Source organism: Pristiophorus japonicus, chromosome 15 (genome assembly GCF_044704955.1).
Source record: "Pristiophorus japonicus isolate sPriJap1 chromosome 15, sPriJap1.hap1, whole genome shotgun sequence".
In the NCBI taxonomy this organism is placed as follows: domain Eukaryota; kingdom Metazoa; phylum Chordata; class Chondrichthyes; family Pristiophoridae; genus Pristiophorus; species Pristiophorus japonicus.
Genome location: NC_091991.1, coordinates 65,161,241 through 65,737,956, shown reverse-complemented (window position 1 = coordinate 65,737,956; position 576,716 = coordinate 65,161,241). Strand labels below are relative to the sequence as shown.

The window sequence follows — 576,716 nt, the reverse complement described above, 5'->3', positions numbered from 1 at the left end:
ATATCAGACACGGTCACTCTGTGACTTTCACTTTATTCCCAGGACCATGGAGTGCTGACCCTGGGTGGGACCTCCCCTTTTATACCTGGAAACCCAGGTGAGGAGTGTCTCCCGCAAGCTCACCCCGTGGTCAGGGTTTGCATTTCAATGGTACAGGTACAGTGTGCATGAGTTACAGTTACATAACTATTGTCATTGCAAGATGGTGAAATACATGACAGTTCTGGACCTGGAATATTAGATCCTTCATTGAAACATCTTTGAACTCATCCCTTTTTGGCGTGGAAGCAAATCATCCTCGATACGGGGGACCGCCTATGATGAAGGTCAGGAGAGATCAGGGAGCTTGGACTGCCGCAGGACGAAAGCATCATGGCAGCTGGCCGGAAATCTTGCACATACCTACATAAGCATCTTTTTTGGTTGCATATCAGCTGCACATTGATGGAATGGAAGCCCTTGTGGTTGACAAATACTGCTGGTTGATCTGGGGGGTGCTTGGATTGCTACGTGTGTCCAGTTAATGGCGCCCTGCACCTGTGGAAAGCCAGGCAGAGCCGCAAACTCGAACTCCCTCTAATTCTGACTGGCATCCTCGGTGGCAAAATTGACATCGTTGCCGGCCCTTGCAAACTAGTCGGTCATCAGTCACCTCTCAGACGCATTTGTGGTCGGCCGACTGCGAGATGCTGCATATGTCTGCGGCAGATCACTGGAAGGTTCCGGTGACTAAAATGTCGGAGGGAGGTGGTGACTTTGAGAGCCAGCGGTATCGCGTGGCCACCAGTTCCAGTAGGTCTTCTTCCAAGCCATCCTGATGTGACATCCTGAGGCACTGCCGTTCAGACATGACAAGGAAACTCAGCTTCTGCCTGTAGAACCTGTTTCATGGGCCGTGCCTCCTGCGAGTTGCACCTTTCTATTGGTCGCCTCTCTGCTGCTGCCCTCTGTCCTGTGGAGCTACAGGTTTGTGAGCAGCAGGCTGCGATGGGCCCTGCTGCTGGTCATCTTGGTCCTCATCTGAGGTCTAGTCTAAGGCAGCATAAGTGGTACCCATTTTGATGTGATAGAGCAAACCTCCAAAGTGCAGAAAGTAACCTCTCAGCAAAAGTACTGTGAACAAACCCTTTCCCAAGAAATCAGTTGTGAGTACTGAGTATTTATTGTCATATTTGCCTGAGATTGCTTCTGCCCCTTTAGTTGCTGCTGTTTACTCGCCTTGCTTTCACAGGCGAATTTCAGGATGTCCGGGAAACCCGTGGACCTGACGTTAAAATGAAAACAGTGTGTCAATATCTCTCCAATTGAGCGATTAACATGTGGAACTTGACAACCCACCTCTCCCGAGGGGGTTGCGCGCACGCAGCCTAACACGCTTGAGTGAAATGTGGAAGTCGGCGGGTTGGAGCCGGCTTCCCGATGCGCTGACAGCTTTCAAGGATTTAACCCCCAACCCTGTTGTGTAGGCATGCCTGTTCACTGTGTGATGTCTGTAACACTGTATGCAACATTGAATGTACCCTTGTACTGTTGTACTGTACACACCTTACCAGTAGACTAGAGGGTGCTGTTGCTGGAGACCCAGGGGTTGCCTGCACACGGCAGGTAACCCAGTATAAAAAGGAACACACAGCTTGTTGTCGTCACTCAGGAGCTGTAATAAAGGACTGCAGGTCTGCACAGTTTAAGTACCATACCCTGTCTCGTGGAGTCATTACTAAAGGTGCCTACATACACCACAACTGGCGACGGGAATACAAGAACACGAACTACACGCTCAACATGTCTAACCTCAGCAACTTTCAGCAATTTACAGAGGGGGAAAATTGGGACGCTTTTGTGGAAAGATTGGAACACTTTTTTATAGCCAACGACCTGGACGGGGACACACCGGCCACACTACCGAACAAACGCGGGGTCATCCTACTTAATAGTTGTGGTGCATGTAGGCACCTTTCGTAACAACTAAAACCGAAAGAAAGCATCCTCACAGCCAGGCACCGGTTCTACACCTACCGGCAACCTGAGGGCCAAGAAATTGCCAAGTATGCAGCACACTTAAGAAGACTAGCTGCACCGTGTGAGTTTGGCGACCATCTTAATGAAGCACTAAGAGACATATTTGTCATGGGAATCAGCCACGAAGGCCTCTTACACAAATTGCTCTCGGCTGACATCACGATCACCCTGCAGAAAGCAATTCAAGTGAGCCAGGCCTACATGGTTTTGGCCAGCGACTCCAGGCGAATACTGACCCAGAACTCTAAACTGGCGAGAGCAGTGCACCGCATGGACACTTCTAAAGGCAGAAATGCTGCCCCGAGTCCCGCAAACCTGAGTCCGCCACTTGGGGCAAACTGGATAGCCCCGTGCTAGTGCTGTGGAGGAAACCACAGGGCCCACTAGTGCCGCTACAAAGACTATGCATGCAAAGGCTGCAAAGAAAAAGGGCACCTTCAGAGAATGTGCAGAAAAGGCTGTACTCACCGTGTCTCTGATGAGTTGGCTGATCACCGGGGATCCGACACAAATGAAGATGAAGCTGCTCAAACCCTGGGAGAAGAGTGTGAAATCTTTACCTTCTCCACCGGAAGTTCTCCGTGGATGATGGAAGTGGACATCGACGGGGTCCCAGTCTCCATGGAGATCGACACAGGGGCGAGCCAGTCTGTGATGAGCCAAAAGACCTTTGAAAAAATTTGGATGAATCCTGCCACTCGACCAAAACTGTCTCCTGCCCAGGCAAAGCTGCTCACCTATACCAAAGGTAAAATCCAAATCGTTGGCAGTGTGGATGTCCAGGTCTCCCCCTGTGGATTGTAGCCGGCGATGGTCCCACGCTGCTGGGCAGAAATTGGATGAACCGGGTTCACATCAGGCGAAATAGTACTGTGGAAGAAAAGAGTACCACAGCCTGCCTGCAACAAGACCACAAAATGGCTGCAGCACCACAAGCAGCCAATAGAGCGGCCAATCGGATTTGAAGGCTCCCTTAAAGGAGACCGGTAACCAAAATAATTTAAAGGGGAAGTTCCAACTATTTGAGTATATGGACTTTAAAGCTAAAGATGCAATTAAAGGGGGCATGTATGAAAATGTATGCAATGTAACCATGAATTGCGATGTTAGTTTAACTAATGTGATTAATGAGATAAATGCAGGTGTCAGTAAGGTTAAGAACAAGTTTATTATGCTTAACAATAATGATAGAGATTGTGAAATGCCTAATGTAACCATGTCTGTTGAAACCAGGACACCCAAAAGTGATGCAAGTGCTAGAATGTATAATGCAGGCTCGACTATGTGTAATCAGAGCCAAGGTGTCATGTATACCGGTAGGACACTGCCAAAGGACATTGGGTCCTACAGGGACCATGCTGATGCCAATGGAATCCCCCTGTGGGAGACCCCCAGGTCCAGCAGGCTATCTGACCATGTAGCCTGGACCTTTGGAATGAATGTGATGCCCCTTGCAGGACACACACACAGGCAGTGGGAGCAGACCCACTACAGGGACAGTGGTCAATGGGCAGCCCAGCCACCACCAATGGCAACCGGCACTAGACCAGCCCTACAGCCCCTGGCCACGAGGGCCACCACCAGAAGCATGAGGCCAGTACCCTCCAGCTTTCCTGGCAAACCCTGGCCACGAGGGCCACCACCAGAAGCATGAGGCCAGTACCCTCCAGCTTTCCTGGCAAACCCTGGGATGACCTGATCCTCATCCCCATTGGTGGACAAGGAGCCCACCCAGTCTTGTGGCCCTGCCCACCACCCCACAACTACCCACATCGCAGTGTATACATACCACCCACTGCTGCCTGTGGCTACCTCCCCGAGGGATCCCACAACAGTGACACCCACTTGGTTTGTGTGTGAGGGAGGGTTGTGCAGTTGCCAGCCTCAAGCACAGGGGTCACGCCTGGCAAATGCACAACCCTCGCCACAACCTTCCATAGCCCACCACTGATCACCTCCCCTGGTCATGACAACTAGGATATGAAAAATGCTCAGGGGAGAGTATTGTTGTGTAGGCATGCCTGTTCACTGTGTGATGTTTGTAACACTGTATGCAACATTGAACATACCCTTGTACTGTACACACTTTACCAGTACACTAGAGGGTGCTGTTGCTGGAGACCCAGGGGTTGCCTGCACACGGCAGGTAACCCAGTATAAAAAGGAACACACAGCTTGCTGTCGTCACTCAGGAGCTGTAATAAAGGACTGCAGGTCTGCACAGTTTAAGTACCATACCCTGCCTCGTGGAGTCATTACTAAAGGTGCCTACATACACCACAACCCCCATCCAAACCCACGCGCTCCTCCGGGTCAAAATTCAGCCCATTGTTTGTGTCACCACAAAATGTATTATTTTCATCTTGATTTTAATAACTGAATTGGGGAAGTTAAATTGTTCTGCAACAAAAGAGATTCTGCAAATAATTTTTCAGAGCAGGCTATTCTCGGAGAATTCAATTAAATAAATATTTCTTGCACATCGATAACACAGTGAGATCCCCAAATACTGATATTCCTCCGAATAGAATTAGTAAAGCATTCCCTAAAACTTCAGAATGGCCCAGCTTCCAGATTACTTTTTTGGTTCATCTAAAATGTGGACTATTGCCCCTGAATTTGAAAAACTATGAGACAATGAAAAAGAAAAAAATTGGAAGACCTTGGTAAAAATAGAGATTTTTATAGCATTGTCGACACCACGCCCTAATGTATTTAATATCCTTACTCCTTTAAAATTGGTAAAAGTACATCGAGTCAAAATTGCTCAACTATCAGTTTACATACAAAGATAGCAAATTTAGGAGAGGTTGAGAAGGAAGTTCCACAGACACTGGTCCTGTCCAAAGGTACAATGTACTCGCTACCTATAAGGACAAGAAGAAAGACTGCAGGGAGGGCAGTCACAATGCAGACTGAGGCACTGTGGCTCAGAAGGCTATCCAACGGGGGTGAAGAGGTGAATAGAAATGTAGTTTTGATAGGGGATTCTATAATTAGGAGGATAGATAGCGTTCTCTGAGCCAAGAATGAAAATCCCGAAGGGTGTGTTGCCTACTCAGTGCTAGGCGAAGGGATATCTCACAGCGTCTGGAGAGGACCTTGGAAAGGGAGGGGGTAAATCCAGTTGTCGTGATCCATGTTGGAACAAATAACATAGGTAAGAACAGGGAGGAGTTCCTGCTGAAAGAGTATCAGGAGTTAGGCTCTAAATTAAAAAGTAGGACCTCAAAGGTAATCATCTCTGGATTACTGCCCGAGCCATGTGCAAATTGGCATAGAAGCAGAATTAACACGTGGCTAAAGGGCTGGTGTGGGAAAGAGGGGTTCATTTTCATGGGCACTGGCACCAGTTCTGGAACAGGAAGAAGCTGTACCGGTGGGGCGGGCTCCACCTGAACCGGGATGGGACCCGTGTCCTAGTGGAAAGGGTAAATAGGGAGGTGACAAAGACTTTAAACTAATAAGATGGGGGGGATGATCTACAAGAAATGTAACCAGCCTAAATATAAACAAAACTGGAAAAGAGAGCATTGGAAAGAATAAAGTAAGGAAAGATATTGATGGCAAGGGAATAAATAGATAGAGAACAGCAGTCAAAAAAGATAATTGACATAAAGTGAGAAGAAATTCTATAAAAAATGTAGTAAACTATCTGTACAGCAATGTACACAGTGTCCAGAATAAGACAGGGGAGCTGGAGGCAATCTTGCGTTGCGAGGAACCAGACATAGTTGGGATTACTGAGACATGGCTACAGAAAAAATCAGGACTGGGAATTAAGTGTTGCAGGGTGTAACATATTTAGAAAAGATAGAGAGGGAAAAAGGGGGAGGTGAAGTAGCTGTACTTATTAGGGATAACATAATGGCAGTAGAAAAAAGTGACGCAGCTATCAGCAAGACAAAAATAGAATCCACATGTATAGAGATAAAAGATAACAAAGAATCAATCACACTAATAGGTGTAGTCTCCAGATCATCTAATAGTGGAAGGAAGAAATATGCAGACAAATTAGGGAAATGAGTAAAAAACATAGAATAATAATCATGGGGGAGTTAAATTACCCTGATGTAATTGACCAAAAGAGATAGATAAAGAGAATAAGGGAATGGAGTTTCTACAATGTGTACAGGACTCCTTTCTAAACCAATCTGTAAAAAGCCCAATAAGTATTTACCAGGGAGATAGAACAGGTGGACATGACACTGGATGATGAGATTATTAATGAGATAAGTACATTCAAAATAAAAACAGGGAATATATTAAATAAATTAATCAAACTCAAAGAGGATAAAACCCCTGTTCCGGATGGTTGCATCCACGCATTTTAAAATAATCTAGGGAAGGGATAGCAGAGGCCTTACTACACATTTAGTAATTCGTTAGAAAAAGGCGTAGTGCCAGAGGACTGGCGGATAGCTAATGTAATACCTATATTTAAGAAAGGGGATAGAACCTATCCAGGGAATTATAGACCAGTCAGCTTAACATCGGTGGTAGGAAAAATAATGGAATCCCTACTAAACTACGCTTCGGTTGATGCAATGTCATTCATCGTAGTCCTTCAAATGAGCCTTCAAATGTCCCAGCTGCCTGTGCTGCGTGAGCCTACTCATGCCACCCTGCCCCCTCCTCTGCTGTTAACCATTTGTCTATTCTGTTATATTTTGCAGAACTTGAGGTCAGCCCTGATGAGACTGAAGCCAATGCAGAAGACGATTCAGACGCGGATGAGCCTGAAGAGAAGAACATCTTCCAATCCCACATTCAAGACCAAGAGCATGGGGGTGAGGGGGAGGGGGAAGGTGATAGATGAAACCCCCACTGTTGTACTCACTCTGGAGGAGGTGCAGATGCCGCCCATTGAGGTGCCAGCCCCTTGCCTGAGTGGTACGAGTGTTGGTGGGACATTCCATGGTTTCCAACTAGGGATTCCAGTGGGGTGCAGCGAGGCACACCCAGGGCCCCACCGTCCGAGGCTGCGGATCTCAGTGGGATGCAGCGAGCCACACCCAGAGTAAGGAGGGGAAGGAGAGCTCGACAGCGCTCTCCTGAGGTGTAGGATCTAACAGATGTGGTTCAGATGATGGCAATGAGTGTGGAGAGCATTGACCTTACACGATCACTCCTGGACACTGTCAGTGGAGTGGGTAATGAGGTATCGGGACTGTCTGGAGAAGTAACAACACGCTCACGAGAAATGGGAACATGTTGGTGCACATGAGGGAGGGAATGTCACAGGTAGCTGATGCGATGTCAGTGAACATGAGGGAGGGAATGTTGCAAGTAGTTGACACACTTTTGGTCAACATGAGGGAGGGAATGTCAAAGGTAGCTGAGACACTGTCATCGAACGTGAGGGAGGGAATGTTGGAGGTAGTTGAGACACTGTCAGGGCACATGAGGGAGGGAATGTCGGAGTTAGCTGCTGCAATAAGGGAATGCGCCCAGACCCCGCGCCCATTGATAGAATCAACTGCTACTCCCACTCCAATCCCCAGACCAGCTTCTGAAGAGGCCCAAGCCGGGCCTTCCACATTGGCGATTGCCCCCCGCCATCAAGAAGTCTTAGAAGAAGGTGGAGGGGAGATGGGTGCAGCCTTTCATTGCTGCTGCTGTTGTTGTTGTTATTATTATTGTTCTTGTTACTGTTGTAGTTATTAGTCTATTATGCTGCGCCTCACAATATGCAACATATTGCAGTCCCGATCAGCTTCCGTCCAGGTTACGTGTAGTGGCGTAATGAGCCAGGTGGTGAGGCCATACCCTTTGTCTCCCAGTAGCCAGCTCTGCCCTTCTGGCTGCTGCTGAAACATGGCAGATATAGCACTCTAGCATAGGATGAACGCATCATGGGTGCTCCAAGAGTATCTTGCATCGACTGACATGATGCGATGCATGTCATCACACACAAGCTGCACATTTTCAGAATGGAAACCTTTTCTGATCCTGTACATCTTGGAATCCTCCAAAGGTGCTTGCAAGGCGATGTGGGTACCTTTACCTTTTGAGAAGCCAGCAATCCTGGAGAAGCCCACAGCCCTTTCACGCATTGTCTGGGCGGTCATGGGGAACTTTATATAGTCATTCCTCCAGGCATATAGTGCAGCAGTCGCCTGCTGAATGCAGATATGTGTTGCATGTTGAGAAATGGCGCACACATCCAGAATTGTGGCCTGGAACGATCCAGATGCATAGAATGAAAGTGCAGCTGTAACCTTCACTTCAACTGACAAAGCAGTCCTCCTGATGCTCCTACGTTGCAGGTCTGCTTTTACAAACTCACAGATCTCGGTTACAACTTCTTTGCAGAAACTCAGCCTTCTTACACAGTCTGCATCACTCAGGTGCAGGTATGAACACCTGTCTCGATATATCCGAGGGTCGGTAAGGCCTCCTGCCCATCAACCTACATGCTTTGAGGTTCCTCATGCGATGATGTTGAATAATTTTCTCCTTCGCAGCACCTTCATGCAGAAGGCTTGCACGAGGTATGGCATTGTCAGTATTGTCCCCATGATTAAATTGTAGCTTTGCAAGTAGCTCGAAACAGCATGACAAGCTTCTTTGTTCTCTCTCCGCAAGGTTGATGCCCTAGTATGGACCACATCCAGGTCTGGGCATGTTCAATAGACTTGCTTAGATCGGGAAACAATCCCTGCCCCCCATCCCTGCCCGGGCTTCATTTGATGCTACTGCATTGTGTAAAGGTTCTCATCCCTTCAGTTTGGCTTCCACCCGCCCCCACCCACCCCCCCCCCGAGCTTTTTTTCAACCCGAGCCCCGAGCCCCTGTGTCCGGGCGAGGGAGCGATTCTACTGGCCAATGCTCTGACCCACAAGTCCGGTTTGGTGGTGCCATGGCACTTTGAAAAAAATCCAAAATTAAAGAATTGCATTCAACTTCCATTTTCTGCATTTTAAGTTTGAAAAAATTAAGCTTCATGATGCATATTTAATGTGTTCTTGACTCCCTCTAAAACTTCGCATAAAAACAATGGCGTCTTTCTGCGCCGATATTTTAATGTGCGATGATTTTTCTTAAGTGCCCAGAAGGTTTTTTGGGATGGTCACATACGCTGTCCGAGGAAAAATGTAAGTTGGCCAAACTTGCATAAATGTGAAAAACTGGCGCAGACATCAGTTACGCCCCCTATGACGCAAAGAAAAAACTAACATAAAAAATTCGTAACTAACTGAGTTACGCTGGCGCACAATCTTTGGTGAAACTTGGATTTTTAAATTTAGGCAAAAAAAAGCGGCACGCACCAAAAAAAAGGCGCAAATCACTGAGGAAAATTGAGCCCATGGAGTATTGCGTACAGTTCTGGTCGCCATATTATAAAAAGGATATAGAAGCACTGGAGAGAGTGCAAAGAAGATTTGACAAGGATGATAGCAGAAATGCAAGGTTATGCATATCAGGAAAGGATGAACAGGCTAGGTCTCTTTTTTTCTTGAAAAAAGAAGGCTGAGGGGTGACCTAATAGAGGTCTTCATAATTATGAAAAGTTAGGTAGAGCGGATACAGAGAGAATGTTTCCACTTGTGGGCAAGAGCATAACTAGAAGCCATCAATATAAGACAGTCACCAAGAAATCCAATAGGGAATTCAGAAGAAAATGATTTACCCAAAGAGTGGTGAGAATGTGGAACTCGCTACCACAAGGAGTGGTTGAAGTGAATAATATAGATGCATTTACGGGAAGGCTCGACAAGCATATGAGGGAGAAGGGAATAGATGGTTATGCTGATAGATTTAGATGAAGAAAGATGAGAGGAGGCTTGAATGGAGGATAAACACCAGCATGGTTGGACCGAATGGCCTATTTCTGTGCCGTATATATCCCACTGACATCTGGGAGAGCCCGGCCAAAGACCGCCCTAAGTGGAGGAAGCACATCCAGGAGGGCGCTGAGCACCTCGAGTCTTGTTGCCGAGAGCATGCAGAAATCAAGTGCAGGCAGTGGAAAGAGCCCGCAGCAAACCAGTCCCACCCACCCCTTCCCTCAACGACTATCTGCCCCACCTGTGACAGAGACTATGGTTCTCGTATTGGACTGTACAGCTACCTAAGAACTCATGCTAAGAGTGGAAGCAAGTCTTCCTCAATTCTGAGGGACTGCCTATGATGATGATGATATCCCATCCTGTGTAACAAGCTGCCACAACCCCTCATAAATCCCAGGGCACAAACATTTAAGTAAAAGGTGGACGCCTATGCTTTTAGCAGTGCAAGAAGGCTTCCTGTCCCCACATTGGGAGTGTAATCTTGGAGTGGCATCCTGCCAACCCGAGAGGGGAGCCAGGGGCCATCTGGAGCGAAGGAACTAACACAGCAATAATTTTACTTACTGATCACTCATATTGTCAGACCCTTCTTTCAGAGGTGATCAACCCCTCTGGGAATGATTGCCGTTTGCTTTAGTGACAGTGGGACCCAGGTCAGGCCCTGAATGAAGCCCACATCTGCTCTGAGCAGGCATAGTTCTGCTGGGCCAGTCACAGGTGCATCTCACGAGTTTCCCAGCAGGGCATAGACCGCTCCCAGACGCACCCCAAACTGTTGCTGGGATGCCGGGGGTGGCAGAAGATGCCCCAGCCCACTACTCTCCCTCAATCACAATCTGTTGTGCACCTCAGAAAGGGTGGGAATCCAGCAAAAGCAGACACCACGCATTTACCACCCCCTTCAATGGACCTGCCAGAATTACGTGATCTACTTTATGAGGTTGCTGTTGCTTGCACTCCTGTGGTCAGAGATAAGCCAGTAAAATAAATAGGGTATCAGTTATTAGCAGCAGACAGCCTCATTGTTTGTCAGCCTGAACAAACCTGTGAAAATGCGTGCCTGGTAATATATTGACCTTCAGCTTATCCTCCTTATTTGACCTTGCTGCACAACTAATCACAAGCTTGTTGTGGTTGTATTTGATGGGAATCTCATTAACTGTTAGAGTTTAACTGTTTCTACATTTTCCACTGCAGCCATCGGCTCTCTTCGTGTATGTCTCATGAATTTGATGACAATGTCAAGTTAAACTTACTGGATTTTTAAAGGATTGGCAGGCGGGAAGACTTGTATTTTGTGGAATCCTTCTGACCGCTGCTGGGCTCCGTGATACATCTGAGGGTTTCAGCAACGAAGGGACTGAGATACGGACAGAGGTGGACAATGTTGACATCAGCACTTTGTGTCCGTGCATTGGCCAAACTTGCACGGCCAGTCTGTTGTGCCTGTGCAAAATAACAAGCCTCACATTACCGGTTCATGCTGGAGAGCAACACAGTTTGGTTGCTCTGAAGTACTAGGCTGCAGTATAAAAACAGCCACTAGAATCATAGAATGATAAAGCACAGAAGGAGGTCTTTGGCCCATTGTGCCTGTGCCAGCTCTTTAGTTGAGCTATCCAATCATTCCACCCCTGCTCTTTTCCCATAGCCCTGCAATTTCTTTTCCCTTCAAGTATTTAACTTATTCTCTTTTGAAAGTTACTATTGAATCTGCTTCCACCACCCTTTCAGGCAGTGCATTCCAGATCACAACAACTTGCTGTGTAAAAAAAAAATGCTTCCTCATATCACCTCTGACTTTTTTGCCTATCACCTTAAATCTGTGCCCTCTGGTTACCGACCCTTCTGCCACTGGAAACAGTTTCTCTTTAATTACTCCATCAAAACTGTTGATGATTTTGAACACCTCTATCAAATCTCCTCTTAACCTTTTCTGCTCCAAGGAGAACAACCCCAGCATATCCAGTCACTCCAGATAACTGAGATCCCTCATTCCTGGTACCATTCTAGTGAATCTCTTCTGCACTCTTTCCAAAGCCTTGACATCCTTCCGAATGTGTGATGCCTAGAATTGAACACAATACTCCAGCTGAGGTCTAACCAGTGTTTTATAAAGGTTTAGCATAATGTTCTTGTTTTAATACTCTTTGCCTCTATTTATAAAGTCAAGGATTCTGTCTGCCTTTTTAACAGCCTTCACAAATGTCCTGCCATCAAAGATTTGTGTACATCATCCCCCAGATCTCTCTGCTCCTGCACCCCCTTTAAAATTGTACCATTTAGTTTATATTGCCTCTCCTCTTTTTTCCTACCAAATGCATCACTTCAAATTTCTAGTTAGTTAGAAGAGAAAACTCTAGCTGTCATTTACCTAATCTATCATTATGACAGCTGGTTTTATATGATATCCAATCTCTGGGACAATTCATTCACTGCCAAATGGAATCATTGGGTGATCTCATTGTATACTCCCTGGCCCAGGGAAGAAGGCAGCTGGGGGTCTGTGTTGCACTGCAGATATCTAGAGTGGACGGAGGCTGTAGAGAGTGATACCACAGAGAAGATGCATTGAGATCTTGTGGAGTAGTGTGCATTTTATGAGTTAAAGGATATGTAAAAGGTTAGGACCTCATCTCCTGTCACAGGTCACAATGGATGCAAGTGCAAAACTAGTTAGAGTACAAAACTAAAAGTGGACCTGTTACTGTTTTCACATTGAAATACACATCCGACAGCGCCCCCTGATGGTTCGGGGGTGAAATACACAGTTATGATACTGAGCCATTTAGAGCAGGAAGGTCCCAGGTTCAGTTCCTGCCTGTGATCTAAGCCACAGAAGTGGTGGGGACAATACAATTGGTCTCTGTATCCTCAAGCTAAAAAATGGAGCACTGAACACGACCTAGCCCACCCCTGTATGGGCATCAGATGAGGACATGATGCAACTGTGATACCTTCCACGCTTGATTAGCCTGTTGACACTCACTGTCCAGGCTCCCACATGAAGAATGGTAACTTTAGCAAGTAACTGACAGGTGTGTTTACCATTAGGAGAGAAGTGATAAAGGGAGAGAATTGGAAGGGTGAATTGGGCACCTTAGCCTATGTTCTATGTATTTGCTGAGTACACAAGACACAATCACTACCTCATCGACTCTGGGACTCCAAAGGAAGTGGATATATTAGGAAAGCTAAGTACCAATTACAAAATATATGACGAGGACAGCAATAGCAGAGGTGGGTGGGGTGAGGCAGGGCAATTGGTCGACGTGTTCTCCATCGTGCTTAGACCTCTGCAAATTCCAAACAATCTGTGAAGGTTCTGTGAGTGTGAATTGAATTGTGAGCTGTTTTTAGGATGCGAGCAGTATTGAACCAGACCAAAGGGGATGTTGTTTCCACATTGTATTGTTAGGATTCTAGAAATGCAAATTTTGGGTTGTTGTTTTGAGGAGATGGAAAGTATAATTCCACCATAGCTAGAGGATGAATAGCTTAAGAAAAAGTGAGAGAATTCCTGATGTTCACTGTCACTAATGACCTGCTAGAAAAATCAGATTATATGACATCACGCATTTCAAACCTATCTATTCCTGTAATTTTATTAACAGCTTTCATTTTGGGGAAAATTAGCATTTGTTTGATTTTTATTAAAAGAGGAACTTCAGGCCATTGGGGAAGTAAGCGCCTTATTTATAGTCACAAACAGGAACCACCTTAGCAAAACAATTGGGGGAGTTGGGTAACTTATACAACTATATTTAATCAAATAACACATCACAAAAGTCGTAAGACACTTGCAGCTTCACCCATGTGGTGGTCAGGTCAGCTTGTTATTTAAATTTTGTATTACAGCAGGATCTAGGGGGCCTCCTATGTGGACCAACATGGACACCCACAAGGGCCACAGGCTGGTTTCTAGTGCTAGAGCTTTGAGTTATGAGGAAAGATTGGAGAGACTTGAACCATTTTGCCTTGTAAGAGGATGGCTGAGAGGTGATATTGTAGAGCTATATAAGATAGTAAACAGTATGGAGAAGGAAAATACAGAAATTTCCTTTTCATAAAATTCTGAGAATAGTACAAAGAGCCACAGGTTTAAATTAGCAAAAGGCATATTTAAGACGGATAACTGGAAGTTCTTCACACACACACACACAGGTTGATCAATTAATGGAACAACTAATGGGTAGAGCAGTGGAGGAAAAAAGACCTGAATAATTTCAGAAAAAAATTAGATATTACACTGGGGGAACTAGAGGCCTTTTCGGATGGATGTACTGCAAGGGGCTGAATAGCCTTGTGAGAATTTATCTTGTGAGAATGTTGTTCAAATGGCTAAAGTATCACTAATGGCCAGTAGGCGGAGCCACTGCCCAGTGCCAATTCCAAGAGGTTCTGAAATGCAGGCAGAGGATTTAAAAAAAATCTGATTACCCATTGGCAGCATGTTGCTAAATTTTACTGATTTGTTGGTGGTGATGAGTTGTTGGGGAATTCAGTGCCTGCATTTAACCATTTCTAAATCCCTTGGAAAAGTTTTTGACAAAGTTTTCCCACTGCCAGCCAAATCATTTCTGATTTAGTTTAGATGGAGGAGAAAATGGTACTATGGAAAGAGGGCAAGAAATGAATGTAAACCCACACCCACTGTGGGTGAGAGGGCAAGGGGAGGAAGCTAGGCCCCAGCATAGGCAACCAAAACACACCCTAAATATCGCAATTAGCTTCCAATGCACGTCTAGTTGATGAGCATTTTGATGAGCTCAACTTTTAAATTCACCACGAGGTGTGCTGTTGAGCCAAGTGGATGAGAAGCTTCGAGATTCAATTCCTAGTTTGTGCTGAATTAACTGATTTTCCCCCTATCTCTCCTCACCTCATTTCCTTTCTCTCTCTTACTTCCCTTCTTCATTCTCCCTTCCTCCCATTTCAACTGAAGTGCTAACTATAAGCATATAGGGCTCAATTTTCCCCAAAGCATTTTTTTGGCATGCTTGAAGAGTTATGCCCGATTTTTTGGGGCCTAAGTATGCCAAAAAAATATATTCTAAGTTCGGGCTGCCATGGTAACCAGGGACACAATGTGAGCTGAGACTGCAAAATGAAGCATACAGCCAGCTCCCAACACATTAAAAGAATTGAAAAATACATAGCAGCAACTTACCTCCAACCCCGCCCGAAGGGCTTGCCGGTCCGGTCCCATTCTCGGTCCCTATTCTCTCGGTCTGGTCCCATTCTAGATTCTCTCTCTCTTTCTCTCTCTCTCTCTCTGATCGGACAGCCTTTCGAGCAGGGTTGGAGGTAAGTTGCTGCTATGTATTTTTCAAATCTTTTAGTGTGACCGGCCACCTGCTGCACCAATTTCCTTAACTCTCTGGAAGGTTTTTCTGCAGCGGCCACATATGCTGGCCTAAGCAGAACTGGAGTAACTCTCAGCTGGCCAAACATCCCGAAATGGACAGAATTGGCGTAGATAGCTGGTTACGCCTCTTTGGCTGACAAAAAAACTGACCTAAAAAAATCGTAACTAACTGAGTTACACTAGTGAAAATTGATTGGAGAAACTGTGATTTTTCAACATAGGCCAAATAGAGCAGCCTGCTCAAAAAAAACGGCGCAAATCACTGGGGAAAATTGAGCCCATAGATTTTAATCAATTCAATACACTGGCTCTCGAATGTTGTTAACTTGTCAGCTATCTATGGAGTCGAATCTTAAATTATTCTTACAAATTTATATCAATTTGACACTGACCTCAACTGTAAATTTTTAGTTAGCAAACACTACCTTTGTAACGTTTGTCATTTATTTCATCAATTAACCCAATCTATTAGAGTGGGTCACTGTACAGAGGGACTCACTACAGAGGGACCCACTACAGAGGGACTCACTACAGAGGGACTCACTGTACAGAGGGACTCACTACAGAGGGACTCACTACAGAGGGACCCACTGTACAGAGGGACCCACTACAGAGGGACCCACTACAGAGGGACTCACTGTACAGAGGGACTCACTCTACAGAGGGACTCACTCTACAGAGGGACTCACTGTACAGAGGGACTCACTACAGAGGGACTCACTACAGAGGGATCCACTACAGAGGGACTCACTACAGAGGGACTCACTACAGAGGGATCCACTACAGAGGGACTCACTCTACAGAGGGACTCACTCTACAGAGGGACCCACTGTACAGAGGGACTCACTACAGAGGGATCCACTACAGAGGGACTCACTACAGAGGGACTCACTACAGAGGGACCCACTGTACAGAGGGACTCACTACAGAGGGACTCACTACAGAGGGACTCACTACAGAGGGACCCACTGTACAGAGGGACTCACTACAGAGGGATCCACTACAGAGGGACTCACTACAGAGGGACCCACTGTACAGCGGGACTCACTACAGAGGGACCCACTGTACAGAGGGACCCACTACAGAGGGACCCACTACAGAGGGACTCACTGTACAGAGGGACTCACTCTACAGAGGGACTCACTACAGAGGGACTCACTGTACAGAGCGACTCACTGCACAGAGGGACTCACTACAGAGGGACTCACTGTAGGGACCATGGCGGCGGCGTTCAACCCAACCTCTTAAACTCCTAATCAACTTTTAGTTAATTTTTTAACTTTTAATCAACTTTTAAACTTTTTAAACAATTTGGGAGAACTTTTAAAACTTACATTTTAAACTTTTAATCGAAATACTTTTAAACATCTATTATTGATCGACATCCTTGACTTTTTAACAACCTTTAGAAACTTTTTAAACTGGGGAAACTTTTATAACCTATTATTGATTTACGTCTTAGACTCTTTAACAACTCTTAGAAACTTTTGAAATAAATTGGGAATCTTTATAAACTTTTAACTTTTAAAATAACTTTGGAAGTCACTTTCCTAATGCCTGCCCTGCAACCAAGCCTTGGGCCATCTACCATCAATGGCGCTACTCGGCGCCGATCATGCGGCCAACACTTCGCCGTAGGCAATTAGGCTTATAGAGCTGTGCCTGGTCTCCAGTTGTCTTGGATTTCCTTGCCACTGGACCACGACTTTGTTCAGCTAAGCCCGTGTGGTTGCCGGTGTGCAGCGGCCACCCCACGTTAAAAGAACTCACGCACAGGCATCTTCCACTTCGTCAGTATGAAGTTCGGGACCTGGAACATCAGGACCCTCACGGACAATCCCAACAGTAACAGGCCGGAACGCTGCACCGCCATAGTTGCCCGGGAACTCAGACGTTTTGACATTGACATCGCCGCCCTGAGTGAGACCCGGCAGGCAGGGGAAAGCCAGTTGAAGGAACATGGTGGAGGTTACACCTTCTTCTGGAAAGGGAAACCAGAGGCAGAACACCACCTTCATGGAGTCGGCTTTGCCATCAAGAATGAGCTGGTCGACCGCCTCAAAGACTTCCCCATGTGGGGTCAACGAACGCCTCATGACTCTCCATATCATCCTATCTTGGAACCAATGCACCACAGTCATCAGTGCATACGCCCCTACACTCGATGCTACGGATGAGGGTTTTTATTCCAACCTCAAGACATCACTGTCCCGCATCCCCACAGGTGATAAATTGATCCTCCTGGGTGATTTTAATGCCAGGGTCGGCAAAGACACAGCCCTCTGGGGAGGCATGATTGGCAGAGAGGGGGTAGGAAAAGCCAACTCCAGCGGTACCCTACTCCTGACATAATGTCTAGAACATGAACTCCTCATCACCAACACCCTGGTCTGCCAGAGGGACAATTACAAGGCATCGTGGCAACACCCTCACTCCAAACACTGGCACCTGCTCGACTATGTCATCGTCCGAGCCAAGGATCGCAAGGATGTGCGCATCACCCGCGCCGTGACAGGAGCTGATGACTGCTGGACGGACTACCGCCTAATCCGATCCATCATCAACATTAACATAGCCCCAAAGCAGATGGGACAGCAGAAGCAGTTCTGCAAAAAAGTTAATGCCGGGGCACTTAGAGAGCCCTATACAGCCAGCGCCTCACAGCCAATCTGGCGTCCCTTGATGACTCTGAGATGCTGAATGCCCACAGCGCTTAGTCTGCCCTCCAGGCCTCTATAACCAGTGCCTGTGAAGAGACACTTGGTCACTCGACCAGAAAACATCAGGACTGGTTTGATGAAAATGATCAGGAGATCGAAGAACTAATAGATCGCAAGCGCAAAGAATTTTTGAACCTCAAGCAACAACCCAACTCAGGAGCTGTAAAACAACATTACAGATGGCTCAAAGCTCAGGTCCAACAAAAAACCTGGGACCTAAAGAACAGGTGGTGGATGGAGAAAGCACAGGAGATACAACAGGATTCTTCGCTGCAGTCAAGGCCACCTACGGTCCAAACTCCCAAAGCCCCACCCCACTTCTGGCCAAGAACGGGGAAACACTCATCAAGGACACCGAGGCAGTCAGGGCCCGATGGAAGGAGCACTTTGAAGATCTCCACAATCGAGACTCTGCCTTTGACTTGAGTGTTCTCGACTCCATCCCGCAGCATGCGACCCGCCACCACCTCAGTGAAATTCCAACATTGCACGAGGTAGGCAAAGCCATAAAACAGCTCAAGAATAACAAGGCTACAGGTGCGGATGGAATCCCTGCTGAGGCGCTAAAGTATGGAGGAGAAGCACTGTTGGCGTGGATACATGGCATCATCTCTCTCATCTGGAAAGAGGAGAGCATGCCGGGAGAATTTAGAGATGCAGTGATTGTGACCATTTTTTAAAAAGGGGACAAGTCCGACTGCGGAAACTACAGAGGAATCTCCCTGCTATCAGCCACTGGGAAAGCTGTCGCTCGAGTTCTCCTCAATCATCTTCTCCCTGTGGCCGAGGAGCTCCTCCTGGAATCACAATGTGGATGATGTGGAATTGGTATGGGTGGAGCTAGGGAATACCAAAGGGCAGAAAATGCTAGTAGGAGTTGTGTACAGACCACCAACAGTAGTAGTGAGGTTGGGGGCAGCATCAAACAAGAAATTAGGGATGCGTGCAATAAAGGTACTGCAGTTATCATGGGCGACTTTAATCTACATATTGATTGGGCTAACCAAACTGGTAGCAATGCGGTGGAGGAGGATTTCCTGGAGTGTATTAGGGATGGTTTCCGAGACCAATATGTCGAGGAACCAACTAGAGGGCTGGCCATCCTGGACTGGGTGATGAGTAATCAGAAAGGACTGATTAACAATCTTGTTGTGCGAGGCCCCTTCGGGAAGAGTGACCATAATATGGTAGAATTCTTTATTAAAATGGAGAGTGGCACAGTTAATTCAGAGACTAGGGTCCTGAACTTAAGGAAAGGTAACTGCGATGGTATGAGACGTGAATTGGCTAGAATAGACTGGTGAGAGATACTTAAAGGGTTGACGGTGGATAAGCAATGGCAAACATTTAAAGATCACATGGATGAATTTCAACAATTGTACATCCCTGTCTGGAGTAAAAATAAAATGGGGAAGGTGGCTCAACCATGGCTAACAAGGGAAATTAAAGATAGTGTTAAAGCCAAGGAAGAGGCATATAAATTGGCCAGAAAAAGCAGCAAACCTGAGGACTGGGAGAATTTTGTAATACAGCAGAGGAGGTCAAAGGGTTTAAGTCGGAGGGGGAAAATAGAGTATGCAAGGAAGCTTGCTGGGAACATAAAAACTGACTGCAAAAGCTTCGATAGATATGTGAAGAGAAAAAGATTAGTGAAAATAAATCTAGGTCCCTTGCAGTCAGAATCAGGTGAATTTATTATGGGGAGCAACGAAATGGTGGACCAGTTAAACAAATACTTTGGTTCTGTCTTCACAAAGGAGAACACGAATAACCTTCTGGAAATACTAGGGGACCGAGGGTCTACTGGGAAGGAGGAACTGAAGGAAATCCTTATTAGGCGGGAAATTGCGTTAGGGAAATTGATGGGATTGAAGGCCGATAAATCCTCAGAGCCTGATAGTTAGGCCAGAGTACTTAAGGAAGTAGTCCTAGAAATAGTGGCTGCATTGGTGATCATTTTCCAACAGTCTATCGACTCTGGATCGGTTCCATTGGACTGGAGGGTAGCTAATGTAACACCACTTTTTAAGAAAGGAGGGAGAGAGAAAATAGGTAATTATAGACCGGTTAGCCTGACATCAGTAGTGGGGAAAATGTTGGAATCAATTATTAAAGATGAGATAGCAGCACATTTGGAAAGCAGTGACAGGATCGGTCCGAGTCAGCATGGATTTATGAAAGGGAAATCTTGCTTGACAAATCTTCTAGAATTTTTTGAGGATGTAACTGGTAGAGTGGACAAGGGAGAACCAGTGGATGTGGTGTATTTGCACTTTCAAAAGGCCTTTGACAAGGTCCCACACAAGAGATTGGTGTGCAAAATTAAAGCACATGGTATTGGGGGTAATGTACTAACGTTGGTAGAGAACTGGTTGGCAGACAGGAAGCAGAGAGTGGGGGTATATGGGTCCTTTTCAGAATGGCAGGCAGTGACTAGTGGGGTGCCGCAGGGCTCAGTGCTGGGACCCCAGCTATTTACAATATACATTAATGATTTGGATGAGGGAATTGAGCGTAATATCTCCAAGTTTGCAGATGACGGTGTGAGCTATGAGGAGGACGCTAAAAGGCTGCAGGGTGACTTGGACAGGTTAGGTGAGTGGGCAAACACGTGGCAGATGCAGTATAATGTGGATAAATGTGAGGTTATCCACTTTGGTGGCAAAAACACAAGGCAGAATATTATCTGAATGGTGGCAGATTAGGAAAAGGAGAGGTGCAACGAGACCTGGATATCATGGTTCATCAGTCATTGAAAGTTGGCATACAGGTTCAGCAGGCGTTGGAGAAGGCAAATGGTATGTTGGCCTTCATAGCGAGGGGATTTGAGTATAGGAGCAGGGAGGTCTTACTGCAGTTGTACAGGGCCTTAGTGAGGCCACATCTGGAATATTGTGTTCAGTTTTGGTCTCCTAATCTGAGGAAGGACATTCTTGCTATTGAGGGAGTGCAGCGAAGGTTCACCAGACTGATTCCGGGATGACATATGAGGAGAGACTGGATCGACTGGGCCTGTATTCACTGGAGTTTAGAAGGATGAGAGGGGATCTCATAGAAACATAAAATTCTGACGGCACTGGACAGGTTAGATGCAGGAAGAATGTTCCCGATGTTGGGGAGGTCCAGGACTAGGGGACATAGTCTTAGGATAAGGGGTAAGCCATTTAGGACTGAGATGAGGAGAAACGTCTTCACTCAGAGAGTTGTTAACCTATGGAATTCCCTACCGCAGAGAGTTGTTGATGCCAGTTCATTGGATATATTCAAGAGGGAGTTAGATTTTGTCCTTACGGCTAAAGGGATCAAGGGGTACGGAGAGAAAGCAGGAAAGGGGTACTGAGGTGAATGATCAGCCATGATCTTATTGAATGGTGGTACAGGCTGGAAGGGCCAAATGGCCTACTCCTGCTCCTATTTTCTATGTTTCTATGTTTCTATTTCGTCCCCTATGGGGCACAACGGACATGATCTTTGCAGCGTGACAGTTGCAGGAAATGGCCTTTTTCGATCTTTGACACTGTCAACCGTGAGGTTCTATGGAGCATCCTCCTCCGTTTCGGATGCCCCCAAAAGTTTGTCAACATCCTTCGCCTGCTTCACGATGACATGCAGACCGTGGTCCTTATCAACGGATCCATTACAGACCCAATGCACGTCCGGACAGGGGTCAAACAGGACTGCGTCATCGCTCCAACCCTCTTCTCAATCTTCCTTACTGCCATGCTCCACCTCACAATCAACAAGCTCCCCACTGGAGTGGAACTAAACTACAGAACCAGTGGGAAGCTGTTTAACCTACGCCGCCTCCAGGCCAGGTCCAAGATCACCCCAACCTCTGTCGTTGAGCTGTAGTATGCAGACGGCGCCTGCGTCTGCGCACATTCAGAGGCTGAACTCCAGGATATCGTCAATGTATTCACTCTGGCATATGAAAGCATGTGCCTTACGCTTAACATCCGTAAGACAAAGATCCTTCACCAGCCTGTCACCGCCGCACAGCACTGCCCTCCAACCATCAAGATCCACGGCACGGCCCTGGACAACGTGGACCATTTCCCATATCTCGGGAGCCTCTTATCAACAAAGGCAGACATTGATGCGGAGATTCAACATCGTCTCCAGTGTGCCAGTGCAGCCTTCGGCCGTCTGAGAAAAAGAGTGTTTGAAGACCAGGCCCTCAAATCTACCACCAAGCTCATGGTCTACAGGGCTGTCATAATACCCACCCTCCTGTATGGATCTGAGGCATGGACGATGTATAGAAAGCACCTTAAGTGGAGATATATCACCAATGATGTCTCTGCAAGATCCTGCAAATCCCCTGGGAGGACAGGCGCACCAACATCAGTGTCCTCGACCAGGCTAACATCCCCAGTATTGAAGCACTGACCACACTCGATCAGCTTCACTGGGTAGGCCACATAGTTCACATGCCAGATACGAGACTCCCGAAGCAAATGCTTTATGCGGAACTCCTTCATGGTAAACGTGCCAAAGGAGGAGAGCGGCAACGTTATAAGGACACTCTCAAAGCCTCCCTGGTAAAGTGCGACATCACCACTGACACCTGGGAGACCCTGGCCTAAGACCACCCGGTAGAGAAAGTCCATCCGGGAGGGCGTTGAGCTTGTCGAGTCTCAATGCAAAGAGCATGAAGAGGCCAAGCGCAAGCAGCGGAAGGAGCGCGCGGCAAACCAGCCCCACCTACCCCTTCCCTCGACGAATGTCTGTCCCACCTGTAACAAGGTCTGTGGCTCTCGTATCGGACTGTTCAGCCACCAAAGAACTCACTTTGGGAGTGGAAGCAAGTCCTCCTCGATTCCGAGGGACTGCCTATGACTGACTGACTGACTGACTCACAGTACAGAGGGACTCATTGCAGAGGGACTCATTGCAGAGGGACTCACTATAGAGGGACTCACTGTACAGAGCGACTCACTGTACAGAGCGGCTCACTGTACAGAAGGTGTTACACTCATAATAAATGGTCAGACTGAGTACTGTGTGTAATGAGCAAGTGTGACCTTAGCTCCTTTATTAAGGTTCCTGAGTGCAGGTATCTCGTGGGTGGCCTGCTTATATACTGTGCTCCCAAGGGATGCTGGGATCCCTTGGGACTCCTACAGGTGGGCCCTCTGGTGGTCAGGTGTGATGCATGTTACAAGGGGCTAAGTACATAACATCACTCCCCTGTGAAGTCAACAGTACACTTATTTACAAGGTGGGACGATCTGGGGCTTTGCGCTCCTTTGTCGATCGTTTCGGTACAATTGCTGGTGTGGGTGGGTTGGTCAATTCTTCACTGGGTTGTTGGGCAGCCGGCCTTGCTGGACTGCTGGGGATGATGAGTTTGGTTTCGTGGTCAACTGTGATGTCAGTTGCCACTTGTGTGTGCGTTGGAAGGTCAAAGTTGGTGGTGTTCTCTTCAGGTTGTTCGTAACTGTTGGTGAACCGCAATTTGATTTGGTCAAAGTGTTTTCTGTGCGTTTGTCCATTGATCAGTTTGACCTGAAACACCCTACTCCCCTCTTTGGCTGTGACCGTGCCAGTGAGCCATTTGGGACCCTGGGACCGTGTCCATAATTGAGCACAAACACAGGATCATTGATCTCAATATCGCGTGACAAATTAACGCGGTCATGGTACACACTTTGTTGATGCCGCTTGTCCTCCACGGTATCATGTAGATCAGGGTGGACAAGAGAGAGCCTTGTTTTAAGCGCCCTTCTCATGAGCAGCTTGGCTGAGGGAATCCTAGTGACTGAGTGGGGTCTGGTGCGGTAGCTGAGCAGTACTCGGGACAACCTGGTCTGCAGGGAGCCTTCCGACACGCGTTTCAAGCTTTGCTTGATGGTCTGAACTGCCCGTTCTGCCTGGCTGTTGGATGCGGGCTTGAACGGGGCAGATTGTGCCGTGTTTGGTCCCGTTGCAGGTCATGAATTCCTTGAATTCAGCACTGGTGAAGCACGGGCCATTGTCGCTGACTAGGACATCAGGCAGGCCGTGCGTGGCAAACATGGCTCATAGGCTTTCAACGGTGGCCGTGGATGTACTTATAGACATTATTGCACATTCAATCCATTTTGAGTAAGCATCCACGACAACCAAAAACATTTTGCCTCGGAATGGCTCGCATATTCTCCATGGATCCTCGGCCATGGTTTGGATGGCCATGACCACAAACTTAGCGGTGCCTCTCTGAGTGCATTGCTCAACTGAGAGCAAGTATTGCACTGGCGCACACATGACTCTAAATCTGAGTCGATGCCAGGCCACCACACGTGGGATCTGGCTATGGCTTTCATCATTACGATGCCTGGATGGGTGTTGTGCAGTTCGCAAATAGATGTGTGTCTGCCTTTCTTGGGCAAGACTACGCAATTGCCCCACAAAAGACAGTCCGCCTGCAGGGACAGCTCGTCTTTGCATGTGTGGAACGTCTCAATCGCCTCCTGCATCTCCACTGGGACACTGGACCAGTTCCCATGGAGGACATAGTTTTTTACCAAGGACAGTAAAGGATCCTGGCTGGTCCAGGTCCTGATCTGGCGGGCCGTAACGGGGATTTCTCGTTCTCAAATGCCTCCATGACCATGAGCAAGTCCGCAGGCTGAGCCATTTCCACCCCGGTGGTGGGCAATAGCATCTGCGCAGTTCTCTGTGCCCGGTCTGTGGTGGATTACATAGTTGTATGTCGACAGCGTGAGCGCCCATCTTTGGATGCGGACAGAGGCTTTGGTATTAATCCCTTTGCTTTCCGAGAATAGCGATATGAGCGACTTGTGGTCAGTTTCAAGCTTGAACTTGAGACCAAATAAGTACTGGTACATTTTTTTACCCCGTGAAAGCACGCCAGAGCCTCTTTTTCAACCATGCTGTAGGCCCTTTCGGCCTTGGACAAATCCCTCGATGCATACGCAACTGGTTGCAAAATTCCCGATTCATTAGCCTGTTGTAAAACACACCCGACCCCATATGACGATGCATTGCAAGCTAACGCCAATCATTTAATTGGGTTATACAGGACAAGCAGTTTGTTAGAACACAATAAGTTTCTGGCTTTCTTAAAGGCAGCCTCTTGTGAATTATCCCATGCCCAGTCATCTCCCTTGCGCAGTAGCACATGTAGGGGTTCTAGCAGGGTGCTTAGCCCAGGTAGGAAATTACTGAAATAGTTAAGGAGCCCCAGCAACGATGCCGTCTGCTGCGATTCTCCTTCCTAGGAATTCAACGTCCTGTGCCAGGAAAACACACTTCGAGCATTTCAACCTGAGCCTCACGCGATCCAACCGACTAAGAACCTCCTCCAGATTCTTCAAGTGTGCCATGGTGTCCTGATCTGTAACCAATATGTCGCCCTGGAAGACCACTGTGCAAGGAACTGACTTTAGCAGGCTCTCCATGTTCCGCTGGAAGGTTGCTGCGGCCGACCGAATCCCGAACGGGCACCGGTTGTAGATAAACAGACCTTTGTGCGTGTTGATGCAGGTGAGGCCTTTCGAAGACTCCTACAGCTCCTGCGTCATGTAGGCCAAGGTCAGGTCCAGCTTAGTGAACGTCTTCCCTCCAGCCAGGTCGTCTGCCTTGGATAGCGGGTACTGGTCCTGCAGCGAAAAACGGTTAATAGTTACTTTATAGTTCCCACAAATTCTGACCGTGCCATCTTCCTTAAATACCAGGACAATCGGACTGGCCCAGTCGTTGAATTCCACCGGTGCGATGATGCTTGTCCAGCTCGATTTCCACTTTTTCATGCATCATGTACGGTACCGCCCGAACCTTATGGTGGATGGGTCGCATACCGGGAACCAAATGGATCTGCACTTTTCACCCCCGAAAAGCTTCCAATGCCTGGTTCGAATAACGAAGGAAACTTGCTTAGAATCTGGGTACATGCGGTGTTGTTGATAGATGAAAGCACTTGGATGTCGTCCCAGTTCCAACGGATTTTCCCCTGCCAGCTTCTGCCAAACAACGTGGGGCCATCCCCTGGCACAATCTACGGCGGGAGTTTGTGTACTGCTCCATCATAGGAGACTTTGACTTCAGCACTGCCAATTACAGGGATTAGTTCCTTGGTGTAAGTCCTTAGTTTGGTGTGAATGAGGCTGAGCTTGGGCCTGTGTGCCTTCTCTCCCCACAGCCTATCGAAGGCCATTTTACTAATTTGACTTGCCCCCATGTCCAGCTCCATAGACGCTGGAATACTGTTCAGTTCAACTTTTAACATTATTGGTGGACATTTTGTCGTGAACGTGTGTACTCCGTACACCTCTGCCTCCTCCATACGAGTTTCCAATTCCGTCTGATCCACTGTGGATCGATCTTCCTCTGCAACGTGGTAGTTTGCAGGGTTTGCAGGGTTTGCAGCTCGCCTGCACATTCGTTGGAGGTGTCCCATTGTTCTGCAGCTATTGCACACATAGTGCTTAAAGCGACATTGATGGGGCCGATGATCACATCCCCATCGCCAACAGGGTGTTAACTGCCTCGCATTAACAGATGATGGCGGACTCTGGGTCAATTGAGGTCGGGCCACAGCAGCCAGCGTGTACGTTCTGCCATGTACATTTCTGCTCAAAACCGATGTTATTTTATGCACTGTACTGGCCCAAACTTCTTTGTTCTGCGAAATCTGCTTGGTGTTGTCGCTGGTGGACATAAATGCCTGGGCTATCATTATGGCTTTACTCAGATTCGGAGTTTCTACAGTCAACAGTTTGCGAAGGATTGCCTCATGGCCAATGCCCAGTAAAAAATGTCTCTGAGCATTTGTTCTAGGAATCCCTCAAACTCACAATGTCCTGCAAGGCGCCTTGCTTTGGCGATGTAGCTCGCCACTTTCTGGCCCTCTGATCGTTGACACGTGTAGAACTGATATCTCGCCATCAAAACGCTTTCCTTCGGATTTAGATGCTCCCGGACCAGTGTACACAATTCTTCGTAGGATTTCTCTGTTGGTTTTGCCGGGGCCAGGAGATTCTTCATGAGGCCATAGGTTGTTGCCCCACAAACAGTTAGCAGGATCGCCCTTCGTTTGGTCGCGTTCTCGTCCCGTTCCAGATCGTTGGCCACGAAGTATTGGTCGAGTCTCTCCACGAAGGCCTCCCAATCGTCCCCTTCTGAGAACTTCTCCAGGATGCCAACTGTTCTTTGCATTTTTGCGCGGTTGTTCGTTACCTCGTCGCCAATTGTTACACTCATAATAAATGGTCAGACTGAGTACTGTGTGTAATGAGCAAGTGTGACTTTAGCTCCTTTATTAAGATTCCAGAATACAGGTACCTCGTGGGTGACCTGCTTATATACAGTGCTCCCAAGGGATACTGGGATCCTTTGGGACTCCAACAGATAGGCCCTCTGGTGGTCAGGTTTGATGCAGGTTACAAGGGGTTAAATACATAACAGAGGGGCTCACTGTACAGAGGGACTTACTGTACAGAAGTGTCTGGCTGTCTTTCCTATTATTTAACTAAGGTGAAAGTTATTTTAAAATGTGACGTTGGTCACAGTTTGTCGATTTAAAACTTGATCACACAAGACACTTGTTTGGCTTGTCACAGACTGATGACCTCTAGTGGGGACATATAACATTTTACTAATACACGTGCAGAATATTTGAAGTTATAAATGCAATTCTATCTGCATGAATTACTGAGAAGATTATTTAACTTGCTAATCCTGTTTCTCCATTCCTTGTGATTTCACCTGAGGCATTGTGTACTTGATATTCAAGGCGTTGCCACCCGATAAAGCCTCTTTGCTGGTTTATCAGGCTACCTAGATCCGTAGTATGGCAGCCGTGGTTCAGTGGGTTGTGCTCTCACCGCTTTAGTCAGAAGGTTGTGGGTTCAAGTCCTACTTCAGGAACTTGAGCATAAAAATCTAGGCTGACAATCCAGTGCAGTGCTGAGCGAGCACTGCACTATGAGGTATCGTCTTTCAGATGAGATGTTAAACTGAGGCCCTGTCTGCTCTCTCAGCTGGATGTAAAAGATCCTATGTCACTATTTCGAAGAAGAGCGGGGGAGTTATCCCAGGTATCTTGGCCAATATTTATCCCTCAATCAACATCACTCAAACAAATTATCTGGTCGTTATCACATTGCTGTTTGTGGGAAAATGCTGTGCACAAATTGGCTGTTGCGTTTCCTACATTACAACACTGACGGCACTTAACAAAAAAGTACTTAATTGGCTGTAAAGCACTTTGGGATGTCCGTTGGTCGTGAAATGTGCTATATAAATGCAAGTTTTTCTCTTTCTTTTGTTCTGAGTTAACTGATCGCCGCTGAGGGAGCCAGACTTGGGTGCAGGGATGGAATGACAACTTTTATAGCACACTTAACGTAGAATAGATAACAAGTTACTTCACAGAGGAGAAATGGGATTGTGAGGAGTTAGGAGAAATACTGACAGCAAGGTTGAGAAGATGGTTTCAAAGGAGGCTTTTAAAAGTGTGAAGAGAAGTCGCAAAGTGTGAGTTGCAGAGTAGGGATGATGCAGCTAAAGACTCCTCAACCAATGGTGGAGTGGAAGTGAAAAGCATGGGGTCAGAATCAGACGACCAAAGAGCATGGATGGGGCATGGGGCTGCAGAACATAAGAACATAAGAAATAGGAGCAGGCATAGGCCATTAGGCCTCTCGTGCCTGCTCCGCCATTTAATAAGATCATTGCCAAGCTCCACTTCCCTGCCTATTACCCATAACCCTTTATTCCCTTATCTCTCAAAAGTCTGTCTATCTCTGCCTTAAGTATATTCAATGACCCAGCTTCCACAGCTCTCTGGGGCAGAGAATTCCATAGATTTACAACCCTCTGAGAAAAGAAATTCCTCCTCATCTCAGTTTTAAATGGGCAGCCCCTTATTCTGAGACTATGTCCCCTAGTTTAGTTTCCCCTATGAGTGGAAATATCCTCCCTGCATCCACCTTGTCAAGCCCCTTCATTATCTAATATGTTTCGATAAGATCACCGCTCATTCTTCTGAACTCCAATAAGTATGGTCCCAACCTACACAACGTATCTTCATAAGTCAACTACCTCATCTCCAGAATCAACCTAGTGAACATTCTCTGAACAGCTTCCAATGCAAGTATATTCCTGAAATACGAAGACCAAAACTGTACACAGTACTCTAGGTGTGGCCTCACCAATAGTGGAGTGCTTGCATGACTAGTATGGTTATAGCTGAAGTTGTCAGCTATTGGTCGCACAAATACTGTGGCTGGCGATCCGTTCAGAAGGAATCTGTAAAGTATGCACTCCCATGTTCCGCCAGCAGTTCCCTTGGGAGCAATGTATATAAGCCAGCCCCGAAGGCCTGTTCCTCAGTCTGGAGTGTCTTATTAAAGACTGAGGTCACTGTTACTTTAACCTCCCTGTGTGCAGCCTCATCTGTGTTAGGAACACAATAACTGGCGATGAGAATACGAATCCAAAGCAAAGATGCAACAAACTGTGGGCATCCTGGAGAAGTTCTCGGAGGGTGAGGACTGGGAAGTCTATGTCGAACGGCTAGACCAGTACTTTGTAGCCAACAAGCTGGACGGAGAAGGAAGCGCTGCAAAAAGGAGAGCGGTCCTCCTCACAATCTGCGGGGCACCTACCTACAGCCTCATGAAGAATCTACTGGCTCCAGTGAAACGCACAGATAAGTCATATGAGGAGCTGTGTACACTGGTTCGGGAGCATCTTAACCCGAGGGAGAGCGTGCTGATGGCGAGGTATCGGTTCTACACGTGCCAGCGATCTGAAGGTCAGGAAGTGGCGAGCCACGTTGCCGAGCTAAGGCGACTTGCAGGACAATGTGAGTTTGATGACTACCTGGAGCAAATGCTCAGAGACTTTTTTGTACTGGGCATTGGCCACGAGACCATCCTACGAAAACTTTTGACTGGAGAGATACTGACCCTCAGTAAGGCCATTGCGATAGCACAGATGTTTATGTCCACCAGTGATAACACCAAACAAATCTCTCAGCGCACAAGTGCTAGCAATGTTCCTAAATTAACTGGAACTGTGTTTGTGAGCAGAAATGTACAGGGCAGAACCCACGAGTTTGCAACTGCCAGCAGGCCTCAGGTGACCCAGATGACTCAGAGTCCCCAACAAAGGATGAATGCAAAGCAATTCACACCTTGTTGGCATTGTGGAGGCTTCCATTCAGCCTATTCATGCCGCTTCAAAGGGTATGTTTGCAACAGCTGTGGAATAATGGGGCATCGCCAACAAGCTTGCAAACGAGCTGCAAGCTCTGCAAAATCTGCTAACCACCATGTGGCAGAGGAAGATCGGTCCATGGTGGATCAAAGCAATTTCGAGCCTCAGAGAGAGGAGGCAGATGCTGATGTACACGGGGTGCACACATTTTTGACGAAATGTCCACCTATAATGCTAAACGTAAAATTGAATGGCTTACCCGTAGCCATGGAACTGGACACTGGTGCTAGCCAATCCATAATGAGTAAAAAGATGTTTGAGAGACTATGGTGCAACAAGGCATTCAGACCAGCCCTTAGCCCCACCCACATGAAACTGAGAACGTACACCAAAGAGCTTATCATTGTCCTGGGCAGCGCCATGGTCAAGGTCACCTACGAGGGCACGGTGCACGAACTGCCACTCTGGATTGTCCTGGGCGATGGCCCTACACTGCTTGGAAGGAGCTGGCTGGGCAAAATCCGCTGGAACTGGGATGACATCCGAGCGCTATCACATGTCGATGAGGCCTCATGTACCCAGGTTCTTCACAAATTTCCTTCCCTTTTTGAGCCAGGCATCGGAAACTTTTCCGGGGTGGAGGTGCGGATCCACTTGGTCCCAGAGGCATGACCCATTCACCACAAGGCACGAGCAGTACCTCACATGATGAGGGAGAGAGTGGAAATCGAGCTGGACAGGCTACAACACGAGGGCATCATCGCCCCAGTGGAATTCAGCGAGTGGGCCAGCCCGATTGTTCCAGTACTCAAAAGTGATGGCACAGTCAGGATTTGCGGCGATTATAAAGTAACTATTGATCGTTTCTCGCTACCGGACCAATACCCGCTACCTAAGGCAGACGACCTATTTGCGATGCTGGCAGGAGGCAAGACGTTCACCAAGCTCGACCTGACTTCAGCCTACATGACGCAGGAGCTGGAGGAGTCTTCGAAAGGCCTCACCTGCATCAACACGCACAAGGGACTGTTCATCTACAACAGATGCCCGTTTGGAATTCGATCGGCTGCAGCGATCTTCCAGAGAAACATGGAGAGCCTACTCAAGTCTGTACCACACATGGTGGTCTTTCAGGACGACATATTGGTCACGGGTCGGGACACCGCCGAGCACCTACAAAACCTGGAGGCGGTCCTCCAGCGACTGGATTGCATAGGGCTGAGGCTGAAGAGGTCGAAATGCGTCTTCATGGCAACAGAAGTGGACTTTTTGGGGAGAAAGATCACGGCGGATGGCATTCGGCCCACAGACGCCAAGACAGAGGCTATCAGGAACGCGCCCAGACCACAGAACGTCACGGGGCTGCGGTCGTTCCTGGGACTCCTCAACTATTTTGGTAACTTCCTACCGGGGTTAAGCTCCCATTTAGAGCCCCTACATGTGTTATTGTGCAAAGGTGAGAACTGGGTTTGGGGAAAAAAACCAAGTAATTGCTTTTGAGAAAGCCAGAAGCATTTTATGCTCCAACAAGCTGCTTGTATTGTATAACCCGTGTAAAAGACTTGTGCTAGCATGTGATGCATCGTCGTATGGAGTTGGGTGTGTATTATAACAAGCTAACGTTGTGGGGAAGTTGCAACCTGTTGCCTATGCTTCCAGGAGCTTGTCTAAGGCCAAGAGGGCGTACAGCATGATTGAGAAAGAGGCATTAGTGTGTGTGTTCGGGGTAAAGAAAATACATCAGTACCTATTTGGCCTCAAATTTGAGCTGGAAACCAATCACAAGCCCCTCACATCCCTGTTTGCTGAAAATAAGGAGATAAATACTAATGCCTCAGCGCGAGTGCCCACCTTTGTATGCGGGCTATCAGCGTATAACTATACCATCCGCCACAAGCCAGGCACCGAGAACTGTGCGGATGCTCTCAGTCAGCTACCATTGCCCACCACGGTGGTGGAAATGGTGCAGCCTGCAAACTTGTTGATGGTCATGGAAACGTTTGAAAATGATAAATCACCTGTCACGGCCCGCCAGATTAGGACTTGGACCAGCCAAGATCCTCTGCTGTCCCTAGTAAAAAACTGTGTGCTGCATGGGAGCTGGGCCAGCATCCCCGTTGAAATGCAAAAGCCAATCAAGCCGTTCTAGCAGCGAAAGGACGAGCTGTCCATTCAGGCAGACTGCCTGTTGTGGGGTAACCACGTAGTGCCACCAAAAAATGGCAGGGAGACATTCATCTCAGATCTCCACAGCATACACCCAGTTATGGTAATGATGAAAGCGATAGCCAGATCCCACGTGTGGTGGCCTGGTATTGACTCTGACTTAGAGTCCTGTGTACGGCAATGCAGCGTATGTGCTCAGTTGAGCAACGCGCCCAGAGAGGCACCACTAAGTTTGTGGTCCTGACCCTCCAGACCATGGTCGAGGATCCATGTCGACTATGCGGGCCCGTTTCTCGGTAAAATGTTCCTGGTGGTGGTGGATGCTTTTTCAAAATGGATTGAATGTGAAATAATGTCGGGAAGCACCGCCACCGCCACCATTGAAAGCCTGAGGGCCATGTTTGCCACCCACGGCCTGCCTGACATACTGGTCAGTGACAACGGGCCATGTTTCACCAGTGCCGAATTTAAAGAATTCGTGACCCGCAATGAGATCAAACATGTCAACTCGGCCCCGTTTAAACCAGCCTCCAATAGGCAGGCAGAGTGGCCAGTGCAAACCATCAAACAGAGCCTTAAACGAGTCACATAAGGCTCACTCCAAACCCGCCTATCCCGAGTACTGCTCAGCTACCGCACGAGACCCCACTCGCTCACAGGGGTGCCCCCGGCTGAGCTACTCATGAAAAGGACACTTAAAACCAGACTCTCGAAGGTTCACCCCAACCTGCATGATCAGGTAGAAAGCAGGCGGCAGCAACAAAATGTAAACGATGGTCGCACCACTGTGTCACGGGAAATTGATCTGAATGACCCTGTGTATGTACTAAACTATGGACATGGTCCCAAGTGGATCGCGGGCACGGTGATAGCTAAAGAAGGGACTAGGGTGTTTGTAGTCAAACTAGACAATGGACAAATTTGCAGAAAGCACTTGGACCAAACGAGGCTGTGGTTCACAGACTGCCCTGAACAACCCACAGCAGACACCACCTTTTTCGAGCCCACAACACACATCCAAAGGATCAACCACACCACGCCGGACCAGGAAATCGAACCCATCACGCACAGCAAGGCCAGGCTCACCTAGCAGCCCTGCAGAGCCAACAACACGCCAGCCCAGCGAAGGCACAGCCAACACACCAAAACAGACATTTGTACTGAGGTGGTCCACCAAGGAAAGAAAGGCTCCCGACCGCCTCACCTTGTAAATAGCTTTCACTTTGACTTTCGGCGGGGGGGCGGGGGGAGTGATGTTGTATATCTGTAAAGCATGCACTCCCATGTTCCGCCACCAAGGAGCTCATCCCCTGAAGTCCCAAGAGATCCCAGCATTCCTTGGGACCACTGTATATAAGCCCCCTGCAAGTCCTGTTTCTCACTCTGGAGTGTCTTATTAAAGACTGAGGTCACTGTTACTTTAACCTTCCTGTGTGCAGCCTCATCTGTGTTAGGAACACAATAGTAAATAGTTGAGGACCCATCACCGATCCCTCCGGCACCCCACTAGTTACTGTTTGCCAAATGGAAAATGACCCATTTATTCCGACTCTCTGTTCTCTGTTAGTTAGCCAATCCTCTATCCATGTTTATATATTATCCCCAACCCCATGAACTTTTATCTTGTGCAGTACCCTTTTATATGGCACCTTATCGAATGCCTTCTGGAAATCCAAATACACCACATCTACTGGTTCCCCCTTATCCACCCTGCTCGTTACATCCTCAAAGATTTCCAGAAGGTTCCAGAAGGATGGTAACCTGGGATTCCTTGCTTTCAATGGTCCAGCTACTGTCTGGATAAACTCACTGAGCCATCAAGGGAATCTTGTGTGTGAGCTGTGACAGGGAATGTCGGAGGCTTATTCAATGTGAGGCGGTATTGCAATTCTGTCCTCATCTAACACCTGCACACATGCCATTTGCAAAAGGTGATACTTGTGCTCGAAACTTGCTGGAATAGCGCCCCTCGTGAGGGTCGGAACGGGGCATTAAAGGGTTTGCAGCCGTGAGCATCAGCATTTGCGGTGCTTGGCAAATTCAGTTTGCCAGTACTGGTGGCGCTGAGGAGTATCGCCTGGGAGCGTCGCACTGGTATCAGCAATCAAAATTCATCTTACGCTGCATCCATAGCGCCCTGTACTGTCCCCGCCAGAGAAAGCTGGCATGCAGAGCTGTCCTGGCGGCGGTGAGGGAAGGAATAACTGCATGAGGTAAGTGTGATTGGTTTTATTTTTCATTTTTTTGCGATATTGGGATGAGTAATGTTTAGGGAATGTTTTTTGTGTTTCTGTTCCGATTTTTTTCCCCCAGGGAGGCCTCTCTTAGGACGTTACGAAGCTGGCTCTTTAGCTTGAGATATTCAGTTGCTCACCTGTCCTCACGCTCTAAGATAGGTGTGGAATGTTTCCCTTAATGCTCCACTCCACTGTCAGGGCCCAACCACTGAATTTGTTGGCTGCTGATGCAAACCATTTCCCGGCGCTAAATGTATCCACTGCCCAAAGTTAATGCCTCGAAAAACCTTCAACTTAATTTCCAGCCCGTGCTTTATCAGAAATTGCAGCACTGGTTAACTTTCATGGGGAACTGAGGAACTGAGGCTCATTGTAGAGCCCCAACTGCTGCCCCAGCTGAGATCAGCCGACTCATCAGATACAAGGTACGTTTCATTCATCAAGGTGGCAGAGCGAATATAACCCAGACTTATGTTTCCTCCCTAAAGACAGCAAAGGAAACCCAATCATCGCCTTCAGAACCGTTCTCAACTACTTCCCCAACAGTCAACACAGGCCCGCAATCATCAACGTTGGCACCAAAATTCCTGTCATTACATCAACACCGGAACCACAATGGAACTTCAAAATAGCAGAATGGGAAACCTTCCAAAGGTCAGTTGACACCAACATCAGGTGGATTCCACCAACCACTAATGTCTTCAACAGATGCATAGGAATTATTAAAGCTGCCATAAAACGCAGTATGCCTTGTGGGTTTAGAAAGACATATATTCCTTGTTGGACGGAAGAAAGTAAGTCTCTCTACCAGGAGTATTCGCTGAACAATAACCCAGTCAGGGCCACCGCAGTGCTGGAGTCCTTGAACTCGGCAAGACGTGAAAGGTGGAGGAGCCTTGTGGAGAAGTCTAACTTCACTCACTCCAGCAGTAAAGTATGGGCCCTGCTCCGACAACATGGGCGGGCAAACCCTTCCTATAAACACAGGACAACCATCAGAGTGGATGCCATTGCATCGCACTGGATATAAACATCAAAGGCTCTGGTGGACAAAGAATTTCAATGCCAGGTGAAGCAGCAGCTTTCGACAAACTTGATGGCCGCACCAAGTTCGTCAACTATGTCTGATCCATTCACCTTGGATGAACTAAATGTAGTCCTGTCGACAACCAAATCTGGACTAGCTGCTGGTCCAGATGGTGGTAATCCAGAATTCTTAATAGCACTGGGACCCAAAGCAAAGAGATGGTTGACCTCCTTTTTCTCTGAGGTACTGGCGACCGGTAAAATCCCACCTATTTGGAGGGGGACTAAAATATTTGCCCTGCTAAAGCAGGGGAAGAATGCTTGTGAAGCTTCCAGCTACCGCCCGATCTCCTTACTTTGTACTTGTTCTAAAATGCTGGAGAGCTACTACTCCAGAGACTAGCTCCCATCATCGAGCCAACCATTCCTAAGGAACATAGAAAATAGGTGCAGGAGTAGGCCATTCGGCCCTTCTAGCCTGCACCGCCATTCAATGAGTTCATGGCTGAACATTCAACTTCAGTACCCCATTCCTGCTTTCTCGCCATACCCCTTGATCCCCCTAGTAGTAAGGACCTCATCTAACTCCTTTTTGAATATATTTAGTGAATTGGCCTCAACAACTTTCTGTGGTAGAGAATTCCACAGGTTCACCACTGTCTGGGTGAAGAAGTTCCTCCGCATCTCGGTCCTAAATGGCTTACCCCTTATCCTTAGACTGTGACCTCTGGTTCTGGACTTCCCCAACATTGGGAACATTCTTCCTGCATCTAACCTGTCTAACCCCGTCAGAATTTTAAATGTTTCTATGAGGTCCCCTCTCATTCTTCTGAACTCCAGTGAATACAAGCCCAGTTGATCCAGTCTTTCTTGATAGGTCAGTCCCGCCATCTCGGGAATCAGTCTGGTAAACCTTCGCTGCACTCCCTCAATAGCAAGAATGTCCTTCCTCAGGTTAGGAGACCAAAACTGTACACAATACTCCAGGTGTGGCCTCACCAATGCCCTGTACAACTGTAGCAACACCTCCCTGCCCCTGTACTCAAATCCCCTTGCTATGAAGGCCAACATGCCATTTGCTTTCTTAACCGCCTGCTGCACCTGCATGCCAACCTTCAATGACTGATGTACCATGACACCCAGGTCTCTTTGCACCTCCCCTTTTCCTAATCTGTCACCATTCAGATAATAGTCTGTCTCTCTGTTTTTACCACCAAAGTGGATAACCTCACATTTATCCACATTATACTTCATCTGCCATGCATTTGCCCACTCACCTAACCTATCCAAGTCGCTCTGCAGCCTCACAGCATCCTCCTCGCAACTCACACTGCCACCCAACTTAGTGTCATCCACAAATTTGGAGATACTACATTTAATCCCCTCATCTAAATCATTAATGTACAGTGTAAACAGCTGGGGCCCCAGCACAGAACCTTGCGGTACCCCACTAGTCACTGCCTGCCATTCTGAAAAGTACCCATTTACTCCTACTCTTTGCTTCCTGTCTGACAACCAGTTCTCAATCCATGTCAGTACACTACCCCCAATCCCATGTGCTCTAACTTTGCACATCAATCTCTTGTGTGGGACCTTGTCGAAAGCCTTCTGAAAGTCCAAATATACTACATCAACTGGTTCTCCCTTGTCCACTCTACTGGAAACATCCTCAAAAAATTCCAGAAGATTTGTCAAGCATGATTTCCCTTTCACAAATCCATGCTGACTTGGACCTATCATGCCACCTCTTTCCAAATGCACTGCTGTGACATCCTTAATAATTGATTCCATCATTTTACCCACTACCGATGTCAGGCTGACCGGTCTATAATTCCCTGTTTTCTCTCTCCCTCCTTTTTTAAAAAGTGGGGTTACATTGGTTACCCTCCACTCTATAGGAACTGATCCAGAGTCAATGGAATGTTGGAAAATGACTGTCAACGCATCCACTATTTCCAAGGCCACTTCCTTAAGTACTCTGGGATGCAGTCCATCAGGCCCTGGGGATTTATCGGCCTTCAATCCCATCAATTTCCCCAACACAATTTCCCGGCTAATAAGGATTTCCCTCAGTTCCTCCTCCTTACTAGACCCCCCGACCCCTTTTATAACCGGAAGGTTGTTCGTGTCCTCCTTAGTGAATACCGAACCAAAGTACTTGTTCAATTGGTCCGCCATTTCTTTGTTCCCCGTTATGACTTCCCCTGATTCTGGGGTGGGCTTCCAGAGCGGCCGTAACTGCTGTGGCCAAGTGATAGCTTTAACAACGCACATTGAAGCAGGGACTGCTTTTCAAACTCTCCACCACTTTAACCAGCAGAACAATGATCCGTCTTCTCAACTCCACGCTTAGCAACCGACGCTTCCGTCTATACTCTGGCACCCAGAAGAGTAGATATAGGTCATTGAACAATAGCTTCTCACGGGGTTCTGTCCTGGCACCCATATTATTCAACGTTTACACCAGTGACTTGCCCGAAACAGAGTCCCGCAAGTTCGCATACGCTGATGACATTGCCTTGGCCAAGCTAAACATGAATCTGTCCATCTCCAAGGAGACCCTGACCAGTGATTTACAGAGGAAGGAGGCCTACCTCCGCTGATGGTGACTCCGGCCAAACCTGCAAAAGACTGACATTCCACCTCAACACCCATCAAGCAAACCAAGCTTTGAAAGTCTTCTTTTGCAGTGCAGAGGCAAACCATGCCAAAAAACCCTCCTATTTAGAAGTCACGCTTGATCACACCCTGTCATATAGACAACATCTCCTTGGGAAGAATCTAAAGAGTAGGATCAACTTGATCCAGAAACTCGCCGGATCCAGATGCTCAAATCCTCTGTACGGCAGCACGCGCCCTGGTGTACTCTACAGCGGAGTACTGCTCTCCGGCATGGCTATCGAGTTCGCATGTCAAATCCATTGATGTCCAGCTGAATTCTACTTTGAGAATTATCACTGGTACACTTTTATTTGACACCAACACCTTGGCTGCCGTGCTTGCAAACATTGCACTACCACACCTACGCCGCAAATTTGCAGTCTCCAGAGAATACAACCGCTACACCAGCAAAGACCCAGGCCGACTTGAACAACCTGCCACCAACCCGTCTCAAATCTAGAAGAACATTTTAGACCATCGCCAAAGCCTTTCAGCGATCTCCCCTCAGCCTTGATCACTGATGGCGAAATGCTCGGAAGAACTGCGATATACGAAATGGATTCCTTATAGAGGACCCCACAGTACAACCTTAAGGATCAAACCTTCCTCGCAAACAGTGGACAACCATCAACCGCCTCAGAACTGGTCATTGTAGATACTGCCACCTTCTCCATAAATGTAAGATTAACGCATCCCCATCATGCAACTGTGGAGCTCCTAATCAGACCTTTGAGCACTGCCCTCAGAGGAAATTTGCAAGCAGCCTACAAGATATCCACGCTGTTACATCAGAAGCTTTGGCCTGAATATCTGATTTAGATATTGACATGTGATTTGCTTTGCTACTACCATACGAAAGAAGAAGAAGAAGCTACTCATCACTGTGCTGGAAACAAACCTGGAATCATTCTGGTCTGAATGGCTCAGCTACTCACTGCTTTATTCAGCTGGGCCATTGAGCAAGCTGCTCTCTGTTGGCTTTACTTTATTTAATGTTATTGCCCTAATTGTAACAGGCCCTTTCCCTTTGTCCCAGTTTTGGAGGGGGAAAATTCAGGAGCTCAGGGACCTGTTTCTATTGGTTGTGATTCCCGTTCACCCATCACCCCTGTGCTCGCTGACCTACATTGGCTCCTGGTTATGCAACATCTTGATTTTAAAATTCTCTTCCTTGTTTTCAAATCCCTCCATGGCCTTGCCTCCTCCTATCTCTGTAATCTCCTACAGCCCCACAACACCCCCACCAAGGTATCTGCACTCCTCTAATTCTGCCCTCTTGAGCATCCCTGATTTCAATCGCTCAACCATTGGTGGCTGTGCCTTCAGTGCCTTCAGGGCCCTAAGCTCTAGAACACCCTTCCTAAACCTCTCCACCTCTCTAGTTCTCTTTCCTCCTTTCAGATGCTCCTTTAAACATTCCTCTTTGACCAATCTTTTGGTCATTGACCTAGTTTCTCCTTATGTGGCTCAGTGTCAATTTTGTTTTACTACACTCCTGTGAAGAGCCTTAGGACATTGTACTATGTTAAAGGTGCTATTAATATAAGTTGTTGTTGTTCCTTACCTTGCAAAATGCAAATACTGGCTCCATAAAATTGCTCCGTCCCAGGAATGCGTTTACAGTAAAAGGCAAGCGGTGTAATCCATAGAACCATAGAATGGCTACAGCACAGAAGGAGGTCATTCAGCCCATCGAGGCGGTGCCGGCTCTCTACAAGAGCACTTCAGCTGATCTCACTCCCTTGCCCTACCCCCTTAGAACTGCAAATTTTGTTCCTTAAGGTACTTATCCAATTCCCTTTTGAAAGCCACAATTTAGTCTGCCTCACACATTCTTTGAAAACTCCAGAGTACATTACTCAGTCAGTTAATGAGCAATGGTGCATTACAACAGGACCTGTCCATGCCCAGGAATGCAAACATTGCAGCCTTGTATTTTACATTGGAAGTTTCAACATCACTTTGTAGTTTTGAGTGTCATCTGACAAGTATTTAAATCAATGTGGCACTTTCATATTTTGAAAACTGTAGCCAACAGCAAGCTCATGGTTCTGTTGCCATTGTTGCAGTTTGTTATATAAATCTGTGATAGTTTTTTCTCTTGTCAGGACCCATTTCGAGCTGCTAGTATTTTCAGCTTCAATTTCAAATCTGCTCTATTTGCAGCTTGCCTTTATCCCTCTCTAAGTTCCCTACTTTCTCATTTTCATGGCCTGCCTTTTTAGCCTATAATGTTCTTATGGGAGTAAAGGGTTATGGGAGAGGGCGGGGAAGTGGAGCTGAGTGCAAGATCAGATCAGCCATGATCTTATTGAATGGTGGAGCAGGCTCAAGGAGCCAAATGGCCTCCTCCTGTTCCTATTTCTTATGTTCTTAATATTTGCTCATTCTTTTGTTCTTTTATGTATCTATTATCTCACTGATGATCTATTATATCATCTAACAGTCTTCTATTAAGCAGTCTGTAGATCATTCAACTCATTGTCTCCCTCTGTGATGGGTGTTTCTGTTGATTCTCTCTCTTTCCCTCCTCCATTTCTCTCTTTTTTTACAACTTTAATAACATGTCTGTTTATCTTTCAAGAATTGAGTTCTGATAAAAAAATGACACACACAAAACGTCACACCTGTCCTTTCTCTCGACAGCTGTTGACGGGCCCTGCCATGTATTTCCAACACTTTCGATCTTGTTTTAGTAACAGAAAATGTCCTGACTGAACCATTTCCAATGGCAGTGGAAACCCACTATTCTGGGGGCTTGTCAAGCTGCAGCATGTGCTGCTTCTGCTTCTGCTTCTGCCTCATGGGTGGAACTGTAAATGGGGAGTGCAGCATCAGAAGATCAGTATAGAGCAGCTTTAGCAATGCAAGAGCATCTTTACTTTCACCTTTTGTTGGCAAAATGACTAAATGCAGCAAGTTTTATTTTTATTTTGGATTTTTGTCAAAAAGGCTGCTTAAGTTGAATGTTAAGCCTCATAAATCCCTCTTAGACGAGGCAACCAAAACCCTGGAGCCTGACCCCAGCACAGAGCACAGTGCTGTGAGCTAAATGCAGCCCCGACTTCACTGCCAGCTCTGGAGGGTAAATGGGGCAGTGCAGATTCTTCAGTGGCGCACAGAGAATCATTGCAATTGGTGTTTATTGAGCTGGTCCCTCAAGGTTACAGAGCTCCTGATGGTGCTGGACACCTCGGCCCACCATTTCCCCAAGTTTGCCCACCTCGGCCAACTCTTACTGTTCTATACAGACCTTTCCCAGTCATCTAGAAATGTCCATGAACAGAAAAACACCTTTTAAAATGTTTGCATCAATTCTTATCTCCACCCTTCCTCACTAGAAGGTCTGGACTTTTTACTGGGGTCTGGTTCCAGGGTTATGGTTGCCCCCAATACCCACCTAAGTGGGCTTTATTAGCCGTATGAGGCTTAATATTGAATTTAAGCAGGCTGTTTAGACCATAGGGGCACCACAGCTGAACCTGAATCTGTCCTGACCTGACATCCACACATCGAGTAGGAACTCTGGCTGAATTTCTCTTCCCCCAACCCAGGAGCACTGGGTCAAATTGTCATCCCCCAACGGCCACCCAAACTGAGAGCGGCTAACTCAACACTTGAAGCAACCTTGGAACTCTCCTTGTCTGTGTGGCACTTCCTATCATCGATCCATTGGGGAAATAGAAGGCCAGTTTCATCTCAAAAATGTCACTAGTATATTTTACAAGCTGCTGACAGATTCAATTGCTCCACTTCCATCGGTTGCCAGATGACAATGTAAAATGGAAGCATGGCGCTGGCAGTCGGGTATAACAACACTCCTGAAACTCGAGGCAGGTATAACAACACTCTCCTGAAACTCGAGGCAGGTATAGCAACACTCTCCTGAAATTAATGCTGCAATACAAAGGCATCTGAGCACAGACACATTTCATCCATTAGTTATGAGTAAAAGGGTGTGTCACATTGGAATGGCTGAAGACATGTAAACCGCAAAGTGATTACCATCAGTGAGCGAATTCCAGCCTAAGGGACATTCCACAAAGTGAAATGTAGAAATAACTAACCCATTTTGTGAATAGTAGAAACGGTAACCTGACTGCAGTTATATCCTGAACCAAGAACCTGCCTGTCATTAATTTCTGTTCACTCGCCCACAATGAAATATGTTTAAAGGGAAATGTTCTTATCTTATGTGTCAACAAAATGTACTTAATGCAATGTAATACGGTCACTGTACGGAAGGGTCACTGTACTGAGGGGTCATTCATAAAACATACTGAAGATACTTGATGCAATGTAATGGGGTTACTATACTGAGGGGTTACTTAATAAAACACATGAACATACTAGATGCAATGTACTGGCAGTGCCTAATGCAATGTTTTGAGGGAACTGAACCAGTACTGCACTGAAGTGTCAGCCTAGATCTTGTGCTCAAGTCTCTGGAGTGGGACCTTGAACCCACAACCTTCTGATTGAGAGGCAAGAGTTCTACCAACTGAGCCACGGCTGACACTTCTGAAAAATAACAGAAGTCCTAATGCAAGGTTCCGAGGTACCTAATGTAAAGTACTGGAGTTACTTGAAGCAATGTACTGGGGTTACCTAATCCAAGGTACTGAGAATACGTAACGCACAGACCGGGGGTGGGGGGTGTGGGGGTGGGTGGTTATTTAATGCACTGTACTGGGGTTACCTAATGCAATGTACTAGAATACTTAATGCTCTTTACTGAAGCTCCCTTATGCACTGGAGGAAGGTAATGCTATCTACTGTGGATATTCAATGCAAAATACTCCGGGTCATTAATGCATTCTACTGGGTGCACCTTAAGCACTGTACTGAGTGTACCGAATATAATGTAATGAGTATGTACTGAGTGCAATATTCTCTAGGTATTGCATCTCGGACCCTTCCTTATCTATAAGGTTCAGTTCTACTGACTGTCATGTATCTTACATTATTATATATAACTGTATCCTAACATGCTGTAAATAAGATATGACCTGTCACCACCAGCATACCTTACCAGCAGGGGTGCACTTGCAAGAGACAGATTTTTAAGGACAGGTCTCAGGCAAGTGCAGCATTCCAGAGCTATGAAATAAAGGTGCAGGTCCAGAGTGACCTTGACTTCACTACATGCCTCATATGAATCTGTACTGAGGAGATAGGACTTTACAGTGGCGACGAGCTACGGGATTACAGAATCCACAGAATGGCGAACAACGGATCAGATGAAAAGTACAATACGGGAGACAATTGGGAGGACTTTATAGAAAGGCTCCAGCAAAGCTTTGTAACCAAAGACTGGTTAGGCGACGATAAGGCAGACAAGAGAAGAGCCCATCTCTTAACCAGCTGTGGCTCGAAAACATACGCTTTAATGAAGGATCTGCTGGCACCCGAGAAACCAGCAAGCAAGTTGTTTGAAGAATTGAGCACACTGGTAAGATACCACCTGAAGCCAGCGAGCAGCCTACACATGGCCAGACACAGGTTCTACAACTACAGACGCTGTGTGGGCCAGAGCATACCCGACTTCGTGGCGGAACTTCAGAGTTTGGCTAGTTTATGTGAGTTCTCCGATGAACTGAGGAGAGAAATGCTGAAAGACTTTTTCATTGAAGGAATAGGCCACGCAGGCATATTCCGAAAGCTCATAGAGACCAAGAACCTGACCTTAGAGGCAGCAACACTGGTTGCACAGATATTCTTGGTAGGGGAAGAAGAAACGAGGTTGATTTACAATGCAGGTATGACAACTAACGAAATATCGGAACAAGAAGTTCACAGCACTAAACAAGCTGCTACCCCCACACACAGACAAAACCGGGAGAACAGGCTCTCGACAGCAGGCAGTGGCGACAGAAGCCGTCAAGGGCCACAGGAACGGCCGTTCACACCTCATCATACCATAATGCGAGCAATCAACTACAAACTGAGAGAAGCTCGAGAGATCAGCCAGACGCAGCTCATTCTTTGGGAACACTTTGAACAATGGAACCGGTCTGTGCTGGAGGTGTGGGGGTGGGCACTCGTCAAGGGGATGTCGATTTCAGCAGGCTGTTTGCAGGAACTGTGAATATACAAGGCATTTGGCCCGCATGTGCAAAAAAACGGCAGCTCGGCTGGTATACGAATCGGATGGGTCGGAAAGCAGACCAGAAGATGGTGGGAACAGTACCCAGGACACCGATGTACAGCGGGTGCTCCTACAACAGGACGCCTCCTATAATGATGAGGGTCCTACTCAATGGGATACCAAGTGCAGCATTCCAGAGCAATGAAATAAAGGTGCAGGTCCAGAGTGCCCTTGACTTCACTACATGCCTCATGTGAATCTGTACTGAGGGGACAGGACTTTACACTGACAGTGTATTTTCCAACTGATTCATTGGGAGAACTTTTCTTGTGACAGTCTAAGTTTCTCTTGTATAGCTTCCCTAATAATCTTTTGGGTAAAGGTACTGACTGGTGTAGTATAATCTCAGGTTTGATTGCTGTTCTTTTCTGAATGAACTGATCTTGGCTGGGGCAGAAACGGGGCGATGACTATTGCCTCTAGCACACTGGCCTGCAAAGGAAGAATCTGCCAATGTATCCAATCCTGACCATTATCCAGGGGACTCTTAATGGAAAGTGTGCTCGTATCTGGAGGTCGGGTCAGGGCAGGATCATGCTCAGCTGCAATAGCCTCCACATTGAACAGCCTGCTTGATAAGCTCATAATAAAGGATGAAACTGAGTACTGTGAGCAATGACTAAGTGTGACCTTAGCTCCTTTAATAAGACTCCAGAGTGCAGGTACCTCGTGGGTGACCAGCTTATATACAGTGCTCCCAAGGGATGCTGGGATCCCTTGGGACTCCAACAGGTAAGCTCTCTGGTGGTGGTGTGATACAGGTTGCCAAGGGTTAAATACATAACATCACTCCCTCGTAAAGTCAATAGTACACTTATTTACAGGGTGAGATGATCTGGGACTTTTCGCTTCCTTGTCGATCGTCTTGGTATAAATGCGGGTGTGGGTGGGTTGGTTAGTTCTTCACTGGGCTGCTGGGCAGCTGGCCTTGCCGGGCTGCTGGAGATGGTGAGTTCGGCTTCGTGGTCAACCGTGATGTCGGTTGCCACTTGTGTGTGTGTTGAAGGGTCAAAGTTGGTGGTATCTTCTTCGGGTTGTTCATAGCTGTTGGTGAACCTCAATTTGATTTGGTCCAAATGTTTTCTGCATGTTAGTCCATTGGCCAATTTGACATGAAACACCCTACTCCCTTCTTTGGCTATGACCGTGCCAGTGAGCCATTTGGACCATGTCCATAATTCAGTCCAAACACAGAATCATTGACCTCAATATCGCGTGACAAATTTGCACGGTCATGGTACATACTTTGTTGTTGCCGCCTGCCCTCCACGTGATCATGGAGATCAGGGTGGACAAGAGAGAGCCTTGTTTTGAGCACCCTTTTCATGAGCAGCTCGGCTGGAGGAACCCCGGTGAGCGAGTGGGGTCTGATGTGGTAATTGAGCAGCACTCGGGACAGTCGGATCTGCAGGGAGCATTCCGATACGTGTTTCAAGCTTTGCTTGATGGTCTGAACTGCCTGTTCTGCCTGGCCATTGGATGCGGGCTTGAAGGGGGCAGATGTGATATGCTTGATCCCATTGCGAGTAATGAATTCCTTGAATTCAGCACTGGTGAAACACGGCCCATTGTAGCTGACTAGGACATCAGGCAGGTCGTGTTTGGCAAACATGGCTCGTAGGCTTTCGATGAGGGTGGTGGACATGCTTACAGACATTATTACACATTCAATCCATTTTGAATAAGCATCCACGACAACCAAGAACATTTTGCCTAGAAATGGGCCCGCATAGTCCACGTGGATCCTTGACCACGGTTTGGAGGGCCACGACCACAAAATTAGCGGTGCAACACTTGCTCTCTGGATGCATTGCTCAGCTGAGAGCAAGTGTTGCACTGGCGCATGCATGACTCTAAATCTGAGTCGATGCCTGGCCCCCACACATGGGATTTGGCTATGGCTTTCATCATTACAATGCCTGGGTGGGTGCTGTGTAGGTCATAAATGAAAGTTTCTCTGCCTTTCTTGGGCAAGACCACACGATTACCCAACAACAGACAGTCCGCCTGCAAGGACATTTTGTCTTTGCATCTGTGGAATGGCTTAATCGCTTCCTGCATCTCCCCTGGGATGCTGGACCAGCTCCCATGGAGAACAGTTTTTTACCAAGGACAGTAAAGGATCCTGGCTGGTCCAGGTCCTGATCTGGTGGGCCATAACGGGTCTTTTCGAATGCATCCATTGTCATGAGCAAGTCCGCAGGCTGTGCCATTTCCATCCCGGTGATGGGCAATGGTAGCCGACTGAGAGCATCAGCGCAGTTCTCTGTGCCCGGTCTGTAGCGGATTACATCGTTGTATGCCGACAGCGTGAGCACCCATCTTTGGATGTGGGCAGAGGCATTGGTATTAATCCCTTTGCTCTCAGAGAATAGCGATATGAGCGGCTTGTGGTCAGTTTCAAGCTCAAACTTGAGGCCAAACAAGTACTGGTGCATTTTTTTTCACCCCGTAAACACATGCCAGAGCCTCTTTTTCAATCATGCTGTAGGCCCTTTTGGCTTTGGACAGACTCCTGTACGCATTAGCGACCAATTGCAAAATCTCCGATTCGTTAGCCTGTTGTAACACATACCCGACCCTGTATGACAACGCATCGCAAGCTAGCACTAATCGTTTACATGGGTTGTACAGGACAAGCAGTTTGTTTGAACACAACAGAGTTCTGGCATTCTCAAAGGCAGCCTCTTGTGAATTCCCCCATACCCATTCGTCTCCCTTACGCAGTAGCACATGTAGGGGTTCTAGCAAGGTGCTTAACCCGGGTAGGAAATTGCCGAAATAATTGAGGAGCCCCAGAAACGACCGCAGCTCCGTCACGTTCTGTGGTCTTGGCGCGTTCTTGATGGCCTCCGTCTTGGCGTCAGTGGGTCTGATGCCGTCTGTTGCGATTCTTCTTCCCAAGAACTCGACCTCCGGCGCCAGGAAAACGCACTTCGAGCATTTCAGCCTGAGTCCCACGCGATCCAACCGACTAAGAACCTCTTCCAGATTCTTCAAGTGCTCAATGGTGTCCCGGCCTGTAAGCAGTATGTCGTCCTGGAAAACCACGGTGCGAGGGATCGACTTTTGCAGACTCTCCATGTTCCGCTGGAAGATTGCTGCAGCCGACTGAATCCCAAACGGGCATCTGTTATAGATGAACAGATCTTTGTGCGTGTTGATGCAGGTGAGGCCTTTTGAAGATTCCTCCAGCTCCTGCGTCATGTAGGCCGAGGTCAGGTCCAACTTGGTGAACGTCTTCCCTCCAGCCAGGGTCGCAAATAGGTCATCTGCCTTGGGTAGCGGGTACTGGTCCTGTAGCGAAAAATGGTTAATCGTTATTTTATAGTCCCAAAAAATTCTGACCGTGCCTTCACCTTTAAGTACCGGGACAATCGGACTGGCCCACTCGTTGAATTCCACAGATGCAATGATGCCTTCTCGCTTCAGCATGTCCAGCTCAATTTCCACTTTCTCTCGCATCATATACGGTACCGCCTGTGCATTGTGGTGGATGGGTTGCGTACTGGGAACCAAATGGACCTGCACTTTCACTCCCGAGAAGCTTCCAATGCCTGGCTCGAACAACGATGTGAACTTGCTCAGAGCCTTGGGAATATGAGGCGTTGTCGATGTACGAAAGTGCTCGGATGTCGTCCCAGTTCCAGTGGGTTTTTCCCAGCCAACTCTGCCAAACAGTGTGGGACCATCCCCTGGCACAATCCACAGTGGGAGTTCATGCACTGCTCCATCATAGGAGATTTTGACTTCTGTACTGCCAATTATAGGGATCAGTTCCTTGGTGTAAGTTCTTAGCTTGGTGTGAATGAGGCTGAGCTTGGGCCTGTGTGTCTTGTTGCACCACAGCCTGTTGAAGGCCTTTTTGTTCATTATGGACTGACTCGCACCCATGTCCAGTTCCATGGATACTGGAATTCCGTTCAGTTCAACTTTTAACATTATTGGTGGACATTTCGTGGTGAAGGTGTGTACCCTTCTGCCTCCTCGGTTCGAGTCTCCAATTCAGCCTGATCCACAGCGGATCAATCTACTTCTGCAACGTGGTGGTTTTCAGGATTTGCAGGGTTTGCAGCTCGCCTGCACATTCACTGAGGTATTCCATTGTTCTGCAGTCGTTGCACGTATAGTGCTTGAAGTGGCATTGATGGGCCCGATGATCACCTCCACAACGCCAACATGTTGTTAACGGCCTCGCATTAACGATCGATGGCGGACTCTGGGTCAACTGAGGTCGTGCAGCAGCCGGCCTGTACGTTCTGCCATGTATATTCCTGCTTGAAAATGATGTTACTTTGTGCACAGTACTGGCTGAAACCTCTTTATCCTGTGAAATTTGTTTGGTGTTGTCACTGGTGGACATAAATGCCTGGGCTATCGTTATGGCTTTGCTCAGATTCTAAGTTTCAACAGTCAATAGTTTGCGAAGGATTACCTCCTGGCCAATGCCAAGCACAAAAAGGTCTCTCTGCATTTGTTCTAGGAATCCATCAAACTCACAATGTCTTGCGTGGCGTCTTAGTTCAGCGACGTAGCTCGCCACTTCCTGGCCCTCCGACCGTTGACACATGTAGAACCGATACCTCGCCATCAAAACGCTTTCTTTAGGATTTAGGTGCTCCGGGACCAGCGTACACAATTCTTCATAGGATTTAGTTGTTGGTTTTACCGGAGCTAAAAGATTCTTCATGAGGCCATAGGTTGTTGCCCCACAGATGGTGAGGAGGATCGCCCTTCGTTTGGCAGCGTTCTCGTCCCCTTCCAGCTCATTGGCCACGAAGTATTGGTCGAGTCTCCCCATGAAGGCCTCACAATCGCCCCCTTCTGTGAACTTCTCCAGGATACCAACTGTTCTTTGCATTTTTGCGCGGTTGTTCATTATCTCGTCGCCAATTGACTCATAATAAAGGATGAAACTGAGTACTGTGAGCAATGAGTAAGTGTGACCTTAGCTCCTTTAATAAGACTCCAGAGTGCAGGGACCGCGTGGTTGACCAGCTTATATACAGTGCTCCCAAGGGATGCTGGGATCCCTTGGGATTCCAACAGGTAAGCCCTCTGGTGGTGGTGTGATACAGGTTGCCAAGGGTTAAATACATAACACTGCTGACATTCATTTTCTAGTTTCTTAAATGGTAAACACTTTGGTCAAGGTATTAGAGAGGCAAAAATGGGCAATATCATTCATTCATTGCAGTGTGGGCAACACTGGCACTGCCAGTCTATAGCTAACTCAGCTACGTGGTACTTTGGTGCAGAGTCAATACTGCTGGGGTCAAAGATTAGTGGAATAAAGGTGAGTCTTACTGTCAGAGTCAACCTCTTTCCTACAGCTGCTCTTTCACTCTGCAGGTAAAGCAGTGAGGCTGTAGTGAACCGCAGCCATTGAGAGGGACATACTTTTTATACCCTACGCCACGGAGTTCATTATCTAAGCTGTGTTGGGAGGTTTCCAATAGAGAATCATCCACTGGCTGCTTTCAGATTCAACTAACTGCCAGCTGAGGGTGGCTTTGCAAAGAGCTGGGAGAGGTTTGGCTGCCTAACAGCATCATTGCCACAGGACATAGGCAGACTGGGTGGTCAAGAAGAGCCAGGGAGAAATTAACATGAAATAACCCCTGGAAACTGAAGCATTTTCAATGAGTACATCAAACAATTGTGGTGTACAAGCCATGCTTTATCATGACTCTGTAAACAGGACCTGCTTGCCTCTTTGATCAGCCCCATGTGGTATATAGCACTACGCCATATAGTCCAAGAGGTTTCAGATTCCATCTCTGGTCTGTGTTGAGTTAACCTATCTGAGCTTGATGGTAGTATAAGCCTTACAATTAATCTTGGTATCCTTGAACTAGGAAGGGAGATACTAGCAAGAGATCATGTGGGTATTGAATGACTTATCATTAGGATCACTTAGCACTCTCCCCACTCATGGTGATTAGCTTGTTGATATTTACTCTAGAGACTCACAATTAAAACAATTTGGAGGTATACGTACACAAGTCCTTAAAGGTAGCAAGACAAGTTGAAAAAACATTTTGGGCTCGACTTTCCACTTCACATCACCCATACAAGGCCCATCTATCACCCAAAATGGACCTCTATCACCCATTTTGAGGAAAAAGTGCAAACTAGGCCCAAAACATCGCTGGAAAAACAGATGCCCAAGTTTCGGCTCACATCGCCAAAATGATCGCTCACAAAAGGCCCATCCCAAGTTTTGGCACCTAGCATGCACTTCGCTGGGCTGATGCAAGGCTCAAAAGATCACTGAGAAATAGTTGCTTTTACTGGGCTTAACATAAGGAAATGGGCACTACGGATGCCATTTTGAAGATCAGAGAACGGGTGGAGGCAACAGAAAAGAAGGAGCTAAATAGTTGTGAGTTAGTTAGAGAGTTATTTATAGATAATTCTACTCAGAATATTAGATCAGGGTATATATAATATATTAGGTATTGTATAGTTATTGTGAAAAGTGCTTTTATATATTGAAATTATTTACTGATATTGTTGGGGCCTATTAGACTGACTGGTATACAGTGTAGAGAATACAGAGAGTACAGAGAGTACAGTGATTAGAGAGTATAGAGTAGAGAGATTATATATTAAATTAGTGCAAGTAATTATTGATAGTGATGGGGCCCATGCTTTCCCTGCCATTACTTGTAACTGCTCACATACTGGTTACTGAAAGGATCAATCAAAGAGGTGGCAGAGTAATGCGTAGACGGAGACGAAGACAGAGGAGGAGACCGTACAGCCAATGAAGGTACTTGGAAAAGCAATCTTACCTGAACTTGTCTGACAACGCTTGTCTTAGGAGGCTGTGATTCCGGAAGGAGGTCATCGATGAGATATGCCAACTTGTCAAGGGTGATCTGCAGCCTTCCAGCACCATCAGAACTGCACTGTCCATTGTGGTGAAGGTTACTGCTGCCCTAGCCTTCTACACATCGGGATCTTTTCAGGCTTCAGCTGCCAACATCTGCCATATCTCAGCACGCTACACACTGCTGCATTCGACAGGTGACTGAAGCCCTTTACGCTCACAGGATGGACTTCATAAGTTTTCCAATGACCAGGGAGGCACAGACCGAGAGGGCTTTGGGTTTCTACAGGATATCACACTTTCCCAAGGTACAGGGAGCAATAGACTGCACGCACATTGCCCTGAAAGCCCCCTTAAAGAACACGGAGGCGTTTCGTAACAGAAAGGGTTTCCACTCCCTAAATGTGCAGCTTGTTGTCGACTACAATCAAACAATCATGACAGTAAATGCTACATTTCCTGGCAGCATCCATGATGTGCACATCTTACGTGAAAGTGCTATCCCTGACCTGTTTGTCAATCAGCCAGAAGGTCACGGTTGGATGCTGGGGGATAAAAGATATGGCCTTGTCGGTTGGCTCATGACTCCTCTGCGGTAATCCCGTCACTGAAGCAGAGAAGCATTATAATAAAAGTCACATAGCGACATGCAACATAGTTGAAAAGACAATTGGAGTCCTAAAGCAGCTCTTCAGATGCCTGGATCATTCTGGAGGCAGCCTACAGTACCACCCTGACCAGGTCGCTGAGTTCATTGTGGTGTGTTGCATGCTGCATAACCTAGCTACAAGGAGAGGACAAGTAATGCCAGATTGGGCTACAGGTCCACCTCCAGAAGGAGGGGAGACAGAAGAGCCAGCCGGCGAGGATGAAGAGGAGGAACAGGCGGAAGAGGACGCAGGCGAGGACCAAGGGGAACGCAATCAGCCTGGCGATCTAGCACCGGTACCACCACCCCCTCCCGAAGACCAGTAGCCAGTGGCAGTTACACGGCAGCTAAGCTGTTGCGTCATCAGCTCATTAATGAACACTTTGCATGAACTATCATTGTGGATATTCAAATGTTCAATTACAGTTAGGGTTAATCAAAAGTTTCATTTGCGTGGGATTTCCTTGTTGTCTTGCCTGCATTGGCCTGTCATTGGCATTAATACTTACTTTAAGTAAAGATTAAATAAAGTACGGCTATAATAAAAGACTGAACAAATAAGGATGAACAACTGTAAATATGTTATATGAAAATCTTATCCTTAATGTAACTAAGAGAGAAGGCACAAAATTTGTTGAATTAAATAATTTATTTTATTAACAAACACAAGGAACGAATTAATTAAAAAAAAATATTTAACAACACGTTCCCACCTCCCTCTCCACCGCCCCCCCGCAACTCATCTTTCCCTCAAACCCCAAATAACCATGAATAAAACGTGAAATTGTTTTTTGTTGTTTGAAAATTGTTAACAATGAAAAACACCCCCCCTCCCTACCTGCGGCCACGTTTCCCTCCAGGTCCTGTCCCACCCCGTGTTCTTACCCCACCCACCCGTTTTGGTCTACGCAGACCGACATGCAGAGTGGGACGGCAAGACTTCCTGCCGTGGTGGAGGTGACGGAGTGGAAGCAGAAGCCTTGCGTGCTCGGGGTCTCGCTGCGAGTTGACATGACACCTTGGGGTACAGCGCCGTGTGCAGCCAGCAACGCATGCCGAAGGGCATTGATTGTATGGCCTCCAACATCTCCCGTGCTATCTGGGTTTGCACGGAAGACCAGTTGGAGAAGTTCGTGCTGAACTTGCTCCAGGTTGTTGGAAACTGGCTCCAGTTCGTGGAGAACTGGCTCCAGTTTGTGGAGAAACCTGCGAACCCCTGGATAAGGTCGCGACCGATCGCGACCGTCTCCCTGCACAGGAATATCAAGCACTCCGTCTGCCCCTCCGAGGTAGGCAATTGCTCACCCCACTGACCCGACCTCCGTGGGGTCGGCGTTTGCAAAATTTCGGGCCTTGGCGTCACCACCTGCACACCGCTTGGTCCCGGTGCCACATCCATCTCAATAGAGATAGCCGCAGGTTGATCCCTCCCAACAAAAAAAATTTTGTCCTCTTCCTGCTCCTCTTGCTCTTGCTCCACAATATCTGTCGCCACTTGTTCCTCCTCTCCTTCCTCCGAGGTGGTTGATGCTGCAGAGGGTGCAGGAAGAGTGAATGACTCCACTGACTCAAACGACACTACCTTTTCAGGTTGACCTTAAAAAGGGGTACTGAGGGAATGATCAGCCATGATCTTCTTGAACAGTGGTGCAGGCTCGAAGGGCCGAATGGCCTACTTCTGCACCTATTTTCTATGTTTCTAAGATGAATGACATTTCTAAACAACTTAATAGGACATTAACGGTGCTCATTAATAGTAAACATACATATCAATCCATATCAAAATTTTTCAATGACCCATAACATAAGAATACTTTTCAATACCCCATATGCACAAGAGTTCACCAGGGCTGCCATAACATAATTCGTAAATCAAGAGTACATCAAAAGTATATATCATATTGCATTATAATTGCAGGACATTACATGCGTAACTAAGATATATTTTTAAGATGTCTTTAATAATGATTGACACATTGCACAGTTCCCATTACTCACGAGACCAAGAGTTGTGACCGAATGGCTGTCAGGCCCCATTAAGGTGACCGCAAGCTCCTCATATTCAGAGAGCGTCTGTACCAGAGCAGAGCCGCCGCCCATCCTTCTCTGCTCTGCCCGATTGATAGATATCTTCTTCTTTAAAGGATAAGATAACATGGCATGGCATAAGCTAATGGATTTGGTAATAAACATTTAAGAAAGACAGATTTAAATGTTCGATTAGAAATTTGCATTGCATATGAACAATATTTCATAATATAAAATTCAACTTAGTGTTAGGATGCAAAATTAATTCATAATTTAATTAATTAATATGATAAAGAAATGACATTCAAGATTCCAATTAAAATTTGCATGCATAATTTAAATATTACATGTGTAAAATTTAAAATATAAAATGCAACTTACTCTGGCTGCTGCCAACAAGCTGTTCCACCTTTTCCTGCACTGGTCAGGTGTCCGTACTTCATTAGATGCCGACGTTACAACATTGGCAATCTCCGCCCATATTTTATGATATGCATGGGTGGAGGTTTCCCATGCCCACCCCATGTCAAGTCATCCCACCTGCCACTGACAATATTCATGAGGGCCTTGTTGGCCTCCTCGCTCAAGGATTTAGCCCTTTTCCTGTCGCTATCTCCCTCCATTTTTTATTTTAGGTATATATTTCAATACTGTAACAACAAAAATAATTATAAGTATTTTCAGTTCAAAAAAATAAGGCTAAGTTATTTAAGAATAATTATTTTTAAATCCAAATTCTAATGCACTGCAAACCAACCACAAAAATATCCTCTTCCTCTCTTCCTTCCTCTCTCTCTCACTCTCTCTCTCTGACCCTCCCTGTGCTTCTGAGCATGTGTGATGACCCCTGACCTCTCAAAATGCGGCAAAGAAACTCAACACAAAAAAAAATCCCACACATGTGCAAAATGGCGTTGCTCGGGACTTAGATCGCCGAAAAATCACATCGCCCATTTGACATTGCCGGAATAAGGCCGAGTGGAAAATCGCAAAAAAAAAATGGACCTTGTGCCTGCGATCAGCAAGGCCGAGATGTCCCACGTATCTGGAACAAGGCCCATTTTCTGGGGCCTTAGCCACCTAGTGGAAAGTCTAGCCCCATTCTTTGGCTTAATAAATAGAGGCATAGAGTAAAAAAAACAAGGGAGTTATGCTAAACCTTTAAAAACGCTGGCTAGGCCCCAGCTGGAGTATTGTGTTCATTTCTCAGCACCACACTTTAGGAAGGATGTCAAGGTCTTTGAGAGGATGCAGAAGAGATTTACGAGAATGGTATCAGGGATGAGGAATTCAATTACATGGAGAGACCGGAGAAGCTGGGATTGTTCTCCTTAGCGCAGAGAAGGTTAAGGGGAGATTTAACAGAGATGTTCAAAATCACCTGTCTTATAATGACTATCTTATAATATGGCCAGTCAAATCATCAAGGAATTTCCAGAGAACCTGATTGGGGTTTTTGATAGCGTAATTAAAGAGAAACTGTTTGAGGTGGCAGGAGGGTTGGTAACCAGAAGAACCAGATTTATGGTAATTGGTAAATGAACCAGAGGTGACATGAAGAGACAATTTTACACGACGAGTTGTTGTGATCTGGAATGAACTGCCTGAAAGAGTGGTGGAAGCAGATTCAAGAATAACTTTCAAAATGGATTTGCATAAATACTTACACTGGAGAAATTTACAGGGCGATGAGGAAGAGAAAGGGAGTGGGAGTAATTGGTTTGCTCTTTCAAAGAGCCGGCACAGTCACAATGGGCCAAATGGCCTCGGTCTGTGCTGTATCATTCTATGAAAGAATGGACACTTGGGGAGCTACTGGAAGGCAGTGGGTGTCTGTGGAATTGTGCCCCAGCATGAATGATGACATACTAGAGAGATGGGGAGGAAATTGCGGGAAGAGAGAAGGAAAACAACTTAGTGTAAAAGAATAAATGGAGTCAGTGCACATGCTGACACATTGACACAATGGCCATATTGTTCATCCTCCTGTTCATGAGATTACCTGAAGCATAAGCAGGCCTGGTTCACAAGCAGGAATTGTTGATTCCGAATGTATACAGGGACGGATTGGGGAGGGAGCGGAGGGGAGATGAGGCAGTCGCCCAGGGCCCAAGCCTAGAGTGGGACCTATACAGGGTCAGATTAAGGGTGAGGGTAAACAGTATTGACATAAGTGACGTAGCAAGAGCGAAATGAAGCCGCAAGGGCTCGGGCGCATGTTATTCCCGACTTGATGTAAACAGACTCTAGACTCCTTTTTCTAGAGATGCATTCTACGCACAAATCGGGGGCGAAAAAAAGGAAAGAGCACCAGCCACGCGAGGAGCAAAAAAGACGAGAAAAGGCTAAACTGCTTAAACTAGATAATGTTTTCCAATAAAAACTCAAGATCATTACGAACAGCTCGGAGAGTTTTTAATAAGTTAGAAAGTGTTGCAATACCACTTGCCTGAGGGCACAGCAGGTAGAATGTCGCCAAGGTATGGACTCTATCAGTACTAAAGTTTCATTAAGTAAACACTGAAATAACTCAGTGCCATTAATAGAGCTGTGTTTACGTTAGCTTTTGAAGTGAAACAGCAGAAACAGGTCACATTGGTTTTATGCAATTGGTGAGTTTCAATGGGCCCAAGTTTCGGGTGGAGTTGAAAACGGCACACCTCCGAGCAATGCGCCGACTTATTAGACTAAAAGGCGTGCCGAAACTAACCATGTAATTCTCCCCACTCCAGGAACCTTGGCGTGGCGTAGCAAAAGCTGTGGGAGGTGGAGCTAGGGCTGTGCCGGCTCAACATAGCCGGCGGGGGGGCGGGGCTAGGGATCAGCGATCTTCTGAGTGCCGGCAGCTTTGCGCATGCGCGTTGGAGCGTGCGCGTATGGCCCAGCAGGGCATTTCTCCCCCAGTCTGTCTTTGAATTATATCTAAAAGAGCAGGCAGGCAGACCCAAACTGCAAAATGGTGTCCTTGTACTGACCTATACTTTTAAGGCCAGGTGTTTAGCCATGAAGTCATTGAATGGTGGTGCAGGTTCGAAGGGCCGAATGGCCTATTCCTGCACCTATTTTCTATGTTTCTATGTTTCTATGTGTTGGGCTTAACAGTGGAATGCAGAGACCCATTGGATATTTGTGGAACTGCACTGAACCGGTTAGCTATATTTTTACTTCAATGAAACTGGCTTCCTTCCTTAACCCTGATTATTCATGGATCCACATTTTTTGTGGGGGGTGGAGGGAGGGGTTCCAATGCCATTGGCCATCCGAGTCTGGGGTGTGTATATTGCAGAGTGCAGGTGATAGAGGGAGACCCCTATATTTCCAGTGAGTTCCACTCCTGTAGGTGTCTATTAGTCAGAAACCTTGCTTCTCAGCGTGTTTGCTTTGGGGGAAGTTGAGATATTTGCAATGAGAATTCGCAGGTCGCCCGCAATGTTAAAAAAAAGAAAAGACTTACATTTATATAGCGCCTTTCACCTCAGGATGTCCCAAAGTGCTTTACAGCTAATGAAGTACTTTTGAAGTGTAGTCATTGCGATAATGTAGGAAACGCTGCAGCCATTGTGCACAGCAAGCTCCCACAAACAGTGAGATTGACCAGATAATCGGTTTTTGTTATGTTGATTCACCGGGGATAACTCCCCTGCTATTCTTCAAAATAGTGCCATGGGATACTGTACATCCACCTGAGAGAGAAGACAGGGCCTCATTTAACGTCTTATCCGAAAGACAGCACCCCCGACAGTACGGCGCTCCCTCAGCACTGCACTGGAGTGTCAGCCTAGATTTTTTGCTCCAGTCTCTGGAGTGGGACTTGAACCCACAACCTTCTGACTCAAAGGTGAGAGTGCTGCCCACTGAGCAACGGCTGTTTCCATTAAGCTGCAGTGGTCTGGAGGTCCCGCGCAGACACTCAATGGCTTTACAATTGAAATAACTGCGCATGCACGAGGAATTGAATGGGTTGTGTATCCCATTAAAGAGGCTGTGCACCCCCCCAAAAAAATGAGCGGGAACATTGGTCACCAGTTTCCAACAGATCTCGGTTAGGAATGGCAACACCAGGTAAAAGAAACAGATCAGTAAAAGTGTCTGTTTGAAGCTGCTTTTCCAGGATCTCTTAGCACAACATAAAAGTACATCAAATGGGTTTCAGATAGGCATATAAAGAATTTGCCTTCATTCTGATCCTTTTTTATGATTCAATCCATTGTTAAACTGATGCAATACCAGGAAAAGCCGGTTGTGTTACCAGTTCAAAGCTCACAAAAATATTTTAAGAATTCTGACAGGATTGGACAGGTTAGAGGCAGGAAGAATGTTCCTGATGCTGGGGAAGTCCAGAACCAGGGGGTCACAGTCTAAGGATAAGAGGTAAGCCATTTAGGACCGAGATGAGGAGAAACTTCTTCACTCAGAGAGTGGTTAACCTGTGGAATTCTCTATCGCAGAAAGTTGTTGAGGTCAGTTCGTTCGATATATTCAAAAGGGAGTTAGATCTGGCCCTTACGGCTAAAGGGATCACAGGGTATGGAGAGAAAGCAGGAAAGGGGTACTGAGGTTGAATGATCAGCCATGATCTTATTGAATGGTGGTGCAGGCTCGAAGGGCCAAATGGCCTACTCCTGCACCTAATTTCTATGTTTCTATGCAACAGTTAACTGTTTTCTTAATCAAATGTTTACAGAAGTACATTGTCCAATAGAATACTGCTGTTTTATATTAAGAGGTGCGGGGGGAAGGGAAGAATTTACCCTAATCTTTTGCTACTTTTTTCTCTCATTATTTATGTTACCCTCTCCAGAACATTATTTACCTTTCCCTTGTTAAATGGCAGATTGGAGATAATCTCTTGCCAGGCCTCTGCTGTGTGGGTGTCCAGGATGTAGCTTCTGATGAATGGTATGGGTGAGATCAGAACTTGTTCGGCATGGACATGGGCATAGCTGCAAATCAATAATCCATGACTGAATGATGCAGTGTGTTGGACTTGCGGCAATGCTGTAGTAAGCGTTTTATTTGTAAGACCAACAATGATTTTCATTCCAGCCAATGGGATTTGAATAACTTGTGCTTCATTCATAAGCAAAAAGTCAAGGAGCAAATGGTGCCAGCAGTGTCTGTTTTTCCTTGGGGAAGTTTTGTGTTCTTCAAGGTGACTGTCAGTACTGGGGAGTGCAGCACCTCTTTTCCTTTTGTTATAGAGTCAAGGCTTCTGGAGCAGATGGAATGACCGCCGAAGTACTAAAGCATGGTGGAGAAGTACTCTTGGTGCAAATCAATGACCTCATGTTTCTTATCTGAAAGGAGGAGAGCATGCCAAGAGATTTCAGAGATACTGCAATTGTGACCATCAAGAAAGGAGACAAGTTCGATTGCGATAATTACAGAGGAGTTTCCCTGCGGTCTGCCAGAGAGAACGTTATCAAGAATCCTCAATTGTCTCCTCCCAGTGGCTGAAGAGCTCCTCCCAGAGTCACAACGGACATGATCTTCGCCGCGCGACAAATTCAAGAAAAATGTAGAGAACAGCATCAACCTCTGTACATGGCTTCCTTTGACCTCACAAAGACCTTCGACTCTGTCAACTGGATTATGGGAGTGCCCTTCTCAAATTCAGCTGTCCTCAAAAAGTTGTCACCATTCTCCGCCTGCTTCACGATGACATGCAAGCTGTGATCCTTACCAACGGATTCACCACAGACCCAATATAAGTGCAGACCGGGGTCAAGCAAGGGTGTGTCATCGCACCAATGCTCTTCTCAATCTTTCTCGTTGCAATACTTCATCTCACCTTTAGCAAGTTCCTCCCTGGAGTGGAGCTAATCTACAGGATGAACAGGAAATTGTTCAAACTCCATTGCCTTCAGTCCAGAACCAAGGTTGCTCCAGCCTCTCTCATTGAATTACAGTACGCAGATGGCACTTGCTTTTGTGCACACTCGGAGGCCGAACTTCAAACCATCGTTGACACCTTCACTGAAGCGTATGAGAGACTGGGCCTTATATTAAACATCCATAACACAAAGGTCCTCTACCAACATGCCCCTACCACACAGTACTGCCCCGATTATCAAGATCCATGACGATACCTTGGACAGCGTGGACCACTTCCCATACCTTAGGAGCCTACTCTCAGTGAAGGCAGACATCGATGAAGATATCCAACACTGCCTTCAGTAAAGGTGTCAACGATGGTTTGAAGATTACTACTGGCCACTTCATAGATGGGCATTTCTCAACCGCTTTTGAACTGGACAGGGACAGTGTGCGTCAAATCTTCACCAGTGGGGCCTTCATGATAACACTCTTTTAAGCTATACATAAACAATCTGCCTGGAACCAAATCGCAGATATTCGGTTAGGCTGATGACGGTGCCTTTTGTACTCAAGCATTTGCACCCAGAAACCACACTCACTCATGTCATAAAACTTATGGCATTGCTGCCTAAAATAGCATCTTCAGCCAAGTACCATGAAGTCTGCAAACCCTGACTTTCACTTGCACAATGCTAGTGCTGCTCGTGAATGGTCAACTCCTCAAACATAATGTTCATCCTGTTTATGGCATTGACTGGTCACTAATCTACAAAAACCATCTATTAAAAACTGCTGAGAAAGTCAAAACCTGAAATAACCTAATCGCCAATGTAAGACCCAGACTCTCGTACACTTCAGTGAAGGAGTCAACGATGGTTTGGAGTTCGGACATCCGAGTGTGTACAAATGCAAGTGTCATCTGCATATTGTAATTCAATGACAGAGGTTAGAACAATCTTGGGTCTGGACTGGAGGTGTCAGAGGTTGAACAACTTCCCACTTGTCCTGTAGATTAATAAGCTCCCCGCTGGAGTGGAGTTAAAGGTGAGATGAAGCATTGCAGCGAGGAAGAGCGAGAAAAGCATTGGCGCAATGACACAGCCTTGCTTGACCCCGGTCTGCACTTGTATTGGGTCTGCGGTGGATCTGTTGGTTAGAATCACAGCTTGCATGTCATCGTGAAGCAGGCAGAGGATAGTGACAAATTTTTGAGGACAGCCGAATTTGAGAAGGACACTCCATAATCCTTCATGGTTAACAGAGTTGAAGGCCTTTGTGAGGTCAAAGAAAGCCAAGTACAGTGGTTGATGCTGCTCCCTACATTTTTCTTGGATTTGTTGCGCGGTGAAGATTATGTCTGTTGTACACCTTAGTGGGTTGATCCTTGATTACTTCAATGCCAGAGTTGAAAGCATACAGACCTCTGGAGGGAGTGATTGGCAGGGAAAACCAATGCCAATGGTATCCTCCTCCCGACAAAATGCTCAGAACATGGTCTTGTCATAACCAACACCTTTTTTCCTCAAAAAGACAAGTACAAGCTTGACAAGATGGACACAGAGAGGATGTTTCCACTGAAAGGAGAGACTAGAACTACAGGGCATAATCTTAGAATAAGGGGCCGCCCATTTAAAACTGAGATGAGGAGGAACTTCTCTCAGAGGGTTGTAAATCTGTGGAATTCGCTGTGGAAGCTGGGTCATTGAATAAATTTAAGACAGATAGACAGTTTCTTAACCGATAAGGGAATAAGGGGTTATGGGAGCGGGCAGGGAAGTGGAGCCGAGTCCATGATCGGATCAGCCATGATCGTATTAAATGGCGGAGAAAGCTTGAGGGGCTGTATGGCCTACTCCTGCTCCTATTTCACAAGACCTCCTGGTAACACCCTCACTCCAGGTAATTGTGAACATAATGAAATGATGTAAACCAGGTTGAAGCACATTTTCACTTGTCTGTAGGATAAGCCTGACTGCCTGCCTCTCTTCCGCGCGTACATCCGCGCCAGGGTGTCCTTGGAGATGGAGCATCGTTACCCCCGGCAACCAAATTTTAATTTGATTTTATATGTTTTAAAGTTTAATTTGTTTTAACTGCCGGTTTTAGTGTCCCCCTCCCCTTTTATAGGGGGCACTTGTAAATTATGGTTTTACTGCCCAAAAAACCCCCCAAAAAACCACAAAAATAGGCATGTGAAAAGTGTTTGGAGTGTCCCCCAGGTCGGGGGGCACTTGATTTAATGTTGAATTTTGAATTTTGTCTCCTTTAAAAGAGTTGTGTGTAGGATGTCACTGGTGGAAATTGTGTACAGCTCTTCTCATTCCACATTAAACTATTCACCACATGCCATACTTGTGCTGATCATTAGAACACTTAGGGGGAAAAATTTGTGCGACTTGCGCCATATGTTAGTGCCACAAGACGGCGATGACAGCTGAGGCTGTTTCCAGCGCCGCACGCCATAATGGTCTTACTGGTAGTGCTTTCGGTAACCTTGCTCACCAGGGACCTCTTCATCAAGGAGCTCGTGACATCAGTGAGAGTGCAATGCTCACTGGACACCCGATCTCCCAACTTCCCTATAGACAATAGACTTATTGACTGGAGTTAACAGCAGCTTCAGGTGGCTTGCAGCAGCAGGAAGCCAGCTCCAGCGATGCTATTTAAAGGGATCACCAGCAATCACTCTCACCTGACTCGTCTGTGAAGTTTGAGTGTATTGTGTTCCTGACACAGATGAGGCTGCACAAAGGGAGGTTAAAGTAACAGTGGCCTCAGTCTTTAATAAGGCATTCCAGAATGAGGAACAGGCTTATATACAGTGCTCCCAAGGGATGCTGGGATCCCTTGGGACTTCAAGGGATGCTGGGGTCCCTTGGGACTTCAAGGGATGCTGGGGTCCCTTGGGACTTCAAGGGATGAGCTCCCTGATGGCGGATTATGGGAGTGCAAGCTTTACAGATACACAACAAAGTGGCTGTGTTAGTTCCTGCTACTGCAACAGTTTTCTTTAGTAATTTCAAGGTTCTTTGATATCAGGAGTTTTCTGGCACATACAAAACTGCATAATTATTTCTGAAAAGATTCAAACTACAGCACTTGTGGCGAAGATTAATGGGGGCTGTACTGGCAATCAACCTCACCCGCCAGGATCTATGGTGGAGGCAGTGAGAAAGACGGGAACATGTGCGCAATGGGAGAAGGCAGGCCATCAAGGCGCTCAACAAGAGGCCTTACCCGCCAAGGGTATTCTGACAGCACTTCTCCTAACCTTCAATTAAGCGAGGAGCAATGTATTAGAAGGCTCCACATCACCAAGGAGGTGGTCACAGAACTTTACCACTTCCGGCAACCAGACCTCTGGCCTCAGACCAGGGCAACCACAGCTCTCCCAGTGGCAGTCAAGATCACCGTAGCCCACAATTTCTTCACCAACAGATACTTCCAGTCTTCAGCAGGAGACGTAGCTAACACCTCGCAGTTCGCCATCCATCGCTGCATCCGAAAGATCACAGAGGCTCTCTACAGTAGGAGAAGGGATTACATTGGCTTCCTGATCACTAGAAAGGTGGTCGAGCATGCATGTGGCTTTGTCAGGATAGTGGGATTCCTGATGGTGCAGGGCGCAATCGACTACACCCACGTTTCTTTGTGGGCACCGCATAACAATCCTGAGATCTTTTGTAACGACAAAGGGTACCACTCACTTAATGTGCAGTTGGTGTGTGACTTCAAATGCTGGCTACCCCAACCTGAGAGAGGACACCACCGCAGGTCGGGAGGATAAAAGAGCAGCGCGGGCCCTGGAACATCGTGGACCAACCCAGACCTGAGAGAAGACCCCATCGCAGATCTAACGTAAGCTGCTACAAGTGTGCGACGGCTTCAAGAAGGGCGACTGGATGACGTCATCAAAACCCAGGTCACCATTTGGAGCGTGGGCAGGAACATCAGCAGGACCCAGGTACAGTGGAGGAGTGAGAAGGTCGGGGCGGATGAGCAACAAGAGATCATGCCGGAGGTGTATTGAGTGATTGAGGCAGAGGAGCAATGAGAGATCATGGCTGAGATTCGGTGAGTGATTGTGGCGGAGGAGCAGTGAGAGATTGTGGCGGAGGTGCAGTGAATGAGGGTATGGGGCCCAAAAGAGCCAAGGGTCCAGGGGCAGCATGGGCCAACCCACACTGCGGCATGTGTGCGCACTAGGTCCGTGCAGTTGAGCAGGTCTCCAGTCGTCCTGGTAAACCCTTGCCACTGTACCAAGACCTAGCTCGGTCAAGCCCGTGTGGTGGCTGTTGTGCAACGGTCACCACACGTTAAAAAAATCCACGCACAGGCATCTTCCACCCCTGGAGTTCAGGACTGGAATATCGGGTCCTTCATTGAAACATCTGTGAACTCATCCCTTTTGGTGTGGAAGCAAGTCATCCTCGTTCGAGGGACCACCTATGATGATGATGATGACATATGCTGAATCCTCACCGTCAATGCCCGTTATCCTGGGAGCAGCCATGATGCCTTTATCCTGCACTAGACTCTGGCTGGGTGTGCCAGCACTTTACCAGCCACCACATCAAGCTCGAAGGTGGCTGCTCGAAGACAAGGGCTATCCACTCCCCTCCACAACCCCAACACTTGTGCCCAGCATTCATATAATGAGAGCTAAGCTGTCACCAAGAACCATCGAGCAGAGCAGGTGTCCCATTTCGTGGTGGTCTGCTGCATGCTCTACAACTTGGCCATCATGACAGCACAGCCCTTGCCAGCAGAGATTATGGGACCACCTCAGGAGGAGGACAAGGCAGAGGATGAGAAGGAATAGAAGGGAAGGAGGCAGCAAGACAATCGGCCTTCCAATCGTGCTGTCTGTGACTGGCTCATCAGATTACGATCCGAATGAATGAAACCCCAGATCCCTGTTGTTCACCACATCGCCATTATACCCTCCCTGTCTCATGCCTTCTCTCAGTATCCTCCTGGGCACAAAGATGAAATGAGAGACCACAAAATATTCTAAACACCATTAATAAGTGTATCTATAAACATATCACATGAATTCTAATAACTAATGACCCTTGTGCCTACCATAGTTGAATTGCTGTCATTGTGGGCAAGGTGTGAGATGTGGGTGAGTGTTGTTAGGTAGAGATCTCTGGTGGGAGAGTGCTGGGGGTGTGATGCATTGCATAATATGTGATACAGATGGTATCATCATCATAGGCTGTCCCTCGAAATCGAGCAAGACTTGCTTCCACTCAAAGTTCTTAGGTGACTAAATAGTCCAATACAGGAATGATAGTCCCTGTCACAGGTGGGACAATTGTTGAAGGAAAGGGTGGGTGGGACTGGTTTGCATGTGCTTGTTTTCTGCATGCTCTCAGCAACGAGACTCAAGGTGCTCAGTGCCCTCCTGGATGCACTTCCTCCACTTAGGGAGGTCTTTGGCCAGGGACTCCCAGGTGTCAGTGGGGACGTTGCATTTTATCAAGGAGGCTTTGAGGGTGTCCTTGTAAGGTTTCCTCTGCCTACCTGGGGCTCGCTTGCCATGTAGGAGTTCCGAGTAGAACGCTTGCTTTGGGAGTCTTGTGTCAGGCATGCAAACAATGTGGCCTGCCCAACGGAGCTGGTTGTATGTGGTCAGTGCTTCGATGCTGGCCTGATCAAGGACGTTAATTTTGGTGCATCTGTTCTCCCAGGGGATTTGCAGGATCTTGCGGAGACATCGTTGGTGGTATTTCTCCAACTATTTGAGGTGTCTATTGTGTATGGTCCACATCTCTGAGCCATACAGGAGGGCGGGTATCACTACAGCCCTGTAGACCATGAGCTTGGTGCCAGATTTGAGGGCCCGATCTTCGAACACTCTCTTCCTCAGGCGGCCGAAGGCTGCGCTGATGCACTGGAGGCGGTGTTGAACCTCTTCGTCGATGTCTGCCCTTGCTGATAATAGGCTCCCGAGGTATGGAATGCAGTCCACGTTGTCCAAATATAGCATTTGTTGAAACCATCACTCACCTTGACGATCCGTGTGAGCTTGTTAAACTTCGTTCTGCACTGGGTACGGGTCCTGGGGACCACAGTGCTGCCCATGGTGTGATGTGCCACCTCCTTCCACATAGTCTGGCAGACTTGTGGTGAGGGCCTCCTGCCAGTTGGTACATGGCCTTTTCTCCACTGCTAAAATCAATGCCTCCAAAGCTTCATCCCCAGGCTCTCTCCCTGGGGCGGCAATCTGCCAATAGGATTTGTAAATAAGTGCTACTTCTCCTTGTCCTGCTTCTTATGGTTGTTGAGGCAGCACACACCCAACAATGTTAAGAATAAAGTGCTGCAGCATTTTAAGTCGTGAAAAAAGCTTGTGGCAATCATTAATTGCAGACTATACCCAATATTGGTCCACGTTTTCAGTGCAATGCCAGTGAGCTTGGGTTTTTAAGACTAGAATCATGACTGCAATCATTTTAATGAGGAGGACAAATTTTGTGTGCCGTCTAGACGATTTTCACCTGGCGCTACTTAACCATTTTTAGTCTAAACACTTCCCGTTCCTTAGTTGTTAGCCCGGGTTCCCACATTGGACTTACAACACTCAGCAGTCTTTATGGTTGGTGTTATTCAGTCATTACCAGTTGGATAGTGGTAGGTATATAGTGCAAAAACACTGCAACTTCACATCAACGCAATAGTGTTATTGTACTCGAATGATGCACTTTGTTGGTACCTGTATTCATACCTAGTTCGAAAGAACTTGCATTTATATAACGCCTTTCAAGACTTCGGGACGTTCCAAAACGCTTTACAGCCCGTGAACTCTGAGTTATTGAGATATACATTGTTGTAATGTAGGAGTGGGTATTTTTCCAGTGAAATGTGTTGATTTTTTAAGTAAACAAAATAAACAATTCAGTGACTTTGTTAAGTACTTTATGGATGTAGTCGGAGCAACTAATCCGCGAACAACTCAAAGCCTGAGCCGCAAGGAACAGCAATACCCCGATTGTGCTCCCGTTACAAGCCCCGCAGCGCCTCATTTTAAACAGTGGTTGAGTCACAACCACCCGTAATCGTTTAAATAATCCGATTGATAAATGAATAAAACAATTTTTCTACTTGAGTTGAGTTATGTTTGTGTTTTTTTTAAATCATTTGAACCAGATTGATAAGCACGAGGAAGTAGGAAGCGGGTGAATGGGTTTCAGGTAGTGTTTGCAGGGATTGGTGGGATGAGCTGGTCAGACTGGTTGGGTGAGTTAACCAACAGCTCGCTTACTGCATTTAGTTTGAAGTGAGCAGGTTGTTGCTCCTCACTTACTCGCTGGTTCTTTCAGTCCGATTGTTAAGAGCAGTTGGTAACTTTCCTGTTAAGATGAAGACCACCTTAATTTTATTCGGCGTTTGGATCCCATCTGCCCTCTGTGTCGGTAAGTTAGCTCCTTTTTAAACTCCCATTTAAATAACTTGAATGTTGTCTTAGTACAATCCACACTTCGAATTCCGTTTGCTTTTAATAGTTTTTCAAAAAAACGAAGTTTTTGAATTTTCCCCCTCTCTCTCTCTCTCTCTCTCTTTCCCCCCCCCCTTTTTTTTTGCAGTTTTAAACTTCAAGCCAGAAATTCCCTCGACCCCTGACCTCCAAGCTCTGCGGACTGCGACCACCGTGACTCTGACCAAGCCCATCTGTGTATTCGCCGACGGGGATGTCGTCGATGTTTTCGGAGTGCAAACTAATGCGAAACGTAAGTCTTGGGGATTACTACAACTCGTCTTCATTGCCAGACAGGTGGGGTGCTCTCCCGACCAGCCCATTGCCCCCTCTCCAAACAGCGTCCAATCCTCCAGCAACTTTTACAAAAATATAACCTCCCAAGTTTTCAAATAGCTGGTCTATTTCAAATCTGAAAAGCCAATACATCAGCGACAAAGTTGCTGTAGTCACACTCCCATGAAACTATGCAGAAGACTCAAGTGACCATTCGATTGTAGGCAAGTAAGTACCTGAAGGAAGATAATGTGCAGGGCTACGGGGACAGGGCGCGGGAGTGGGACTTGCCTCAGAGAACCGGCACCGGCTGAATGACCTCTTTCCGGATTCTAGGTGGGAATTCATATCAGTCGATGAGACTGAAGTTTGAAACTAGTGTAGTTGAAATTTCCGGCTCCAGCTATTGGTTTGCTAAGCGCCAGACCATACATTTAACTGGTCTGCTTGGATCAAATGTAGTTTGCCAGCCTGGTCAATGTAGATTTAGTCTTAAGATTTTGTCGTGTTGCTGGAGTCTGGTCTGATTCCAGCTGAGCTGACTGCTCAAGTTGCAATTCAAGAGTGAGTGATGGGCTGTTTGATAGTTGGGGCTGGTATCGCTGTGTGGTGCTTTTCTCTTCAGGGTCACTAGATAACCACGCGGAGCAGAAACCTGGCTACCTCTCCCTAGAATGAGGCAAATTGTAGTGTTCGTGATTACCCTGGCTGGGATCAGGTCATTCTGCAGACTGGCAATCGGATGTTCACCTATCCAAAGCTTGGTGACGATTGTGACTGCTTTGCTCTTGTGTATCAAACTTAAAGGCTTGGCGGTTTCCCCTCCTGCTTTCCTGAAAATGATTCCTTTCAATCTCCTGCCATGTTCATTGGACCCACATTTTATTGGATCTATAATGAGCAAATCATTTCCTGCAATCAATCTGAAATTATCTTGTTCATTTGAACCAACATGTTGCCTTGTCCTATTCTGTTTAATTTGAAGTGTTCCAGAGGTTGTCCATTTTTCTTTCCTCGTGACTTCATTTCATCTAACACTCTGGATTAGTCCTGTGGTCTTTGCCGCCTTTGTATCTGTGGCCAGGACTAAGCATGGTACTTGGTACTTTTACTGTCGCATCTGTTTCAATGGACGAGAGTCTTGGTGCTCTCTTGTTTCCCCCCACCCCCACCCCCTCCCCCTCTTTATTCATGATGGATTTGTGAATCTATCCTTTTTTTACTTTCATGCTACCACTTTTAACTCAGTAATATTGCATAAAGCCTGTAGTGTTTCTGGTATTTACTGGCAATCAGGCTTTTTTCCTCATGCTCTTGTATAATGGAACTGCTTCTGCTAGAATTATACTAAATCTGTTTGACTCAAACGCAACATTGAATTGATTGCGCAAACAGCTCTTTGAAAGTAGCAGCTTTCATATTTATCCACTTTGGCAGAAAAAATAGAAAAGCAAATTTAAATGGAGAAAAAGTGCTGCAGTACAGAGGGACCTGGGTGTCCTTGTGCATGAAACAGTTAGTATGTAGGTACAGCAAGTAATCAGGAAGACAAATTACATGTTGGCCTTTATTGCAAGGGGGAAGAGTGTATAAAAGCAGAGGAGCTCTGCTACAACTGTACAGGCTATTGGTGAGGCCACACCTAGTAGTTTTCGTCTCTTTAAGGAAGGATATATTTGCATTGGAGACTGTTCAGAGAAGGTTCACGAGATTAATTCTGGAGATGAGGGGGTTGACTTAAGATAGGTTGGGCTTATACTCATTGATATCATCTCATTCTTCTGAACCCCAATGTATAAGATTGAGGGGGCTTGACAAGGTGGATGCAGAGAGGATATTTCCACTCATAGGGGAAACTAAAACTAGGGAACATTGTCTCAGAATAAGTGCCCATTTAAAACTGATAAGGAGTTTCTTCTCTCCAGAGCATTGTAAATCTATGGAATTCTCTGCCCCAGAGAGTTGTGAAGGCTGGGTCATTGAATATATTTAAGGTGGAGATGGACAGATTTGAGTGATTGGGGCATCATCATCATAGGCAGTCCTTGCTTCCACTCTCAAAATGAGTTCTAAGGTGACTCAACAGTCCAATACAGGAATTATAGTCTCTCTCAGATGGAGACAGACAGTTGTTGAAGGAAAAAGTGGGTGGGACAAGTATGCCGCACATTACTTCTGCTGCCGGGCGCCTGGTTTCTGCATGCTCTCGGTGATGAGACTCTGTGCTTAACGCCCTCCCGGATGCACTTCCTCCACTTGGGGCGGTCTTTGGCCAGGGACTCCCAGGTGTCAGTGGGGATGTTGCATTTTATCAAGGAGGCTTTGAAGGTATCCTTGAAACGTTTCCTCTGCCCACCTTGGGCTCGCCTGCCATGTAGGAGTTCCGAGTAGAGCGCTAAAGCGTTATGGGGAGTGGGCAGGGAAGTGGAGCTGAGTCCACGATCAACTCAGCCATGATCTTATTAAATGGCAGAGCAAGCTTGAGGGGCAAGATGGCCTACTCCTGCCCTTAATTTTTGGGTTCGTAATGGTTGAGTAAGATCCAAACTGACCAAAACATGGTTTTCCATGCAATACAGGATATGAAGTTTATTAAAATGGGAAAATGACAAACTCTTGCCCTTTTACCATATGCTGTCACCTGATGCCTGATTCTCTTGCAGTCAATGGTGCTCCTAAAGATTCATAGACCTGATTTTTAAAAATGTTCCTGTGGGAACATGTGGCTCCACTTTGGCTCAAGTGCCAAGGTGGGTCGTTACATCAACATGCTGGTGGTATGGTAGAAAATGGTGTCAACACCAGCATGCTGACATAGAATCAATGCATTGTCCATGCCCAAGACTGAAGTGATGTTTCCAGGCACATGACATCCATTATTTAACTTGCCTGACTAATGGAACAAGCGATTACATTTGTTTGGTTTTCCTGTCTTAGTGGCCTAATTTAGAACATTGGAAACCTGGGAAGATGGAGGAAAATGGCACGGACATAGCAGTTGGGTGTAATGGTCATTTTGGCTTTGCTCTCCTGCAATTGGCTGTAGGTAAAAGGGCCTCGAGTATAAATCATTGCTGCTCAAGTATTCAAAGCTCTTGCTGTTGAGCAACATACATCTTAAGTTGATTTAATGTCTTGAAACTCATCGGAACTTGTAATCTCCAAAGATAGTTAAATGCAGCACAATAGTACTTCTAACTACAGCTTGTGTGTTTGTTTATGGTGCTTTTAATAACATGCTGCCATGGGTGTGTTATAATGGGTGCCGCAATAGATATTTTTGAGCTTTTAGTTGTCTATTTTCAAGTTTGAACTGATGGCATGTACTATTAATTATATGCCAGTCTTTCAATTAGGGATGGATGCAAAATTGCTATAACAGATAATTCAATGAGGTCACATTAGGGCCAGTGGCTTAAGCAAAATTAACTACTTGAAGAATGAATTGAGGATTAGCTAACATACCAATTTTTTTCCTTTCTCCTATGTTGACTTGGACTAGGATCTGGTACCTGATGCAGATCTGAGGCCTAGTTTAGCAGCCCAGCTGTTGGCTTGGTTGAGATCCAGTTATTAGGCAAGCTTGGGACCTACCTGGTCTAGAAGACTGTTACATATCAACTGAGTCATTTGGGAGTTTTCATGATGGATCTGTCTGCTCTTGGATTCAGCACATTGTAATCCTTCAGCCATTCAACCAGGAAAGTGTCCACTGCGACAAATAGTTTTCTGGGTGAAGAGGTGCAATACATTTTTAAAATCTAGAGCTATTGCAATTTTTGAAATGAAAATTAGTGATTAAGAGCCAAAGAAACAAGCTGAGCACACCCATTGATGGGTGTAACAGTCCTTAATACTGGCTGTAACATTTTAATCAAATTGTTTGCTATGCAATTTCAGAAATCTGTCACCAAGTCTTGTATTTATAGTTGTGTTTAAGACTAGGGCATCAGTGTTCCTTGCCCTTTTAATTTGAAGTAGTGCCTCCCATGTCTAAAACCAGTCTTGGCGATAATTACTTGTTTGAACATTCTATTGGAGAAGGTAGTTTAGTAATGGCTCTGGGACCAACAGGCTGTTGCTGCTGTCCCTGATCTCTGGATTAGTTGCAATATACTGTAGATTTTCTTTCTGTAATACCTGCAATGATATGATGCAAGAACATGAACAAACTTTCTACTTAAATCCTAGCCTAGTTGCCTTCTAGCCTAGGTTTAGATGTCTCGCCTTTTTATATTGCCTTCTATTTCAAAATTTATCTTTTAATAACATCATTTTTTTTGTGCAATTTGAGGTTTTCAAAACCAAAACAGCTGAACTGACTAGTTTAAAAATACTTCTGTTTGCAGCAATCCCAAATGAAATTGGCAGTAGCAGGGTAAGCACTTACCAACAAACGAATGGAGGGAAAACTGGGCCATACCGTGCTGCAAGCTTTGACATCCCAACCTGTACATCTGCGCCCTTCGTGGTGAGCACAGTTCCTGCGCAAATCCGAGAAGCGATTAATCAATATCTCTTCAGGGTTGGAAATGATGCCCAGTGCTTGAGCCAAATTTCCAATCTTCCAGAAAACTGTAATGCACCTCTTAATGCACATGCACAGTACAGGTAAGGAGGTTAAAATTATTCTAGTGGGAATGTTCTAGTTGCAGGCAGAAACTTTCACTGATATACAATGAAGATAACTTTATAGTCATCAACTTAAAATCAACCTTTTGACCTTGGTCAATATTCACTTGAATGAATAATGCTGACCTCATTATTCATTCAAGCACTCCTTTTATTAGTAAAACATTGTTACTATCACTTTGGGGCCAGGTTATGAGTGTTGTCGATCAGAATGGTCATAACTTAGTGAAGAGCCATTTCCCAATGTATAATAGTACAGGTACCATTAAAATTTGCTCCCTCAATTCAGTACAGTATGTATGCTGGCTTCTGCTTCCACCAGTGGTTTATCCCCCCACCATAATCACCACCCCAAGAAGACATGGGGGTAGGAAGATACATAATTTCCCCTGGCTAATTATCTGGATCTATAAATATAATGGATTACTCCAAAGCTAATTCAAAAACTGTAGCTGCATCACACCTTGCTGCAGAATAGTTTTGATAGGCATGTATACTTGAGCATGATTCTCAGCCTACTCAATGTTGTGCATCTACTCTAATCTTAAATGTTTTAACGTCTAGATTCAAGTATGCTGTGCGAAACATATCCACAAATACATTTATAAATGAAACGCTCTGGTCAGACTCCATCACCCTTCTACAAGGTTAGTGTTCTTTATTGGGTATCTGTTCATATTTAGCCAGCAGAAGCTTGGCATGGTCGCATCTGTTTTAATGTTTGCTAGAATTCTGCTTCCAGTATTGCATTCCGCACAGAGTCCTGCTCGTCTATCGTCCCCGTCTTTGGTGACCTACATTGGCTCCTGATCTCCCAATGCCTGCAATTTAAAATTTTCATGTGCTTCAATCCCTTCATGGATTTACCTCTCCCCAAACTAATTCAGTGAGAACTTCCGGCCTGATGGCTGCCACATTTCAGATGGGTAGAATGTTTGATTGCTCTGCAGTCCATGCATGCACTTAACTTTGATTATTTAAACTTTTTAAACAGAAAATATTACACACATTTGAAAAGGGGAAAGCGTTGAGTCCCTGTGGAAATATTGTAGTGTCAACTAATCACATAATATTATCCAAGCTTTGGTGCAACATGGGCTAGATTGCTTGGTGAATTTTCCCTCTGATTTTCTTTGTTCCCCCAACCTTGTGGAATGTTTGAGCTCTGGCCACTGCCCTACAGAGATGCTGATTGGAATCTCTGGAATGTGGATGTTTGTAGATGTGAAATTGTGTTAAACCACTTGTAGCTCCAATACATGATGCCACAGAACTCTCAACACTTTGTGAAATTTATAAATATCAACAATGAAAATATCATTTTACATTGGGAACATACTGCTGGAAACAATTTGAAAATTATAGCATGCAATTTCACTATCACATGTGCCTCACTTCCTAATACCTTGTGTAAATTTCTGGCTAGACTTAATATCAAAATGGCCCAAAGCCTGCATTGTTGCACATTTGCATTGGAGGGTTTGAAATGTGTGCTATAGCCTCCCTTCATTTATCTGCTGCTAAAGAATTGAATTTGGGATGACTTAACTGGGGGGGGGGGGAAAGGAAATATTACCAAGTTGAAGATATGCAGGGAAATCTCTTATAATGGGAGAATTATTTCTTTAAAATCACTTCCAGTTCAGTTTACTATTCAACTAAAAGGTATTAAAATGTGGATTATTTTTGCATACACAAGCACATCCTTTATAAACAAAACAAAGTTTGGCATTGCATCTGATTTTGCAAGTTCTTGTAGCACCCATAATCTTTGCTGGTATAGCTCTTTACATTGCAGTCAATCTCTTTTTTCTGCTTTTGACATTGTTCTCCCTGCACCCCCAGGTTTTGGAATCTTATTTCACATGACCATTTCCCAATCCATTTGGAGAGCTAGTGTTCATTTTGTAAATATTATTTTTTGTCTCTAGCTCCTGAGCCCACAGTTATTGATACTTGGCCAGGCAAGAGGACTGGAGGAATGGTGGTGATCACGACTATTCTTGTCATCCTTCTCTCTCTCCTCCTCTGTGTCTTTGTCGCTTTACTGATTTATTTGCTTTGGTGAGTATTGTTAGAATGGAGCATAAGAGGGGAAAAAGTGGGTGGTCATAAAAAATTGTATTTCTGCATAGTGCTGTTTCCTGTAACCTGATCTTTAAACGGTAGTTGCATGCTTCCAACAGGAAGCCAGGTCAGAGCTGCAAAATTGTTGCCTCAAATCTCCACAACCTTTGCTCGCCACCAGTGTGGCTGCATGTTGGCAGAATTACTCCAAGTCTTTTACAAGCAAGATGAGTATCTTTTGGTGATTCCTTGATTTATCCGATCTGCTTAGTGGTGACTGGCGCTGACCAGTTTCTGGTACCTTGCCCAAAGATCAGCAAGTGTTTCTTTGTGTGTAGAGAAAGAGCTGGGAGTTGCAGGCAATCTCAATCTAGGCCTCATGACATGTAGTGTTGCAGTATTCAGTGATCACTGGATCATGATCAGAAATAGAAATGCATGCTCTTCTGTACATGTTTTCCACCCTTCCTTGCCCAAATTTAAAGATACTGTTATTGGATAAGGACTACAGCTTTCCTGCTTTAAAGGTCATTAGTGAACCAGATGGGTTTTTACAAGTGACTGCTTCATGGTCACTTTTACCAGCATTATAGGTAAACTGAATTTAAATTTCCAAAGTGCCGTGGTAAGATTTGAACTTGCATTCTTTTTAGTCTAGCCTCGATTACTAGTTCAGTAACACTACCACTGTAGCCCCGGAGCCGTTTAAACCTATTGGTTTCCCCTTTCTTCCTTAACCATTTGTTTAAGAAGTTGCTTATTTCCGAATTACCGGCTGTAGTTAGTCACAGTACCTGACACAGCTAAGATCACTTGTGGAAAAGTGTTTTAACATTGACAGCTAGGGTTGTGAAATGTCTTTTTTTTTATTGAGAAGTACTTTCTAAACTTGCCTTTGCATTTATGTAATGCTTAACTGTCATTTCTCAGTTGAGCGGATGGTACCTCAACATCTTGCTCTGAAAATTCAGAGTGCAAAATGCGTTGATCCCAAAACACTGGTCTATCGTACCCCTAGTGCCTCACTGTTGAAACAAATGGTTTATTGAAATTGAACTTTTCTATAATCAATGTATAATCTCTCCCTTCTACAGTCTGAAAGAAGGAAGCCCTGTAGTGGAGCAGCAGCCAATTCCAAGGAGCTATCTCTCGCATCACCAAAACCTTGGCTTTTCTGAAGGTACCTATGCAGATCCAGCCAAAGCTGTCTCCCAACAGCCACCTGAGCCAGAACACTACCAGTCTATTGAAGCATCTCTCGCTCCAGTGTAAGATACTTGAAAAATTCAAGAAATGTAAGTGTGTGTGTGTGTGTGTGTGTGTGTATATACCTCCATTTGCTATTGTGCACTCTTGGGTTGCTGCACGTTTAGGATCCCAAACCTTTTGGTCAAATGCTAGATATTGGGGAAAATAAACCAAATGGCTGGATTAAGAGAACCGTCATTACATGACAGCATGCATATCTTCCTTGACTGCAGGCAATTCTCTCCATTTTACTGCAGCAGTCAAACTTCCCATTGTTAAGGATCTCCTGAACTTTGCAGTTCCTTTTGCTGAAGATCATTTAAGGTCTTCAGTTGTTGAAGCTTGCGATTGAGAACACTTTGTACTTGCTTTGGAACCCTTCTGGAAAGGTGATATAATCTAAGTTAAATATTCTAATCCATCCCATCTTGCCCCTCCTTGCTGATACAAGGACATTGTTCCTAGTGCCTTGCTCCAGTGGCCATTATTGAATGAATGTTGCAGCCCTCAGCTGATTTGAATCTTGTCCTCCCCTAGAGTTTGCACATGTCTACTTTGGTAACTGACCACCTAGGAACTTTTTAAACAAACCAAACAAATCCTTCCTTAACCCAGAAACACTGGGACTGATTGGCTGATCTCAGTACTCTTACTGCAATGTAGTTTTGTGATTGCACCTAGTCTGCATTTGAGATGGATATTTTACTTCTCTGGTATCTGTCTGGTTTAAATTTTATAGGGGCTAAATTGATTTTTGTCAAATTAGATTGTTTTGCATTTCTGTAACGTTGTGTTCAATCAGGAACCAGTCTGGTTACAATAGTAATTTGAAGTGTTTGTACATGACTCATTGAGTAACCATCTGAAACATTGTGTACTATTGAGATAATGACTCATTGTGACATCCAATGGCCCATTTGTACAGTGTGGGGTCAAGCAGGCCTTCTGCTCTTCTTCAATGGGGTAGGACTAACCACTTGGAGGGCTGAGCCTCTGGATTTGAGGGGGTAGTTTACAAATGGTGGTTTTCTCATTTTTGCAGCTGGTACCAAATGGTTCTCCACTTTTAATGTGAACCAGCTAGGCTCTGAAGAATTATGCTAGAGAAGGTATTCTGCCTTTTTGGGTGGGGGGGGCGGAGAAATAGAAGGAAGAAGAAATGAGGTCCAAGATTGACTGACTGATGTTGAACCAAGGAAATATGGTATTCAAAGCCCCCAAATGACTGAGATGTACACTATGTTGTAGGTGGATGGATCTATTAGCCTGGACTTTGCTGTCCGAATGGAATGCGCACATACATGATGGGGACCCTCCAACAGCTTGCCGGCTGAAGCTGCATAGTGGGCAGCAGAGTGGTTCACTGATTCCAGGGGCCCAGTGTATGGAAGTGTACCTGGTATCATGTGGGTTGGTGCTCCAATCAGCAAACACAAGAGGGGTCTCATTATTTATAACATACATTAGATGTTTATGCACATTAAATCTGGGAAGGCACTAGTAATGAAGGTTCTTTCTTCCCCACCCACCCCCCCATCTTTCTGCATGGATTTAGTTTAAGCTTGTGCTCCACATGGATTAAAAAAAAAATGCCTCCTATGTAGCAACCACTTCCTCCAAACTTTTCATTAACAATAAACACCATGGACAAAATCCTAAATACTTCCATTTCTGGCCTCGTAAAGCTTTTAAAATTACTTTAATTTGTCAGGAGTTGTCCCTACATCAGCTGTAAGGTTTTCAAATTTAATTGGTGGGCAATTAGCCCAAATCTGCGACAGCAATTTGGAGTTCCCCTTCTGTGCGGATCATCTGTTGAGTCGGAACTTGACTGATCAAGTTCGTGATTTAGCGCAAACACATGCAGAAATACCAAACTTGCTGTCCATTTCAATGGCAGTATGACTGCATACTGAGTACGCCATCATACCAACTCCAAATGCTGGCACATAATGTGTATATGATTGCTCAAGCATAAATCTTCAGTTGGTGGGTAACTTTGTATTAACACCAGCTGAAAATTCTTCTACAGTAACCTAGATCTTAATCCTAGTAAGGGGATTTGGAGATGCAACAGTTTGAAATTATTTCTGGATTCCAAATTAATCTGATTTTAATATGTCCTTACTATTCAGTATAAATGCACATGAGGCCCATACTTGAGAAGATCACTCTGACCAGTTAGCTTTATTACCAAGACCTTGAGACATGGTGGGTGGATCTTCCCCTTTTATATCGGAAAGTCCAGGTTAGGAGTGTCTCCCACAAGTTCGCTCCCTGTGGTCCGTGTTCTCAAGGTGCACAACTTGGGTCAGCTTATACATGGGTTACAATGACCGTTGAATACATGACATCACCCCCACCCCCTTGTAGAGCGGCTGAGTTGGGGCTCCGGTTGTTAGGTGCTGGCCTGAGTGCTGTTTGTGGTACCTCAGGCCTGTCCGGACTGCCCACAGCGACTGGGCTCTCCTCCACTTGGTTCCGGCGTTTGGTCACCTGTGTTGGAGTAAACTCTACATTGTGTTCTTCCTCTGCTGCTTCTATGGGGTTGCTGAACCTCTTTTTAGTTTGATCCGTGTGTTTCTGGCCGGTTTTGTCCATTGGTAAGTTTAACTACCAAAACCCTATTCCCCTCTTTAGCAATCCATGCCTGCAAGCCATTTGGGCCCTGCAGCGTAATTAAGGACAAAAACAGGGTAATTGACATCAATACATCACGCTCTCGCATTCCTGTTATGGTAGTCACATTGTGACTGACTCCTGCTCTCAACAATTTCTTTCATAGGGTGTATAAGGGATAACCTGGTTTTGAGCATCCTTTTCATTAGTAGCTTTGTGGGTGGAACCCCTGTGAGCGAGTGTGGTTGGGATCTATTGGCCAACAGGAGGCATGATAAACGGCTTTGTAGGGAACCCCCTTGGATTCTGAGCATCCCCTGTTTGATTATCTGCACTGCTCGTTCCACCTGGCCGTTTGAGGTGCTGTTCTGACATGGTTGATTCCATTGCCTGCCATGAAGTCCTGGAATTCAGTGCTTGTGAAGCACGGGCCATTGTCGCTGACCAAGAGGTCTGGTAGACCATGGGTGGCGAACATTGCCCGTACACTTTCTACCGTGGCAGAGGATGTGCTTTAATTTAAAATGGCGCGCAATCCATTTGGAGTAGGCGTCTACTACAACCAAAAATATTTTTCCCATGAAAGGAGCTGCGTAGTCCACATGGATGCATGACCATGGCTTGGCGGGCCAGGACCAGGGGCTAAGGGGGCTTCCCTGGGTGTGTTGCCAAGCTGAGCACCTATGTTGCACCTGCAAACAAAGTTCCAGGTCTGCATCTATCCCTGGCCACCAAACATGTGACCTGACAATTACCTTCATGACAATGTCTGGGTACTCATTGTGAAGTTCTCTGATAAACATATCTCTGCCCTTCTGGGGCATGACTACTTGGTTTCCTCACAGTAGGCAATCGGCCTGAATGGAGAGTTCATCCTTGCGCCTATGAAACGGTTTAAACTACTCGGGACATGCCCCGTACGTGGCTGCCCAGTCCCCATTCAGGACACATTTCTTAACCAAAGACTTTAATCTGACAGGCTGTCACAAGTGAGCCTTTGCTTTTGAAAGCGTCAACAGCCATGACCATCTCAGCATCATGCTCAGCTGCCCCCTCAGTGGTGGCTGGTGGTAGCCTGTTGAGTGCATTGGCACAGTTTTCTGTGCCGAATTGTGGTGTCATAGGTGGCTAATGTAAGTGCCCGCCTCTATGCGGGCCGATGCATTCGCATTTATGGCCTTGTCGGCCAAAAGGGACATTGGGGTTTGTGATCTGTCTCCAGCTCAAATTTGCTGCCAAACAGGTACTGGTGCATTTTTTTACTGCATATACACATGCTAGCACTTCCTTTTCTACCATTGCGTAGCCCCTTTCTTCCTGGGACAGACTTCTGGAGGCATAAGCTACCGGCTGTAACTGACCATTGGCATTCACATGCTGCAACACACACCTGACCCCATAGGACATCGCATCGCACATTAAAACTAGTTTCTTACACGGTTCATATAACATTAAGTTTTAGAGCAAGCAATTTGTTATGCTCCATCAAAAGCCCTTTCCTGGGTATCAACCCCCCCAGACCCAATCGTGCCCTTTGCAGAGGAGCACGTGTAGCAGCTCTAACAGCGTGCTTAACTTGGGAAGAAAGTTGCCAAAATAGTTCAGGAGCCCCAGGAACGAACGCAGCTCCGTCATGTTATGGGGTCTGGGTGCTCTCTGGATCGCTTCTGTTTTGGATGTGGTAGGCCTGATCCCGTCTGCTACTACCCTTCTTGCCAGGAATTCTACCTCTGGAGCTCAGAAGCTGCACTTTGCCTTTTTAAGTCGCAGCCCTACCCGGTCCAGTCTGCGTAGCACCACCTCCAGGTTATGTAGGTGTTCTTCATTATCACGACCCGTGATGAGGATGTCGCCTTGAAAACCACCGTCCTTGGAATTGACTTGAGGAGGCTTTCCATATTTCGCTGAAAGATCGCGGCGGCTGAACAAATCCCAAAAGGACATCTGTTGTACTCAAACAACCCCTTGTGTGTCGTGATGGTCAGCTTCTTCGACTCACTCGCCAGCTCCTGGGTCATATAAGCTGAGGTCAGGTCCAATTTTGAAAAGTTTGCCACTGGATAGTGTCGCAAAGAGGTCCTCTGCTCTCGGTAGCGGGTACTGGTCTTGGAGTGACACCCATTGATGGTGGCCTTGTAATCGCCACATATCCTGACCGACCCATCCGCCTTGAGCACCGGCACAATTGGGCTTGCCCAGTCACTGAATTCGACTGACAAGATGATGCCTTCCCTCAGCAGGCAGTCCAATTCACATTCTATTTTTTCCCGCATCACGTACGGCACCGCTCTGGCCTTGTGGTGTACTGGCCTGGCGTCCGGGTTTATGTGAATCACTACTTTGGCCCCCATGAAAGTGCCGATGCCGGGTTGAAATAGTGAGTCAAATTTGTCAGGACCTGTGAGCATGATACTCGCTCCACAGAAGAAATTGCATTGACATCGCCCCATTTCCAGTTCATGACAGCAAGCTAACGCCTCCCCAGTAGTGCGGGACCGTCCCCGGGACAATTCAGCATAGCAACCTGTTTTCCGAATCTTTGTGGGTCACCACTACCATGGTGCTGCCTAGCATTGGAATGATCTCCTTTGTATATGTCTGTAGCAGTGTGTCAATCGGCAATAATTTTGTCCTCCTGGCCTAGGACACCCACAACCTTTCAAACTGTTTGATACTCATCAGGGACTGGCTGGCCCCAGTGTCCAGCTCCATTAATACTGGGATGCCATTGAGGAGCACTTTCATCATTATCTGTGGCGCCCTGGTGTATGAACTGTGTGTGCTCCACATGAACTTGCTGAACTTCAGCTTCCAGCTTTTTTTATTTCTTTATTTATTTCCCCCCGCCCCCGGTATTCATTTGGCCTCGTAGGGCTTACATTGGGCCTGTCCTCCTCCATTACATCAACCTGGCTGCAGGCTTCCTGCACATATGTGCCAAGTGACCACTGACATTGCAGTTTCTGCAGGTATATTGCTGATACCTGCAAGCTCTGGCTGGGTGTTTGCCCCCACACCTCCAGCATGAGCTGAAGGCCCCATTGTTGGAAACAAAAGGTCCATTACCAGTCGATCATCTCTGTAACTGCCCTTAAGCGCACCATTGACGAGTGTTGATGGCCCCATTACTGGCCGCATTGTCCACTGCGATGGCATGAATCGCTGTTCAGCTAGCCATTGTCTCTGTTGAATTTGGGTTCGACTGCATGCTGGGGCATATCCGATTGCCCTTGTCTGCCTAGAGAACTGTGTGCTGTGTTAACAATGACTCCCTGGTCGTTTGCTACATTTGAGCCAAGATTTGTCATACATTCTGGTCTCTTCCTCCCCTGAGGTAAATGTCTGGGCTATCACAGCCGCTGCTTCCAAGATCAAGTCTTTGGTCTCAATCAGTTTCCTGAAAACCCCAGCATGCCTGATGCCCTCAATTTAATAAAAAAAAAGTCTTGCAGCATCTCTGCTCTGCATGCATCTGGGAACTTGCATAGGCTTGCCAGTTGCTGGAGATCTGCCACGAAGTCTGGAACGCTTTGCCCTTCTTGCCACCAGTGTGTCGCCATGTGCATGCTGCTCGCCGGTTTAAGGTGCTCCCCGATCAACTTACTGAGCTCTTCGAGCGTCTTGTCTGGCGCTAGAAGGTCCTTCATCAGGGAGTATGTTCTGGATCCACAAACCGTCAGGAGATGAGCCCTGTGTTTGTTGGCCGAATCCTGTCCCAACCATTCCTTAGTGACAACTTTGCTGTAGTCTCAATAAAGTCGAGCCAATCATCACCACAGTACCCCTCTTCTGTGCTGCTAGTGGCCATGCTCGCATGGTTTAAATCCCAGTTTCTCGTCGCCAATAATATATCCTTACGAGAGGCCCATACTTGAGAGAAGGTCACTCTGTGACCAGTTACCTTTTATTACCAAGACCTCAATCAGACGGTGGGTGGAGCTTCCCCTTTGATACTGGAAAGTCCAGGTTGGGAGTGTCTCCCACAAGTTTGCCCCCTGTGGTCAGTGTTCTCAAGGTGTACAACTTGGGTCAGCTTATACATGGGTTACAATGACAGTTGAATACATGACAGATTTAGTCTAGACTGAGATGACCGTCTCCTTCCAGCTGTAAAGCAGAAGTAGTGGAGGCAGTACTTAGCAAATGGTAAGTATTTTTGAGGGGAGGGAGAGGCAGATGTTTCAAAATAGTGATGGAGGAAGGTATATCCTGTATTCAACTAATGTGCATCTTTTCTTGTTGCTGATGTAGATTTTTGCTTTGGGAAGGGAAGGTGACACCGGCTGCTTGGTTGGAAATTGCTGAAGCATGATGGCATTGAAATTTAAAGTAACCTTAATTGTCTCTCCTCCTATAGGGCCAGTGATTAAAAATGAAGATTCTCTGAAGATTAATGACTGGGCAGTGGATGTACTGATCAACTGCAATATGGTTACTTTGTATTCCGCCAGGGTAAACTGCATAATTGTTGGAGCCCAGCTTTTTCGAAACCCTATAACAAATGGTGAATGTACAGGGATAATTAAATTCTGTGTGACTTGGCTCAATTTTTGTATGGTGTTTTCTTGTATACATTACTTACAATAAAGTTTCTTTTTCTGTGTAGCTTGAGTCACTGTTTTTAACTGGAAGAATTAACGTTTGCCTCCCTTTTACAATGACCTGAATTTCAATGAGGATTGTTTCTGGCCCATGTACAATGACTATCTTTCTTGAACTTCCAGTATATTGTGGCAGTTTGCTCTCCATTTTCTCCTCTCTGAAAAGGTATGGATTTCTTTCTGTGGTAATCATCCATTGATTCTATTTGCTCATCGGTACATTGCTTAAACTGTTTATATTTGATCCCGGATGTTGTTGGCAAGCTGGGCTGTGGGGCATCATGACCGAGCCAGATCTGTTCTCGTTGAACAGGCAGCTAAGCAGGAGGCAGCAGGTTCGAGGGATTGAAGTGCTACCAATAGAAGAGTATTCTGGAGACTTTTGTATGCCAATCGGGAGGTGGAGACCAATATGTTGAAGTGGGAAAAGTTTGAGGGTGTGGGAAATAGAGTAGCTCAATGTCTGGAGGAGAAGGGGGGTGTGTACAACATACAGCTGGAGGGGGTAACTGAGCTAATATGGGGTGAGGCCCCAGCATCCACAGCCTTTTGGGAATAACATCAATTTCTAATACTTTTGTGTGGAAAAAGTGCTTCCTGATTTCACTCCGCAATGGCCTAATTATGCCCTCTTCTTCCGGGTGCATTTTCCTCCAACACCACCAAAGGAAAGTTTATCTACCCTTTCAAATCATTTGATCATAAATGCCTTTTGACCTAACCATATAAATTCAATGCAAGCTGTCCCTGTAATTGAACCCTTTAAGTGCTGGTACCATTCTGGTGAATCTTGTGCTGTACCCATACCTTGAGGATTGGTGCCTAAAACTGAACCCAGTACTCCAGATGGGTTCAGACCAAGGCTCTCAGCATCATTTGCCAATTCCCTTTACCCATTGTCTTCTAATTGCCAGCACATCTCGATGTATTCATTTCTCTGCCCTGTTTACATCTGTAAATGGGACAGAAATTGGGAAAACCTAGTTTGGCCAACTTGCTATTGGAAGTCTGTCCATTCTGATTTTTGTGTGGACATCAATTGTGGTAGCACTCCTAATGGGCGGGGCTGTCAAATGTATGTGGAAAGGAGTCCTGTAAGATGAGACCCAATGCTGATAAAATGTGAAATGGCTTGGGAGACTTTACTGGTATTAGTTACTGATTTTTGGCTGCTTGGATTTTAAACTGCTTGTAGTATATTGGGGGCTGCTGGCAACACTTCATGGTGCTGCTTCCAGCAACTCCACTCCCACTAATAGGAGGAGGGGGAAATGCAATAGGAGAACACAGCAAACAGCTACAGGGAGATGAATAAGGACATAATAGGAGTAGGTCATTTGGCCCCTCGAGTCTGCTCTGCCATTCAATAATCACATGGCTGATTTGATCATTGACTCTGCTCCTTCCCTGCCCACTCCCCATAACTCTTTATTCCTTTATTGCCTTAAATATTTTCAATGACCCAGCCTCCATAGCTCTCGGGTAGAGAATGCCATAGATTTACAACCCTCTGAGGAAATTCTTCCATTTCAATTTTAAAGGGGTGGCCCCTTATTCTGATTGGAAATATCCTCTCCACATCCACCTTGTCGAGCCCCCTCATGTTTCAATAAGATCACCTCTCATTCTTAACTCATATGTCAACCCCCTCATCTCTGGAATCAAGCTAGTGAATCTTCTCTGAACAGCCTCTAATGCAAGTATATCCTTAAATACAGAGACCAAAACTGCATGCAGTACTGTGTGGCCTCCCCAATACCCTCTACAGTTTTAGCAGGACTTCTGCTTTTATACTCACCCTTGCAATAAAGGGCAACATTCCATTTGCCTTCCTGATTACTTGCTGTACCTGCATACTAACTTTTTGTGTTTCATGCATAAAGACCCCCAGGTCCCTCCTATACTTTGCAATTTATCTCCATTTAAATTAGAATTTGCTTTTCTATTTCTGCCAAAATGGATAACCTCACATTCACTTGGCCTATCTATATCCCTTTTCAGATTTTTTGACCTCGCAATTTGCTTTCCTACCCATCTTTATGAATAGCTGGAGGCATGCTCACCAGAATCCTTCAGAGTTTTAAGGCCTAGGCCAACATACCCATACTTTTCAGTGTAGACTTCAGTCCTAAATTTGCATTTTGCATTTGTACCTCCTTGGCCAACAGTCAAAGTTTAATATGGAGTTTCTTTTCCATGCCCAATTAGTGCCTTGTGTGTCTTTTTATGAAGTGCCTTCTTGGCCAAATCTTATCAAGGGAGGAAAAGTGCAGGTTTCTCAACTTCCGGCCCCCCCCCCGCCATAGCTCAGTTCTGTTAAGTGTCTCTAAGAATGCATGGAATAAGACTGATCATTTGACTTTGAAAACTTGCTCTTACACAACACACATGCAATCTCCTTTTATCATGGGTTCTGTCCTAATCCTCCATGAAGGGTTGTGCAACTTTCTTCTTAGAAACATAGAAAATAGGTGCAGGAGTAGGCCATTCGAGCCTGCACCACCATTCAATAAGATCATGGCTGATCATTCCCTCAGACTCTTTCCTGCTATTGTACCTGCATGCCCACTTTAGTGACTGATGAACCATGACACCCAGGTCTTGTTGCACCTCCCATTTTCCTAATCTGCTGCCATTCAGATAATATTCTGCCTTTGTGATTTTGCTCCCAAAATGGATAACCTCACATTTATCCACATTATACTGCATTTGCCCACTCACCTAACCTGTCTGTCACCCTGCAGCCTCTTGGCGTCCTCCTCACAGCGCTCACCGCCACCCAGTTTAGTGTTAACCACAAACTTGGAGATATTACTCAATTCCTTCATCTAAATCGTTAATGTATATTGGAAAGAGCTGGGGTCCCAGCACTGAACCCTGCGGCACTCCACTAGTCACCGCCTGTCATTCTGAAAAGGACCAGTTTATCCCGACTCTCTGCTTCCTGTCTGCCAACCAGTTCTCTAACCATGTCAGTGCATTACCCCCAATATCATGGGCTTTGATTTTGCACACCAATCTCTTGTGCGGGACCTTGCCAAAAGCCTTTTGAAAGTCCAAATACACCACATCCACTGGTTCTTCCTTGTCTATTCTACTAGTTACATCCTCACAAAATTCTAGAAGATTCGTCAAGCATAATTTCCCTTTCATAAATTCATGCTGACTTGGACCGATCCGGTCACTGCTTTCGAAATGCATTGCTATTTCATAATGATTGATTCTAACATTTTCCCCACTACTGATATCAGGCTAACCGATCTATAATTACCTGTTTTCTCCCTTTAAAAAAAAAAAAAAAAATGGTGTTACATTAGCTACCCTCCAGTCCATAGGAACTGATCCAGAGTCGATAGACTGTTGGAAAATAATCACCAATGCATCCACTATTTCTAGGGCCACTTCCTTAAGTACTCTGGGATGCAGACTATCGGGCCCCAGGGATTATCGGCCTTCAATCCCATCAATTTCCTTAACAATTTCTCGCCTAATAAGGATATCCTTCAGTTCCTCCTTCTCACTTGACCCACTGTCCCCTAGTACAATTGGAATGTTATTAGTGTCTTCCTTCGAGAAGACAGAACTGAAATATTGGTTCAATTGGTCTGCCATTTCTTTGTTCTCCATTTATAAATTCACCTGAATCTGACTGCAAGGGACCTACGTTTGTCTCCACTAATCTTTTTCTCTTCACATTTATAGAAGTTTTTGCAGTCAGTTTTTATGTTCCCTGCTAGCTTCCTCTTGTACTCTATTTTCCCCCCTCTTAATTAAACCCCGAGTCCTCCTCTGTTGAATTCTAAATTTCTCCCAGTCCTCAGGTTTGTTGCTTTATTCAGCCAATTTATATGCCTCTTTCTTGGCTTTAACACTATCCTTAATTTCCCTTGTTAGCCATGGTTGAGCCACCTTCCCAGTTTTATTTTTACTCCAGACAGGGATGTACAATTGCTGAAGTTCATCCATGTGATCTTTAAATGTTTGCCATTGCTTATCCACCGTCAACCCTTTATGTATCTTTTGCCAATCTATTCTAGCCAATTCACGCTTCATACCATCAAAGTTACCTTTCCTTAAGTTCAGGAACCTAGTTTCTGAATTAACTTTGTCACTCCATCTTAAGAAATTCTACCATATGGTCACTCTTCCCCAAGGGGCCTTGCACAACAAGATTGCTAATTAGTTCATTACACTTCACCCAGTCTAGGATGGCCAGCTCTCTAGTTGGTTCCTCGACATATTGGTCGAGTAAACCATCCCTACTACGCTCCAGGAAATCCTCCTCCACCGCATTGCTACCAGTTAGGTTAGTCCAATCAATATGTAGATTAAAGTCGCGCATGATTATTGCTGTACCTTTATTGCACACATCCCTTATTTCTTCTTTGATGCTGTCCCCAGCCTCACTATTACTATTTGGTGGCCTGTACACAACTTCCACTCGTGTTTTCTGCCCTTTGGTATTCCGTAGCTCCACCATACCGATTCCACATCATCCAAGCTAATGTCCTTCCTTACAATTGCATTGATTTCATCTTTAACCAGCAACGCCACCCCGCCTCCTTTTCCTTTCTGTCTATCCTTCCTAAATGCTGAATACCCTTGGATGTTGAGTTCCCAGCCTTGGTCTCCTGGAGCCATGTCTGTCATGCCAATCACATCGTATCTGTTAACTGCTATCTGCGCAGTTAATTCGTCCACCTTATTCTGAATACTCCTCGCATTGAGGCACAGAGCTTTCAGGCTTGTCTTTTTAACACACTTTGCCCCTTTAGAATTTTGCTGTAATGTGGCCCTTTTTGTTTTTTGCCTTGGGTTTCTCTGCCCTCCACTTTTACTATTCTCCTTTCTTTCTTTTGCTTCTGACTCCATTTTATTTCCCTACGTCTCCCTGCATAGGTTCCCATCCCCCTGCCATATTAGTTTAACTCCTCCCCAACAGCACTAGCAAACATTCCCCCTAGGACATTGGTTCCGGCCCTGCCCAGGTGCAGACTGTCTGGTTTGTACTAGTCCCACCTCCCCCAGAACCGGTTCCAATGCCCCAGGAATTTGAATCCCTCCCTTATGCACCACTGCTCAAGCCACGTATTCATCTGAGCTATCCTGCGATTCCTACTCTGACTAGCACGTGGCACTGGTAGCAATCCTGAGATTACTACTTTTGAGGTCCGACTTATTAATTTAACTCCTAGCTCCCTAAATTCGTCTCTTCGGACCTCATCCCGTTTTTTTACCTATATCATTGGTACTTATATGCACCATGACAACTGGCTGTTCACCCTCCCTTTTCAGAATGTCCTACACCCGTTCCGAGACATCCTTGACCCTTGCACCAGGGAGGTAATGTACCATCCTGCCGCAGAAATGCCTATCTATTCCCCTTACAATTGAATCCCCTATCACTATCGCTCTCTCCCTCTTTTTCCTGCCCTCCTGTGCAGCAGAGCCAGCCACGGTGCCATGAACATGGCTGCTGTTGCTCTTCCCTGATGAGTCATCCCCCTCAACAGTACCCAAAGCGGTGTATCTGTTTTGCAGGGGGATAACCACAGGGGACCCCTGCACTACCCTCCTTGCACTGCTCTTCCTGTTGGTCACCCATTCACTATCAGGTTGTGTACCCTTTACCTGCGGTAAGACCAACTCACTAAACGTGCTATTCACGTCATTCTCAGCATCATGCATGCTCCAGAGTGACTCCACCCGCAGCTCCAGTGCCGCAATGTGGTCCGTCAGGATCTGCAGTTGGATACACTTCCCGCACGTGTCATTAGGGACACCGGAAGCGTCCCCGAGTTCCCACATAGTACAGGAGGAGCATAACATGTGTCCGAGCTCTCCTGCCATGTCTTAACCCTTAAATTAACCTAATTGGGTAACAACAATGTTAAAAGGTTACTTACTGATAAAGAATAGAAAAAGAAAAACTACTTACCAATCACTTACCCCCTTGGCTGTGACGTTACGTTTTGATTTCTTTGTACTTTTTTAACCTCCCTGCTGCAGCTGCACCGATAGGCCTCTGACGCACTCCCGTCTCTCCGAACTCCCCGAACTACCACCGCGTTGGGCCTTTTATAGGCCTGCCTCCGACCCACTCCCGCCTCTCCGAACTCCTTGCCCCACAAAGTCACTGGCATACATAATTCTTGTCAAGATGACTGACCTTGGATCCAGTTCCCATTATTGCTGCGTTGTTCCAGACACGTGAATGCGGAGCATCCGGGAGAGATTTCATAATTAACGTGGTCCATGACTTCTAGCAGCTCGGAGAGCCTCTTTCCTGCTGCCTGTTCCTAGGGCAACCATGTTGCAGACTGAAACCTGCGTCCCAAGTATATAGCATAATTTCTTGGAATAGAGTGGTTCTGTAATCGGGCTGAGGCTGGTTGGAATCATGTGGTTGTTTATAATGGAAATGCCCTGGGGTGCTTCCAGCTGGCTGTGTTAGTGAGTAGCCTTACAGTTAAAGTTCAATGTTTCTTCTATAAAATGTGGAAGTATTTTGAACCAGTATGGTTCTTCACCATTTTTCCCCCTTTTAAGGCTAGTACATTTTGCATTCCAATTAGGTCGATATCATTTTCTCAAAACACAGTTGGCCATAGGTTGAAAATACTTCCCCCTCCCCCTATTTTTTGTGGCTCATGAACACAAGCCCTTTAGTTCTTTCCTCCCCTCCCCACTTTCCAAGACTCTGCTTGCTTAAAAACTGGTACATCTCTAACCTTTTCCAGTTTGGATGAAAGCCCTGAAACGTTAGCGCTGTTTCTTTTTCCATAGCCTGACCTGCTGAGTATTTCCAGCATTTTTTCTTATGAACCATCATAGGCAGTCCTTTTGAAATCAAGGAAGACTTGCTTCCACTCTAAAAGTGAGTTCTCAGGTGACTGAGCAGTCCAATATGTGAATTACAATCTCTGTCACAGGTAGGACAGATAGTGGTTGAGGGAAAGGGTGGGTGGGACTGGTTTGCCGTACGCTCCTTTGGCTGTCTGCACTTGCTTTCTGCATGCTCTCGGCGACGAGACTCGAGGTGCTCAGCATCCTCCCGGATGCTCTTCCTCCACTTAGGGTGGCTTTTGGCCAGGGACTCCCAGGTGTCGATGGAGATGTTGAACTTTATCAAGGAGGCTTTGAGGGTGTCCTTGAAACGTTTCCTTGGCCAACCTGGGGCTTGCTTGCCATGTAGGAGTTCCGAGTAGAGCGCTTGTTTGGGAGTCTTGCATCAGACATGCGAACAATGTGGCCCGCCCAATGGAGCTGGTCGAGTGTGGTCAGTGCTTCGATGCTGGGGATGTTGGCCTGATCGAGAACACTGACATTGATGCGTCTATCCTTTCAGGCGATTTGCAGAATCTTGCGGAGACATCGTTGGTGGTATTTCTCCAGCGATTTGAGGTGTCGACTGTGTTTGGTCCAAGTCTCTGAGCCATACAGGAGGGTGGGTATCACTACAGCCCTGTAGACCATAAGCTTGGTGCCAGATTTGAGGACCTGGTCTTCAAACACTCTCTTCCTCAGGCGACCGAAGGCTGTGCTGGCTCACTGGAGGCGTTGTTGACCCTCGTCGTCAATGTCTTCCCTTGCTGATAATAGGCTCCTGAGGTAGGAAAGTGGTCTACATTGTCCAAGGCCGTGCCGTGGATCTTGATGATTGGAGGGCAGTGCTGTGTGGTGGTTTGGTGGAGGACCTTTGTCTTACGGATGTTTACTGTAAGGCCCATGCTTTCGTATGCCTCGGTGAAGATGTTGACGATGGCTTGGAGTTCAGCCTCTGTGCGCAGACGCAAGGGTCGTCCGCGTACTGTAGTTCGATGACAGAGGATGGGATGGTCCCGGATCTAGCCTGGAGGCAACGAAGGTTGAATGGGTTCCCACTGGTTCTATAGTTTAGTTACACTCCAGCAGGGAGCTTGTTGAGCGTGAGATGGAGCATTGCAGCGAGGAAGATCGAGAAGAGGGTTGGTGTGATGATGCAACCCTCTTTGACCCCGGTCCGGACGTGGATTGGGTCTGTGGTGGATCCGTTGGGTCAGGATCACGGCTTGCATGTCGTCGTGGAGCAGGCGGAGGCTGGCAACAAATTTTTGGGGGCAGCCGAAACAGAGGAGGACGCTCCATAGTCCCTTGTGGTTAATAGTGTCAAAGGCCTTTGTAAGGTCAAAGGCGGCCATGTACAAGCGTTGGTACTGTTCCCTGCATTTCTCTTGCAGTTGTCATGCCGTAAAGATCATGTCCGTTGTACCCCGTAGTGGACGGAATCCGCACTGTGACTCCGGGAGGAGCTCCTCAGCCACAAGGAGAAGACAGTTGAGGACGATTCTAGCGATGACTTTCCCAGTGGCCGACAACAGGGAGATTCCTCTGTAGTTGCCGCAGTTGGACTTCTCCCCTTTTTAAAAAATGGTCATGATTACTGCATCTCTGAGATCTCCCGGCATGCTCTCCTCCTTCCAGATGAATAGATGAGGTCATGCATTCGTGCCAATAGTACCTCTCCACCATACTTTAGTGCCTCAGCGGGGATTCCATCCGCTCCCGATGCCTTGTTGTTCTTGAGCTGATGAATGGCCTTTTTTACCTCGTGCAGGGCTGGGGTTTTGCTGAGATGGTGGTGGGTAGCACGCTGCGGGATGGAGTCGAGGTTACTCAAGCCAAAGGCAGAGTCTCGATTAAGGAGATCTTCGAAGTGCTTCTTCCAGCGGGTCCTGACTGCCTTGGTGTCCTTGATGAGCGTCTTCCCGTTCTTGGCTAGCAGTGGGGTGGGGCCTTGGGTGCTTGGGCCATAGGTGGACTTGACTGCGGTGAAGAATCCTCGCACATCATGGCTGTCGGCCAGCTGCTGGATCTCCTGTGCTTTCTCCAGCCACCATCTATTCTCTTTTGTTGGACCTCAGCCTGAAGCCATCTGTAATGCTGCTTTGTTGCTCCCGAGTTGGGTTGTTGTTTTAAGTTCAGAAATGTCCTGTGCTTGCGATCTATTAGCTCTTGGATCTCCTGGTCATTCTCATCAAACCAGTCCTGGTGTTTCCTGGTTGAGTGACCGAGCAACTCTTCGCAGGCACTGGTTATACAGGGCAGACCAAGCACTGTTGGCACTCTGCGTCTCGGGGTCATCGAAGGTCACCAGATTAGCAGTGAGGCGCTGGCTGTATAGGGCTCTCTTAGCTGGGTCTTTGAGTGCCCAGTGTTGATTTTTCTGCGGCAATGCTTCTGTTGCCGTCGTTGCTTTGGGGCTATATTAATGTTGATGACGGAACGGAAGCGGCAGTGGTCCGTCCAGTGGTCGTCGGCTCCTGTCATGGCGCGGGTGATGCTCACGTCCTTGCGGTCCCTCGCTCGAACCATGATGTAGTCGAGCAAGTGCCAGTGTTTAGAGTGAGGGTGTTGCTACGATGCCTTGTATTTGTCCCTGTGGCAGCATAAGGTGTTGGTGATGACCAGGTCGTGTTCTAGGCATTTTATCAGGAGCAGGGTACCACTGGACTTGGTTTTTCCCTACCCCTCTCTGCCGATCACGCCTCCCCAGAGGTCTGTTAATGCTGTTTCTCTCTCCATAGGTGCTGCCCAACCTGCTGAGTATTTCCAGCACTTTTTTTCTTTTTATGAACACAAGCACGGTTGTGGCTGAACCATTTACAGTGAACTGCCCCCTCTGCTGGCTGTTGTTCCTTTTAATTTTGTATAAAAGGAGATGTCCATGTTTGTTAAGCAAAGGACACAGAAAAAACAAAGAAACAAAAGTACAGAAGATAAACTGCCTGGCCCTGGGAAATGAGATAGAAGGTTGGTGTGGACAGAAAAGACAAACAAAATCTAAAGAAGTAAATAAAGTATCTATTAAAAATTTTGGAGTTAAAGACACAGATAAGAGATGAAGAGCTGGAGGTAGAACTAATAACCCACAAGTGAATTGACCTGCAAATTTCTGACTGGCGAGGCACAAGTGAATTATGGTTGAAAGTATATGGAAGCAGGTTTAATCGAGTCACTCTTCACCATGAAGCTGTGCGTTCTATCTAAAGATTAGATAAACTATTGAATTGATGCATAGATTAGATGGTGTCATCACTGAACATTCTTTTCTCAATTACTCTCTGTTCTCTGAAATACAGGAATGTTGATAGAGATCAGGTCATTATTTAAAGAAAGACTTGCATTTATATAGCACCTTTCACGACTACCAGATATGCCAAAGCACTTTACAGCAAATGAAGTACTTTTTGAAGTGTAATCACTGTTGTAATGTAGGACACACAGCAGCCAATTTGTGCACAACAAGCTCCCACAAACAGCAATGTGATGATGACCAGATATTCTGTTTTAGTTATGTTGATTGAGAGATAAATATTGGCCAGGACACCAGGGATAATTGCCCTGCTCTTCTTCAAAATAGTGCCGTGGGATCTTTTACATCTATCTGAGAGCAGACAGGACCGCGGCTTAATGTCACAGCTGAAAGACAGCACCTCCTCAGTACTGCACTGGAGTGTCAGCATAGATTTCTGTGGCCAAGTGTCTGGAATAGGACTTGAACCTACAACCTTCTGACCCGGAGGCAAGGGTGCTACCAACTGAACCATGGCTGAAACAAATTCAGCAGTGAACCTCAGCTGAACTTTCTCGATCTTACAGCAATATCCAGAGTATGAAACCAGAGCAGAAAGAAATATGAATTTATATAATATCTTATATCTCTCAAACACATGAAAGTGCTTCACATATTAATTGATTTAAAATGCAGATTCTGTTATGGAGGCAAACATGGCAGTCTGTTTATTCACAGCAAGATCCCACAGAAATGACCAGTTGGTCTGTTTTTTGATGGTGAAAATTGAATAAGGAACATTAACCAGGAAATCAAAACCATTGGATGTTAAGCAAAATTCCCCAATCCTCAACAATAAGTTTGCTTTTAGCAACATAACTAAGTTATAATACACATGACTTTGAAGTTTTGTGCAATTTACTATTGAGGATACTGTATCAGGATTTTGCAGATTATACAGGATACATCACAGTACTGTGTAGTATCCTATGTCATGTGGGTATATAGAAAGGTCTTTGTGCCTTTGAATTCGGGAAGGAAAAATTAGGCAAGATTCCCACTCCTGATTGGTGTCCAGTGATCCATGTTGGAAAGTGTGTGTGTGGACATTAGGGGCTAGATTTTCATTGGGGATGGGAGGCTCTGGGGACGGGGGTCTCCAATGTGGTCGGGAGAATGGGTTTCCTGTAGACCCTGCCGACTTTAACGGCAGGGCCTGATTTGCATCCGAAGCCTCTGTTTCCCACCCGCACGCAGCCAGATGGAGAGGCTGGCTGGCTGGCTACGGGTGGGTAGGCCTGCGACACTAGGCCGCACAGAGCAGGGAGGGATCAGGTGGGAGCCGGACCCTGTAGGGTCAGCGAGGGAGGTGGGGAACATGGAAGATCGGGCCTCCTGAGGATTGTGGGGGGGAAGACCAGATAGAGGCCTGCAACCGGAGGATCGTGACTGGCCTCAGGATGATGGGGAGGAGGCGGGGCAGGGAAGACCAGATCGGGGCCTGCAACCAGAGGATCGTGACCGGCCTCAAGATCGTTGGTGAGGGGGGTGTCTGAGATGGCGATCGGAGGCCTTGCGTGGGGTCTCCGATCACAGGGGTGGGTTAGGTAGGATCCCTGGAGGTTAATGTAAAGGCACTTACATATTGGATGCTGCAATCCTCGCCTTGCTGTAACTGCCTGGCTTTAGGAAATATCTAAAACCTGACCAGCTAGATTTAAAAACAAAATGGTGGTTAAAGAGACTTCCAGCCTCTTTGTGATATTTAAATTGATGTCCCACCTCCTGGCAGTGGGTTGGCATCCCATCCCCCCTCCCCCCATCCCCCGTCCCCTGTCCCGCCTCCGTTAAACCGGAAGTGGGTAGGTTGGAAATGGGTTCAAGTCGGGATTCTGATTTTTAACAAATTAACTACCCCTCACACTCCAAACCCACCCATTTTTTCATTTAACCCCCCCGGCAGATGTGGATGGAATCTGGTTTGCTTTTGAAGACTCGCAAGCATACACACCAACCAAGAAAACTGGAAAAACGAGCCAGAACCTCAAAAAAGCTGATTTCGCCCCCCAAAAAATGCGATGGCAATTCAAGAATGGCTGTGATTATAAGGCCATGTTTGACAATAAATAGTTATATGGGCTTAAAGTTTTAATATACCCAGAAAGCCATGAGATCAGCAGAGGGAACACTTGCAAACCAATGCAGACCAAATTCACCTGTCACACAACTTCCCACTGTGACAATTATTTCCTGGTCCCTGGTGAATTGTGATTAAAGGAGCCCAACCACTACATATTTCTTTTTAAAACAGACAAGCTTAGAACTGTATTATCTAATTCATGGGCAAGATACAAAATGCCTCTTGTGCATCCCTGATTTCCATTGCTCCACCATTAGCAGCAGTGCCTTCAGCTGCCTGGGCCCTTAGCTCTGGAATTCCCTCCCTAAAACTCTCTACCTTTCTTGCCTCCTTTAAGAAGCTCCTTAAACCCTTGACCAAGCTTTTGGTCACCTGCCCTAATATTTATTTATATGACTTGTCAAATGTTGTCTGATAGTGCTCCTGTGACATGCTCTGATATGTTTTTCAACATTAAAGGGAATATATAAATGTAAGTTATTGTGTACAGTGAATATGTCACCAGCATAAAGACCACTTTTATTTTAGAAATAAATAATAAGTCCACTTAATCGCTCTCTTCCACATCATCGTATTTTCTAGGTTCAGCACCTGATGTTTTCACTAACCCCTCACCCCCTTTATGTAGCTTTTGGAAATGTGTGAGAGAAGGAGGGGGACGTTATATATTTCAGTTGTCCTTTTATTGCTACAGGTGTTAAACTTGTTCACTGATTATAGGAGAACTTAAATAAGAATGCACAATCTGCAAATAAGTGTGAAACGGGATTTTCTGATCTAACGAATGGGAGTTCTTCCAACCATTCGTTCCAACCATTTCGATTGTGTTCCTAACACAGATGAGGCTGCACACAGGAAGGTTAAAGTAACAGTGACCTCAGTCTTTAATAGGACACTCCAGAGTGAGGAACAGGCCTTAGGAGCCGGCTTATATACAGTGCTCCCAAAGGATGCAGGGATCCCTTGGGACTTCAGGGGATGAGCTCCCTGGTGGCGGAACATGGGAGTGCATGCATTACAGATACACAACATCCCTCCCCCCGCCAAAGTCAAAGTGAAAACTATTTACAAGGTGAGGCGGTGGGGAGCCTTTCTTTCCCTGGTGGACCGCCTCAGTACAAATGTCTGTTCTGGTGTGTTGGCTGTGCCCTCGCTGGGCTGGCGTGTTGTTGGCCCTGCAGGGCTGCTAGGTGAGCCTGGCTTAGCTGGGCTGTTGGGCGTGATGGGTTCGATTTCCTGGTCCGGCATGGTGTCGTTGATCCTTTGGGTGTGTGTTGTGGGCTCGAAAAAGGTGGTGTCTGCTGTGGGTTGTTCAGGGCAGTCTGTGAACCGCAGCCTCGTTAGGTCCAGATGCTTTCTGCAAATTTGTCCATTGTCTAGTTTGACTACAAACACCCTATTCCCTTCTTTAGCTATCACCGTGCCTGCGATCCACTTGGGACCATGTCCATAGATTAGCACATACACAGGGTCATTCAGATCAATTTCCCGTGACACAGTTGCGCGACCATCGTTTACATTTTGTTGCTGCCGCCTGCTCTCTACCTGATCATGCAGGTTGGGGTGAACCAGCGAGAGTCTGGTTTTAAGTGTCCTTTTCATGAGTAGCTCAGCAGGGGCGAGCGGGATCTCGTGCGGTAGCTGAGCAGTACTCGGGACAGGCGGGTTTCGAGTGAGCCTTCTGTGACTTGTTTAAGGCTCTGTTTGATTGTTTGTACTGCCCGCTCTGCCTGCCCATTGGAGGCTGGTTTAAACAGGGCCGAGGTGACATGTTTGATCCCATTGCGGGTCATGAATTCTTTAAATTCGGCACTGGTGAAACATGGCCCGTTGTCACTGACCAGTATGTCAGGCAGGCCATCGGTGGCAAACATGTCCCTCAGGCTTTCAATGGTGGCAGTGGCGGTGCTTCCCGATATTATTTCACATTTAATCCATTTTCAAAAAGCATCCACCACCACCAGGAACATTTTACCGAGGAATGGGCCCGCATAGTCGACATGGATCCTCGACAATGGTCTGGAGGGCCAGGACCACAAACTTAGTGATGCCTCTCTGGGCGCGTTGCTCAACTGAGCACATACACTGCATTGCCGTACACAAGTCAGAGTCGATACAGGGCCACCACACGTGGGATCTGGCTATCACTTTCATCATTACTATACCCGGGTGTGTGCTGTGGAGATCCGAGATGAACGTCTCCCTGCCCTTTTTGGATAGCACTACGCGGTTACCCCACAACAGGCAATCTGCCTGAATGGACAGCTCGTCCTTTCGCCGCTGGAATGGCTTGATTAGCTCTTGCATTTCAACGGGGATGCTGGTCCAGCTCCCATGCAGTACACAGTTTTTTTACTAGGGACAGCAAAGGATATTGGCTGGTCCAAGTCCTAATCTGGCGGGCCGTGACAGGTGATTTATTATTTTCAAACGCTTCCATGACCATCAACAAGTCTGCGGGCTGCGCCACCATCAACAAGTTTGCAGGCTGTGCCATTTCCACCCCCGTGGTGGCCAATGGTAGCCGACTGAGAGCATCCGCACAGTTCTCAGTGCCTGGCCTGTGGCGGATGGTATAGTTATACGCTGATGGCACGAGTGCCCACCTTTGTGTGCGGGGTGAGGCATTAGCATTTATCCCCTTGTTTTCAGCGAACAGGGATGTGAGGGGCTTGTGATCGGTTTCCACTCAAATTTGAGGTCAAACAGGTACTGATGCATTTTCTTTACCCCGAACACACACGCTAATGCCTCTTTCTCAATCATGCTGTAGGCCCTCTCGCCTTAGACAAACTCCTGGAGGCATAGGCGACAGGTTGCAACTTTCCCGCAACGTTAGCTTGTTGTAATACACACCCGACTCCGTACGACGACGTGTCACATGCTAGCACAAGTCTTTTACACGGGTTATACAATACAAGCAGCTTGTTGGAGCATAAAATGTTTCTGGCTTTCTCAAAAGCAATTACTTGTTTTTTTTTCCCATACCCAGTTCTCACCTTTGCGCAATAACACATGTAGGGGCTCTAAAAGGGTGCTTAACCCCGGTAGGAAGTTACCAAAATAGCTGGAGTCCCAGGAACGACCGCAGCTCCGTGACGTTCTGTGGCCTGGGCGCGTTCCTGATAGACTCTGTCTTGGCGTCTGTGGGCCGAATACCATCCGCCGTGAACTTTCTCCCCAAAAACTCTACTTCTGTTGCCATGAAGACGCATTTCGACCTCTTCAGCCGCAGCCCTACGTGATCCAGTCGCTGGAGGACCTCCTTTAGGTTTTGTAGGTGCTCGGCGGTGTCCCGACCCGTGACCAATATGTCGTCCTGAAAGACCACCGTGTGTGGTACCGACTTGAGTAAGCTCTCCATGTTTCTCTGGAAGATCACTGCAGCCGACCGAATTCCAAACGGGCATCTGTTGTAGATGAACAGTCCCTTGTGCGTGTTGATGCAGGTGCGGCCCTTCGAAGACTCCTCCAGCTCCTGCGTCATGTAGGCTGAAGTCAGGTCGAGCTTGGTGAACGTCTTGCCTCCTGCCAGCGTCGCAAATAGGTCGTCTGCCTTAGGTAGCGAGTATTGGTCCTGTAACGAGAAACGATTAATAGTTACTTTATAATCGCCGCAAATCCTGACCGTGCCATCACTTTTGAGTACTGGATCAATCGGGCTGGCCCACTCACTGAATTCCACTGGGGAGATGATGCCCTCACGTTGTAGCCTGTCCAGCTCGATTTCCACTCTCTCCCTCATCATGTGAGGTACCACTCGCGCCTTGTGGTGAATGGGTCGTGCCTCTGGGACCAAGTGGATCTGCACCTTCGCCCTGGAAAAGTTTCCAATGCCTGGCTAAAAAGGGAAGGAAATTTGTTAAGAACCTGGGTACATGAGGCCTCATCGACATGTGATAGCACTCGGATGTCATTCCAGTTCCAGCGGATTTTGCCCAGCCAGCTCCTTCCAAGCAGTGTGGGGCTATCGCCCAGGACAATCCAGAGTGACAGTTCGTGCACCGTGCCCTCGTAGGTTACCTTGACCATGACACAGCCCAGGACAGTGATAAGCTCTTTAGTGTACGTTCTCAGTTTCGTGTGGATGTGGCTCAGGGTTGGTCTGAATGCCTTGTTGCACCACAGTCTCTCAAACATCTTTTTACTCATGATGGATTGGCTAGCGCCAGTGTCCAGTTCCATGGCTATGGGTAAGCCATTCAATTTTACGTTTAGTATTATAGGTGGACATTTCATCGAAAATGTGTGCACCCCGTGTACTTCAGCATCTGCCTCCTCTCTCTGAGGCTTGAAATTGCTTTGATCCACCATGAACCGATCTTTCTCTGCCACGTGGTGGTTAGCAGGTTGGAGGTGCCCCATTGTTCCACAGCTCTTGCAAACATACCCTTTGAAGCGGCATGAATAGGCTGAATGGAAGCCTCCACAACGCCAACAAGGTGCGAATTGCCTTGCATTCATCCTTTGTTGGGGACTCTGAGTCATCTGGGTCACCTGAGGCCTGCTGGCAGTTGCAGACTCGTGGGTTCTGCCCTGTACATTTCTGCTCGCAAACACAGTTCCAGTTAATTTATGAACATTGCTAGCACTTGTGTGCTGAGAGATTTGTTTGGTATTATCACTGGTGGACATAAACGCCTGTGCTATCACAATGGCCTTACTGAGAGTCAGTGTCTCTACATTGAAAAGTTTTCGTAGGGTGGTCTCGTGGCCAATGCCCAGTACAAAAAAGTCTCTGAGTATTTGCTCCAGGTAGCCATCAAACTCACATTGTGCTGCAAGTCGCCTTAGCTCGGCGATGTAGCTCGCCACTCCCTGACCTTCAGATCACTGGCACGTGTAGAACCGATACTTCGCCATCAGCATGCTCTCCCTCGGGTTAAGATGCTCCTGGACCAGTGTACACAGCTCCTCATATGACTTATCTGTGTGTTTCACCAGAGCCAGAAGATTCTTCATGAGGCTGTAGGTCAGTGCCCCGCAGACTGTGAGGAGGACCGCTCTCCTTTTTGCAGTGCTTCCTTCTCCGTCCAGCTCGTTGGCTACAAAGTACTGGTCTAGCCGTTCGACATAGGCTTCCCAATCCTCACCCTCCGCAACTTCTCCAGGATGCTCACAGTTTGCTGCATCTTTGCGTTAGATTCGTATTCTCGTCGCCAGTTATTGTGTTCCTAACACAGATGAGGCTGCACACAGGGAGGTTAAAGTAATAGTGACCTCAGTCTTTAATAAGACACTTGAGAGTGAGGAACAGGCCTTAGGGGCCGGCTTATATACAGTGCTCCCAAGGGATGCTGGGGTCCCTTGGGACTTCATGGAATGAGCTCCCTGGTGGCGGAACATGGGAGTGCATGCTTTACAGATACACAACAATTTCTACTGGTGTTAATGGTATGCTGTATGTCAAAGGGAGTTCTTAAGGGGACAGGGGATTTTCCTGGTTTATTCTTTTGACTTTTTCCGGCAGATTTTTGGGGGGATATGGTTATTGCTATGCGTTTATTAAGTGGAAAAGTAACGGAATTGTCTCTGAAACTCCTTTAATAAAGCACTTACAAGATTTCAGCAGAATACAAAAGATTGCCAAGTGGCTCCTTGAATACAGATTTTCTCTCCAGCTGAGGGAATAACAGGGCATCTAACTGCAAGCTACATAAACCAGTGCCATTGGCAAATAAATGTAACATTATTGGTGGGGGTAGCTTTTAATGGTGGAAGATGGTGGAAGGGATGCGCAGGAGATCAGCTGGCACCAGAACCAGACTGCCCACACCCATCATTATGTCACCAACTGTATCTCCAGGCTTTGGCACATCTATCTAGCAATGGGCAAAGTCAATTGCTGCTACAAGCTGCAGTTCAGCAGGGAGGCTCTTGGACAACTGTGCCTCCTGATGCAAGATATCTGCTGCCAACTGCCACTATAGTAACAATATTCCTGAGCCAAATTCGCTTTCTTCCTCAACTTTCAAAGTATAGCAACTCTTTGATCTCATCTCTCTGGCCCTCTGGGTAATAGGATCCTGCTCCTCTGGTACTACCAATTGCTCCTCTTCACCTGTGCATTGTAAGTCACCTGGTGCTACCCCTCAAGTTCACTGACTGCCTTCTCTGGCGTGTGTAACTGTGCTGGTGCTTGCAAATGTTATTGAGGGATTGTCTTGTTCAGGGCCACTGTCAATGCTGGTAGGCTGCTCCACAGGCCCACAGTGACAGATGGGGAACATATGTTAGAATGTTGGCGTCAAGGGATACCTTCAAACAGAGCTTGCAATGCAAGTTCCTGAGTGTGATGTGTTTTGTAATTGTGTGAGTGAGAAGACGCACACAATATAACAAGAGAAGATATAACACCTGAATTTGTCCTTTCCCATCTACCTTGATACTCTGTTAGGCAAGGGAGGTCTCCTTCAAGGGAGTCAAAGACGTGTTATTTCTGGTCTCTCCTCAACTCAGGTCTGTTCCCTTGCATTATGTCTCACCATGTTATGTGAACATTTTATGAAATGTAGCAGGTTGAAGGAGCACACACAGTGACAGACATGCACCAAATCTACAGATCCTCCTGTGTCAGTAATGGTGTTACAATGACTTGCTGAAAACCCTTTTATGATGTTAGTGTGTCAACAGTTTCAGTTGTAAGTTACAGCTGGAATGTGCATTCTCCTGCCATGTGGGCATGCATGTTAAGCTATGAAAGAGTCGTAAGGCTGTCTGAGGGCTTTGAGCTGACCAGCAGTAAATGTGTAGTTAGTTGATAGTCAGCAATATAGGGAATTTATACATGGGCTAGTCACCTGGTATGTAGTGTACTGTTGGGTAGCCTCACTTTCTTTCTTATGATCTTATGATTCGCCCTCTTCTTGCACTTCTGTTCCTAGTTCCTTTGGGTTACTGTACACAAACCAGTTTAAAGATGCTGCCATTTCCTGTCATGCATTGCTTCCCTCCAGGGAAAATGCCTTCGAGTACAAAACAGGACAATTTACCTTGAATCTGCCTTATATAAAGCACTTCCACTTCACGATCCATCAAACAGGTGGTCCAAGACCAGTGCCAGTCCTTTCACCATCTACAGTATTTTGTCAGTCACTTCATTTTACCAACCAGATTCTTTTGATGGCCAAAAATGTTGTGTTATCCAGCAATTTTGCGGAATTAAAAACTGCATGTCATCTACCTTTCAATGGCCACATTTCCTTTTAAATGGCTGCTATGGTCCTTTGATGCTGCATTCTCACAGGCTCAGATTTGGGTGGTCCTGTGTGCTAATTTGGTGGCCCATGGCTCGTCCAGACCTACCCGTAGCTAGGCCCCTGCTGAGGTTGTCAGGAAAAGACAGGATCTTGGACTTGATTATGGCGCCCGCCACAGTTAAATAGCCCACTGACACTCATTGTCTAAACCCATACACAAAGAATGACCATTGGACAAAAGTTTCTGACATCATGGAATCATACCTGTGCAAGACAGGGCCTTCAGTGGGAGATCTTTCCCTCCCTAGCAAGAACATTTTGAGGCTTACAAACCAATCTGAGATCTGATAAACAAAACAAAAAGAGAAGAGGACTATGGCTGGAGACAAGTATATATTTTGTTTACAAAACAGATTGTGATATAAATGGGATTTACAGATTGTTAGATCCAAAAATGTTTTGTTTTGTACAATGGCTGTATTCTGACACTTTATTTCGAAGACAATGTTTCAGTGTCACTAGTAAGATCACAGGATCACGATTTCACATTCTGCATGAGAAGTCAATCAACCATTGAAAGTTATTTAAAAAAATCAAACCACAAAACACAAATATCCCTTCATAAAATCCTTATCACCAATAACAGTATCCAGGCCAATATTTATCCCTCAATCAACATCACTAAAAAAACAGATATCTGGTCATTATCACATTGCTGCTTGTGGGAGCTTGCTGTGCACAATTGGCTGCCGTGTTTCCTACATTATGACAGTGACCACACTTCAAAAAGTATTTCATTTTCTGTAAAGTGCTTTGGGACGTCCTGAGGTAGTAAAAGGTGCCATAAAAATGGTGGCATATGGAACTCGGTTAATTCAGCTTCTGAAAGGTGTTTACGTTTAGTTCCTTCAAATGTGGACAAAAGATAATAATAACTTTTATTTATATAGTGCCTTTAACATAGTAAAAAGGGGCAGCATATAGATGAGAAATAAGAGGGGACCAAGGACAGATCCTTGGGGGACACCAGAGGTAACGATGCGGGGGCAGGAAGAGAAGCCATTGCTGGAGATCTTCTGGCTACGATTAGATAGATAAGAATGGAATCAGGCGAGTGCAGTCCCACCTAGCTGGACATTGATGGAGAGGATTTGGAGGAGGATGGAGTGGTCAACTGTGTCAAAGGCTGCAGACAGGTCCAGAAGGACGAGGAGGGATAGCTTACCTTTGTCACAGTCACAAAGGATGTCATTTGTGACTTTGATGAGAGCAGTTTCGATACTGTGGCAGGGGCGAAAACCAGATTGAAGAGATTCAAACATTGAATTTATGGAAAGATGGTCACGGATTTGAGAGGCAACAACACGTTCAAGTACTTTGGACAGGAAAAGGAGGTTGGAGATGGGGCGATAGCTAGCAAGCAAAGTGGGGTCAAGGGTTGGTTTTTTGAGGAGAGGGGTGATGACAGCAGATTTGAAGGAGAGGGGAACAGTACCCGAGGACAGAGAACCGTTAACAATGTCGGCTAACATGGGAGCCAGAAAAGGAAGTTGGGTGGTCAACAGTTTAGGGAATAGGGTCAAGAGAGCAGGAAGTGGATCTCATGGATAAGATGAGTTTGGATAGATTAAGAGGGGAGATCAAAGAAAAACTAGAAAAAGATATGAGTTTAGGGCTAGGGCAGGTGGGAGCGTCAGGTGAGGTTTGGTCCTGTGGGCTAGGTGATGGAAGGGAACTCGCAAAAGCAGCTGATCAGATGGTCTCAATCTTTGATACAAAGAAGTCCATGAGCTCCTCACACTTGTTGTTGGAGGTGAGTGTAGTGGAGACAGGGGAGAGGGGTTTAAGGAGATGGTTAGCAGTAGAGAATAGTAGCCTGGGGTTATTTTTGCAATCCAGAATGATCCTGGAATAGTGAGCAGTTTTTGTAGACAAGAGTACGAACCAACAGTGTTTTATGTGTTCGAGCCAGATCTGGCGCTGAATGGCTAAACCAGTTGTCCGTCACATCTACGCCCTTTTGACTTGAGGGAGCGAAGATGAGGGCGGTACCAAGGGGAATGGTAAGGGCGGGAGAGAGCAATCATTTTAATAGGGACTAGGGCATCAAGGGTGGTAGTGAGGGTGTGATTGAGCAGATCGGTGGCTGAAGAAATGTCATTGTTAAAAGAGGGCCAAAGGTTGGACAGTTTCAAGTTGATAAGTGCAGTTGTAATAGAATTTGGAGAGAGTTTTTCCAGGCGTGGATGCAGAAGGAAGTAGATTTGGCTTAGGGAAGGGGAACGTGGATGGAGAGCGATACAAGGAAATGGTCAGGGATGGCTTTATCTTTAATTGATATGGTTGGAATAGCGAAGCCACAAGCGATTGCAAGGTCCCGGGCATGGCCGTGAATGTGGGTTGAGGAATTTACATTGAGGGAGAGATTAAGGGAAGTCAGGAGGGTAATGAATTCAGAGGAGAGAGAGCATGATGAGTTGAGATGGAGATTGAAGTCAACAAGGATGAGCAGTTGCTCGGTACAAAGGCTGAGGGAGGAAAGCAGTGAGGATATATCCGTGATAAAGATTTTATTATATTTGGCGGTAGAGAACAAGAATTTTGAATGAGAGGTTAGAGGGGTGGAATAAGGCGAGATGTTCAAAAGATGAGAAAGTGCCGGAGAAGTAAGGGGACAGACCAAGGTATGATTTCATGATGAGAGCTATACCTCCACCACGGCGGTCTGGGCGGGGCAAGTGGTGGAAGGTATAGCTGGGAGGGATGGCTTTAAGGAAGTGTGTCATTATCCTTCAGTCAAGTTTCCGTTAGTGTCATGATGTCAATGCATTCATCCATGATAAGGTCATGGATGGCAAGGGCCTTGTTTGAAAGTGAATGGACATTTTGTAAGGAGATTTTGAGAACATCCATGATGGCTGATTTACTACAAGAATACACATGGTCATTGGTTGGAGGAATGAGTTGCATGGGAGAGGGGGGGGGTGCGGGGGAGATTTGTAAGGTTAGCCTTCCCAGGGCAAACTGGGCGGTAAGGTCGATGAGGGATTCGGATGGGATAGTTGAGGTTGCTGTTTGTGAGGAACAGTGACGAGTACCATGGTGGGCCCTTCGGAGAATGCCAAGAGAGGCACAGAGGGAAGCTGTAGGCTTGTCTAAAAGGGAGTCAAACCTGGGACAGCAGCAGGAGAGTAGGAAGGTTGAAGAGTAATGAATTCTATATGTAAGGATTTTGAAGGACAGAGTATATGAGAGAGGATGGATGAGAGGAGGCATGTTGACATTAAATATTGACCAGGGAGGGAAAGAGAGAAAAAGAAACGGGAGACGGAAGTGTAAAAAGAAGTCAAAGGCTCGGTTCTGAAGCGACAGCCAAAATGCGCACGCAGATAGATACAAGCGAAAAAAAAAGAGAAATTTAATTTACATGGTAAATACAATAAGGTTTCTACAATAGTAGAATTAATAAATCAAGATTGATTATATTAAATAAAATTAAATATATACAATAATCATAAATTAAATTAAAATTAGAAAATCAACAATTGAAGCAAATTAAATTATTAGTTGTCTTTAAAATTCATTCCCTGTCCATTGATTCAATTAATATTGAAGGACCAATCACCATCCTCCATCATTGTGATGTCATAATGTCATTACTTTTTATTTTTCATTTTGTCCCTTTTGACAGGACCTGTAATAGTTCCAGGCTCGAGCTGCCTCCGTTGTCAGGGAGACGCTTATTTAAATAGGGACAAAAGATGGTTGTCATCATGCGAGAGATAGAGATACAGATTTCACTTAGCAACATCCAGTGTTCAAAACTGAAGTAGAGCCTTGGGGGATGTTTATTGTATTGCCATACTGTAAAGATCTCACCATATACCCTTGCAACCTTTGCAAGAGGATGTTGAAGTACAAGCGGGTTGAAGGATGGTACATTGAATGCAAACTCCCGAATGTTGATATGCGAGAAATGTAAACTTGTGTGCATCGGCTGAAGAATGGTGCTTTTCACCGGATAAGGCAAAGCTACTTCAGTTTGATAAAAAAAAGAAAAACTTTTGTGTTCGGTTTGGAGAAGAAAGAAACCTTTCTTGCGTGCGTGCCTACACCTGGAACTGCTGACGCAACTCTGCTTGTAAACTGCGTTATTACTCTGAAGAAGTTATACTCCACTTTTAGATTGTTTTTTTATGTCAAAGTAAGAAAAACAAAGTGATTATAAACATAAGACTGAATTCTTTACTACTCAATGGAGTAACAGAAGAATGTTTAAATATAAAGGCAAGTATTTCTTTTGAAAAGATTACTTGATGTAACAACACAACTGCAGAGCTCCTAAAACAAGACCCTAGGCTCCAGGAACATACACTATAACCACACATCACCGCAATTGACTCACATAAGGCAACAAGGTGAGCCAGCAGATACAAACAAAGTCAATTCTCTTGTTAGAATTATATATTTAGTTTCTTTGGCCCCAAGTTTCCACATGATTTGTTCCTGATTTTTAGGAGCAACTGGTGGAGAACGGAGTATCTTAGAAATCGGAATTCTCCACATTTAAGTTTTCTGCAGTTCTAGTCAGGTAGAACAGTTTCACTTTTGAACAGAATTTTTTTTCAAAAGGGGGCGTGTCCGGCCACTGACGCCTGATTTGAAAGTTTCCACAGTGAAAACGTACTCCAAACTAACTTAGAATGGAGCAAGTGAAGATTTTTATAGGCTTGAAAAAACCTTGTCTACACATTAAAAAATCAGGCGCAGGTTACAAATTAGGCGTTGGGAACGAGGTGGGGGGAAGGGGGTGGAAGGGAAGTCATTAAATTCTACAATAAATCCTTAGTTATACTTATACAAATATTATACAAATAAATCCAACCTGAATAAAAATTTATAAGCAAAGAAAAGATTAAATAAACCATGTTCCTACCTGTGTGAAAGTGCTTCAGGCAGGCCTTTCAGGCAGCGGTTTGCCATCGGGATCGACCGACGGCAGGGGGAGAAAGCAGCAAGAAGCCTCAGTGCTGATCATGGAAGGGCAATGTGGTTTTATTAAAAAATTTTAAAAATTGAACAGCTACAAAGAATTTGAATAGTCTCAAACAAGTGCATGTGTCCCGTTTATCACAGTCTATCTTTAATTACAGAATGCACTCTCTCACACACAGAAATATCAAGAAAATTAAAATACAAGCCTTTGCAAGGGCTCAATAAACAAATTTTCACTTTTTCTGCAGCACTTTTTAAAATGGCCGAGTGCCAATGTTTACTTCAGACTGCGCGTGCGCGAACGCTCCAACGCGCACGCGCAGGGTTGCCGGCACCAAAAAAACTCATTTAAATTGTACCCACCCCCTCCTACTTACAAAATCGGCGCGAGTGGTAGGCTCCGCCCCCTGTGCGCCGCGCCAAGCAGACATCGAGCTGCAAGGCGCTCGAGAATACCGCGTTTTTTTTCAGGCGCCGTTTTCGGCGCGAAAAACGGGCGCCCAGCTCGGAGGGACGCCTGTTTTGCCGCGTGTGGATACTTGGGGCCTTTATGTGCATCTATATTTTTAATAAAGGCCCGTATTTTGCACTCTCGATACGGCGTACGCACAGCATACGCTGTTGTAAGCCTTCAGAAAGGCCCCGCAAGTTCTGGGGTTCTGCATGTGCAAAAACCCAGAACCTGTGATCTGTCAAAGTTCACTTTAGCTGGCGCAGAGTTGGGCTGTTTGCCTAACTATTGCCCAGCAAATGCCCACAAAACATTTGCGCCTGGTTCACCAGTGTAAGGGTAAATAAATCTTAAAATAAAAATAAAAAATAAAAAATATTGCACAAATATTTAAAATTAGTTTATGCAAATTTTGGCCTGGATTAAAATGTTTAATATTATTTTTCAAAATATTACATTTTTATTGTATATGCTTTATTGAAGGGACTTTTAATTAAACGTGAAAATGGGGATGTTTATTTTCATTCCAGTTGTATAAATTATTTAATTATTTGTGGGTTCCTCATATACTTATGGTGATTCAGTCTGTTAATGGAATCCCCATAAGCACATTAGGAATCCTCCTTTCTGATTGGAGGACCTGGCCCACGTGATCCCAGAGATGCTTCTGAACTGCCTGCGTCCTTGGGATCCGTGGGCTTTTACGCAGGCGTATGCCTGCAGGCCCAGGACCTGAAGTCTCCGAAGCCCGGGAGTCTGAAAGTAAGTGCAAATTTTTTTATCAGATTGGAGGTGTACTCCGGTGGTACGCCTTTGACCGCAATTCCAGGCCAATGCGTTAGGCACTGTATAACAGGGACACCGCATGTGTCCCAATGTGATACCACATTTGTACAGCCCATAAAAGAAAAAAGAAAGACTTGCATTGATATAGCACCTTTCACGACCACTGGACATCTCCAAGTGCTTGACAACCAATGAGGTACTTTTAGAGTGCAGTCACTGTTGTACTGTGGGAAACGCAGCAGCCAATTTGTGCACGGCAAGCTCCCACAAATAGCAATGTGATATTGACCAGATAATCTGTTTTGTTACGTTGATTGAGGGATAAATATTGGCCAAGACATCAGGGATAACTCCCCTGCTCTTCTTCGAAATAGTGCCACGGAATCTTTTATGTCCACCTGAGAGAGCAGACAGGGTTTAATCTCTCATCCGAAATCCCATGGTCAATAATCATATTTTATATGCTTATGGTTGTATCACAGAATCATAGGGCTAGACTTTCCCTCAAGCCCCCCACCGCCAGTTTGCCACCCAAAAAGACCGCTAAGATTCTTCAAATAACGCTGGCGAAAAATTCCATAAAAAAGGGAAAAAATATCGCCCGGCAAGAAAATGGATCTTACACGTAGATTTTCGGCGGTTAAGCGCAAAACTTGGCAAAATGGGCGGTTCTTACCAGAATGCACGGTAAGTACTCAATGTTATGTCTTTAGATGCACGAGGCAATGTATTGTACTTGAACTGTAATGACCTCAGTCCATTTAATGTAACTCCAGAGTGAGGATCACACATGGTGGCCTGCCTTTTATACTAGGCCTGGCACACCTGTACAGGTAACCTACAAGTCTCCTACTGCAGTGCCCTCTGGTGGCATACCTTAGTGACCATACGGCTGGTGTACAAGTTTCCCATAGTAGTGCCCTCTGGTGGCACATCTTATGTAATAGTACAGGCAGTAACATGTCTAGATACGTGACATCCAAAATATAGACCGTGGCTGCGGTTGGGCCGAGGGAGAGAGGAAAACTCAAAACAATATTTTTTCAATGAAACAAAAAATAAAAATTTAGAAAACATTCTCAAGACCCTTTTAAAATTAATCGTCATGAAAGAATTTAAAAATAATTATAAAAAAAACACTTACCTTTCTTTGCAGGTTACCTACTGCCCTGTTTCCGGCAGCTTTTCATGGGCATTTTTTTCGATCTTACGTATGGGTCACTGTTGAGGCAAAACTTGGATGGTGCTGGTTTTCTCAGCGATGCACGCAGATGCATGTGGGCGGTCGACTCCCCAGCGGTATTTTGAAAATGTCGGCGGAACTCTTTAAAAAATGAAGAGGAAACTCGCTGGGTGGTTTTCCGCTGAAAAAGAGCTGTACCGCCGAGAAAACCACCGAAAATGAAGAGGAAAGTCTAGCCCACAGAATGGTTACAGCACAGAGCCTGTTGAGCCCGTACCGGCTCTTTGCAAGAGCACTTCAGCTAGTCCCGCTCCCCTGCCCGTCCCCAGAGCCCTGCAAATATTTTTCCTTCAGGTTCTTATCCAATTCCCTTCTGAAAACCACCATTGAGTCTACCTCCACCACCCTCTCAGGCAGTGCATTCCAGATCATAACCACTTGCTGTGTCAAAAAGTTTTTTCTCATGTCGCCTCTGGTTCTTCTCCCAATCACCTTAAGTCTGTGTCCTCTGGTTCTCGACCCTTCCGCCAATGGGAACAGTTTCTCACTATCTACTCTGTCCAGACCTCTCATGATTTTGAACAGCTCTATCAAATACCCTCTCAACCTTCTCTGCTCTAAGGAGAACAACCCCAGCTTCTCCAGTCTATCCACGTAACCAAAGTCCCTCATGGCTGGAACCATTCTTGTAACTCTTTTTTGCACCTTCTCGAAGGCCTTCACATCCTTCCTAAAGTGCGGTGCCCAGAACTGGAAACAATACTTCAGTTGAGGTCAGACCAGTGTTTTGTAAAGGTTCATCATAACTACCTTGCTTTTGTACTCTATGCCTTTATTTAATAAGCACAGGGTCCCGTATGCTCTTTTAACCACTTTCTCAATCTGCTCTGCCACCTCCATTGATTTGTGCACATATACCCCAGGCCTCTCTGTTCATGCACCCCCTTTAGAATTGTACCCTTTATTTTATATTGCCTCTCCTCTGTTAGAAATTAGGGATACCTAAAATGTATATGGTCATGCGAATGAAATTGTGATGTGGATAATACTTTGTTTAGTATTAGAGCTGGACAGATGCTTATAATTTACCTATGTTTTTAATTCCCTGTGGATGTTATAACATTCCACACAGTGGCAGTCACATATGACCTTGTTTCCCAGGCGAGCTGTCTGCTGCTTGTGTGCTGGGAAGGCTGCTGGCTGTATCTTTAATTTGGCCAACCAAGGCCTAACGCCTATGTTTCTTCTTTTAAAATACTTAGTTAGGATTTTGATTCTGGTTAACAAATCTGCTTGCTAAGATGTGTAAGTTAGCCAGTGTGTGAGAATAGAATAGAGGTTATCTTTGGGAATTTAATGATTCGTTCCATGGTACAATAGTCTGATAATGGATTGAAATAGTTTTCACAGCTAGCTGCATGAACAGCTTTGAACATAAATAACATAACAAGCAGCTACGAATAATCTGACGGCTGAGAATGGTATGTTTGGCTCCAAACTTGGGGGGACAGGACTGGATGAGATAAGGGGAAAACAGTCCTCAGTATATTCAACCCCAGGTCTACCCCTAAAAAGTGTATAAAAGACAGACCTGAAAAGCCTCCAGTGCAGACGGTGGAGCGGAGAGCTCCCGAGAGTGGATCCCTGCTGACTTTGGTCCAACACTCTTGGGCAGTTCACGAAGAGAGAGAGAGAGAACAAGAGCCGTTTGTGCACGCCAGTTGTCTGTCCGACCGGGGCCGGCACTCGCTACTTGTCACAGTTGTATGTTTGTGCTATATAACTAGTGTGTTATATTCCATCTTAAACTCTGATTAAACACAATGGGCTCAATTTTCACCAAAGTTTTTTTTGGCGTACTCGAAGAGTTGTGCCCATTTTTTGAGGGCCTAAGTACACCCAAAAAGAAGTTCTAAGTTTCACCATTGGGTTTCATTTTGGCGTGGCCTAACCTGTCCTTTAGCTTTAGGGGTGGAGCCCTGATCTGAGCCAAAATGATCGTGCTGCCATGGTAACCAGGGACACAATGCGAGCTGAGGCTGCAAAGTGAAACATACAGCCAGCTCGCAACACATTAAAATACACTGCAGCAATTTAAAAACACATTAAAATACACTGCAGCAATTTAAAAACACATTAAAATATATTGCAGCAACTTACCTGCTGGTCTGTTCCCCCGCCCGACTTCTTAAAAAGTGCCGGTGCTGTCTACCTACACCAATTTCTTTAACTCTCCTGAAGGTTTTTCTGCAGAAGCCACATACACTGGCCTAAGCAGAACTGGAGTACCTCTCAGCTGGCCAAACTTGCCTACATGGCCAGAATTGGCATGGGTGGCAGGTTACCCCCCCTTTGGCTGAAAAAAAAACTAACTTAAATAATTGTAACTAACTGAGTTACACTGGTGCAAATTGATTGGGGAAACTGGTTTTTTAACAGGCCAAAAAAAGCAGCCTTCTCCAAAAACACAGCGCAGATCACTGGGGAAAATTGAGCCCATAATGCCTACCATATTGGTTGCAGTCAATCCTGATTATGTTAATCTCAGCACCTCGTACTTCCTACCAAAATGGATTACTTTGAACTTTCTTGCATTAAATTTCATCCGCCATGTGTCTGCCCATTCTACCAGCCTGTCTATGTCCTCTTGAAGTCTATCACTATCCTCCTCACTGTTCACTATTCTTCCAAGTTTTGTGTCTTCTGCAGATTATGAAATTGTGCCCTGTACACCCAAGTCCAAGTCATTAATATATATCAAGAAAAACAGTGGTCCTAGTATCATGTTTTGATCCACGTATGATCATTGCCTTATAGGTGGTCAGAACTTTTATTGTGAAAGCTCTCAGTTTTCTTCTCTCCTTTTCTGAATGCAATAACTTGCTCAGGTACAGTTCCATGGCACAAGCAGCCCTTTGGTATCTCAATTAAATGATCATACTCTAGTATGAACTTAGTGAGTGTTACTTGGTAATTTCACTGTTACACCATCAGGGCACCATAGCTGAGTTCAACCCTAGCTTCACTTATGTTCACATATGTGCACTTTCCAGCAGCGATTAATGATCAATGACCTGGAACCTTTCCTTTTCCCACACCTGGGAAATGGGAAAGAAAGATTGGATTAAGAGAGAGAAAGAGAGAGAGAGAGAAAAAAAGAGACAGAAAGGAAAAGTAAGAAAAACCTTTACATTTAAACTTTGATGTGTAAATTATCTCCAACAACAATTCACTGCCTGAAAGAATGAGACTCCAAAGTTTAAATTGTTCACTTTCTGGGCAAGACAAGTGGATTGGCAGTCATTAAAAATGATCACCTCGATAAAAGGATACTTATGCTGTTAAGTTCCAGCCCTAACTTTCAGCGGCAAGTTTAATGGGCAATTAACGTGCAAACCTGACAAGCTCTTAAAAATAACAGGGAGGCTAAGGGTGAGATGCGATTTGTGCAAAACAAATGGCGGAGTGCCGGAAATCGACCAGCAAGTTCTGGAGATTCACAATTCATGGCATATCTCATCATCCCCTAAACTTGCTGGCCAATTTACACATTAGTAACAGTGTGCGCTGTTCACACACCGTTATTTTTTCAGCAAGTTCCAGCCCAATACTCACAAGAAAGTAAGGTATGTGGGGCAGATTTATATAGGATGTATCCAGCTTTGATCAGAGTGAAGGTCAGTTGGGATAGCAAAGATCATATTTCACTGAAGGAGCCACTTCCGCAATCTTCCCATTGGTTCCTGCAGCTCTGGGAGTTTACTTGGAACTGATTCTGTGAACCTTGACTTAATTCTTGGAGCTACGGAAAATTCTTGAAGCAAAAATATACGTCACAGCATAGATCTCCTGATGCATTTATTTTTATTATTCCCCACCCCCGCCATCCCCACATCTCATCAGGGAATGCTTGATGTTGGATGCCCAAAATATAAATGATCTATTTTTCAACATTCCCATTTTCACAGAATAGAAGAGAAACTGCAAAAACTGGGAAAAAAATAAATATGAAACCAATATGTACTCTTGGAAAAGAAAAAAAAGGTACTTATCATTCACAGCATTGAGTACTATAAATGTCTGGATAAAGTGATTGTAAAAAAGGTGACTTTGTCATCGAGCTGAGTGTCACTGAGAATGTTTGAGAATGGCCATGAATTAGCATAGCTGTCAGGATTTTAATGTCATTGGAGACTTTCTTCAATATGGTCATAAATCTCAGAGAGAAACAAGGGCATCTTGATAAATTCCTCTGAGAAAGAACAGTGTCATGCTGAATATCAATATGAAAAGTGAGCATAACTGTGATTCCCAAGAGAAATTAGAGCATGCATCTCTGGAAGGGACAGGAAAATCTGAGTGAGAAATAAGAGAGTTGAATCTATGTGAAAAATCAATGGTGAGCCCTGAACCAGGAATCGTCCAGGTTCAGGGTCCAGTCTGTACTGAGCTCGCTAATCCCAGCCATGGCAGCAGTGAGGGCATTGCAATTGGCATCATCATTCTTGGGCAATGGAGGGTAAAAGAATCTGTCTGGGTTCCTGGTCCTGATCACTATTGGTGACACCTCCTGGAATGTGCATGTGTGGATATTGGGTGAGGACAGAATTGGTCTTTGCTGTGATGCCCTATCATAGTCACCAGCTGTTGGCACTCAATGTCTGGGGAAGATTGTAAAATATAAATATTTTCACTAATCCAGTGAGAGAGTGGTGGAGAGCTGCAATGGAGGCTCACATGGGATCAGTTTGGGAAGTGAGAACTTTGGGAGTAGCTTCACTAATGTCAGTCGGGTTTGAGATTCACAGCAACTGCACTGAAATTGGGAACATCTGGTGAGCAGTGCAGGAGTCTAGAAAAGCACAATGCATCCCTGGAAGGATGAATTACTGTAACAAACAAGAGTAACACAGAAAGTCATTGTGAGAAGCATGAAGCATTGGAAGAAAAGCACTGTGGGTGGATAATATGAGAAAATGAACAGCAGTCTGAAATTGCAGTAGAGTTTCATAAACAAATACAGAGCCCCACACACCATTGAAAAGACAAGTTTGTTGAAGCCCCCTGGGGTATCCATTGATGTTCATTTACTTTCTGAGCACCTTCAAGATGTGGAAGAGTCATCTGTGTAAATATGAACATATGCTTCAAACTCTGTCATTTGAGGAGATTGATATTAATTAGACTGTATTAAATGACACAATCATATTATTAGACAATGATTTATGATAAGTGCAGATGACAATGTACAGTAACCAATACCTATCCATAGTTGTACAAATTTTAATTGAGTATTGTCTCTCATATTTCATTGTCACAAATGTAACTTTCAACCTTTACAAAATTTGTAATATTGTTTTTGTAATACATGCTCTTACTAGACCTCAGCTCTTCGTCACTCTGACCTCCGCTCGTCTCCCCTTCTGACCTCCACTCCTTTCCCCTTCTGAACTCTGCTCCTTGCTGCAGCTGACCTCTGATCCTCACCGCTTCCGATCCACTACATTGAATTATTCAACATGCTTGGCTAGTGCTGTTGGTGTAAGTTTACTGAGGTAAGCTCCCAATAACTTTAGAGGATAAATGCACCATCTACTGTGGTACTCAGCCACATAGATAACGAAGGTTCCAAATCTGATCCTTGGTCTGTGCTGAGTTGATGATTGTACTTACAGTGCTGCAATTAGCTTTGGGAAGAATAAAATCAACTATGATTCCTGCAACTGATCCCTATTCAGCAATCCCTGCACATGGGAACGTGAGTAAGGACAGGATTGTCATGGCACTGATGACCTCTAAAATCAGTTAACTTGCCACACTATCTCTGTAGGTTCCAAATGAAGGATGGACATGATACAAAAAAATACCAGAGGGTATTTTGTACCATTTTTGAACTGTGTCCCAGCAAGAGTTGGCACTGTCAGGAGGGGAGGTTATAAAAGGAGAAAAACATGGGAAAAAACAAGGGCTTGAAAGGAAATGCAAAAGATATTTTAAATGGGAATATAAAAACTATATTCATCAAAACTGAAGCAAAAGGGATATTTTGTGACTGCTGTTACTTGGATATGCATTTTGGACCATTTCTTTGGACTATTATTAAAAACAAACATTTAGTGGGCCAATAACCAAATATTCCTCGTCCTTGATCTTTTTGATTTCTTAAAAATGATGACTATTGCATTTGTGTTGCAACAGACTGTGAGGTATTCTTTTGTGAAGTGCTATTCTTGTAACTAACTAAAACTAATTCTTGGGTTAGTGACATTACTGACACATTAAAAATCCCTGTGCTACTGGTAACGTCGATAGTTATACTTCCCCTTTCTAGAGAAAAGAGCTCCAGTCTATTCATTGGAATCAATAGTTCTTCTCTCCAGAAAATGATAGTGGCAGGATTCTTTATTCAAATAATATTATTTTAAAAATCAACAGGAACAACAGCTTGGATGATGCAATGGATTAGACGTATCATCACTTCTGGGGCCTGTGTCTGAATTCAGATCAGACCAATGGCATGGACTTCTCTCTCTGTGGTTATAAGAATCCTAAATGAAATGATTTGGTGTCATCAGTTCCTAGTCCACAACACAGAACAGTGTTAATTAGCATTCAATTGATACTCTAATAGGCTGGCGATAAGGATGTCTGATGAGAATATGATCTCACTGGTGCAATGGAAGGTATTGCTCTGAGGTTGTGGTTAAAGCACATTGTTGGGCAGAGATAGGGAGCTTTACTTTGCTATGACTGACCTGGAAGTACTTGATATGGACACAAAGTAGAAAAATATAACATTCTGTTCCTCAACACTGATATTTCTTATATTAATGAGAACTAAATAATACACAAGTACCAGAAATTGACACAGAATACACTGATAGTTTCAGTGTCTCACTACATGGAACAAGACCTAAATCAAAAAGAGATGAACACTATCATAATTACAGTGGTACAGTTATTAGAGGTAGGTTTATTAGACTGGGATTGCTGAGTTCTAATAAAATTATCTCTAGTGACTCTTAGTAATGATTCAGGACCAGTGACTTAATGAAAATGTGTTCAGTTGACCTTTTTATGTTTTAAGAGGGAGATAAGCTATGTCCATCACAAGGGTATAGTGTGAACGACGCACTGCATTGAAATCAGCATTATCACATATTGTGCTTGCAGGGAACAAATGTTTGTCCATCATAAAGATGATTGGAACTTATGAAGCTTGAGACGGGAGTTGCTGGAGAATGGGTGCACACACATTCACTCACTTATCCAGTAACCTAGTAACCTATCATGATTGGGTAGCCTCAAGACCAGCTTTTGCTGCTGCAGCTCTGCATCTGATGGAGCCATCGTTTGATGGGGTCTGGTTGTTGCCCAATCTGTGGTCTGGACGATGATAAGTTGTGCTGCTCACCATGCCACACTGGAGATGTTTCCTGCTGTCCACTTCGTAAGGGCTCACAACCATGCTTTTTAGTTGTTTCATGACCAGTTAGACTTCTCCATGGAGGGGAGGTAAAAGCGGTCTCTTGAGAGTTGGCTCCAAGACAATGCACCTGGTGATGGGAAATTAGAACCAACGTCCTCTGTAGTGGACTAAGTGATCAGGAACCTCAGTCAGGCAGGATCAATGTACTTCGCAGTGCTGTTGATAATTAATCAGCCAAGCTCACTCCTTGATGGGACCTAGATGTACTTATCTTCTGTTTATGCCTCGGAAGTACCTTGGTATGTATTTGCTATGTTAAAGGTGCTATATAAGTGCAAGTTATTGTTGTAGAGGGATTGACCTGTCACTTGGGTGAGGATTTTTCCCACTTAGGTTTGGATAACCCTGTAAGCCAATGCCCTCTGTGGGCAAGTGGTCATTGCGAGATAAGCTGCAGGAAGCACACCAGTCTGTGTATTGGTGAACTGTGCAATGTTGGCTGGTTCAGTTTCAGTAGTACCTTCGGTGTACACTTGGGGTCTCTAAGTCTTTGCTCTTGTCAACCTATGCTAAATTCTCTGGCTGCAGGTCAATAAAATATGTCCCGATGGAGAGAGTTTGCACTCCATGCCAGGGTGTTAGATACGCTACTTGCGAGGATTTCTTAGTAACTTGGTTAGTAGACTCTCAAGCATGATGATGGGAATCTGTGCATGTCAGACACCTTGCTGACCAAACAAAATGCAGGTTGGGTTCTTAATCTTCATTCAAACTAATTGGTTTATAGCAAGAGCATTTAGGAATATACCATACAGATCATCATTTTACACAGCTCTGAGATGCTGTCATTTATTTTTTGTAATTCCCTGGCTGAATTTCTCCCCTTCTCTCCTGAATCCATTGACCCATGCTCCATGGGTGTAGCACTTCTCTGGTACATCACACATGGCCATTCTCATGTGTGATATTGAGTGTCAGCAGCTTATTCAAATCATGGGGAGCCTGCCCAGTACCATCCTGATTCCTATTTTCAGCAGATGTTTAAATAAACACACTTTCCAGACTCACTAGATAACAATCTGGAGTATTCACTTATTTTTCACTTTTCTTGCTCAGGTGTGCTGAGTCCAATTGCAGTGCTTTATCTCCTGTGCTAACTGAGATTGGCAACTTGGCACAGGTTGGGAAATGAACCTGGTATGGTCGAGTTTGTGTGGCTTGCTCCTATACTAGGAGCTTTCTTTACCCACTAGACTATCAGGGGAGTGTGATGCTGTTATTTTTTAAGCAGAGTGTATGGTGCAGAAAATGCATCCATAAGACAAAATTAAAAGCATTCATAACAAGATAGATGAGTTGATGGCATAAGTAGAAATAAATGGGTATGATCTGATTGCCATTACAAAAACGTGGGGTTGCAAGGTGACCAAGGATGGGAACTGAATATTCAGGGGTATTTGCCATTTTGTAAGGATAGGCAGAAAGGAAAAGGCGGTGGGCTAGCTCTGTTAATAAGGGATGAGATCAGTGCAGTAATGAGAAATGATATTGGCTCAGAAGATCAAGATGTAAAATCAGTTTGGGTGGAGATAAGAAATAATAAAGGTAGGAAGTCACTGGTGGGAGTGGTCTACAGGCCCACAAACAGCAGCCACACTGTAGGACAGAGTATAAATCAAGAAATAATAGAGCCTTGTCAGAAAGGTACGGCAATAATCATGGGTGATTTAAATCTTCATATTGATTAGACAATTCAAATTGGCAAAGGTAGCCTGGAGGTACAATTCATAGAGTGTATGCGGGATAGTTTCTTGGAACAATACATTGTGGAACCAACCAGGGAGCAGACTATTTTAGACCTGGTAATGTGTAACGAGTCTGGATTAATTAATGATCTCACAGTGAAGGATCCTCTGGGGGAAAGTGATCATAGCTGTTATGTATTAATGCTTGGGGGTCACCAGACACCAGAGGGCGCCGTGGTCGGAGGCCATCGGGCTATACGCATGTGGTATGTGTGCTTGGTCACCTGTATATAAGCTGAGTATCTTTGTCACGCAGGTACTTTCGGCTGGAATAAAGATGGATCAGATTGCACCTGAGTGAGTTTACAGTAACCAGACTCTTGAGTCATTACAATTGGCGATGAGGTAATTTAAGAACGTTCGAATGCATAATGGACACGGTTGGAATCCTGGAGAGATTCATGGTGGGCGAGGATTGGGCAGATTTTGTCGACCGCCTGGATAAGTATTTTGTGGCCAATGGCATGGAGGCAGAGACCTACGTCGTTAAGCTCAGGGCAGTTCTCCTGACCGTTTGTGGTCCGAAAATTTACGACCTCATGAAGAATCTTCTCTCGCCTGTACATCCGGCGGAAAAAGGATACGAGGAATTGTGTATGTTGGTGGGTAACCATCTGAAGCCACAAGAGGGGATCATCATATCACGCTACCATTTCTACATGCATGTTCGTGCTGAGGGCCAGGTCGTGTCGGGATTTGTCGCCGATCTACGTCGTCTTGCTGAGCTGTGTAATTTCAGGAACATGCTGGAAGACATGCTGCGTGATGTCTTCGTGATAGGCATCAGCTGTGATGCGATCCTCAGGAAGTTGTTGGCTGCAGAGACGCTGGATGTGAAAAAGGCCATCGCGACTGCTCAGGCATGCATGACGATGGATGATAATTTGAGGCAGATATCATCGACGAGTCGGAGTTCCATGGCAAGTACTGTAAACAAGATGACATTGTTTTTGGGCAGAGCTGCCACTGCTCAGAGCCCGCCAACTGGTTTGAACCAGATTTCACCCTATTGGCATTGTGGGGGCAATCATTGGCCTCATCAGTGTCGGTTTAGACAATACTCATGCAATGGATGTTCGAAAGTGGGGCATCTTCACAGGATGTGTCCACAATGGAGCAAGCGTGGTGTGGCTCACCACGTGGTTGATGAGGACCAGTTCAGTGATGGCCCGTATACGCAACCTGAGGAGGAAGTGAATGGACTGTATTCGTTCCTGAGCAAGAGCCAGCCGATAGCCGTTAATGTGAAGCTGAATGGCGTGCCTGTATCAATGGAGCTGGACACGGGTGCGAGCCAGTCGATAATGAGCCAAAGGACATTTGACAAACTGTGGGACACTAAGGCTGCAAAACTGAAGCTGAGTCCAGTCAATGCCAGGTTGCATACTTACACTGAGGAACTCATACCGGTGCTCGGCAGTGCAGCAATCATATGACGGTGTGGTTCACGATCTACCATTATGGATCGTCCCAGATAATGGTCCAATGGTGTTCGGCAGGAATTGGCTCGAGAAAATCAAGCTGAACTGGAATGATGTCAAGATGTTGTCCTCGGTGGATGATACTTCTGAAAAAGATTCCTTCTTTCTTTGAACCGGGCGTTGGTAATTTTACGGGAGCCAAGGTACGGATTCACCTGGACTCCAATGCAAGGCCTGTCTATCACAAAGCTCGGTCTATTCCGTACATGATGAGGGAGAAGGTTGAAATTGAACTTGACAGACTCCAGTGTGAAGGGATCATATCACCGGTCGAGTTTAACGAGTGGGCTAGTCCCATTGTTCGTGTGTTGAAGAGTGATGGCACTGTCAGGATTTGTGGAGACTACAAGGTTACGATTAACCGATTTTCGAAACAGGATCAGTATCCATTACCGAGGGCTGATGACTTGTTCACCATGTTCGCTAATGGAAAGTCATTCACGAAACTGGATCTGATGTCGGCCTATATGACTCAGGAGCTTGTCAACACTTCGAAGAAACTCACCTGCATCAACACCCAAAAAGGACTATTCATCTACAACAGGTGTCCTTTTGGGATTCGTTTGGCTGCAGCCATATTTCAGAGGAATATGGAGAGTTTACTGAAGTCCAGGCCTAGAACTGTCAAGTTTCAAGATGACTTTCTAGTCACAGGTCGGGATACTGCTGAACATCTGAACAATCTTGAAGAAGTCCTACAGCATCTGGACAAAGTGGAACTCAGGCTGAAATGCACGAAGTGTGTATTCATGGCACCTGAAGTCGAATTCCTCGGGAGGAAGATTGCTGCTGATGGCATCAGGCCCACTGATTCGAAAATCGAGGCCATAAAAAATGCACCCAGGCCTCAGAATGTGACGGAGTTGCATTTGTTCCTTGGGCTACTCAACTACTTTGGTAATTTCTTACCCAGATTGAGCACTTTACTAGAGCCACTGGGTCTGGGCTGCGTCTCAAGATAGAGTTTTTGAGAAAGCCAAGAATCTGCTATGTTCAAACTAGTTGCTTGTTCATTATGATCCATGTAAGCATCTTGTATTGGCCTGTGCTGCTTCATCATATGGGGTTGGCTGCGTACTCCAATAAACAAATGAATTGGGCAAGCTACAACCTGTTGCGTATGCTTCGAGAAGTCTGTCTAAAGCGGGAAGAGCTTACAGTATGGTCGAGAAAGAAACTTTGGCCTGTGTGTTTGGGGTAAAAAAAATGCGCCAGTGCCTGTTTGGTCTTTGTTTTGAACTAGAAACAGATCACAAACCACTCATTTCATTGTTTGCGGAAAACAAAGGTATTAATACCAATGCATCGTCCCGCATTCAAAGGTGGGCGCTGACATTGTCTGTCTATGATTACGTCATCCGTCATAGACCTGGTACTGAGAATTGTGCTGATGCACTGAGTCATCTGCCCTTACCCACAACTGAGATGGAGATGACTCAACCTGCAGATCTACTGTTAGTAATGGATGCTTTTGAGAGTAAAGGAACCCCTGTCACTGCTCAACAAGTTAGGATCTGAACCAGCCATGACCCTATTTTATCGATTGTGAAACGGTGTCTATTCAGTGGTGATTGGTCTGCCATACCTATGGAGATGCGTGAGGAGACCAAACCTTACAACCATCACAAGGATGAGCTGTCCATTCAGTCAGACTGTTTACTGTGGGGTAATCGTGTAATCATGCCGAAGAAAGGTCGAGAAAAATTTGTACGTGAACTTCATAGCACTCATCCTGGTATTGTCATGATGAAGTCCATTGCTAGATCTCCTGTATGGTGGCCTGGAATTGACTCTGATCTGGAATAATGCGTGCATGAGTGCAATACTTGCATGCAGCTAAGTAAAGTACCAGCAAAATCTTCGTTGAGTCTTTGGGCGTGGCCATCCAAACCATGGTCGAGGATCCACATTGATTTTACGGGCTCGTTCCAAGGAAAGATGTTTTTTGTCATAGTAGATGCATATTCTAAGTGGATAGAGTGTGTTATTATGTCATCCAGCACGTCTATCATTGAGAGCCTTCGTATCATGTTTGCTACTCATGGTTTGCCTGACATTGTTGTGAGCGACAACGGATCTTGCTCCACAAGTCTTGAGTTCCAGGAGTTCATGAAACTCAATGGCATCAGACATGTGAGATCAGCTCCATTCAAGCCTGCTTCGAATGGTCAAGCAGAACATGCCGTTCAAACGATCAAGCAAAGTATGAAACGTGTAACTCAGGGCTCACTGCAGAGATAATTGTCATGTATATTGCTCATTTACAGGCTTATACGCTTATTGGGGTTCCTCCTGCTGAACTACTGATGAAGAGAAATCTCAAGACCAGGCTTTCTCTTGTTCATCCGGATTTGAATGATCATGTTGAAAACAGACGTCAAAGTCAGCAATGGTGTCATGATCATGTTGCCGTGTCACTTGACATCTCAGTCAACGATACGGTTTATATACTGAACTATGGTCAAGGTCCAAAGTGGATCGCCGGCACTGTTAAGCCAAGGAGGGTAACAGAGTGTTTATTGTCGTGCTCAAGAATGGGCAAACATGCAGGAAACATGTTGATCAGGTAAAACTACGGCACACGGATGAACTGGAACCGAGTGAGGAAGATGCAGTCAGTGACCAACCAACCATTGTTCACTCATCAAAGGACTCTGCTGACATTATTGACTCTGAACCTTCAGTCTCTGATGTGGTCATGACCAATCCCATCAGATCGGCTACTCAGCCATCAGTCTCAATGGACTCAGAACGCTTGCCCAGAGCCAAATTTAAAATGAGACGATCAACGCATGAGAGGAAAGCCCCAGACCATCTTAATTTGTAAAAAGACTGTAGTTAAGATTTTAAAAGGGGATGTTGTTATGTATTAATGCTTGGGGGTTACCAGACACCAGAGGGCGCCGCAATCGGAGGTCATGGGGCTGTACGCATGTGGCATGTGTGCTTGGTCACCTGTTTATAAGCTGGGTGTCTTTGTCACGCAGGCACTCTCGGACTGGAATAAAGATGGATCAGGTTGCACCTGAGTGAGTTTACAGTAACCAGACTCTTGAGTCATTACAATAGCATGGTAGAATTTCAAATTCAGTTTGAGGGTGAGAAAGCTAGTTGTAGAAAAGCAGTGGCAAACATTTAAGGAGATATTTCATAACTCTCAGCAAAGATATATTCCAGTGAGAAAGAAATACTCTAAGAGAAGGATGAACCATCTGTGGCTAACTAAGGCAGTGAAGGATGGTATCAAATTGAAAACAAAGGCATACAATGTTGCAAAGAACAGTGGAAGGCCAGAGGATGAGGACATTTTTAGAAACCAGCAAAAATGATAAAGAGAGAGAAGATAGCTTAGGAGAGTAAACTAACAAGAAATATAAAAACAGACAGTAAGAGCTTCTACAGGTATATAAAAAGGAAGCGAGTAGCTAAAGTAAATGTTGGTCTCTTGGAGGAGGAGACTGGGGAATTAATAATGGGAAACAGTGAAATGGCGGAGACATTGAACAAATATTTTGTATTGGTCTTCACGGTAGAAGACACTAAAAGCATCCCAATAATTGATAATCAAGGGGCTATTGGGAGGTGGGGGGAAACTTGAAACAATCACTATCACTAGAAAAAAAGTACTAGGCAAACTAATGGGACTAAAGGTGGACAAGTCCCCTGGACTTGATGGCGTGCATCCTAGGGTCTTAAATGAGTTGGCTGCAGAGATAGTGGATGCATTGGTTGTAATCTACCAAAATTCCCTTGATTCTGGAGTAGTCCCAGCGGACTGGAAAACTGCAAATGTAATGCCCCTATTTAAGAAAGGAGGGAGACAGAAAGCAGGAAACTATAGACCAGTTAGCCGAACATCTGTCATTGGGAAAATGCTGGAGTCCATCATTAAGGAAGTAGTAGCAGTGCATTTAGAAAATCATAATGCAGTCAAGCAGAGTCAGCATGGTTTTATGAAAGGTAAATCATGTTTGACAAATTTGAGTTCTTTGAGGATGTAATGAGCAGGGTGGATAAAGGGGAACCAGTGGATGTAGTGTATTTGAATTTCCAGAAGGCGTTCGATAAGGTGCCGCATAAAAGGTTACTGCACAAGATAAAAGCTCACAGGGTTGGGATTACTATATTAGCATGGATAGAGGATTGGCTAACTACTAGAAAGCAGAGAGTCGGGATAAGTGGGTCAATTTCAGGTTGGCAAACTGTAACTAGTGGGGTGCCACAGAGATCAGTGCTGGGGACTCAACTATTTACAATCTATATTAATGACTTGGATGAAGGAACCTAGTGTAATGTAGCCAAATTTGCAAGTTGTGAGGAGGATGCAAAGAATCTACAAAGGGATATAGATAGGCTGAATGAGAGGGCAAAAATTTGGTCAATGGAGTATAATGTGGGAAAATGTGAAGTTATCCATTGGTAGGAAAAATAAAAAAGCAAATTATTATTTAAATGTGGAGAGGGTACAAAATGCTGCGGTACAGAGGGATCTGGGGGTCCTTGTACATGAAACACAAAAAGTTAGTATGCAGCAAGTAATTAAAAAAGAAAATGGAATGTTGGTCTTTATTGCAAGGGGGATGGAATATAAAAGTAGGGAAGTCCTGCTACAACTGTACAGGGCATTGGTAAGATCACACCTGGAGTACTGCGTACAGTTTTGGTCTCCTTATTTAAGGAAGTATGGGCGAGATTTTCCACGTTTTTTGCATGCTTAATGCCCACTTAACAACCATTTTACCGCTGAAATGACATATAATGCCCATATATTGTCCATTTAGCCACAAAATGGAAACTGATGGGCATTTTTCGGAAACTTATCACCGAGTGTTACTTTCCCCATGCACGTAATGCCGGGAGAAAATAATACCGCCCGCCCACATTTTTTGGGTGGAATCATCAGAATGGGCGAAATCAATGCCCATAATATCGCCCAGCATTAGCTTCTGCGCGGAATTAACCGAGATTCAATAATACTGCCCACCCAATTTTGTGTCGTAAAGAGCTGAAACTAATGCCCAGGAGATTGTCCAGCGTCACTCTCACCACCTCGCACAAATATCGGCCACAATATCGCTCGCCCAAAAAAACGCCCGGAAAAAGTGGAACTGTTCTGAACTAACGCCAGCGGTGCGGCTGCCATTTTAAAAATCGCAGGTTGCTTCATTCAAAAGGCTGTTTCAACTTCGGGGGAGTTTGGATTGACTCTGGAGTTCTTCTCAGGTGAAGTGACCATCTCAACAGACATATTTTCTGACGCTGGACTATTGGGGGTTTACTCTAGGTTTATTTTAGTGAGGAAATTATTGTTTCTGATCAATCGTTATTATACTTTGATTGTAATGGGGCCAGCCATTTCTCAGCCTGCATTGATTAATATGCAGATGCTGCAGTGTGCAGATGGCTCAATATGTGATGCACATAATTATGTCCCCAATTTAAGACATGCAAGAATGAGGAGGAGAGCCAGACCATACACACCCCGCATGTACAGGGAAAAGGGGTCTTACCTCGACGTGTCCAAGCATACCTGCCTTTGGAGACTGCGCTTCCACAAGGTGGTGATCAATGAAATATGTGAGCTCATCAGGCCACATATGCAGCCTGCCATCAAGACATCAGTGTCGGTCGAGGTCAAGGGCACTGTCTTTCTACGCATCCGATTCCTTTACGGCCTCCACAGTCGAGATTTCACTTCTGTCTCACCATGCCACCCATCGCTACATTAGACAGGTCACGGAGGCCCTGTACGCGTGAAGGATGGACTTTATCAGCTTCCCCATGACCACGGAGGCTCAGACTGACAGGGCTGGAGCATTCTACCACATTGCTAAGTTCCCCAGGGTGCAGGGAGCAATATAGTTCACTCACATCGCCATGCAGGCACCTTCTCAGAACCCAGAGCTTTTTCGTAACAGAAAAGGATTTCACTCCCGAAGGTCCAACTAGTTGTCGACCACAACCAGATCATACTGGCAGTGAATGCCAAATGTCCGGGCAGCTTCGATGAGGCTCACACCTTGTGTGAGAGCACTGTCTCTGACATGTTTAAGTGTCAGCCACAATGACAATGCTGGCTGCTTCGTGATAACCGATATAGCTTAGCCACCTGGCTGATGACCCTCCCTGCGTGACATCCACACCGAGGCCGAGAAGCGATACAACCATAGCCACAGAGACACATGCAATGTGGTTCAGAAAACAATAACTGTGCTTAAGCAGCACTTCAGATGTCTGGACCGCTCAGGAGGGGAGCTACAATACAACCCTGAGCAAGTAGGTAAATTCGTGGTCGTGTGCTCTATGCTGCACAACCTGGTTATCAGGAGGGGACAAGAATTGCCAGAGGGACTGATGCTCCACCTCAGGAGAGAGAGGAAGAGAACGACGAGGGGCTGAGCGCTGACCTAGGGCCAGACAATCGGGCTGGCTATGCAACCATGCCCACGACCTCCTCTAGACCGCAGGAAAGGGCCTGTGGTGGCTACATAGCTGCAAGACAACGCTGACACACTGCTATGCGTGCAGCTCAGACATCAATGGTGCCCATCATCTTGGTGCCAGTTAAAGTTTATGTTGATTGAAGTTAAGTTTAATTTAACCTTTTCATGTTAAGGAATCACCAGTGTGTAATGGTCCAGCTATCCGAGACAATGCGCAACAAGGTTATGTTAATACATTTTTTTTTATACCAACATTGGTCTGAAATCATAAGTATCACGGGCAAAAACACCCAACCCCCGCCCACATCCCACTTTTTCCACCATTGGCATCAATCAAATGTTCAACATGTCCAGCAACACAGAATACAAATGCAAAGCAGGAACGTGGTCCCCTCCCCCCCATACATTACAACAAATTGCACACACCCAGATGGAGAGGCGGGAGTCGAGAGAGGCAGCGGCCTATAAAAGGCTCAGCAGTCCGGGGAGCGTCCAGAGAGGCGGGAGTCGAGAGAGGCAGCGGCCTATAAAAGGCTCAGCAGTCCGGGGAGCGTCGAGAGAGGCGGGAGTCGAGAGAGGCAGCGGCCTATAAAAGGCTCAGCAGTCCGGGGAGCGTCCAGAGAGGCGGGAGTCGAGAGAGGCAGCGGCCTATAAAAGGCTCAGCAGTCCGGGGAGCGTCCAGAGAGGCGTACCGGTGCAGCTCCAGCTGAGAGAGAAGGCAAAAAAGAAGTAGAAAGAAATCAAAAGGTGACGTCACAGCCAACGTGGTAAGTGATTGGCTGCTGATTGGTGAGTAGTTTTTCTTTTTCTTTATTAGTCAGTAACTTTTAACATTGTTGTCGGCAATTTAAGTGTATCTAAGGGTTAAGTCATGGCAGGACAGCTCGGTCACGTGATATGCTCCTCCTGTACCATGTGGGAACACAGGGACAACACCAGTGTCCCTGACGACTACATGTGCGGGAAGTGTGTCCACCTCCGGCTACTGACGGTCCGCGTTGCGGAGTTGGAGCTGAAGGTGGATTCACTCTGGAGCATCCACGATGCTGAGAATGACGTGAGTATCACGTGTAGCGAGTTGGTCTTACTGCAGGAGAAGGGTCCACAGCCAGCGAGGGAATGGAAGACCAGCAGGAAGAGTAGTGCAAGGAAGGTAGTGCAGGGGTCCCCTGTGGTCATCCCCCTGCAAAACAGATACACCGCTTTGAGTACTGTTGAGGGGGATGACTCATCAGGGGAGGGCAGCAGCAGCCAAGTTCATGGCACCGTGGCTGGCTCTGTTGCACAGGAGGGCAGGAAAAAGAGTGGAAGAGCGATAGTGATAGGGGATTCAATTGTAAGGGGAATAGATAGGCGTTTCTGCGGCCGCAACCGAGACTCCAGGATGGTATGTTGCCTCCCTGGTGCAAGGGTCAAGGATGTCTCGGAGCGGGTGGAGGACATTCTAAAAAGGGAGGGAGAACAGCCAGTTGTCGTGGTGCACGTTGGTACCAATGACATAGGTAAAAAAAGGGATGAGTTCCTACGAAATGAATTTAAGGAGCTAGGAGCTAAATTAAAAAGTAGGACCTCAAAAGTAGTAATCTCGGGATTGCTACCAGTGCCACGTGCTAGTCAGAGTAGGAATCGCAGGATAGCTCAGATGAATACGTGGCTTGAGCAATGGTGCAGCAGGGAGGGATTCAAATTCCTGGGGCATTGGAACCGGTTCTGGGGGAGGTGGGACCAGTACAATCCGGACGGTCTGCACCTGGGCAGAATCGGAACCAATGTCCTCGGGGGAGTGTTTGCTAGTGCTGTTGGGGAGGAGTTAAACTAATATGGCAGGGGGATGGGAACCAATGCAGGGAGATAGAGGGAAACAAAAAGGAGGCAAAAACAAAAGACAGAAAGGAGATGAGGAAAAGTGGAGGGCAGAGAAACCCAAGGCAAAGAACAAAAAGGGCCATTGTACAGCAAAATTCTAAAAGGACAGAGGGTGTTAAAAAAACAAGCCTAAAGGCTTTGTGTCTTAATGCAAGGAGTATCCGCAATAAGGTGGATGAATTAACTGTGCAAATAGATGTTAACAAATATGATGTGATTGGGATTACGGAGACGTGGCTCCAGGATGAGCAGGGCTGGGAACTCAACATCCAGGGGTATTCAACATTCAGGAAGGATAGAATAAAAGGAAAAGGAGGTGGGGTAGCATTGCTGGTTAAGGAGGAGATTAAGGCAATAGTTAGGAAGGACATTAGCTTGGATGATGTGGAATCTATATGGGTAGAGCTGCAGAACACCAAAGGGCAAAAAACGTTAGTGGGAGTTGTGTACAGACCTCCAAACAGTAGTAGTGATGTTGGGGAGGGCATCAAACAGGAAATTAGGGGTGCGTGCAATAAAGGTGCAGCAGTTATAATGGGTGACTTTAATATGCACATAGATTGGGCTAACCAAACTGGAAGCAATACGGTGGAGGAGGATTTTCTGGAGTGCATAAGGGATGATTTTTTAGACCAATATGTCGAGGAACTAACTAGGGGGGAGGCCATCTTAGACTGGGTGTTATGTAATGAGAAAGGATTAATTAGCAATCTCGTTGTGCGAGGCCCCTTGGGGAAGAGTGACCATAATATGGTGGAATTCTGCATTAGGATGGAGAATGAAACAGTTAATTCAGAGACCATGGTCCAGAACTTAAAGAAGGCTAACTTTGAAGGTATGAGGCGTGAATTGGCTGAGATGGATTGGCGAATGATACTTAAGGGGTTGACTGTGGATGGGCAATGGCAGACATTTAGAGACCGCATGGATGAACTACAACAATTGTACATTCCTGTCTGGCATAGAAATAAAAAAGGGAAGGTGGCTCAACCGTGGCTATCAAGGGAAATCAGGGATAGTATTAAAGCCAAGGAAGTGGCATACAAATTGGCCAGAAATAGCAGCGAACCTGGGGACTGGGAGAAATTTAGAACTCAGCAGAGGAGGACAAAGGGTTTGATTAGGGCAGGGAAAATGGAGTATGAGAAGAAGCTTGCAGGGAACATTAAGACGGATTGCAAAAGTTTCTATAGATATGTAAAGAGAAAAAGGTTAGTAAAGACAAATGTAGGTCCCCTGCAGTCAGAATCAGGGGAAGTCATAACGGGGAACAAAGAAATGGCGGACCAATTGAACAAGTACTTTGGTTCGGTATTCACGAAGGAGGACACGAACAACCTTCCGGTTATAAAAGGGGTCGGGGGGTCTAGTAAGGAGGAGGAACTGAGGGAAATCCTTATTAGCCGGGAAATTGTGTTGGGGAAATTGATGGGATTGAAGGCCGATAAATCCCCAGGGCCTGATGGACTGCATCCCAGAGTACTTAAGGAGGTGGCCTTGGAAATAGTGGATGCGTTGACAGTCATTTTCCAACATTCCATTGACTCTGGATCAGTTCCTATGGAGTGGAGGGTAGCCAATGTAACCCCACTTTTTAAAAAAGGAGGGAGAGAGAAAACAGGGAATTATAGACCGGTCAGCCTGACATCGGTAGTGGGTAAAATGATGGAATCAATTATTAAGGATGTCATAGCAGTGCATTTGGAAAGAGGTGACATGATAGGTCCAAGTCAGCATGGATTTGTGAAAGGGAAATCATGCTTGACAAATCTTCTGGAATTTTTTGAGGATGTTTCCAGTAGAGTGGATAAGGGAGAACCAGTTGATGTGGTATATTTGGACTTTCAGAAGGCGTTCGACAAGGTCCCACACAAGAGATTGATGTGCAAAGTTAGAGCACATGGGATTGGGGGTAGTGTACTGACATGGATTGAGAACTGGTTGTCAGACAGGAAGCAAAGAGTAGGAGTAAATGGGTACTTTTCAGAATGGCAGGCAGTGACTAGTGGGGTACCGCAAGGTTCTGTGCTGGGGCCCCAGCTGTTTACACTGTACATTAATGATTTAGATGAGGGGATTAAATGTAGTATCTCCAAATTTGCGGATGACACTAAGTTGGGTGGCAGTGTGAGCTGCGAGGAGGATGCTATGAGGCTGCAGAGCTACTTGGATAGGTTAGGTGAGTGGGCAAATGCATGGCAGATGAAGTATAATGTGGATAAATGTGAGGTTATCCACTTTGGTGGTAAAAACAGAGAGACAGACTATTATCTGAATGGTGACAGATTAGGAAAAGGGGAGGTGCAAAGAGACCTGGGTGTCATGGTACATCAGTCATTGAAGGTTGGCATGCAGGTACAGCAGGCGGTTAAGAAAGCAAATGGCATGTTGGCCTTCATAGCAAGGGGATTTGAGTACAGGGGCAGGGAGGTGTTGCTACAGTTGTACAGGGCATTGGTGAGGCCACACCTGGAGTATTGTGTACAGTTTTGGTCTCCTAACCTGAGGAAGGACATTCTTGCTATTGAGGGAGTGCAGCGAAGGTTCACCAGACTGATTCCCGGGATGGCGGGACTGACCTATCAAGAAAGACTGGATCAACTGGGCTTGTATTCACTGGAGTTCAGAAGAATGAGAGGGGACCTCATAGAAACATATAAAATTCTGACAGGGTTAGACAGGTTAGACAGGTTAGATGCAGGAAGAATGTTCCCAATGTTGGGGAAGTCCAGAACCAGGGGTCACAGTCTAAGGATAAGGGGTAAGCCATTTAGGACCGAGATGCGGAGGAACTTCTTCACCCAGAGAGTGGTGAACCTGTGGAATTCTCTACCACAGAAAGTTGTTGAGGCCAATTCACTAAATATATTCAAAAAGGAGTTAGATGAGGTCCTTACTGCTAGGGGGATCAAGGGGTATGGCGAGAAAGCAGGAATGGGGTACTGAAGTTGAATGTTCAGCCATGAACTCATTGAATGGCGGTGCAGGCTAGAAGGGCCGAATGGCCTACTCCTGCACCTATTTTCTATGTTTCTATGTTTCTATGAGATATAACACAGCCATCACCTGTGGACATGCACCTCAGTTTCTTTCCCTCCTCTCCTTCTTCTCTCCACTTCTACCCCTTTCCCTCCTCGCTCCACGGTGCCTGGCAGAAGAGCTCCTCAGGTGGTGCCTCATTGGGGGGAGATGAAGGCAGAGGCAGTGGTTGCACGGGTACGGAAGCAGGGGGTGCCGAGGGGGGAACATTCTCTGATGCAGAAGCAGGATCTTGGACTTGCCTCTCATCTGTCGTTCGCAGTGGTGGTGCGGAACCTAGGGGAGGAGTGCCGCGCTCCGGGACCATTGGAAGGCCTGTGCCAGCAGTGTTCCTGGCTATCGCCTCCAGGGCCTCCACCATCCATGGAACGTACTCAGTCATGATGGCCAGCTGTGGGGTTATGCTCCCCAATGCTTCGAGGAGCTGGTCACTGTAATGTATTCAACCAGCATTGTAACCCATGTATAAACTGACAAGTTGTACACTGTGAGAACAATGACCACTAGGTGGTGAACTTTTGGGAGACACTCCTAACCTGGACCTTCAGGTATAAAATGGGAAGCTCCACCCACCTTCATCACTTGAGTGCTATGGAATAAAGGACAGGTCACAGACTGACCTTCTCTCAAGCAAACCAGTCCCACCCAACCCTTCCCTCGAAGAATGTCTGTCCCACCTGTCACAAGGTCTGTGGCTCTCGTATTTGACTGTTCAGCGACCAAAGAACTCACTTCAGGAGTGGAAGCAAGTCTTCCTCGATTCCGAGGGACTGCCTATGATGATGATGTGTTGTATCAGTCTCTGTGACAGTATTTATACTGCATAGTAAGGACGTATTAGTCACCAATGCCTACAGTCCTCCTGGACAACTGTACCATCTCTCCGCTCTCATGTGGCGCTCATGGACTCGACCTGCCGCGTCCATGAAACCTCCGCGGGGTCGGTGCCATTCTGGGGACAAATGGAGTACCCTGTGGTGAGGTGCTTGGGGCTGGTACCTCCAGAGTGGAGACGGGAATGACCGGAGGAGCACTAGATGGCCTTGGGGTGGAATGGCTTGTGGAGCGTGGCGATGCAGGTTCCTTGAAGTCGGCGCTCTCATCCATAGAGAACAGACCCAGCAGATTGACAGGCGAGAATCGGAGCTCCTCAGCACCAGGTGTAGCATCGTCCGGCGAATCCGGCCCCGCGCGCCCACCTTCTGCCCTCTGTGGTCTTGCCTGGGGCCGCGCTGCTGGCTGAGCTGAAAAACACAAATGAGATTATTAGAGGAGAAGGGGGTGCTAGGGTCACAAGGTGATTCCAGCGCTACAAACCGCATATGCACGACGAAAGCACCACCGCTATCAAAATCATCACAAACATCACATTTCATGACCATCAACACATTTGCATTGCATTGATTTTCATTAAGCCAGCATTATTTCTAGGACAATTTTAGAAATCATCTATCATATATGATTGTTCGGATATGAGTGGGTGTGGCATCTATTGACTTTACATCACGCAATGGTGTCAACTTTACTCACGTCGCTTCACTTCAGGATCTGCAGATGCTTCCGTTGCTGTCTGGGTGTGCTACCCCACGAGTGTGAGCACTCGCTCCTCCATGTCAGTGATGTCGCTGACAACTGGTGGCCCCCCTACCTGTTCGCCTTTGCACGAACCTCATCGGCTTCTTCTATAAAAGGTGACAGGACAACATGGTATGAGATCATTGCGTGATATCATTGCTAGGTACTGTCACATCGACTGATACAACACATCATCATCATAGGCAGTCCCTTGGAATCGTGGAAGACTTGCTTCCACTCCTGAAGTGAATTCTTTGGTCGCTGAACAGTCGAATACGAGAGCCACAGACTTTGTGACAGGTGGGACAGACATTCTTTGAGGGAAGGGGTGGGTGGGACTGGTTTGCCGCATGTTCCTTCCGCTGCCTGCGCTTGACTTCTTTACGCTCTCGGCGTTGAAATTCGAAGAGCTCAACGCCCTCCTGGATGCACTTTCTCCACTTAGGGCGATCTTCGGCCAGGGACTCCCAGGCGTCAGTGGTGATGTCGCACTTTATCAGGGAGGCTTTGAGGGTGTCCTTGTATTGTTTCTGTTGCCCACTTTTGGCTCGTTTGCCATGAAGGAGCTCCGCATAGAGCATTTGCTTAGGGAGTCTCGTGTCTGGCATGTGAACTAAGTGGTCAATGTGAACTAAGCAAAGCTGATCGAGTGTGGTCAGTGCTTCAATGCTGGGGATGTTAGCCTGGATGAGGACACCGATGTTGGTGCGCCTGTCCTCCCAGGGGATTTGCAGGATCTTGCGGAGACATCGTTGGTGATATATCTCCGGCGACTTGAGGTGTCTTCTGTACATCGTCCATGCCTCTGATCCATACAGGCGGGCGGATATCACTGCAGCCCTGTAGACCATGAGCTTGGTGGTAGTCAACAAGCTCACCGCTGGAGTGGAACTAAACTACAGAACCAGTAGGAAGCTGTTTAGCCTACGCTGCCTCCAGGCCAAGTCCAAGATCACCCCAACCTCTGTCATTGAGCTACAGGACACGGACAATGCCTGTGTCTGCGTACATTCTGAGGCTGAACTCCAGGATATAGTCGATGTATTCACCGAGACATATGAAAGCATGGGCCTTACGCTTAACATCCATAAGACAAAGGTCCTCCACCAGCCTGTCCTCGTCACACAGCATTGCCCCCCAGTCATCAAGATTCACGGCGCGGTCCTCGACAATGTGGACCATTTCCCATACCTCGGGAGCCTTTTATCAACAAAAGCAGACATTGATGCGGAGATTCCGCCTCCAGTGCGCCAGTGCAGTCTTTGGCCACCTGAGGAAAAGAGTGTTCGAAGACCAGGCCCTCAAATCTACAACACATAACCAACAGATGTAATCATGATTATTATGATAATTATCATTCTTTACCTAAAGACGTACACCGTGACCGCAGGCTTTGACGACAACATTCCTGGTAAAAGTGAAAGACCTCACATCTGCTGAAAATCATTCATGACTGTTACAAATCAAATTATGCAAATACATAAGTACATGTAAGTAAATGTAATACTTACTCTTGCCGATCCCACAAGGTCGTTCCACGTTCCATCGTTTGTGGAAGTGGTTGCCCTCATGCACCTCGTTGGTTGCGGATGAGACCACCTCTGCTATCTCGGTCCATAACTTCTGGTAGGCCTTTGGGGTGGGCTTCCCACACCCTCCTGGGATCAAATCACCCCAGCGTAACTCGACCTCCTGCAGGAGGGAGACATTTGGCTTGTCCGAAAACCTCCTCGCTCTTTTATGCCCTCCAATGTGTTCCTCTCCCAGCTCACTGCTCTCGCCAGCATCAGTATCCACAGCGTGCTGTGATGCCTCCTCCTCTCCCTCAATTATAGGCTAAATTCAGGCAAATAAGTGGCTGGTAACAGCTAATTTCTGTTTCCCTATTTGCTCTAAAGCTCTAAACTCTCCCTTCTTCCTCCCAAAGCAGCCACACCACACCCACACACGCCTTCAGTCCCTCTCAGCTCCCTCTCTCTCTGTCTCCTCTTCTGCGCATGATGACGCTTGACCTCCTGAATCGTGGGAATTGGGCATTGCCATGCCGTTGCTAAGGATGGCGACACTTTACGGCAGAAGGTCAGAGAGATTTAATGCTACCGCCCATTTCATATCGCTCGCAGTAATGCCCAATTTCAAAAATGAAGACTAGATGCTTTGAGAATGGGCAAGAAGCTGGCGATCTGAAAACCCATGGCGGAAATAACGCCCATTTTTGGGCGATCTGCACAAAAGTGTAAAGTCTAGCTTTTGATACTTGCACTGGAGGCAGTTCAAAGAAGGTTCACGAGTTTGATTCCTGAGAAAGGTTGAGCAGGTTGGGCCGATGCTCATTGGAGTTTAGAAGAGTTTAGAGGTGATCTTATTGAAACGTATAAGATTCTGAGGGGGCTTTACGGGGTAGATGCAGAGAGGATGTTGCCCCTCGTGGAGGATTCTAGAACTAGGGGACATAGTTTCAGAATAAGGGGTCACCCATTTAAAACGGAAATGAAGAGGAATTTCTTCTCTCAGAGGGTCGTGAATCTTTGGAATTCTCTACCTCAGGGAGCTGTGGAGGCTAGGTCATTGAATGTATTTAAAGTGGAGTTCGACAGATTTTGAAAGATGAGGGAGTCAAGGGTTATGAAGTGGAGTTGAGGCCAGGATCAGATCAGCCATGATCTTATTAAATGGCGGAGCAGGCTCGAGGGGTTAAATGGTCTACTCCTGCTCCTATTTCTTATGTTCTTAGCTGCAGCCATGCCTTGCAGTATCATACCGGCATAGCAAGTATCTCATTGAACTGATATTGGGATAATAAATTGAATATGAGTTATATTGTGCAAGGGATTAATAAATGATAATTATTACATTTATCTCCAACAATTTTTGATGTCAATATTTATTGTAATTTGTAATTTGTAAAAATATTTGTTTAAATTTGCATTGGCTTTTCTGGATGAGGTCTAAATCGGAGACTTATTTTGAATTCAATCACAGCTCATAACACTGGATGATTATTTAGGGGCCTCCAATTAACATATTGAACAGGGCCATGGAACTGAGGATTTAATGGTTGCCACAGTTCTTCTATCAGCTGGTTTTCAAGTCACCAGTGCAGGCATTATTGGTATCCATTACAGCTGGCCCATGTGTCCTGTCGGGTCATTTGTTTTGTGTTTTAAGCTTAATTACTAGTACTAACACAAATATTATTGCAACAGTGAAGGCAGTCAAATGCTAGGAGGAGTTTTATTCTCATTGTATTAAACTTGTATGAAAGAAACAACCTGCATTTATATAGTACCTATCACATCCTCAGGATGTCCCAAAGCACTTTACAGCCAATGAAGTATTTTTGAAATGTTATTAGTGTTGTAATGTAGGAAATACATCACAACTAAAATAAACACACATTTTAAATAGACATTTAAAAAAAAAGTTCTGCTTGCCCTATCTTTCCTCCTCCATTTTAACGATTCTATTTTTAACTTTACATTTATTTAAATTTTATGATAAATATATATCTATTGATCGCTCAATAATATATATATCCTAAACTTAAGAAATTTAAAACACTTGAGCCACAAAATTACCGTTGGTGATATTTTGATGATTGCTTAACACTTCTGTATTTTATTCCTCTGTCTGCCATTTTAGCGCGGGTGCTATCTATTTATAATAAGTGGAGGATAGCTGTTTTTAAAATAGCCCTTAGAGGATGTTATGCAAAGTGTGGCCAGCTAATATTTCCAATAGTATTTCCTAAACATCATTGCCTGAAATGAACTCGAATGGCTCTGGCACTGGGTGTAATGGGGCTCTGGCACTGCGTGTATGGGTGCTCTGGCACTGGGTGTATGGGTTCTCCAGCATGGCATGTAATGGGCCTCTGCCACTGGGTGCAATGGGGCTCTGGCACTGTGTGTCAGGGGGCTCTGGTACTGGGTGTATGGGGCTCTGGCACTGGATGTCTTGCGCTCTGGCACTGGGTGTAATGGGGCTCTGGCATTGGGTGTAAGTGGGCTCTGGCACTGAGTGTAATGGGGCTCTTGAACAGGGTGTAATGGGCCTCTGGCACGGGGTGCAATGGGGCTCTGGCACTGTGTGTACTGTGGGTCTGGCACTAGGTGTAATGGGGCTCTGGCACTGGGTGTAATGGGGCTCTGGCACTGGGAGAAGTGGGGCTCTGGCATTGCATATAATAGGCTCTGGCACCGGGTGTAATGGGATTCTGGCACTAGGTGTAATGGGGCTCTGGCACTGGGTGTAATGGGGCTCTGGCACTGGGAGAAGTGGGGCTCTGGCATTGCATATAATAGGCTCTGGCACCGGGTGTAATGGGATTCTGGCACTAGGTGTAATGAGGCTCTGGCACTGGTGTAATGGGGCTATGGCACTTGGTGTAATATGGCTCTGGCATGGTGCAATGGAGCTCTGGCACTGGATGTAATGGGGCTCTGGCACTGGGTGTATTGGGGTTCTGGACACTATGGCACTGGGTGTAATTGAGTTCTGGCACTGGGTGAAATGGGGCTCTGGCACTGGATGTAATGGGCCTCTGGCATGGGGTGTAATGGGGCTCTTGCACTGGGTGCATAACGGCTCTGGCACTGTGTATAATGAGCCTCTGGCACTGGGTGTAGTGGGTTCTGTCATTGGGTGTAATGGGCCTCTGGCACTGGGTGCAATGGGGCTCTGGCACTGTGTGTACTGTGGGTCTGGCACTAGGTGTAATGGGGCTGTGGCACTGGGTGTAATGGGGCTCTGGCACTGGGAGAAGTGGGGTTCTGGCATTGCATATAATAGGCTCTGGCACTGGGTGTAATGGGATTCTGGCACTAGGTGTAATGAGGCTCTGGCACTGGTGTAATGGGGCTTTGGCACTTGGTGTAATATGGCTCTGGCACGGTGCAATGGAGCTCTGGCACTGGATGTAATGGGGCTCTGGCACTGGGTGTATTGGGGTTCTGGACACTATGGCACTGGGTGTAATTGAGTTCTGGCACTGGGTGAAATGGGGCTCTGGCACTGGATGTAATGGACCTCTGGCATGGGGTGTAATGGGGCTCTTGCACTGGGTGCATAACGGCTCTGGCACTGTGTATAATGAGCCTCTGGCACTGGGTGTAGTGGGTTCTGTCATTGGGTGTAATGGGCCTCTGGCACTGGGTATAATGGGGCTCTGGCACTGGGTATAATGGGACGCTGGCACTGGGCATAATGGGGCTCTGGTACTAGGGCTATTGGGCTCTGGCTCTGGTTGTAATTGTGCGCTGCCACTGGGTATAATGGGGCTTTGGCACGGGGCGTACTGGGGCTCTCGCACTGGGTATAATGGGGCTCAGGCACCATTTGTAATGAGGCTCTGGCACTGCGTGGAATGGGGCTCTGGCACTGGGTATAATGGGCTCTGGCACTGGGTGTAATGGACTCTGGCACAGTTTAAGCCGATGCTGGCACCAGGTGTAATGGGGCTCTGGCACCGGGTGTAATGGGGCTCTGGTACTGGGTATATTGATCTCTGGCACTGGGTGTAATATGCGGTAGCACTGGGTGTAATGGTGCTCTGGCATTGGGTGTAATGATGCTCTTGCACTGGGTGTAATGGGGCTCTGGCACTGGGTGTAATGGGGCTCTGACACCCATTGTAATGGGCTCTGGAACTGGGTGTAATGGGCCCTGGCTCAGTGTAATGCGGCTCTGGCACTGGGTGTAAAGGGGCTCTGGCACTAGGTGTAATGGGCTCTGGCACTGGGTGTAATGGACTCTGGCACTGGATCTAATGGGGCTCTGGCACTGGGTGTAATGGGGCTGTGGCACTGGGTATATTGATCTCTGGCACTGGGTGTAATGGGGCTCTGGCATTGGATGTAAGTGGGCTCTAGCACTGGGTGTAATGCGGCTCCAACACTGGGTGTAATGGGCCACTGGCACTGGATGTAATGGGGCTCCGGCACTGGATGTAATGGGGCTCTAGCACTGGGTGTAATGGGGCTCTGGCACTGGGTGTTATGGGGCTCTGACACTAGTTGTAATGGGTTCTGGAACTGTGTGTAATGGGCTCTGGCACAATGGTGCTTTGGCACATGGTGTAATATGGCTCTGGCATGGTGCAATGGAGCTCTGGCACTGGGTGTAATGGGGCTCGGGCAAACTATGGCACTTTGTGTAATTGGGTTCTGGCACTGTGTGAAATGGGGCTCTGGCACCGGATGTAGTGGGCCTCTGGCATGGGGTGTAATGGCCTCGGGCACTGGGTATAATGGGACCCTGGCACTGGGTGTAATGAGACTCTGGTACTGGGGCTATTGGGCCCTGGCTCTGGTTGTAATGGGGTGCTGCCACTGGGTATAATGGGGCTCTGGCATGGGGCGTACTGTGGCTCTGGCACTGGATGTAATGGGGCTCAGGCACTGGCTGTAATGGGGCTCTGCCACTCGTTGTAATGGGCGGTGGAACTAGGTGTAATGAGGCTCTGGTACTGCGTGGAATGGGGCTCTGGCACTGGGTGTAATGGGGCTCAGGCACTGGGAGTAAAGGGGCTCTGGCACACTATGACACTGGGTGTAATGTGGTTCTGGCCCTGGGTGAAATTGGGCTCTGGCACTGGGTGTAATGGGGCTCTCGCATGGTGAGTAATGGGGTTCTTGCACTGGGTGTAATGGGATTCTGGCATTGCGCGTAATGGGCTCTGGTACTGGGAGTAATGAGGCTCTGGAACTGGATGCAAGTGGGCTCTGGTACTGGGTGTAATGGGCCTCTGGCACTGGGTGTAATGGGGGTCTGGCACTAGATGTAATGGGACTATGGCACTGCGTGTAATGGGCTCCGGCACTGGGTGTAATGGGGCTCTGGCACTGGGTGTAAGGGGGCTCTGGCACTGGGTGTAATGTGACTCTGGCACCGGTTGTAAGGGGGCTCTGTCAGTGGGTGCAATATGGCTCTGGCACTGAGTGCAATGGGGCTCTAGCACTGGGTATAAGAGGGCTATGGCACTGCGTGTAATGGGCCTCTGGCACTGGGTATAATGGGGGCCTGGCACTGGGTGTAATGGGACTCTGGTACTGCGCGTAATGGGCATCTGGCACTGGGTGTAATGGGGCTCTGGCACTGGGTGTAATGGGGATCTGGCATTGTGTTAGCTGGGGCTCTGGCACTGCATGAAATGGGCTCTGGCACTGTGTTAGCTGGGGCTCTGGCACTGGGTATATTGGGACACTGGCGCTGGGTGTAATAGAGCATTGGCAGTGGGTGTAATGGGCCCCAGCACTGATCGTAATAGGGTTCTGCTACTGGTTATAATGGGGCTCTGGCACTGGGTGTAATGGGCCTGTGGCACGGGGTGTCATGAGCCTCTGGCACTGCGTGGAATGGGGCTCTGGTATTGGGTGTAATGGGGCTCTGGCACTGGGTGTAATGGGACTCTGGTACTGGGTGTATTGGGGCTCTGGCGCTGGGTGTAATGGGACTTTGGCACTAAGAGTAATGGGCTCTTTCACTGGGTGTAATGGGGCTATGGCACTTAATGAAATGGGGCTGTGCCACCTAGTGAAATGAGGCTCTGACACTAGGTGTAATGGGGCTCTGGCACTGGGTGTAATGCGCTCCGGTTCTGATGTTAATGGGGTGCTGCCATTGGATATAATGGGTCTCTGGCACTGGGTGTAATGAGGCTCTGACACTGTAATCGGGCTCTGTCGCTGGGTGTAATGGGGCTCTGGCACTGGGTGAATTGGGCTCTAGCACTGGCTGTAATTTGGTGCTGCCACTGGTTATAATGGGCCTCTGGCACTGGGAGTAATGAGTTCTGGTACTGGGAGTAATCGGGCGTTAGCACTGTGTGTAAGGGGGCTCTGGCACTGCGTGTAAGAGGGCTATGGCACTGTGTGTAATGGGGCTCTGGCACTGGATGCGATGGGACTCTGGCACTGCATGTAATGGGATCCGGCACTGGGTGTAATGGGCTCTGGCACTAACTGTAATGGGGTGCTGCCACCGGATATAATGGGGCTCTGGCACTGAGAGTAATGGGCTCTGGCACTGGGTGTAATCGAGCTTTGGCACTGGGTGTAATGTGGCTCTGGCTCTGGCTGTAATAAGGCTCTGGTATGGGGTGTCTTGGGGCTCTTGCACTGGGTGTAAGAGTGCTTTGGCACAAGGTGCAATGGGCCACTGGTACTGTGTCTAATGGCGCTCTGGCACTGAATGAAAGATGCTCTGTCACTGGGTGTAATGGAGCGCTGGCACTATGTGTAATGGGACTCAGTCACCGGTTATAATGGGGCTCTGGCAGTGGGTATAATGGGGCTCTGGCACTGCCTGTAATGGTGCTCTGCCACTGGGTGTAATGGGGCCCTGGCATTGCGTGTAATGGAATCTGGCACTGGGTGTAATGGGACTGTGGCACTGGTGTAATTGGCTCCAGCACTGGCTGTAATCGGGTGCTGCCACTGGATATAATGGGGCTCTCGCACTGTGTGAATGAGGCTCTGACACTGGGTGCAATGGGGCCCTGGCGCCAGGTGCAATGGGGCGCAGGCAGTGGGTGTATTGGGCTCAGGCACTGGCTGTAATTCGGTGCTGCCACTGGAAATAATGGGCCTCTGTCACTGGGAATAATGGGCTCTAGCACCGTGTTTAAGAGGGCTCTGGCACTGGGTGTAATGGGCCTGTGGCATTGGGTGTAATGGGCCTCTGGCACTGGGTGGAATGGGGCTCTGATATTGAGTGCAATGGGGCTCGGGCACTGGGTGTAATGGGGGTCTGGCACTGGGTGTAATGCAGCTCTGGCACTGCATGGGCTCCGGCACTGGGTGTAATGGGGCTCTGGCAGTGGGTGTATTGGGGCTCTGGCACATGGAGTAATGGGCTCTGCACTGGGTGTAATGGGGCTCTGGCACTATGTGTACTGGGGCTCTGCCACTGGGTGTAATGGAGCTCTGGCACTGGATATAATGGGGCTCGGGCACTGGCTCCAATGGGCCTCTGTCACTGGGTGTAATGGGGGTCTGGTACTGTGTTAGCTGGGGCTCTGGCACTGGGTGTAATTGGGATCTGGCACTGGGTGTAATGGGGCTCTGGCACTGGGTGTAATGTGACTCCGGCACTGGGTGTAATGGGGCTCTGGCACTGGGTGTATTGGGGCTCTGGCACATGGAGTAATGGGCCTCTGTCACTGGTTGTAATGGGGATCTTGGATTGTGTTAGCTGGGGCTCTGGCACGGCATGAAATGGGCTCTGGCACTACGTTAGCTGGGGCTCTGGCACTGGGTATAATAGGGCTCTGGAACTGGTTTGTAACACGACTCTGGCCCTGGGTATAATGGGACACTGGCGCTGGGTGTAATAGAGCATTGGCACTGGCTGTAATGGGCCCCGGCACTGGTTGTAATAGGGTTCTGCCGCTGGTTATAATGGGGCTCTGGCACTGGGTGTAATGGGCCTGTGGCACTGGGTATAATGGGGCTCTGGCACTATGTGCACTGGGGCTCTGCCACTGGGTGTAATGGAGCTCTGGCACTGGATGTAATGGGGATCTGGCACTGGGTGTAATGCGGCTCTGGCACTGCATGGGCTCCGGCACTGGGTGTAATGGGGCTCTGGCACTGGGTGTATTGGGGCTCTGTCACATGGAGTAATGGGCTCTGCACTGGGTGTAATGGGGCTCTGGCACTATGTGTACTGGGGCTCTGCCACTGGGTGTAGTGGGGCTCTGGCACTGGATGTAATGGGGATCTGGCACTGGGTGTAATGCGGCTCTGGCACTGCATGGGCTCCGGCACTGGGTGTAATGGGGCTCTGGCACTGGGTGTATTGGGGCTCTGGCACATGGAGTAATGGGCTCTGCACTGGGTGTAATGGGGATCTGGCACTGTGTTAGCTGGGGCTCTGGCACTGGATGTAATGGGGATCCGGCACTGGGTGTAATGCGGCTCTGGCACTGCATGGGCTCCGGCACTGGGTCTAATGGGGCTCTGGCACTGGGTGTATTGGGGCTCTGGCACATGGAGTAATGGGCTCTGCACTGAGTGTAATGGGGCTCTGGCACTATGTGTACTGGGGCTCTGCCACTGGGTGTAGTGGGGCTCTGGCACGGGTGTAGTGGGGCTCTGGCACTGGTGTAATGGGGCTCGGGCACTGGCTCTAATGGGCCTCTGTCACTGGGTGTAATGGGGATGAGCACTGTGTTAGCTGGGGCTCTGGCACTGGGTGTAATGTGGATCTGACACTGCATGTAATGGAGCGCTGGCACTGTGTGTAATGTGGCTCTGTCACTGGGTGTAATTGACATCTGGCTCTGGGTACAATGAGCTTCTGACACTGTGTGTACTGGGACTCTGGCGCTGGGTGTAATGGGGCTCTGGCACAGCATGAAATGGGCTCTGGCACTACGTTAGCTGGGGCTCTGGCACTGGGTATAATAGGGCTCTGGAACTGGTTTGTAATGCGACTCTGGCCCTGGGTATAATGGGACACTGGCGCTGGGTGTAATAGAGCATTGGCACTGGCTGTAATGGGCCCCGGCACTGGTTGTAATAGGGTTCTGCCGCTGGTTATAATGGGGCTCTGGCACTGGGTGTAATGGGCCTGTGGCACTGGGTATAATGGGGCTCTGGCACTATGTGCACTGGGGCTCTGCCACTGGGTGTAATGGAGCTCTGGCACTGGATGTAATGGGGATCTGGCACGGGGTGTAATGCGGTGCTGGCACTGCATGGGCTCCGGCACTAGGTGTAATGGGGCTCTGGCACTATGTGTACTGGGGCTCTGCCACTGGGTGTAGTGAGGCTCTGGCACGGGATGTAATGGGGATCTGGCACTGGGTGTAATGCGGCTCTGGCACTGCATGGGCTCCGGCACTGGGTGTAATGGGGCTCTGGCACTGGGTGTATTGGGGCTCTGGCACATGGAGTAATGGGCTCTGCACTGGGTGTAATGGGGATCTGGCACTGTGTTAGCTGGGGCTCTGGCACTGGATGTAATGGGGATCCGGCACTGGGTGTAATGCGGCTCTGGCACTGCATGGGCTCCGGCACTGGGTGTAATGGGGCTCTGGCACTGGGTGTATTGGGGCTCTGGCACATGGAGTAATGGGCTCTGCACTGAGTGTAATGGGGCTCTGGCACTATGTGTACTGGGGCTCTGCCACTGGGTGTAGTGGGGCTCTGGCACGGGTGTAGTGGGGCTCTGGCACTGGTGTAATGGGGCTCGGGCACTGGCTCTAATGGGCCTCTGTCACTGGGTGTAATGGGGATGAGCACTGTGTTAGCTGGGGCTCTGACACTGGGTGTAATGTGGATCTGACACTGCATGTAATGGAGCGCTGGCACTGTGTGTAATGTGGCTCTGTCATTGGGTGTAATTGACATCTGGCTCTGCGTACAATGAGCTTCTGACACTGTGTGTACAGGGACTCTGGCGCTGGGTGTAATGGGGCTCTGGCACTCGCTGTTATGGGACTCTGGCACTGGCTGTATTGATGCTCTGGCACAGGCTGTAATGGGGCTTTGGCACTGGGTGGAATGGGGCTCTGGCACTGGGTGTAATGGGACTCTGGTACTGGGTGTATTGAGGCTCTGGCACAGGCTGTAATGGGGCTTTGGCACTGTGTGTGATGGGCTCTTGCACTGGGTGTAATGGGACTCGGGCACTGCGTGTAATGGGATCTGGCACTCTGTGTAATGGGGCTCTGGCACTCTGTGTACTGGGGCTCTGGCACTGGGTGTAATGGGATCTGGCACTGGGTGTAATGGGGCTCTGGCTCTGGCTGTAATGGAGCTTTGGCACTGTGTGTAATGGTGCTTGAACTGGGTGTAAGAGGCGCTGGCACTGCGTGTAATGGGTCTCGGGCACTGGTTGAAATGGGGCTCTGGCACTTCGTGTCATGGGGCTCAGGCACTGGCTGTATTGAGGCTCTGGCACAGGCTGTAATGGGGATTTGGCACTGGGTGTGATGGGCTCTTGCACTGGGTGTAATGGGACTCTGGCACTGCGTGTAACGAGATCTGGTGGTGGATGTAATAGGGCTCTGCCACTGGGTGTAATGGGCCTCTGGCACTGGGTATAATGGGGCTCTGGCACTGAGATAATGGTGCTCTGGCACTGGGTGTAATGGGACCCTGGCACTGGTGTAAGGGGCTCTGGCAGTAGCTCTAATGGGCCTCTGTCACTGGGTGTAATGGGGATCTGGCATTATCTTAGCTGGGGCTCTGGCACTGCATGAAATAGGCTCTGGCAATGTGTTAGCTGGTGCTCTGGCGCTGGGTATAATAGGGCTCTGAAACTGGTTGTAATGAGACTCTGGCCCTGGGTATAATGGGACACTGGCGCTGGGTGTAATCGAGCATTGACACTGGGTGTAATGGGTTCTGGCACTGGTTGTAATAGGGTTCTGCCACTGGTTATAATGGTGCTCTGGCACTGGGTATAGCGAGGCTCCGACACTGGGTGTAAATGGGCTCTGGCGCAGGGTGTAATAGGGCACCGGCACTGTGTGTAATGGGCTCTGTCACTGGCTGTAATTGGTTGCTGCCACTGGATATAATTGGCCACTGTCACTGGGACAAATGGGCTCTGGCACTGTGAGTAATGGGGCTCTGGCACTGGGTGTAAGGGGGCACTGGCACTGAGTGTAAGAGGACTCTGGCACTGGGTTTAATGGGCCTCTGGCTCTGGGAGTAACGGGGCTCTGGCACTGGCTGTAAGGGGGCTCTGGCACTGAGTTTAAGAGGTCTCTGGCACTGGGTGTAATGGGCTCCTGGCACTGGGTATAATGGGGCTCTGGCACTGAGATAATGGTGCTCTGGCACTGGGTGTAATGGGACCCTGGCACTGGTGTAATTGGGCTCTGGCACTGGGTGTAATGGGGCTCTGGCACTCTGTGTAATGGGCTCTTTCACTGGGTGTAATAGGACTCTGGCACGGCATGTAATGGAGCGCTGGCATTGTGTGTAATGTGGCTCTGTCACTTGGTGTAATTGACATCTGGCTCTGGGTACAATGAGCTTCTGACACTGTGTGTACTGGGGCTCTGGCGCTGGGTGTAATGGGGCTCTGGCACTCGCTGTTATGGGACTCTGGCACTGGCTGTATTGAGGCTCTGGCACAGGCTGTAATGGGGCTTTGGCACTGGGTGGAATGGGGCTCTGGCACTGGGTGTATTGGGACTCTGGTACTGGGTGTATTGAGGCTCTGGCACAGGCTGTAATGGTGCTTTGGCACTGTGTGTGATGGGCTCTTGCACTGGGTGTAATGGGACTCGGGCACTGCGTGTAATGGGATCTGGCACTCTGTGTACTGGGGCTCTGGCACTCTGTGTACTGGGGCTCTGGCACTGGGTGTAATGGGATCTGGCACTGGGTGTAATGGGGCTCTGGCTCTGGCTGTAATGGAGCTTTGGCACTGTGTGTAATGGTGCTTGAACTGGGTGTAAGAGGCGCTGGCACTGCGTGTAATGGGTCTCGGGCACTGGGTGAAATGGGGCTCTGGCACTTCGTGTAATGGGGTTCAGGCACTGGCTTTTTTCAGGCTCTGCCACAGGCTGTAATGGTGCTTTGGCACTGGGTGTGATGGGCTCTTGCACTGGGTGTAATGGGACTCTGGCACTGCGTGTAATGGGATCTGGTGCTGGGTGTAATAGGGCTCTGGCACTCTGTGTACTGGGTCTCTGGCACTGGGTGTAATGGGCTCTGGCACTGGGTGTAATGGGGATCTGGCTCTGGCTGTAATGGAGCTTTGGCACTGGGTGTAATGGTGCTTGAACTGGGTGTAAGAGGCGCTGGCACTGGGTGTAATGGGTCTCGGGCGCTGGGTGTATTTGGGCTTTGGCACTTCGTGTAATGGGGCTCTGGTACTGGGTGTATTGAGGCTCTGGCACAGGCTGTAATGGGGCTTTGGCACTGGGTGTGATGGGTTCTTGCACTGGGTGTAATGGGACTCTGGCACTGCGTGTAATGGGATCTGGCGCTGGGTGTAATAGGGCTCTGGCACTGGGTGTAATGTGGTTATGTCACTGGGTGTAATGGGACACTGGCGCTGGGTCTAATAGGGCACTGGCATTGGGTGTAATGGGCTCCAGCACTGGCTGTGAAGGGGTGCTGCCAGTGGATATAATGGGGTTCTCGCATTGTGTGAATGAGACTCTGACACTGGGTGTAATTGGGCTCCAGCACCAGGTGTAATAGGACGCTGACACTGGGTGTAATTGGATCAGGCACTGGCTGTAATTGGGTGCTTCCACTGGAAATAATAGGCCTCTGTCACTGGGACTAATGGGCTCTGGCACCGAGTGTAAGAGGGCTCTGGCACTGGGTGTAATGGGCCTGTGGCTCAGGGTGTAATGGAACTCTGGCGCTGGGTCTAATAGGGCACTGGCACTGGGTGTAAATGGGACTCTGGTACTTGTAGTATTGAGGCTCTGGCACTGGGTGTAATTGGGTTCTGGCACTGGGTGTAATGGGGTTCTGGCACTGGGTATAATGGGGCTCTGGCACTTAGAGTAATGGGCTCTTTCACTGGATGTAATCGGGCTATGGCACTTGATGAAATGGGGCTGTGCCACCTGGTAAAATGAAGCTTTGGCACTTGGTGTAATGGGGCTCTGGCACTGGGTGTAATGAGGTTCTGACAATGTGTGTAATCGGGCTCTGTCGCTGTGTGTAATGGGGCTCTGGCACTGGGTGAATTGGCTCTAGCACTGGCTGTAATTTGGTGCAGCCACTGGATATAATGGACCTCTGGCACTGGGAGTAATGGGCTCTGGCACTGGGAGTAATCGGGCTCTAGCACTGTGTGTAAGGGGGCTCTGGCACTGAGTGTATGAGGGCTCTGGCACTAGGTGTAATGGGGCTCTGGCACTGGATGTGATGTGCTCCGGCACTGGCTGTAACAAGGCGCTTCCACTGGATATAATGGGGCCCTGGCACTGCGCGTACTGGGGCTCTGGTGCTGGGTGTAATGGGGCTCTGGCACTCGGTGTATTGTGGCTCTGGCTCTGGCTGTAATGGGGTACTGCCACTGGATATAATGGGGCTCTGGCACTGAGAGTAATGGGCTCTGGCACTGGGAGTAATGGAGCTCTGGCACTGGATGAAAGGGGACTCTTGCATCGAGTGTAAGATGGCTCTGGCACTGGGTGTAATGGGCTTCTGGCACTGGGTGTATTGGGGCTCTGGCACTGGGTATAATGGGCTCTGGCACTGGGTGCAATGGGTCTCTGGCAATGCGTGTAATGGAACCTGGCACTGGGTGTATTGTGGCTCTGGCACTGGGTGTAATGTCGTTCTGGCACAGGGTGTAATGGAACCTGGCACTGGGCGTATTGTGGCTCTGGCACTGGGTGTAATGTCGTTCTGGCACAGGGTGGAATGAGGCTCTGGCACTGGGTGTAATGGGGCTCTGGCGCTGCGTGTGATGGGGCTCTGTCACTGGGTGTAAAGGGACTCTGGCACGGGGTATAATGGGGCTCTGGTACTGCTTGTAATTGTCTCTGGCACTCGAGTAATAGGGCTAAGGCACTGAGTGTAATGGGGCTCTGGCACTGGTGGTAATGTGGCTCTGGCACTGGGTTTAATGGGGCTGTGGCACTGGGTGTAATGGGGCGCTGGATCTTTGTGTAATGGGCTCTGGCACTGGCTGTAAAATGGCTCTGGCAATGGGTGTAAGGGGGCTCTGGCACCAAGTGTAAGAGCGCTCTGGCACTGGGTGCAATGGGCCTCTGGCACTGCGTGTAATGGGCCTCTGGAACTGTGTGTAATGGGGCTCTGGCACTGGGTGTATTGGGGCACTGGCACCGAGTGTAATGGGGCTCTGGCATTGGGTGTAATGGGGCTCTGGCACTGGGTGTAATGGGGCTCTGGCACTAGTTGTAATTTGGCTCTGGCACGGTGTAATGGGGTTGTGGCTCAAGGTGTAATGGGCTCTGGCACTGGCTGTTATTGGGCTGCTGCCAGTAGGTATAATGTGGCTCTGGTATTGCGTGTATTGGGGCTCTTGCACTGGGTGTAAGTGGGCTCTGGCACTGTGTGAAATGTGCCTCTGGCACAGTGTCTAATGGGGCCCTGACACTGAATGGAAGGGGCTCTGGCACTGGGCGTAATGGGACTCACACACCGGATGCAATGGGGCTCTGGCTCTGGGTGTACTGGGGCTCGGAAACTGGATGTAATGGGGGTCTGACACTGTGTGCAATGGGCTCTGGCACTGGGTGTAATGGGGCTTTGGCACTGGGTGTGATGGGCTCTTGCACTGGGTGTAATGGGACTCTGGCACTGCATGTAATGGGATCTGGCGCTGGGTGTAATAGGGCTCTGGCACTGGGTGTAATGTGGTTATGTCACTGGGTGTAATGGGACTCTGGCGCTGGGTCTAATAGGACACTGGCACTGGGTGTAATGGGCTCCAGCACTGGCTGTGAAGGGGTGCTGCCAGTGGATATAATGGGGTTCTCGCACTGTGTGAATGAGGCTCTGACACTGGGTGTAATTGGGCTCCAGCACCAGGTGTAATAGGACGCTGACACTGGGTGTAATGGGCTCAGGCACTGGCTGTAATTGGGTGCTTCCACTGGAAATAATGGGCCTCTGTCACTGGGACTAATGGGCTCTGGCACCGAGTGTAAGAGGGCTCTGGAACTGGGTGTAATGGGCCTGTGGCACAGGGTGTAATGGGACTCTGGCGCTGGGTCTAATAGGGCACTGGCACTGGGTGTAAATGGGACTCTGGTACTGGTAGTATTGAGGCTCTGGCACTGGGTGTAATTGGTTTCTGGCACTGGGTGTAATGGGGTTCTGGCACTGGATATAATGGGGCTCTGGCACTAAGAGTAATGGGCTCTTTCACTGGATGTAATTGGGCTATGGCACTTGATGAAATAGGGCTGTGCCACCTGGTGAAATGAAGCTTTGGCACTTGGTGTAATGGGGCTCTGGCACTGGGTGTAATGAGGTTCTGACACTGTGTGTAATCGGGCTCTGTCGCTGGGTGTAATGGGGCTCTGGCACTGGGTGAATTGGCTCTAGCACTGGCCGTAATTTGGTGCTGCCACTGGATATAATGGACCCCTGGCACTGGGAGTAATGGGCTCTGGCACTGGGAGTAATTGGGCTCTAGCACTGTGTGTAAGGGGGCTCTGGCACTGTGTAAGAGGGCTCTGGCACTGGGTGTAATGGGGCTCTGGCACTGGATGTGATGGGCTCCGGCACTGGCTGTAATGAGGTGCTGCCACTGGATATAATAGGGCTCTGGCACTGGGCATAATGGGGCTCTGGCACTGGGTGTAATGGGGCTCTGGCACTGGGTGTAATGTGGCTCTGGCTCTGGCTGTAATGTGGTACTGCCACTGGACATAATGGGGCTCTGGCACTGAGAGTGATGAACTCTGGCACTGGGAGTAATGGGGCTCTGGCACTGGATGAAAGGGGACTCTTGCGTCGAGTGTAAGAGGGCTCTGGCACTGGGTGCAATGGGTCTCTGGCAATGCGTGTAATGGAACCTGGCACTGGGTGTATTGTGGCTCTGGCACTGGGTGTAATGTCGTTCTGGCACAGGGTGTAATGGAACCTGGCACTGGGCGTATTGTGGCTCTGGCACTGGGTGTAATGTCGTTCTGGCACAGGGTGGAATGAGGCTCTGGCACTGGGTGTAATGGGGCTCTGGCGCTGCGTGTGATGGGGCTCTGTCACTGGGTGTAAAGGGACTCTGGCACGGGGTATAATGGGGCTCTGGTACTGCTTGTAATTGTCTCTGGCACTCGAGTAATAGGGCTAATGCACTGAGTGTAATGGGGCTCTGGCACTGGTGGTAATGTGGCTCTGGCACTGGGTTTAATGGGGTTCTGGCACTGGGTGTAATGGGGCGCTGGATCTTTGTGTAATGGGCTCTGGCACTGGCTGTAAAAGGGCTCTGACAATGGGTGTAAGGGGGCTCTGGCACCAAGTGTAAGAGCGCTCTGGCACTGGGTGCAATGGGCCTCTGGCACTGTGTGTAATGGGCCCCTGGAACTGTGTGTAATGGGGCTCTGGCACTGGGTGTATTGGGGCACTGGCACCGAGTGTAAGAGGGCTCTGGCATTGGGTGTAATGGGGCTCTGGCACTGGGTGTAATGGGGCTCTGGCACTAGTTGTAATTGGGCTCTGGCACGGTGTAATGGGGTTGTGGCTCAAGGTGTAATGGGCTCTGGCACTGGCTGTTATTGGGCTGCTGCCAGTAGGTATAATGTGGCTCTGTTATTGCGTGTATTGGGGCTCTTGCACTGGGTGTAAGTGGGCTCTGGCACTGTGTGTAATGTGCCTCTCAACACAGTGTCTAATGGGGCCCTGACACTGAATGGAAGGGGCTCTGGCACTGGGTGTAATGGGACTCTGGCACTGGGTGTAATGGGACTCACGCACCGGAAGTAATGGGTCTCTGGCTCTGGGTGTACGGGGGCTCGGAAACTGGATATAATGGGGCTCTGACACTGTGTGCAATGGGCTCCGGCACTGGGTGTAATGGGGCTTTGGCACTGGGTGTGATGGGCTCTTGCAATGGGTGTAATGGGACTCTGGCACTGCATGTAATGGGATCTGGCGCTGGGTGTAATAGGGCTCTGGCACTGGGTGTAATGTGGTTATGTCACTGGGTGTAATGGGACTCTGGCGCTGGGTCTAATAGGACACTGGCGCTGGGTGTAATGGGCTCCAGCACTGGCTGTGAAGGGGTGCTGCCAGTGGATATAATGGGGTTCTCGCACTGTGTGAATGAGGCTCTGACACTGGGTGTAATTGGGCTCCAGCACCAGGTGTAATAGGACGCTGACACTGGGTGTAATGGGCTCAGGCACTGGCTGTAATTGGGTGCTTCCACTGGAAATAATGGGCCTCTGTCACTGGGACTAATGGGCTCTGGCACCGAGGGTAAGAGGGCTCTGGAACTGGGTGTAATGGGCCTGTGGCACAGGGTGTAATGGGACTCTGGCGCTGGGTCTAATAGGGCACTGGCACTGGGTGTAAATGGGACTCTGGTACTGGTAGTATTGAGGCTCTGGCACTGGGTGTAATTGGATTCTGGCACTGGGTGTAATGGGGTTCTGGCACTGGATATAATGGGGCTCTGGCACTAAGAGTAATGGGCTCTTTCACTGGATGTAATTGGGCTATGGCACTTGATGAAATAGGGCTGTGCCACCTGGTGAAATGAAGCTTTGGCACTTGGTGTAATGGGGCTCTGGCACTGGGTGTAATGAGGTTCTGACACTGTGTGTAATCGGGCTCTGTCGCTGGGTGTAATGGGGCTCTGGCACTGGGTGAATTGGCTCTAGCACTGGCCGTAATTTGGTGCTGCCACTGGATATAATGGACCTCTGGCACTGGGAGTAATGGGCTCTGGCACTGGGAGTAATTGGGCTCTAGCACTGTGTGTAAGGGGGCTCTGGCACTGAGTGTAAGAGGGCTCTGGCACTGGGTGTAATGGGGCTCTGGCACTGGATGTGATGGGCTCCGGCACTGGCTGTAATGAGGTGCTGCCACTGGATATAATAGGGCTCTGGCACTGGGCGTAATGGGGCTCTGGCACTGGGTGTAATGGGGCTCTGGCACTGGGTGTAATGTGGCTCTGGCTCTGGCTGTAATGTGGTACTGCCACTGGACATAATGGGGCTCTGGCACTGAGAGTGATGAGCTCTGGCACTGGGAGTAATGGGGCTCTGGCACTGGATGAAAGGGGACTCTTGCGTCGAGTGTAAGAGGGCTCTGGCACTGGGTGCAATGGGTCTCTGGCAATGCGTGTAATGGAACCTGGCACTGGGTGTATTGTGGCTCTGGCACTGGGTGTAATGTCGTTCTGGCACAGGGTGTAATGGAACCTGGCACTGGGCGTATTGTGGCTCTGGCACTGGGTGTAATGTCGCTCTGGCACAGGGTGGAATGAGGCTCTGGCACTGGGTGTAATGGGGCTCTGGCGCTGCGTGTGATGGGGCTCTGTCACTGGGTGTAAAGGGACTCTGGCACGGGGTATAATGGGGCTCTGGTACTGCTTGTAATTGTCTCTGGCACTCGAGTAATAGGGCTAATGCACTGAGTGTAATGGGGCTCTGGCACTGGTGGTAATGTGGCTCTGGCACTGGGTTTAATGGGGTTCTGGCACTGGGTGTAATGGGGCGCTGGATCTTTGTGTAATGGGCTCTGGCACTGGCTGCAAAAGGGCTCTGACAATGGGTGTAAGGGGGCTCTGGCACCAAGTGTAAGAGCGCTCTGGCACTGGGTGCAATGGGCCTCTGGCACTGTGTGTAATGGGCCCCTGGAACTGTGTGTAATGGGGCTCTGGCACTGGGTGTATTGGGGCACTGGCACCGAGTGTAAGAGGGCTCTGGCATTGGGTGTAATGGGGCTCTGGCACTGGGTGTAATGGGGCTCTGGCACTAGTTGTAATTGGGCTCTGGCACGGTGTAATGGGGTTGTGGCTCAAGGTGTAATGGGCTCTGGCACTGGCTGTTGTTGGGCTGCTGCCAGTAGGTATAATGTGGCTCTGTTATTGCGTGTATTGGGGCTCTTGCACTGGGTGTAAGTGGGCTCTGGCACTGTGTGTAATGTGCCTCTGCCACAGTGTCTAATGGGGCCCTGACACTGAATGGAAGGGGCTCTGGCACTGGGTGTAATGGGACTCACGCACCGGAAGTAATGGGTCTCTGGCTCTGGGTGTACGGGGGCTCGGAAACTGGATATAATGGGGCTCTGACACTGTGTGCAATGGGCTCCGGCACTGGGTGTAATGGGGCTTTGGCACTGGGTGTGATGGGCTCTTGCAATGGGTGTAATGGGACTCTGGCACTGCATGTAATGGGATCTGGCGCTGGCTGTAATAGGGCTCTGGCACTGGGTGTAATGTGGTTATGTCACTGGGTGTAATGGGACTCTGGCGCTGGGTCTAATAGGACACTGGCACTGGGTGTAATGGGCTCCAGCACTGGCTGTGAAGGGGTGCTGCCAGTGGATATAATGGGGTTCTCGCACTGTGTGAATGAGGCTCTGACACTGGGTGTAATTGGGCTCCAGCACCAGGTGTAATAGGACGCTGACACTGGGTGTAATGGGCTCAGGCACTGGCTGTAATTGGGTGCTTCCACTGGAAATAATGGGCCTCTGTCACTGGGACTAATGGGCTCTGGCACCGAGTGTAAGAGGGCTCTGGAACTGGGTGTAATGGGCCTGTGGCACAGGGTGTAATGGGACTCTGGCGCTGGGTCTAATAGGGCACTGGCACTGGGTGTAAATGGGACTCTGGTACTGGTAGTATTGAGGCTCTGGCACTGGGAGTAATTGGATTCTGGCACTGGGTGTAATGGGGTTCTGGCACTGGATATAATGGGGCTCTGGCACTAAGAGTAATGGGCTCTTTCACTGGATGTAATTGGGCTATGGCACTTGATGAAATAGGGCTGTGCCACCTGGTGAAATGAAGCTTTGGCACTTGGTGTAATGGGGCTCTGGCACTGGGTGTAATGAGGTTCTGACACTGTGTGTAATCGGGCTCTGTCGCTGGGTGTAATGGGGCTCTGGCACTGGGTGAATTGGCTCTAGCACTGGCCGTAATTTGGTGCTGCCACTGGATATAATGGACCTCTGGCACTGGGAGTAATGGGCTCTGGCACTGGGAGTAATTGGGCTCTAGCACTGGGTGTAATGTGGCTCTGGCTCTGGCTGTAATGTGGTACTGCCACTGGACATAATGGGGCTCTGGCACTGAGAGTGATGAGCTCTGGCACTGGGAGTAATGGGGCTCTGGCACTGGATGAAAGGGGACTCTTGCGTCGAGTGTAAGAGGGCTCTGGCACTGGGTGCAATGGGTCTCTGGCAATGCGTGTAATGGAACCTGGCACTGGGTGTATTGTGGCTCTGGCACTGGGTGTAATGTCGTTCTGGCACAGGGTGTAATGGAACCTGGCACTGGGCGTATTGTGGCTCTGGCACTGGGTGTAATGTCGTTCTGGCACAGGGTGGAATGAGGCTCTGGCACTGGGTGTAATGGGGCTCTGGCGCTGCGTGTGATGGGGCTCTGTCACTGGGTGTAAAGGGACTCTGGCACGGGGTATAATGGGGCTCTGGTACTGCTTGTAATTGTCTCTGGCACTCGAGTAATAGGGCTAATGCACTGAGTGTAATGGGGCTCTGGCACTGGTGGTAATGTGGCTCTGGCACTGGGTTTAATGGGGTTCTGGCACTGGGTGTAATGGGGCGCTGGATCTTTGTGTAATGGGCTCTGGCACTGGCTGTAAAAGGGCTCTGACAATGGGTGTAAGGGGGCTCTGGCACCAAGTGTAAGAGCGCTCTGGCACTGGGTGCAATGGGCCTCTGGCACTGTGTGTAATGGGCCCCTGGAACTGTGTGTAATGGGGCTCTGGCACTGGGTGTATTGGGGCACTGGCACCGAGTGTAAGAGGGCTCTGGCATTGGGTGTAATGGGGCTCTGGCACTGGGTGTAATGGGGCTCTGGCACTAGTTGTAATTGGGCTCTGGCACGGTGTAATGGGGTTGTGGCTCAAGGTGTAATGGGCTCTGGCACTGGCTGTTATTGGTCTGCTGCCAGTAGGTATAATGTGGCTCTGTTATTGCGTGTATTGGGGCTCTTGCACTGGGTGTAAGTGGGCTCTGGCACTGTGTGTAATGTGCCTCTGCCACAGTGTCTAATGGGGCCCTGACACTGAATGGAAGGGGCTCTGGCACTGGGTGTAATGGGACTCACGCACCGGAAGTAATGGGTCTCTGGCTCTGGGTGTACGGGGGCTCGGAAACTGGATATAATGGGGCTCTGACACTGTGTGCAATGGGCTCCGGCACTGGGTGTAATGGGGCTCTGTCACTGGGTGTAATTGGGCTCTGGCACTGAGTGTAAGAGGGTGCTGGCACTGGGTGCAATGGTGCTCTGGCATGGGGTGTAATGGGGCTCTGGCACTGTGTGTATTTGGGTACTGGCACCGAGTGTAAGAGGGCTCTGGCATTGGGCGTAATGGGGCTCTGGCACTGCGTGTAATTGGGCTCTGGCTGGGTGTAATGGGGTTCTGGCTCAGGGTGTAATGGGCTCTGGCACTGGCTGTTATTGGGGTGCTGCCAGTAGGTATAATGTGGCTCTGGTATTGGGTGTATTGGGGCTCTTGCACTGGGTGTAAGTGGGCTCTGGCACTGTGTGTAATGGGTCTCTGGCACGGTGTCTAATGGGGCTCTGGCACTGAATGGAAGGGGCTCTGGCCCTGGGTGTAATGGGACTCACGCACCAGATGTAATGGGTCTCTGGCTCTGGGTGTAATGGGGCTCTGGAACTGGATGTAATGGGGCTCTGACACTATGTGTAATGGGCTCTGGCACTGGGTGTATTGGGGCTCTGTCACTGGGTGTAATTGGGCTCTGGCACTGAGTGTAAGAGGGTGCTGGCACTGTGTGTAATGGGGCTATGGCACTGGGTGCAATCGGGCTCTGGCACGGGGTGTAATGGGGCTCTGGCACAGATGCATGGGGACTCTGGCACTGGGTGTAATGAGGCTCTGGCATTGGGTGTAATGGGGCTCTGGTATTGGGTGTATTATGGCTCTTGCAATGGGTGTAATCGGGCCCTGGCACTCTGTAATGGGGCTAAGACACTGGGTGTAATGGGCTCTGGCACAAACTGTAATGGGGCTTTGTCAATTGGTGTGATGGGCTCTTGCACTGATTGCAATGGGGCTCTGGCACTGACTGTAATGGGGCTCCGGCAGTGGAGTTAATTGGGCACTGGCAGTTGGAGTAATGGACCTCTGGCACTGGTACTAATGGGCCTCTGGCACAGTGTGTAATGCGGCTCTGGCTCTGGCTGTAATGGGGCTCTGGCACTGGGTGAAATGGTGCTTGAACTGGGTGTAAGAGGCGCTGGCACTGGGTGTAATGGGTCTCGGGCACTGGGTGTATTTGGGCTTTGGCACTGGGTGTAATATGGCTCTCGCATTGGGTGTAATGGGGATCTGGCATTTCGTGTAATTGGGCTCTGGCACAGGCTATAATGGGGCTTTGGCACTGGGTGTGATGGGCTCATGCACTGGATGTAATGGGACGCTGGCACAGGGTGCAATGGGATCTGGCACTGGGTGTAATTGGGCCTCTGGCACGGTGTAATGGGGTTCTGGCTCAGGGTGTAATGGGCTCTGGCTCTGGCTGTTATTGGGGTGCTGCCAGTAGGTATAAAGTGGCTCTGGTATTGGGTGTATTATGGCTCTTGCACTGGGTGTAAGTGGGCTCAGGCACTGTGTGTAATGGGCCTCTGGCACGGTGTCTAATGGGGCTCTGGCACTGAATGGAAGGGGCTCTGGCGCTGAGTGTAATGGGACTCATGCACCGGATGTAATGGGTCTCTGGCTCTGGGTGTAATGGAGCTCTGGAACTGGATGTAACGGGGCTCTGACACTGTGTGTAATGGGCTCTAGCACTGGGTGTAATGGGGCTCTGTCACTGGGTGTAATTGGGCACTGGCACTGAGTGTAAGAGGGTACTGGCACTGGGGGTAATAGGGCTCTGGCACTGGGTGCAATGGGGCTCTGGCACGGGGTGTAATGGGGCTCTGGCACAGGTGTATGGGGGCACTGGCACTGTGTGTAATGGGGCTCTGGCACTGAGCGTAATGAGGCTCTGGCACTGGGTGTAATGGGGCTCTGGCACTGGGTGTAATAGGGCTCAGGCACTGGGTGTAATCGGGCTCTGGCACTCTGTGTAATGGGGCTCTGGCATTGGGTATAATGGGCTTCTGGCACTGCGTGTAATGGGGTTCTGGCTCTGGCTGTAATGGGGCTCTGGCACTGGGTGAAATGGTGCTTGAACTGGGTGTAAGAGGCGCTGGCACTGGGTGTAATGGATCTCGGGCACTGGGTGTATTTGGGTTTTGGCACTGGGTGTAATATGGCTCTCGCATTGGGTGTAATGGGGCTCTGGCACTGGGTGAAATGGGGATCTGGCACTTTGTGTAATGGGGCTCTGGCACTGGCTGTATTGAGGATCTGGCACTGGGTGTAATAGGGCTCTGGCATTGGGTGTAATGTGGTTCTGTCACTGGGTGTAATAGGACTCGGGTACTGGGTGTAATAGGGCACTGGCACCGAGTGAAAGAGGGCTCTGGCATTGGGCATAATGGGGCTCTGTCACTGGGTGTAATTGGGCTCTGGCACTGGGTGCAATGGGGCTCTGGCACTGGGTGTAATGGGGACCTGGCATTGGGTGCAATGGGGCTCTGGCACTGGGTGTAATGGGGCTCTGGCACTCGCTGTTATGGGACTCTGGCACTGGGTGTAATGGGGCTCTGGCACTTCGTGTAATGGGGCTCTGGCTCTGGCTGTAATGGGGCTCTGGTATGGGGTGTATTGGGGCTCTTGAACTGGGTGTAAGAGCGCTCTGGCACTGGGTGCAATGGGCCTCTGGCACTGTGTCTAATGGGGCGCTGGCACTGAGTGGATGATGCCATGTCACTGGGTGTAATGGAGCGCTGGCACTGTGTGTAATGGGACTCATGCACTGGTTATAATGGGGCTCTGGGTCTTGGTGTAATGGGGCTCTGGCACTGGGTATAATGGGGCTCTGGCACTGCCTGTAATGGGGCTCTGCCACTGGGTGTAATGGGGCCCTGGCACTGCGTGTAATGGAATCTGGCACTGGATGTAATGGGGCAATGGCACTGGTGTAATGAGGCTCTGGCACTGGGCGTAATGAGGCTCTGGAACTGGGTCTAATGGGTCTCTGGTGCTGGGTGTAATGGGGCTCTGGCACTGGGTGTAATGGGGCTCTGGCACTGGGTGCAATGGGGCTCTGGCACTGGGTTTAATGGGGCTCTGGCACTGCTTTTAATGGAATCTGGCACTGGGTGTAATGGGGCTCTGGCACTGCGTACAACGGGGCTCTGGTACTGGGTGTAAAGGGATCTGGCACTGGCTGTGATACGGTGCTGCCACTGGGTGTAATGGGGCTCTGGCACTGGGAATAATGGGCTCTCGCACTGCATGTATTGGGGCTCTGAGAGGAAGTAATGGGGCTCTCGCACTGGGTTTAATGGCTCTGCCACTGGTTGTATGGTGGCTATGGCACTGGGTGTCATGGTCCTTTGGTACTGTATTTAATGCTGCTCTGGCACTGAGTGTAATGACGCTCTGACACTGGGTGTAATGGGCCATTATACCCAGTGGAAGCACTCTATTTCAGCGGGTGCCCGATCCCTTTACAACCAGTGTCAGAACCCCATTATACCCAGTGCCAGTGCTCCATTACATCCAGTGCCAAAGCCCATTACATGCAGTGCCAGAGCCCCATCACACTCAGTGCCAGATTTCCATTACACCCAGTGCCGGAGGCCCATTACACTCAGTGCCAGAGCCCCATTACACCCAATGCCAGAGCCCCATCACACCCAGTACCAGAACCCATTATACGCAGTGCCAGAGCCCCACGTCACCCATTGCTAGAGTCCCTTTACATCTAGTGCCTGAGTCCCATTGTACACACTGCCAGAGACCCATTACACCCAGTGACAGAGCCCCAATACACCCATACCAGAGCCCCATTATACCCAGTGACAGTACCCCATTACAGCCAGTGCCAGGGCCCATTACACCAAGAGCCAGCGCCCCATTACACGCAGTGCCAGAGCCCCATTACACTCAATGCCTTAGCCCTATTACTCGAGTGTCAGAGCCAATTAGAAGCAGTGCCAGAGCCCCATTATACCCAGTGCTAGAGCCCCTTTACACCCACTGACAGAGCCACATTACACCTAGCGCCAGAGCCACATTACACCCAGTGCCAGAACGACATTACATCCAGTGCCAGAGCCACAATACACCCAGTGCCAGATTCCATTACACGCATTGCCAGAGCCCCAATACACCCAGTGCCAGAAGCCCATTACATCCAGTGCCAAGCCCCATTACTCCCAGTGCCAGAGCCCATTACTCTCAGTGCCAGAGCCCCATTATATCCAGTGACAGTACCCCATTACAGCCAGTGCCGGATCCCATTACACCCAGTGCCAGTGCCCATTTTAATGAGGCTCTGACACTGGGTTAAATGGGGCTCTGACACTGGGTGTAATAGGGCGCTGGCACTGGGCGTAATGGGCTCTGGCATTGGCTGTAATTGGGTGCTGCCGCTTGATATAATGGGCTCTGGCACCGGGAGCAAGAGGGCTCTGGCACTGGGTGTAAGGGGGCTCTGGCACTGAGTGTAAGAGAGCCCTGACACTGGGTGTAACGGGCCTCTGGCACTGGGTGTAATGGGCTCTGGCACTGAGTGTATTGGGGCACTGGCACCGAGTGTAAGAGGGCTCCGGCATTGGGTGTATTGGGGCTCTGGCACTAGGTGTAATGGGGCTCTGGCACTGGGTGTAATGGGTCTCTGGCACTGGGTGTAATTGGGCTCTGGCACGGTGTAATGGGGTTCTGGCTCAGGCTGTAATGGGCTCTGGCACTGGCTGTTATTGGGGTGCTGCCAGTAGGTATAATGTGGCTCTGGAATTGGGTGTATTGGGGCTCTTGCACTGGGTGTAAGTGGGCTCTGGCACTGTGTGTAATAGGTCTCTGGCACGGTGTCTAATAGGGCTCTGGCACTGAATGGAAGAGGCTCTGGCGCTGGGTGTAATGGGACTCACGCACCGGATGTAATGGGTCTATGGCTCTGGGTGTAATGGGGCTCTGGAATTGGATGTAATGGGGCTATGACACTGTGTGCAATGGGCTCTGGCACTGGGTGTAATGGGGCTCTGGCTGTGGGGGTTAATTAGGCACTGGCAGTTGGAGTAATGGGCATCTGGCACTGGTACTAATGGGCCTCTGGCACTCGGTATAAGGCGGCTCTGGCTCCGGCTGTAATGGGACTCTGGCACTAGGTGTAATGGTGCTTGAACTGGGTGTAAGAAGCGCTGGCACTGGGTGTAATGGGTCTCGGGCACTGGGTGTATTTGGTCTTTGGTGCTGGATGTAATATGGCTCTCGCATTAGGTGCAATGGGGCTCTGGCACTTGGTGAAATGGGGATCTGGCACTTCGTGTAATGGGGCTCTGGCACTGGCTGTATTGAGGCTCTGGCACAGGCTATAATGGGGCTTTGGCACTGGGTGTGATGGGCTCTTGCACTGTGGTGTGATGGGCTCTTGCACTGTTGTAATGGGATGCTGGCACTGTGTGTAATGGGATCTGGCACTGGGTGTAATAGGGATCTGGCACTGGGTGCAATGTGGTTCTGTCACTGAATGTAATGGGTCTCTGGCACTGGGTGTAATAGGGCACTAGCACTGGGTGTAATGGGTTCCAGCACTGGCTGTAATGGGGCTGAGGCACGGGCTGTAATTGGGTACTGCCACTGGAAATAATGGGCCTCTGTCACTGAGACTAATGGGCTCTGGCACCAAGCGTAAGAGGGCTCTGGCACTGGGTGTAATGGGTCTGTGGCACTGAGTGTAATGGGCCTCTGGCACTGGGTGGAATGGGGCTCTGGTATTGGGTGTATTGGGGCTCTGGCACTGTGTGTAATGGGGATCTGGCACTGGGTGCAATGCGGCTCTGGCACGGCATGGGCTCCGGCACTGGGTGTAATGGGGCTCTGGCAATTCCTGTAATGGGGCTCTGGCACTGGCTGTATTAAGGCTCTGGCACAGGCTGTAATGGGGCTTTGGCACTGGGTGTAATGGGGCTCTGTCACTGGGTGTAATTGGGCTCTGGCACTGAGTGTAAGAGGGTGCTGGCTCTGGGTGTAATGGGGCTCTGGCACTAGGTGCAATGAGGCTGTGGCACGGTGTGTAATGGGGCTCTGGCACAGGTGTGTAATGAAGCTCTGGCACTGGGTGTAATGACGCTCTGGCAGTGGGTGTAATGACGCTCTGGCACTGGGTGTAATGGGGCTCTGGCACTGGGTGTAATAGGGCTCAGGCACTAAGTGTAATCGGGCTCTGGCACTCTGTGTAATGGGGCTCTGGCACTGTGTTTAATGGGTTCTGGCACTGGCTGCAATGACGCTCTGGCACTGGCTATAATGGGGCTCTGGAAATGGGGTTAATTGGGCATGGCAGTTGGAGTAATGGGCCTCTGGCACTGGTAGTAATGGGCCTCTGGCACTCGGTGTAATGGGGCACTGGCTCTGGCTGTAATGGGGCTCTGTCACTGGCTGTAATGGTGCTTGAACTGGGTGTAAGGGGCGCTGGTACTGGGTGTAATGGGGCTCTGGCACTGGCTGTATTGAGGCTCTGGCACAGGCTATAATGGGGCGTTGGCACTGGGTGTAATGGGCTCTTGCACTGGGTGTAATGGGACTCTGGCACTGCGTGTAATGCGATCTGGCACTGGGTGTAATAGGGATCTGACACTGTGTGTAATGGGCTCAGGCACTGGCTATAATTGTGTGCTGCCACTGGAAATAATGGGCCTCTGTCACTGGGACTAATGGGCTCTGGCACCGAGTGTAAGAGGGCTCTGGCACTGGGTATAAAGGGCCTGTGGCACTGCGTGCAATGCGGCTCTGGCACTGCAAGGGCTCCGGCACTGCGTGTAATGGGGCTCTGGCACTTCGTGTAATGGGGCTCTGGCACTGGCTGTATTAAGGCTCTGGCACAGGCTGTAATGGGCCTTTCACACTGGGTGTAATGGACTCTTGCACTGGGTGTAATGGGACTCTTGCACTGCGTGTAATGGGGATTTTGCACTTGGTATAATGTGGCTCTTTCACTGCATGGGCTCCGGCACTGGGTGTAATGGGGCTCTGGCATTGGGTGTAATGGGGCTCTGGCACATGATATAATGGGCTCTGCACTGGGGGTAATGAGGCTCTGGCACTATGTGTACTGAGGCTCTGCCACTGGGTGTAATGGGGATCTGCCACTGTGTTAGCTGGGGCTCTGGCACTGGGTGTAATGGGGATCTGGCACTGGGTGTAACTGGGGTCTGGCACTGCATGAAATGGGCTCTGGCACTGGGTATAATGGGGCTAGCACTGGGTATAATAGGGCTCTGGAACTGGTTGTAATGAGACTCTGGCCCTGGGTATAATGGGACACTGAGGCTGGGTGTAATAGAGCATTGGCACTAGGTGTAATGGACTCCAGCACTGGTTGTAATACGGTTCTGCCACTGGTTATAATGGGGCTCTGGCACTGGGTGTAATGAGGCTCTGACACTGGGTGTACGGGGGCTCTGGCGCAGGGTGTAATAGGGCGCCGGCACTGTGTGTAATGGGCTCTGTCACTGCCTGTTATTGGATGCTGCCACTGGAAATAATTGGCCTCTGTCACTGGGACTAATAGGCTCTGGTACTGGGAGTAATGGGGCTCTGGCACTGGGTGTAAGGGGACACTGGCACTGAGTTTAAGCGGGCTCTGGCGCTGGGTGTAATGGTCCTCTGGCACTGGGTGTAATGGGGCTTTGGCACTGGGTGTAATGGGACTCGGGCACTGGGTGCAATGGTGCTCTGGCGCTGGGTGTAATCGTGCTCTGGCACTAGCTGTATTGAGACTCTGGGTGTAATGGGGCTCTGGCACTGGTGTAATGGGGCTCTGGCACTACGTTTAAAGGGCTCTTTCACTGGGTGTAATGGGGCTCTGGCACTGCGTGTAATGCGGCTCTGGCACCCGGTGTAATGAGGCTCTAGCACTGTGTGTAATGGGGCTTTGGCACTGGATATAATGGGGCCCTGGCACCTCACGTAATGGGCTCTGGCAATGGGTGTAATGTCGCTTTGGCACTGTGTGTAATGGATCTCTGGCACTGAGCATAATGAGGCTTTGACACTGGGAGTAATGGAGCTCTGGCACTGGCTGTACTGAGGCTCTCGCACTGGGTGTAATGGGGCTCTGGCGTTAGATATAATGGGGCTCTGGCACTCGTAATAATGGGCTCTGGCACTGGGTGTAATGGCGTTCTGGCACTGGGTATAATGGGGCTGTGGCACACTATGGCACCGGTTATACTGGGGCTCTGGCACACTATGGCGCTGGGTGTAATTGGGTTCTGGCACTGGGTGAATTGGGGCTCTGGCACCGGGTGTAATAGGGTTCTGGCACTGGGTGTAAGAGGGCTGTGGCACTGAGTGTAATAGGCCCCTGGCACTGGGTGTAATGGGGCTCTGGCACTGAGTGTAATGGGCCCCAACACTGGATGTAAGGGACGCGGCCACTGGATATAATTGGCCTCTGTCACTGGGACTAATGGGCTCTGGCACTGGGAGTAATGGGGCTCTTGCACTTGGTGTAAGAGGGCTCTCGCACTGGGTGTAATGTGCATCTGGCACTGGGTGTAATGAGGCTCTGGCACCGAGTGTAATGGGGCTCTGGTACTGTGTGTAATGGGTCTCTGGCACTGGGTGTAATTGGGCTCTGGCACAGGCTGTATTGAGGCTCTGGTAATGGGGCCCTGGCACTGGTATAATGTGACTCTGGCACTGGGTGTAATGGGGCTCTGGCACTGCACAGGCTCTGGCACTGGGTGTAATGGGGCTCTGGCACTTTGCGTGTAATAAGAACTGGCACTGCGTGCAATAGGGCTCTGGCACTGGGTGTAATGTGGTTCTGTCACTGGATGCAATGGGACTCTGGCGCTGGTTGTAATAGAGCACTGGCACTGGTTGTAATGGGCTCCAGCACTAGCTGTAATGGGGTGCTGCCACTGGATATAATGGGGCTCTTGCACTGTGTAAATGAGGCTCTGACACTGGATGTAATGGGGCTCTGGCGCCAGGTGTAATAAGGGGCTGACACTGGGAGTAATGGGCGCAGGCACTTGCTGTAATTGGGTGTTGCCACTGGAAATAATGGGCCTTCGTCACTGGGACTAATGGGCTCTGGCACCGAGTGTAAGAGGGCTCTGGCACTGGGTGTAATGGACCTGTGGCACTAGCTGTAATGGGCCTCTGGCACTGGGTGGAATGGGGCTCTGGTATTGGGTGTAATGGGGCTCTGGCACTGGGTGTAATAGGGATCTGGCACTGGGTATAATGCGACACTGGCACTGCATGGGCTCCGGCACTGAGTGTAATGCGGCCCGGGCACTGGGTGTAATGGGGCGCTGGCACATGGAGTAATGGGCTCTGCACTGGGTGTAATGGGGATCTGGCACTATGTGTATTGGGGCTCTGCCACTGGGTGTAGTGGGACTCTGGCACTGGTGTAATGGAGCTCGGGCACCGACTCTAATGGGCCTCTGTCACGGGGTGTAATGGGGATCTGGCACTGTGTTAGCTGGGGCTCTGGCAATGGGTGTAATGTGGATCTGGCACTGGGTGTAAGTGGGCTCTGGCACTGCATGAAATGGGCGCTGGCACTGGTTGTAATGGGGCTCTGGCACTGGGTATAATAGGGCTCTAGAACTGGTTGTAATGATACTCTGGCCCTGGGTATAATGGGACACTGGCGTTGGGTGTAATAGAGCATTGGCACTGGTTGTAATAGGCTCTAGCACTGGCTGTAATAGGGTTCTGCCACTGGTTATAATGGGGCTCTGGCACTGGTGTAATGCGGCTCTGGCACTTTGCGTGTAATAAGAACTGGCACTGCGTGCAATAGGGCTCTGGCACTGGGTGTAATGTGGTTCTGTCACTGGATGCAATGGGACTCTGGCGCTGGTTGTAATAGAGCACTGGCACTGGTTGTAATGGGCTCCAGCACTAGCTGTAATGGGGTGCTGCCACTGGATATAATGGGGCTCTTGCACTGTGTAAATGAGGCTCTGACACTGGATGTAATGGGGCTCTGGCGCCAGGTGTAATAAGGGGCTGACACTGGGAGTAATGGGCGCAGGTACTTGCTGTAATTGGGTGTTGCCACTGGAAATAATGGGCCTCCGTCACTGGGACTAATGGGCTCTGGCACCGAGTGTAAGAGGGCTCTGGCACTGGGTGTAATGGGCCTGTGGCACTAGCTGTAATGGGCCTCTGGCACTGGGTGGAATGGGGCTCTGGTATTGGGTGTAATGGGGTTCTGGCACTGGGTGTAATAGGGATCCGGCACTGGGTATAATGCGACACTGGCACTGCATGGGCTCCGGCACTGAGTGTAATGCGGCCCGGGCACTGGGTGTAATGGGGCTCTGGCACATGGAGTAATGGGCTCTGCACTGGGTGTAATGGGAATCTGGCACTATGTGTATTGGGGCTCTGCCACTGGGTGTAGTGGGACTCTGGCACTGGTGTAATGGAGCTCGGGCACCGACTCTAATGGGCCTCTGTCACGGGGTGTAATGGGGATCTGGCACTGTGTTAGCTGGGGCTCTGGCAATGGGTGCAATGGGGATCTGGCACTGGGTGTGAGTGGGCTCTGGCACTGCATGAAATGGGCGCTGGCACTGGTTGTAATGGGGCTCTGGCACTGGGTATAATAGGGCTCTGGAACTGGTTGTAATGATACTCTGGCCCTGGGTATAATGGGACACTGGCGTTGGGTGTAATAGAGCATTGGCACTGGTTGTAATAGGCTCTAGCACTGGCTGTAATAGGGTTCTGCCACTGGTTATAATGGGGCTCTGGTACTGGTGTAATGGGGCTCTGGCACTGCATGTAATGGGCTCTGGCAATGGGTGTGATGTCGCTCTGGCACTGGGTGTAATGGAGCTCTGGCACTGGGTATAATGGGGCCCTGACACTGGACGTAATGGAGCTCTGGCACTGGCTGTATTGAGGCTCTCGCACTGGGTGTAATGGGGCTCTGGCATTAGGTGTAATGGGGCTGTGGCACACTATGGCACTGGTTATACTGGGGCTCTGGCACACTATGGCGCTGGGTGTAATTGGGTTCTTGCACAGGGTGAATAGGGGCTCTGGCATCGGGTGTTATAGGGCTGTGGCACTGGGTGTAAGAGGGCTGTGGCACTGAGTGCAATAGGCCCCTGGTACTGGGTGTAATGGGGCTCTGGCACTGGGTGTAATGGGCCCCGACACTGGATGTAAGGGGTGCTGCCACTGGATATAATTGGCCTCTGTCGCTGGGACTAATGAGCTCTGGCACTGGGAGTAATGGGGCTCTTGCACTGTGCGTAAGGGGGCTCTGGCACTGGGTGTAATGGGGATCTGGCACTGGGTGTAATGGGGCTCAGGCACTGGGTATAATAGGGCTCTGGAACTGGTTGTAATGAGACTCTGGCTCTGGGTATAATGGGACACTGGCGTTGGGTGTAATAGAGCATTGACACTGGGTGTAATAGGCTCTGGCACTGGCTGTAATAGGGTTCTGCCACTGGTTATAATGGGGCTCTGGCACTGGGTGTAATGAGGCTCTGACACTGGATGTAAGTTGGCTCTGGCGCAGGGTGTAATAGGGCGCCGGTACTGTGTGTAATGGGCTCTGTCACTGGCTGTAATTGGTTGCTGCCACTGGATATGATTGGCCTCTGTCGCTGGGACTAATGGGCTCTAGCACTGGGAGTAATTGGGCTCTGGCAATGAGTGTAAGGCGGCACTGGCACTGAGTGTAAGAGGGCTCTGGCACTTGGTGTAATGGGCCTCTGGCACTGGGTGTAATGGGGATCTGGCACTGGGTGTAATGGGACTCAGGCACTGGGTATAATGGTGCTTTGGCACTGGGTGTAATCGTGCTCTGGCACTGGCTGTATTGAGGCTCTGGGTTTAGTGGGGCGTCGTCACTTGTGTAATGGGTCTCTGGCACTGGGTGTAATGGGACTCAGGCACTGGGTGTAAAGGTGCTCTGGCACTGGGTGTACTCGTGCTCTGGCACTGGCTGTATTGAGGATCTGGGTGTAGTGGGGCTTTGTCACTGGTGTAATGGGACTCTGGCACTGGGTGTAATGGGACTCTGGCACTACGTGTAATGGGCTCTTTCATTGGGTGTAATGGGGCTCTGGCACTGTGTGTAATGGGGCTCTGCACCTAGTGTAATGTGGCTCTGGCACTGGGTGTAATGGGGCTCTAGCTCTGTGTGTAATGGGGCTCTGGCACTGGGTGTAATGGGGCTCTGGAACTGTACGTGATGGGCTCTGGCAATGGGTGTAATGTCGCTCTGGTACTGGGTGTAATGGAGCTCTGGCACTGGGTATAATGAGGCTCTGACACTGGGCGTAATGGAGGTTTGGCACTGGCTGTATTGAGGCTCTCGCACTAGGTGTAATGGGGCTCTGGCATTAGGTATAATGTGGCGCTGGCACTTGTAATAATTGGCTCTGGCATTGGGTGTAATGGGGCGCTGGCATTGGGTGTAATGGGGCTGTGGCACACTATGGCACTGGTTATACTGGGGCTCTGGCACACTATGGCGCTGGGTGTAATTATGTTCTGGCACTGGATGAATTGGTGCTCTGGCACCGGGTGTAATACGGCTCTGGCACTGGGTGTAAGAGGGCTGTGGCACTGAGTGTAATAGGCCCCTGGTACTGGGTGTAATGGGGCTCTGGCACTGGGTGTAATGGGCCCCGACAGTGACTGTAAGGGGTGCAGCCACTGGATATAATTGGCCTCTGTCACTGGGACTAATGGGCTCTGGCATTGGGAGTAATGGGGCTCTTGCACTGGGTGCAAGGGGGCTCTGGAACTGAGTGTAAGAGAGCTCTGGCACTGGGTGTAATGGAATCTGGAACTGGGTGTAATGGGGCTCTGGCACTGCATGGGTTCCGGCACTGGGTGTAATGGGGCTCTGGCACTGGGTGTAAGGATGCTCTGGCACTGAGTGTAAGATGGCTCTGGCACTGGGTGTAATGGGCCTCTGGCACTGGGTGTAATGGGGCTCTGGCACTGACTGTTATGGGGCACTGGGACTGGGTGTAATGCGACTCTGGCACTGGGTGTAATCGGGCTCTGGCACTCTGTGTAATGGGGCTCTGGCACTGGGTGTAATGGGTTCTGGCACTGGGTACAATGGGGCTCTGGCACTGGGTGTAAGGGTGCTCTGGCTCTGAGTGTAAGAGGGCTCTGGCACTGCGTGTAATGGGCCTCTGGCACTGGGTGTAATGGGTTCTGGCACTGTGTGCAATGGGGCTCTGGCACTGGCTGTAATGAGGCTCTGGCAGTGGGTGGTAATTGGGCACTGGCACTGGTAGTAATGTGCCTCTGGCACTGGTAGTAATGGGCCTCTGGCACTGGAAATAATGGGCCTCTGGCACTGGTAGTAATGGGACTCTGGCTCTGGTTATAATGGGCCTCTGGCACTGGTAGTAATGGGCCTCTGGCACTGGTAGTAATGGGGCTCTGACTCTGGTAGTAATGGGGCTCTGGCTCTGGCTGTAATGGGCCTCTGGCACTGGTAGTAATGGGCCTCTGGCACTGGTAGCAATGGGCCTCTGTCAGTGGGTGTAATGCAGCTCTGACTGTAATGGGGCTCTGCACTCGGTGTATTGGTGCTTGAACTGGGTATACGGTATGCTGGCACCGCGTGTAATGTGTCTTGGGCACTGTGTGTATTTGGGCTTTGGCACTGGGTGTAATATGGCTCTCGCATTGGGTGTAATGGGGCTCTGGCACTGGGTGAAATGGGGATCTGGCACTTCGTGTAATGGGTCTCTGGCACTGGCTGTATTGAGGCTCTGGCACAGGCTGTAATGGGGCTTTTGCACTGGGTGTAATGGGCTCTTGCACTGGGTGTAATGGGATGCTGACTTTGTGTGTAATGGGATCTGGCACTGGGTGTAATAGGGTTCTGGCATTGGGTGCAATGTGGTTCTGTCACTAGGCGTAATGGGACTCTGGCACTGGGTGTAATAGGGCACTGGCACTGGGTGTAATCGACTCTAGCACTGGCTGTAATGGGTTGCCGCCACTGGATATAATGGGGCTCTCCACTGTGTGAATGAGGCTCTGACACTGGGTGTAATGGGGCTCTGGTGCCAGATGTAATAGGGTGCTGACACTGGGTGTAATGGGCTCAGGCACTGGCTGTAATGGGGTGCCACCACTGGATATAATGGGGCTCTCGCACTGTGTGAATGAGGCTCTGACACTGGGTGTAATGGGGTTCTGGTGCCAGGTGTAATAGAGCTCTGGCACTGGGTATAATGGGCCTGTGGCACTGGGTGTAATGGGCCACTGCCACTGTGTGTAATGGGACACTGGCACTGGGTGCAATCGGGCTCTGGCACAGGCTGTATTGAGACTCTGGCACTGGGTGTAATCAGGCTCTGGCACAGGCTGTATTGAGGCTCTGGCACTGGATATAATGGGGCCCTGGCACTGGTGTAATGGGGCTCTGGCACTGGGTGTAATGGGGCTCTGGCACTGCATGGGCTCCGGCAATGGGTGTAATGGGGCTCTGGCACTTCGTGTAATGGGGCTCTGGCACTGGCTCTATTGAGGTTCTGGCACAGGCTGTAATGGAGCTTTGGCACTGGGTGTAATGGGCTCTTGCACTGGGTGTAAAATGACTCTGGCATTGCGTGTAATGGGATCTGGCGCTAGGTGTAATAGGGCTCTGGCACTGGGTGTAATGTGGTTCTGTCACTGGGTGTAATGGGACTCTGGCGCTGGGTGTAATAGAGCACTGGCACTGGGTGTAATGGGACTCTGGCATGGGTGTAATAGAGCACTGGCACTGGGTGTAATGGGCTCCAGCACTGGCTGTAATGGGGTGCTGCCACTGGATATAATGGGGCTCTCGCACTGTGTGAATGAGGCTCTGACACTGTGTGTAATGGGGCTCTGGCGTCAGTTGTAATAGGTCGCTGACACTGAGTGTAATAGGCTCAGGCACTGGCTGTAAGTGGGTGCTGCCACTGGGAATAATGGGCCGCCGTCACTGGGGCTAATGGGCTCTGGCACCGAATGTAAGAGGGCTCTGGCACTGGGTGTAATGGGCATGTGGCACATTGTGTAATGGGCCTCTGGCACTGGGTGGAATGGGGCTCTGGCATTGAGTGTAATGGGGATCTGGCACTGTGTGTAATGGGGATCTAGCACTGTGTGTAATGCGGTTCTGGCACTGAATGGGCTCATGCACTGGGTGTAATGGGGCTCTGGCACTGTAATGTGGATCTGGCACTGTGTTAGCTGGGGCTCTGGCACTGGCCCTAATGGGCCTCTGTCACTGGGTGTAATTGGGCTCTGGCATTGCATGAAATGGGCTCTGGCACTGGGTGTAATGGGGCTCTGGCACTCGGTATAATAGGGACCTGGAACTGATTGTAAAGAGAATTTGGCCCTGGGTATAATGGGACACTGGCGCTGGGTGTATAAAAAGCATTGGCACTGGGTGTAATGGACTCCGGCACTGGCTGTAATACAGTTCTGCCACTGGTTATAATGGGGCTCTGGCACTGGGTGTAATGAGGCTCTGACACTGGGTGTAAGGGGGCTCTAGCGCAGGGTGTAATAGGGTGCCGGCACCGTGTGTAATGGGCTCTGTCACTGGTTGTAATTGGTTGCTGCCACTGGATATAATTGGCCTCTGTTACTGGGACTAATGGGCTCTGGCACTGGGAGTAATTGGGCTCTGGCAATGAATGTAAGGGGGCACTGGCACTGAGTGTAAGAGGGCTCGGGCACTGGTTGTAATGGGCCTCTGGCACTGGGTGTAATGGGGCTCTGGCACTGGGTGTAATGGGACTCATGCACTGGCTGTAATGGTGCTTTGACACAAGGTGTAATCGTGTTCTGGCACTGGCTGTACTGAGGCTCTGGGTGTAATGGGGCTCTGGCACTGGTGTAATGGGGCTCTGGCACTGGGTGTAATGTGGCTCTGGCACTACGTGTAATGGGCTCTTTCACTGGGTGTAATGGGGCTCTGGCATTGCATGAAATGGGCTCTGGCACTGGGTGTAATGGGGCTCTGGCACTCGGTATAATAGGGACCTGGAACTGATTGTAAAGAGAATTTGGCCCTGGGTATAATGGGACACTGGCGCTGGGTGTATAAAAAGCATTGGCACTGGGTGTAATGGACTCCGGCACTGGCTGTAATACAGTTCTGCCACTGGTTATAATGGGGCTCTGGCACTGGGTGTAATGAGGCTCTGACACTGGGTGTAAGGGGGCTCTAGCGCAGGGTGTAATAGGGTGCCGGCACCGTGTGTAATGGGCTCTGTCACTGGTTGTAATTGGTTGCTGCCACTGGATATAATTGGCCTCTGTTACTGGGACTAATGGGCTCTGGCACTGGGAGTAATTGGGCTCTGGCAATGAATGTAAGGGGGGCACTGGCACTGAGTGTAAGAAGGCTCGGGCACTGGTTGTAATGGGCCTCTGGCACTGGGTGTAATGGGGCTCTGGCACTGGGTGTAATGGGACTCATGCACTGGCTGTAATGGTGCTTTGACACAAGGTGTAATCGTGTTCTGGCACTGGCTGTACTGAGGCTCTGGGTGTAATGGGGCTCTGGCACTGGTGTAATGGGGCTCTGGCACTGGGTGTAATGTGGCTCTGGCACTACGTGTAATGGGCTCTTTCACTGGGTGTAATGGGGCTCTGGCATTGCATGAAATGGGCTCTGGCGCTGGGTGTAATGGGGCTCTGGCACTCGGTATAATAGGGACCTGGAACTGATTGTAAAGAGAATTTGGCCCTGGGTATAATGGGACACTGGCGCTGGGTGTATAAAAAGCATTGGCACTGGGTGTAATGGACTCCGGCACTGGCTGTAATACAGTTCTGCCACTGGTTATAATGGGGCTCTGGCACTGGGTGTAATGAGGCTCTGACACTGAGTGTAAGGGGGCTCTAGCGCAGGGTGTAATAGGGTGCCGGCACCGTGTGTAATGGGCTCTGTCACTGGTTGTAATTGGTTGCTGCCACTGGATATAATTGGCCTCTGTTACTGGGACTAATGGGCTCTGGCACTGGGAGTAATTGGGCTCTGGCAATGAATGTAAGGGGGCACTGGCACTGAGTGTAAGAGGGCTCGGGCACTGGTTGTAATGGGCCTCTGGCACTGGGTGTAATGGGGCTCTGGCACTGGGTGTAATGGGACTCATGCACTGGGTGTAATGGTGCTTTGACACAAGGTGTAATCGTGTTCTGGCACTGGCTGTACTGAGGCTCTGGGTGTAATGGGGCTCTGGCACTGGTGTAATGGGGCTCTGGCACTGGGTGTAATGTGGCTCTGGCACTACGTGTAATGGGCTCTTTCACTGGGTGTAATGGGGCTCTGGCACTGCAAGTAATGGGGCTCTGGCACCCGGTGTAATGTGGCTCTGGCACTGGGTGTAATGGGGCTCTGGCACTGTGTGTAATGGGGCTCTGGCACTGGGTGTAATGGGGCTCTGGCACTGCCTGTAATGGGCTCTGGCAATTGGTGTAATGTCGGTCTGGCACTGGGTGTAATGGAGCTCTGGCACTGGCTGTATTGAAGCTCTCGCACTGGATGTAATGGGGCTCTGGACCTGGGTGTAATGAGGCTGTGGCACACTTTGGCACTGGTTATACTGGGGCTCTGGCACACTATGGCGCTGGGTGTAATTGGGTTCTGGCACTGTGTGAATTGGGGCTCTGGTACTGGGTGTAATGTGGCTCTGGCACTGGGTGTAAGAGGGCTGTGGCACTGGATGTATTGAGGCACTGGCACTGGGTATAACTGGCCTCTGTCTATGGGACTAATGGGCTCTGGCATTGGAGTAATGAGGCTCTTGCACTGGTTGTAAGGGAGCTCTGGCACTGAGTGTAAGAGGGCCCTGGCACTGGGTGTAATGGGACTGTGGCACTGGGTGTAATCGGGCTCTGGCACAGGCTGTATTGAGGCTCTGGCACTGGGTGTAATGGGGCCCTGGCATTGGTGTAATGGGGCTCTGGCACTGGGTGTAATGGGACACTGGCACTGGGTGTAATGGGACTCTGGCGCTGGGTGTAATAGAGCACTGGCACTGGGTGTAATGGGCTCCAGCACTGGCTGTAATGGGGTGCTGCCACTGGATATAATGGGGCTCTCGCACTGTGTGAATGAGGCTCTGACACTGTGTGTAATGGGGCTCTGGCGCCAGTTGTAATAGGGCGCTGACACTGGGTGTAATAGGCTCAGGCACTGGCTGTAATTGAGTGCTGCCACTGGATATAATTGGCCTCTGTCACTGGGACTAATGGGCTCGGGCACTGGGAGTAATTGGGCTCTGGCAATGAGTGTAAGGGGGCACTGGCACTGAGTGTAAGAGGGCTCGGGCACTTGGTATAATGGGCCTCTTGCACTGGGTGTACTGGGGTCTGGCACTGGGTGTAATGGGACTCATGCACTGGGTGTAATGGTGCTTTGACACAGGATGTAATCATGCTCCGGCACTGGCTTTATTGAGGCTCTGGGTGTAATGGGGCTCTGGCACTGGTGTAATGGGGCTCTGGCACTGACTGTTATGGGGCGCTGGGACTGGGTGTAATGGGACTCTGGCACTGGGTGTAATCGGGCTCTGGCACTCTGTGTAATGGGGCTCTGGCACTGGGCGTAATGGGTTCTGGCACTGGGTGCAATGGGGCTCTGGCACTGGGTGTAAGGGTGCTCTGGCTCTGAGTGTAAGAGGGCTCTGGCACTGGGTGTAATGGGCCTCTGGCACTGGGTGTAATGCGTTCTGGCACTGTGTGCAATGGGGCTCTGGCACTGGCTGTAATGAGGCTCTGGCAGTGGGTGGTAATTGGGCACTGTCACTGGTAGTAATGTGCCTCTGGTACTGGTAGTAATGGACATCTGGCACTGGAAGTAATGGGCCTCTGGCACTGGTAGTAATGGGACTCTGGCTGTGGTTGTAATGGACCTCTGGCACTGGAAGTAATGGGTCTCTGGCACTGGTAGTAATGGGGCTCTGGTAGTAATGGGGCTCTGACTCTGGCTGTAATGGGCCTCTGGCACTGGTAGTAATGGGCCTCTGGCACTGGTAGTAATGGGCCTCTGTCAGTGGGTGTAATGTGGCTCTGGCACTGGGTATAAGAGGGCTGTGGCACTGGATGTAAGGGGTGCTGCCACTGGATATAACTGGCCTCTGTCTATGGGACTAATGGGCTCTGGCATTGGAGTAATGAGGCTCTTGCACTGGTTGTAAGGGAGCTCTGGCACTGAGTGTAAGAGGGCCCTGGCACTGGGTGTAATGGGACTGTGGCACTGGGTGTAATCGGGCTCTGGCACAGGCTGTATTGAGGCTCTGGCACTGGGTGTAATGGGGCCCTGGCATTGGTGTAATGGGGCTCTGGCACTGGGTGTAATGGGGCACTGGCACTGGGTGTAATGGGACTCTGGCGCTGGGTGTAATAGAGCACTGGCACTGGGTGTAATGGGCTCCAGCACTGGCTGTAATGGGGTGCTGCCACTGGATAGAATGGGGCTCTCGCACTGTGTGAATGAGGCTCTGACACTGTGTGTAATGGGGCTCTGGCGCCAGTTGTAATAGGACGCTGACACTGAGTGTAATAGGCTCAGGCACTGGCTGTAATTGGGCGCTGCCACTGGATATAATTGGCCTCTGTCACTGGGACTAATGGGCTCGGGCACTGGGAATAATTGGTCTCTGGCAATGAGTGTAAGGGGGCACTGGCACTGAGTGTAAGAGGGCTCGGGCACTGGAGGTAATGGGCCTCTGGCACTGGGTGTCATGGGGTCTGGCACTGGGTGTAATGGGACTCATGCACTGGGTGTAATGGTGCTTTGACACAGGATGTAATCATGCTCCGGCACTGGCTTTATTGAGGCTCTGGGTGTAATGGGGCTCTGGCACTGGTGTAATGGGGCTCTGGCACTGACTGTTATGGGGCGCTGGGACTGGGTGTAATGGGACTCTGGCACTGGGTGTAATCGGGCTCTGGCACTCTGTGTAATGGGGCTCTGGCACTGGGTGTAATGGGGCTCTGGCACTGACTGTTATGGGGCGCTCGGACTGGGTGTAATGGGACTCTGGCACTGGGTGTAATCGGGCTCTGGCACTCTGTGTAATGGGGCTCTGGCACTGGGTGTAATGGGTTCTGGCAGTGGGTGCAATGGGGCTCTGGCACTGGGTGTAAGGGTGCTCTGGCTCTGAGTGTAAGAGGGCTCTGGCACTGGGTGTAATGGGCCTCTGGCACTGGGTGTAATGGGTTCTGGCACTGGGTGCAATGGGGCTCTGTCACTGGCTGTAATGAGGCTCTAGCAATGCGTGGTAATTGGGCACTGGCACTGGTAGTAATGTGCCTCTGGCACTGGTAGTAATGGGCCTCTGGCACTGGAAGTAATGGGCCTCTGGCACTGGTAGTAATGGTACTCTGGCTCTGGTTGTAATGGGCCTCTGACACTGGTAGTAATGGGCCTCTGGCACTGGTAGTAATGGGGCTCTGGCTCTGGTAGTAATGGGGCTCTGGCTCTGGCTGTAATGGGCCTCTGGCACTGGCCGTATTAAGGCTCTAGCACAGGCTGTAATGGGCTCTTGCACTGGGTGTAATGGGATGCTGACTTTGCGTGTAATGGGATCTGCCACTGGGTGTAATAGGGTTCTGGCATTGGGTGCAATGTGGTTCTGTCACTGGGCGTGATGGCACTCTGGCGCTGGGTGCAATAGGGCACTGGCACTGGGTGTAATCGACTCTAGCACTGGCTGTAATGCGGTGCCACCACTGGATATAATGGGGCTCTCGCACTGTGTGAATGAGGCTCTAACACTGGGTGCAATGTGGTTCTGGTGCCAGGTGTAATATAGCTCTGGCACTGGGTATAATGGGCCTATGGCACTGGGTGTAATGGGCCACTGTCACTGTGTGTAATGTGACACTGGCACTGGGTGCAATCGGGCTCTGGCACAGGCTGTATTGAGGCTCTGGCACTGGGTGTAATCAGGCTCTGGCACAGGCTGTATTGAGGCTCTGGCACTGGGTATAATGGGGCCCTGGCACTGGTGTAATGGGGCTCTGGCACTGGGTGTAATGGGGCTCTGGTACTGCATGGGCTCCGGCAACGGGTGTAATGGGGCTCTGGCACTTCGTGTAATGGGGCTCTGGCACTGGCTCTATTGAGGCTCTGGCACAGGCTGTAATGGAGCTTTGGCACTGGTTGTAATGGGCTCTTGCACTGGGTGTAAAATGACTCTGGCATTGCGTGTAATGGGATCTAGCGCTAGGTGTAATAGGGCTCTGGCACTGGGTGTAATGTGGTTCTGTCACTGGGTGTAATGGGACTCTGGCGCTTGGTGTAATAGAGCACTGGCACTGGGTGTAATGGGCTCCAGCACTGGCTGTAATGGGGTGCTGCCACTGGATATAATGGGGCTCTAGCACTGTGTGAATGAGGCTCTGACACTTTGTGTAATGGGGCTCTGGCGCCAGTTGTAATAGGGCGCTGACACTGGGTGTAATAGGTTCAGGCACTGGCTGTAATTGGGTGCTGCCACTGGGAATAATGGGCCTCTGTCACTGGGACTAATGGGCTCTGGCACCGAATGTAAGAGGGCTCTGGCACTGGGTGTAATGGGCATGTGGCACGTTGTGTAATGGGCCTCTGGCACTGGGTGGAATGGGGCTCTGGCACTGGGTGTAATGGGGCTCTGGCACATGGAGTAATGGGATCTGGCACTGTGTTAGCTGGGGCTCTGGCACTGGCTCTAATGGGCCTCTGTCACTGGGTGTAATTGGGCTCTGGCATTGCATGAAATGGGCTCTGGCACTGGGTGTAATGGGGCTCTGGCACTCGGTATAATAGGGACCTGGAACTGGTTGTGAAGAGAATTTGGCCCTGGGTATAATGGGACACTGGCGCTGGGTGTATAAAAAGCATCGGCACTGGGTGTAATGGGCTCCGGCACTGGCTGTAATACCGTTCTGCCACTGGTTATAATGGGGCTCTGGCACTGGGTGTAATGCGGCTCTGACACTGGGTGTAAGGGGGCTCTAGCGCAGGGTGTAATAGGGCGCCGGCACCGTGTGTAATGGGCTCTGTCACTGGCTGTAATTGATTGCTGCCACTGGATATAATTGGCCTCTGTCACTTGGACTAATGGGCTCTGGCTCTGGGTGTAATGGGGCTCTGGCACTGGTGTAATGGGGCTCTGGCACTGGGTGTAATGTGGCTCTGGCACTACGTGTAATGGGCTCTTTCACTGGGTGTAATGGGGCTCTGGCACTGCATGTAATGGGGCTCTGGCACCCGGTGTAATGTGGCTCTGGCACTGGGTGTAATGGGGCTCTGGCACTGTGTGTAATGGGGCTCTGGCACTGGGTGTAATGGGGCTCTGGCACTGCCTGTAATGGGCTCTGGCAATTGGTGTAATGTCGGTCTGGCACTGGGTGTAATGGAGCTCTGGCACTGGCTGTATTGAAGCTATCGCACTGGATGTAATGGGGCTCTGGCACTGGGTGTAATGAGGCTGTGGCACACTATGGCACTGGTTATACTGGGGCTCTGGCACACTATGGCGCTGGGTGTAATTGGGTTCTGGCACTGTGTGAATTGGGGCTCTGGCACAGGGTGTAATAGGGCTCTGGCACTGGGTGTAAGAGGGCTGTGGCACTGAGTGTAATAGGCCCCTGGTACTGGGTGTAATGTGGCTCTGGCACTGGGTGTAATGGGCCCCTGCACTGGATGTAAGGGATGCTGCCACTGGATATAATTGGCCTCTGTCTATGGGACTAATGGGCTCTGGCTTTGGAGTAATGAAGCTCTTGCACTGGGTTTAAGGGGGCTCTGGCACTGAGTGTAAGAGGGCTCTGGCACTGGGTGTAATGGGACACTGGCACTGGGTGTAATGGGACTCTGGCGCTGGGTGTAATAGAGCACTGGCACTGGGTGTAATGGGCTCCAGCACTGGCTGTAATGGGGTGCTGCCACTGGATATAATGGGGCTCTCGCACTGTGTGAATGAGGCTCTGACAATGTGTGTAATGGGGCTCTGGCGCCATTTGTAATAGGGCGCTGACACTGGGTGTAATAGGCTCAGGCACTGTCTGTAATTGGGTGCTTCCACTGGATATAATTGGCCTCTGTCACTGGGACTAATGGGCTTGGGCACTGGGAGTAATTGGGCTCTGGCAATGAGTGTAAGGGGGCACTGGCACTGAGCGTAAGAGGGCTCGGGCACTTGGTGTAATGGGCCTCTTGCACTGGGTGTAATGGGGTCTGGCACTGGGTGTAATGGGACTCATGCACTGGGTGTAATGGTTCCTTGATACAGTATGTAATCATGCTCCGGCACTGGCTTTATTGAGGCTCTGGGTGTAATGGGGCTCTGGCACTGACTGTTATGGGGTGCTGGGACTGGGTGTAATGGGACTCTGGCACTGGGTGTAATCGGGCTCTGGCACTCTGTGTAACGGGGCTCTGGCACTGGGCGTAATGGGTTCTGGCACTGGGTGCAATGGGGCTCTGGCACTGGGTGTAAGGGTGCTCTGGTCTGAGTGTAAGAGGGCTCTGGCACTGCGTGTAATGGGCCTCTGGCACTGGGTGTAATGGGTTCTGGCACTGTGTGCAATGGGGCTCTGGCACTGGCTGTAATGAGGCTCTGGCAGTGGGTGGTAATTGGGCACTGGCACTGGTAGTAATGTGCCTCTGGCACTGGTAGTAATGGGCATCTGGCACTGGAAGTAACGGGCCTCTGGCACTGGTAGTAATGGGATTCTGGCTCTGGTTGTAATGGACCTCTGGCACTGGTAGTAATGGGCCTCTGGCACTGGTAGTAATGGGGCTCTGGCTCTTGTAGTAATGGGGCTCTGGCTCTGGCTGTAATGGGCCTCTGGCACTGGTAGTAATGGGCCTCTGGCACTGGTAGTAATGGGCCTCTGTCAGTGGGTGTAATGCGGCTCTGGCTGTAATGGGGCTCTGGCACTGGGTGTATTGGTGCTTGAACTGGGTATAAGGTATGCTGGCACCGCGTGTAATGTGTCTTGGGCACTGGGTGTATTTGGGCTTTGGCACTGGGTGTAATATGGCTCTCGCATTGGGTGTAATGGGGCTCTGGCACTGGGTGAAATGGGGATCTGGCACTTCGTGTAATGGGTCTCTGGCACTGGCTGCATTGAGGCTCTGGCACAGGCTGTAATGGGGCTTTTGCACTGGGTGTAATGGGCTCTTGCACTGGGTGTAATGGGATGCTGACTTTGCGTGTAATGGGATCTGGCACTGGGTGTAATAGGATTATGGCATTTGGTGCAATGTGGTTCTGTCACTGGGCGTGATGGGACTCTGGCGCTGGGTGTAATAGGGCACTGGCACTGGGTGTAATCGACTCTAGCACTGGCTGTAATGGATTGCCGCCACTGGATATAATGGGGCTCTCGCACTGTGTGAATGAGGCTCTGACACTGGGTGTAATGGGGCTCTGGTGCCAGATGTAATAGGGTGCTGACACTGGGTGTAATGGGCTCAGGCACTGGCTGTAATGGGGTGCCACCACTGGATATAATGGGGCTCTCGCACTGTGTGAATGAGGCTCTGACACTGGGTGTAATGGGGTTCTAGTGCCAGGTGTAATAGAGCTCTGGCACTGGGTAATATGGGCCTGTGGCACTGGGTGTAATGGGCCACTGCCACTGTGTGTAATGGGACACTGGCACTGGGTGCAATCGGGTTCTGGCACAGGCTGTATTGAGGCTCTGGCACTGGGTGTAATCAGGCTCTGACACAGGATGTATTGAGGCTTTGGCACTGGGCATAATGGGGCCCTGGCACTGGTGTAATGGGGCTCTGGCACTGGGTGTAATGGGGCTCTGGCACTGCATGGGCTCCGGCAATGGGTGTAATGGGGCTCTGGCACTTCGTGTAATGGGGCTCTGGCACTGGCTCTATTGAGGCTCTGGCACAGGCTGTAATGGAGCTTTGGCACTGGGTGTAATGGGCTCTTGCACTGGGTGTAAAATGACTCTGGCATTGCGTGTAATGGGATCTGGCGCTAGGTGTAATAGGGCTCTGTCACTGGGTGTAATGTGGTTCTGTCACTGGGTATAATGGGATTCTGGCGCTGGGTGTAATAGAGCACTGGCACTGGGTGTAATGGGCTCCGGCACTGGCTGTAATTGGGTGCTGCCACTGGGAATAATGGGCCTCCGTCACTGGGACTAATGGGCTCTGGCACCGAATGTAAGAGGGCTCTGGCACTGGGTGTAATGGGCATGTGACACGTTGTGTAATGAGCCTCTGGCACTGGGTGGAATGGGGCTCTGGCATTGAGTGTAATGGGGCTCTGGCAATGTGTGTAATGAGGATCCAGCACTGTGTGTAATGCGGCTCTGGCACTGCATGGGCTCCTGCACTGGGTGTAATTGGGCTCTGGCACTGGGTATAATGGGGCTCTGGCACATGGAGTAATGGGCTCTGCACTGGGTGTGCTGGGGCTCTGCACTGGCTCTAATGGGCCTCTGGCACTGTAATGGGGATCTGGCACTGTGTTAGCTGGGGTTCTGGCACTGGCTCTAATGGGCCTCTGTCACTGGGTGTAACTGGGCTCTGGCATTGCATGAAATGGGCTCTGGCACTGGGTGTAATGGGGCTCTGGCACTCGGTATAATAGGGACCTGGAACTGGTTGTAAAGAGAATTTGGCCCTGGGTATAATGGGACACTGGCGCTGGGTGTATAAAAAGCATTGGCACTGGGTGTAATGGGCTCCGGCACTGGCTGTAATACGGCTCTGCCACTGGTTATAATGGGGCTCTGGCACCGGGTGTAATGAGGCTCTGACACTGGGTGTAAGGGGGCTCTAGCGCATGGTGTAATAGGGCGCCGGTACCGTGTGTAATGGGCTCTGTCACTGCTTTTAATTGTTTGCTGCCACTGGATATAATTGGCATCTGTCACTGGTTGTAATGGGCCTCTGGCACTGGGTGTAATGGGGCTCTGACACTGGGTGTAATGGGGCTCTGGCACTGGGTGTAATGGGACTCATGCACTGGGTGTAATGGTGCTTTCACACAGGGTGTAATCGTGCTCTGGCACTGGCTGTACTGAGGCTCTGGGTGTAATGGGGTTCTGGCACTGGTGTAATGGGGCTCTGGCACTGGGTGTAATGTGGCTCTGGCACTACGTGTAATGGGCTCTTTCACTGGGTGTAATGGGGCTCTGGCACTGCATGTAATGGGGCTCTGGCACCCGGTGTAATGTGGCTCTGGCACTGGGTGTAATGGGGCTCTGGCATTGTGTGTAATGGGGCTCTGGCACTGGGTGTAATGGGGCTCTGGCACTGCCTGTAATGGGCTCTGGCAATTGGTGTAAGGTCCGTCTGGCACTGGGTGTAATGGAGCTCTGGCACTGGCTGTATTGAAGCTCTCGCACTGGATGTAATGGGGCTCTGGCACTGGGTGTAATGAGGCTGTGGCACACTATGGCACTGGTTATACTGGGGCTCTGGCACACTGTGGCGCTGGGTGTAATTGGGTTCTGGCAATGTGTGAATTGGGGCTCTGGCACAGGGTGTAATAGGGCTCTGGCACTGGGTGTAAGAGGGCTGTGGCACTGAGTGTAATAGGCCCCTGGTACTGGGTGTAATGTGGCTCTGGCACTGGGTGTAATGGGCCCCGGCACTGGATGTAAGGGCTGCTGCCACTGGATATAATTGGCCTCTGTCTATGGGACTAATGGGCTCTGGCATTGGAGTAATGAGGCTCTTGCACTGGGTGTAAGGGGGCTCTGGCACTGAGTGTAAGAGGGCTCTGGCACTGGGTGTAATGGGCCACTGGCACTGGGTGTAATGGGACTGTGGCACTGGGTGTAATTGGGCTCTGGCACAGGCTGTATTGAGGCTCTGGCACTGGGTGTAATGGGGCCCTGGCATTGGTGTAATGGGGCTCTGGCACTGGGTGTAATGGGGCCCTGGCATTGGGTGTAAGAGGGCTGTGGCACTGAGTGTAATAGGCCCCTGGTACTGGGTGTAATGTGGCTCTGGCACTGGGTGTAATGGGCCCCGGCACTGGATGTAAGGGCTGCTGCCACTGGATATAATTGGCCTCTGTCTATGCGACTAATGGGCTCTGGCATTGGAGTAATGAAGCTCTTGCACTGGGTGTAAGGGGGCTCTGGCACTGAGTGTAAGAGGGCTCTGGCACTGGGTGTAATGGGCCCCTGGCACTGGGTGTAATGGGGCTCTGGCAATGAGTGTAATGGGGCTCTGGCACTGGGTGTAATGGGACTGTGGCACTGGGTGTAATCGGGCTCTGGCACAGGCTGTATTGAGACTCTGGCACTGGGTGTAATGGGGCCCTGGCATTGGTGTAATGGGGCTCTGGCACTGGGTGTAATGTGGTTCTGTGACTGGGTGTAATGGGACTCTGGCGCTGGGTGTAATAGAGCACTGGCACTGGGTGTAATGGGCTCCAGCACTGGCTGTAATGGGGTGCTGCCACTGGATATAATGGGGCTCTCGCACTGTGTGAATGAGGCTCTGACACTGTGTGTAATGGGGCTCTGGCGCCAGTTGTAATAGGGCGCTGACACTGGGTGTAATAGGCTCAGACACTGGCTGTAATTGGGTGCTGCCACTGGGAATATTGGGCCTCTGTCACTGGGACATGGGCTCTGGCACCGAATGTAAGAGGGCTCTGGCACTGGGTGCAATGGGCATGTGGCACGTTGTGTAATGGGCCTCTGGCACTGGGTGGAATGGGGCTCTGGCATTGAGTGTAATGGGGCTCTGGCACTGTGTGTGATGAGGATCTAGCACTGTGTGTAATGCGGCTCTGGCACTGCATGGGCTCCTGCACTGGTTGTAATGGGGCTCTGGCACTGGGTGTAATGGGGCTCTGGCACATGGAGTAATGGGCTCTGCACTGGGTGTGCTGGGGCTCTGCACTGGCTCTAATGGGCCTCTGGCACTGTAATGGGGGTCTGGCACTGTGTTGGCTGGGGCTCTGGCACTGGCTCTAATGGGCCTCTGTCACTGGGTGTAATTGGGCTCTGGCATTGCATGAAATGGGCTCTGGCACTGGGTGTAATGTGGCTCTGGCACTCGGTATAATAGGGACCTGGAACTGGTTGTGAAGAGAATTTGGCCCTGGGTATAATGGGACACTGGCGCTGGGTGTATAAAAAGCATTGGCACTGGGTGTAATGGGCTCTGGCACTGGCTGTAATACGATTCTGCCACTGGTTATAATGGGGCTCTGGCACTGGGTGTAATGAGGCTCTGACACTGGGTGTAAGGGGGCTCTAGCGCATGGTGTAATAGGGCGCCGGCACCGTGTGTGATGGGCTCTGTCACTTGCTGTAATTGGTTGCTGCCACTGGATATAATTGGCCTCTGTCACTGGGACTAATGGGCTCTGGCACTGGGAGTAATTGGGCTCTGGCAATGAATGTAAGGGGGCACTGTCACTGAGTGTAAGAGGGCTCGGTCACTGGTTGTAATGGGCCTCTGGCCCTGGGTGTAATGGGACTCTGGCACTGGGTGTAATGGGACTCATGCACTGGGTGTAATGGTGCTTTGACACAGGGTGTAATCGTGCTCTGGCACTGGCTGTACTGAGGCTCTGGGTGTAATGGGGCTCTGGCACTGGTGTAATGGGGCTCTGGCACTGGGTGTAATACGGCTCTGGCACTACGTGTAATGGGCTCTTTCACTGGGTGTAATGGGGCGCTGGCACTGCATGTAATGGGGTTCTGGCACCCGGTGTAATGTGGCTCTGGCACTGGGTGTAATGGGGCTCTGGCACTGTGTGTAATGGGGCTCTGGCACTGGGTGTAATGGGGCTCTGGCACTGCCTGTAATGGGCTCTGGCAATTGGTGTAATGTCGGTCTGGCACTGGGTGTAATGGAGCTCTGGCACTGGCTGTATTGAGGCTCTCGCACTGGATGTAATAGGGCTCTGGCACTGGGTGTAATGTGGCTGTGGCACACTATGGCACTGGTTATACTGGGGCTCTGGCACACTATGGCGCTGGGTGTAATTGGGTTCTGGCAATGTGTGAATTGGGGCTCTGGCACAGGGTGTAATAGGGCTCTGGCACTGGGTGTAAGAGGGCTGTGGCACTACGTGTAATGGGCTCTTTCACTGGGTGTAATGGGGCGCTGGCACTGCATGTAATGGGGCTCTGGCACCCGGTGTAATGTGGCTCTGGCACTGGGTGTAATGGGGCTCTGGCACTGTGTGTAATGGGGCTCTGGCACTGGGTGTAATGGGGCTCTGGCACTGCCTGTAATGGGCTCTGGCAATTGGTGTAATGTCGGTCTGGCACTGGGTGTAATGGAGCTCTGGCACTGGCTGTATTGAGGCTCTCGCACTGGATGTAATAGGGCTCTGGCACTGGGTGTAATGAGGCTGTGGCACACTATGGCACTGGTCATACTGGGGCTCTGGCACACTATGGCGCTGGGTGTAATTGGGTTCTGGCAATGTGTGAATTGGGGCTCTGGCACAGGGTGTAATAGGGCTCTGGCACTGGGTGTAAGAGAGCTGTGGCACTGAGTGTAATAGGCCCCTGGTACTGGGTGTAATGTGGCTCTGGCACTGGGTGTAATGGGCCCCGGCACTCGATGTAAGGGGTGCTGCCACTGGATATAATTGGCCTCTGTCTATGGGACTAATGGGCTCTGGCTTTGGAGTAATGAAGCTCTTGCACTGGGTGTAAGGGGGCTCTGGCACTGAGTGTAAGAGGGCTCTGGCACTGGGTGTAATGGGCCCCTGGCACTGGGTGTAATGGGGCTCTGGCACTGGGTGTAATGGGACTGTGGCACTGGGTGTAATCGGGCTCTGGCACAGGCTGTATTGAGGCTCTGGCACTGGGAGTAATGGGGCCCTGGCATTGGTGTAATAGGGCTCTGGCACTGGGTGTAATGGGACACTGGCACTGGGTGTAATCGGGCTCTGGCACAGGCTGTATTGAGGCTCTGGCACTGGTGTAATGGGGCTCTGGCACTGGGTGGAATGGGGCTCTGGCACTTCGTGTAATGGGGCTCTGGCACTGGCTCTATTGAGGCTCTGGCACAGGCAGTAATGGAGCTTTGGCACTGGGTGTAATGGGCTCTTGCACTGGGTGTAAAATGACTCTGGCACTACGTGTAATGGGATCTGGCGCTGGTTGTAATAGGGCTCTGGCACTGGGTGTAATGTGGTTCTGTCACTGGGTGTAATGGGACTGTGGCGCTGGGTGTAATAGAGCACCGGCACTGGGTGAAATGGGCTCCAGCACTGGCTGTAATGGTGTGCTGCCGCTGGATACAATGCGGCTCTCGCACTGTGTGAATGAGGCTCTGACACTGGATATAATGAGGCCCTGGCACTTGTTTAATGGGGTTCTGGCACTGGGTGTAATGGGGCTCTGGCACTGCATGGGCTCCGGCAATGGGTGTAATGGGGCTCTGGCACTTCGTGTAATCGGGCTCTGGCATTGGCTCTATTGAGGCTCTGGCACAGGCTGTAATGGAGCTTTAGCACTGGATGTAATGGGCTCTTGCACTGGGTGTAAAATGACTCTGGCATTGCGTGTAATGGGATCTGGCGCTAGGTGTAATAGGGCTCTGGCACTGGCTATACTGAGGCTCTGGGTGTAATGGGGCTCTGGCACTGTTATAATGGGGCTCTGGCACTGGGTGTAATGTGGCTCTGGCACTACGTGTAATGGGCTCTTTCACTGGGTGTAATGGAGCTCTGGCACTGCATGTAATGGGGCTCTGGCACCCGGTGTAATGTGGCTCTGGCACTGCATGTAATGGGGCTCTGGCACTGTGTGTAATGGGGCTCTGGCACTGGGTGTAATGGGGCTCTGGCACTGCCTGTAATGGGCTCTGGCAATTGGTGTAATGTCGGTCTGGTACTGGGTGTAATGGTGCTCTGGCACTGGCTGTATTAAAGCTCTCGCACTGGATGTAATGGGGCTCTGGCACTGGGTGTAATAAGACTGTGGCACACTATGGCACTGGTTATACTGGGGCTCTGGCACACTATGGCGCTGGGTGTAATTGGGTTCTGGCAATGTGTGAATTGGGACTCTGGCACAGGGTGTAATAGGGCTGTGGCACTGGGTGTAAGAGGGCTGTGGCACTGAGTGTAATAGGCCCATGGTACTGGGTGTAATGTGGCTCTGGCACTGGGTGTAATGGGCCCCTGCACTGGATGTAAGGGGTGCTTCCACTGGATATAATTGGCCTCTGTCTATGGGACTAATGGGCTCTGGCATTGGAGTAATGAGGCTCTTGCACTGGGTGTAAGGGGGCTCTGGCACTGAGTGTAAGAGGGCTCTGGCACTGGGTGTAATGGGCCCCTGGCACTGGGTGTAATGGGGCTCTGGAAATGAGTGTAATGGGGCTCTGGCACTGGGTGTAATGGGACTGTGGCACTGGGTGTAATCGGGCTCTGGCACAGGCTGTATTGAGGCTCTGGCACTGGGTGTAATGGGGCCCTGGCATTGGTGTAATGGGGCACTGGCACTGGGTGTAATCGGGCTCTGGCACAGGCTGTATTGAGGATCTGGCACTAGGTGTAATCGGGCTCTGGCACAGGCTGTATTGAGGCTCTGGCACTGGCGTAATGGGGCTCTGGCACTGGGTGTAATGGGACACTGGCACTGCGTGTAATCGGGCTCTGGCACAGGCTGTATTGAGGATCTGGCACTAGGTGTAATCGGGCTCTGGCACAGGCTGTATTGAGGCTCTGGCACTGGTGTAATGGGGCTCTGGCACTGGGTGGAATGGGGCTCTGGCACTTCGTGTAATGGGGCTCTGGCACTGGCTCTATTGAGGCTCTGGCACAGGCTGTAATGGAGCTTTGGCACTGGGTGTAATGGGCTCTTGCACTGGGTGTAAAATGACTCTGGCACTACGTGTAATGGGATCTGGCGCTGGTTGTAATAGGGCTCTGGCACTGGGTGTAATGTGGTTCTGTCACTGTGTATAATGGGACTGTGGCGCTGGGTGTAATAGAGCACTGGCACTGGGTGAAATGGGCTCCAGCACTGGCTGTAATGGTGTGCTGCCGCTGGATACAATGCGGCTCTCGCACTGTGTGAATGAGGCTCTGACACTGTGTGTAATGGGGCTCTGGTGCCAGTTGTAATAGGGTGCTGACACTGGGTGTAATGGGCTCAGGCACTGGATGTAATTGGGTGCTGCCACTGGGAATAATGGGCCTCTGTCACTGGGACCAATGGGCTCTGGCACCGAATGTAAGAGGTCTCTGGCACCGGGTGTAATGGGCCTGTGGCACGTTGTGTAATGGGCCTCTGGCACTGGGTGGAATGGGGCTCTGGCATTGAGTGTAATGGGTCTCTGGCACTGGGTGTAATGGGGATCTAGCACTGTGTGTAATGCGGCTCTGGCACTGCATGGGCTCCTGCACTGGGTGTAATGAGGCTCTGGCACTGGGTGTAATGGGGCTCTGGCACATGGAGTAATGGGCTCTGCACTGGGTGTAATGGGGCTCTGGCACTATGTGTACTGGGGCTCTGCCACTGGGTCTAGTGGGGCTCTGGCACCGGTGTAATGGGGCTCAGGCACTGGGTCTAATGGGCCTCTGACACAGTAATGGGGATCTGGCACTGTGTTAGCTGGGGCTTTGGCACTGGCTCTAATGGGCCTCTGTCACTGGGTGTAATTGGGCTCTGGCACTGCATGAAATGGGCTCTGGCACTGAGTGTAATGTGGCTTTGGCACTCGGTATAATGGGGCCCTGGAACTCGTCGTAAAGAGACTCTGGCCCTGAGTATAATGGAACACTGGCGCTTGGTGTATAAAAAGCATTGGCACTGGGTGTAATGGGCTCTGGCACTGGCTGTAATAGGGTTCTGCCACTGGTTATAATGGGGCTCTGGCACTGGGTGTAATGAGGCTCTGACACTGGGTGTAAAGGGGCTCTAACGCAGGGTGTATTAGGGCGACGGCACCGTGTGTAATGGGCTCTGACACTGGCTGTAATTGGTTGCTGCCACTGGATATAATTGGCCTCTGTCACTGGGACTAATGGGCTCGGGCACTGGGAGTAATTGGGCTCTGGCAATGAGTGTAAGGGGGCACTGGCACTGAGTGTAAGAGGGCTCGGGCACTGGGTGTAATGAGCCTCTGGCACTGTGTGTAATGGGGTCTGGCACTGGGTGTAATGGGACTCATGCACTGGGTGTAATGGTGCTTTGACACAGGGTGTAATCGTGCTCCGGCACTGGCTTTATTGAGGCTCTGGGTGTAATGGGGCTCTGGCACTGGTGTAATGGGGCTCTGGCACTGACTGTTATGGGGCGCTGGGACTGGGTGTAATGGGACTCTGGCACTGGGTGTAATCGGGCTCTGGCACTCTGTGTAATGGGGCTCTGGCACTGGGTGTAATGGGGCTCTGGCACTGACTGTTATGGGGCGCTGGGACTGGGTGTAATGGGACTCTGGCACTGGGTGTAATCGGGCTCTGGCACTCTGTGTAATGGGGCTCTGGCACTGGGTGTAATGGGTTCGGGCACTGGGTGCAATGGGGCTCTGGCACTGGATGTAAGGGTGCTCTGGCTCTGAGTGTAAGAGGGCTCTGGCACTGGGTGTAATGGGCCTCTGGCACTGGGTGTAATGGGTTCTGGCACTGTGTGCAATGGGGCTCTGGCACTGGCTGTAATGAGGCTCTGGCAGTGGGTGGTAATTGGGCACTGGCACTGGTAGAAATGTGCCTCTGGCACTGGTAGTAATGGGCCTCTGGCACTGGAAGTAATGGGCCTCTGGCACTGGTAGTAATGAGACTCTGACTCTGGTTGTAATGGGCATCTGGCACTGGTAGTAATGGACCTCTGGCACTGGTAGTAATGGGGCTCTGGCTCTGGTAGTAATGGGGCTCTGGCTGTAATGGGCCTCTGGCACTGGTAGTAATGGGCCTCTGGCACTGGCAGTAATGGGCCTCTGTCAGTGGGTGTAATGCGGCTCTGGCTGTAATGGGGCTCTGGCACTGGGTGTATTGGTGCTTGAACTGGGTATAAGGTACGCTGGCACTGCGTGTAATTTGTCTTGGGCACTGGGTGTATTTGGGCTTTGGCACTGGGTGTAATATGGCTCTCGCATTGGGTGTAATGGGGCTCTGGCACTGGGTGAAATGGGGAACTGGCACTTCGTGTAATGGGTCTCTGGCACTGGCTGTATTGAGGCTCTGGCACAGGCTGTAATGGGGCTTTTGCACTGGGTGTAATGGGCTCTTGCACTGGGTGTAATGGGATGCTGACTTTGCGTGTAATGGGATCTGGCACTGGGTATAATAGGGTTCTGGCATTGGGTGCATTGTGGTTCTGTCACTGGGTGTGATGGGACTCTGGCGCTGGGTGTAATAGGGCACTGGCACTGGGTGTAATCAACTCTAGCACTGGCTGTAATGGGTTGCCGCCACTGGATATAATGGGGCTCTCGCATTGTGTGAAGGAGGCTCTGACACTGGGTGTAATAGGGCTCTGGTGCCAGATGTAATAGGGTGCTGACACTGGGTGTAATGGGCTCAGGCACTGGCTGTAATGGGGTGCCACCACTGGATATAATGGGGCTCTCGCACTGTGTGAATGAGGCTCTGACACTGGGTGTAATGGGGTTCTGGTGCCAGGTGTAATAGAGCTCTGGCACTGGGTGTAATGGGACTCTGGCACTGGGTGTAATCGGGCTCTGGCACTCTGTGTAATGGGGCTCTGGCACTGGGTGTAATGGGTTCTGGCACTGGGTGCAATGGGGCTCTGGCACTGGGTGTAAGGGTGCTCTGGCTCTGAGTGTAAGAGGGCTCTGGCACTGGGTGTAATCGGGCTCTGGCACTCTGTGTAATGGGGCTCTGGCACTGGGTGTAATGGGTTCTGGCACAGGGTGCAATGGGGCTCTGGCACTGGGTGTAAGGGTGCTCTGGCTCTGAGTGTAAGAGGGCTCTGGCACTGGGTGTAATCGGGCTCTGGCACTCTGTGTAATGGGGCTCTGGCACTGGGTGTAATCGGGCTCTGGCACTCTGTGTAATGGGCCTCTGGCACTGGGTGTAATGGGTTCTGGCACTGTGTGCAATGGGGCTCTGGCACGGGCTGTAATGAGGCTCTGGCAGTGGGTGGTAATTGGGCACTGGCACTGGTAGTAATGTGCCTCTGGTACTGGTAGTAATGGGCCTCTGGCTCTGGAAGTAGTGGACCTCTGGCACTGATAGTAACGGGACTCTGGCTCTGGTTGTAATGGGTCTCTGGCACTGGTAGTAATGGACCGCTGGCTCTGGTAGTAATGGGGCTCTGGCTCTGGCTGTAATGGGCCTCTGGCACTGGTAGTAATGGGCCTCTGGCACTGGCAGTAATGGGCCTCTGTCAGTGGGTGTAATGCGGCTCTGGCTGTAATGGGGCTCTGGCACTGGGTGTATTGGTGCTTGAACTGGGTATAAGGTATGCTGGCACCGCGTGTAATGTGTCTTGGGCACTGGGTGTATTTGGGCTTTGGCACTGGGTATAATATGGCTCTCGCATTGGGTGTAATGGGGCTCTGGCACTGGGTGAAATGGGGATCTGGCACTTCGTGTAATGGGTCTCTGGCACTGGCTGTATTGAGGCTCTGGCACAGGCTGTAATGGGGCTTTTGCACTGGGTGTAATGGGCTCTTGCACTGGGTGTAATGGGATGCTGACTTTGCGTGTAATGGGATCTGGCACTGGGTGTAATAGGGTTCTGGCATTGGGTGCAATGTGGTTCTGTCACTGGGCGTGATGGGACTCTGGCGCTGGGTGTAATAGGGCACTGGCACTGGGTGTAATCGACTCTAGCACTGGCTGTAATGGGTTGCCACCACTGGATATAATGGGGCTCTCGCATTGTGTGAAGGAGGCTCTGACACTGGGTGTAATGGGGCTCTGGTGCCAGATGTAATAGGGTGCTGACACTGGGTGTAATGGGCTCAGGCACTGGCTGTAATGGGGTGCCACCACTGGATATAATGGGGCTCTCGCACTGTGTGAATGAGGCTCTGACACTGGGTGTAATGGGGTTCTGGTGCCAGGTGTAATAGAGCTCTGGCCTGGGTATAATGGGCCTGTGGCACTGGGTGTAATGGGCCACTGCCACTGTGTGTAATGGGACACTGGCACTGGGTGCAATCGGGCTCTGGCACAGGCTGTATTGAGGCTCTGGCACTGGGTGTAATCAGGCTCTGGCACAGGCTGTATTGAGGCTCTGGCACTGGGTATAATGGGGCCCTGGCACTTGTTTAATGGGGTTCTGGCACTGGGTGTAATGGGTTCTGGCACTGCATGGGCTCCGGCAATGGGTGTAATGGGGCTCTGGCACTTCGTGTAATGGGGCTCTGGCATTGGCTCTATTGAGGCTCTGGCACAGGCTGTAATGGAGCTTTAGCACTGGGTGTAATGGGCTCTTGCACTGGGTGTAAAATGACTCTGGCATTGCGTGTAATGGGATCTGGCGCTAGGTGTAATAGGGCTCTGGCACTGGCTGTACTGAGGCTCTGGGTGTAATGGGGCTCTGGCACTGGTGTAATGGGGCTCTGGCATTGGGTGTAATGTGGCTCTGGCACTACGTGTAATGGGCTCTTTCACTGGGTGTATTGGGGCTCTGGTACTGCATGTAATGGGGCTCTGGCACCCGGTGTAATGTGGCTCTGGCACTGGGTGTAATGGGGCCCTGGCACTGTGTGTAATGGGGCTCTGGCACTGGGTGTAATGGGGCTCTGGCACTGCCTGTAATGAGGCTGTGGCACACTATGACACTGGTTATACTGGGGCTCTGGCATACTATGGCGCTGGGTGTAATTGGGTTCTGGCACTGGGTGTAAGAGGGCTGTGGCACTGAGTGTAATAGGCCCCTGGTTCTGGGTGTAATGTGGCTCTGGCACTGGCTGTATTGAAGCTCTCACACTGGATGTAATGGGGTTCTGGCACTGGGTGTAATGAGGCTGTGGCACACTATGGCACTGGTTATACTGGGGCTCTGGCACACTATGGCGCTGGGTGTAATTGGGTTCTGGCAATGTGTGAATTGGGGCCCCGGCACTGGGTGTAATGGGACTGTGGCACTGGGTGTAATCGGGCTCTGGCACAGGCTGTATTGAGGCTCTGGCACTGGGTGCAATGGGGCCCTGGCATTGGTGTAATGGGGCTCTGGCACTGGGTGTAATGGGACACTGGCACTGGGTGTAATGGGACTCTGGCGCTGGGTGTAATAGAGCACTGGCACTGGGTGTAATGGGCTCCAGCACTGGCTGTAATGGGGTGCTGCCACTGGATAGAATGGGGCTCTCGCACTGTGTGAATGAGGCTCTGACACTGTGTGTAATGGGGCTCTGGCGCCAGTTGTAATAGGGCGCTGACACTGGGTGTAATAGGCTCAGGCACTGGCTGTAATTGAGTGCTGCCACTGGATATAATTGGCCTCTGTCACTGGGACTAATGGGCTCAGGCACTGGGAGTAATTGGGCTCTGGCAATGAGTGTAAGGGGGCACTGGCACTGAGTGTAAGAGGGCTCGGGCACTTGGTATAATGGGCCTCTTGCACTGGGTGTACTGGGGTCTGGCACTGGGTGTAATGGGACTCATGCACTGGGTGTAATGGTGCTTTGACACAGGATGTAATCATGCTCCGGCACTGGCTTTATTGAGGCTCTGGGTGTAATGGGGCTCTGGCACTGGTGTAATGGGGCTCTGGCACTGACTGTTATGGGGCGCTGGGACTGGGTGTAATGGGACTCTGGCACTGGGTGTAATCGGGCTCTGGCACTCTGTGTAATGGGGCTCTGGCACTGGGCGTAATGGGTTCTGGCACTGGGTGCAATGGGGCTCTGGCACTGGGTGTAAGGGTGCTCTGGCTCTGAGTGTAAGAGGGCTCTGGCACTGGGTGTAATGGGCCTCTGGCACTGGGTGTAATGCGTTCTGGCACTGTGTGCAATGGGGCTCTGGCACTGGCTGTAATGAGGCTCTGGCAGTGGGTGGTAATTGGGCACTGTCACTGGTAGTAATGTGCCTCTGGTACTGGTAGTAATGGACCTCTGGCACTGGTAGTAATGGGCCTCTGGCACTGGTAGTAATGGGGCTCTGGCTCTGGTAGTAATGGGGCTCTGGCTGTAATGGGCCTCTGGCGCTGGTAGTAATGGGCCTCTGGCACTGGTAGTAATGGGCCTCTGTCAGTGGGTGTAATGCGGCTCTGGCTGTAATGGGGCTCTGGCACTGGGTGTATTGGTGCTTGAACTGGGTATAAGGTATGCTGGCACCGCGTGTAATGTGTCTTGGGCACTGGGTGTATTTGGGCTTTGGCACTGGGTGTAATATGGCTCTCGCATTGGGTGTAATGGGGCTCTGGCACTGGGTGAAATGGGGATCTGGCACTTCGTGTAATGGGTCTCTGGCACTGGCTGCATTGAGGCTCTGGCACAGGCTGTAATGGGGCTTTTGCACTGGGTGTAATGGGCTCTTGCACTGGGTGTAATGGGATGCTGACTTTGCGTGTAATGGGATCTGGCACTGGGTGTAATAGGGTTATGGCATTTGGTGCAATGTGGTTCTGTCACTGGGCGTGATGGGACTCTGGCGCAGGGTGTAATAGGGCACTGGCACTGGGTGTAATCGACTCTAGCACCGGCTGTAATGGGTTGCCGCCACTGGATATAATGGGGCTCTCGCACTGTGTGAATGAGGCTCTGACACTGGGTGTAATGGGGCTCTGGTGCCAGATGTAATAGGGTGCTGACACTGGGTGTAATGGGCTCAGGCACTGGCTGTAATGGGGTGCCACCACTGGATATAATGGGGCTCTCGCACTGTGTGAATGAGGCTCTGACACTGGCTGTAATGGGGTTCTGGTGCCAGGTGTAATAGAGCTCTGGCACTGGATATAATGGGCCTGTGGCAGTGGGTGTAATGGGCCACTGCTACTGTGTGTAATGGGACACTGGCACTGGGTGCAATCGGGCTCTGGCACAGGCTGTATTGAGGCTCGGGCACTGGGTGTAATCAGGCTCTGGCACAGGCTGTATTGAGGCTCTGGCACTGGGTATAATGGGGCACTGGCACTGGTGTAATGGGGCTCTGGCACAGGGTGTAATGGGGCTCTGGCACTGCATGGGCTCCGGCAATGGGTGTAATGGGGCTCTGGCACTTCGTGTAATGGGGCTCTGGCATTGGCTCTATTGAGGCTCTGGCACAGGCTGTAATGGAGCTTTGGCACTGGGTGTAATGGGCTCTTGCACTGGGTGTAAAATGACTCTGGCATTGCGTGTAATGGGATCTGGCGCTATGTGTAATAGGGCTCTGGCACTGGGTGTAATGTGGTTCTGTCACTGGGTATAATGGGACTCTGGCGCTGGGTGTAATAGAGCACTGTCACTGGGTGTAATGGGCTCCAGAACTGGCTGTAATGGGGTGCTGCCACTGGATATAATGGGGCTCTCGCACTGTGTGAATGAGGCTCTGACACTGTGTGTAATGGGGCTCTGGCGCCAGGTATAATAGGGCGCTGACACTGGGTGTAATAGGCTCAGGCACTGGCTGTAATTGGGTGCTGCCACTGGGAATAATGGGCCTCCGTCACTGGGACTAATGGGCTCTGGCACCGAATGTAAGAGGGCTCTGGCACTGGGTGTAATGGGCATGTGGCACGTTGTGTAATGGGCCTCTGGCACTGGGTGGAATGGGGCTCTGGCATTGAGTGTAATGGGGCTCTGGCACTGTGTGGAATGGGGATCTAGCACTGTGTGCAATGCGGCTCTGGCACTGCATGGGCTCCTGCACTGGGTGTAATGGGGCTCTGGTACATGGAGTAATGGGCTCTGCACTGGGTGTGCTGGGGCTCTGCACTGGCTCTAATGGGCCTCTGACACTGTAATGGGGATCTGGCACTGTGTTAGCTGGGGCTCTGACACTGGCTCTAATGGGCCTCTGTCACTGGGTGTAATTGGGCTCTGGCATTACATGAAATGGGCTCTGGCACTGGGTGTAATGGGGCTCTGGCACTCGGTATAATAGGGACCTGGAACTGGTTGTGAAGAGAATTTGGCCCTGGGTATAATGGGACACTGGCGCTGGGTGTATAAAAAGCATTGGCACTGGGTGTAATGGGCTCCGGCACTGGCTGTAATACGGTTCTGCCACTGGTTATAATGGGGCTCTGGCACTGGGTGTAATGATGCTCTGACACTGGGTGTAAGGGTGCTCTAGCGCATGGTGTAATAGGGCGCCGGCACCGTGTGTAATAGGCTCTGTCACTGGTTGTAATTGGTTGCTGCCACAGGATATAATTGGCTTCTGTCACTGGTTGTAATGGGCCTCTGGCACTGGGTGTAATGGGGCTCTGGCACTGGGTGTAATGGGGCTCTGGCACTGGGTGTAATGGGACTCATGCACTGGGTGTAATGTGGCTCTGGCACTGGGTGTAATCGTGGCTCTGGCACTACGTGTAATGGGCTCTTTCACTGGGTGTAATGGAGCTCTGGCACTGCATGTAATGGGGCTCTGGCACCCGGTGTAATGTGGCTCTGGCACTGGGTGTAATGGGGCTCTGGCACTGTGTGTAATGGGGCTCTGGCACTGGGTGTAATGGGGCTCTGGCACTGCCTGTAATGGGCTCTGGCAATTGGAGTAATGTCGGTCTGGCACTGGGTGTAATGCAGCTCTGGCACTGGCTGTATTGAAGCTCTCGCACTGGATGTAATGGGGCTCTAGCACTGAGTGTAATGAGGCTCTGGCACACTATGGCACTGGTTATACTGGGGCTCTGGCACACTATGGCGCTGGGTGTAATTGTGTTCTGGCACTGTGTGAATTGGGGCTCTGGCACAGGGTGTAATAGGGCTCTGGCACTGGGTGTAATGGGACACTGGCACTGGGTGTAATGGGACTCTGGCGCTGGGTGTAATAGAGCACTGGCACTGGGTGTAATGGGCTCCAGCACTGGCTGTAATGGGGTGCTGCCACTGGATATAATGGGGCTCTCACACTGTGTGAATGAGGCTCTGACACTGTGTGTAATGGGGCTCGGGCACCAGTTGTAATAGGGCGCTGACACTGGGTGTAATGGGGCTCAGGCACTGGCTCTAATGGGCCTCTGACACAGTAATGGGGATCTGGCACTGTGTTAGCTGGGGCTTTGGCACTGGCTCTAATGGGCCTCTGTCACTGGGTGTAATTGGGCTCTGGCACTGCATGAAATGGGCTCTGGCACTGGGTGTAATGTGGCTTTGGCACTCGGTATAATGGGGCCCTGGAACTGGTTGTAAAGAGACTCTGGCCCTGGGTATAATGGGACACTGGCGCTTGGTGTATAAAAAGCATTGGCACTGGGTGTAATGGGCTCTGGCACTGGCTGTAATAGGGTTCTGCCACTGGTTATAATGGGGCTCTGGCACTGGGTGTAATGAGGCTCTGACACTGGGTGTAAAGGGGCTCTAGCGCAGGGTGTAATAGGGCGCCGGCACCGTGTGTAATGGGCTCTGTCACTGGCTGTAATTGGTTGCTGCCACTGGATATAATTGGCCTCTGTCACTGGGACTAATGGGCTCGGGCACTGGGAGTAATTGGGCTCTGGCAATGAGTGTAAGAGGGCTCGGGCACTGGGTGTAATGGGCCTCTGGCACTGGGTGTAATGGGGTCTGGCACTGGGTGTAATAGGACTCATGCACTGGGTGTAATGGTGCTTTGACACAGGGTGTAATCGTGCTCCGGCACTCGCTTTATTGAGGCTCTGGGTGTAATGGGGCTCTGGCACTGGTGTAATGGGGCTCTGGCACTGACTGTTATGGGGCGCTGGGACTGGGTGTAATGGGACTCTGGCACTGGGTGTAATCGGGCTCTGGCACTCTGTGTAATGGGGCTCTGGCACTGGGTGTAATGGGGCTCTGGCACTGGGTGCAATGGGGCTCTGGCACTGGGTGTAAGGGTGCTCTGGCTCTGAGTGTAAGATGGCTCTTGCACTGGGTGTAATGGGCCTCTGGCACTGGGTGTAATGGGTTCTGGCACTGTGTGCAATGGGGCTCTAGCACTGGCTGTAATGAGGCTCTGGCAGTGGGTGGTAATTGGGCATTGGCACTGGTAGTAACGGGCCTCTGGCACTGGTAGTAATGGGCCTCTGGCACTGGAAGTAATGGGCCTCTGGCACTGGTAGTAATGGGACTCTGGCACTGGTCGTAATGGGGCTCTGGCTCTGGTAGTAATGGGGCTCTGGCTCTGGCTGTAATGTGCCTCTGGCACTGGTAGTAATGTGCCTCTGGCACTGGCAGTAATGCGCCTCTGTCAGTGGGTGTAATGCGGCTCTGGCTGTAATGGGGCTCTGGCACTGAGTGTATTGGTGCTTGAACTGGGTATAAGGTATGCTGGCACCGCGTGTAATGTGTCTTGGGCACTGGGTGTATTTGAGCTTTGGCACTGGGTGTAATATGGCTCTCGCATTGGGTGTAATGGGGCTCTGGCACTGGGTGAAATGGGGATCTGGCACTTCGTATAATGGGTCTCTGGCACTGGCTGTATTGAGGCTCTGGCACAGGCTGTAATGGGGCTTTTGCACTGGGTGTAATGGGCTCTTGCACTGGGTGTAATGGGATGCTGACTTTGCGTGTAATGGGATCTGGCACTGGGTGTAATAGGGTTCTGGCATTGGGTGCAATGTGGTTCTGTCACTGGGCGTGATGGGACTCTGGCACTGGGTGTAATAGGGCACTGGCACTGGGTGTAATCGACTCTAGCACTAGCTGTAATGGGTTGCCACCACTGGATATAATGGGGCTCTCGCATTTTGTGAAGGAGGCTCTGACACTGGGTGTAATGGGGCTCTGGTGCCAGATGTAATAGGGTGCTGACACTGGGTGTAATGGGCTCAGGCACTGGCTGTAATGGGGTGCCACCACTGGATATAATGGGGCTCTCGCACTGTGTGAATGAGGCTCTGACACTGGCTGTAATGGGGTTCTGGTGCCAGGTGTAATAGAGCTCTGGCACTGGGTATAATGGGCCTGTGGCACTGGGTGTAATGGGCCACTGCCACTGTGTGTAATGGGACACTGGCACTGGGTGCAATCGGGCTCTGGCACAGGCTGTATTGAGGCTCTGGCACTGGGTGTAATCAGGCTCTGGCACAGGCTGTATTGAGGCACTGGCACTGGGTATAATGGGTCCCTGGCACTTGTGTAATGGGGTTCTGGCACAGGGTGTAATGGGGCTCTGGCACTGCATGGGCTCCGGCAATGGGTGTAATGGGGCTCTGGCACTTCGTGTAATGAGGCTCTGGCACTGGCTCTATTGAGGCTCTGGCACAGGCTGTAATGGAGCTTTGGCACTGGGTGTAATGGGCTCTTGCGCTGGGTGTAAAATGACTCTGGCATTACGTGTAATGGGATCTGGCGCTAGGTGTAATAGGGCTCTGGCACTGGGTGTAATGTGGTTCTGTGACTGGGTGTAATGGGACTCTGGCGCTGGGTGTAATAGAGCACTGGCACTGGGTGTAATGGGCTCCAGCACTGGCTGTAATGAGGTGCTGCCACTGGATATAATGGGGCTATCGCACTGTGTGAATGAGGCTCTGACACTGTGTGTAATGGGGCTCTGGCGCCAGGTGTAATAGGGCGCTGACACTGGGTGTAATGGGCTCAGGCACTGGCTGTAATGGGGTGCCACCACTGGATATAATGGGGCTCTCGCACTGTGTGAATGAGACTCTGACACTGGGTGTAATGGGGTTCTGGTGCCAGGTGTAATAGAGCTCTGGCACTGGGTATAATGGGCCTGTGGCACTGGGTGTAATGGGCCACTGCCACTGTGTGTAATGGGACACTGGCACTGGGTGCAATCGGGCTCTGGCACAGGCTGTATTGAGGCTCTGGCACTGGGTGTAATCAGGCTCTGGCACAGGCTGTATTGAGGCACTGGCACTGGGTATAATGGGTCCCTGGCACTTGTGTAATGGGGTTCTGGCACAGGGTGTAATGGGGCTCTGGCACTGCATGGGCTCCGGCAATGGGTGTAATGGGGCTCTGGCACTTCGTGTAATGAGGCTCTGGCACTGGCTCTATTGAGGCACTGGCACAGGCTGTAATGGAGCTTTGGCACTGGGTGTAATGGGCTCTTGCGCTGGGTGTAAAATGACTCTGGCATTACGTGTAATGGGATCTGGCGCTAGGTGTAATAGGGCTCTGGCACTGGGTGTAATGTGGTTCTGTGACTGGGTGTAATGGGACTCTGGCGCTGGGTGTAATAGAGCACTGGCACTGGGTGTAATGGGCTCCAGCACTGGCTGTAATGAGGTGCTGCCACTGGATATAATGGGGCTATCGCACTGTGTGAATGAGGCTCTGACACTGTGTGTAATGGGGCTCTGGCGCCAGGTGTAATAGGGCGCTGACACTGGGTGTAATAGGCTCAGGCACTGGCTGTAATTGGGTGCTGCCACTGGGAATAATGGGCCTCCGTCACTGGGACTAATGGGCTCTGGCACCGAATGTAAGAGGGCTCTGGCACTGGGTGTAATGGGCATGTGGCACATTGTGTAATGGGCCTCTGGCACTGGGTGGAATGGGGCTCTGGCACTCTGTGTGATGAGGATCTAGCACTGTGTGTAATGCGGCTCTGGCACTGCATGGGCTCCTGCACTGGGTGTAATGGGGCTCTGGCACTGGGTGTAATGGGGCTCTGGCACATGGAGTAATGGGCTCTGCACTGGGTGTGCTGGGGCTCTGCACTGGCTCTAATGGGCATCTGGCACTGTAATGGGGATCTGGCACTGTGTTAGCTGGGGCTCTGGCACTGGCTCTAATGGGCCTCTGTCACTGGGTGTAATTGGGCTCTGGCATTGCATGAAATGGGCTCTGGCACTGGGTGTAATGGGGCTCTGGCACTCGGTATAATAGGGACCTGGAACTGGTTGTAAAGAGAATTTGGCCCTGGGTATAATGGGACACTGGCGCTGGGTGTATAAAAAGCATTGGTACTGGGTGTAATGGGCTCCGGCACTGGCTGTAATACAGTTCTGACACTGGTTATAATGGGGCTCTGGCACTGGGTGTAATGAGGCTCTGACACTGGGTGTAAGGGGGCTCTAGTGCAGGGTGTAATAGGGCGCCGGCTCTGTCACTGGCTGTAATTGGTTGCTGCCACTGGATATAATTGGCCTCTGTCACTGGGACAATGGGCTCTGGCACTGGGAGTAATTGGGCTCTGGCAATGAATGTAAGGGGGCACAGGCACTGAGTGTAAGAGGGCTCGGGCACTGGTTGTAATGGGCCTCTGGCACTGGGTGTAATGGGGCTCTGGCACTGGGTGTAATGGGACTCATGCACTGGCTATAATGGTGCTTTGACACAGGGTGTAATCGTGCTCTGGCACTGGCTGTACTGAGGCTCTGGGTGTAATGGGGCTCTGGCACTGGTGTAATGCGGCTCTGGCACTATGTGTAATGGGCTCTTTCACTGGGTGTAATGGGGCTCTGGCACTGCATGTAATGGGGCTCTGGCACCCGGTGTAATGTGGCTCTGGCACTGGGTGTAATGGGGCTCTGGCACTGCATATAATGGGGCTCTGGCACCCGGTGTAATATGGCTCTGGCACTGGGTGTAATGAGGCTGTGGCACACTATGGCACTGGTTATACTGGGGCTCTGGCACACTATGGCGCTGGGTGTAATTGGGTTCTGGCACTGTGTGAATTGGGGCTCTGGCACAGGGTGTAATAGGGCTCTGGCACTGGGTGTAAGAGGGCTGTGGCACTGAGTGTAATAGGCCCCTGGTACTGGGTGTAATGTGGCTCTGGCACTGGGTGTAATGGGCCCCGGCACTGGATGTAAGGGGTGCTGCCACTGGATATAATTGTCCTCTGTCTATGAGACTAATGGGCTCTGGCATTGGAGTAATGAGGCTCTTGCACTGGGTGTAAGGGGGCTCTGGCACTGAGTGTAAGAGGGCTCTGGCACTGGGTGTAATGGGCCCCTGGCACTGGGTGTAATGGGGCTCTGGCACTGGGTGTAATGGGACAGTGGCACTGGGTGTAATCGGGCTCTGGCACAGGCTGTATTGAGGCTCTGGCACTGGGTGTAATGGGGCCCTGGCATTGGTGTAATGGGGCTCTGGCACTGGGTGTAATGGGACACTGGCACTGGGTGTAATCGGGCTCTGGCACAGGCTGTATTGAGGATCTGGCACTAGGTGTAATCGGGCTCTGGCACAGGCTGTATTGAGGCTCTGGCACTGGTGTAATGGGGCTCTGGCACTGGGTGGAATGGGGCTCTGGCACTTCGTGTAATGGGGCTCTGGCACTGGCTGTATTGAGGCTCTGGCACAGGCTGTAATGGAGCTTTGGCACTGGGTGTAATGGGCTCTTGCACTGGGTGTAAAATGACTCTGGCACTACGTGTAATGGGATCTGGCGCTGGTTGTAATAGGGCTCTGGCACTGGGTGTAATGTGGTTCTGTCACTGGGTGTAATGGGACTGTGGCGCTGGGTGTAATAGAGCACTGGCACTGGGTGAAATGGGCTCCAGCACTGGCTGTAATGGTGTGCTGCCGCTGGATACAATGCGGCTCTCGCACTGTGTGAATGAGGCTCTGACACTGTGTGTAATGGGGCTCTGGCGCCAGTTGTAATAGGGTGCTGACACTGGGTGTAATGGGCTCAGGCACTGGCTGTAATTGGGTGCTGCCACTGGGAATAATGGGCCTCCGTCACTGGGACCAATGGGCTCTGGCACCGAATGTAAGAGGTCTCTGGCACCGGGTGTAATGGGCCTGTGGCACGTTGTGTAATGGGCCTCTGGCACTGGGTGTAATGGGGCTCTGGCATTGAGTGTAATGGGTCTCTGGCACTGGGTGTAATGGGGATCTGGCATTGTGTGTAATGCGGCTCTGGCACTGCATGGGCTCCTGCACTGGGTGTAATGAGGCTCTGGCACTGGGTGTAATGGGGCTCTGGCACATGGAGTAATGGGCTCTGCACTGGGTGTAATGGGGCTCTTGCACTATGTCTACTGGGGCTCTGCCACTGGGTCTAGTGGGGCTCTGGCACCGGTGTAATGGGGCTCAGGCACTGGCTCTAATGGGCCTCTGACACAGTAATGGGGATCTGGCACTGTGTTAGCTGGGGCTTTGGCACTGGCTCTAATGGGCCTCTGTCACTGGGTGTAATTGGGCTCTGGCACTGCATGAAATGGGCTCTGGCACTGGGTGTAATGTGGCTTTGGCACTCGGTATAATGGGGCCCTGGAACTGGTTGTAAAGAGACTCTGGCCCTGGGTATAATGGGACACTGGCGCTTGGTGTATAAAAAGCATTGGCACTGGGTGTAATGGGCTCTGGCACTGGCTGTAATAGGGTTCTGCCACTGGTTATAATGGGGCTCTGGCACTGGGTGTAATGAGGCTCTGACACTGGGTGTAAAGGGGCTCTAGCGCAGGGTGTAATAGGGCGCCGGCACCGTGTGTAATGGGCTCTGTCACTGGCTGTAATTGGTTGCTGCCACTGGATATAATTGGCCTCTGTCACTGGGACTAATGGGCTCGGGCACTGGGAGTAATTGGGCTCTGGCAATGAGTGTAAGAGGGCTCGGGCACTGGGTGTAATGGGCCTCTGGCACTGGGTGTAATGGGGTCTGGCACTGGGTGTAATAGGACTCATGCACTGGGTGTAATGGTGCTTTGACACAGGGTGTAATCGTGCTCCGGCACTCGCTTTATTGAGGCTCTGGGTGTAATGGGGCTCTGGCACTGGTGTAATGGGGCTCTGGCACTGACTGTTATGGGGCGCTGGGACTGGGTGTAATGGGACTCTGGCACTGGGTGTAATCGGGCTCTGGCACTCTGTGTAATGGGGCTCTGGCACTGGGTGTAATGGGGCTCTGGCACTGGGTGCAATGGGGCTCTGGCACTGGGTGTAAGGGTGCTCTGGCTCTGAGTGTAAGATGGCTCTTGCACTGGGTGTAATGGGCCTCTGGCACTGGGTGTAATGGGTTCTGGCACTGTGTGCAATGGGGCTCTAGCACTGGCTGTAATGAGGCTCTGGCAGTGGGTGGTAATTGGGCATTGGCACTGGTAGTAACGGGCCTCTGGCACTGGTAGTAATGGGCCTCTGGCACTGGAAGTAATGGGCCTCTGGCACTGGTAGTAATGGGACTCTGGCACTGGTCGTAATGGGGCTCTGGCTCTGGTAGTAATGGGGCTCTGGCTCTGGCTGTAATGTGCCTCTGGCACTGGTAGTAATGTGCCTCTGGCACTGGCAGTAATGCGCCTCTGTCAGTGGGTGTAATGCGGCTCTGGCTGTAATGGGGCTCTGGCACTGAGTGTATTGGTGCTTGAACTGGGTATAAGGTATGCTGGCACTGCGTGTAATGTGTCTTGGGCACTGGGTGTATTTGAGCTTTGGCACTGGGTGTAATATGGCTCTCGCATTGGGTGTAATGGGGCTCTGGCACTGGGTGAAATGGGGATCTGGCACTTCGTGTAATGGGTCTCTGGCACTGGCTGTATTGAGGCTCTGGCACAGGCTGTAATGGGGCTTTTGCACTGGGTGTAATGGGCTCTTGCACTGGGTGTAATGGGATGCTGACTTTGCGTGTAATGGGATCTGGCACTGGGTGTAATAGGGTTCTGGCATTGGGTGCAATGTGGTTCTGTCACTGGGCGTGATGGGACTCTGGCACTGGGTGTAATAGGGCACTGGCACTGGGTGTAATCGACTCTAGCACTAGCTGTAATGGGTTGCCACCACTGGATATAATGGGGCTCTCGCATTTTGTGAAGGAGGCTCTGACACTGGGTGTAATGGGGCTCTGGTGCCAGATGTAATAGGGTGCTGACACTGGGTGTAATGGGCTCAGGCACTGGCTGTAATGGGGTGCCACCACTGGATATAATGGGGCTCTCGCACTGTGTGAATAAGGCTCTGACACTGGCTGTAATGGGGTTCTGGTGCCAGGTGTAATAGAGCTCTGGCACTGGGTATAATGGGCCTGTGGCACTGGGTGTAATGGGCCACTGCCACTGTGTGTAATGGGACACTGGCACTGGGTGCAATCGGGCTCTGGCACAGGCTGTATTGAGGCTCTGGCACTGGGTGTAATCAGGCTCTGGCACAGGCTGTATTGAGGCACTGGCACTGGGTATAATGGGTCCCTGGCACTTGTGTAATGGGGTTCTGGCACAGGGTGTAATGGGGCTCTGGCACTGCATGGGCTCCGGCAATGGGTGTAATGGGGCTCTGGCACTTCGTGTAATGAGGCTCTGGCACTGGCTCTATTGAGGCTCTGGCACAGGCTGTAATGGAGCTTTGGCACTGGGTGTAATGGGCTCTTGCGCTGGGTGTAAAATGACTCTGGCATTACGTGTAATGGGATCTGGCGCTAGGTGTAATAGGGCTCTGGCACTGGGTGTAATGTGGTTCTGTGACTGGGTGTAATGGGACTCTGGCGCTGGGTGTAATAGAGCACTGGCACTGGGTGTAATGGGCTCCAGCACTGGCTGTAATGAGGTGCTGCCACTGGATATAATGGGGCTATCGCACTGTGTGAATGAGGCTCTGACACTGTGTGTAATGGGGCTCTGGCGCCAGGTGTAATAGGGCGCTGACACTGGGTGTAATGGGCTCAGGCACTGGCTGTAATGGGGTGCCACCACTGGATATAATGGGGCTCTCGCACTGTGTGAATGAGACTCTGACACTGGGTGTAATGGGGTTCTGGTGCCAGGTGTAATAGAGCTCTGGCACTGGGTATAATGGGCCTGTGGCACTGGGTGTAATGGGCCACTGCCACTGTGTGTAATGGGACACTGGCACTGGGTGCAATCGGGCTCTGGCACAGGCTGTATTGAGGCTCTGGCACTGGGTGTAATCAGGCTCTGGCACAGGCTGTATTGAGGCACTGGCACTGGGTATAATGGGTCCCTGGCACTTGTGTAATGGGGTTCTGGCACAGGGTGTAATGGGGCTCTGGCACTGCATGGGCTCCGGCAATGGGTGTAATGGGGCTCTGGCACTTCGTGTAATGAGGCTCTGGCACTGGCTCTATTGAGGCACTGGCACAGGCTGTAATGGAGCTTTGGCACTGGGTGTAATGGGCTCTTGCGCTGGGTGTAAAATGACTCTGGCATTACGTGTAATGGGATCTGGCGCTAGGTGTAATAGGGCTCTGGCACTGGGTGTAATGTGGTTCTGTGACTGGGTGTAATGGGACTCTGGCGCTGGGTGTAATAGAGCACTGGCACTGGGTGTAATGGGCTCCAGCACTGGCTGTAATGAGGTGCTGCCACTGGATATAATGGGGCTATCGCACTGTGTGAATGAGGCTCTGACACTGTGTGTAATGGGGCTCTGGCGCCAGGTGTAATAGGGCGCTGACACTGGGTGTAATAGGCTCAGGCACTGGCTGTAATTGGGTGCTGCCACTGGGAATAATGGGCCTCCGTCACTGGGACTAATGGGCTCTGGCACCGAATGTAAGAGGACTCTGGCACTGGGTGTAATGGGCATCTGGCACGTTGTGTAATGGGCCTCTGGCACTGGGTGGAATGGGGCTCTGGCACTCGGTATAATACGGACCTGGAATTGGTTGTAAAGAGAATTTGGCCCTGGGTATAATGGGACACTGGCGCTGGGTGTATAAAAAGCATTGGCGCTGGGTTTACAAAAAACATTGGCACTGGGTGCAATGGGCTCCGGCACTGGCTGTAATACGGTTCTGCCACTGGTTATAATGGGGCTCTGGCACTGGGTGTAATGAGGCTCTGACACTGGGTGTAAGGGGGTTCTAGCGCAGGGTGTAATAGGGCGCCGGCACCGTGTGTAATGGGCTCTGTCACTGGCTGTAATTGTTTGCTGCCACTGGATATAATTAGCCTCTGTCACTGGGTGTAATGGGCCTCTGGCACTGGGTGTAATGGGACGCATGCACTGGGTGTAATGGTGCTTTGACACAGGGTGTAATCGTGCTCTGGCACTGGCTGTACTGAGGCTCTGGGTGTAATGGGGCTCTGGCACTGGTGTCATGGGGCTCTGGCACTGGGTGTAATGGGCTCTTTCACTGTGTGTAATGGGGCTCTGGCACTGCATGTAATGGGGCTCTGGCACGCGGTGTAATGTGGCTCTGGCACTGGGTGTAATCGGGCTCTGGCATTGGTGTAATGGGGCTCTGGCACTGGGTGTAATGGGACACTGGCACTGGGTGTAATCGGGCTCTGGCACAGGCTGCATTGAGGATCTGGCACTAGGTGTAATCGGGCTCTGGCACAGGCTGTATTGAGGCTCTGGCACTGGTGTAATGGGGCTCTGGCACTGGGTGGAATGGGGCTCTGGCACTTCGTGTAATGGGGCTCTGGCACTGGCTGTATTGAGGCTCTGGCATAGGCTGTAATGGAGCTTTGGCACTGGGTGTAATGGGCTCTTGCACTGGGTGTAAAATGACTCTGGCACTACGTGTAATGGGATCTGGCGCTGGTTGTAATAGGGCTCTGGCACTGGGTGTAATGTGGTTCTGTCACTGTGTGTAATGGGACTGCGGCGCTGGGAGTAATAGAGCACTGGCACTGGGTGAAATGGGCTCTGGCATTGGCTGTAATGTCCTCTAAGACACTGGGCTCTGGCACTGAGTGAACTGCATTTTTGCTGGGATATTGTATTCCAGCTATAGGTTTAATGGGTTTGCTGTTGGCCCCAGCTCTACAAGTGATTTTTATATCCTGGAGAATTGTGCTTGTGGTGTAGGTTAGAGTCTATCCTGGAATACTGGATACTAAACTGCAGCTGGAGAGGGAATGTTTTTTTTCTTGGGACTGTAGGTTACACCTCTGCATGGGATGGGGTTAGCCAGTGCGGTACTTATTTAACCCGTCATATTGGCCTCAGCCTGATTATTCTGCTTTAACCCACATGGCGTGTTTATCCCGGGATACTTAGCATGCAATTCCATGTCTGATGGCTTCCCTCGGATATTAAACTCCAGAGTATATATGGGTTTGATTTCTCTTGGGCTACTGAGCCCTATGCCTTTGGCTTTATCCCAGGATGTTGGAGCTCTAGTTCTTTACTAATGGGTTTATTCCAGGATTATGGAGCAGTATCTCTCTGGGTGACCGGATTATCCAGGGAGAGGAAACTCCAGTTCTGCCAGTAATAGGATAATCCTCAAACACTAAAAGCTGTTGGTTATGGGGATAATCTCGATTAGGGAGCTCCAGCTTTGTGCCATGAGTTTATTCTGAGACTCGGAGCTCCAGCCTTGTTAATGATGTGGTTATCCAGAAAGGCTGAGCTGTGATTTTGTGTGCCATCATGGGTTTATTCAGAGACGTTGAACTCTGCTGTGTTGCTGATGGCTTTGATATCCCGGGATGTCACTGAGGCTGCTGCTGGTGTTGACGTCATGTGGCAGAGGGAGGTCCGGGGCTCTGCTACATTGGATGCGCTGGAGATGGCGGCTCGCTTCAGACCAGGAAAGGTGCAATTCCGCTGACTCGACCGGCAAAAAAACAGCGTTGGGAAGATGACGAGAGGTGCAATGCTCCCGCTGCAGCGGCCGTGAGTCACCTGCTCATCCTCATTCCCATTCTGAGCGTTTTTGCGGCTGGGACCGAGTCGGGGCTCCGCAGGTGCGCTGTCGCTGACACTCCCGCAGTAGCCGGGGCCATGGCCGCAGAAGGTGAGCTGCAGCAGACGCAGAGCATGGAGCATTACAAAGCGGAGATCGAGCGGCTCGCCAAGGAGCTGACGGAAACGACTCACGAGAAGATCCAGGCTGCCGAATACGGGCTGGTGGTCCTGGAGGAGAAGCAGTCGCTCAAGCAGCAATACGACGAGCTGGAAAGCGCCTACGAGACCGTCAAACACGAGCTGGAGCAGCTGAAAGAGGTAGGCAGGGAGGGACCTTGCAGAAACGCCCCATCCACGGCACGGCTGGGGGGTCTGGCATGGACTCCCTCACAGCCCACTATCAGGGTCCCAGCAATACACAGAGAATCAGTCAGCGCTTTCTCTAACCCCTTCTCACGTCCCGCTGCCCATCTTTGCCCAACGGCAGTGTAACTGCTATTGAAATGTACAACCAGGGCGGCGATGCGGGAACATATTTTGTTCCAAACCGCTTAAATTCAGTCGGGTAACGGGCTCTGTCTGCTCTCGGTGATAAATCTATTTACATTGTGAAGATGTGGCCCTTAAAATTATAGGATTTTTGTATGCCATCCCATGCTATAGGGTTATTGGCTACCATCCCGTGGGATTATTGTACACCATCCCGGTGCTATAGGTTATTCTATACCACCCTGTGTCTATGTATCAGCAATAGGACCGAGTCGATATCTAATATGTTTTTTAATTATGGCTTTCGGATTGTGAACGTGACGCCAAAAAGGCCTTTTCTGATCATTAGTCATCAGAATCGATCCATTGCTGTTCAATTCACACCGCTGGGCTCCCGATTCCAAACCTCCAGCCCTGCAGAAATGCAGTAACAGGAGGCTGGGGTTATTGAACAGTGTTTCCGCAGAGAGAGAGAGTGGGGGGCACCCTTCGCCGTGTAGTGGGGGAGCTGGATTATTAATCGATAAGGCAATGATCAAACAATTGAGATCCCGCGGTACCGAACGCTCCCTGGAAGAAGCGGCAGTTCTGATTTATGTACAATCGCCTTCCGAAGCCTTGCGGATGATTCGGTGAAATAAAAATCTCGGTGTTGGTGCGGCCAATATCCTGGCAAGCTGCCATCTATCGCATCACTTCCCGTAGTGCAGGGAGTCAGCGAGTGCTGGCAGAGACCATTGAAACCCTAATAGTCCAGCCAGGATAGCAGATGCGATTTCTACAGCTAACCCCTCCCTCAAACTGTGCTCGCACAGATAACTGGGGCACAGACAGCAGGAAGAGGGTTGTTTCGATTTGAAATCTGTCATTCAACATATGACTCTTGAATCTTCGTCAGCTGTTGACTTAATCTCAGTACTGCTGCGTTGGCCAGATAATTTTTGATATGGATACATAGCTGGTTTCTTCACAGAACAATTGCTATCTGGGAACACTGGAAGGCTGTAATGTAATGAAAAGGTTCAGGTGGCAAAAGTGAAACCAGAGTGGGTTCGAGCTATCAACTAAACCCTGAACTCGATTACACTGTTGAAATCCCCTTGCTATTTATAATAACCCCATGTTATCACTTTCTGCTGTGATATTTCTTTGCCTATATCAGCATTTAGCGCATGGTGCGCTTGATGTCTGATGTTTGTAGTGAGAATGAATAATCTACAGATAATTACCCCAAAAAATGCTATGATCCAGCTTCTATTCTCCTGTATTTAATGGAAATGCCACAAATCAGGGCTCTAATGCAATTATTTGCATGGTGTTGATTGAGACTTTTATTGGCATGTATGTAAGCAGTGAAATAATTAGTATACTAATTATGCCATTGGTGTTGATATTTCTGGGCAACTGGATAGCTAACTGCAGGGCTGTGTTATCATTTGCATGTCCTTCATATAATGTTCCCAGACAGTCTTTCAAAATGCACTCTTATCTAATAAACAGAACATTCCATTTATCAGTGTTCCAGGAAAGGGGGAAGGGGTGGAGTCTTTTATTGATGGCAAAATAACATCATAAGCTACTCGTGACTGCAGTGCTCATGACTTTTAGGTCCGTTACACTTGTGAGACAGCTTTACCTGACCTTAGCATACTGGTGCAGTATCCTAATTGGGTGACTTTTTTTGCCAGCTCTCAGTCTGTTGGTGGATCAGCTGTGCATGGCACTGGAATATTCCATCCGGGGTGGGCAAGGGGGAATTCAATCTAGCAGGAAACATAGAAACATAGAAAATAGGTGCAGGAGCAGGCCATTCGGCTCTTCGAGCCTGCACCAACATTCAATATGATCATGGCTGATCATGCAACTTTAGTACCCCATTCCTGCTTTCTCTCCATACCCCTTGATCCCTTTAGCCGTAAGGGCCACATCCAACTCCCTTTTGAATATATCTAACGAACTGGCCTCAACATCTTTCTGTGGTAGAGAACTCCACAGGTTCACAATTCTGAGTGAAGAAGTTCCTCCTCATCTCAGTCCTAAATGGCTTACCCCTTATCCTTAGACTGTGACCCCTGGTTCTGGACTTCCCTAACATTGGGAACATTCTTCCTGCATCTAACCTGTCCAATCCCGTCAGAATTTTATATGTTTCTAAGATCCCCTCTCATTCTTGTAAATTCCAGTGAATATAAGCCGAGTCGATCCAGTCTTCATATGTTAGTCCTGCCATCCCGGGAATCAGTCTGGTGAACCTTCGCTGCACTCCCTCAATAGCAAGAATGTCCTCCCTCAGATTAGAAGACCAAAACTGTACACAACATTTGAGATGTGGCCTCACCAAGGCCCTGTACAACTGCAGTAAGACCTCCCTGCTCCTATACTCAAATCCCCTAGCTATGAAGGCCAACATACCATTTGCCGCCTTCACCGCCTGCTGTACCTGCATGCCATCTTTCGATGACTGATGTACCATGACATCCAGGTCTCGTTGCACCTCCCCTTTTCCTAATCTGTCACCATTCAGATAATATTCTGCCTTCCTGTTTTTGCCACCAAAGTGGATAATCCCAAAAGTGGGGATGTGCATGATGCCAGAATAGGAGGAGCGCAGAAATCTCGAAGGCTTGAAGGAGGTTACAGAGCTAGGGAAGGGCAAGGCTATGAGGATTTGAAAACACGGATAAGGATTTTAAAATTGAGTCATTGTCAGACTAGGAGCCAGTGTAGGTCGGCAAGCATGGAGGTGAACAGGATTTGGTGCAAGTTAAGATATGGGCAGCAGATTTTTGGATGAGCATAAGTTTATGGAGGGTGGAAGATGGGAGGCTTGCTTGGAGAGTATTGGAATAGTCAAGTCTAGACGTAACAAAGGCTTAGTTGAGGGTTTCGGCAGCTGATGAGCTAAGGCAGGGTTGGAAACATGCGATGTTAGAGGTGGAAGAAGGCAGTCTTGGTGATGGATTAAATATGTGGTCGGAAGCCAATCTCAGGGTCAAACACAATACCATGATTTCAAACGGTCTGGCTCAGTTTCAATCACTTGCCAGTGGTCAGGGAACTCCTCCGATGATAGGAGCAGTGAGAACCCACCAAACAAAGGTTGTCTGCCAGTCTTCGAGAGGTGCTGATGGTGGTACATAGAAATGCTTAACCCAAACAATCTGAAGAAGGAATTGTGGAGGCAAACGGCAGCAGAGAGGTCTGGGGGCAAGACATAGTAAAACCCTCAAAGGGATCAACATAAGTTGAAATTAACCAAATAATGCAAAACTAATAGTAATTTTCAGTGCATGTTTACAACTTGACAGTGATATCATAGTGAGATACAGCAAGTGTAGGTAATAAATGGCTGGCAAGCTTCAGCAGTGGCTTGATGGAGAAATGCACCATCTGGTATGGAACTGAGCCATACAGACCAGGACGGTCCAGCTTTGATCTCTTATCTATGTAGTTAGCTGATCCTGGCCAGAGTGAAAATTGGGCTGCTCAAATTTGCCTCAGTGCCCTAGGCTAGAGAGTGGGGGGAAAAATAAACCAGGGTCCTTGAGGCTGATAATTAGCTAGTGTCCCTTCACACAGATATGACTATTGGGTGGGGATCAGGTCTACTGGGGGAGATGATTTTTGCACTGCAGGGCTTGCTGGAAGTGTGCATGTTTGTTGTTGGGCGAGCATATCAACCAGATCTTTGTTTCTGCCTTTAGGAGAGAAGAGTAGAAACATTGGTGGGAAAAGATGGAGAGAGGAAGGGGGGAAAAAAAACAACAGCAAGACTATTTGAACTCTTATCCTGCTGCTGAGAGGCAGTGTGTTGGGCACTTGGTAGGATGCAAGTGTGCATCTGCAGTTTCCCCACCAAAACAGAAGCCATGTCAGTGAGATGCCTCCCAGAGACCAGTTCCACTTTCTTGAACGATGGAAAAAAGATCAAGTTTACCAGTCACCCAGCATCTCTATTATACTGTTGTAAGACTTTGACAGTGGAGTAGCATCAGTGGAGAACTGGAATATTCCTTTCCACCCTCTTGGGCAGAGATTGTGTGAATAGTGAAAGACGCAATTAACATGAAGGGTGTGGGGGGTGGAATAGAAAGTTTGCACAGCATTTGGAGTCTCCCTCCTCTGCAGCACAGAGTGGAAGGAGATGGGGCTGGACTGCGATTTTGCAGATGTCCAAACCTAAGTAGCGGCACATTGGAGAACCAGTGACTAGAGATCATGCACATCCTTTCAAGGAGAGAGAATTGCCCTTACGTTCTCTTGCTCACTGAGTTCAGAGTAGCATTGACAGCTGCCAGGTTGTCCTCTTCATAAAATATGCATAGCACAGAGAGACTTAAAGGGGGAAGATTAGGAAAAATATATTATTTTGTTTAAAAAGACTTGCCCTCGATAAAACAAATAGGACCCTGAGTTGTTGGAACAATAAAATAATGATTAAATGTCAGTCATAACACATCATCATATCATTAGGACAGAACAAAACTGTGTACTAAATACAGTGAGGTGATCTTATCAACTGTGTCCCAATATCGCACCACACTGTGATCACTCACAACCATGGTGGCTTCTTTAAAGCTTATTGGAAGCCATGCAACAACATACTTTGCCCTAAACACAGTCAGACATTAATTCAAAGGCTTATGACCAGAGTCTCTGAGGGCACAGCGAGACATTTTCAGCATTGTGCCATTGTGTCCTGGGTACAAAATCCAGGCTCAGTAGCTGCTGACAAACTGCTCAGTATTCTGACCATAAACCCTGTTGGTGTTTGCAATTGATGAGCTATTCATAAATGAAAGGTCGAGGAAGTATAAATATTTAAGTCATTGTTCAATGTCGGGCACCCCAGGAAACTGATGTTTAAATTTACGCATCCACTTACCTGCCTTTTCAGCTCTTAAGACTATATTTCAGAATTTCTTTTGCAAACATTTGTAATGTAGTGACTGAAGGACAGTATGTTGTGCCCTAGAATAATTTTGTTAAAGGGGACATGTGCTTGAAAAAAGATATTTGGCAAAACTTTGAGGGGGGTGGGGGGAAATTCAGTATAGTTATTTGCAGTTGCTGTCATGTGGCTAGAACCTCCACTTTTTTTGCCTGCTTAACACCCACTTAATCCCTATTTTACCACTGAAATGACATATAACGACCATATATTGCCCATTTTGGCACAAAATGGAAACTGAAGGGCGTTTTTAGGAGACTTATCGCCGAGCGTTATTTTCCCAATCTGCTTAACGGCGAGAAAAAATATTACCGCCTGCCACTTTTTTGGGGCGATATCAGCAGAATGGGCGAATTCAATGCCCATATTATCGCTCAGCGTTACTTTCCTCATGGAATTAATGCCAAGATTCAATATTAACGCCTGGCGACTGTTTATTGTCGTAAAGAGCATATTTACCCAAACTAGCGGCCATGGGGATCGCCCACCGTCAATTTCACCACCTAGCACACACATCGCCCACAATATCACTCGCTCAAAAAAGCCACCCACAAAAAGTGGAACTAACCGGAACGAATCACAGCGTTATGGACGCATGTTGTAGATCACATGTCGCATCCTTTAAAAGGCTGCTGTGCTTCAACCTTGGCGGAGTTAGGATGTACTCTGCAGGTCGTTGGAGTTGATGTGAACATCTCTGAAAACATCTTGACCATACTGTGACTAATCGGAATTGAAGAGGTGTGTTCTTTGGGACATTCCTTATTTGCGTGCAATCGGTGGCAGACAGAGAGCTACTGCAATGGGTCCTGTCCTTTCTCGCCTTCTCTTGGTGACCAAATACATGCTGCAGACTCGACAGCGCCGAAGGAACACTGCACTGCATTATGTGCCCAATGTACGAAGTGACAGACAGATGAGGAGGACCAGACATTACACCCCCCGCAAGTACTAGGAGAAGCATTCTTACCTCGACTTGCCCGACACCACCTGCCTTCGGAGACTGCGCTTCCACAAAGAAGCCAGCTGATAAGGGCAGACCTGCAGCCAGCCAGCACCAGAACTGCACTGTCCGTCGAGGTCAAAGTCACCGCGGCACTGTCGTTCTATGCCTCGAGTTCTTTTCAGGCCACAGCTGGTGACATTTGCAGACTTTCTCAGCATGTCACACATCGCTGCATTAGACAGGTCACTGAAGCCCTGTACATACGCAGGAGGGACTTGATCAGTTTCCCTATGACTAGAGAGTCACAGAGTGAGAGGGCTCTAGGTTTCTCCAGAATTGCAAATTTCCCCAAGGTGCAGGGAGAATAGACTGTACGCACATCGCGATGCGGGTACCTTTTAAGAATGCTGAGGTTTTCAGGAACCGCAAGGGGTTCCACTCCCTAAATGTCCAGCTGGTTGTCGACCATCAGCAAATTATACTGGCAGTGAATGCTCAATTTCCGGGCAGCATCCATGATGCGCACATCCTGCGTGAGAGCACTGTATCTGACTTGTTTAACAATGAGCCACAAGGTCAATGCTTGATGCTTGGGGACAAAGGATATGGCCTCGCCACCTGGCTGATGACCCCTGTGCGTGACACTCACACCAAGGCCGAGAGGCGATAAGAGAGCCACAGAGAAACTCGCAGTATCGTGGAGAAAACAATTAAGAGTGCTGAAGCAGCGCTTCAGATGCCTGGACCACTCAGGAAGTGAGCTCCAATACCACCCTGAGCAGGTAGCTGAATTCGTGGTGGTCTGCTCCATGCTACACAACTTGGCTATCAGGAGGGGACAAGAATTGCCTGATGAGTCTGACAGTCCACCTCACCAGAGAGAGGAAGAGGAGGACGAGGAGGCGGACACTGACATCGGTCCAGACAATCAGGCTGACGCTGAAGCCATCCCCCCACCCGCATGAAAGGGCCCATGGTGGCATGATAGCTGCTAGAGCCTTATGTCAGAAGCTCATCAATGATTGCTTTGCCTGAAAGAATGTTGGTGTTATTTCCATGGCTGACGCACTGCTGGGTGTGCAGATCATACATCAATGGTGGGCATCACCTTGGTGACTGTTAACTTCAATCAACGTAAACTTTAAGTGTGATTATACCCTTTGATAAGGAATCACCAGCGTGTAATCGTACAGCTATCTGAGCCAATGTGCTGCAAGGTTTTGTTAAATAAAAATCAATTAAACCGAACATTAGTCTGAAATCATCAGTATTTCTGTACAAACCAACCCTTGCCCTCCTCCCCACCCCCTACTTTTCCTCCCCACCCCTCTACCCTTTCCCCTTACCCTCCTGACTCCAAGCCGCCTGGTCGAGAATGTCCTCAGGCGATGCTTCATTGGGGTCGGGGGGTGACGGCCGAAGCGCTGCTTGGACGGATACGGGAGAGGACGGTCCTGAGGTGGGAACGTGCTCCAAGCCAGAAGCAACATGTTGCTGCTGGCTTTCGTGTGGTTGGCAATGGGGGTGCGTCACCTTGGGGTGCAGTGCGGTGCTCCGGGACCACTGGGAGCCCTCTGCCATCAGTGTTCCTGGCTACTGGCTACCAGCTCCAGGGCCTCCTCCATCCCTTCCATTTTATATGTTATTTGTTGGACAAAAACTCGGTGCCAACTATGTTCTTGGTGCTTAATGGGCTTTTTGCTGCTGGTGAATCTCCCTCGTGCCTCCCACAGCAGCCAAACAAGCACACACCACAGCCGCACACACTTTCAGTGCCTCTCAGCTCCACCTCTCTCTGTCTCCTCTTCTGCGCATGTCATGGTGACCATTGACCTCCAGAATTGTGGTAATCGAGCATTGCCATGCCATTGTTAAGGACGGCCACACTTTACGGCAGAAGGTCAGAAAAATTTAACGCTACCACCCATTTGATATCGCTCGCGGTAACGCCCATTTTCAAAAACGTAAACTATGTGTTTTGAGAATGGGCGAGAAGCCGCCGATCTGAAAACCCTTTTTTAACGCCCACGCCGGAAATAACGCCCATTTTTGGGTGATAAGCTCAAAAGTGGAGGTTCTAGCCCTTGGTGTTTTATTTTCTCCTAAATTTTCTTTGTTTTCCTCTTTGAAAGTGCTGACTCCTGCAGGGTACTGTTTCATAGATGTCAGGAGGTCTCCCAAATCTCACCCAAGTGCACATTCTTCCTGTCGGAGCCTAGACAGGCAATAGTGGCAGGCCATTTTTCCAGGCAGGTAGAGAAGAGCATCACAGCTGCATTTTTGTTCTAACCTGACATGTGCACATGCTTATTTTCCAGCAAAGATCACGTTGAAATATTGGCTTACTCTGCTTCCACCCAGCAGCCCAGATTTAGTAGCATCTTCATTACTACTCTGCCTGAGAATACCTAACCGTACAGACTGTGTGAGTTGATCCTGGAACCTTGATTATATGGTTCAGTACCACACTGGCAATAGATTTACCAACTGAGCCATTGAGAAAGCTTCTTAAACTCTGCTAAAACATTTATGTAAAGCTCGTGCAGGCTTCTACCTCTCTTGCTATCTGTAATGTTACCAAATGGGAATTTCCTGTTTTTGCAAGAACTCCCAGATGATTTGAGTAGGGGATTTAAAAATGTGTTGTTCTGTGCCATTAGTTGACACTCCTGTATGCTATGGTATGACAATGGCTGTGATGTTTGAACATGACAAGTGGTATCGGGGCAAACACCATATATTGGGGGCAAAACAAAAGCTGCAGATGCTGGAAATCTGAAACAAAAATTGAAATAGCAGGAAATATTGATCAGCATCTGTGGAGGGAACAGAGAAGTTAATCGTTTATGTATGGATCATCTCGTGGAGGCTGGCTATTTTACTGCAGGGAGGACGGGGAAGTTTGGATCGATACATTCTGCCTGCCCATGCTCTTGGCTGGGAAATGGCGCATTGCATAGAGAAGATTGAAGAGAATGGATTAAAAAAAACACTATTTACCATAATTTCACCCAGTTTCTGACACTAAATGGTTAGACGTTCATTTAGTTGTAATGGTATTTGGCTAATCCTGATCAAGTTGCCAATATTGCTAATCAATGTCTCTGAACTAACCTGTAGCAATGATCTTTTTAAGCTATTTTCCCTCATCCAAGTACCATGCCTTAGCATAGATGTTGGCCAGGTGACTTGCCCCTTGGTTTTTGGCAATGCTGCTCCTAAGCTGGTCACCAGGAAGGAGGTGCACAGAGGGACCTGGCAATCCTAACAGATTTTAAAACGATAAATCACTCATCCCTCCACATAAAGAAATACCTGATCTCCACTCGGCACCTCCCGCCGATGATGTAACCAAGATAATGAGCTCGCTCTGTGGGCAATGGAAGACGGTATCCTACTGTTCCATGGTGCAAAACTGCTGGGTGATGACTGAGTACTATTGAGAACTATAAGAAAAGCACAGGCCTCTGCTGTTTGCTGCTTTTGCTATAAACATACAGAACACTTGGCTCCTAAATATATCTCTTGTGCTTGTGGAATGAACTCTCAGTAGATTGTTCCATCTGACATTTTATTTACTTTGTACAGGGGAAACCAAACATTATTAAGTCAGCAAGCACTGCAGGAGGAACTTTATTTCCTTATTTTTTTTTGGGGGGGGGGGAAGCAAAACAGCATATGCTTAAAGCCTTGGGATAAAAGATTGTAAAATGAAAAAATGCTGGAAATGCACATCAGGCTGATCAGCATCTGAAAGAGAAAAAAATAGGTTACATCTCTGGTGTAACCCTAGATCATGAACTCCCAAATGTCTTTAGTTTTCTGATGGCAGTCAACCTGCTGGATATTTCCAACATGTTCTGGTTTTGTTTCCAGCAAATCTGAACATTCCTGATTTTCTTTTTACTTCAGAATAAAAAATTGTGTTGGTGAGGGGCCAGTGAAAATTATGGTAGGGTTTTGTGAAGTGCGCCTTTCGAAATTGTGGCTTTTTCTGGAATGGACTTTTTAATTTATAGGTGACGTAGGGCTCAGTTTTGGCCAGGAGTTGCTCCGTTTTTTGGAGTAACTTGGTTTTTCTGGCATAACTTAAAAATTCCCATTTTCCACAATCAATTTGCACCGGTGTAAGTGAGTTAGTTACGATTTTTTAAATTTAGTTTTTTTTCTTTCAAAAGGGGGCGTACCAGCCACATACGCCAGTTCTGCCCATTTAGGCAACATTGGCCAGCTAATAGTTACTCCAAATCTACTTAGGCCAGCGTATATGGCCACTTCAGAAAACCCTTGTGGAGAGTTAAGAAATCGGCGCAGGTAGGTACATCAGAGGCCATTCGGCCGGGGATAGGGGCGGGAAGGGAAGCGGAGAGGAGGACCTGCTCCTAAAGCACCAAGACTTACAAAGCAACAAATCTTGGAAACAAAAAGTAATAAGCATTCAATAACAAATAAAAAATTGAAGTAAGTCCTATCTTCATCTTAAAACTCGGCCTGGGAAGGCAGCGGGCTGGCCGGTGTGAAAGGCCACTTGGCTAGGGGCGGGCGGGCAGGAGAACGGATAGTGCTCCTGCCTGGATGATTTCTATCAGTTCTCCTGCCCGCCCGCCCCCAGCCCTGGCCGAGAGGCCTCCTGGTTCGATTTCTAAGATTAAAGTGATTAAAGCTTCAAATCAAATGGAACTAAGCAGTCCGTGCAATTGCCACTCCCATACCCGCTATTCACAACATTTGGCCAGCATCGGGCCCCACACAGTGGCTGCAGCAAGACACGGAGAGGCTGGGGGTTCCAGTGGCCGGCATCAGGTCCCACACAACGGCTGCAGCAAGACATGGAGGCTGGGGGCGAGTAGCTACTGCGCATGTGCGGACATTCCACTGCGCATGTGCAGACGTCCCAGCACTGTTTTTGGCACAGGACACTGGCTCCACCCTGACTCGACTGGCTACGCTGCGTGACCACAGGGAGGAGGCCGGACAGCAGCCAAAGAGGGAAGGAAATTTTTTGGTGCACTTCTGAACGGATAAAAGCGCCGTATCTACAGTAAGTGCACCAAAAAATGGGCTAGGCCAAAATTGAGCCCGTAGTGAGCACATTAAATAAGATTCCTTAGATGTGCTTCTGGTGATGTTGATTAGGGCAACATGAGCTACAGTATTCCCTTTTAGTATTAGATCTCATCTTCTAGAAATTGAGGTAATCTGATGAGGTTAGTCATATCTGCATCATTTTTTAAATTGCAGTACAGGTAATAGCTCTTATTTCTTGCTGAGGCAGTTGCATTGCACGGGTCCTGGGAATTGATCTGTGATGCAAGGTTTAATTCAGTCAGCTTAATTTTTAATTTCTTGAGGTAATGTGAGATTGCTGGAGGGATTTGGGGTGATTATTTTGTTTCTGTCCTGGTCACTCCTTTGCTTCAGTGTGGGGTGCATTTATAAGGGGACAAGAAGCCGGACATACTGTATTGAAAGTCATGGTGGAAAAAGATCTCAGTTTTCCACCTTGCTGAAAGTGCAGACAGCAAATGAGGATTTGATGGGATTTGGTTTTGATCCTCCCCCTAAGTGGCAAAAGCTACATTTTACTCACTCAATACCATAACAATGGACACTTCGGCACAAGAGTTATTGCTGTTTAGTCCAATTACATTAGTACGCAGTATGTTGCATGTTTAGTATTGGAACGATTGGAACAGTAACCCAGATTTCTAATGTATTGGGCGCATTACTGCTACAGTGTGTATTTTAAAGGAGCACCATCTTGTAAAGTGATTGGCAGTTCTTTTGTATTTGTGTAGTCATGCACAACAAAATGAGGTAAGATGCATCAAGCTGATCATTAACACACTACTTCCCATAACACTGGTGAAGCATGGCTTTTATTTATCCTCCTCCCCCTCCGACCCCCTGCAAACAGGTTTGCCAAACACTTTTTAATGAAAGCTGTCTCTTTAAATTCGCGGTTTATATTCCCGCTATAAATCTTACAGAATAAATCAATAGCTGATTTGAAGCAAATTGCAGAAGGACTGGATGATTCAGTGATTTAGAAGTATAAACTCTCACCTCTAGAGCCTTGTTATAAACCCACTCATACTAATTTGGAGTCCTTGGGCTTGATTTGACCCTATGTAAAACCATGTCCTGCTCCCATGCACCATCCAGTCTGTAAAGTTCATATTTGAATTATTCAGCATGCAATGGTGCTATTGTTTCCATCAATAAGATGAATTACATTTCAGGCAAGAGTTCATGACCTGCCACAGTGCTTTAGTGTAATGGTTACAGACTGGAATTTCCTGGAAAGCTTTGGTGTAACTATGGGGCAAGAGTGGAGTGGGGTTGTTTTTCCTCCCGAGGAAATTTACATGTAACCGATTTACGCCGAAACATTGAAATGTGTGAATTTCCTTGATCATGTGCACCGCCTATGAGTTAAGTCTGCTGAAACTATGAGCTCGTTAACAAAGCTCCGCCCCTATGGAAAAAGAACACGATTTCCCTCCATTTCCAACAATTCCTAATAAGCATAAATTTATTCCCAAAATTTTAGGTGCAGCAGGACCCAAGTCACTTTTTCTGGGGTTTCAGAGCAATCTTTAAAGCTCTTTTTTCCTGAACTGCACTGCGTTGCCTGTATCTTTTTATGGCATCAGAATTTGATACATTAAAAAGACAAGTTTCCATAATTTTTCTTAAACTTGCTGTACTTAATGTGCATAAATGATTTCAAACTTCAATTTCATAACATCAATAAGAAAAAGAGGGACTTAAAAAAGATAGTGGTTCCACGCTTTCGTTGCGTGCTGATTGTTTACTTGTTTTATGCCAGTTTTATGTTCTTGCATATGCAGAGGAGATTTTCAGGAAATTCTGGTGTAAATTGCTCTTGGCAAGATCATTGTAGAAATAATCTTAAGTCAGATCAAAGAAATCTGGGCCCTACTCGATGGAAACCACAGCACCTTTCCATGCGAGATCAGCTTAATACCCAAAGAAACAACTAAAACCCCCCATTTCTCTGCAGCTTCAGCCAATCTTGTGGCAGGAGATCGGGAGAACCTGATCGGAATTCTCCCCTATATTCTTGCATCAAAGCAAAAAAATGCACTTAAATTGGCAAATCTCTGGTCCTCGCAAACACTACTGTGACGTTGCGTAGTAGATTGGGAGAACCCCATGGAAACTTCAGGCAATAGATTAATGAAGGTCTTGCTCTCCTAGAGAAATCTCTAACTACTATAATCTTCGTGAATAATGCAATAAATGACCTGCAAAAACAGAGAATCTAACAGTTAATTAAAAAAATTAAATTACATACAAAATATGTTGTTGTGTTTTTTTTAAGTTGAAAGAATTGTGACTTCCATCAAAGAGTTTCAGTGACGTCGTGCTCACTGGAGTTTAGATAAAATGATTATGGATTATTGTTTCTTGTTACAATAGTAGTGTGTAGTGTACATGGCAAAGGCATTGAATTATTCAAAGCAGCAATTGCATTTTGTTTAAATAAAGGTCATTAGTTAGCAGGTATATCTGTGTCCTTTTTGGAAGATAAAACTCCAGCATGTCATAGGCACATAGGTGGCTGCGGGTACTGTTTGACAGAATCTTGCAGGTCCATCCTGGCACAGTATTCAAACAATCTATAGATGACAGCAAGCTGTCCTCTTCTCCCTCCCACTGAAGGAGGAAAACTAGATTTTTTATTAAGATTGTGTGTGTCTGTGTGTGGTGGGGGGGATGTAATAGACAAAAGAACAGTTCTGTTCACTTGCCTTGTCTGAACCGTTAACACTACAATTTAAATTTCTGCAAAAGAAACCTAATTATCGCTTACCAGTGAATGATTACTGCTCCCAGGTCCTGCATGAAGCTACACGAGAGTATCCCAGGTTTCTCTTCCTCCCGGTGATGCTGTCACTGGGCCTCTGCTTAATGATTCTTTCTGACAGTAGGCTAAAGATCAGGAACTTGGTGTGTGAGGAATAACAAGTACAAATGTATAGTACAGCACGTAGCATATTGCATGACCTATCCTCTATACCACTTCTTAGTTAACTAATTCAAAGTAATGATTGGAGCTAAAATCAAACAGGGGCTCTAATATAAGCCTTAAATGTGCTTTAAATTTAAATGAGCATTATCAGACAAAATTTGACACCGAGCCACAGAGATTGGGGCAAGTGACCAAAAGGTCAGAGGTAGGATTTAAGCAAAGGCTTTAAAGGAGGAGAGGGAGGCAGAGAGGTTTAGGGAGGGAATAACAGAGTTTGAGGCTGAGGCAGCTGAAGGTAAGACCGCCAATGATGGAGCGATGGAAATGGATGTGCAAGACGCCAAAATTGGAGGAGCTCAGAGATCTTAGAGAGTTATAGCGCTGGATGAGGTGAGAGTTACGGAGGGGTGAAGCTATGGAGAGATTTGAACACATGATGAAATGAATGGTGTGCAAACAAACCACTTTATTCCCACCAAAGATTTTGGTGCACTAAGCAGTTTCTAAATTAGGAATAAAAATCCTCTGCATTGCATCTTTCCACTTTGAAACGGCTGGCTCTCTAAGATATTTCAACTTGAATATAGTTGGTTCAGTGCTGCTCTTATAGACTGAGAAAATATATTAAAGGGTTAAACTGTAGAAGAGCAGTGGCAAACATTTAAGAAGATATTACATAACTCTCAGCAAAGATATATTCCAGAGAAAGAAAGACTCTGGGAAGGATGAACCATCCGTGGCTAACTAAGGAAATAAAGGGTGGTATCAAATTGAAAACAAAGGCAAGCAATGTTGCAACAGTGGAAGGCCAGAGGATTGGGAAATGTTTAGAAACCAGCAAAGGATGACTAAAAAAATGATAGAGAAGATAGCTTATGAGAGTAAACTAGCAAGAAATATAAAAACAGAGAGTAAGAGCTTCTACAGGTATGTAAAAAGTAAGCAAGTAGCTAAAATAAACGTTGCTCCCTTAGAGGATGAGACTGGGGAATTAATAATGGGAAACAGAGAAATGGCAGAGACATAAACAAATATTTTGTATCGGTCTTTACAGTAGAAGACACTAAAAGCATCCCAATGATTGATAATCAAGGGGCTATTGGGGGGGAAGGAAACTTAAAACAGTCGCTATCACTAGAGAAAAAGTACTAGGCAAGTTAATGGGACTAAAGGTGGACAAGTCCCCTGGACCTGATGGCCTGCATCCTAGGGTCTTAAAAGAGATTGCTGCAGAGATATTGGATGCATTGGTTGTAATCTACCAAAATTCCCTGGATTCTGAAAAACTGCAATTGTAATGTCCCTATTTAAGAAAGGAGGGAGACACAAAGCAGGAAACTGTAGACCAGTTAGCCTAACATGTGTCATTGGGAAGTAGTAGCAGGACATTTTGATAATTATAAAGCAGTCAAGCAGAGTCAGCATGGTTTTATGAAAGGGAAATCATGTTTGACAAATTTGCTGGAGTTCTTGAGGATGTAATGAGCAGGGTGGTTCAGCCATGAACTCATTGAATGGCGGTGCAGGCTCGAAGGGCCGAATGGCCTACTCCTGCACCTATTTTCTATGTTTCTATGTAAAGGGGAACCAGTAGATGTCATATATTTGGATTTCCAGAAAACATCCAATAGGGTGCCACATAAAAGTTTACTGCATAAGATAAGAGCTCATGGGGTTGGGGGTAATATATTAGCGTGGATAGAGGATTGGCTAACTAACAGAAAACAGATAGTCAGGATATATAGATCATTTTCAGATCGGCAAACAGTAACTAGTGGGATGCCACATGGATCAGTGCTGGGGTTTCAACTATTTACAATCTATATTAATGATTTGGATGAAGGGACTAAGTGTAATGTAGCCAAATTTGCTGCTGATACAAAGATAGATGGGAAAGCAAGTTGTGAGGAGGATGCAAAGAATCTACAATGGCATTTAGATAGGCTAAGTGAATGGGAAAAAATTTGGCAGATGGAGTATAATGTGGGAAAATGTGAGGTTATCTGCTTAGTAGGAAAAATAAAAGGAGAGATTACAAAATGCTGTGGTGCAGAGGGATCTGGGGGTCCTTGTACATGAAACACAACAAGTTAGCATGCAGGTACAGCAAATAATTAGGAAGGCAAATCGAATTTGGGCCTTTATTGCAAGGGGGATGGAATATAAAAGTAGGGAAGTCCTGCTAAAACTGTAAAGAGCATTGGTAAGACAACACCTGGAGTACTGCATGCAGTTTTGGTCTCCTTATTTAAGGAATGATAGACTTGCATTGGAGGCAGTTCAGAGAAGGTTCTCGAGTTTAATTCCTGAGATGAAAGGTTTGTCATATGAAGAAAGGTTTGAGCTGGCTGGGCCTATAATCGTTGGAGTTTAGACGACTGAGAGGTGATCTTTTTGAAACTTATAAGATTCTGAGGGGGCTTGACAGGGTAGATGCAGAGAAGTTGTTTCCCCTAGTGGGGAAATCTAGAATTAGGGGGCATAGTTTCAGAATAAGGGGTCACCCATTTAAAATGGAAATGAGGAGGAACCTCTTCTCTCAGAGGGTCATGAATCTTTGGAATTGTCTACCTCAGAGAGCTGAGGAGGCTGACTCATTGAATGTATTTAAGATGGAGATAGACAGACATTTTAAGGGAGTCAAGGGTTATGGGGAGCGGGTGGGGAAGTGGAGTTGAGGCCAGGATCAGATCAGCCATGATCTTATTGAATGGTAGAGCAGGCTCGAGGGGCCAAATGGTATACTCCTGCTCCTATTTCTCCTATTTCTTAAGTTCTTATGTTGTTCTTCAATATAAATTGGGTGCATTTCAGTGAGCAAAGCCAACCATCTAATCAATTGAATTGGAGCAGGTCAAATGATCCTATTTTGGACCTGGCCTCCTGTTCCTCTGAGAATCCCTGATTGGATTAAAGCTATCACATTCAATATCTACATACTGTGGCAACAAGAGTAGGTCAGAGGCTGGGTATTCTGCGCGAGTGACTCACCTCCTGACTCCCCAAAGTCTTTCCACCATCTACAAGGCACAAGTCAGGAGTGTGACGAAATACTCTCCACTTGCCTGGATGAGTGCAGCTCCAACAACACTAGAAGCTCAACACCATCCAGGACAAAGCAGTCCCCTTGATTGGCACCCCATCCACCATCTTAAACATTCAATCCCTCCACCACAGGTGCAACAAAATGCACTGCAGCAACTTGCCAAGGCTTGAACAGCACCTCCCAAACCCGCGACTTCTATCGCCTAGGACAAGGGCAGCAAGCACATGGAAACACTACCATCTCCAAGTCACGTGCCACCCTTCACCACCTCCTGGAACTCCTTCCCTCCTTCCCTAACAGCACTGTGGGAATACCTTCACCACACTGACTACAGCGGTTCAAGAAGGCAGCTCACCACCATCTTCTCGAGGGCAGTTTGGGATGGGCAATAAATGCTAGTCTTGCCAACGACACCACATTCCGTGAATTAATTTTAAAAAAAAATCAGGATCTCCATACAGCTTAATGGTATTTCACTCATTTGAAATTCAGCAGTCCAGTCAATGATTGATGGTCTGTCACTACCTGGTTGTTGCTCATTCTGAATGGTGTTAATGCTTTCGGTCTATTGCTCTGGATATAATGGACGTATGTAGATAACATAACAGGAATACCAAAAATCTTTCATTTTATTTAAGGATTCTTTTTGCCAATTTTTGAATTACCCCTAATTTTTGTAATCTGTTTCTCCCTTCACTATTGCTCATTTCTGCAGGTACCAGCTCACAACATGTGCCTTGAGCCGGTCACTGGAAAGTACACAAGAATGGATACGCATCTTCCTTCCCTTTCCCACTTGACAGTGGTTTATCTACTATGTTCAGTTGTACAGCTGAGAACAGAGAATCACTGGTTTAAATCTGTATCCTACTCCCAGCATTGTCCATCAGTGATCCAACACAAGAACACTGCCAATTTGGTGACCCTTGATTCGAATAGCTTGAAAATTTACAACTTAACGATATGAATTTAGGGTGGAGGTGGGTTTCGCATTATGGATGTTAATTGGGTGACATTCACCAGGAGGAATTGGATGATACAAGATTGTGGGGGTTCCAGGGCTGAGGAATTACAATTAGCGGGATAGACAGGAGAAGCTTAGAACAGAGAAGAGGTTGTTCTCCTTCAGAGCGAAGAAGGCTAAGAGATTTGATAGAGGCGTTTAAAATTCTGAATGGTTTGATTGTATAAATAAAGAGAAACTGTTTCCAATGGCTTGAAGGGTCAATAACCAGAGGGCACAGAATTAAGGTGATTGGCAAAAGAACCAGAGGCGACATGAGGAAAAATATTTTTACAAGTGGTTAGGATTTGGAATGCACTAGGGTGATGAAAACCGTATCTTTCAAAAGGAACTTGGAATAAATACTTAAAGGAAAAAAATTGCAGGGATATGGGGAAAGAGTGGGGGAGTGGGACTAACTGGATTGCACTTCAAAAGAGCTGATGCAGTCTTGATGGGCCAAATGGCCACTTCCTGTACTATTCTATGATTCTGTGATGTGAGACAGTTATGCGTTAGCAGAGTAAGGTGGTCCCTTCTCGAGGTAATATTTTTTCAGCGATGGAAAGAGGAAAAGTTCAGTTGTGGGGGCAACACTTGATAATCAGGCAGTTTGATGCTTTGCTTTCATGGTCACAGAACTTGGATTTAATTTGCGGCTGTGTATTATATTTCCTGTTATAAACCGTTGTCTGTAATACCTAGTCAACATTAGATACTGTGCTTTCTAATTGTTTTTCATTATGTCAAAATCAATTCAGTTATTTGAAAACTGCAGCATGTCAAAGATGCATTAGTGTTGACAGATTAGTCAACATTGAAGGAAATCACAGGCTAGTTGGTCCTGTCCTCTCCCAACCTCTCCAAATACGCATGAACCAACATAGGGCACTGACTTAACAATAGGAGCGTGAAACTAGCAGATTTTTCCCACTGTTCCTAGCCCAGGGGCTGTCGTCGTTTTTCCATTGCTACCTTAGCTGAGAGAAACTAACTCAGCACCTTTATTGTGCCTGAATGAGATTGGCTGACTTCATGCATACCAAGGATCAAATCTGGGACCTTTCTGCTCTGTACAGTTCAGTAGATTTACTCACTCCACCATTATGGGAGCATTATCTACGCTTTCAAAAAATAATGTACCTGTTCCTGTAGATAAGTGGGGCTTTGTTATTCTTGGTTTTCCAGAGACAGAGGTTTTGATTTTAGATTCTCCTATCATGTAAAGCTTCATTATTAACTTGGCATGCTCAACCAGTCCTTCCTGCTTTGTCACCTGTCCTCCATGGTCCACCTCCTTGGCACTGACTCATTTGGTTCTGATCCTTCCTCTCCCATTTTAATGAGCAGACCTCCCGCCCCATCCCAGCGCAGCCACTTCAGCAATGCCCCAAGGTTCCATCTTTGGTCGTCTCTTCTTCCTCATTTATGTGCTGCCTTTGGGGTCAGCTTCCATTTCATTTTCTGACAACATCTAGTTCTCCGTCACAACTTTCACTTTCACAACCATCCCTGTGCTACCTGACTGCTTGTGTGACATGGTCGTGGATGAACAAAGCCACCCTGTTCAGCTTCTGGCAAAAGTTCTGAACCTAGTCCCGGATTCCATCTACATCCATGACTCTTCATGCAGTTTGAACCTGATTGTGCACCAACTTGATATCCTGTTCGATCCTGAGTTGATCAAAGTCCATATCCAGTTTCTCACGGAGACTGCCTATTTTCATTTCCACAACTTTACTTGACTCCACTCTTCCCTTCCATTTCACTGTTACTGAAACTCTAATTCATACCTTCATCACCTTAGGCCTTGACTTTTACCAACCTCCCAAGCTTCACACTACCCAATAACCAACCTGTCTAAAACTCCTGCTGCCTGGATCTTATCCTAGACATGCACAGCTGTTCTACTATCCTCACTGCCCACCATTGGCCCCACACTCCCACTGCATTGACTCCAGAGTCCTTGGTCAGAAATTCCTCTGACCTCCCCATCATAGCTGTGCAAGTGTCATCTAGCCCTACCTACCAGTTTCCACCCTCCATGTTTCTGACTCCAGCCTCTTGGGTCCCCCTTCCTCTGCTTCAGCATCGATGACAGAGCCTTCAGCTGTTCAACACTATACTCTGGAGCTCTCCAAGTACCTCCATTCTTCTTGCAAATCTCTCTTGACCATGACTTCAGTAGCCTCTCCTAATTCTTTGTGCTCCTCATCCATTTTCCCACCATGAAGCACCTTCAGTCGTTCACTATTGTTAAAGGCACTATATAAATACGAATTATTGTAATATCAATACATGGGCCACTCACTGGTACTTTACCCAGGTCTTCATTCTTGATGTGTGACCCTAGACAGTGAGTGTCGGCAGACTATTGAACCATGGAAGCCATCACAGCTGAGCCTGATCTTTGCCTCACCCAAAGTCCAAGCACATACACTTTCCAATGGGCTATTATCAGCGATCAGGTGCTGGAGCCTGGAGCCCTAGCTCATATGTTCCCTCACAAACCCAGGGGTGATGAGACATGCACTGCAGATGAGGTTGGCTAAGCCACCACGGTCATTGCAGTTATCCACTAAAGATTAAGCCATTGTTGGAGTTCTGCCTACATGTTCTGTTGAAGTATTTAGTTTGCAGATAAACAACTTGGTCAGAAAAACCTTGTAGTTTTATCTGGCTATGCTTTTCAACAAATTTTGTTTACTGTTCATCTTCCATGCATACTGCACAAACACACATGCACTGCACAAACACATATGCACTGCACAAATGCATGCCCACTGAGGGCAGAGAAACCTGCATCGGATAGTTAGTTCTTGCCTTTAAAGAGCAGATTCTCAGCTAGACTCTAAGATGGTTGGATTTTTGTGCAGGATTTGCTATTAAGACAATGAGGGAGAGGTTATCATTGTGATCTTTGGTACCTGATGCTGACTTCAAGCAGGAGCAAGAAGCATGCCACTTACTCCTCTGACTCCTTCCCCCCCCCCCCCCCCCCCCAGCCCGCCCCACCACTACCACTCCTGCAAGCAAAGGCTGCTTTTCTAAAAAAAAGGAACATTTTATTCAGGAAGTTGAAGGCAGTAAATGCCGATCAATATTTGGTGCACTCTTTTCAAAAGGTATTGGGGGAATTTTGTAACGATGAGTCAGCCCTCTTTTGATATTTTTTGAAGGGGCTGGGGCTGTATCTCTAATTGTATGATGTCTTTATTTTTCTCTGTGTTCTTTTCATCTTGTTTTCTGCCTTTAGGTGCTGACTCATACTGGGTTATGGTTCCAAGGATGCCTGAAACCTTGGTACCTGACCTAAGGAGCCACTGATCTTTGAGGCTTGATAGTGAGTGTCTGAAGTCTATTTAATCATGGAGGTTAAATACATGCAAACCCAATCCTGTCCTCATTCAGTGTACTTATATTTCAGCAAATGTCAATGGATGGCAAGCAGGAAATCTGTCTTTTATTTTCTTCGCTAGTTCAGGGGTTCGCAGGCCAATTGTAGCACCCTGACTATAGGTCAACCAGAGGTCATCGAACCCAGTATAGACTTGGGCTGAAAAATGTGATGGTTCTGGTCCTTGCCATGTCGGGTGGCACATTTACTGACACAGCTACATGTGGAGGGGTTTTTTTGCACCTTGAAATCTTTATAACAAAATGTGTCTGAACATTTCTCCAAATAGTCCTCCCTCTGAACATGAGAACCACCAGGAGAGGCATGGGAAGAAATATTGGAGGAGGGAAAGGAAAAGCAATTGTCTAAAATCTGTCAAATCTCAATACAGTGGGACTCTGAGAAGAAAATGAAACCAACAATCTATTATGCAGCTTTTTTCCATAAATAAATGTAAAAACAATGTTACCAATGGTGTACATCTATACTACAAATTGTAATGTGGTTTGACATTCATTGCATCTTGAATGTTAATAGACAGAGTCAAAATTTATTGGGCTTAATCAAAAAAGTGATGTGTCATCTTAAATCTTCCACTTAAGCTTTAATATTACTAGAATTTTGAATGGTTAGAGTACTTAACGCCAGTGATTAATCCCTTCGGTCTGCCCTTCTCCATGTGTTGTCAGAGGGACAGTCAGCAATTTACTATTATTTACACGAGGTTTTATTTAACACAGTCACCATTGTTTTTGTGATATTCTCATAGTTTGTTTTATTTATTTACTGAAGGTGCCAAAATTCCTTAATTTTGCTTCCCGGTAGAGTGAAGAACAATAATGTTTTGCCACATGTCCACCAGTTTGCCTTCTATCATCTGTATTTATACCTGTTTTCTCTCTCTGCTTTGGAAAGTTGATCCCATTATCCATGTCATTCACTGAGAGAAGTGCTCAGTAAATATTTAAATGCTGCAAAATCTTCATTATACTGTAACAGTATAATATTGCTTCTGAGCTGCTGTCAGTTTTATCTGCAACAGATTAGTGCTTCGAGCTAGATTGAAAGGTTGCACATCCGATGATTCCATTTTATTTTTCACTCTGAGGTTTCTAATTATTTTTTCACTTGACTGATCCAATTGGTGTTGATGTTTTGAATTACCTATGAGGATTTAGCACACCACTATAAGTCACATTGTGCTCCCTACATTGACTGGTCAATTGCAAGGAAACATCTAAATGCAAAATCTGAAAATTTTTATCATTGGCTTCAAGGGAATTGTATTGCTTTCATTAATGATAGAATCATCAATAAATCATGGGCATGCAATTAGTAAGAAATGTTCCTGATGGTTGGAAGCAGAGGCAAAGAGATATAGTTTGAACATAAACATTCAATGCTAAGCACAATACATTTCAGCACTTGATAAAGAAAGGATCAGCATTCACTGGCAGACACTTGTTATTGACCAAAGGATAATGGGCAGAAAAATCAGAGGGGAAACCATTGGGGAGGGTGGAGGGGAAATTAATAAAATACCTTCATTTAAAGGATAACTTTCTTAGAAAATACTTTTGGCCTAGATATTTTAACTGAAGATGGAAAGTAACATTTCCATTACTATGTACTGTGCTTGCCTCCCTTAATTAAATTGGGTTGACAATCTGGAAACTTTATCAAAGGACTTCAATATTGTGCCACTTCTAAATAAAATGTCTGTATAAAGTAATAAATGGATCCCATTGAACAAAATTATAGACCATTTATTGAAGGATATGACTTTATTTTATGGGAATGATAGCAGTGGATAATATGATACAGGCTGGCATTTCTGCAACACTGAAATGTAATGATTAACTTCTGCTCGACTCTGTTTATAATGGTTTTGATAGCTTCGTGTGTATTACATTTATTTCGTATGGCTAGGTTTGCAGCAGTGGTTTATGGGTCTTGCATACCGTCTTTTCTGCCATTCTCTGTTTCTCTCATTATGTTCTGACACCAATATTTACTCCTGTGTGTTAATATATATAATTTCATCTATGATATGAAATTATAGACCATTATTGAAGAATATGACTGTATTTGATAGGAAAGATAGTGGTTTATAAGATACAGCTGGATAAATCTATTTCATAAAACTGTTTAAAGGTTTGCTAAAACTATTCCAGAGAAGAAAATATAATTTATTTGTATTAAAAGTACAGGTCTGAATTTGGAAAATGGCTTGTGTGGAACTTTAAACAAATTTCACCAAGAACCCTCATGTAAATTAACTTTCAAGGATGAAGTAGGTAATTTTTTGCTATTTTCTCTCTTTTTCATTCTCCCACGCCCTAAATGTCACCAGGTTATATGTCCACAGTGTAATCGCTGCTAGGCCCAAGACCCTGGATATCTAGGAATATTTTACAATCCTCTAAGCGGGCAGATGGAAGTTTGGTTTAACATCTTAACCAAAAAGACAGCATCTCTGACAATGCAGAGCCATCAGCACTGCACTGAAGTCTCAGCCTGGAGAACAAAACTGTGAATGGTTTTCAGGAAGATAAAGGCTGCTTTATAGATTGGGCCAAAAGCTATCGGATTAAATTTAATACGGAGAAATGTGAGTTGTTACATTTCAGGAGGAAGAATAATAGAAGTAATATAAACTAAATGGTGAAACTTTAAAAGGATTAGAAGAGCAAAGAAACTTAGCAGCACAGATACAGAAATCTTTAAAAGTCAGTCAGTTGATACCGTTATACAGGTATATAAAAAAAGCAAATTTTTTCATTGGGATTATAGATTACAAAAAATAATGCTAAACCTATTAAATTCATTAAGTAGGCCACAGTTAGAACGTTGGGGGTTAAATTCCTCATGGGTGATAGTGAGAAACGAGCAATAGCGAATCGACAGCTAGGTCTGCACTTGCATCCCCCCCCACCCCCGATCTTTTTCTTTTGCATTGGAAAATGGGGCTACCGATTCGCTTTGGCCCATTTTGCTCTTTTACCCAGGACTAATTTATAGCCCATTGTGTCCAGTTTTGGCTGCATTATGTCTGGAAGGATGTCAAGACCATGGAGAAGGTAAGGAATGATAATACCAGGAATGAGAGGCTTTAGTTATGAAGAGAGTGGGGAGCGTTAAGAGGAGATCTAATTTGGCCACTCTAAAATATGGTGCTTTTAATTTGATAAAAAGGGATCAATTATTCCCACTGGTCAGCGAGTCCTTAACTAAAGAGCATATATTCAAACTCCTCATCAAAACAAAATGGGAGAGATTTGGAAAATCTTTTCAAGCAGAGGGTTGTTAGTTCATGGAATGCCCCACCAGAAACCGTGGTAGATGCAGAATTCATAACTGTTTTCAAAGCAAAGTGGATAAATGCTTGGAAAAAGGAAAATTGAATAGGATATTAGGAATGGAACTAAAAGGATAGCTCTTTCAGCGAGCCATGGAGACAAATGTGGTCAAACAACCTTCTATGCTGTAAAACTCCATGATTTTACAATTCAGTTTGCTCTTGGCATGTCCCCACAGAAGTGTTTGAAGCAGGGACATGAAGATAGATGGATAAGGGCAACTTTGCAGGTAGTCATTTAATTTCCAGCATAAAGATTCAAACCTGTAAATATGCTCCTGGGACCATTAGAAAAACATCTGTTGAACGTAACAGGATACAAAGGCAAGTTGAAGAGAAATAATGCTTCATAGCAATGGTTGACCTCTAGTCACGTTATTTAGTATAACAAATATTCATTGGTTCAATAACCCTGCAGGCCTCACTATATATAATGTGGCATTAAAGACATTTTGTATTTAGATATTTCCTTGATAGGTAAATGTAATGGGGATTCTCAGGTGGGTTATACTTAATTTCTACAAAGGCCTTTCACCAGACTCAAACTGGCTTGTTTTATGCCAGAGTGTGTGTGTAATCATTATAGAGTATAACTAAGAGAAAACATTAATACACAAGGCCCATAAAGCACCACCATAAACTAATACCCTAAAATAAATTCATATTCAAAATTATTTATGTCTACCTTGAACATCACCCAACTTTGCTTCTGCCTTAGCCATTCTGGCAGCTCCTCTGTCACCTTTTAGGAACTGATTTTTCCAATACTTTCTTCACTGGGCTCCTCAACTTCACCCGACACAAATTAACTCATCCAAAACTTCACAGCCCACATCTCATAAGAACATAAGAAATAGGAACAGGATTAGGCCATATGACCCCTCGAGTCTGCTCCGTCATTCAATAAGATCATGGCTGATCTGATCATGGACTCCGCTCCACTTCCCTGCCCGCTCCCCATAACCCCTTATTTCCTTATCGTTTAAGAAACTGTCTATTTCTGTCTTAAATTTATTCAATGTCTCAGCTTCCACAGCTCTCTGAGGCAGCGACTTCCACAGATTAACAACTGTCCGAGAAGAAATTTCTCCATCTCTGTTTTAAATGGGCGGCCCCTTATTCTAAGACCATGCCCTCTAGTTCTAGTCTCCCCCATCAGTGGAAACATCCTCTCTGCATCCACCTTGTCAAGCCCCCTCATAATCTTATACGTTTCGATAAGATCACCTCTCATTCTTCTGAATTCCAATGAGTAGAGGCCCAACCGACTCAACCTTTCCTCATAAGTCAACCCCCTCATCTCCGGAATCAACCGAGTGAACCTTCTCTGAACTGCCTCCAAAGCAAGTATATCCTTTCATAAATATGGAAACCAAAACTGCACACAAACTCCCACAAATCCTTCTCTGCTGTCATCACTGATCCCCACTGGCTTCCTGCTCCCCAATGTGTTCCCTAATCTCTCCATGGCCTTGCTTCTCCCACCTCTGCAATCTCATTCATCTCTACATTCCAGCACATACTCCCCACTGTTCTGACTCTGGTTTCCTGGGTGCTCTTCTTCCCCTCTTCCCCCTCTCACCCATTCCACCATCAGTAGAATAATCTTCAGTTACCAGCCTCTGGTGTCTTGAAATCTCGCTCAACAATTATTTATTTTGCTGTTTCTGTCTCCACCCTCCAGAGTCCTTTCAAAACTTACCACTTGCATGCCTTCAGTTACCTCCCCTAAATTTCCTTTGTCCTGCTTGATGTCCACTGTTTCCCCCTGTAAAGCATCTTTTGGATGTTTTGTTATCTGAAAGGTGCTAAATAAATATGTTTTACACATAGATCAAAATAATTTTAAACAAAGAGTTGAGCAGAAGTTTAATAGTTACAGTTCAGGATTGTAGAGATGTAATCCTGAATCTTACAACATACTGCCAATGTTATTCTTGTCACAATATACACACATTCTTAAAGAAAATGTCTCCCATTCATAGTTGAATGGGCAATGGCACAAAACAGGTACTAATGTGGTAGGTTATTCACTTTGGTAGGAAGAATAGAGAAGCAGAATATTTTTTAAATGGTGAGAAACTATTAAATGTTGGTGTTCAGAGAGATTTAAGTGTCCTAGTGCAAGAAAGTTAGAGTTAACATGCAGGCAACAAGCAATTAGGAAGACAAATGACATGTTGGCCTTTATTGCTAGCAGGTTGGAGTACAAGAGTAAAGAAGGCTTGCTACAGTTGTACAGGGCATTGGTGAGACCACACCTGGAGTACTGTGCACAGTTTTGGTCTCCTTCTCCAAGGAAGGGATATACTTGCCTTGGAGGCAAGGCAACACAAGTTTGCTTGATTGATTCCTGGCATGAGAGGGTTGTCATACGAGGAGAGATTGAGTAGATTGGGCCGATACACTCTGGAGTTTAAAAGAATGAGAGGTGATCTCATGAAACATGGGCTAGATTTTTGGTTTTCGGCGAAAACAGTAGTTTTACGCAAAAATTACTGTTTTGGCTGTGCTACTGTTTTTAGGTCTAACTTTTGGCCTTTATGTCAGCAAAGTTGGTGTCGCATGCGGATTCGCGGCACTAACCGCAAGTTTCAACAACTTTAGTCCGGGCCAGTAGCGCTGCGGGAGAGGCCTTGGGAGGGGGGAGGAAAACAAATGACAACATTTCAAAAAACATTCAAAAAACCCTTGCCTACTAAATTGCTGAAAAATAATTAAAAAATAAAAACTTTAACTTGCCTTTTTGCAGGTCTTAATACTTAACGCTGCTGGTAGGGCTGCACAGACAGGTTTGACCTATCGGTATTCTGGGTATGGCGTAAGGGTCGGGAGAGTGCCGAAAGTACGATGCAAATGCAATCTGTGTCGTTGTACGCCAGTGCATCTCTCCCCGGTGGTACGTGGAAGTGCAGCAGCAAACAGGTGCCCGAGGATCCCGCCGACCGGGTCTTCGCCGCGGAGGGTCAAATTGTGGCGAAACCCCGGTCACAAAGTCATTGAAAATCCAGCCCTTCTGAGGGGGATTGACAGGATAGATGCTGAGAGATTGTTTCCCCTGACTGGAGAGTCTAGAACTAGGGTCATAGTCTCAGGATAAGGGGCTGGCCTTTTAAGACTGAGATGAGGAGGAATTTCTTCACTCAGAGGGTTGTGAATCTTTGGAATTTTCTGCACCAAAAAGAGTTGTGGATGCTCAGTCGTTGAGAATATTCAAGGCTGAGATAAGATAGATTTCTGAATTGGAGGGATATGGGGATTGGGCAGGAAAGTGGAGTTGGGATCGAAGATCAGCAATGATCTTATTGAATGCCAAGCAGGCTTGAGGGGCTGCATGGCCTACTCTTGCTCCTAATTCTTATGTTTTCTTATGTAGGTTCACTCAGAGGCCACAGAATGAATATGTGGTATAATGGTGGACTAGGGGTGCTGATCTGAATCTGGGGTTGGGAAAGATTAGAGATAACTAGTTTATGCATGATTTGTGCTACCATGGGTGTATTTGATGCTGTTAATGAGAGTCCACCACAGGTAAAGAAAGAAGGACTTGCATTTATATAAAGCCTTCCACAACCTCGGGATTTAATGTATAGTCACTGTTGTAATGTTGGTGTTCCATTCTTCCACGGTAACATGCCTCACTTTTTTTGCTGCACTCTTCTATTTACTTAAGGCATTGACTATTGCTTTCCAGTTACTCTCCAGCACTACATTCAGGTGACTATTCTAGACCGTAAATGTTGTTGTGGTGATGTCACAGGCAAGCCTGATCCTGTTCTTATTCAACATCCACACAAGCACATTCCTGAGCAGGAACATAGACCCTTGCTAATACCTCTCTCCTGACATCCCCCTCCACATCTGGTCCAACAGCTCAGAGGCCAGTTGTAGCACTCTTGTCACCTGTGTTGAGGTCACTTAACTCAGCAAAGAATGGCAATGAACCTTCTGGTTTGCATGGATCAGCTGCATGGTGGTTTCACCAGCTGAGTCATTTGGGGGTTCAGCCTGATGAGCACAGAAAGGACTTAAAGCATCAGAACTGTTGGTATTTGGAAGAACATCTTTTAACAGAAAAGCCTCCTTATCTTTCTTGATAATTTTAATCTGCCTTTTGTGTGACAACTGTGTCCTTTTCAGATTTGAGCAGCAACAAAAGATTAATAATAAATCCTTAATTCTGCTGCTGGAACTAATTAATTTTTATAAACTGAATATTTCAGATAGCAGTTTAAGTATGATTATGCAGTGTACATTCTCAATACAGTGATGTGCATTAGCAAGAAAGCTCTTTTCCTTAACAAAGATGTGATTTGCTTAGGACTGATTTTGTCCCCCACAGTTTTTTCCCCAGATCTCCTAAAGATGTTGCCTGTTGTATGTTTGACGTGGGATTTTTTACTATGTTAAAGCGTTATATAAATGTGAGTAGTTGTTGATGGATACACCTCTGGGGCACTGGCAGCTTTGTGGTATCTTGCCCAAGTGGTCATTCTTCATGTGTGAGCCTAGATGGGGAATGTCAGCAGTTAGTTGATCCTGAAGAGCATCACAGGCAAACTTGATCACAGTTCAGCTGATTTCATCCGCTACCCACCCCCCCCACCCAAGGGGCACAGAAGCAAGCCAGAGCACTTCAGCTGGTTGAAGTCAGTTATCTTTGCAGAGAGTTGGGACCGAGCTGTTCTCTGGTGTGGTGCCACCCTGAGTCTGTGCATTTATCCACGGAGTTATCAGGGGATGTTGTTATGAGGGGCTTTCAGTGTAATAGTGGTTAGGAAACGAAGGTCCTTTTCGAATTGTTGAGTTTGTTGATATCCCAGCAATCTTCAGGAACACCTGGAAAGATGCTGCTATTGGGGGAAAGTAACACATAGAGGTTCTGCTAGTAGAGGGAGAGACAATTTTCTCAACCAGTGCCCAGTGGACACCTAGCAGATGCTGTATACCTGAAGTATACCGCGCCTGTCATAATGAGATCCTGTGACTTATCTGTCGGCCATTTGCTTGGCCCAGATGCGCACTCGGGAAAAGGCAGGCTGGCCCCATGACAGGGCCTAGTACGTGGCCAGATGGTCCTGAGGCCTGAAGAGTGGGGGAGGGCGAGGAGAGTACTGGGCTTGGGCTGTGTCTGGAACTCCCACTGACCCTCCGACCCTTGCGCCAGGATTCTTCAGGCACCACTCTACTGGGGTGCCCACTAGACCTTGCTTTGAGCAAAAAAATCAGGAGCTCAGGAACAACATCGCTGCCTACTACGTGCAGGCCCATTGCTGTACCTTATGGACAATCCAGGACATCCTGGCAGGAGGCAAAAGGGATGGTGGCCTGATGCAACAGGTCTCTGCCCCTTTTTGTCTTGGCTGCACCTGGGGAATGGCAGTTTCCCAGGACCAGCAAAGTGGAAAATTCCCCCTGGGGTTTTTAGTAGGAAGCACCTTCACTGCAAATTCGGTGCTCTTCATGGTGTGAAGGTTGGTGACCCACAGTGAGGAGTGCTGGTGTGAATCCTCATCTGACTGTATAGGAGATTCACTGCATTGTGCAGCCTTGAAACCTGAGCATGTGGACCTTTCGCTGCGGCTCAATGGACTTTACCTGGTTCCCTTATGACTTTAAAATGAAAACTCTTTATGACCATGTAATCCATTAGTGTTGTCATGCCCGTTTTGACAGCTAGCTGCAGATTGACTTTGTAACTCAATTCTTTAAGGTTTTCAGTCCATAAAACATCTAAAAGCTAATAGAATTAAATTTTTAACTGGAATGAGATACGTGACTTAAAATGGATTAAATTGTATGGCAGTACCGCCTTGCAGCTTGTGTCAGAAACTAATAACACCGTGACTATATTCTTATATAGCTGGCTAGAAAAACAGCTGTGGACTCTGATGGAATAAACAGCTTAAAAACAATAGAGCCCAGCTGTGCTTATCTTGGGAGTAGGCAAAGCTGGTGGTTATTTTTACTCATTAATTGTCCAAAAATAATAATAAAAGAGGCAGTCTCCCAGTTGTTCCATGTTAATGTTTCATGCTTGTGAGCTGCTGATTAGAGGCAGCCCAACCCTCCCAGATGTGACACCAGTGAGCTTCAGATGTAGGTGCTGTGCCTGTCTCAACACTGCAGCATGCAGCTTATTTGCGATGAGCCATTGGCATAGACCCATTCCTGGCACCAGCAGCAGAAGCTTGGGCAAGAGAGAGAGGCACAACAACATAGGCCTACAATAAAAATATGAAATTCTGGCAATCTCAGCAGGTCAGGCAGCATTTGTGGAGAGATAGAGTTAACATTTCACCCTGTAACCCTTCGTCAGAACCCAATAGAATTAGGTCACAGACTTGAAACGTTAACTCTGTATCTCTGCACAGGAGCTGCCTGACCTGCTGAGATTTCCAGCATTTTCTGTTTCTATTTCAGATTCGAGCATCTGCAGTATTTTGCTTTTGAACATAGGTCTACAACTGTGCTTATGGCTGCCATTGGACCTTGTAGCCACTGCTAGCAAAACCTTTTTCACCTGCATGGTGGAGAGGGGTACATTATAACGCTAACCTGCCTCTATCCTCAAGGTGACCCTCTTGCTCATAGAAGGTTAAAAATTGTTGTTCCTGTAATTGCTTCTTTGCTTGTTTCTCACTCTCTGCATAACTGGTACTTTTTTCATCGTTATCTCTAACTGCTTGCCTTCAACACGTTCATTCTTTGACTCCCCTTTTCTGTAAGGATAATAGGGAACTACTCCATTTTAAATAAATCATCTACATAATCTTGCTGTAATGTGATTAGAATTGCTATGACAGTAGTAGTGAACATTGCTGCAAAGGTTTATTTTTTTGGTGAAGATGCGCACACATCCCCAAAGGTTGCTTTATCCAATTTTTATTACTGGAAAGTCACCCTGGGAACTTCCCTATCAACTGAGCGACTGTTTTTGTGGCAAAGAAAGGTACTGAGGCATTGGCTAAAGATCTGTGCTCATTCATGTCGCAAAGCAAGAAAGACTGTCTGAATCACTGTTACCATCCCAATATGTCAGGGGTACTGCCCAATGTCGAGAGACTGACATGTGCTTTCCTGATTGTGATTTCCATTTGCAATTTTAATTGAAAACATTTAAACTTTTTCAGATGACCATAATCACAAATTCTCTCTTGCTCTCTCCAAACTTCCTCGCATGTGGTTACTGTATTCAGGATATTAGACTTGAGGTAATATGCCGCTGTCATGTCATAATGGATGAGGGAATTCTAACAATGGAAGGTAACCAACTTGTGGCAAACTCTAGCCAATAGTGGAGCTCTTACAGATTTTGAAACTTAAAATGATTGTTTTTACATAACAACTATCACAAATCTCCTCTCCTAAAATGTTCCATTCTGCTATATGGGTAGAAAGGAGATCAAATCTTTGAAAACATTAGGGAAAAATTGAGGGTGAGGAAAGAGGCATACACTTTGTACATGGTCAGCAAGGAAGAGCCTGACGAGGGAAAATACAAAGAGATTAGGAGAAGTCAATAAAAAAAATTAGGAAGGTAAAGAGGAACTATGAAATTAACTTAATCAAGGAACATAAAACAAAATAGTAAAATATTCTATAGGCACAGGAAAGTTGGGAAGGGAATAGGGCCACTAAGGGATGGTCAGGATAAAATTACAGGCAGCAATAATGAAATGGCAGAAATATTAAATAATTATTTTGCTTCAGTATTTACCAGGGAGACAGATCAGGTGAACATGACATCAGAAGATGAGAAGAGATTAGAAATGATATGACCGCATTTAAAATAAAAAGAGGAGAAATATTAAATAAAATTATCAAACTCGGAAGATAAAACCCCTAGTCTGGACGAACTACATCTGTGCATTTTAAAGGAATCTAGGGAAGAGATAGCAGAGGCATTCTTAACATATGTAATAATGTGTTAGAAAAAGGTGTAGTGCCAGAGGACTAGTGAATAACTAACAATACCTATATTTAAGAAGGGAGCTAGAGCATGTTCAGGGAACTATAGACCATCGTAGCAAAAAATAATGGAATCCCTACTAAAGAAAAAAAAATAGAAAAACTTCGAGAAACCAAAAATATAATAATGAATAGTCAGCATGGATTTAAAAAGGGAAGCTACAGTCCCTATCATCAGCAAGCGACAGGGATTGTGCTGCATCCTCACAAGTGGCAGGGCACGAGTCAAAGGAGCAACCCACCACCACCAGCCAATCGTCGGAAACATATAAACATAGAAAATAGGTGCGGGAGTAGGCCATTCGGCCCTTCGAAGAACTACCCCTGTACAGATGGGAGTTTCACTGAGGAGGAGTGGGACAAGACAGCTGGGTAAGAGATGGAGCTCCTTTGCCCTCCATGTTTAGCTCCCTCTGTTCCCCGCCCCCCCTCCCCCAAATCGAGTGTGTTTCAGCTCAATGGGTTGTGAGTGATGTTTATGCAGATTTTGTCGCCTTTGCTCCCTTCCTCTCCAGAACGCAGTGACTCTTCTCTTGGATGTGCATCCATGGGCATTGGTTGTCCTCGGGTTACTCACCCACGTGCCCACTTTTCGCCCGTCAGTCTAGACCGTATCCACATCCCCCCCAGAAAGGGCAAGGACTGTGCACCCAGCACAAGGCCTTGCTTGATGGACACGGAGATTGGAGAGCTGAAGTTGGTGCCTCCCTCCCCCGCCTTGGCAGTCTCGTTGACCATGGCGAGCATCACATCTGAGCGGATTCCTGTCCTCACCTGACATACCCACACATACACAAGTCCGGCCCGGGCCGCTGGATCCCGCAGGGATGGAGACCTGACTGATTTTTATCACCTCTCCAATCCCAGGGTGCTGAGCCATTTTGTAAAACCGCTAACCCTGTCCCACAACTCCGCACACTTCAGGGACTGAACCTCGGGCCTGTAGGGAAGGGGCTTTAAGGTTGTTAATTGTGTAGCCGAAGGATTGGGGGCAGAGAGAGAAAACCGTTACCCTTGGGGACGTTTTCAAAGATCTATGAGATTTTCTGTCTGGCTCAACTATATCCAGCAGGAGTTCTTCAGCACTCCAGTTACTGGGAGGATATGCTCCGGTGTCCTGTACACCGTGAGGCATTCCCTCTGTTTCATGGGATTCTCCCCACCCACATATTTTTATTTGAACACGCAAGTGAAGACAAGGCAGAAAGAGACAGGATGTGTCAATATTTTGATAAACATGTGAAAACTGAGGGAATGCCGAGGATGACAAGAAAAGTGCGGGAAAAACCTCATAGGCCAGTTCAAATATACCTGCAGACAAGTCCTGTGTCGAACTGTAGGAATGGAGTGCTGCTGTAAACAGAGCCTGAGGACCTATCGGGGGAACTGGCTTGGAGGAGGAGCCAATAGAGACAGCGGTAAAGACCCCCGCCCCCCCCCCCACCCCGCAACCAGTTAGTGATCATCTTTCAGTACAGTCGCTGTTGGCTCAATTTCTCCTCTCTATCCCCCCACCCGCCCCAACCCAATCTCATCATTCTTCTTCACTGAAGGATTTGCACACTCCATAGGCTCTCCTACTTTGGTGTCCTGTGAAGCCTGTGGGCCTGCACCATTGTACCAGTCTGCTCTTCTCCACTGAACAGGTTGTGGGTTCTCTGATCCCTGCATCACACCTGTGAATTGGGACAAGCATTCGGTCTCTCCGCAGCTTAGATTACATAGTTCTTGTATTTATACGAGTTCTAGTTATGTTCCCAAACGTCCACTCTTCTTAAAAGCTTTCATCCTGGTGTCGGCACTACCCAGCGCTAGTTGATACAGTCCTAGTATGTATTGGAACATGCGGTGGAGCTTGGTCTCCAGTCGTCTTGGATCCCCTTGCCACTGGACCAAGGCCTTGCTTTGTCAAGCCCATGTATAACGGGCACCCCACATTAAAAGAATTCACGCACAGGCATATTTCACCATTTAAAATGAGTTCCTCAGTCACCTGAGTACTCAATTTTTAGTGTGGAAGCCTCGACCTCGAGGGACTGCCTATGACGTTGAAAAAGGGAAAGTCTTGCTTGACCAACCTCATTTAATTCTTTGAAGAGGTAACATAGAGAGTAGACAAGGGAATGCAGTAAATGTAATTTATTTAGATTTCCAAAAGGTCTTCAATAGGTACCACATAATAGACTAAAGAACAGAGAATGTGGAGTCGGGGGATAGGCAGCAGAATGGATAGCTCGCTGACTTCAAGGCAGAGAGCAGGACTATTCAGTGGCAGAAGGTGGAAAGTGGGATCCCACAAGGATCATTGCTGGACCCACTGTTGTTCACAATTTATATTAACGATTTAGACTTTGAAATCAAAAACTTATTTTCTAAATTTGTGGATGACACCAAATTGGGGAGGGGGAATAGTCAATACTGAGGAGGACTGCAACAAATTACAAGAAGACATTAATAAACTTGCAGAATGGGCATATAATTGGCAAATGAATTTCAATAGATAAATATGAGGTATTCCATTTTGGTAAGAAGGTCACATATTACTTGGAAAATAAGAATCTAAATGGGATAGAAGAGCAAAGAAATCTTTGCGTACACTAAAAGTAAATCACTAAAAGTAGTGACGCAGGTTAATAAGGCCATGAAAAGCAAACCAAGCATTAGGGCTTATTTCTAGAGGTATAGAATTGAAAACTCGAGAAGTTTTACTGAACTTGTATCGAACCTTGGTTAGACCACACATGGAGTACTGTGTACAATTCTGGTCATCATATTATAAAAAGGATATAGAAGCATGGGAAAGGATGCAAAAAAGATTTACAAGGATGAGACCAGTACCTATCAGGAAAGGATGACCAGGTTGGTCTCTTTTCTCTCCAGAGTAGGGTGAGGGTGACCTAATAGAGGTCTTTAAAATTATGAAAGGTTTTGATAGAATGGACACACCGCGAATGTTTCCACTTGTAGGGAAGAGCAAAACTAGAGGCCATCGATATAAGATATTCACCAAGAAATCAAATAGAGAATGCAGAAGAACCTTCTTTACCTAGGGTGGTGAGAATGTGGAACTCACTACCACAGGGAGTGGTTGAAGCGAATAGTACAGATGCATTTAAGGGGTGGTTAGATAAGCAAATGACGGAGAAGGAAATAGAGGGTTATGCTGATAGGGTAAGATGAGGAAAGACTGGAGGAGGCTCGAGAGGAGTATAAACGGCGGCGTAGACTGATGGATCGAATGGCCTGTTTCTGTGCTGTATATCCAATGCAATCATATGTAAAACAATTCTCCTAATCTCAACTTTTCTCTAAAAGGAGATAAGTGCCATATTTATTGTTTCCCCAAGAGTAGGAAAATTGTGCTTCTGATTAGAGTTTCAGTATCCCACGTCACCTTTCATTTTTGTTCCAAACCTTTATCAGCAAGGTATTTTGATATTCAGTGCTTTGTCAGTTAGTGACATATGGACCTCACAGAATCTCCCCACCCCCTTTTCGATACCGAGTTGCTAATTGGGCATTATTGTTTCCTAAATAATCTTGTGGGACTCATCTTAGACAGGTACTTATTTACTGTAGTTACATATAAATGTGCTTAATTAGAAAATCACTAAATTGTACCATACTAATGCTCCATTTACTTTGGAAAGCACTCGTATTTGCTATCGTATTTGACTAGAATTGAACCTGCTTTGAGCAAAATAACGAAAATTAGAACTTGGCTTACGTTACTTGACGAAAGCAAATTGGGGGGGAAAAAAAGGAAAGCACATTTAAATAGCAAAGTTCAGTTGATGGTTAACAGTGGGGGGAGTATTTCACTATTGTAGTTTAGATTTTTGAACAGTGCAGCCTAGGTTCGTCTGAGTTGGTAAGTAGCGATTGAAAAAAGCAAGAATTGCCTCAATGAGTGAGTTTTTTGTCCTGGAGATCAATCCCCTCCCACCCAACCCCTTTTCCGGCAGCTCCCTCCCATACCAGATCATTGATGTTATCAGAGGACACAGATTTAAGATAATTGGCATAAGAACCAAGAGGGAAATGTGGGACAATATTTTATTTCAGTGGATTATGATGGTCTGGAATGCACTGCCTGAAAGGGCGGTGGAAGCAGATTCAATTGTAACTTTCAAAAGGGTATTGGATGTATACTAGAAAAGGAAACATTTACAGGGCTATGAAGAAAGAGTGGGGAGAGTGGAACTAATTGGATAGCTCTTTCAAAAGAGCTGGTGTAGGCACGATGGATCGCAAGGCCGCCTTCTGTGCTGTAAGATTCTAACTCTGGATCAGCCCAGATCTGGAGACTGTTACAGGCAGGAGTAAATGGCAGCTCAGGGTCTTGAGTTGGAGAGTCAAATTTGTCCTACAGGTAAATCTTTACCAGCTAATGGGCCCTATCAGATACTTGCGCAGAATCCGACTCAGATCCAGGGGAAATATGAGGGACAGGAGTTAGTGGCAGCCCAGGTTCAGTCACTACCTCGTGATCAGGCACTTGGGATTTGTGCAGCTACCATTTTGGAACTGCAGATTGACTTCATACAAAGGAGCACTTGTGTAGTAAAAGTAGGAAATGCCATGCAGTGTAATATTTACAACAGATGCATAAATCAGTATTTGTGCCTTGGCAGGGTAATAATTTTGGATGCACCATGGAGTTCCATTGAAGAATCACCCCAGCATAAATTCTGTGGCTCACCACCACCTTCTCAAGGGTAACTGGAATGGGGGCAATACATGCTTTCCTTGCTAGTGACACCCATACCCCAAGAATGAATTAAGAAACAGTGACGAGGTGCCTAACACACCCAGTTACAGTCACATTCGAATGATGGAGTTAAGACGGGATGACATTGTCTGTCCTACATTCTGGTACTTCCTCCTTCCTATCCACCTGTGACCATGTGTGTCATTATTTACAGTGTGCCAGGACCCATTCATCAAGCCGAAAGTACTTGGTTAATGAGACAGTGCTCAACTGATATTGCGTATGGAGACTTTCGGGCATATCTTGAGCGTGATGGCATGCACTGGGGAAAAAAACTTAGCTGTTATATTCAGCAAGCCTTTTCCAACATTCTGCATTACCATTGGAAAGGATTCTATTTAATAATTACTGGGTGAGGATTACAGGGCTGTACAATCAGCTGTGGTCCAGTTGGGAGCACTCTCGCCAATGAGTCAGAAGAGTGTGGGTGCAAGTCACACAGCAACAACTGATTTATTGCATCTTTACCGTATTAAAACATCCCAAGGTGCTTCACCGGAGTATTATCAAACAAAACTCCAGAGACATGAGTACTAATCTAGGCTGATGCATCAGCACTGCATTGACAGTGCTGCACTGTCGGAAGTGCTATCCTTCAGATGAGATGTTAATCATCATCGTAGGCAGTCCCTTGAAATCGAGGAAGACTTGCTTCCACTGTAAAAGTGAGTTCTTGGGTAACTGAACAGTCCAATATGGGAATTACAGTCTCTGTCACAGGTGGGACAGAGTGCAACAGCCACCCCACATCACGCACAGGCATCTTCCTGCCTGCCCTCAGCCAGGCCTTGGATCTCTTACCATGAGATGTTAAACTGAGGCTCTGACTGCCCTCTCAGGTGGACATAAATTAACCTATGGCACTATTTTGAAGAAGAGTTCAGGTGGGGGGGGGTGGGTGCCGGCGGTCTCCCCAGTGTCCTGGCCAATATTTATCCCTCAACCAATATCACTACAGCAGATTATCTGGTCATTATCATTCGCTGTTTGTGGGAGCTTGCTGTGCACAAATTGGCTGCCACGTTTCCTACACTACAATAGTGATTACACTTCAAAAGTATTTAATTGGTTGTAATATGCTTTGGGATCTCCTGAGATTGTGAAAGGTGCTGCATAAATGCAAGTGTTTCTTTTGCAATGGGCTTACCACTGGAATCCCACTTTACATGATCTATATGCTGAAGGAAGAGGAACAGCAAGGAGGTTATAAGTGAAGTCAGATTAATCAGGCACTACTAGAGTAGAGTCAGCCAAACCTGGCATCACTCATCCAGTAGGATGTGTGGACCTAGTCACACTGAGATTTTTCCCAGGAGCTCTGTCTCGGGTGACTGTGTTCCAGTTACAAAGCTTTGAAGGAGCTCTGTTTGTTGCTGCAGCCAGCACTGCAACCAAGGTCTGCAGCATGTACAATCTCACTGCGGCACAGAAAATGGCCATGGTTCTTGTGTCTATGCCATAAGCTGAAGCCAGGAAGTCAATGGACTTTTGGCAAAACAACCAATTTGTTGTACAGTCTTCTATAAGGCAAATCACTAGATGCTGGGCCATCTCAATTTATACTACTGTATTTGACAATGCTCCCACAGAGGGGGACTTCAAAATGTTCAGAACTGCTGGATTCCCCAGGGTTTTGCGGGTTATTGATTACACCTATGTGGCCTGCTTGCATGCCAGAAATGTAAACCCCCTATTATATGAACCTCAAAGGCTTCTGTTCCCTAGATGATAGCAGGACTGACCTGTAACAGTGGAACCTGCTTGAGACCTCAACCAGATCTCCATGTCTTTGAACAAGTACATGTACGAATCACTTCAAAGTCAAACTGAGTGAATAGTTGGTAAGACGAGGCTTGATACAAATCGTTAAGCTGCCTTATTTCACAGCAGGTGAGCACAGTTCAACTGTTATGATTCAATTCGTTTATTTTAATCAATACAACCAGTCTCTGTAGAATAATATAAAATAATGAACACGCTATGCTCTCCCACAGTAGTGGCCCATCTTGCAGTTTAAACAGAATGATGTCCCTGCATTGTCCCATCTATCATAGACTGTCTCAGTTTTCCCAGCTCTCTGTTTCAAAGCCTTGACTGGCCTCGTAGCGTTCCTTTCTCCATTTTTTAAAATCTCTCGCATCGTGGAGATCAAATAGATCAAATAGACAAACACCTCACCAACGCAGTGGTTGGTGAGGTGTTTTGTCAATTACTTAGACAAGCTAGTGAATGGCTTATTCTTTAGTTTCTGGGGAAAATAAATTCCATTTAGAAAGAGAATGTTGTCCAGTAGAAATTGCTGACTAGCCACAGGTATGGCTCTGGCGATACCGTTTTAGCCACATGCACTAGAAAACGGCTTACACACACAATACAAGTAAATGTACTTCACGTGTATATTTACTTAACAAACAGTGACCACCATTCAATGACCAAGAAAGTAAAGCACTCAACAATAAAAAAAAACGTTCTCACAATCCATTCTTTGTCATACCATTTTATCAACAAATGCACAGAAAAATTAAAGTTTACCTGCATTTGCTGTACGAATATAGGTATCATGAGCACATGCCCAATGTGTGTGTTACTCATTTTTTTAAATATACTAATCAGAAATGATACTAATTACATCTGGTTCCCAATTGGCCATATGTGGCTAATGTATTGGACAACTTTGATTTAGCATAATAACCATTACCTTTTGTCTGGGCTCCTCTTATCAATGTGAAAATACATTTTTCTTTAAAAACCATCTATTAGAAAAATGGTCAAAATATCATAATAAATGACCATGCAAACAATCAGATATTGATCTCCAGCTCAGTATTACCAATGAATCAGCAAAACAGAATATAAAACACCAGGGGGACTCCACCAAAGTATCAAACCTCAGGTGAGTTCAATGAGATTACAGAGCTCCAGTGGCACTTGCCTGAAATTCTGTGCTACTGTTTGATTGGTGACACCAGCCTGAGGCTGGTCTTTGATTGATGACACCAGCCTGAGGCTGATCTTTGATTGGTGACACCAGCCTGAGGCTGGTCTTTGATTGGTTACGCTCACCTGGTGTTGCTTTGATGAATGATATTGTGCAGCTCTTGCAACACAGTTAAACCTCAATCTCTGTCCTTCCATAAAAAGTAAATGGCATTTCTTGAAGGCTCTTGTTTCATTGTAGTGCAGGCTGCTGTACAGCCCTCCAAGGATGAAACCTTTATTGGGATACTGAGGCCTGTAGGGAAAATGTTTTAACTTTTCAACCAGAGGAAGGTTGAACCCTGTTAAATAAGTTGTAGATTTTCCATTAAATACTTGCTTATCATGGTTGCAGGTTTTATGGTTTCTGCACTCACACTTGTTTCGTTTCTACAGCAATCTTTTGTTTTGTTCGCATTGAGTGCACTTAAAAACACCCATTAGCAGTTGATGGGATAATGTTGGGGACAATCTTTTTTGTATGGACTTTTTTTTAAATATAGCTATTTGGTGCATTCAATCCCTCAGCCAGTTTGATGCACTGATTGTGTTATATTTCCTCAAGACCTCTTGCCAAACATTCATGGTAATCGTGTGGATGGGAGAGTGGAAAATCTTCCGTTTATATCCCAGGGCTGCGGTTAAAATGACAAATATTTCTGTAATACAAAGGACCTTTTATATAACACACACCCATTGACAACAAAGAGCAGAAAGAATACGTCTTGCATTGGGTCAGATGGTTGTTGGTATGCACGCTCATGCTCTTGTCCACTTCCAATGAGAGAAGAAAGTGCCAACAGGAGTTAACTAAACAGTAACGGGCTTATCCTCAAAGTGCAAACCACAAAACCTACTGAAGATTACATTTTCATATCTTGTAACCTTTTGTTTAGAATGGAAACACCAGCTCACCAGCATTGATACAATAGCAGTAATGTCATTGGCTGCCATAGTGTTAGAAAATACCTGAGATATTTAGGATGCGTTTCCACTGCAGTGATTAGTCTGAGACCGGTTGCTGCAGTTCAAGTTTTAGCTGGTCACAGTCCCGTGAAACTTGAATTTAGTTATTTAGGAGAAATTTGCAGGGGTCTGCTTCTCTGCCAGCTGTTACATTTTAAAATGTTTCATCAGTGTGGATAGCTGTATCTTTACTCTGAGCTCATTGTAAGGAAGAAAGCCGTGCTTTTTATTTGTGAGTGAGCGTCCAGTGGAAGCGGGCACCTTTATTCCCGCAGTTGCACATTAGATGCCAGGGCCATTGGAGGGCGGAGTGTGCGGCGGCATACCACTGCAGGGAGCAGCATGTGCTGCTGCAGGAGGGCGACGGCTGCGAAGCCAGGTCGCTGATTGCAGTGCGGGCAGGCACAGCAGGAGGGGCAAAGGAGCTGCAAGAGTCCGTCGAGGGAAGTGACTGGGGCTCAGAAGAGGCGAGGGCCCAGGGGCAGCACGGGCCAGCCTACACTGCGATATGTCTGCGGCTAGGTCCGTGCAGCAGAGCTGGTCTCCAGTCGTCTTGGGTAATCCTTGGCACTGGACCAAGACCTTGCTCTGTCAAGCCTGTTTGGTGGTTGGTATGCCACGGCAACCACACGTTAAAAATAAAAATCCACGCACAGGCATCTTCCACCCTTCAGGATGTTGTTCGGGATCTGGAATATTAGGTCTTTCATTGAAACACCTGTGAACTCATCCCTTTTTGTCGTGGAAGCAAGTCATCCTCGCTTCGAGGGACTGCTTATGAGATACTTGAGATGTTTTAATTAATCAGAGGTATATGTAATATCTACCCAGGAAGTCTATTGTACCTGTGGTTACTCCATCACCACATTGGATTACTCTGTGTAGTATTAACCATTGTGAGTCTACCTCCTTCCTCCAGGGATTTACACTGCAATTTGAGTTTTTGGTTTGAAGCAGAAGCTAATGCACAACAATATTAAAGTTATAGTGTAAATGCACCATTGCTTGAAACTTGGTGATTCCCTCTTTGTGCTGCCTCTTTCCTTTGTGGTGCTGACTCACCCTAGTGTTTGATCGCAGAGATGCTGGGAGCCCTCCAGTGATTTGCCAATGTTAACTCTTCATCTGTGAAGCTAGGTGATGCGAGTGGGATGGTATTCATTCACAGAGGGCATCACCATTGAAGCTGATCTTTTCTTTACCTGATCAGACTTGTCAGCAGCTGTTATCGGTGACTGATCTGGAATAGGACTCTGCAGGTGTTCCTCTGCTTAGCTTGGGAATGCTAAGGCCACTTGCTGTGCCCCTGACCAAAAACTTGTGTTTGTTTAAAAAAAAATTGCCCATCTTGTCATTTTATTCAGGATGGGTTGGGCTGTGGATTTGCACTTGTGATGTTGTCCAATGCAAATGGTTTTGTTTCTGGGCTGGGTCACTGGGCAGAAAAGGAAATTGGATTTGGGGTTTGGGAGGGATGGATGTGGCTGGAAGGGAGTTTCCTTAGCAGCAGTATTAAAGCGCCATGCACAGTACTTGTAATAAATTTTGAAAAATAATGGACATGTCAATGAGATACAGAATACCTCTTGAAATTTCAATTGCCCTAAGGAATTGTATATTGAAAAGTGCACTTTCCTTGGACCACTTTGGTGCATCACAAACAATTACACAACAGGATAGATAAAGGCTTGAGAGACTGCCTGCTCAGCAAGTGGCCTGAAAATCTAAACCGCAGAGGGGTGGAAACCTGCACAGAACAGGGAGTGGGGGTAGGAACTAATGCAATTAGTATTGGGGGTGGAAACTGCATTTTTAATATATAATTCCTTAGGGCAATTGGAACTTCAAGACAATCTGTTTCATATTAAAGTGTCCATTATTTCACCAAATGTATTAATATGGATGAGTACTGTGCTGCAATATTACGGTTAATCCTTTGTCACGGAATCTCTACTCGCTGCTCTTTCTCTCTTCACTATCAAAACACTTCATAATTTTAAAGCTCTTTTTAAATCTACTTAGTCTTCTCTGCTCCAATGGAAATAGTCCAGGTACCTCAAGTCTCTGTCTGCTCTTCATCTCTTTAGTTTCTATCTTCTTTCCATTTTTTTCTGTTCTCTCCATGTTGCACCACATAAGGAACTGGACAGACAGGAGTCTGAACATATTTCATTTGGGCCTTTTGTAGCCTTCCAAAAGGGTAGGTTGTCATTTCATCACCAAGACTGGATATTAAACTGTTTTTTTTTTTAAAAAGAGGTCAAAGGCCACCCATTGACTGTGCCAAAGTTGGTTAAACTGACCAGAATGATTTCTAATCTTTTCATGCTTCACTGGTTCAGAGACTTGAGTTCATAACTAATGCCTCCTGCAGATAGGTGATTGATTAAACATGCCTGCACTGACAGATAAAGGCTCCCAGTGACAATTGAAGGCAGCATTTGTTTGCGGGCATATTTTAAGCTTTTGTATTTTGTTGATATTGAAAATGATAGGCTGCAATCTCTTATAGTAATGTCCACCAGGGTTCCATTATTAGTGACATTTTGTTTGTGATGTTGGATGTTTCGAATGGTTGAGGGAGCTAGAACAAGGGAATATGGATACAAGATTATATGTAAGAGAGTTAGGACTAAGAACAGGAAAAAAATTTTTTGCATAAGAGAGTTGTGAGGCTTGAATGTACGACCAGAATTGATGATTGAAGCAGAGACCATGTTAACATTTATTAATAGGTTAGATAGGAGATTGAATGAAAGGGATAGAGGAACAGAGTGGCTCCATGGCATTAGGACTGCTGCTTCTGTGGAGGACAAACACCAACATGGACCATGGGCCAAGTGGCCTGTTTACATACTGTCTTCTATATAATTGGCCCTCTTTAGTGTCTACGTGTATATGGCTTAAAAGAGTGATTTGGGGAAGGTCTAACCATGTAATTATGCCAACCATCCAGTTGGTAGAGTACATCACTCTTGTGAGAGTCCAACTCTGCCAAATATTCAATCATGAATATGTTTCAGCCATTGAGGAAGTATATGTGAAATGCAGTATTAGTACTTTCATAGACAATATTAGAAATAAGCACTCCAGTCACTGATTAATATTGATAACAATGTGACCCTGACATTCTACTGTCCAAGAGGAAAATTCTCTATTAAAAATTGCTTCTAAGACCCATAATCAATGAAAGGACAGAGGATTAATTTTCTCTTATTAACTAACTGCTGGGTATCTGTCATTTTAAATATTTTGATTGAAATGGTCATCTGTTGAAGCAACTGAATTTCTCTCTGTAGCTAGTCATTAAAATGACTTCTATGATTTCACCTCAACTTATTAATTCAGATCATTTACATAATTCCTCTTTAGTCCCCCCAATTATGTAATCAGAGCTTCTAGCATAAACAAAATTGACAGGAATTAGAAGTAATCTGACTTGCCTGAATTAGCAAGTGAATGGCATTATCTAGTCTTTATTTAATTGCAGTATTTTGCACCACAAAGATGAAATGTGGCTCTTTGTTAATACAAACGTATGAAAATGACAGACAGGAAAACCCCAGCTGATCCATCAAAACTGTCTCGTGTCCTGATGCAAACAATGAACACCGTGACCCCCACCTGCCTCCCCGTCCCACTCCGCCAACGGCAGCCTTGCAATAAAAACAAGAAAATCCCTAGACCAATTTCGGGAAATGAAAACATAGGAAATTCCTCTCCGAACCTGAAAGTCATCAAACAATTTCCAGGACAGACAGTGACTGGGAGACGCATCGTCCAATTGATTCTGGAGATGAGGGGGTTTCACTTGTGAGGAGAGGTTGAGTAGGTTGGGCCTATACTCATTGGAGTTCAGACGAATGAGAGATGATCTTACTGAAACATATAAGATAATGAGGGAGCTCGACAAGGTGGATGCAGAGAGGATATTTCCATTCATAAGGGAAACTAAAACTAGGGGACATGGTCTCAGAATAAGGGGCCACCCATTTAAAACTGAGCTGAGGAGGAATTTCTTCTCAGAGGGTTGTTAATCTGTGGAAATCTCTGCCCCAGAGAGCTGTGGAGGCTGGGTCATTGAATATATTTAAGGCGGAGAGGGACAGATTTTTGAGTGATAAGGGAAAACATAGAAACATAGAAAATAGGTGCAGGAGTAGGCCATTCGGCCCTTCTAGCCTGCACCGCCATTCAATGAGTTCATGGCTAAACATGCAACTTCAGTACCCCATTCCTGCTTTCTCACCATACCCCTTGATTCCCCTAGTAGTAAGGACTTCATCTAACTCCTTTTTGAATATATTTAGTGAATTGGCCTCAACAACTTTCTGTGGTAGAGAATTCCACAGGTTCACCACTCTCTGGGTGAAGAAATTCCTCCTCATCTCGGTCCTAAATGGCTTCCCCCTTATCCTTAGACTGTGTCCGCTGGTTCTGGACTTCCCCAACATTGGGAACATTCTTCCTGCATCTAACCTGTCTAACCCCGTCAGAATTTTAAACGTTTCTATGAGGTCCCCTCTCATTCTTCTGAACTCCAGTGAATACAAGCCCAGTTGATCCAGTCTTTCTTGATAGGTCAGTCCCGCCATCCCGGGAATCAGTCTGGTGAACCTTCGCTGCACTCCCTCAATAGCAAGAATGTCCTTCCTCAGGTTAGGAGACCAAAACTGTACACAATACTCCAGGTGTGGCCTCACCAAGGCCCTGTACAATTGTAGCAACACCTCCCTGCCCTTGTACTCAAATCCCCTTGCTATGAAGGCCAACATGCCATTTGTTTTCTTAACCGCCTGCTGTACCTGCATGCCAACCTTCAATGACTGATGTACCATGACACCCAGGTCTCTTTGCACCTCCCCTTTTCCTAATCTGTCACCATTCAGATAATAGTCTGTCTCTCTGTTTTTACCACCAAAGTGGATAACTTCACATTTATCCACATTATACTTCATCTGCCATGCATTTGCCCACTCACCTAACCTATCCAAGTCGCTCTGCAGCCTCATAGCATCCTCCTCGCAGCTCACACTGCCACCCAACTTAGTGTCATCCGCAAATTTGGAGATACTACATTTAATCCCCTCGTCTAAATCATTAATGTACAGTGTAAACAGCTGGGGCCCCAGCACAGAACCTTGCAGTACCCCACTAGTCACTGCCTGCCATTCTGAAAAGTCCCTATTTACTCCTACTCTTTGCTTCCTGTCTGACAACCAGTTCTCAATCCATGTTAGCACACGACCCCCAATCCCATGTGCTTTAACTTTGCACATTAATCTCTTGTGTGGGACCTTGTCGAAAGCCTTCTGAAAGTCCAAATATACCACATCAACTGGTTCTCCCTTGTCCACTCTACTGGAAACATCCTCAAAAAATTCTAGAAGATTTGTCAAGCATGATTTCCCTTTCACAAATCCATGCTGACTTGGACCTATCATATTACCTCTTTCCAAATGCACTGCTATGACATCCTTAATAATTGATTCCATCATTTTACCCACTACCGATGTCAGGCTGACCGGTCTATAATTCCCTGTTTTCTCTCTCCCTCCTTTTTTAAAAAGTGGGGTTACATTGGCTACCCTCCACTCCATAGGAACTGATCCAGAGTCAATGGAATGTTGGAAAATGACTGTCAATGCATTCACTATTTCCAAGGCCACCTCCTTAAGTACTCTGGGATGCAGTCCATCAGGCCCTGGGGATTTATCGGCCTTCAATCCCATCAATTTCCCCAACACAATTTCCCGACTAATAAGGATTTCCCTCAGTTCCTCCTCCTTACTAGACCCTCCGACCCCTTTTATATCCGGAAGGTTGTTTGTGTCCTCCTCAGTGAATACCGAACCAAAGTACTTGTTCAATTGGTCCGCCACTTCTTTGTTCCCCGTTATGACTTCCCCTGATTCTGACTGCAGGGGACCTATGTTTGTCTTTACTAACCTTTTTCTCTTTACATATCTATAGAAACTTTTGCAATCCGTCTTAATGTTCCCTGCAAGCTTCTTCTCGTACTCCATTTTCCCTGCCCTAATCAAACCCTTTGTCCTACTCTGCTGAGTTCTAAATTTCTCCCAGTTCCCGGGTTCGCTGCTATTTCTGGCCAATTTGTATGCCACTTCCTTGGCTTTAATGCTATCCCTGATTTCCCTTGATAGCCACGGTTGAGCCACCTTCCCTTTTTTATTTTTACGCCAGACAGGAAGTACAATTGTTGTAGTTCATCCATGCGGTCTCTAAGTGTCTGCCATTGCCCATCCACAGTCAACCCCTTCAGTATCATTCGCCAATCTATCCTAGCCAATTCACGCCTCATACCTTCAAAGTTACCCTTCTTTAAGTTCTGGACCATGGTCTCTGAATTACCTGTTTCATTCTCCATCCTAATGCAGAATTCCACCATATTATGGTCACTCTTCCCCAAGGGGCCTCGCACAACGAGATTGCGAATTAATCCTCTCTCATTACTCAACACCCAGTCTAAGATGGCCTCCCCCCTAGTTGGTTCCTCAACATATTGGTCTAAAAAACCATCCCTTATGCACTCCAGGAAATCCTCCTCCACCGTATTGCTTCCAGTTTGGTTAACCCAATCTATGTGCATATTAAAGTCACCCATTATAACTGCTCCACCTTTATTGCACGCACCCCTAATTTCATGTTTGATGCCCTCCCCAACATCACTACTACTGTTTGGAGGTCTGTACACAACTCCCACTAACGTTTTTTGCCCTTTGGTATTCTGCAGCTCTACCCATATAGATTCCACATTATCCAAGCTAATGTCCGTCCGAACTATTGCCTTAATTTGCTCCTTAACCAGCAATGCTACACCACCTCCTTTTCCTTTTATTCTGTCTTTCCTGAATGTTGAATACCCCTGGATGTTGAGTTCCCAGCCCTGATCATCCTGGAGCCACGTCTCCTTAATCCTAATCACATCATATTTGTTAACATCTATTTGCACAGTTAATTCATCCACCTTATTGCGGATACTCCTTGCATTAAGACACAAAGCCTTCAGGCTTGTTTTTTTAACACCCTTTGTCCTTTTAGAATTTTGCTGTACAGTGGCCCTTTTTGTTCTTTGCCTTGGGTTTCTCTGCCCTCCACTTTTCCTCATCTCCTTTCTGTCTTTTGCTTTTGCCTCCTTTTTGTTTCCCTCTGTCTCCCTGCATTGGTTCCCATCCCCCTGCCATATTAGTTTAAATCCTCCCCAACAGCACTAGCAAACACTCCCCCTAGGACATTGGTTCCGGTCCTGCCCAGATGCAGACCGTCCGGTTTGTACTGGGCCCACCTCCCCAGAACCGGTTCCAATGCCCCAGGAATTTGAATCCCTCCCTGCTGCACCACTGCTCAAGCCACGTATTCATCTGCGCTATCCTGTGATTCCTACTCTGACTATCACGTGGCACTGGTAGCAATCCCGAGATTACTACTTTTGAGGTCCTACTTTTTAATTTAGCTCCTAGCTCCTTAAATTCGTTTCGTAGGACCTCATCCCTTTTTTTACCTATGTCGTTGGTACCAATGTGCACCACGACAACTGGCTGTTCTCCCTCCCTTTTTAGAATGTCCTGCACCCGCTCCGAGACATCCTTGACCCTTGCACCAGGGAGGCAACATACCATCCTGGAGTCTCGGTTGCGGCCGCAGAAACGCCTATCTATTCCCCTCACCATTGAATCCCCAATCACTATTGCTCTCCCACTCTTTTTCCTGCCCTCCTGTGCAGCAGAGCCAGCCATGGTGCCATGAACTTAAGGGTTATGGGGGGAGCGGGCAGGGAAGTGGAGCTGAGTCCATGATCAGATCAGCCATGATCTTATTAAATGGCGGAGCAGGCTCAAGGGGGTCAAATGGCCTACTCCTGCTCCTATTTGTTATGTTCTTATTAATACTACATGTACCTTTTATACGTAGTGATGCCGATCACAGTTAGAAACTCGCTCAGCTCCCTTTGACTGCATTAAATCCATACTCACTGCATGAGGTAGAAACTTGCTCCATAGGTTGATGACTCTATCAAAAAAGAAATGCTTCCTGACATCTAACCTAGTTCTATGCTTTTGTAACTTATGCTCTCCCAAAAAGCCGATCCACAAGGACCAAATCTAATCCTTTCATTATTTTCAAAATATCAATCAAATCTCCTCAAAGTCTACGCTTTTCAAGAGTAAAAAGCCATAGCTCTCTAAGCCTATTGTGGTAACTAGGGGGCTTGTAAACTGGGTATCACCCTTCTCCTCCAGGGCCACTTATCACCTGCTATGTAAGGGGACCCAAACCAAACACTATTCGAAACAAGACGTAACCAAGGTCTTGTATAAGAACAGCACAGCTTTTTTTGGTTTGTATTTGATTGTCCTCGCAGTGCATTCTTGCATTCCATTTGCATTTGCAGTAGCCTCACAGCACTGGTTGTGAACCTTCAGAGCTTCATCAACTGTAACATCTAGGCCTTCCTCCTGCTTAACAGCCTTAAGATCGTAGCCCTGCATGGTGTATACATGCTTCTGGGCAGGAACATCGGCAGGGCGCAGGTACAGAGGAGGAAGTTTGGGGCAATGAGCGGCGAGTGTTTGTGGCGAGATGCGGTGAATGTTTATGGCAGAGGAGCAGCGAGAGATCATGGCGGAAGTGCGACAGATGAGGGTACGGGGCCAGAGAGCCGTGGGCCTAGGAGCAGCATAGGCCAGCCCACACTGCGATAGGTCTATGCAGCAGAGCAGGTCTCCAGTCGTCTTGGTTAATCCTTGCCACTGGACCAAGACCTAGCTCTGTCAAGCCCGTGTGGTGGCTGGTGTGCAACGGTCACCACACGTTAACAAAATTCACACACAGGCATCTTCCACCCCCTCAATTGGAGTTCAGGACTGGAACATCGGGTCCTTCATTGAAACACCTGTGAACTCGTGGAAGCAAGTCATCCTCGCTCGAGGGACCGCCTATGATGATGATGATACATGCTCGGTGTTGGCCCTATCCACATGCATAAGCTTACATTTATCTACAATAAATGAAACCTGCCAGAGGTGGTCCCATTCCCCCATCACTACTTGTATTCTATTTTTCGTATAAGGAACTAGCACCGTCCAGATCTTGTATCACCTGCAAACATTTCCCCAACCCAGATCTCTGTCAAGCTCGTGTGGTGGCTGGTGTGTAACAGCCACCACACGTTAAAAAAATCCATGCACAGGCATCTTCCACCCTTCAGGATGTAGTTCGGTACCTGTATATTTGGTCCTTCATGACGATGATGATGATGATCCTCAAAAAAATTCAACCAGGTTGTTAAGAGATGACCATCTTCAGAAGCCATGTTGGGAGTCTGTAATAACCCCTTCTCTGTCAAGATTATCATAATGTGTATTTCTAATGATGCCTTCTAGCAGTGTTCCTGTAACTGAAGTCAAGCTAATTCATCTGTAATTTCCCAGTTCTGACTTACTGCCCTTGTAATATTGCCACCACATAGTTGTCCCTGCAGTTCTTGGGAACAATCCCAGACATCTGTTAAATAGGGGCTCACAGCTCCCATTTCTTTAAGCACCCTAAGTTGAATGCCTTCAGAACCAGTTGCTCAAGTCTTTTTGTGACCCTCTCCTTCTAGCCAGGACTGTTGCCACATCTATTTTGACACTTTAACAACAAAGTATTGGTGGTAACTCCGCATCATCTTTAGTGAACACTGATGCAAAGTGGCCGTTGAAATCCTTTGCCATATCTTAGGATACTTTTACCACAATTCCATAAAGCATTACCGATTAAATCTTTTATATGTAATTCAGATATGTTTTCAATAAATTAGTTCTTTTAAGTATGTCCTTATGGTAAAACTCCTAACTATATATCAAAATGATGCACATTGGTTGGACATCATCCAGGTATGAAAGCCTTGTAATACAACATTGGATAGTAGCCCCAGTCTTATTTCATCGATAACGGACTTTCCACAATATTTCACATGGTCCCCTTTTTCCATAAACAAAACGTTAATTGAATTTGGCAGGTGGCATGTCTACTGCCCCTGCTATGTGTAGCCATTACTTCCAGTACATAAATCTATTCCAATTAGGACTTGGCACGAAAAAGTGATTGGTAAATTCTGTTTTAGTTTGAGGGAGAAGAATCTTGTCATCACTAACACAATGCCATGACGTGGGAGATGTGAATATGTGTGTTTAAATTATGTAATCAGATTGTGTGTTTATGAACAAAAATGATTGTCACTGTCCCTTTAAATATTTCAATAGCAGTACAGCAACCTACATTGCACCATTTTAAATGAGCACCATTTTGGGAGATCATTTTTCTTCTAGAATTTTGAAATTTAAATGAAAAAAGAAATGCAACATTTTTGTAAAGCCGCGAGGAGGGAGGTTACACATGCGTTTGTTGATTGGATTTATTGCGCCCTGGTGTTTCTCAGCCATTTGATAAAACAGCAGAATCTTGCAGCACAAGAACAATGTAATGGACTCTTAACGGATTCTACGTAGGCAGGTGGTGGAAGTGGCCCGGACTGCTGAGTCAGAGAGAAGATAGGCCAAAGCCGCACATTCTAAGCACCACATACCGCTGAGTTTATGTACAAGCTTAATAAGCAAAAGAAGAATTTTTAAGTGTAACTGGGACGGGGCTTGGCTTATTTTTATCTGAATAGTCTGTCAGTACACACAGTCAGCAGTTGCTGTCAGCACGGGGCACAGAAAAAAACCTCTTTTGCTTCCTGGATCGGCATCCTTCACCTTAATGAGAAAAATCCATTCTTTAAGTGACCTCCCTAAAAAAAATCTTTTCCGAAAATGTGAGATACATATTGATAAATAATGAATAGAAAGCAATAATCCAGCCTTTCAGCCTATTTATTGACTGGTTCTGGAAATGCAGCCTCTGTCCTTTAGAAGGTTAATTGAATTTTCTGGAAGTCTCATAAAATGTGGATCATTTTTTTTTAAATAATAAAAAAAATAATAAAAATGTTCAGCTTGAAGTCTCGCTAATATAATTCGATGCCTTGTGCCTAAAGGCTGCAGCACGCTCATCCCCACCCTCCCAGCACTGTCTCCTTCTGCACAGAAAACATTTTCTGGCTGCGCACACGTAGTGTCTGTCTCCTTGGCATCATTATATGAACAGCCATGTGTGGCCAATAGCTCAATCCTCTGACATGCTGGCGGCAGAGTGTTCGAGAACACTTATTTAAAAGCTTTTCTGTCGTCTCCAACTACCACTCAATCACTAATCTTCTCCTTTTGTCCAAAGTGCTTGAATATTTTGCCATTTCTCTGCTGCACGCTCACCTCTTCCATAACTCCCTGTTCAGTCTGGTTTCTGCCCTGCCAATAGCACTGAAAATATACTGGTCAAGGTCACCAGCGATATCCTATGTGGTTGCAACCATGGCATTTTAATAAATATCTCTGCTGCATTTAACAGTCAACAATGCTACCCCCTCCACCACCACCTTCTTGGTCCCCATCAGTGTGTAGTTCCACCCCTGCATGGCCTATCACAGCCAATGCTTCTCCAGCAATGGATTCTCCTTTAACTCCTGTACAGTCACCTGGAGTTTCCAACAATCCATCCATAGCCCACTCCTCTTCTTTTATCTACATGCTGCCTCTCGATGACGTCAGCTAAAGATGTGATCATCAATGACACCCAGCTGCACCTCTCCACCACATCCCTCATCTCCTTACTGTCTGACATTACGATTAACGGAGCGGACTTTGGTACTGCACCCTTTGGGGGCGGTAACAGAGGCGGGACTTCCTGTGTCAGGCTCGGCAGACCCGCCCCGGCAGCAAAATTGGGGTTACTGCCCTCGCGAGGAAGTGGAGCACAATGTTGTACATTCCACTTCCCTTCGGGGGTGGGAGTAGGGCGCTAACTGTGGGAATTAACACTGGCAGGAGCACAGGGCCCTCCCCTTCCATTAAAGGGGAGGACACGCTGCCAACTCTGCATCAGGGAGAAGGGCCATCACTACACCACTGGAGAGCAGAGTGCCATGGCAGCAGCCCAGCACAGAAGCGGAGTGTCGGGCTGCCACATTGTGCCATGGACCCCACGATTTCAGGAGGGCATGGCCATTTTTCAAAATGTCGGCGCCACACCTCCCCTTTTAATTTTCGCCCCACGAGTGGACTGAAGCCCAGTTTGTGACCCGTGAAACTGGCGCGGCCATCGCCCGCGGCGGCCTCACGAGGCTACGGAATTTTCGTCCGGGGTGAAAATGAGTCGCTGCGCACCGTGCTGTCATTGTCGTCATCGCCGGCACAGCAGCCCAGGGCGCTACCAGTTATCGCCTCCGTTAACGCCTGCGGAATTTAGCGTGAACTGTTAGCGGCACCGGACAAGAAATCGTTTGCACCCCATTTGGGGCACGAACGGGAGGAGCAAACAATGCAAATTTCTCCCCCCCAAGTCTTGCATAATGGGACAAACTTTAAAATCAAACAAAAGAAGGCCAAGAAATGGATGAGATGCAAAGCTGGAATATGAAAGGAATATAATGAAAAATATAAAGGATTAAATATTCTCTTTATATGTCAAAAGCAAGAGAAAGGTGCAGAGAGGCATTGGACCATTTACCAGTGTCAGTGGAGACATGTGTCTGAGGACAGGGAAGTGGAGGGATTGCTAAATCATTATTTTGTGACTGTTCTTATTATTGAAAATGGGAGAGAGATGTTTAAATTGAGAAAAGTAGAGGGGACAAACTGGACGATAAACTGTCATGAAGACAAGGAAAGGTTTAAAAGAAAGGTTACTGAAGGTAACCAAGGCTCTAGATGCTGGCAGTTTCAATCCAAGGGTGCTGCTGACGTTGGCTGAGAAGAAATACAAATTCCCTCACCAACAACTTTTAAAGCTCATTAGTTTTGGGAAACTAGCAAATGGGTCCCACTGTGTTTTTTTTAAAAAATGGGGGTCAAGGGATGAAATCTCAAATTACAGTCCTGTAAGCCTTGCCTCAGTTCAGAGGGATGATAGTAGATTATCAGGTAGGCAGAGATGTCAGAATGGAAACTGGTTGCTGATGGGGCAGTGGTAATTGTTGGGGCTGTTATGGTTTATCATTTTTATTAATGACCAGAATGGACGGAAATATTGCCCAAAGTATGCAAGTTTGTCGATGATGCCAAATTGGGTGCAATATCCACTGATCCTAACCAAAGCATGTTAATCCAAAGGAATGTGGACAGGCTGGTCAATGTGCGGTAAGATGGATTTCAACATAGCTAAGTGTAAAGTAAAGATTTGGTATAAGAACATGGATTACATATTAACTGACAACAACCCAAACATCCACAGGCTGGTGATCCTGATGTAAGCCCCGATGTTTTAAATATTTCTGGCAGGCACTGGTGCCAATATTCTGGGAGGAGTGGAATGCATGAGAAGCAGTGGAGATCAACCATAGACTGACTGGCAGCACCAGCCAAATGTGTAAATTTCAAAGTGCTTGTTGGCCAGTCCTGGGTCTGTACCCCCTGGGTGGGCTCAACTTTGTTGGCTGGAAGACCAGTATGTCTCTGTTCATCTGATGTACTGTCACCCATACATAGAAATACATAAAAGTTACAACATCAAAACCAGGCCATTCAGCCCAACCAGTCCGTATCAGCGTTTACTCTCCATGTGAGCAAGTAGATGTAATTGCCTTTACGCACTCTGTTCTCGGATGATGGCTCTTGAGTCGAGGCTGAGGAAATTCCCAGCTTGAATCTCCTCCTCCACTGACTACAGGCCCTTTGATGCTGGGGACCATATTGAGGTGGACAAAAGGTTTCACCTTAAATGAGGCCCTGTGGAAAATGGCAGCCCATGCCAGGTTCTGATGTGTCTGCGTTCTGGCCTAATCTGAAGGTAATCCGTCATGTTCCAGCCTGACATAAGGAGGGAGTAAGCCAGAAGGCCCAAGGAAATTCAGGGCCAACGTGTTTAAGGTAACAGTGCTGTAAAGAGATCTGGGGGTTTTAGTGGATAGGTCATCAAAACCATTGGTTCACAAGGTCACAGGATATTTATGGGTGAGGAACGCCATTCAGCCCATCTTGAGTCATCCATCCAGAGATGTCCCATTTCTCCCATTTCAGCATCTAATTTTTCTTAAAAGATTCCAGGATTTATGCCTCCATTACCCTATCTCAAAGTCTGTTCTGTACATTGATCATTCTCTGTGTAAATAAGAATTTCCTGATTGTCAGTCCAAAATTGTCCCTCCATTAGTTTGAACTTGTGGCCCCTTGTCCTACTCTTGTAATTTAATTTAAAGCAATGAGGATTTAAGGGTCAGTTAGAAGGAGCAGTGGTCTACTCCTGTCTAAGACATTACTTTGAAACAGAATCTCCAAGAATGGGACATCGGTAGAACCAAAGCAATTTTATTTTTGTCATCAAAAACACGCTGTTGCCATTAACTCAATCCCCTTCTCTGACTGCTTACTCAGGCTAAACCAGAATATGCTTAACAACCAGTGTTCTGTTCTATTCAGAGCTGAACTTCAACCTCCGTATCTTGTTCCTTACAAGATGCGTACTTCAACCTCTGCAGCATTGCCCAAAAATGCTCCTATTTAACTCCAACTGCCACAGAGATCGCTAGATGTTTAGTTATTAAGGGAATCGAGGGATATGGGGATAGTGCGGGAAGGTGGTAAAAGATCAACCATGATCTTAATAAATGGCGGAGCCAATTCGAAGGGCCGAATGGCCTAATCGTCCTATTTCTTGTGTTCTATATTATGTAAAACTCAACCACTCCTATCACGTTGAACCTTTACTGGATTCCTAACCTCCTTTTCACTATTCATCCAAGTCTTTGCCACTAGCATCCTGTCTTGCACTAAGCCCCTTTTTGTTCCTCACCCCCATCTCCATTGATCTCGATTGGCTCCCAGTAACACTCTTCCAGGATCTAAAAGGTGCTCTGTGCCTATCAGTGAGCCTGTTTGGAAAATATGAGAGAAGGAACCAATTGATTTGTAACTCCAAGAAACAGTGTGGCTCTCCAAAAACCAACATTGGCATAGAAATTCGATGCGTTTGCGCCTCCTGTTAGCAGCCTGGACGGAGTGCTAACGCATTAGCGACCGGGCACGGCACTAACAACTCTGCCATGTCGGGCGGGAGTTTAGTGGCGACACTATACGGTCGCGTCCCGATCTCCTGCGCCCGGAGATCGCAACATCATCCCCGTGCGCATCATCTCATTAGCGCCCCAGGCCCGAATTGACTTTTGCCCCCTACTGCAGCACTGAGCGAAAACACCGGCAGCTACAGGAGGCATGGATCGGGCAGCCGGCCACTACCGGGGCAATAAAGGCCAGATGGCCAAGGTAAGTTTTTAATAAAGAAACTTACCTTTGTTTCTGCTGTTTTGATCCGTTTTCTTCGTGGGGTCCTTCCCACGATCTCTCAGCCTGGCACTCAAGCTGATCGCGCGGGTCCCCCGCTCCCGAGGTGGTCCAGGTAGGTGAATCTTTATTTACAGAGTCTGCAGTGATGGCCCTTCCCTTTAAGGGAGGGAGGGAGGGAAGGGCCCTTTGAATGCGGCAGCACTGGCTTGTGCCCTGTTGACGCTCCAAGAAGGAAGTGGAGCGCTTGATTTAGCGTTCCACTTCCTTCCGTGAGCGCTAAAACCAATTTTTTGAGAAGGGGAAACATTAGAGCCTGGCTCTAAGTTTCCCGCCTCTCAAAAGTTATCGCCCCACTCCATTGTGTCTCACGAAAATCATTTTAAAATGGAATATGAATGTGTTACTTTCCTGCAACATTACTGTGAGCCAACATTGAAGATGTGGCTGGAAGGAACAGAGGGAGCTGTGTGCTCTCAGCAACTGGCTGGGAGCATATGAGATGGTGCCACAGCTTGCCGTTGTCTCTGACACTCTGGCTGATTTAGAGGGAGGCGGCACTGAGAAGGGATATTGTGTGTTGGAGAAGATACTTAGAAAAATTAAAAGGTGAAGGTGAAGACTGCCTCTGTATTACGTAACAAAGTTGTAAGCCTGTTTATAAAGAATGGTTTTATGACTTTGTTAAATATAGTGGACAAAGGAAATCTTCTGCCTAGGGTTACTTAAATAAAAGTAAATTCGGAAGTTATTCATTTCTCTGTGCCATTGCTATGGAATTTGCAATGTGTAGTTGCAGTGTGAACTTTGCCATTCTCCTCCCTCTGTTGAAAGTGTAGATTCTTGTTGGATTATGGTCCCGTGGGCGATCATGGATGCTGATCAACTATCTGCAATTCCAAATATGCTTTATGGAAGAAAGAGCAGAAAGAACTTGCATCTATATAGTGACTTTCTCACCTGTGGTACATCGCAGAGAGCTTTACAATCAATGGCTTGCTTTTGAAAGGTTGCCACTGTTTGACATGTTATGTAGACAAACACAGCAGCTAACTTGTATGTAGCAAGGGCCCATAAACAACAAATGAATTGACCACCCAGTTATTTTGGTGTGTGGTTTGTCGCTCAGAAGAATCCCTGCTCTTCAATAGTGATGAGATCGTTTATGTCCGGCTGGAAGGGCTAGGAAGGCCTTAGTTTGACGTTGCATCCAAAAATGCAGCAGTCTGTCAGTATTGCATTGATCCTGGAGTGGGACCCACAACCTTTTGACTTGGGATGAGAGGGCTACCAATTAAACAAATCTGACATTAAAACATGTAAAAAATAGTTTAATTGTATAAGTAGACACAGCTGCTAGCTGTAGCAGTAACTTTTTTTCTTTACATCATTCTTGAACCCAACCATCATAATCAATGCGAAGTTTTGTTACTTGTCCATTTGTGTGGTTAAATTCACTTGTAACATACACCACAGAACAGGTTGGAACTAAGGGGTGACCTAATAGAGGTCTTTAAAAATACAAAGGGGTTTGATAGGGTAGACGTAGAGAAGATGTTTCCATTTGTGGGGGAGACCAAAACTTGGGGACATAAATATAAGATAGTCACTAATTAATCCATTAAGGAATTCAGGAGAAACTTCTTCACCCGGAGAGTAGCTAGAATATGGAACTTGAACAATACACGGGAAAAAAACGATTTGATCTTGTCCTCACCAATCTACCTGTCGCAGATGCGTCTGTCCATTGGTCGCAGGTACTACCGCACAGTCACTGTGGAGATGAAGTCTCGTCTTCACACTGAGTACAGCTCTCCATCGTGTTGTGTGGCACTACCACCGTCTTAAATGGGATAGATTCAGAACAGATCTCGCAGCTCAAAACTGGCGCTGTGGGCCATCAACAGCAGAATTGTATTCCACCATAATCTGTAACCTCATGGCCAGGCATGACTCTACGATTACCATCAAGCCAGGGGATCGACCCTACTTCAATGAGGAATGCAGAAGAGCAAGGCAGCAGCAGCACCAGACGTAGCTTAAAAATGAGGTGCCAACCTGGGGAAGCTGCAAAACAGGACTACGTGCATGCTATAAAGTGCAAGCAGCAGGCTATAGACAGGGCTAAGCGATCCCCAAATCAATGGATCAGATCAAAGCTCTACAGTCCTGCCACATCCAGTCATGAATGGTGGTTGACCATTAAACAGCTAATGGGAGGAGGAGACTCCATGAATGTCCCCATCCTCAATGATGGTGGGGCCCAGCACATAAATGCAAAAGACAAGGCTGACGCGTTTGCAACCATCTTCAGCCAGAAGTGCCAAGTGGTGATCCAGCTCAACCTCCTCCTGAGGTCCCCACCAACACAGAAGCCAGCCTTGAGCCAATTCGATGCACTCCACATGATATCAAGAAGTGGCTGAGCGCACTGGATACAGCAAAGGCTCTGGGCCTCAACAACATGCCGGCTGTCATGCTGAAGATTTGTGCTCCAAAAATAGCCGCACCTCGAGCCAAACTGTTCCAGTATAGCTACAACACTGGTATCTATCTGACAATGTGGAAAACTGCACAGGTATGTCCTGTCCACAAAAAGCAGGACAAGTCCAATCCAGCCAATTACTGCCCCATCAGTCTATTCTCAATCATAGAAACATAGAAAATAGGTGCCAGGAGCAGGCCATTCGGCCCTTCAAGCCTGCACCACCATTCATTATAATCATGGCTGATCATGCAACTTCAGTACCCCATTCCTGCTTTCTCTCCATACCTCTTGATCCCTTTTGCAATAAGGGCCACATCTAATTCCCTTTTGAATATATTTAACGAACTGGCCTCAACAGCTTCCTGTGGTAGAGAATTCCACAGGTTCACAATTCTCTGAGTGAAGATGTTTCTCCTCATCTCGGTCCTAAATTGCTTACCCCTTATCCTTGGACTGTGACTCCTGCAAAGTGATAGCACTGGTGACGACACCTTCCATCAAGTGCCACTTACTCACCAATAAGCTGCTCACCGCTACCCAGTTTGGGTTCTGCTAGGACCACTCGGCTCCATATTGATTGGACAAAGCAAATTGGCCAGGGTAGTCTTGAGGAGGAGTTCATAGCGTGTATCCCGAATAGTTTCCTTGAACAGTACATTGTGGAACCAACCAGGGAGCAGGCTATCTTAGATCTGGTACTGTGTAATGAGACAGCATTAATAAATGATCGCCTAGTAAAGGATTCTCTCGGAATGAGTGACCATAGCATGGTTGCATTGCAAATTCAGTTGGAGGATGAGAAAGTTGAATCTCTAACCAGTTTTCGAAGCTTAAATAAAGGCGACTACAAAAGTATCAAGGCAGAGTTGGCTAAAGTGGACTGGGAAAATAGATTAAAGAGTGGGACAATTAATGAGCAGTGTCAGACATTTAAGGAGATATTTCATAACTCTCAACAAAAATATATCCCAATGAGAAGGAAAGACTAAGAGAAGTGATAACCATCCATGGCTAACTAAGAAAATAAGGGATGGTATCAAATTGAAAACAAGGGCATACAATGTGGACAAGACCAGTGGGAGGCCAGAGGATTGGGAAACTTTTAAAAGCCAGCAAAGAGCAACTAAAAAAAATAATAAAAAGGGAAGATAGATTATAAAAGTAAACTAGCATGAAATATAAAAACAGATAGTAAGAGTTTCTGCAGGTACATAAAAAGAAAAAGAGTGGCTAAAGTAAATGTTGGTCCCCTAGAGGATGAGACTGGGGAATTAATAATGGGGAACAGGGAAATGGTGGAAACTTTGAACAAATATTTTGTATTGGTCTTCACAGTAGAAGACACTAAAAGCATCCCAATAGTGGATAATCAAGGGGCTATAGGGAGGGAGGAACTTAATGCAATCACTATCACTAAAGAAGTAGTACTCGGTAAAATAATGGGACTAAAGGCAGACAAGTCCCCTGGACTTGATGGCTTGCATCCTAGGGTCTTAAAAGAAGTGGCTGCAGAGATAGTGGATGCATTGGTTGTAATCTACCAAAATTCCCTGAATTCTGGGGAGGTCCCAGCAGATTGGAAAACCACCAATGCAGCGCCCTATTTAAAAAAGGAGGCAGACAACAAGCAGGAAACTATAAACCAGTTAGCCTAACATCTGTCGTTAGGAAAAATGCTGGAGTCCATTATTAAGGAAGCAGCAGCAGGACATTTGGAAAAGCATAATTCAATTAAACAGAGTCAGCATGGTTTTATGAAAGGGATATCGTGTTTGATAAATTTGCTGGAGTTATTTGAGGATGTAACGAGCAGGGTGGATAAGGGGGAACCACTGGATGTAGTGTATTTGGATTTCCAGAAGCCATTCGATAAGGTGCCACATAAAAGGTTACTGCACAAGATAAAAGTTCATGGGGTTGGGGGTAATATATTAGCATGGATTGAGGATTGGCAAACAGAAAACAGAGAGTCAGGATAAACGGGTCATTTTCTGATTGGCTAACAGTAACTAGTGGTGTGCCGCAGGGATCAGTGCTGGGCATCAACTATTTACAATCTATATTAATGACTTGGATGAAGGGAACGAGTGTAATGTAGCCAAGTTTGTGGTGATACAAAGACGGGTGGGAAAGCAAATTGTGAGGAGGACACAAAAAATTTGCAAAGGGATATAGACAGGCTAAGTGAGTGGGCAAAAATTTAGCAGATGGAGTATAATGTAGGAAAATGTGAGATTATCCACTTTGGCAGAAGAAATAGAAAAGCAAATTATAATTTAAATGGCGAAAAATTGCAAAGTGCTTCAGTACCGAGGGACCTGGGGGTCCTTATGCATGAAACACAAAAAGTTAGTATGCAGGTACAGCAATAATCAGGAAGGCAAATGGAATGTTGGCCTTTATTGCAAGAGTATAAAAGCAGAGTAGTCCTGCTACAACTGTACAAGGTATTTGTGAGGCCACACCTGGAGTACTCCGTACAGTTTTGGTCTCCATATTTAAGGAAGGATATACTTGCATTGGAGGCTGTTCAGAGAAGGTTCACTAGGTTGATTCCGGAGATGAAAGGGTTAACTTATGATGATAGGTTAGGACTATACTCATTGAAGTTCAGAAGAATGAGAGATGATCAGGGAGGATATTTCCACCCATAGGGAAACTAAAACTTGGGGCCATAGTCTCAATGGGCCCAAGTTTCCACAAGAAAAAAAACGGGCGCCCCTCCGAGCTGGGCGCCCGTTTTTCACGCCTAAAACGACACCTAAAAAAATCCTCGGTATTCTCCACCGACTTACTGGTCCTGTGGCACTCGGCGCAGCCGGCACGAGCTGTGGGGGGGGCGGAGCCAGGTCCCTGCGCTGAAAACAGTGCCGGGACCTCTGCACATGCGCGCTACAGTCGGCACGCAAGTGCAGTAGCTCCAGGCGCCGAACTGTGTGGGAGGGGCCCGAAGCACGCAGCCCCTAGCCCTGGCCCAATGGCCTCACTGGGGCTGCGTGAATGAGGCTCCTCCCACGGCCAGCTCCTGCTCCCCGCCCGACCAGACCCGACACTCGCTCCCCCCCCCCCACCACCCGACACCCGAGACCCGCTCCCGACCGAGACCCGACACCCGAGACCCGCTCCCGACCGAGACCCGACACCCGAGACCCGCTCCCCCCCCCCCCCCCCGCCCCGACCCGACACCCGCTCCCCCCCGCCCTGACCGAGACCCGAGACCCGCTCTCCCCCCGCCCCGAGACCCGCTCCCCGCCGCGACCCGAGGCCTGCTCCCCCCCCCCCCCCCGACCCGCTCCCCGCCTCGACCCAAGGCCCGCTCCCTCCCCCCCCCCCGACCCGACACCCGCTCCCCCCTGACCCGGCACCCGCTCCCCCCCCCGCTCCTGTTCCCTCCCTCTCTCCCTCTCCCTCCCCTCTCCCTCCCTCTCTTGCTCAGCGGCACGAATAGCTGCAGAATTCTCCGTGGCTGAAGCACTTTCACACAGGTAGGAAGATGGTTTATTTAATCTTTTCTTGGCTTATAAATGTTTATTCAGGTTGGATTTATTTGTATAATATTTGTAGAAGTATAAATAAGGATTTATTGTCGAATTTAATGACTTCCCTTCCCCCCCCACCTCGTTCTGGACGCCTAATTTGTAACCTGCGCCTGATTTTTTTAATGTGTAGAACAGGTTTTTTCAGTTCTACAAAAATCTTCACTGGCGCCATTCTACTTTAGTTTGGAGTACATTTTCACTGTGGAAACTTTCAAATCAGGCGTCAGTGGCCGGACACGCCCCCTTTTGAAGAAAAAATTCTGTTCTAAACTAGAACTGTTCTACCTAACTAGAACTGCAGAAAAAAAAATGTGGAGAATTGCGATTTCTAAAATAGTCCGTTCTCCACCAGTTGCTCCTAAAAATCAGGCGCGAATCATGTGGAAACTTGGGCCCATAAAGGGGCTGCCCATTTAAAACTGAGATGAGGAGGAATTTCTTCTCAGAGGGTTATAAATCTGTGGAATTCTCTGCCCCAGAGAGCTGTGGAGGCTGGGTCATTGAATATATGTAAGGCGAAGATAGACAGATTTTTGAGCGATAAGGGAATACAGGTTTATGGGGAGTGGGCAGGGAAGTGGAGCTGAGTCCATGATCAGATCAGCGATGATCTTATTAAATGGCGGAATAGGCTCGAGGGGTCAAATGGCCGCCTCCTGTTCCTATTTCTTGTGTTATTGCCATCAATATCCTGGGGTTCACCATTGACCAGAAACTTAACTGGACCAGCCACATAAATACTGTGGCAGCAAGAGCAGATCAGAGGCTGCTATGGCGAGTATCTCACCTGACTCCCCAAAGCCTTTTCACCAGCTACAAGGCACAAGTCAGGAGTGTGATGGAGTACTCTCCGCTTGCCTGGATGAGTGCAGCTCCAATAACACTCAAGAAGCTCAACGCCATCCAGGGCAAAGCAGCCCGCTTGATTGCCACCCCATCCACCACCTTAAACATTCACTCATTCCATCACTGGCGTACCGTGGCTACAGTGTGTACCATCGACCAGATGCACTGCAGCAACTTGCCAAGACTTCTTCGGCAGCACCTCCCAACCCTGCGAACTCTACCACCTAGAAGGACAAGGGCAGCAGGTGCACGGGAACACCACCACCTCCATGTTCCCTTCCAAGTTGCACACTATCCTGACTCGGAAGTATATCGTCGTTCCTTCATGGTCACTGGGTCAAAATACTGCAACTCCGTCCCTAACAGCAGTGTGGGATTACTTTCACCACACGGAATGTAGCGGTTCAAGAAGAGGGCTCACCACAACCTCCTCAAGGGCAATTAGGGATGGGCAATAAATGCTGGCTTTGCCAGCGATGCCCACATCCCATGAACGAAAATGTTTTAAAAAACAGGAAGTAGTTGTGGCGCTAGCATAGATGCATTTAAGGGGAAGCTGGATAAGTACATGAGGGAGAAAAGAATAGAAAGATATGCTGACAGGGTTAGATCAAATATGATGGGAAGAGGCTTGTGTGGAGCATAAACACCGGCACAGACCAGTTGAGCCGATTGGCATGTTTCTGTGCTGTAAATTCTATGTAATTAATTTCACGTTGACTTAAAGTTGGAGTTTAATCTGGTGATGGGAGTTCTCAGTCATGCTGCTTCTGAAGATCATGCTGAGGTTTACTTAATAATTTTATCTTCATTAGGCATGAAGTCATGTTTGTCAGCTTTTCAGTGCCTCAGACACTGAACTGCAGAAGAGCTTTGTGGAAATTTGCTTCAGATACTTTTTCTCTTCCAGTTGCTTTTTTAAGCTCCATTTTAATCTTAAAAGATTCAAAGAAGAACTCTACTCTTTCAGAAAAATGAAGAATTTTGAAAGCTGAATTTCTCTGTTCATTCCCTCTCTCTGTCTCTCTTGCTTATTTACTAAGACACACACACACCCACAGCATCCACAATACATTTCATACCAGTTCTCTATCCCTCCTTCCTTTCCTGAATGAACAGAGTCCTTGCTGGCTGCCCTCTTGTACCTTGCCCAATTAACTGAATTTATATTTGGGCCTTGTCATGTATGTATGCTTGGGTTTATTAGCCACCAGGTGGCACCACTGTTGGAGGTCATTGGGCTGTGCAGCCCAGGTATAAAAGGCCAGCCGTCTTGTAATGTAATCACTTTCGGTCCTAATAAAGTAGAGCTAGGTTTGTACCTGTTCGGAGTTTACAGTATTCAGTCTATTGAGTTATTGCATACACAACATTTGGCGACGAGGTAACAAGAACCTTCGCATGCAAAAATGAGCACAATTGGAATTCTGGAGCGATTCGTGGAGGGAGAAGATTGGGCAGACTTTGTAGCCCGTTTGAACCAGTACTTCATGGCCAACAAAATGGAGAAAGAGGCAGACACAGCTCGGTGCCGGGCGATCCTCCTCACAGTTTGCGGTCCGAAAATCTATGGATTCATAAAGAATCTCCTCTCGCCCTTAAGTTCAATGGACAAGGACTAAGAAACATTGTGTGCTCTGATACGTGACCATCTCAAACCAGGTGAAGGCATCATCATCTCAAGATGTCGATTCTATACGCACGTTTGTTCTGAGGGCCAGGATGTATAAGAATTCGTTGCCAACCTAAGAAACTGCACTGGCAGACATGCTGCGGGACTTCTTTGTAATCGGCATCAACCATGAAGTGATCTTGCCTAAGCTACTGGCGGTGGAGACGCTGGATTTGGGCAAGGCCATCACAATTGCCCAATCATGCATGACGACGGACAAAAGCTTAAAGCAGATATCATTGAAAAATCGGAACTCGGCAAGTACTGTAAACAAGGTAGTATCGTCGTTTGGCAGAGCTGCATATGGCAGGGCCTATCCGATTGCATACGCGAAACCTGTGGCTGCTCAATGTCCGCCAATGGGAATGAATCAGATATCACTGTGTTGGCGTTGTGGGGGAAATCATCGGCATCATCAGTGTCAGCTTAAACAGTATATTTGTAAAGGCTGTTCGAGAGTGGGGCATCTCCAGCGCATGTGTCCGCAACTGAGCAAGCGTGCTGCAACACACCACGTGGAGGCTGATGATCAGTCTAGCGCAGATCCAGGTATGCACTCCGAGATACCAGAAGAGGAAGTGTATGGACTGTATTCATTCCTAACAAAGAGCCAACTGATAATGATTGATGTAAAACTTAATGGTGTGCTGGTATCGATTGAATTGGACACGGGTGCAATGCAACCAATAATGAGCCAGAGGACATTCGACAGGCTGTGGGATACTAAGGCTGTAAGGCCTAAACTGAGTCCAGTCAATACCAAGTTGCGTACATACACTAAAGAACTCATAACGGTGATTGGCAGCGCAGTAATCAAGGTGTTGTATGATAGTGCGGTTCACGCTTTACCATTATGGATTGTTCCAGGCAATGGTCCAACGCTGTTCGGCAGGAACTGGTTCGAAAAAATCAAATGGAACTGGAACGAGATCAAAGCGTTGTTGTCAGAAGAGGATACTCCATGTGCTCAAGTGCTGAGCAAGTTCCCCACGCTGTTTGAACCAGGCATTGGCAATTTCACAGGAGCCAAGGTGCAGAACCACGTGGACTCGGATGCAAAACCCATCCATCATAAAGCTCGGGTAGTTCCGTACATGATGAGGGAGAAGTTCGAAATCGAACTGGACAGACTCCAGCATGAAGGGCTCATATCACCGGTCGAATTTAACGAATGGGCCAGCCCCATTGTTCCCGTGCTGAAAAGTGATGGCACTGTCAGGTTTTGTGGAGACTAAACCGAGTTTAGAAATGGGATCAATACCCGTTACCGAAGGCTGATGACCTGTTTGCAACGCTAGCCGGGGGAAAGTCGTTCACAAATCTGGATTTGACGTCGGCCTACATGACATATGAGCTGGTCGACACGTCGAAGAAACTTGGGTGCATCAACACTCATAAAGGACTGTTTATCTACAACAGGTACCCTTTTGGAACTCGCTCGGCTGCAGTCATATTTCAGAGGAACATGGAGAGTTTACTGAAGTCCGTCCCCAGAACCGTCATGTTCCAAGATGACATACTGATCACGGGTCCTGACTCAGCCGAACATCTGAACAACCTGGAAGAGGTTCTACATCGTCTGGACAAAGTGGGACTCAGATTGAAACGCTTGAAGTGTGTCTTCATGGCACGGGAAGTCAAATTCCCAGGGAGGAAAATTGCTGCTGACGGTATCAGGCCTACGGATTCGAAAACCAAGGCCATCAAAAATGCAGCCAAGCCTCAATGTGACGGAGCTGCATTCGTTCCTTGGTCTACTCAACTATTTCAGTAATTTCTTAGCTAGATTGAGCACCTTATTCGAGCAATGCACATGCTGCTAAGAAAAGGCAACAACTGGGTTTGGGGTGCATCTCATGATAAAGCTTTTGAGAAAGCTACTAATCTGCTTAGCTCTAACAAGCTGTTGGTACATTATGATCCGTGTAAGCGACTAGTATTGGCCTTTGAAGCTTCGTCATATGGAGTTGGTTGCGTGCTCAAACAAACTAATGAGTCGGGCAAATTGCAAGCTGTTGCATATGCTTCAAAAAGTTTGTGAAAGGCAGAAAGATCCTACAGCATGATCGAGAAAGAAGCACTAGCCTGTGTGTATGGGGTTAAAAAGATGCATCAGTACCTGTTTGGTCTTCGGTTTGAACTGGAAACGGATCACAAGCCACTCATTTCATTGTCTTCGGAAAACAAAGTTATCAATACCAATGCATCGCCCCGCATCCAGAGGTGGGTGCTGACATTATCTGCCTATGATTGTTGTTCGCCATAGACCTGGCACTGAAAATTGTGCTGATGCATTGAGCTGTCTGCCGTTGTCCACACCGGAGGTGGAAATGCCATAACCGGCAGACCTACTGTTAGTCATGGATGCTTTTGAAAGTGAAGGAACACCTGTCTTGGCCCTACAAGACCAGACCTGGATCAGCCAGGACCCGATATTATCGGTTGTGAAACGTTGTATCCTTAGTGGTGATTGGTCTGCCATATCCAAGCAAATGTGTGAGGAGACCAAACCTTACATCCGTCGCAACAACGAGCTATCCATTCAATCAGATTGTATACTGTGGGGTAATCGTGTTGCTATTCCCAAGAAAGGCAGAGAGAAATTTGTGCATGATCTACATAGCACACATCCCGGTATTGTCATGAAAGCCATTGCCAGGTCTTATTTTTGGTGGCCTGGAATTGACTCTGATCTGGAATCATGTGTGCATCAGTGCAACACTTGCATGCAGCTTAGTAAAGCATCAGCGGAATCGCCGCTGAGTCTGTGGTCGTGGCCATCTAAACCATGGTCCAGGATCCACATCGACTTTGCAGGTCCCTTCCTGGGAAAGATGTTCTTAGTTGTGGTGGATGCTTATACCAAGTGGATAGAGTGTACAATCATGTCATTCAGCAAATCCTCAGCTACCATTGAGAGCCTTTGTGTCATGTTTGCTACGCATGGTCTGCCTGACATTGTTGTAAGCAACAACGGATCTTGCTTCACCAGTATGGAGTTTCAAGACTTCATGAAACTCGATGGTATCAAACATGTGAGGTCAACACCATTCAAACCCGCATCTAATGGACAAGCAGAGCGTGCGGTCCAAACCATCAAGCAGAGTATGAAACGTGTAACTCAAGGTTCACTGCAACTCGCTTGTCACGCATATTGCTTAGTTACAGGACAGGACCCCATACGCTTACCGGGATCTCCTCTGCTGAACTATTGATGAAGAGAGGTCTCGAGACCAGACTCTCTCTTGTCTACCCTGACTTGAATAATCGTGTCGAATACAGACGTCAAAGTCAGCAAGGGTATCATGATTGCGCTACTCTGTCATGCGACATTTCTATCAATGATCCTGTGTATGTACTGAATTATGTTCAAGGTCCCAAATGGATCGCCGGTACTGATACAGCGAAGGAGGGTAACAGAGTGTTTATCGTTAAGCTCAAGGATGGGCAGACATACAGGAAACATGTCCATCAGATAAAGCTTCGGCACACGGATGAACCGGAACAGTCTGAGAAAGACACAATCAGTGCCCAACCAACCTACCCTCAGTCATCAGAGGACTCCGCTTTCATCAATAAATCTGGACTTTCAATCACTGACATGGTCAATGAATCTAGACTTTCAATCCCTGACATGGTCATTGCCACTCCCATCAGATCCGCTACCCAGCCCCCAGTCATAACAGACTCAAAATGCTCGCCCAAGGCTGGAGTTGAACTGAGACATTCAACTCGAGAGCGGAAAGTCCCGGACCGTCTCAATTTGTAAAAAGACTGTTACTAATATCTTAAAGGGGGATATTGTCATGTATGTATGCTTGAATTTACTAGCCACCAGGTGGCGCCACTGTCGGAGGTCATTGGGCTGTGCGCACTTGTGTGCGGCCCAGGTATAAAAGGCCAGCCATCTTGTAATGTAATCACTTTGGGCCCTAATAAAGTAGAGCCAGGTTTGTACCTGTGTTAGTTTACAGTATTCAGCCTATTGCGTTATTGTATGCACAACAGGCCTTAACCGTGAGCTTCAGTTAACTGGACATAACACAATGGCCAATGTGCATATGTCACTGTGTTTGCTGGTACTGGATAGATTGGTGGCAATTCTGAAGACTCAGTAAAAACCTGGTCTTCCTGACCACTGACCTTAATAGAATAATCCAGTAAGTTAATTTTGATGAACTTGTGCTGTCATTTAAAATTTTAGTGAGTTTACTGCCTGCGATTGTGTTATGTCTATTGTATTGTGTCCAGTTAACTGAAGCTCACAGTTAAGGCCTGTTGTTTATGCAATAACTCAATAGACTGAATACTGTAAACTCCGAACAGGTACAAACCTGGCTCTACTTTATTAGGGCCCAAAGTGATTACATTACAAGATGGCTGGCCTTTTATACCTGGGCCACACACACGTGCACACAGCCCAATGACCTCCAACAGTGGCGCCACCTGGTGGCTGGTAAACCCAAGCATACATACATGACAATATCCCCCTTTAAGATATTAGTAACGGTCTTTTTACAAATTGGATCCAGTTACATTGCGCTCTGACAGTTATCTGATTTGGTGGATTGTGTTGAAGAAAGGTTTGTCCGAAGGGACTATGCCCTCTTTTATATTAAAACTAAATCACCATTTCTATACTTTGTAAAATAACTGGGAAACAGCAAGTTCAAACTAACTTTTTTTTTTTGTCCCTTCCCTTTTTGTTTTCTCCTCCCTCTCAAAGTGCTGACTCAGTTTAGGGTCTAGTTCCTTGGGCGTTGCATAACCTCTCCATGTGCAAGTTTAGATGGTGAGTGCTTACTGTGAGGTTTCGGTGCCCTCCCTGCAAATGGAATGCTGAACTATATTGTCAAAAAAATACAAAGAATACAAGTTGGAGGAAGTCCTGCTCAAACTGAGTACCTGTACTGAGCCCTGCTCTGGTCTTGAAGAGGGGGAATGTTTTTTTCTAACACTTATTTCCACTTCAAAACTTGCAACACGTGAATGTGGTATGGACTTGGCTCCCTATCAAAGCAAACACTTCAGATTCCCCTAATGGTTTGTTCAATTAGTGAAGTACCTGTTCCTATATTGAATCAAAATAGACCATGTCCTTTGCTTGATCCCTGGTGTGCTGAGTTAACGGATCTCTACTGGGTAGCAGTTAGATGTTTCAATTAAATTTTCCAAATATCAAGAAAAGCTATTAAATGATTAAGATCTGTGTGAAACCAGTGCAGCTAGTTTCAAAAGTATTATGCCACAGAGTTTAACTTGCCAGGGTATTCTATTTTCCTGAAGTAATGTTTACACAGGAGAGTGTGATACCTGGTTAAATAATCATCCGGGAGGGCGCTGAGCACCTTGAGTCTCGTCGCCGAGAGCATGTAGAAAACGAGCGCAGGCAGCAGAAGGAGCATGCAGCAAACCAGACTCCCCACCCACCCTTTCCCTTCAAAGACTGTCTGCCCCACCTGTGACAGAGACTGTAATTCCAGTATTGGATTGTACAGTTACCTGAGAACTCACTGTTGGAGTGGAAGCAAGTCTTCCTCGATTTCAAGGGACTGCCTATGATGATGAATAATCTATGTGTAAGTTTTCTGGGAGAACTGCACTAAATATTAATCTGTAATTAAGTCCAGTTTCTTGCTTTATCAGATTGTTTTTCTCGTCTTCTCAAACAGAATGTTACATTTTACTTTGTCTCGGCTAATCGAATTACTGCGCTATAATGTTATGAATTTTTTCAGAGATGAACAGAGGTGAGATATTGTGCTCGTTGCAATTATCTAAATCAAATGCCCTCTGAAAATAATGGTGCACCTCAGCAGAAGTTAAATTACAATGTAGCAAAATAATTTTAAAATAAATTATTAACAGAGATACAAGTGTAACCCGACAGTTTGAAGAGACAATGTAACCTTGAAATCAGTTGTGAGTTGTTTAACAAGAAAACTATTTCTATATAACTGTTTACGCATTTTTGTTGTAACTAGCAAATTTTGATTCTGGAATGCCAGGTCAACATTAAAGTTTTTAATACAAAAATGTAACTTGAATGTATCATACAACAGTGTTCATGTTGGAAATACAAGCACCGATGTTCACCTAACCCACCAGGCAGGAACTGGCGGGGGTGGTATGGTGTCAGGCGCCCATTTTACACCCCGACCAATTTTACGCTCCACTGAACACAACAGAGTGTAAAATTGGGTGTCGTGTGGAACAGGCGTCCGGCTGGAACCCGTCCTGTACCTGCTTGGTGGGTTAGGTTAAAATCGGGGCTGCTATGTTTGTAGCAGCAAATTCATAACAAGTGAATGGGGCTTAGTTAACGATGAGTTTGTGGGCTCTGTGACAGAGACCTTGTGTTTTTTTAAACCCACAGTGGTTTTCTCCTGGAGAAGATGTTCACAATGTCCCTACATAGAGAACTGAAGTGGAGATTAATCCAAGCTCTTGGAGAAGATGCTGATCAACGAGGAAATGGTCCATCATCAACTCCTCCAATGGCTAAGAAAGTTTATCCAATGAGTAGTTGAACCATACAGACCAAGGAGGCCCCAGCTTTGAATCTTAGTCCATGATCTGAACCATAGTTGGTCTCGGTAAGGTTAAGATGGGGGAAAATAGGCCACAGCTCCTTCTCCTGACTGCTATGAAGGGACTTCTGGTGAAAGTTTGGGTGAGCAGAGGATAAAGCTTGGTTATAGTGCCTCTTGTGGTCAACTAGCCTGGAAGCACTCATTGTCAAGGCTCACATGAGTTGCATGAGGTACTGGAGGGCAACCAGCTCCTGTGAAGTACACTCCAGCAAGAAGCCAACATCTTCAGAAGAAGGGAGGGGAGGCGAGAAAACACAATGGCCCTGAAATTCCATTTTGGCCTTCTCGCAGGCACTATAGAGAACAAATACACACCTACCTTAAGCTGCTGCCCACGTTCGAATTTCCAATGCTATGACCTGAGCTGACTGCCAGTCGCAGCGCGTGCACGTCGACGCATGTGCAAGCCGACAGCTGGAGTCACATGATTCTGGGCAGCCAATCAGGTAAAGTATCATAGTAATAGGAGTTCTGCAGGGTCCTAAACTCCTATTACTATGCTTGTGATAGAGTCCGAAACACCCAAAACACAGCCCCAAACACCCAAAACACTAATAAAAAAATAGAAAATAATTACATTACATTCATTTAAATTAGTTATTAATGTCTTTTTAAAAAAAAAAAATAATTTCCCGATTTTTTTTTAAGTTTTTAAAAAATAAACTTACCATTGTGGGAGGGTTTTTAATAAAATATGTTTTAATAACTTAATTTTTATATGTTTTTGTGTTTTTTAAATCACTTGTGCCTGTAAAAGTAGGCTATGCGCCTGCTTTTTCAGGCGCAAGATTTTTGAGGACATTTGTAAGCGTAAATATCGGAAATTTCCACTTACAAGTGTCCTCGCTCCCGAGATGCGGCCATCTGTGAAGTCAGAAACTTGACAGATCGGAAATGCCGGTTTCCAGCACAAACGCATTGCGCGCTAGAAACCAGCATTTCTAATGCCTTCCGGATGCGTAGGAACTCCATACAGACCCGGGGAGGCCCAATATCTTACCTAAACCTAGAGATGAACAGAGGTAAAATGCACCAACAACACACAAAATAATGGAGGGCAGAAATAGAAGTGTAATGGCAGAAATATGACAATACTACCTGATATCACGAGGGCTGGGAGATACTGTATGTGAAAGTGATCATTAATAAAAGTCAGGTGCATGACCCTGGCAGTTATAGAATCCTCCCATAACATTCACAGTGGGAGGTTTATTGGAGTTTATTATCAAGGGAGAAATTCCACAATATCTATCGAGATTATTGGAATTTAAATCTAATGTGAGGGGCAGACCCAGCCTGATAAATGTGCTGGAATTCTTGTAACTTAGTTGATGAGTGAGATGACGGTGGTGAAAATATTTGGGAATATTCATGGAAGGAGGTGTATGGCTAAGGCTGTGCATTTGTTAAATCAACTGGATAATAGGAAGTGCAGGGTGATTATCAATGTTATGAGTTCTAATTGGGCAGCTATCACAAATTACTCCAGGTTTGCTCCTGTGACCACCATTGATATTGATGATATTTCTGAATGACCCCTACAGAAATATTGCGAGCAGAATATAAATTTGAAAATGACATTAAATTTGTGTGAGAAAGCAGGATATTCTGAAACGGTAATCAGTTGGAAAGATCTGCATATATAAACACCTTGGCAAATGAATGCAAGTGGTATGTAATACTGAGGGATGTAATGTAATGCAATATAATGAATATTTGATCTTAAAAACTGTAAATGTAATCATATCATGTGGTCTTAGCAAGGTCGCTGTTAAAATTCAAATTTGCCAGAGATATTAACTTGGATTCCTCTCCCTCTCCCTTAAGCAGCCTGGTTCCATGGTGCCAATTTCTCCATTAAGCGGTTTGGTTTCCATTCTTCTTCTGGAAGTTGACCCCCACTGCCCAATATCTAGAAAGAACAGTAGGAGGATCTAGAAATGTAACAATGAAACTCCTTTGTGTTCGGGTCTGGATCTCTCTGTCTTGCACATGTGTCCTTCTTCAATTTCTTGGAGAAGTAGACCAAGTTAATGCTAGACGAGGTGATGTTTGATTCGATTTGTGAGCTGTTTTAGTGTACAGCAAGCAAAGTACTGAGTATGATGACAGACACTTGGTATCATCTATGCAATCTCTGTGTAGTTACAAGATAAAGAATACCCATATGCTAGCCCACTTTGGTGGGCCCTTTACTTGCCAAAAAATGCACAACCTCAGGGTGTCCCAAAGTGCTTCACAGCCAATGAAATACTTTTTAAGGTGTAGTCACTTGTAATGTCGGGAAAGGGGCATCCAAATTGTGAGCAAATAGCAATGAAACTTTCACATTAAAGCAGTCCTTGTAAAGGCTACTGGTTACAGTAAAGTTGACGTACTTCGCATAGTGAAACCTAATTGACATTTAAAAACAATAGGAGACTTGTTAAACGCAGGCCTCTCATTTCATCACACAACGATATATATTTTTACTACCAAGGCTGAATAATCCATGTGATAATCACAAAGACCATTGCATCTGTGCTCACGTTTCTTTTGTAACTATCATTGATTTGCTGATAATCTTGCAAAACCAAGCAGAGTTTTGGCCTGTGCAGTGGGACCTTTACATAGCCATGCTACCGTTATTAAGAAATGTCGCAGTTGGAGATTATTCTTGTTAAAGCTTTGATTAAGATCCTTATAGTAGCAGTGTAGTCCTGCTGAGAACTGGCACATGAATACTCCGTGCCACAGGCTGGGATGGTGGGAAGAGACAAAATTGACCGCTATTCTACTCATTTCCAGATCTGAGCTGTGCTAATTAGGAAGGTGCTAATCAGGAAATTTCCAAGACAGGCAGAGAGAAAATTAGAGTTCATCTGTGTGTTCCCTGGCATCTCTTGCATCTTGTTACAGGAACAAGAGTGACAGCCTGCGAGCAGACTATGAATTGGCCCTCAGCTGCAGGCACTCAATGGAAAACATACCCAGAGGTGTACATGAATTAAACTAAATTTAAAAACAAAACCTTGATCTATTTTGAACTGGTCGAGTTTTATGTTATGGAATGAGCTGTGGCACAGTCAGCGTCCTGAAAGCTGTCGACATTTCTCAGTTGTGAAGAGTGAGGTTTGTGGCTCTTTGGGATGGCGACTTTTGTGTTTGAGGGGGGAAAAGTGCTGAGAATACAACTGAAGGGATACCCTGGGGGTTCGCACTTTACAAGCAGCAAGAACCAGTTGATTGAACAAATCAAGAATCTTCACTATAGCTACAGTTCTTAAAAAAATATCTGCTTTATGTTCTGCGAGTTAGTAAGTTGGCCCAGCGTGGGACCGAGCTCTGCAGTCCCAGAACGATCCATGTTCAACCCCCAGTTTGGAATACCAAGATGAAGGTATTGTATATGTAAGCACTCTGTTAATGATTCCACGAGGCAGGGACATGGCACTTGAACTGTACAGACTGTAGTCCTTTATTGCAGCTCCTAGAGTGAGGACACCAAGAGGTGAGCTCCCTTTTATACTTGGTTACCTGCAGTGTACAGGTGACCCTCTGGTCTACAGGTATGGTATATACAGGGTGAAGGTACATTCAGGTCTAGTGTTACAGTACATCATTGACAAGCATACCTAACAACACTCCCCCCTAAGCCTTTCCCAAGTCGTTATTGCCATGACATGGTGAGGTGATCAATAGTGGGCTGTGGGAAGTTGTGGTGAGGGTTGTGTGGGTGCCAGGTGTGATCTCTGTGCTTGTGGCTGCTCACATCCATTTCCACCCCCTCACACACGCACGCACACACCATGTGGATGTCACTGTTGGAGAATTCCTCAGTGGTGGAGCCAGTGCAATGGGTAAGGTACATACACTGCAGAGTGGGTAAGTGGTGGCGTTTGGTGGTGGGCAGGGCCACAGGGCTGTGTGGACTCCTTGTCCTCCATTGGTGATGGAAGTCTGGTCATCCCAGGGTCCGCCGGGAAAGTTGGAGGGTACTGGCCTTTCGCTCCCAGTGCTGGCCCTGGTGGCCAGGGGGTGTAGGGCCGATCTGGGGCAGGTTGCCAGTGGTAGTGTCTATGCTGCCCATTGACTGCTGTCCCTGCAGTGGGTCTGCTCCCACTGTGTGTGTGTGAGCCCTTCCTGGTGCATCACATTTGTCCCAAAAGCCCAAGCTGCATGGTCAGGTAACGTGCTGGACCTGGGGTTCTCCCACGGGGGGTTTCCTCTGGCATTGATATTATACCTGTAAAACCCAGTGTCCTTTAACAGTCTACTTTTTACATGCATGACACATTGGCTCGATCGCAAAAAAATAAAAAAGGGAAGGTGGCTCAACCGTGGCTATCAAGGGAAATCAGGGATAGTATTAAAGCCAAGGAAGTGGCATACAAATTGGCCAGAAATAGCAGCGAACCCAGGGACTGGGAGAAATTTAGAACTCAGCAGAGGAGGACAAAGGGTTTGATTAGGGCAGGGAAAATAGAGTACGAGAGGAAGCTTGCAGGGAACATTAAGACGGACTGCAAAAGCTTCTGTAAATATGTAAAGAGAAAAAGGTTAGTAAAGACAAACGTAGGTCCCCTGCAGTCAGAATCAGGGGAAGTCATAACTGGGAACAAAGAAATGGCAGACCAATTGAACAAGTACTTTGGTTCAGTATTCACTAAGGAGGACACAAACAACCTTCCGGATATAAAAGGGGTCAGAGGGTCTAGTAAGGAGGAGGAACTGAGGGAAATCCTTATTAGTCGGGAAATTGTGTTGGGGAAATTGATGGGATTGAAGGCCGATAAATCCCCAGGGCCTGATGGACTGCATCCCAGAGTACTTAAGGAGGTGGCCTTGGAAATAGTGGATGCATTGACAGTCATTTTCCAACATTCCATTGACTCTGGATCAGTTCCTATGGAGTGGAGGGTAGCCAATGTAACCCCACTTTTTAAAAAAGGAGAGAGAGAGAAAACAGGGAATTATAGACCGGTCAGCCTGACCTCAGTAGTGGGTAAAATGATGGAATCAATTATTAAGGATGTCATAGCAGTGCATTTGGAAAGAGGTGACATGATAGGTCCAAGTCAGCATGGATTTGTGAAAGGGAAATCATGCTTGACAAATCTTCTGGAATTTTTTGAGGATGTTTCCAGTAGAGTGGACAAGGGGGAACCAGTTGATGTGGTGTATTTGGACTTTCAGAAGGCTTTCGACAAGGTCCCACACAAGAGATTGATGTGCAAAGTTAAAGCACATGGGATTGGGGGTAGTGTGCTGACGTGGATTAAGAACTGGTTGGCAGACAGGAAGCAAAGAGTAGGAGTAAATGGGTACTTTTCAGAATGGCAGGCAGTGACTAGTGGGGTACTGCAAGGTTCTGTGCTGGGGCTCCAGCTGTTTACATTGTACTTTAGTGATTTAGATGAGGGGATTAAATGTAGTATCTCCAAATTTGCGGATGACACTAAGTTGGGTGGCAGTGTGAGCTGCGAGGAGGATGCTATGAGGCTGCAGAGTGACTTGGATAGGTTAGGTGAGTGGGCAAATGCATGGCAGATGAAGTTTAATGTGGATAAATGTGAGGTTATCCACTTTGGTTGTAAAAACAGAGAAACAGACTATTATCTGAATGGTGACAGATTAGGAAAAGGGGAGGTGAAACGAGACCTGGGTGTCATGGTACATCAATCATTGAAGGTTGGCATGCAGGTACAGCAGGCAGTTAAGAAAGCAAATGGCATATTGGCCTTCATAGCAAGGGGATTTGAGTACAGGGGCAGGGAGGTGTTACTACAGTTGTACAGGGCCTTGGTGAGTATTGTTTTGGTCTCCTAACTTGAGGAAGGACATTCTTGCTATTGAGGGAGTGCAGCGAAGGTTCACCAGACTGATTCCCGGGATGGCAGGACTGACATATAAAAGACTGGATCAACTAGGCTTGTATTCACTGGAGTTCAGAAGAATGAGAGGGGATCTCATAGAAACGTTTAAAATTCTGATGAGTTTAGACAGGTTAGATGCAGGAAGAATGTTCCCAATGTTGGGGAAGTCCAGAACCAGGGGTCATAGTCTAAGGATAAGGAGTAAGCCATTTAGGACCGAGATGAGGAGGAACTTCTTCACCCAGAGAGTGGTGAACCTGTGGAATTCTCTACCACAGAAAGTTGTTAAGGCCAATTCACTAAATATATTCAAAAAGGAGTTAGATGAAGTCCTTACTACTAGGTGGATCAAGGGGTATGGCGAGAAAGCAGGAATGGGGTACTGAAGTTGCATGTTCAGCCATGAACTCATTGAATGGTGGTGCAGGCTCGAAGGGCCGAATGGCCTACTCCACCTATTTTCTATGTTAGTGGACTCTACACTGTTATCTCTCTCTACATTATCACATTTTGCACTTACAACACTTTCTTGTGTATCAGTGTCTCCATACAGGGTTACATTTATCATACTAGCATTTCTGGCATCATTATTTAACGGTACAAACTTGTTACTTACATCACATTACATTTTTTCCATTAGTTTTTCCAGCATCACCATTTAACATTACATTTGCATACCTGCATTCGCTTACTGCACTTTTAACTTTAATGTCCTTGGCATCGCTGTGTCTAGTATGGAACTGTCCCTTTAATTGCCTTGGGTTGCCGGCCTCCTTTAAGAGGGCCTTGCAATCTTTACCCCAATCCGGTTCGTCGCTCGGTGCCACGTGTTGTTCCTCCAACGTTGCCCCTTGTGGTCTGGTCACAGCCATTTTGATTCCAGGTTCTTCGCGTCATGGTGCGGCTGCCATCTTCTCGCTCGCTCTCGAGGTAGGCTATGGTGATCCTTTTCTCCCCAGGTTTGGCCACGGACACTGGGAATCCACCTTTCACCGATCTTCTTCCCTTGGAGTCCTGCCACGGCCCGGAAGGTGAGGTCTGGACATTCGGTTTGGATGATCTCGCCGCGATGTTGTGCAGTCTGTGTCGTCACCACGCAGTCAAGCTGGACAGTAGGATTTCTAAGTGCTGCGATGGATCCAAGTTTGGGGCCGCGTAGGATGTCGATCACTGAGGTCCGGAGGCCATCGTTGCTCCAACCGATTTGGACCTGCTTCATCTAACTTCTTCCCAGCAATGTTGGACTATCACTGGCAACGATCCACAAGGGGAGTTTGTACATCGCGTCGCCATGGGACACCTGGATCTCCACGCTGCCAATGACTGGACTGGTGCCTTTTGTTTCGGTGAGCAGCTTTGCCTGGATTGAGGACAGTTTTGGTCGTTCAGCGGGATTGTTCCAGAGTACTTCAAAGGCCATCTGACTCATCAACGACTGGCTCGCCCCTGTATCGATCTCCATCGAAACTGGAACCCCGTGGATGTCCACTTCCATCTTCCACGGGAAACTCTCGGTGGCGTAGGTATCTATTCCGTACTCTTCTTCCAGGGCTGAGCAGCTTCATATTCATCAGTGTCGGAGCCCCGGTGACGCGGTGAGTAAAACTTTTTCTACACATTCGCTGAAGGTGACCTTTCGCGTTGCAGCCTTTGCAGATGTACTCTTTGTATTGGCACTGGTGGGCCCTGTGGTTTCCTACAGTGCCAGCACGGGGATAGTCGGTTGGCCCCATGTGGCGGACTCAGGGTTGCGGGACTCGGGGCAGCATTCTTGCCTTTGAAAGTCGCCATTCTGTTCACTGCGCTCGTCAGTTTAGAGTCCTGCATGTGGGTCAGCATTCGTTTGGAGTCACAGACCAAAATCATGAAGGCCTGATTCACTTTGATTGCCTTCTGCGGGGTGACCGTAATGTCCGCAGAGAGCAGTTTATGGAGGAGGCCCTCATTGCCGATTCCAATAACGAAAATGTCCCTTAGTGTTTCGGTGAGGTGGTCGCCAAAATCACTTGGTGCAGCCAACCTTCTTAGATTTGCAGCACACTTAGCAATTTCCTGGCCTTCGGGCCGCTGATGAGTGTAAAACCGGTGCCGGGCTGTGAGGATGCTCTCTTTGGATTTAAGTTGCTCCTGTATTAAAGTTACGAGCTCCGCATAGCTCTTGGTTGTTGTCTTCGCTGGGGCTAGCAGGTCCCTGGCGAGGCCATGGATAGTGGGCCCACAACTGCAGAGCAGGATGGCCCTGCGCTTGTTCGCCAGTGTGGCCGGTGAGTCTCCATCCAGGTCGTTCGCAATGAAGAAGTGTTCTAACCTTTCCACGAAGGCATCCCAAGCTTCCCCATCGGTGAATTGTTGGAAGTTGCTGAGATTAGACATGTTGTGCATGGAATTCGGAACCTCGTTGCCAGTTATTGTATATGTAAGCACTCTGTTAATGACTCCACGAGGCAGGGACATGGCACTTGAATTGTACAGACTGTAGTCCTTTATTGCAGTTCCTAGAGTGAGGACACCAAGAGGTGAGCTCCCTTTTATACTTGGTTACCTGCAGTGTACAGGTGACCCTTCGGTCTCCAGCAGCAGCACCCTCTGGTGTACAGGTATGGTATATACAAGCTGAAGGTACATTCAGGTCTAGTTTTATAGTACATCATTGACATGCATACATAACAGAAGGATTCTCTGATGTCAACGGATCATTTCAGATTCAGAATCAAAGCTTCAGTTTTTTTTGTGATCCATTTTGTATCCTGGTAACTTGCCACAATTGATCATCAGCAACAATGTGCATTTATATAGCGCCTTCAACAGAGTAAAACAACCAAGGAGCTTCACAGGAGTGTTATCAAAGAAAATATGACACCGAGTCACATAAGGAGATATTGGGATAGATGATGTAGGTTTAAGGAGTATCTTAAAGGAGCAGCAAGAGGCGGAGAGGTTTCGGGAGGGCATTCCAGAGCTTGGGACCTTGGCAGCTGAAGTCACGACCACCAGTAGTGGAGCAATTAAAATCAGGATGCACAAGAGGCCAGAATTAGAGGAGTGCAGATATCTCGGGAGGGAGTGGGGGAGCGCACAGTTTTGGGACTGGAGGAGATTACAGAGATGGGGAGGGGCGAGGCCATGGAGAGATTTGAAAACAAGGATGAGAATTTTTAAATCGAGCTGTTGCTTAACCAAGAGCCAACGAAGGTCAGCGAGCACAGGGGTGATGGGTGAGCGGCACTTGGTGCAAGTTAGGATATGGGCAGCAGAGTTTTGGATGACCTTAAGTTTATGGAGGGTGGAAGATGGGAGCCCAGTCGGTACTGCGTTGGAATAATTAAGTCTAGAGGTAACAATGGCGTGGATAAGGCTTTCCAAAGCAGGATGAGGTGAGGCAGGGGCGGAGTCTGGCAATGTTCCGGAGGTGGAAATAGGTGGTCTTAGTGATTAATGTGGTTAGAAGGTCATCTCAATGTCAAATACAACCCCATGTTTGCGAACTGTCTGATTCAGCCTCAAACAGTTGCCAGGGAGAGGGATGGAGTCGGTGTCTAGGGAATGGAGTTTGTGGCGGTGACTGAAGACAATGGCTTTGGTCTTCCCAATATTAAATTGGAGGAAATTTCTGCACATCCAATACTGGATGTTGAACAAGCAGTCTGACAATTTAGAGACAGTGGAGAGGTAAAGCGAGGTGGTGGTGATGAGGTAGAGCTGGGTGTTGTCAGCATATACGTGGAACCTGACACTGTTTTTGGATGATGTCACCAAGGGACAGCAAGTAGATGAGAAATAGGAGGGGGCCAAGGATATATCCTTGGGGGACACCAGAGGTAATGGTGCGGGAGTGGGAAGAGAAGCCATTGCAGGTGATTCTCTGGCTACGACTGGTTAGATAAATACTCATAGAAAGAAACTTAAGGGAGTAGCAATGTGGTATTACCATCTGCATAGGACAGGATGTGGTGGTCAGAGCCTGCAAATTAATTCCTTTATTCTTAAGATGAATGGATTTTTTTTATGTGCTTATGAGCTGCATTAATAGGGACATTACTGAAAATGACCCTCCTAATCACCTGATTGCCATTGGGTAAAGGCACTACCTGATGTAATTTAAGCTACAACATTTACAAGATCCCATTTTCAGTCTCTAGTTCGCTGATTTTGCCATTGGCAGTAATTTAGGCTCTACAGTTCTCTCCATGTCCCGACTAGAGGGATGAAAATCCAGGCAGGCTTCCTGTCCTGGGGACAAGTTAGCGGCCCTTAATGTAAATGCATGTGCTTAGTCTAAGGGTGAGGATGAGAGTGAGCTTTATTGTGATTTCCACCCACCCCGCTCTCTATGTTCACAGGGCAAGTAAATGACAAAATCTACTCTACATGTCAACCTCAGACCCTCCAGCTCAGACCAGGTGCTGATTTTTAACATAACTTGCATAAAAGAACAATAAATTTTACTTGGCGTTTCAACATGTGCTTACGCATTGGATTGAGAGAATAATTTTCCTTCCTGTGATTTAATATCAAGTGTTGCTACATTAACAGATTATTTCCCAAAAGCTATGCTTAAATCTGAGTAGAACACAAGGTGGCAAATCATTTGATCTTACAGCCTAGTTGGAAATTTCCTGAGATTATTCCTGCAATTTCTCCCCCATAGCCAGTCCCTGTTCTTGGATGGGAGGAAGCCTTAATACAGAACCTCAGTATCTTCCCCACAATGCCTGGAGGAAGTAAGTCACAGTTCAAACATCCCAGACCACCGCTTTGGTTCATTTGATAGTATTCGCTAAGGGCAGGGAGCAGTTTGCTTGTCCACCATCTAGGCTGGGGAAGAGCGTGTGGTATGGGGTAGAGGAGGGGAGAGGGTACATGGCTGCTTAGGACTGGGCTATTTGTGCTACTGAACAAGTGTTACAAGATTCAAACCCACCCAAGTGATATAAATAGTTAATATGAATAATGAGGTTGTCGGTTGTTTATAGTCTATTATAGTTTCAATTGTTTCTGGCCAAATGCAGACATGTCTGCGACTTTTCATCAGTGCCTATTGCCTGTTTGGAAATGGCGAAGCTGTTATCTATAATGGAGACCCCACCACGAGGTCCTGCTAGTATGACGCCCACAAATGTACTTTTTCCCAAAGGTATGTGAATTGTTTGATTCTGGTATTATAGGGCTCAGAATTGGCCAGGAGTTGCTCTTCTTTTTTTTTTGGAGCAACTTGATTTTTCTGGAGTATCTTAAAAATCCACATTTTTCACATTCAATTTGCGCCAGTGTAAGCGAGTTAGTTAGGATTTTTTTTAGTTTAGTTTAATTTTTTTCAAAAGGGGACGTTACCAGCCACCTACGCCGTTTTGGCCTTTTAGGCCACTTTGGACAGTTAAGTTATTCCAAACTAACTTAGGCCAGCGTATGTGGCCGCTTGTGAAAACCCTTGCGGAGAGTTAAGAAATCAGCGCAGGTAGGTACATCGGAGACCATTCGGCCAGAGATAGGTGCGGAAAGGGAAGGGGAGAGGACCTTGCAAAGTACTAAACAAACCATAAGTAGTAAGCATTCAAGAAGACAAAGAAATTCAAGAAGAAATAAAAAATAAAACTAAGTCCTACCTTCATATCAAAACTCTAAACAAAGCACAAAAATAAGCATTCAGTAACAAATATAAAAATAGAAGGAAGCGGAGATGACATGCGCCTAAAGAACCAAGACTTACAAAGCACTAATCAAAGCACAAAAAGTAATAAACATTCAATAACAAATAAAAAATAGAAGTAAGTCCTACCTTCATCTCAAAACACAAGAGTCCGTTCTTCTACACCCACTGATTCCTGGTATTGTATTATTGGTGTACAAAATTCTAAATAAATGACAATGCCCTCTGAACAGCACTTAATTACAATTCTTCACATTTACAATGCGTTCCACAGCAGGACCGGTGGGTGCGGGAGACCACTTGGCCAGGGATAGGGGCGGCGAGCATTGGGTCCCTCCCATATAAGCTGCAGGACGCGCTGGGGGTGAGGAGCTACTGCGCATTCGCGCACACTCTTAACGCGCATGTGTAGACGTCCCGGCACTGTTTTCAGCGCTGGGAAAGTAGCTCCAATCCACTGGCCACACTGCGCCAAGCCCCGGGAGAGGCAACACTGCGCTCAGAATCGGGGGATATTTTATCGGCGCCCTGTTCATCCTATAAAAGCGCCGCAACTCCGGTGTGTGTGCCAAAAACTGCAGGGGCCAATTTTGAGCCCATAGAGACCACCCTTATATCTTGATAGACAGCTCTGCAGTCAGAAACTGCCAGAATCTGAAAATAATTATGACAAGCTTTCTGTCATTCTTTAAATCCGTATGATGTGATTGGGATTACGGAGACGTGGCTCCAGGATGATCAGGGCTGGGAACTCAACATTCAGGGGTATTCAACATTCAGGAAGGATAGAATAAAAGGAAAAGGAGGTGGGGTAGCATTGCTGGTTAAAGAGGAGATTAATGCAATAGTTAGGAAAGACATTAGCTTGGATGATGTGGAATCTATATGGGTAGAGCTGCAGAACACCAAAGGGCAAAAAACGTTAGTAGGAGTTGTGTACAGACCTCCAAACAGTAATAGGGATGTTGGGGAGGGCATCAAACAGGAAATTAGGGGTGCATGCAATAAAGGTGTAGCAGTTATAATGGGTGACTTTAATATGCACATAGATTGGGCTAGCCAAACTGGAAGCAATACGGTGGAGGAGGATTTCCTGGAGTGCATAAGGGATGGTTTTCTAGACCAATATGTTGAGGAACCAACTAGGGGGGAGGCCATCTTAGACTGGGTGTTGTGTAATGAGAGAGGATTAATTAGCAATCTCATTGTGCGAGGCCCCTTGGGGAAGAGTGACCATAATATGGTGGAATTCTGCATTAGGATGGAGAATGAAACAGTAAATTCAGAGACCATGGTCCAGAACTTAAAGAAGGGTAACTTTGAAGGTATGAGGCGAGAATTGGCTAGGATAGATTGGCGAATGATACTTAGGGGGTTGACTGTGGATGGGCAATGGCAGACATTTAGAGACCGCATGGATGAAGTACAACAATTGTACATTCCTGTCTGGCGTAAAAATAAAAAGGGGAAGGTGGCTCAACCGTGGCTATCTAGGGAAATCAGGGATAGTATTAAAGCCAAGGAAGTGGCATACAAATTGGCCAGAAATAGCAGCGAACCTGGGGACTGGGAGAAATTTAGAACTCAGCAGAGGAGGACAAAGGGTTTGATTAGGACAGGGAAAATGGAGTACGAGAAGAAGCTTGCAGGGAACATTAAGGCGGATTGCAAAAGTTTCTATAGGTATGTAAAGAGAAAAAGGTTGGTGAAGACAAACGTAGGTCCCCTGCAGTCAGAATCAGGGGAAGTCATAACGGGGAACAAAGAAATGGCGGATCAATTGAACAAGTACTTTGGTTCGGTATTCACTAAGGAGGATACAAACAACCTTCCGGATATAAAAGGGGTCAGAGGGTCTAGTAAGGAAGAGGAACTGAGGGAAATCTTTATTAGTCGGGAAATTGTGTTGGGGAAATTGATGGGATTGAAGGCAGATAAATCCCCAGGGCCTGATGGCCTGCATCCTAGAGTACTTAAGGAGGTGGCCTTGGAAATAGCGGATGCATTGACAGTCATTTTCCAACATTCCATTGACTCTGGATCAGTTCCTATGGAGTGGAGGGTAGCCAATGTAACCCCACTTTTTAAAAAAGGAGGGAGAGAGAAAACAGGGAATTATAGACCGGTCAGCCTGACCTCAGTAGTGGGTAAAATGATGGAATCAATTATTAAGGATGTCATAGCAGTGCATCTGGAAAATGGTGACATGATAGGTCCAAGTCAGCATGGATTTGTGAAAGGGAAATCATGCTTGACAAATCTTCTGGAATTTTTTGAGGATGTTTCCAGTAAAGTGGACAAAGGAGAACCAGTTGATGTGGTATATTTGGACTTTCAGAAGGCTTTCGACAAGGTCCCACACAAGAGATTAATGTGCAAAGTTAAAGCACATGGGATTGGGGGTAGTGTGCTGACGTGGATTGAGAACTGGTTGTCAGACAGGAAGCAAAGAGTAGGAGTAAACGGGTACTTTTCAGAATGGCAGGCAGTGACTAGTGGAGTGCCGCAAGGTTCTGTGCTGGGGCCCCAGCTGTTTACATTGTACATTAATGATTTAGACGAGGGGATTAAATGCAGTATCTCCAAATTTGCGGATGATACTAAGTTGGGTGGCAGTGTGAGCTGCGAGGAGGATGCTATTAGGCTGCAGAGTGACTTGGATAGGTTAGGTGAGTGGGCAAATGCATGGCAGATGAAGTATAATGTGGATAAATGTGAGGTTATCCACTTTGGTGGTAAAAACAGAGAGACAGACTATTATCTGAATGGTGACAGATTAGGAAAAGTGAAGGTGCAACGAGACCTGGGTGTCATGGTACATCAGTCATTGAAGGTTGGCATGCAGGTACAGCAGGCGGTTAAGAAAGCAAATGGCATGTTGGCCTTCATAGCGAGGGGATTTGAATACAGGGGCAGGGAGGTGTTGCTACAGTTGTACAGGGCCTTGGTGAGGCCACACCTGGAGTATTGTGTACAGTTTTGGTCTCCTAACTTGAGGAAGGACATTCTTGCTATTGAGGGAGTGCAGCGAAGGTTCACCAGACTGATTCCCGGGATGGCGGGACTGACCTATCAAGAAAGATTGGATCAATTGGGCTTGTATTCACTGGAGTTCAGAAGAATGAGAGGGGACCTCATAGAAACGTTTAAAATTCTGACGGGTTTAGACAGGTTAGATGCAGAAAGAATGTTCCCAATGTTGGGGAAGTCCAGAACCAGGGGTCACAGTCTGAGGATAAGGGGTAAGCCATTTAGGACCGAGATGAGGAGAAACTTCTTCACCCAGAGAGTGGTGAACCTGTGGAATTCTCTACCACAGAAAGTAGTTGAGGCCAATTCACTAAATATATTCAAAAGGGAGTTAGATGAAGTCCTTACTACTCGGGGGATCAAGGGTTATGGCGAGAAAGCAGGAAGGGGGTACTGAAGTTTCATGTTCAGCCATGAACTCATTGAATGGCGGTGCAGGCTAGAAGGGCTGAATGGCCTGCTCCTGCACCTATTTTCTATGTTTCTATGTTTCTATATAAAGTACTTCAAAAGATCTTTGTTACTTTGTTTTTTGTTTTTAAAAAAAATTGTTTTAAAGTCATGAGAATTATTTTTTTTTCTTCTGTATATTTTTTTAATTAGTACAAAATTGATAGCTTTAGCCTGAGCTATTTGTTCTGTTGGTGTTCAGTCCCCACCACAAACTCTTGTTTCGCAGCTCCTGATTCCATCCCTCTCCCAACTTCTGTCTGAGGCTGAACCAGACTTCGCAACCTTGATGTCATATTTGACGCTGAAATGAGCTTTCGACCATATATCCGCAGCACAACTAAAACCTATTTCCACATCCATAATATTGCCCGTCTCCGCCCTTGCCTCAGTTCATCCGCTGCTGAAGCCCTCATCCGTGCCTTTGTTACCTCTAGACTTGACTATTCCAATGCACTCCTGGCTGGCCTCCCACATTCTACCCTACGTAAACTAGAGGTGATCCAAAACTCGCGGCCCGTGTCCTAACTCACACCAAGTCCCGTTCACCCATCACCTCTGTGCTCGCTGACTTACATTGGCTTCCGGTTAAGCAATACCTTGATTTCAAAATTCTTATTTTCAGATCCCTCCATGGCCTCGCTCCTCCCTATCTCTGTAATTTCCTCCAGCCCCACAACCTCTGAAGATGTCTGCGCTCCTCTAATTCTGCCTTCTTGAGCATCCCTAATTATAATCACTCAACCGTTGGTGGCCATGTCTTCTGTGGCCTGGCCCCAAGCTCTGGAACTCCCTGCCTAAAGCTCTCCACCTCTCTACCTCGCTTTCCTCCTTCAATTCACTCCTTAAAACTTTTGGTCATCTGCGCTAATTTCTACTTGTGCAGCTTGGTGTCAATTTTTTTGTATCATAATACTCCTGTGAAGTGCCTTGGGACGTTTCACTACGTTAAAGGCACTATATAAATACAAGTTGTTATGTTTGATGCTGATTTGAAGCGCACGGTGAGTAGGTCACTTTAATTCTGATGCAGGGGTTCCTAGTTTGCCTCGTGGCAATGCTGTACCAGATATTCTGTGCATAATATCAAGTTTTGGTTCATAAGCATAGGAAGCTGATTTTTGTAGAGAGCATAAAGGAGGAGTGTAAATTGTAACTGGAGGAATGTGGAATAGGTCTGTTTGCTATTTAGCATTCTGACTGTTAAGCAGTCTCTACAGATGAGGCTTGTTGTAATTTTCCATCCAGCACTGAGCCAATCAAGTAATTTCACCCACACAGAAAAAGCCTCAATGACTACATGATTCATACTTACTGCAAAGCCATTAACTGTTTTGGGAGCCCATTAATAACTTTCGTCACACAACTTCATACTGCTGACTGACTGGTAAATGAGAACCGTTAATATAACAAGCTTGATGATTTATTGAAAAAAAAACAATTGTCTCTATCCTTAAACAAAGGCTATTAATGCACAAACTTCCATCGAAGAAAAAATAAAATTATCTGGTGTCCATCAGCTGCCCAAAGCAGTAAGTGGCTACCTTAAGGTGAATAGAAATAAAATGACCTCTTAGAAATTATTTTCTATTACTAGAGGCCTCACAAAATGAGGGCAATTTTGAATGAGATAAATTTTTAAATATTCTTCAAGGATTATGGAGATCGGGCGGGAAAGTAGAGTTGAGGTCGAAGATCAGCCATGATCTTATTGAATGGTGGAGCAGGCTCAAGGGGCCGCATGGCCTACACCTGCTCCTATTTCTTATATTATGTTATGCTTTTATCATTACTGTGCTCGTGCTTCTGCCACAGTCTATTGACAAACTCCTCACAAAAATGCCAGACCTGCTACCTGAAGCCTGAAATAATGTCAAAATGGTTGCAGTGCACAATGCTACAGACCAGAGTTTGTCTGCTTTTACATGTTTTTCTTATATGTCTGTCTAACCAGAGATGGAAGTGCCAACTGTTGCTGTCATCAATAAGTGTGTTTATTTCAGATTTAAATTCATTCAGTGAGAACAGACTGACAGTTGAGGCTTTTTCTCTTTCCTCTGCCTTGCATATTTAAATTGGCATTATCCATTCAAAAAAAGTTCAGCAAACATTCTTTTGCTGAAAAGGGACAAGAGCGACATACTATTTTTGTCATTAGTGCAAGTGTCACAGTGATGCATGTGATGGGATTCATGTCATTTGGTTGTGTCTTTGTAAAGACATGGAAAAATGTTTACCAAATCCTTACCCATGAAGATTAGTGTCCCTTTAAGGAGCCTATTAACAAGTTTTATTAAATGTCCACCTCATTCTATACTTTTTAAATCTTTAAATTATGATTTAAAAGATTATTTTTGCCATGCTACATCAACCTTCATGGGAGTAATAAAGGTTAAACAGTTAAATCATTATTATTGCCAAAATCTCTCAATAAATCTGAACAGTATTTGACTAATGATTATTCATGATTTCTTTCATTTTGATTCTTGGCTGGAACTCTGGGCAAAGATGACTATCAACCCTGTTTGGTTGTTCCTATTTTAAATTAGGTTCTTGTTTTAAATTGTATTAGAATTCAAAAGGGAATGAAACTCAGTCTTGTATCCGCATTTCATGGAGACCCAGTTTGTTTTCAACTCATTGTTGACTCGTGAGAATTTTTTAAAGCAAGTCCAAGTACACAAAGAAAAATGACATTTCCACAGACAACAAAATACAAGAGCTCCCGATGTATAAAATGTGAGACCCTGTCATCATCAGCCCCTAATTTCCCCCTTTCTCTCTCTCAGAACTTGAAAACGTGGAAATGTCAGCTCTTTGAAATGGCTGGATTTGGAATACTGGCAAAGACTGCTTCCGGATTCAGCTTTACACATGGAGCCAGCAGGCTGAATCAAAGGAGCTCCTAGGCTGCCTTTGAACCACAGGCAGTGTCATGGATACCCCCTTCCTGCTGGATTGATGGGTCAATACAAAGTAAAATAATCAAGAAAACAATTCCTACCCTGTAAAGAGAAAGAAGGGGGAAACTACCAGGAAGACGACAAGAACCTCCAACTATTTTAAGAAGGACTCTCGGGGAGTGGGACTAGCTGAGAGTTGGCACGGGCTTGACTGGCCGAATGGCCTCCTTCCATGCTGTAACCATTCTATGACTCTATGATTCTAAGGTGGTCCTAGGAGAAAAGGGGATATAAAAATGGGCATAAATGGAAGCCTAAAAAACAAGAAAATATTCTTCCAGTATAACAACCCCGAGAGTTCTCAAATGAGAATTGATGTCTCTTAAGGATACAAACAGGGTTAAAACGAAGACAATAGTTAGGGGCCGAAATTGGACCTTTCCTTAAGGCTTTTTACCACCGGAAATCGGCGGCCATGCTGCGGAGTGGAATGGCCGCCAATTTATCGGGGAATGGCTGCCATTTTGAAAATTCTGCTCCTGTGGTATCCCAGTGGTGACCCGCTCCCCCCGCTACTGCTCCACTTCTGCCGATCCGTCCTAAGTGCATCATCAGAGTGCGCACTTCCGGTGTTCCCGCCCCAAATGTGAAATTCCATGGAGAAAATCTTGCTGCCACCGCTCGGTACCACCAACAGCTTTTTCTGTCAGTGCTTCTAAAATGGCGGTGCAGCTGCCATTAAAGGAGAGGGCGCATTACTGCGGCTGCCATCTTTTTTTGTCAGCTGACAATTATGCCCCGGGTTCGTCTGGGCTGCCAACAGGTGGCAGACTGTTGGCCTGACCGAAACCTTCCCTGGTGGCCCAGTGAACTTAACTAAAGGAATCGCAGAGCTGTCAGCGGCCCTCCCCATTAAATGAAGGGGAGAGATGTGGTGACGCGCCAGCGTGATGACGTCAGCAGCACTACGCTGATGACTGACAGTGGCAGACAGTCCGCCTACCCCCACTTCCGCCCCTCTAGTGTGCGTACTTCCGCTCACCACTGCACTTCCGCCCCCATTATGACCGACTTCTGGACCGCTGGGAAAAAAAAGCCAAAAGTAGAATTTCGCTCAAGAGGCCACTTCATAGATTTCAGCCCTGATGTTACTTCGTGCCCTTGGATATAACGCCTGTCCCTGGGGATTGATTCATTTTCCATGTCTACTCCAGTAATTACTTCCAGGAAGCAATCATTGCATCCACCGCGCCGGTAAGAACAGCTGAAACAGGGGTGGTTGTGCTGCATTTTTAGCGGGGGGCAATTTTGGCCCTTAACATGATAAACGATTGCTTCCTGGAAGTAATCACTGGAGTAGACACAGCACTCATCATAGAAGGTTCCACAAATAAACTTGATAACTTTGACATCACTTGTAAAGAGATCCTTGGAAAATCAGTCAATCCCCAGGGACAGGAGTTATACCCAAGAGCACGAAGTAACTTCAGGGCTGAAATCTGTGAAGTGCTGACTGTCATCATGAGGTATTTGGTGAATACAGGGACGTCTCACTAGGGAAAACAAAAGCTTGTTAGGCCTTATATCGTTGCAGCTTTCTTATATCTTTAAAACGTGCTTTGGGGCTTTGGAGAGACCTTCTGTAGACGGTCTTAAACTTGGGGGGAGAATTGATGAATAATTCTGAATTATGTCTATGAACTGATTATTCTAATCACTTCATAATTTTTTTTTTAATTACTTCGGAGAAACCATATTTAAAGTCCGTGGGTGTAATTCTAACATTTAAAAAATAAAAAGCCATCATGGCTGCTATCTCTATTGTGAGATACGTGCAAAAGACTTGTTTGTGCTAGTATTTAATAGGCTTCCCCCTTGCACACTATTAATAAGCAATTCTTCATGTGTGTTGCCAGAACCAATGCTAATAACTAGCACTTGTATAGATGGAAAATGAGGCTACGAATAAGAGCAAATAAAAGAAAACATCTGTGGAAAAAGTATTTTGTATTGTGCAAAATAATCTACTTTTGAATATCAGGCCATTCATCTCATCTCATCGCAATCTGTTCACACAACGATCTGTCTGATAACAGCAAGGCAGTCCTTAGCCCCTGGGATTTGAGAATGTGTAGCAAAAGACTTTATCAAGTGAATTCGTGGTGCTATATGGCAAGAAGTAGGTTCTGTTTCAATCAACAAAGATGCATTCTTTAATTTTCTTGATGTTTGTTTTCAGCAGGAATAAAGAGAGCTCTCCCACTGAGCTGTGTTGACCAGGTTCAGTGCAGTTAACAGTTAAAACATAATATTACATGTTTGTGAAGGTCTGCTGAAAAGAATGCCTCTGGGCAGCCTCAGTCCTTTGTACAGCTTGCTCTGAAAGTGCTGTTATAATATCACCACGATGACCATCAAGAAGAGCTTATGCAGCAGCAGATTTTATTTTTGCGTCCCTGGACAGAACCACTGAGGCGATTGCCGTACTTACTGCTCGCTGCTAAGAGATTGGCTAGCTCAGCACAAACCGCGGACTGAGCACAGAACTTCCTGGTCTTTAGATTTTTTTTTATGCACCAGTCAATGCGGTGGTTTTACTCCAGCACTAATTATGCTGCTTCCCTCCTGCAGTAAGGAGAGAATTCGCCAGACAACAATGCCTGTCGACATGATGATGTGCCCACTAACAGCAGTAAAGGAATTAGTTCAAAACATACCTCATTTGAGCACTGTGATATCTGTCCTTTATATAATAACAGTGAGTCAGCAGCAGAACAGTCTCTACATTCTGGGATTTAAGAATTCATTGCTGGTACTGGAGAAGTGAAACAGACAGGAGCCATAGGGATTTGCTTTGTAACCCAGGGAGCCATGTGACGTAGTGTTATAGTAACCTGTTATGGCAGACTCCGCTCTGATAAATGACTTTCAGAGCAGGGCTAGGCTGTGAATGGTGATGGAATGAATTCAACAGCTACTTACTGTTGCAAATAGATGCACTAAGGTGTAATTGAATTGCTTTTACAAGTTGGCTGACCTTGGTAGATGGGATTGGCTGGTGTGGTTCTCAGTCATTTGCTGCTCCTGGTCTCTGGTTAATCTGCTGGTGTGATATTCAGCATTTACAGTGAATCACTTGTTCAGTAGCCAGAAATGATCCTACCCCCCGCCGTATAACTTGCCATGTGATGGTTGCATTAACAACAGAAATGCCTGTGGCTCATCAAACACAACCCGATGAGCAATACGGACAGGATTTCCCAAGAGGCATCATTCGGTATGTTAAAAGGAGTTGTTTCCGTATAATGAATGAGACAGATGTGAGTGCTCGGGAATGAAATTAGTTGCCCCCACTGTCCTCCCACCTTGTGCAATTTTAGCAGTGTCAGGCTATTAATTGTAGCGTTTAGCGTGAACAAAAAAGATCCCATGGCCTCTATATCGAAGATAGAAAGACTTGCATTTAGATAGCACCTTTACGATCACCGGACCCCTCAAAGTGCTTTACAGCCAATTAAGTACTTTTGGAGCGTAGTTATTGTTGTAATGATGATGTAAGAAGAGCAGGGGAGTTCTCCACTGTGTCCTGGCCAATATTTATCCTTCAATCAACATCTCAGATTATCTGGTCGTAATCACATTGTTGTGGGAGCTTGCTTTATGGATACCATCCGTGGCTGCCTCCGCTTCTCCTGCCTTCTCCTCCCCAAACGTTACCTTTCCCAGCCCTCCTTCCAAATCAGCCTCCACTCCCCTACAATCTAAAGCTTCTTGTCTATCACCTCCTCAGTCTTTAGTAAATTCATCTCCTCCATGAAACCTACCACCTGTACCCTTGACTTCCTTGAGTCCCAGCCCCGATGATCCAAATGATCTTTCTTGGCCTGATACTTGTGGATGATAACCTTTGCTGGTCCTCTGCTACTAGCTCCACCTCTTTAAAAACCATTTATTATCATCCCGATGTTTTTACTTAACTACTATTCCAACCTATCATTTCTCTTCAAAGTTTTTGAATGCTCGATGTTCAATCAATGATACAATCACTTCTTTCACCATTCCGTGCTTGGGTCCCTCCAATCTAGTTCCTGACCTGCGCACAGTCCTGACTGGTGGCTTTGGCCAGGGCAATCACCTTCTGTATAACCGAGATTGTCGCGACTGTCTCTCACCGCCATCTTTTTACTTCTCTGTCACCTTTGACACTGTTAACTATTCCAATTAGCTTCAAGTTCCATATTCATGTCTCTCCTATCTCCTGGCTCCACTCATGTCTGTCCGAACACACTTGCTGCAATTCCTCAAACAGTTTCTCTTCCTGTAGCTGCATGGTCACAATCATTGTGCCCAGGATGCAATCCTTGGTCCCCTCTGTATTCATAAATTAAATGATTTTGCAGAAGGACAACATCAGCAAGCATAAGATCAGCTTCCACCTGTATATTTACATCTAACTCTCTTTCCGCACCATCAATGCCCAGGCTTTTGCTGTCCTTTCTAACTGTTGAACGATGATGTGCAACTCAGTGCGCAGTTCAGTTCTGAGCTGAGCTGCTCTCCCATCAGTCCATTACCAAGAATGCATTCTTGTAAGTGAGTAATATTCTGGAGCTACACCCCTATCCCTCCCCCACTGCCTAATCCACTCGGATTAACTTCTGTGACTCATTCCTCCCTGGCCTCCTTGCTTCCACCCTTCACAATCTTATAATCCACAATTCCACAGCCCATGTCCTCTCTGGTGCAAAGTCCTTAAGATCCATCACCCCCAAAATTGCCAATCTCCACTCGCTATCTGTGCCCCAGTGAATCATTTTCATGATTCTCTTGCTTGTTTTCCATTTCCTTCATGACTTCACTGCATTCAAAGAGTGACCTTCTCCTGCCATATATCCCTGTCCTCACCCTTTGCTCTGTTGCTGGATTACAGCTTGTTCCACACTCCCACTACTCCTTGGAGACTGAGTGAGTCATTATGGTCCTGCCCCCTGGAATTCCTCCTCCTAAACCTGCTTGGTGTCTATCTCTTTGCCTCGTGAAGTTCAGGCAGTCAGAAATGTGCCTTTATGTGAGGACTATGATATGAATACTTATTGTCTGTCCTGCACTATATAAGGGCAGGTGATTAAGGATGTAGTTGTAATGTATGTATGCCTGGGTTTACCTGCCACCAGGGGAGTGACATCGGAGGTCATTGGGCCACCGACACATGTGCAGCCTTTGTATATAAAGAAAGCCTCCATGTTTAATCCTCACTTTGAGAGTTAATAAAGTAGAGTCAGGTCGCACCTGATTGAGTTCATGGTGTTGTTGCCTATTGAGTTATTGCATACGCAACATTTGGCGACGAGGCACAATACGAACTTTCACACAAAAATAAAATGAGCACGTTTGTAATCCTGAAGCGATTCGTGGAGGGAGAAGACTGGGTGGGTTTTACAGATCACCTCGACCAGTACTTCGTGGCCAACAAGATGGATGAAGACGCTGACGCAGTTAGGCGCAGGGCGGTTTTCCTCACAGATTGTGGTTCAAAAATCTATGGCCTCATAAAGAATCTGCTCTCACCTGCACATCTAATGGAAAAGATCTATGAGGAATTGTGCGCTCTGATTCTGGACCATCTCAAACCTAAAGAAGGCATCATTATGTCGAGATATCGCTTTTACAAGCATGTTCGTTCTGAGGGTCAGGAGGTGGCAGAATTTGTTACTGACCTGAGATATCTCGCTGGGCCAGGTTGGAACTGTGTTGGAAGACATGCTGCGCAACGTCTTTGTAACAGGCATAAACCACGAGGTGATCCTGTGGAAGCTGCTGGCTGCGGAGACGCTGGATCTGAGCAGGACCATCACGATCGCCCAGGCTTGCCTGACCAGGGTCGATAGTACAAAGCAGATATCCTCGCAGAGTCGGAACTCCACAGCAAGTACAATGTACGAGATTGTGTCGTCAGTTGGCAGAGCTGCACCTGGCAGGACCTACTGACTGTGTTTGCGAAACCTGTAGCTGCTCGAAGTTCGCCATTGGGCATAAATCCGATTGCCCCCACAACACCAACAGGGTGAAATCATTGGCCTCATAACATAGAAACATAGAAAATAGGTGCAGGAGTTGGCCATTCGGCCCTTCGAGCCTGCACCGCCATTCAATGAGTTCATGGCTGAACATGCAACTTCAGTACCCCATTCCTGCTTTCTTGCCATACCCCTTGATCCCCCTAGTAGTAAGGACTTCATCTAACTCCTTTTTGAATATATTTAGTGAATTGGCCTCAACAACTTTGTGTGGTAGAGAATTCCACAGGTTCACCACTCTCTGGGTGAAGAAGTTTCTCCTCATCTCGGTCCTAAATGGCTTACCCCTTATCCTTAGACTGTGACCCCTGGTTCTGGACTTCCCCAACATTGGGAACATTCTTCCTGCATCTAACCTGTCTAAACCCGTCAGAATTTTAAACGTTTCTATGAGATCCCCTCTCATTCTTCTGAACTCTAGTGAATACAAGCCCAGTTGATCCAGTCTTTCTTGATGGGTCAGTCCCGCCATCCCGGGAATCAGTCTGGTGAACCTTCGCTGCACTCCCTCAATAGCAAGAATGTCCTTCCTCAAGTTAGTTTCAAGTGCCGTTTCAGACCGTATATTTGTAGAGGCTGTGCGAAAATGGGGCACCTTCAGCGGATGTGTCCACAGCTCAGCAAGCGTGCTGCGACACACCACGTGGAAGATGATGACCAATCCGGAGCGGATCCGGCAATGCAATCCGAGATACCCGAGGAGAAAGTGTATAGTGTACATTCGTTCCTGACAAAGAGCCAACCGATAATGATTGAAGTAAAATTGAACGTCATGCCGGTATCTATGGAATTAGACACGGGTGCGAGTCAGTCAATTGAGTGCCAGAGGACTTTCGAAAAGCTGTGGGACACCAAGGCTGTGAAACCCAAGCTGAGTCCAGTAAATACAAAATTGCGTACCTACACCAAAGAGCTCATACCAGTGATTGGAAGTGCAGCAGTCAAGGTGTCGTACGATGGGGCGATTCCTGATCTATCGCTGTGGATCATTCCAGGCAATGGTCCAGCACTGTTCGGCAGGAGTTGGCTTGAAAATATAAAGTAGAACTTAAACGATATTAAAGCTTTGTCATCGGTGGATGATGCTTCGTGTGCTCAAGTGCTGAGCAAATTTCCCTCACTGTTTGAACCGGGCATCAGCAACTTCACGGGAGCCAAAGTGCAGATCCAACTGGACTCGGCTGCAAGACCAGTCCATCACAAAGCTCGGACAGTTCCGTACATGATGAGGGAGAAGGTCGAAATCGAACTGAACAGACTCCAACGTGAAGGGATAATTTCACCGGTTGAATTTAACGAATGGGCTAGTCCCATTGCTCCTGTGCTGAAGAGTGATGGCACTGTCAGGATTTGTGGAGACTACAAGGTTATGATCAACTGAGTTTCAAAACAAGATCAGTACCCCCCGTTACCAAAGACTGATGACCTGTTTGCAACGTGAGCCAGGGGAAATCATTCACCAAATTAGATCTGACATCGGCTTATATGACACAGGAGCTTGTTGAATTGTCGAAGGAACTTACGTGCATCAACACGCATAAAGGGCTGTTCATTTACAACAGGTGTCCTTTCGGAATTCGCTCGGCTGCAGCCATATTTCAGAGAAACATGGAGAGTTTACTGAAGTCCGTCCCTAGAACTGTGGTGTTCCAAGACGACATTCTGGTCACAGGTCGTGGCACTGCTGAACACATGCACAACCTGGAAGAGGTTCTACGTCGTCTGGACAAAGTGGGGCTACGGCTGAAATGTTCAAAGTGTGTCTTTATGGCACTGGAAGTCAAATTCCTGGGAAGGAAGATTACTGCAGACGGCATTAGGCCTACAGACTCAAAAACAGAGGCCATCAAAAATGCACCCAGACCCCAGAATGTGACGGAGCTGCGTTCGTTCCTTGGTCTTCTCAACTACTTTGGTAATTTCTTAACTAAATTGAGCACATTTTTAGAGCCACTGCACATGCTGCTCAGAAAAGGAGACAACTGGGTTTGGGGTGTATCTCAAGACAGGGACTTCGAGCAGGCTATAAATCTGCTTTATTCCAACAAATTGCTGGTACATAATGACCCGTGCAAGCGTTTAGTATTGACCTGTGACGCTTCATCACATGGGGTTGGTTGCATGCTCCAATCATCCAATGGACCAACCAGGATCCGATCTTATCGGTTATAAAACATTGTGTCCTTAGTGGTGATTGGTCGACCATTCCCAGGGAATTGTGTGATGAGACCAAAACTTACAACCATCGTAAAGATGAACTATCCATTCAATCTGATTGTTTGCTATGGGTAATCGTGGTGTTATGCCCAAGAAAGGCAGGGAGAGATTTGTACGGGATTTACACAGTACCCATCCCGGTATTGTGATGATGAAGGCCATTGCCAGGTCTCACATTTGGTGGCCTGGCGTTGACTCTGATTTGGAGTCATGTGTGCATCAGTGCAACACTTGCATGCAGTTAAGCAATGCACCAGTGGAATCTCCGCGAAGTCTGTGGTCGTGGCCATCCAAACCATGGTCGAGGATCCACATTCACTATGCGGGTCCTTTCCTGGGCAAAATGTTTTTGGTGGTGGTGGATGCGTATTCCAAATGGATAGAATGTGTAATCATGTCATCCAGCACATCCACAGCCACCATTGAGAGCCTTCATGCCATGTTCGCCACTCATTGTGAGCGACAATGCATCGTGCTTCACGAGTTTGGAGTTTCAAGAGTTTGAGACTCTGGTATCAAGCACGTAAGGTCAGCAACATTCAAACCCGCGTCCAATGGTCAAGCGAAGCGGGCCGTCCAAACCATCAAGCAGAGCCTGAAATGCGTAACTCTCGGTTCTTTGCAGACTCGCTTGTCACGGTTACTGCTTAGTTACAGGATGAGACCCCACACACTTACCGGGGACCCCCTGCTGAACTGTTGATGAAGAGTGGTCTCAAGACCAGGCTCTCGCTTGTCCACCCTGATCTTAACGATCACCTCGAAAACAGACGTCAAAATGAGCAGTGGTATCATGATCGTACTGCCGTATCACGCGATATCTCTATTAATGATCCTGTGTATGTGCTAAATTATGGTCAAGGCCCCAAGTGGGTCACTGGCACTGTTATGGCCAAGGAAGGTAACAGGGTGCTTATTGTCAGGCTCACTAATGGGCAAACTTGCAGGAGGCACATTGATCAGACAAAATCGCGGCACATCGGAACAGCTTGAAGAAGACACCATCAATGACCAACCGATTCATATTCAACCATCAGAAGACCCTGCTGTTGTCAATGAATATGGACCTTCAATCCTCGACATGGACACTGCCACTCCCATTAGATCAGCTTCCCAGCCTCAAGTCATGGATGACTCGGAGAGCTCACTCAGATCAGGAATTGAACTGAGATGATCAACTAGGGAGCGGAAAGCCCTGGACCATCTCAATTTGTAAATAGGACTGATACCAAGATCTTGGGGGGGACTGATGTAATGTTTGTATGCCTGGGTTTACCTGCCACCAGGGGGAGCGACCGTCGGAGGTCATTGGGCCACAGACACATGTGCAGCCCTTGTATATAAAGAAAGCCTCCATGTTTAATCCTCATTTTGAGAGCTAATAAAGTAGAATCAGGTTGCACCTGATTGAGTTCACGGTACTAAGCCTATTGAGTTATTGCATACGCAACAGTAGTCTCCCTTTTAGATTTCTGGGTTAGTGCCAGTCTCCCTGATCCACATATTTCACTAAGCAGAGCTTCGTATTAAGGGCTACGCACACTTTTTGCGGGTTCATGTGCAATTCCCGAGGAAGGAAGGCTTGTGCATGTGAGAGCGCACTGGACCCTTCTATTTATCAGTATTAACATAACATTCAATCTTATTAGAAATACTTTACTTGTTAATTTAAAAAGATCTATATTTTCCTAATTTTGGAGATGGGTAGTAATGAATGTCAGAAGTTGCAGCCCAGTCATTGCTCACTGTCATACTGAGATACCTTAGCACTGTCTGGCTTGATTTGACCACTGAAGCAGAAGGGATTCAATAATTAACATTTCTGACCGTCTGAGAAAATTATTGATTCTAGATTTTCTTTTACCTTTTATATATAAAAAAAATGATGAACAATAGAGCAGCTATTAAGCTACTGGGTGTACACTATAAGTCACCAAATAATGGGAAGGAGTGGGGATAATGGAGGACTTCAATTGCCCTGATATAGATTGGGCTAGTAACAATGCAAAGGGTAAAACGAGGGAGAAATTCCTAAAATGTATACAGAAGAACTTTCTTGATCAATGTGTTTTTGGCCCAAGGAGAAAGGAAGCAGAGCAGGATCTAGTTCTGGGGAATGAAGTGGGGCAAGAAGGGTATGTTTCATTGCGGGGAGTATTTAGGGAACAGTAATCATCATATCATTTGGTTTAGAATAGTTATGGATAAGGACAAGGAACATTCAAGCCTAAAAATACTTAACTGGAGGAGAGCTAATTTCAGTGAGTTATAGGATCTTGCCCAGGTGGATTGGAATCAAAAGTTGGTACGCAAACCAGTAATTGAACAATGTGATGGTACAGATACAGAGTAGATTAGATAGAGATTAAAATGAAACAGAAAACAGAGGCTAATATATTAATTACCTGAACTTGGGTATATAGTGCATAATTTAAAAGCTTGCAAACTATATTCCTGTGGAAATCCATTGGAATAAAATAGAAATTACTAACCTGCATTTAAATAGAGCATTATCCCATCTCATAGGCTTCACGTGCAATGAATTGCTCTGAAACGCAGTGACCACCATGATGTAGGTAAACATGGCATCCATTTTACAAATAAAATGATGCCACAAACAGCAGTGAAATGAATGACCAGTTCATTGTTTTTTGATTGGGCGAAGGGGAGGGGGGGTTGGGGAGGTGGAGGGGAGATGTTGTTCATGACACAGGGAGAACACTCTGCTTTAAAAAAAAAAAAAAAATAGTTCCACGGGATTTTCTAAGTTCAGTTGAGCCACCAGAACACACTGTCGGGTCTTGTTGTAACATCTCAATGGAAGGATGACACTTCGGACAATCCAGCCTAGAATTGAGTGTTTTAGAGCTAGACTTAAAGCCATGACCTGACTCAGAGATGAGATTGTTATCAAATGAGCCTAGCTGACACCCCAGAGTATAACCATTTAAACCAGTATCATGCAATGGTAATGGGCACTGACTACCGAATCCCCCACCATCAATATCCTGGGGGGTCACCATTGACCAGAAACTTAACTGAACCAGCCACATAAATACTATGGCAACAAGAGCAGGTCAGAGGCTGGGTATTCTGCAGCGAGTGTCTCACCTTCTAACTCCCCAAAGCCATTCCACCATCTACAAGGCACAAGTCAGGAGTGTGATGGAATATTCTCCATTTGCCTGGATGAGTGCTGCTCCAGCAACACTCAAGAAGCTCAACACCAGCCAGGACAAAGCGGCCCACTTGATTGGCATCCCACCCATCACCTTAAACACTCACTCCCTTCACATACTGTGGCAGCAGTGTGTACCATCTACAAAATGCACTGCAGCAACTCGCCAAGGCTTCTTCAACAGCACCACCCAAACCCACGACTAGCAGGTGCATGGGAACACCACCACCTCCAAGTTTCCCCCCCCTCCGCCCCCCAAGTCACACACCATCCTGACTTGGAACTATATTGTTCCTTCATCATTGCTGGGTCAAAATCCTGGAACTCCCTCCCTAATAGCACTGTGGGAATACCTTCACCACATGGACTGCAGCAGTTCAAGAAGGCTCTTCACTACCATCTTCTTGAGGGCAATTAGGGATGGGCAATAAATACTGGCCTTGCCAATGATGCCCACATCCTATGAACATTTTTTTTAAATCCCAGGATCCATACAGTTGGAGGTCAGCCTGTTGGGAGTTTCAATGAATGATAATTAAAAAAAATACTATGCACAATGCATATACATGCATGCTCAATTGGAAGCTCGCAAGAAAATCAAAACCCCCAGTGTTTGCAGCCAATGCATACAGCTATGCAGGCTTTAATCTACTTTACCACAAGGGTCTATTGATGGCAGTAAGTAGATGTGGTAGTTTCAATGTCCATCATGATGCACAGTGACTCGTGAATGTTGTGGTGGCTGCACCAGTTAACAAGAACTGGCACAGTGTCATTCCAGTGCTAATGTGGCTTGCTTTTGTTGTAGGTGGATAAAGTTCTCCTGCTGCACACTATTCTTGTTTACTCAGCTACTAAAAATCAAATCATTTCACAAGAATAGTAAATCTGAAGCTGGACTACATAAATCCAAGATTCCCATGATATGGCGCCAATCCCTTTTGGTGGCCAGCTAAGTGCTGCACTGACATGGTCCACCTTGCTCTGCCCTGCTCTTTCATGGCTTGAGGGTAGGCAAGTGTCGGGAGGAAATGGAAGAGGAATGGTTTGTGTCCTCATAGGAAGTTACTTATCCTCGAAAAAAGGCCCTAAAATGACATTATGGATTTACTGTATAGAAATCATGAACCTCTTCATTTGAAATGCCTCCAACCCAGTAAAATAGTTGCAAGTGGATTTCAGATGACTCAAAAACAATCATGTGTTTGTATCCAACATTGTAATCTCAAGGCCCAAAAATATAAATCTTCCGTTTTTGGCACATTTCAAGTGGATTTCCAATATTGTGCTTAGTGAGACTGGCAGTGATTTCCTGTTCTGTATTTAGTGAGACTGTGGAGTGATTTCTTGTTCTGTGTTTAGTGAGACTGTGGAGTGATTTCCTGTTCTGTCTTTAGTGAGACTGGGAGTGATGATATCTTGAGCCTCAGTAAACAGAGAACTGCACAACATGGCTCCTGGGTAAGAACTAATGCAGCACATGACTTTATTATTATTACATTAGTAGTCCACTAGGTGGCTCTACAACACTTCTCCCTCCTCATTGAAGAAGTAATCATAACAAATAATCATTGTACATGAATTACATGTTATACACTTCTCAAATGGAACTCGTTTTATGTTTCCAAATTTTACTATACAATTCTGTAGCACAAACAAAGGATATTAACTTATTTTCCATATTTACAGATTAAACGTAACCACTACTTTTCTGTTACGAAGAGGATATCTTCTTTCTGGAACAGAATTTTCCGATCTTGTTGTAGGACTTGGACTCATTCCAGGCCGAGTCTGAGGAGATTTTTTCCCCAAGAGCTGACTTTGATCTACATTTGGACACTCTACACTTTTCAGACTGTTTGTCTGCCTGACTCAGATTCAGACTTAAATTCTGACTTTCTCTTATACTTGTTTCTGGTACATCTGATGTAGAATTTGCTCCTGGTACTCAACTTTTAACAAGACTATCTGACTCATCAGAATAAATTGAATCATCCCAACTTTCAACTCCTTCAACATCTGCAGATAAGATATGATCAATGTGAACAAACCTAACCTTTCCACGATCAAACATCTTGACCTGTTTTTTCAACAGCTCATTCAGTGGATGTAACATTGTAGCCAAATTTGGGAGAAACTTTCCGTAATAGTTCAAAAGATCCAAAAATGATCTAAGTTCAGAGACATTCTTGGGAGTAGGTACATTGCCTTGGTTGGATGTAAACCATTTTTGTCTACTCTGTGTCCTAAGTACTCCACTGAGTTTTGAAACATCCCGCACTTGTGAGCATTCACTCGTATCCATGCTTCTCTAGCTGTTTCTTTCAACACCTTATCGTGCATTTGTTTGTTTGGTGCTGAAATGAGTATGTCATCTAAATAACACACTAACCCTTCAATCCCTTGCAAAATTTGGTTTGTCACCCCCTGGAATATGTCGGGGGCGGGCGACACTCCAAATGGTAGCCTATTGAACTGATATAGGCCTAGGTGACTATTTATAGTCAAGGATGACTTGGACTCTTCATCTGACTCAAGTTTTAGATCGGCGTTTGTTAGATCTAACTTTGAAAAGATCTGACCACCTGTCAGCGCTGTGAACAAATCGTCCATATTTGGCAACGTATTGGGTAGATTACACTCCAGAACCTGATTTATGGTTACTTTATAATCACCACACAACCTTGCCTTATCATCTGACTTTGGTACAACAACAATGGGTGTAGCCCAATTACTCAGATCTACCTTACAGATAATGTTCTCAGTCTCTAGTCTTTTGAGTTCTTGCTCAACTTTCTCCTTGAGTGCGTATGGTATGGGCCATGGCTTGCAGTAAACGGGTCTTGCGTCTTTTTGCACTCTGACACTCGTCTTGAAGTCTTGGATTGGACTGCCTGTCCCTCAGATCACGTTCGGATACTGCTTGATAACATCATCTTTCGATGCAAATTTTGCTTCCACGCAAAAAACCTCATTCCAATCCAGCTTCAGTGATACCAACCAATTTCTACCTATCAAGGCAGGCTTGCCTCCTGCCATGACTGAGAGGCAAGCTCTGAAACTGATCCTTGTATTTCACTGGGATGGTGACACTTCCTACAACAGAGATTTGCTCTCCTGAGTAGCCTAGCAGCTCTATCTTCGATTTCTCTAGTCGATAATCTTGCAACTTGTCGAGATCTAGCGATTCTGATACGATGCTCATGGATGCACCAGTGCCAATTTCCATGGGTATCCTGGTTCCTGCGACGTCTACTTGGATGACAATACTTCGCAAATCGCTGTTAGATACCTTCATGTTCCTGATGACGTGAATCTTCAGAAACTCCTTGTCCTGTTGCTTCTCCAACACTCTGTGTAGTGTCTGGCGAATTCTACTTCTAGCATTGCCAGTCAGTTTACTCTTTTGTCGGCACGCCTTCGCAAGATGGCCAGTTTACTTGCGGTAGAAACATTCTGCTTTCACACCTTTGAGCGATGTGTTGTCCCAGACACCGATAGCATGACTTTAATGTACTGTTACCTTGGCCAGTTGCTGAGGCCTTTTTACTTTTAGGCAGCAGCCAATTTACCTCAGTTGTCTGATGACTGGAAATGGCGCAAGATTCGCAGGAGTATTGGTCGGCCATATCCATCGACCTAGCTGTCTGACAAGCTAAATCAAAAATCAAGTTAGGGGTTGTCAACAATTTATTTCTGATGCGTTTATTTTTCATCCCACAAACAAAGCGGTCACACAAAGCTTGATCCTAAAAGTTTCCAAAATGACAATGAACAGATAGCTTTTTTTAAACTACAATGTGCTCACTGATACCTCATCATTTAATTGATCGTGTGTTCCAAAACGATAACTTTCAGCAATTTCCAGGGGCTCAGGACTGTAATGCTATCTCCTTCAGTGGCATGTCCTTCGGCTTGGCGGAAACCAGCAGATTTGGGGGTTTGATGCACCTCAGGGCCGTTTAATTTCTAAAACCGTCCGGTTATGGTTTATATCATTGGGGACTTCAACGACACTACTTGCGGTGAAAAACATTTCTAGCCATTCCACATATGCGTCATGATGGAACTCACCCAAGCACCCTATTATTCCCATAGGCACGGCCATCTGGACTCTGGCAACATCAGCAATTCAACCACGCATGCTCGAAACTTATTTTGGATTGTTAAGTTTCTCTGCAAAACGAAGAACCACTGTCGGTTGGCAGGATTATCCTCCAACAAAAATTTCAGTTAGGAAATCCAAGATCCCATCTTCAGTGCCTATTCTGTGATATCTTGAGACAGAGAGAACTGCACAACATAGCTCCTGGGTAAGAACTGATACAGGACATGGTTTTTATTATTATTATTCTTATAGTAGTAGTCCACTAGGTGGCTCTACAACAGGAGTGATTTCCTGTTCTGTGTTTAGTGAGACTGTGGAGTGATTTCCTGCTTTTTCTTTCATTCATCTCTTGCTCTGCTTTTAACTGCTATACCTTACCTGGCAGTGCTTGATTCTATCAGTGTCTGCAAGGAGTTCGATTTTGCAATACTAACATCCACCATCTTGAGACTCCGTGTATTAGCTGTGAGTAAAATAACATTTTGCACATTTCATATCTAAGCTCAAAACAACCTGGTTTAACAAAAATGTAATCAGTATAAAATAAAATAGGAACAAATGAGATGAGGTTAATGGCCTCCTGAATCACAGCACAAAAAACATTATCACTCAATATTTCACAACTTCCATTTGATAGATTACATTTTTGGAATATTTTATTACCTATACAATAACTTTTTTTCAAACGATGAACAGAATAATTTTCCTGCTGTTTAACACCGATTCACATAGGGAAGAGCATCCTTTTCTCAACTAACTTATTCCATGCCCCGTGAATAAGAAAAATACGACTAGATATTCGATGAGTTAATCTTCCAGGTATTTTTTAAAATTCAGATTTACCTGGTATGCCTCAACATGCCTCTTACTGGATCTAGCATGGTGGAAATTAGCCCCTTGAGCTCCTCTTTCTGCAGGCAGGAAACAACCGCTCCATGGACCACACCATTTTGTGGTCAGGTGTGGCAACTGCCTCACCCTATAGCAAGCACAATCTCCATGTGCCAATTTTGACATTTTTATTTATGTGTGTATTTTTTGTGACAATGTTCCAGTAGATTGCAGGGGATGGGGGGGGAGAGGACATCTGATGGTGTCTCAAATTTAACAGTGGAAGTTCTGAAGCCAATCCTCAGAGTGCCTATTAGTGGCTGTGTTCATTCTGATTATGTGAAATGCTTTATCTTCTTACCTTCTTTTCATTTTTGTACATGTCCACATCCTGTGTATGGAAACTTTTTGCAAGTTGATGGTAGAGTACTGTTATGTATGTAATAAAGGTACAAACTGAGTACTGTTAACTGAACAAGTTACACCCTTGGCTCTGCTTTAAATTACGGCTCAAAAGTGCCTGACTCACACAATGGCTGGCCTTTTATACCAGAACAGCACCATGTGTGTGCTGCTCAGTGGCCTCCAACAATGACACCATCTGGTGGCTACAAACTCAATGAATTGGTTTTGCCTATTTGTGTTGAACTGGATTTCCAGTCAAGGTCTGTGGAGCATTTCAAGTTTTCAGTGAAATCCATCATTCCAGACATTTTAGCTGCTCTCTGCTCTGTGTAATTAATGAAGGCCCCTGTTCATCAGTAACTCTCACTTCTCAATCTGTTAACGAGGCCTTCTGTACAAATGCATTCTCTTGTCGCCTTCGGAATAACCGAACACCAGCACTAGACAAACATGAGATTCTAGCCTGTTTTTCTCCTTCCCTTTACCACCATATGGAATCTGTGTTGAAATGAAATGGCTATCATAGGTGGCATACAGGATTGTACTGTGTTCCCTCAATTACCTTGCTTACATAACATCATAGAAGCAACACATTTTCTGTTGGCTACAATTACTATGTAAACATCAAGCCTACTGAAGTAAAACAGAAAATGCTTGAAACACTCAAGCCAGTCAGGCAGCATCTGTAGGGAGAGAAACCGAGATAACGTTTCAGGCCGATGACCTTTCATTAGGCCGACTGAATTGTGCAGTGCAACAGCCAACACATTCTGAAGCCTAGTCATTGATTTGCCAACTAACAATGACTCTCTTTATTTATGTAGTCTTGGAGGCGAGTTGTTCCACTGCATTGCGGAGATTCTGTCGACAACAGGCAGTTACTTTTGAACTTTCTCCTGAAATTGCTTTGAAAGCAAAAGCCAGATTCCATAGGGGGCCTCCTCTTCCTAGGGACCAAGCCTTACCCAAAGGATAGCAGCACAGTGAAATAGGAAAACTGAAAATCAGCTTGCTTGTATCTATCTCATCCCTTCAATGCCCAGGCTGGCATATTGAATTGTTGGCATTGTGTAGCCGAGAACTGGGTGTTGGCATCACCTTGCCTGTGTTTGCCATTCGGACAAACGGCCTAGCTCAGCCAGCTCTGTCTGACAGCAGTGACTGAAAGCTATGCAAGGGCTTTGCCACCAGCTGTGTGAATACCCCATAACTGAAGCAACCATGCTCCTTGTGAGGCTCACTCTCCTCCTTATCAATGCGCTAGTCATGTGACTATCTGTGTCACTCCCTTGAGAAGCCAGGACGCATAAGATTGCCACATATTTGATGGCATGTGGTGGTGCCATGATGGGTGCCCCAATTAATTGATGCTTTCCTTAGAACCAGTGACCCTCAGGGTTGAGACTGTGCTGTAAGGTCAGTGTGATCAGCCTGCTACCATTTAAGGTTAGCATGCCGAATTTCTCCTTGTCCTGCACAAATGACATTACCTAGGTCCCCCTAGACCGCTGTATACTGAGCAACAATCAGCAGGTGACTTTGCTTTGCCTGACCTTGTTTAAATTGGAGAGACGTCTTCCCCTGCACATTGACTTGCCACAGCTGCCTCCACTGATTTCGCACAGGTTTGGCTCCTTGCTCCACCCTCTGCCATATCCTCACTAAATACGCTGAACACAGCTTCCTCATCGGCCAAATCATTGCCTTACAAAACTCAACGGTAAAGCTGCTAAAGCTCCTGCTTCTTGTGAAAGATTACTTCACAGATAGTCTGTGTAGAGCAGTAAAAGTAAGCATTTACTCTGGCCCCAAAGCATTTAAATTTGTACCACAAGTGCCATGTGCTATAAGCATCACCACGAATGGTTGACATCATGTTTATATAGAAACATAGAAAATAGGTGCAGGAATAGGCCATTCGGCCCTTCAAGCCTGCACCACCATTCAATAAGATCATGGCTGATCATTCACCTCAGTAGCCCTTTCCTGCTTTCTCTCCATACCCCTTGATCCCTTTAGTTGTAAGGGCCATATCTAACTCTCTCTTGAATACATCCAATGAATTGGCATCAACAACTCAATGCGGTAGGGAATTCCACAGGTTCACAACTCTGAGTGAAGAAGTTTCTCCTCATCTCAGTCCTAAATGGCTTACCCCTTATCCTTAGACTGTGACCCCTGGTTCTGGACTTCCCCAACATTGGGAACATTCTTCCTGCATCTAACCTGTCCAGAATTTTATGTTTCTATGTGTGTCCTTAATGACAGACGAAGTTCTGCAGAGAATAAAAACAGAAAATGCTGGAAGTACTCAGCAGGTCAGGCAGCATCTGTGGAGAGAGAAACAGAGTTAACCTTTCAGGCCGATATTTGAGTTATATAGCAATAGAATGAAGTACAGGTCCATCACTGGTTGAATAACTATTTCAGAGCATCACAGCAGAGCATAGTACAACATTAACGTATTTAACTGTATCTTAATTATGATTTGTTTATCTCTATCATACACTGGAGAAAATACACAAACTAAACCCAGTGATGACACTGTCTGCCTCAAGTCTTGAGCTTAGTCGAGCTTTTCCCCCTACCATCCATATTAATTGTTTGAAGCATTACTTGCTAGGACTTGAGGTTTAAATGATTGGATGTTATCAGCAAAGTTGTAAGGCTGCAGTAGCACTAGTGTGAAATGGGTTCTGTGTGATATAAATCCAAGATTTAGAGCCTGACCTGACACTTCAAGAGTACATCATTGGCTTTAAAGCACTTTGGGACGTCCTGAGGTCATAAAAGGTGCTATATAAATGCAAATCTTTCTTTCTCTATAACTGCAGGAGCAATGTCAATACAGCCTGATGCTACGTTTATAATGTAATTGCACCCCAAGAGATTTCACTTCTGATGGATATCTTCCATTCAAAATATGAAGCAATTCAGCTTTTAAAAAATTTTCCAAAATCATATTCATTACAATCATGTAGCTCTGCATGGGAAGTAATTAATCTTATGGTAGAGGCACATTATCTGACCTCCACAGCCTTTTTGATCAAATAGACTGTTATGGACAGGCAGGTCTGTCAGCATTGTAAATTTATGTGCATGAAATTCTACATTATTAAAGATGCTTTGTAAGTATGATTGCAATCTTGACATATTTAATGTTGACACCTGGGTTTTGGATATATAATACACATGGGATAAAAGCTGACTATTTCTCCCCACCCCCAAGAGTCACTGTGACTTGTGTGTCGTTTGTCCACTCCTCTCTCAATTTGTATAAATTCAATTTAAAAAATGAACCATTCCGGCCTAGCTTGTACTCTAATTCGTCTGTGTTTCCACATCGTCTTTTCTAAATCTACAGTGCACTCTGGGTAAAAGTGGACTTTTTTGCGCCTCACTGGGGTCTGCCAATTCTTTAGTAACAACAAATTCACTTGCTCTAATGTTCTTTCAGAGAAACATGTGTCAGATCCATGAAATGACAGATATGCCTGCGAGAGTGCACATGATGGTGAAGTCAATTTAATAATATCAAACCCAAGATGCATCAGTGGTCTACGAATTGTTGTTGAAGGTTACTTGAACCTTCAGTGTTTTCGAGCTAATGTCCTATTAATGGCTGTAGCACGAGGTAATCAATCACGGTTACTCCATTTAGGGCCTGTATTAATGTGGACTGATGGACATGTCGGTCACCAGCGACAGAGTTAATATGGGCTTCTTGTTGCAGCACCAATCTCCTTGAAAAGAGTAATTTCCTTTTGTTTTCCCCAAAAGATATGTATGGATAAGGAATATCATTACCCATCTCGGGTTATCCGTTCAGAATGACCCCCAAGGTCCCTTCCCTGTTGCAGCATTTAGTTGGTTCATAAATGATTCACAGGTTTTATTTCTACAGCTTTGTCCAATAGTCCATTCCATCGTTGATTGCTCTTTCTGTGAAGAAGATCTTCCTGATAATTCCTAAATATACTTTGAACTAGTTTGAAACTTGTGTCCTTTGTCCTGATCTCTCAATCTCATTTAATGGAATTTTCTAGTTTTACCTTTTCCAGAAAAGTACTTCATTGGCTGTAAAGCGATTTGGGACGTTTTGAGATCATGGTCAGACCAGAGCACTATACAGTTTGATGATGACTTCTTCTGATTTGTATAACAACCTATTGGTTTTGTTGGTTGATGCTGTGGTTTGGTTGAACATGTTGAATGTTGAGCTTACAAAGACTCCTACATTTTATTTCAAATTCATCCATGGAGTATGTATGTTGCTCATTTTCCTTCCTATGTGCAATATGTTACATTTATCTGTACTAAATTTCATCTGCATTTTTCCTACCCATTTGGATAACTCTGTAATTTCTGAACTGCTGCTTCCACTTTCATTTCCTGTCCCAGTTTGGCATCTTCTGTAAATTTGACCAATTTGCATTGAGTTTGAGTCATTGGTGTAAATTAGAAACAGTAACAGTCTGAACACTGAATCCTAGTGCACTCACTTAGTATCTCCTTTAACAAGTACCAGATATTTTCTACACTTCAGCCAATTTCTTATCCCTATCCTTCTCCAGGATTTGCCCTGAATCCCCACAGATTTTAGCTTAACAAATGCCTTTCATGTGGAACTTTGTCAAATGTCTTCCAAAGATCCAGCTACCCACAGTCCACTTGGGTTGCCAAATATTTCAAAGGTGATTGGTCAGGTAGGATATTCCCCTTCTGAAACCATGTTGACTGCTGTGTATTTGGTGGTTATTGAGGAGATATATTTTAAAGTATCCATTATTTAATGTAAAATTGAAATAATTCTAATGGGCTTGTAGTTGACTGCTTCTGACTTGTTTCTCTTTTTGAATATGGGCATCACAATAGCCTGTTTCCAATCTAGTGACACCTCCCCATTTCCCAATTATTCTAGGGTTTGCCAACTCTGGCTCAATATAATCCGGGAAGTTTATCACATGACTTCCTCCCTCCAACTGCCCCGCCCCATGCTTCCCATGCCAATTGGAAGGCTAACAGATTCTTCATTATCTGATTGATAGTCAAACAGCCTTTTCTTTTCCAATGCCAGCATTTTTATAACTAATAAACACATGTATTGAAAGGAAATTATATTTTTAATGCCCTCTAACTTTTCTCTCCGATTGCTCCCAGCAGTGTTCTGGAGATTAATCCTCAATGACTGGAGACTCGAGAACAATATTGGAGGGTTGACAACCAACTTGCTCCATTTTGATTACTGTCCATGCTTCACAAATCTCTTCCCTAGACTCCTTAAGCACTCCGCACAATATATTATTTATCTCTGGAGATTTATTGGTTTTGAACTCTTGCCAATCTAGGATGACCATCTCCTTTATATTGAAGTCTTGATTTTGCATGGGTTAATTCTGTTTAGGGAGGGCATGTTGCTCATATCTAACCTTGTCATTACTTGGCAGAACATTTACTATCGTGCTCCTCCTCTGCTTTGAGCTTTTATGGTTGTCACATCTTCTCTGACTGCTCTCTTACTTGAAATACTTGAAATGATTTCTGACTTGCATTTTGTGTCTGCAGCGAGGCTTTTTTTTTGTTGGTCTCTCTTCTCTTCTGATCATCCTTTTAACATGTTTCTGCACGTTTTTGTATTCATCACCTTGAACTCCATCCCATTTTCCTCTGCAGGATTTGTATAGGTCATTTTCCTCTTTTTTTTGCATTCGTTTATTAATCCAATTCGGGTCACATCTGTTTCGTCTGATTTTGCTGGTTCTAGGTGTGTATTTACCCTGCATACTCAGCATTCTACATTTCAAGGGTGTTTCACTTGTCCTCTGATGAAGTGTTGTTGAACAATCTCCCTCAATGTTTAGTTGCTCCCTCATTTCATTGAAATTAGTCCTTTTAAAATGAAACCGTTAAATCTGGTGAACGTAAAAGACCCCATGACACTATTTTGAAGAAGAGCTGGGGAGTTCGCCCCAGTATCATGACCAATATTCATCCCTCAGCCAACATCACTAAAACAGATTATCTGGTCATTATCACATTGCTGTTTGTGGGTCTTTGCTGTGTGCAAATTGGCTGCTATGCTACAACAGTGACCACACTTCAAAAGTACTTCATTGGCTTTATGTGCTGAGGTCATGAAAGGTGCTATATAAATGCACGTCTTTCTTTGTTTCTGATCCACGGCACTGTAGGTGGAATTTAAAAGCCAGATTCTTCCCCAAAGGGAAGGCAAAATGGTTAGTGAATTATTCCTAGGCTGCAGCTTTCAGTGGTTGACCTCAAGTAGAATTGGTAGAAGCCTAGGAGCAACGATACTCTCTTAGCTGAAGTTGATGTGTGAGTCAGGGAAGCCATAGGAACAAATAGGGTGAACATTGAGGGAATTCTCTCTCACTGTAAAATACAGTGCAGGCAGTTGTTTCAAATGGAGCTGGTCTTGCTGTAACCAATCCTAAACTTTATTGTGGATTTTGGCTAAGCCGCAGATTCACAAGAGGACTATCAATTGTGCCTGTGTGTAATGTTGGATAAGGATAGTGAAAGGAGCCTTTAGTCCAACGGGACAGGGAGAGGATTAGTACATTAATGCATATTATCACTGGGCCCCTGGAGACTGTTTTTTGAATGATAAGGGAGTCAAGGGTTATGAGGAGCGGGCAGGGAAGTGGAGTTGAGGCCAAGATCAGATCATCCATCATCTTATTGAATGGCGGAGCAGGCTCGAGGGGCCAAATGGCCTACTCCTGCTCCTATTTCTTATGTTCTTAAGTTATGTCCCATTCTTATTTATATTGGTTTATTACATTACTGTAATATAAGTACTTTGTTACCAGAGTACCTCAGTAATGCGACTCCTGTTCAGTAAAATTCATCTCCTTATGGGTCTTTCATCATGAAAGATGAAATCCACAAAATCTGAAAAAAGTGCTGTTGTGGATCAATATTGTGTTTCCTCAGAGGAAAAACACATATACCAAATGTCCAGTGTATCTGCTTCACAAATAATGAGTGAAATTACAGACACTAATCCAATCTATTAGTATGGATTCACTTGCTCCCCACCTACCCATATAACGATTGGGATAAGTATACAGACCTTCCTGTTCCAAGATGTTTGTATGTTGGGAAATAGACAATCGAATTAACAAAAGGACCATTGGCAATGCAGCAACTTTTACAGAAAACAGAATAGAAATATCTGTCCAACTCCGAGCCAAAATAATTTGTCTTGAAATAACATGGGTTTTTATTTTTGGCACAATTTTCACCTCTCTGCCCTTCTCCTCCTTCTCTGGGGACCATCATCCAATGGGAATGTAGTCGTATAGATATTCATCTCAGCCCATTGACTCGCTGGAATTATGAGCCAAATTTCTTATCAGCAGAAATGTGTTTTATTGGGCCAGAAATTGCTGTAAAGTGACATCATTATAATATATTACGGCCCGCACTACAATTAATTTGTAAAAAATCCAGCAATTTGAGGTGTAAAAAAAGAGGGCCATGTGTTGCGATGCTCCAAAGAGGGTCACTCATTCAACTGCAAATTATATAGATTTCTTTCAGAAAATATCATTTTGGGATACAGTATATGAGTAATTTAAGACGTGGCATGCTTGGGAGGAAAAAGGTGACTTTGGGCCTATGGTTCCCAAAGCTCTCCACCACTACGCTTTTCCTTATGTCTTGTCTGCGTCTGTTGTAGACTAATTGATAGAGATTGATTGCCAAGATTATTCAATGACTCCATTATCACTGTATCATGCAACTACCAGAATGGTTGAAGGCGAAGTGGATGGACCGTTATCTTTTGCCGTCTAGCAATTCCTGTGTTTCTCTGGGTGTTCCACTGTTCCTGATCATGATGGATGGGATGGCTGGTTCTACATGTCATGAATCAAAATTGTACATTTCATACTCCTACCCTGCCATTCACTCATTAACTTCACAAAGACCATTACAGCAATTTCCAAAGACAATTGGGTTACAATGTCTTCTTCCGCTTGTTCTTTTATTTTTTTTTCTTTCTTTTCCTTTCTGTCTCTTCTTTCTCTAACTCTTAATTTGCACTCTATTCTCTATCTGTCTGTTTATATATTTTCTTTGACTCTAATTCACCCTGTTTCCTCCTTTGTTGTTCGCTCTGTTTATTTCTCTATCCTTCTATCCTTTCTTTCTCTGTCCTTTTCTTTCTTTCTTCAAGGAAATAAACCATTGGGACGACATTGCTGCGTGTTATCACATTGAAGTCCCAGCAATTTATGGCACAACTGTAGTGCGATGTCAGTGGTACATTCTTCACCACCAAATCTGCCATTGCTGCAACTTCTGGCCCAATATAATAGTTGATAATTGCATTATAAGAACATAAGAATTAGGAACAGGAGTAGGCCATTTAGCCCCTCGAGCCTGCTCCGCCATTCAACAAGATCATGGCTGATCTGGCCATGGACTCAGCTCCACTTACCCACCCGCTCCCCATAACCCTTAATTCCCTTATTGGTTAAAAATCTATCTATCTGTGACTTGAATACATTCAATGAGCTAGCCTCAACTGCTTCCTTGGGCAGAGAATTCCACAGATTCACAACCCTCTGGGAGAAGAAATTCCTTCTCAACTCGGTTTTAAATTGGCTCCCCCGTATTTTGAGGCTGTGCCCCCTAGTTCTAGTCTCCCTGACCAGTGGAAACAACCTCTCTGCCTCTATCTTGTCTATCCCTTTCATTATTTTAAATGTTTCCATAAGATCACCCCTCATCCTTCTGAACTCCAACGAGTATTTGGCTATTAGCTGTTTCCTGAACCTTTTTACTGGTAGGAATAGAACAGTCCTGTGTAAATATGGATCTGTCTGTTAGGGAAAAGACCACAAGCGAGGACAAAGTGCCAAGTAATCTGGAATTACAGTAATAAGGAATGGAAAGACACTGGAGGGTGTGGATGAACAGAGGGACCGAGGGGATCAAATACATAATTCCCTGAAAGTGAGAGTGCAGGTAGATAAACCTATAAAAGAGGGCATTGAGTACAAGAGTAAAGAAGTAATGATGAATTTGTACAATAAATTAGTTAGGCCATAGTGTTGGTTCACCAGAATGATGCCAGTGATGAGAAACTGCAGTTATAAAGAGAACCTTGGCATATGCAGACTTATTTCCACTGGAGCAGAGAAAATTAAAAGGTTTTTACAATTAAGATTTTTGATAGTGAATGGGAAAGTACTATTTCCTCTGGTTCAAAGTCAGTGAGGAGGGGTCATTAATTTAAAATGATCGCTAAGAGAGTGAAAAGAGAGGGTAGGAGAAATTCCTTTACGATGAGTTTCTAAAGCATATAATGTTTTTCCACAGGGAGTGGTTGAGGCAGAGACCATTGCATCTTTTGGGGAAAAATTGGAAGAAAGAAGACCATGGGGAGAGAGCTGGGAAATTGAATTAGTCTAGGGTTGTTCTATCAACAAGCCAGCGAAAATATAATGGGCCAAATGGCTGCCTCCTGTACTGTTAAATTGTATGGTTCTAGAATGCCCCTAAAAGGAGTTAAAACGTAAAGAAAAGTTTATCTTTTGACACACTAATTCAGCTTGCGGTTTTGAAGAAGGAAATGTCTTTTGCAACATGTTACTTTTCTCCTAAATAAAACAAACAGTATCCTTTTAGCTAACTTTTTGCATTAAAATGACAGATTGCAATCTGTAATTTCCAGAAGACTTGGGAAGATAAAACAAATGTGCCCTGCCCTAGCTCCAGTGGAATAACGCTTACTTTTAACAACAGGCTGGTATTTGGTTCAGGACAGCATTCGGAGACTTGACAATTAGTAAACTTTATTTTTTGATTAGAAGTACTGAAATTCTCTAATTATGTGACTTCTTAATATAGAGCATAGAAGTCTAAGAGAAGATTTGATGGAAGTGTTTAAAATCATGTCGGGTTTAGATAGAGTAATTAAAGAGAAACTGAATCGCAGAAGGGGCGATAACCAGCGGGCAAGATTTAAGGTGACTGGCAAAAGAACCAGAGACAACATGAGAAAATTTTGTTTGCAACGACTGGTTAGGATTTGGAATGCGTTGACTGATGGCGTGGTGGATACAGAGTCGATGGTAACTTTCAAAAGGAAATTGAATAAATACTTGAAGGAGAACAAATTGCAGGGATATGGGGAAAGAGCTGGGGGAGTGGGGCTAACTAGATTGCTCTTCGAAAGAGCTGCTGCAGAATGGATGTGCCAAATGGCCTCCTTCTGTGCTGTACTATTCTATGATTCTATACCACTCCCTTGTGACCAGCCTCTGTGTGCTGGATTTAACTGCACTCTTGCTATGTAGAAGCAGTGTGACATGTAAGACTAGTGCTGCTGCACTTATTTCTTTTTCAAAGTAAAATCGTGGCTTCTTTGAAAGTGAAAATATTTGTATGAAGTGAGAGGAGTGACAGAGAGCGCTGAAGCCTGCCAATGTTGAAACCTTGAGATCCAATCCAATGCTTCTACATAAACTTAATCAAAATGAGAGTGATTTTCTTCCAACACTGTCCTTTGGGGTACCCTTGAGTGGCCTTTTTCCATGAATGAGAGTTATTGTTCTAACACTACATTGCTCCTCAGAAGATTCCTTGATCCTTCTACCAAGGCTGGCCTTAAACACAGAGTCCAGAACTGATGGTCCATCTCCTCATTCACTGCATGATAGTCAGAAAGGGGAAAGATTTATCCCATAATCTGGGTGATTAGAGTTGGCGTCATATTTCAAACTTGTAGCACTGTCCAGTCTCATCAGAAATAGAGACTTTCTCATCACTCTTGTCTGCATTAAAGTCCAGGTTCCATACATGATGGGCAGTGCATTGTGCCACATTCGGCAGGAATTTCCTCGGAGTTCGTCCAGCTCTGCCGCCATAACTGTGGCTGAGGGTTCCGCATGTAAATGGGCTTTCTGTCAAAGCTATGGTGGCCGAGCAGGAGAAGCCCTCAGGAAATTTACAGCGATTATGTTACACCTAGCTCAAAATCAGAGAGACTCCCATCACATTTCTCTGGCAGTCAATCAAATCAAAGACACAGAAGTGAAAATGTAATAATCTAACTGATTGTATCCTGTTCCTGAGACACTGGCATTTGTGTCCGTCCGAAACAGCACCTGTACAATGTACCTGGTACATATCATTATTTCTAGATGAACTCTTGTCACAGAGAATGTGGTCTATAAAACTGTCATGAAAGCTGACTTTGCATATTCTACTGTATTCTCATTTTTTTTTAAAACTATTCAGTCAGATGTAAATAACACAGATTAGAATACTCTCGGTCCAAATGGCGAGAAAGCAGGAATGGGGTACTGAAGTTGCATGTTCAGCCATGAACTCATTGAATGGCGGTGCAGGTTCGAAGGGCCGAATGGCCTACTCCTGCACCTATTTTCTATGTTTCTAAATCCTCTTAACTCTTGAGGGCGCTAAGTTTCTGCGTACATTTACAACACAGACATGTACCTACTGTAATTTTGCAAGTAGGATTAATGTGTGACATGAAGGAATTTCTAGTCATTTGTGTAAATTTACATCAGGGACCCCTGTAACGCTACAGGTGTAATAAAGAAGGTGATCTGTGTTGAATATTGGATTCTCGGAAATTAGGCAGTGTGTTGACATTTGGTGAAGCGAATGGTCTTTAACAGATCAGCAGTGGAATCTGGATGGATGCCCACCTTTGGGATTATAAGATTGGATACAGACAAGGAAGGCCATTCAACGCATCTTACTTCATCCATCCAGAAAAATCCTACAGTACTTCAATTACAGCGTTAACTGATTCTTAAATGGTTGTAGCCTTGAATCCTTGCCATACTGCAGTATTTTCCCCATCTCCTCTTCCTTCTCCATGCTCATCTCTCCCAAGAGACCCATTCCCCTGCTCCTTTGTCCCATCCCCACACAACTCTATTTTCTGGGCCCAACACAAGCTGACTATATTAACTGTTCGTTTTCTACAAACCTCTAACTACTGACTTCTGAGATCAATGACATTATTTTACATTTTTTGTGGCAGTGCACTGCAAAAGGCTGTGCCACATGAATTCCAAATGTGCATTATTATTGGGCATGAAAAAGCCAGAAACTATACATTCAGAGATCCAGAAATAATGAGAATTTTTCTGTACATAACTACAGTGCTCCTCGTGGCTCTCGATCTAAACAATTGCCAGTAAGTTCTCTCGTCATTAATAATTAATGGGTGTGACTGGCTGTATTGAAGGATGTATTTTCAGCTGCAGCATAATGGGCCGTCATTGTGCACCGTGAAGAGAGTGGCTGCTCTCAGCAGTAAGTACTCTGATCCGCAACACAGCTCATCGCATTGTTTTGTAGAATTATTTGATGGTAAAGACATTTTCTGAGAGCCTTTGGTTGAATTAATAAATTATACTGGAATCCAGAATCCCTTTGATCCAGCACCAAAAGTGCCCCTGAACTGCAGCAATTATTGCCAGGCTTGTTGGTGTTTCCTTAGACTCAGTGGTTTGTTGGTAATGATGTATCAGATGCTGTTCCCCAATTCTAGATAATCCATAATCTGGATATTAAAATAATCAATCTCAAAAAAAATCATTCTTATACAGAATGATCTGATGCCTGATGGGATGCAAAAAGTGAGCAAGATTGGAGCATCATGTTAAAAACAACCCTGCTCCCTCCTAATGGTGCAGTGTAGTACTGAGTCATGCAGAATGGGTCCCAGGTTTGAACTGTGTCTGTCGATTCATACTCTGGCATTAGTCAATATTGGAGTGCTGCTGGTGTCTGTCAATTCATACCCTGGCATTAGTTAGCACCTTCACGATAGGACAAAGAAAACAAAGAAAATGGGAAATTAGAGCAGAAAAGAAGCTAATGATATTACAACCCGTGGTGAAGGAACGGTGCCAGCTGTTCATTACACTTACACTTGCCCACAGACTTTTTGTGGGGTTTTGCACTGGATCTTTCTGTGATTAGAGAGCCATTTTGGCACAGTGTCTTCTACAGGGGATCTGGGACCTATGTGACTAAGACCAGCATTAACCAATCAGATTAAAGAATTGTTACCGAGCAGCGCAGAGTCTAAACCAGGAAGAGCAAGTTAGAATAGTTAAATCAATGTCAAATCATGTACAGAATGTGAAATATAGAGAGGGAAAGACATATGGGATTAAGAGAGTGAAATAGAGACAGAAAGAAAAAGTTCTTGAAAAAACATGTTGTTTAAATGTTAAAATGTTTTAAAATCTCCAACAATAATTAAAATCTGAAGGAATGAGACTTAACACTTGTTAAAGTAAATTTTCAGTACTAGAGAGGTTGTTTGGCAGTAAGTAAGACTTATCACGCCATAAAAATTTTACTTGCACTGCAATAGACAGGCTATAACTTTTTCTGGTGAGTTTCATGGCTATCTTAACATGTAAGTACAGCAAATTCACATCGTTGCATGTATTTCAATGGTGAGTCTCTCTGAGATACCGTTCTAGTGGAGCTTCTGGAGGAGCAGGGCACCTCAGACAGCAACTTCATGATTTCCGCGTATAACTGCGCATGTGCCGTCCGATTTCCACTTCAATAATCGTGAGCACTGACAGCCTCACCGTTATTTTTACCGCAATATTTAGTTAATATATAAGAATTTAAGAACATAAGAAATAGGAACAGGAGTAGGCCATACGACCCCTCGAGCCTGCTCTGCCATTCAATAAGATCATGGCTGATCTGATTGTGGACTCAGCTCCACCTCCCTGCCCACTCCCCATAACCCCTTATCTCCTTATCGTTTAAGAAACACTCAATTTCTATCTTAAATTTAGTCAATGTCCCAGCTTCCGCAACTCTCTGAGGCAGCGAATTCCACAGATTTACGACCCTCAGAGAAGAAATTTCTCCTCATCTCTCTTTTAAATGGGCTGCCTCTTATTCTAAGATCATGCCCTCTAGTTCTAGTCTCCCCTATCAGTGGAAACATCCTCTCTGCATCCACCTAGTCAAGTCCGCTCTTAATTTTATACGTTTTGATAAGATCACCTCTCATTCTTCTGAATTCCAATGAGTAGAGGCCCAACCTACTCAACCTTTCCTCATAAGTCAACCCCCTCATCCCAGAATCAACCTAGTGAACCTTCTCTGAACTGTCTCCAAAGCAAGTATATCCTTTCGTAAATATGGAAACCAAAACTGCACGCAGTATTCCAGGTGTGGCCTCACCAGTACCTTATATATCTATAGCAAGACTTCCCTGCTTTTATACTCCATCCCCTTTGCAATAAAGGCCAAGATACCATTGGCCTTCCTGATCACTTGCTGTACCTGCATACTATCCTTTTGTGTTTCGTGCACAAGTACCCCCAGGTCCTGCTGTACTGCGGCACTTTGCAATCTTTCTCCATTTAAATAATAACTTGCTGTTTGATTTTTTTTTCTGCCAAAGTGCATGACCTCACACGTTCCAACATTATACTCCATCTGCCAAATTTTTGCCCAATCACTTAGCCTGTCTGTCCTTTCGTGTCCTCCTCACACATTGCTTTTCCTCCCATCTTTGTATCGTCAGCAAACTTGGCTACGTTATACTCTGTCTCTTCTTCCAAGTCATTAATATAGCTTCTAAATAGTTGGGGTCCCAGCACTGATCCTTGTGGCACCCCACTAGTTACTGGTTGCCAACCAGAGATTGAACCATTTATCCCGACACTCTGTCCTCTGTTAGTTAGCCAATCCTCTATGCATGCTAATATGTTACCCCCAACCCCATGAACTTTTATCTTGTGCTGTAACCTTTTATGTATCTAGCAAGTTTCTTCTAAAACCAGGAGAAACACAATTATTTTTTTCTTTTAATGTCCTTTTCAAGCTGTCTAGAGTGTACTTAGCATCACTGCTGGCATAAAGAATTATTTCCAGTGTTCTGTCAGATCAGCAGACTTTGATTTTATTGCTGTTTTGCAGCCCTCATGTTCTGTATAATGTTGTGCAGTTGTAATGTAATCCCAGCTGCATGTCATATTCTAATATAAAATAGATTTGACAGCTTTGACTCCACATGTAACATTATTTGTTAACTGTGCATACACAAATGTGTGACTTGCAATCAAAAAGGATTAAAGATGTCATTGCATTTATTTTTCAGGCTTTTGGACAGGCATATTCGAACCATCGTAAAGTCGCAGAGGATGGTGAGACCCGTGAGGAGACTCTTCTGCAGGAGTCTGCATCGAAGGAGGCGTATTACCTCAGTAAGATTCTGGAGCTGCAGACAGAGCTGAAACAAGCCAGGACAGTCGTGGTCAACGTCCAGTCTGAAAATGAACGACTCAGTGCTGTCTCTTTGGACCTCAAAGAGGTAACCATGGTGCCTATGCTGCTCCAGACCAGGAGGCAAGGGATCTCTCATTGGCCGGGTATAAGAAAGCAGGATTGATGGGAACAGTACAGTAAATATTAGTCACATTTCTTCACAGTTTGTGCAAAATATGCCGGAAAAACCAATAGCTTCAGGTTGAGCAGGCTCGTGTATCCTGATGCATTGTTTTCTTATGCGATAAAATACATGCACGATAGGGATCTTGTTTTTGTTTTCCCAAATGTTCTTCCCTTTTTGTCTGCTGAACATTCTAAGCAATGATGGGTTACAGTTCCACAAGTGTCCATAGACCTCCAGTACTTTGCTCAAATGGTCATTCTTCATAAATGAGTGTAGATAGGCCATTCAATCATAGTGGGAGAAACATAATTGAATCTGATCCTATCTTCATCTGATTCCCTTTGTAGCAGAGGTCCTCAGCAGTGGTACTTTGCTCTCCCTAGTCCTGAGGGAGCTGAAGCCAATTGTAACATCTCTACCACTACCATGACCGAGATCTGAACATTGAGTGTGTATCGCAACAAATAGTGAATTCGCCACCAGATGTGGTTATATGAAATCCTTTTTAAATTGATGAAGTATTCAAGGTATATGCCTTGACGAGCTGCTTGCCATATCTGTAAATAGAATATGATGGGATCAGGGATATGAGAGAGATTTTAAGTTTGTTAAAAAAAAAAATTGACATCTGATTGGAAACTCGTTCTCCAGCACAAGCAGTGTCGGCTGCGGTGTGAACATACTGCAGTGGTCTCCAAGCCTGCTGCAGCCAAAGGCACGTTATTTCAGGAGCTAAGCATTCTAGAAAACTTAAAAATTCAATACTACAAGACAGCCTAGGTTGTTTTATTAGTCAGTTCTGTACACAGACCGGGTGGTTAAATTGCAAAGGAAGTTACAGAACAATTCGTAAATTGAGTTCCTTTTATTCATTATATAAGGTTTCTTTCTGTACAGAAAAAGGCAGAATCATATGACTAGCAATTAAATTCCTATTTATTTGGTATTTTTTTTCCCTATTATTTGGCAGCCCTGAGTCATCATTACTTTCTGGTCACTGTAACCAGATAATTTGCAGATGCATCTGAGAATGCCCTCTGAGGCATATCTGCCAAAGCCAATTGTAGCATCTCTACCACAGTCAGAAGGAATATCAACTCCAATCCATTCCCTGTCTTGAATTTGAGCCAACTAAAATCCACGGTTTCTTCGGTTCTGGCCTAGCTATGATCATTCCCATTCTCTCTTGGGATCCCTGTCTGCCATACACTAATCACTGGATGAGGGAGTGTGGAGGAGGCTTACTCGCAGACATATGATGATGTTGTGCTGTGGAATTACATTTACTGCAAATGCCTCCCTTCTGGACAGTGGCTGGCCTGTCTATGGTGCATCCATCTGATAGAATTCCTGAGATCACAAATTCACCGTAAGAGAGGAGAGAAGAACTGGGGAAGCTAACCCATGTCATGTTGTCATATGCTGGAGTTTCAGCACACTCTGCCTCACCATTGCACTGCCAAAGGAACACGAGCAGGCCATTCAATGTGATCATAGTTGATCTGTGTCCTAACTCTATCCACCCGCCTTGGCTCCATATACCTTAATACCCTTGTGTAGCAAAAAACTATTAGTCTCAGATTTAAAATTATTAATTGGGCTAGCATCTACTTCTTTTTGTGTGAAGAAGTGTTTCCTGAATTTTCTCCTGAATGGCCTGGCTCTGATTTTAAGGTTATGTCCCCTTGTCCTACACTCCTCTCTTTACCCTGTCCACTCTTTTCAAAATCCTTAAAAAACATGATCGGATCATCCCTTAACCTACTATATTTCCGGGAATACAAGCCTAGTTTATGTAATCTCTCCTCATAATCTACCCTTGGAGCCCTGGTAACATTCTGGTGAATTTGCACTGCATACCTTTCAAGGCCAATATATTTTTCTAATGCGCAGTGTACACAGTGTCCAGATGTGGTCTAATGGAGTCTTTGTATCGCTGTAGCAAAACTTCCTCCCCTTTATATTCTCGCCCTCTAATTATAATGTGGGAAAATGTGAGCTTATCCACTTTGCCAGAAAAAACAGAAAAGCAAATTATAATTTAAACGGAGAAAAATTGCAAAATGCTGCAGTACAGAGGGATCTGGGGTTCCTTGTGCATGAAAGACAAAAAGTTAGTATGCAGGTACAGCAAGTAATCAGGAAGGCAAATGGAATGTTGGCTTTTATTGCAAGGGGGATAGAGTATAAAAGCAGAGAAGTCCTGCTACAACTGTACAGGGTATTTGTAAGGCCACACCTAGAGTACTGCGTTCAGTTTTGGTCTCTCTATTTAAGGAAGGATATACATGCATCGAAGGCTGCTCAGAGAAGGTTCACTAGGTTGATTCCGAAGATGAGGGGGATGACTTTTGAAGATAGGTTGGGACTATACTCTTTGGAGTTCAGAAGAATGAGAGGTGATCTTATCGAAATATATAAGATAATGAGGGGGCTCGACAAGATGGATGCAGAGAGGATATTTCCACTCATAGGGGAAATTAAAACTAGGGGGCATAGTCTCAGAAAAGGGCCTCAATAAAGGCCAACATTCCATTTGCCTTCCTGTACCTTGCTGTACCTGCATACTAACTTTTTGTGTTTCATGCACAAGGATCCCCAGGTCCCTCTGTACTGCAGCACTTTGCAATTTTTCTCCATTTAAATTATAATTTAAAACTGAGATGAGGAGGAATTTCTTCTCTGAGGGATGTAAATCTGTGGAATTCTCTGCCCCAGAGAGTTGTGGAGGCTGGGTCATTGAATATATTTAAGGTGGACATAGATGGATCTTTGAGCGATAAGGGAATAAAGGGTTATGGGGAGCAGACAGAGAAGTGGAACTGAGTCCATGATCAGATCAGCCATGATCTTATTAAATGGCAGAGCAGGTGCGAGGGGTCAAATGGCCTACTCCTGCTCCTAGTTCTTATAAAGGTTAACATTCCATTAGCCTTTTTGATTATGCTTTGTATCTAACTACTACATTTTAGTGATCTCTTTGGACCTCCGCTGTTCCTAGCTATTCACCATTTAAAAAATACTCATCCTTTTTAGGTCCAAAATGGATGATCTCTCACTTACCTGCATTGAAATCCACCTCCCACAGTTTTTACCATCAATCTTTCAATGCCTCTTTTTAATGTTATGTTCCTGTCTACAATACTTACTGTGCTACCAATCTTTGTTATCAGCAAACTTGGATAATTGTCTCGCTCTTGCATTATCTGAGTCATTAATAAATATAGTGAATAGTTGAGGCCCAATCACAGATCACTTCCTTCCAATTTGAGTACCTATCCATTATCCCTATTCTCTGTCTTCTACCACCTAACAAATTGCCTAACAAATCTCCTAACCAGGTCAATAATTTGCCTTCAGTTCCATGAGCTTAAATTATAGCTAACAGTCTCCTATCTGGAACCTTATCAAATGCCTTCTGGAACTCCATATAAACTACATCCACAGACATTCCCCTGTCTACTACTTTATTTCCTTCCTCAAAAAAATCCTTTCGGTTCATTAGACATGGCCGACCCTTTACAAATCGATGTTGGTTCTCTGTGATCAGCTCAAATTTCTCTAAGTGCACAGTCACTCGGTCCTTAATTATAAATTTCCAATAACTTATCCACAACAGATGCTAGACTAACCAGTCTACAATTTCCTGGTTTCTCTGTCTCACTTAATACATTTGCAATCTTCCAGACTATAGTGTATGTAGGCACCTTTAGAAATGACTCCACGAGGCAGGGTATGATACTTAAACTGTGTAGACCTGCAGTCCTTTATTTGCAGCTCCTGAGTGACGACAACAAGCTGTGAGTTCCCTTTTATACTGGGTTACCTGCCGTGTGCAGGCAACACCTAGGTCTCCAGCAGCAGCACCCTCTGGTGTACCGGTAAGGTGTGTACAGTATAAGGGTACATTCAATGTGGCATAACAGTGTTACAGACATCACACAGTAAACAGGCATGCATACACAATAATACTCCCCCCTGAGCATTTTTCATATCCTTATTGTCATGACCAGGGGAGGTGATTAGTGGTTGGCTATGGGAGGTTGTGGTGAGGGTTGTGTAGTTGCCAGGTATGACCCCTGTGCTTGAGGCTGACCGCGTACGTTTCCCCTCCCTCACACACAAACCAAGTGGGTGTCACTGTTGTGGGATCCCTCGGGGAGGTAGTTGTGGGGTGGTGGGCAGGGCCACAAGATTGGGTGGGCTCCTTGTCCACCAATTGGGATGAGGGTCAGGTCATCCCAGGGTTTGCCAGGGAAGCTGGAAAGTATTGGCCTCATGCTCCTGATGTTGGCCCTGGTGGCCAGGGGCTGTAGGGCTGGTCTGGTTCAGGTTGACATTGGTGGTGGCTGGGCTGCCCATTGACCACTGTCCCTGTAGTGGGTCTGCTCCCACTGCCTGTCTGTGTGTCCTGCAAGGGGCATCACATTCGTTCCAAAGGTCCAGGCTACATGGTCAGGTAGCCTGCTGGACCTGGGGGGTCTCCCACAGGGGGATTCCATTGGCATCAGCATGGTCCCTGTAGGACCCAATGTCCTTTGGCAGTGTCCTACCGGTCTACATGACACCTTGACTCTGATCACACAGCCTGCATTAAAAATTCTAGCATTTGCATCACTTTTGGGTGTCCTGGTTTCAACAGACATGGTTACATTAGGCATTTCACAATCTCTATCATTACTGTTAAGCATAATAAACTTGTCCTTAACCTTATTGACACCTGCATTCACATCATTAGTCACATTAGTTAAACCAGCATCACAATTCATTGTTAGATTGCATACATTTTAATACTTGCACCCTTTAATCGCATCTTTAGCTTTAAAGTCCGTGTACTCAAATAGTTGAAACTTCCCCATTAAATTTCTTTGGTTACCAGTCTCCTTTAAGGGAGCCTTCAAATCCGATTGGCCGCTCGGTGTCATGTGATGCTCCTCCATGCTAACTGGTGGCATGGTGGTGGCCATTTTGATTACAAGTGTTTCTCCTTGTGCTGCTGGTGCTGCAGCCATTTCCTGGCTTTCCTGCAGGAAGGCTGTGGTGGTCTTTTCTTCCACAGGGCCACTTCACCTGATGTGGACCCAGTTCATCCAATTCCTGCCCAGCAGCGTGGGACCGTCGCCGGCTACAATCCACAGGGGGAGTTTGTTCAACACGCGCCCTGGAAGACCTGGATGTCTACACTGACAGCGATTTGGATTTTACCTTTGGTATAGGTGAGCAGCTTTGCCTGGACAGGAGACAGTTTTGGTTGAGTGGCAGGATTCATCCAAATTTTTCCAAAGGTCATTTGGCTCATCACAGACTGGCTCGCCCCTGTGTCGATCTCCATGGAGACTGGGACCCCATCGATGTCCACTTCCATCATCCACGGAGAACTTCCCGTGGAGCAGGTAAAGATTCCATACTCTTCTTCCAGGGTTTGAGCAGCTTCATCTTCATCTGTGTCGGAGCCCCGGTGATCAGCCAACTCATCAGAGACACGGTGAGTACAGCCTTTTCTGCACATTCTCTGAAGGTGCCCTTTCTCTTTGCATGCATAGTCTTTGTAGCGGCACTGGTGGGGCCTGTGGTTTCCTCCACAGCGCCAGCACAGGACCATCCGGTTCGCCCCATGTGGCGGACTTGGGGCAGCATTTCTGCCTTTAGAAGTATCCATGCGGTGCGGTGCACTGCACTCGCTGGTTTAGAGTCCTGGGTCAGTATTCGCCTGGAGTCGCTGGTCGAAACCATTTAGGCCTGGCTCACTTGAATTGCTTTCTGCAGGGTGACCGTGATGTCAGCCGAGAGCAGTTTGTGTAGGAGGCCTTCGTGGCCGATTCCGATGACAAATATGTCCCTTAGTGCTTCATTAAGATGATCGCCAAAATCTCACAGTGCAGCTAGTCTTCTTAAGTGTGCAGCATACTTGGCAATTTCTTGGCCCTCAGGTTGCTGGTAAGTGTAGAACTGATGCCTGGCTGTGAGAATGCTTTCTTTTGGTTTTAGTTGTTCCTGTATGATTGTTACAAGTTGCTCATAGCTCTTGGTGGTTGTCTTCTCCGGGGCTAGTAAGTCCCTGACGAGACCGTAGATGGTGGGCCCACAACTGCTAAGCAGGATAGCCCTGCGTTTGTTCGATAGTGTAGCCGGTGTGTCCCCATCCAGGTCGTTGGCTGTAAAGAAGTGTTCCAATCTTTCCACAAAAGCATCCCAATCTTCCCCCTCTGTAAATTGCTGAAAGTTGCTGAGGTTAGACATGTTGAGCGTGTAGTTCGTGACCTTGTATTCCCGTCGCCAGTTATAGTGTATGTAGGCACCTTTAGTAATGACTCCACGAGGCAGGGTATGATACTTAAACTGCGTAGACCTGTAGTCCTTTATTTGCAGCTTCTGAGTGATGACAACAAGCTGTGAGTTCCCTTTTATACTGAGTTATCTGCCGTGTGCAGGCAACCACTAGGTCTCCAGCAGCAGTACACTCTGGTGTACTGACCGGTAAGGTGTGTACAGTATAAGGGTACATTCAATGTGGCATAACAGTGTTACAGACATCACACAGTAAACAGGCATGCATACACAACACAGACAAAAGGGACAATTTGTAAATCGAGAGAGCTTTGCAAGCTTATGACTAAATTATTTGCAATTTCCTCACCTACTTTCTTTAAAACCCTGGGGTGGAAACCATCAGGTTCTGGGGATTTGTCAGTCTTTAGTGCCATTATTTTTCTCATAATGTTTTCTTGCTTACGTTAACTTTAGTGAGTTCCAGTCCTTGATTCATGTACTTTCCCTGAAATGTCTGTTCCTTTGATCTCCTGACAACCAGATCTCTGACAAAAGATGAAGAAGGGGTCAACCGCCATCATTGTAACTGAGGCAGCACCATGTTCACTGAACACCAGGCAGAAATATAAAAACTGTAGCAGGTACCATATAGTTGAAGTGCTGCCATCTTAATGATGATCTTTTTTTCCTGTTTGTTTGCAAAAACACAATATGATTTAAGAAACCACATTAAAACATGTTATTGCATCACTTCTCATTGTGGTGCAATTGCTCTACGGTTCTTCTGATTCTTGCTGCCCAAATTAGAAAAACATGTTTGACGAACTATTTTTGCAAAGATAGTTGCCCATCAAAAGAGAGTTGGGGATGGGATATTTTACATTGTTGAATGTTGGGAGCCCTGCCAATGGTTGAGAGAGTCTGTGGTAGATATTCACCTAATAGCTGCTTATTTTGGAATCTGATTCTCCTCAGCACTGGCTGAATGAGTATCACAACACTTCCATTCCATGTCTGCCACTGTTTGATTCTGTCTGTGACTGTAGAATTGCCTAATTGAATTGGGCAGCAGTTACTGACTGTGAGAGATTACGGGAATTCCTGAACACTCTTCTGGAAAAACAGATAAGCCTTCACAACCATTGCACCAAATAAATAACACGGTTAAAATGACAAGCCATTACTGTGGTGATTAGAGCCTTACCTAATAAAGGACAGAGATCACCTGGATTGTGTCTGGGTTCTGTCTTTATTAAAAAGATAGTAAACTTAATCTGAAGTGTATTGGAAGCTACAAAGTTATTTTAATTTAGTAAATAGTCCAACTGAGGGGACACACTCGTGGTTTTGCTGCTGATAGCCTCCTCCTTGGAACTGTGCGACATTGACCAAGATGATTGTAAATGCTTTTTACCACCCCCAGAAAATAATCCTGCCTCCACATTGCTGCCAAAATCCTTGCCCACATCCTAATCGCCTAAAGGCTCCACTTTTCTTCTGCTTTCTTCTCCATCCTTTTTCACGGGGAATCTTCACCTATACAAATTCCCACACTCCCATCATCCCTGTCCTTGCTAAACATTATTCGCCCCCTATACCTGACCTGGGAGAGCTTGATGCTGATAATGAGGTTTCCCTATACCTGACCCTGACGCTGATATTACATGCCCAAATTGGGAGATGTTCCATTTCGCAGTGCAAACATTCCTCATCTTACACAAAATTCGCAAAAAATAAATCCAAGGGATAAAATGAAAAAGTGAAAGTTTTCTATTATGTGTGGACTTATTTAGCAGCTAGGACCTTGTATTTCCACAGAGCAGTTGATTCATTCACAGAATTCGTGCCAGTCAGCAGTCAGCCATAGGACATCAGGTCAAACCCAGGTCAGGCCATCACCATCTCATTTAAGAGTGAAACCCAGTATTAACAGTGGGATATTAGCAGTGTACCAGTGCTGCCACATGCTGGTGAGGATGAGGAGCCATGCTAATCATACTATAATAGTGAGTGCATGTTATAACACAGTGGCCTGGATTTTGTGGTAGAAATAACGGTGAGGCTATCGGTGCTCACCGTTATTATGGAGTATATCAGCCAGCAACTTCCGGCGTCCTCACGTGCGGTTAAATGTGGAAATCAGAAAGTTGCTTTCTGATTTGCCTTGCTCTACCAGAAGCTGCGCTATAACTTGGCATTGAAATACATGGAACTGTGTAAAGTTGAGTTACTTACCCACTAAACAAGCCAGAAAATGTTCAAGTTTGTCTATTCAAGTATGTGAATTTTTAACAATGTAATAAATCATAATTACTGCCAAACTACCTTCCTGGCACTGAAAATTAACTTTTACAGTCTGCAGTCCCATTCCTTCAGATTTTAATTATTGTTGGAGATTTAAAAATATATTTTTTGTAACTTTTTCTTTCTGTCTCTTATCTCTCTCTCTCTCTCTCTCTCTCTCTCTCTCTCTCTCTCTCTCTCTCAAACCCATATTCCTTTCCCTCTTTATTTCATGTTCTGTACATGATTTAACACTGAATTAATTATTCTAACTTATATTTCATAGTTTAGACTCTGTGGGCCCGCAATTCAGTACCGTTTGAAAGCTGGTGCTCCCCACACCTTTTTGGGGCAATTAGCGCTGAAATGTTTTCGTGGCAGGGCCACCCCACATTCAGCTCCAAAAGTGAACAAATGGATTCCAGCTCCAATGAACCCTTCCAAAGTGGATTTTTCAGCCATGTGGCTGTCTTAATTTGAGCCTTATCACCACTGAGAAATTCAGCATGCAGGTAAGGCTTTCTAACAAGCCAGCTGCTGCCAGGGTTTGCAGCAAGGCTCTGAGGGGGGAAGGATGGCTTGTGTAAGAGGTGCAAGGAGAGCCAACAGGTTTACTGATATTGAGCTGGAGACACTGATGGATGGTGTGGAGAACAGAAGAAGAATACTGTTTGCTGACGTCGGGAAACCTGGCAGACCGCCAGTAATGCATGGAGGGAGATTGCAGGGGAGGTGTCAGGAACCTCCATATATGTGAGGACATACCCTCCCAGGAGGGAGCTGGCCAGTCTGCACTGGGCCCCTCCAGGCCCAGAGGTGTTCCAGGGCATCCTAGAAGGACAGCTGCAGGTCCGAGACAACAACCACAGCAGTCTTCCCGGACCCATGATGCAGCCACAGGGAGGACAGTTAGACGTCGTGTGAGGGTAGTCACGCGTAACAGGTGTTATAATGAGATGCACAGGGGTTAAAAAGTGATAACAGTATTATTGTATTCTTTATGTTCTGTTTTTGCAGTGATTTAGATAATTGGATAAATCTTTATTTTTGGCACATATATCTGGCCCAGTGTTTCATCTGGGAGTGGACAATTCTGCGTGAAGGCACTCATTGCGATGGCCATTGAAAGTGGGAGCTGAAGGGTCGTGTGGATGGAATTGTCTGAAGCGAGCAGCTATGAGACGCAGCTGCATCTCCCTTCCAGGGTGGCGATGGGTCGACGCCTCCTAGCTCTGGGGCGACGGAGATCCTCCACCTCCACCTCCACCATTTTGGAGACCTATTAAGAGTACTGCAAGGTGCCACCGGAGCGGTCCAGGCACCGGAACCTCTGCTTGAGGATGCCTATAGTGGCACAATGAGCGGCGTTGTATGCATGCTCTGGCGAGAAGTGAATGGCACCCTGCATCCTCGGGAAGTCTGCCATTCAGGCAAATCTGGTCTGCTGCTCCACCTGTACTGTGACCTGCCAGATGTGCCGAGAATTGGGAGACGTTGCCAATGTCTGCAGTGGCAGACTGGAAGGACCCTGTTGCATAAAAATTCAAGGCGATGGTGACCTTGGTCTCCACGGTGAGGGCAGTCTGAGGCATGTTGGTGGCTGCAGATCTTCTCTTGGGGCAGTGCAGGGCTCTCGGTACTTCTGTCCAAAATCATAGCCTTCGCAGGCGTTGCTCATCAGTGAACTGAGGTCTGCAGACCCTTTGTGGGTATGGCCTCCTTCCCCCATGTCTGTGTTGGCCACCTCCCCTGGCAGCTGCCTGCTGGCTATCTCTCTGGTGGTCCTCATTCTCGGGCTCCTGTGGAGGCTCTTGCTGGAAAGGCTCCTCGCTCAGTATTTGGAGGGGGGGGCAGGAGGCAGCATCCCTCACCCTCCTCCTGATGCCATCTCCCTCCTGGCCACCTTCTCTAGCTGCAGGTCTGCGCACATCTGCATGCCCGTCTCTCGGTTGTCCAGCCATGACTGCTGCCTCCCTTGCCCGCTGTCTCTCTGCACGGTGCTGACGGTGACTTCTTCTCAGCAGGTGTACGAGGTGTCGCCCTCCCAACATTCCTCCCATCCCCAGGGTGAACCCTGCCAAGCGGGTCTCTGCAGTCCCACAATGAGGCCTACAGGTCTCCACTAAACAGTCAGAAGTGAAAATTCTACAAAAATCTGTCAAACCTCTGAGCAGCACTCAGCAGGTTTAATGAAGCCAAAACAATTATTACAACTTATTTCACTTTAAATTCAATCAAAACTTTAAGAAACTATTTTTTTGCCAAAGGGCCCCGATCACGGCAACACCCCAGCCAGCGGTGTTGCGTTCGAGCACCGACTCGAATACCTGGCGGGGGCATTGCCTGAAGAAGTTCTACCTTCTTATAGCTGAAAATCCAGGTGGTGTCTGTTTTCCAGTGCCCCAGTCGCTGCTTCCTTTGCTGCACAAAATCTTCCTTTACTCCGGCTTCAGCCCGTCGTTTCCGGCAGAAGTGAGCTCCGCCGAAACCGCCCACCCGAGCTGAATATGGCTTGGGGAGGGAAAAGTAGCCGACCGCGGTGGCCGATCGATTTTTTTCGGGGACGATGAATTGCGGGCCCTGCGTGTCTTAGTTAGGATTCTTCAATCTGATTGGCTAAGGAGTCACACCATTGCTTGTCCTGTTCACATAGGTCCCAGATCCCCTGTTTTGACTCTGTAATAATCACAAGCTCCAATGCAAAAGCCCACAGAGAGTCTGCAGACAAGTGTAAGTGTAATGAATGGCTAGCGCCATTCGTTTGGCGCTGAACTCGAAATCCGGGCTATTGAATAACCACTGATTTATCACATTTCAACCTGCAGTACGTATATGGTAATCATCAAGCTTTCAGCATGGATGTCATTGGTAGGGCAAATGATTTGCTGTAGCGCAGCACCGTGTGATCCTTGCACACTTACTGTGTATAAAATTCTGCATGAATGAAAAATGCTGGCTAATGAGTAGATCTGAGTATTAAGTAAACACTTGCCTTTGACAGCATGCATGATGACATGGGGTGTACATGTGATGCATGGCACCCATTGTTGGCTTGAGTAAGGTATCCTGGGGTATAATTTTTGCAGGGGTTCACCCGATCTCCTGTCATGACTTCAGTGGAAGATCAATTAGAAACCCCAGAGAAATGGCATGAGTAACCCTTTTCCATTGAAGTTATGGCAGGAGATCGGAGGAACCCCCACGGAAATTTTGGTTTTAATTTGGTCTTAGATGGCCTCGACCTGGATCTTAATGGACACTGGTCAACAGCAGAAACTGGCCCTAATTTGGCACCAAATTGGCAATCTTACTTCGCAAAGCTACAGGATGGCTGGTGAGAGAAATAGAAAAATGTCACATTGGCAGTAGGAGGAGGTGTTCTGCATTTGGGGCTGAGAGACACGGTTGGGATAGAGTAGAGTGAGTTTTATTATTCTTCTTCCCTTTCACTACCTGACCCGAAGGGCTTGGTGTAGACAGTGGCTGCCCAAAGATGCTTTATATTCCAGCTCCAAAATCCCTCCCCTTAATTGGGGAAATAATTGAATTCCTTGTGAATTCCACAGTATTTATTTAAAAATATATAATGGATACACATAGGAGTGAATTTAAGGTTGTAATATGATTCCAGGATTCAGATGAATGGTTCTAAAACATTCGGGGGGCAAAATTGCCTCCGCCCCGATTGGGGTAGGTATCCTTCTGGGGCCAGGAAATTCTGCGCCCGGCGCAGGAGTCCCGCCCTGCCGCGGAATTACCCTTGTCGCTCCTCAGTGGAAACGGGTCGCAATCTCGCGCGCTCCACTTCTTTTAGGGGCGGTAACCTGGGCGCTACTGGGGCACTGAAGGATGCTCCAAGTAGTGCTGATGCGTTTCAACACCCCTCCCCTTCAGTTAAACGGGAGGGCCACTGCGCAATTAACAAGACCTCTGATGGCCTCCACTAGGCCACCAGGCCAGCGTGGGACCGAGGCCATAGTCCCACACGCAAAACAGAGTGCCAGGCTGCACGAAAAGAGTCTGTGCCCCATTAGCGCCCCCTGGAGGCACGAATGGGGCTATAAAAAAGATCAATTTCGACCCTTGGATTTTCATTGTAGCAGTCTGTGACTTTCAGCACTCCTGGGTTTGCATTCTGCACTATATGCAAGGCATACGTTAGCCGTTAAATTTTCCGATGGTTATTTCTCAGATGTTGTCACAGTTATTGTGTCATATTGAAATATGACCAAACAATAGACTGAAGAATGTGTGCATTTCGACTATACATGCAGGCCATCTCATCATAGGCAGTCCCTCGGGATCGAGAAAGACTTGCTTCCACTCTTACCATGAGTTCTTAGGTGGCTGTACAGTCCAATGCGAGAACCACAGTTTCTGTCACAGGTGGGACAGATAGTCATTGAGGGAAAGGGTGGGCAGGGAGCCTGGTTTGCCGCACACTCCTTCCGCTGCCTGCACTTGATTTCTGCATGCTCTCGACGGCGATACTCGAGGAGCTCAGCGCCCTTCCGAATGTACTTCCTCCACTTAGGACGGTCTATGGCCAGGGACTCCCAGATGTCGATGGGGATGTCGCACTTTATCAGGGAGGCTTTGAGGGTGTCCTTGTAACGTTTCTTCTGCCCGCCTTTGGCTCGTTTGCCGTGGACGAGTTCCAAGTAGAGCGCTTGCTTTGGGAGTCTCGTGTCTGGCATGCGAACTATGTGGCCTGCCCAGCAGAGCTGATCAAGTGCGGCCAGTGCTTCAGTGCTGGGGATGTTGGCCTGGACAAGGACGCTAGTGTTTGTGCGTCTGTCCTCCCAGGGAATTTTCAGGATCTTGCGGAGACATCGCTGGTGGTATTTCTCCAGCGACTTGAGGTGTCTACTGTACATGGTCCACGTCTCTGAGCCATACAGGAGGAGGGTATTACTACGGCCCTGTAGACCATGAGCTTGGTGACAGTTTTGAGGGACTGATCTTCAAACACTCTTTTCCTCAGGCAGCCGAAGGCTGCACTGGCACACTGGAGGCAGTGTTGGATCTCATCATCAATGCTGCTCTTGTTGATGGGAGGCTCCCGCGATGGGGGAAGTGGTCCACGTTGTCCAGGGCCACGCCGTGGATCTTGATGTTTGGGGGGCAGTGCTGTGCGGTGAGGACAGGCTGATGTAGGACCTTTGTCTTACTAATGTTTAGCGTAAGACCCATGCTTTCATACGCCTCGGTAAATACGTCAACTATGTCCTGGAGTTCAGCCTCTCTGTGTGCACAAACTCGGGCATCGTCCGCATACTCTAGCTCGATGACAGAGGTTGGAATGGTCTTTGGACCTGGCCTGGAGAGGGCGAAGGTTGAACAGCTTCCCACTGGTTCTGTAGTTAAGCTCCCCGCTGGAGTGGAGCTGATCAACTGTGAGGTGGAGCATGGCAGCGAGGAAGATTTAGAAGAGCGTTGGGGCGATGACGCAGCCCTGCTTGACCCCGGTCCAGACGAGAATTGGGTCTGTGATGGGATCCGTTGGTAAGGATCACGGCTTGCATGTCGTCGTGGAGCAGGCGGAGTATGGTGACGTACTTTTGGGAGCATCCGAAACGGAGGAGGACGCTCTGGCGTGCCTTGATGACTCCGAGACGGAGAATGCTTGGTCTGCCCACAGCGCTTAGTCTGCCCTCCAGGCCTCCATAACCAGTGTCTGCAAGGGGACGCTCGGTCACTCAACCAGGAAACACCAGGACTGGTTTGATGAGAATGATCAGGAGATTCAAGAACTAATAGACTGCAAACGCAGGGCATTTCTGAGCCTTAAACATCAACCCAACTCGGGAACAGCAAAGCAGCATTACAGGCCGCTAAAGGCTAAGGTCTAACAAAATACCCGGGACCTACAGAACAGGTGGTGGATGGAGAAAGCACAGAAGTTATAGCAGCTGGCTGACAGCCATGCTGTGCAAGGATTCTTCACCGCAGTCAAGGCCACATACGGACCAAACTCCTAAGGCCCCACCCCACTCCTGGCCAAGAACAGGGAATCACTCATCAAGGACACCGAGGCAGTCAGGGCCCGCTGGAAGGAACACTTCAAAGATCTCCTCAATCGAGACTCTGCCTTTGACTCGAGCGTTCTCGACTCCATTCCGCAGCATGCTACCCGCCACCACCTCAGTGAGACACCAACACTGCATGAGGTAGAAAAGGCCATAAGACAGCTAAAAAACAACAAGGCTATGGGAGTGGATGGAATCCCTGCTGAGGCACTGAAGTATGGCGGAGAGGCACTACTGGCGCGAATACACGACCTCATCTCTCTCATCTGGAGGGAGGAGAGCATGCCGGGAGATCTTAGAGATGCAGTGATCATGACCATCTTTAAAAAAGAGGACAAGTCCGACTGCGGCAACTACAGAGGAATCTCCCTGCTATCAACCACGGGGAAAGTCGTCGCAAGTGTCCTCCTCAATCGTCTTCTCCCCGTGGCCGAGGAGCTCCTCCCAGAGTCGCAGTGCGGATTTCGTCCCCTCCGGGGCACAACGGACATGATTTTTGCAGCGCGACAACTGCAGGGAACAGCGCCAGCCCTTATACATGGCCGCCTTCGACCTTACAAAAGCCTTTGACACTGTCAACCACAAGGGTCTATGGAGGCCATCTAAACCTGCTCTACATAACTACGAAAGCATTAATAAGTAAAACTGAAAGAGGGTCTATCAAAAAGAAAATGACGAGAGTCTGGGAGGTGCAGTTGGTTAACTCTCTATCTTTGCTCCTCCCCCACTTGTTTGAAGCCAGCCCAATTTGTATAGTTCTCGGGTAATGTCGGCTTCCTAGTAGAAAAACAGTTACATTTATTATGGTTGAAAACAACTTTACACACAGCAGCTCACTGCTGGCTGACAAACTCCATCTTTCAGGCTGATTGATTTCAATCTGAATGTGACTGGTTGCCCAAAGGCAGCATTGATACAGAATTTATTGGTGTTAAGGGAACATCTTAAAATCCTCATTCAAAATTGATATCATTGCAGAAAAGATGGAAATAAAGTTTGATTTCTTGCAGCTGTCAGTAGCCTTTATAAAATATGGATAATTACAACAATGGTAATTGTACAAAAGGCAGGGAGTACTTGCACTGCACCTACCAAGTGCGGTAACCATGGCCAAGGAGTATATAAGAAATAGGAACAGGAGTAGGCCATACGGCCCCTCGAGCCTGCTCCGCCATTCAATAAGATCATGGCTGATCTGATCATGGACTCAGCTCCACTTCCCCGCCCACTCCCCATAACCCCTTATCTCCTTATCGTTTAAGAAACTGTCTATTTCTGTCTTAAATTTATTCAATGTCCCAGCTTCCACAGCTCTCTGAAGCAGCAAAATCCACAGATTTACAACCCTCAGAAAAAATTTCTCCTCACCTCAGTTTTAAATGGGCGACCCCTTATTCTAAGATCATGCCCTCTAGTTCCAGTCTTCCCCCATCAGTGGAAACATCCTCTCTGCAACCACCTTGTCAAGCCCCTTCATAATCTTATACATTTCGATAAGATCACCTCTCATTCTTCTGAATTCCAATGAGTAGAGGCCCAACCTACTCAACTTTTCCTCATAAGTCAACTCCCTCATCCCCGGAATCAACCGAGTGAACCTTCTCTGAACTGCCTCCAAAGCAAGTATATCCTTTCGTAAATATGGAAACCAAAACTGTCGCAGTATTCCAGGTGTGGCCTCACCAAAACCTTATATAGCTGTTGCAAGACTTCCCTGCTTTTATACTCCATCCCCTTTACAATAAAGACCAAGATACCATTGGCCTTCCTGATCACTTGCTGTATCTACCTACTATCCTTTTGTGTTTCATGCACAAGTACCTCCAGGTCCCGCTGTACTGCGGCACTTTGCAATCTTTTTCCATTTAAATAATAACTTGCTCTTTGATTTTTTTCTGTCAAAGTGCATGACCTCACACTTTCCAACATTATACTCCATCTGCCAAATTTTTGGCCACTCACTTAGCCTGTCTGTCCTTTTGCAGATTTTTTTGTGTCCTCCTCACACATTGCTTTTCCTCCCATCTACTGCATCTATCCACTTCGCACCATTAACATTAGCCCAAGGAATTAAACAAAGTACAGAAAAGTTTGATCTTTGATACTTTATTTGGTGCATTTTCTGGAATTATGGAACATTTTATGCATCTGCCTTTCAAGCCAAATAAAATTCTTCAGCTGTTTTAAATATTAAATGAGATTGTAGAAATTTCAATATAATTCTATAGGGTCCAATTCCTTTTATTGGGAAACCCAAACACTTCATGTTAATGTGTGAATTGAAAACTTTTGCAATGTATACATAAAATAATCCTAACTGACAGTGCATGCTATATTCACAAGGAAAAACTGGCTCACAATACCTCTGTCTCTGTATCAGTCATGAAGTAGGGCATTCATAGGTACATAAGAAATAGGAGCTGGAGTAGGACGCTATTCAATAAGATCATGGCTGATCTTCGACTTCAACTTCACTTTCCCGCCTGATCCCCATATCCCTCGATTCCCTGAGAGACCAAACATCTTATCAATCTCTGCCTTGAATATACTCAACGAGGACAATTGCGAATTTACCCACATACATCAAGACCTGCACAACATTCAGGCATGGGCTGATAAGTGGCAACTAACATTCGTGCCACACGAGTGCCAGGCAATGACCATCTCCAACAAGAGAGAGTCTAGCAACCTCCCCATGATATTCAACGGCATTACCATCATCAAATCCCCCACCATCAGCATTCTGGGGGGTCACCATTGACCATAAACTTTGTTGGATCAGCCACACACATACCGTGGCTACAAGAGCAGCTCAGAGTCTGAGTATTCTGCAAGGAGTGTCTCACCTCCAGACTCCCCAAAGCCTTTCCACCATCTACAAGGCACAAGTCGGGAGTGTGATGGAATATTTTTCACTTGCCTGGATGAATGCAGCTCCAACTACACTCCTGGACATCGCAACCCACCTGATTGGCATCCCATCCATCACCTGCAACATTCACTCCCTCTATCACCAGCACACCATGGCTGCAGTTAGTACCACCTACAAGATGCACTGCAGCAACTCACCAAAACTTCTTCAACAGCACCTCCCAAACCCACGACCTCTACTATTTAGAAGGGCAAGGGCAGCAGATGCATGAGAGCACCACCATCTCCAAGTTCCCCTCCAAGTCACACAGAATCCTGACTTGGAAATACAACATGGTTCCTTCTTCGCTGTGTCAAGATTCTGGAACTCCCTACCTAGCAGCTCTGTGGGAGTACCTTCACCTCATGGACTGCAGCGGATTAAGAAGACCGCTCACAACGACTTTCTCAAGGGAAATTAGGGATGGGCAATAAATGCTGGCTTTGCCAGCAACACCCACATTCCATGAATGAATAAAACAAAATGCTTATTTAACTATTTGAAATAAATTACTTTTAGATTTCGGTGGCTTCTGGAAACATAGAAACATAGAAAATAGGTGCAGGAGTAGGCCATTCGGCCCTTTGAGCCTGTACCACCATTCAATAAGATCATGGCTGATCATTCCCTCAGTACCCCTTTCCTGCTTTCTCTCCATACCCCTAGATCCCTTTAGCCGTAAGGGCCATATCTAATTCTCTCTTGAATACATCCAATGAACTAGCATCAACAACTCTCTGCGATAGGGAATTCCACAGGTTAACAACTCTGAGTGAAGAAGTTTCTCCTCATCTCAGTCCTAAATGGCCTACCCCTTATCCTAAGACTATGTCCCCTGGTTCTGGACTTTCCCAACATCGGGAACATTCTTCCTGCATCTAACCTGTCCAGTCCCGTCAGAATTTTATATGTTTCTATGAGATCCCCTCTCATTCATCTAACTCCAGTGAATTTGGCCCAGTCGATCCAGTTTCTCCTCATATGTCAGTCCTGCTATCCCGGGAATCAGTCTGGTGAACCTTCGCTGCACTCCCTCAGTAGCAAGAACATCCTTCCTCAGATTAGAAGACCAAAACTGAACACAATATTCCAGGTGAGGCTTCACCAAGGCCCTGTACAACTGCAGTAAGACCTCCCTGCTCCTATACTCAAATCCCCTAGCTATGAAGGCCAACATACCATTTGCCATCTTCACCACCTGCAGTACCTGCATGCCAACTTTCAGTGACGGATGTACCATGACACCGAGGTCTCGCTGCACCTCTCCTTCTCCTAATCTGTCGCCATTCAGATAATATTCTTCCTTCCTGTTTTTGCCACCAACCTCACATTTATCCACATTATACTGCATTTGCCATGCATTTGCCCACTCGCCTAACCTGTCCAAGTCACCTGCAGCCTCTTAGCGTCCTCCTCACAGCTCACACCGCCACCCAGCTTAGTGTCATCTGCAAACTTGGAGATATTACACTGAATTCCTTCATCTAAATCATCAATGTATATTGTAAATAGCTGGGATACGAGCACTGAGCCCTGCAGCACCCCACTAGTCATTGCCTGCCATTCTGAAAAGGACCCGTTTATCCCGACTCTCTGCCAACCAGTTCTCTATCCACGTCAGTGCATTACCCCCAATACCATGTGCTTTAATTTTGCACACCAATCTCTTGTGTGGGACCTTGTCAAAAGCCTTTTGAAAGTCCAAATACACCTCATCCACTGGTTCTCCCTTGTCCACTCTACTAGTCACATCCTCAAAGAATTCCAGATGTTTGGTCAAGCATGATTTCCCTTTCGTAAATCCATGTTGACTTGGACCGATCCTGTCACTGCTTTCCAAATGCGCTGCTATTTCATCTTTAATAATTGATTCCAACATTTTTCCCACTACTGATGTCGGGCTAACTGGTCTATAATTACCCGCTTTCTCTCTCCGTCCCTTTTTAAAAAGTGGTGTTACATTAGCTACCCTCCAGTCCATAGGAACTGATCCAGAGTCGACAGACTGTTAGAAAATGATCACCAATACATCCACTGTTTCCAGGGCCACTTCCTTAAGTACTCTGGGATGCAGACTATCAAGCCCCGCGGATTTCTCAGCCTTCAATCCCATCAATTTCCCAACCACAATTTCCCGCCTAATAAGGATTTCCTTCAGTTCCTCCTCACTAGACCCTCGGTCCCCTAGTATTTCCGGAAGGTTATTTGTGTCTTCCTTTGTGAAGACAGAATCAAAGTATTTGTTCAATTGGTCTGCCATTTCTTTGTTCCTCATTATAAATTCACCTGAATCTGACTGCAAGGGACCTACATTTGTCTTCACTAATCTTTTTCTCTTCACATATCTAAAGAAGCTTTTGCAGTCAGTTTTTATGTTCCCGGCAAGCTTCCTGTCATACTCTATTTTCCCCCTCCTAATTAAACCCTTAGTCCTCCTCTGCTGAATTATAAAATTCTCCCAGTCCTCAGGTTTGCTGCTTTTTCTGGACAATTTATATGCTTCTTCCTTGGATTTAACACTATCCTTAATTTCCCTTGTTAGCCACGGTTGAACCACCTTCCCCGTTTTATTTTTACTCCAGACAGGGATGTACAATTGTTGAAGTTCATCCATGTGATCTTTAAATGTTTGCCATTGCCTATCCACTGTCAAACCTTTAAGTATAATTTGCCAGTCTATTCTAGCCAATTCATGTCTCATACCATCGAAGTTACCTTTCCTTAAGTTCACGACCGTAGTCTCTGAATTAACTGTGTCACTCTCCATCTTAATAAAGAATTCTACCATATTATGGTCACTCTTTCCCAAGGGGCCTCACACTACAAGATTGCTAATTAGTCCTTTCTCATTACACATCACCCAGTCTAGGATGGCCAGTAAGCTAGTTGGTTCCTAGACATATTGGTTTAGAATACCATCCCTAATATACTCCAGGAAATCCTCCTCCATCGTATTGCTGCCAGTTTGGTTAGCCCAATCTATATGTAGATTAAAGTCGCCCATGATGACGTCACAACCAAGGGGGTAAGTGATTGGCTGGTGATTGGTAAGTAGTTTTTCTTTTCTTTATCAGTAAGTAACCTTTTAGCCTTGTTGCCAAATTAAGTTGATCTAGGGGTTAAGACATGGCAGGAGAACTCGGACACGTGTTATGCTCCTCCTGTACTATGTGGGAAGTCAGGGACGCTTCCGGTGTTGCTTACGACTACGTGTGCGGGAAGTGTATCCGGCTGCAGTTCCTGATGGACTGCATTAGAACAGCGGGTGGATTCACTCTGGAGCATGCACAATGCTGAGAATGACGTGAAGAGCACATTTAGTGAGTTGGTCTTACCGCAGGTAAAGGTTACACAGCCAGATAGGGAATGGGTGACCAACAGGAAGAGCAGTGCAAGGAAGTTAGTGCAGGGGTCCCCTGCGGTCATCCCCCTGCAAAACAGATACACCGCTTTGGGTACTATTGGGGGGGATGACTCATCAGTGGAGGGCAGCAGCAGCCAAGTTCATGGCACCGTGGGTGGCTCTGCTGCACAGGAGGGCAGGGAAAAGAGTGGGAGAGCTATAGTGATAGGGGATTCAATTGTAAGGGGAATAGATAGACGTTTCTGCGGCCGCAACCGAGACTCCAGGGTGGTATGTTGCCTCCCTGATGCAAGGGTCAAGGATGTCTCGGAGCGGGTGCAGGACATTCTGAAAAGGGAGAGTGAACAGCCAGTTGTCGTGGTGCATTTAGGTACCAACGATATAGGTTAAAAACGGGATGAGATCTTACAAGACGAATTTAGGGAGCTAGGAGCTAAATTAAAAAGTAGGACCTCAAAAGTAGTCATCTCAGGATTGCTACCAGTGCCTCGTGCTAGTCAGTCAGAGTAGGAATCACAGGATAGCTCAGATCAATACGTGGCTTCAGGAGTGGTGCAGTGGGGAGGGATTCAAATTCCTGGGACATTGGAACCGGTTCTGTGGGAGGTGGGACCAGTACAAACTGGACGGTCTGCACCTGGGCAGGACCGGGACCAATGTCTTAGGGGGAGTGTTTGCTAGTGCTGTTGGGGACGGGTAAAACTAATCTGGCAGGGGGATGGGAATCTATGCAGTGAGACAGAGGGAAGTAGAATGGGGGCAGAAGCAAAAGATAGAAAGAAGAAAAGTACTAGAGGAGGGCAGAGAAACTTAAGGCAAAAAGCAAAAAGGGCTCATAACTGCAAAATTCTCAAGGGGCAAAGTGTGTTAGAAAGACAAGCCTGAAGGCTCTGAGCCTCAATGCGAGGAGTATTCAGAATAAAGTGGACGAATTAATTGTGCAGATAGCAGTTAACGGGTATGATGTAATTGGCACCACGGAGACATGGCTCCAGGGTGACCAAGGCTGGGAACTCAACATCCAGGGGTATTCAACATTTAGGAAGGATAGACCGAAAGGAAAAGGAGGCAGGGTGGTGTTGCTGGTTAAAGAGGAAATTAATGCAATAGTAAGAAAGGACATTAGCTTGAATGATGTGGAATCGGTATGGGTGGAGCTGCGGAATACTAAAGGGCAGAAAACGCGAGTGGAAGTTGTGTACAGACCACCAAACAGTAGTAGTAAGGTTGGGGACAGCATCAAACAAGAAATTAGGGGTGCATGCAATAAAGGTACAGCAGTTATCATGGGTGACTTTAATCTACATATTGATTGGGCTAACCAAACTGGTAGCAATGCGGTGGAGGAGGATTTCCTGGAGTATATTAGGGATGGTTTTCTCAACCAATATGTCGAGGAACCAACCAGGGAGCTGGCCATCCTAGACTGGGTGATGTGTAATGAGAAACGACTAATTAGCAATCTTGTTGTGCGAGACCCCTCGGGGAAGAGTGACCATAAGATGGTAGAATTCTTTAATAAGATGGAGAGTGACACAGTTAATTCAGAAACTAGGGTCCTGAAATTAAGGAAAGGTAACTTCGATGGTTTGAGGCCTGAATTGGCTAGAATAGACTGGCAAATGATACTTGAAGGGTTGACGGTGGATAGGCAATGGCAAACATTTAAAGATCACATGGATGAACTTCAGCAATTGTGCATCCCTGTCTGGAGTAAAAATAAAACGGGGACGGTGGCTCAACCATGGCTAACAAGGGAAATTAAATAGAGTTCGAGAAGAAGCTTGCCCGGAACATAAAAATTGACTGCAAAAGCTTCCATAGATATGTGAAGAGAAAAAGATTCATGAAGACAAAAGTAGGTTCCTTGCAGTCAGACTCAGGTGAATTTATAATGGGGAACAAAGAAATGGCAGGCCAATTGAACAAATGCTTTGGTTCTGTCTTCACAAAGGAAGACACAAATAACTTCTGGAAGTACTAGGGGACAGAGGGTCTAGTGAGAAGGAGGAACTGAAGGATATCCTTATTAGGCGGGAAATTGTGTTGGGGAAATTGACGGGATTGAAGGCCGATAAATCCCTGGGGCCTGATAGTCTGCATCCCAGAGTACTTAAGGAAGTGGCCCTGGAAATAGTGGATGTATTGGTGATCATTTTCCAACAGTCTGTCGACTCTGGATCAGTTCCTATGGACTGGAGGGTAGCTAATGTAACACCACTTTTTAAAAAGGGACGGAGAGAGAAAGTGGGTAATTATAGACTGCTTAGCCTGACACCAGTGGTGGGGAAAATGGTGGAATCAATTATTAAGGATGAAATAGCAGCGCATTTGGAAAGCAGTGACAGGATCGGTCCAAGTCAACATGGATTTATGAAAGGGAAATCATGCTTGACCAATCGTCTGGAATTTTTGAGGATGTAACTCGTAGAGTGGATAAGGGAGAACCTGTAGATGTGGTGTATTTGGACTTTCAAAAGGCTTTTGACAAGGTCCCACATAAGAGATTGGTGTGCAAAATCAAAGCACATGGTATTGAGGATAATATACTGACGTGGATAGAGAACTGGTTGGCAGACAGGAAGCAGAGAGTCAGGATAAACGGGTCCTTTTCAGAATGGCAGGCAGTGACTAGTTGGGTGCTGCAGGGCTCAGTGCTGGGACTCCAGCTCTTTACAATATACATCAATGATTTAGATGAAGGAATTGAGTGTAATATCTCCAAGTTTGCAGATGACACTAAACTGGGTGGCGGTTGAGCTGTGAGGGGATGCTAAGAGGCTGCAGGGTGACTTAGATAGGTTAGGTGAGTGGGCAAATGCATGGCAGATGCAGTATAATGTGGAGAAATGTGAGGTTATCCACTTTGGGGGCAAAAACGCAAAGACAGAATATTATCTGAATGGTGGCAGATTAGGAAAAGGGGAGGTGCAACGAGACCTGGGTGTCATGGTACATCAATCATTGAAAGTTGGCATACAGGTACAGCAGGCAGTAAAGAAGGCAAATGGTATGTTGGCCTTCATAGCTGGGAATTTGAGTATAGGAGCAGGGAGGTCTTACTGCAGTTGTACAGGGCCTTGGTGAGGCCTCACCTGAAATATTGTGTTCAGTTTTGGTCTCCTAATCTGAGGAAGGACGTTCTTGCTATTGAGGGAGTGCAGCGAAGGTTCACCAGACTGATTCCCGGGATGGCTGGACTGACATATGAGGAGAGACTGGATCAACTGGGCCTTTATACATTGGAGTTTAGAAGGATGAGAGGGGATCTCATAGAAACATACAAGATTCTGACGGGACAGGATGGGAAAGGTTAGGTGCGGGTAGATTGTACCCGATGTTGGGGAGGTCCCGAACCAGGGGACACAGTCTTAAGTTAAGGGATAGGCCATTTAGGACTGAGATGAGGAGAAACTTTTTCACTCAGAGAGTTGTTAACCTGTGGAATTCTCTGCTACAGAGTGTTGTTGATGCCAGTTCATTGGATATATTCAAAAGGGAGTTAGATATGGCCCTTACGGCTAAAGGGATCAAGGGGTATGGAGATCTTATTGAATAGTGGTGCAGGCTCGAAGGGCCAAATGGCCTACTTCTGCACCTGTTTTCTATCATTCTACGATAACTGCTGTACCTTTATTGCACGCATCCCTAATTTCTTGTTTGATGCTGTCCCCAACCTTGCTACTACTGTTTGGTGGTCTGTGCACAACTCCCACTAGCGTTTTCTGCCCTTTGGTATTCCGCAGCTCCACCCATACAGATTCCACATTATCCAAGCTAATGTCCTTCCTTACAATTGCATTAATTTCCTCTTTAACCAGCAACGCCACCCCGCCTCCTTTCCCTCTCTGCCTATCCTTCCTGAATGTTGAATACCCCTGGATGTTGAGTTCCCAGCCTTGGTCACGCTGGAGCCATGTCTCCATGATGCCAATTATATCATATTCATTAATTGCTGCCTGTGCAGCATAGATTCTCCCTGCATAGATTCCCATCCCCCTGCCAGATTAGTTTTACCCCTCCCCAACAGCACTAGCAAACACTCCCTCTAAGACATTGGTCCCGGTCCTGCCCAGGTGCAGACCGTCCAGTTTGTACTGGTCCCACCTCCCCCAGAACCGGTTCCAATGTCCCAAGCATTTGAATCCCTCCCTTCTGCACCACTCCTCAAGCCACGTATTCATCTAAGCTATCCTGCCATTCCTACTCTGGCTAGCACGTGGCACTGGTAGCAATCCTGAGATGACTACCTTTGAGGTCCTACTTTTTAATTTAACTCCTAGCTCCCTAAATTCAGTTTGTAGGACCTCATCCCATTTTTTACCTATATCGTTGGTACCTATATGCACCACGACAACTGGCTGTTCACCCTCCCCCTCTAAAATGTCCTGCAGCCACTCCGAGACATCTTTGACCCTTGCACCGGGAAGGAAGGAAGAAGGTGATTCACTATCATTAAAACAAACCTTAGAACTCAGTTAAGATGTGATCAGCCACAATCTCATTGAAAGGGAGAAGAGTCTCAAGGGGCTGAATGGCCTACTCCTGTTTCTATGTTCCTAAGTTCTAATGAAGGTTCATATCCAAGCATTAATCTGTCTGTCCTTTTTAGATGCTCCCAAACTTGCTGTGCATTTCAAATATTTTCCATTTCTAAAACCTGAAAGTACACAATGGTAGTTGGTGATAAGAAGATAAGAAATAGGAGCAGGAGCAGGCCATACAGCCCCTCAAGTCTGCTCCGTCATTCAATCAGATCATGGCTGAACTTTTACATCAACTCCACTTTCCCGCCCTATCCCCATAATCCCTTGATTCTCTTAGTGCCCAAAAATCTATCGATCTCCATCTTGAATACTCAATGACTGGCAATCCACAGCCCTCTGGGGTAGAAAATGCCAAAGATTCACAACTCTCTTGAGTAAAGAAATGTCTCCTCATATCGGTTCTAAATGACCAATCCCATGCTTCTCTTAAGTAGCTGAGGGATGTCAGGCAAATGTGTCAGAAATGTATTTATTTATGGCCAACAGTAATTTATAGCCTATATTTTTTTCGACCCTGTCAAAGATTTATTTTAGTTTTCAACACATTCAATGTTTCACCTTGTGATTTTTGCACTGAGAATAAATGAGCAAATATGTATCACAATGCTATCAGGTTTTCCTAATAAAATTTCCCACAGATAATTTAAAAATCGATATCTTTACCAGGTATTAATGGATACATATAGTTCAAAATCAATTGTATTCTTCAAATCCAATGTCTGATACCTGCATATGACATCATTGCAAATTTGCCCAGCTAATGGGTGTTGCAGTGGGTTAACACAATGTGCTTTCACCATTGACACTGGCCAGAGTCCAACACAGACGCATGGCCTTGCATGATGTAAGTAGGAGTAGGCTTAGCCCAGTTCCCACCGCACACAATTGTCCCTATTTGGCATCAAATAGTAATTTTATTCAAGGATGGTTAACGAGGAAATTGGAAGTGCCATGTTGGTGCCGTAGTGAGTGTGTTTCTGGAGTTATCCATGTTGCTGAAGCAGAGTCGAGGGAGGTTTGCTCTAAAAAGACTGTGTACTGATTGACCTGGAGTCATTCACTGGGTTCCTGAGAGTGGAAACGTTGCCCAGTACCAACAACGTGATAATAAATGATGGCAGCAGTTCTGATTCTTTCTGGAACAACAAAAGATTTGTCAAACATTTTCTCTCAAAGACAGTGTGCTAGATTTTCCTTTGTGGCAGGAATCCTGGTTGGAACCATGGCAGGACAGGCTTTGTGTCGCCATCGCTCCTGTTGCTAACCCAGTGCATTTTCTGGGGCTGTCCTACATTGCTTGTTTTGATGGGTTCCGAGTGGATTTCTTCCAGTGCCAGAAGCCCCTTTTGGTTTGGGGGAGGGGGCAGGAGGAATATTCTCCCTCTGGCCTCGGGTGCCTGCAGCAGCTGAAATAGCGAAGACATATTTTATAAATTTGAAGATTGGTGCACTGGTCACTTGCCCTGCAATCAACTAGACTCGGTTTGTGGGACATGTAGAATTAAATGCCAGTGTTGGTCTTGCAATGGATAGGGACTTTTTAAGTAACATTGAATGACATTTCTCCCATCATTACTATGTAATTGAAATAACGGGAAGACATGCTCAACGTCTGCCATAACTTCCAGCGGAAAATTGTGGAAATGGTGGAGGCCGCAGGGTGATGGCTCCTTGTGTGCTCTACCAGTTGTCATTGTGTAGTGGAACAATGGAGAATCTTCGCTAGTGTCCTTTTAATCAAAATGGCACCCTCAGCAAGAGGTTTAAACCACCGGTACGATACTGGATTTTCTACATAGGGGCGACAGGATTCCAATAAAATGGGGTGATTTCCCCAGAGCTTCCGCCGCCATCACTTGGCAGAAATGTGACCAAATTTACACCAAGTTACAACAGCGGAGTGGGAGAAGCTCCCAAAAATTCACCATCCTGACTTTTCCAACTTGTAGTTTAGTCCTCCCACAATTTTATCCATTTCTTTTTGACCTTTCATCATTTGGTTGCTCTCCTTCTTTGGCATTGAGAGATGTTCTTATCTAATAAATCACAACACTGGTGCGCAAGGTATAGCTGACAGCATCTTGAACAACACCTCTGACAACTGCACCGGGAGATGGAGAATGAGCTTCCGTTTCTTCTCCTCCATTCAGTCCGTTATCAGTAATTGTAAGAATGTTTTGCAATCATCATTGTCAATCCAAAGCATCTTTGTTGCTTGCCCCCTTCTGGTAATGGCCGCGAGAATATTGTGACATTCTCCATCTGCAGCATGTCAGATGAAAAGTAACCAGTGCAGTAAGCATAACAGCACGGCGGATGTATGTCTCAATGTCAAGTGCAGCAAAAGTTAATCATGATATAAGCAAATATAAAATTATTTGTCATTGCAGATTTTTCTGCTGATAAACCTGATGGTGCTCTTACTGTGCAGTGGGATTTGCAGGAAGCACTGGTGTGGAAATCACAGACCCATGATTAATGGGTGGAAAAACTAGGCACTGAAGACCCATAATTTCCTAATTAGCACTCCCTTGTGTGCAACTCTGTGCTGGAGCACTTGATCAGGGAATCGGCCCTATGATGTGTATTTTCCCCTCAAACTTTTCTAATCTTTCTCCCCTTTTGTCGAAGGTGCTTGGGCCCAGTTCCACAAGCACCAACACCCCTCCAATAACTCCCTCAAATGGTTATTGTTCATCACTCAACCTGCACAATTGCTGTTTTATTATAGGGGCATCGGAGCTGAGCCCAATCTGTCCTTATGAGTGTCCATAAACATCCACTTTCCATAGCGTCATTAAATAGTGGTTAGGAGTGTGAATCCTGGTTGCTTTTTCTCTTTTCTTCCCCAGGCGTGCAGAGGCCAATTGCACTCCAACTCCTACCCCTACTGAGATCAGCGAATTCACCACCGATCAGAAATTCAACCTGGGCCCTTTTGGTCTTGAGTAGCTCAGTCCTTCACAAGCCAGTTTGGTGCTATCTGACTGTTTGCCCGACACCGACACCCTATGAATTTTCCCTCAGAATTTCCCCAAGAAGCACTGACTCAATCAAATGTTTGCTTTTAATGGGAGAAAAATTGTGTTTTCTCCATTAAAGCCCCCTGTCACATCGAGAGTACCTAGGAGAAGTAAAAGGCTAAGTTCACAAGGAAGCAATGGTAAAGTGGTAAGAAACAATAGGATGATGGATTGTAAAAGAAGGTGTCAAGAATCAGTGCACAATTTGTGCACAGACACAGCTGAAACTTGAATTACAAATTACTGCAGATGCTGATCTAAAGGCAAGAAGGAATGGTTAATTTCCTTCCTAATGCTCCCTCAATCCATCCTCCCATGTTTTTTTTTTGGTTTGGATTTATATAGCAAGTTTCACGACCACCGGACGACTCAAAGTACTTTTGAAGTGCAGTCACTTTTGTAATGCAGGAAACGCGGCAACCAATTTGCACAGAGCAAGCTCCCACAAACAGCAATGTGATAATGACCAGATAATCTGTTTTTTTTGTTATGTTGATTGAGGGATAAATATTGGCCAGGACACACGGGATAACTCCCCTGCTCTCCTTCGAAATAGTGCTCTAGGATATTTTACATCCACTTGAGAGAGCAGACAGGAATTCAGTTTAACATCTCATCCAAAAGATAGCACCTCCAACAGTGCAGCCCTCCCTCAGCACTGCATTGGAGTGTCAGCCTAGATTTTTTTGTGCTGAAGTCCCTGGAGTGGGAATTAAACCCACAACCTTCTGACTCACAGGCAAGTGTGCTACTCACTGAGCCACAGCTGACGCTGTACATGTTTTTTCCAGGGATAGAGCATTTGATGAACAGTCTAGCTCTTGGTGGAGGGAAATCAGAGATTAGAAAATGGGAGCAGTAGTAAGCCATTCGGCTCTTTGAGCCTGCACCGCCATTCAGTATGATCATGGCTGATCCTCTCTCTCAACACCATATTTCCACTTTCTCCCCATACCCCTTGATGCCTTTTGTGTCTAGAAATCTATCTATCTCCTTCTTAAAGATATTCAGTGACTTGGCCTCCACAGCCTTCTGTGGTAGAGAATTCCACAGGTTCACCATCCTCTGAGTGAAGAAATTTCTCCTCATCTCGGTCCTAAATTTCCTACCCCGTATCCTGAGACTGTGACCCCTTGTTCTGGACTTCCCAGCCAGGGAAGACGTTCTCCCCATATCCAATCTGTCCAACCCCGTCAGAATTTTGAAACACAAAAGAATGGTATGCAGGTACAGCAAGTGATCAGAAAGGCCAATGGTATCTTGGCCTTTATTGCAAAGGGGATGAAGTATAAAAACAGGGAAGTCTTGCTACAGCTATACAAGGTATTGGTGAGGCCACACCTGGAACACTGCGTGCAGTTTTGGTTTCCATATTTACGAAAGGATATATTTGCTTTGGAGGCAGTTCAGAGAAGGTTCACTAGGTTGATTCTGGGGATGAGGGGATTGACTTATGAGGAAAGGTTGAGTCGGTTGGGCCTCTACTCATTGGAATTCAGAAGAATGAGAGGTAATCTTATCAAATGTATAAGATTATGAGGGGGCTTGACAAGGTGGATGCAGAGAGGATGTTTCCACTGATGGGGGAGACTAGAACTAGAGGGCATGATCTTAGAATAAAGGGCCTCCCATTTAAAACAGAGATGAGGAGGAATTTCTTCTCTGAGGGTTATAAATCTGTGGAATTCGTTGCCTCAGAGAACTGTGGAAGCTTGGATATTGAATAAATTTCAGACAGAAATAGACTTTATTAAATGATAAGGGGATAAGGGATTATGGGGAGCGGGCGGGGAAGTGGAGCTGAGTCCATGATCAGATCAGCCATGATCTTATTGAATGGCGGAGCAGGCTCGAGGAGCTGTATGGCCTACTCCTGTTCCTATTTCTTATGTTCTTATGTTAATTTTTTACATTTCAATGAGATCTCCTCTCATTCTTCGAAGCTCTAGTGAATACAGGCTTAGTTGACCCAATCCCCCCTCATATGACAGTCCTGCCATCTGGGGATCAGTCTGGTAAACCTTCGCTGCACTCTCTCTATGGCACATATATCCTTTCTTAGGTGATCAAAACTGCACACAATACTCCAGGTGTGGTCTCACCAAGGCCCTGTATAACTGTAGTAAGACATCCTTGCTCCTGTACTCACATCCTCTTGCAATGAAGGCCAATATATAATTTGCCTTCCTAACTGCTTGCTGCAGCTGCATGTTTGCTTTCAATGACTGGTGTACAAGAACACCCAGCTCCCTTTGTACATTGACATTTTCCAAGCTATCACCATTTAAATAATACTTTGTCTTTATGTTTTTTCTACCAAAGTGGATAAATTCACATTTATCCATGTTATACTGCATCTGCCATGTGTTTGCCCACGCACTCAACCTATCTAAATCGCCTTGCAGCATCTTTGCATCCTCCTCATAACTGCCAATCCCACCTAGTTTTGTGCCGTCAGCAAACTTGGAAATATTACATTTGGTTCCCTCATCCAAATCATTTATATATTTATTGATAATAGCTGGGGCCCAAGCAATGATCCCTGTGGTACCCCACTAGTCACTGCCCGCCACCCCGAAAAAGACCCGTTTATTCCTACTCTCTGTTTCCTGTCAGTTAACCAATTTTCAATCCATGCCAGTACATTACCCCCAATCCTATGTGCTTGAATTTTGCACACTAACCTCTTATGTAGGACTTTATCAAAGGCCTTCTGAAAATCCAAATACACGACATCCATTGGTTCTCCCTTATCTATTCTATCAGTTACATCCTCAGAAAACTCCAGTAGGTTTGTCAAACACGATTTTCCTTTCATAAATCTATGTTGACTTTATCTAATCCCATTGATATTATCTAAGCGTGCCGTTATCACATCCTTTATAATAGACTCTAGCATTTTCTCTATTACTGTTGTTAGGCTAACCGGTCTGTAGTTCCCTGTTCTCTCTCTCCCTCCTTTTTTAAATAGTGGGGTTACATTTGCCACCCTCCAATCTGCAGGAACTGTTCCATAATCTATAGAATTTTGCATCCACTATTTCCATGGCTACCTCTTTTAGTACTCTGGGATGCAGATCATCAGGCCCTGGGGATTTATCGGCCTTCAGTCCCATTAGTTTCTCCAGCACTATTTTCTTACTAATAATCATTTCCTTTAATTCCTCTTGCTCACTAGACCCTTGGTTCCCCAGCATTTCTGGGTCGTTATTTGTGTCCTCTTCCATGATGACAGAACTGAAGTATTTATTTAATTGTTCTGCCATTTCCTTGTTCCCCATTTTCAATTCTCTCATTTCGGACTGTGAAGGACCTACATTTGTCTTTACTAATCTTTTTCTTTTTACGTACTTATAGAAACTTTTGCAGTCGGTTTTTATGTTCCTTGGAAGTTTACTCTCATAATCTATTTTTCCCCTCTTAATCAATCTCTTGGTCCTTTTTTGCTGAACTCTAAAATGCTCCCAATCCTCAGGCTTGCTACTTTTTCTGGCAACTTTACATGACTTCTCTTTGGATTTAATACCATCCTTAATTTCTTTTGTTAGCCATGGTTGGGCCACTTTTCCTTTTGTGTTTTTACGCCAGAAAGGAATGTATAACTGTTGCAATTCATGCATTTGTTAAATTAATGCATAGGAATGCATGTTTTAATGATTCCTTTTCATCGATTTCAGTTTTTCTCTCCAGTCCTATTTTAATAATGCTGTGGTCCAATTCCCTGAACTCCAGGTTCTCTGCTGGTCCTCAGCCAACAGGCCATTAATTTTTTGAGCCTTTTTACTGCAGGTTCCTCACAGCTGAGCCTCACCTTACATCCACACACGTGCACACCAGATAGTGGACAGGATCAGGAACCCTAGCTAATTTTCACCTCCTTAACCCAGGGGGATTAAGTCCATATAAAGCCCTTATTTTTACCTAGTCCGAGATCAGCTAATAACACCGACTCGTAAATGAACCTAAGGATTTTTCTGGTTTGTATGGCTCAGCCACTCATTGGACAAACCTACTGAGCCATGAGGGAACCCTGCATTCAGTTTCTCACCTTGAGGAAATAAATTGGGATGGGTGATTGAGGCATTATTGGAAGAATTGAGAGAGTTGTGAATTGCATCCAATCCATCCAATAGTGAACCTGGGAGAGCTTACTGCTATCACTTAGGGGGCAGAATGTACTTGAGGGGAGGTAACAGGATAACTACAAAATGACTTTTACTTCATGTTGGAATTAGCCATTCTCAGCACAGAGCAGACTTGTATTATGCTCTTTGCTGTGCATTGTACGTGGAATGTCAGATTAAAGATAGGATGGTAGGAGCCCTGTCCCATTTCTTTTTGGGCATGAACACTTCAGTAATTTTTTCCAGAGCTGTTAATCTCCAAGTATGTCTGTGCTTAGAAGATGTGTTCTTGTCTGCTTTATCTATTAGGGATGTAATGAAAATAGCCCTTTTCTTATGAAACGCATCAAGAATTGCTTTTAACTATTTTATATCTTGGCAGTTAGGAATAAAGAACTTGACGTGAGAGATTGGAGGCACTGAAGAACTGGACCGAGACATTTATTTCCACCATCAGCGCTCCATTTATCTCTAACTACCTATCCAACTCTCCCCATGCTTATGACTTATTGTTTACTTTAGGAATGGTGTCATAATTGTGACTGAACAAGGAAAATAGCAAACTAGTTCTGAGAATGCCATTGACAATCCAGGCAGTGAATACATACGGACATTGGCACAGATTATTACAAATGCATGGACAGTGTGATGACTCAGCATCTCGGTATAGTGACGTGCTGCACTATTCCCTGTGTGACCATTTCAATTTGACCAAAAACAACAGCTTGCATTTTTATAGCAGCTTTAACATAATATAGCGTCCCAAGGTGCTTCACAAGAGCGTTATCAAACAAAATTTGACACACAACCACATAAGGAGATATTGGGACAGAGCTTGGTCAAAGAGAGAGGTTTTAAGGAGCAACTTAAAGGAATAGAGAGAGATAGAGAGATGAACGGTGTGGGGAGGGAATTCCAGAGCTTGGGGCCCAGGCAGCTAAAGGCAAAGCTGCTAATGTTGGAGCAATTCAAATCAGAATTGCGCAGGAGGCCAGAATTGGAGGAGTTCAGAGATCTCAAAAGGTTTGTAGAGCTGTAGGAGGTTACAGAGCGAGGGAGGGGTGAGGCCATGGAGGGATTTGAAAACTAGGATGATAATTTTAAAATCGAGGTGTTGCTTAACCGGGACCCAATGTAGGTCAGCGAGCACAGGGGTGATGGGTGAGCGGCACTTGGTGCAAGTTAGGATACGGGCAGCAGAGTTCTGGATGAGCTTAAGTTTATGGAAGATGGGAGGCTGGCCAGGAATGCATTGGAATAGTCAAGACTAGAGATAACAAAGGCATGGATGAGGGTTTCAAGCAGTAGATAAGCTGGGGCAGGGGCAGAGTTGGGTGATGTTACGGAGGTGGAACTGTGCGGTCTTGGTGATGATGCAGATATGTGGTCAGAAGCTCACCTCAGGCTCAAATATGACAAGAAGTTGCAAACAGCCTGGTTCAGCCTCAGACATTTGCTAAGGAGGGGCTGGAGTCGGTGGCTAGGGAATGGAGTTTGTCGTGGGGGTTGAAGACATTGGCTTCGGTCTTCACAATATTTAATTGAAGGAATTTTCTGCTCATCCAGTACTGGATGCCGGTCAATTAGTGTAAAAGGAATAGGAGTTTCAATAACCTTGCCATTTGAGGTTTTGTTAGGGAATGATTTGAATGACGGGAAAGAAGTAGACAACTTGTTTATGAATTGCAGGTTAGGACTGAAGCAGACCACTGATTCTGTGGAATTTTTGCAGCCAGCCACAGTGGCCCCTGCAGTAGCGGAGCCTTCAATCACAGCAGAGATATGTGGCATGAAAGTCATCTGCAGAGTGCGGCTCAGGATGTGACTGTGTAAGAGAGCATAAGGTAGTATGAGTATTGGAACTGGCTGAAGTTCAGCACTTGGCCCCGACATTGGTTACCATGTGGCGGCAGGCAGAGCACACCAATCTGACAATGTACTCTGAGCTCACAGGCTCATTTCATTTAGAGAATATGCTAATGGCTAATCAGGGGCCAGGTGAAGCAGCGCAATAATGGCCCTCCTCTGCAATAAGGTAACTTAGTGTGTCTTGTCTAATCAAGAGAAGGTAGTGGCAACATCTGCTGAAGAAGTTGGAATAAGTGACACTGCTGATCTAGATGAATCTAAAACAGTGTCTATCCCATCCTAACATTACCACCACTACCACCACCAAACCATATAAAACCAACAGGCAAACCCAACACTAATACATACCAGTACAGCTTCCCGGAGTGTCAGCATATTACCCTCCGCTCAGGAATTGGGAAAAATCTCAAGTCTATCATTGTAATTTATGCTGGAAAGCTGTGATATGTCGCCAATACTTCTAGGATCAAAGCACTGTTTTCCTGTTATCTTTTGTGGAAGGACACCTAGTCTATGTGTGAAAATGAAGACGCAGTACTGAAGCTCTCTCCCTGCTGCAGCTCGTCATGTCATTTACTGTAATAGGAAGTGCAACCAGCTGGGTAGAGTCAATATAAAATTGAATTTGAACTTGCAGAGATTATTTAGCTATTCATTCGAAAGTAATAAATAGGGTATTGAGTGAACTCAACATTCAAGAAACATTAGATTCGTGGTAATAGACTTATTTCTGGTTTCCCATAAATTATCAGCAATTTGCTGAAACTGGTCAATAATTAATTAACTCGTACTCGCACTGATTTATGTTTTGAGTATTGTCGAACCAGTTAAATGTCTGGAAAAGTAGAACAGTGATGTGATGGCATTGCATTGTTGCTTATAACTCCATTTTCAACTTTAAAGAATTGATTGCTGGACTTAGAAAATAATGTTGCGTGAGTTGATGGAACAACTTGCCACTGGACCAAGACCTAGCTCTGTCAAGCCCGTGTGGTGGCTGCTGTGCAACGGCCACCACCCGTTAAAAAAAATCCCGCACAGGCATCTTCCACCCTTCAAGATGTAGTTCGGGATCTGGAATATTAGGTCCTTCATTGAAACATCTGTGAACTCATCCCTTTTTGGTGTGGAAGCAAGTCATCCGCGCTTCGAGGGACTGCTTATAATGATGATGATAGTGTCTGCTGCAGTGTTCACAAATACTAGCAATCAGTATGGTACTCTCTCAAAGTTGCTTTCAGAATGAGCTATTCTTGGCTGTTCTAATTCTATGTGCAGTGCACTATTAATAGCATAGCCAGGATAGACATACTCTTGAACACTACTGCCAGTGTGGATCTGTCTACGGTTTTTCAGTTTTCAAGACTCAACCATCTGTTTCCTTGTCTCTGCAGCACTAACCCCACTCCCTAAGGAAGTCCCGGCAAGACATCAAGCTTTCTACAGATCTTGAGCCTCAAGTACAGTGGGCTGTCTGCAGTCCTTCACAGCCTGGGACTGGACAGCTCTGTGTCTCACTGCCCAGCACTAGTTCTGTCTGTAATATAGAGCTCCGACCTAGTGGACTACTGCGCCACCTAGTGTGAAGGCAGAGTGTTTCTTCTGCAAGAAAACAGGGCATTTTGTGAAGGAGTGCCAACTGAAGAATGAACCGATGTTCAATGCTAGAAGTAGAAATTGCCAGAGACTACATAGCATTGAAGAGAAACAACAGGACGAGGAGGTTCTAGAGAAGCACGTCATCAGGAGCACGAGGGTATCTAATTGCAATTCGCGAAGTATTGTCATCCAAGTAGACATTACAGGAACCAGGATATCCATTGTAAGATTTAGGATCACAGGTCACACACAAATACCCAAAGGGTCTTAGGAGTTATAAGGCATTTATTAAGGGAGTGATAGTTCAAATATAGTCAAACATAACACACAGTCAGGATAGCATACGACCATGGCAAGTAGCTGTTATCAGTCTCAATCGGACAGTTAGTGGCATGAACAGTTCTTATCGTCACCGTCTGCCCTGAAATGCCTTCTGGGTCTTTTATTCTCTTTTTAGGGATGGGCCTAGAGTAGGATATTGGCAGGGCTATTTAACCTATGATATGTCGGGTTCTTTGTCACAACTCTTGGGTGAAACTCTCTTCTTCACATCCTTCCAAGGTTGGAGTGATGTTGGGGAGGGTATCAAACAGGAAATTAGGGGTGCATGCAATAAAGGTGCAGCAGTTATAATGGGTGACTTTAATATGCACATAGATTGGGCGAGCCAAACTGGAAGCAATACGGTGGAGGATGATTTCCTGGAGTGCATAAGGGATAGTTTTCTAGACCAATATGTCGAGGAACCAACTAGGGGGGAGGCCATCTTAGACTGGGTGTTGTGTAATGAGAGAGGATTAATTAGCAATCTCATTGTGCGAGGCCCCTTGGGGAAGAGTGACCATAATATGGTGGAATTCTGCATTAGGATGGAGAATGAAACAGTTAATTCAGAGACCATGGTCCAGAACTTAAAGAAGGGTAACTTTGAAGGTATGAGGCGTGAATTGGCTAGGATAGATTGGCGAATGATACTTAAGGGGTTGACTGTGGATGGGCAATGGCAGACATTTAGAGACCGCATGGATGAACTACAACAATTGTACATTCCTGTCTGGCGTAAAAATAAAAAAGGGAAGGTGGCTCAACCGTGGCTATCAAGGGAAATCAGGGATAGTATTAAAGCCAAGGAAGTGTCATACAAATTGGCCAGAAATAGCAGCGAACCCGGGGACTGGGAGAAATTTAGAACTCAGCAGAGGAGAACAAAGGGTTTGATTAGGGCAGGGAAAATGGAGTACGAGAAGAAGCTTGCAGGGAACATTAAGGCGGATTGCAAAAGTTTCTATAGGTATGTAAAGAGCAAAAGGTTAGTAAAGACAAATGTAGGTCCCCTGCAGTCAGAATCAGGGGAAGTCATAACTGGGAAAAAAGAAATGGCAGACCAATTGAACAAGTACTTTGGTTCGGTATTCACTAAGGAGGACACCAACAACCTTCCGGATATAAAAGGGGTCAGAGGGTCTAGTCAGGAGGAGGAACTGAGGGAAATCTTTATTAGTCGGGAAATTGTGTTGGGGAAATTGATGGGATTGAAGGCCGATAAATCCTCAGGGCCTGATGGACTGCATCCCAGAGTACTTAAGGAGGTGGCCTTGGAAATAGTGGATGCATTAACAGTCATTTTCCAACATTCCATTGACTCTGGATCAGTTCCTATCGAGTGGAGGGTAGCCAATGTAACCCCACTTTTTAAAAAAGGAGGGAGAGAGAAAACAGGGAATTATAGACCGGTCAGCCTGACATCGGCAGTGGGTAAAATGATGGAATCAATTATTAAAGATGTCATTGTAGTGCATTTGGAAAATGGTGACATGATAGGTCCAAGTCAGCATGGATTTATGAAAAGGAAATCATGCTTGACAAACCTTCTGGAATTTTTTGAGGATGTTTCCAGTAAAGTGGACAAGGGAGAACCAGTTGATGTGGTATATTTGGACTTTCAGAAGGCTTTCGACAAGGTCCCACACAAGAGATTAATGTGCAAAGTTAAAGCACATGGGATTGGGGGTAGTGTGCTGACGTGGATTGAGAACTGGTTGTCAGACAGGAAGCAAAGAGTAGGAATAAATGGGTACTTTTCAGAATGGCAGGCAGTGACTAGTGGGGTACCGCAAGGTTCTGTGCTGGGGCCCCAGCTGTTTACATTGTACATTAATGATTTAGACGAGGGGATTAAATGTAGTATCTCCAAATTTGTGGATGACACTAAGTTGGGTGGCAGTGTGAGCTGCGAGGAGGATGCTATGAGGCTGCAGAGTGACTTGGATAGGTTAGGTGAGTGGGCAAATGCATGGCAGATGAAGTATAATGTGGATAAATGTGAGGTTATCCACTTTGGTGGTAAAAACAAAGAGACAGACTATTATCTGAATGGTGACAGATTAGGAAAAGGGGAGGTGCAACGAGACCTGGGTGTCATGGTACATCAGTCATTGAAGGTTGGCATGCAGGTACAGCAGGCGGTTAAGAAAGCAAATGGCATGTTGGCCTTCATAGCGAGGGGATTTGAGTACAGGGGCAGGGAGGTGTTGCTACAGTTGTACAGGGTCTTGGTGAGGCCACACCTGGAGTATTGTGTACAGTTTTGGTCTCCTAACTTGAGGAAGGACATTCTTGCTATTGAAGATTCACCAGACTGATTCCCGGGATGGTGGGACTGACCTATCAAGAAAGACTGGATCAACTGGGCTTGTATTCACTGGAGTTCAGAAGAATGAGAGGGGACCTCATAGAAACGTTTAAAATTCTGACGGGTTTAGACAGGTTAGATGCAGGAAGAATGTTCCCAATGTTGGGGAAGTCCAGAACCAGGGGTCACAGTCTAAGGATAAGGGGTAAGCCATTTAGGACCGAGATGAGGAGAAACTTCTTCACCCAGAGAGTGGTGAACCTGTGGAATTCTCTACCACAGAAAGTAGTTGAGGCCAATTCACTAAATATATTCAAAAGGGAGTTAGATGAAGTCCTTACTACTCGGGGGATCAAGGGGTATGGCGAGAAAGCAGGAAGGGGGTACTGAAGTGTATGTTCAGCCATGAACTCATTGAATGGCGGTGCAGGCTAGAAGGGCTGAATGGCCTACTCCTGCACCTATTTTTTATGTTTCTATGTTTCTATGAGTCAGACATGCCATTCTTGGCCTTCAGATGTTTGGAGCTGCCCGTTATGTTATTTATGTTCAGGCTGTTCAAGTAACTTTAGCTATTGTACCATGGAATGAATCATTCAATTCCAACACCCGTCTGATGAGGCTTTTTGGTCTCAAGTTATATCTTCCAATCCACGATTTCTTACGCCATGGAAATCGACACAGGTGCATCCTTGAGCGTAGAATCGGAATCGCTATAATCTCGACAAGTTGAATGATTTTCCACTGGAGAAATCGAAGACAAAGCTGCGAGGCTACTTGATAGCAAATCCCTGTGGTAGGACGTATCACCATACCAGTGAAATACAAGGATCAGTTTCCGAGCTTGCCTGTCTTAATAGTGGCAGGAGACAAGCCTGCCTTAATAGGTAGAAATTGGTTGGGATCACTGAAGTTGGATTGGAATGAGATTTTTTGAGCGGAAACAAAATTTGCATCAAAAGATAGCATCATCAAGCAATAACCAAAGGTGTTCCGCGAAACAGGCAATCTGATCCAAGGCTTCGAGGCGAGTGTCAGAGTGCAGAAGGACGCAAGACCAGTTTACTGCAAGCCACCTCCCATACCATATGTACTCAAGGAGAAAGTTGAGCAAGAACTCAAGACTAGAGACAGAGAACATTATCTTTTAAGGCAGATCTAAGTAATTAGGTTACACCCATTGTTGTACCTAAATCAGATGGTAAGGCTGATGCTATGTCCAGGTTGCCAACCCAGTCATAAGTTACACTCCATAGGGAAGAAGTGTTCCATTTTTCATACATTGATGAACTGCCAGTCACCGCTGAAGAGATTGGTAGAGCAACCAAACGTGACCTAGTTATGTCAACGGTGTATGAGTACGTAGCAAATGGCTGGCCAAACCAGGTATCAGAGAAAGATATTCATCCATACGTCGTCCGTAGGAATGAATTATCAATGGATAAAGATTGTATCAAGAGTAGTTATTCCAAATAAGTTCAGGTCCAAATTGTTAGGAGATCTTCATGACCAGCACCTGAGAATGTGTTTGACCAAGAGTTTTGCATGCAGTTACTTATGGTGGCGAGGTCTAGATAAAGATCATGGGCTCGAACATCCACTTTTTTTGTATGCTTAACATCCACTTAACGGCCATTGTACCCCTGAAATGACGTACAACGCCCATATATCGCCCATTTTGGCACAATATGGAAACTGATGGCCATTTTTCGGAAACTTATCGCCGAGCATTACTTTCCCCATGTGCTTAACGCCAGGAAAAAATATTACCGTCCGCCCACTTTTTTGGGGCGGAATCATCAGAATGGGTGAAATCAACGCCCATAATATCGCCCAGCGTTACTTTCCACACGGAATTAATGCCGAGATTCAATAATACCACCCGCCCACTTTTTTTTGTCGTAAAGAGCACATCTGGTGAAACTAATGCCCAGGAGATCGGCCATCGTCACTTTCACCACCTCCCACACATCGCCCACAATATCGCTCACCCAAAAAACTGCCCAGAAAAAGTGGAACTGTTTTGAGCGAACGCCAGCGGTGTGGCTGGCATTTTTAAAATTGCAGGTCGCTTCATTCAAAAGGCTGCCTCAACTTCAGGGGAGTTTGCATTGACTCTGGAGTTCTTTTCAGGTGAAATGAACATCTCAACAGACATATTTTCAGACTCTGGACTATTGGGGGTTTATTCCAGATGTTTTTTAGTGAGGAAATCATTGCTTCTGATCAATCACTATTATACCTTTAATGCAATGGAGCCACCAAACAATAACTGTACTTAAGCAGCGCTTCAGATGTCTTGACCACTCAGGAGGGGAGCTACAATACAACCCTGAGCAAGTAGGTAAATTCATGGCTGTGTGCTCGATGCTATCATGAGGGGCCAAGAATTGCCAGAAGGCACTGATGCTCTACCTCAGGAGAGAGAGGAAGAGGACAACGAGGGGCTGGACGCTGACCTCGGGCCAGACAATCAGGCTGGCTATGCAACCATGCCCATGACCCCCTCCAGACCACAAGAAAGGGCCCGTGGTGGCTATGTAGCTGCAAGACTCTTGCGTGAGGAGCTGAGATCTGAACGATTTGCCTGAAAGAGTATTGATGTAAGTGACAACACTGACACACTGCTGTGTGTGCGCGCAGCTCAGATTTCAATGGTGCCAATCACCTTGGTGCGAGTTGAAGTTTACGTTGATAAGTTGTATTTAACCCTTTCATGTTAAGGAATCACCAGTGTGTAACGATCCAGCTATCTGAGACCATGCGCAACAAGGTTATTTTCAATTTAAAAAATGTTATACCAATATTGGTCTGAAATCATAAGTATCACAGGCAATAACACTCAACCCCCGCCCACACCCCACTTTTTCCACCATTGACATCAATCAAATGTTCAACATGTCCAGCAACACATAATACAAAGGCCAAGCAGGAGAGTGGTCCCCAGCCCCCATACATTACAACAAATTGCATACACCCAGATGGAGATATAACACAGCCGTCACCTGCGGACATGCACCTCACTTTCCTTCCCCCCCCCCCCTCCCCTTCTTCTCCCCCACCTCTACCCCTTCCCCTCCTCGCTTCATGGCGCCTGGCCGAGGAGCTCCTCAGGCGGTGCCTCATTGGGGGGGATGAAGGCAGATGCGGTCATTGCACAGGTGCGGGAGCGGAGGGTGCAAGGGGGCAACATTCTCTGATGCAGAAGCAGGATCTTGGTCCTTGCTCTCATCTGTCATTCACAGTGGTGGTACAGAACCTAGGGGTGGAGTACCATGCTTGGGGACCACTAGGAGGCCTGTGGCAGCAGTGTTCCTGGCTATTGCATCCAGGACCTTCGCCATCCATTGAACGTACTCGATCATGGTGGCCAGCTGTCGGGATATGCCCCCCAATGCTTCGATGAGCTGGTCACCACTGTCTACAGTCCTCCTGGACAACTGTATCATCTCTCCGCTCTCATGTGGCGCTTGTGGAACAGACCTGCCGCATCCACGAGACCTCCGTGGGGTCGGTGCCGTCCTGGGGACAAATGGGGGGTGCCCTGTGGCGAGGTGCTTGGGGCCGGTACCTCCAAAGTGGAGGCGGGAATGACTGGAGGACCACTAGATTGCCTTTGGGTGAAATGGCTTCTGGAGCGTGGCAATGCAGGTTCCTCGAAGTCCGCACTCTCATCTGTGGAGAACAGACCCAGCGGATTGACGGGCGAGAATCTGAGCTCCTCAGCACCAGATGTTGGATCGTCCGAAGAGTCGGGCCCCGCACCCCCACCTTCTGGGTCTGTGGTTTTGCCTTGGGACGCACTGCTGGCTGAAGATGGAGCACGCGGTGTTCACCAGTATATTCACGGCCTTCAGCGAGAGATGGACGCCGGAGGGACTGGAGTGCATCATTACCCCCGGCAACCAATCTTTAATTTGATGTTTATGTCCAAAGTATAATTTGTTTAAGTTTGTCAGTTTTAGTACCTGCCCCCCCCCCCCCCCCCTGCCTTTTAGCCAGGGGGCACTTGTATAATTTGTGTTTTGGTGCCCTTGGGGGGGAAAAAAAAAGCAAAAAAACAAGGGGGCACCTGAAGAGCTTTTGGAGTGTGCCCCCCCCCTTTAATCAGGAGACACTTGATTACTGATTACAACAAAATAGTTATAGAGATGTTGAGTCTAGAGGTGTCTGTGTTCCACGTGTATGTTGAATGTGCAAGGTTGCAGCTCCTCTTCCAATATTTGAAGGGGCTGCTCCTCAAATTCTTATTGCTCTTCAGTCCCACACTCCTGATCTTTGGACACCCTGTGCGGAGGGGAGCGGGCAGGTCAGAAGGCCTCCTTGTAGGACTGCTCCTGGGCATGACCAAGGGGGCGATCACTTGCTCCAGGCAGCAGGTGGTCGAGGGGGTCGTTCAGCCCAACAGCCTGCCTCTCTTCCGCGGTGACATCCGAGCCAGGGTGTCCCTGGAGATGGAGCACGCGGTGTCCACCGGTACGCTCGCGGCCTTCCGCGAGAGGTGGATGCCGGAGGGACTGGAGTGCATCATCGCCCCCGGCAACCAAATTTTAATTTGAATCACAATATCTAAAGTTTAATTTGTTTAAGTTTGTCAGTTGTAGTGCCCCCTGCCCCCCCCCCCCCCCAGGGGGCGCTTGTATAATTTGTGGTTTTGATGCCCTCAGAAAAAAAAACCAAAAAACCACAAAAAAACAAGGGGACACTTGATTGAAAGTTTTAAAGTGTGACCCCCCCCCCCCCCACCTTTAACCAGGGGGCACTTGTTTACAGATACAACAAAATAGTTGTAGAGATGTTGAGTTGGGAGTGGCTTAGCCAGTCACGTGATGTTCACAAGACTCAATAAAACCCCAGTCAGTTGGTTTTGGGGGATCCTCAATGAGACAGGCGGCTGTGAGCCTAGTGGATGAACTTGTAATGTGTAATGTGATTGTTAAACCTTTGCTAATTAATAGCAATGTGTTGCTATGAATTCTTAAACAAAGAACCCATGAAGCAAATACATTGCAGGAGGAGGCTCGTGTGGAGCATAAACATTGGCATGGCCCAGTTGGGGCAAATGGCCTTTTGCTGTGCTGTACATTCCATGCAATTCTATGTAATGTACATTAAATTCAAACACCAAAGAATACTAGCTTGTAAATAACCATTATGAGCACAATATTGTGTGATAATACAATGGTAGTACTGTGGGCAGTAAATGGAGATACGATACAGACAATAGGTTTCTGAGTGACCAGAGATTTTAAAAGTCATGATTTAGATGTCAGTGAATCGATGAAAATAGAAAGACAGAGAGCTAAGAGAATTTAAGGAAGTTGAGGCCAACAGGCAAAACTCTGCTTACCAAATAGCCAAAGATGAATTACTTTCAATTTTGGTGAGTTGAAAACAAAAATTATGCACCAGCATATAAGTAGTATTACCAGATTGTGGAATGTTCCTGCCATGGAGCACATGTTAAATGTACAGCCAGATTTAACTCATAATTCTTCCATATTTTATATGGGTTAGACTTTCCACTGAAGATCACTGGGCTATCACCCATCTATCGCCGGCTGAGCTGCAAAACACAAATGAGGTTATTAGAGGAGAAGGGGGTGCTAGGGTCACAAGGTGAGTCCAGCGCTACATACAGCATATGCACGACAAAAGCACCACCGCTCTCAAAATCATCGCAGACATCACATTTCATGACCGTCAACACATTTGCATTGCAATGATTTTCATTAGGCCAACATTATTTCTATGACAGATGATTTCTAAAATTATCATATATGATTGGTCGGATATGAGTGGGTGTGGCATCTATTGACTTCACATCACGCAATGGTGTAAGCTTTGCTCACGTGGCATCACTTCAGGGTCTGCAGATGCGTCCGTGGCTGTCCGGGGGTGCTTCCCCACAAGTGCGAGCACCCACTCCTCCATGTCAGTAATGTCATTGGTGACTGGTGGCCTCCCACCCGTTTGCCTCTGCATGGACCTCATCATCGATAACTTCTTCTGTAAAAGGTGACAGGATGACATGGCATAAGATCATTGCGTGATATCATTGCTAGGTACTGTCACAGAGACTGATACAACACATAACCGACAGATGTAATCATGATTATTATGAAAATAATCATTCTTTACCGAAAGACATACACTGTGACCGCAGGTTTTGAGTAAAACATTCCTGGTAATAGTGAAAGACCTCACATCTGATGATAGTCACTCATGACTGTTACAAATCAAATTATATAAATACATAAGTACATGTAAATCAATGTAATACTTATTCTTGCGGATCCCATAAGGTCGTTCCATCGTTTGCGGCATTAGTTGCCCTCGCGAATCTCATTGGTCGTTGACGAAACCAACTCTGCTATCTCAGTCCATATCTTCTGGTAGGCCTTTGGGGTGGCCATCCCACGCCCTCCCTGTGTCAAACCACCCCAGCGTAACTCTACCTCCTGCAGGAGGGAGGCATTTGCCTCATCCGAGAACCTCCTGACTCTTGCGCCCTCCAATGTGCTCCTCTCCCAGCTCACTGCTCTCTCCAGCATCAGTCTCCACAGTGTGCTGTGATGCCTCCTCCTCTCTCACCATTATAGGGCAAATTCGGGCAAATATGTGGCTGGTAACAGCTAATTTTTGTTTGCCTACTTGCTGTGAAGCTCTAAAGTCTCCCTCCTTCCTCCCAAAGCAGCCGCACCACCCCAGACACGCCTTCAGTCCCTCTGAGCGCTCTCTCTCTCTCTCTCTCCCCTCGTCTGCTCATGTCACGATGACCCTTGACCTCCTGAATCGCGGGAATAGAGCATTGCCATGCCGTTGCTAAGGACGGCCACTCTTTACGGCAGATGGTCAGCGAGATTTAACGCTACCGCCCATTTCATATCACTCGCGGTAACGCCCAAAGAGCTTTGAGAATGGACGAGAAGCTGGCGATCTGAAAACCCTTTTTTACTGCCCACGCCGGAAATAATGCCCATTTTTGGGCGATAAGCACAAAAGTGGAGGTTCTGGCCCATAGAGTACATCATTCGTCAGTGTCCAACATGTCAATCGATAAGCAAGAAACCACTATCAGTATCATTACAGCCATGGAAATGGTCTCCTAGGGTGTGGCAAAGGTTACATGTAGATTTCACTGAGCTGGAAGGACATCAATTGTTCATTGTGATTGACAGTCATTCAAAGTGAGTGGTGGTGTTTCCGATGTGGAAAATAAGTAAAACACTGGACAATTTGCGAAGATTGTTTTCTTCATATGGCCGCCTAGAAAAAATTGTTTGGTGGGACTAGGGTCAAAGTAGCAATTTTGTTCAGAAGAATTTGCACAGTTCATGAGCAGAAATGGTGTGAAACATACCAAGGTTCCACTGTACCACCCTGCTTCAAATGGTGCAGCAGAGTGCACAGTACAAATTGTAAAATGTGCCCTCATCAAGCAAATGTTGGATTCAAATCCAAGGAAACGATAATTGTCGTTGGACCACAAACTAGCAAATTTTCTGATTACTTATTGTAATACTGCTCATACAACTACTGGTAGAACACCAGCAGAGTTGTTTCTCAAATGACAGCTATGAACCAGATTCTTGTTGTTAAAGCCAAACTTCACACAGTCAGTAGAAGAGAAACAATTTAGACAAAGAGAATCATTATAGAAGTAGAGTAAGAGAGCGATGTGAAATTGAATCAGAAGGTTAGAGTGAAGAACCATCATCATAAATGGTTAAAGTAGCTACCAGGAAGAGTAGTGAAGATATGTGAAGGTTGCACATATTTGGTCAAGATGTTTGATCATGGAAACATAGAAACATAGAAAAATAGGTGCAGGAGTAGGCCTTCGAGCCTGCACCACCATTCAATAAGATCATGGCTGATCATTCACCTCAGTACCCCTTTCCTGCTTTCTCTCCATACCCCTTGATTCCTTTAACTCCCTCTTGAATATATCGAACGAACTGGCCTCAACAACTTTCTGCGGTAGAGAATTCCACAGGTTCACAATTCTCTGAGTGAAGAAGTTTCTCCTCATCTCGGTCCTAAATGGCTTACCCCTTCTCCTTAGACTGTGACCCCTGGTTCTGGACTTCCCCAGTATCGGAAACATTCTTCCTGCCTCTAACCTGTCCAATCCCGTCAGCATTTTATGTTTCTATGAGATCCCCTCTCATTCATCTAAACTCCAATGAATACAGGCCCAGTCGATCCAGTCTCTCCTCATATGTCAGTCCTGCCATCCCGGGAATCAGTCTGGTGAACCTTCGCTGCACTCCCTCAATAGCAAGAACGTCTTTCCTCAGATTAGAAGACCAAAACTGAACACAATATTCCAGGTGAGGCCTCACCAAGGCCCTGTACAACTGCAGTAAGACCTCCCTGCTCCTATACTCAAATCCCCTAGCTATGAAGGCCAACATGCCATTTGCCTTCTTCACCGCCTGCTGTACTTGCATGCCAACTTTCAATGACTGATGTACCATGACACCCAGGTCTCGTTGCACCTCCCCTTTTCCTAATCTGTCGCCATTCAGATAATATTCTGCCTTCCTGTTTTTGCCCCCAAAGTGGATAACCTCAAATTTATCCACATTATATTGCATCTGCCATGCATTTGCCTACTCATCTAACCTGTCCAAGTCACCCTGCAGCCTTCTGTTTAGGTTAGGTTTGTTCACAATGATCATATGTTATCTACAGATGTGGAAGGAGTTGAAAGTTGGAATGATTAGAGTATTTCTGATGAGTCAGATGTCTTATTACAAGTAGAGTACCAGTAGCAAATCCTACATTAGATGTACTGGAAACAAGTCCAAGAGAAAGTTTGAATTTAAGTCCGAGTCCGAGTCAGGCAGACAAACCGTCTGAAGTTGTAGAATCAAAATGTAGATCAAGGTTTCCCTTGGAAAAAAATTCTCCTCAGGCTCAGACACCATGTTTGAAAGGTTCTGTTCGAAAGGTATCCTCTTTGAAACAGAAATGCAGTGGTTAAGTTTGATTTGTAAATGTGGCAAGAAAAGTCCATATCTTTTGTTATGTATAACCATGTAAGTTATGTATGACGATTATTTTGTTATGATTACTTCTTCATTAAGAATGGAGAAGTGTAAAAAGAGCTACCCCTAGTGGATCACTGCTCCACCTAGTGGACTACTGTGGTAATGTACTATTGATGTAAATAATAAAAGAATCAAAGGTCATATGATAGGTCCTGTAGAGCCATCATGTGTATGTGTGTGTTTGTGATGTCGTAAAGAATATATCACACTGTCCAGAGATACAAGACCCTGGTATGGCATATCAATCGGTGCTCATTCGGAGCCCCTTCTTTTGATTTGCTACTTCTGGAATAGGGCAATGGGGACTGCTGTGGTTAATAAAAGTAAGGAAAAGAATGCATGATAATTAATACTGCAACAGTTATGACAATTATTAAAATAAAAATAAAAAAGCTGAACCCCCTCTTATGCAGTGACTGAGTGAGGTTTGAAAGTACTGCCTATATAGCAACATGATTGACAGTGCTGTCCTCCGAAAAAGACAGTGAAAATTTTACTGCGAGTAAACTGTCTCATTCTGTCACTTTTATGATCAATATATTTTACTGAAAATGAAGATTCGCAAAAAAGAAAATCTGAACATGACTTTTTACAGGGTGTCCTATCCATGTTTGTGCTTTAACCAATACCGCCATAAAAAATAGCTTAACTAGTCATGCAACTTAGTGCCAGTTGTAAAATCTTGCTGTGCACAAAATGGCTGCTACAGTTATCTACATAATACTTTGAAGTAATTTATTGTATGTTAAGCTCTTTGGAATGTCCTGAGAGACATAATGAGGTGCTTTATAAAGACAAGTTCTTTCTTTTAGTTCCTTTATTTTAAGCCAGTTGGCTCCTGGTTTTGTTAAAACATTTGAGCTGATGGGATACTACAGTGACCAAAGCAAATGCATATTCTTCAGTGCAATGAGAGCTGCCCTATCCTATACTTTTGGTTTCAGCTTGTCAGTACAGGGTATATGCACATTGCACAAGTTGTCAAGCCCAAGCCCTATGTGGAGTTTCTGTGTACAACCCTGGAGATTGATCAACTCCTACCTTGTCTGTTAGCTTTGTTCCCTTCTTTTGAATTTCTTCCTTATTTGCTGTCTTCTTTTTTTCATTCTGGCCAAGCTCCTCTTCACTTACACCTTGGTGCTGGAAGGTCTTGGCTGCTCTTGGCTCTTTTCTGTTACTTTGTTATGAAAAATAATCTTAGTGAGGGATGCTGGGCATCTGCCAGTGTGTCGACTCACTTTCACAAGTGGGATGAACACTTCATATTCCCAGTTGTTCCAGGATCATTACTATTATGTATGCAATAAAGGTTCAAACTGAGTACTGTTTAACTAAGTAAGGTACAACCTTGCTTCTGCTTTATTTAGGCCCAAAGTGCCTAACTCTCAAAATGGCTGGCCTTTTATACCAGAGCAGTACCATGTGTGTGTTGCTCAGTGGCCTCCAACAATGACACCATCTGATGGCTACAAACTGCATGTACATACATGACAATTACTTTTGTTCTTTCTGTGATATAACCAGTCTGTATAGCTGCCCCTCAAAAACCTGACATTTCTTTGTGTTCTTTTTTAGTGCAGCAGTTAAAATGCCCTTGTGTTCATGGTGATGCAGCCTATTACAACACTTTGCAGTACTGTGAAGTGTTGGGTTAACAGATTTTGCTCCTATGATGCTGCAGACTATTGCATACTCTGTCAGCCAAATTACTTGGTGTTATGTATGCAACCTGTATCATACTGCCACCAGAGGGCATACCTGTTGGAGTCTCATGGGAGCACTGTATATAAGTGGGCCTCCCATGCTGTACGAATAGTTGAGTTTGAATAAAAGAGCTAAGGTCACACTTACTCATGTCTACAGTACTCAGTTACATTACTTTATTATGAACACAACAACTGGCGATGAGATAACGAACAATCATGCAAAAGTGCAGAGAACTGTTGGTATCCTGGAGAAATTTTCAGAAGGGGATGATTGGGATGCCTTCGTGGAGCAACTCGACCAATACTTCATGGCTAACAAGCTGGAAGGGGATGAGAACGCTGCCAAACGAAGGGCAATCCTCCTCACCGTCTGTGGGGCAACAACCTATGGCCTCATGAAGAATCTTCTAGCTCCGGTGAAACCAACAACCAAGAATGAAGAACAGTGTACGCTGGTCCGGGAGCGCACAAATCTGAAGGAAAGCGTTCTGATGGCAAGGTATCAATTCTACACATGTCAACGGTCTGAAGGCTAGGAAGGCGAGCTACGTCGCCGAACTAAGACACCTTGCAGGACATTGCGAATTCGATGGATTCCTTGAGCAAATGCTAAGAGACGACTTTGTGCTTGGCATTGGCCATGAGGTTATCCTTCGCAAACTATTGACTGTTATGACTTTGCTCAGGTTCGCAGTTACAACGATAGCCCAGGCATTTATATCCACCAGCAGTAACACCAAACAGATTTCACAGCATAAAGAGGTTTCGGCAAGTACTGTACACAAAGTAACGTCGTTTTCAGGCAGGAATGCATATGGCAGAATATATACTCCTGCAGCTGCACGACCTCAGATGACCCAGAGTCCGCCATCAAACGTTAATGCGAGGCAGTTAACAATTTGTTGCCGCTGCGGAGGTGATCATCGAGCCCATCAATACTGCTTCAAACACTATGTGTGCAAAGGCTGTGGAACAATGGGACACTTCCAGCGAATGTGCAGATGAGCTGCAAACCCTGCAAACCACCACATTGCAGAGGAGGATCGATCCATGGTGGAGCAGGCTGAACTAGAAACTTGAACTGAGGAGGCAGAAGTGTACGGGGCACAGACCTTCACCACGAAATGTCTACCTATCATGCTAAAAGTCGAACTGGACGGAATTCCAGTATCCATAGAACTGGACACAGGCGCGAATCAGTCTATCATGAGCGACGTAGCTCGCCTTCCTAGCCTTCAGACCGTTGACATGTGTAGAATTGATACCTTGCCATCAGAACGCTTTCCTTCAGATTTGTGTGCTCCCGGACCAGCGTACACAGTTCTTCATTCTTGGTTGTTGGTTTCACCGGAGCTAGAAGATTCTTCATGAGGCCATAGGTTGTTGCCCCACAGACGGTGAGGAGGATCGCCCTTCGTTTGGCAGCATTCTCATCCTCTTCCAGCTTGTTAGCCATGAAGTATTGGTCGAGTTGCTCCACGAAGGCTGTGGTGCAACAAGGCACATAGTCCCAACCTTAACCCCATTCATACCAAGCTAAGAACTTACACTAAAGAGCTGATCCCTGTAATTGGCAGCACAGCAGTAAAAGTCTCTTATGATGGAGCAGTGCACAAACTCCCACTATGGATTGTACCAGGAGATGACCCCACTCTGTTCGGCAGAAGCTGGCTGGAAAAAATCCGCTGGAACTGGGACGACATCCGAGCGCTTTCGTCTGTCGACGATGTCTCATGTGCCCAAGTTCTGAGCAAGTTCCCATTGTTGTTCGAGCCAGGCATCGGAAGTTTCTCGGGGGCGAAGGCGCAGATCCACTTGGTTCCCGGTACATGACTCATCCACCACAAGGCATGGGCGGTGCCATATATGATGTGAGAGAAACTGGAAATTGAGCCAGACAGGCTGCAGCGAGAAGGTATCATCGTGCCGGTGGAGTTCACTGAGTGGGCCAGCCCGATTGTTCTGGTTCTCAAAGGCGATGGTACGGTCAGAATTTGTGGAGACTATAAAGTAACAATTAATCGTTTTTCGCTACAGGACCAGTACCTGCTACCCAAGGCAGATGACCTATTTGCGACCCTAGCTGGAGGGAAGACGTTCACCAAGTTGGACCTGACCTCTGCCGACATGACGCAGGAGTTGGCGGAATCTTCGAAAGGCCTCACCTGCATCAACACACACAAAAGTCTGTTCATCTACAGTAGATGCCCATTTGGGATTCGATCGGCCACGGCAATTTTTCAAAGGAGCATGGAGAGTCTGCTAAAGTCGGTTCCGCACACTGTGGTTTTCCAGGACGACATAGTGGTCACAGGTCGAGACATGGTCGAACACTTGAAGAACCTGGAAGAGGTTCTAAGACGGCTAGATCGCGTGGGACTCGAGTTGAAATGCTCGGTGTGTTTTCCTGGCAACAGAGGTCGAGTTCTTCGGGAGAAGAATCGCGGCAGACGGCATCAGACCCACCCAGATGCCAAGACGGAGGCCATCAAGAATGCGCCGAGACCACAGAACGTGACGGAGCTGCGGTCGTTCCTGGCCCTCCTCAACTATTTTGGTAATTTCCTACCCGGATTAAGCACCTTGCTAGAACCCCTACATGTGTTGCTACACAAGGGAGATGACTGGGTATGGGGGAAATCACAAGAGGCTGCTTTTGAGAAAGCCAGAAATCTGTTATGTTCCAACAAACTGCTTGTTCTGTATAACCTTTGTAAACGTTTAGTGCTAGCTTGCGATTTGTGTTTTGGTACGGGGTCGGGTGTGTGTTACAAGCAAATGAATCGGGAACATTGCAACCGGTCGCTTATGCGTCCAAGAGTTTGTCCAAGGCCGAAAGGGCCAACAGCATGATTGAAAAAGAAGCTCTGATATGTGTTTATGTGAAAAAAATGCACCAGTATCTGTTTGGTCTCAAGTTTGAGTCAGAAACTGACCATAAGCCGCTCATATCGCTATTCTCAGAGATCAAAGGGATTAATACCAATGCTTCCGCCCACAATCAAAGATGGCCGCTTACACTGTTTGTTTATAACTATGTAATCCACCACAGACCGGGCACAGAGAACTGCACTGATGCTCTCAGTTGGCTACCAATGCCCACCACCGGGGTGGAAATGGCACAGCCTGCAGACTTGTTCTTGGTAATGGATGCATTTGAAGATGAAAAGTCACCCGTTACGGCCCGCCAGATCAGGACCTGGACCAGCCAGGATCCTTTACTGTCCCTTGTAAAAAAAAAACTGTGTCCTCCATGGAAGCTGGTCCAGCGTCCCAGCAGAGATGCATGGAGATCAAGCCGTTCCAGCGGCGCAAAGACGAAATATCCATACAAGCGGACTGTCTTTTGTGGGGCAACCGCGTGGTTTTGCTTAAGAAAGGCAGGGAAACGTTCATACGTGACCTACACAGTACCCATCCAGGCATAGCTATATGAAAGCTATAGCCAGATCCCATGTGTGGTGGCCCGGTATGAATTCAGATTTGGAATCATGCATGCGCCAATGCAACACTTGCTCTCAACTGAGCAATGCACCCAGAGAGGCACTGCTAAGTTTGTGGTCATGGCCCTCCAAACCGTGGTCTAGGATCCACGTTGACTTTGCGGGCCCGTTTCTCGGCAAAATGTTTTTGGTTGTTGTGGATGCTTATTCAAAACGGATTGAGTGTGTAATAATGTCTGTAAGCACGTCCACTGCCACCATCAAAAGCCTACGAGCCATGTTCGCCACGCACGGCCTGCCTGATGTCCTTGTTACCGACAATGGGCCGTGCTTCACCAGCGCTGAATTCAAGGAATTCATGACCCGCAATGGGATCAAGCACGTCACAGCTGCCCCATTCAAGCCCGCACCTAGCAGCCAGGCAAAATTGGCAGTCCAAACCATCAAACAAAGCTTGAAACGTGTGTTGGAAGGCTCCCTGCAGACCCGCCTGTCCAGAGTCCTGCTCAGCTACCGCACCAGACCCCACTCACTCAAGGGTTCCCCCAGCCGAGCTGCTCATGAAAAGGGCACTCAAAACAAGGCTCTCTGTTGTCCACCCTGATCTCCATGATCACGTCGAGGATAGGCAGCATCAACAAAGCATGTACCATGATCGCGCAAACTTGTCATGCGATAGTGAAGTCAATGACCCTGTATTTGTACTCAACTATGGACATAGTCCCAAATGGCTTGCTGGCACTGTCATAGCCAAAGAAGGGAGTAGGGTGTTTCAGGTCAAACTTGCTAATGGACTAACTTGCAGAAAGCATTTGGACCAAACCAAGCTGCGATTCACAGACAGCCACAAGCAACCCGAAGAGGACACCACCAACTTCGACCCTCCAACACACACACAAGTGGCAACCGACATCACGGTTGACCACGAAGTTCAACTCACCATCCCCAGCAGCCCATATTTTTTTGAGGATGTAACTAGTAGAGTGAACAAGGAAGAACCAGTGGATGTGGTGTATTTGGACTTTCAAAAGGCTTTTGACAAGGTCCCACACAAGAGATTGGTGTGCAAAATCAAAGCACATGGTATTGGGGGTAATGTAATGACGTGGATAGAGAACTGGTTGGCAGACAGGAAGCAGAGAGTCGGGATAAACGGGTCCTTTTCAGAATGGCAGGCAGTGACTAGTGGAGTACCACAGGGTTCAGCGCTGGGACCCCAGCTCTTTACAATATACATTAATGATTTAGATGAAGGAATTGAGTGTAATATCTCCAAGTTTGCAGATGACACTAAACTGGGTGGCGGTGTGAGCTGTGAGGAGGACGCTAAAAGGCTGCAGGGTGACTTGGACAGATTAGGTGAGTGGGCAAATGCATGGCAGATGCAATATAATGTGGATAAATGTGAGATTATCCACTTTGGGGGCAAAAACACGAAGGCAGAATATTATCTGAATGGCGGCAGATTAGGAAAGGGGAAGGTGCAACGAGACCTGGGTGTCATGGTTCATCAGTCATTAAAAGTTGGCATGCAGGTACAGCAGGCAGTGAAGAAGGCAAATGGTATGTTGGCCTTCATAGCTAGGGGATTTGAGTATAGGAGCAGGGATGTCTTACTGCAGTTGTACAGGGCCTTGGTGAGGCCTCACCTGGAATATTGTGTCCAGTTTTGGTCTCCTAATCTGAGGAAGGACATTTTTGCTATTGAGGGAGTGCAGCGAAGGTTCACCAAACTGATTCCCGGGATGGCTGGATTGACATATGAGGAGAGACTGGATCAACTGGGCCTTTATACACTGGAGTTTAGAAGAATGAGAGGGGATTTCATAGAAACTTACACGATTCTGACGGGACTGGACAGGTTAGATGCGGGAAGAATGTTCCCGATGATGTGGAAGTCCAGAACCAGGGGACACAGTCTAAGGATAAGGGGTAGGCCATTTAGGACTGAGATGAGGAGAAACTTCTTCACTAGAGTTGTTAACCTGTGGAATTCCCGACCACAGAGAGTTGTTGATGCTAGTTCATTGGATATATTCAAGAGGGAGTTAGATATGGCCCTTACGGTTAAAGGGATCAAGGGGTATGGAGAGAAAGCAGGAAAAGGGTACTGAGGGAATGATCAGCCATGATATTGAATGGTGGTGCAGGCTCGAAGGGCCGAATGGCCTACTCCTGCACCTATTTTCTATGTTATGTTTCTATGTAAGGCCAGCTGCCCAGCAAAGAACCAACCAACTCACCCACACCTGTACTTGTACCGAGACGGTCGACAAGGGAGTGAAAAGCCCCAGATTGTCTCACCCTGTAACTAAATGTACTATTGACTTTGGGAGGGAGTGATCTTATGTATGCAACCCTAGGTAACCTGTATCGTTCCACCACCAGAGGGCATACCTATTGGCGTCCCAAGGGATCCCATGCTGTACAAACACTCGAGTTTGAATAAAGGAGCTAAGGTCACACTTATTCATGACTACAGTACTCAGTTACATCACTTTATTATGAACACAATATTTGGTGAGTGTATACGTTCAGTGTCTTTGGACTGGTCGAGCAGTCATGTCAGACAGGCTGTAGACATCGTGGGCCACCCTGACCTGTGTGAGAACACCACCGCAGGTCGGGGCTATAAATAGAGCTGGAGCGCCGGGCCCTGTAACATCATAGCGGAGGTGCGGCGAATGAGGGTACAGGGTCCAGGGGCAGCACGGACCTGCCCACACTGCGCTATGTGTGCACACTAGGTCCGTGCAGCAGAGCAGATCTCCAGTCATGCTGGTTAATCCTTGCCACTGGATAAAGGCCTAGCTCTGTCAAGCCCATGTGGTGGCTGATGTCCAACGGTCACCACACGTTTTAAAAAAAAAAAAAAAAAATCCATGTACAGGCAACTTCCACCCCCTCAAGTGGAGCTCAGGACCGGAATATTGAGTCCTTCATTGAAACATCTGTGAACTCTCGTGGAAGCAAGTCATCCTCGTTCGTGGGAGCGCCTATGATGATGATGAGACTGTTACATCAATGCCCCGTCTACAATGCTGAGCATCAGGATCAGTGCCTGGCTCCTCCCAAACTCCAAGTGTCTTCCAGTGCTGATGAAAGCTCATCGACCTGAAATGTTAACTGTTTCTCTCTCTCTCTACAGATACTGCCTGACCTGCTGAGCACTTTCTGCTTTTATTCCAAGTATTATTACTGGGTTACATAGCTGAAAGCATTGTTGTTCATCTGGGCACTGTCTGCACAAGGCCACTGAGATGTTTCAGGACCCAACAAATTAACATTGTTACATAGATAGGCCACAAAGGTGGCTGATGTGGGAAATAGAAATGTCACATTGATCCAGTAAGGGAGTGCTGTTCAGAAGTTGGGTAAACATAATATTCAGGCATAGCAGAACGCTATCCTGCATCGAAACTATTGTGTTCCTAACACAGATGAGGCTGCACACAGGGAGGTTAAAGTAACAGTGACCTCAGTCTTTATTACGACACTCCAGAGTGAGGAACAGGCCTTAGGGGCCGGCATATATACAAGAATCTCAAGGGATGCTGGGATCCCTTGGGACTTCAGGAGATGCGCTCCCTGGTGGCGGAACATGGGAGTGCATGCATTACAGATACACAACATCATTTCCCCCGCGCCAAAGTCAAAGTGAAAACTATTTACAAGGTGAGGCGGTCGGGAGCCTTTCCTTCCCTGGTGGACCGCCTCGGTACAAATGTCTGTTCTGATGTGTTGGCTGTGCCCTCGCTGGGCTGGCGTGTTGTTGGCTCTGCAGGGCTGCTGGGTGAGCCTGGGCTGTTGGGCGTGATGGGTTCGATTTCCTGGTCCAGGGTGGTGTCGTTGATCCTTTGGGTGTGTGATGTGGGCTCAAAAGGTGGTGTCTGCTGTGGGTTGTTCAGGGCAGTCTGTGAACCGCAGCCTCGTTTGGTCCAGGTGCTTTCTGCAAATTTGTCCATTGTCTAGTTTGACTATAAACACCCTACTCCCTTCTTTAGCTATCACCGTGTCCACGATCCACTTGGACCATGTCCATAGTTTAGCACATACACAGGGTCATTCAGATCAATTTCCCGTGACACAGTGGCGCGACCATCGTTTACATTTTGTTGCTGCCGCCTGCTCTCTACCTGATCATGCAGGTTGGGGTGAACCAGCGAAAGTCTGGTTTTAAGTGCCCTTTTCACGAGTAGCTCAGCCGGGGGCAACCCTTTGAGCGAGTGGGGTCTCATGCGGTAGCTGAGCAGTACTCGGGACAGGCGGGTTTGGAGTGAGCCTTCTTTGACTCGTTTGAAGCTCTGTTTGATTGTTTGTACTGCCCGCTCTGCCTGCCCATTGGAGGCTGGTTTAAACGGGGCTAAGGTGACATGTTTGATCCCATTGCGGTTCGTGAATTCTTTAAATTCGGCACTGGTGAAACATGGCCCGTTGTCACTGACCAGTATGTCAGGCAGGCCGTGGGTGGCAAACATGGCCCTCAGGCTTTCAATGGTGGCGGTGGCGGCGCTTCCCGACATTATTTCACATTCAATCCATTTTGAAAAAGCATCCACCACCACCAGGAACATTTTACCGAGAAACGGGCCCGCGTAGTCGACATGGATCCTCGACCATGGTCTGGAGGGTCAGGACCACAAACTTAGTGGTGCCTCTCTGGGCATGTTGCTCAACTGAGCACAAACGCTGCATTGCCGTATACAGGACTCGAGGTCAGAATCGATACTGGGCCACCACACGTGGGATCTGGCTATCACTTTCATCATTACTATTCCCGGATGTGTGCTGTGGAGATCCGAGATGAACATCTACCTGCCCTTTTTGGGTAGCACTAGGCGGTTACCCCTTAACAAGCAGTCTGCCTGAATGGACAGCTCGCCCTTTCGCCACTGGAACGGCTTGATTAGCTCTTGCATTTCAACAGGGATGCTGGCCCAGCTCCCATACCGTACACAGTTTTTTACTCGGGACAGCAGAGCATCTTGGCTGGGCCAAGTCTTAATCTGGCAGGCCGTGACAGGTGATGTATCATTTTCAAACGCTTCCATGACCATCAACAAGTCTGCGGGCTGCACCACCATCAACAAGTTTGCAGGCTGCGCCATTTCCACCCCCGTGGTGGGCAATGGTAGCCGACTGAGAGCATCCGCACAGTTCTCGGTACCTGGCCTGTGGTGGATGGTATAGTTATACGCTGATAGCGCGAGTGCCCACCTTTGTATGCGGGCTGAGGCATTTGTATTTATCCTCTTGTTTTCAGCGAACAGGGATATAAGGGGCTTGTGATCGGTTTCCAGCTCAAATTTGAGGCCTAATAGGTACCGATGCATTTTCTTTACCCCGAACACACACGCTAATGCCTCTTTTTCAATCATGCTGTAGGCCTTCTCGGCCTTAGACAAGCTCCTAGAGGCATAGGCGACAGGTTGCAACTTCCCCGCAACATTAGCTTGTCGTAATACACACCCTACTCCGTACGACAATGCATCACATGCTAGCACAAGTCTTTTACACGTGTTATAAAATACAAGCAGCTTGTTGGAGCATAAAATGTTTTTGGCTTTCTCAAAAGCAATTACTTGTTTTTTTTTCCCCATACCCAGTTCTCACCTTTACGCAATAACACATGTAAGGGCTCTAAGAGGGTGCTTAACCCCAATAGGAAGTTACCAAAATAGTTGTGGAGTCCCAGGAACGACCGCAGCTCCATGACGTTCTGTGGCCTGGGCGCATTCCTGATAGCCTCTGTCTTGGCGTCTGTGGGCCGAATGCCGTCTGCTGTAATTTTTCTCACCAAAAACTCCACTTCTGTTGCCACGAAGATGCATTTCGACCTCTTCAGCCGCAACCCTACACGATCAAGTCGCTGGAGGACCTCTTCCAGGTTTTGTAGGTGCTCGACGGTGTCCCGACCCGTGACCAATATGTCATCCTGAAAAATCACCGTGCGTGGTACCGACTTGAGTTGGCTCTCCATGTTTCTCTGGAAGATCGCTACAGCCTGTCCAGCTCGATTTCCACTCTCCCACTCATCATGTCAGGTACCGCTCGCACCTTGTGGTGAATGGGTCGTGCCTCTGGGACCAAGTGAATCCGCACCTTCGCCCTGGAAAAGTTTCCAATGCCTGGCTCAAAAAGGGAAGGAAATTTGTTAAGAACCTGGGTACATGAGGCCTCATCGACATGTGATAGCGCTCGGATATCATCCCAGTTCCAGTGGATTTTGCCCAGCCAGCACCTTCCAAGCAGTGTGGGGCCATCGCCCAGGACAATCCAGAGTGGCAGTTTGTGCACCGTGCTCTCGTAGGTGACCTTGACCATGGCGCTGTAAGGGGTGGTTTGCAGGAGGTCAGCTTTCCCTTCTGACCTTATATGATCGCTCCCACACCCTAGACACTGGAATTATGAAGGGACTGTGACAGTCTTGGACAGACAATCGGTTTCAAGGTAGGAAGCAGGTATGGCTTTATTGTGTTTAAAAAGAAGTAAAAGGCACACCTTTAATAACACACACAGACCAATACACACTGAAGGGTACAACACATTGAATAAAATGTCAAATTACAGCCTGTGGGGAAAAGAATACAGCTTAAACTCTAAATGGGGTAAAGAGGAGAATGCAGATACATTTACACAAGTTATCCCAGCCTCCCCCCTCCCAATTCCCCGAACTAACTAAATTATAGCTCTGAGGGTTCAGGGGCTATGCTCACCAATCCCTTTAGACAGTTGCTGGTGAATCACGGTTTCGGGGTTCGCTGCACTTGGCCTTCTCGGCGAGCCGCACTCCGGATGGAGGAGAGGACTTCGGACTATGTAGTCTTCGGTTGGGGTGCGTCCGTTGATGCGCTAAGTTGCGTTTTGGATGTATGGGGCAAGTACGCACTTTCTTTGGTTAGGAATAGTTTTAGTTAGTCCCTTTTGGTAATTTCTCCCCCGTCGGGTCGTTCAGAAGTAGATTGTAGAGTGGTTGTCAATTTGGTTGCTGACAACCTTCCGTTTCGTGGGCCTCGTGCTCGGTCAGTTCTTGATGAGTTCTGGTAGTTTCCTTCACTATTCCATTTCTTCACTGTAGAGGAAGCAGGCTGCTTGTGTCTGTGTCTGTGTTCCAATCTGTGTCCTTGTTTGAGTCTGTGTTCTGCTAGTCTTTCCTTGTAAAACTGGGGGATAGATATAAAAAATTGATATGCTCCTTCCCATAGATGTTTAAGGGATCTCAAGCTTCTGTAATTTAGGTCCATTTTGAATTCCCTTTCCTATGAGTCCAAACACTGGGGGGGGGGGGGGTCTCCATGAATACATCCCCTTTTAGCCCCCGCAGGCTTCGTCTGTCCCTTTAAACTCATTTTAAAAGCCCAGAAAGGGATTCTTCTCCTCTGCAGGGGAAAGGTACCTGGAATCTTTGCGAAATACTGGTAAGTTCTACATTCCCCCCTGTGATACCATATCACTTATGGTATCATCTTCGAGGTGAGCAAAGTTCCTGACTCCCAAGAGATAACCTTCCCCGTAAATTAGTTAAACTAATACACAAAATGCATTACACTTATGCAACATCACCATAGATGCACACTTTTCCCTTTACAGGTACAAACTTTTTACATTTACACCCTCCCAGCTTGGAGGAGGTTCAATCACTACAATTGCATTTCATTTCAGTTGCATTATATTCACCAGCATATAGGCAACGTACAACCACATTACTGAAGGAAAAAAACATAGATTAAAATTAAACAACATCAATTGGCCTCCTGAGGTTTGTCCATCACCCGGTAATGTCTGGATCCTGCCCTTGAGAACTGCTCTCAGGCTGGCTGACACACAAGACAAACTCAAAACAATCACTTAAACATTACTGCAACATTACCCTTAATTCTAAACTAAACCTTAAAATATAAAATGGTGCAGTCAGCTGCATAAACTAAAATTAGAGCTATATACAACCGCCACCTGTCTCCGGGTGGCCTGGTTAGTCCCTGTCAGGCCCATGCCTTGTGCGGCCTGATAGCCGCCTGGATGCTAGGGTTTCCCCGCAGCCGGTGAGCTGGAGACCCTTGTCTCTGGGACAGCTCGTTGCTACTGCTCCTGTGAGACCCTCACCGCTGGAGACGACTGGCTGGTGGTCCCTACTCTGAGTGGCCTCTGTACTTCTGACCTTCAGCCTTTCCTGTCGGGCTGCCCTTCTCCGAGGGTAGAATCGCTGAGGCTCAGATGCCGGTGACCACGGTATCTTTGGCCGTGGTGTACGGAGGGTCCTTCTCAGGGCTTGGGTTACTGGGGGTGCTTCCGAATCCCAAACGATGGGTGGGATAGCCCCTCCAGTACTGCAATTCACCGTCCCTATAGGCACGGTTTCTGAGCCTGCCACATTCCCTGTGGGCTCTCCACCGTCTGGGGCGGCCAACAGAGGGTCCCTGTCCTGACGACGGTTCACCACTCCCGGCTGCCCTCTGTGCTTGGCTGAACCTGGGTTGTACAGCTTGCACTGGTTGATGTAGAACCACTTAGTACGGCGGGGCAGCTTTATGGCATAGACCATTGGGCTTGCCTTGTCCACAATGCTGTATGGCCCCATATATAATGCTTCAAAAACCCCGACCCGAGCATAGTTCCTCACCATGACCTGGTCCCCTATCTCCCATTCGTGGTGTTTGCTGGGTGCTAGCAGCAATCGGTTCCCCTGATGCTGTCTGCCCATGTTACTAGCAGCCTGCCAATGAATTTGTTTGAGGTGTTCAAACAGGTTCCTGACAAACCGGTCCCAGTTCACCTCTCTGAGCTGACCTTCTGTGAGCACTGGGGTTAGGACATGGGTGGGGGTCCGCATGATCCGGCCAGTCATGAGCTCGTATGGGGAATACCCGGTGCTCTTTGACTGGCTGGCTCGGATCCCCATTAGGACCAATGGTAAGACCTCCACCCACTTTTGGGGTGAGTCTCCCGTTTCTTTCCGCAGCCTTTCTTTAATGGTGCGGTTTAAACGCTCCACAATACCCGATGACTGTGGATTGTGGGCAACGTGCCATTTCTCCTCAAAGCCGAGCACCTTAAGGGTTGCCTGCATTACCTGCCTGGTGAAATGGCTCCCCTGGTCCGACTCCACATACTGTGGGAGTCCCCACCGGGAGAACACTTCCCTCACTAGAATCTTAGCTGTTCCTAGTGCGGTGGCTGTTCGGCAGGGGAAGGCTTCAACCCATTTTGAGAACACGTCCACCAGGACTAGGCAGTATTTGTAGCCTCCCTGGGCGGTGGGTAGGGGCCCGATGTAGTCAATTTGGATTGACTGCCATGGTCCCTCTACCCTCCTGACGTGTCCGAGGGGCATCTTCCTTTTCTGGGGGTTCGCAGCACACACCAGGCAGTTCGCACAGAACTCGCGGACGTCCTCCCTGAGTCCCGGCCACCAATCCTGCCTGTCCCACCCGTTGCCAGGTGGTCTCAGGCCCGGGGTGTCCCGCTCCTGGACCCTCATGGGCCAGTTTTAGGAATTCCCTCTGGTGCTGCTGTGGCATGACCCATTGTCCCTCTTTAAACAGCATGCCTTCCTTAACGGTAATGGCTGCTGTGTCGTACGGACCTTCTACTCTCTCTCCTCTAGCTAGCGCGCGTTCAGGACAGCTTTCAGGACTGGGTCCTGTGCCTGAACTGTTTTTTTAAGTCCGGGGCCAAGGCTATCCCTGTACACTCTGCTGCCCTGTTCTTATTCTTGAGCGCTGCTATGCGGCCGGTGTCATAGGGGTCCCAGAACTTTCCCATGCGGGCACCTTCTTTGGCCAGTTTGTCAGCCTGTTGGTTTCCCTCTGCACGGGGTTCGGTTTTTGAATGGGCCTTCACCTTATGTATGTAGACCTTTCCCTCTTCCCCCACCGCTGTCATGATTTTCTCTGCGACGGGACCAGATAGCCAGGTACTCCGTACATGAATTGCAGGTGAACATACTGTCCGAGAAAATCGTGTACGGGGTAGGGAATTCCTCGGGGTGGGTCACCACGTACATTACGGTGGACAGTTCAGCATGCTGGGCGCTCATGGTGCTGGGGAGCTTGATTGCCAGGGCAATACCTGCCCTTGGGTCATAGACTCGGCACCCAGTGAGTCGCTTGCCAGCAGATATCGTGCTGGACCCGTCCACGTAGATGTCCCGCCTGTAGGGTGTAACCCAGCCCGAAGGCCAATGTTCACCTCCCATACCCCTTCTATGGAGCACCTGTGGGCTTTCCCTGGATAGATTAGGTTGGCTGCGAGCCTTGGCTCGCGGGGGTCTTCTACTCTGAGGTCCATCTGGGAGAGGAGCAGGGTCCAGTGAGCAATGCGGGCACTGCTCACCGTCCCGTCCTTAATCCTCCCATCTAGGAGCATCTGAGTAGGTGTGTGGTGGGTTAGGAGTGTTAGAGGAGACCCTCCCGTGAAGATCAAGGATCTTTTCACCGCCCAATGTGTGGCTAAGAAGTGTCTCTCACAGTTGGAGTACCCCTTCTCCACATCTGTGAGGATCCTGGAGGAGTAAACCACCGGTCTCAGCTGGTCGTGCCGCTCTTGAAGCAGTACTGAGCTCAAACTGTCCCCGCTGGCTGCCACCTCCAGGAAAAACTCCTTTCCTACATCTATCGCTCCCAAGGCTGGTGCGGTCTGCAAGTCTTTCTTGAGATGATTAAATGCTGCCTCGCAACCCTCATCCCAGTCCCACTCTGCACCCTTGTGTAGGAGCCTGAGCAGAGGGGCTGCGGTGGCTGCATAATCCTCAATGAAGTCTCGGCAGTACCCGGTGAGTCCTAGAAAGGATCTTTCCCCTGTCACTGTGTTGGAGGCTGGTAACTCCTGTACTGCCTCCCTTCTAGCCTTGTCTATGGCCCTTTCCCCAGCGCGCACAGTCAGCCCCAGGAATTTGACTTCCTTCTGGCCGATCTGTGCCTTCTTGGGGTTTACTTGAAACCACCTTCTTTCAGCAGCTCAGCCAGCAGTGGGCCATGTTCCTCCCCGTAATCGGTAAACAGGAGCAGGTCATCCACATACTGCACCAACTGCTGGGGTCTGCTAAAGCCCTTTAAACAGTTCGCCATACATTGGTGAAAAATGCTGGGACTATTGTGGAAGCCTTGGGGAAGATAGTTCCACGTGTATTGTTGGCCTTTAAAGGTAAAGGCAAACTTGTACTGGTCCTCCCGTTTTACAGGAATGGACCAGAACCCATTTGAAATGTCCAGCACCGTGAAAGTGGTCGCAGATGCTGGAATACTCCCTATGAGATCCGCTACGGCTGCTACAGTGGGTGCACAGGCAGGGATATTCTTATTTAGTACTCGGTAGTCCACGGTGGCCCTCCATGAGTTGTCCGGTTTCTTAACTGGCCACAGTGGAGATTTCACATGGGTTGCTATCGGTCTTAACACCCCTTGCTCTACCAGTGATCCCAGCGCCGTTGTCAGGTCTGCCTCTGCCTCCCTGGGGAAGTTGTATTGCTTTTGTGGTCGGGTCATGGGGTCCCCTTCTATATTAACTTCCACCCCCATTACCCTACCACAGTCATGTTTGTGGGTGGCGAATGCTGCAAGGTGTGCCCGTACATATTCCTGGTACTCCACTGGGGTGTTACTGACCAGTAATTCCAAATCATAATCCTCCTTTGGCTTCATGGTACACAATGTTCCCTTGGCCCCTTTTTCTGGGATCACCGCCACCTCACCTTCCCTGTCAGTCACTATGGCTCCCCATAGACAGTGGTTCCTGAGATCCACTAGGATCTGGTGGTTAATGATAAAATCAGCTCCCAAGATCCCTTTTTCCTTCTGCTCCCATTTCATCAGGACACACTTCCATTTGGTTTTGAGTGTCTCTAACTGAATGGTGAGCGGGATGGAAAACGAACCAGTTTGCTCATTGCCTGCGAACCCCACGAGACTGTACGGACCCCGTTCGATAGAGGTGAGGTAGCTGGGTTATCTGCATATACAAGGGTGCTGGAAGCACCAGTATCTAGCAGGTAGGTCCCTTTCACTTTCTCCACCTCCATCGTAACACACGGTCTCTTCCAGGCATCGTACTCTAGGGAACATGGGAACACGGGTACACAGGCTGCACTGGCTCTAGTCATGCATCTGGGTGGGTTGGAGCAGAGGGTTTTACCGTACCGGCTACTGCACCAGTTGTGATAGCTACTGCTCCCTGTCCGTTTGAGTGTCTGGAGGGCGGCTACGAGTGTCTCATATGAGTCGGGTGTTCCTGCCCCGGCCTTACGAGCTGAGGCTGAAGTGGCCTTTCCCTCAGTCTCTTTCCATGGGTTCCTACAGTCCTTCCTCCAGTGCCCACTTTTCCCACACCCAAAACACTCGCCCCCTTTGTGGGGAGGGTTCCCACCTTCCTGATGCCAGTCTCTCTTGCCTTGGCTGGGTTTAATCTCATGGACCCTCCCTTTAGAGGAGGGCTCCTCTGTCCCTCTACCGTTCCGGTAAGCCAGTGTCAACTGTCTGACCACTGTCTCCTCGGTGGTTCTGGGATCTCTTGGATCGAACCAGACCTCGGCTTTTGCCTTTACTCCAGGTAAGCTGTTTGCCACCAGGCTGCGGAGCCAGTGAGCCAGCTCTTTAGGGTTCAGGTGGGCCCAGTCAAGAACCCCACGACAGGCCCTTTCGTAGACTGGCCACAACCTGTCGGCGAAAGCCTGTGGAGTCTCCCCATATAGCTGCACTGTTTTCTCCACTCGGGAGAAAGGATTCCCGTCGTTCAAAACCATGGCCTCTAGAACCTCCTCCTTAACCGTAGCGTACGTGTTTCGCCCCTTTCTGCTGTCTGCAGAGAGGGAATGGCACAGCTTGGTGTTTAGCGAGAAGAGCAACAGCTTAGCCTGCTCTGAATCATCGCACCCGTTAATATCCCCTGTGTGTTCCACTTCTAGGAAGTGTACTGAGGGATCCCCCTGTTGGGTGAGCTTACTTAGATGGCCTATCATACCCCTCAGTTTTTGGGTGTCGTGGGGGACTACGAAGTTGCTTTCTAGGGGTCCTGCTGCCCCATTGGCATCAGGCGGGCCAAACTTCTGCTGCCGGACCGGGTGCATTGGCCCTGGTTCCGGCCCTTCTTGTATTGGCTCGTCCTCTTCCCCCTGCTGTCAAGCCGAGTTAAAACTCGGGGCTGCTGCTGTTGGTAGTTCGCAATCCTTGCCTGCCCCGCACTCTGGCTGACACCTCTGCTGCCCCGGGCCATTCCTGGAAGCTGCAGACAGTGACTGAGGAGTTTCTCCTTGCCCAACCAGGTGTTCCTGGGCTAAACCCGGGTGTATCAGGCACACCATGCCTTTAGCCCAGGATAGAGCAAGGTTCAAGCTTTGGATCTGCTGCTGGCAGGGGCCGTGGTCTCCTGTCTCAAATTCCCTGGTTACTGGCTACCTTATAGGCTACCTGAATGTCTCTCACCCTCTCCCCGTACTCTTTAACTTGCTTGGCGAGGCAGGAATTCTCTTCCTGCAATGCCAGTTCGCTATTCTTGGCTTCAATAATCTGACACTGTAAAAGGTCCAATTGGGTTTTGTGCCTTTCTTTAGTGAGCTCTCTACTTTCCTTTAACTGTCCCACCTCTGTCCACAGCCTTTCCCCGACTGTGGCCCTTGCGCTGGACCTCTCTTCTGCCTGTCTCAATACTCCCTTTAATTTCTCATCTCCTCATCTAGAAGCCGGATCTGTTGCTGAAGGCAAATTAGCCAAATGGCCTTCTCTATCAACCTTTTATGGTGCTTGCTCTCGGTCCATTGAGCTGCAGCATCTTCTGGACGCTCAGCATACAATAGATCGAGTACCCACTCCTTAGCTACATTTACCTTCTTAAACACATACGAGGAAATCCCTTCTTCTATTTTGCTTCGTTTCCTGAAACCAGTCTCTCTTATCATGTCCCTTGTACCAGTGCCCCATCTGGGTCGCCATGTGTAAGGGGTGGTTTGCAGGGGGTCAGCTTTCCCTTCTGACCTTATATGAGCGGTTCCGAATTGCTCCCACACCCTTGGTTCTAGACACTGGAATTATGAAGGGACTGTGTCTGTCCAAGTCTGTCAATCAGTTTCAAGGTAGGAAGCAGGTATGGCTTTATTGTGTTTAAAAAGAAGTAAAAGGCACACCTTTAATAACACACACAGACCAATACACACTGAAGGGTACAACACATTGAATAAAATGTCAAATTACAGCCTGTGGGGAAAAGAATACAGCTTAAACTCTAAATGGGGTAAAGAGGAGAATGCAGATACATTTACACAAGTTATCCCAGCCTCTCCCCTCCCAATTCCCCGAACTAACTAAATTGTAGCTCTGAGGGTTCAGGGGCTATGCTCACCAATCCCTTTAGACAGTTGCTGGTGAATCACGTTTCGGAGTTCGCTGCACTTGGCCTTCTAGGCGAGCCGCACCACGGATGGAGGAGAGGACTTGGAACTGCGTAGTCTTCGGTTGGGGTGCGTCCGTTGATGCGCTAAGTTGTGTTTTGGATGTATAGAAACATAGAAACATAGAAAATAGGTGCAGGAGTAGGCCATTCAGCCCTTCGAGCCTGCACCGCCATTCAATGAGTTCATGGCTGAACATGCAACCTCAGTACCCCATTCCTGCTTTCTCGCCATACCCCTTGATCCCCCTAGTAAGAAGGACTATATCTAACTCCTTTTTGAATGTATTTAGTGAATTGGCCTCAACAACTTTCTGTGGCAGAGAATTCCACAGGTTCACCACTCTCTGGGTGAAGAAGTTTCTCCTCATCTCAGTCCTAAATGGCTTACCCCTTATCCTTAGACTGTGACCCCTGGTTCTGGACTTCCCCAACATTGGGAACATTCTTCCTGCATCTAACCTGTCTAAACCTGTCAGAATTTTAAACGTTTCTATGAGATCCCCTCTCATTCTTCTGAACTCCAGTGAATACAAACCCAGTTGATCCAGTCTTTCTTGATATGTCAGTCCCGCCATCCCGGGAATCAGTCTGGTGAACCTTCGCTGCACTTCCTCAATACTGTCCTTCCTCAAGTTAGGAGACCAAAACTGTACACAATACTCCAGGTGTGGCCTCACCAAGGCCCTGTACAACTGTAGCAATACCTCCCTGCCCCTGTACGCAAATCCCCTTGTTATGAAGGCCAACATGCCATTTGCTTTCTTAACCGCCTGCTGTACCTGCATGCCAACCTTCAATGACTGAAGATTTGAACTCGGATCACTGGATTCAAAGTCCAGAGTGCTCACCATTACACCATTTAACCAACCAAAGTGGGTAAGTACCCACTTTCTTTGGTTAGGAATATCCCTTTTGGTAATTTCTCCCCCGTTGGGTCATTCAGAAGTAGATTGTAGAGTGGTTGTCAATTTGGTTGCTGACAACTTTCCGTTTCGTGGGCCTCGTGCTCGGTCAGTTCCTGATCAGTTCTGGTAGTTTCCTTCACTATTCAATTTCTTCACTGTTGAGGAAGCAGGCTGCTTGTGTCTGTGTCTGTGTTCCCGTCTATGTCCTTGTTCGAGTCTGTGTTCTGCTAGTCTTTCCTTGTAAAACTGGGGGATAGATATATCCCAAAAAAAGGCTTCATTATCTCCCATCAAATCTCTTGGGTTCTATTTAAACTGTTCTGTCCATTGATTTTCAAATGTCTCTTTTGTCAGCAGTAACTCGATTAGGGTGTGAGAATGTGCTAGCACTGGTTTTGCATTGTTTTAGGATTGTCCAGTTTTTCTGACCATGATTTCCATTATGCTTGACTGGGTAATTCAATAATCCCTTAGGGGGTGAATAGCCTGGGATCCTTAATACATGAATTTGCTTCAGAGGTTGGCCCCACCTCCTGCATTTGGTAACTCTTTTTCGCAGCCAAAATGTTGTAGAATCTTAAAATTAATATGCTCCTTCCCATAGATGTTTAGGGGATCTCAAGCTTCTGTAATTTAGGTCCATTTTGAATTCCCTTTCCTATGAGTCCAAACACTGGGGGGAGGGGGTCTCCATGAATGCATCCCCTTTTATCCCCCGCAGGCTTCGTCTGCCCCTTTAAACTCATTTTAAAAGCCCAGAAAGGGATTCTTCTCCTCTGCAGGGGAAAGGTACCTGGAATCTTTTCGAGATATTGGTAAATTCTACAGCGCTGCCCAGGATAGTGATGAGCTCTTTGGTGTACGTTCTCCGTTTTGTGTGGATGGGGCTCCGGGCTGGTCTGAGTGCCTTGTTGCACCACAGTCTCTCAAACATCGTTTTACTCATGATGGATTGGCTAGCGCCAGTGTCTAGTTCCATGGCTACAGGTAAGCCATTCAATTTTACATTTAGCATTATAGATGGACATTTCATCGAAAATGTGTGCACCCTGTGTACTTCAGCATCTGCCTCTTCTCTCTCCGGCTCGAAATTGCTTTGATCCACCATGGACCGATCTTCCTCTGCCACATGATGGTTCGCAGGTTTTGCAGAGCTTGCAGATCGTCTGCAAGCTCGTTGGAGATGCCCCATTGTTCCACAGCTCTTGCAAACATACCCTTTGAAGCGGCATGAATAGGCTGAATGGAAGCCTCCAAAACGCCAACAAGGTGTGAATTGTCTTGCATTCATCCTTTGTTGCGGACTCGGTCATCTGGGTCACCTGAGGCCTTCTGGCAGTTGCAGACTCGTGGTTTCTGCCCTGTACATTTCTGCTCGCAAACACAGTTCCAGTTAATTTATGAACATTGTGTGCTGAAAGATTTGTTTGGTGTTATCACTGGTGGACATAAACGCCTGTGCTATCGCAATGGCCTTACTGAGGGTCGGTGTCTCTACAATCAAAAGTTTTCGTAGGATGGTCTCGTGACCAATGCCCAGTACAAAAAAGTCTCTGAGCATTTGCTCCAGGTAGCCATCAAACTCACATTGTCCTGCAAGTAGTCTTAGCTCAGCGACGTAGCTCGCCACTTCCTGACCTTCAGATCGCTGGCACATGTAGAACTGATACCTCGCCATCAGCCGCTCTCCCTCGGGTTAAGATGCTCCCAAACCAGTGTACACAGCTCCTCATACGACTTATCTGTGGGATTCACCGGAGCCAGAAGATTCTTCATGAGGCTGTAGGTCAGTGCCCCGCAGACTGTGAGGAGGACCGCTCTCCTTTTTGCAGCGCTTCCTTCTCCGTCCAGCTCGTTGGCTACAAAGTACTGGTCTAGCTGTTCGACATAGGCTTCCCAGTCCTCACCCTCCGAGAACTTCTCCAGGATGCCCACAGTTTGCTGCATCTTTGTGTTGGATTCGTATACTCGTCGCCAGTTATTGTGTTCCTCACACAGATGAGATTGCACACAGGGAGATTAAAGTATCAGTGACCTCAGTCTTGATTAAGACACTCCAGAGTGGGGAACGGGCCTTAGGGGCCGGTTTATATGCTGTGATCCCTTGGGACTTCAGGGGATGCGCTCCCTGGTGGCGGAACATGGGAGTGCATGCTTTACAGATACACAACACGTTTGATTTGACATCGAATGTGGAAAGCAGGAAAGGTTCCATCCCACACATTGATAAGTATAAAATGTATTTGCCTCAAAAGAAAAGCCTACTTTACTACATTGATTTTTAAGTAAATCCTACAGCCTGGCTGCTGTTGTGCTCACGTGTGATACTTGATCTGCTTGTGTTTTAAGATTGGTGTTTTGCCATGATTTGTTCTGTTTCCTGCATTGGTAGTGTGGGCCTCTTCTTGAAAAGTAGTACACCGTTTTTTTACAGCTAATCAAGAGATGACGGGTATCCAAGGAGACTCCCAGACGCTTTTGGATTGACTCTCGGGCGGAGTTTGGTTGAGGACATCTGTCACTTTAACAGCATGGTAATTGATAGGTTACGCTTCACCACATACCAAACTCCCTCAGAAGTATTTTTGCACATCCAAAAATAAATCACAAGACCAGCGTCTTCATTATAAGGTATTCTTATTGAAATGAAGTGATGAAGTAATGAAGTGGCCTTCAAAAGGAGCTTGGTTGCGATGCTAATGACTGGGAGTCTCTGAATTGGTCCATTCAGTTGGCATCTGTATTCACATTAAGTCTCAGTACAATGCCAGTTACACACAGGAGGACGTCTGCAAATTATGGTCGATGTAATTACAAATAATTAAGATTCTGTCTACTTTGCGCCAACTCTCTGGCTGGAAAATTCGTCGGAGCTATTCCCCTTTTGGTCTATCCTCGGGGGCGGGCGGGGGGGTGGATTGACATGTTCAGGCAGCATCCTGGAGGGGGGCGGGGGGAGGGATTAAGTAACGAGATGTTACTTGTTGCAAACCTGGCACTGGCACGAAAGAGAGAGCAGGGGTCTCTTCAGTGCCGACAGCAACCACATTTCTGGCATGCAGGCTGATGAACAGCAATCTGTTAATCTGCTCGCTATTGGCAGCAGTGCAAAGTACACAATGTGGTAGGAATGCAGATTTGGTGCAGTGGAAACCCATTGCAAACCCATGGTGTAACCAGAATATTTGTTGTATAACCGGGTGGTACCGCCTTTATCATGCGAGTGATGAAAGACACAAAGCTCAATTTCTATTCGTGCGCTCGTGGTTAAAGCTGATGAAATATGTGACAATTTGCTTACATTAGTTGAGAATTGGCTTTACAAAAGATGGTGATGGTAAATGGAAAATGCTCTGCCTGAGAAAAGTATCCAACAACGTTTGTTCTGGGTCCCCTGCTGCTCACAATATTTGTGAATGATCTAGAACAGGGTGCATATTAATAACATTGTTTTATGTCATCAGAAAATGTGCATGGGTATGGGATAGAAAATAAATTAATTACCTTTGCAGACTGGGACCTATCATGCAGCTGGTCTGAGATATGGCACATGGAAACTCCCCAAGTATACAGATCAGGAAATATATGGGTTTGATCCCCAGTCTGCGCTCAGTTAGCTGATCTCTGCCAGAGCAGCAACAGGGAGGTTCCAGTTAGCACTGGGCTAGGGAGAGAATAAATGTGCCATGGTTCTTGCTACTGCTGGTACTCTGTGAATCTCTGTCAGAACGCGTGCCTGTGGATGTCAAGTAAGAATAGCATTGGACTTGGCTCATACAGTGGAACAACATGCTGCCATTGCCAAGGTCCTCAAGAAAGACCACTTGGATGGAGTATTAGAGGGCATCTGGTGAAGCTGTACTCTAATTTGTTTCCAATATATAATGTCTCCCCTCCACACCCCAAAGTTCAAGTTTGATCCATTTTCATGTCAGAAGCAGCAGTAAGTGAGGTGCGGGCTGCTAGTGTGTCTGTAATGAGCAGTGAAGTGTAGACTGCCAGTAATTTTATTACCGATATTTCTTCAGTACTTTGCTCCCTCTGCACCAAACGACTTCTCGTGCTCGGTGATTTCAACCTCGATCTTAATTCATCATGCTCTCTCTCCTCAGAGTTCATTAGCCTCCTATCCTCCCTTAATCTCTCCCTCCATGTAAACTGCCCAACCCATATACAACGGCCAGCCCTCGACCTTGCCATCTCTCATGGCCTCGCTACTCCCATCGTGTTAATCACAGATAGAGACCATCTCTGACCACTTCCTCGTATTGCTCTCCACTCACATCTCCCTTGCACCACCCCACTTCCCCAACCCTACCTCCTTCTGTGTCCGCCCCTGGAAAAAACTCTTTCCCAACTCTCTTACAACTGCACTCCTGAACTCCCAACTGTTCAGCCTTTGGCCCTTCATTCACCTTGACATTTCTGCAGCTACTGATCTGCTCAATCACACCCTCACCACTACCTTTGATGTTCTAGTCCCTGTTAAAACAATTATTCTCTCACCTTGGCCGTTCTCCCTGGTACTGCCCTGATCTTTGCTTCCTTAAGTGTAAGGGTTGCCAACTTGAACGGATAAGGCGTACAACTGGTTTAGCCACTCACCGCCAGATCTGGATGGACCCATATAAAGCACTATCAGGATCTGCTCTCGTTCAGAATCATTCTGGAATGTAAAGATAAACCTAGGCTTCTATTCTCCACTGTTAATTGTCTTTTTAACCCCCCTCTCCCCAGTATTCACCCTCACCTCCAACAATATGTGCGAGGAGCTCATGGACTTCTTTCTCTCTAAGATTGAGACCATCGTTCGGCTGCCTCTGCCTCTTCCCTTCCTTCCTCTAGCCCACCGGGCCAAACTTCCTCTAAGGTTTCCCCCGGACCTAGCCTTGACCTCACATCTTTCTCCAGTTTCTCTCCGATCTCCCTTCATGACCTTTCTGTGCTCATCCTGTCCATGAGACCCACTTCTTGTTCCTTTGACCCTAGTCCCGCCAAACTTCTGACCACCCAACTTCCTTTTCTGGCTCCCATGTTAGCTGACATTGTTAACGGTTGTCTCTCCTCAGGTACTGTCCCCCTCTCCTTCAAATCTGCCGACATCATGCCTCTCCTCAAAAAAACCAACTCTCGACCCTTCCATCTTTGCAAACTACGGCCCCATCTCCAACCTCCCTTTCCTCGCCAGAGTCCTTCAATGTATTGGCGCCTCCAAAATTCGTGCTCATCTTTCCCACAATTGCATGTTTGAACCCCTCCAATCCCGTTCGCACGCCTGCCACAGTACAGAAACGGCTCTCATCAAAGTCACAAATGACATAGTTTGTGACTGTGACAAAAGCAGACTATCCCTCCTCATCCTTCTTGACTTGTCTGCAACCTTTGACACGGTTGACCTCTCCATCCTTCTCCAACACCTCTCCACCGTCGTCCAGCTGGGTGGGACTGCAGTTGCCTGGTTCCATTCTTATCCATCTAATCATAGCCAGTGAATCACCTGCAATGGCTTCTCTTCCCGCCCCCCCGCATCGTTACCTTTGGTGTCCCCCAAGGATAAGTCCTTGGCCCCCTCCTATTTCTCATCTACATGTTGCCCCTTGGTGACATCATCTGAAAACAAGGCGTCCATTTCCACATGTACGCTGATGACACCCAGCTCTACCTCACTACCATTTCTCTCGACCCCTCCACGGTCTCTAAATTGTCAGACTGCTTGTCCAACATCCAGTTATGGATGAGCAGACATTTTCACCAAATGAATATTGAGAAGACCGAAGCCATTATTTTCGGTCCACTGATTCCATCCCTCTCCCCAACTTCTGTCTGAGGCTGAACCACATTGTTCGCAACCTTGTCATATTTGACCCTGAAATGAGCTTTCAATCACATATCCGCAACATAACTAAGACCGCCTATTTCCACCTCCATAACATCACACATCTCTGACCTTGCCTCAGCTCATCCGCTGCTGAAGCCCTCATCCATGCCTTTGTTATCTCTAGACTTGATGATTCCAACGCACTCCTGGCTGGCCTCCCACATTCTACCATACGTAAACTAGAGGTGATCCAAAACTCAGCTGTCTGTGTCCTAACTCGCACCAAGTCCTACTCATCCATCTCACTCATAGGCAATCCCTCGAAATGAGGATGACTTGCTTCTACGTAAAAAAAGGATGAGTTCACAGGTGTTTCTATGAAGGACCTGAACTACATCCTGAAGGGTGGAAGATATCTGTGCGTGGATTTTTTTAATGTGTGGTGGCCGTTGCACACCAGCCACCACACAGGCTTGACAGAGGTCAAGTGGCAAGAATTACCCAAGACGACTGGAGGCCAGCTCTGCTGCACTGACCTAGTGCGCACACATATCGCAGTGTGGGCTGGCCCGTGCTGCCCCTGTGTCCCTGGCTCTGAACTCATGCCTCCCCCGATCACATCCCTCCACAGTCCCTCGCCGCTCATTCGCCCCGACCTCGCTGCTCCTGCTGTATATGCCTACGCTCCAATCACCGACCTGGACCTTGCTGACATCACTCTTCACTGCCATCGCCTTCCTGCACCAGTTCGCACTGCTCCCTGAAGTGGTATGCCTTCACGCTGCTCCCGAGGCCGCTCGCCACTCATTTTATGGCCTTGACCTGCCTCTGGTGTTCTTACGCAGGTTGGGGGCCTCCATGCTGCTCCCGAGGCCGCTCGTCACTCCTTTTATGGCCTGGGTGTTCACCCATCACCCCTGTGCTCGCTGACCAACATTGGCTTCTGGTTAAGCAACGCCTCGATTTCAAAATTCTCATCCGTATTTTCAAATCCCTCCATGGCCTCGCCCCTTCCTATCTTTAATCTCCTCCAGCTCCACAAACCCCCAAGATATCTGCGCTCCTCTAATTCTGCCCTCTTGACTATGCCTATGTTTCTATGTTTCCTGATTATAATTGCTCAACCATTGTTGGCTGTGTCCTCTGTTGCCTAGGCCCCAAGCTCTGGAACTCCCTGCCTAAACCTCTCTATCTCTCTTTCCTCCTTCATGACGCTCCTTAACACATACCTTTTGACCAAGCTTTTGGTCACCTGTCCTAATTTCTAATATGCAGCTCGGTGTCAAATTTTTCGTGTCTCAATACCCCTGTGAAGTGCCTTGCCTCACAGTCGACAAGCTCCCCGCTGAAGTGGAACTAAACTACAGAACCAGTGGGAACCTGGTCAACCTGCGCCATCACCAGGCCAGGTCCAAGACCCACCCCAGCCTCTGTCGTCGAGCTACAGTACGCGAACGACGCCTGCGTCTGCGCACATACAGAGGCTGAACTCCGGGACATATTCAACGTATTTATTGAGGCGTCCGAAAGCATAGGCCTTGCGCTAAACATCAGCAAGACAAAGGTCCTCCACCAGCCTGTCCTTACTGCACAGCACTGTCCCCCAGTCAAGATCCACGGTGCGGCCGTGGACAACGTGGACCACTTCCAATATCTCTGGAGTCTCCAAATAACAAGAGCATTGACGACGAGATCCAACACTGCCTCCAGTGCGCCAGTGCAGTCTACGGCTGCGTGAGGAAAAGTGTTTGAAGACCAGGCCCTCAAAACTGCCACCAAGCTCATGGTCTACAGGGCTGTAGTATGGCTCAGAAACATGGACCATGTACAGCAGACACCAAGTTGCTGGAGAAACACCACCAATGATGTCTCCGCAAGATCCTACAAATCCCCTGGGAGGACAGATGCACCAACATTAGCGTCCTCGACCAGGCCAACATCCCCAGCATCGAAGCACTGACCACACTTGATCAGCTCCGCTGGGTGGGCCACATTGTCCGCATGTCAGACACGAAACTCCCAAAGCCAGCGCTCTATTCAGAACTCGTCCACGGCAAACAAGCCAAAGGTGGGCAACAGAAACGTTACAAGGGGCACCCTCAAAGCCTCCCTGATGAAGTGCAACATCCCCACTGACACCTGGGAGAACCTGGCTAAATACCACCCTAAGTGGAGGAAGCGCATCCGGGAGGGCGCTGAGTACCTCGAGTCCCGTCGCCGAGAGCATTCAGAAATCAAGCACAGGCAGCAGAAAGAGCATGCGGCAAACCAGTCCCACCCACGCCTTCCCTCAACGACTATCTGTCCCACCTGTGACAGAGACTGTGGTTGTCGTATTGGACTGTTCAGCCACCTAAGAACTCATGTTAAGTGTTGTGTATAGAAGAATTCCACGAGGCTGAGCTAAACTTATTGCGACATTAATATTTATTACAACTCCAGAGTGCCTAAACAACATGGCAGCCAACCTTTTATAATGGCCCTGCACGTTTGTGCAGGTGACCATTAGGACTCCAACAATCACGCCCTCTGGTGGCAAGTATTACATAGTTACATAACATCACTCCCCCCCCCCCCCCCAAAGTCTTCGGTACAAGTTGAGGTGATCCGGAGCCCTTCGCTCGCTGGTTGATCGCCTAAGTTCAAACCCGGACTACTGCTGCACTGCACTGCGGCTGGTCTGACCGGACTGTCAGGAATGGTGGGTTCATCCTCGTGATTGACAGTGAGGTTGATTGCTCGTTGGGTGTGTGCTGGTGGATCGTCAATGGTGATGTCCTCTTTAAGTCGTTCCTGGTTGTCAATAAATCGCAATTTCGTCTGATCTAAATGCTTTCTGCAAGTTTGGCCATTTAACAGTTTGATTTTCAACATCCTATGCCCTTCCTTGGCCAGAACAGTGTCAGCAACCCACTTGGGACCATGACCGTAATTCAGGACAAACACAGGGTTGTTATAATCAATGTCACGTGAAACAGCTGCGCAATCGTGGTACATGTTATACCGGTGTCGCCGGGTTTCCACGTGGTCATTAAGATCCGGGTGGGCTAGGGAGAGCCTGGTTTTGAAGGCTCTACATTAACAATTCTGCCGGGGGAACCCCGGTGAGCGAGTGGGGTTGTGTCCGGTAACTGAGCAGAATGCAAGACAAGTGGATCTGCAGGGAGTCAACCATCACGTGTTTCGTGCTCTGCTTGATTGTTTGGACTGCATGCTCCGCTTGACCGTTAGACACGGGCTTAAACGGAGCAGACCTGACATGCTTGATGCCATTGCGGGTCATAAACTCATTGAATTCCGAGCTGGTGAAACACGGTCCATTGTCGCTGACAAGGACATCATGGGTGGCGAACATGTCCCGGAAGCTTTCAATGGTGGCTGTGGACGTGCTGGATGAAATGATTACGCATTCAATCCATTTGGACTAAGCGTCCACAGCTACTAAACACATCTTTCCGAGAAAGGGGCTGGCAAAATCTACGTGGATCCTGGACCACGGTTTGGAGGGCCATGACCACAGACTCAGTGGAGCCTCCCTTGGTGCATTGCTCAGTTGCGAGCAAGTGTTGCACTGATGCACGCATGACTCCAAGTCTGAGTCAATGCCGGGCCACCAAACGCGACCTGGTAATTGCCTTCATCATGACAAGCCTGGGTGGGTACTGTATCGGTCGCGTATAAATGTTTCCCTGCCTTTTTTTGGCAAAACCACACGATTACCCCATAAGAGGCAATGCGACTGGATGGACATTTCATTTTTGCGTCGGTGAAACAGCTTAATTTCATCTTGCATTTTCCCGGGAACGGCCAACCTGTTCCCATTTAGGACGCAGCTCTTTACTAATGATAGCACAGGATCCTGGGTGGTCCAGGTCCTGATCTGGCGAGCTGTGACGGGTGACCCCTCGCTCTCAAAAGCATCCATGACCAGCAGCAAGTCTGCAGGCTGCGCCATTTCAACCCCAGTGGTGGCTGAGAGCATCGGCAGTTTTCAGTGCCTGGTCTGTGGTGGATAACATAATCATAAGCGGATAATGTTAGTGCCCATCTTTGGATGCGGGATGAAGCATTGGTATTTACACCTTTGCTCTCTGAAAGCAGCAAAATGAGCGGCTTGTGGTCAGTTTCAAGCTCAAACCAATTAGTGCATTTTCTTAACCCCATATACACATGCTACGCCTTTTTCTCGACCATACTATAGGCTCTCTCAGCCTTAGACAGACTTCTAAACGCGTATGCAATCGGTTGGAGGTTGTCCGATTCATTGGCTTGCTGAAACACACAGCCGACCCCGTACGATGAGGCATCACAAGCTAGCACTAAACGTTTACATGGGTCATAGTGTACAAGTAACTTATTTGAACATAGCAGGTTCCTGGCCTTCTCAAAGGCTGTGTCTTGAGATTTGCCCCAAACTCAGTCGTCACCCTTACGTAGCAACATATGCAAAGTTCTCACAATGTGCTCAACCCAGGTAGAAAGTTACCGAAATATTTGAAGAGTCCCAGGAACGCACGCAGCTCCGTCACATTCTGTGGTCTGGGTGTATCCTTGATGGCCTCTGTCTTGGAATCCGTGGGCCTGATGCTGTCTGCTGTAATCTTTCTCCCCCAAAATTCGACTTCTGGCGCCAGGAAAACACACTTGAAGCATTTCAACCTGAGTCCCACTCTGTCTAGGCGACTTAGAACCTCTTCCAGGTTGTGTAGGTGTTCGATGGTGTCACGACCATGATCAGGATATCGTCTTGAAACACAACGGTGCGCGGAATAGATTTCAGCAAACACTCCATGTTTCTCTGGAAAATGGCTGCAGCCGAGCGAATCCAGAAAGGACACCTGTGGTATATAAACAGCCCTTTGTGTGTGTTGATGCATGTCAGTCTTTTCGAAGATTCAGCCAGCTCTTGTGTCATGTAGGCGGAGATTAGGTCCAACCTGGTGAATGACTTCCCTAGCACTAACGTTGCAAACAGGTCATCCGCCTTGGGCAGCGGGTACTGGTCCTGAAGTGAGACTTGATTAATCGTTACCTTGATGTCTCCGCAGATTCTGATCGTGCCATCGCTTTTCAATAACGGAACAATTGGACTGGCCCACTCATTGAACTCGGCTGGCGATATGATACCTTCGCATTGGAGTTTGTCCAGTTCAATCTCTACTTTCTCCCTCATCATGTACGGAACCACCCGAGCCTTGTGATGGACGGACCATGCATCGGGGCCTAGATGGATCTGTATCTGTTGGCGCCTGTGAAGTTGCCGATGCCAAGTTCGACTAGCGAGGGAAACTTGCTCAGCACTTGAGCACACGAGGCATCATCAATTGGAGATAGTGCTTTGATGTCATTCCAATTGCATCTAATCTTTTCTCGTCCGCTTCTGCCGAAAAACGTTGGGCCATTGCCTGGAACAATTCACAATGATAGGTCATGCACAGCTCCATCATACAATAACTTCACTGCCGCACTTCCAATGACTGGTATGAGCTCTTTGGTGTCGGTACGCAGCTTTGCATTAATCGGGCTCAGTTTGGGCTTTTGTGCTTTATTGCCCCACAGTTTCTCGAAAGCCTTCTGGCTCATTATTGACTGACTCGCACCCATGTCCAACTCCATGGATACTGGAACTCCATTTAATTTGACTTTACGCATTATAGGAGGGCTCTTGGTGGTGAAGGTATGTACCCCATACTCTTCTTCCTCGGGTTGCATTGCCTGTGCTGCGTGATCCGCGCCGGATCGATCATCCTCTGCCACGTGGTATGTCGCAGCACGTTTGCACATTTGTCAGTACGAGCAGATTCTTGATGAGGTGGTATATTTTAGTCCCACAGACGGTGAGGAGAACCGCCCTGCACTTGGCCGCGTTGGTGTCTCCTTCCAACTCGTTGGCCATGAAGTACTGGTCAAGACGCTCGACGAAGGCTTCCCAATCATCACCCTCTACGAATCTCTAATATTCCAATGGCAGCCATGGTTGAGTGAAGGTTCGTATTCTGTTACTCGTCGCCAGTTGTTGTGTATAAAAGAACTCCATGAAGCTGAGTACTGTGAGCTAAACTTAGTGTGACCTTAGTCATCTTTATTGCAACTCGAGTGCCTAAACAACATGGCAGCCAACCTCGTGTGCAGCTGGCAATTAGGACTCCAACAGTCGCACCCTCTGTTGGCAAGTATTACATAGTTTCATACATAACATTAAGAGTGGAAGCAAGTCTTCGTTGATTCCGATGGACTGCCTATGATGATGATGATGGTAGTAAAGTGCCTTGGGACGTTTCACAATGGTAAAGGCGCTATATAAATATAAGTCGTCGTTGTTGTCTTTAATAAGCAGGGAGTAATGGACTGCTAGTGTGCCTGTAATAATCAGTGAGCTATGGACTGCCAGTGTGTCTGTAATAAGTAGTGAGCTATGGACTGCCAGTGCGTCTGTAATAAACAGCAAGGTGCGGGCTGCCAATGTGTCTAATACGCAGTGAGCTCTGGACTATCAGTGTGTCTGTAATACGCAGCGAGCTATGGACTATCAGTGTGTCTGTAATACGCACTGAGCTATGGACTGCCAATGTGTCTGTAATACGCGAGGTCAAGGCTGAGGAGCGGCGAGAGATTGTAGAGGGAAGTGATCGTGGCCCAGGAGAGGCACGAGTTTGGGGCCCAGGAAAGGCAAGGGCCCAGGGGCAGCACGGGCCAGCCCACACTGCGATATGTGTGCACACTAGGTCCATTTAGCAGAGCTGGTCTCCAGTCGTCTTGATTAATCTTTGCTACTGGACCAAGACCTAGCTCTGTCAAGCCCGTGTGGTGGCTGGTGTGCAATGGCCACCACACGTTAAAAAAATCCACGCACAGGCATCTTCCACCCTTTAAGATTTAGTTCGGGACCTGGAATTTTAGGTCCTTCATTGAAACACCTGTGAACTTCTTGACATGGAAGCCAGTCATCCTCGATTCGAGGGACTGCCTATGATGATGAATACGCAGTGAGCTTACGGACTGTCAGTATGTCTGTAATAAGCAGCGAGGTGCGGGCTGTCAGTGTGTCCTGTACCATTGTTGAGTAGTGAGGTGCTGTCTGAACTATTCATTATTCAGATATTTCTGTTACATGAAGCATTGTGATTCGAAAGCCCATACTGTAACACTCTACTTTTGTGCAGCTTGTCATTTCTGTACTAATTAAGAAACTAAAACTCAGTGCTTTTAATGTGGTATTCACTCAGCAAAAAATCTCCAACATCAGCATGGTCAAGATGAGCATTACTTGGAATTTGTCATGTGTGTGGGAAGGTAAATGAAAGATAGTAGCAGCTGTAACTGAACCCACCTTGCCTGTATGATCCTGGTATTCCCGTTGAATAATGATTACTAATGTGCTGCAGTAACACTTCACAAATGGCAAAGAATGTCTGGAATTACTTACATATTTTTCTTGGCGGGGGAGCGAGAGGGTAGATTTTGTTGGCTGTTCCGATTTTCATCCTCCTGTCTAGAGATTAACCTGCTGTTGCTGGATTTTCTGTATTGTGCGAGTCCAAATAACATTTATTTATTACAAAAGGCTTTTGGTCCTGCAAGAAATGTCTCCATCCAACTGATGGACCCTGCAGTGTTTCACTGTTGTCGGGGGTTCTCGCCTCTTCATTCTCTGCCCAAATACAGCACAGATTTTTGATTGTCCAATGTACATGTGGATCTAGTTGGAGCTGCAGCCCAGCAGTCACATTGCCAGACCCAGAGAGAGGAGGCTCAACCAGGCCTAGCGATGGATAGCGAGCCTCTTATCCTTCCATCTCGAACATGTGTACACGCGTCCGCTCCTAATTGTAATGAAAGCAACTTGCTGATTAGTCGGCTGTTAAGTATCACGCTGTAGGGACATTTATCAGATTGTTGATGCTAGCGGCTAGACTTTCCACTTCACATTGCCCATCTATGGCCCATATATCGCCCAAAACAGACCCCTATCGCCCATTTTGAGGAAAAAGAGGAAACTAGGCCAGAAAGATCGCCGGAAAAATAAGCCCCCAACTTTCAGCACACTTCACCAAGCTGATCGCCCACACATGGCCCATCCCAACACAAGGCTCGGCTGATTGCTCACCGAGAACCGGGCTTTACTGAAGGAAATGGGCATTACAGGCGCCATTTTGAAGATCGGAGGAAGGGTGCAGGCAGCTAAAAAATCGTGCTTAGATAGTTGAGAGTTATTTAAGGGTCATGGATAGATAGATCTACTCAGATTATTAATTAGATTTAATTTTAATAATAGTGGATTCGGCATTTTTTTAATGAAAAGTGCATTTATACCAAGTGAAAATAATTATTGAAAGTGATGGGGCCTAGTGTTAGACTGGTGCTGGAATAGAGAGAGTATTATAGACTGAGATTGGTACACAGACTGGGGCTTGTATAGGGAGAGTAGTTTAATAGATTGACATTCTTTAGTGAAAAGTGTATTTATAGCAATTGAAAATAATTACTGATGGGGCCTATGCTTTCTGCGCCATTACTCGTAACTGCTCACAAGCTGGTTTCTAAAAGGATCAATTGAAGAGGTGGCAGACAAATGCGTAAATAGAGACACAGGAGACAGAGGAGGCAAGCATACAGCCAACAAAGGTACAAAGAAATGCAATCTTACCTCAACTTGTCTGATAATGCATGTCTTTGGAGGCTGCGCTTCCGGAAGGAGGACATCAATGAGATTTGCCAGCTCATCAAGGGGGATCTTCAACCTTCCAGCACCATCAGAACCGCACTGTCTGTTGAGGTGAAGGTTACTGCAGCCCTAGCCTTCTACGCTTCTGGATCATTTCAGGCTTCAGCTGCCGACATCTGTCATATCTCTCAGCACGCCACACACTGCTGTATTCGGCAGGTGACTGAAGCCTTTTACACTCGCATGATGGACTTTATAAGCTTCCCTATGACCAGGGAGGCACAGACCGGGAAGGCTTTGCATTTCTCCAGAATAGCAGACTTCCTCAAGGTGCAGGGAGCAATAGACTTGCATGCACATTTCCCTAAAAGCCCCCTTAAAGAACGTGGAGGTGTTTCATAACAGAAAGGGATTCCACTCCTTAAATGTGCAGCTTGTTGTCGACCACAAGCAAATAATCATGACAGTAAATGTTACATTTCCTGGCAGCATCCATGATGCGCACACCCTACGTGAGAGTGCTATCCCTGACTTGTTTCTCAATCAGCCAGAAGGTCACGGTTGGATGCTGGGGGATAAGGGATATGGACTTGCCAGTTGGCTGATGACCCCACTGCGTAATCCTGTCACTGAAGCAGAGAAACGTTACAATGAAAGCCAGATAGCGACATGCAACATCATCGAAAAGACACTTGGAGTCCGAAAGCAGCGCTTCAGATGCCTGGACCATTCTGGCGGCAGCCTGCAGTACCACCCTGACCAGGTCACTGAGTTTATTGTGGTGTGTTACATGCTGCATAACCTAGCTATAAGGAGAGGACAACTAATGCCAGATGGGGCTGCAGGTCCACCTCCAGAAGGAGGAGAGACGGAAGAGCGAGCCGGCGAGGAGCAAGAGGCAGAAGAAAAGGCTGGTGAGGACCTAGGGGAGGGCAATCAGGCTGGCAATCTAGCCTTGGTCCCAGCCCCCTCCCCACCCCAGCACCCCCCCCCCCTGCCTGCCCCGAAGACCAGTACCCAGTGGCAGTTACACGGCTGCTAAGCTGTTGCGTCAGCAGCTCATTTATGAATGTTTTCATGACCTTTCATTGTGGATAATCACATTTACATTTACTGTTAACCAAAAGTTGCATTTGCGTAGAGTTACGTTTCTGCCTTGCCTGCAGTGGCCTGGCATTTTCATTAATGCTTAAGTTAAGTAAACTTTTGTTACAATAATACAATGCTCAAGTAATGCAGAACAATTGTTAAAATGTTATGCTTAACATAACTGAGAGAATGCACAACAATTGTTAAACTCAATTAAAAAATATATATATTTTACAGAACGAATTATTAAAAATATTTTATCAACACCCTCCCCCAACCCCCCCCTCCCCCCCCCCCCCACACCCCAAACAACAAAGAACGAATGAACTTTTTAAAAAATTAACAATTATTATGAAAAAACAACCCCCCTCCCTACCTGCAGCCACGTTTCCCTCCAGCTCCTTTCCCACCCCGTGTTTTAACACCACCCGCCTGTTTTGGTCCCTGCAGACCGAGACGAAGCTGCCATGCAGCAAGCAACGACAAGACTTCCTGCCGTGGAGTGGAAGACGAAGCATGTGATTCATCTTCCGCGTCAAGAGGAACTGTATCCTCCCTACTCACTTGAGTGCTTGGCGTTGCACTTGGATCCAACATGACACCTTGGGGTGCAGCGCCATGTCCGGCCAGCAATGCATGCCAAAGGGCATTGGTTGCGACGGTCTGTTCTCCGATCCCCTCCAAGGTCTGTCGTGCTAACTCAGTTTGCATGACAGACCAATTGGAGAAGTTCGTGGAGAACTGATGGGAACCCCTGGATAAGCTCGCGACCTATCGCGACTGTCTCCCTGCACATGGAGTTCAAGCACTCCGTCTGCCCTTCCGAGATAGGCGACTGCTCACCTCGCTGACCCGTGCAATATGTTGTGCCTTGGTGTCACCAACTACACACCGCTTGGTCCTGGTGTGCCTCATCGCTCTCAATTGAGATGACCGCAGGTTCATCACCCCCCTGCCCCCCCCCCCCCCACACACATCGACGGCCTCCTCGTGCAGGAGCTCCCGTTCTTCTTCTTCCTCCTCCTGTTCCTCCTCCTCCTCTAGGCAAGGAAAGTGCTCAGGTTCCTCCTGCTCCACCGATGGAGAAGGTGAAGGTGCTGGTGCCAACTGCATCTGTACCAGTGTATCAGGTTTACCTTAAAAACACAAATGATGACATTTTTACCGAGCTTATTAGAACATAACGGTGAACATTACCAAGAGACATTACATATCAATACTTTTCACTACCCCAGAAAGCTCTAGCTGCTGCAATCCCTGCTTCTTATGCATGCATGAAATGACGTGACATAGAAACATAGAAAATAGTGCAGGAGTAGGCCATTCGGCCCTTCTAGCCTGCACCGCCATTCAATGAGTTCATGGCTGAACATGCAACTTCAGTACCCCATTCCTGCTTTCTCACCATACCCCTTGATTCCCCTAATAGTAAGGACTTCATCTAACTCCTTTTCAAAAATATTTAGGGAATTGGCCTCAACAACTTTCTGTGGTAGAGAATTCCACAGGTTCACCACTCTCTGGGTGAAGAAATTCCTCCTCATCTCGGTCCTAAATGGCTTCCCCCTTATCCTTAGACTGTGTCCCCTGGTTCTGGACTTCCCCAACATTGGGAACATTCTTCCTGCATCTAACCTGTCTAACCCCGTCAGAATTTTAAACGTTTCTATGAGGTCCCCTCTCATTCTTCTGAACTCCAGTGAATACAAGCCCAGTTGATCCAGTCTTTCTTGATAGGTCAGTCCCGCCATCCCGGGAATCAGTCTGGTGAACCTTCGCTGCACTCCCTCAATAGCAAGAATGTCCTTCCTCAGGTTAGGAGACCAAAACTGTACACAATACTCCAGGTGTGGCCTCACCAAGGCCCTGTACAATTGTAGCAACACCTCCCTGCCCCTGTACTCAAATCCCCTCGCTATGAAGGCCAACATGCCATTTGCTTTCTTAACCGCCTGCTGTACCTGCATGCCAACCTTCAATGACTGATGTACCATGACACCCAGGTCTCGTTGCACCTCCCCTTTTCCTAATCTGTCACCATTCAGATAATAGTCTGTCTCTCTGTTTTTACCACCAAAGTGGATAACCTCACATTTATCCACATTATACTTCATCTGCCATGCATTTTCCCACTCACCTAACCTATCCAAGTCGCTCTGCAGCCTCATAGCATCCTCCTCGCAGCTCACACTGCCACACAACTTAGTGTCATCCGCAAATTTGGAGATACTACATTTAATCCCCTCGTCTAAATCATTAATGTACAGTGTAAACAGCTGGGGCCCCAACAAAGAACCTTGCGGTACCCCACTAGTCACTGCCTGCCATTCTGAAAAGTCCCCATTTACTCCTACTCTTTGCTTCCTGTCTGACAACCAGTTCTCAATCCATGTCAGCACACTACCCCCAATCCCATGTGCTTTAACTTTGCACATTAATCTCTTGTGTGGGACCTTGTCGAAAGCCTTCTGAAAGTCCAAATATACCACATCAACTGGTTCTCCCTTGTCCACTCTACTGGAAACATCCTCAAAAAATTCCAGAAGATTTGTCTAGCATGATTTCCCTTTCACAAATCCATGCTGACTTGGACTTATCATATTACCTCTTTCCAAATGCACTGCTATGACATCCTTAATAATTGATTCCATCATTTTACCCACTACCGATGTCAGGCTGACCGGTCTATAATTCCCTGTTTTCTCTCTCCCTCCTTTTTTAAAAAGTGGGGTTACATTGGCTACCCTCCACTCCATAGGAACTGATCCAGAGTCAATGGAATGTTGGAAAATGACTGTTAATGCATCCACTATTTCCAAGGCCACCTCCTTAAGTACTCTGGGATGCAGTCCATCAGGCCCTGGGGATTTAGCGGCCTTCAATCCCATCAATTTCCTCAACACAATTTCCCGACTAATAAGGATTTCCCTCAGTTCCTCCTCCTTACTAGACCCTCCGACCCCTTTTATATCCGGAAGGTTGTTTGTGTCCTCCTTAGTGAATACCGAACCAAAGTACTTGTTCAATTGGTCCGCCATTTCTTTGTTCCCTGTTATGACTTCCCCTGATTCTGACTGCAGGGGACCTACGTTTGTCTTTACTAACCTTTTTCTCTTTACATATCTATGGAAACTTTTGCAATCCGTCTTAATGTTCCCTGCAAGCTTCTTCTCGTACTCCATTTTCCCTGCCCTAATCAAACCCTTTGTCCTCCTCTGCTGAGTTCTAAATTTCTCCCAGTCCCTGGGTTCGCTGCTATTTCTGGCCAATTTGTATGCCACTTCCTTGGCTTTAATGCTATCCCTGATTTCCCTTGATAGCCACGGTTGAGCCACCTTCCCTTTTTTTATTTTTACGCCAGACAGGAATGTACAATTGTTGTAGTTCATCCATTCGGTCTCTAAATGTCTGCCATTGCCCATCCACAGTCAACCCCTTAAGTATCATTCGCCAATCTATCCCAGCCAATTCACGCCTCATACCTTCAAAGTTACCCTTCTTTAAGTTCTGGACCATGGTCTCTGAATTAACTGTTTCATTCTCCATCCTAATGCAGAATTCCACCATATTATGGTCACTCTTCCCCAAGGGGCCTCGCACAACGAGATTGCTAATTAATCCCCTCTCATTACACAACACCCAGTCTAAGATGGCCTCCCCCCTAGTTGGTTCCTCGACATATTGGTCTAAAAAACCATCCCTTATGCACTCCAGGAAATCCTCCTCCACCGTATTGCTTCCAGTTTGGTTAACCCAATCTATGTGCATATTAAAGTCAGCCATTATAACTGTTGCACCTTTATTGCACGCACCCCTAATTTCATGTTTGATGCCCTCCCCAACATCACTACTACTGTTTGGAGGTCTGTACACAACTCCCACTAACGTTTTTTGCCCTTTGGTATTCTGCAGCTCTACCCATATAGATTCCACATCATCCACGCTAATGTCCTTCCGAACTATTGCCTTAATTTGCTCCTTAACCAGCAATGCTACCCCACCTCCTTTTCCTTTTATTCTATCTTTCCTGAATGTTGAATACCCCTGGATGTTGAGTTCCCAGCCCTGATCATCCTGGAGCCACGTCTCCGTAATCCCAATCACATCATATTTGTTAACATCTATTTGCACAGTTAATTCATCCACCTTATTGCGGATACTCCTTGCATTAAGACACAAAGCCTTCAGGCTTGTTTTTTTAACACCCTTTGTCCTTTTAGAATTTTGCGGTACAGTGACCCTTTTTGTTCTTTGCCTTGGGTTTCTCTGCCCTCCACTTTTCCTCATCTCCTTTCTGTCTTTTGCTTTTGCCTCCTTTTTGTTTCCCTCTGTCTCCCTGCATTGGTTCCCATCCCCCTGTCATATTAGTTTAAATCCTCCCCAACAGCACTAGCAAACACTCCCCCTAGGACATTGGTTCTGGTCCTGCCCAGGTGCAGACCGTCCAGTTTGTACTGGTCCCACCTCCCCCAGAATCGGTTCCAATGCCCCAGGAATTTGAATCCCTCCCTGCTGCACCACTGCTCAAGCCATGTATTCATCTGCGCTATCCTGTGATTCCTACTCTGACTAGCACGTGGCACTGGTAGCAATCCCGAGATTAGTACTTTTGAGGTCCTACTTTTTAATTTAGCTCCTAGCTCCTTAAATTCGTTTCGTAGGACCTCATCCCTTTTTTTTACCTATGTCGTTGGTACCAATGTGCACCACAACAACTGGCTGTTCTCCCTCCCTTTTTAGAATGTCCTGCACCCGCTCCGAGACATCTTTGACCCTTGCACCAGGGAGGCAACATACCATCATTAGTATATCATAAGCACATTACAATTATATTGCATTTTGCATTATAATTACAGGACATTAGATCAGTTACATACTTAAGTTTTTAATACTATTTTTAATACAGTTCGACAAATTAAAAATTACTCGAGACGCATGGCTGGGTTCGGCCAGACCACAGGTGGTGGCCACACGGCTATCACGGCCAACCAGCGCGGCCGCACGCTCTTTGATTTTGGATAATGGCTGCAGCTGAGCAATGCCGCGCCCCCCCCCCCCCCACCATTGCTTGGCATTGTTGATAGATATCTTCTGCAAACGAGAAAAGAGCATGGCATGGCATAAGCTAATGGACTAGGTAGTATCTTGAGGTCACAACAGTTTAAAATGTTACATGCTGCTGGTTCAGTTCACTGTCCAGATCTTAACATGGTTTATGCAACACATTTAAGAATGACAAAATTAAATTCAATGCAGGATATTCATTGCTCTAATAAAAATTTCCATGCAAAAGTAAAACATTACATAAAATTATAAAATATTAAGTGCAAATTACTGTTAACATGGTTTGACTAATACATTCAAGATTTAGATTCAATGCAGGAGATTCATTGTTTGAATACAAATTTGCATGCATCAGTAAAATATAAAATGCAACTTACTCTTGCTGCAACCATCAAACTATTCCAGCGTTTAATGCACTGATCAGCCCCCGTGCCTCATGGGATGCAATCTCCACCCAAATTTTTTGGTAGACACGGGGTGGCGGTTTCCCATGCACACCCCGTGTCAAATTGGCCCACCTTTCATGCACCTCGTTGACAAGGGCCTCGTTTGCCTCATCACTAAAGGGTTTAGCCCTTTTCCTCTCTGATTCAGTCTCCAAAGTAATTTTCAGAATGGATATACAATTATTTAGATACAACTATTTAGATTTAAATTGATTTTTCAATTGGAATCACTGCAAATATATCGAGTCTAACCTTCCTGCTTCCTCCTCTCTAAATCTCCTCACTTTCTTTCTCTCTCTCTCTCTACTCCTCCCTCTGCCTTCTGAGCATGTGTGATGACTTCTGACCCCCCCCCCCCCCCCGAAACGTGGTAAAACCAGTCGTCCGAAAAAAAGAAAATCTCACGCGCAGAAGGTCGTTGCTAGGGGAAGCTTTTGACTTCCTCGTTTGGTGGTCGAACGCGACATCGCTGAGCAATCAGATCGCGCATTCTATATCGCTGGCCTAAGGCAGAGTGGAAAATAGCAACAAAAAAAATGGGCCATGTACCAGCGATCAGTAAGGCTGAGACATCCTACATCGCTGGAACAAGGCCCATTTTTTGGGGCGATGGCCACCTAATGGAAAGTCTAGCCCATAGGTTCTTTGGGACTGAATAATCTACAACACTGTCTTTAGGATCTGTAGAGGAAGCATGTAACAGAAAGAGGGTCATGAAAGAGAGTGCATCTTATACAGTGTATCCATTAGTAAAAGACTGTGTGCTTCATATCTGACCTCGCAGTATATCAGAATATTATAGTGAGCAAGTAACTAATGTATGTTTTGTCAAAATTCTTGGGAAGGATGTTGTATATCCTTTGCCTCTTCGTGGCAAAGCTGTAAATAATAAACAATGCATCAATAGTTCTGGAATATTGGGTAATATTGTGAGTGGTTTGCATATAGATGTTGTTTTATATGGTTCCGTGGCACTTCTATTAATGAAAGAGCCACAAGCAATGTGTTTGACGTCACATTTTATGACATATCAGATAATGACGCAGTACATTGGCAGATAGAGGAGAGGTATATTTTGATTGCTGTTTGCTAGCTCTGTTGGTGTTCCCTTCAACCTCTCCCCTTCAATGACCACTTGCCTGCCTTTGACTAACATGGCATGCATGCAACCTGTTCATAGGCCTCTGTCTATCACACGGAAATCACCTACTAAAAGGTATGCAACAGTAGCGCATGTTCGGTTCTACTGCTTCTGCTTCCCAGTCATCCATGCAAAACAAGGAATTTACCAGTAGGAATGATTTATTGTCAATAATCTGTTTTGCTTTTTAATAATTAATGTGTATTTTAAAAATTTATGCTGTTTGATAATTAGGCACAAACTAAAGCTGAACATAATGTACTGCATTATTGTAGAGAAACACGGCCTGAAGCACCGCATTACGAGTAAATGATGTTACTTTGGGCAGCCTGTGCCCGGGAACTGAGCTAGCCTTTCTACAGATTTTGGGATTATAAAATATTAATTTTATTCCTGAGCTAAGCACTTGTGAAGAAATTTATATTCCCTTGCAACAGAGTATGAGATAACCACAGCGATGCCATCCTGTTAACAGTGCCCCCTGCAGGAATGAGAGACAATGGCGTCCCCCTCTGCGGCATTTCTAGCAATGAGCTGTGTTGCAGGTACACATAGTCCAGAGCGTGAGGTAACGGTCCATTTGTAAATGTTTCATTGATTCAGAAATGTAATTTCTGATACTCAATACAAGTTGAAAGAGTTCAGTTGCTCACAGAATATCTTATCTTGAACTTCAATGCGGTATCAAGCTGATGGGGTTCTCTCAGTGGTCTGTTTTTACCGTGCAGGATTTCTTTTGCCCTTCAGGCACGCCTCTGAGCTGGCATTCTCACATGCATCAACAAAATGGAAAGAGATTATTTCCACCGTTGGCCCTAGTTTGAGTAGTTGATGGGAACAGCTGTTACCTGTGTCTAATTTGACGATGGGATCGATTTCTGCTTGTCTGAAGGCTGACAAGGTTGTATTCAAGCCTCCAGATGAGTGGATGGTTTAGCTTCACATTCCTTTTGGGAGTCATCCATCAGAAGAATTCAGATTAAGATTTTTAAAAATAACAGTATTTTGATGCCATTTTAATTGTGTTTAAATGCTGCCTAATGCTTCACGTAATTATTTTTGATCGGTAGTCAAACTGAATTGTTTGTCTGCATTTAGGACAGTGCTTTTCCAAGAATTGATGTATTGCGGGAAGGTGGGGGACGGGCAGTTGTTACAGATAAATCTGAAGTAAAAAGGTTGTCTGTTTTAACAGTCAAATGGATCGAAAATGTGCCTACTCTGCTTTGTCTAGCTCTCCTGGGTTAGGATGACCCACAATGTTTACTGCAATTTTATTTTATAAATTGGCACTTAATTTTGTAGAAAGAAGTGTTTGACCTCATTAAAATGTCATCAATCCAGGTGATTTTAGTAGATTGTGAGAAAACTCTGTGGTGGTTTCCAGCCTTGCATGGCTTTACTGCAAATATTGAAATCCTGACTCGCCAAACAAGTAATTGGGAGACTTGTAGGTTCAAAAATAACTGCAGAATTTGATGAGAAGTGATTTATGAAGAGAATTGATTCAGGCTACTAGACAATGACTATATTGCCATGGATACATAAAATAATGAAGGTGTGAAGCATTAGTTAATAGAATGTTCTAATACATTAATCAATGTAATTCCCTGAGGCAGGAGAGAACAATATTGCAGTAATCGAGCAAAGCAGTTCATTCCATCTGTTCATTAACATCAGTTAAAAATTCTTACCTCCAGGTACCTAATGCAGTTTTGAGCTTTCTGCCACTGTTAAACTGCAGTTCCTCTTCAATTTGAAGCAGTACTGCAAAGTGTTTCAGATCTGAGCCTTTGAATTCAACTGATTATTTTTTGGAGCTGATTTCAGCCTGCTAGTACCATTATTGAAAATTGGCAATTGCTCCTTCATTGATCAGCAAGTTTATCCGTTGGGTTGTTCAGCTGTCCAGACCAGGAAGGTCCCAGGTTCGAGAGGAACTGCTTAGTTGGCTGATCTCAGCCGAGAAACAGCAGCAGTGCTTTTGTTGGCCTCAGTACCCAAGATTAGGGAGGGACAACATTGGCCAGCTAGTTATTTATAGATAGTTATTCTGTGTCCCCTGCTGGAAGTGTGTGAAACTTAGCTCAGGTTAGCTCAGGACAGGATCAGGGTGATCTGTGATGCTCCCTGCAGTTGAATAGTCTTCTGACATTCACTGTCTAGGCTTGTGCATCACTACTGACCATAGCCCATTAGTGAAGGGTATCTGGTACTGTGGAAACAATAGCCCAGCAAGGAATCAAGGTCTTCAGGAGAGGGAAGAAAACTACCAACAAAAAGAAAAAAAACAAGTTTATTTCCGCCATCACAACCACAAGATTAAATTACAACCTGAACTTGCTTTGTGATATCTTGAATACAGTTTTTTATTCTCTCTTGTCTCCTAACACTGTCAACTCTTGAGTGAGGCCTCTGACCCAATCTTGTTGTGTGTAGTATTCATGTTTTCTGATTGACATTTATTGTACACTGCTTCGTCAGGGTTTCTTAGTACTCCTCTCTGATGTCCAAAAAATTGTTGAGCAAAACTCCACAATATCCACCTGTTTGTGCTGGGAGTCTGTTCCATATAGTCATCATCATCATGGCAATGCTCATCAATTATTGTTAAACGTGTCGTTTAAAACCAAGCGGTAAAAAAGCTCCAGTCATCCAGTCTCTTGAGTGGCAGGGAAAATATTCCTAGTCAGTCACAGCAGTAGTATGATGTGTCAGCTGATAGCGTTCCATGTTTAACTGAGCTGGCTCAGCAAACTGCTACATCTTATTAATATTGGGGCATTGCAGAAGTGTTCATTCAGAAATATTGGACAGGACCCCGGGTTTGCCCATCCCTCTCCCTCCACTATGCTGCTGGTGGTGTGGGACCTGACTCAATCTGGGATACAGTTCCACAAGTGCTGGGAGCTCTTCTTACCTCACCCAAGTGGCTGTTTGTTCATGTATAAGCCTTGAGGGTGAGTGTTGGGATGTTTTGACTGATCAAGCCTGATTTTGTCCAGGTATGCACATGTTCCCGGGGGGAGCAAAATCTTCATGTTTTGATGCAATGTGATGTTTTTTATATTGTAAAGAAAGTCTTGCATTTATTTAGCGCCTTTCATGACCACCAGATGTCCCAACGTGCTTTACAGCCAATTAAGTACTTTTTTTTGAAAGTGTAATCACTATTGTAATGTAGGAAATGCGGCAGTCAATTTGCACGAAGCAAGCCCCCACAAACAGCAATGTGATACAGATCAGATAATCTGTTTTAGTGATGTTGATTGAGGGATAAATATTGGCCAGGTCGCCAGGGATAACTTCCCTGCTCTTATTTGAAATAGTGCCATGGAATCCTTTACGTCCATCTGAGAACAGACGGGTCCTCGGTTTAATGTCTCATTCAAAAGACGGATGTCAGACAGTGCAGCACTCCCTCAACTCTGCACTGGAGTGTCAGCCTTGATTTCTGTGCTAAAGTCCCTGGGGGGGAGCCCATGTATGTTCACTGCTCACTGCTCACTCAATGAAAATCAACCTCAACTCGAAATCTGCAACAGTCTGATTTAGTAGTTCCCAAATGTTTAACTTTTTTTTGCCATGAAAAAAACTCTTGGTTCTCTTACAAAGATCACTGGAAAAAAAATTGATTTCAGAATATTTTAAACTGTCTTCATGCATTTCCCATTCTGTCAGTTTCTCTCAGGATATGGAAAGTACCAGGTTGGAACTTTTTCAGGAGACACGTGTGAGGGGGAAGAAGAGAGTGCTTCAGATCTGAAATAGGAGTCTTTTGATTGTCTTAAATTTCCATGAATCACTCTGAACAGTGCAACAGATATTTTTGTGATAAATTTAAAGTGTGATGCACACTATATGCGTACACTGGACTCTTAATGTATTAATTAATAATAGATGAGAAATTTACAATATGATCTATTCCTTTTACTGACTTCCAGTTGTAGATGACAATATCTGGCTTGCAAGCCGTATTTCTGAATTCCAGCTGGTGCACCGAGCCTTGGGTAATTCATCATCACTATTGGTGCACACCCTGTATCACTAACAGCATGGTAAGGGACATGTGGTGATCTGGTTAGATAAATGGATCATTGGATATGGAAATCTATAATCAACTGGAACCAAAAGTCATATAATTTGATTAGATTGGTTGAATCTAAAAGGTAGATTCCACTGACAGGCTATAATCCGTTGTAAGTTACTGAAGCTGTTCTAGTGCCCACACACTATTGATTCTGCTCTAGTGCCCACATATTATCTATTGATTCTGTTCTAGTGCCCACACACTATCTATTGATGCTGTTTTAGTGCCCACACACTATCTATTGATTCTGTTCTGGTGCCCACACACTATCTATTGATTCTGTTCTAGTGCCCACATATTATCTATTGATTCTGCTCTAGTGCCCACATATTATCTATTGATTCTGCTCTAGTGCCCACACACCATCTATTGATACTGTTCTAGTGCCCACACACTATTGATGCTGTTCCAGTGCCCATATATTATCTATTGATTCTGTTCTAGTGCTCACATACCATCTATTGATTCTGTTCTAGTACTCACACACCATCTATTGATTCTGTTCTAGTGCCCACACACCATCTATTGATTCTGTTCTAGTGCCCACACACTATCTATTGATTCTGTTCTAGTGCCCACACACTATCTATTGATTCTGTTCTAGTGCCCACACACCATCTATTGATTCTGTTTTAGTGCCCACACACAATCTATTGATTCTGTTCTAGTGCCCACACACCATCTATTGATGCTGTTCTAGTGCCCAGACACTATTGATTCTGTTCTAGTGCCCACACACTATCTATTGATTCTGTTCTAGTGCCCACATATTATCTATTGATTCTGTTCTAGTGCCCACACACTATCTATTGATTCTGTTCTAGTGCCCACACTATGGGCCCAAGTTTCCACATGATTTGCGCCTGATTTTTAGGAGTAACTGGTGGAGAACGGACTATCTTAGAAATCGCAATTCTCCACTTTTTTTTCTGCAGTTCTAGTCAGGTAGAACAGTTCTACTTTGGAACAGAATTTTTTCTTCAAAAGGGGGCGTGTCCGGCCACTGACGCCTGATTTCAAAATTTCCACAGTGAAAACGTACTCCAAACTAAAGTAGAATGGAGCAAGTGAAGATTTTTGTAGAACTGAAAAAACCTGTTCTACACATTAAAAAAATCAGGCGCAGGTTACAAATTAGGCGTCCAGAACGAGGTGGGGGGGGGGAAGGGAACTCATTAAATTCTACAATAAATCCTTATTTATACTTTTACAAATATTATACAAATAATTCCAACCTGAATAAACATTGAAAAGCAAAGAAAAGATTAAATAAACCATCTTCCTACCTGTGTGAAAGTGCTTCAGGCACGGAGAATTCTGCAGTCAGCCTGAGGCGCACGTTCTTCCCGCGGGGGGTGGGGGGAGGCGCCTGTTCTGCCCGTGGGGGGCGGTGGAAGGGGAGAGGAGGCGCCCTTTCTTTCCCGCGGGGGGGGGGGAGGTTCCCGTTCTTTCCCGCGGGGTGGGGGTGGGGGGGGGGCGCCCGTTCTGCCCGCGGGGGGGGGGGGAGGGGAGAGGAGGCGCCCGTTCTTTCCCGTGGGGGGGGAGGCGCCCGTTCTTCCCGCGGGGGGGAGGGGAGAGGAGGCGCCCATTCTTTCCCGCGGGGGGGGGGGGGGAAGGCACCCGTTCTTCCCGCGGGGGGGGCGGGTAGGAGGTGCCCGTTCTTCCCACGGGGGGTAGGAGGCGCCCGTTCTTCCCGCGGGGGGGGGGGGCGGCAGGGGGGGAAGGAGACAGTGAGAAGCCTCAGTGCTGATGTGCTGATGGCAATGTGCTTTTATTAAAAAAATGTTCAAAAATTAAACAGCTACAAAGAACTACAAAAATGGCCGAGTGCCAATGTTTTTTTCACACTGAGCGTGCGCGAACGCTCCAACGCGCACGCGCAGCGTTGCCGGCAGGAAAAAAACTAATTTAAATGGTACCCGCCCCCTCCCACTTACAAAATCGGCGCGAGTGTAGGCTCTGCCCCCCTGGGCGCCGCACCAGGCAGACAAGGAGCTGCAGAACGCTCCAGAATCGCGATTTTTTTTTTAGGCGCGAAAAACGGGCGCCCAGCTCGGAGGAGCACCTGTTTTTTATCGTGTGGAAACTTGGGCCCATTATCTATTGATTCTGTTCTGGTGCCCACACATTATCTATTGATGCTGTTCTAGTGCCCACATATTATCCATTGATGCTGAGATCAATCAAGTGGGTTCTGATAATCCTCTGCATACACAAAGAAAAATATGTTTCGGTACTTGAAATTGTCAGAAATCATCTTCATTCCCCCCACTGCAAAGAGCCCCATGCAAAATGTAACTTCTCATTCTCTCATCTTTCCTTTCTATATGTCTTTCCCTGTTCTCTTATCTCCTTACCTTCTGTGCCTCTCCCTTCTTTCTGCCTTTTTTTTCTCTTTTGTGTATCCTTCTCCCTCTCTATCAATCTATCCTCCTTCCCTCCTGCCTGTTTCTCCTTTATTCTCCATATTTCCTTCAGTCTCTTTCTTTCTTCCTTCACTTTGTGTTTCCCTCTTTCTCTCGCACCATTCTACCTCTCTTTCCTCCTTATCTTCTGTCTCTTTCCTGTCAATATCTCCCTTGCCTCCTTACTTCTGTCTGTCTCCTTCCATTTGTTTTTCTCACCTTCCATTCTTTCTCACACTTGCTTTCTCTCTCTCCGTTTCTTTCTCATTTTCTGCTTCTATTTCCTGATTTTATCCCTCTTTCTTTCTCCCTTCTGCTTTCCTTCAACTCCCTATTTGAATCTCTCCATCCCACAAGACCAAATTCACAAGCATCATTCTTTGTGACCATGGGGCATTATCCCTCCTTAACCTGTCTGCAGCCTTTGAAATGGTCAACCATACCATCCTCCTCCAGTGTCTCCTCTGCTTTCCAGCTCCATGGGAATGCCCTTGCTAAGTTCCATTCTTCTTTATCCAATCAAAGCTAGAACATTTCCAGCAATGAATTATCTTCCAGTCCTTGCATTGTTACCTCTTGATGTCTGGGGGGCAGTGCTGTGCGGCGAGGACAGGCTGGTGGAAGACCTTTGTCTTACGGACATTTAGCGTAAGGCCCATGCTTTCATACGCCTCGGTAAATACCTTGACTGTGTCCTGGAGTTCAGCCTCTGTGTGTGCACAGACGCAGGCATCGTCCGCGTACTGTAGCTCAACGACAGAGGTTGGGGTGGTCTTGGACCTGGCCTGGAGACGGCGAAGGTTGAACAGCTTCCCACTGGTTCTGTAGTTTAGTTCCACTCCAGCAGGGAGCTTGTCAATTGTGAGGTGGAACATGGCAGCGAGGAAGATTGAGAAGAGGGTTGGGGCAATGACGCAGCCCTGTTTGACCCCGGTTCGGACGTGGATTGGGTCTGTAATGGATCAGTTAGTAAGGATCACGACCTGCATATCGTCGTGAAGCAGGCGAAGGATGTTGACAAACTTTTGGGGCCTTGTGTGGCTGGTAGCTGGTAGAAGAGCTCGTCAGCCAGCCTGTCCGTATTGGTCCTCCACCAGCCTGTCCTCGCTGCACAGCACTGCCCCCCAGACAGTAAGATCCACAGCGCGCCCCTGGACAACGTGGACCACTTCCCTTATCTTGGGAGCCTCCTTTCAACAAGAGCAGGCATTGACGACGAGATCCAACACAGCCTCCAGTGCGCCAGTGCAGCCTTTGGCCGCCTGAGGAAAAGAGAGTGTTTGAAGACCAGGTCCTCAAAACTGCCACCAAGCTCATGGTCTACAGAGCTGTAATAATACCCGCCCTCCCGTATGGCTCAGAGACGTGGATCATGTACAGTAGACACCTCAAGTCGCTGGAGAAATACCACCAACGATGTCTCCACAAGATCCTACAAATTCCCTGGGAGGACAGATGCACCAACGTTAGCCTTCTCGACCAGGCCAACATCCCCAGCATTGAAGCACTGACCACACTTGATCAGCTCCGCTAGGCAGGCCACATAGTTCGCATGCCAGACACAAGACTCCCAAAGCAAGCGCTCTACTCGGAACTCATCTACGGCAAACGAGCCAAAGGTGGGCAGAGGAAACATTACAAGGACACCCTCAAAGCCTCCCTGATAAAGTGCAACATCCCCACTGACACCTGGGAGTCCCTGGCCATAGACTGCCCTAAGTGGAGGAAGTGCATCCGGGAGGGCGCTGAGTTCCTCGAGTATTGTCGCCGAGAGCATACAGAAATCAAGCGCAGGCAGCGGAAGGAGTGTGCGTCAAACCAGGCTCCCTGTTTACTCTTCCCTTCAACCACTGTCTCTCCCACCTGTGACAGAGACTGTGGTTCTCGTATTGGACTGTACAGCACCTAAGAACTCATGCTAAGAGTGGAAGCAAATCTTCCTCGATTCCGAGGTATTGCCTATGATGATGATGTTACCTCTGGAATCCTCCAAGGATATATCATTGATCTCCATCTCATCTACTGCTGCTGTTTGTTGACTTCATCTGCAGACACAGGATCAGTTTCCAAATGCACACTGATGACTCCTAGCTCTATATTTCCACAAGCTCTTTCAACCCCTCTACTGCCTCTCTATTGTCAGACTGTCTTTGATGAACCACCATTTCCCCAAGCTGAACATTGGTAAGACCAAAATGATCATCTTTGGTCTTCATAACAAACTCCGTACCCTCGCCAATGACTCCATCTCTTTCCCTGGCTGCTGTCTCAGGTGAAACCACACTGTCCACAACCTTGGTGACCTATTTGACCCTGAACTGAGCTTCCAATCTGATATTCTCCCCATCATAAAGAATTCCTCCATCCACCTCCTAACATTGCCTGTCTCTGCCTCTATCTCAGCCTATCTGCTGCTGAAACCCTCATTCATGCCTTTGTCACCTCCAGACTCAAGTATTCCAATGATTTCCAGGCCAACCTCCCATTATTCACCATCCTTAAACTTCAACTCATCCAAACCTCTGCTGCCCGTGTCCTAGCCCCCACCATGCCCCAATCATCCATCACCCATGTGTTCACTGTCCTACATTGGATCTCGGTCCACCAACATCAATTTAAAACTTTTATCTTGATTTAAATCCCGTCCCTGTCTTTCTCTCCTTCTCCTGATCTACAACCCTCTGAGAACTCTGCATTCCGCTGACTTTAGCCTCTTGTGTATCCCCCCTTCCGTCACCTCACCATTGGCAACTGGTACCTGCAGCTCTGGAAATCCCTCCCTAAATCCTACCACCTTTCCATCTCCCTCTCATCCTTTAAGAGACTCCTTGAAACCCATCTCTTTCACCAAACTTTGTGTCACCACTTTGCCTCTGTCAATTTATTTTTGATTAAGCTTCTTTGGTAACATTTCCTATGCCCAAAATGCTGCTTCTCTCCTGTTGTTCTCTCCTCTCTCCTGTTGTTCTCTCCTCTCTCCTGTTTTTCTCTCCTCTCTCCTGTTTATACTGTGGGGAGGGGTGAAGGGAGTGAAAGTGTGGGGGTAGGGGGGAATGTGGCCACTGATAGTTGGAGCAGGCAAGAGGCTGCAAAAGTGGTACTAGAGGATGTAGAAAAAGCCTGGAGGACATGGAAGTGCACAAAGCACTGCAGCAGCAGGGGAAGGGGGAGTGATCAGGCTGGGGCTGGCTATCTCCACGTTCATACTGTACACAATAATGTCCCACAATGCAAATGATATGCGTCACAAATCGAGTCTTTGCAGTCACTTTGCATTAAGCCGATTGCTCTCCCGTTTCCCGGTGTTTAAGAACTGCAATTCAAGTTACTTACCATTCTGGCACTTGAACTTACAGGATTTAACTATCAAAAATTTGCATTATAGTTGTACAGGTGAGCCCAGAAGGATTACAGGAATTGGTGTGCCTGAATACCACCGTGACTAAGGGCTAGACTATCGGCATATATCTGCCCATTTACCACCCATATTTGATTTTAAATGGAACCAACGCCCAATTATCGCCCATTTATCGCCGGCAGAACTTTCAGCATACAATTACCGCCGGGAATTAGCTGAACCGCCCGCCCATATTTTTTTAATAAAAATCTGATGTCATCACTCATGCACCACCCAGAAGACTGTTTATAATGGAAACTAACACCCAAATACCTCCTAGATTATCGCCAAGCGCTACTTTCGGCATCTCTCCCATATATCGCCCAAATGATTGCTCACCCAAAAAGCTGCTCAACAAAAGCTACATTCACCTGACTTTAACCCAGCGATTTGGACGCCATTTTGTAAATCAGATGACTTTTAATAAAAGGCTGCTTCAAGTTGATGGGAGCATTGAAGTAATTTGTGAGTGATTTTAAGGTTGTTTTAAAATCTTGACAACCATCTAATCACATTGTGATGAATTTTGAGTTTCTATTGCATTGTAGAGGACAATTTAATAATTTTGAAGACATTTTTGGACATTAATAGTAATGGGGCCTGTAATTTCTCAGCCAGTATTGATGACTACTCACATGCTGCAGAATAGAGATGGGAGAAGGTTTATTAAAGAGCATTATGTGCCCAATCAAAGAGGTGGCAGACTGCTGAGGAGGAGGAGACATTACACCCAACGCATTTACAGGAATAAGCGATTATATCTAGACTTGTCGGATAATACGTGCGTTAGGGGGCTGTGCTTCTGAAAAGAGGTCATCAGTGAGAGGCTGCAGATCGCCCTTAATTATCTGGCATATATCAGCACCATTAGGACTGCACTGCCCGTTGAAGTTACGGTTACTGCGGCACTTTCCTTCTATGCATCGGGCTCCTTTCAGGCCTGAGCTGATGACATTGCAGCATCGCTCAGCACACAACAGATTGCTGCATTTGACAGATGACTGAAGCCCTTTATGCATGCAGGATGGACTTTATAAACTTCCCTATGACCAGGGAGGCACAGAGTGAGAGGACTTTGGGGTTCTCAAGAATAGCAAACTTCCCCAAGGTGTAGGGAGCAATAAACTGTACGCACATCGCCCTGGGAGCACCTTTACAGGATGCAGAGGTTTCCCATAACCAAAAGTGTTGTGTATCTGTAAAGCATGCACTCCCATGTTCCGCCACCAGGGAGCTCATCCCCTGAAGTCCCAAGGGATCCCAGCATCCCTTGGGAGCACTGTATATAAGCCGGCCCCTAAGGCCTGTTCCTCACTCTGGAGTGTCTTATTAAAGACTGAGGTCACTGTTACTTTAACCTCCCTGTGTGCAGCCTCATCTGTGTTAGGAACACAATAAATGGCGACGAGAATACGAATCCAACGCAAAGATGCAGCAAACTGCGGGAATCCTGGAGAAGTTCTCGGAGGGTGAGGACTGGGAAGTCTATGTCGAACGGCTAGACCAGTACTTTGTAGCTAACGAGCTGGACGGAGAAGGAAGCGCTGCAAAAAGGAGAGCGGTCCTCCTCACAGTCTGCGGGGCACTGACCTACAGCCTCATGAAGAATCTTCTGGCTCCGGTGGAACCCACAGATAAGTCATATGAGGAGCTGTGTACACTGGTTTGGGAGCATCTTAACCCGAGGGAGAGCGTGCTGATGGCGAGGTATCGGTTCTACACGTGCCAGCGATCTGAAGGTCAGGAAGTGGCGAGCTACGTCGCCGAGCTAAGGCGACTTGCAGGACAATGTGAGTTTGATGGCTACCTGGAGCAAATGCTCAGAGACTTTTTTGTACTGGGCATTGGCCACGACACTATCCTACGAAAACTTTTGAATGTAGAGACACCGACCCTCAGTAAGGCCATTGCGATAGCACAGGCGTTTATGTCCACCAGTGATAACACCAAACAAATCTCTCAGCACACAAGTGCTAGCAATGTTCATAAATTAACTGGAACTGTGTTTGCGAGCAGAAATGTACAGGGCAGAACCCATGAGTTTGCAACTGCCAGCAGGCCTCAGGTGACCCAGATGACTGAGTCCCCAACAAAGGATGAATGCAAGGCAATTCATACCTTGTTGGCGTTGTGGAGGCTTCCATTCAGCCTATTCATGCCGCTTCAAAGGGTATGTTTGCAAGAGCTGTGGAACAATGGGGCACCTCCAACGAACTTGCAAACGAGCTCCAAGCTCTGCAAAACCTGCTAACCACCACATGGCAGAGGAAGATCGGTCCATGGTGGATCAAAGCAATTTCGAGCCTCAGAGAGGAGGCAGATGCTGAAGTACACAGGGTGCACACATTTTCGATGAAATGTCCACTTATAATGCTAAACGTAAAATTGAATGGCTTACCCGTAGCCATGGAACTGGACACTGGCGCTAGCCAATCCATCATGAGTAAAATGATGTTTGAGAGACTGTGGTGCAACAAGACATTCAGACCAGCCCTGAGCCCCATCCACACGAAACTGAGAACATACACCAAAGAGCTTATCACTGTCCTGGGCAGCGCCCTGGTCAAGGTCACCTACGAGGGCACAGTGCAAGAACTGCCACTCTGGATTGTCCCTGGTGATGGCCCCACACTGCTTGGAAGGTGCTGGCTGGGCAAAATCCGCTGGTACTGGGATGACATTCGAGCGCTATCACATGTCGATGAGACCTCATGTACCCAGGTTCTTAACAAATTTCCTTCCCTTTTTGAGCCAGGCATTGGAAACTTTTCCGGGACAAAGGTGCGGGTCCACCTGGTCCCAGAGGCACGACTCATTCACCACAAGACGCGAGCGGTACCTCACATGATGAGGGAGAGAGTGGAAATCGAGCTGGACAGGTTACAACGCGAGGGCATCATCTCCCCAATGGAATTCAGCGAATGGGCCAGCCCGATTGTTTCAGTACTCAAAAGTGGTGGCACGGTCAAGATTTCCGGCGATTATAAAGTAATTATTAATCGTTTCTCGCTACCTAAGGCAGACGACCTATTTGCGACGCTGGCAGGAGGCAAGACGTTCACCAAGCTCGACCTGACTTCGGCCTACATGACGCAGGAGCTGGAGGAGTCTTCGAAGGGCCTCACCTGCATCAACACGCACAAGGGATTGTTCATCTACAACAGATGTCAGTTTGGAATTCGGTCGGCTGCAGCGATCTTCCAGAGAAACATGGAGAGCCTACTCAAGTCGGAACCACACACGGTGGTCTTTCAGGACGACATATTGTGCACAGGTTGGGACACCGCCGAGCACCTACAAAACCTGGAGGAAGTCCTCCAGCGACTGGATCACGTAGGGCTGCGGCTGAAGAGGTCGAAATGAGTCTTCATGGCAACAGAAGTGGAGTTTTTGGGGAGAAAGATCGCGGCGGACGGCATTCGGCGCACAGACGCCAAGACAGAGGCGATCAGGAACGCGCCCAGGCCACAGAACGTCACGGAGCTGCGGTCGTTCCTGGGACTCCAGCTATTTTGGTAACTTCCTGCCGGGGTTAAGCACCCTTTTAGAGCCCCTACATGTGTTATTGCGCAAAGGTGAGAACTGGGTATGGGGAAAAAACCAAGTAATTGCTTTTGAGAAAGCCAGAAACATTTTATGCTCCAACAAGCTGCTTGTATTGTAGAACCCGTGTAAAAGACTTGTGCTAGTATATGACGCGTCGTCGTATGGAGTCGGGTGTGTATTACAACAAGCTAACGTTGCGGGGAAGTTGCAACCTGTCGCCTCTGCCTCCAGGAGCTTGTCTAAGGCCGAGAGGGCCTACAGCATGATTGAGAAAGAGGCATTAGCGTGTGTGTTCGGGGTAAAGAAAATGCATCAAATTTGAGCTGGAAACCGATCACAAACCCCTCACATCCCTGTTCACTGAAAACAAGGGGGTAAATATGCGCTCCCATGTTCCGCCAGCAGGGAGCTCATCCCCTGAAGTCCCAAGGGATCCTAGCATCTCTTGGGAGCACTGTATATAAGCTGGCCCCTAAGGCCTGTTCCTCACTCTGGAGTGTCTTATTAAAGACTGAGGTTACTGTTACTTTAACCTCCGCATGTGCAGCCTCATCTGTGTTAGGAACACAATAAAAAGGGATTCCACTCCCTGAATGTGCAGCTCATTGTCGACCACAAGCAAATAATTAAAGCAGTAAATGCAAATTTTCCAGGGAGCATCCATGATGCACACATCTTCTGTGAGAGCACTGTCTCTGACCTGTTTAAGAGTCAGCCATAAGGTCACGGTTTGATGCTGTGGGATAAAGGATATGGCCTTGCCAGCTGACTCATGACCCCCTCCTAAGTAAGCCCCAGACAGAAGCCGAGAAGCACTACAATGAAAACCATATAGCCAGTATCGTCAAAAAGACAATTGGAGTGCTTAAGCAGCGCTTCAGATGCCTGGACCACTCGGGAGGCCACCTACAATACCACCCTGAGCAGGTGGCTGAGTTCATTGTGGTGTGCTGCATGTTGCATAACTTAGCTATCAGGAGAGGACAACAATTGCCAGATGGGACTGCCAGTCCACCTCGGGAGATAGGGGAGGCAGAAGAGAAGCATGAGGAGAACAAAGACCATGCCCCCACCTCACCCTACACCACAGGAAAAGCCCCATGGTTGTTACACAGCTGCAAGACTGTTGCATCAGCAGCTCATAAATGACCGATTTGCGTGAAGTTACGTTGGTGACAGTTATAGTTGCGTTACATTAGGTTTCATCCAGGCCTGGCCTGGCCATTGTTTGCAACTCTTGTATTGATGTTTTATCTTTGTTATTAGAAGATACTGCACAACAATGTTAAGTTAAATCAAAATATTTAATAATTACACATTTATTGAAAAAAAATTTTTTTAAACAAACTAAACTGAAAAAAACATATATATGAAATTAAACACCCATCTTTCTCCCCACCCCACCCCTCCCCCCACTCCAACAGTTACCATTTTTTTAAATAATATTTCATAACAATTTTTCAATAACAAATAAAATTCAACAGGACACAACCCCCCCCCTCCACCCCTGCCAAAAACCCCAACAGTCAACAATAAAAAAAACAAGAATAATGTCACCCCCACCCCCCCCCAACCTGCGGCCATGTTTCCCTTTGCCTCTACACCCCTCCCCCAGTCTGAACCCCCTCTTTCCCACTTATGCTCCCCCTTCTACCCGCATTCACACCAAGCCATCTTGCAGCAGGGCACCTCGAGCGCTGCTGCTGTGTGGGGTGGTGACGATGGCAGAGTCACATTCTCTGGTGAAACTGGAGAAGCCGTTGCCAAAGAAACCTCTTCTGAGTCAGAAGCAACTGCTTCCTCCTGATTCGCATCTGTCGACGTGGGTGGTACAGCACCTTGGGGTGCAGTGCCGTATCCTGAGACCACCGCCTGCGCATGGCTCGACGGAATCGGCCATTCTCCTCATTGCCGCAACCATCTGCGCCATGTCCTCCGAAATACGCGCAGAGAGTGCGGCAATGTTGCCGGTCTATCCACCCATTGCCTGGAGGAGCTCTCGACCAATGTCGACACTCGTCCTCGACAATGCAACCATGTCCAGGTTGACATCTGCCTGTCATTGCGCAATCCTACCTCACCGAACCAACCTCCGCGAGGTCGGCGTAGGACCACTAGGGTGCCCTGCTGCAAGATGCTTGGCCCCAATACTTCCTCAGTTGATGAGGACGTGGCCACACGTACATTAGAGCAGCACGCTTGAGGCTCATCATCCTCCTCACTAGTCTCCTCCATGGTCATCACGACCTGCACCAGAAGTGATGACGCTCTAGGGGCCTCCACATTTCTGACTTGCGCCTGGGGAGCTAGAAAACATAATTAAGATTAGTAGAAGAGAAGGGTAGGCCAGGGTGACATGAGAATGCTTACGCTACACAGGCATATGTACGAGGAGCAACACTACTGCAATAAATATTACCGACAGACGTCACATATAATTAACATCATGTTAGTACAGAGGTGGCATGGCATTACAATGCGATTTCATGATGCCATCATTAATTACATCATTCATATATTATGCTGAAATGGTATTAAGTTACTTGAAATCACCAATGCTTTATACATTACTCACGTGGCGCAACAGCGGGATCAGTACCAACACGGGTGACCAAACGATTGTGTGCTGAGGCCCACTCCTCCAGGTCAGTTAATTGGTAGAGGTCAGCAGGCCCTCCTCCTGTGCACCTGTGCTCAGCCCAATTCTTAGATATCTTCCTCTGCAAAGGTAGCAAGAGCATGGCATAAGCTAATTGCCTGGGTACTATTACAGATATTGCTAGATATTATTTCAGAACACAAACATTATAATCTACAATTAGTCATCGCCCATGCTATTCATCATTAACGTTATATGCTAATACGTTTTGTACGCAATTGATGCATGGTTATATCTACGGTCGGAGAATAAATTTAATAAGATCATGGTTAGGAACTAATGTATGACACCAAGATTACCAGCTTAGTTGCAATCTGGCAGATTTACATTTTAATTAATGAGTCATTGCATCATTACAATTATAAATTTAATAATTTAATACATACTCTTCCAGACCCAACTAGGTCATTCCAGCGCTTGCGGCACTGGTTTGCCTCTGACATCATGGGCCACCGATACAACCTCGGCGATCTCCGCCCATACTCTTTGGTATATACTGGGGAGGGGCGGGGGGTTTCCACGATCACCCTGAGTTAATTGGCCCCACCAAGTTTCCACCTCGTGAACAAGGTTTGCTTCATCAGAGAATCTTTTGGCTCTCCGTCTCCCACCAACCTCCGCCAAATCATTCCCCTCACCCACCTCTGCCACTTCACCAACATCACTCACTCCTGATTCCTCATGATCCATCTCCATTCTAGTATCAGGTTTTTTTATTTTCTCTGCTTGCCTAGACTATAATGCGTTCTCTCTCTCCCTCTCTTTCAGTCTTCTGAGCATGCACAGGTGACCCCTGACCTCCTGAATCATGGGAAAAGTTAATCACCTAAAAAAAAAAACACACGCATGTGCAGAACGGCCATTGCTATGGACGCCGGCCTTGCATGATGGAATAAATCGCTATCGCCCATTTCACATCGCTACGGCTATCACCCAAATTAAAAAGGCAAAACTCGCGGTTTTTAAAATGGGTGATATTCCGGCGATCCCGAAAAATAATACAACCATTAACAACGGAAATTGATGATAATGAGAAGTCTAGCCCTCAGATTATTTAATTCAGCAGAGGTCAGGGCTCACACTGGAGACTCTTCTGGTCTATATGGCTCAATACTGCATCGGGCAGTGCTTATACCCATCGAGCCAATGTGGGGGGATCTCCTGCTGTGGAATCTGTTGTCCACCAGGATAAGAAGACGAAGGACTTTTAACATCTTGCCCACAGGGAAATGACTGACTGTGCAACCTCCCATCCTACCTCCCAACACTATGCCAAGGTCAAAAACAAGAAATCTGAAATACTCAAGTCAGACAGCATCTGTGGAGAGAGAAACAGAGTTAACATTTCTGCTCGATGACCTTTCGTCATGTTTCTTTAATCGTTGCTTAATAGTCTTTAAGTCTGTATTTATCCTGTATTCTTAGAATGTCATGCATTTTCATTCTATCCATTGCTTTCATGAGTTCAGTTTCTAGACCAATGGGGTATTCCCAGTTTATGTTAAGTTGTTTAAAAGCCCCCATTCATCATTCATTCATCATATTTCATTCATCATATTATTCATCATAGGCAGTCCCTTGGAATCGAGGAGGACTTGCTTCCATTCCCAAAGTGAGTTCTTTGATGACTGAACAGTTATTATGGTCTGTTTGTTTGCACACGTCTTTCTTATTTTTCCATAAGGAAACAGGGCCCTGGGGACCCTTCAGCAGTTACTCAGGCCCTGATGTGTTGTATTATCCGCTTCATCACGGGCCCATGACCCAATATTCAGCACGTATGGTGACCAGTCGTACAAGATGGTATGAGTTACATTTGTATCCATATACCAAGGGAGCAGTAGTCTGATATTGGACTTCTATGTATTATTTCTTATGCTGGTGATGAAAGAAATATTGATTTGTTCAAAGAAAACTGTTATAGTTGGAAAATGTTTTTAAAATGTACTGCAAGTTGCTTCCAATGATGAATTGTCCAAGATTTCCTTTGTCCTTGTAGCCCAGTTGCTAACCCTATTCAACGGGGGAGGTTGGGGTGGCGATGAGTCTTTGCCTTGGGATGATTTGAAACTGAATTTTTCAGGTTCCTAACAGTCCAAATTTTACATCAGAGAAAACTCTTACTTTTCACCATCTGCATTTCACCAAAACCAAACACTGAGCTGAGAACATAAAACAAATTTTTCAGCGACACTTAACATTACCAAGGTGCGGAATGATGGCACAGCATGTCGGTGTACTGGTGTGCTCCCTGCCCCGCAGAACGGTAAGACACCAGGGGAGACAATTCTCCATAGAAGGGAGGAAAAGCTGGATAGCAAGTCAAACTTGTCCACTGTCCCCCAGCTCCCGGAGGCCTAGCTCAAAAATGCTTTTGGTAGCGACCTGGTTGGAAGTCATCTGGCTACTGTCTTGAGCAGGAAATAGTATGTGTGGCAACAATAGAACTTAACTGTTGGAGAGGATAGAGAATTAAATGCCTGAAGATAATTATAGAATGATGCAGCATAGGAGGAGGCCATTCGGCCCATCGTGCCTGTACTGGCTGATTGGTAGAGCTACCTAATTAGTTCCATTCCCCTGCTCTTTCCCCACAGCCCTATAATTTTTTAACTTTCAAGTATTTATCCAATTCCCTTTTGAAAATTGCGATTGAATCTGCTCCCACCATCCGTTCAGGCAGTGCATTCCAGACCACAACAACTCGCTGCGTAAAAGACACGTTTTCTCATGTTGCCTCTGGTTCTTTTGCTAATCACCTTAAATCTCTGTCCTTTGGTTACCAACTCTTCTGCCACTGGAAACAGCTTCTCCTTATTTCGTCTTATCACAACCTTTCCTGACCTTGAATGCCTCGATAAAATCTCCTCTTAACCTCCTCTGCTCTAAGGAGAACAACCATAGCTTCTCCAGTCTCTCCACATATATCCCTCACTGCTGTAACCATTCTAGTAAATCTCCAGCACCTCTCTAAAGTGTGGTGCCCAGAATTGAACACTCTGGCTGAGACCTAACCAGTGTTTTATAAAGGTTTAGCATAACATCCTTGCTTTTGTACTCTTTCCTTCTATTAATAGTGTCAAGAAACCCATATGCCTTTTTCAACGTATCCTGCCAGCTTCAAAGATTTGTGTGCATGCATCTCCAGGTCTCTATGTTCTGACACCTCCTTTAAAACAGCACCATTTAGTTTATATTGCCTCTGCTCATTCTTCCTACCAAAATCTATCACTGCACACGTCTCTGCGTAGAATTTTATCTGCCTTGTGTCTGCCCAATTTCACCAGACTGTCTATGTCCTCCTGAAGTCTGTTACTATCCTTCTCATTTCCGAGTTTCATGCAATCTGCAAACTTTGAAATTATATCCTGTATGCCAAAGTCCAGGTCATATGCATCAAAAAGGGTAGTGGTCCTAATGCTGACCCCTGGGGAACACCATTGTATACTTTCTTCCAGTCTGAAAAACAACCGTTCACCACTACTCCCTGCTTTCTGACCCTGAGCCAATTTTGTATCCACGCTGCCACTATCCCTTTAATCCCATGGGCTTGAATTTGCTAACTAGTCTATTATGTAGTACTCTGTCAAACGCCTTTCGAAAGTCCATATACACATCATCAACCGCACTATCTTCATCAATCCTGACCTTTAGCTGTGGAGAAAGATCCCCTAAATACGACTGGCAGAAGACTCTGGCAGCTTGATGTGTATTAGAGCACATCTCCGGAAGAAATAAATGGCATTTTATTACTGGATTTGGTGTTGAGTTTCATTACATCAGGCCCTTTTATTGAATCCAGTTATTGATTCATGATGCAGAAATGTATTTTTAGCAACATAGGGAAGGTACTTTCCATCATGTACAATCTCTCCTGGAAAGCAGCTCCTGAGGTCATTTATAATCTTCTGACAGGTACATCAGATGGGAGAGTGTTTTCTGTTCATAACATTTTTGTATCTGCTGAAGGGAACAGCAGCTCATTTGTACACTGCAGGCAAGGCCAGAAGTTTTTCTGCTTTCATGGAAAAACGGATTGAATCATGGAATGTAATTCACAAAGACTTGGTAAATATCCTGGAATCCCAAATAGTATCAATGGAATTTGACCATATAAGAGTGGCCCCAGAAATGTGTGGTGCAGTTTTGCAGACAGCACCCACACTGCAGGCAGAGCAACAGCAAAGAGAGGTTTAATCTGGCAAAAGTGGCTGAAGGAACTGCTGGCTCTGACTGCTGGAATGCAGCAGAGCAAGCTGCACTACTTCACCAATGCTGGGACTTTCCATCTCCTCCTTGGAAGGGTAGGGGAGGAGACAGAGGGAATTATGTTTTCTCCAAAGGTGCAATACATACCCATACTTAAGACTGAAAGCTGTCGGCAGGAATATCAATTGAGGTTTTACAATAAAGATGTACTTGATTTCAGAATATTTTAAAATCTTCTGTTCTCACAGTTCTTCACAGTGAGTCAAAGGTAGAAACGTTTTCAGGAGGGATGTGTGTGAGGGAAAATGTTTCAGATATGAACATGCACTTGTTTTGATTGCCTGAAATGTTCCAAGAATCACACCAGAAAGTGCGACTGATATTTTTGTGCTAAATTTAAAGTGTGATGCACACTATACGCACACACTGGATGCTTAACGTGTTAATTAATAATAGATGAGAAATTTACAATTCAATCTTCCTTCTACTGGCTTCTAGTTGTGGACAGGAATTTCTGGCTTGCAAACCATATTCCTGAATACCAGCTAGTGCAAAGTACCTTGGGTAATAATAGATTCCTGCATAGTCATCATTAATGCAGATTTACATAGTCACTAAAACGCACCCTATATCATTGTAACAACATGATATGGGCCAGATGGTAGTCTGGTTAGCAAAATGGTTCATTTTAGATTTCCATCTCCAATCAAACGGAACCAAAAATCGAATATTGTGGTTAAATAGCTTCAATCTAAAAGATAGATTCTGCTGACAGGTTATCATCAGTTGTGAGTTCTAATGCTGCTCACAGCTCTTGAATGAGCTGAGGTCACTCCCTCCACCACCATCCACCAACCCTTTCAAAGAGCCGATGCAAGATCACCTTTGCTGCTTGACAAAATGTTCCTGTGTATGGAGGCTAGCAGCCGGTGGGACCCAATATACAGGCAGAATGTGAAGTTTTCCGTCAATGCAGGGGAACACGAAATATAGCCAGGACCTTTCCTTTGTCGCTCTGCACTGAGTCCTCAAAGTCTGATATTGCAATTTTCAGGCTTGGTAAAACTTATCAGGCCAGATTTTGATGAAAAGTAATGTTTGAACGACTCTCTCCATTGTTACGCAAAAATTGGCCAGCAACTTGTGGCAAGGAAGAGATACCCTGTGAATTGTGAATCGCCACCAATTGCTGGACCGGTTGCAGCCCTTGGCCATGAGCTTTGCGAAAATGGTTATTTTCATGAAGTTGCTGCATTTGCACAGAAATTGCTCATTAAACTCACCACAGAAAGCCAAGTCTGGTCATTATCAGCGTACTACCATTTTAATGACATGATAATTATTAATGACTGCCAATCAATCTCCCTTGCCCAGAAAGTAAACCATTCTAAGTGTGGAGTCTCATCCCTTCAGGTTGTGAATTATTTTTGGTAATATTAATTTCATATTTTAACTTCTTACCTTTTTTAATTTTCCTTTCTGTCTCTCTTGCCTTGCTTTCTTAATCCAATCTTTATTTATTTTTCTGTACCTAACTTGGCATTGATTTCACCCCTCTACTTTTTTGTATTCGTTCCTGGGATATGGGCATCATTGGCAGGGCCAGCATTTATTGCCCATCCCTAATTACCCTCGAGAAGTGGTGGTGAGCTGCCTTCTTGAACCACTGCAGTCCGTATGGTGAAGGTACTCCCACAGTGCTATTAGGGAGGGAGTTCCAAGATTTTAACCCAGCGACAATGAAGGAATGGCGATATATTTCAAAGTCAGGATGAGCAGTCAGAAGGTGAGATACTTGCCACAGAATACCCAGCCTCTGACCTGCTCTTGTAGTCACAGTATTTATGTGGCTGGTCCAGTTAAGTTTCTGGTCAATGGTCACCCCCAAGATGTTGACGGTGGGGGATTTGGCAATGGTAATGCCGTTGAATGTCAAGGGCTGGTGATTAGACTCTCTCTTGTTGGAGATGGCCATTACCTGGCACTTGTGTGGCACGAATGTTACTTGCCACTTATCAGCCTAAGCCTGAATGTCATCTAGGTCTTGCTGCATGCGGACATGGATTTTTCATTATCTGAGGAGTTGAGATTGAAACAGAACTCTGTGCAATCATCAGCGAGATGGTTGGGTCTAGGACACTGCCCTGAGGAACTCTTGCAATGATGTCCTGAGGCTGAGATGATTGGCCTTCAACAACCATGGCCATCTTCCTTTGTGCTAGGTATGACCAGTCAGTGGAGAGTTTAACCCCTGATTCTCATTACTAGGGCTCCCTGTTGCCATACTCGGTCAAATGCTGCCTTGATATCGAGCAGTCACTCCCACCTCATTTCTGGAATTCAGCTCTTTGGGCCATATTTGGACTAAGGCTGTAATAAGGTCTGGTGCAGAATGGTTCTGGTAGAATCCAAATTGTGCATCAGTGAGAAAGTTATTGGTGAGTAAGTGTAGCTTGATACCACTGTTGACGACGCCTTCCATCGCATTGCTGCTGATTGAGCGTATAATTTTTTTCGCTGATTTTTAATTTCAAATTTTAACAGAATTTTTTTTAATTACTTTTCCTTTCTCTTTCTCTCTTTCCTTGCTTCTTAATCCAATCTTTCTTTTTTTTTCTGTACCTAATTTGCCATTGAATTCACCCACCTACTTTTTAAAAATTAGTTCCTGGGATGTGGACATCACAGGCAAGGCCAGCATTTATAGCCCATTCCTAATTGCCCTTGAGAAGGTGATGGTGAGCTTCCCTCTTCCCTCTTGAACTGCTGCAATTCGTGTGGTGAAGGGACGGTAATTGGCCGGATTGTATTTGTCCTGCTTTTTGTGGACAGGACATACCTGGGCAGTTTTCCACATTGTCGGGTAGATGACAGTGTTGTAGCTGTACTGGAACAGCTTGGCTAGAGGCACGGCTCGTTCTCGAGCACAAATCTTCAGCACGACAGCCGGGATGTTTTAAAATCCCTCCATGGTCTTGCCCCTTCCTATTAATGTAATCTTCTTCTGCCCCACAACCAGCAACCCCCGCCCCCCCCACCCCCCAACGATATCTGCGCTCCTCTAATTCTGCCCTCTTGAGCATCCCTGATTATAATCGATCAAACATCGGTGGCTGTGCCTTCAACTGCCTAGGCACTGGAACTTTCTCCCTAAACCTCTTCGCCTCTCTACCTCTCTTTCCTCCTTTTAAGATGCTCCTCAAAACCTACCTCTTTGATCAAGTTTTTGGTCATCTGTCCTAATTTCTTACGTGACTCGGTGTCAATTTTTTGTCTTATAACCCTCTTGTGAAATGCCAAGGGACATTTTATGTTAATGGCGCTATATTAATGCAAGTTGATGTTGTCGAGGCCATAGCCTTTGTATCCAGTGCACTCAGCCGTTTCTTGATATGACGTGAAATGAATCAAATTGGCTGAAGACTGGCTTCTGTGAGGGTAGGGACCTCTGGAGCAGGCCAAGATGGAGCAGCCACTCAGCACTTCTGGCTGAAGATGGTTACAAAGCTTCAGCCTTGTCTTTTGGACTCACTTACTGGGCTCCGCCATCATTGAGGATGGGGATGTTCATGGTACATCCTCCTCCCATTAGTTGTTTAATCGTCTGCCAGCATTCATAGAAACATAGATAGAAACATAGAAAATAGGTGCAGGAGTAGGCCATTCAGCCCTTCTAGCCTGCACCGCCATTCAATGAGTTCATGGCTGAACATGCAACTTCAGTACCCCATTCCTGCTTTCTCGCCATACCCCTTGATCCCCCTAGTAGTAAGGACTTCATCTAACTCCTTTTTGAATATATTTAGTGAATTGGCCTCAACAACTTTCTGTGGTAAAGGATTCCACAGGTTCACCACTCTCTGGGTGAAGAAATTTCTCCTCATCTCGGTCCTAAATAGCTTACCCCTTATCCTTAGATTGTGACCCCTGGTTCTGGACTTCCCCAACATTGGGAACATTCTTCCTGCATCTAACCTGTCTGAACCCATCAGAATTTTAAACGTTTCTATGAGGTCCTCTCTCATTCTTCTGAACTCCAGTGAATACAAGCCCAGTTGATCCAGTCTTTCTTGCTAGGTCAGTCCCGCCATCCCGGGAATCAGTCTGGTTAACCTTCGCTGCACTCCCTCAATAGCAAAAATGTCCTTCCTCAAGTTAGGAGACCAAAACTGTACACAATACTCCAGGTGTGGCCTCACCAAGGCCCTGTACAACTGTAGCAATGCCTCCCTGCCCCTGTACTCAAATCCCCTCGCTATGAAGGCCAACATGCCATTTGCTTTCTTAACCGCCTGCTGTACCTGCATGCCAACCTTCAATGACTGATGTACCATGACACCTAGGTCTCGTTGCATCTCCCCTTTTCCTAATCTGTCACCACTCAGATAATAGTCTGTCTCTCTGTTTTTACCACCAAAGTGGATAACCTCACATTTATCCACATTATACTTCATCTGCCATGCATTTGCCCACTTACCTAACCTATCCAATTCACTCTGCAGCCTCATAGCATCCTCCTCGCAGCTCACACTGCCACCCAACTTAGTGTCATCCGCAAATTTGGAGATACTACATTTAATCCCCTCGTCTAAATCATTAATGTACAGTGTAAACAGCTGGGGCCCCAGCACAGAACCTTGTGGTACCCCACTAGTCACTGCCTGCCATTCTGCCATTCAATACTGGATGTGGCAGGACTTCAGATCTTTGATCTGATCCGTTGATTATGGGATTGCTTTGCTCTGTCTATAGCATGCAGCTTCTGCTGCTTAGCATGCATTTAGTCCTTTGTTGTAGCTTCACCAATTGGCACCTCATTTTCAGGTATGTCGGGTGCTTCGCCTGACATGCTCTTGGTCCCCTGGCTTGATGGTAATGGCAGAGTGAGCAATATGCAGGGCCATTAGGTTACAGATTGTGGTGGAATATAATTCTGCTGCCGCCGATGTCCTACAGCACCTCCATGGATGCCCAGTTTTGAGCTGCTAGATCTGTTCTAAATCTATCCCAGTCAGCACGGTGGTAGTGCCACACAACATGATGGTGTCCTCAGTGTCAAGGTGTACTTCGTCTCCACAAGGACTGTGCAGTGGTCACTGCTCCCAATACGGTCATGGACAGATGCATCTGCAACAGGTAGATGGGTGAGGTTGAGGTCAAGTAGGTTTTTCCCTCGTGTTGATTCTCTCACCACTTGCGGCAGGCCCAGTCTGGCAGCTATGTCCTTTAGGACTCTGCCAGCTTGGTCAGTAGTGGTGCTACCGAGCCAATCTTTCCTTGCCCATGTTTGACTGATGCCATGAGACTTCATGGGTTCTGGAGTCAATGTTGAGGACTCCCAGGGCCACTCCCTCCCGACTGTATACCACTGTGCCGCCACCTCGGGTGGGTCTGTCCTGCTGGTGAGACAGGACATACCCAGAGATGGTGATGGAGGAGTTTGGGACATTAGCTGAAAGGTATGATTCTGTGAGTATGACTCTGGCAGACAGTTGCTTGACTAGTCTGTGGGACAGCTCTCCCAATTTTGGCATAAAGCCCCAGATGTTACTGTGGAGAACTTTGCAGGGCCGACTGGGCTGGGTTTGCCTTTGACGTGTCCGGTGCTTACGTCGATGCCAGGTCATCCATCCAGTTTTATTCTTAGTATTTCTTTTGTGGTGGTTTGGTACAGCGGAGTGGCAGTTAAGAGTCAACCACATAGCTGTGGGTCTGGAGTCACATGTAGGCCAGACTATGTAAGGACGGCAGATTTCCTTCCCTGAAGGACATTAATGAACCAGATGGGTTTTAACGATAATCTGATAGTTTCATGGTCGCCATTGCTGATGCTAGCATTTTATTCCAGATCTATTTAAGTAACTGAATTTAAATTCCCTAGCTGGTGGGATTTGAACTCATGTCTCTGGATCATTCGTCCAGGCCTCTGGATTACTAGTCTAGAAACATAACCACTATGCTACTGTACCCGTACACTGTCTTTCTTCTCTTTATTTCTCAATCCTTAAATCTCATTGGTTAAGGAGATGCACTGTTTGTCCCATTGGTCACCAAGGTCCCAGATTCCCTGTTGACCTCACTGCTCCGTAATCGGCTCGCACTTCCAGCAATTTTTGGGCCAAAAATGAAAAAGCCTAAACATGCAATTGTAAGTCTAACTAATGGGGCACACCACGAGATGCCACGCTGCAAAATCTGGCCCATTATCACTGCGCAAAAACCAGGGCAAAGTTGAGAAGAGCCTCAGCCTGCAGGTGTACCATCCAATCGTGTCGTATTCACTCGCTCCAACACTTTGCTTCAATCACCATAGCAAGGCAATTGAAGTCTGTCCAAATTGGTCTCTGTGGAATAAATTGTTTCAGGGTTCATGGAGATTGGTCTAACATGCCCGAGATGTGGCAATCTTAGGGCCAGACTTCTCCTAAAGGCCCTCCACGCCCGATTGCCCGCTGAGAAGAACCGCTAACATTCGTCGAGAATTTCCATTTTAATGTTTAAAGTAAATAAAACTAATCGCCCGGCGAGAAAATGGGTGTTGCATATTCATTGTCAGCAGTTTTCTCGGCGGGTAAGTGGAAAATTAGCAACATGGGCGGTCGTTACCGGAATGGAGGGTAAGTACTAAAGTTTAGTCCGATGCTGCGGTTGGGCCTAGGGGGGGGAAAACTTTTTTTTTAAATTTTCACTAAAAAAAAACATACAAAGCATTCCCAAGACAGTTTTAAACCTAATCGCCATTTTAAAATTTAAAAAAATGAAGAACCTTTAACTTGGCTTTCTTTGCAGGGTCTCCCCTTACCGCCCTGTTTAAGCAGCTTTTACAGGGCGGGTCTCTCGGCGATCTGGACGTCGGCAGTTTTGGCCAAGCGTACGCCCTGGTAGTTGTTCTTGGCGTTGCACGTGGGTGGATTGGTCCCGGCGGCCGACTTCAGATGTGGGCGATGCCAAGGAAAAAATTGAAGTGGAAACTCTCGCCGGGCGGAAAAACAGCTGGACCGCCAAGAAAATCGCCAACAATGAAGCCGAAAGTCTGGCCCCAGGTCTTTTATTCAAAAAAGCATCGCATTCAAAAACCAGTGACAGTCCAATCTCTTTCAGTGCATTCAATAGCTGCAGTCAGTTTATTCCTCGACCAATCACGGTAGATCCTTCCAGACACTCTGATAATTTGCTCTTGCTGTTATCTCTGAAGCAGCCATTAGTCTCCTAGAAACAGTGCAAGCCTGCAGTGTGGTTGTGCAGTTCCCCATATTCATAATAACAAGCATTTCCTGTTATACTGGCCTTTCTTTGCCAAGAATAATTTCTGCACTTTTTAAAAAAAAGCCGCAATGAACATTCAATATGATTTAATCTTAATTTTTTTAAAACATCTTTGACTTGGGTGTGGCAGAGTTCAAAGAACATCAATTGTCACTGAAGTCAATGGAAAGGAAAATCATGCTGTGTGTTTAACGAGTGGCCAGTCTGTTACTGCCAGTTTCCCACACCCACCAAAGTTAAAAATGATCCCCGTTATCTGGTGACATGGGGTAATTTTCCATGTGTTTGTCAATACCTGGGTTTACCTCACCACCACTACTCTCAATTCCACAACCACTACTGTGTTTCAGGCACACTATTTGACATCAGTGGATGAACCAGAACTTTCTCCAGTTGCACATTTATCATTTGGAAAACCAAAGCCATCTTCTGTGTTCTAGCCAAAATCTCAAATTCTTTACTCCCCACTCCAACTCCCTCCACAGCTGCTTACTCAGGATAAACCAAACCATACGCAACCTTGGCAACCTGTTCAAACCCGAGCTGAAATTCAAACTCCACAGTCTGTCACCAAGACAGCATACTTCCACCTGCCTTTGCTCCTATCTAATCCCCTCCACCACTGAAATCCTTATTTACGCTTTTGATACCTTGACTCAAGTTCTCGAAAGCTCTCTTTGCCAGCCTCCCACAGTCCTCTCTCTATACAACCCAACTTGCCCAAAACTCTGCCACCTGCATCCTGTCCCGCTCACCCATCATTCCTATGAAACTCATTGCCTCCCTATCTCTCAATATACTCATTTAAAATGCTTGTTCTTGTTTAAAAATTCCTTCATAGCCTCACCCATTATACCTCTGCACCCAATTGTTGGGAAGGTATATGATATCAATTTGTTTAAAAGTGCACAATGTCATAACCTGTCAAAAGCTTTGAAGATTTCTAATCCAATGATGGATGATTCACCAGAGTGTTCAAGAGCAGAATTCCAGCGGTTTATAACATAGGCGATAAGATCATCAGAGGAATGGCCTGTTAAAACCACGCTAGCCAGAACTTGCAACCTTATGTTTAATTTGAGAGTTAACTGTGATTAACTAATGTTAATTAGAATAAGATCAGTTACTTCACTGGTACAGATCATAGGCATAACTAGGTGTTCAGTGTACGTACGTACTTGCATACACTTTTTGACTACTTGGGTGTTGAAAATTAACTCCTGCTCTCCCTTTTGCCTCCCAGTACTACTGTCCACTCTGGCCCCCTGTTACTCTGGGAATGAAATGCTGCTGTGGGCAGGAATTCTTGAGGTGTCAAGATTACCAGTATGAACTGAATGGCGGGGGGGGAAGGAGGTGCCGGGGGGACTGAAAAGTATCACCATAAACTAAGAGGAGGGAGGGAGATGAAAGGTGGCAGTAGAAACTGGGAGGAGGAAGGCAGTGCTGGCATAAAGAGAAAGGACAGGTCAAGCTGCCCCCATGAACTGGGGATAGATGGTTAGCTGCACTGACTACAACAGGAGCTCCAAAGAATTATTACTAAATGAGCGCATCTTCTCGTTTCCTTTGTTGTGCATATTTTGTGAACAACGGAGTGGCATATAACCTCTCAGCTAGTGCACTCCTACAGGACAATGCAGAAAGCCTAAGACACTTCTGATGAGGAGCAGTGTTTTAAGAGTCACTGAATAGCCAGATTTTGCAACTCCCAACAAAATGGCTGCTGGCCCGGCTTCCTACACATATATTCCATGCCCTGGGATAATACTGAAATGAAGAGGAGGGCAGCCTCACACATGCCACAGGCGAGTGCAACCTGGATTTGGCAATTCTTGTGAAAATGGATCTATGTTGACAAACAAGATGGGACATTTTGCAGTTTTGTGCTAGAATGTTCTACAAGAAGCAGATATGAAACAGTGATCAAAAGAACCCATCAGTGAAGAAGTACTATGTAAAAGGCAGGACTGGTCAGGGCTGGGAACTAAATATACCAGGTTATAATGTCTAAAGGAAAGATAGGGAAATGGCAGAGAGGGAGGAGTAGCCTTAGTGATTAGGGATTATGATGAAAGGATAGAATGAGCGATACGCATGCAGTGGAGATTTTATGGGTAGTATTAAGAAATAGGAAAGGCTTAAAGACTCTAGTGGGCCCTGGTAGCAGCTGTGAAGTGCTAGATTGTATAAATACAGAGATTAGACAAGCGTATAGTAAAGGCAGAGTAGTGTTAATGAGGGATTTTAACTTTCACATAGATTGGGATAAACAGACTAGCACCTGTCAGAAAGGTAGTGAATTTTTTAAGTGTGTCCGAGATAGTTTTTCACAACATGTCCTAGAAGCAAGAAGGGGGCAGGCCATATTAGATTTAGTCATGAGTAATAAGCCAGATTTAGTTAACCGAGATGAGGAGAAACTTCTTCACCCAGAGAGTGGTGAACCTGTGGAATTCTCTACCACAGAAAGTTGTTGAGGCCAATTCACTAAATATATTCAAAAAGGAGTTAGATGAAGTCCTTACTACTAGGGGGATCAAGGGGTATGGCGAGAAAGCAGGAATGGGGTACTGAAGTTGCATGTTCAGCCATGAACTCATTGAATGGTGGTGCAGGCTAGAAGGGCTGAATGGCCTACTCCTGCACCTATTTTCTATGTTTCTATGTTTCAATGTAATATTTATCCAATAGTGATCATAACATGATCGAGTTCAATGCAGCGTTTGTAAGGGAGAAATGCGAAACAGCTACGAAGATTCTAGATTTGGGTAAGGCTGACTCAATGGGATGAGCCCGAGACTATCCACAGTAAGCTGGACAAATCTGATAATGGGTAAAATGACAGAAGATCAGAGGGAGATGTTCAAAAAAGAATTTAAGGTGATACAAAACCAATTTATACCCTGAGGGCCAAGAGCTCTACTTGCCAAAGAAAACAGTCATGGACAACTAAAGAGGTAAGGGACAACATAAAACTCAAGGAAAAAGCATACAAAGTTGCAAAAAATAGCACAGATCCTAGTGAATGGGAAAGATACAAAGAACAGCAAAGGGTCATAAAACAGATAGTAAGAGCTACAAAAAGGGAGTATGAAAAGAAACTTGCAAGGGATATCAAAATGAACACACAGAATTTTTATAATTACATTAGGAAAAGAGGGTAGTCAGAAGTAATGTTGGCCCCTTAAAAACTGAAAGCGGTGATATTGTCAATGATAAGGAAATGGCGGGCATATTGAATAATTATTTTGCATCAGTATTTATAGTAGAGCAAGAGGATAGCATGCCAGACATCCCAAGGAAATTAATATTAAATCAGGTATAGGGACTCAACAAAATGAACATAAGTAAAATAACAGTAATGAAGAAAATAATGGCACTGAAGAGTGACAAATCCCCAGGACTAGATGGTTTCCATCCCAGGGTTTTAAAGGAAGTAGGTGAGCACATTGCAGATGCCCCAACTATAATCTTCCAAAGTTCTCTCGATTCATGAACCGTTCCTTTAGATTGGCAAATTGTGTATGTCACACCACTATTTAAGAATGGTGAGAGAGGTATACCAGGGAATTATAGACCAGTTAGCCTAACATCTGTTTTGGGGAAATAGCTACAGTCTATAATTAGGGATAGGGTGACTGAACGTCTCAAAAATTTTAAGTCGATCAGAGAGAGCCAGCATGGATTTGTGAAAGGGTAGGTCATGCCTGACCAACTTGATTGAATTTTTTGAGGAGGTGACTAAAGTAGTGGATTAGTGGATGGGGGAATGTCTATTTATTTATCTCGACTTCCAGAAGGCATTTGATAAAGTCCCACGTAAGAGACTGTTAACTAACGTAGAATTGAGGGCAAATTGTTCACCTGGTTAGGAAATTGGCTGAGCGGCAGGAGACAGTAGCGATAATGGGCAGGCACTCTAATTGGCAGGAAGTGACTAGTGGTGTCCCACAGGGATCTGTGTTGGAGCCTCAACTATTCACAGTATTTATTAATGACTTAGATGATGGCATAGAAAGTCATATATCCAAATTTGCCGATGGCACAAAGATAGGCGGCAGTGTAGATGAAAACATAAAATTACAAAGGAATATCAACAGATTAAAGTGAAAGTTAAAACTGCGGCAAATGGATTTCAATGTAGGTAAATGTGAGGTAATCCACTTTGGACCTAAAGAGGATAGAAAAGGATATTTTCTAAATGGTGACAAGCTAAAAACAGTAGAGGTCCAAAGAGACTTGGGGGTCCAGGTACATAAATCATTAAAATGTTATGAACAGGTAGAGAAAATAATTTAAAAAGCTAATGGAATGCTGGCCTTTATATCTAGAGGACTAGAATGCAAGGGGTAGAAGTTATGCTGCAGCTATCCAAAACTCTGGTTAGACCACACCTGGAGTACTGTGAGCAGTTCTGGGTACCACACCTTGGGAAGAATATATTGGCTTTGAAGGGAGTGCAGCGTAGGTTTACCAGAATGATACCAGGACTTCAAGGGTTAAGTTACAAGGAGAGATTACACAAATTAGGATTGCATTCTCTAGAATTTAGGTGATTAAGGGTCAGGCAGAGTCGGCATGGATTTATGAAGGGGAAGTCATGTTTGACACATTTGCTGGAATTCTTTGAGGATGTAACAAACAGGTGGATAAAGGGGAACCATTGGATGTGGTGTATCTGGACTTCCAGAAGGCATTTGACAAGGTGCCACACAAAAGGTTACTGCACAAGATAAAAGTTCACTGGGTTGGGGGTAATATATATCAGCATGGATAGAGGATTGGCTAACTAACAGAGAACAGAGAGTAGGGATAAATGGTTCATTCTCTGGTTGGCAACCAGTAAGTAGTGGGGTGCCACAGGGATTAGTGCTGGGACCCCAACTATTTACAATCTATATTAACGACTTGGAAGAAGGGACAGAGTGTACTGTAGCCAAGTTTGCTGATGATACAATGCTGGGAGGAAAAACAATATGTGAGGAGGACACACAAAATCTGCAAAAAGACAGACAGGCTAAGTGAGTGGGCAAAAATTTGGCAGATGGAGTATAATGTTGGAAAGTGTGAGGTCATGCACTTTGGCAGGAAATATCAAAGAGCAAGTTATTATTTAAATGGAGAAAGATTGCAAAGTGGGACCTTGTGCATGAAACACAAAAGGATAGTATGCAGGTACAGCAAGTGATCAGGAAGGCCAATGGTCTCAATATTGCAAAGGGGATGGAGTATAAAAGCAGGAAAATCTTGCTACAGCTATAAAAGGTATTGGTGAGGCCACACCTGGAATACTGTGTGCAGTTTTGATTTCCATATTTACGAAAGGATATATTTGTTTTGGAGGCAGTTCAGAGAATGTTCATTAGGTTGATTCTGGGGATGAGGGGTTTGACTTATGATGAAAGATTGAGTAGGTTGGGCCTCTACTCATTGGAATTCAGAAGAATGAGAGGTGATCTTATCGCAACGTATCAGATTATGAGGGGGCTTGACAAGGTGGATGCAGAGAGGATGTTTCCACTGATGGGGGAAACTAGAACAAGAGGGCAAGATCTTAGAATAAGGGGCCGCCCATTTAAAACTGAGGTAAGGAGAAATTTCTTCTCAGATGGTTGTAAATCTGTGGAATTCGCTGCCTCAGAGAACTGTGGAAGTTGGGACATTGAATAAATTTAAGACAGAAATAGACAGTTTCTTAAACGATAAGGGGTTATAGGGAGCTGACAAGAAGGTGGAGCTGAGTCCATGATCAGTTCAGCCATGATCTAATTGAATGGTGGAGCAGGCTCAAGGGGCCGTATGGCCTACTCTTGCTCCTATTTCTTATGTTCTTATGATCTGATTGAAGTTTTCAAGCTATAAGGGGAACAGATAGGGTAGATAGAGAGAAACTATTTCCACTGGTTGGGAATTCTCAGACTAAGGGGCATAGTGTAAAAATTAGAGCCAGATATTTCATGAGTCAAATTAAGAAACTCTTCTATACACAAAGCGTGGTAGTAGTTTGGAACACACTTCCGCAAACAGCAATTGATGCTAGATCAGTTGTTAATTTTAAATCAGAGGTTGATAGCTTTTTGTTAACCAAAGGTATTAAGGGATGTGGGCCAAAGATGGGTATATGGAGTTAGATCGCAGATCAGCCATGATCTCATTGAATGGCGGGACAGGCTCAAGGGGATCGATGGTCTACTCCTGTTCCTATGTTCCTCTGATGGCAGCTGTTTGTGGATAAGTGTGAGGATAACTTAAGGGAGCGTAGAAGATTGAACACAGGAGAATTTACATTCCTGCAGTCTTGCATCTTTGGGATTCATTTGGAGCAATTGAATGCAATGGATTGGTGACCCAGTTGTCAGTTCTGTTGTCCTTTCCTCATGTCAAACATATTTTCTCAGAGACAGCCTTTTTTAAATTAAGATCTGCTACCTTGTTCAATAGGTTAGAATGTAATGTTACCAGTAATTCAGCATTAAGGTAAGTCTAATCTGATTGCTGTGCCACAAGCTGTAAACTAAGATTCCATTGCCTACCTCCTTTTCCTATTCTAGAAGGTTAATTTTAATGTGTCCTCAATGCTCTGGTGAGATGAGAAGTACTAGGCCCTCTGACTCTGGAGCATTCAGAGGTTGCCATGAGAGAGATGAGGGGGCACCTGATAATCCATTGCAATAACTCCTCTCTCTAATGTTAGGCAAGTCTTCAGCGCAAACCATCATTTTGTGCTGATCATGATCCACACAGCCAATAAATCATAGAATCTTTCAGGGAAAAATACATCCCAAACATAATTATCAAAGAAAGAGAAGTCCAGAAACTCCAACATAAAAAGGCACAAGCATGCCCATCAATTTAACTACTTCTGTTTCATTAACAATCTGTCCAGTGCATGTACTTAAAACCCTGCATACTCGAGAACCAAACCTCTTACTCCTACATGGTACTTCCTGAGTGTCACATTGTGAAGTGGATCAGTGAGATGTTACATCTAACCTTTAAGGTTCCAATTGTAACAGTTGTCTCAGTGAAGCTGAAGTCCTTGAAGCCAATGCTTCTGGCTCCATCTTTTTTTTAAAATTCATTCTCAGGTTGCAGGTATTGCTAGAAAGGCCAGCATTTGTTGGCCATCCCTAGTTGCATGTCGGAAGGTGGTAGTGAGCTGCCGCTTTGAACCACTGCAGTCCATGTGATGTACTCCCACAGTTCTCTTGGGTAGGGAGTTGCAGGATTTTGACCCAGCGACGATGAAGGAATATGTCCAAGTCAGGAAGGTATGCAACTTGGAAGTGATGGTGTTCTCACATGCCTGCTGCCATTGTCCTTCTAATTGTTGGACAGATGTTATTTAAATGCAAGTTCTTTATATGTTTGTGAATTTAAAAAATAATAATTACCTAGCTCAGTAAAAGTAGGCTGTTTCATCTTTTTCAGACCTGTGCAGACAGATTCTGTACTCCCATGTTCTTCTAGTGTGACAGTGTGTTAGTATTTAACAGCAAACTCCTTTGCAATGAGCTTTATTTGTTATCTAACAAACACTCCTCAACAAGGAACCCACAGCACAAAATGAGTTTGTCATGGTGCCAGGAAACATTGAACTGCCTTGGAGGATTCAGTGGAGTCATAAATAGAGTAATGCATACTATTCTTATATCTTCACCATGGAGACCTCAGACGAAATAGCTTTTGATGCACCATAACATTTTAGTACCTTTCCTTTCCCCTGTGAATCTTCCTAAAGAATTCTTTATTGTCCAGGGATTCAATTAATGTCTGAATTTCTGGAATTTTCCATGTATTTACCATCTCATAGAGATTTCTTTTTATGTCTTTGAAAATGTGTCCACTCATTTGTGCTTGACTCAGGCAGACTTCAGTGAAATGAGCTCCATGGGGATTTGACACAATCCCAATTGGAACTGAGGGCAACCAGCTGAAGAGCTGGGAACCCAATTTATAGCTGTCACACATGATAACTACACAAACTAGTATATGCTATCCTGTTCAAATCAGAGATGCGTTGAAGTACAGAAATTGTCCTGTGAGAAAACCAACAAACCTATGGTAAAATTCAAACTATAATTAAATATTTTAAAATTTCAGTGAAGAATGGCCATTTCTATAGCACCAGAAGTGTGAAGCTGCTTGTTCTGCAGTATAAAGGTCAGTGTTTGCGGATCAGAGAAAAGAGGATCTAGCTCTTCTGCTGGTTTAGTGAGTAAATACACCATACTGACCAGAAAGGTCCCAGGTTCATTCCAGATCTGAGCTGAGTTTGCAGATCTCAGCTAGGGCAATGGTAGGGATGCTATGATCAACCCAGTGCTGCTCCATCTGGTTACTAACCATTGACTTCTGTTATTAAGTTCACATGTGTGGACAATGGGTAAGGACAGGAATTGGACATGGTGCTGAAGCCCTGAGTTGGATAGCCTGTCTAGATTCGCACATGACAAATGACCACTTTGGCACAGTCTGTGTCCCAGCAGGAAGGGAGAACATTTGAAAGCTTAAAAAATGATAATACAGAAGTTGTAACATAGATTTAGATAAATTACTATCTAGGAATACATCTCAAGGACAAAAGGTTATTCCCTAGGAATACATTTTCCTTCCTTCAATTTTTAACTCACATTATCGGATGGGAAATTTCTTCATTGTAACAGAAAATAGATTGAATTTTGAACCTAGTTTATAAATTCAGGTTAATGGTCTGAATAAGATAACAATCATTCCTACTTCTCTTCTTTCAAGTGGCACCAACTTTAGGGAAAAGTGTTTTACAAACCTTATCTGCATTTATTAATAGATATAAGGCAATAGTATAAGCTGGATTAAATCATGTTATTGTGTTACTTTGTGTGACAAAAATGATTCCTGGTTCTCCAGGATGTCTCGCCATCACCAAAGCAAACACAGGGCTCATCAACACACACTCCCTCAGGCAGATAGTAGCCCATTACATTGAATGAAGCATCTCATCTTGATCTTTCTTTTTTTCTTCGAAGAGTAATGAAATGTTGGAGCTGCAGCGAGTGCGGATGAAAGACGAGATCAGAGAGTACAAGTTCCGTGAGACACGGCTCCTGCAGGATTACACTGAGCTAGAAGAGGAGAACATCACACTGCAAAAGCTCGTCTCGACCCTCAAGCAAAATCAGGTATGTGTGTGTGGATGATGAAGGATTCATTAGATGCTGCCGACAACCTGAGTAAGAAAAATCCAAGCACATACTAATTATCAGAATTAAAAAGGAGCTGCACTTCCGTTTCTCCTGTGAATTTTTGGGAATGTATTTTGCATTGGGTAGTCAAGTATTTTCCACAGTTCATTGGTGTTATTTTAAATGAACTTTTAGCCTGCTTGCTGTAAATTGTTACGTATTGCGGAGTCAGCAGGTCAGAGGTGCACAGGACTTACAAAGACACTGCCTGGACCCCAGTGGATATAAAATCTGTGAACTATTGAACTGGAGGTACACTTTTATAAAGGAGTTGTAAAGGAGTGCAATTTGTTAATCCTTAAAGTACTATTCACAGCATTTGTTCTGTGCATTCAACAGGATAAGGGTTTAAAAAAATAAGAATAATCTAAACTTCAGCAAAAATTATAAACAGAAAATACGGATTTTTAGCAGCTGGTATATGCACTTAGTATCTTCGAGGTAGAGAGCACTATACAGCTTCAGCATTAAACAATTTATTTGCCAATAGGGTTCCGATTCTGCAGACAGGACATGGAAAGGATTGAGGCTGATTTCTTTCAGCCGCTTCCCATTCATTGAGTACGTATGTTTCCAATTTTTTCTTCCAATACATAGGACCTTGTGGTTGAATAGACAGCAACTTTCTGGGGCAAGATTAGGGGGAGTATTGCTCTTCTCTGAAGCTTGACGCGTGGTTCCTGACACTGCCCAAACTGGGGGAATATCTGAGAAAAGGGTTTAATTCCTAAGCACAGATATGCACCCATCTTTTGATAATCATTCCTTGCCTTTTTTTGCTTTAAAGATGTTAGATCATGCTTATGGTAGCCTCCACAACCCCAATAAGTTACTTAGGGATATTTTATGTATAAATGAAGACAACTAAAGTGGCAATATTTCACCACTACATGTCTATATTCTATATAAATAAAATCTATCCAGGAGCCAAAAGAAGCTTACTTGTGAAAAGTGAAGCTTTCCATTTTATTCACACCCCACCTAAAACATGACAGGGTAGATGCAGAGAGGATGTTTCCCCTCGTGGGCGAATCTAGACCTAGGGGACATAGTTTCATCATAAGGGGTCGCCCATTTAAGATGGAGATGAGGAGGAATTTCTTCTGAGGGTCATGAATCTTTGGAATTCTCAACCCCAGAGGCTGAGTCATTGAATATATTTAAGGTGGAGATTTTTGAACGATAAGGGAGTCGAGGGTTATGGGGAGGGGGCAGGAACGTGGAGTTGAGGCCAAGATCAGATCAGCCATGATCTTATTGAATGATGGAGCAGTCTCGAGGGGCCAAATGGCCTACACCTCCTATTTCTTATGTTCTTATGTAAAAGAAAAATCTCCCCTAACAAAGCAAACCTTTCCACAATTGCTGGGGGTGGGGGAATTAAAAACACTGGAATCATCACTATCCACTATAGTGCAGAGGGCTCCCTGGTGGCTAATGGAAATTGTCACATCTTCAGGATGCCCAGATGTTGGCAGTGTACTTATGATGCAGCAGTATCCTCGGGACCGGAATGAAGGACAAGTTCAATGCAAATAAAAAGGAACCACTATGCAGCTTTATACAGCAAGAAAATGAGAGGGAATTCAAATAACAAAAGAAACTGCAATGAAGCAGATTCTACCTTGCAAAAGTTATGCTGGATAATAGGAGTGCTCGTGTTTGAAAAACAAAAACAGGTGATCATAAAGCACTTTAGTGTTAAATACTGCAGATTAACACATGAAGGTCAGACCAAGGTTAGGTTTCATAAATATTACTCAAACATTGCCTTCCATGAGATTATTAATCTAATCCTTACTCTGCTGGATGAACAGAAACATTGCACAGTTGATGCACTAAATGGTGTGACATGGACATTAAGGGTTAATATTTTCAAACAGTGCGGTGCCGAGAATGGTTTCTGCTAGAAATCGATATCCTTTTGATTGTTTGGCACCAATAGGGTTAAAATGTCTGAGTGGAAACTAACTGGACGCCCAATCAATTTAGAAAGTGGTTAAAATAGTTTGGTCCAGAATTCTACCTCAACAGTGGCAGAGGGAGTACAAACCGACACGGTCTGGTTTACCCTCCCCTTCTCCCATATATCCTGCTACCTGATCACTGAGCTGGTATTGGTTCATGGTTTATCCCACCCTCCACCTCCAGGCCAGAGGACGAGGCCTGGCTGCAGGCAGTCTGCAAGGGAAGAAAAATGGGAGAAAAACAGAATTATTTTTTTAAACAAAATAAAATCAGAGAAAATAAGCAGGATCAAAAAGGAAGACTTTTCTGTAGAAATGAGTTTTGGAACTTCCTAGAACTCTTGCTCCCATTCCCACTTTTACAGTAATCATGATGACTGTTTGCTGACTGATTTTTGATGCATGAATGGGGAATGGGCCATAAACAAATGAGCGTGGTCCATTAAGTAGTGTTAGAGTGGATGTTAGTTGCAATACAGCCCTGTAAGGTGGGGCAGTGGCAGTGCCATTAGAGGGGGGTAATGGGATCCAGAATCAGCCTTGCATACAGTTAACGCAACAACGAACAAGTTGTTGCAAATGTCAATATCTTTTCCACTTAAGCTGCGTATACATTGGGGTGACCCAAGGTATTGATGGTGGTACCTGGAAGTTCAGGTCTTGTACATCAGGATGTAAACAGAATTATAGAGCTTGTGGGATTAGTTAAAACCAAAGTCCCATTAAATCAAAAACAGCAGCATTCCATATTTTGTGTTTTGAATCCACACTTTTGAGACAAAGAATTTTTGAGTAGTGTTTTTGTTCCATGCATGCTGCATTCTAAAGCTGCTGTCTTAAAATTAATGAATGTGGGATTTGTGGACTTAAAATGCTGACTTTTAATTTTCCAGTCCCTCTTCCTGGCTCTTGTAATTTAGCCTCTACTTGCATGTGAACAGATTAAGTGATGCCCACCCAGATTAAGTGAGGTGCTGCAGCGTTTAGGTGATTCTCAGCAGAATAAACAGCATGGTTGCCCAATTATCATTTCCGTTGTTGGGCTGTTCTTCACAACTGTCAGTGGGGTTGCCAACTCTGGTTGGACTGTATTCCAGGAGGTTTCATCACGTCCTCCTGCCTCCAACTGCCTTGACCCCACATTCCCGCATGGATAACCCAATAATGCCAATCATTCAATAGTGGTAGCTACAATACACACAGTCCCCCATGCTCCAGAAACAATTCTATTCATCGGCTGGTTTTACCAGAGTGCGTGAGCGCTGGGGCCACATTGCATCCTGTGCACATTGCGGCTCTGCTGTTTGTGAATTCAGCCAGAGCGAAGCCAGAGAAGAAAATATCCCCATGTTTTTACTCCCGGATTGCTCACAAGAATGGCCAGGAGACTAATCCTTAGTTCCAAGAGACTCCAGGATAATCCAGAAGGATTGGCAACCCTTGCTCTCGGTGAACATTAGAATCACGTGGGATACTTCAATGATTCTAAAGGTAAACATTAACCTCCTGCTGACTAAAATGCATAAAAGGAACAAAATGGAAGTGGTGAAGCATTTTAATTGCTCACGATCTCTTCAAAACTCGTGGGCACGCACGATCAGTTGTATTCTGCTTGAGGTTAGAGCACTAGTAGAAAAAAATCTTGTGATACAGCAACAACTTGCATTTATATATTGTAGAAAAATACGACATTTATCATAGAATCATTGAAATTTACAGAAGGAGGCAATTTGGCCCATCGTGTCTGTGCTGGCCAAAAAAGAACTATCCAGCCAATTTCCACTTTCCAGCTCTTGGTCCGTAGCCCTGTAGGCTACAGCACTTCAAATACATATCCAAGTACTTTTTAAATGTGATGAAGCTTTCTGTCTTCCACCACCCTTTCAGGCAGTGAGTTCCAGACTCCTACCACCCTCTGGGTGAAAAAAGTTCTCTCTAACTCCTCTCTAATCCTTCTACCAATGACTTTAAATCTATGCCCCCTGGTTATTGACCCCTCTGCTAAGGGAAATAGGTATTTCCTATCCACTCTATCTAGGCCCCTCATAATATTATATACCTCAATCAATCTCCCCTCAGTTTTTTTTTTGCAAAGAAAACAACCCCAAACTATCCAATCTTTCCACATAGCTAAAATTCTCCAGTCCTGGCAACATCTTCGTAAATCTCCTCTGTACCCTCTCTAATGCAATCATATCTTTCCTGTAATGTGGTGACAGAAATATACACAGTACTCAAACCTAGCTAGTATTTTATACAATTCAAGCATAACCTCCCTGCTCTTGTATTCTATGCCTCGGCTAATAAAGGAAAGTATCCCATATGCCTACTTGCACACCATCTACTGTCTTGCTACCTTCAGGGATCTGTGGACATGTACTTCAAGGTCCCTCTGTTCTTCTACACTTCTCAGTATCCTACCATGTGTTTTGTATTCCCTAGCCTTGTTAGCTCTCTCCAAATGCATTACCTCACAATTCTCCAGATCGAATTCTATTTGCCACTGATCTGCCCACTTTACCAGTCCAGTGATATCTTCCTGCAGTCTATAGCTTTCTGCCTCACTATTAACCACACAGCAAATTTTTGTATCATCTGCAAATGTCTTAATCATACCCCTTAGATTGAAGTCTAAATCATTGATGTATACCACAAAAGCAGGGGATCTAGTACTGAGCCCTGCAAAACCCCACTGGAAACAGTTTTCCAGTCACAAAAGCATCCATCGACCATTACCCTTTGCTTCCTGCCACTGAGTGAATTTTGGATCCAACTTGCCACTTTCCCTTAGATCCCATGGGCTTTTACTTTTCTGACCAGTCTACCATGTGGGACTTTGTCAGAAGCCTTGCTAAAATCCATGTAGATTACATCAAATGCACTACCCTCATCGACCCTCCTTGTTACCTCTTCAAAAAATCCAATCAAGTTAGTCAGACACGCCCTTCCCTTAACAAATCCATGCTGACTGTCCTTGACTAATCTGTGCCTTTCTAAATGATGACTAATACTGTCCCTCAGAAATTTTCCATAATTTGCCCACCATCGAAGTTAGACTGACTGGCCTGTAATTACTCGGTCTATTCCTTTCTCCCTTTTAAAACAATTCTACAATGTTAGCAGTCCTCCATGCATATGGCACTACACCTGTAGCCAGAGAGGATTGAAAAATGATGGTCAGAGCCTCCACTATTTCCTCCCTTGTTTCTCTTAACAGTCTAGGATACATTTCATCCGGGCCTGCCGATTTATATACTTTCAAAGGTACTAAACCCCATAACACTTCTCTCACTATGTTTATCTCATCTAATATTTCACACACCTCCTCATTAACTATAATGTCTGCATTGTCCCTCTCTTTTGTGAAGACAGACACAACGTATTCATTAAGAACCATACCCATGTCTTCTGCCTCCACACACAAGCTTCCTGTTTGGTGTCTCCTTTACTTGTCAATATTTTTTCATGCCCTGTCTTTGCTTTCCTAATTTCCTTTTTAATTTCACCTCTGTGTTTTCTATACTCCTATAGGCTTTCTGCAGTATTTAGCTCTCGGTATCTGACATAAGCTTCCCTTTTATGCTTTCTCCTACCCAGTATGTCCCTTGACATCCAGGGGGCTCTAGATTTGGGAGTCCAAAGAGGTGTGAGGAAAAAACAGACACTGAGCCAAAGGTGGAGTTATTGAGAGGTGGGAGGGGGGGGGGAAGGCAAAGCTTATTCATATAGGTGGATTTTAAGGAGGGTCTTTAAAGGAGGGGAGGAAGGTGGGAGAGGGGTTTGGGTGGGGAATTCCAGAGCATGGTGCATAGGTGGCTGAGGATGCATCCACCAATGATGGGGAGAATATACATAAGGCCAGAGTCAGAGGAACGGAAATTTTAGGGAGGTTTGTAAGGCTGGTAGAGGTTACAGAGATAGAAAAGAGCAAAGGCGCAAAGGGATGGTTGAATGCACGGCTGCAAATTATGGGATGAGGGAATGGAATCCATGCACGATGCCAGATAAGAGGAATGGAGACTTCTGAGATGAGTGGAGGGAGGAGTGAGATGCAGGGCTGTTTCAGAGACCGGGAGGGGTGAGGTCATGCAAGGACTGCAATTTGCGGATGAAAATTTAAGGCTTTGGGGATCAGAAGCCAAAGCAGGTCAGTGAGGACATGAGTGATGTGCAGCAGGATTTGGAGTGAGATTGAAATCAGGCAGCAAAGTTTTCAATGAACTTAAGTTGATGGCACACAGAGAATGGGAGGGCAGCCAGCAGAGCATTGCAATATTTGAGATTTGAGATGACAGAGGCACAAATGAGAATTTTAGCATCTGATAGGCTGAGATAGAAGTGGAGGGAGGGAATGTTACTTAGGTGGAAAGAAGCAGATTTTGGGATGGAGAAGATACAGTCAGAAGCTCTGTTTCGGGTTGAATTAGATGCTGAGGTTACAAACAGTCTGGTTCAGTCTACTATAGAGGCCGGAGAGGGGGATGGAGTTAATGGTGAGTGTACGGAGTTTGTGTTGGGGCCCAAAGACCACGGTTACAGTCTTCCCAATGTTAAATTGAAGGAAATTGCTGCTCAAGACTGGATATTAGTCAAGTAGTTTGACAGGACTGAGGTAGTAAAGGGATTGAGAGAGGAGGTGGAGAGGTAGAGATGGGTGCCATCAGTGTAGAATTTTAGGTTGAGCCCCATATCTGCAAATGATGATGCCAAGGGGTAGTATGAAGAGAAGTTGTTCAAGAATGGATCCTTGTGTGGAGGTAGTGGAGATGCTCTGGCTATAGTTGGATAGGTAATAGTGAAACCAAGCAAGGGGAGTCTTGGCAAGTTGGAGAGACATTGGAGGAGGAGGGTAAATTGACTGTAGAGAGGTTGAGGAGGGATAATGCACCACTATCACAGTCACAGAGAATGCATTCATGACTTTGATTAGAGTTATTTTGGCGCTGTGGTGTGGTGAATACCTGATTGGAGGGATTCAAATAGAAAGTTGCGGGAGAGATCTGGGAGATGAAGAACTTTGGAAAGAATGGGAGTTTGGAGATGAGGTCGTAGTTTGCAAGGATATGAGCGCAATTGAATAAGACATGGCACGGAGAAATTTGGTATCTATTTTAATCTCCCCATAGTGATGCTGTGCATTGTCAAGCACATGGTGTGATGGAGGAGTAAAATGCACGTTTACATCGAATTTCATTTCATATCCCAGCTCTGCTATCACAAGGAGTGCCTAGCACATGGAGGTCGGGTCTGTCAGATGGCACTGCTTACCCTGGATAGCTTTTAATTCTTCCCAGTTAACTGTTATACTGAAATCTAAACAGGGGCCACTTCTTGAATGACATCAGATGTGAAGAGATCGAGAGAGGGAAAGATGGAAAATTGAATGTCTTTTAAAGAGGGTGAAATTAGTCTTCGATAGTAGAGTTCAACGGGCTGTGGAGGATCAGCAGACTGATTTACACCCCTCCTGTAATGTATTGACTTTGTGGGTTCTTTGCTTAAGAATTCATAGCAACACATTGCTATTAAGAACTAGTTGGTTTATTAGCAAAGGTTTAACAATCACACTACACATTACCAGTTCATCCACCAGGCTCACAATCACCTACTTCATTGTGGATCCCCTGAACCCGACTGGCTGGGGTTTTATGGAGTCTTGTGAAGAACACGCCACTCACAACTCAAAAGCTCTACAAACCTGTGAGCATACTCACAGGTACATACATTACACTGCTTTCCCTTTTTTTTTAGAAGCAAGGTATTTATACAATATTTCAAAAGATTACTTATCATGATTACAATTTTACAAATTCAACTGCTGAGTCTGAGTATCTTGTTGTAAGCTTTTAGCTTCCTCCTGCTCCGACCTCCATTTCTTTGCAGTTGGTGGCTATGCCCATTTTCTATATTCTCATTTGACTCCAGAGACCTCCTTGGGGAATTTCTGTTTTCAGGGCATGTAGCCCAAGATTACTGACCTCTATCTTCCTGTGTCCTCTTGAGTTGCCTTGGAACCCTTACATCTGTCCTGCTGTTAGCTTTCTTCGTAAGATCTTGATATTCCCAGTTATCAATATCCTGACTAGTTGGTTTGCGTTTTCTCATTGATCTTCTCAACTGAACCCCAACTCCATCCCTCTCCACCCCCACCCCATTGTGTCCGTTGAATTACTTGGACCTGCCAACTCACTCTGATCATCATCCAAGTGAGGATCATAATTATCTACTCGTGGTACCAAAGGTGCATCACTCAATAGAAACATTTGATCCACATAAACCTTCATGATGTATTCACCAATTTTGACCAAGTACTGCTTGGCGACACATACCCGAATAATTCTACCAATGTCCCATTTGCGGGACTTGCCCTTTTCGACCGACTGAGAACTCTGACCAGATCACCCTTCCGAAAGCACTGCTCTTTAGTACCGGAATGATATTGATGTTGCTGCACTAATTGTGCCTTCTCTGTCTTATCAGACAAGTTCGGTTGCAGTAAATTGAGACATGTCCTCAGCCTACACTTCATCAATAATTTAGCAGGTATATTCCCTGTTGTAGAATGAGGCGTAGTTCTGTATTTGAAAAGAACATTCGCTAACTTGTGCTTCATGCTCACCGATGATTTAGTCTGTAGAACTTGTTTCAGCAAAGTCTCCTTTACAATCCTGACCGAACTTTCAGCTGCATCATTCGAAGCAGGATGGTATGGTGCTACCAACGTGTGTTTGATACCATTGTTTCTGACAAAATTCACAAATTACGTGGACCGAAATTGCAGCCCATTATCTGACACCATTTCTTCGTGCAGGCCATGGCATGCAAAAATGTCCCACAATTCATCCAATGTATGCACTGTAGTCGTAGATGACCCCATACGCCGTACCTCCAAAATTACAGTGTAGAGATCATTTACTTATGGCAACAATGTATTCACGGATGGTTTCATCAGGTCTTTGATTTCTCATTGTGAACTTATAGCTCTCCGCTATTTCTAAAAGCTGTTGGATCAAAAAGATTCTCCAATATCTGTAGTATGTCTGAGAATGAAGCATCCTTAACGCTGCTTGGGGTTGACAAATTCATTAAGATACCATAATTCTCTGCACCAATCATCGACAGAATAGCTTTCATCTTCTCGAGCACTGCTTGATTCCTTATTTGTGAATTTGCCACACTTACTGGCACTTCATTGACATCATCGGCTCTTAAAAAAATTTTTTTTTAATCATTTGCAATATTTAACTGTAGGATCTAAACTATTCCTTATTCTTGTCAAAGACTACCAAATTACTGACATAACCCGTTGTCACATCCATATTGCTGCCTTAGCCTGGCCGTTAATTACTCTCAATAATCTTGAATTGCTTTTCAATGACTAAGCTTTTTTTGTCAGTTCAACATTGTTCAGTACTCTCAAAAAAAACTGGTACTATCAGACTCTCATTGGGGAATCATGCTGCCGGTATATATCCTTGCTGTGCTCCACTTGCCTTCTCATAAAAGGAAATTGCACAAAAAATTTCGTCATGAAGGAACTCCCAACCTCGTTGCCATTTTATAATGTATTTGCTTTGTGGGTTCTTTGCTTAAGAATTCCCAGCAACACATTGCTATTAAGAACTAGTTGGTTTACTAGCAAAGGTTTAACAATCACAGTACACATTACCAGTCCATCCACCAGGCTCACAATCACCTGCCTCATCGTGGATCCCCCTGAACCCAACTGGCTGGGGTTTTATTGAGCTTTGTGAACATTATGTGACTGGCTAAGCCAAGCACAACTAACCTGTGAGCATACTCACAGGTGCATATATTACGCCGCTCAATTGTTATTTCCATTAAAGTCAATCAGAGAGAGTATAAAATAAACTGCCGATTTGCTATCACCCGTTTTGAACCACTGCCGAAGACCAATTTCAACTCCAAAGTCTCAATGGCGAATTTCAAAGTCAATTATCCTCCTACTCACTACAAATTTCTCTACAGTTGTAAACCTGAGGTGCTTACAATACTTTTAGCACTATACAAAGAATGGGGTGCACATTGTTTACTTTCAATATTGGGATTTCTGAGGCTGAATTCATTGGATTAATGTGACACATGCCAACATATTGTAACATTGGACTTGATCAGGTGAATTAAAGTGAGGCGGCATCGATGAGGTACAGTGGGTTGGTTATGAATGCACTTCACAGTTATGTACCAAAAGGCAGGTCCACATATACGATCTCCCAATCTCAGCCTAACTTCCAGGGCTGAAGTAGGCACTTCATGATTGTGTCATTTTCCCAGACAGAGAAGAATAAAATGTCAAGTCAGTCAACACGGATGCAGTTTCTGACCTCCTAGCACCCAGTGACAGTGGGGACCAGTGTGAGGGGGGGAGGCAGGTGGGGGATATAAATCTGAGGGGGGGTGGGGGGGGAGGTAGGAGGGGGATATAAATCCGAGGATGACTTTGGATCAATGCTCATTTTGTTGTACAATTTTAACACTGTTTGAGAATACTAGTGCTCTAACCTTAACCATTGTGCACCTAAACTCATGCATTTACCCAATCTACATGAAATTGATCATGTGAGATGTTTTTAGTGACCATGCCAAATCTGGTTGATAAATTGGAGAAATCATTGTTCTAGCCCCATTTTACATGTAATTGCTGTTTCAATGTCTGCTGTTTTTTTGCTTTCAAAGGTTTCTCAGAATATTGATTTAGTTCTGAGGCATAGATAAGGCCAGAAAAACATTGTGACTCAACTCTGACCACTTTATTCAAATCATTTTGGTGGTTTATTAATGCTGTGTAAATGCAAGCAGCCATTTTTGTCATTAAATTTGAATCAGTAATTTATCATTTCGCTCTGGACAAATTCCCTGATTTTGATGACGAAATAGTGATCAACTGCTTTACCCTGATACTATTGTAATATGTTACCCAACAACTTGTGAAAACTGGATGATTGGGAAGAGATGGTTTTACCCAAAAAGACAACCTTAATGCTATATATGTATTAGCACAGTGGTAAAGCTGGAGAATATGAACTGTCTGTGTAGAGAGAATTACATCACTGTGAGATGTGCTGTCATCCTCATTAAATGTGTTTGTGGTCTTGTTACCTTTTCTTTTTGTATTGTGTATGAAATATGCATCTTCTCTTTTTTAAATTCCTAATTACATCTCTTCTGATGCAGGTCATTGCACTCTATCTCTCCCTGGGAAAAAGTGTGAGTGATATCACTAGAGCAGAAGACTATTGTTAGATTATGCAATGTGCTTCTCTTATGTTGCTATATGGGAGGGGGCTTGCCCTTCACTTGAGGCTGATGGATGATGATTGAGATGTGAATTATTTGTAGGGTTTAGTTTGGTGAAAGAGTATCAGTAGATCCAGAAGTGGAACATTCGGCAAAAGATCATTTGCTGCAGTAACCTTGCCAACGTGCTGAAATCTGATTGCAGTATTTTTTTAAACAGCCCAATGGAAGGTGTCATTTCTATTTCTATTTCTGTTTATCAAACCCAAAATTCTATTAGCCTTTTTAAGGCTTTATCTACCTGCACTGATACTGTCAATGAATCGTGGGGTGGGGATCATTTTGAATTTAGACGATAGTGAAAAGCGTGCGATATCGACTCAGCCACCCGTTAAACACCTCTCCCAATTTCCCTTTACGCTGACTTCAACGGAAATGAAAATCAGGCAGGGCTTTAGCTGGTAGCGGAGCCGATATTGTGCATTTTACACTATCGTCTAATGTCAAAATAACCCCAGGCCCTTTTAAAAGAGTAGGCAGAATTAATTCCTTCCCCTCTCTTTAGGTATCTGTCGTGAACCTTTCACCAGCCAAGAGCATAGGCAGACTACCTGCTCCCAGGTAGTTGTAACTCCAATTGTGTTAGAATTGTCTGGAGTAACCCACTCATCATTTTTTTCCCATGCCGCATCTGTTGAGTGCCTCTGCTTAACCAGGAACCTTATGTATATACTAATCTCACCACTCCATGGTACAGTTCATTGGAGCACCACACTTATCTGCCTTCCAGAAAGAATCGTTTAACATTTGGTGTGATAGTGATGCAAGTCCCACACCTATGATTTTGCACCATCACTGCTATTACTCAGTGACAACATGGTGATACAGTAATAGTGCAATGTAATGAAAAACTTCCACCTAATTTAAATGGAAAAATACATATATCTTTCAATCCATTCTTTAAAAATATAGAAATATTTTTTAAAAACGTTAAAAAAAAATAGATACTTGAGGATTGGAGAGTGAAATAAGTGCAGGCACAGACTGCTACTTGAACTCACGGGCACTATTGTTATCCCATTCTTCCCCAGAGTGGTTGTAAAATGTGACATGTGCAGTGTTGCAATGTGCCTGATTACGGTTGGGCTGAAGTCGAGAAAATTCAAAACAAGAAATATCAATGCAATTTATTTTAAAAGCCTTTGGTCTATCCACTACCATCTTAACCATTATGAATACATCACTAATAGCAACAAGGACCAGATATATAGCAGCACTTACTGTCGCCCCACTCCCCCGCCCCCCACCTCCACCCCACCCCACTCTGCCCCATTCATTATATATTCCATTAAAAAAGAAAGACTCTACGAAAAGGAGGAACCATCCGTGGCTAACAAGGAAGTTAAGGATGGTATCAAATTGAAAGAAAAGGCATACAATGTTGCAAAAATTAGTGGTAGGCCAGAAGATTGGGAACATTTTAGAAACCAATAAAGAATGACTAAAAAAATAATAAAGGGGGAGAAAATAGATTGAGAGTAAACCAGCAAGAAATATAAAAACAGACAGTTAAAGCTTCTACAAGTATATAAAAAGGAAGAGAGTAGCTAAAGTAAATGTTGGTCCCTTAGAGGATGAGACTGGGGAATTAATAATAGGAAACAAGGAAATGGCAGAGACTTTGAACAAATATTTTGTATCTCTCTTCTTGCTAGATAACACTAAAAGCATCCCAATAATAATAGAAAATCAGGGGACAAAGGGGAGGGAGGAAATTAAAACAATCACTGTCACTGGAGAAAAAGTACTAGGCAAACTAATGGGACTAAAGGCTGAAAAGTCTCCTGGACTGATAGCCTGCATCCTACGGTCTTAATAGAAGTGACTGCAGAGATAGTGGATACATTGGTTGTAATCTTCCAAAATTCCCTAGATTCTGGAAAGGTTCCAGTGGATTGGAAAACTGCAAATGTAATGCCCCTATTCAAGAAAGGAGGAAGACCGAAAGCAGGAAACTGTAGGCCAGTTAGCTTAACATCTGTCATTGGGAAAATGCTGCAATCCATTATTAAGGAAGTAGCAGCAGGACATTTAGAAAATCATAATACAATCAAGCTGAGTCAACATAGTTTTATGAAAGGGAAATAGAGTTTGACAAATTTATTAGTTATTTGAGGATGTAACGAGCAGAATGGATAAAGGAGAACCAGTAGATGTGTATTTGGATTTCAAAAAGGCATTCGATAAGGTGCCACATAAAAGGTTACTATACAAGATAAGAGCTCTTGGTGTTGTGGGTAATACATTAGCACAGATAGAGAATTGGCTAACTAACAGAAAGCCGGGTTAAATGGGTCTTTTTCAGGTTGGCAAACTGTAACTAGTGGGGTTCCACAGGGATCAGTGCTGGGGCCTCAACTATTTACAATCTATATTAATGACTTGGATGAAGGGACCAAGTGTATTGTAGCCAAATTTGCTGACGCTAGAAAGATAGGTGGGAAAGCAAGTTGTGAGGAGGACACAACAAAGGGATAAAGATACGTAAATGAGTGTGCAAACATTTGGGAACATGTGAGGCAATCCACTTTGGTTAGGAAGAATAGCAAAGCAAAATATTATTTAAATGGAGTGAGACTACAGAATGCTGCAGTACAGAGGGATCTGGGTGTCCTTGTACTTGAAACACAAAAAGTTAGCATGCAGGTACAGCAAGTAATTAGGAAGACAAATGGAATGTTGGCCTTTATTACATGGGAGGTGGAGGATAAAAGTAGGGAAGTCTTGCTACAACTGTTGGTGAGACCACACCTGGAGTACTGCATACAGTTTTGGTCTCTGTATTTAAGGAAGGATATACTTGCATTGGAGGCAGTTCAGAGAAGGTTCACTAGGTTGATCCCTGGGATGAAGTGGTTGTCTTATGAGGAAAAGTTGAGGAGGTTAGGCCTGTACGTATTGGAGGTTAGAAGAATGCGAGGTGATCTTATTGAAATATACAAGATTCTGAGGGGGATTCTCAGGGTTAACTAGTTTCAGAATAAGAGGTTGCCTATTTAAGACAGAGATGAGGAGGAATTTCTTCTCTGAGGGTCACGAATCTTTGGAATTCTCCACTGAGAGAGCTGTGGAGGCTGAGTCATTGAATATATTCAAGGCTAAGATAGACAAATTCTTGAATTGTTGGGGAGTCAAGGGTTATGGGGAAGAGGCAGGAAAGTGGAGTTGAGGCCAAGATCAGATCAGCCATGATCTTATTGAATGGCGGAGCAGGCTCGAGGGGCCGTATGGCCTACTCCTGCCCCTATTTCTTATGTTCTTATTACTTGATGAGATTATAAACCAGCTGAAAACAAAATAATTGGCAGCAATACTTAATCCCAAGCAGTAGTGCAGTGTAACCACAAAGTCTGTTCCTGTTTTCCTCCTTCCCTGGGGTCAATCATGTAACTTTGGCATACAGAGTATTTGGATATTTTATATCTACAAACATAATGTTTACATGAGCAATAATTCAGATATAAAATGTTATTATTCTGGTGAGTGTTCACAATGTCATATCACCCACACAGCTTTGCTAGTTGACACGCACTGCTGGATTCCAAGGTCTTGCTGCCCTTTCATTGAGCTGATGGTCTTTGACTCCACCTCCTCCCGGCAACATTCCTATTATCTTGGATGAGATCGTCCGTCCCTCCCTCCCTCCCTCCCAACATTCTTCCTTCTCTTTTGCCCCCTTTGGTGGTGAATAGGGAGGGACATCTTCAACTGAAAATGTACTCCTTCACTATTGAGAGGTTGCTGCTCTTTTACATCAACTGCTGATATATTGATTGTTCCACTATGGATTGCTCTGCTTCATTTCTGAAAAAGTACTTTCAAAGCAAATTCATTTATTTAAACAAAAAATGGAAATTATGTTCTCTGAAGGTTAATGTATTCAGGGTTACTCCCATTTTTCTCACCCTTGGAAAAATAATGAGCTTTCTCTTAAGAAGTGAAAGAGAGTCGGGTCCACGTAAGCACAGAGCAGATGTTGGAAAATGTTGAGAATGCTGCAGCTCCTCACTGCAGCAGGACTCCCCTGAGGTAACCCTAAACTGTCAATTAGTCTGCTAATCATCTGCTTTAGTTGTATTTTGTGTACCGCAAAGTAAAGGTAACTAGTCTTTCTCCTTGGGGGTAAAAAAAAACTTCATGATTTTTGAATGTTATTCATGCAATCATTTCTCAAGTTATTTTTTTTTTAATTAATGAATGAATATTTTTATTTATTGGCTGTTCATATATGTTCATATGCATAGAAGCTTATCAGGTTTCTGAAAATGATCAGTTCCTGTGACCACGAAGCGGGCTTTATATTTTTGTGTTCTGCATGACTGTTTCAGATGGGTGAACTTTATTAAAGATGAGAGGTATCTGCTGATGAGATTGTCAAGTACAGCACAATGGGAGGGTTATTGCCCCTTCTGGCAGAGGCGTGGCATTGCACACAATTTGGTTCCCAGTCTTGTTGGAGTCCCATGATGCTCAGTGTACATGTCAATCCATTATTTTAGTTTACTTTTCCAAATAATTTTTTTAAAATGTGTAAATTCTGGATGACAGCAAGCTAACATTTTTAAAAACAGAAGTATCCTGTGGATTGGTGAATGTTGCACACAACATTATGGGGAGGGGTAAAAAAATCACTTTTTTGGGATGTATTTCATCAAGAATGGCAGCAACAGTTCACCAAAACTAATGCATTAAACTATCATTTTTTATTCTTTCTCCCTTCCAACCATCGTCTTCTCTCCTTCTGTCCTGAAAACACTGACACAGGAGCTTGCCACCCTCTGATATAAAACTGGAAAATGCTGGAAATACACAACAGGTCTGTCAGCATCTGAGAAAAGACAAGTCATTGTTTTGGGTAGAGAAATGAGCTATGAAAATAAAGTTCTCTACACAAAATTGTCCTTTCTCTTTTAAGATGCTGTCAGAGCGGGTATGTTTTTGCAGATTTTCTGATTTAGACTCAACATGAACATAGGAATGGATATGGTTATGAAAAGATCAGATCTTCTTAAAATAACCAAAATGCCAGGTCCAAAGTTTGTATCCACAACCTGAAAGGAGAGGGCGACTGCAATTAGTGAAGTTTTATCTGACATTATAGTAAGGCCACTAAATATAGGAGAGATTCCTAAGGATTGGAAAGTGGCCAACATAACTCTATTATTTTACAGAGGATCATGAAACTGCATACCCAGTAAGTTTAACATCTGTGGTAGGGAACATCTATGGAACAATTTTGAGAGATCTAGTGGGCAACCCATTTCTAGCATGGAAAGTAAATATAGTTGGAACTTTAGAAAGTTTTCCTAAGGTACCACAGCAGTGATTAACAGCAAATGTAAGGAGTCATGGAATAAAGGGACAAGGTAGGCCGCTGGGTTGATAATTGGTTTGAAAACCTCAAACTGGGTGGCTGTAAACGGGAACTTTTCAGGCTGGAAATACTGGGATGCCCCAAGAGTTTGTCTTGGGACCACATCTATTTATATTCATGACTTGGCTGAGAGTTACAGAAGCAAGTCTGCCGAATGTACAGATGTTTCCAAAGTTCAGGAAAGAGATCAAAAGGTTGTTTGTGATAAATCCAGAAAACCATAAACCCACTGCAAGCTATGTTTTTTAATGGGAAGAAAGACAAACAAAGTCCTGGGTTGCCTTAGTGGAAGGCAAGAGTACAAAACCAAAGAGGTCGCAATGTGTAAATCATCAGGCCCCATCTGCATCACTATCTTGCATAATAACCATTTCCTTTCCGGTGTAATGTTGACTTCTAAACCAATGACAGCCTTGAATATGACTTTCACCAATGTTATAGCTATTCACCAAATACTATCGGTCTAGTTGAGATATTCCATGTTAACAACCTTAGTCATGTGCTAGTAAGCAATGGAATTACTGTAGAAAGTACTTTCAGGCCTCCTGAAAATCAATGCAGAACATGAATACCGTGTGTTTCCACCAATTTCATTGGCTCCAGCACCACCTCCACTGCTACTAACAAACCTTTAAACTACAGGCACACTTTTGCATGGAAGGACCAAAGCTCTGGGAACTGAACTGTGTACCTGTTGCTGGGCAACCAGGAGTAGCTTAACATGTGATCAATTGGCTGATGAGCTTGTCAGCATTCTGCCGATTTGGTGCATGCCCATACCCCTGTTAAGCTGATGACCTTGGCTTGATGGCCAGCTCAGCTTCTGCCTGCCTGGCAGTACCTGCAGCTTGTAGGCATGATGTCTTGTTTGTTGTGGAAACCTCACCAGTTTCACCAGCATCAAGTGAATACTCAAATGCCTTTAAGCATCTAAAGATCGTCCCAATATTAAATCTAAAAAACTATGTAGATTAATGGCAAAATTAGAATACATTTGCAAAAGGCTAAATGTTTGTATTCTGTCCAATCAGGTAGAATATGAAGGCCTCAAACATGAGATTAAACGTCTGGAAGAGGAGACAGTGCTGCTCAACAGCCAGCTGGAAGATGCCATCCGGTTAAAGGAGATTGCTGAACATCAGTTGGAGGAAGCTCTGGAGACGTTAAAGAATGAGCGTGAGCAGAAGAACAACTTGCGCAAGGAGCTCTCGCAGTATATCAACATGAGTGACAGCATGTACAACAACCACATAAACATCGCAGTTGATGGGCTAAAATTCTCAGAGGATGGCAATGAGCCTAACAATGATGACAAAGTGAATGGACACATCCATGGCTCTTTGGTAAAACTCAATGGTGATTATCGAACATCAAGTACCAGAAAAACCGACAACCCAGCTCTGGTCTCTGATCTGTTCAGTGAGCTCAACATTTCAGAAATGCAAAAACTTAAGCAACAGCTTATACAGGTATGAACTTCATTCTTTTCCCCGTTCTCTTTCATCATCTCCTACTTTTCTTGCTTTCTATTTTTGTTTTTCTCCTCATTTTTCCCCTCTCCTCATTTTTCCCCTTTATCTTTTCTCTTTCATTGATTTTAGCACTCTCTCTTTTATTGCTTCAAAAGAAGCACATTAGTCTGTCATTCAGTAACATGTTAACACTTTCTAAGTTTTGTATCAGTCAGGTTGTGCGCTGTAGTAAAGAGACTAAGACTAATCCTCCCTGTAGAAGTGCACATCAAGCCATAATAGATACCTTTAACTTTTGTTGGTTTGTCGAAGAATTCTGTTGTTGATGTGTTTTATGCCTTTGAACCAGGTGAAGGTCTATACAAAGTACCTGCTCCAAAGCTACATCGAACCAGTTGTTTTCCAGCATATAAGCAAGAGGTGACTGAAAGACACCACTCGGCAAACAAATGTCTTTGTGATTTGTAGGGATCGGGGGAAATTCAGCTGATTATACTTACCCTTTAATGCTGTTTTGAACTGATTTTTCACAGGTTTGAAAATAAATACACTGTCGGTGTAAGGTATCCCTCCCCACCTGTTGTCTTTGCACTTTCCACAAGCAGCAATCCAAATAATGTGAACACTTGAGTTCAACAGTATTTGTGATGACTAATTTCTCTCTTACAACAAGTGGCTCAATTTCCATGCCTTAAAATTAAAATGCCTATCAGAATCTCTTCAATTTGATACTTGCATTATCACCCAAAAGTGCTTCACCCAACAAATTACTTTTAAATTGTAGGGATCATTCTTATTAATTACATTTCAATTTCTCTAAACATTGGAAATTTGGGGTTTAAAATATGGAGGTTCATTAAATAAATAGAATATTCTACCAGTTATTATTATTTATCTGGTTAGATAGAATGTCGTAAACGGACAGTGTTGAACTTGGGAATTTGGAGAGAATGGAATTCTCTGATAAGTTCTGAGTGAGTATTAGCTGTAAAAAGTAAATTTAGTTTAACATTTTGAATTTATCATCGAACTTTAAAATGTGTAGTTAACCGAAACTGCCTGCCAGTGGCAGTTAACTATCAAACATCAATAAGCGTTTGTCTTCATTAGGTGCTAATTACTGTGAGCAGTATAGATAAGCAGAATGTGACAGGAAGGGACGGAGTGTTTAAAGGAAATTGTGCATTAGCGAATAAGATGAGGGCAGGGAATAATGGTAATAGGTTAAAACATGAAGCATTCGTAACAAGATAGATAAATTAGTGGCACAAATAGTGATAAATGGCTTTGATCTAGTCGTCATTGCAGAGGCATGGTTGTAAGGTGACCAGGGTTCGTACTTAATATTCCAGGGTATTTGACGTATCGAAAAGACAGTCAGACTGGAACAGGGGTGGGGGTAGCACTGATAATTAAGGATGACATAAGGACAATAGTGAGAAAGGATCTTGGCTCAGAATCAGTACGGGTGGAGATGAGAAATAAGGGGCAGAAAACAGTGGTGGGAGCAGTTTAAAGGCCCCCTAACAGCAGCTATATGCCATTGGACAGAGTATTAATCATGAAATAATAGGTGCTTGTAACAAACGTAATCCAACAATCGTGGGGGACTTTAATCTTCTTATAGATTGGGCAAATCAAATTGGCAAGGGAGAGCGAGTTCATGGGAATGTATTCAAGACAGTTTCCTAGAACAATATGTCATAGAACCAACCAGGTAACAGGCTATTTAAGAACATAAGAAATAGGAACAGGAGTAGGCCATACGGCCCCTCGAGCCTGCTCCGCCATTCAATACGATCATGGCTGATCCGATCATGGACTCAGCTCCACTTCCCTGCCCGCTCCCCATAACCCCTTATCCCCTTATCATTTAAGAAACTGTCTATTTCTGTCTTAATTTATTCAATATCTCAGCTTCCATAGCTCTCTGGGGCAGCGAATTCTACAGATTTACAATCCTCTGAGAGAAGAAATTTCTCCTCATCTCTGTTTGAAATGGGCGGTCCCTTAATCTAAGATCATGTCCGCTAGTTCTAGTCTCCCCCATCAGTGGAAACATCCTCTCTGCATCCACCTTGTCAAGCCCCCTCATAATCTTATACATTTCGATAAGATCACCCCGTGAATTTTCTGAATTCCAATGAATAGAGGCCCAACCTACTCAACCTTTCCTCATAAGTCACAATCCCCTCATCCCCGGAATCAACCTAGTGAACCTTCTCTGAACTGCCTCCAAAGCAAGTATATCCTTTCATAAACATAGAAACGAAAACTGCACGCAGTATTCCAGGTGTGGCCTCACGAATACCTTATATAGCTGTAGCAAGACTTCCCTGCTTTTATACTCCATCCCCTTTGCAATAAAGGCCCAGATACCATTGGCCTTCCTGATCACTTATACCTGCATATTATCCTTTTGTGTTTCATGCACAAGTACCTCCAGGTCCCGCTGCACTGCGGCACTGCAATCTTTTTCCATTTAAATGATAACTTGCTCTTTGATATTTTCTGTCAAAAGTACATGACTTCACACTTTCCAACATTATACTCCATCTGCCAAATTTTTGCCCACTCACTTAACCTGTCTATGTCCTTTTGCAGATTTTTTGTGTCCTCTTCACACATTGCTTTTCCTCCCATTTTTGTATCATCAGCAAATTTTGCTACGTTACACTCAGTCCCTTCTTCCAAGTCGTTAATATAGATTATAAATAGTTGGGGTCCCAGCGCTGATCCCTGCGGCACCCCACTAGTTACTGGTTGCCAACCAGAGAATGAACCATTTATTCCGACTTTCTGTTTTCTGTTAGCCAATCCTCTATCCATACTAATATAAATTACCCCCAACCCCGTGAACTTTTATCTTGTGCAGTAACCTTTTATGTGGCACCTTGTCAAATGCCTTCTGAAAGTCCAAATACATCCATTGGTTCCTCTTTATCCACCCTGTTTGTTACAACCTCAAAGAATTCCAGCAAATTTGTCAAACATGACTTCCCCTTCATAAATCCATGCTGACTCTGCCTGACCAAATTTTGCTTTTCCAAATGTCCTGCTTCTTTAATAATGGACTCCAACATTTTCCCAACCACAGATGTTAGTCTAACTGGTCTATAGTTTCCTGCTTTTTGTCTGCCTCCTTTTTTAAATAGGGGCGTTACATTTGCAGTTTTCCAATCTGCTGGGATCTCCCCAGAATCCAGGGAAGATCTTGTTTTCTGTAATGAGACAGGATTAATTAGTAATCTCATAGTAAAGTACCTCTAGGGAAAAGTGATCATAATATGATACAATTTCACATTGAGTTTGAAAGTTACATTTTTAAGATGGATACTAGAGTCTTGGGGCTGGATTTTCGGCTTTTAAGATTTTAGGGTGATAACGGCTGCGGGGTGGTCCTGATACCACTTGGAAAAGATTTGCGCCTCAGTCAGTTCTAAGAGAGGCCTAGGGAGAGAAAAAAAAACCTGGAAAAAAGAGCACCAAAAACATTCCCAAAAAGTTCCTCACACCACCACTACATAAATCGTAAACAAAATAAAATTAAAAAAACAGTCACACTTACCTGAGGTGGACATTACTTACCTCACTGCAGCCGCTGCAGCTTGGACTACCCATTTTCACAGGCGGTCGACACAACGCTCTACACGGTGCTACGGGTCGGGCAGGATGCAAAAATCAATCTGGTGTTGCAACCTCTTCCGGGTGGTAATGCTCTGTGCCCTGCTGAAACTGGCCCCGAAAACCCCGGTGGGACACTGGTAGCTGGCATAGAAGAGCTCACCGCTGCCATTGCTAACCCTCTGGGGCGAAAGCAGAAATCAGGAGTGGAAAATCCAGCCCAGCCTAACTTAAACAAAGCCGATTATGTAAGTATGAAGGGAGAGTTGGCTACGGTAGATTGGGAAATTAGATTAAAAAGTATGACAGTAGATTAGCAGTGGCAATAATTTAAAGAAATATTCCAAAATTCTCTGAATATACATTCCATTGGGAAATATAAACTCCACGGGAAAAGTGATCCATCCATGACTCACTAAAGAAGTTCAGGAGAGTATTAAATTAGAAGAACATAAAACATAGGAACTAGGAACAGGAGTAGGCCATCTAGCCCCTCGAGCCTGCTCCGCCATGCAACAAGATCATGGCTGATCTGGCCATGGACTCAGCTCCACTTACCCGCCCGCTCCCCGTAACCCTTAATTCCCTTATTGGTTAAAAATCTATCTATCTGTGATTTGAATACATTCAATGAGCTAGCTTCAACTGCTTCCTTGGGCAGAGAATTCCACAGATTCATAACCCTCTGGGAGAAGAAATTCCTTCTCAACTCGGTTTTAAATTGGCTCCCCTGTATTTTGAGGCTGTGCCCCCTAGTTCTAGAATAGGCTCCTAATGTTGTGACGAATGTAGTTAGCTTGAGGATCGGGAGAGCTTTAGAAACCAGCAAAGGATGACCAAAACATTGATAAAAAGGGAGAAAATAGAATATGAGAGTAAATTAGCAAGAGATACAAGAACAGATTGTAAGAGCTTCTACAAGTATGTAAAAAGAAAGAGTAGCAAAAGTAAGTATTGGTCCATTAAAGGCTGAGAAAGAAGAAATTATTTTGGGGAACAAAGAAATGGCAGAGACTTCTATCTGTCTTCACAGTAGAAGACACAAAAAGTATATCGAAAATAATGGGGAACCAAGGGGCTAATGAGAATGAGGAACTTAAAGTAATTAATATCAGCGGCGAAAAAGTACATGAGAAACTAATGGGACTAAAAGCGGACAAATCTCCTGGACCTGATATCCTAGGTTTCTAAAAGCGGTGGCTGCAGAGATAGTCAATGAATTAGTTGTGATCTCCCAAAATTCCTTAGATTCAGGAATGGTCCCAGTGGATTGGAAGGTAGAAAATGTAACCCCGACATTTAAGAAAGAAAGGAAGGATGGGGAGAGAAAACTGGGAACTACAAGCCAGTTAGCCTGACATCAGTCTTCAGGAAAATGCTGGAATCCATTATTAAGGAAGTGGTAACAGGGCACATAGAAAATCATAATATGAAAGATAAATCGCGTTTGACAAATATTTGTTTTTTGAAGATGTAACTAACAGGGTATATAAAGGGGAACCAGTGGATGTAGTATATTTGGATTTCCAAAAAGCATTTGATAAGGTGCATTATAAAAGGTTGTTAAGCAAGATAAGGGCATATGGGGTTGGGGCTAATGTATTAGCATGGATAAAGGATTGGCTAACAGACAGAAAAAAGAGAGTCGGGATGAACGGGTCATGTTCAGATTGGCAAGCTGTAACTAGTGGGGTGCTGCAAGGGTCAGTGCTTGGGCCTCAGATATTTACAATCTATATTAATGATTGTACTATGTGCACTGTATCTAAGTTTGCTAATGATACAAAGCTAGCTGGAAAAGTAAGATGTGAGGGGGATGCAAAGAGCCTGCAAAAGGGATATAGACAGATTAAATGAGTGGGCAAAATGGTGGCAGATGGAGTATAATGTGGGGAAATGTGAGATTATCCACTTTGGTAGGAAGAATAAAAGTGTTTGGTGAGATTTAGATATCCTAGTACAAGAAACACAGAGTTAGCATGCAGATACAGCAAGCAATTAGGAAGGCAAATGGCATGTTGGCCTTTATTGCTAGAGCATTGAAGTACAAGAGTAAGGAAGTCTAGCTACAATTCTACAGGGTTCTGGGGAGACCATACCTACAGTACTGGTCTCCTTTTCTAAGGAAGGATATACTTGCCTTAGAGGCGGTGCGACGAAGGTTCACTAGATTGATTCTTGGGATGAGAGGGTTGTCCTATGAGGAGAGATTGAGTCGATTGGGCCTATACTCTCTGGAGTTTAGAAGAATTAGAGGAGATCTCTTAAAAACATAAAAGATTCTGAGGGGGATTGACAGGACAGTTGCTGTGAGAGAGTGTTTCCCCTGGCTGGAGAGTCTAGAACTAGGGGTCATGGGGCTCAATTTTCCAGTTATCTGCGGCGCTTTTTTGGCGCGCGGCACTTTTTTGGGCCTAAATTAAAATATCCAAGTTTCCCCAAAGTTAGTGCGCCAGCGTAACTCGGTTACGATTTTTTTAGGTTCGTTTTTTGCGTCATGGGGGTGTAACCTGATGTGTGTGCCAGTTTTTCACAGTTAAGCAAGTTTTTGGCCAACTTACATTTTTCTCGGACGACGTATGTGACCGCTTCCAAAAAACCTTCTGGGCACTTAAGAAAAACCAGCGCACATTAAAAAATCGGCGCAGAAAGATGCCATTGTTTTTATGTGAACTTTTGGAGGGAGTCAAGAACACATTAAATATGTTTTACGAAGCTTAATTTTTTTAACTTAAAATGCAGATAATGGAAGTCTAATGCAATTCTTTAATTTTGGATTTTTTTTCAAAGTGCCACACCACCATCAAACGTCTCCAAACCGGGCTCGAGGGTCGGAGTGTCGGCCGGCAGAATTGGTCCCTCGCCCGGACACAGGGGCTCGGAGCTCAGCTTCAAAAGAAGCCTCGGGGGCGGGTGGGGGGTTGTTGAAGCCGAACTGAAGGGATGAGAACCCTTACACTATGCAGCAGCATCAAAAGAAGCCTGGGTTGGGTGTTTGCAGAGCCCCTGTGTACAGGTGAGGGAGCGATTCTGCCGGCTGACCCTCGAGCCCGGTCAGGAGACGTTCGGTGGTGGGGTGGTACTTTGAAAAAAAATCTAAAATTAAAGAATTGCATTAGACTTCATTGCCCCAAATGTCCTCATTTGAATGCTTAGCTTCCTGTTCTAAGCAAGACTATTGTGCATGCCCAGACCTGGATGTGGTCTACACTAAGGTGTCGACCTTTGGGAGAGAGAGAACAAAGAAGCTTTAACTCCTTGACCTGTTTTGAGCTTCTTGCAAAGCTACAATTTAATTATGGGGGCAATACTGACACTGCCATACCTCGTGCAAGCCTTCTGCATGATGGTGCTGTGGAGGAGATGATTGATTCAACGTCGTCACATGAGGAACCTCAGAGCAGGATGATGGGCAGGAAGCTTTACCCATGTCAGGTATATCGAGACAGGCATTCATACCTGCACGTGAGTGATGCAGACTGTATCAAAAGGCTGCATTTCCGCAAAGAAATGTTAACCGAGATCTATGAGTTAGTAAAAGCAGACCTGCAACCTAGAAGCATCAGGAGGACTGCTTTGTCAGTTGAAGTGAAGGTTACAGCTGCACTTTCATTTTATGAGGGTATGAGGGCTGAATTGGCTAAAGTGGACTGGGAAAATAGATTAAAGTGTAGGACGGTTGATGAACAGTGGTGTACATTTAAGGAGATATTTCACAACTCTCAAGAAAAATATTCCAGTGAGGAGGAAAGGGCGTAAGAGAAAAGATAGCCATCTGTGGCTAACTAAAGAAATAAAGGACAGTATCTGTTATGTATGCAACCCTATGTAACCAGTATTCTACCGCCACCAGAGGGCGTATATGTTGGAGTCCCAAGGGATCCCAACATCCCTTGGGAACACTGTATATAAGCAGGCCTCCCATGCTGTACCAACACTCTGGAGTTAGAATAAAGAGACTAAGGTCACACTTACTCACATCTATAGTACTCACTTACATTGTTTTATTCGAGACATAACAGTATTCAATTAAAAACATGGGCATACAATGTGGCCAAAACTAGTGGGAGGACAGAAGATTGGGAAGCATTTAAAAGCCAACAAAGAATGACTAAAAAAATGATTAAGAAAGGGAAGATAGGCTATGAAAGTAAACTAGCACGAAATATAAAAACAGATAGCAAGAATTTCTATAGGTATATAAAAAGGAAAAGAGTGGCTAGAGTAAATGTTGGTCCCTTGGAGGATGAGACTGGGGAATTAGTGATGGTGAACATGGAGATTGCAGAAACTCTGAACAAATATTTTGTATCAGTCTTTATGGTAGAGGACACGAATAATATTCCAGCAGTGGATAGTCAAGGGGCTATGGGGGGGAGGAACTTAACACAATCACAATCACTAAGGAGGTGGTACTCAGTAAGATAATGGGACTAAAGGTGGATAAATCCCCTGGACCTGATGGCTTGCATCCTAGGGTCTTAAAAAAAGTAGCGGCAGGGATAGTGGATGCATTGGTTGTAATTTACCAAAATTCCCTGGATTCTGGGGAAGGTCCCAGCAGATTGGAAAACTGCAAATGTAATGCCCCTATTTAAAAAAGGAGGCAGATCAAAAGCAGGAAACTATAGACCAGTTAGCCTAACATCTGTGGTTGGGAACATGTTGGAGTGCATTATTAAAGAAGCAGTAACAGGATATTTGGAAAAGCAAAATTTGGTCAGGCAGAGTCAGCATGTATTTATGAAGAAGAAGTCATGTTTGACAAATTTGCTGGAATTCTTTGAGGATGTAACGAACAGGGTGGATAAAGGGGAACCAGTGGATGTGGTGTATTTGGACTTCCAGAAGGCATTTGACAAGGTGCCACATAAAAGGTTACTGCACAAGATAAAAGTTCACGGGGTTGGGGGTAATATATTAGCATGGATAGAAGATTGGCTAACGAACAGAAAACAAAAAGTAGGGATAAATGGTTCATTCTCGAGTTGGCAATCAGTAACCAGTGGGGTGCTGCAGGGATCAGTGCTGGGACCCCAACTATTACAATCTATATTAACGACTTGGAGCAAGGGACTGAGTATAACGTAGCCAGGTTTGTCGACGATACAAAGATGGGAGGAAAAGCAATGTGTGAGGAGGACACACAAAATCTGGAAAAGGACATAGACAGGCTAAGTGATTGGGCAAATATTTGGCAGATGAAGTATAATGTTGGAAAGTGTGAGGTCATGTACTTTGGCAGAAAAAAATCAAAGAACAAGTTATTATTTAAATGGAGAAAGATTGCAAAGTGCTGTAGTACAACGGGACCTGGGAGTATTGTGCATGAAACACAAAAGGTTAATATGCAGGTACAGCAAGTGATCAGGAAGGCCAATGGTATCTTGGCCTTTATTACAAAGGGGATGGAGTACACAAGCAGGGAAGTCTTGCTACAGTTGTACAGGGTATTGGTGAGGCCACACTTGGAATACTGCGTACAGTTTTTATTGTATTCCGAACACAGATGAGACTGCACAGAGAGGTTCAAGTAACAATGACCTCAGTCTTTATTAAGACACTCCAGAGTGAAGAACAGGCCTTAGGGGCTGGCTTATATACAATGCTCCCAAGGGATGCTGGGATCCCTTGGGACTTCAGGGGATGTGCTCACTGGTTGCGGAGCATGGGAGTGCATGCTTTACAGATAAACAACATCACTTCCTCCCCCCCCCCCCCCCCAAAGTCAAAGTGAAAACTATTTACAAGGTGAGGCGGTCGGGAGTCTTTCTTTCCCTGGTGGACCACCTCAGTACAAATGTATGTTCTGGTGTGTTGGCTGTGCCCTTGCTGGGCTGGCGTGTTGTTGGCCCTGCAGGGCTGCTGGGTGAGTCTGGCCTTGCTGGGCTGTTGGGCGTGATGGGTTCAATTTCCTGGGCTGGTGTCATTGACCCTTTGGGTGTGTGTTGTGGGCTCGAAAAAGGTAGTGTCTGCTGAGGGTTGTTCAGAGCAGTCTGAACCGCAACCTCGTTTGGTCCAGGTGCTTTCTGCAAATTTGTCCATTGTCTAGTTTGACTACAAACACCCTATTCCCTTCTTTAGCTATCACCGTGCCCGCGATCCACTTGGGACCATGCCCATAGTTTAGCACATACACAGGGTCATTCAGATCAATTTCCCATGACACAGTGGCGCGACCATCGATTACATTTTGTTGCTGCCGCATGCCCCTCTACCTGATCATGCAGGTTGGGATGAAGCAGCGAGAATCTGATTTTAAGTGTCCTTTTCATGAGGATCTCAGCCGGGGGCACCCCTGTGAGTGAATGGGGTCTCGTGCAGTAGCTGAGCAGTACTCGGGACAGGCGGGTTTGGAGTGAGCCTTCTGTGAGTCGTTTAAGGCTCTGTTTAATTGTTTGTACTGCCCGCTGTGCCTGCCCATTGGAGGCTGGTTTAAATGGGGCCGAGGCGACATGTTTGATCCCATTGCGGGCCATGAATTCTTTAAATTCGGCACTGGTGAAACATGGCCCATTGTCACTGACCAGTATGTCAGGCAGGCCGTGGGTGGCAAACATGGCCCTCAGGCTTTCAATGGTGGTGCTGCTTCCCGACATTATTTCACATTCAATCCATTTTGAAGAAGCATCCACCACCACCAGGAACATTTTACCGAGAAGCGGGCCCGCATAGTCGACATGGATCCTCGACCATGGTCTGGAGGGCCAGGACCACAAACTTAAAGGTGCCTCGCTGGGCGCGTTGCTCAACTGAGCACACATGCGGCATTGCCGTGCACAGGACTCAAAGTCAGAGTCGATACCGGGCCACCACACGTGGGATCTGGCTATCGCTTTCATCATTACTATACCCGGGTGTGTGCTATGGAGATCCGAGATGAACGTCTCCCTACCCTTTTTGGGTAGCACCACAAGTTACCCCACAACAGGCAGTCTGCCTGAATGGACAGCTCATCCTTTCGCCGCTGGAACAGCTTGATTAGCTCTTGCATTTCAACGGGGATGCTGGCCCAGCTCCCATGCAGTACACAGTTTTTTTATTAGGGACAGCAGAGGATCTTGGCTGGTCCAAGTCCTAATCTGGCGGGCCGTGACAGGTGATTTATCATTTTCAAACGCTTCCATGACCATCAACAAGTCTGCGGGCTGCGCCACCATCAACAAGTTTGCAGGCTGTGCCATTTCCACCCCTGTGGTGGGCAATGGTAGCCGACTGAGAGCATCCACACAGTTCTCGGTGCCTGGCCTGTGGCGGATAGTATAGTTATACGCTGATAGCGCGAGTGCCCACCTTTGTATGCGGGCTGAGGCATTAGTATTTATCCCCTTGTTTTCAGCGAACAGGGATATGAGGGGCTTGTGATCGGTTTCCAACTCAAATTTGAGGCCAAACAGGTACTGATGCATTTTCTTTACCCCGAACATGTACGCTAATGCCTCTTTCTCAATCATGCTGTAGGCCCTCTCAGCCTTTGACAGGCTCCTGGAGGCATAGGCGACAGGTTGCAACTTCCCCACAACATTAGCTTGTTGTAATACACACATGACTCCGTACGACGACGTATCACATGCTAGCACAAGTCTTTTACAATACAATACAAGCAGCTTGTTGGAGCATAAAATGTTTCTGGCTTTCTCAAAAGCAATTACTTGTTTTTTTACCCCATACCCAGTTCTCACTTTTACGCAATAACACATGTAGGGGCTCTAAAAGGGTGCTTAACCCCGGTAGGAAGTTACCAAAATAGTTGGACTCCCAGGAACGACCGCAGTTCCGTGACGTTCAGTGGCCTGGGCGCGTTCCTGATAGCCTCTGTCTTGCCGTCTGTGGGTCGAATGCCATCCGCCGCGATCTTTCTCCCCAAAACCTCCACTTCTGTTGCCATGAAGACGCATTTCGATCTCTTCAACCGCAGCCCTACGTGATCCAGTCGCTGGAGGACCTCCTCCAGGTTTTGTAGATGCTCGATGGTGTCGTGAACAATATGTCGTCCTGAAAAACCACCGTGTGTGGTACCGACTTGAGTAGGCTCTCCATATTTCTCTGGAAGATCGCTGCAGCCGACCGAATTCCAAACGGGCATCTGTTGTAGATGAACAGTCCCTTGTGTGTGTTGATACAGGCGAGGCCCTTCGAAGACTCTTCCAGCTCCTGTGTCATGTAGGCCGGTCAGGTCAAGCTTGGTGAACGTCTTGCCTCCTGCCAACATCGCAAATAGGTCGTCTGCCTTAGGTAGCGGGTATTGGTCCTGTCACGAGAAACGATTAATAGTTACTTTATAATCGCCGCAAATCCTGACCGTGCCATCACTTTTGAGTACTGGAACAATCAGGCTGGCCCACTCGCTAAATTCCACTGGGGAGATGATGCCCTCACGTTGTAACCTGTCCAGTTCGATTTCCACTCTCTCCCTCATCATGTGAGGTACCGCTCGCGCCTTGTGGTGAATGGGTGTGCCTCTGAGACCAAGTGCATCCGCACCTTCGCCCCGGAAAAGTTTCCAATGCCTGGCTCAAAAAGGGAAGGAAATTTGTTCAGAACCTGGGTACATGAGGCCTCATCGACATGTGATAGTGCTCGGATGTCATCCCAGTTCCAGCGGATTTTGCCCAGCCAGCTCCTTCCCAGCAGTGTGGGGCCTTCACCCGGGGCAATCCAGAGTGGCAGTTCTTGCACTGTGCCCTCGTGCCCTTGACCATGGCGCTGCCAAGGACGGTGATGAGCTCTTTGGTGTACGTTCTCAGTTTCATGTGAAAGGGGCTCAGGGCTGGTCTGAGTGCCTTGTTGCATTGCAGTCTCTCAAACATCGTTTTACTCATGATGGATTGGCTAGCGCCAGTGTCCAGTTCCATGGCTTACGGGTAAGCCATTCAATTTTACATTTAGCATTATAGGTGGACATTTCGTCGAAAATGTGTGCACCCCGTGTACTTCAGCATCTGCCTCCTCTCTCTGATTGCTTTGATCCACCATGGACCGATCTTCCTCTGCCACGTGGTGGTTAGCAGGGTTAGCAGGTTTTGCAGAGCTTGCAGCTCGTCTGCAAGTTCGTTGGAGGTACCCCATTGTTCCACAGCTCTTGCAAACTTTCCCTTTGAAGCGGCATGAATAGGCTGAATGGAAGCCTCCACAATGCCAACAAGGTGTGAATTGCCTTGTATTCATCCTTTGTTGCAGACTCTGAGTCATCTGGGTCACCTGAGGCCTGCTGGCAGTTGCAGACTCGTGGTTTCTGTACATTTCTGCTCGCAAACACAGTTCCAGTTAATTTATGAACATTGCTAGCACTTGTGTGCTGAGAGATTTGTTTGGTGTTATCACTGGTGGACATAAACGCCTGTGCTATCGCAATGGCCTTGCTGAGGGTAGGTGTCTCTACAGTCAAAGGTTTTCGTAGGATGGTCTCGTGGTCAATGCCCAGTACAAAAAAGTCTCTGAGCATCTGCTTCAGGTAGCCATCAAACTCACATTGTCCTGCAAGTCGCCAAGTTCAGCGACGTAGCTCGCCACTTCCTGGCCTTCAGATCACTGGCACGTGTAGAACCGATATCTCGCCATCAGCACGCTCTCCCTCGGGTTAAGATGCTCCCGAACCAGTGTACACAGCTCCTCATATGACTTATCTGTGGGTTTCACCGGAGCCAAAAGAATCTTCATGAGGCTGTAGGTCGGTGCCCCTCAGACCATGAAGAGGACCGCTCTCCTTTTTGCAGCGCTTCCTTCTCAGTCCAGCTCGTTGGCTACAAAGTACTGGTCTAGCCGTTCAACATAGGCTTCGCAATCCTCACCCTCCAAGAACTTCTCCAGGATGCCCAGTTTGCTGCATCTTTGCATTGGATTCGTATACTTGTCGCCAGTTATTGAATCCCTAGCACAGATGAGACTGCACACAGGGAGGTTAGAGTAACAGTGGCCTCAGTCTTTATTAAGACACTCCAGAGTGAGGAACAGGCCTTAGGGGCCGGCTTATATACAGTGCTCCCAAGGGATGCTGGGATTCCTTGGGACTTCAGGGATGCGCTCCCTGGTGGCGGAACATGGGACTGCATGCTTTACAGATACACAACAGTTTGGGTTTCCATATTTACGAAAGGATATACTTGTTCAGATAAGGTTCACAAGGTTGATTCCAGAGATGAGGGGGTTGACTTATGAGGAAAGGTTGAGTAGGTTGGGCCTCTACTCATTGGAATTCAGAAGAATGAGAGGTGATCTTTTCGAGACGAATAAGGTTATGAGGGGGCTTGACAAGGTGGATGCAGAGAGGATGTTTCCGCTGATAGGGGAGACTAGAACTAGAGGGCGTAATCTTGGAATAAGGGGCCGCCCATTTAAAACTCAGATGAGGAGAAATTTCTTCTGAGGGTTTTGGATCTGTGGAATTTGCTGACTCAGAGAGCTGTCGAAGCTGGGACATTGAATAAATTTAAGACAGAAATAGACAGTTTCTCGAACAATAAGGGGTTATGGAGAGTGGGCGGGGAAGTGGACCTGAGTCTCTGATCAGATCAGCCATGATCGTATTAAATGGCGGAGCAGACTCGTGGGGGCCGTATGGCCTTCTCCTGCTCCTATTTCTTATGTTCTTATGGTCTTATATGCATCGGATCATTCCAGTGCGCCATTTCTTAACATGCAACACATATCTGCATTCGGCAGGTGATTGCTGCACTATATGCCCGGAGAAATGACTACATAAAGTTTCCTATGACTGCCCAAGCAATGCGTGAAAGGGCTGTGGGCTTCTCCAGGATTGCTGACTTCCCAGGGCTGCATTGATTGTATCCACATTGCCATGTGAGCACTTTTGGAAGATTCCGAGATGTAAAGGAACAGAAAAGGCTTCACTCCGTTAATGTGTAGCTCGTGTGACGACATGCATCGCATCATGTCAGTTGATGCGAGATACCCTGGGAGCACCCATAATGCGTTCATCCTACGCGAAAGTGCTATATCTGCCATGTTTCAGCAGCAGCCGGAAGGGCAGAGCTAGCTACTGGGAGACAAAGGGTACGGCCTCGCCACCTGGCTTATGAAGCCACTACGCGTAACCCGGACGGAAGCTGACTGCAAATACAACATATTGCACATTGCGACGTGCAGCATAATAGAGAGGACCATTGGCATCTTGAACCAGCGGTTCCGATGCCTGGTCCGTTCCAGAGGCTACTTGCAATACTCCCCTAACTGCTGCATAACTTAGTCATCATGAGGCAGCAGCAGCTGGTAGTAGAAAACCCACCTGAGGTGAGAGTGGCTGATGGTGAGGAAGAAGATGCAGATGACGAGGATGAGGAAGCCATGTACCCGGAGCACGATGGCGGAGGAGGGCGGGCTGTCGTGCCCCTTTAACAATTGCTTGAGTCTTGCGCCAGCAGTTCATCCATGAATGCTTTCCAGCCTGAAGACTCAGCGACAACTATTCAACATGGATCATGTTTACTGTTTGGACCTGTTCCGTAATGTTGTGTTGTGTTAATGGAACAAATAATGGAAATGATGATTCTTTTCTTCAAAAAATTGTGTTAATAATGGAACAAATAATGGAAATGATTCAGTTATAATTTAAAATATATTTTATTCAAAAGTTTAACACTTGTTTGCATTTAACTTTAATAAAAATATTCTTGTATCAAATTTTAAAGTTTTCAGTTAAGATCACTTACAAACTCAAAGATCACTTAAAAACTTTAAGATCACTTACAAACTTTTCAACTTGTAAATTTACATAACTTACAAAAAACGTTTAATTTGGGAACAGTTACAACAAAAACAACAATAATAACAACAACAGCAGCAGCAAAGAAAAGCTGCACCCATTTCTCCTCCACCTTATTCTAAGACCACCTGCTGTGCTTGGTCTTGGTGACTCCACCCCTGCCCGGAGGTGGTGGCACAGCGTTTCTCAGGTTGCTACAAAGCTTATTCTTTCCAGCATCTCGGGTAATGCGCACTTCTTAATGGGGGGGGCATGGAAGACCCGACTTGGGCCTCTTCAGAGGTTGGTCTGGGGATTGGAGTGGGAGTGGCAGTTGATTCCGTCAATGGCCGCGGGGTCTAGGCATGTTCCCTTATTGCAGCAGCTAACTCCGATATTCCCTCCTTCATGTTCACCAAAAATGTGTCAACTACTTTCGACATTCCCTCCCTCATGTGCCGGGACAGTGTTCCCATTTCTCATGAGAGTATTGTCACTTCTCCTGTCAGTCCCAATACCTCATCACCTACCCCACTGATGGTGCCCAGGAGTGATCGTGTAAGGTCAATGCTCTCCGCACTCATTGCCATCATCTGAACCACATCTGTTCGATCCTGCGCCTCAGGAGAGCGCTGTCGAGCTCTCCTTCCCTCCTCACCCTGGGTGTGACTCGTTGCATCCCACTGGGACCCGCAGCCTTGGATGGTGGGGCCCTGGGTGTTCCTCACTGCATCCCATTGGGACCCACAGCCTCAGACTGTGAGAAACCATGGAATGTCCCAACACTGGTACCACTCAGGAAAGGGCCTGGTACCTCAATGGGCGGCACCTGCACCTCCTCCAGAGTGAGGGCTTCATCTCGCCCTCCCCCCATCCCGATGCTCTTGGTCTGGAAGGTGGGATTTGAAGATATTCTCGTCTTCAGGCTCATCTGAGTCTGAATAATCTTCTGCATTGGCTTCAGCCTCGTCAGGGTTGGCCTCAAGTTCTGCAAAATATAACAGAACAGACAAATGGTTAGCAGCAGAGGAGGGGGCAGGGTGGCATGAGAAGGCTCACACAGTGCAGGCAGCAGGCTGATGTGAAGGACCACGATGAATGATAGCACGTTGCATCAACCGAAGCGTAGGTGACGGAGACATCCCCATGAACTGAAGCATGGCTAGCCCACGCAGTACTTAACATTTAGCAAAGCCAAACTGTGGAATTTGCAGGACTTGCCCTCTCCCTTGAGTGTGGGCCCAGCTTGTGCAGTGGTGGTTGCTTTTCTCCAGGCAGGACCCATCAAAGCAGCGACGCTCTCTTCCAAGTGTGTCAGTGGTTGCAGATTTGCTCCTGTTCAAGTTCTTTCTCGTTTGTTGTGGGCCACCTTCCCCTGCAAAGATGAAAATATAACTTTTTAGAGATGGTGTCTTTCTGCTGGGTGGGACATATACAGATGGTCACATTTACAATTGCAATTCCATTGAATAAATGAAAATATTACTTGCACTAACTACTTGATCAAGGTCCTGCCACTTCTTTTTGCACTGGTCACCATTGCACAGTAATCTTCAAGTTGGTTCCAGCGTTTCTTCATTTCTTTTGGTGAAACTTTTATGTGACCTCTGCTGGTATCCAGCTCATGCCATCTGGCCTCAATTACAGTAACTAGTGCTGAGAGAAATTCTTGGTCCTTGAGCCGTGTTGCATCTTGTATTGCAGCTCCGATTCGTCCAATAAGAATTAAAGTTCTCACACACAACTAATGCTTCAAAAATGGCCGAATGCAGACCGGGAGCTGTACTGGGCATGCACGCCTATAGCAGTCACGTCAAAAACATAATTTTTTTTCCGCGCATGCGCAGAAGGGGAAACATTGTTTTTTCGGCGTAGACATTAGACTCCACCCCCCAAAGCTAAAGGACAGGATGTGCGGCATCAATTTCAAAAAGTAGAATGGGGAAACTTGCTCGTTATTTTTTCGGAGTAGTCGGGGCCAAAAATAACGGGCGTAACTCTAGCATTACGTCAAAAAACGGCATTAGGAAAAATTGAGCCCCATAGTCTCAGGATAAGAATATGTGAATTTAGATTTTAAACACACTCAAAGTAACCCTAATGTACAATGCCTGTATCCATGCAATAAACTTTGTATTTAGATCGGTTTAAATTTGAGAGTGAATATACGACCCTCGTATTCTGAACATTGTAATGGTTCACACTTCTTGGCTATAAAATCATAAAATCATAAAATCATGCAGCACAGAAGGAGGCTATTTGACCCATTATGCCTGTGCCTGCTCTTTGAAAGAGCAATCTCATTAATCCCACTCCCCTGTTCTTTCCTCATAGCTCTGTAAAGATTTCTTTTTCAAGTCGATATCCAATTCCTTTTTGAAATAAATAATTGAATCTGCTTCCACCACCCTTTTAGGCAGTGCATTTCAGATCATAACAACTAGCTGTGTAAAAATATTTCTCCTCTTCTCAACCAGGTTCTTTTGCAAAATAGCTTAAATCCATGCCCTCTGGTTACCAACCCTCCTGCCGGAGGAAAATATGTATTTAAATTATTGTAACCGTTAGTGTCTTTTTCCCCCTCACTGAACTCTGCAGTAACTGCATTCTATGAAACAAATAATGTTCCGCAGCCAACAGGAAGGACTCTAGAGCATGGCTGACGTGTGCATCGCTGTTTAGACTTGTTGCTGCAAAATTTAAAACATGGTATTTGGAATTTCCCGCCCATGAAAATTCCAGTCAAACAACAGAAAAAAAGACGAGTGTGAAATGTTGCTTTAAATGGCGGCTGCTTGTATCTGGGTAAAACTGCCACCACAGCAGTTCTCGAGATGTCTTGTCATCAATATACATTTTGATATTGATCCATGTAGAAATGCAAGTACTAAAACAGTAATTGGGCAATTCAGTGCTCTCATCTCACTCGATGTACACACTTTTCCCTTGGAAAGTAATTTCTACTGGCATGCTGATTCAATACGAGTATAATTCATCTTGCTGCACTGCCGCAGGATTTCACCCAACCAAACAAAAATAATTGCTGCACCTTGAGAGTTTTTGAAAGACCTTTTTGTCAATAAGCAAAAAATTTAATTGTACAACTCACTTTATTCAATTTTTCCCAGAAATTCAATCGATGATGAATAAAGAATAATAATTCTGATATAATAATCTGGTTACCAGTATTCAGTCCCAGAAGCAACCAATACTACTTAATGCTGTTGCTACAGAACACCAAGAATGAGTAACACAAAGTAATGAACATTGTGGAAAGTCAAGGGATATACTGTTCATACAGTGTGATCTGTGCCGAACTGGTTTGTATCCTGTGCATGGGATCAAGTGGGCTGTTGTATTGATCGTTGCTGTAATGTTGTCATTGATACATTGTCAATCAAGCTCATTGGAAAGAAGTTGGTTAATCCCATAATTATGATAGTTTATTTCACATCCTCAGGGCTCCAGGTTCAGCTTGCTCATTCTCCAGCCAGAGTTAGCAAGAGAATGCTACAGAGATGCAGTTTTCCCAACATCCATAGCAGTTCATTATAACTAAAGGCCCTATAATTTTAATATATATTTTACTATGGTTCTGGATGCTGGAATGTCTTGAGCGGATGTGATACCATGAAATTCTGCTCTGAAATCAGTAGGGGGCTCTGTCCACAGGCCCCTATTCTCAGCCATTGCAATTAGCACAGTAGTAAATTAAATATTTTAGAACTCTTTTTTTGAAATTAAAAAAAAAGTTTTTAATAGTATTAAAAATAAACTTCCCTTCATAGACAGGGTTTTTAATATAAAAATAAGTAATAACATTTATTTTTTCTATCCATTAATACTCTTATGCTGGTCTGTTTTAACCAGGCGTAAGAGTTCGAAGGACATTCACTGGGCAAGAGATGGGCAAATAGCCCAAATCTTCACCCGCGAAGGCCCTTCTCCTGGGGGATGCGTGCGATCTGTCAAAAGACAGTTTGACAGATCGGAAATGCCGGGTTCGGGCGAATGCGCTTTGCACACCTCAATTTGCAGGGCCTCTTCGTGTGCGTGCATACATCGTATGCACCCAGAGAGGCTACAATTTCAGGACCAACATCTTAACTGTAGGATTGGGGCTTTTCAGAAACTTGCCACTTTATAGAAAGAACTCCACCGGCACGCAATCATTCTGTCTGTCTCTCTCACTCAGGGACACTTCACAAAACCATTCAAATTACTGAAATTAGAAATAGTTTTGTCTTTGAGTCACTTCTTTTATAAAAAAAAAAAAAAATTCCCAAGTTGCAAATGATATGCTCCAATCCTAACTGCAAACAGATGTCTTTGGTTGTCCCAAGATGAGTAAAAGTCCATTAATAATCCTGGTTTTTAAGTTGTCCTGGAGATTTATTTATATATGTGTGTGTCTGAAAGTGCTTACCATAATATAACTTCTGCAATGTATTACTTAACCTTTACTGCAGGTAGAACGAGAAAAAGCCATCCTCCTGATCAATCTGAAGGACTCACAGACACAACTGGAACATACCAAGGGTGCACTGACTGAGCAGCACGAACGGGTTCACAGTCTGACCGAGCACGTCAATGCAATGAGGAGGCTTCAGGTCAACAAGGAGTTAAAGACTGACCTGGAAAATGAGAAAGGACGGGAGTCTGGGGAAGAAACCCATGATTATGAAGTGGACATAAATGGACTAGAAATCCTTGAATGCAAGTATAAAGTAGCGATCACAGAAGTAATTGATCTCAAAGCCGAACTCAAATGCTTGAAGGAAAAATACAACAAGTGTGTGGAGACATACACAGAGGACAAGACCAAATACGAAAATCGAGTGCAAGAGCTGGACGAGCAGGTGAGCTGTCTGGAGAAAATGAACAAAGAATACAATGAAAAAATAAGAAATTTTGAAACAGAAATTAAGACATTAACAGACACTGCAAATGAGGGTCATAATACACTCAACACAGCCCAGGATGAACTGGTAACTTTTAGTGAGGAACTTGCACAGCTCTACCATCATGTTTGCTTGTGTAATAACGAAACCCCTAACAGGGTGATGCTGGATTATTACAGGCAGAGCAGGGTCACCCGCAGTGGAAGCCTGAAGGGACCAGATGATCCAAGGGGGATTTTGTCTCCACGACTTGCCCGAAGGGGCATGGCCTCCCCGGTTGAGTCGAGAAATTCGCCAGACCATTCCTCAAAAGACAAAGTGGAGGCTGGTAAAGAAAATGCACAACAGAGCCCTTCAAAAGTAGCCAACAGCACGGTATCACCTGCAATAACTGCTCCCCCCTCTTCCCCCGTCTCCGACGCTAGTGACATCAGAAAAGAGCCCATGAACATCTACAATTTGAATGCCATTATAAGGGACCAGATCAAGCATCTGCAGAAGGCAGTGGACCGGTCTCTGCAGTTGTCGCGGCAAAGGGCAGCTGCACGGGAGCTGGCGCCAATGATTGATAAGGACAAAGAGGTTCTGATGGAAGAGATCCTGAAACTGAAATCGCTGCTGAGTACAAAACGCGAGCAGATAGCAACTTTACGGACAGTTCTGAAGGCCAATAAGCAGGTAGGGTCATGCAAGCAAAACTAGGCAGTCCGGAACTTCTCCTACACTTGCTTTGACTGTTTTGTATACACGTGTAGTTTTTTGGCTCACTTTGCGAACCCCGATTATGTCCAATGGGAGAGTTATGTAACCTCAAGAAAGCATGATGAAACAAATTAAACTCACTGTTGTGCGGTTATTTAACATCAATACTGAGAAAATTGCTAGTGTATTATCAGGGACTGAGTAAGTGAGTGTAAACTGAGAGAGAAAGTCAGAATGGTTTTGTGAAAGGCATTTAACAAAGCTAATATAGTTCTTTGATAGAGTCACAAAGCTGGAGGATGGAGGTAGATCAATGGATGTCATATACATGGATTTTTTACAGGCATTTCAAAGGGCTCTACACAAGAGGCTGCTAGATAAGTGAGGTGTATGGAATTGGAGGTAAGATTGTGGCACGGTTAGTATAGTATATGGAGAAAGAGTCAGATTGAACACTGTGAGCTCAAAGTAATGTGTCACCTTAGTCTTTTATTGCAGGTCTCCAGAGTGCCTCTCCAACCAGTGAAGCATTCTTAAATACCTGTGCTCCCAAGGGATGATTATATCCCTTAGGTCTCCGGGGATTGAGCCCTTTGGTGGCTGTACAGAGTATATACAAGTCCAGATACATAACATTCCCCCGCCCAAAGTCAATAGTGTAGCTATTTACAATGTGAGTCAATCTGGGGCCCTTCTTGCCCTGGTTGATCATCTCGGTGTGAAGGCTGGTGTTGTTGAGTCATTTGTTGTGCCCTTGCTGGGCTGCTGTGCAGCTGGCCTTGCTGGGCTGCCTGGTGTGTTGGGCCCTGCAGGGCTGCTGTGGATGATGGGTTCTGCTTCGTGGTCAACCGTGGTGTCGACTGGTGTGTGTGTTGGGGGATCAAAAAAGATAGGGTCCAAGGTGGGTTGCTCAGGGTAGCCGTAAATCTTTTCATGAACAGTTCAGCAGGTGGGATCCCAGTGAGTGAATGTGGACTCGTGCAGTAGCTAAGCAGGACTTGGGATAGGCAGGTCTGCAGTGAGCCTTCAGTTACCTTCTTCAAGCCTTGCTTGATGGTTTGCACTGCTCTCTTTGCCTGACCATTGGATGCTGGTTTAAACGGGGCAGATGTGATATGTTTGATCCCGTTACAGGTCATGAATTCTTTGAACTCAGCAATGGTAAAACACAGCCAGTTGTCACTCACCAGGACATCGGGTAAGCCATGTGTGACAAACATGGCCTGCAGGCTTTCAGTGGTGGCAGCGGATGTGCTGGCCGACATTATCTCACATTCAATCCACTTGGAGTACGCGTCTACAACCACAAAGAATTTTACCCAAGAATGGGCCTGCATAGTTGACGTGTACCCTAGACCATGGTTTGGAGGGCCAAGACCATAAACCCAGGCGCCTCCCTGGGTATATTGCTTAACTGCGAGCATGTATTACATCTGTGAACTCAGAACTCTAAGTCTGCATCGATACCGGGCCACCACACGTGGGATCTGGCTATCGCTTTCATCATTATGATGCCTGGGTGGGTACTGTGGAGCTAATTGATGAAGGTGTCTCTGCCCTTCTTGGGGACCACTACTCGATTGCCCCGCAGAAGGCGTCTGCCTGTATAGACATTTCATCTTTGCGCCGTTGGAACGGCTTTATCTCTTCCTGCATTTCCACTGGGACACTGGACCAGCTCCCGTGAAACGCATAGCTTTTGACTAGATATAATAAGGGGTCCTGGCTTGTCCAGGTTTTTATCTGCTGGGCAGTGATGGGTGATTGCTCACTCTCAAATGCTTCCATAACCATGGCTGGATCTGCGGGCTGCGCTATTTCCACCCCCGTGGTGGGCAATGGCAGCCTACTGAGAGCATCGGCGCAGTTTTCTGTGCTTGGCCTGTGGCCGATGGCATAGTTGTATACGGACAACATGAGTGCCCACCTCAGGATGCGGACCGATGCGTTGGTATTTATCCCTTTACTCTCAGAAAACAGAGATATAAGTGGCTTATGGTCAGTTTCCAATTCGAATTTTAGCCCAAACAGCTTTTGATGCATTTTCTTTACCCCATAGACACACGCTAACGCTGCTTTTTCAATTATGCTGAAGGCTCTCTCAGCCTTAGACAGACTCCTGGATGCATAAGCAACCGGTTGCAGTTTGCCAAAATCATTGGCTTGTTGCAATACACACCCGACGCCATATGACGACGCATCACATGCTAGTACCAAACGCTTACATGGATCATACAACACAAGCAATTTGTTTGAGCATAACAATTTTCTCGCTTTTACAAAGGCATTTTCTTGGCTTTTGCCCAAAATCCATTTGCCCCCTTTTCATAGCAAGACATGTAGTGGTTCTAGCAGAGTGCTGAGACCCGGTAAGATGTTACCAAAGTAGTTCAAGAGTCCCAGGAACGACCGCAGCTCCATCACGTTCTGTGGCCTCGGTGCGTTCTCAATTGTCTCCGTCTTCGCGTTGGTGGGCCTGATGCCATCCGCCGCAATCCTCCTTGCCAAGAACTCCACTTCAGGTGCCAGGAAATCGCACTTTGAGCGTTTTAACCTGAGCCCCACGTGGTTGAGCTGACTAAGAACCTCCAGGTTCTGCAGATGCTCGACTGTGTTCCGACCTATGACCAAGATGTCATCCTGGAAGACCACGGTGTGCGGGACCGACTTCAGTAAACTTCCCATGTTTCTCTGGAATATCGCCGCTGCTGATCGGATTCCAAATGGGCATCTGTTATAAACAAAAAGACCTTTGTGCGTGGGCTTTCAATTCCTCCAGTTCCTGCATCATGTAGGCTGAAGTCAGATCCAGCTTCATGAACGTCTTTCCTCCCGCCAGCGTTGCAAAGAGGTCGTCGGCTTTTGAAAGGGTATTGGTCCTGCAGGGAGAAATGATTGATAGTTACTTTGTAATTGCCTCAGATTCTGACGGTGCCATCTCCCTTGAGGACTGGGACAATAGGACTGGCCCACTCGCTGAACTCGATCGATGAAATGATGTCCTCTCTTTGTAGCTGGTCGAGCTCGATTTCTACCCTTTCTCTCATCATGTACGGTACTGCTCTCGCCTTGTGATGGATGGGTCGCGCCCCCGGAATTAGGTAGATCTGCACTTTTGCTCCTTGGAATTTCCTGATGCCTGATTCGAACAGCAAAGGAAATTTGTTTAAGACCTGGGCACACGAATTGTCGTCAGCTGGCGATAGCGTTCGGATGTCGTCCCAGTTCCAGTGTTTCTTTTCCAGCCAGCTCCTGCTGAGCAGCGTGGGACCATCACCCGGTACTACCCAGATTGGTAGCTTGTGCACCACTCCATCGTAGGAGACCTTTACGGTAGCACAGCCGATTACAGGAATCAGTTCTTTTGTGTAAGTTCTTAGTTTCGTGCGAACTGGAGTTAAGACTGGCCTTGAGACCTTGTTGCACCACAACCTTTCAAAAGTCTTTTTGCTCATGATGGACTGGCTCGCGCCCGTGTTCAGCTCCATTGACACCGGGAGTCCATTTAGTTCAACATTCAGCATTATCAGGGGACAATTCATGGTGAATGTGTGCACCCCATGTACCTCTGCCTCCTCTATCAGAGGTTCTGTTTCGTCGTGATCCTCCGTGGATCTGTCCTCCTCTGCAACGTGATGTTTGCAGGTTTAACAGGCTTTGCAGCTCGCCTGCACACTTGTTGGAGGTGTCCCATTGTTCCACAGCCCTTGCAAATGTACTCTTTGAATCGGCATGAATGGAAACGATGATCACCCCCGCAGCACCAACAAGGTGTTAATGGCCTTGCATTCATCAACTTTGATGGTGAACTCTGAGACATCTGCGGACGTGTAGCTGCAGGTATGTGTGATCTGCCCTGTCCGTTACGATTCTAAAACAACATCACTTTGTTCACAGTACTTGTAGTAGCACTTATGTGCTGAGAGATTTGCTTCATATTGTCACTGGTGGCAATGAATGCCTGGGCTATCGCTATGGCCTTACTCAAAGTTGGGGTCTCTACAGTCAAACGTTTGCGAAGTATGGTTTCATGGCCAATGTCAAGTACGACAAAGTCTCTGAGCATGTGCTCCAAATGTCCTTCAAATTCGCAATGTCCTGCAAGGCGTCTTAGCTCGTCGACATAAATCGCCACTTCCTGGCCTTCAGATCTTTTGTAGGTGTAGAACCGTCGCCATCAGAACGCTTTCCTTTGGGTTCAAATGCTTTCGGACCAGTGTGCACAAATCATCATACGATTTCTCCGTGGGTTTCGCAGGAGTGAGCAGATTCTTCATGAGGCCAATACGTTGGTGTCCCACAGACGGTGAGGAGGATCGCTCTACGTTTGGCAGCGCTCGCTTCCCCATCTAGCTCATTGGCCATGAAGTATTGGTCGAGTCGCTCCACAAAAGTTTCCCAATCATCTCCCTCTGAGAATTGCTCCAGGATGCCCACTGTGTTCTCTGCATCTTTGGGTTTGCTATCTGTATCTCGTCACCAGTTGTTGTGTATGGAGAAAGAGTCAGACTGAACTCTGAGCTCAAAGTAAAGTGTGACCTTAGTCTTTTATTGCAGGTCTCCAGAGTGCCTCTCCACCCTGTGAAGCACTCTTAAATACCTGTGCTCCCAAGGGGTTATTAGATCCCTTGGGACTCCGGGGAATGAGCCCTCTGGTGGCTGTACAGAGTATATACAAGTCCAGATACATAACAGATCGGAAATTATTTGGGAGGTAGGAGAAAGAGAACTGGAATAAGAGAGATATACGTAGACAGGCAGAGATCAGTGGTGTCCCCAGTAACTAGTGCTGGGCCCTAGTTAGTCAGTCTAAATATAAATAACCTCAATTTTGGAATTGAGTTGAGTATATCCAGATTTGCAGGTGATGCTAAGCTAGGAGTTGAACTGTGAAAAAGGGAGCGCAAAATTGCAAATATTATTTAATGTAACTAAGTGTCAGATAATAGGTTTGGATATATGAATGGTAGATGGAAATAAAATTTAAAATGGGGATGCACTTGGGAATAGAGGAAAATAAAGGGTTTAGAGTTCCAGGTATATAAGCATTAAAAGCTGCCTTGCAGGTACAAACAGAGATCCAAAAGGCTAATTGGCTTCATCACGAGGTATATAATTAATGGAGAGAACAACCCTTCTGGGCCCATTGACATCTGCACCCAAATTCCAGTATGTGCTCCTGAAGCTTTATGCTGGTGAGACAAATCCATAAAGTCTACCTTATAGGATATCAAATTATGGGAATACTGCAACAGAACTACCAAGTGCTGGTCAGACCTTATTTGTTGTATTGTGTTCAGTTTTCCAGTGCTCTACCTTAAGAAGAATTTACTGGCCATAGACAAATCCAGCAACATATTAACCAGGTTGATAGTTGAAATGAAGGGATTGACTTATGCTGAGAGACTTGTTAAACTTGTGCTGTATGATATAATCTTCATCATAGGCAGTCCCTCAGAATTGAGGAAGACTTGCTTCCACTCTAAAAATGAGTCCTTAGGTGATAAAGGAGTGGAAGATGCCTGTGCGTTAGTTCTTTTAATGTGGGGTGGTCATTGCACACCGGCTACCACACTGGCTTAGCTGAGCAAGGTCTTGGTCCAGTGGCAAGGGGGTCCAAGATGACTGGAGACCAGGCACTGCTGTATGAGCCTAGTTGCCTACGGCGAGATGTTGGCCGCAAGCTCGGCGCTGAGTAGCGTCTTTGATGGTAGGTGGTCCGAGGCTTGGTTGGGGTCAGACATTGAGGGGGTCATGATAAAATAAAGAGTAGTCAACACACATTCCAAAGGCGAAGGTCGTGCTCGATCAACTTTATTGAATTATTTGAAGAAGTAACAGAAATGGTAGATAAGGATAATGCAGAGGATGTACTACATTTTGATTTTCTATAAGGTACCAGTAGACTCATGACTAAGGTCAGAACATGTGAAGCCAAGGGACAAGTAGCAGAATGGATAGCAAGCTGGCTACAAAACAGAAAACAGAGAGTCGGGGTTAAAGTTAGTTACTGACTGGCAAAAGGTGGGGTGGTGTTCCACAAGTATCGGTGCTGGGACAACTGTTGTTCACCATTTAGATAAATGATTTGAACTTCGGAATCAGAAGTACAAGTTCAAAATTTTCATACAACACGAAATTGGGGGATGTAGTTAATTCAGAGGAGGACTGCGACAAAATACAGGAAGATATTAATAAACTTGCAGAATGGGCACATAATTGGCAAATGAATGTCAACATAGATAAGTGTGAGGTGGTACATTTTGGTAGGAAGAAACATAGAAACATAGAAAATAGGTGCAGGAGTAGGCCATTCGACCCTTTGAGCCTGCACCACCATTCAATATGATCATGGCTGTTCATTCACCTCCGTAAGGAGGCCACATGCTCCTTGGAAAATAGTCTATCTGGAGCAAAGGAGCAGAGGGATCTGGGGGTACAGATACACAGATCACTTTAAGTAGCGAGATACAGGCTAATAAGGCCATAAAAAAGCAAATAAAGCATTGGGGTTCATTTCTGGAGGGATAGAATTGAAAAGCATAAAAGTTATGTTAAACTTGCATCGAACCTTGGTTAGACCACACTTAGAGTACTGTGAACAATTCTGGTCTCCATATTATAAAATGGATATAGAGGCGATGTGCAGAAAATATTTAATAGAATGATGGGTATAACCTCTCAGTTTTAGTCTCAGAAAAGATGGAAGAGGCTGGGGCTCTTTCTCTAGAAAAGAGAAGACTGAAGGATTACTTGATGGAGGTCTTTAAGATTATGAAAGAATTTGATCGGGTAGTCATAGAGATGTTGTTTCCACTTGCTGGAACACCAGTGCTAGGGGCCATAAATATAAGTTGGTTACTAATAAATCCAATGGGGAATTCAGGAGAAATGTATTTCCACAGAGAGGGGTTAGAATGTGGAACTTGCTACCATAAGGAATAGTTAAGGCAAATAACAAATGCATTTAAGGGGAAGCTAGATATACACATGAAGGAGAAAGGAATAGAAAGATATGTTTGGGTTAGATGAGGAAAAGTGGGAGGAAATTTGTGTGGAGCATAAACAACAACTTGTATTTATATAGTGCCTTTAACATAATAAAACATCACAAAGCGCTTCACAGAACCATTATCAAACAAAGGATGGAGACCGAGCCACGTAAGCAGATAGGACAGACGACCAAAATCTTGGACAAAGAGAGAGATTTTAAGGAGCCTCTTGAAGGAGGAGAGAGGGGTGTGTAGAGGGTTGGACTTCCAGAGTTTGGGGCCTAGGCAGCTGAAGGCATGGCCGCCAATGGTGGAGCAATTAAAATCAGGGTGGCGCACGTGGACAGAATTGGAGGAGTGCAGAGATCTTGAATGCCTGTGGTGCTGGAGAAGGCTACAGAGGCAGGGAGGGGCAAGGCCATGGAGGGATTTGAAAACAAGGATGAGAATTTTAAAATTGAGGCATTGCCAGACCGGGAGCCAGTGTGGGTCAGCGAGCACAGGGGTGATGGGTGACTTGGTGCAAGTTAGGATATGGGCAGCAGAGTTTTGGATGAGCTCAAGTTTATGTAGAATGGAAGATGGATGGCTGGCCAGGAGTGCACTGGAATAGTCAAGTCTAAAGGTAACAAAGGCACGGATGAGGGTTTCAACAGTAGATGAGCTGATGCAACAGCGGAGTTAAGCAATGTTAGAGGTGGAAGTAGGTGGTCTTGGTGATAGACTGGATATGTGGTCAGTAGCTCAACTCCATGCCAAATATGACCGAGGTAAATGATCTGGTTCTGCCTCAGACAGTTGACATTGGGAGGGATGGAGTCAGCTGGGGAACGGAGTTTGTGGTGGGGACTGAAGACAATGGCTTCTGTCTTCCCAATATTTAGTTGGAGGAAATTTCTGCTCACTCAGTACTGAATGTTGGACAAGCAGTCTGACAAATCAGAGACAGTGGAGGAGTCGAGAGAGATGGTGGTGAGCTTAAAGCTGGGTGTCGTCAAAGTACCTGTAGAACCTGATATATATTTATGGATGATGTCACCGAGGGGCAGCATGTAGATGAGAAATAGGAGGGGACCAAGAATAGATCCTTGGGATACTCCAGAGGTAACGGTGCAAGAGCAGGTAGAGAATCCATTGCAGGTGATTCTCTGGCTATGATTGGATAGATAAGAATGGAACCAAGTGATGACGGTCCCACCCAGCTGGTTGATGGAGGAGAGGTGTTGGAGAAGGATAGTGTGGTATACAGTGTCAAAGGTCAAGAATGATGAGGAGTGATAGTTAACCACGATCACAGTCACACAGGATTTCATTTGTGACTTTGATAAAGGCCGTTTCAGTACCGGGGCGGAAATCGGATAGGAGGGATTCAAACATGGAATTGTGGGAAAGATGGGCACGGATTTGGGAGGCAACAACACATTCAAGGACTTTGGAGTGGAAAGGGAGATTGGAGATAGGGCGGTATTTTGCAAGGACGGGGGCGTCGGGGGGGGGGGGTTTGAGGAAAGGGGTGATGACGGCAGATTTAAAGGGGAGGGGGAATAGTATGAGGAGAGGGAACCGTTAACAATATCAGCAACATGGGGGCCAGGAAGGAAAGTTTGGGTGGTCAGCAGTTTGGTGGAAATAGGTTCGAGGGAGCAGGATGTGGGACTCATGGACAAGTTGAGCTCGGAGAGGCCATGACAGGAGATAGGAGTGAACTTAGAGAAAGATGCGAATTTAGGGCTGGGGCAGGGGGGGGAACCTTTGTAGAAGTCTAGCCTGCAGGCTAGAGGAAGGGAGGAAAGCAGCAGAGCCAGCTGAACAGATGGTTTCAGTCTTTGTGACAAAGAAGCCCATGAGCTCCTTGCATTTGTTGGAGGAGAGCATATAGAGGAGTACGGGTAGAGGGGTTTAAGGAGATGGTTTATAGTGGAGAAGAGAAGGCAGGGACCCATTTGGCCGAATGGCCTGTTTCAGTGCTGTAAATACTGTGGCTTGTAATTCACAGCCACTATGGGCGCGTACATGGCGCGTACATGGTGCATACATGCCCATAAGAGCCGCATAAGCTCCGGGTTTTCGCACATGAAGCGACAGCGTGAAAACCCGTAATTTGCTATATGTCAAGAATTTTCTTGACAGATTCAACGCATCCCCCGGAAAAGGGCATCCGTGGGAGGAGAGTTGGGGTATTCGCCCAACTTCTGCCTGGCGTATTTCCGTGAAATTCTTATGTCTGGTAAAAGCAGGTATAAGGCCTGCTTTTACCAGCATAAGAGTTTAAAACATTTTTTTTAATTTAAATCATTTAAACATTAAAAATACTGTACAATGTTTATTTTTAGCCCCATTTAAAACATTTAAATTTATTTTTCAAAAAATTAAATTTTTGCTTTAAACATTTAATTAAATGGCATTTTAATTCATTTTAAATATATAATTTATTTGATGTGTACATATTTTTTAGGGTATTCCCATTCATGCTTACGAGACCAATATAATGTAATACTGTACTATGTAATACATTCCCAGAGACACAAAGGTTAAGGGGCATTTGATTGACTTGTTTAAAATAGTGAAGGGAAGTGTGAGGGTAGATAGAAAAGGACTCTTCCCTCTAGTAGGGGAATCTAGAAAAAGGGGAATCTAGAAAAAGGGGACATGGGATGATGATGATTGTAGTGTTGATGCAAACCTATGTTGTCAGGTTTGTGTCTTGCCATACAACTGCATCACCCTGGATATCACTGTGGGTCTGTCTTACAATACTATCAAACATTAGGATCGTAAGGCCTCAAAAATGTTAATGAGGTTGCTCCCCATACTGCAGTCTCAGCACTAAACAGTACCAATACAAGATGGTCTTTTTGATGGACCAATAAGGGTGACATGGGGTTGCCCCAAGGTCACCAAACAAGAATCATCACGTGCCCTTTTTGGGCATCATGAATAGATGCTGGATGGTTAGCCTGTACAGCTACCTTGGTTTATGTTCCTTAAAGCGGAATCAACTTGATAGTTGCATCAAGCAGCTGCATGTACACCTGGGAATTTCTTTGTTAATCTGGTTTCCTTGGGTTTCATTACTGCAGCTAGAGATATCAAACTACACCTGTGGGTATTAGCTGAGGAAACTTTTACCTGACCTCTGCCTAAATGACTCTCTGGTATCCAGCTGCCCTTCCTTTATCTGCCGGCACTGGAGGAGGAAGGGGAGGGTCAGAAGAAGCATGCAGTAAGAGCCCGCCTCGGTATTCAAGATGATTACAATCTTGTGTGCCTTACACCAGAGGTTCATAACTGGGGGTCCGCGGTCCCCTATGGGACCCGTGAGAGATTTCAAGATGTCCACCAAAACCCAAGCTAAACCAATCATTATTCTCGCTGCTTCTTCAATGAAACCAATCGAAATCCAGTTGTAACCTCTAGTCAATCAATTAACCAATAGATTTTTCTTTTGCTCCAAAGTCTGAGCCCTCCTTTTCATTTAACCAATAGAAACTGTTGTTTTATCCATCATCTCAATCTGCCGCCCTCCTGACCAACAAGCTTTGCCTGACTTGCGCTTCTGGGTTAGAGGTGGCCAATCTGGTTGTCCGGTTTATTCGTCAATTTGGATGGACAAAGCAACGCCAATCAGTGCACCGATTACAGGTTGGGTTGGGGGTGTTCTCCTTCAGACATGACAGGGAAGGGTGATCGGGTGCAGAAAGAGATACACCAGGCCCAAACCAACAGGGAGCACATTGAGGTTATCACCAGCCGCATCAAAAAGATCATGGATTTCCTCAATTCATTCGGTAAGGAGCAGCAGCCAGTGAATAATAAATAACCAGCGGTAACAATAGATTCATCAAAGAAGAGCTTCCTCTTTACACCCACTCACTCCGGTGGGTGTCAGTAATGCTGGGCTTTTGGCCTATGTTAGTTTGTCTCTGACTTGATGGCAGTGTAAAAATAAAATTGCATCAAATTTCCAGTTATTGATTAAAGGTATTGGGGTTAATATATGATTGGAATTTTTCTTCCTAATTAGTCACATTCAGAAAGTAAAACAATAATAATAAATACATAGGTCTAATTGTATAACTAATTTTTATACAGAAAAAATAGTTGTGTTGTATTACAGGGGGTCCCTGAAATTTTTATAACTGGGATGGGGGGCTGCAGAAACAAAGGTTGAGAACCTCTGCCTTAACCTAGTCCTTCAAAGGGCTGTTAGCTGGTCGTGAAAAAACCCTGTCTCAACCAGTGGACATTAAATACATTTATACAAGACATGCTGCATGCTGCACCTTGTTATGGCTGCGTGCTTCATTCACGTTATGTGGGCTACAGGATAAATGCTTTGGCATGCCAGCAACGCACGAGATAGTGCTAAAATATGGGCATATGGTGTATTTGGAAAGTAGGTGAACAGCTGATAGAGAGCCATGCATTCTCCTGCTGTGGTGATCTACCAAATTTTACAATAAGAACATAAGAAATAGGAGCAGGAGTAGGTCACACGGCCCCTCGATCATGGCTGATCTTCAACCTCAACTCCACTTTCCTGCCTGATCACTGTATCCCTTGATTTCCCTAGAGTCTAAAAATCTATCTATCTCAACCTTGAATATACTCAATTACTCAGCATCCACAGCCCTTTGGGGTAGAGAATCTCCAAAGATTCATAACCTTCTAAGTGAACAAATTCCTCCTCATCTCAGTCTTAAATGGCTGACCCCTTATCCTGAGACTTGTGCCCCCTGGTTCTAGATTCTCCAGCCAGGGGAACAACCTCTCAGCATTTAACCTGACAATCCCCCTCAGAATCCTACATGTTTCAATGAGATCACCTCTCATTCTTCTAAACTCCAGAGCTTATCGGCCAATCTACTCAATCTCTCCTCCTAGGACAACCCTCTCATCCCAGGAATTAATCTAGTGAACCATCAATGCGGTGCAGTTAAGAAGTATTGTAACTGTGTAAAATTAAGCAATTTGTGAGCCCACTTACATTAGCAACCTTTATGAAACCAGCAAATTTCTTCCTAACCTGGCTCCATGATCAGGCCAGAGATGAAACAGCGTTCACTCTTTCTTCTATCTGAATTTAGGTTGCTGTCACACTACTTTTCAGAGTGGGGTGATTCTCTGTTTTCAATCAAGTCATCCATCTCTTTAGCACTTGTAAAGGTGTCTTCAGTAGTATCCATTTTAATCAGGACTTGCAACAATAAAAGGATAAGATACAGACACTCTGAGAACAACACACAGTTGTCATGAAGAGCAATATATTACAAAATTCTAAGATCTTATTCAAGTTTGGTGTTTTACTGAAATTGCATTTAGTGCAGAAAGCAAAAGTGGCATTGTAGCTAAATGCGGGATGTCAGTGAGGCCTGATCGTCAATATGGACCGTACCTGCCAGAGAGAGTTCCAGGTGAGTGGCCCATGCTTCCTGCCAGGGAGTTAAAATTTTAAGATGCCTTTACTCTCCGCTCTGAGATCCAGTTCAAACCAACACTTAGGGAAGAGTTTGCCCATCGGGCTGCAGAGTTCACAAGAAAACTGAATTGAAAAGTTACATCATGCTGCAGATACCAGTTTGGCAATTTGACAAATTCAACCCCATGTTTACTGATTGGAGAATCAACAGTCGGCTACTCGCAGGGCATAGCAACAATAACATAACTAATGTTTGCTATTGATTTTTAAATAGCTGTCTTCCTTTATTATTTATTTTTAGATATCATTTCACTGCACTCTTTTTTCTCCCAATGGTGCTACTTTTTATTTTATTTTTGAAGAATTAGGGAATCAATTCTTTAATCCAGCCAGCATTTGTTCCCTCTCTGAGTCAAATAAATGGACGTGATATTAGGAAATCAATACCTTCAAGAGAAACGTGAATAAAATTGATGAGCAAAATAAGCTTTCCAAAAAGGAAAGATTTGTGATGTGGCAGATCTAATGTTTTCTGTGACTTAGCATGGTAGCTCTGCACAGTAGTTTTCATGAGCTGAGCCTGCCCACAAGCTCCATCCAGAGAAATTATCTCCCCTTTAACTCAGAGTAGCAGGTGTTGTATATGGAGAAAGAGTCAGACTGAACACTGTGAGCTCAAAGTGAAGTGTGACCTTAGTCTTTTATTGCAGGTCTCTAGAGAGCCTCTCCAACCTGTGAAGCCTCCTTAAATACCTGTGCTCCCAAGCGATTATGGGATCCCTTGGGACTCCAGGGGATGAGCCCTCTGGTGGCTGTACAGAGTAAATACAAGTCCACATATATAACAACACTCCCGCCCCGCCAAAGTCAGTTTACAATATGAGTTGATCTGGGGCCCTTCTTGCCCTGGTTGATCGTCTCGGTGTGAAAGCTGGTGTTGTTGAATCATTTGTTGGGTCCTCGCTGGGCTGCCTGGTGCGTTGGGCCCTGCAGGGCTGCTGTGGATGATGGGTTCTGCTTCGTGGTCAACTGTGGTGCCGGTTGCCACTGGTATGTATGTTGGGGGATGAAAAAAGGTAGGGTCCAAGGTGGGTTGCTCAGGATAGTCCGTGAATCTGAGTTTGATTTGGTCCAAGTGTTTCCGGTGAATGAGTCCATTTGAAAGTTTGACCTGAAACACCCTGCTCTCTTCTTTGGCCATGACGGTGCCGGGAAGCCACTTGGGATCTTGTCCATAATTTAATACAAGTACAGGATCATTGATTTCAATCTCGTGTGACACTTTTGCGCTATCATGGTATGCACTTTGTTGAAGCCGCCTGCTCTCTACCTGTTCATGTAGATCAGGGTGAACTAACGAGAGCCTTGTCTTAAGTGCTCTTCATGAGCAGTTCAGCAGGTGGGATCCAAGTGAGTGAGTGGGGTCTCATGCGGTAACTAAGCAGGACTCAGGATAGGCGAGTCTGCAGTGAGCCTTCCGTTACCCTTTTCAAGCCACTGCTCTCTCTGCCTGGACATTGGTTTGAACAGGGCAGATGTGACATGTTTGATCCCGTTACGGGTCAGGAATTCTTTGAACTCAGCACTGGTAAAACATGGCCCTTTGTCGCTCACCAGGACATTGGGTAAGCCGTGAGTGGCAAACATGGCCCGCAGGCTTTCAGTAGTGGCAGCGGATATGCTAGCTGATATTATCTCACATTCAATCCACCTGGAGTACTCGTCTACAACCACAACGAACATTTTACCCAAGAACGGGCCTGCATAGTCGACGTGTATCCCAGACCACGGTTTGGAGGGCAAAGACCATAAACTTAGTGGCGCCTCCCTGGGTACATGGCTTAACTGTGAGCATGCATTACATCTGTGAACATAGGACTCTTAAGTCCGCATCGATACCAGGCCACCACACGTGGGATCTGGCTATCGCTTTCATCATTACGATGCCTGGGTGGGTACTGTGGAGGTCATTGATGAAGGTGTCTCTGCCCTTCTTGGGGACCACTATTCGATTACCCCACAGATGGTAGTCTGCCTGTGTCGACATTTCATCTTTGCGCTGCTGGAACGGCTTTATCTCTTCCTGCATTTCCACTGGGACACTGGACCAGCTCCCGTGAAGCAAACAGCTTTTGACTAGAGATAATAAGGGGTGCTGGCTTGTCCAGGTTCTGATCTGTCGGGCAGTGACGGGTGATTGCTCACTCTCAAATGCTTCCATAACCATGGCTAGATCTGCGGGCTATGCTATTTTCATCCCCGTAGTGGGCAACGGCGGCCTACTGAGAGCATCGGCGCAGTTTTCTGTGCCTGGCCTGCGGCGGATGGCGTAGTTGTATGTGGACAATGTGAGCGACCATCTCTGGATGCGGGCCGATGCGTTGGTATTTATCCCTTTACTCTCGGAAAATAGGGATATAAGTGGCTTATGGTCAGTTTCCAATTAAAATTTTAGCCCAAACAGATATTGATGCATTTTATATACCCCATAGACACACGCTAACGCTTTTTCAGTCATGCTGTAGACTCTCTCAGCCTTAGACAGACACCTGGATATATAAGTAACCGGTTACAGTTTCCTGAAATCATTAGCTTGTTGCAATATACACCCGACGCCATATGACGACGCATCACATGCTAGTACCAAACGCTTACATGGATCATATAACACAAACAATTTGTTTGAGCATAACAATTTTCCCGCTTTTACAAAGGCATTTTCTTGGCTTTTGCCCCAAACCCATGCGCCCCCTTTTCATAGAAAGACATGCAGTGATTCTAGCATTATGCTGAGACCCGATAAGAAGTTACCAAAGTAGTTCAGGAGTCCCAGAAACGACTGCAACTCCGTCACGTTCTGTGGCTTCGGTGCATTCTTGATTGACTCCGTCTTCGCGTTGGTGAGCCTGATGCTGTCTGCCGCAATCCTCCTTTCCAAGAACTCCACTTCAGGCGCCAGGAAAACACACTTCGATCATTTTAACCTGAGCCCCACACGGTTGAGTCAACTAAGAACCTCCTCCAGGTTCTGCAGGTGCTCGACTGTGTTCTGACCTGTGACCAAGATGTCATCCTGGAAGACCACGGTGTGCGGGCCCCGACTTCAGTAAACTTTCCATGTTTCTCTGGAATATCGCCGCCGCTGATCGGATTCCAAACGGGCATCTGTTATTAAAAAAAAGACCTTTGTGCGTGTTGATGCAGGTGAGAGCCTTCGATGATTCCTCCAGTTTCTGCGTCATGTCAGATCCAGCTTCATGAACATCTTTCCCCCCGCCAGCGTTACAAAGAGGTCGTCTGCCTTTGGTAGTGGGTATTGATCCTGCAGGGAGAAACAATTGATAGAATCTGTGGCGATTACAAAGTAACTAACGGTGCCGTCTCCCTTGAGGACTGGGACAATAGGACTGGCCCACTCGCTGAACTCGATCGGTGAAATGATGCCCTCTCTTTGCAGCCGGTCTAGCTCGATTTCTACCCTTTCTCCCATCATGTACGGTACTGCTCTCGCATTGTGATGGATGGGTCACGCCCCCGGAATTCGGTGGATCTGCACTTTTGCTCCTTGGAATTTCCCGATGCCTGGTTCAAACAGCGGAGGAAATTTGTTTAAGACCTGGGCACACGAAGTGTCGTCAGCGGGTGATAGCGCTCGGACATTGTCCCAGTTACAGTGTATCTTTCCCAGCCAGCTCCTGCCGAGAAGCGTGGAACTATCACCCGGTACCACCCAGAGTGGTAGCTTGTGCACCGCTCCATCATAGGAGACCTTTACAGTAGCACTGCCGATTACAGGAATCAGTTCTTTTGTGTAAGTTCTTAGTTTCATGCGAACTGGAGTTAAGACTGGCCTTGAGGCCTTGTTGCACCACAACCTTTCAAAAGTCTTTTTGCCCATGATGAACTGGCTCGCGCCCATGTCCAGCTCCAGCTCTATTGATACCGGGAGTCCATTTCGTTCAACATTCAGCATTATCAGGGGACAATTCGTGGTGAATGTGTGTACCCCATGTACCTCTGCCTCCTCGATCTGAGGCTCTAGTTCGTCGTGATCCTCTGTCCTCCTCTGCAACATGTGGTTTGCAGGTTTAACAGGCTTTGCAGCTCACCTGCACGCTCGTTGAAGGTGTCCCATTGTTCCCTTGCAAACGTACTCTTTGAATCGGCATGAATGGAAACGATGATCACCCCCGCAGCGCCAACAAGCTGTTAATGGCCTTGCATTCATCACCCTTGATGGTGAACTCTGAGACATCTGCGGATGTGCAGCTGCAGGCTGCCCTGTACATTACGATTCGAAAACAACATCACTTTGTTTACAGTACTTGTAGCAGCACTTGTGTGCTGAGAGATTTGCTTAGTATTGTCACTGGTGTCAATGAACGCCTGGGCTACCGCAATGGCCTTACTCAAGGTTGGGGTCTCTACAGTCAAAAGTTTGCGAAGTATGGTTTCATGGCCAATGCTAAGTACGAAAAAGTCTCTGAGCATGTGCTCCAAATGTCCTTCAACTTCGCAATGTCCTGCAAGGCGTCTTAGCTTGGTGACATAACTCGTCACTTCCTGGCCTTCAGACCTTTTGTAGGTGTAGAACCGGTACCTCTCCATCAGAACGCTTTCCGTCGGGTTCAAATGCTCTCGGACCAGTGTGCACAAATCGTCGTACAATTTCTCCGTGGGTTTCGCTGAAGTGAGCAGATTCTTCATGAGGCCATACGTTGGTGCCCCACAGATGGTGAGGAGGATCGGCCTTCGTTTGGCAGCGCTCTCTTCCCCATCTAGCTCATTGGCCACGAAGAATAGGTCAAGTCGCTCCACAAAGGTTTCCCAATTATCTCCCTCCGAGAATTGCTCCAGGAAGCCCACTATTCTCTGCATCTTTGGGTTCACTATCTGTATCTCGTCGCCAGTTGTTGTGTATGGAGAAAGAGTCAGACTGAACACTGTGAGCTCAAAGTGAAGTGTGACCTTAGTCTTTTATTGCAGGTCTCCAGAGTGCCTCTCCAACCTGTGAAGCCTCCTTAAATACCTGTGCTCCCAAGTGATTATGGGATCCCTTGGGACTCCAGGGGATGAGCCCTCTGGTGGCTGTACAGAGTAAATACAAGTCCACATATATAACAGTAGGTGAGACTTTATGAGGGGTACATAGGCCCTGGGTAATTCGGAAGTTGACTCAACTGGTGGAGACACCCAAAAAATAGTGGTTCATCAATGGCAATCTTGCAGCATTTTTCTAATTACAGATCCCTCCTGTGGAATTAATTGGAATATTGGAGCGAGGCTTCATTACTGGCACTTCCCACTTATTGCCACTTTGGCTGCCAGTTTGAAAGTGAGAGAATCCAATTTATGTTTAAATTCAGATTCATAGTGCTGGCTAGATATCGATTGTTGGTAGATCTTGGGACTATGTTTCCCTGCACTTTTAGCAGGGAGACGCAAAGAGGGGATAGCAAGGAAGTAAATAAAATAACTTCTATTAACTGAGCCAATCTTGGATTTGTTAGAATCGGGTTCAACAGCGGTGTCCCCACTGTTGAATAGCCTGCCAATGTTCACTGTCAAGAACAGCTAGTAGGGAGAGGGCAACCTGGAATTGTGGAACCATATCCAATGCCTATAGGAGAGAAGGGGAAAGCAAAAATATCCCAATTATTAAATCCATGGATGTTATCTGGAGGTTTGCTGGATTTAGTAGAATTTCATGAAATTAGAGATTTTAATTTGGGGGATCAAGATAACAGACTTGAAATGTCAACTTTCTCTGAGCTCGGCTTTCTATTAAAAGAATGATTGGTACAGCTAGGTGGTTCCGTGCTTTTGAGGGCTGTGCCGTATTTGATGAGATCTGTGTTTCAAGTCTAAAGATAGTGCCTGGATTCAACCATCACATAGAGGAATGGACCATAAGACCACAGGGATGTCCAAGGTTGCCTGAATGGTCTGGACTACACTGCTCAGGAATATGAATGGGGAGAACATTTTGAACACCCATCATTCTGTTCAACAATGATTTGGCACTTGACAAAATCTTGGGATTGACCAGGTTTCCAGCTGCAGAATAGAGGTGGGCTGGAGCAATTGCAGTGAGTTGGATACAATGGGCTCGAGATGTAGGTCAGGTTGAACCAAATCTAAATTCCAAGTAGGCTGGTTTGTCTGCCCTTTTAAATACATTTTTATTAGACCCCGTTGCAATAGAGGATTGTGAAAGTGAAAATCCATTTGGATGGATTTAGATCTTTTGGAATTTGATCAGTTCAGATTATTTCAGACAAGAGCCACCACTGCCCATATCCATGAGCATAGAGATAAGTGTTGTTCAGTAATGTCTGAAGCTGACTAGAAAATCAAGGTGCTATTTCTTGAAATCCAAAAATGAGCAAATTGGTGTTCTATGCATTTATATAGCATCTTATTATATCCAAATGACATCCCAAAGTGCTTAGCATCCAATAAATTATATTTAAAGTGTGTCATAGAATTATACAGCATAGAAAGATGCCATTCAGCATATCAGTGACTCCTGGCAGCCAGAGCATCAGTGCCCGCAGAGCAAATACACCCAAAAATATAGCAGACTTGCTGCTTTTAACCACGTTATATTTATGGTGTGGGATACTGCCTCGAGTCTGTACATGACTCATAACCGATATCTCACAACTGAGAATTTTCAGTATTAAAAACTCCAGAGTGGATTCATGCCATTGGCATGTTGTACAAGGAGGACCAATGGTAGTGCATGGCCAGAAGCTGTTTTAGGAAAAGAAAATGAAGGTGAAAATTGCCACCAGCCATGAACTTGCAATAATCTCATTCATTTGCTCATTTATTAAAAGGATTCTCAATGTTGTCCACAGGGGTTTGTTTGCTGCCTGGGTGGCTTTTATTCTAACTTTTTTTTTTGTTAATCCCTGCAGACGGCAGAGATAGCCCTGGCAAATCTGAAGAGCAAATATGAAAATGAGAAAACCATGGTGACCGAGACGATGATGAAACTGCGAAACGAACTCAAGGCCCTGAAGGAGGATGCGGCGACCTTCTCGTCCTTACGTGCCATGTTTGCCACCAGGTGCGAACAGTTGAGTTTCTTGACAGTTGAAATTTATATATTTTGGTAATGATTTTTTTGTAGGGGGAAGTGTTTCAACATTTACATTGAAGGAAGGCCATTACCTGTTATTATTGGACCTTTGGACTCTTAGCTAATACAGGAGGTTGGTTGAGTCAGTCTCACTGAATATTTGAGGGAACCACAGAACAAAAATATTATGGGGAGGCCTGGTTATATTCAAACATCAGTCTACATGCCAGCCTGGTCCAGTACATTACAATTGCTGGATTTAGACTAATTTCTGCTTAGTCTAGTATCCTGGTACAAATGCCATTGTATTTTCTTGGCTGCCAGATGAGCTTCAAATCTGACTGATATATTTCCTGATCAGTTAATTCAATGACCAATAATGACAAAATTAAAAATACAGTTCCTGTCCTTAAAGGCTACAATAATGTTTTGTACTCTCATCTACCGAGCTACTTTAGTCCATCCACTGTAATCTGACATTTTGAGTGCCTTTGTTACATTTCATATTTTTAAAAGTTAAGTGCATGTTATAGTAGATTAAAATTGCATTGCAGTCAAAGTCTCTTATAGGAAACCTGCATAGCTAGAAATGTATTTTCTTTATTCAGTTGACCCCATTAGCCACACACTATAGAAAGTAACAGCCTGTTCCTCATCAGATGCACCCTATAAGTAAACATTTCTATTCAGAAGGAATCTGTGCTTCCCCTGATGATTCCTCAAGTTTAATCATTGAGTAGCTGAGCCCCACACTGACCAGGAAGGTCTAGGTTCAATCCCCATCAGTTCTGAGTTAGCCCGAATGGTTGCGGGCGGGCGGGGGGCTCTAGTATGTTTTTTTATAATTCGTCCTGATGTGTTTGGAATCGGGAGGAGAACATTCTCCAGGTTTCCCACTACTGATCGCCATCCAGTAATCCCCTACTGGAAGTGCACGTGTAGCTGTGGGAAGGGATAGGATCACAGTTCGACTGATGCCACCCCTGTAATCGAATAGCCTGCTGTCGAGGCTCAAACAGAAAGGAACCTTGGGCGAAGTACCGATGGAAGTGTATGCCAGTCATTGCCTTCAGGAAAGGGGGGGAGCAAAAATGACTGTTTAAAGAGTAAAGGAACCTATTCAGAGATTGCTCCAAAACCAGGTGAAAAAGATGGTGTTTTATTCAGCAACACCGTGGTGCTGTGACACGCATGATTCAGTGGTAGGACATGGATTTCTTCCCTTTTTAACCACGCGGTGTTTCTCGTCTCCGTTTCATGATGTGGACCAGATGTCAAGCAGATGCCAGGTATTTTCCAACAGGGAAGTAAGTGGGAGAATTGGAAGGCGAGACCATTAACGGCCAATTTAGTGTGTCTCCCAGTGAAGGGGTAATGAGCACTGGGTGCCAAGCCTGCCCATCTGCTTGGCCAAAGAAAGCTACGTGAAACCTAATAGAGAAGGCAAGAAAACACAAAGACAAGCTGTAATGCATGCTGCTACTGAGTAGACTTACTGTAATGATACTCTCATTGTGTACGTGTAATATAATTATTTGGAAAAGTATTTTCTGCTTGCAATAACAGGACAGCTTAACAGCTTTGTTAAACAGCTAACAAAGTACATTTCCCCTGAAACAGGTGGAAAGTTAAAGGGGGCACAGTCTTCATAAAAGGGTTGTTTAGCAAACCTTTTTTGCAAAACAAATTGCATAGAATATACAGCACAGAAGCAGGCCATTCGGCCCAACCTGACTGTGCTGGTGTTTATACTCCGCACGGGTCAGAAACAGAGCAGGGACAAGGAACTGTGACATTTTATTCACAATGATGTGATGCACACGTGACGCAATGATTTACTCGTGAAGTTTACTCCATATCACGTGTTTGTAAACTGATGAAAAGGTTTGCCAAACATTTGCTCATGAAGACAGTGGCCCATAAAGGCAGGTAAAAAGTCAATGAGAAGAGACTTTCCTACCTGCGTTCACATTTGAAAATGATCTCCCCACATTCTCAGGGAAGACAGCTGGTGGGCGGAGCTTCTGAGGGACAGGGCGGGTAGACGGATTGCGTCAGGACACCACTCCACTGAATACTTTCCCCTCATTTTAATCCCAGCTCGAATTCTCACTGTAACCTTTTACCTGAGGTAAGATTTTCAAGGACTTTATCCTCACACCTCTTTCCTCCTGTAATGGATAAACTTCCTCACCTCTCCCTCTCCCTTTGCACCTTCACATTGGCAATGTTTTCTGCACAATCGAGAAAAAAGCATTCATTCTCGATCACCTTTCAACCTCCCCTTCCACTCTCTTCCAGCTTTTGATCAGCAACACTTCATCTTAAACTTTGAATCAAGCCAGAATATACATCAGTGAAGAGACTGGTGCCTGGGGCAGTGAGAATGAGGCATTATCTGGGGAGAAACGGGTTTAATTAAAATATCTCTTGTACACTGAATAAAACATATAATCGATGATCAGAAAGATTCCTTACTGAAAGATGCAGTAGAAAAACATCTAGAAACTGAAAAAATAATAGAGTAGTCAGCACGGATTTAAAAGGGAAAGTCGTGCTTGACCAACCTTGTATAATGATTGGTAACTGAATATAATGGGATTTTCCAGCAAAAAAACGTGATTAGATGCAAACTCATACCCTTGTTTTCCCAAATGGTGCATCTTGACCTCGCCGCTGTGCTGTTGTGTCCAGGTGGAAACCAGGTGCTTCTCCAGAGGGAAGGAGAAACCAGCAGATTCCAAATTACTCCTACTGTAGTACCTATCCTATGCTGACCAGCCAGAGCAGTTTTGCGGAGTCTGCAGTGGGTAAATGCAGGTATAATTCCAGTCTCTGCTGTGGCATCAGCGGTGATGGCGAAGTGATGAGGCACGACAATTGCCGTTTGCCTTGCTTCCTTTTTTGTTCTTGGATTGCTATCCAGTGACCCATGCTGGATAATGGCCAGCTTAGTGAGTTATTGGAATGGTGCCAGTACCTGAAGAATCCATCACCCTACCTTCACAATGGCATCATAATCTGTCAGACCCTACTCTATCTGGACTTGTATCTTCAAAAGATATCTTCAAAAGTATCTCGAGGAATCACTAAAAGCTAATGGACAAAAAATAATTTAATAGGCTAATGGAATGTTGGCCTTTATCTCAAGAGGGTTGGAATACAAAGGGGAGGAGGTTTTGTTACAGCTGTACAGAACGCTGGTTAGACCAATCTAGAGTTCTGCATTCAGTTCTGGGAACTACATCTCAGGACGGATACATTGGCCTTGGAGTGGGTGCAGCAAAGATTCACCAGAATGATGCCTTTCACTAGAAAAGGGAATAGTGCCAGATCACTGGTGGAGAGTCTCTCTCTCCTATGCAAAAGAGAGACCAGGGAACTATAGACCAATTAGCTTAATATTGATGGTCGGAAAGATTCCTTACTGAAAGATGCAATAGAAAAACATTGAGAAACTGAAAATATAATCGTCGTCAGCACGGATTTAAAAGGGAAAGTCATGCTTGACCAACCTTATTGAATTATTTGAAGAAGTAACAGAAAGGGTAGATAAAGGTAATGTTGTAGACATAATGGTCTAGAAATTAACCGGGCTGTTAACTTTTGAAAAGTAGAAAACATAGCCCCAGGTGCTAATGATTCTCTCCTGCCGGGAAATGCAGCTTTAGTGCTCCAAGAGGGAAGTGGAGCACTACATCAAGCGCTAACCACTTCTCTTAGGCCGTTACAGTCCGAGAGTGGGGTGGTAGCGGCAGAGCGCTGAACAATGTGGAGCGCATTGCGAACAGCATTGGAGGCTGTTTCCCTTGCTTAAAGGGAAGGGCCAATGATGCTGCACAACCTACTTGTCGGCAGTTCTGTTTTGCAAGGCGACCTGCGCAACTGCCATTACAGCCCCAAACACACTCACAAAGTGGAGGGCTTGGACATCTTGCAGCAAGGAAACAGCAAAAACTTTGAGCAGGCACCAGACTGGTGCAAATAATAAAGGTTCAGCCTACCTGAAAACCAAATCGCTTTAATTAGCGCTCCCCAAGCGGCCAGCTGAGTTGGCAAGGCCTCCTCTTCCTGCCATTGTTCACGCCCGCCGATACAGCAGGGGGCGGGAGGCAATTTCACATCCAGGGCGGTAACGGGGTGCTGCGCACTTTATGATGCCACAATCTGTGAGGCGCCAGAGGCCCAGGCAGTATGTGTTAGTGCCAGCGCTAAGCCGGCATTGAAGTTCATGGGCATCGCTGAATTTGCCGTACCCGGTCGCTAACTCCTTAGCGTCCTGTTAGCCCCGATCCCCTGCCCACAGACACTAATGGGAGGCGCTAAGCAGTTTAATTTGTCCCCCAATAAATTTGGATTTCCAAAAGGCGTTCAATAAAGTACCACATCGACACATGACTAAGCTCAGAACATGCGGAGTCAGAGGACAAATAGCAGAATGGATAGCAAGCTGGCTTCAAAACAGAGATTAGGAGTTAAAGGTAATTACTCAGACTAGAAAAAGGTGGCAAGTCATGTTCCACAAGGATCGGTGCTGGGACCAAGGTTGTTCACTATTTACATAAACGATTTGGACTCAGGAATCAGAAGCACAATTTTAAAATTTGCATATGACATCAATACTGCAAGAAAATACAAGACATCAATAAACTTGCATAATGGGCATGTAATTGACAAATTAGCTTCAATATAGATAAGTGTGAGGTAGTACAATTTAGTAAGCAGAATAAGGAGGCCACATACTCCTTAGAAAATAAGTGTTTAAATGTGGTAGAGGAGTGGAGGGATCTGGGTGTACTGATACACAGGTCACAAAGTAGCAATGCAGGTTACTGAGGCCATAAAAAGGCAAATAAAGTACTGGGGTTCATTTCTAAAGCAATAGAATTGAAAAGCAGAGATGTTATGTTAAACTTGTAGAGAACCTTGGTTAGACTACACTTGGAGTACTGTGAACAGTTCTGGCCTCAATATTATAAAACAGATATTGAGGCACTGGAGAAGGTGCAAAAAATATTGACTGGAATGATACCAGAACTGAGATGTCATACTATCAGAAAAGATTGAAAATGCTGGGGCTCTTTTCTCCAGAAATGAGAGGACTGAAGTTTACCTGAAAAGAGGACTGAGGGATTACCTGATCTAGGTCTTTAAGGTTATGAAAGTGTAGATAGGGTAGACATAGAGAAGATGTTTCCACTTGCAGGGGAAGACCAGAACCAGGGGCCATAAATATAAGATGGTCACTAATAAATCCACTGGGGAATGGAGGAGAAACATATTTACCCAGAGGGTGGTTAGAATGTGGAACTTTCTACCACAAGGAGTTGTTGAGGCAACTAGCAACAGTGACTACACTTCAAAAGTACATCATTGGCCATATAGCACTTTGGGACATCCTAAGGCACTATGTAAATGCAAGTTTTTCTTTCTAGCATAGATGCATTTAGGGGGAAACTAGATAAACACATGAGGGAGAAAGAAATAGAAAGATATGTTGATGGGGTTAGATGGAGAAGCATAGGAGGAGGGTCATGTGGGGTTTTAACACTGACATTGACATGCTGGGCCAAATGGCCTGTTTCTGTGCTATATATACTATGCAATACTATATAATACTGGGGCTAAAAAGATTAAATTATGAGGACAGGTTGCATAGACTAGGCTTGTATTCCCTTAAATTTAACTAGAACTAGGGGGTCACAGAATAAGGGGTTAGCCATTTAGGACTGAGTTGGATACATTTCTTCACTTTCTAGTTGTGAATCTTTGGTTTCTCTACCCCAGAGAGCTGTGGATGCTCAGTCATTGAGTATATTCAAGGCAGATTTCGACAGATTTTTGGATACTAAAGGAATCAAGGGATATGGGGATAGTGCAGGAAGGTAGAGTTGAGGTAGAAGATCAGCCATGATCTTATTGAATGGCAGAGCAGGCTCGAAGGACCTAATGGCCTACTCCTACTTCTATTTCTTATGTTCTCATTCTCTACAGAAGATTAAGGGGTGATCTAATTGCAGCATTTAAGATGATTAAAGGATTTGATAGGGTAGATAGAAATGATTTCCTCTGGTGGGGTAGTCCAGAGCAAGAAGACATAATAAGATTAGAGCTAGGCCTTTCAGGGGTATTGTCAGAAAGCACTTCTTCACATGTACGGTAGTGGCAATTTGGACCCTTTCCCCAAAAACTGTTGAGGCTAGGTCAAGTGAACATTTCAAAACTGAGAGTGATGGATTTTTGTTTGTTAAGGGTATTGAAGGTTACAGAACCAAGTCGGGTAGATGGAGTTAAGCCACGGATCAGCCATGATCTAATTGAATGACGGAACAGGTTCAAGGGGCCGAATGGCCTACTCCTGAGGGGGCTTGACAAGGTGGATGCAGAGAGGATGTTTCCACTGATAGGGGAGACTAGAACTAGAGGGCATAATCTTAGAATAAGAGGCCACCCATTTAAAACTGACATGAGGAGGAATTTCTTCTCTGAGGGTTGTAAATCTGTGGAATTCGCTGCCTGAGAGAGCTGTGGAAGCTGGGACATTGAATAAATTTAAGACCGAGATAGACAGTTTCTTAACCAATAAGGGGTTATGGGGAGCGGGCAGGGAAGTGGACCTGAGTCCATGATCGGATCAGCCATGATTGTATTAAATGGCGGAGCAGGCTCGAGGGGGCCGTATGGCCTACTCCTGCTCTTATTTCTTATGTTCTTATGTTCCTATGGCCCTGCAAACTTTTGCTATCCTGTGCCATCTCTTCAGTCACTCCTACTGCCAGTCCACCTTTCTCTCTTGGCAATTTGCTAGTGTTCATCCAATCCTGGGGAAAAGTCACCCCTTTTACGTTAAAGCTCTAGGCCTGTACTTTCTAAAGTCATAGAAGCTGCAATTAAGTCTCCATTGTCCACCACATTGCAGGTTTTGATCCAGGAACACCAGCAGGGTTTTGGCAGTGTAATGATTTTTCTTACGTTTTACGCCTCTGGAGAAAACGGCATTACTTTGAAAAGTTAATGTGTGCATTATTAAAGAAGTAACAGCCAGAAATCATATGGATGACTGCTGAGAAACATTAGACTCCAAATTCAATAATAATGAGAGAAACAACTTACATTTATATATCGCGTCTATAACACAGAAAAACATCTCAAGGCAGTTCTCAGAGATGTATTTAGAAATAAATGAACATCGAGCCAAAGAAGATGATATTAGGAGGAGGGAGCAAACACTTGGGCAAAGAGGAGAGGGAGGTAACATAACATAACATAACATAAAATAGATGCCGGAGTAGGCCATTCGGCCCTTCGAGCCGGCACCGCCATTCAATATGATCATGGCTGATCATGCAACTTCAGTACCCCACTCCTGCCTTCTCTCCATACCCCCTGATCCCTTTAGCCGTAAGGGCTACATCTAACTCCCTTTTGAATATATCCAACGAACTGGCCTCAACAACTTTCTGCGGTAGAGAATTCCACAGGTTCACAATTCTCTGAGTGAAGAAGTTTCTCCTCATCTCGGTCCTAAATGGCTTGCCCCTTATTCTTAGGCTGTGAGCCCTGGTTCTGGACTTCCCCAACATTGGGAACATTCTTCCTGCATCTAACCTGTCCAATCCCGTCAGAATTTTACATGTTTCTATGAGATCCCCTCTCATTCTTCTAAATTCCAGTGAATATAAGCCTAGTCGATCCAGTCTTTCTTCATATGTCAGTCCTGCTATCCCGGGAAGCAGTCTGGTGAATCTTCGCTGCACTCCCTCAATAGCAAGAACGTCCTTCCTCAGATTAGGAGACCAAAACTGTACACAATATTCCAGGTGTGGCCTCACCAAGGCCCTGTACAACTGCAGTAAGACCTCCCTGCTCCCATACTCAAATCCCAAGTCCAATACGCGAAATACAGTCTCTGTCACAGGTGGGACAGACAGTGGTTGGTGGAAAGGGTGGGTGGGGAGTCTGGTTTGCCGCACCCTCGAGGGGCCGCATGGCCTACTCCTGCTCCTATTTCCTATGTTCTTGTGCTCGCTGCACTCTCTCGATGGCAAGCATATCCTTCCTTAGGTAAGGAGACCAAAACTGCACACAATACTCCAGGTGCGGTCTCACCAAGGCCCTGTGTAACTGCAGTAAGACCTCCTTGCTCCTGGAGAGGCTTAGGGAGAGAATCCCAGAGCATGGGGCTGAGGCAGCTGAAGGTACAGCCACCAAATGATGGGGCAAAGGTCTGAGGCAGGGCGGGGGAAGAGGGGGTAGAACGGCGATGCAGGATAGGATAGCAGAGTTTTGGATGAGCTGCAGTTGACAGAAGGTAGAGGCTGGGATGCTGGCCACGAGAGCATTGGAATAATTGTCTGAAGAAGACAAAAGTTACTGATGAGGAAGTTCAAAGTTTAGTGTGCATGTAACTCTAAATTTGCTGCAGTTGAAATATTTCCACAGCATTTTTCCCCACTTTTTGCCATTGATTTCTCATTGACCATCAAGCCCCTGCTATGGACCATTCCTCAGTTAACGGGACTGCCAACGTTCTGTATCATCTCATCATACAGATCCATTTGGTGTCTTGCTTTTCAGTTTTTATCCTCCCTCCTACCTGTAGGAAAATACCTGGCCTCCACTCGGTGCATCTGCACGACCAGCTAGCAAGGGACTTTTGAGAAAAATCCCAAGTAACCCTGACTTTGTCCTTGGTTGCTTATCCATTATTTATCACAAGTTGATCAATATCTGTCAGCAAGGCATTGTGAGTAACTTCATCAAATTACCGTAGTTTGCATTCCAGCTCAAGGGACTTTGTTTCCAAAGTTTCCTATGCCTTGCGGTTTGTTAGGTTATATTGATGGTACTTAACCGTTTATGCAAGGTATCATCAGCCACAATGCTGTTCAAATAGATGTTCAATGGAAGTTCCTCCGATTGATTAGCGTGTTACTGAGTTATACAGTCTAATAGCGTCCCAAGTTTGATCTCGGCCTGTGCTGAGTCAGTTAATCTCAGGCAGGGGCACTGCAATTGGCTTCAGCGCACCTAATTAAAGAGGGGAAAATCAGTCAAGGTTCCCATTCCTGATCACTATCCAGTAAACTCTGCTGGAAAGGATGGATGTACGTGGACCTTGGGAGAACATGATCAAGCTTGACTGTGATGACCCCCATTGTGGAATATGCCACCAACACTCACAGTCTGGACTTGCAAACAAAGAATGGCGAGGTGTTGGAGGGTTGAACACCTGAAATACTCCAGCCCAGCATCAGTTAGCACTTTCAGGACAGGAGGGAAGAAAATGTAAAATAACGGGAGCAGCAATCACAATATTATTTTTTTGAAATGGTCATTTGAAGGAGCACCATCTTAATGAAAAATTCTCTGCCAAAGCTTTTCTTTCATTTGTTAGCAGACACATGAAGCAATGACATAAATCATTAAAATGCATGACATCATCAAAGCAAGAATGTCACCGCAAGCAATAAAAGATTCCCTAACACTTTTTCATGCCCCTTTAAAGGAGCAGGGAGGAGTTCTGTTTTGTATCAGATGGATAAGAACTATGGCTGGTAAAGACTTATCCGGAGATGTGTCCCAGGTACTTTCCATGTTTTTTAAAATATCAGTTGCAGAAGGGGGGAACGAACAGGATGCCGATGCTGCAGATGTGAAAACAGGACAAATCCGACTGACATCAGTGAAGGGAAGTGGGAACGTGCTAAAGGGATTCATGAACATGAAATTAGATTTGAATAGTTAACTGGGAAAAAAATAAATGATTGACCAATAGCTTCAAAAAAGTACGAGTGCCTGACTCCCTGCTGTCCTCCAAACTCTTTCCTTAGGTGTGATGAATACGTGACACAACTGGACGACATGCAGCGGCAGCTGGCAGCGGCCGAGGATGAGAAGAAGACGCTGAACTCCCTGCTGCGTATGGCAATTCAGCAGAAGCTGGCCCTTACGCAGCGGCTTGAGGACCTGGAGTTCGATCACGAGCAGTCTCGGCGCAGCAAAAGCAAGCTGGGGAAAAGCAGAATTGGCAGTCCTAAAGTAAGTGTGGAAGCGGCGGCAGTCAGCATGCCTTTCCCAGCTGCCATAGACATTCTGACTCTGCTTAGTCAAGGCTCCGAGCAATAAGCACGGGTCAGGCGGTCGACAGTGGTGCTTCTAGAATGGGACCATGCAGTGACACTGATAGGACAGTAGACCAGTGCAAAAAAGCGTTCCATCACCTACAACAAAAAGGAAATCTGCTGTGTCATTCCCCTTTTAAGGGGGACTAATTGCCCCCTATTTTAAATTTGGTCACAGCTGAAATTTGTGCCTTTATTTTACATCAGTACAGGTTTTAGTGTGTTAGGTGACAGTTTAAAGGGGAGTGGCCTGTCAGATTTCTTTTTGCTCAACCCCAATTGCTTATACGGTTTCAGGTGTCGGTGTCATTGAGGAACAGCTGTGTGGCTGTAATGTAGAGTGCTGTACCCCTCAGCTGGAGACCCATTCCACCCAAAGAAAGAGCTTTGCTCTCACATACACAGCTTAGATGGCATATAATGTGATCGTGGTCAGACAGCAACCCGCAGTGCCCAGATTCTGGCACTCTTCCTGTTTATAGAAGATACATGAGGAAGTGGATAGCAAACACAAAGGGGAGTAAACATCTCTAAAGCAAAATACCACATTTTGAGCTGTACTATTGCCTTCTGTCCACCCCTACAACTCAATTACCTCATTGAATAATCTATTGTCAGTGAATTATCCAAATTCAGCTGGGAAAGAATCATAGTCTGGGCTGCAGTTTTCTCTGTGACTGCTGTGAATGATGAGCTGTGACTGGTGAACAAGTAGCCCTGGTTAAGATAATGTTTGATATTTCCCATTCTGAACAGAAAAAATGTACTCTCAGATGTGACTAACAGGCTGAGTGACAGTGACTGGAGAACAACCATACTCTGGTTTGAAGGATACAATCTTCAGTATTAACAAAGTCTTTGAGCCCTAAAGAATGATTTAGAAGGAATAGCCGGAGGCTGAGGTGCAATGCGATACTTCCACCGGGGAGTTCAGACAATGGCAGAAACTATCCATGAAACCCCAGTGGTTTATGGATGCCTCATGAGCTAGAGAAGGAACTACAGCCCATAACACAGTACTCAGTACGTTTGATTTTGTGTAATATATTCTTTGTGTGCTGCACAGGTACATTTTAAGTACTTTTTGTATTTGGAGTTGGTTCTTTTTAATGCTGTAATTCTGCTGTTGGCATCAGGAAGGTTCGTGGTATGTAGAAAGGATGTGAGGAATACAAGTATAACAGTTGATTGCTTAACTGAGGAGTAATACCATTACAATGCAGGTAGTGTAGTACAACAGTGTTTTTAACAGATTTTTGGTGAAAAGTGCATGCATTATATATTATACAGAGAACAACATACGTAGTATAGATTATAGAAGTGACTGCCATATATACAGACAAGCTCACAGCTAAACATTGAAAGCCCCGCATTGCCTCCTGCAGTTTATTCTCCTGAAGGTGCTACATCTTACTAGGGTACAGTACAGTGATCACTGTCTGCCCTCTAGTATCAAGTCCAAGTGGCCATTCTTCATGTATAAGTGTTAATAATAGAAAATTTGACTTGGTGAGCCAATCTCTACATATACCAATAGAGGCCACTGGATAGTGTGTAGGAGCTGGGAATGTTGGCTGACTTTTATCCCCCCACTCCCTAGCCTATTGATGTTGAGACCAGTTGAAACAGCCCTATCATGCTAATCCCACATTGGACAGTGCATTCGCCAACAAAGCCTTAGTGGAAACTTTCATTATCTGTTTTGATACAATTTACATCATTATTGCGTAATGCGCCTGGATAAAAGACATGATGGCACCGGGGGGGGGAGATCTCCTCTGGCTGTGTGGGCGATATTGCCAACACAGCTGGAAGGTTTCTTCTATTTCTACTGACAGTCTAAACTTCTCAAATAAATTATATATAGCTTTGCTAAAACCAGTGAGCACAAAAACATTTCTGCTGTGTTTACAATATTGTAACGCAAAGCAGCCAGAAGAAATCTTCCCCAAATGTCCCTTTACAATTACTAATAAAGATTGGCCACTAGAGGGCACCTGAAATTATGTTCTGATGGCATCCCAAATGATGAATGAAAACAGCCTTGTTACCACTTAAAGCTCATTTCCCAACTGGTCAGGGATTAAGTCCTCATTCAAACAAATTTCTGGTTAAACCTTTTACAAAATGTCTTCAAGAATTTATAAGACTGTTTTAGTGCCATTTGCTTTGTTTTCTTCCGGACGCAAAAGATCGCAGGTGAGAAATACAGACTGTGTAATGGCCATATTACCTCACTGCAGGGTTTTTGGGATTTTTTGAGTGCCTGGAAGAACCAGGAATGGACTGCTCCAAAAACTCTGCTCCAACACTGCCAATCTGGTTACCGACAAGAGCTCACAGTCCGGCAGACACAACACTATCTGCTAGGGGACCAACTTTTGAGAAATGGATTCTTACTTTTTAAAGCCATGTTTTAAAAATAAGCCACAGCTGCAGTCAGTGTTGTGATGACATCATTGAATTTTCCTGTTTTTACCAATCTGATATATTGCCTTTCGAGAGATTTCCCACGCAGCATTGCTCTTTTCATGATTGTGGATTCCAGTTCCTTAATGTATAGCACAATAACGTCATAATTAACAAACTGGAATATACACTCATCTGAAATAAAATGGGTTGTTTCAAACTTACAGCTGTCAACCTTTCATTTCAATACATCACAAACAAAATGGATTTAAATGGGGAATGTTGAATTTTTTTCTATTTTATAGAAACTAATTGTTAATCATTATTAATGATTTTAGTACACAGTATTTAACTCAGACAAAATACAGGGTATTTGTATTAAAAGACCTCTAGCTTTGTCAAAAGTAATGTTTGGCTCGCTTTTTGTTAATTTGTAAACACATGACATGGTGTGATAGATATGGGTTGTGTTTTGTGTCATTTTATGACATTTCTATCTTATATCTTTTCATATGACATTTTAGTGCGGCCAGGTATAGCAAATTTAAACTGGCTTCACTTAACTAATTACTAGAAGTGGTTTATTCTGTCTTTGTGTGCTTATGTGTGTGGGGGAGGGAGATGTTGAACAAATACCCAATCTGTGTGAAGACACATGTTACATTCCTGGCTGTACCTTCTGAACCATACCCAGTGAACTAGCGAACCTTTGTAGGAAAATTTATTTATCAGGCAGATGTCATGGAATGTGAGCTTACTGGGTGGAGCTGTCTGATGCCCTTCACCACTGGTGGGAGTTTTCATGCAACAGGTAGCTTATTAGAAAATTATAGCTATACTGCCCACGATTATCCTCATTAATTCCAACGGTTGGAAAATCGAAGGCAAAGCACCCATGATTTTTCGATGTTGCCTACTGCATGCAAGGTCACGCTAGGTCACGCTGGTGGTGTTGTGCCTCAGAAATTCCACTCATTGGGGCAGAACTTGACGGTGTGCGATAGTGTAAAATGGATGATAGCGACTCAGCATCTCCTTTTACACCATTCCTCATTTATACGTCGATTGAAATCAATGGAAATAAAAACCAGGAGAGATGTAAAACAAGCTGCCGATTTGCTATCACCCGTTTTACAATATTGCACCCGGTCAAGATCTACCCCATTATCTCGAAGGCTAAACCATTGAAGGTGCACCTTGTTTTAAGAGAGTTGGATGGATGCACATTGTTTCAACGTTGGCAATTCCTGGGTAATACTAACACTGGGAATAATATGGGATGTATGTATTTGATGTTTGGGGTGCACTTGCGGGAACAAAACAAAGCAAGAATAGAGCTTCTGAGTCAAAGTATAAAAATAGACTTCAGTATATTGCACAAATTAAAGTAGCCTATTCGGCAAGCAGGAAGACACACTGTTCATCCTTTCATTCTGGGCTGGACCAAAATCAGGCTTACACAGCTGTGCTGTCAGAGGGTGGTTTATTTTCTAGTAAGTTGCTTACCCAGAGTTTGTTTCAGTTGCAATTTAATGGAATCATCAAATAAAATTGACTTAGTGGATAAAAATAGATTTGAAAATCTCAAAGCACAAAAGTCAGCTTAATTCTTTTCTTTTTGGCTGTTTGAAAGAATGAATTCCTGTTTCCTGCCCAGTCCTCGCGTACAGATCTAGAAGGCGGGAACCGTCTTTCAGCAGAGTTCTCTGAGGCAGTCCCTAGGAGCAATGCAACAGCAGCTCGGAGATGATTGTCCTTCCGATTTTTCATCCTCCCAGGGCATCAAAGGTGGGACAGTTCAGAGCTCGGGGAATTAAACACCTAAAGCACCAATCCATCAAATGTTTTGCTTTTTTAATTGTTCACTGCATGTTCTTGACGCGATCTTTCAGTGTACTTGTGATAGTGTACGACATACACAGTTCAGTGGAAATCAATTTCATACTGGTTTTGTTCTGAAACAATAACAGCAACTTGCATTTCTATAACACCTTTAACTTTAAAAAAATTACCCATGGCATTTTGCATAGGCATAAGAAAAAAGCGATGCTGAGCCAATGGAGGAAACTGGTGGGTTTTAAGGAGCATCTTAAAAGAGGAAAGTGAGGTTAAGAGGTGTATGGATTTAGGGAGGGAATTGCCGAGAGTGGGTCCTAGGTAGCTGAAGGCGCAGCCACCAATGGCACAAGAGGCTCGAGTCGGAGGAACCTAAATTATGGGATTCTAGGGCTGAAGGAGGTTAATGAGATGGAGAGGGGTGATGCTTGGAATGGATGAAACAAGGATGAACATTTTACATTGGAGGTGATGGAGGACCAGAAGCTAATGCAGATCAGTGAGCACAGGAGTGATTGGTGAGTGTAACTTGGTGCAGGTCAGGTTACAGGCAGCAGAGATTTGGATGAGCTAACGCTTAAGGAGGTGGAGTAATCTAGTCTGAAAAGAGACTATGCTCTTAAAGTGCAGTATATATATTGTGGGCTGTTGATTACAGATCATTTTATTATGTTGCATAGTGCCACATTCTGGATTAATGTAATAGTATCACATTGATATTGCTCTTCAATGCATTGTATCAAACTGATCTAGAATGATGTGTTATGCTGGATGGTATTGTGTCGATTGAGAGAATTGTTGAGGCATTAAGTTGGTGCAAGTCATACATTAGAATCTTAGAGATACAAAATATTGCTGAAAGGGTATAAAATAAGCACTTTTACCAGGCATATGTTTCAGCTATTAATTAATGAGATTACACAGCTCAGCTCTCCAATATTGCTTTGTGATTCAATGCAAATCAAATAAATTAACTATTTATGCATGAAACAAAGCCATAATATAAGTTTTTAGTTTAGGTATTTTGGAATTCCCTCTCCTGCTCTGTGCCGCCACACTCATCCATCAGAGTGCACACCAGTCCAATTTATAAACATCTCTACAGGTTGTGCTAGCATAACTGCACACAAGTAAGGTGTGGAGGTATTCCATGTCCCTCCCCATGCCATCGTTCCCTTGGTTTCCCTCCATTCTCAAGTAACCTAGTTGAGACCAACTATCTTACCCTTTCAGAGGAATGCAACCATGTCTGTCAGTCAACCAAAACACGTTTTTTAAATTTGCTTCTCCTAGTTAACAGTCTAGCGATCTGATACTTTAGGTCCTGGGCTGCTGCCTTCCATACAGTTATTCACAAGAAACTTCTCTCTTCTCCTTCATAAACTCAGGAAGAAATTATAAAGGCGATCAAGCAAGCTCCAGGATACCACAGTGACTGGTGATACAAACCTGTCTTCTATGTGTAGAAATATTTGCTAGCTGCAGGACTTCCATCTAACTCTCCTTTGAATGCTTGCAGTTAATCTGTGATCACCCAATGTGCCAGCAACATATTCCAGAGGTTAACTCTGCAAAAAGAACTACCTTCTAATATCTCACCTAGTTCTGTGCTTTTGCAACTTAAGCTTCTGCCCCCTGGTCATTAACCTATCTAGCTCAAATAGCCTTTCCACATGGATGGTGTGTAATCCTTTTATTATTTTAAAGACCTCAATTCTATCTCCTTGAAGTATATACTAAGTAAAATGCCCCAGTTCTCTAAGCTTGTCCTGATAACTAAGTGTCCTTAAACTAATTATCAAACTAGTGCCCTCCTCTGAACCTTATTCAGGTCCTCTATATCCCCCATCCTGTGAGGGAACCAAACTGGATACAGTGTTCTAAATGTGGCCTGATTAAGGCCTTGTGAAATGGATTGATGGCGGTACTTGTTTTATATTTAACTGCCCCTTCAATATATTTGCTTTCACAATAGCCACAGGGGACTGGTCATGGACCTTCAAAGAATCATGCACTATAATCCCCAGGTCATTCTAGTGCTCAACAGCCTTGATCTTGTGTCTTTGAACACGTGCTGTCAATGTTTTCCAAGGGTTTCAATTTTTTATAATTGAAATATGAAAATAAGAGAATGAATGGTTCTAAAATGGGGGCTAAATTACAATTGCACATTTTGGTCCAATTATCCCCTTGCCTCTAACCCCACTTCATCTTAATACTGCTCGTTGTGCAAACTGTCTAGCATTTGCTGCACTCGTGTTATTTTTACCGTAGTTCAATGTAATGCTAAATAATGACTTGGGGTACAGTGCTGCCTAACATGAGTGTTTTCCAGCATTTTCTGTTTTTATTTTGACTATTCCAAAGCTCTCCTGACAACCTCCCACCTTGCATCATCTGTAAACTTCAGCTCATCCAAAACTCTGCTGCCCATATCCCAACTTGCACAAAGTCGCGTTCACCCATAACCCTTGTGCTCGCTAAGCTACATTGGCTCCCAGTCCAGCAATGCCTCGAATTTAAAATTCTCATCCTATTGTTCTAATCCCTCGATGGCCTCATCCCTCCCTATCTCTCCTCCAGCATTGGAGGTTGTGCCTTCAGCTATCTTGGTCCTAAGCTCTGGAATTCCCTCCCTAAATCTCTCTGTTGCTCTACCTCTGAGAAGCTCCTTCAAACCTATCTCTTTGACCAAGCTTTTGGTCACCCGCCCTAATATTATGTGGCTCAGTGTCACATTTTGTTTGATAAATGCAGCTGTCTGGAGTGGGGTTCGAACATTTCACCTTCTGACATAGTGGTGGAAGCACTACCACTAATCCAAGGCTCACTCCTATATTTGGAGTATAACTAATAAAAAAAAATGTATAATACTCACCTTTTAAATGTAGTTACTACAATTCTTAGAATAAAATTATACTCCTTACACCATATTACAAATCCTGTGCCCCTTCACAATTATTCATGGATTGAAATTTTATTCATTCTCCACAGGGAAACTGTTCCACCCAAAATAATTTTTTTAATTGTTGAAATCTAGAAAGTAATACTAAACCTGGAATCAGTGCTGGATTGAGAATTCTTGGGGCTCTGGGCACCAAGAACATTCTGGGCTCCTCCGCACCTCTCGCACAAACCTCTTCCCCAATCCATTAAAACACAGATATGTCGTAAAATGCACTAAGAAATAGCTACGTAGAATGTTTACACACTCCATTAATATTTTAGAAAATCATATCACAACATACTACACTAAAACAAAACTGATCCAGCAGTTGTATGCAGTTTTGCTGCATTATGTTGCGTTTTTCCGGGGGTCCAATATTTGACTGAGGTCCCTGAGCACGGGTTCCATAACCCTGAGAGATCATGCACTGTTTTGTGGAGTGCTCCTGAAATAAATCAAATTGCTTAACAGGGTCTTGTACCTATTTTTGGTTTCCCTGCATTTCTCTGTTTGCTCTGTCACTTTTTAAAGATTTCCCACTTTCCTCTTTCACCTCTTTCTGTTTCCTTCTCTTGTGTAATGTTTACCTCTGTTTTTGGATGGATAGTGTCCTGCCACTGAACACAACAAACTTCTCAAACCTTATGGCATATAGTTCCTGGATCAGTAGTTGTATAATACAGGTCAGAACATTCATCACTGCCATCTTAAATATAGTTGTAAAGCTGTAAAAACATGACTAGACAACACATACTCTTCATATTATTGTATATTTATAAAACATTATACAACTATGCAAGTTTGACTAACTTATTTTTTTGAAAAAAGGCAAACCATACCAATGGGTTCTGTAATTATTTTCAATCCAGGGTTTGATGCTGGCCATGTTTTTGTATGCTTGTTCTGAAGTCCATCTGTTATTCATTCCAAACCCAACAGGTGAACATAGCAGGTTTCCTTGTCAAATCTGGTTAATGATGGCACACGTCGAAGCAAACCATTAGATAGTACATCTATCATATTTTTGATATAGGATTCTTGAGCCCTTTATTCTAAGCACCGGGCTTATTGGTCCCAAACCAGTTAGGGAGTGAGGTGCATCCAAATGGTTTTGAATTGATGCAGTTTGGAAAAGACTTCAGGGCTCACCTCTGAAACCTTGTTATAACTGATAATTTTGGTGTTTTGCAGTAGCAGAGCATCTAACGATGTCAGCACCCTTCAGCTCAAATTAATTTTGCCCCAGTAAGTTGCTGAAAGTGCAAGCTGATAGCGCAGTGAGGGAAACAGAACATCTGGGACCTCAGTGACCATGGCAACCAACTGTAAATCTCCTCAACCAATGATATTTAAAGATTGAGAAATAAGCAGCAGAAGGGCTGAGCAGGAAGGTGATTTAAAGGGGATGAATTCAGTGTAAAATCAGGTTCAGACAGAGAAATAGAGAGGGGAAGAAAGATTGGATTAAGAGAGAGAAAACAGAGACAGAAAGGAGAATTAAGAAAAACATTTTTTTTATTTAACATTTTTAAAATCTACTAAAACAATTCACCTGAAGGAAAATCTAATAAACCAATTCACAACCTGAAGGAATGAAACTCCACACTTATAATTAATTTTCTGTGCCATAGAGATTGATTGGCACTTATCACATTGTCAAAAGGGTACTTGCGTTTGTAATTAATAACCCTAAATATCCACGGCAGGTTTAGTTTGTATCTACCACAGAGATACAGCAGCTTCACACCATTCAATGTATGTCAATGGTGAGGCAGACAGCAAAATGCTGTTTTCGCAGAGCTAAAGGTGGATTGGCACAACCAGCTTTTGGATATTGACGTTTAATCACAACTTTGTGGGCAAATGTTTTAAACCTAAACGTGTAATTCTAAGTCTAACTAATGGCCTGTCGTGAGATGCCCTGTTCCAGCAAAATCTGGCACAATATGTGGTTGACTGAAAAGTAAGTATAATTAGTCCATCCTAGTATTGGAGTAACAAAGAGCACCTTGGAGTATACCGGACTGGGCGATGACAAACGTACACACACGGATCAGGAAATTCCGGATCTCAACTGTTCACTGATCCCAGTTTTCACAATCTCCTGTTAGCCTGCAAGTTTTGTATAGCTAGCAAGTTTACAGGTAACTATTTAACAAGGATATCTTTTCAATAAGTCATGTGATACTGTCTGGTCTGAGCTTGTTCAGACTAGAACCACCGTACAGTCATTTTTTAAACCTGAGTGTGAACTGAATGTATTATTTTGTGGATAGTGCTGCATTTCTGCGAATGCTGACCCTGAATTAATATTGGTGTACTTGTCTGAAGCACTGTGTGTCACCATTAGCCCAGTATTACTGGATGGTGTATCTTAAAGCACCACTGTCTGACCTTCACATATGGTAATCTTGTTACACAGTGCTGGCTTTCATCCAACAGAATTTTACAGACTGTTAATTCCCTCTATAAACCAGGCTTGTTCAATCCAGTAGATGTGCTTTCAGGAAGTTGGGAATATTGAGCCAGTCCTGTATATTGGCTAGGTTTTGTATGCATAAATCTTGAAAATGAAATGAAAATTTTGATGAATGATATTCTGGCTAATCTGAGAGCATGCTTCTAGCTGACTGAAATTTTGCCCTAGGTGGCTAAAAATATGCCATTCAGAATGTAAAATGAACATAAATAAGATGAAGTTAAATGATATTATGCTAGTTCCAATAATTAATCTCACTTCAAAATCCTCACATCTTATTTTTTATTGAACAATTTCCTCCTCATTTTCAGTGATGACGTATATTAGTTATATTTGGCTGACCGCTACAAATGCATCTATTTATAAAAAGTGAAACTGACCATATGATGGCACTCGGTGGCCTATGATGAACCGATAAGTATTCATAAATCAAATCCTTTCCCAGTTGCAGTGTATCTGAAGGGCATAATTCTTTTTTTATAGTGAGTATATTCCACTGAGTATCTGAGGTAAAGTTCCTGTCAGCTACATGTGTCTCAGCCTCTAACTCTTCACCTGATGTACCATGCAAACAAATCATTCATCTTCAGTACAGTGTTTCTTCAGTGCAATTTAACAAGAAGCCTTTGAACTGTTGTATATCACTTTTGTAAATTCAAATGTAAATAGCGGATGTTCAACCCCATATGTTAAATGTTATTCTGTGTACTGCGTTAATGAAATCTAACAATATATCATTAGACTCCGATGTTTGTTTGTTTGTTAATTTTCTGCTCATTACTAACATCATTTACCAAACATTTCCAGAGGGATTTAGTGAGGATAAACCTTGAATTTTCTTAACTGCGTTCAATGATTATTAAATACTGAGACCCAAAATCCTGTATATCAGAAAGGTTGTGGCCAATTTATGCAATGACATAAGACCTGAGATGTGACAACTTGCACACCTGATTTATCAAAAAAAACCTTCTTTTGACTCACATTTGTGTGGAAATTGTTTTATTATTAGACGGATAAGCACAACTAATCACTGGTAAGTTTGTATAAACAGTAGGGATTTTATATCGTGCTTGCAAGATTTACCTTGTAAACAGTAGGTTCAATTAATGTAATTATTTACTAAATTGTTATTAATAAGCCCATGATTCAGGTTCTTTCACTCGTTGACTATTGGTGTTTGAGAGGGAAGATGAAACTTGATTACTGCTTATTTATGTTCTTGTCAGTGGGAGGGCAGCACAGCAGTTAGCTGACTCCATAACTGAATCACCCACAAAATTAGAGTTGTAGGCTTAAAATAGTCCCAAACCAAAGCACGGACTAAAATAATGAGTGTAACATGAAAATATAATTGGCTGAGAGAGTTTTGAGACCTTGTCCATCTGCACACAATTGTACATCTGCGTGTAAGCGGATAATTTGTCTATTGCATTGTAGAATAGCGTATTGACAAAGTATAAGCAAATAAGTCAATTAAATCACTGGCATTTACAGTAATTTGCTGGTGACTCCTTGACTCAACATTAATTAGCATTCACATGGTGCTTTAACCCCTCAGATGTTATTTTTGTTTTTATTTTTATTTAAAGGGATAAATTGAAAAAGGTCTATGCAAATACTGCTTTCTTAAACAATTTCAATTTCTGCTATGTCATTCTTACCTTCTTGATCTTCCAGTACATTAAAAAGATTGAAATTTAAAACAAGCTAGCTATGGAGAATTGAAATGCAGGACCACAGTGGGTAACATATTATCCTTTTAGCTCTGACATCTCAACTTAAATCCATAGAAGCTTACAGCACAGAAGGAGGCCATTCACCCTGTCGTGCCTGTGCCAGTTCTTTGAAAGAGCTGTCCAATTTAGTCCCACACTTCAGCTTTTTCCCCATAACACTGCAAATTAGTCCTCTTCATATATATGTCCAATTGCCTTTTGAAGGTTCTTATGGAATCTGATACCACCAACTTTTCAGGTAGTGTTTTCCAGACCTTAACAACCCTTGGTTTGAAATAATTTCTCCTCCTTTCCCCTACAGTTATTTTGCCAATTATTTTAAATCTATGACCTCTGGTTACTAACCCGCTTGCCTGAGGAAACACTTTCTCCCTACTTGCGCTATTAAAACCTCTCAATTTTGAATACCTCTATTTAGGTCTCCCTTCTCTGCTCTAAGGAGAACAATCCCAGCTTTTCCAATCTCTCCACATAACTGAAGTCCCTCATCCTTGATATCATCCTGGTAAACCTCTTCTGTACCTTCTTCAAGGCCTTGACATCCTTTTTAAAGTGTGGTGCCCAGTATTGTACACAATACTCCAGCTAAGGCCTAACCAGTGATTTGTGAAGGTTTAACATGACGACTTGTTTTTGTATTCAATGCCCATATTTACAAGCCAAGTATCCCATACGCTTTCTTAACTGCCTTGTCAACTTGCCCTGCCACCTTCAAGGATTTGTGAATATACACCCCCAGGGCCCTCTGCTCTTCCACCCCTCACTCAAAATAGTACCATTTAGATTAAACTGTCTCTCCATGTTGTTTCTCCCAAAGTACATCGCTTCACACTTATCCACATTAAATTGCATCTGCCACGTGTCTGCCCATTTCACCAGTCTGTCTATGTCCTCCTGAAGCCTGATACTATCCTGCTCACTCCTTACTACGTTGCCAAGTTTTGTATCATCCACAAACTTTGAAATTGTACTCTCTATACCCAAGTCCAGGTTATTTATATATAACAAGAATGGCAATGGTCCTAATACTGACCCCTGGGCAAATCCACTGCATACTTCTCTCCAGTCAGAAAAATACCCATTCACCACTACTCTATGCCTCCTCTCCCTTAGCCAATTACATACCCAAGTTACCACCATCCCTTTAATACCATGTGCTTCTATCTAGCCCAAACAAATGGGATGATAGGTGTGTGTCCCACTGCCCATAGAACTATAAGTAAAATGACTTTGGGTCAAGTCTCAGCATAGTTCCAAATGGGCATAATTTCTTTGTTCTCCCTGTACAGCAGTTTGTGCAATCACAAAATGCATCTGATCTTAAAGCAAAAGTTCCAGCACTCATAGCCAGGTCTACATAAAATGGTTCATTTAAGAGATATAATCACAGCCAGCAACCATGCTATCTTTAACCACATCTCCACATGTTAGGAGAATACCATTTTTAACATACCCATCATAAGCACAATAGTAAAATGATTGTGGTGGCACAGCTTTAATTGTAGTCAACTTAACATAATACAATAGGATCTAATTTCTATAATTCAGTCAAAGTTTAGGACTATTAATATTAGCTTTGTAAATTAAAAAATCAGAACATGGTTTCAATCAGATAACCGATTACCTGATGCTTTCCCATACCTCAGTTACAGATCGATAACTTTGTAGTAGATATAGTAGCTTGTCCTCTGTCTAAAGTGTGTCTTCACCAAGTCATCTGCAGTTTGTAGTCTTGTATTTCCTTTTCTTATTCCAACCTGGTCATCTGAAAATGTCACCAGGTTGTATATGATGCTAATAACCCTCTCATGGATTCGAGAATATTGTACAATGCAGTCCAACCACCTGGGCAAGAGAGTATCAACTGCCTATTTTGCACTACTTTATCCTGATTCTGTACAAAGAAGCACTATCTTATATTGTGACACAAAAGCTCATTATCGCTTGAATATTCCCTATATTAGTATAGTCTCTAAGAGCCATTCCGCGTTCATATGTGATATGTACACAAGTATTTTGTTTTAGTTTTACAGTGACCCAGTAATGGTTCAAAGCTGTCTGTAAATTACTCTAATATTTATTTCACTGTTTTCAACATTGTAACCATATAGAAATGTACTGGCTGCTACTTTCTTTTATTGCTGATTTGACAGTAAATATACATTTACAGGTGTGAACGATGAATCACACACTTGGGATTCTTTACTAAAATGCAATGTAAGGTAATATGTTGGAATTTTGAATGAAATTATATGGAACCAATTCATATTTGCTGCAACTTTTTTCAATTAATAATATGAAATTTTCACACCGTCACTTTATAGTAATTAAAGCTTGTTTTTGGCAATCTCTTGGAAGTGTTTAACCAAAGTCACTATCTCAAGTGTCATTGTAGGATCTCTCTCTCTTTCTCCGTCTCTCTTTCTTCGTGGCTTTCTCTTTCTCTCCCTTGTCCTCTCTTTCTGCTTTTATCTTTCTGTCTAGGTGTGTAACTAAAAGTGGGGCGATGGGGGAAGGAGAGACTAGTCTGGGGCAGACTGAGTGCTGGGTACATCGTGCCCAGTATTTTCTCACCGGCCAGCACGGGAGGTTGCTAGCATGCACACCTCATTAAAGGGCTGAAAATATATGTCGATTATGGCAGGGCTTTCCTTCCTCACATTTCCTGATCTTTTGCTTCTCCAATGCAAAGTCATCTTTGTCTGCCTGTATAAAACAGACGCATTCCAAAAGGATTTCCCTGTCTTGGGGTTCTTAATGCTGTAATGTCCCTTACTATTGCAAGTGACAGTGATGTAGTGTTTTTTTTTGCATTTTGATTAGATTTTCTTGTTCTTTTAAATGTTTTTGCTCTTTATAGTTAGCTGAAATCGTCATTTCTTGTCACCACCTACTATTCATGGGTGTTGCAATTCCTTTGGTAATTCCTCATGCCTTCATGGAATGAGAGAATGAAGAGGAGTTTTACAGGCATGAGCAGAGGGAGCGCCTGTATTGAAGGAGGGCTTAGCAAATGTGCTCCTACCCAAGGAAGGTGGGTGTATAGGCAATACCACATTTCCTGGGCATGTCTAAGCTACTTCAGCAAGGACGCAGTTTCAGTATTGCACCGAATCCTTCCATCAGACCTCCAAACCTTGTGTACAATAGCTCTGCCTGTGGCAGTAAAACTCACGACTCCCTTAAACCTCTGAAAACAGCCAGTTGCAGAGTCAGCTTCAGGTGACATCTGTCAAATCAGCTGGTCGGCATACAACAGGTCACTGATGCATTCTTCACTGTGCAGGACTTTTCCGCTTTTCCAAAGGACAATGACCACCAGAAAGAGAAGGATCTTCACTGTGGCTGGGTTCCTAGGTTTGCAGGGCCTTGTCGATGGAATCCATGCACCAATGGCATTTATGATTAGGAAGTGGTGTTATTCCATTAACCTGCAGATTGGTTGTGCCCATCAGAACTACATCATGCAGATGGATGCCAAGTACCCAAGACGCTGCCACAATGCATTGATTCTATGAATCAATCGACTATTCCAATCCAAATGCTACTTCCATTTGTGATTGTTTAGTGGTATTTCTACCGTAAATGGATAGATCCTGAATGACCAGCGATACTCTCTTGAGCCATGGCTCATGACACCACCGATTCAGCAGAAAGAAAATATAATGAGGCACACACCTCCACAAGATTCAAATAAATCCCACTGTCTGGCAGATATTTTACTCTACAACCCGAAAATAATAGTATACAGCACACTATCATTAAGCACACTATCAGGACAGAAGTGACCATGTAACAGATGCAATAGGAGAGTAAAGGAGGACCACAGGAAGACCAAGGCAACCAGCCCGAGGCTGAGGACTTGCCTGCTGCAGCAAGGAAAACAAATTCAACGACAATTACCAGAGAATCATTCCACTTAACATTAGAAATCCCCGCCCAACACAAGCATTCCTGTATCACATTCCCAATGAACAGATGCACCAAACCCAAATGACATTATGGTCCCGCACTTCACCTTACCCACTATATGTGTGCATCCATTGTTCCTGTGACAGGGTTGTTACTGAGTACAAATGAACTCTCTCTGCACAAATCCAGTTTGAAAGACATATTACTGCAGTAGTGTTTGGTGTGCAGTCCATGTGTCTTACCCTGCTGCTTCCATTTGTGACTGCATCTTACTGTATCTAGTGCTCCTTCTAAGTGCTACCTTTGTGCGAAAAGGAAATGACTGGCTTCTGGTGTCCGAGTGATTCTTGGGATGGCTCCCTACCTCCTTTTGCTGAGTCATAATGTGGCCCTGCAACTGCTGGTGCTATGGCTGCTATTGTGTTTGCTACCTGTGTCTGTCCGTTTTTTGGTTCTGTGTGGGCTGCTGGGCGGCATGGATGTAGAGTTACCCTATGAGACAGCTCCCTTTTCTATGCCTACTTTTGTCATGCCTCTGCTGCTGGGCATAACCTCAGCACTTTCTAAGATCTGCATGAGAGCAGACTGCAAAGCTACAATTAGGTCTTTGAACCTCCTGCCAGGATACTGTTCAGATGATTCCCCATCATAATGAACCCTGACAGATCAGACGCATGGAAACTGCGGCCAAGATCTCCATAGCATCAGTTATCACATTCCCGAGAGAATCCACATGTGTGCTCAGAACCTTTGTTGAAGGAGCTCCACTGAAGATACCCCCGGAGGTGCCACATGCTCCAGGTTAGACTAGCACTGGTTTTGTGCAGCCATCTGACTTGGGAGCATACAGATGATATCCAGGAGTTAAAGGCTCATGGGCCTCATGCTGCTGGTCAGGGAGCTTTGGCGCTCACCTTGGCTTCCGCCCACCCGATTCTCACTCCATTAAAATCTGTCACTTTTATGTTCTCCTATTTGAAAATCTGTCTCATTCCCTATCTCTATTTATCTCTCTCTGTCCTTTTCAACCTGCCTCTCTTTCTCACTTGTCCCTACTTGTGTATTTCTCCAACAGGTGTCATTCTTTGGGCCTGTAGAAACACCACGTTCTGCAAGTTTTGCCTGTCATTGCAACCGGCAGTGCATCTTCAATAATAATCTCCTTCCACAATATCTGGGCCTCCCTATTTTCTCTTTCCTGTTGCAGTTCATAGATATTAAGGAGTCTGTTGGCATGGCTAAACTAAATCAATCATTTTTTTTCTTCCTCAAACAGCCTTATTCCTATTCCCCAGTTCCCACTTAATCATAAATTTACTTCTGAGTTGAACTTGATCAAATGTTCTAGACAAGATGCAAGCTTTTCACATTTACAGTTCTAAAATACCATTTCTGTCACCAGAATTGAAGTAAATATAAGTCAGGATTCATCTTGTACTTAAGGGACTTGAGGAAAAAATTCTAGGCTGTCACTCCAGTTCAGTGCTGAAGAAGTGCTGCACTGTCTGAGGTGCCGTTTTATGGATGAGACTCTAAACCGAGGCCCCGTCTACACACTCAAGTGTACGTGATAGATCCCATGGCACTATTTCAAAGAAGAGCAGGGGAGTTATCCCTGCTGTCCTGGCCAATATTTATCCCTCAATCAACACAACAAAAAAACAGATTATCTGGTCATTATCACATATCTGTTTGTGGGAGCTTGCTTGTGCAAAAATTGGCTGCCACGTTTCCTACATTTACATCAGTTACTACGTTCCAAAAGTACTCCATTGGCAGTAAAGTGTTTTGAGACATCCGGTGGTCGTGAAAAGCGCTATATAAATCCAAGTCTTTCTTTCTTTATAACTTTTAAAACCTAGGATTTGGTGTAAATCTAACATGAAGACGGTATGCTATTGTATCTTTGTTGTAGCTAGTTAATTACATTTTAAACACCAATCTCTGACAAGTCCCCTGTCTACAATACTCCCTATCTGCACATACCCTTACTCCACACTCGTGCATGTCTCTGTGTCTTGCCTCATTTATGTATAATTGCACGCAGCACCATCCTTGGCTTGCTTTTGTATCATAACCTGATGTACATTTTCATCAAGCTACAATTTAATCTGCTGTTTCAGTCTTCTAATTTGGATATGACAATAAACTTTTTTTCCCTCAAGCTGCAAATTTACAAAGTAATAAATCCGAATCTATTACAATCCTAGCAGAAGGCGGAGACACAGGAACCACATGAAATGAAGTAATGTTTATTGACACTAGTAACAGACCATGAAGTGTTGTACCCTCCACCAGATAATACTGCTGAGATGTCATTTTCTATGGGCTGTTTATTTCCCAAAATGTAATGACAACTTAAATTCTAGCGTGATATTTACAATGCAACTCCAGATTCAATTTGAGAGAACTTGAGCTTTTCCAAAAGCATTCTCCAAACAACTTCCACAATGATGACAGTGACGTCACCTCAACTTTTGCATCAGATGAGATTACTGGTAAAGTCTGCCTTTTTTGTGACTGGTTCACAGTTTTCAAGTTCGGATATAGTTGGTTCATAGTTTTTAAGTTCATAGATATTTTTTATTCATTGCTATAAACAGAAAGATGCTGGGCCCTGACTGAATACAGGAGCTTACCTGACATGTATACCCAACATTATATTACATTCATAGCTATGCTGTGCTTGCCTCATTTGGTCTGTTTTGCTTGTTGGATAAATATTGTCAATAATATGTCTTCTATGTCTGCAATACCTTAGTATGTTTTATCAAAATGCATCAATATTATTGCTACATATGAAAGCTACTTTTCACTCCCTCAGTAGCTCTGGGTAAATGTACCACCTGTTTTGGTATTGAACCAAACAGGTCAGAATAGTCCTCGGGTTCAATCTCTAATCTGTGCTGAGTTTGAAAATCTCAGCTACGGGCAGTAGTAAGAATTTTACAATTGGCTTCAGTCTCCCCAGAATGAAGAAGGCAGAATCAGGCGTGGTTTGCACGCCAGATTGCAGCAGCAAAGTGCCTGTTGGTTGAGTATATGATGAGGCTTAACTGTGCGATGTCCCTCTGATAGTTTTCTGACATTGGGGCTCAAAATGGGTGATCGGCATCGTTACCTCAAAATTGCAATCTGGTTCCTATGTAACATAGAAACATAGAAACATAGAAACATAGAAAATAGGTGCAGGAGCAGGCCATTCAGCCCTTCTAGCCTGCACCGCCATTCAATGAGTTCATGGCTGAACATGAAACTTCAGTACCCCCTTCCTGCTTTCTCGCCATAACCCTTGATCCCCCGAGTAGTAAGGACTTCATCTAACTCCCTTTTGAATATATTTAGTGAATTGGCCTCAACTACTTTCTGTGGTAGAGAATTCCACAGGTTCACCACTCTCTGGGTGAAGAAGTTTCTCCTCATCTCGGTCCTAAATGGCTTACCCCTTATCCTCAGACTGTGACCCCTGGTTCTGGACTTCCCCAACATTGGGAACATTCTTTCTGCATCTAACCTGTCTAAACCCGTCAGAATTTTAAACGTTTCTATGAGGTCCCCTCTCATTCTTCTGAACTCCAGTGAATACAAGCCCAATTGATCCAATCTTTCTTGATAGGTCAGTCCCGCCATCCCGGGAATCAGTCTGGTGAACCTTCGCTGCACTCCCTCAATAGCAAGAATGTCCTTCCTCAAGTTAGGAGACCAAAACTGTACACAATACTCCAGGTGTGGCCTCACCAAGGCCCTGTACAACTGTAGCAACACCTCCCTGCCCCTGTATTCAAATCCCCTCGCTATGAAGGCCAACATGCCATTTGCTTTCTTAACCGCCTGCTGTACCTGCATGCCAACCTTCAATGACTGATGTACCATGACACCCAGGTCTCGTTGCACCTTCCCTTTTCCTAATCTGTCACCATTCAGATAATAGTCTGTCTCTCTGTTTTTACCACCAAAGTGGATAACCTCACATTTATCCACATTATACTTCATCTGCCATGCATTTGCCCACTCACCTAACCTATCCAAGTCACTCTGCAGCCTAATAGCATCCTCCTCGCAGCTCACACTGCCACCCAACTTAGTATCATCCGCAAATTTGGAGATACTGCATTTAATCCCCTCGTCTAAATCATTAATGTACAATGTAAACAGCTGGGGCCCCAGCACAGAACCTTGCGGCACTCCACTAGTCACTGCCTGCCATTCTGAAAAGTACCCGTTTACTCCTACTCTTTGCTTCCTGTCTGACAACCAGTTCTCAATCCACGTCAGCACACTACCCCCAATCCCATGTGCTTTAACTTTGCACATTAATCTCTTGTGTGGGACCTTGTCGAAAGCCTTCTGAAAGTCCAAATATACCACATCAACTGGTTCTCCTTTGTCCACTTTACTGGAAACATCCTCAAAAAATTCCAGAAGATTTGTCAAGCATGATTTCCCTTTCACAAATCCATGCTGACTTGGACCTATCATGTCACCATTTTCCAGATGCACTGCTATGACATCCTTAATAATTGATTCCATCATTTTACCCACTACTGAGGTCAGGCTGACCGGTCTATAATTCCCTGTTTTCTCTCTCCCTCCTTTTTTAAAAAGTGGGGTTACATTGGCTACCCTCCACTCCATAGGAACTGATCCAGAGTCAATGGAATGTTGGAAAATGACTGTCAATGCATCCGCTATTTCCAAGGCCACCTCCTTAAGTACTCTAGGATGCAGGCCATCAGGCCCTGGGGATTTATCTGCCTTCAATCCCATCAATTTCCCCAACACAATTTCCCGACTAATAAAGATTTCCCTCAGTTCCTCTTCCTTACTAGACCCTCTGACCCCTTTTATATCCGGAAGGTTGTTTGTATCCTCCTTAGTGAATACCGAACCAAAGTACTTGTTCAATTGATCCGCCATTTCTTTGTTCCCCGTTATGACTTCCCCTGATTCTGACTGCAGGGGACCTACGTTTGTCTTCACCAACCTTTTTCTCTTTACATACCTATAGAAACTTTTGCAATCCGCCTTAATGTTCCCTGCAAGCTTCTTCTCGTACTCCATTTTCCCTGTCCTAATCAAACCCTTTGTCCTCCTCTGCTGAGTTCTAAATTTCTCCCAGTCCCCAGGTTCGCTGCTATTTCTGGCCAATTTGTATGCCACTTCCTTGGCTTTAATACTATCCCTGATTTCCCTAGATAGCCACGGTTGAGCCACCTTCCCCTTTTTATTTTTACGCCAGACAGGAATGTACAATTGTTGTACTTCATCCATGCGGTCTCTAAATGTCTGCCATTGCCCATCCACAGTCAACCCCCTAAGTATCATTCGCCAATCTATCCTAGCCAATTCTCGCCTCATACCTTCAAAGTTACCCTTCTTTAAGTTCTGGACCATGGTCTCTGAATTTACTGTTTCATTCTCCATCCTAATGCAGAATTCCACCATATTATGGTCACTCTTCCCCAAGGGGCCTCGCACAATGAGATTGCTAATTAATCCTCTCTCATTACACAACACCCAGTCCAAGATGGCCTCCCCCCTAGTTGGTTCCTCAACATATTGGTCTAGAAAACCATCCCTTATGCACTCCAGGAAATCCTCCTCCACCGTATTGCTTCCAGTTTGGCTAGCCCAATCTATGTGCATATTAAAGTCACCCATTATAACTGCTACACCTTTATTGCATGCACCCCTAATTTCCTGTTTGATGCCCTCCCCAACATCCCTATTACTGTTTGGAGGTCTGTACACAACTCCTACTAACGTTTTTTGCCCTTTGGTGTTCTGCAGCTCTACCCATATAGATTCCACATCATCCAAGCTAATGTCTTTCCTAACTATTGCATTAATCTCCTCTTTAACCAGCAATGCTACCCCACCTCCTTTTCCTTTTATTCTATCCTTCCTGAATGTTGAATACCCCTGAATGTTGAGTTCCCAGCCCTGATCATCCTGGAGCCACGTCTCCGTAATCCCAATCACATCATAGGAATTTGATTTGCATGTTAAAAGTGATCTCCCTCCTGAAACAGGTGAGCACACCGGCTGCCCATCTGAAGGTCCCCACCAAGATGGTGGTGGCTAAGTGCTAGCGTGAATGGGGTTGTAAGTTACCCAAAACTATTTTGGGGCCACTACCTCAATATAATTTTAGGTAACTTTTGTCCCATTTATGTCAGGTGCCCATAGTTAAAACAAGGCCCACTAATTATCTTGTCTCACATGTAAAGAGTGATCACTTCAGCAAAGTTCTGGAGGGCTGCTGTCACCTGTGATACTCCAACATAACTCACTCCCTTTCGACAAAGAGGGAAAAGGTTTGGAGGGGGAAGGCACCTATGACATCTGCCCACATGCAGGCGCAGGAGTCACTGGATAGCAATCAGGAATAAGAGCCTGGGCTGATTTTTCTCCTCGTTCCAATGGAGACATGATGGATAATGACAGTGATGTAATTTGCATTGATTGTTTTCAAACACTTTTCTGTGGCAATGATGCTGCTTTTACAAAAAAAAAGTGACAATTTTAAGTGTGTGGGGAGGGAGAAGAACTACGCATCATTTTCATTACTGCATTGACATCACAAGTATTGTGCTTCAGTGTGATTTTTTATATTTGGATTGTTTATTTGTACCACTTGAAAAAATTTTGTGTTCATTGGTTGGACTGCACTGATGAATAAATGCATGAATAAATTTACCGATTAAGATGAACAAACAAAGACAAAGGAAAATCTAGGAGAATACTTTTATGTTTCAAGCACTTCCATCATTGCTATATAGTCATGTAAATACATATTACTTGGTATGAAAAATGTTAAATGGTGTTTCATGGAGTCCTGCTATGTCAGGTCACCATTACCCACTATAGCTGCTCCAGTAGTGTACACTAAAACCATAGCACAAGTGAATCCCAAACCAGCCATGTTTATTTTGATGCAAGGTAACTTGGGAGCTAATCTAAGAATGTTCTACCATGTCCCATGAGATAGCCAATTGTAATCAACTTTGGATGCAGTGTCAGAAACTGAAGAAGGGGCAGGATCTTGGTCATGAAGTGGTTTTTGAGGTCTAGTCCAGAGATGCTGTATTGTCAGCAGTGAATATCGTGCACATCCTTGACCATGGTCTTCGCTGGCCCATACGGACATCCTCAGACACTAGAGAAGACCCAGGCCAGAAAATAAAAGTTGTAATCATAACTTATGAACCTATCCCATGCACTTTTTCTTTGTCAGTAGTGTTTTGAAATCAACACTGTTGTATAAACTGGATGAATTGCAGAACACAGCCATTTTTGTGCAATATAAAGAGGATATAAGGTTCTCCTAGGAGTCTCTCTAGCACAAAATAATTTGATACTGTAGCCTAGATTTTTTGATTGGGCACAAGCCAGAAAATACAAGAATATCCAGGTTGATTAGTAGTTACCAATCTTCCTCGTTTGTGAAAGAAATGCCAAAAGTCAGCATTCCCAGTGAGATAGCTACTATTTAATTATCAAACTTAAAATAACTTCCACTATAGGAACTGTAAAGTGCAAAGAGCAGGGTAAACAGGTCACACCAAATGAACCAGGGAACTTCCAGTCACTCAGAAGCTCTCAGAAAGGCAGGGAGTTCTGATCGCACAGAAGAATTTGGAGAAAACAGTACCTTATTGATGGTTCTGTGTCCCCTTTAATGTGATTTGGAGAGCACTTTGTTCAAATGAGTTCAAGTGCTTCAGTGGAATGGTTACTGTCACATGGACATTGAGATTTATTTGCTGCTGCAATAGCCTTGTTACTTTATTAGAGCTGTGCTGACGGTGAAGTGGAATTTTGTTTCTTGTGAAGGAACTGTTTGTTCTTGTCATTGAACAATCTAGACCGAACAGGCTTGTAATTAAATAAGCACTTGGCAAATTAAATAAATCCCGTGTTCCTAATGTTAGCTTTTGAATCTCTGCCAGTGAACAGATTTTAGTTTAACTATTTCCTTCCAATTTGAGGAAACTCAGCTGTTCTCAATGTGAAGGAGGAAACCAGCTGATCCAATTGGAGTAGCCCCCTGATGCATTCACTCATACACAGTGCTCTCCTTACTTTGCCAGTTCCAGACTTGAAGACACTATGGGCTATACCCCTTTGCTCCAATGCAGCTTATGGTTGCCCAGCCTGCAGCTTAGCAAAAGCGCATTATCCAAGTAATGCTGGCATAGAAACTAATGTAAATCTCTTTTTCAATTCTGATCAAATCTAATTTAAACAGTACATTCCCTCAGTGTTATTTAAACATTCCAACTGCAGTCGAATTGGTCCAAAATCTAAACTGGTGTGAATCAAGTCATTGTGGCATCTGCTTGGATTGAACTGTGTCAGTCCTGTTAAAAGAATATGGAATTATGCATTGGCAGAGTTTGCAGTTTGTGTCTGTAATGTGGAGATTCCATTTTGTTTGTCCGCCTCAAATTTGTGCCAAAATGTCGATAGCTGGAAAGCAAAGGTGATATTTCTTCGCCCCCCCCACCCACCCCCCGCTTCTAGTACTGGCTATTCATCCAGCTCTCCAACTATCTACTGTTGCCCAAACCTCCTGCTCTTCAACAGTCTTAAAAATGGTCTCATGATCTACACCCCGAAAAACCAGCTGTGATCCTGTGTCAAGCTACCTGACAGTCGAACATTGGCCTTGCATCCAGCTCTCCAATGGTCCAGCACACTGTTCTTTGTCGAGCCTGGTGAGCAAATGTTCAACACCTTGGTGATCTAGTGGTGAGCAGACATCCTACACCTGGTCACTCTTTCACCTTGTTTACTAGAGCATTTTAAATATAGACTTGAGATTGAGATTTGGAGAAGCTGGTTTTGGGAGGCTGGAATTCTGAGGAGGCTGTTTGTCTACTTATTATATCAGTGTCTCTTTAAATTCGAGTAAAACAAGATAAATTTCAATTATATTTTCAAGTAATTTTCATGTAATAGCTTATTGATTATTTAAGGTGAAAAATGAAATGGCATATTATGCATTAAATTCCTAATAGAATGTGACTTACCAGCTCATTGACACCAAAGCATTATATATGTTGAGATTTATCAATCGATAATTTAGTTGCTGGAGTACATTTTGGTATGGTGGTATATCAAATCTTTTTGAGTAGTTCAGTGAGATTACAATGGTCTCTGTTATTCAATGGTAGTCAGATAGTCCTCATTACAGGCATTATAAAATCCCATAAGAATTACAAATAACTTGGCTGAATTTAACAGTGTCCCGTTTGGCAGGAATTTTCTCAGAGCCTCTTCTGCTCCGCTGGTATAGCTTCGGCGCAAACGGCAAACTTTTGCCACAGTTCCCGCCATGGAGTGGGAGAAGCCCTGAGGATGCTGTTCGTTTTAAGAACAGCTTTCACTTTATTGTATTAATAAACTGTTTTATAATTATTATAATAACGATTGTAGAGAAAAGTACAAACACACAGAGATGAGATTGCCCTATTCATTCATCCCAGATGCACTGTTTGACATTTATATTAATGTATTTGGAATTCTTTTTCAAAAGGTCCCAACTTTTTACAGATAATGATTTACAAGTAATTTTTGGTTTATCCTCCATTATTTTCTCTCCAATGATCTGATTTCAGATTATTCATGAAAACTTTCATGGGATAAAGCCCATTGAGACATCATCTCATTGCCCTGCCCCGTAACACCAATCTCCTGACATTAGTCACCTTCACTCCAATAATGATTAGGCTCATATTATTTGTATTGTACCTATGTTCATTCCTATTCCTCAGGCACAGCTGTACTATTCATGTAAAACCAAATTTGGGGGTTCTTAATTATCTACCAATTATCCAGCAGGAGAGAGGAGTGGACTTCATGACTGTGGATAATGGAAATCCCAATATATTTAGAAATGTGAAATACATTGGCATTGAATTTGTAATACAGATTGAGGATGAGGAAGTTGTGTCAGAAACGAGCGTACTATGCTTAAACAAAGGGGACTACAGTGGTATGAGGGCAGAGTTGGCTAAAGTAGACTGGAAACAAGGACTAAACGGTGGCACAATTGAGGAACAGTGGAGGACTTTTAAGGAGCTCTTTCATAGTGCGCAACAAAAATATATTCCAGTGAAAAAGAAGGGCGACAAGAGAAGGGATAACCAGCCGTGGATAACCAAGGAAATAAAGGAAAGTATCAAATCAAAGACCAATGCATATAAGGTGGCCAAGGTTCGTGGGAAACTAGAGGATTGGGAAAATTTTAAGCAACAGCAAAGAATGACTAAAAAAGCAATAAAGAAAGGGAAGATAGATTACGAAGGTAAACTTGCGCAAAACATAAAAACACATAGTAAAAGCTTTTACAGATATATAAAATGGAAGAGTGACTAAAGTAAATGTTGGTCCCTTAGAAGATGAAAAGGGGGATTTAATAATGGAAAATGTGGAAATGGCTGAGACCTTAAACAATTATTTTGCTTCCGTCTTCACAGTGGAAGACACAAAAACCATGCCAAAATTTGCAGGCCAAAGGAATGTGGGAAGGGAGGACCTTGAGACAATCACTATCACTAAGGGGGGTAGTGCTGGACAAGCTAATGGGACTGAAGGTAGACAAGTCCCCTGGTCCTGATGAAATGCATCCCAGGGTATTAAGAGATGGCGGAAGTTATAGCAGATGCATTCGTTATAATCTACCAAAATTCTCTGGACTCTGGGGAGGTACCAGTGGATTGGAGAGCAGCTAATGTAACGCCTCTGTTTAAAAAAAGGGGGCAGGCAAAAGGCAGGTAACTATAGGCCGGTTAGTTTAACATCTGTAGTGGGGAAAATGCTTGAAACTATCAATAAGGAAGAAATAGCGGGACATCTGGATAGGAATAGTGCAATCAAGCAGACGCAGCATGGATTCATGAAAGGGAAATCATGTTTAACTAACTTACTGGAATTCTTTGAGGATATAACGAGCATGGTGGATAGAGGTGTACCGATGGATGTGGTGTATTTAGATTTCCAAAAGGCATTCGATAAGGTGCCACATAAAAGGTTACTGCAGAAGATAAAGGTACGCGGAGTCAGAGGAAATGTATTAGCATGGATAGAGAATTGGCTGGCGAACAGAAAGCAGAGAGTCGGGATAAATGGGTCCTTTTCCGGTTGGAAATCAGTGGTTATTGGTGTGCCACAGGGATCAGTGCTGGGACCACAACTGTTTACAATATACATAGATGACCTAAAAGAGGGGACAGAGTGTAGTGCAACAAAATTTGCAGATGACACAAAGATTAGTGGGAAAGCGGGTTGTGTAGAGGACTCAGAGAGGCTGCAAGGAGATTTGGATAGGTTAAGCGAATGGGCTAAGGTTTGGCAGATGGAATACAATGTCGGAAAGTGTGAGGTCATCCACCTTGGGGAAAAAAAACAGTAAAAGGGAATATTATTTGAATGGGGAGAAATTACAACATGCTGTGGTGCAGAGGGACCTGGGGGTCCTTGTGCATGAATCCCAAAAGGTTAGTTTGCAGGTGCAGCAGGTAATCAGGAAAGCAAATGGAATGTTGGCCTTCATTGCGAAAGGGATGGAGTACAAAAGCAGGGAGGTCTTGCTGCAACTGTATAAGGTATTGGTAAGGCCGCACCTGGAGTACTGCATGCAGTTTTGGTCACCTTACTTAAGGAAGGATATACTAGCTTTGGAAGGGGTACAGAAACGATTCACTAGGCTGATTCACGAGATGAGGGGTTACCTTATGATGATAGATTGAGTAGACTGGGTCTTTACTCCTTGGAGTTCAGAAGGATGAGGGGTGATCTTATAGAAACATTTAAAATCATGAAAGGGATAGACAAGATAGAGGCAGAGAGGTTGTTTCCATTGGTGGGGGAGACTAGAACTAGGGGGCACAGCCTCAAAATACGGAGGAGCCAATTTAAAACCGAGTTGAGAAAGAATTTCTTCTCCCAGAGGGTTGTGAATCTGTGGAATTCTCTGCCCAAGGAAGCAGTTGAGGCTAGCTCATTGAATGTTTTCAAGTCAAAGATAGATAGATTTTTAACCAATATGGGAATTAAGGGTTACGGAGAGAGGGCGGTTAAGTGGAGCTGAGTCCACGACCAGATCAGCCATGATCTTATTGAATGGCGGAGCAGGCTCGAGAGGCTAGATGGCCTACTCCTGTTCCTAATTCTTATGTTCTTATGTTGTTATGTTCTTATGATTACATCACTACACATCCTTTTTTCACTTGTCATGTCATTGTGACAGAAATTACTATCAACTGTTTAATGCTATCCCCATAAAAACTTCATACGTTTCATTAATAATATTTTCTTTCCTCCTTTCTTGAAAGCAATGACATAGACTTTCATAGTGGTTGGAGGCAGCCTTCTAGTGCCTAGTCTCATTGATCATCTTTCTCCATTTATATTAAAGCAGTTGATACGTATTACTAGTGCTCAGAGCTTGCACACAAACTGTGCACAAGGCTCATTCGGGCCCAGAATTTATTTATATAGAACCCAAGCCCCATAATGCAGCTGGAACATCAGAGCCTCAGTCACTCAGTCAGCATCCATCACAAACAAGTTCTACAATGAAGGGCCAGAATAAAAATTGAGTGCCCTGTCTTTACAATAGCGGCCACCCAACACCTGCTGCTTAACTGTTGGGCCTGAAGACTGACTTTAAGCAGAGGAATTTAGGTTTTCAAACCATTGCTTCGTGTTCCTTATTTGGAAGGATGTTGTTGCCATGGTATCTTATAAGACCCACTTACCACATGTGTGTGCAGAGAAGGGCTCAGTGACACAAATGGCGGTGATCGCCTCCCATGCAGCAATTTTTTAATTGTTGATTGTGTTATCTTACGGCCTTCAACTTGGCAGGACAACAATTGTGTTTTGTTAACAGGCAGCTCCAATGATGGAGGCTGCTCATAACCCTCCTCTAAACCAGTGCTTCGAAAAGAAAATTTCAAATTGCATCTGCAGCCACCATCACTCTGGTGTTAAAACATAATCCTATGTTACAAGCTAGATTTCTCCATAACTCCAGTACCATGTCAATCTGAATTGATGACGGGCAATTTTATTTGATGTTACTTTTTGATAGGCTGCAGTTCATCTGAGGTCTAATCAGGGCATGAGCATATCTAATCTGGTTTGCCAGTATCTCACTGGACAAAGGCTCAGCAATTTGCACACTTGAATAAATCAAATTGCACAGCAGAAGAAAAGTTGAGAAACTCCTCACTAAATCTCTCAATTATATCTTTTAGAATTTACTAACCCACTTTGCTGTGTCATCTCTCTGTATATTTATCTAATTTGTCAGTTTTTTGTAGATTGTCAGCAGTCTGCTGCCTCCATATCGCCACACTGCTCACAACTAGACAGAGGATGTGACTCAGAGACTGAAAGGTAAAGCTTTAGTTGCCTCTGAACCAGTCCTAAGCATGCATTATCCATTAAATGCACATCAGCAGTGCCCCATCCTACCTTTGCTGCATTATGACAATCTGCTTTCTCCTCCCCTCACTGCATGTTGAGATTCACCTCTGAAGGCTCATTTCTCAGTCATAGCATAGCTTCAGCTCTTCACACTCCTGACACAATGTTTTTACCATAGTGACAGAAATAATGTACTTGTAACCCCTGTCGACGTGTGCTCTCATAGTGCTTTTTTAGTACATTCTGTGCTTAGCAGGTTCTTTTTGTATATCTCATAGAATCATAGAATGGTTACAGCATGGAAGAAGGCCATTCAGCCCGTTGAGCCCGCACTAACTCTCAGCTAGTCCCACTCCCTTGCCATTTCCCCGTAGCCCTGCAAATTTTGCTCCTTCAGATATTTATCCAACTCCCTTTGAAGTCTACCTCCACCAACCTTTCAGGCAGTGCATTCCAGATCCCAACTACTCACTACGTAAAAAAGTGTTTTCTTGCATCGCCTTTGGTTCCTTTGCCAATCGCCATTTAATCTGTGTCCTCTGGTTCTCAACCCTTCTGCCAATGGGAACAGTTTCTCTCTGTCTCGACCCCTCATGATTTTGAACACCTCGATCAAATCTCCTCTTAATCTTCTCTGCTCCAAGGAGAACAACCCCAGCTTCTCCAGCCTATCAACATAACTGAAGTCCATTCTCGTAAATCTTTTCTGCACCTTCTCTAAGGCCTTCACATCCTTCCTAAAGTGTGGTGCCCAGAATTGGACACAGTACTCCAATTGGGACCAAACCAGTGTTTTATACAGGGTCATCATAATTTCCACACTTTTGTACTCTATATCTCTATTTATGAAGCCACGGATTCCGTAAGCCTTTTTAACTGCTTTCTTAACCTGCCATGCAACTTCAATGATTTATGCACACATACCTCCAGATTCTCTCTTCGTGCACTCCCTTTAGGATTGTACCATTTAGTTTATATGTGCTCATTCTACTAAAATGTATCATTTCACACTTTTCTGCGTTAAATTTCACCTGCCACGTGTCCGCCCATTTCACCAGCCTGTCTGTCTTCCTAAAGTCTATCACTCTCCTCCTCACTGTTCACTATACTTCCAAGTTTTGTGTCATCTGCAAATTTTTAAATTGTGTCCTGTACAGCCACGACCAAGTCATTAATATATATCAACAAAAGCAGTGATCCTAGAACCGACCCCTGGGGAACACCGCTGTATACCTTCTTCCAGTCCCAAAAAAAACCATTCACCACTACTTTCTGTTTCCTGTCACTTAGCCAAATTCGTATCCGTGCTACACTGTCCTTTTTATTCCATAGGCTTCAACTTTGCTGGCAAGCCTTTTATGTGGCACTTAGTTGAATGCCTTTCGGAAATCCATGCACATTACGTCAACCACGTTACCCTCATCAACCCTCTCTGTTACCTCATCAAAAAAACACGATCAAGTTGGTAAACACAATTTGCCTTCAGAAAATCTGTGCTGGTGTTCCTTAATTAATCCACACCTATCAAAGTGACTGTTAATTTTGTCCCTGATTACTGTTTCTGAAAGCTTCCTCACGACTGAGATTAAACTGACTGGCCTGTAGTTGCTGGGTTTATCTTTACATTCTTTTTTTGAACAAGGGTGTAACATTTGCAATTCTCCAGTCCTCTGGCACCACCCCCGTATCTATGGAGGATTGGAATATTATGGCCAGTATCTCGGCGATTTCTGCCCTCAATTCCCTCAGCATCCTAGGATGCATCCCATCCGCTCCTGGTGATTTATCTACTTTAAGTACAGCCAGCCTTTCTAATACCTCTTTATCAACTTTTATCCTATCCACTGTCTCCACTATCTCCTCCTTTATTATGTCTATGGCAGCATCTTTCTTGGTGAAGACAGAGGCAAAGTACTCGTTTAGTACCTCAGCCGTACCCTCTGCCTCCAAACATAGGTCCTCCTTTTTGGTCCCTAATCGGCCCTACCCATCTTACTACCCCTTTACTATTTATATGCCTATAGAAGACTTTTAGATTACAGTTTATTCTGGCTGCCATTCTTTTCTCATACCTTCTCTTTGCCCCTTTTATTTTCTTTTTCACTTCTCCTCTGACCTTTCTATATTTAGCCTTATTCTCAGATGTATTTGCAACCTGACATATGTGCTCTTTTTCTGCTTCATCATATTCTCCATCTGTTTCCTCATCCAGGGATCCCTGACTTTAGTTGCCCTACCTTTCCCCCTAGTGGGAATGTACCTCGACTGTACCCGAACTATTTCCTCTTTAAAGACAGCCATTATAGTTTTGCCTGCCAATCTTTGATTCCAGTTTATCTGGCCTTCCCCCATTTTTACCCAGGATTGCTCCTTTTCCTTTTCCAAAGCTAATCCAAACCTTATGATACTTTATATCTGTTCATTTAAATCTTTCAACAAAAAAAGTGTGAAAAATGGTAAACCAGGTTTAAAATCGCGACTATAAACAGACTGTTTGATCATCTGGTTACTCCTTTAAAAGACTGGTACATCATTGATTGTCACTGTAAACATGAGTATTGTAACATGACACCATGCTGAGCAGCAGCAACAGCTGAGAATCGTACAGACATTCTGACTTAACAGGTTAGTAATAAAATACATCGTCCACACCATCCTATTATTAACAATCTTATTGTTATTAACCCACACAACATGGCCACATCCTTCGTCGTGCTTACCACTTGGCAGTTATCATGTTTCTTTAGCAAGATAACTAGGAATAATAGGCAATATATTTTTTTAAAGGCAATATCCATCTTGCGTGTGTGTTTTTTTTTTAGTGTATTTGCAGATTGTTCATGGTAAGTCAGAGGTAACAGGAGTGTTATTCCATTTAATGTACAATATATTATCAGGACCACTGAAATATGGTGACTGAATGGGTCAAGCTATGTTTTATTACATACTATGGGATCTTTACAGGTGTTTTGGGGATCAAGTTTATATCCATTTTTTTGATAAAGTAAAAATCTGTAAACTTGACAATTAAATTTTTTTATTTACCTTTTTAAAGTCCAGGTTACACAACAAGATGGTAGACAAGGTGTACCAAGTTGGAGGTAGGTATCCTGTGTTTAGCATTACAGGGCAGATGGCAAAGTCATATAGTGTATCGGATTTTTAAAAATGTATTCGTTCCTGGGATGTGGGCTCGCTGGCAAGGCCAGCATTTATTGTCCATCCCTAATTGTCCTTGAGAAGGTGGTGGTGAGCTGCCGCTTTGAATTGCTGCGGTCTGTGTGATGAAGGTACTCCCACAGTGCTGTTAGGGAGGGAATTCCAGGATTTTGACCCAGTGACATGAAGGATCAGTGATATATTTCCAAGTTAGGATGGTGTGTAACTTGGAGGTGATGGTGTTCCCATGCATCTGCTGCCCTTGTCCTTCAAGGCGATAGAGGTCATGAGTTTGGAGGTGCTACCGAAGAAACCTTGGCAGGTTGCTGTAGTGCATCTTGTGGATGGTACACACTGCAGCCACGGTGCGCTGGTGGTGCAGGGAGTGAATGTTTAAGGTGGTGGTTGGGCTGCCAATCAAGTGGGCTGCTTTATCCTGGATGGTGTCGAGCTTATTGAGCGATGTTGGAGCTGCATTCATCCAGGCAAATATTCCATGACACTCTTGACTTGTGCTTTGTAGATGGTGGAAAGACTTTGGGGAGTCAGGAGGTGAGACACTCTCTGCATAATATCAAGTCTCTGACTTGCTCTAGTTGCCACTGCATTTATGTGGCTGGTCTAGTTATGTTTGTGGTCAATGGTGCCCCCCAGGATGTTGATCATGAGGGATTCGGCGATGATAATGCCGTTGAATGTCAAGGGGCAGTGGTTAGACTCTCGCTTGTTGGAGATAATCAATGACTGGCACTTGTGTGGCGCCAATGTTACTTGCCACTTATCAGTCCAGATTGGGGTCTAGGGGTTTGTCAGCACTTTGGTGGTTCTGGAGGTCTTTCAGCTTGTGGGAGGTGTGCGAGATGTGGTTTGGCAGGACTGAGGAACTGACTATAGGGTTTTGCAGCACAGTGGTTGGGGTCCCAGAGATTTGTAGCACGTAGGATCCTGAAATCTGGTGCCACTGGAAAATAGATAGATGAGGCTATCCTGCTGTTGCCCTGATTGAGAGCTGAAGAATCAAGAGTCACACCTGCTAGTTGTCGTACATTTTCGGAGACTGGCCTGTGAGCCTATATGTAGGTTTGATGTTCCTTAAGCATTCTTCATTTCAAGCAATTGCTCATGCGTTCTGGGTCCTATGTCTTTGAAGCCACGAGCAGTCTTTTCTGCTGGGAAGGAGGCACATACGTAATTATTTTCCAATTCTGTGGCTCCCTTTTGCTCTGTGAATCACCCAGTGCCACATCCTCACGAACACCCTTCAGCCCAGGGTGAAAGTATCTTTTTAAAAATTTATTCTTGAGTTTTGGGTATCACTACCAAGGCCAACATTTATTGTTCATTCCAAGGTTCCCTTGAGAAGGTGATGGTGGGTTGCCTTCTTGAACCGCACTGTGGTCTGCCCACAACCGTTGTAAGTAATGCAGGCAGCAGGCGAAATTTGTGCTGCCTGCTAATTAGCACGATTGGAGCGTTGAGCCCAGTGCTGAACACGCTGCTGGTTGGCTCAGCAGTTAGCAGGGGGCCCAATATCATGGAAGGTCTGATCTCTATCTAAAGGTTGTCTGCAGAGTGAAACGCTGTCTGCACTTCTTAAAGTGGAGAAAGCACCTCATTCTTAGTGAAGCTACAAATGTCGCAACAGGACAGAGAAAGGGCACCTCGGTTCCGGGACCCAGCTCTGGAGGTCTTGGTGCAGAGGGTTGACAGGAGGTGATCTTCCCGCAGAGAGCCAAAGGCCTTCCAGACAGACTGTACAAAGGCAGTGGGAGCAGATTGCTGACGCGGTCAATGGCACCAGTCTTCCCCCCCCCCCCCCCCAACAAGACCTGGATCCAGTGCCGGAAGAAGTTTAATTGACCTCACACGAGTGGTCACAGTCAGTGAATGCATCTTCAAATGGCATATGCCACCACAAGCCTCACACACTGCTCAATGCACCACACCCCCATCACTCGCCTACCAACAATCTGTCAATTATGACTCATACCTCACCTTCCCTTACCACTGTTGCAAGCTTCACACCCACATCTCACACCATGCACACAACACCAGCTATTCAACCATGGCCGGTAATCACCCAAACATATTGCACCACATTCACTAATACATTTCCCTTTCTCTGCAGGCAAAGCTGATGCATAACCGGTGCCAGCAGGAGATAACAGGTGGGGGGTAACCACAACTGCAGAACTTGACCCAGCTGGAGGAGACAGACTGGATATAATTGGAGGGGCCGTCACTGAGGCCATGGCGATCAGCGAGGCTGAAAGCATTGATGATGACGGTATGCTCGTACCTAATCCTTCTTCTCACATCCCACTTCCTCCTCTTCCCACAGTCTCTTCCCACTTGCAAGCTGCTGATGCTGTAAGCATATACACCTTGCTTCCCCCTTCCCCTCACCACAACCCGACCCTTGTGCCTTTCTCTTTTCAGATACCCAAGGACTCCAACCAGCCCAGCTTGTGCATGAAGAACTAGAGGAGGAGAGTGATCGAGAAGAGACACCGTCACTCGATCTGACACTCCCAGGAACCAGCTCAGAAAATCGCATTGCACGAACTTTAGAGGGTGGTATAGACATGGGATCTGCACATGGTGAGTCACAGGGCATGAGGAGGCTGCAGCCAGGGCAAAGGGAAAGGGTAGCACAGGTGCCAGCTTCCTGGAGGGCAAGGTCGCAAACTAGTTCTGCTGCAGAGAACTAAGATGAAGACTTTGGGGCGGCCTTCAGAAGAAGTGTAATGGACATGTACACTCAAATGCTTGGTGCAATGGCAGGCTTGGCAGAGAGCCTCTTGTCACTGTCCAGGAGCACAGAGGAGTCCGGCTCCAACCTTGCACAGGGCTTTGTGGAGAGCTTGGAGCCCATGATTTCCAGGATGGGTAACTCCATTAGAGAACTTGTGGACCGAACCATGATGCAGCATCTGATGGGCAATGTCTCAGCTTCCGTTGCAGCATAAGTGGAAGCGACCCAACGTCTGAGTGCTGCAGTGAAAGCTCAGAATTCTGTCATGCAGGCTCAGCAGATGGCTAGGATTGCTGAGGCGTCACCCCAGGGGAGCGGCAGTGGCTCCGTGGAATTTGAAACTGCTACCCTCTCTCAGGAAGACAACAATCGTACTTCTACCACTGCCACTCTGCTAGGGCCCTTGCTGTTGCCTGTCAGCCAGCAAGCCCAGACTGCTGCCGTCCATGCCGAGGTGGTGCAGTCTACAGCTGGGCCTTCTGCGCCAGAGCTGCTTGATGTCATCCTGCAAGGCCATCTGTAGTCTCCCGCATGGAAAGTCAGCAGCCACTGGGGGTAGCACTTCACAGGAGCACTAGAATAGACAAAGGAACATGAAAGACAGAGAATAAGGGAATGCACGAGGGTGATTAATTGACTTTGTAATGTAGTATTGGATTTAATCACATAAATTATTTTTGGAATGTTTGTTTTGTGCTGGCTTTTATTTCAGCATTATGGCCAAAAGAATGCTGTAATGCTCATGACAGAGGAAAGTTGAGGTGGGGAATTGGGGATCTGAGGTTTAATTCAGAGAAACCAGAAACTGATGAGGCACTCATGGAGAGCCCATCCGGAACAGGGATTTTGTAGGCTGCCTCCTCCTTTCCTCCTCCTGAGGTAGTCACGGAACCTATGGTGGCAAGGGCTGCGCGCTCATAATGGCCAAGTTGTGGAGGATGCAGTAGACCACCAGGAATTGGGATACCTGCTCCGGTGACCACTGGAGAGCTCCTCCCGAGCGGTCATGGCAGAGGAACTGTTGCTGCAGCACCCCGATGGTCTGCTCGATGACGTTTCTTATGGAAGCATGGCTGTCATTATATGGTGCCTGACCACGAGTGGTGGGGTTATGGAGGGGAGTATTCAGCAAGGTGTAGAGTGGATAGCCCTCGTCACCTAGCAGCCACCCTTGGTGGCTGTATGATTGCTGGCACAGTGGACTGGCGCAGGATGAAGGCATCATGACTGTTGCCAGGATACCAGGCATTCACCAACATGATGTGCTCGGATTGGTCATTAAGAGAATGGTACCATTTGTGGTTGCAGTATATCTCGGCATTGCTCACAGGTCCTACAGCAATTTGAGTCACTATTTCAACCTGGTGTCGGGACGTTCAAAGGTAGCAAAGTAGTGATACACATCACCCCGGACGCCAGACCAGTGCACCACAAAGCCAGAGCTGTGCCGTATGTGATGCGGGAGAAAATTGAGAGCGAGTTGGACCGGTTGCTGAGAGGGCATTATCTTTCCCGTTGAATTCAGCGACTGGGCGAGCCCCATCGTTCCCGTCCTAAAAGACGATGGCTCAGTCAGGATCAGTGGTGACTACAAGGCCACTATCAATCGGGTGTCCCTACAAGACCAATACCCGCTCCTGAGAGCGGAGGACCTTTTTGCCATGCTGGCAGGCGGCAAGCTGTTCACCAAGTTGGACCTCACTTCAGCCTATATGACCCAAGAACTGGCCGACAAATCTAAACTACTGACCACCATCACAACGCACAAGGGACTGTTTGTTAACAACAGGTGTCCATTTGGCATTCGGTCAGCGGCCGCGATTTTTCAAAGAAACATGGAAAGCCTGCTCAAATCTATTCCTGAAACGATCGTATTTCAGGACAACATCCTCATCACCGGTCGTGACACCGAGGAACACCTCCACAACCTGGAGGAGGTGCTACGCCGACTGGACTGGGTAGGCCTGTGACTCAAGAAGTCTAAGTGTGTGTTTTTGGCTCCCGAGGTCGAGTTTCTGGGCAGGATGGTTGCTGCAGACGGGATTCGGTCCACTGAATCCAAAACGGAGGCGATTCAACGAGCGCCCAGGCCCTGCAACACATCGGAGTTGCGTTCATTTCTGGGACTCTTGAACTATTTCGGGAACTTTCTGCCGAACTTAAGCCCATTGTTGGAGCTGCTACATGTGCTCCTGTGTAAGGGTTGCGATTGGTTTTGGGGAGACTGTCAGGAACGGGCTTTCAATCGGATGCGGAACCTACTTTGTTCAAATAAGTTGTTGACCCTGTACAACCCCCGTAAGAAATTGGTTCTGACATGTGATGCATCATCCTATGGGGTTGGGTGCGTTTTGCAGCAGGGTAACGCTTAGGGCCAACTACAACCTGTGGCTTATGCCTCCAGGTCGCGCGCTCAAGCTGAACGGGGATATGGGATGGTTGAGAAGGAAGCTTGGATGATGTGGAATCTATATGGGTAGAGCTGCAGAACACCAAAGGGCAAAAAACGTTAGTGGGAGTTGTGTACAGACCTCCAAACAGTAGTAGTGATGTTGGGGAGGGCATCAAACAGGAAATTAGGGGTGCGTGCAATAAAGGTGCAGCAGTTATAATGGGTGACTTTAATATGCACATAGATTGGGCTAACCAAACTGGAAGCAATACGGTGGAGGAGGATTTTCTGGAGTGCATAAGGGATGGTTTTTTAGACCAATATGTCGAGGAACCAACTAGGGGGGAGGCCATCTTAGACTGGGTGTTATGTAATGAGAAAGGATTAATTAGCAATCTCGTTGTGCGAGGCCCCTTGGGGAAGAGTGACCATAATATGGTGGAATTCTGCATTAGGATGGAGAATGAAACAGTTAATTCAGAGACCATGGTCCAGAACTTAAAGAAGGCTAACTTTGAAGGTATGAGGCGTGAATTGGCTGGGATGGATTGGCGAATGATACTTAAGGGGTTGACTGTGGATGGGCAATGGCAGACATTTAGAGACCGCATGGATGAACTACAACAATTGTACATTCCTGTCTGGCATAGAAATAAAAAAGGGAAGGTGGCTCAACCGTGGCTATCAAGGGAAATCAGGGATAGTATTAAAGCCAAGGAAGTGGCATACAAATTGGCCAGAAATAGCAGCGAACCTGGGGACTGGGAGAAATTTAGAACTCAGCAGAGGAGGACAAAGGGTTTGATTAGGGCAGGGAAAATGGAGTATGAGAAGAAGCTTGCAGGGAACATTAAGACGGATTGCAAAAGTTTCTATAGATATGTAAAGAGAAAAAGGTTAGTAAAGACAAATGTAGGTCCCCTGCAGTCAGAATCAGGGGAAGTCATAACGGGGAACAAAGAAATGGCGGACCAATTGAACAAGTACTTTGGTTCGGTATTCACGAAGGAGGACACGAACAACCTTCCGGTTATAAAAGGGGTCGGGGGGTCTAGTAAGGAGGAGGATCTGAGGGAAATCCTTATTAGCCGGGAAATTGTGTTGGGGAAATTGATGGGATTGAAGGCCGATAAATCCCCAGGGCCTGATGGACTGCATCCCAGAGTACTTAAGGAGGTGGCCTTGGAAATAGTGGATGCGTTGACAGTCATTTTCCAACATTCCATTGACTCTGGATCAGTTCCTATGGAGTGGAGGGTAGCCAATGTAACCCCACTTTTTAAAAAAGGAGGGAGAGAGAAAACAGGGAATTATAGACCGGTCAGCCTGACATCGGTAGTGGGTAAAATGATGGAATCAATTATTAAGGATGTCATAGCAGTGCATTTGGAAAGAGGTGACATGATAGGTCCAAGTCAGCATGGATTTGTGAAAGGGAAATCATGCTTGACAAATCTTCTGGAATTTTTTGAGGATGTTTCCAGTAGAGTGGATAAGGGAGAACCAGTTGATGTGGTATATTTGGACTTTCAGAAGGCGTTCGACAAGGTCCCACACAAGAGATTGATGTGCAAAGTTAGAGCACATGGGATTGGGGGTAGTGTACTGACATGGATTGAGAACTGGTTGTCAGACAGGAAGCAAAGAGTAGGAGTAAATGGGTACTTTTCAGAATGGCAGGCAGTGACTAGTGGGGTACTGCAAGGTTCTGTGCTGGGGCCCCAGCTGTTTACACTGTACATTAATGATTTAGATGAGGGGATTAAATGTAGTATCTCCAAATTTGCAGATGACACTAAGTTGGGTGGCAGTGTGAGCTGCGAGGAGGATGCTGTGAGGCTGCAGAGCGACTTGGATAGGTTAGGTGAGTGGGCAAATGCATGGCAGATGAAGTATAATGTGGATAAATGTGAGGTTATCCACTTTGGTGGTAAAAACAGAGAGACAGACTATTATCTGAATGGTGACAGATTAGGAAAAGGGGAGGTGCAAAGAGACCTGGGTGTCATGGTACATCAGTCATTGAAGGTTGGCATGCAGGTGCAGCAGGCAAATGGCATGTTGGCCTTCATAGCAAGGGGATTTGAGCACAGGGGCAGGGAGGTGTTGCTACAGTTGTACAGGGCATTGGTGAGGCCACACCTGGAGTATTGTGTACAGTTTTGGTCTCCTAACCTGAGGAAGGACATTCTTGCTATTGAGGGAGTGCAGCGAAGGTTCACCAGACTGATTCCCGGGATGGCGGGACTGACCTATCAAGAAAGACTGGATCAACTGGGCTTGTATTCACTGGAGTTCAGAAGAATGAGAGGGGACCTCATAGAAACATATAAAATTCTGACGGGGTTAGACAGGTTAGATGCAGGAAGAATGTTCCCAATGTTGGGGAAGTCCAGAACCAGGGGTCACAGTCTAAGGATAAGGGGTAAGCCATTTAGGACCGAGATGCGGAGGAACTTCTTCACCCAGAGAGTGGTGAACCTGTGGAATTCTCTACCACAGAAAGTTGTTGAGGCCAATTCACTAAATATATTCAAAAAGGAGTTAGATGAGGTCCTTACTGCTAGGGGGATCAAGGGGTATGGCGAGAAAGCAGGAATGGGGTACTGAAGTTGAATGTTCAGCCATGAACTCATTGAATGGTGGTGCAGGCTAGAAGGGCCGAATGGCCTACTCCTGCACCTATTTTCTATGTTTCTATGTTTCTATGAAGCACTCTGCATGTGTCTATGGGGTGAAAAAGATGCATCAGTACCTTTTTGGCAGGAGGTTCGAATTAGAAACGGACCACAAGCCGTTAACATCCCTGCTGTCAGACAGCAAGGCTGTCAATGCCAATGCGTCAACTCGCATACAGCGATGGGCTCTCACGCTTGCTACGTATGACTACACCATCCGGCACCGGCCCGGCACCGAAAACTGCGCTGACGCGCTCAGCAGGCTTCCACTGGCCACCACTGAGGGGGCAGCAGAGCAAAGTGCTGAGATGGTCATGGCTGTCGATGCCTTTGACAGTGCAGGCTCCCCCATCACAGCCCGCCAGATCAAAATCTGGACCAACAGAGATCCCCTCCTATCCTTGATTAAGAAATGTGTCCTGACTGGGGATTGGGCGCCCGCACACGGAGCATGCCCTGAGGAGGTCAGACCGTTTCACAGACAGATGGATGAGCTCTCCATCCAAGCCGACTGCCTACTATGGGGCAGCTGGGTAGTCATGCCCCAGAGGGGCAGGGAAGCTTTCATCAGGGAACTCCACAGCGAGCACCCAGGCATCGTGCTGATGAAGGCCATTGCCCGGTCACGTGTAGTGGACGGGAATTGATTCAGACCTGGAACACTGTGTTCGCAGGTGCACGACGTGTGCCCAGCTAGGTAATTCCCCTAGGGAGGCCCCGCTCAGCCAGTGACCCTGACCCACCAGGCCATGGTCATGTATTCACGTAGACTATGTGGGCCCATTCATGGGAAAATGTTTCTCATTGTGGTTGATGCGTACTCGATATGGATCGAGTGCATCATTTTGAGTTCGTGCACGACATCCACCACCGTGGAGAGTCTGCACGCGGTCTTTGCGACCTACGGCTTGCCAGACATCCTTGTTTGCGATAATGGCTCATGTTTCACAAGCTACGAATTCCAGGAGTTCATGTCGGGTAATGGCATTAACCATGTCAGGACAGCACCGTTCAAGCCGGCCTCCAATGGCCAGGCAGGACGTGCGGTCCAAATCATAAAATACGGCATGCTCCAGATTCAAGGACCCTCCCTTCAATGCCGCCTATCACGCCCTCTTGCTCACCGGGGTCCCGCCCGTGGAGCTACTCATGAAACGAACACTCAAAACTCGGCTGTCCCTCATTCATCCAGTCCTGTCCAACATTGTTTTGAGGGCAAGCGCCAGTCCCAAAACGAGTACCATGACCGAAATTCAAGGGGGAGATGTATTGAAATTGATGACCCCGTATTTGTTCTCAATCACGCTTTGGGGCCCAAATGACTTGAGGGTACTGTAATAGACAAAGAGGGGAATAGGGTCATAGTGGTTAAACTTAACAATGGGCAGATATGCCGCAAGCATCTGGACCAAGTAAAAAAAAAAGGTTCAGCATGGACACTGAGGAATCTGAGGAAGATCATGAGATGGTATTCACACCACCGCCAGTGAACGAGCAACCAAGAACATTCAGTAGCATGCACAGTCCCTGCGGTCAGCCCGGACAGGCCGGAATCACCACAGGTGACAGACACGCATACCAAGGCTCAACAACCAGAGTCCCAACTGCGGCGCTCCACGAGAGAGCGCAGACCACCTGAGAGACTCAACCTATGATCCCAATAAGATGTTGAGGGGGATATGATGTCATGTATGTAACCTTTATGTAACAACACTGCAATACTGTATATACGTAAGAAATGCACACCTTGACCAAGGGGTGAACTTGTGGGAGACACTCCTCACCTGGTCATCCAGGTATATAAAGGGAGGTCCCACGCAGGGTCATCACTTCTTGGTCCTGTGAATAAAGGTTCAGGTCATGGAGTGACCTTGTCCATAGAATATGCCTCATTTGGATTTGTGGTGTTGTGTAAGGACTTTACAATCGCGATGGCCATGCTCTGGTCTAGGGTTTCGGCAGCCAGCAGCTTTCGAAGAATGACCTCGTGGCTGATGCCCAGCAGAAAAAAGTCTCGCAGCATTTGCCTCAACGCAGCTCCAAAATCGCAAGGTCCCACGAGGCTTTTCAGGTCAGCGACATAATCCGCCACGTCCTGGCCCCCGGAGCAATGGTGCGTGTAAAAACGATATCTGGCCATGAGGATATTTTCCTTCGGCTTGAGATGGTCCCGAACCAGCGTGCACAACTCTGTATATTCCTTCTCCATTGGTTTTGTCGGTGCGAGCAGATTCTTGATGAGGCCGTATATTGATGAGGCCATAGACGGTGAGGAGAACCGCCCTGCGCTTGGTCGCATTAGTGTCTTCTTCCAGCTCGTTGGCCACTAAGTACTTGTCGACGAAGGCTTCCCAACCATCACCCTCTACCAATCGCTCTAATATTCCAATGGCAGCCATGGTTGCATGAAGGTTCGTATTCTGTTACTCGTCGCCAGTTGTGTCTAGAAACACTCCACGAGGCTGAGTACTGTGAGCTAAACTTAGTGTGACCTTAGTTGTCTTTATTACAACTCCAGAGTGCCTAAACAACATGGCAGCCAATCTTTTATACTGGCCTTGCATGTGTGTGTAAATGATCATTAGTACTCCAACAGTCGTGCCCTCTGGTGACAAGTGTTACATAGTTACATACATAACATGTTCCATCCTGGAACAATCCGCTGGTGAAAAAATTCTGGGCCACGATCACCTTGAGGGCAATTGGCAGAGCCATCATCACCCTGTTCTGAGGCTGCAGGTCTGGTTCCAAAAGATGGCAGAGTTCTGTGACCACCTCCTTGGTGGAACTGCCGTCAGCACCCAAATGTAGTGTATGGGATTGCTGACCGCAGCTAAATGTACTGAACTGCTTTTGAATGTACTGCACAAATTTTTATATGAATAATGTATATTTTGAAATTAAAAAAAACCTCCTTGGTGAAGCGGAGCCACCAAACACACTGTTCCTGGCTTAAACGCAGGTAGGCAAAGTGCTCCCTGAAGACTCTAGGTGGTTAAGGCCTCTTGCTCAGAGCCCTCCTCCTCCTCTTCCCTCTACGAGGACCTTGTCATCTTTGCTACCTCTGCTCCATCTCCCTGTTATGCTGCAGCACGAACTGGAGCCCCCATGACTGGAAGCAAGTGGTGTATGCAGACGCCTTCCAGTACCAGCCTTCGCAACATCCAGCAGAACTCCCTGCACACTTTAACAACTTTATAAAGGCCTTCCATCAAGCCAATATACATATAAACTCTGGAAGAGCCAGTACAAGAGAAATAATCAACTTACCTGCAAGTTGCTTGTCTCCCTTTAAATAGTGCTGGTAGGGGGGTCCCTCAAGTAGCTGAATGCACGTTCAGCTGTGCGTGTTTAGGAGAGGGCACTGATAGAGTGGCTACGTTAAAAATGCCAAGTCGTGCATCAATCAGTGTTGCATGCTGACTGAAGTCACAACCTGTCCTTCACCAAGATGGCGACCAGCACGAGCCATGCTGGAAGTGAGGCGGTCGCCATTTCTTTCTCAAAACTGGCCTGAAGTACCGGCACTAAGGTGCTGAATTTCACGGCCCTTGGGTCTGGCTGCAGTAGGAAGGGGTGGTGGGCAGGGTCTGGAACTATCACCACCACAGGGTGTGGAATCCCAGGGTTGGCGATCCTTGGGATAAGGTCCTGGGAGATTCTACGTGCAATTTTCCAATATGCACTGTTGACACAAAAGGTTATCTTGCTGTGAGTGCCAACTCAGAAAAATTTAGGCTAGTGAATTAAATTAGTGTACCACATGCAATAATATAGGAAATCAACTAGTAATGGAAAGAGTGACAATGGGAAGCGAGGTTTTGAAGACAGGACGTGCACGCAGAAGTAAGATTTTTATTAAGATATAAATGGGCAAACTTACAGGAAACAAGAATAGTGATGTTTGGGCCCAACAATTTGAGTCTGTCCTGATCTTGTAATGAACACTATAGGGCACTGAGTAGTATGGAAAACTACACTCTGCAATGGTGTACTTGGATGTAGAGTTGTGGCTGCAATTCCTTATGAGTTGAGTAGATGATGTCAGCTGGGTCATGAGTTGAGGTGCACTGAGGAAATGAAATATTTAATTTCCGATATTTAGAAAAAAAGGTGTTATTACAACTGCAGATTATTATAATTTGACTTCATAAATTGAAATGTCATTAGAAATCTTCGATGAAAAATTGATTAATTCTATCCCTCTAGTTTCACGCCACGTAAGATTGATGTTGTCTTTCCTCTGTGTTTTGGGATTTTTAATCACCTTCGAACATGTGCTTTCAATTATCTATTATTGATTTTTTTAAGTCATGCTCAGTCTTGTAAGTCAGATGTTGCACTCTTGGGTATACAGTTTTTACAGGCTCTGCTCTCTATTCATTGGCCTCAACATATATTCTACACTAGGCTCCATTTAATAGCATTACAAAAATTGAGGCAGGACAGTGTTCTGGCCATCCTTGTACAGTGTGGTAGGTTGGAGGCTCATGCCCATGATCCTTGACATGCTGACTCAACAATCACAGTAAGATTGATCATTGTGGGAAAGCATAGAGCAGAGGGAGGGACAGCTGCTTCCCCCCCAAGGAGGGAGAGAAAGGTGCTCCTCCAGTCTGCTCTCAGATACTTCCTGTTTTACACACTCAGTGGTATTGTCTGCAAGCTGAGGTTTCTCCACCATTTCGGCCTTGTGTGGTGTGGAGAAATTCAACTGAAGAAAATGGGAGGAAAAGAAAAAGACATTTTCAGCAAAAAGGCTTCCAAATATTGTGCATGAGTGATTTGGTAATGTAGTTACAGGATCTTGCGGAGACATTGTTGGTGATATATCTCCAACGACTTGAGATGTCTTCTGTACATCGTCCATGCCTCTGATCCATACAGGAGGGCAGGTATTACTACAGCCCTGTAGACCATGAGCTTGGTGGTAGATTTGAGGGCTTGGTCTTCGAGCACTCTTTTCCTCAGGCGGCCGAAGGCTGCACTGGAGGCGGTGTTGAATCTCCGTATCAATGTCTGCTTTTGTTTTTAAGAGGCTCCCGAGGTATGGGAAATGGTCCACGTTGTCGAGGGCCGCGCCGTGAATCTTGATGACTGGGGGTAGTGCTGTGTGACGAGGACAGGCGCACCAACATCAGTGTTCTTGTCCAGGCTAACATCCCGAGCATTGAAGCACTGACCACACTCGATCAGCTTCGCCACAGGCCACATAGTTCGCATGCCAGACATGAGACTCCCTAAGCAAATGCTCTATGCGGAGCTCCTTCACAGCAAATGAGCCAACGGTGGGCAGCGGAAAGGTTACAAGGACACCTTCAAAGCCTCTCCCTGATAAAGTGCGACATCACCACTGGCACCTGGGAGTCCCTGGCCGAAGACCGCCCTAGATGGAGAAAGTGCATCCGGGAGGGCATTGAGCTCTTCGAATCTCAACGCCGAGAGCGTGAAGAGGTCAAGCGCAGGCAGCGGAAGGAGCGTGCGGCAAACCAGTCCCGCCCACCCCTTCCCTCAACGAATGTCTGTCCCACCTGTGACAGGGCCTGTGGCTCTCATATTGGACTGTTCAGCCACCAAAGAACTCACTTCAGGAGTGGAAGCAAGTCTTCCTCGATTCTGAGGGACTGCCTATGATGATGATGAGTGTAGTTACAATTTCAAAAAGACCCATTATTTTTACAGTTAGTGAAGTATCCAAGTATCCCTCGTTTGCGTCCTCAACACACACTTAGCCATCTCTCTCTGACTCAAGTCATTTTACCTGGTGCCAATGAGTGGGGTATCTGTAATTATGTAATTCTTCATTTACATTTATTCACTTTCAGTCCCATGCATTTACTTGTAAGTCATCAATGGCTCTTTCTGCACATTCAATCCAACACTGACTGATTCTGTACCACATTAGCTTCTTTCTAGCATCTGTCATTCATTACCAATTACATAGTAAAAATTCTGTATATTAGTTATCTTGAGTATCAGTAGATAATTGCCATCAGCTAGATCCTCTCAATATATCCACCTTCAATGACAGCAAACAAATTTAGCTATCAACTAGCCTCAATTAAATGGGCATTATCCATTCAGAAATTTGAAATTAAAATGAATAATTGATCCAGCAATATCCAACATGGCAGCCATATGCAAATAAACTACAGTTTTTTCAGTTCTATTTTCAAAGAGCTTCAACAGTGTGATCTTTACATATAGTAAGCCTCTTTGTAAAGATTAAACCCTTCAAAAAGATTACTAAAAAGATGTCATCAAACTTCCATCACTTCTCTCTTTTGCGAGAGTTATTCAATCAATCAACTGATGTCACAAGATCAAGAACCATGGCCAACAAGTGGAAGAGCCTATTGAAAAGAATTGGAACAAATATCCGCACAGAATAGGTTGTTTTAAAATCTATCAACATAAGTTTAATAGGAAATGCATTACTTTAGTTAATTCCAGGGCCAGAAAGGTTGATTGTCAGTCATTAACGCTCATCATGTTGTTAAAAGGGTACTTACACTTAGTAATGACAAGACATAACTTTCTGTGGCCAGTTTACTGGGAATTGAATGAGCAAATTCCTAAAGGAGAGATGCCATTTTCGCAAATATGACAGCAAACAGCACAGTTCGGACAGAAACCTTTGGATATTCACATTTAACCGCACATCTGCCTCTCGCCTGAAGCTGCTGTAGCATTTACCCATAAATAACAACGAGCCTCATTAGCTTTGTCATTCTTTTGACTGCAAATTCTGGCCCAATGTCATTGCAAATCCATAACACACAGCCTCCATAGCTCAGGCTGAAACTGCATGCTCTGTTCAGTCTTTGCAGTTCATTTTAATAACTGGTTATTTATGTTTTGGTTTGTTTTACAATCATATTTAACCCAGTTATATGCGATATCTAGCAATTTGATTTACATATGAAATACCACATTTACATGATTTTGTCTTTTGCATGCAGCAAAGATGGTATTCTAAAAAAATAGCAAGATTCTGTTTATTTTACCAGAAATTGTAAGGAGCACAGGGGTAAAAAACGGTGGGGAGGGCAGCTTTAAATTCATTAGTGCTGTACTTTTAGCAAGCATCCAGGTGCATGCCAAAAACAAATCTTGTTTAATGCATATTTTTATAGATATCTGAGAGTGATTACAAGGCACTAATGAAGGGGGTAGTTCAGATGACTTCTTAAATCAACATAGTTATAAACCACTTGAGTTTACTATCACCTGAACCCTGTAACCAAATAACTGCCTTGAAGCCCCTCAAGGATATCTCACTATTTTGAAAATAATATGTAATTATAAGTTTTAGTTTTATTGAGTTTATTGTTGTCAATGACAGTTGTCAATGAAAACATTACGTTGTTGATGTGTGGGGACGTTCACTTTGAAAGATTAACAGTTGTGAAATTGTTACTGCAAGTACATTGACAAATACATTTGCAGTAGATTGGCTTCCACATGGCTCAAATGGTAAACACATCATTGAACTGAGCCATATAAAGTAGGAAGGTCACAAGTTTTAACTTTGTTCTGTGGTGAGTTAGCAAACCTCAGCCAGGGTGGCAGTAGAACTGTTACAATTGGCTCGAGCCCCAGGCAGCACTGGGCCGGAGCTCCTGCTTCTGTTTGCTGTCCTGTCACACCTGCTGGAAAGTGGATGGGGATGAAGATGGTGTCTGCCTTGCTACGTCTCACATTCTAACAGCCTGCTGACACTCAATGCCTCGGCTCATTTATAAATAATCACTGGCTATTGTACCAGAGGATAGCCACTATTCTTAAAACTGTACCCTAGAATGAGTACTGGAGGTCATTTTTAACCCTGCCTGCTCAGCGGAAACTGATGGATCAGATCGGGCGCCCGTTTTACACCCTACTCGATTTTCAGTTGATCCGATCCTGTCAGTCTCCTGCTGGGTGAATTAGGTTAAAATTACACCAGATGTCTTCAGGAGAGGAAGGGAGAAAATTGCAAATAAAATATATTAAAAAAAATGATTTGCAGTTGATTACTGAAAAGTTCATTGGCCAATATGTATTATATGTGGATTGTTTTCTATAGTGTCATTTTGTTTTCTCAGTGCATATATTTCTTACTGCTTCTTTTTAAATTTTCAGTCCTAATGTAGCTCTCCAGCAAGAGCACTCACATTCCAGATCAAAATATGCCCCTCTCAGATGTCTTTCTAAGCCTCCTCCCCATTCCTAGTCATGTCACAGGATGTCACCCACTGGAGAAAGAAGCAGGATTCCTCTGGTACTGATATGCTGCCGGAAAAGCCCCGAGCTTTCCCACTCTGTTGCTTGACTGCCGAGCCCCGATTCCTATTGATGGTGGGAACAAAGGAGAGAATGTTGAGAAACACGACACACGAAGCACAGAGCATTACCTGTCTGGAAGACCGCCTTTGCTGTTTGTTTTCCCTTTCCACCATCTATTATTTTGGAGTATGGAAACAAACTAACTTCTGTGCAACAAGATAGCTAAAGTTGCTTGGTTTTGCCTCTGAAACATATGTAGGAGAGTGAGAAAAGGGAGCAGAAAAAATGACTAATGGAATTAACATGCATATGATCGACATCAGTCACTCAGCATCTGAGATCAGCCACAGCAATAGATTTCAGTGCATTTTGCAGTAATTTTGGCAGCATGAGGTGATGCATTTATTTGTAAGGTTACGTCCAAACCAATATTTCAGTATATGGTGCACTTATATGTTTGAAATCATTATTTATTGGATGATCTTTGTTAGGAATATTATTATTTATTATTTGGAGATGACGTTCTGATTGTTTAAAAAAAAAAAGGATTTTGCATAATTAGCATTCCTAGATTACAGTGTTACTTTGGCCAAAATGGGCCACTGTAATTGCACAGTGGCAATGGTGGAAATTGTGAACTGAGTGTCAGTCACTCTTAACTATTTGAAGTTCTGCTGCTAGAGGTGTGTCTTTGCCTTTTTATTTATTAATTTGTCCCTGTATTTAATGGATGTCATTTTGATGTGTACCTTTTCATAAAATAGAGTATTAGAGTATTTCTTTAAAGTTGGGGGCAGGTGCTAAATGAAACTGGAGATTGCTTGATGTGCCACATTTTTTAAGAACATTACAATTATTGTCATTGTATAGATCTTTTGCTTCTGGGCCACATTAAATTGGTGCTTTTGTTGTGCAAGAATCAAGATAGTATAACTTCCAGAATACTGTGTCTTCTAGGGTGACAGTGATTAAATACGCAACAAGCATTTTTCTAAATTGTGTGCAAGGGCTTGGAACATTTATCTGTGGGTATAAAGTCTTGAGTATGATGATAAATTTTGTATCTTAGTAGATAAATTTATCCAAGAGCCCATATAGGCTGGTGCTGATATATCAGACTTAATTTTGTGACTCGTTTACTAAATCACCTGGTATATGGAGTAACCCACAGCTTCAAAAAAATTAAAAGCCAATCCTTGAGATGGATGGAAACTAGCCATAGAGAGTGTGGTGGATCTCTTCACACTCTGCATAAGCAGGTCACCATAGATCAGTATTAAGAGTCTGTGGAGATATGAGGTTATGCAGACCATGTGAATATGGGAACAAATGTGAGGGGCATGGACAGTAGTTATTAGAGAAATAATGGTGGGGAACACATGGTGTATTTTAGCTATTGTCTATTGCTCTTGTCATGAAATCGATGCTCCTTCCATTTACACAGCTGATCAATCCATGCATTAGAATCTCAAGAAACCAAGGGGTCAAAATTCGGTCCCATCAGTTTTGAGACGGTGTCACCGGCTGAGTGCTGATTTTAACGGCAGGCGGTAGGTACCACCTCAAACTGCAAAATTCAGTTTTGCCGCCCAAAGATGAGAGAGCAAAGCTAAAAGTGGCGTTGCACATTGATCTTCGGGCGCCAATGGAGCAGCAGCTCAGGTGGCCTACTCAATTTTACTGCCGGCATGTGAGTTTAAAAAAAAAAATGGGGAGAAAAAAGTTTCCTACACTTTCCCTCATCGACACCCACACTTGATCTCTGGACGCTATCACCCCGGGATCCCCGATATCCCACAACCTTTCCCAGGCTGTACAGACACCTGCCGGTAAGGCCACCATACTTACCAAATATGCCATCGGTGGCATTGCATGCTCGATGACATCACCACATGGGTGGTGGCCGAGTGTGCAACGTTACGTCTTGTCACCGCCCCCACCGCCCAACTAAATTTCCCGACAGCCCAGGAACCCAGTCGCCGCTGACGGTAAGTATTAGCCGCCCCTCTCCGGCGGTATCATGCGGCATAAGAAACTGAATTTCGACCCCCAAGTGTTTCTCATCAGAGATGTTGACTTTTCTGTGACCACAAAGATGTTAACAAAAATCTATTTGTGAACTACTTTGCTGCCAGTTTT

The 576,716-nt window shown here is 46.0% G+C and overlaps 2 protein-coding genes across 4 annotated transcripts; both read left to right on the top strand.

Moving 5' to 3' along the window:
- The first annotated feature begins 66,991 nt into the window (after window positions 1-66,991).
- Window positions 66,992-82,504, top strand: LOC139281499 (uroplakin-3a-like). Of its 2 annotated transcripts, none has more exons than XM_070901671.1 (7): window positions 66,992-67,053; window positions 67,225-67,368; window positions 71,741-72,002; window positions 72,588-72,670; window positions 73,955-74,087; window positions 75,185-75,358; window positions 82,315-82,504. In XM_070901671.1, the coding sequence occupies exons 1-7, from the start codon at window positions 66,999-67,001 to the stop codon at window positions 82,325-82,327; spliced, it is 864 nt and encodes a 287-aa protein (XP_070757772.1). In that variant the 5' UTR covers window positions 66,992-66,998; the 3' UTR covers window positions 82,328-82,504. The 2 variants fall into 2 exon arrangements, with proteins under 2 accessions (XP_070757772.1, XP_070757773.1); XM_070901672.1 differs by having other exon boundaries at window positions 75,185-75,385.
- A 125,732-nt stretch (window positions 82,505-208,236) lies between these two features.
- On the top strand, window positions 208,237-574,686 carry bicd1a (bicaudal D homolog 1a). 2 transcript variants are annotated; one of them, XM_070901670.1, is made up of 9 exons: window positions 208,237-208,495; window positions 330,424-330,636; window positions 457,667-457,819; window positions 475,573-476,010; window positions 495,808-496,917; window positions 516,276-516,427; window positions 526,273-526,480; window positions 555,210-555,295; window positions 574,434-574,686. In XM_070901670.1, exons 1-9 carry the CDS (start codon window positions 208,274-208,276, stop codon window positions 574,522-574,524), a joined length of 2,673 nt encoding a protein of 890 aa, XP_070757771.1. In that variant the 5' UTR covers window positions 208,237-208,273; the 3' UTR covers window positions 574,525-574,686. The 2 variants fall into 2 exon arrangements, with proteins under 2 accessions (XP_070757771.1, XP_070757770.1); XM_070901669.1 differs by lacking the exons at window positions 555,210-555,295; window positions 574,434-574,686 and having other exon boundaries at window positions 526,273-526,567.
- The last annotated feature ends 2,030 nt before the right edge of the window (window positions 574,687-576,716 follow it).

Excerpts from the sequence above, each read along its gene's own strand:
- LOC139281499 (XM_070901671.1), top strand. The coding sequence starts at position 66,999 with ATGAAGACCACCTTAATTTTATTCGGCGTTTGGATCCCATCTGCCCTC. Across the intron at positions 72,003-72,587 it reads AATGCACATGCACAGTACAG|ATTCAAGTATGCTGTGCGAA; the intron begins GTAAGGAGGTTA and ends TTTAACGTCTAG. Across the intron at positions 72,671-73,954 it reads CTCCATCACCCTTCTACAAG|CTCCTGAGCCCACAGTTATT; the intron begins GTTAGTGTTCTT and ends TTTTGTCTCTAG.
- bicd1a (XM_070901670.1), top strand. The coding sequence starts at position 208,274 with ATGGCCGCAGAAGGTGAGCTGCAGCAGACGCAGAGCATGGAGCATTAC. Across the intron at positions 208,496-330,423 it reads AGCTGGAGCAGCTGAAAGAG|GCTTTTGGACAGGCATATTC; the intron begins GTAGGCAGGGAG and ends TTTATTTTTCAG. Across the intron at positions 330,637-457,666 it reads TCTCTTTGGACCTCAAAGAG|AGTAATGAAATGTTGGAGCT; the intron begins GTAACCATGGTG and ends TTTTCTTCGAAG.